At 40.6% G+C, this 482,414-nt stretch overlaps 2 protein-coding genes and 1 non-coding gene across 7 annotated transcripts; 2 read left to right on the forward strand and 1 right to left on the reverse strand.

Moving 5' to 3' along the window:
* Nucleotides 1–18,712: 18,712 nt before the first annotated feature.
* ZZZ3 (zinc finger ZZ-type containing 3) lies at nucleotides 18,713–155,295 on the forward strand. 4 transcript variants are annotated; one of them, XM_047794357.1, is made up of 14 exons: nucleotides 18,985–19,113; nucleotides 63,960–64,091; nucleotides 66,178–66,331; nucleotides 71,620–73,175; nucleotides 132,903–133,041; nucleotides 136,860–137,007; nucleotides 137,090–137,205; nucleotides 137,688–137,759; nucleotides 139,024–139,125; nucleotides 140,047–140,142; nucleotides 142,379–142,531; nucleotides 149,704–149,838; nucleotides 153,640–153,740; nucleotides 154,010–155,295. In XM_047794357.1, the coding sequence occupies exons 4-14, from the start codon at nucleotides 71,671–71,673 to the stop codon at nucleotides 154,152–154,154; spliced, it is 2,712 nt and encodes a 903-aa protein (XP_047650313.1). In that variant the 5' UTR covers nucleotides 18,985–19,113; nucleotides 63,960–64,091; nucleotides 66,178–66,331; nucleotides 71,620–71,670; the 3' UTR covers nucleotides 154,155–155,295. The 4 variants fall into 4 exon arrangements, with proteins under 4 accessions (XP_047650316.1, XP_047650313.1, XP_047650315.1 ...); XM_047794359.1 differs by having other exon boundaries at nucleotides 137,093–137,205; XM_047794358.1 differs by lacking the exon at nucleotides 66,178–66,331.
* On the forward strand, nucleotides 120,783–120,888 carry LOC125134717 (U6 spliceosomal RNA). Its single transcript, XR_007136729.1, has one exon. It is a non-coding gene; the product is annotated as a U6 spliceosomal RNA (small nuclear RNA).
* Nucleotides 155,296–159,673: 4,378 nt separating the features above from the next.
* AK5 (adenylate kinase 5) lies at nucleotides 159,674–448,171 on the reverse strand. 2 transcript variants are annotated; one of them, XM_047794362.1, is made up of 14 exons: nucleotides 447,745–448,171; nucleotides 443,112–443,298; nucleotides 436,725–436,820; nucleotides 432,205–432,374; nucleotides 431,994–432,107; nucleotides 386,527–386,718; nucleotides 292,635–292,725; nucleotides 283,337–283,413; nucleotides 226,970–227,012; nucleotides 224,174–224,218; nucleotides 193,639–193,802; nucleotides 190,685–190,801; nucleotides 175,064–175,255; nucleotides 159,674–160,995 (listed from the first exon to the last, which is right to left on the reverse strand). In XM_047794362.1, exons 1-14 carry the CDS (start codon nucleotides 447,802–447,804, stop codon nucleotides 160,927–160,929), a joined length of 1,617 nt encoding a protein of 538 aa, XP_047650318.1. In that variant the 5' UTR covers nucleotides 447,805–448,171; the 3' UTR covers nucleotides 159,674–160,926. The 2 variants fall into 2 exon arrangements, with proteins under 2 accessions (XP_047650318.1, XP_047650317.1); XM_047794361.1 differs by having other exon boundaries at nucleotides 436,725–436,892.
* Nucleotides 448,172–482,414: the final 34,243 nt, after the last annotated feature.

The raw sequence follows: 482,414 nt of genomic DNA on the forward strand, positions 1-482,414 counted from the left end.
GCTGAGTGAGGCCGGGGATCACACCCACATCTTCATGGATACAAATTGGGTTCTTAACCTGCTGAGCCACAACAGGAATACCTTGTCTTACTATTTCTTAATCAGAAGGTATGCAAAATAAGCCACTTTGGTATTTAATGAAATGACGTAATCAGCCTTTAGAATCTATTGGAATTTTTTTTTTTAATGTAGTTTTTAGTTTTCTTCTTTCCCCTGGTTATGCTATGATCCTCTTCAAGGACTAAAGGATGTTACTGATCTGTCTTGAATCACCAGAGTTTAGTGCAATGCCTGGCATTTGGGAGATAATTTTAAAAGATTTGTATTTAATAGTGCTTACCATTTATTAAATATATATGTTCTCTCAGACACTCTGCTAAAGTGCTTTACTTATATTTAAGCCTCATTATATCCCTATAACTTAGGTCAGGTGGTTTGCCCAAAGTCGTACAGCAAAAAAGGAGCAGATATGGGACTCCAACTAATGTCATTGTGAATGGATATCAGTGTTCTTATTCACCATGATATATTATCTCCCACTGAATTATTTTAAAACAGATTATAGTATTAGGCACATTCATTAAAAGCATCTTTCACTGGGATATATAATATGACAAAGAATACTGGCTTCTGAAAGTGTGTATGATTTTTTACATTATAATCATCAAAATAACATAACAAGGAGTTCCCATCGTGGCGCAGTGGTTAACGAATCCGACTAGGAACCATGAGGTTGCGGGTTCGGTCCCTGCCCTTGCTCAGTGGGTTAACAAGCCGGCATTGCCATGAGCTGTGGTGTAGGTCGCAGACGCGGCTCGGATCCCGCGTTGCTGTGGCCCTGGCATAGGCCGGTGGCTACAGCTCCGATTAGACCCCTAGCCTGGGAACCTCCATATGCCGAGGGAGCGGCCCAAGAAAAGGCAAAAAGACAAAAAACAAACAAACAAAAAAATATAATAAGTAAAGAGTTAGTAGTCCCACAGAATCTCAGCTAAAAGTTGACGTGTTAACAGATATCAAATGAAAGATTTGGTTTCTCTGAGGATGATTTTCTTGGCAATAACTTAGCTGAGAAATAGGACAATTGCATTTAAGGGGTAGATCCTGTGTATGTTAAGAGTACTACATTGATTTACAACATGAAGGTGATAAGGTTTGGACTCAGGAATCAATTTGCTTATATTCAAATCCTAGTAGCTGTATCACCTTCCAGCTATGATTTGCAATGGCAATGAAAGTTCTCTGATCTCCAGTTTTTTTCATCTCTTAGAATATTTCAGGTTGGGTTTTCCAGGAAGCAGATGCTGAGACGGAATTAGGAGTGCAGTTGATTTCTTGGGGAGTGACATCAGCAAAAGGAAATGGAAGGAAGCAGGATTGAACAAAACAAGTTATCAGATCATAACGCTGACCTGACAAAGTCTCTGCCAGCCCCATGGAGCGAGCCAGAGCTAAGATCATCTGTTGGAGAAGACCTGTATTGGGCAGAAAAGACTAGGCTGACTAGTGGTACCTGGAAAAGAGTGACTTCAGATTGACATTGGTGGGACTAACAGCAAGCACTCTCCTTCCTTCTGGATAGCGAGTGCTTTGTTTTTGTTTTTTTGTTTTTGTTTTTGTTTTGTCTAAGGGCCGTACCCATGGCCTATGGAGGTTCCCAGGCTAGGGGTTGAATCAGAGCTGTAGCCGCTGGCCTACACCACAGCTCACAAAAGGCCGGATCCTTTAACCCACTGAGCGAAGCCAGGAATTGAGCCTGTGTTCTCATGGATGCTAGTCAGGTCTGTCAACTGCTGAGCCATGACAGGAACTCCCAGGAGTGCTTTCTTAAAGAGTGTACATGTCTGCCATACTTGATCATAGGATTATGATAATTATGTGATTACCACATTTATCATCCTTAACATAATTGATGTAATTCTTATAATTCTCTTATTCTTTTTCTTCATGTCTCAATGTGTAACTTTTAAAGACACATCTATGTAAGTAAGGAAGCTGCCAAAAATATTTAATCTGAATCAAATCATGGAGCAAGAGGGGAGATCAAGATAATTGTTTTAAAAAGGCACATTATAGGAGTTCCCATTGTGGCTCAGCAGGTTAAGAACTCAACTAGGATCCATAAGGATGTAGGTTCAATCCCTGGCCTCTCAGTGGGTTAAAGGATCTGGCATTGCCATGAGCTGTGGTGTAGGCCACAGATGCAGCTCAGATCTGGTGTGGCTGTGGCTGTGGCTGGCAACTCTAGCTCCAATTCAACCCCTAGCTTGGGAATTTCTGCATGCTGCAGGTGTGGCATTAAAAAAAAAAAAAAGTGCATTATACAAAGCAGTTTTCCTGGTTTCTTCAAACAGTGTTATGGGAAAAAAAAAAAGACATGAAGATTGAGAGAATATTACAACAAAATGTAATGTGTGATAACTTGATTGGATCTTGGATTGGAGGAAATAATTTATAAGGAGTGCCATTGGGACAGTTAGGGAAATTTGACTAGGGAGTTTATATTAGATAATAGTATTATATCAGTATTAAGTTTCTTCAGTGTGGATAACTACTGTATTGTGAGAGAATGACTTTGATAGGAAGTACATGGTAGTTTTTAGGGTTGAAGTCATGCTGTGTGAAATAAACATGTGAGAAAGAAAGCAAGGAAGAGTACAAATGTGGCCAGTGTTAATTACTGGTGAATCAAACCCAAATCACAAGATATCCCCTCACACCGGTCAGAATGACCATCACCAAAAAGACCATAATAACAAATATTGCTGAGGATGTGGAGAAAAGAGAGCCCTCGGAGCTCCCCTTGTGGCTCAGGGATAACAAACCCGATTGGTATCCATGAGGATGTGGGTTCGATCCCTGGCCTCGCTCACTGGGTTAAGGATCCAGCAGTGCTGTGACCTGTGGTGTAGGTTACAGTCATGGCTTGGATCCCGAGTTGCTGTGGCTGTGGCTCTTGATTCGACCCCTAGCCTGGGAACTTGTGTATGCTTTGGGTGCCGCCCTAAAAAGCAAAGAGAAAAAAGAGATCGAACCCTCTTATACTATTGGTAGGAATGTGAATCCATGTAGCCACTATAAAAAATAGCATGGAGGTTTCTCCAAAAAAAAAAAAAAATACAAAAACACTAATTTGAAAAGATACAGGAGTTCCCGTCGTGGCGCAGTGGTTAACGAATCCGACTAGGAACCATGAGGTTGCGGGTTCAGTCCCTGCCCTTGCTCAGTGGGTTAACGATCCGGCATTGCCGTGAGCTGTGGTGTAGGTTGCAGACGCAGCTCGGATCCCGAGTTGCTGTGGCTCTGGCGTAGGCCGGTGGCTACGGCTCCGATTTGACCCCTAGCCTGGGAACTTCCATATGCCGCGGGAGCGGCCCAAAGAAATAGCAAAAAGACAAAAAAAAAAAAAAAGAAAGAAAAGATACATGTACTCCAGTGTTCATCCAGCACTGTTTACAACCATCAAGACATGTGTAACCTAAGTGCTCAGTAACAGATGGATAACAAAGATATGGTGCATAAAATACACAAAGGAATACCACTCAGCCACAATGAAGAAGGAAACTTTGGGGAGTTCCCGGTGGCTCAGTGGAAACGAATCCCAACTAGCATCCATGAGGATGCAGGTTTGATCCCTGGCCTTGCTCAGTGGGTTGAGGATTTGGCATTGCCATGAGCAGCTGTGGTGTAGGTCGCAGACACAGCTCAGATCTCATGTTGCTGTGGCTGTGGTGTAGGCCAGGGGCTACAACTCCGATTGGTTCCCTAGCCTGCGAACTTCCATGTGCTGCAGATGTGGCCCTAAAAAGCGAAAAAAAAAGAAAAAAGGAAAATTTTGATAATAGAAATAATGTCATTAAAAAATAAAAGATTGCTAGCCATTACAAAACCTCTATGTACTAATTAATTAGAAAAACCAAACCTGTTAACAAGTAAAAGTTTCCAATAACCCGCCCCTCAAAAAAATGAATGAAATTTTGGCATTTGCAGCAACATGAATGGACCTGGAAGGTATTATGCTAAGTAAAATAAGTCAAAGACAAATACTGTATGATATCACTCATAGGTTGAGTCTTAAAAATAGAAGTCAGTGGGAGTTCCCGTCGTGGCTCAGTGGTTAATGAATCCAACTAGGAACCATGTTTGGGGTTTGATCCCTGGCCTTGCTCAGTGGGTTAAGGAGCCAGTGTTGCTGTGGCTTTGGTGTAGGCCGGCGGCTACAGCTCCAATTCAATCCCTAGCCTGGGAACCTCCATATGCCACGGGAGGGGCCCAAGAAATGGCAAAAAGAAAAAAAAAAAAAAAAAAAGTCAGTGGATGTAACAAAAAAGAAGCAGACGCACAGATATGGAGCACAAACTGGTGGTTACTAGTGAGTAAAGGGAAGGGGGCAGGAGCAATGTAGGAACCGGATTAAGAGATACAAACTATTGGAGTTCCTGTTGTGGCACAACAGAAACGAATCTGACTTGCATCTGTGAGGACTTGGATTTGATCCCTGGTCTTGCTCAGTGGGTTAAGAATGCAGCATTGCCATGAGTTGGGGTGTAGGTCACAGACGCGGCTTGGATCCCACATTGCTATAGCTGTGGTGTAGGCCGGCAGCTGCAGCTCCCATTCAGCCCCTGGCCTGGGAATTTCCATTTGCCAAGGGTGCAGCCCTAAAAAGAAAAAAAAGAAGAAAAAAAACCAAAACAGAGTACATAGTAAATGCATAGCTTTTCTCTCTCCAATTTTGGGTGCATATAACATGCCAGATATATACTCCTACAGTGCTTTTCACATGTCATCAATAGCACAAAGTCCAGGATACCTTTCCATCCCTCTAAATGGTTCTAAATATTAAGTAGACAGTGACTTTGATAACTCATTTTTGAAGTGTGTGTGTTTGGCAAAATTACAGAGGCTCTATTTACTCATTTATTTATTTTTATTGAATTATAGTTAATTTACAATGTTGTGGTTACAGTAAAGTGATTCATATTATTTTCCATTCATATTTTTCATGTTCATTTCATGTTCTTATAGTTTATTACAAGATACAGAATATAGTTCCCTATACTATATGGTAAGAGCTTTTTGTTCATCTATTTTATTTTATTGTTCATCTATTTTATATATAGTAGTTTGTATCTCCTGATTTATCCCCCCACCCCCTGCCCCCCTTGGTAATCATATTTGTTTTCTATGTCTTTAAGTCTGTTTCTCTTTTGTAAATAAGTTCATTTGTATCCTATTTTAGATTCCACATATAAGTGATAGCATATGATGTTTGTCTTCTGATTTCACTTAGTATGAAAATCTTTAGGTCCATCCATGTTGCTACACATGACATTATTTCATTCTTTTTATGGCTGCGTAGTATTCCATTGAATATATATACCATGTCTTCTTTATTCATTCACCTGTTGATGAACATTTAGGTTGCTTCTATGTCTTGGCTATTGTAAACAGTGCTACTATGAACATTAGGGTGCATGTATATTTTTGAATTAGAGCTTTCTCTGGATATATACCCAGACAGTGGGATTGCTGGATCATATAGTAATTCTGTATTTATTTTTTTTTATGGAAAGTCCCTTCATACTGTTCTCCAGAATAGCTGCATAAATTTACATTCCCACCAACAGTGTAAGAGGGTTCCCTTCTCTCCACACCCTCTCTAGCATTTCTTTCTTTCTTCTTTTTTTTTTTTCTTTCTTTTTTTGCAATTTAGGGCCACACTCATGGCATATGGAAGTTCCCAGGCTAGGGGTCAAATCGGAGCTGCAGCTGCCAGCTTACACCACAACTCACGGCAACACCAGATCCTTAACCCACTGAGTGAGGCCAGGGATCTTACCCACATCCTTGTGGATACTAGCTGGGTTCATTACTGTTGATCTGCAACAGGAAATCCTCTTACTTGTAGACTTTTTAATGATGACCATTCTGACTATTGTGAAGTGATACCTCACTGTGGTTTTGATTTGTATTTCTCTAATAATTACAATGTTGAGCATCTGTTCATGTGCCATTTGGCCATTTGTGTCTTCTTTGGAGAAATGTCTATTTAGATCTTCTGCCCATTTTTTCAGTTGGATTTTTGTTGTTACTAAGTTGTATGAGCTGTTTGTATATTTTGGAAATTAAGCCCTTGTTGGCTACATGGTTTGCAAATATTTTCTCTCAGTCCATAGGCTGTTTTGTTTATGGTTTACTTTGCTGTGCAAAAGCTTTTATGTTTAATGGAGTCCTATTTATTAATTTTTCCTTTTATTTCTATTGCCTTTTGGGACTGATCTAAGGAAACATTGCTACAATTTATGTCAGAGAATATTTTGGCTATTTTGCCTATGTTCTTTTCTAGGAATTTCATGGTGTCATGTCTTATATTAAATCTTTTTTTTTTTTTTTTTTTGCTTTTTACAGCCACACCTGCATATGGAAGTTCCCAGGCTAGGGACTGAATTGGAGCTGCAGCTGCCAGCCTATTTCACAGCCACAGCAGTGCAGGATCTGAGCCACATCTATGACCTATACCACAGCTCGTGGCAACACCAGATGCTTAACCCACTGGATGGGTTTGTTACCACTGAGCCATGATGGGAACTCCCTTTTATTAAATCTTTAAGCCATATTGAGTTTATTTTTGTGAGGGTGTGTTCTAGTTTCATTGCTTTACATGCAATTATTCAGCTTTACCAACACCACTTGTGAAGAGACTGTTGTATCTCCATTTATAGCCTTGCCTGCCTCCTCTGTCAAATTGAATTTTAGATGTGTGGGTTTATTTCTGGGTTCGCTATCTCTTTCGTTGATTCTTATGTCCTTATTTGTGCCCGTACCATGCTGTTTTGACAGCTGTAGCTTTGTAGTATTGTCTGAAGTCTGGGAGGTTTATGCTGGAGGCATAATTATTTATGATAGCAACTATTCAGGAGTAGATTTATCAGACAAGCCCTCTGGGTTTAAGTTCCTTCAATTCTCTGTCACCTGTGTAAAGTTTTACCACAGGACCTGGGGACGCTGTAGTATGAGACAGAGCCACAGCAACATGGGATCCAAGCCGCATCTGCAACCTACACCCCAGCTCACGGCAATGCCGGATCCTTAACCTGCCGAGCAAGGCCAGGGATCAAACCCACAACCTCATGGCTCCTAGTCAAATTCGTTAACCACTGAGCCATGACGGGAACTCCTGAGGACCTACCTTTATCCCCATTAAGAACTCTTTCTGGAGTTCCCGTTGTGGTGCAGTGGAAAGGAATCTGACTAGTATCCATGAGGACGCTGGTTTGATCCCTGGCCTCGCTCAGTGTGTTAAGGATCTGTCGTTGCCATGAGCTGTGGTGTAGGTTGCAGACCAGGCTTGGACCCTGTGTTGCTGTGGCTGTGGTATCGACAAGCAGCTTAGCTGTGATTCAACTCCTAGTCTGAGAACCTCCATATGCCCTGAGTGCAGCCCTAAAAAGCAAAAACAAAACACAAAACAAAACACCCAAAAAACTCTCTCTACATGATCTCATCCTCTGAGGCCTCTCCCTGTGCCTTCTCTCTATAGTAGGATAGCCTGATCTTCCTTACTACCTGTCAGCTGTGTTCCAAGAGGGTGAAAGAAAACATTGCAGGCTTCTAAAGGTTTGGGACTGGAATTGGCACAGTGTCATTTTTACCATCTTCTTTCGGAGAGAACTACAGGGAGCATGGGTATCAGGAGGCATTGCTCACGGGATTTACCAATATAACTGTCAACTATGTTTGATCAGCCTGGTGAAGCCAGAGCGGCGGGGGGAGGGGGGCACAACATTTGGTCATCCCATTTTTAATGATCCAAGAATTGATTAGGGGATTCAGGTGGTGAGAGCTCAATTCTTTCACTGTAGTTATGGATCACCTTTTCAACTAAGAGGGTTTTCTACTGATACTTACTGCCTGAATCCATTATTTCATTATAGGTTGCAAAATGGTGATTTTCTAATTATAGTATTTCAGTTGAGGGACTATTTTTTTTTTCTTTTGTCTTGTTGTTGCTATTTCTTGGGCCGCTCCCACGGCATATGGGAGGTTCCCAGGCTAGGGGTTGAATCAGAGCTGTAGCCACCGGCCTACGCCAGAGCCACAGCAACTCGGGATCCGAGCGGCGTCTGCAACCTACACCACAGCTCACGGCAACGCTGGATCGTCAACCCACTGAGCAAGGGCAGGGACCGAACCCGCAACCTCATGGTTCCTAGTCGGATTCGTTAACCACTGCGCCATGACGGGAACTCCTCAGTTGAGGGACTTTTTAAAAATCTTACCGTTGTATATGGGTTGTGGAAAAGGAAAGGGGTTCTGAATCTGTGATGTAATACATGTCAAAACCAGTATTGGGGAGTTCCCGTCGTGGCGCAGTGGTTAACGAATCTGACTAGGAACCATGAGGTTGCGGGTTCGGTCCCTGCCCTTGCTCAGTGGGTTGACGATCCGGCGTTGCTGTGAGCTGTGGTGAAGGTTGCAGACGCGGCTCAGATCCCGCGTTGCTGTGGCTCTGGCGTAGGCCGGTGGCTACAGCTCCGACTCGATCCCTAGCCTGGGAACCTCCATATGCCACGGGAGCGGCCCAAGAAATAGCAAAAAGACAAAAAAAAAAAAAAACAAAACAGTATTGGAGTTCCCTTCGTGGCTCAGTGGTTAACAAATCCGACTAGGAACCATGAGGTTGCGGGTTCGATCCCTGGCCCTGCTCAGTGGGTTAAGGATCTGGCATTGCCCTGAGCTGTGGTGTAGGTTGCAGACGAGGCTCGGATCCCGCGTTGCTGTGGCTCTGGTGTAGGCCAGCAGCTACAGCTCCGATTGGACCCCTAGCCTGGGAATCTCCATATGCCGCGGGAGCAGCCCTAGAAAATCCAAAAAAGACCAAAAAATAAAAATAAAATAAAATGTAAAAGTTGAACTTCAAGATATTTTTTTGTTAACTACTCAATATTATTTTACCAAAACTTGTAAATGGTCTCTACATCTAAAAGCAGCCACAGTAATCAAGAAACACTGATGTTTCACTGCTCTAAGTAATTAATTAGAACTAGAAATTTATTTATTCATTAGAACCTAAACTTATTTAATGAAATTAGATGCTCTTTACCATATAACAACCATGGAACAATTTCCTCTTTAAACTGTCTCCTTACCAGTATGAAAATCATTCTCCCAGATAGAAGTAAAACAGGATTTGAGTAGTTGTCATTATTTAATATAATCTTCCCAATCAATGGGCCCCTTTCTTCCTTACTGATCTTGTGCTAAAGCCCTTCTTGTCTCAAGCATTTTTAGGCTTTCTTTTTTTTTTTTTTTTTTTTTTGCCTTTTAGGGCCACACCCGCAGCATATGGAGGTTCCCAGGCTAGGGGTCGAATAGGAGCTACAGCTGCCAGCCTATGCCACAGCCACAGCAATGCCAGATCCAAGCCAAGTCTGCAACCTACACCACAGCGCACGGCAACACTGGATCCTTAACCCACTGTGCAAGGCCAGGGATCAAACCCGCAACCTCACAGTTCCTAGTCACATTCGTTTCCACTGCACCATGACAGGAAATCCCAGCATTTTTTGCAAACTTTAACTCATTCAGAGCTCTAGCCTCCCCACATTCTTAATGACACCAGACTTTTCTGTATTAACCATCAGTTATTCACCATTAGTAAATGTGGGTATCCTTGATATGTTTTCTTTTGAAGTTTATTAGAAATTACTTAGGTGGAAATTACAGTATTTTCTCTAGTTGCCTCATAATTTCTCTACCATCTGTGGAAACTTCTTCATACTTTTAATAACTTTTTCTTTTTAATGGCTGCATCCATGGCATTCCCAGGCCAGGAACTGAATCTGAGCCACAGGTGCAACCTACTCCACAGCTGCAGCCAACACCAGATCCTTCAAACCACTGTGCCAGGCTGGGGATTGAACTCACACCTGCACAGCAACCTCAGCCACTGCAGTCGGATTCTTAATCCACTACACCACAGCATAACTCCAAAATGTTTCATTTCTAAATGCCTTCTATCAATATTGATTGATAATACCATCTGTGGTCATTACCAATCTTTTTTTTAATTTTTTTTCTTTTTAAGGCCGCACCTATGGCATATGGAAGTTTCCCGTCCAGGGGACCAATCAGAGCTTCCGCTGCCAGCCTATGCCACAGCCACAGCAATGCCAAACCCCCAAACCACATCTGCAACCTACACAGCAGCTTGCAGCAACACCGGATCCTTAACCACTTAGCAAGGCCAGGGATGGAACCTATATCCTTATGGATACTAGTCAGGTTCTTAACCTGCTGAGCCACAATAGGAACTCCTATCAATCTTTTTTCTGAATTTTCTGAAACCCACTTTTTTGTGAATCCCTCTAATAACATAAAATCCAATGTGACACAGTCACTAATTTTTGATTCCCATTATTTCCATTTTCATCTAGGAGACAAAGAATAGTGCTTTGGAAAAAGCATGAGGAGCTTGGAAGCCTGACAGATATTTGTCACTTAGTAGTTTTGTGTTACAAACTTCTCTGTGCCACAAACTCCTCTGTGCCACAATTTCGGCATCAATGAAGTAACAAATAGCATTTACTGAGCACCTATTTTATATCAAGTACATCACAGACTCTACATAAGTAGAAAGCACTGTATCATTTATATTGAGGAAAACTAGGGCTTCATATAAGCAACTTGCTTCAAGTTACAGAGCTCCTGAGTGCTAGAGCGAGAATTTAAATCCAGATCTGATTCCAAACCCATGTTCTTTTTGCTACATCACAAAGGAGAGACCATAAAATGGGCCCACGTGCCCAAAACAAATGTTCAATAATGATTAGCCCCATTTGTCCCTCTCTGCTCTTCCTTGCTGGTCAGAATCAATTTCATACTAGCAATTCTCACCAACATTCAGAAGATTAACCTCTCAGCAAATAATTTATCAAAAAGCTCTAATATGCTTTATTATTAATGTATTTTTAATTAATCTACTTAGTAAAAAGTAAAAACTCTATCACATTATGCCGAACATAATTTTCAGGGATTTTTGTGTTAAAGGAGCCTTATATGCAATCGTAAAAGCCCAGGGTTAGAGAGACATTAAAAGTCTAGCAAAAAATAAAAAAGTAAAAACAAAGTAGCTGAACTACTTTATTCAGCACAATGTGTTACTCAACCTCAAAATTCTTAAAACATACCATATAGAGAAAAAGCTTCTTTAAAAAAGAACTATCAGAGTTCCCGTTAATGATCCAGCGTTGCCGTGGGCTGTGGTGTAGGTTGCAGACGCGGCTCGGATCCCGTGTTGCTGTGGCTGTGGTGTAGGCTGGTGGCTACAGCTCTGATTAGACCCCTAGCCTGGAAACCTCCATATGCCATGGTAGTGGCCCAAAAAATGGCCAAAAGACAAAAAGCAAACAAACAAAAAAAACCAGTATTAACTTGGAGCTCCTGGAGTCAGCTGGGATCCAGGAGGCGATGATCTATGGACTATATCATCTAAATGAATGGAAGATCATGAAGAAATGAAGGATCATCTGAAGAACGTGTAACTTGTTCATATATGGATGGAATATAGATAATAAAGATATTTCCATATGTTTCCTTATACTACAAGACTGTAAGAATTTCTTCCCTGGACTGTGCTATTTACCTTGCCCCAGCTTACAGAATTGCCTTCAGTCTAGATAAAGAGATGTTGTAATAGAGAAAGAGTCCTATAAAGTCATCTTTTTTTTTTTTTTTTTTTTTTTTTTTTTTTTTTTTTTTTAGGGCTGCATGCATGGCATATGGAAGTTCCCAGGCTAGGGGTCTAATCAGAACTGTAGCTGCGTCCCTACCCCACAGCCACAGCAATGCCAGATCCTTAACCCATGGAGTGAGGCTAGTGATCAAACCTGCATCCTCATGGAAACATTGGGTTCGTAACTACTGAACCATGATGGGAACTCCTCAGTTGTTGGATTTACTAACAACATGGTAAATGATGGTAAAAAAGTACTGTTGAGAACACTTCACTATATTCCATGATCTTGTTTTGAGAAGTCATGGAAGAAATTTATCTTTGATACTGGAAATAGTAATGGCTCCTTTGAGCAACCAGTTTGTTACTATCCTATGGGCATTGAGCTGACCATAACTGATCTCGTTTTCCCTTGTTACATGTGCCAGAAAGCTTAAAGCAAGTGTTCAAGTCCTTAGGACATGTACTTTTTTTTTTTTTTTTTGTCTTTTCGCCTTTTCTAGGGCTGCTCCTGCGGCATATGGAGATTCTCAGGCTAGGGGTCTAATCAGAGCTGTAGCCACCGGCCTACACCAGAGCCACAGCAACAAAGGATCCAAGCTGCGTCTGCAACCTACACCACAGCTCAGGGCAATGCCTGATACTTAACCCACTGAGCAAGGGTAGGGATCGAACCCGCAACCTCAAGGTTCCTAGTCGGATTTGTTAACCTCTGGGCCACAATGGGAACTCCAGGACATATACTTCTGTGTATTATTTTACTCGCTTCCATTTTCCTCTTGCCTCAATATTCCCATTGTTCTACTTTACCTCTTATATATTGTAAGCCACTTACATGTTTTTAGAAATAAGAAGGTAGGAGTTCCTGTTTTGCTCAGCGGGTTAAGAACCCAACTAGTATCCGCGAAGATGTGGGTTCCATCCCTGGCCTTGCTCAGGGTTCAAGGATCCAGCGTTCTTGCAGGGTGTAGCGTAGGTTGCAAATGTGGCTTGGACCCTGCCTACGGTGTAGGCTGGCAGCTCTGATTCAGCCCTTAGCTTGGGAACTTCCATATGCCACAGGTGCAGCCCTAAAAAGAAAAAAAAATAAATAAGGTATAATTTTTTTAAAAATATGCCAAATACACGCCTTTGTATTGGTGTACAATATCTTCCTCACTAGACAGGGAGCACTAAAAAGGATTTCTCTTGTTTACTTAACACAGTTATTTGTTTCTTAACACAGTGTGTAGCACAAATAGATGGCTGGTAAATTTGTCTAGTAAGTTTCTGTTTTTTTGTTTTTGTTTTGTTTTGTTTTTTTGGCTGAGCCCAAGGCATTATTCCCAGGTCAGGTATTGAACCCTTGCCACAGCAGTGACCCTTGCCACTGCAGTGACAATGCTGGTCCTTAACCCACTGTGCCACCAGAGAACTCCTAATAAGTTACTGTCGATGACTCTGTCTTTCAAATATGTGAGTTACTTCAAATTCATATCATTTCCTCCCCAAACCTACTCCCACTTTAGAATTTCCTGGAGTTCCCTTTGTGGCTTAGGATGTTAAGAACCCGATTAGCATCCATGAGGATTCGGGTTCGATCCCTGGCCTCACTCAGTGGGTTAAGGATCTGGTGTTGCAGCGAGCAGAAGCACAGATCAAAGAATGTGGCTTGGATCTGGCACTGCTGTGGCTGTGGTGTCGGCTGGCAACTGTAGCTCTGGTTTGACCCCCAGCCTGTGAATGTTCATATGCCACAGGTGCAGCTGTAAAAAGAAAAAAAAAAAAGAATTTCCTACGGTCATCACTGACACCTCCACCTCACTGGTCACTCAAGCCTGGAATCCTAGACTCTTTTAACTTACAGATTCAATCAGGTACCCAAATTGTAGAGATTCAACCCCCTAATATCTGGACATATGTTTGGACACAAGAGCATTCATTAAACCAATCATGAAAATGGAACAGCCTAAATGCTGCCAAATAGAAAAATGGTTAAATGCTATTTAATGACATGGATAATATCTTATGATTTAATGGAAGAAATTATGATGTATTAGTTCATATTGGATTTTACATATGTCCATCAGAAAAGTAGTGGCTTCTTTCTGAGGCTGCTGCTGGTGGTGGTGGTAGCAGTAAACAAGAAAGGACTAGTGAGCTCAATCTTGAGGGGAACTTTGAATCCACGCTTCTCTCTGTAGAATATTTTCCTTGTCCTATGCCTAACTCCCAAATACATCATCATATTTCTTTTCTTTTCTTTTCTTTTTTTTGTTTTTTGTTTTGGTCTCTTCAGGGCCATACCCATGGCATATGGTGATTCCTAGGCTAGGGGTTGAATTGGAGCTGCAGCTGCCGGCCTACAGCATAGCAACGCCAGATCAGAGCCATGTCTGTGACCTACACCACAGCTCACGGCAATGCTGGATCCTTAAACCACCGAGCGAGGCCAGGGATCAAACCCACGTCCTCATGGATACTAGTTGGGTTCATTTACCACTGAGCCGCAACAGGAACTCCTGTATAGTCATATTTCTGGTCTCATTCAGCCTACATGTTACTTCCTCACGAAGTTCTCCCTTTTCCTTCTATTTCTTCTTCTTTTTTTTTTTTTTTTGGCCTTGCCCCTGTCATGTGGAAGTTCCCAGGCCAGGAACTGAACTTATGCCAAAGCAGTGACCTGAACTGCTGCAGTGACAACACCAGATCCTTAACCCCCTGTACTACAGAACTCCTTTTTCTTCTAACTATAAAAAAGACCTCAGAACATGTACTTTTGGACATGTGAACATATTCTCTAGTGACCTGTATTTTCATTCCTGGTTCTGATCAGTTTTAATTTATGTACAGTGTTTATGTGATTGCTTCTTGGTCTTTTCTTTTTTTCTTTTTGGGCCACACCTGCGGCATACAGAGGTTCACAGGCTAGGGGTCTAATTGGAGCTACAGCTTCCGGCCACAGCCACAGCTACAGTAATGCAGGGTCCGAGCCACATCTGTGACCTACACCACAGCTCACGGCAATGCCTGATCCTTAGCCCACTGAGCGAGGCCAGGGATCAAACCTGCAACCTCATGGTTTCTAGTCAGATTTGTTTCCACTGTGCCATGACGGGAACTCCCGTGATTGCTTCCTAAATGTTAGCCTCCTTCTCTATACTATAGGCTCTGGAAGAGTAGGATCAGTGCTTGCTTTGTTGACTACTTTATCTCTAGAACCTCTAGTGCAGCTCCTGGCATATTCCTTTTTTTTGGCTTCCCCCGTGCCATATGGAAGTTTCTGGGAAGGAATCCAACCTGCACCACACCAGTGACTTGGGCCACAGCAGTGACAATACCGGGTCCTTAACTTGCTGAGCCATCAAGGAATTCCTCCTGGCGTATTTCTTAAAAGAATGAATGAACTACATTGATGGTTTTCTAAGTGTGTTCTGAGACAGTGCCTTGTGTGTCAGGGTAAGGGACTGAGGGAGAGGTCAGTCCTTGCCCACTTCCACGCCATCTTTTTGGGGGTTTGGATTCTGGCCTAAGATTGTGTTGTAAAAGGAATGCCAGTGCTTGAGAAAATATTATACAATCCCTTTAGATGATCTTGAAGCCTCTTGCGTTGTCACTATTCTGTGATTCTAGATGAAAAGGACCAAGGTCATATATGGATATATCACAATTAGGGAGTAGCCTTCACCAGTGAAGTTGGCAGTGGTTGTTTTTTCCACGAGCAAAAGAGCTCTTCTCTCCCTCTCTTGGATAACTGAAGATCTGAGGAGATTTTATCCCTTTCTACTCAGCTAGGATCTACCCTTACTTTTGGCATCCTTTTTTTTTTTTTTTTTTTTTTTGGTCTTTTGAGGGCCGCACTCGCGGTATGTGGAGCTTCCCAGGCTAGGGGTCTAATCAGAGCTACAGCTGCCGGCCTACACCACAGCCACAGCAATGCCAGATCCGAGCCTCGTCTTCGACCTACACCACAGCTCACAGCAACCCGGATCCTTAACCCACTGAGCGAGGCCAGGGATCGAACCTGAAACCTCATGGTTCCTAGTTGGATCCCTTTCCGCTGAGCCATGACGGGAACTCCTGGCTCCCTTCTTTAGCGTCAGTGAAATGGTCCTTTCCTTTCATCCCTTTAGTGCTTGCTCCAAAGACTCTTGAGCACTGCTGCTTGGGGCTACTTGTAATTCCCCTCTCTCATTTCCACACACTTTCATTGCAGTTCCCTCTGCTGAAAATGGTCTTTTTTCTCTGCTTTGCAAAGTCATGCTGTAATTCAAATGCCAACCCTGGTAAAACAACAACAACAACAAAACTTTCCCAAGTCCTCCTCTGTTCCCACAATACCCTATTTATATCTCTATACAGAACTCCTGCAGCTCAAACTTGGGTAAGTTACTTAACCTAAGCCTATTTTCTCATCAAAAAAAAAAATGTGAATAGTATCATGTGTTGCGTTCTCCAGAAGGCAGACTCTTACATGATTAGTGTGCACATTTATTAGGGTATGCTCTTTGGATCACCTCTTGTGAGAGAGAAGGGAAGTACTAGGCAGAGAGAGAAGTGGAACTTTGATACCATCCTAATGAGATGCAGGTTATTCTGGAAATGGGATGATCCATCAGAACGGTACCAAATTGAGATGAGAGGGCTGGCTTTCCAAAAATTCTGAGATAGATATTAGTGCTCCTGTATTGATCAGTCATTGGATTTTCCGCCTTTCGAAGGGGTGTGATATTAGGCAATGCCAGAATGGATCTTAGAAGTACATTTCAGTGCTCACCACTAAGAGTCTCTATCTCAGGATTACTGGAAGCCTGAAATAGGATAAAGTATAGGATTAGTACATAGCATATTGCATGGCACATAGGAATCAAGAAGAGAGCTGTTACAGTTGTTTTAATGATTTTTATTTTGTTTCCATTATAGCTGGTTTACAGTATTCTGTCAGTTTTCTACTATACAGCAAGGTGACCCTATCACACATACATTTTTTTCTCACATTATCATGCTTCATCATAAGTGACTATAGCTCCCAGTGCTGTTACAGTTATTTTAAATTAGAACCTGGCTCTAACAGCATATACAGCAAGGTAGGGAAACCCTGTTTTGTTTATTTTTGTATCTCTAGTCCTAGTAGAAGGCCTGGAACTAAGTTGATTCAACAAAGACAGACTTGTTGATGTGCCAATTTAAGAACATACCTGCCACAATTTATCTCCAAACATGTTCTTTTGAGTTGAACTCCCAACTAAATCAAATACAAAAAGGCATTTCAACCATTTAACAATTTTCATTAGCAAAAGAAAAGGAGGCCCATATCCACTTGCCTAAAAAAAAAAGTTTCAAAGATAAGAAAACAAGAGAGCAATCAAGCAGTGCAGGATAACTGCAGAAGAGTTCCAGTTAAAGTGGCTTTTAGAAGTTCCTACTGTGGCTCAGCCTGTAAGGAACCTCACTAGTAACCATGACAACTTAGGTTCAATCCCTAATCCTGCTCAGTGGGTTAAGGAATGGTGTAGGTTGCAGATGCACTTCTGGATCTGCATTGCTGTGACTGTGGCCCCTAGCCTGACAATTTCCATATACTGAAGGTGAAGCCCTAAAAAGCAAAAAGAAAAGAAAAAAAAGGACTTATCTCTATCAGTGTGGGCCTTTATTTTCTTGCATGCTCACTATAGTTCCTTGATATGATTTAATAAGAGCATTAAACACTTTGTGCCAGGAGTTCCCGTTGTGGCTCAGTGGTTAACGAATCCGATTAGGAACCACGACGTTGCAGGTTTGATCCCTGGCCTTGCTCAGTGGGTGAAAGATCCGGCGTTGCCCTGAGCTGTGGTGTAGGTCGCAGAGGAGGCTGGGATCCTGCATTGCTGTGGCGTAGGCCGGTGGCTACAGCTCACAATTGGATCCCTAGCCCGGGAATCTCCATATGCCAGGGGAGTGGAAAAAGAAAAGGCAAAGACCAAAAAAAAAAAAAACAAAAAACAAACTTTGTGCCAGACACAGGTCTGTGGATACAGCAAGAGCAAAAGTCCTTCCTACTTTATTTTTTGTCTTTTTGTTGTTGTTGTTGCTATTTCTTGGGCCGCTCCCGCGGCATATGGAGGTTCCCAGGCTAGGGGTCCAATCGGAGCTGTAGCCACCCGCCTACGCCAGAGCCACAGCAACACAGGATCCGAGCCGCGTCTGCAGCCTACACCACAGCTCACAGCAACGCCGGATCGTCAACCCACTGAGCAAGAGCAGGGACCGAACCCGCAACCTCGTGGTTCCTAGTCGGATTCGTTAACCACTGCGCCACGACGGGAACTCCCATCAAAAGTCCTTCCTTACCTTTAAGGATCTCACATTCTTGGTGGTAAAGGGTGGACAAATGTCTGTAAGTGATAACTGTCATATAAGCAAGTAAAGACAGTAAGAGTGATGGTGCAAGTGTGCTCTTTTGGATAGAGCTGGTCTGTGAAGTTTCAGATGTCCACCTTTGAGAAGGGAACTGAAATATTTGTGGAACATCTACCACATGGCTCAGCATAAGCAACCCGACAAGGATCCATGAGGTCTTGAGTTTGATCCCTGGCCTCAGTCAGTGGGTTAAGGATCCAGCAGTTGCCGTGAGCTGAGGTGTAGGCTGGCAGCTGCAGCTCCGATTTGGCCCCTAGCCTGGGAACCTCCATATGCCCCGGGTGCGGCCCTAAAAAGAAAAAAAAAAAAAAAATCTGGAGGAAGTGTTCTAGCGTAGGCTATAGCAAACGCAAAGTCCTGAAGTGGATCGAGCCTGCGTGTTGTAGGAACAGCTAGAAAACCAGAGAGGCGTGCGAGGGTTCTATGCGGCTGGAGGAAGGCAGGAGCATATTCAATGTACATACAGATATTTTCCTACCTGAGACCACACTGCTAAGGGAGGGAGAGTGTACAAATCTCTCAAGAGGCCACAAAGGGCAGGATGAAGAGGACCAACGGCCGGGCTACCGGGAAGACTTTCCTCCAACGGTAGTACCCTGACTACAGCAGGGGATGGAATGGGTCCTGCCCTCATTAGACCAACCCTTGCCGAGGGGCGCGGGCGAACCGCGGGGGCGAAACTCGGCCACCCCCGGCCCACCCAGCCCGCTGGCGCTGCACCAGCTGCGGTTACCAGCAGGCGGTGTAGTGAGCGCGCCAGCAGCCGCCACCGCCCGCCTGTCCCAGCGAGGAGGAGAAAGGAGGGGACCGGAAGGAGCCGCTGGTGCTGCGGGAAGTAGCAGGAACGGGAGGCGGGGACCCACCTGGAAGCGCCCCGGCGCCGCTGTCGAGCTTCCTGCGGCGGCGGCCACCCAAGCCAGTGCCGTGGCGGGGGCGGAGAGCAGCCACGACGGCGGCGCCTCCCCGAGTGGGCCGAGGTGCCTGGCCCCACGCGAAAGGTGAGCCGGCGCTCGGGGCACGTGGTGGCGGCTACAGATGGGGGAGGGAGAACGGAGCAGGAGGGAACCCCCGGACAACCGATTCTGAGACCCGGATTTGGAACCGAGTGCAGGGAGGGGGTGGGCTGGAGGTAGCGGCGGCGGCGGCTGCGGCGGCGACGGCGAAGCCCCCACGTGGGGCGGGGGTGCGCGCGCACGTGTGCGCGGGCAAAAGGGGGGCGGGGAAGGCTCTGGGGCGGACGACGGGCGCGCGCTCGCTTAGTAGCGGTCCACGTGACCGGCACGCAGAGACTCTGTCTCCACGTGACATGTTGGGGAGGTTGGCTGAGGCAGAGGGCTGCTGTGTTTGTTGTAGTGTAATCGTGGTCGTCCGAGGTTTTAGGGTTGTTTGCCGCTTTTCATCTCTACTAGGGGGCTATGAAGAGAAATATAAGACAGAAAAGACTTCCTGTTCTTTCTGTGTCACACTCATTCTTCTCTTCGTTAACGAAATACTTTTTATATGCCGAAATACTAGTTTCTCTGTACCGCCATGTTGGTTCTGCCGCAAACTCGCGAGATGCGTGTGGGTTTGTATCGCGAGATCTCCCGATTCTCGCGGGACCTTGTTGGCAGAGCAGTTGTCCTGGATGGCGGAGCCCTGGGTTCCGGGGGGCTTGAGACTCGCAACTCTTTCTACAAGGCAAGTTGATAGGGAGGGGCCGGGGCACGTGCCTCTTGGTGCCGGGAGACATGCTGTGTCAGCTTCCTCTAGTCCTGAAGGGAATCTATTGACCCGTTTGAGGCGACACTATTCTCCCCACCCCCCTGCGGGCGCTCCGCCACCTGCAGAAGCGAATGCATCCCTCAGCCGGGGCTCCTTCTCCCCCGCTCAGTGATCGTTCCTCCCCCGTCTCACTGGAAGTTCGGAGCAGTGCTCGCACAGACGTGACGATTCCATTGGATACCGTTCCTCTTACTTTCAGACGTTCTTGTCAGTTTTTCCCCTTGTTGCCATTTTCTAAAGAATTCCAGACCTGTTAACATTCTGTCGCTTATTTCTGCCGCAGTACCTTTCTCCACTGGCTCTTCTCTGACGCCTAAGATAGAGCGCGTTCCATTTCTTCTCTCTGGGCATCATTTACTCCTAAACATTTATTTGATCATTTGATAACTTCTCCCTCACTCTAATTTACTTTGTATTTATGATAACTTGTGGTAGTATTTGTAGGGATCCTTTATATCTATGACAATACCTGACGTCGGAATAAAACCGTTCTTTAATTTTTTGTACGTGCCTGTTAACTCATAATTATCGATAAGATTTTGATAAGTACTGTTATGCGGTTGCCATCTTTGTTGTTCAAGGATGAATGTTTTAGATTGCATATTTAAGGTAATGGGATGTTTTAAGCCATTTAAAAGCAAACTTCTCTTCGTAAACTTTAATGTCAAAGTAGAGTTCAATTTCTCCTTAAATGAATTTGACAGATTACTTTTTCTCCATTTCCCCAGTGTTTTATCAAAATGAATTTATTCTGTACTTTTTTTGGTATTCTTGAGCAGTATTTGGATATATTTAGTTATATATAAACTTTGCTAAGTTAATTACAAGACTAATTAGATAATTAAGTAATCCATAGGTTTTTTTTTTTAAACTACAAACGTGTTAGTTGTCCCTGCACTTAGTGCGAAGAAGAATATAGGATGAAATGCTTCCTGAATCATTCCATCGAGTTGCCTTCCTCAGTCTTAAATCTCTGTAACTACTCTTAGCTGTAAGCTGTGTATTATTCCAGATATTTTCCATGCATTTGTTTTTCCATGTATGGAAGGGGAGGAAATGGAGGGGTGTTGTGTTAAGATACACTATCACAGCATTAGCAATCAGTAAAAAATTTTCTACTCAATTCTGTGTTTATTTAGTGATAATGTACCTGTTTTTTGACTCATGCGTACATTACATGCTTTTAAAAAATGAATTTTTTGGACAGGTTTTTGATGGTGTAGTTTTGAGTGATAGTGATGTTTGCCCTAGAGCTTTAGTAAGCTGGCAGCTTTGTGCAAAAATAAAGTCCAGGTGAAATAAAATTTAAAGAAATAAATGTTTTATTACTTGAGTTTATTTGTGTGTGTGTGTGTGTATATTTTTTTTTCTTTTCTTTTTTTGCCTTTCCTGTGGCATGTAGAAGTTCCCGGGCCAGGGATCGAATCCTCGCCACAGCATTGACCTGAGCCACTTGCAGTGACAATGCTGGATCCTTAATCCACTGCACAAGGGAACTCTGAGCTTTATCTTTTTATGTTTAATATTTGTGTTATGTATTTACACTTATAGTCATATTTATATTTTATGGTGCTTATGAATTCTAAACTGTTCCCAAGTGAGTGTGTAGGAGTTTTCCAGAAGTTTAAAAAGTTATCAGCTTAAGTACTTCTGACCATGCAGTTTAGTGAAAGTAGTAGATACATCATATCTCCACTGTAAGCAGCATTTTGTGATTTCCTTTTTGTATTTTCTCCCTCAAACCTACCAGCAATGTTTATTAGACCTGTCATATAAAAAAAGTGCCCATTCTTAGTGTGGTTTTCTCTTGTAATAGTTCAAGTAGGATTGTTGGGACGTAAAAATGAGTGTTGAGGGGTGTGAAGTGGGAAAGAGGAAAAGGAAACATGGGAGTGGATAGGTTGATAACTGAAATGGAATTGGAGAAGTTGCAGAGCATAGTAGAAGGTTGAAGGAGCCATGGTCCCAAAATAGGCAGCTCATGATGGTGGGAGGGCAGCTTGAGTTGACCAGAATTTGGAATCAGTATGTGAGGCAATTTTCCCCTCTTTCTTTCAAAACAGGTTTCAGTCCACCCCCCAAATTGCTTGATATCACCTGTCCCAAAAAAAAAAGATAGAAAAATTAGCACTTAAGTTGATGTTTAATTGAAGCTTTGTGAATTCTTTACTTCATTAAAGCCCTCTTAAGTAACTTTTGTTGAGCACTTTTTAAGAAGTAGGAACTTGTGAAATGACAAAGGATTTGAAGATCATGGTTGTATAATGGCTTTTGCAAGGATGTTTACTAAGTTTTGCTTAGGAATTGGGCCTTTGGTAATTGGTGTGTGCATCTTTATGTTCCTTACTCTTACAACTTTGTTTTATAAAATGTTTTTAGTAGATTTTAGGGATTAACAGCACTTTACAGACACTAAAGTAGCCAGGTTCTAGATATTTTACTGAGAATATACTGAGAAAATCCGAGAATTACATCTTACATGATTTGAGTTTTGCTTGAGTAAAACTTAAATAACCAAGACATTTTATTTTCCATTTTCTCATTTTTTACTGTCATAGAACTGACGTATGAGAACTAATGAGCTTCAGTGATGAGAGGATTTTAACAACAGAGATAATGTCTTCACTGGGTTTTTTCTTTCTTTTTTTACTTTTTGGCTGAATCCACAGCATGCAAAAGTTCCTGGGCCAGGGATCAAACCTGTGCCATGACAACAACCGGAGCCCCTGCAGTGACAAAGCTGAATGCTTAACCTGCTGAGCCACTTAGGAACTCCTGGAGTTTTTTTCTTTAGAACAGGCACAATGCTAATTTCCATAGGCCTGTAACTTGGTAAACTATATAGTATAATACCTGTGCTACATATTAATTATATGAAGAATATACATTTTATTTCCTGCCTCCTCTTGAGCCAGTGACCAAAACAGATGACAGTAAATCACTTGATCAGGAATATCAGTGAAAGTGTGTTGTAGATGCTTTTTTTTTTTTTTTTTTGGTCTTTTTGCCTTTTGTAGGGCCGCTCCCACGGCATATGGAGGTTCCCAGGCTAAGGGTCCAATCAGAGCTGTAGCGCCGGCCTACCAGAGCCACAGCAACGGGTGGCTTTTTAAACAATCTGCCAATTCATATGAAAATTTAGCCTCAATTTAAGTACAAGGACTATTTGCTGGAAGTTTTCTGCTTTTTAAAGTACTCTTTAATGTATATGTGGTGCATATTTCTGTAGGTAATACTCTGTTAACTGCTGTAATTATACTTTAAAAAATACCATCAAGAGAGTTCCCTGGTGGTCAGTAGGTTAAGGAATTGGTGTCACTGCAGTAACTTAGGTTACATCTGTGGTGCGGGTTGATCCCTAGCCTGAGAACTTCCACATGCCAGCGGCATGGCCAAAATAAAGGAAAACAAAAAACCTCCACTCTCATTAAATATATCCTAAAATCCTAAGACTTCTAAAACCACCGCAGTATGGAGTTTGCTATTTCACTCGAATTTGTCCCTTTCACTTCTTTTTCTTTTCAGTTGTTCTCTCTCATTTATGTAGATACTTTTCTCTGGTCAGAGACAAGTGAGTTGAGTGACTTTGCCTGAGGAGACTTATCAAACTATTCAGGTATTATTATTATTATTATTACTATTCTTTGGGAACTCCAGTTTATATATGTTACAGTCAGTAATTTTTGAGTGGTAGTGATTTCAGCCATTTGAAACAGCAGAGATCCTTCCTGAGGCTTCAAAATAACTAACCACGTACTCTTAAGTTTTATTCAGAACCTACTAATTGAGGTAAATAACTTAAAATTCTGCAGTGCCAACAGGGTTGTTATCTGATTTTTTAGCCCACAGATTACAATTTGCAAGGTTGGCCATTAGAGTTAGGTACACTGATAGCTGAAAAGTCATCTTATTTCAAGGTTCTTGAAGAAGAGCTATTGAAAAGTATGTGGAACTATAGAATAGTGTTTAAGATCATTACATGGAGACATACAGTCCTGTAATCAATTAACTTCTGAGAGAATCACAGTGTTCTAGTGTATGGTATGTGGTGTCTCACAATGATGACTTTAATCATAAACTTTTAGTCTGTGTCCTGTATTTAAGGAAGAAATTGGTGAATTTTTAGAAGAAAAGAGTAAATATATTCAAAACTTTAATTTATTTCAGTTTTCTAGAAAATTTACTTACAGAACTCATCTGATACCCCCCCCCCCAAAATCAGTGCTGTTGTGTATGGAATTTTCATTGTTTTATTTTATTGCTTTTATCTATTTTTTTATTTAATATTTCAAGGGAATACCTTCCTCTTACATTGAATATTTGATATCTGTAATAATTAACCAGTTGACTAAAGATTAGCACATTTGTTGATGAAGGAATTTTCAGAGCAGATAATTAAAATGAGTAAATGACCTGTGTGAATCATTTGTATAGTTTTGAACACTGATATTATTATGTCTCCATTCTTATTAGCACAGCTGATTGTCCTGAGGTGAGACATATTTCTTTTGTAGTAGATTTTCTTTGTTGCTTTACTTGCTTTTTCAGTCTCTCTTAATGTATTGATTTAAGCCTTCTGCTCACTTCAGTATTAGTTTGATGGTATGTAGTACTTGATTTAGGTATTAAGTTTGTGTTTATGTGTGTTTTAATGATTTGTTAGCTGATTCGAGGATTTAAAATCTTGGGAGTTCGTATAACCATACTAAAATTTTGATGTATTTCTTCCCTGTTTAAAAATATATCTTTTACATGTTTGTGGATAAGACATATATTTAATTTCATGTCCTGTTTTTAACCTAATGTTAGGTAATATTTTCCCAGTCTCACAGTGAGTCTTCATAACCATCATTATAAATGGTGTTTCATGTGTAGCTGTATCATTCTCCTGTTATAATTTTTTGCATATATAAACAATGCGAAGAATATTTATATATGTTTCCTGTATATAGTTTTATCTTCTAGTATATTGCAGATACAATTTTTAGGTACATTTTAAAGGCTCTTAAAACAGAGTGTCACAGTATTTGTCAAAAAGATCAATTTACATTCACATTGGAGTGGCTTTTGCTCTATACTTCAACATTAAGTATCGTTTATAAAAATGTAATGGGTAAGTCATACTTTCTTAGGTTACTACTATATTTATGCTTAATAAATGTATTTCTTTTGTGAGTTTTTAAGATAGATTCTAAAATTATAATCTAACTGTTGTCCTAATTTTGCTTTATTCTTGATCTTCTGAAATTTTCCTTGTCTAGAAATGTAATAAATAAATAATACTGATTTTAATACTATTTATTTTAGTTTTAAATAAATTTAACATTTTACCTCATCTGGCATTGGTGTGAAGTGAAAATCTAAATGTTTTCCTGGAAATCAGTAATTGTCTCAAGTCTGTTTATTAAATAGTTTTACTTTTTCTTTGTTTTGCTGTTTGACTTTTACATTTTAAATGTTTATATTTTATATTGTTTATTTTTAACCCCAATCGTAAAGAAGTGCTGTTTTTAAAATTTTTTTTTTATGACATGTTTAATATCTTTTGCTCTGGTCTCTTTATTGTTCTGTTTTCTTATCAATTTTTCAAAGCACTTTATAATTTGAGGATAATAAAAGTTTGTTTTGTACAAAACAATGTTTTATAATTCCTTTTCTTTTCAACCAAAGTTTCAAATATATTTTCTCATATACCAGAATTCGGTAGGATTAAGTGGAACAATTTGTCCTTTCTTGAGAGGACAAAATATGAAACTACTTAAGGGTTCAGTAATAGAGGCTGTAAAGAGAAAAACTATTTTGATAGATATTGTGGAATTAGAGAAACTTCTAAGATCAACAAGTTAAGATGTGTGCTTAAGGTGTTTCCCTCATTAAATTGACATCATATGCCTCTAATATGTTTATAAATTAAAAAGTACTCATCAGTTCTAGGATTCAAATTCCAGAATCACAGTACTTTTCTTTTTCAGTTGTTAATAGTGGCATGGCAATGTGGTGCATTTACTGTAATTAAATAATGAATAATCAGAGTTCCTGTTGTGGCTCAGCAGCTTGAGAATCCGACTAGTATCCCTGAGGATGAGGGTTTGATCCTCAGCCTCACTCAGTGGTTTAAGGATCTGGCATGGGATGTAGGTCACAGATGCAGCTTGGATTCAGCATTGCTGTGGCTGTGGCTGTGGCTGTGGCTGTGGCTGGCAGCTCTAGCTCCAATTCAGCCCTGAGATGGGGACCTTCCATATGCTGTAGGTGCAGCCCTAAGAAGCAAAAAAAAAAAAAAAAAGAAAGAAAGAAAGAAAGAAAGAAAAAAAGACTAATCTAAGAAATAACATGTGTGCATTAGTGAAGGCATACATGTGAAGGAGAACTTTTTAAATGTATGAAGTTCTTACTGTTTATGAAAGTATTTTTTTTTCTTTTATGAAGTTATTCAAGATAATAAAGTAATTTTTTAAAAAAGTGAGATATTTATACATACTTGGATTTTAAAACTAATGGTTCCAAACCTGTTTTATTAAATATTGACCAGCACAATTGTTGTGATTCCATTAATGCTAGGAAGAAAAATCAGATGAACTTTGTGAAAACATAGTATTTGAAAATGTGTCCTCTGTGCTTGAGGATTACAAAGAGAATTGCAGGAAAAGAACCTGGTATGATGAAATTTCCTTCTGCCTTGTATTGGGAAATTTATAGGGTTTAGAACATAATTTATACCTTTTATTTCTACCAGAATGCTGCCACCCCATAGGGATGAATTGATTTTTCAAAATGGCACTGAAGTGGTTCAGGAATAGCAGTTTCTAATTAACTCCTTACTGGATACTGTTTTTTTTTTTTTTAAAGGACAAACGTTTAAGGAAAGTAGATCCTGCAGTTCATATATGCTTTCCCATTAGAAGCAAATTTATGTGTTTCATAAATGGAGTGAAATTTAGCATGGCTGTGTTACAGAGGCAGGTACCAATATTTTTTCCTTCTGAAAAAGTTGTGTGTGTGTGTCTGTGATTTATCTACTGATAGCCCTTGAGGAGCTTTGTAATACTTCTCTACATTAACTCTCTTCTCCCCACCCCAAACCTGTAATTCTTTTTTTTTTTGTCTTTTTGCTATTTCTTGGGCTGCTTCCGCGGCATATGGAGGTTTCCAGGCTAGGGGTCCAATCGGAGCTGTAGCCGCCGGCCTACACCACAGCCACAGCAAAGCTAGATCCAAGCTGCGTCTGTGACCTACACCACAGCTCATGGCAACGCTGGATCGTTAACCCACTGAGCAAGGCAGGGATCGAACCCGAAACCTCATGGTTCCTAGTCGGATTTGTTAACCACTGTGCCACGACGGGAACTCCTCTTTTTTTTTTTTTTTTGTCTTTTTGCTATTTCTTTGGGCCGCACCTGCGGCTTATGGAGGTTCCCAGGCTAGGGGTCCAATCGGAGCTGTAGCCACTGGCCTACACCAGGGCCACAGCAACACGGGATCCGAGCCGCGTCTGCGACCTACACCACAGCTCACGGCAATGCTAGATCCTTAACCCACTGAGCAAGGACAGGGACCGAACCCGCAACCTCATGGTTCCTAGTCGGATTCGTTAACCACTGCGCCACGACGGGAACTCCCCCTCTTTTTTTTTTGTCTTTTTAGGGCTGCACCCATGGCATATGGAAGTTTCTGGGCTAGGGGTTGAATCAGCTGTAGCTGCTGGGCTACACCACAGCCACAGCACCGTGGGATCTAAGCTGCATCTGCTACCTGAACCACAGCTCACGGCAACATGGGATCCTTAACCCACTGAGTGAGGCCAGGAATCGAAGCTGCATCCTCATGGATAGTAGTCAGATTCGTTTCCACTTAGCCACGCCAGGAACTCCTAAATTTATATCTATTTGTTAAAAAGTATTGCTTTTTTAAAAAATTATGGGTGACTTACAATGTTGTGCCAATTTCTGCTGTACAGCAAAGTGACCCAGGCATACATATGTGTGTATGTATTTATATTCCCTTTCTTACATTGTCTCCCATCATGGTCTATCCCCAGAGAGTGCATATAGTTCCCCGCGCTCTGCAATAGGACCGTGTTTTTTATCCATTCTAAATGTAATAGTTTGCATCTACTAACCCCAAACTCCTAGTCCATCCCACCCCCCACAACCCCTTGGCAACCACAAGTCTGTTCTCCATGCCAAACCTGTAATTCTTAATTTGAACTGTCTCCACTAAACGTCAATTTTTGATGTTGTTTTTGCAGTAATATGTTTCATTTCCAGAGGGAGAAATTTCCTTTTTTACCCCTCCCTGCTTTTTTAAAAAAAGTAAATACGATTATACACATAGAAAGTTCACCTAAGTGTACAGTTCAGTGGCTTTTCACAATGTGAACACACCTGTGTAATCATTATTGAGATACAGAACATTATCAAAACCCTGGACAGTATCTTGTGCTGTATTATGATCGGTAACTCCCCACGCCCATGGCAAACCACTACTTTGATGTCTAGTATTATAATGTTTTCTAGTTTTGAACTTTAACTTCCTTTATAAACATTATTGCATTTTATCCTGTTTTGATAGAAGTAATGTGAGAAATCCTAGAACTCAATCTAGTTTATACCTAGCCATCTCAGCCCTTTGACTTAGACATTGTTCTCATGGTGTTCATAGTTTTCAGGAGCACTTAGATGGGGAAGTTAAAGAAAAGCTTTCTTTGCTTTTGGATTGTGTGGTAGACCCTGTTTGTGTTTTAATGTTATTTGGGTAAACAGGATACTTTTAGTTTCTGTCATTGGTGGCCTACAAGAGTACCTCAGCTTTTTTTCTTTTCTTCCCACGTAAAAATTTTGTTTTGAAAACTTTGGTACAGCATTCCAGACCAGCTAATGGCTTTTTGGACTTTTATCTTATGACTTGGCAGCTTGCTTTTCATTCTTTGAATTCCTTACAAGCAGTGATTCCCATTCTCATTTTTATGACAGCTACCCTGTGGTATCCTCTCATATTTCAAAGAATGTTATGAGTACCCACCCCTTCTCTTGCTTCCCCTCCCATAAAAAGTCCTAGGTTAAGTCATTTTACTTTAAAGATATTTATTTTGTCTTTATGAACAATATAACATTGTGTGCAGATTATAAATCTAATTATAGGCTACTAAAAAATTGAGAGCAATACTTAGCATCCCCTTTCAGGCTGGCTTCGAGTCTAAGTGTAACGTTCTTAATGAGAAATTCTCCCTTTGGCCTTTCTTTTCTACCCCTCCAATTCACTTTCTTAATTTAAAGAAAGGTGTAGGAAAGATTTATTACTGTACATAATTTTTCTTTCACGTAAGTACCACAGTTAGCCTAGAAGATAAATTTAATTTCCTTTATGAACATATTTTGGTTGTTGTCAGCACCAGACTATTTTAAATGACCTGTAGCTGTTCAAGAATAATTTGAGTAATATGTTTTGTACCTAGTGGCCTTTTTTTTTTTTTTTTTTGCTTTTTATGGCTGCACCTGCGGCATATGAAAGAAATTTCCCAGGCTAGGGGTTGAATTGGAGCTGCAGCTGCTGGCCTGCACCACAGCCACAGCAGTGCCAGATCCAAGTTGCGTCTGTGACCTACACCAGAGTCACGGCAATGCCAGATCCTTAACCCACTGAGTGAGGCCAGGGATCAAACCTGCATCCTCCTGAATACTAGTTGGGATCATAAACGCACTGAGCCACAACAGGAACTCTCTAGTGGTCTTTAATTGGGTCGACTTTCATTTACCTTTGTGGAAAGTGTTATGCAAAAGTTTAGACTAATTTCTAAAAAACTTTCTTTTTACCTGGAGATTTTTAAAATTTGACTTTAGATGTCATGTTATAGCAGCATATCTCATGAAGAGTGAAGGAGGGAGTAAATGGCTTTTGTATAGATTATAGAATTACCGCTAAATTTGAATAAATGCTGTTCTTACTTGGTTAATGAGTCAGGACATTTCCCGCTTTGACCTAAGGCACGGCACTTTTATGGATAGGTACTTTCCTTTATGTAGACAGCAAAATTTCACTAAGCAAATTTTGATTCCTTTGTATAAAACCTTAAGTCAGTGGTTCTCAAACTTTAGCATACATCATAATCACCTGGAATTTTGCTTGTTTTTATTTTTTAAAAACAACGCATGGCTAAGCCCAATGTGTCAGATTTAATAGAGAGGAAATTGCACTTTGAGAACCAATACTAGGGTATGGTGAGGTCACCTACACTTAAAAACACATAAAAACCTCTCACAGGTGATTCTGATATACATTGTAGCTGAGAACCTTTGAGCCTTATTTCTTTTTTTTTTTTTTGTCTTTTTGCCATTTCTTGGGCCGCTCCCTCGGCATATAGAGGTTCGCAGGCTAGGGGTCTAAACGGAGCTGTAGCCACCGGCCTACACCAGGGCCACAGCAACACGGGATCCGAGCCGCGTCTGCGACTTACACCATAGCTCACAGCAACACTGGATCCTTAACCCACTGAGCAAGGCCAGGGATCGAACCCGAAACCTCACGGTTCCTAGGCCGATTCGTTAACCACTGCGCCACGACGGGAACTCCTTTTGAGCCTTATTTTTCCAAATATAGTCCTGGGAACGTCACTTGGGAATCTGTTAAAAATGCAAATTATTTCAGACTCTGAAGTGTAACCTAGAAATCTGTTTTAAACCAGCCCTCTTAGTGATTCTGATGTGTGCCAAAGCTTGAGAATCATCCTTTTAACTCAAAAGTGTCCTTTCTTGGCACCTGTCTGAAAACTTGTTAGAAGTAAATTTCAGGCCCCACTCAGACCTTCTAAATAACAGAATTTCATTTTAACTAGATTCTCAGGCAATTTGAATATATATTGAACATTGTGAAGGGCTGCTCTAGATGATTTTTATTAATGTTATGAAAGTAATACTAATAGTTAAAATTATTGAACATTTGCTGTATGCTAGACACATGTAAATACTTTATCATCATTTACTCCGCACAACAGCCTTGTAAAGATGTTTGCTTTTATTCTCATTCTGCAAATGTGCAAGTTGAAGCAGAGAGGTTAAGTATCTTGCGCAGTGTCACACAGGCATTAAAGCAGGATATGGGATATGAACTTTAGCATTCCGACTGTACTTTTGGAGTTTGAGGTTCTATCATAAGGACCCTTTATGTGCATATATTATTATGTGCCTGCCTTGTTGCAGCTCCATCATACGGAGTTTAATGAATTTTTTTTTTTTTTTTTTATGCCTGCGCCAACTGTAATTGGAAGTTTGTGAGCCAGGGCTCAAATCCACGCTGACAGAGCCAGCACTGGATCCTTAACCCCCTGTGTCACAGTGGGGATTCTTTAGTGAATTTTTTGTATCACGTTTTACAGTGGCATTTTAGTTTTCTTATAGGGCTTATATTCAAGGACTGTTTTTGCTAAAATACTGTGTTTTATACACAAAAAACAGAATTGGAAATAGCTGTGATTTGAATAGTTTTTTTAAAAAATTTTCTTTTTTCTTCCTTTTTTTGGGCTACCCCTCAGCACATGGAGTTCCTGGGCCAGGGATCAGATGTGGACCTATGAGGCAGCTGCAGAAACGCTGGTTTCTTTAACCCACTGTGTTGAGTTAGGGGTAGAACCTGTGTTCTGGTTTTGCAGAGATGCCACTGATCCTAATGCACCATAGCGGGAATGCCTGACTATTTGGGTTTTTAAAAATAGAAATCACTTAGGAGTTCCTGTTGTGGTACCAAACCTGTCCTTGCTCAGTGTGTTAAGGATCTGGTGTTGCTGTGAGCTGTCATGTTGGTTGCAAATGTGGCTTGGATCCCATGTGGGTGTGGCTGTGGTGTAGGCCAGCAGCTGCAGCTCTGATTTGACCCCTACCCTGGGAACTTCCATATGCTGTGGGCAGCTCTAGAAACCAAAAAAAAAAAATCTCTTAAGTTTATTCATCAAGGTGTGTTACTTATCCATATTCTTTGTTCCCTTATTTTGTTTTGTGTGCATTTTTAGTAGGCAGCTCTTACTGGTTAGTGTTTCATTAAAAATTTTGCGCAGTGATGTCAGTGTCATATATTCAAGAATTGTATTTGTTTATTAAAGAGGACCACAGTTGTAGTTCAGTACCTAAAGGCCTCAATGTGCTGAAACTGTACTTGGGGTTCAGTTCAAGTAAGCATGCCTATTTGCAGAATAATAAATCTAAATGATGGTGTTAATTTCATTATAGTAATATAAGAAAGGATCATTCTGGTCATGTTATTTTGGTTATTTTAGGAGGTTATTTATTTATTTATTTATTATTATTATTATTTTTTGTCCTTTGTCTTTTTAGGGCCACACCTGCAGCATATGGAGGTTTCCAGGCTAGGGGTCCAATCAGAGCTGTAGCCACCAGCCTACGCCACAGCCACAGCAACGTGGGATCTGAGCCACTTCTGTGACTTACACCACAGGTCATGGCAATACCGAATCCTTAACCCACTGGATTGAGGCCAGGGATCGAACCCAAAACCTCATGGTTCCTAGTTGGATTCGTTAACCGCTGAGCCATGATGACAACTCCTAGGAGGTTATTTTGAGAGGGTTTCTGGGTCATATCTAAAAAAAAATGTACAATTCAGTGATTTTTAGTAAATTTACGGTGTTGTGCAGCCATTCCCACAGTCCAGTTTTAAGAACATTTCCATCAATCCAAAAGAGATTTCTTTTGCCTTTTTTTGTCACTCACCTTCAGCTTATTTTTTAAAAAGTTCAGCTGGTGCATTTTAGAAGTCCTTCAATGTAATACCATACTACAGTTTAGTAGTAAAAACCTACCTGTAAACCTTAATCCATGAGCTTTTTTTTTTTTCTACTTCTCAGAAATGGAAAAAAAATTAGTATTTTAGTTTAATTTCTGTTCTCTCAGATCAGTTTACTTGATTGGCAGGATTTAAAGTGATGTGAATGGTAGTGTTTAGACCTAAGAAGCATGCTTAATTGGCTATTCACAATCTCATGTATGAGGACGGAATGAGGAAAAGAGAAAGAAAAGATAATTAAGAGAAATAGTTCTCTGATGATATTGAGAAATACAGGGTTCTCTGTTGGGTGAAGTTGCTTGCTTTCTGGAAGATTACAGTTAGCATTTGTATTGATCTGAATACCTTTCAAGAATGATAGGTGGTCCCCCCCCCCTTTTTTTAGGGCTACACCTGTGGCATATGGAGGTTCCCAGGCTAGGGGTTGAATTGGAGCTACAGCTGCTGGCCTCAACCACAGCCACAACAATGCTGGATCTGAGCTGTGCCTGTGACCTACACCACAGCTCAAGGCAATGGCGGATCCTTAGCCCACTGAGTGAGGCCAGGAATTGAACCCATATCATGGGTTCCTAGTCAGGTTCGTTAACTGCTGCGCGACAATGGGAACTCTGATAGTTCTTTTTTAAAGAAGCTTTTTCTCTACATGGTATGTTTTAAGAATTTTGAGGTTGAGTAACACATTGTGCTGAATAAAGTAGTTCAGCTACTTTGTTTTTACTTTTTTATTTTTTGCTAGACTTTTAATGTCTCTCTAACCCTGGGCTTTTACGATTGCATATAAGGCTCCTTTAACACAAAAATCCCTGAAAATTATGTTCGGCATAATGTGATAGAGTTTTTACTTTTTACTAAGTAGATTAATTAAAAATACATTAATAATAAAGCATATTAGAGCTTTTTGATAAATTATTTGCTGAGAGGTTAATCTTCTGAATGTTGGTGAGAATTGCTAGTATGAAATTGATTCTGACCAGCAAGGAAGAGCAGAGAGGGACAAATGGGGCTAATCATTATTGAACATTTGTTTTGGGCACGTGGGCCCATTTTATGGTCTCTCCTTTGTGATGTAGCAAAAAGAACATGGGTTTGGAATCAGATCTGGATTTAAATTCTCGCTCTAGCACTCAGGAGCTCTGTAACTTGAAGCAAGTTGCTTATATGAAGCCCTAGTTTTCCTCAATATAAATGATACAGTGCTTTCTACTTATGTAGAGTCTGTGATGTACTTGATATAAAATAGGTGCTCAGTAAATGCTATTTGTTACTTCATTGATGCCGAAATTGTGGCACAGAGGAGTTTGTGGCACAGAGAAGTTTGTAACACAAAACTACTAAGTGACAAATATCTGTCAGGCTTCCAAGCTCCTCATGCTTTTTCCAAAGCACTATTCTTTGTCTCCTAGATGAAAATGGAAATAATGGGAATCAAAAATTAGTGACTGTGTCACATTGGATTTTATGTTATTAGAGGGATTCACAAAAAAGTGGGTTTCAGAAAATTCAGAAAAAAGATTGATAGGAGTTCCTATTGTGGCTCAGCAGGTTAAGAACCTGACTAGTATCCATAAGGATATAGGTTCCATCCCTGGCCTTGCTAAGTGGTTAAGGATCCGGTGTTGCTGCAAGCTGCTGTGTAGGTTGCAGATGTGGTTTGGTGGTTTGGCATTGCTGTGGCTGTGGCATAGGCTGGCAGCGGAAGCTCTGATTGGTCCCCTGGACGGGAAACTTCCATATGCCATAGGTGCGGCCTTAAAAAGAAAAAAAATTAAAAAAAAGATTGGTAATGACCACAGATGGTATTATCAATCAATATTGATAGAAGGCATTTAGAAATGAAACATTTTGGAGTTATGCTGTGGTGTAGTGGATTAAGAATCCGACTGCAGTGGCTGAGGTTGCTGTGCAGGTGTGAGTTCAATCCCCAGCCTGGCACAGTGGTTTGAAGGATCTGGTGTTGGCTGCAGCTGTGGAGTAGGTTGCACCTGTGGCTCAGATTCAGTTCCTGGCCTGGGAATGCCATGGATGCAGCCATTAAAAAGAAAAAGTTATTAAAAGTATGAAGAAGTTTCCACAGATGGTAGAAAAATTATGAGGCAACTAGAGAAAATACTGTAATTTCCACCTAAGTAATTTCTAATAAACTTCAAAAGAAAACATATCAAGGATACCCACATTTACTAATGGTGAATAACTGATGGTTAATACAGAAAAGTCTGGTGTCATTAAGAATGTGGGGAGGCTAGAGCTCTGAATGAGTTAAAGTTTGCAAAAAATGCTGGGATTTCCTGTCATGGTGCAGTGGAAACGAATGTGACTAGGAACTGTGAGGTTGCGGGTTTGATCCCTGGCCTTGCACAGTGGGTTAAGGATCCAGTGTTGCCGTGCGCTGTGGTGTAGGTTGCAGACTTGGCTTGGATCTGGCATTGCTGTGGCTGTGGCATAGGCTGGCAGCTGTAGCTCCTATTCGACCCCTAGCCTGGGAACCTCCATATGCTGCGGGTGTGGCCCTAAAAGGCAAAAAAAAAAAAAAAAAAAAGAAAGCCTAAAAATGCTTGAGACAAGAAGGGCTTTAGCACAAGATCAGTAAGGAAGAAAGGGGCCCATTGATTGGGAAGATTATATTAAATAATGACAACTACTCAAATCCTGTTTTACTTCTATCTGGGAGAATGATTTTCATACTGGTAAGGAGACAGTTTAAAGAGGAAATTGTTCCATGGTTGTTATATGGTAAAGAGCATCTAATTTCATTAAATAAGTTTAGGTTCTAATGAATAAATAAATTTCTAGTTCTAATTAATTACTTAGAGCAGTGAAACATCAGTGTTTCTTGATTACTGTGGCTGCTTTTAGATGTAGAGACCATTTACAAGTTTTGGTAAAATAATATTGAGTAGTTAACAAAAAAATATCTTGAAGTTCAACTTTTACATTTTATTTTATTTTTATTTTTTGGTCTTTTTTGGATTTTCTAGGGCTGCTCCCGCGGCATATGGAGATTCCCAGGCTAGGGGTCCAATCGGAGCTGTAGCTGCTGGCCTACACCAGAGCCACAGCAACGCGGGATCCGAGCCTCGTCTGCAACCTACACCACAGCTCACGGCAATGCCAGATCCTTAACCCACTGAGCAGGGCCAGGGATCGAACCCGCAACCTCATGGTTGCTAGTCAGATTCGTTAAACACTGTGCCACGACAGGAGCTCTGAACTTTTACATTTTAATATTCTGTTAATAAATTTAGCAAGTTTCATATAGATTAAGAACATTTTGGGCAGTTCCCGTCATGGCTCAGCAGAAACAAATCCTCCTAGTATCTATGAGGATGCAGGTTCAATCCCTGCCCTTGCTCAGTGTGTTAAGGATCTGGCGATGCCATGAACTGTGGTGTAGGTTGCAGATGCGCTTGGATCCCACGTTACTGTGGCTGTGGCGTAGGCCAGTCTGATTGGATCCCTAGGCTGGGAACTGCCATATTCTGCAGGTGTGCCCCTCCCACAAAAAAAGAGTATTTTAATTTTTCTGGGTTGGGTGAGGGATGACACTGATTACTACTAATACATAGTAATCAAAGTTGCACAGATTAAATCTCCCTTAAAAAACCCTTTCCAGGTAAAATGGCTCTAGTACTTTTTGTACTTTTGTTTTCTTTTAATACTCATATATTTACATGACTTGCTCTCTCGCTTTTTGGGTTCAAATGTCAGCTAGTGTGGAGACATTTTCCCTGATGAGTTTTCAAGGGACATCAGTTACACAGACTTCACTGTGAATGATGCTTACTGGTGAGACTCTCATTATACCATGTAAAATACCACCTTTTCTTTTCGCTTTCCCGTGTTTTATTTTTCTTCGCAATAATTATCATACCTGTCTCTTGTTAAAAGTATAAGATTCAATGAGGTTGAAATTATGTTTTGTTCACTGATTTAATTCTTAGCTTGAAAAAGGCCTAGTTCATGGTAGATTCTCAGTGATTATTCGTTGAATTAATGAATTTATACTGTGAAGTTCTTGCAACAGTGTTGGGCACTAGGACAGTGCTCTTTGAATGTTAGTTGTTAGTAGTACTACTACTGCTACTTAATTACATTCCTTATATTTATACATTAATTATCCTGAATTTTATTTTTTAGTATTTTATATGCCTTATGGAGTGAATGTAAATTTTAAACAAGCTGTACTTTCCCAGATACTTAAAACTGTTTTAAAAATTAGTAAGTAGGGAGTTCCCATTGTGGCTCAGCAAGTTACGAACCTGACTAGTATCCATGAGGATGTGGTTTCAATCCCCCCACTCAGTGGGTTAAGGATGTTGCTATGAGCTGCGGTGTAGGTCATGGACGTAGCCTGGATCCCACATTTCTGTGGCTGTGGCATAGGTTGGCAGCTGCAGCTCGGATTCAGTCCCTGGCTTGGGAACTTCTGTATGCCACAGGTGTGGCCCTAAAAAGCAAAGAAGCAAAAAAAGAAAAAAAGAAAAAAGTCTTGTAAATATAGTGAGTCACAATTTCTCTTAAACATCCCAATATTGCTTATTAACCAAACCAAATACTTTTATACCTTTACAGTTATAAATTTGATGTTTTTATTATTTTAAATTTAGAATTATAAAACTGTCAGTTTCTATAATGTTAAATTTCTCCTAAGTGTTATAAAAACTTCAAGAAAAATATAATTTTAAACTTAACATGGAAATAATATGAATTTGATATACTTAATTTTTAGTAGTATTTCATTCTCATTCATCTTGGAGGTTAGGCATTTTCTTTTTCTGTCTTTTTAGGGCCACACCCGCAGCATATGGAGGTTCCCAGGCTAGGGGTTGAATTGGAGGTACAGCTGCCGGCCTACACCACAGCCACAGCAATGGGGGCACCGAGCCTCGTCTGCGACCTACACCACAGCTCACGGCAACGCCAGATCCTTAACCCCCTGAGCGAGGCCAGGGATCAAATCTGCCTCCTCATGGATACCATTTGAGTTCATTAGCTACTGAGCCACGATGGGAACTCTGGTTAGTCACTTACTTAAGGGAATAGTTTTGTTGTCTTAAGCAAGCTGAAATATCTGTGACAGTTTATGACCACAGACCAGTTATATTTCTTGACAGGCTGATTATCAGCCTGATCTTGGTCTTTGAAGCTGCTGCCTTTGTCCAGGTGGTTTTTTTAATTCTACACATTGAACCTTTAATAGAAATCCCTATGATAACTGGAACTCTAGGGCAATGTCTTTTGGTTTCTTCTGAATTCAAGTTTAAGGCTTTTTGTAAGTATTTTGTAACTGCCTTTTAACTCTGTTGCCTGATCAAGTTTTAAAAACCACCCCCAGGTTGTTTTGCCACTTAATTGGATTCCAGGAATTTTCTACCTATCTGGCTGATGCCACAGGTTTTAGGTCATTTAAATGACACAAACTGAGAGAGGTATTGACAGCTTAGGTTAATTTGTGGTGAGTCAAAGTATGCCAGAAGATTGGAAACAGACATAAATTCTTTCTTATTTTTTTGGCTGAGCCTGTGGCATGCAGAAGTTCCCTGGCCAGGGTTCAAACCCGTGCCATAGCTGTGACCTGAGCCACAGACAGCACTGACAACGCTGCATCCTTAACCTGCTAAGCCACTATAGAACTTCTTTAAAAAAGAAAAAAAAATAGTTTTGGAGATCATCTACCAGTCCTTGGAGATAAGGTAGAGAAATAGGCTAGCCCATCAACAGTAAGAACATTACGTTAATAGGCGTAAAATAACTTTTCTTGAATAGTGTTATAAAGGAATTTGTGTTACACTTAGAGATTGGAGCTGCAATTGGGGCCTGTGCCACACCCATGACAGCACTGGATTTGAGCCGAATCTGTGAACTACACTTCATCTTACAGCAACGCTGGATCCTTAACCCACTGAGCAAGGCCAGGGTTCGAACCCACATACTTACAGAGATAACATCAGGTCCTTTACCAGCTGAGCCACAATGGGAGCTCCTGTTGATGTCTATTTTAATATTTTTATTAATGCTTTGGATAAATATACAGTTGTGCATATTTTCTGAATAACTCAGCTGGAAAGTATAGATGACTAATGGAGCTTTCAAAATTTTGCCTGAAACCATAGTCTGGAGCCTATAGTGTGAGTTGCTTAAAAGTGAAGAAATTTTGGAGTTCCCTGGTGGCTCAGCACGTTAAGGATCTGGTATTGTCACTCATGTGGCTCAGGTTACTGCTGTGGCATGGGTTCAGTCCTTGGTCCAGGAACTTTTGCATGCCACGAGTGGGGCCAAGAAAGAAGTGAATAATTTTTTTTTAGTATAGAATTCATTTGAAAAGATTCTATGGAGTTCCCGTTGTGGCCCAGTGGAAACAAATCTGACTAGGAACCATGAGGTTGCAGATTCAATCCCTGGCCTTGCTCAGTGGGTTATGTATGGATCTGGCATTGCCGTGAGCTGTGGTGTAGGTTGCAGACGCGCCTCGGATCTGGCGTTGCTGTGGCTGTGACATAGGCCGGCAGCAATAGCTCCAATTAGACCTGTAGCCTGGGAACCTCCATATGCCATGGGTGTGGCCCTAAAAAGACAAAAAAAGACAAAAAAAAAGTTCTATGAGTAGAATTCTATTTTGTTCACTAATTTGAAGGAACTCTACTAGAGAATAAAAAATGAATTGTACTGTTCCTTCAATAAACCTGTAATCAAGTAAGAAATATAGACATATCAAACCATTGTCAATTTTATAATAAGAGAATTGAGTGTTATGGGAACAAAAGAGCAATTAATTCTGATGGATCATTGAATTGGGCTTTGAGGAAGGAGTTTTCCAGGAATTGAAGATAGGACAAAGTCATGGTGGTGTTTTGTTTTGTTTGTTCTTTTTTAAATTAGGGGACTGAAAAATCAGGGTCAGGACAGTGTTTATTAAGACATATACTTGTGAATAGATAAGTTTTTTCAAGACATTTTACAAGTAGAATAAATAGGGTTTATTGGTTATATATTGATGGGAACAGGAAAGATTCTTAAAGTTTTTTAATTTGGGCGATTGGCTATATCATTTAGATTGTTAACATAGGGAGTAGATAAGTATTTATGGAGGTTCCCAGGCTAGAAGTCATCAGAGCTGCAGCTGCCAGGCTATACCACAGCCACAGTAGTGCCAGATCAGAGCTGCATCTGCAACCACACGTTCTGGATCGTTAACCCACTGAACAAGGCCAGGGTTTGAACCCTCTCTCTTAAGGGGCACACCTTTACCTGCTAGAAGAGAAACATGCCTCTTCAGTATTATTGGTCCCTATTGATGTATATCTGCTACAAATTAATTTTACTGCTTCATGTGTCTAGTACTGTTAATTTCAAATATAATTAACTTTTTCAAAACCTTTTTGTTGAAGCATAACATACATATATAAAACATATCATCATTAAATGTATAGCTCAGTGAATTTTCAGAAACTGAACCAGCAACTAGATCAAGAAAGATAACATTTGGGAGTTCCTGCCATGACATAGTGGATTAAGAATCTGACTGCAGCAGCTTTGGTAGCTGTGGAGGTGCAGGTTTGATCCCCAGCCTGGGTCAGTGGGTTAAAGGATCTAATGTTGCTTCCTGGGCCAGGAACTTCCATATGCCTAGGGTGCAGCCATTTAAAAAAAAGAGAGAGAGAGAGAATATTAGCAGTACTTCATTCAGTCGCTTTCTACTTCCCCATCCCCAGAGTAACCTGTATCTTGACTTGTGACTGTATAGTTTCTTTGACTTGAACTTTATGTAAATGATATCACATAATGTTAATTTTTGAAGGATTTTAAACCTAAGTGTTTTAGATACTTTTGTTATGAAATTACAGAATCATGAACATTTTATTCTTTTACTTCTAGGGAAAGATTATCCATTGTATTTGTGTGATTGGTTTAGAATGCAAGCGACTTTTCCATTGATTTATAGGAATTTCCATAGCTCTGTATGATGAAGTTGATGCTCATATTTCCAGAGAAATGAACAAAAATTTGTTTCTTCTGGATAAAGATAAAACTTTTTTTTTTTTTTTTCTGGTTAAAAATAAAATCACCAAAAGTGGTTTAGTTACAAAGCAGGATTTACTTTGGAATGTTTAGTTTAGGTGTTTTCTATAAGATTTTGATGCTCTTCTGACGTACATACTGATTAGGAAAAGGGCTATTATTGTGGAAAGAAAGGTATAGAAAGATGAAGGATTTTAATGTCTTCCAGTGCAGGCCCATCCCTAGAGTAGGGATGGGACATACCAGGGTTAAGACAGATCAGCCCATTGCTGGCCAAAGTGATTGGTTCATGAGATAAGGCACATTACTGAAGCTAGTCCAATCAGAGTGAATCTTAAGACTGTATTACTAGAGTAAAAACTCAATAAAAGTAGGGGCTTTCCTTACCTGTCTTATTTCCACTGCTTCTAGAACATCTAAAACAAAGTAGATACTTAATAAATATGATTGTTAAATATCTAAAAATGGAGCTAAAAGTTGAATGAAAAACTGGATTTTTTTTTGTCTTTTGTCTTTTTGTTGTTGTTGTTGTTGCTATTTCTTGGGCCGCTCCTGCGGCATATGGAAGTTCCCAGGCTAGGGGTTGAATCGGAGCTGTAGCCACCGGCCTACGCCAGAGCCACAGCAACGCTGGATCCGAGCCGCATCTGCGACCTACACCACAGCTCACGGCAACGCCGGATCGTTAACCCACTGAGCAAGGGCAGGGACCGAACCCGCAACCTCATGGTTCCTAGTCGGATTCGTTAACCACTGCGCCACGACGGGAACTCCCTGGATTTTTTTTTTTTAATGTCATTGAGCCCTTATACCTCTAGCTATCCACCCCTAGGTCTTTCAGTGTACTAAAATCAGTACATTTTCTTTGTTCGCTTATACCAGTTTGAGTTTGGAAGTCTTTCACTTGAAATCAAAAGGTAATAGGGAAATAGGCAGGACAAAAAGAAAAAGACTAGTGATAAATGTTTAATATTAAAGCCATAAATTAGACATGATAAAGGAGAATAGCATAAAACTTTTTCTTTTAATAGGGAAGCTTGATGATACTTGATTTTTTTCCCCCCTAATGTCTGGTGTTCCTTCGTAAATAATTTTTTACACTGGGTTTTCTTAACAGTGGGGAATTGGGCCACCACCTTAAAACAATGGAATAAAGTGGCATTTGGCAGTGGTTCTGAGAGATGTTTAGTCTGAAGTTCTGATAATCAGCTATTTGGCATTTGCATCCTTATGTTTCTCTGATAAACATTGCTGCCTCACTAACAAGTACTCTGGTTTTTCAGATAAGGAAATTCTCCTTAGCTAAGTTGAAATACCTCAGAATCAGTATTTATAACCGTTCTGTAATCTTGAGCAGACTATCAAAATGCCTTCCTAGAGCTCTTGGCAAGTATCCCTTTTAAACTTTATTGATTTCTGCCATATTTTTGACATGCCATCTTGAGTTTTTTGGTTTTGTTCCCCTTCCCCCAGATGTGTAAGAATTGGAACAACAACAGAAAAAGCCCTGAGACCTTCCTCACCCCCATACCTTCTTTGAAATGAAGTTTTTTCTTTTTCTTTTTTTGATAGGGCTGCAGGTGCGGCATATGAAAGCTTCCAGGCCAGGGGTTAGATCGGAGCTGCAGGTGCAGGCCTATGCCACATTCACAGCAACACGAAATCTGAGCTGCATCTGTGACCTACACCACAGCTCAAGCAATGCCAGATCCTTAACCCACTGAGCGGGGCTGAGGAGGGCCACGGATTCAATCTGAATCCTCATGGAAACTAGTCCGGTTTGTTTCCACTGAGCCACAAATGGGAACTCCTGTTCTTTTAATGAAAACTTAAAATTTTAAAAGTTGATTAGGTTAATAAGAGAAAATTAAATGGAATAATAAATTGGTTAGCTTAAATCTAAAATTGGCTTTCATTAATAACATCAAAACACTGAAAGGGAGTTCCTTGGTGGCCTAGTGGGTTAAGGAATGATCCTGTATGTAAGGAATGATCCCTGCTCTGGTGAGGGTTTGATCCCTGGCTGTGGAACTGCATGCCATGTTTAAAAAAAAAAAAAGCTACATCGAGTGATCACAAATTAGTGTAGCATATTATAAGCTACCTTTCTATATAAAATATGTTTTTATAAGCATATTTTAATGCACTGTTTTGCATTCACTTAAATTTTTTTTTTTTTTTTTGGCCATACCCATGTATGTGGAAGTTCCTGGGCTGGAGATTGAACCCACACCACAGCTGTGACAGCGCTGGATCCATAACCTGCTGCTCCACCATAGAACTCCTAAAATAAATTTAGAATTTTAACATATGCAGTGTTATATTAAGAAATATAAAATATAAAAATATAAATGGTTTGTCCTAAAAGCAACTTGATGGTGTTCATCACAACCCTAAAAAGTTCATATCTTGTGACCCCAATAAGTCTGCTTTAAAGAAGTAATCAAAAATGCACAAGTACACTGTACAAAGATGTTCCTCAAAGGGTTATTTATAGTCAGTAAAATATTGGAAGTCGTCTAAATGTCCTAACAGAATGGATACAGTTGAATTAGAGACTAGTTATAAGATTTTGGTATAGCCATTAACAAAATTTTAAGACTTAACTATGTGTATGTATGGGGGAACGGGGGCAGCAGGATGCAAAACTAAGAATGTGAGTATGAATTTTAAAATACCCATAAGAGGGTGGCTCTTGGCTCAGTGGTTAACGAATCCGACTAGGAACCATGAGGTTGCGGGTTCGATCCTTGGCCTTGCTCAGTGGGTTATGGATCTGGCGTTGCCCTGAGCTGTGGTGTAGGTCGCAGATGAGGCTCGGATCCCTTGTTGCTGTGGCTCTGGTGTAGGCTGGTGGCTACAGCTCTGATTAGACCCCTAGCCTGGGAACCTCCATATGCTGTGGGAGCAGCCCTAGAAAAGGCAAGAAGACAAAAACAAACACATAAGAATAGGAGTGGAAGGTCATATGCTATTAAGTAGTTGTTGAAATGGCTGTTAACCTACATATGTACTTTATGTTAAGGATGTGTCTAATAATGATTGTAAGATTATTATTCATTTACCAGATATGTATTGGACATCAAGCTTGGTTGGGCTCTGGATTATCAAAGTGAAGAAAACAGTTGGAGTCCTAGTGGAGGTTATATTCAAGTTGTGGGAGGTAGCAGCAAGTATTCCATTGCAATTTTATTAAATTGCTGTTAGTTGATCATTTTTGTCCTATTAAACTGGCAATTTCATATGATTTAATTTAATATATATATGTCACATAGTGATGAGTGTTGTTGAAAATACTGAAAAGTAGGCTAAAGGTGATGGAGATGGCCGTTGTGTGGAGGCAAGGAGTGGCTTTCATGGAGTATCCTATGTAGGTGGTCAGGGAAGCCTAATTTGTGATATATGATCAGAGAACTGAAAGAAGTGAAGGAATTAACCAGAATGATATTCCATACAGATGGAACAGTGAATTGAAGTTCTGAAGCCTGCCATTGCGTATTGCTCTATGCTTGCAAGAATACTTAACATGTTTTTGCAATATTTTGTTCTAAAACACATGATCCTAGCTTAGGCCAACTAATTAGCACATTAAAATTTCCTAGGCCGAAAACTAGAATTAAGATACGATTTGTTATCTTCTCTTGTGTTTTTTACGCATGTGTATTTTCTGAATAACAGTTCCTAACTCTTTCCCTATAAAACTTCTTGTTTATAATTCCCCTCATCATCTATATTTTCAAAGGTTTTGTTTAAACAAATTATGTTACTACTTCTGATTAACACTGAGATAATTAATGGTCCCATGTAACTTTCTAGTCAAGAAACATGAGTAGACTAATGCTAACAGTGTAAATATGTAGGTTCATTATTTGTAGGTTCTGTATTTGTGAATTCATCTATTTTGCTAAAATTTATTTAGCAAAAAATTAACACTCCTGGAACGTTCATGGTCATTCACAGATGTGTGCAGAGTGGTGAAAAATATGAGTTGCCTGAGGCCCAACTGAGGATCAATAAGGTCATGACCTGCCTTCTTTCAACTCTCATATTTTAAAAAATGTTCTTTTCATGACCTATTTAATACTATGTCTTTCACATTTTTGTGTTTTGTGGGGAGGTAGTCGGGAGATTTTGCTGTGTAAAGTGACCTTCACTTGTGCTCATGTGCCGTCTTACGTTCCTAAGTGTAATAAGATTGTGATGTGTCTTACAGAAATAGAAGATATGTGTTAGGTAAGTTTCACTCAAGTGCTGTTGGAAGTGAGTTCAAGGTTAATGAATCAACAATATGTATTAAATATGGTGTCTTTAAACAGAAACATATATAAAAAAAGTTATGATCAACTGATGAAACTGATCAGAGGCTTACAGGGATTTAACCCCGTATTTTCCTTAGGAGAAATGTTTAGTATTGGCTAATTCAGTATTTTGTGACAACTTTATGGAACATAACTACTATGAATAATGAAAATCAACTATATGAAATTCATGATGGCAGTTTTAGTTTTTTGAAATACTGAAACTAACTTGGGAACTCCATAACCTCTGTGGATTCTTAGATGAGGTGGATTTGTATGCTGCTGAAAATTTTTTGTGCTCTCTCAGGTAATGATAGTAAAAATGCAAGAACTCAGAGAAATTGCTGTAGATCTGATAAGATTGCAAGGCATTTGCATTTTGATATTTAGTCCTTCATGATGATATCAAAAAATATTTCTGGGAGGACTCTATCTTGAGAGAGGAATGGTAAAATGCCCTAACTCACTATGAATCATTATCTTAGTACGTCTCTTCTTGATTATTTTATTTGCTTTTAAGACTTTTCCTCGTCTTCTAAAGCATTTTTTATTTTATTTATTTATTTATTTATTTATTGTCTTTTGTCTTTTTAGGGCCACACCCGTGGCACATGGAGGTTCCCGGGCTAGGGGTCAAATCGGAGCTGTTGCCGCCAGCCTACGCCAGGGACACAGCAACTCGAGATTTGAGCTGCATCTTTGACCTACTCTACAGCTCATGGCAACGCCGGATCCTTAACCCACTGAGCAAGGCCACGGATCGAACCTGCAACCTCATGGTTCCTCGTCGGATTCGTTAACCACTGAGCCACACCGTGAACTCCCCTAAAACATTTTTTAAATAATAGTATACTTATTTTACTTAGTATGGTAATCTCTAGTTGCATCCATGTTGTTGCAAATGGTATTTTATTTTTTATGATTGAGTAGCATTCCATTGTATATATGTACCACATCCTCTGTATCCATTCATCTGTTGATGAACATTTAGGTTATTTCTATGTCTTGGCTATTGTGAATAGTGTGGTAGCAAACATAGGAATGCATGTATCTTTTTGAATTATTGTTTTGTCCAGATATATGCCCAGGAGTGGAATTGCTGGATCTTATGGTAATTCTATATTTAGTTTTCTGAGGAAGCTCCATGCTGTTTTCCACAGCGGCTGTATCAATTTACATTTCCACCAACCGTGTGGGAGGGTTCTGTTTTCTCAGAGACTCTTTGCAAGTCTTAATTGCTGTCCTTCATTGCTATGTTGACCCAAACCATTGAGAATTCTTAGGACAGATGGAACATGGCTTTTAGAGAGGGTTAAGTAATCATTTGTTACCTGTGACTGGCTTTTAAAGAAACTGACTTTAGAAACCTTAAAGATAAAAATTGCTGAATTAAATTAATAGAAATTTAGCCTTTTCTCTGAATTTACTAATAATTGACTAATTCATAAGCACTCTAAACACAGCATTGCAGAATTTGAATTTAAAATCATTATAAATGTAATATTTTTAAATATTGAAGTATAATTGATTTAAATGTTATGTATAACACTTGTTTTTTTAACATTTTAATGCAATTATGATCATAATTATTTGTAACCATTTTCAAAATACGATATAGCTAGACAGCTTTGAAAGTTAGCGTTAGTGAAGAATATTGCTTGAGAGGAAGGCATTTATACAAATTGGAGATAATAGAGAACTTTACATCAGGCATTCATATAGGCTTTGCTAATTATTAATACTTAGGTTCTAAATATTTATTAAAGGTGAACTGTTATACAGAGCTGGGATGGTAAGTGCATAGTATATAACATGTGCTCAGTTAATGTAGTTTAAAATGAATCAGTTTTGCTAGTCCAAGAATTGTTTCCAGACTGGTCTGTTCCAGAAATAGCTAAGCTAGTTTGGAACTCCAAATGATACATAGATGCCATCTCATCTCATTTTTTTTATGAGTCATCAGTCAACGAAGGGAATGTTTTTGACTTAGGAAGTTCAAAAGTTCAGATCTGCCTTCAGGTAGAACTAAATCAAACTTTATTTATTTATTTTTTTGGCTGCACCCACTGCATATGGAAGTTCCCAGGCCAAGGATCAAATCTGAGCTGCAACTGCAGCCTATACCACAGCTGCAGCAACATCGGATCCATAATCCACTGTGTGGGGCCAGAGATCCAACCCATGCCACAGCAATGACCCAAGCTGCTGCAGAGACAGTTGCTGGATTCTTAACCTGTTGCACCACAGCAGGAACTCCAATCAGACTGTTTTAATGATGGCCTTTTGAGTCTCTGTTTCCTTCTGTTGCTTGACTATTGGGAGTTTCAGCCTTATTTTTTTGCTACTCTAAAGTCCTCTCTGTTAAAATACTTCGTTAGTCATATAAACAGATCTCATGGAGGAACTGTGATTGATGCTGCTTGCGTCATATGCCATGTGTGTGTGTGTGTGTGTGTGTGTGTACACTTACACATGTTTGCATTTAGATGAGGTCAGCCATGCTTAAATTAATGTATTAGTTTTACCTATTCTTGAACTTTATGTATGTGGAATCATACAGTATATACTCCTTTGTCTGTCTTCTTTGTTACACATTATGCTTATGAATTATATGTTGTTGCTTAAACTTTTAGCTTATTATTTTTTTTTTTGGCCCCACCTGTGGCATGTGGAAGTTCCTGGGCTGGGGATCAAACCCATGCCACAGCAGTGATCCATGCTTATGCAGTGACAACACCGGATCCTTAGCCTACCACGCCACAAGCTAACTCCAACTTTTAGCTTATTTTCATTGACATATACTGTTTCATTGTGTGAATAATCAAAAAGTTATGTATCTTTATATATCTATTGTTGATGGGCATTTAGGTACTTAACCAGTAGTACTGCAATGAACATTCTTGTACATGTCTTAGATGACCATAGGCATGCTTTTTTTTTTTTTGGCTCCATATATCCGCATTTCTGTTGAGTATATACCTAGGATCGAAATGGCTGTGTCAGACAGTGTGTTTTTATTTAACTGTAGCTATTGCAAAATAGTTTTCCAAAGTGGTTGTATTGGTTTACACTCTTGTCAGTAGCATATCAGATTTCTGGTTGCTCCACATTCTTGTTAATTTTTGGTTTTGCCATTTTAAAAAGTCTTAGTCATTATGGTTTTGATTTCCATTTCCTTAAGGACTGATGAAGTAGAGCATTATTTCATGTTTGTTGGCTAATTGGATCTCTTTTGTGTGGTCTACTCTTTACCTATTTAAAAAATACTAAGTTGTGTGTCTTATTCTTAATCGTTTATAGGAATTTTTAAAATATACTTTGAACATGAGTCCTTTTTTGATTGAAATGTGCATTGTAAATGTTTTCTCCCACTCTGGGTTGCCTTTTCATTCTCTTAATGGTGTTTTTTGGTGAGTAGAAGTCTAGAATTGTAATTTAATTGATCAGTTTTTTGAAATGCTGTTCTTTGTGACCTTTTAAGAAAGTCTTTGCCTATTCCAAGATGATGAAGCTGTTCTGTTTTTTCTAAAATGTTTTATTTTTTACCTTTTCCATTTTGATTCATAGTGTATCTGAATTGATATTTGTGTATGGCATGAGGTAGTAGTCAAAATATATTTTGTATCATATGAATACCCAGTTGGCCCAGTGTAATCTATTGAAAGAAACCTTCCTTACCCCACTGTACTAAGTTTTACTTTTGTCATAAATGGGTGACCATATTTGCTTATAATCCTTTTGGTTAAAAAATAAGTAGTTTCTGAGTTCTTCCTGTGGCTCAGTGGAAACAAATCTGACTAGGAACCATGAGGTTTGATCTCTGGCCTCGCTCAGTGGGTCAAGGATCGGGTGTTGCCATGAGCTGTGATGTAGGTCACAGACACGGCTCGGATCTGGCGTTGCTGTGGCTCTGGTGTAGGCCGGCCGCTGTAGCTCCGATTAGACTTCTAGCCTGGGAACCTCCATATGCCGTGGGTGTGGCCCTAAAAAGACCCCCCCCCAAATTATCATGACAAAACCTCAAATAAAGGTAATTATAGAAGAAATTTTTTTAGCCTCTTTTAAAAATTTATTTCTAAATGATTTTTATTTTTTCCATCACAGTTGGTTTACAATGTTCTGTCAACTTTCTACTGTACAGCAAGGTGACCCAGTCATACATACCTGTATACATTGTTTTTCTCACATTAGCATGCTCCATCATAAGTGACTAGATACTGTTCCCAGTGCTATACAGCAGGATCTCATTGCTGATCCATTCCAAAGGCAATAGTTTGCATCTATTAACCTCAGATTCCCAGTTCACCCCACCCCCCACTCCCCTGGCAACCACAAGTCTGTTCTCCAAGTCCATGATTTTCTTTTCTGTGGAAAGGTTCATTTGTGCCATATATTAGATTCTAGATATAAGTGATACCATATGGTATTTGTCTTTCTCTTTCTGACTTACTTCACTTTGTATGAGAGTCTCTAGTTCTATCCATGTTTCTACAAATGGCATTATTTTGTTCTTTTTTATGGCTCAGTAGTATTCCATTGTATATATGTACCACATTTTCATAATCCATTCATCTGTCCATGGACATTTAGGTTGTTTCCATGTTTTGGCTATTGTGAATAGTGCTGCAGTGAACACACAGGTGCATGTGTCTTTTTCAGGAAAAGTTTTGTCTGGATATATGCCCAAGAGTGGGATTGGTGGTCATATGGTAGTTATATATTAAAAATTTTAATTTTATAAATCATTTGTTTACTCACATTGTATCCATATTAACTATTTAATTGCCTTGCTTTTCAAGTTTTCTATTCTAGGAGGTAAATAGGAAATAAATGTAATGGAGGGCACTTTTGGCCTCAAGCCTCGGGCATTGTCTTGTGTTCAGGCCTCACACTTTTCCATAGATGGATATCTTTTCTCTCTTGATGAACAAAGAGAGACTTTGCAGGAGAAACTGTATGATCTTCAGAGAAGGATAAAAGTCTCTTCTCTAGTTCTCTGTTAAATGAGGTCATTCATTAAATAAGAAACATACTGCAGAAAACAGCAATAAACCTGTCACTGTATCTTCTGCTTTTGATTAGTACTGGGCTATTCTCACAGACTTCGTTTAAATAGTATAAAGTTGTTATTGATATTCTCAAGTTAATCTGTATTTTAACTTCTGGGAAATGTGACTGTTGACAGCTATTGGGAGGGACTATTAACATGGGTCATGTTTCATCTGTTTTTTAGATATAACCTATCTTATTTTCTTCTGGAAGAAGTTCTTCATTCATAGTGTTTATAGAATTATTTGTAATGCAGAGAGCCACGAAATCTTATGGATTAAACTCTGGTTTGGGCAGTAAGACCTAGACTCAAGTTCTGGCTCTATTAGTTGTGTGATCACAGGCCTTTCTTGAGCTTGATGATACATGGTAGAGAAAATGCAGATGATGCCTAGCCTGTCTGCTTTTGAGGTTATTGGGAAGGTATAAATAGAAATTTCTTTGTTATTATATTTTTATTTTTTGTCTTCTGTCCTTTTTAGGACCACACCAATGGCATATGGAGGTTCCCAGGCCGGGAGTCCAATTGGAGCTGTAGCCACCGGCCTATGCCAGAGCCACAGCAATGCCAGATCCGAGCCGCATCTGTGACCTACACCACAGCTTACGGTAACACCAGATCCAGGCCAGTGATTGAATCCGCAACCTCATGGTTCCTAGTTGGATTTGTTTCCACTGCGCCACAACGGGAATGCCAGTTCTTTGTTATCATAAAGGACAGTATCAAAGTGGTTAAGACTGTATTTTCTGCCACTTAATTAGCTATGTAATGTTGGATAAGATATTTAACTTTTCAAGCCTCAGTTTTCTCATTTTAAAATGGGAATAATAATAGCACCCTCCATAGGTTTTTGAGAGTTTTAAATGAGAGAATGAATATAAAGTATAGTGCCTAGCATATTGGACAAAATAAATGTTAACAGTCATTATTATGTGTATGTATTGATTATGCACTATGTACTGGGGGTATTTTATATAAAAATTATCTCACTTAACTCTCAGGATAATTCTGTGTGGTGGGCATGCTTTTCCCCCATCTTACGGTTAAGGAATGAGTGTCAGGTTCATTGCTCAAGGTTTTATGACTAGTAAGTAGTTTAGTTTGGATTGGAACCTAAAACTCCAACCCCTGCTCCAAACACCCAGTATATTCAGATGCCTTGCAGATATATGCTGTAAGTACATCTACACCATATAGATGAATCACCTTTGATTCATGTTTACAGTTTTTTTGGGGACTGGGTTTTGAGTTTTCCACCTTTTTTGAATATCCTTTATCCCAGTCCTCCTAGGTTTTTTTAATTTCCTGAATAGACCTGAACTTCTATACAGAAATAAAGATGCTTTGTTGATATATAATTAAGAACAGTTAATAGCTTGTTTACAATCGCTAGACTCCTTGAGTCTGGCTGACTTAGCTGTTATAAAGTGAATTTAGATTTTACCTCTGGAAAGGGAAAAATACTCTGATTTCCTCTATTTGTATTATCTTCTATTTGTATTGTACTTCAAGTTGAAGCGCAAAACTGTAATGATTTTAATAGCCAAGGGAAAAAGGTCGAAAAGACCCCAAAATGAAAACATACCTAGCCTTAAATATTTCTAGATAAAGTCTTTTGTTGCTAAGTCTGAGGAGATAGAAAGAGATACTGTATTCAAGGGAAATTTGGGGAACTATATTGAGATTTTCCTAAAATTTTTTTTCTGATGCAGTCTGTTTTTTGAATTTGAAATACTAATGGAGAACTTTAGAGTATCCTTAGGCAAAGTACCTCCTATATGGTGGACTTTCACATTTCACCCTGTTGCTGTAAAATGGGCAGCATCTCACTTGGTGTTAGATATTTATTTGAAGTGCATTTTAAAGGAATTTTTGTGGAAATTTTTTTTTTTTTTTGGCTTTTTGCCGTTTCTTGGGCTATTCCCGCGGCATATGGAGGTTCCCAGGCCAGGGGTCCAATTGGAGCTGCAGCTGCTGGCCTACGCCAGAGCCACAGCAATGTGGGAACCGAGCCACGTCTGCAACCTACAGCACAGCTCACGGCAATACCGGATCCTTAACCCACTGAGCAAGGCCAGGGATTGAACCTGCAACCTCATGGTTCCTAGTCGGATTCGTTAACCACTGCACCACGACAGGAACTCCCAAGTTTTGGTTTTATTTTATTTTTTTTTAATATATATATTTTAAATTTATTTTTTTCCACTGTACAGCATGGGGACCAAGTTACACTTACGTGTATACATTTTTTTTTTTCTGCCCTTTGTTCTGTTGTGATATAAGTATCTAGACATAGTTCTCAATGCTACTCAGCAGGATCTCCTTGTAAATCCATTCCAAGCTGCATCCAATAACCCCAAGCTCCCGATCCCTCCCACTCCCTCCCTCTCCCCCCGGGCAGCCACAAGTCTATTCTCCAAGTCCGTGATTTTCTTTTCTGTGGAAATGTTCATTTGTGCTGTATATTAGATTCCAATTATAAGTGATATCATATGGTATTTGTCTTTCTCTTTCTGACTGATTTTACTCAGTATGAGAGTCTCTAGTTCCATCCATGTTGCTGCAAATGGCATTATGTCATTCTTTTTTATGGCTCAGTAGTATTCCATTGTATATATATATACACCACATCTTCCTAATCCAATCGTTTGTTGATGGACATTTGGGTTGTTTCCATGTCTTGGCTATTGTGAGTAGTGCGGCATTGAACATGCGGGTGCATGTGTCTTTTTCAAGGAAACTTTTGTCCGGATAGATGCCCAAGAGTGGGATTGCGGGGTCATATGGTAGTTCTATGTATAGATTTCTAAGGTATCTCCAAACTGTTCTCCATAGTGGCTGTACCAGTTTACATTCCCACCAGCAGTGCAGGAGGGTTCCCTTTTCTCTACAACCCCTCCAACATTTGTTATTTGTGGACTTATTAATGATGGCCAATCTTACTGGTGTGAGGTGGTATCTCATGGTAGTTTTGATCTGCATTTCTCTTATAATCAGAGACGTTGAACATTTTTTCATGTGCTTGTTGGCCATCTGTATATCTTCCTTGGAGAACAGTCTATTCAGGTCTTTTGCCCATTTTTTCATTGGGTGATTGGCTTTTTTGCTGTTGAGTTGTGTAAGTTGCTGATATATTCTAGAGATTAAGCCCTTGTCGGTTGCATCCTTTGAAACTATTCTCTCCCCTTCTGAAAGTTGTCTTTTTGTTTTCTTTTGGGTTTCCTTTGCTGTGCAGAAGCTTTTCAGTTTGTTTAGGTCCCATTGGTTTATTTTTGCTCTTATATCTGTTGCCTTGGGAGACTGACTGGAGAAAATATTCACGAGGTCGATGTCAGAGTGTTTTGCCTATGTTCTCTTCTAGGAGTTTGATGGTGTCTCATCTTATATTTAAGTCTTTCAGCCATTTTGAGTTTTTTTTTTTGTCTTTTTGCTATTTCTTCTTTGGGCCGCTCCCTCGGCATATGGAGGTTCCCAGGCTAGGGGTCCAATTGGAGCTGCAGCCACCGGCCTACGCCAGAGCCACAGCAACGCAGGATCCGAGCCGCGTCTGCGACCCACACCACAGCTCACGGCAACGCCGGATCATTAACCCACTGAGCAAGGGCAGGGACCCAACCGGCAACCTCATGGTTCCTAGTCGGATTCGTTAACCACTGCGCCACTACGGGAACTCCTTGAGTTTATTTTTGTGCATGGTGTGAGGGTGTGTTCTAATTTCATTGCTTTGCATACAGCTGTCCAGGTTTCCCAGCAATGCTTGCTGAATATGAATAGACTTTCTTTTTCCCATTTTATGTTCTTGCCTCCCTTGTCAAAGATTAATTGGCCATAGGTGTCAGGGTTTATTTCCGGGTTCTCTCTTCTGTTCCATTGGTCTGTATGTCTGTTTTGATACCAGTACCACACTGTCTTGACTGTGGCTTTGTAATACTGCTTGAAGTCTGGAAGAGTTATGCCCCCTGCTTGGTTTTTGTTTCTCAGAATTGCTTTGGCAATTCTGGGTCTTTTATGGTTCCATATAAATGTTTGGATTGTTTGTTCTAGTTCTGTGAAAAAATGTCATGGGTAATTTGGCAGGGATTGCATTGAATCTGTAGATTGCTTTGGGTAGTTGGCCATTTTTACAAAATTTATTTTTCCAGTCCATGAACATGGAATATGGAAATATTTGTTTATTTGGGGCCAAAAGATTTTCCACCAATAATTCACCTGTGAAGTTAAGTTGTAAATCCTTGGGACGAGATAGTGTTTATGATTTTTTTTTTCTTTTTTTCTGCCACACCTGTGGCATTTGGAAGTTCCTGCGCCAGGGATTGAATCTGAGATGCAGCTGCCACCTACACCACAGCTGTAGCAACACCAGATCTTTAACCCACTGCCCTGGCTGGGAATCAAACCCACACAGCTGCAGAGACAACACTGGATCCTTAGCCTGCTGCACCACAGCAGAACCTCAGGTTTATGAATTTTTATCAACAACTTGAGGAGTTCCTGTTGTGGCTCAGTGGGTTAAGAACCCGACTAATATCCATGAGGATGTGGGTTAATCCCTGGCCTTGATCATTGCTGCAAGCTGTGGTGTAGGTCACAGATGAGGCTTGGATCTGGCATTGCTGTGGCTGAGGTGTAGGCCAGCGGTGTCAGCTCTGAAGCCGGGAAACTTCTTTATGCTGCAAGTGTGGCCCTAAAAAGACAAGAAAACCCAAAAAACAAACAAAAAAACTTGAAATTTATGTTCTGTGTGGAGTTAGATATAGGGGTTTATGGAGGATAACTTGTGTGTTTGTAGGTTATAATAATACCATTTCTCAAACTTTAATCCTTCTCTTATAACTTTATTGTTTTTGTTATTTCTGGATATAATCTGTCTTTTCTTTGTCTAAACTGTTTTTAGCTTAACCTCAGTTAAAATTTAATAAAATCACTGGTTTAATGCACTAGTTATGCTTTTTTATAATACTCCATAAAATAAACACCACCTAAATGAATTTCTTTTTCCTTTGGCTGTGCTTGTGGCATGCAAAAGTTCCTAAGCCAGGGATCGAACCTGAGCTACAGCAATGGCAATGTGCCACAGCAGTGACAATGCTGAATCCTTAATTCCTAGGCCACCAAGGAACTTCCTTAAATAAAGTTAATAATTCATTCTTGTACTACCTGAATAATATATTTTGAAAAGTGATGGAGTTAACTGAATTATCACATAAAAATCAGAATATAACTCTGAAGCTTATGAAAAAAAATGGGAAATGGTCTGTACTGGTTAATGAGTCTGTAGCTTATAGAAAAAAATTACTTCAAAATGGGTTTTTTAAACTCCATTTATCTCCTTGGATTCACTTTTTAAAAAAACTTTATTCAGTATTCCTGATCCCCTAGTATGAAATAGAATTGAATAATATTTAGAAGTGACAGACTGATAATTTTGCTTCTTTGTTTTTGGCTGCAGTGTACAGTGGCTTGATGAGAGATATCAGTTCTCAGACCGGGGGTTGAACCCAGGCTGCAGTGGTGAAAGCATGGAATCCTAATCACTAGACCACAGGGAACTCCCAGTTTTGTCTTTGTAATATTTATTTTTGTCTATGATGTCATAATATCAGTATCATTACAGTGATACCATCAGTGATTTCAAGTTATTTATCTGTTTGCTTATTTATTTATTTAGCTAGCCCTGTGGCGTGTGAAAGTTCCGAAGCCAGGGATGGAATCTGTGCTAAGAGCCAACTTGAGCTGCTGCAGTGACATGCCAGATCCTTAACCTGTGATCCACAACTGAACTTTCCAAGTTATTATATTTAATTAATAAAAAATAAAAAATATTTTTACAGACCAGTCTAGTATAATTTTTTCAATTTTTGGGTTCAGTGTGATGTTGCCAACTGTTTGTTTTGTTAATAAATGACATTAGAAAATTTACAGAAACTTCCTTTCACACCAAAAGAGTGACATAAATTTAGAATAAAGAAATTCTTTAAACTGAATAAATCTAGCTTTATGGGAAATGGTATGTTTTTTTGTATTTTACTCACTTCACTGAAGAACAGCTTTTGGGACCCAGAAGCCTAAACATAGAGTTTGATTATGTTACTCTTTGCAGATTTTTGTCTCATTTCTGTGATGATTCTTTGTCAGTTTCTTAAATTGTCTCTTCTTTTATACCCTTGGACATTAGTGCCTTTAGATTTTCTGCCCCCAAATCTCATTTGTTCTTATTTAAATTAATTCGCTTTCATAAATTGTGAAACTAGAAATTATGACCCATAAATTATGGCTTTGTGGACGATTCACGTTCTGAGAAGTAACCTGAAATCTTCCATTTCTAAAATGGAACAGTACAATGTTATGCTGAAGGATTGACTCTCTTAGATTTTTCTTGAGCTAGTGTTAGAGCATTCACTTTAATACCGTAGCAAATTAAATGATCTTCCTCATCCTTGTGCACATCTAAAGTGCACATAGTGTACCAAAAAAAGAAAAGAAAAGAAAAAGAATATAATGAATGATTGGATATGTCTCTGGTTGGGTGAGTTTGATGATAGAAGAAGGGGAATTAAACAGATTACTCTAGGATTTTAGTTTTTTGGTAGGAAATTCTGTAGTATCATTCGTTTAGATAAGTAATTCTGATGGAGGAACCAGGTTTTGGTATTGGGGCTGAAGGGAAGATGGTAAATTCAGTTTTGAACAAGCAGAAGTTGAGGTTTTTATAGAGTCCAGTAGGCAGTTATATGTAGAACTGAGGATCTGAAGGAAAAAGCTGATGATAGATTGAGGAGCCCTCAGCATTGAAGTTATTGTGCAAGGATAAAAGAAGGCAATAACAGGAGTTCCCACTGTGGCACAGTGGGTTAATTATCCAGCGTTGTCTCTGTCGTGGCAAGGGTTCGATCCCCTGCCCTGCACAGTGGGTTAAGGATCTGGTGTTGCTGCAGCTGTGGCATGCTCAGAGTCAGTCAATCCCTGACACCCAAAAAAGGTTAAAGGGGAGGGGGCGGGGACAGTAACAGAAGAGGGAGTAGGATAGAACTTTGCAGAGTACTCTGCAAACAGAGGAAGAGTACTTAAAGTCTCTGACTTTCTCTTAAAGCTCCATCCGCATCTGATGTATTAATGATAGTGAATTCTATTGGGCCTGCTTTCAAAAATCTGTTGAAGTGGATACTTTCTTGCCACTTTGTCTGATAATGATCTATTATTTCTCCAGTATCAGCAATAGCTTCTGAAACTGTCCTTCATGTTTCTACTCTTTTGCTGTCTACAATCTGTCCTGCACACAACTGTCTGAATGATCCTTTTTTTCCTGCCTCCAAGTTGGAATCTTTATTTCAGAGTAATATCCAGCATTATCTGCTCTGTCCCCCATGTGTAAAATACCAAAAGATACACAAACTAGAAAATAGAGAAAGGACATGTAAGAAATAGGGTGACATGGATGGGGGGAATTACCTAATTTGAATGATCCTTTTAATAAATGTCAGATCTTGATTAAAATTCTCCAGTGGCTTTCATCTCATTCAATAAAATTCAGAGTCCTTACTGTGGCCTACCAGGTCCTACATGATCCCATTTTAAACATTAGGTCATTAGAGAATTCCTTCCTGACCACTTCTTTATTTTTCATTGTCTTGTCTTGCTTTATTTTTTGTGGCATTTCTCACCTTTCATTGTCTTACCTGTTGAATTGTTTATACAAAATGAAAGTTCTGTGAAGGCAGGTGCTTTCCTCTATGTTCCCAGGGCCGAGAACAGCGCCAGGACCACAGTTGGTCCCAGTTAATGTTTATTGAATGAATGAAAACAAGTCACAATGTTGGATGTTGACACTTTCCAGCTTAAACTTTTATTTATTCCTTTATTCCCTTTATTCAGATTTATTAGTGTAATCTTGTTCCCTTCCCATTATGCTCTTGAGTTCACATTCACACAGCAGCCAGAATGATTTTTTTTTAAGAATATATGTTAGATTGTATCATTCTCTTCTTTAAAGTTCTTTGATATAATAAATAATTCAAATTAAACATATCAAAATTAAAAATGAAATAAAAATGTAGCAAATATCAGATTCCTTTCATAGCCTACAAAGTCCTTCATGGTCTGGCACCTGTCTGCTTTAAAGCTTATTTTTATTTTTTATTTATTTATTTTCTTCTTAAAAATATTTTTTCCACTATGGTTGGTTTACAGTGTTCTGTCAATTTCTTCTATACAGTGAAGTGACCCAGTCACACATATATATACATTCTTTTTCTCACATTATCCTCCATTATGTTCCATCATCAGTGGCTAAATATAGTTCCCTGTGCTATATCTCATTGCTTATCCACTCTACATGCAATAGTTTGCATCTATTAAACCCAGATTCCCAGTCCATTCCGCCCCTCCCCCTTAGCAACCACAAGTCTGTTCTCCAAGTCCATGAGTTTCTTTTCTGTTTTGCTGCAAATGACATTATTTTGTTCTTCTCCATGTCTTGGCTATTGTGAATAGTGCTGCTGTCTTTTTCAAGGAAAGTTTTGTCTGGATATATGCCCAAGAGTGGGATTGCTGTGTCATATGGTAGTTCTATATTTAGTTTTCTGAGGTACCTCCATACTGTTTTCCATAATGGTTGTATCAATTTATTTATTTATACTTTTTTTGTTTTTTGTATTTTCTAGGGCTGCACCCATGGCACATGGAGGTTCCCAGGCTAGGGGTCTAATTGGAGCTGTAGCCGCCAGTCTATGCTATAGCCACAGCAACATGGGATCCGAGCCGCATCTGTGGCCTACACCACAGCTCACAGCAACACCGGATCCTTAACTCGCTGAGCAAGACCAGGGATGGAACCTACAACCTCATGGTTCCTAGTCAGATTTGTTAACTACTGAGCCACGATGGGAACTCCTGGTTGTACCAATTTAAAGCTTATTTTATAATGCTTTCTTCCTTGCCTATTTAAGGTCCAGTCTCACTGGCCTTATTTTAATTCCTCTGATATGCCGAGTCTTTTTCTGTTTCAGCACCTCCATTGATAGTTTACTTTTTCTCAAACTTTTTTCCTCTTATTGATTTGTCCTTCATATTTACTCTTAGTTTGAATAATGTCTTAGTAATAATGTTTAATGAATTTCTTCCAAGCACCATGGAAATGAATGAGAGGCCTTGCTATAAGCTAGTTTTGATGAATGAAACACATAAGTGAATAGATGAATATGTTAAATAGTAATTTTCAAATTCTAGGGGCATAGTTTGAGGGAAGGTGGGCAAATCTACTGTGCAGTGAATTTACTTTTGCTTTTTAACTAGAGCAGCTTCACTTCTGTTTCTTCAGCATGTTAATTTAAGAGTTTTTGCTTTTATTTATTTATTTATTTTTGGTCTTTTTGCTATTTCTTGGGCATATGGAGGTTCCCAGGCTAGGGGTCGAATCGGAGCTGTGGCCACTGGCCTACACCAGAGCCACAGCAACTCGGGATCCGAGCTGCATCTGCGACCTACACCACAGCTCACGGCAACGCTGGATCGTTAACCCACTGAGCAAGGGCAGGGACCGAACCCGCAACCTCATGGTTCCTAGTCGGATTCGTTAACCACTGCGCCACGACGGGAACTCCGAGTTTTTGCTTTTAAAAAAGAGTTTGGAAAATACCACATATGCTCAGTAGAGTAATAAGAATTATGTTCTGGGTTCCTTGAGGGCACATAGCTTCTTGTAGGAGGGTTGCATCTGATCTGTGACTCGAACAGCAAGATGAATGTTAGCAAAGGAAAGAAGGTAAAGATGTTTGAGGCAGAGGTAGTAGTTTTTAATCCTCGTTTGTCAAAATTATCCTTGGAACTCTTTTTTTGTTGTTGTTGTTGCACTCGTGGCGTATGGAAGTTCCTGGGCCAGGTATCAAATCTGTGCCACTGCAGTTAACAGAGCCACAGCAGTGACAATACTGGATCCTTAAATTGCTGAGCCACCCTTCCTGAACTCTTAGAAAAAAAATTACATATATACCTCCACACTTTGTGATAATTCATCAAGCTGCACATTTATAATTTGTGCACTTCTCTGTATGTATACCATACTTTAATGGAAAAGTTAGAAGTTCCTATGTAGTGAGGCGGGTTGAGGATTTGGTATCACTGCAGCTGTGGTGCAGGTTGCCACTGAGGTGCAGTTTTGATCCCTGACCCAGGAACTTCCATATGTTGCAGGTGTGGCCAAAAAAAAGAATGGAGAGTTATAAAAAATGAAATAAAAATTTAGATAAAATAAAATTCACCTTTTTAAAATGTACAGTTACAGTAATTTTTAGAGTATTCGCAAAGTTGTATAACCATCACCTGCAGAATACTTTCATCACTCTACAAAGAAACCCGTGCCCATTAGCATTCGCATTCTACCATGTCCTTTCCCCACTTCCAGGCTCTGTAACCACTGATCTCCTTTTGTAGATTTTGCCTATGAATTTGCTTGTTCTGGACATTTTATGTAAATGGAATTATATAATACGTGATGTTTTATGACTGGCTTATTTCACTTATTATGTTTTTAGAGTTCAAATGGCATTGTTACATTCTTTCTGTGTTTGAATAGTGTTCAATTGTGTGTATGTACTGCATCTTTATCCATTCATGTCGATGAAATAACCTAAAGTGGTTAATTAAAAATAAAGATTTAGGAGTTCCCATTGTGGCCCAGCAGGTTAAGAATCCAACATAGTCTCTGTGAGGATGTCGATTGATCCCTGGCCTCACTTAGTGGGTAGTGGGTTAAGGACCCACATTGCCACAAGTTGTGGCATAGGTCGTAGGTGTGGCTCGGATCCTGTGTTGCTGTGGCTGTGGAGTAGGCCCTTAGTTGCAGCTCAGATTCCACCCCTAGCCTGGGAACTTCCATATGTCACACAGGTGTAGGCCTAAAAAGAAGAAGAAGAAGGAAAAAAAGATTTATTCATGCATGTCTCGAACTGCCGAATCTGAATTTCTTGGGCAGTTAGTCCCAGAAATTTCTTACTCAACGCTGCAGTTTGAAAACCAATAAGCTATTTTACTTCAAAGGCATAATCTCACTGACCTTCACAGTAACCCTGAGAAGTAGTAGGCAGGTATTACATCTCTTATTTTATATATGGAGAGATGAAATGCAGAAGTGCAAAGTGGTTTGCTCATGTGAAAGAGTTATTGTTGATGCTAGTAGGAGACCATATTTCTCCTTCTTCCCACCAAATCTGATGTTCTTTCTAATTCCTTTTTGTTAACTGAAATAGGGTTATCTTTGAAATCTGTAGGAGGTGTCCAAAGCATTGGACTGGAGCTAGGAAAATGATCTTGGTCATACTTGGTTCCAAGTAAAAAATTTGGTTCAATTTTGTTTTTTTTTGTCTTTTGTCTTTGTTGTTGTTGTTGTTGCTATTTCTTGGGCCGCTCCCTCGGCATATGGAGGTTCCCAGGCTAGGGGTTGAATCGGAGCTGTAGCCACCGGCCTACACCAGAGCCACAGCAACTCGGGATCCGAGCCGCGTCTGCCACCTACACCACAGGTCATGGCAACGCTGGATCGTTAACCCACTGAGCAAGGGCAGGGACCGAACCCGCAACCTCATGGTTCCTAGTCGGATTCGTTAACCACTGCGCCACGACGGGAACTCCTGGTTCAATTCTTTAAATAACTGTGATAAACTTAATTGTCTAGGAAAGGTATTTCTGTCTCTGACCATTATATTAATGCTATTTACAATCAACTTTGAATGTCCCTCTCCGTTTTCTTTTGAAATCATTTTAAGACCATAGTGTAGTGCACATATTTAGTATTTTCACTTATAACAACTGAAGAATAGGGTGCCAAATATGAGCCTATGGTATGACATTTGTTCTGAGTGTTCCCCCAAGGTCTTATAAAACTAAAGACATATTTCATTGTCTTGTAATTGAGATTGCTTTTAGCTTATATGTCACCATTTTTCTTTTATACTAAGTTGTAAGGCATATAGCTTTGCTATGTCAGTAGAACTGATATCTTTTCTAGTGATAATTTTCTGTAGTCCTTTGAAGTGATTTCACATGTGCCATGAATCTGAGATCCTGTAATCTATTTAACACAGTAGTACTAGTGTTAGACTGTACGTGGTAGGGAAAGTAATACTTTTCAGTCGAGATTGGGTTTTGGATTTGCTTTTGAAATTCTTGAATAGTCAATGAATTTTGTTAGTATGTGAAAACAAGTAAAGCTCTGTGGCAAGGAATAAATAAGTCTTTAGGATTGGGCTTTAACTGGTTTGTTTTCTAATTAGTATGTTTTTTAAAAGACAAAACAGCTAAGTTTTTTAAAGGTTTGGAAGCCGCTATGGTTAAATAATTTAAATTTTAGAATAGTTGTAGCTTGTTATAAGTATATGTAGTTTATCTGCCCCAGAAAGCATAGAAACCATATAGTTGGAAATGTATAGTGAATGAAAATAAAGAATGCATTGTAGGGAATATAGTGTTTTGGCTAGTTTAACTCCTTGTTTGTTCAAAGAGAATTTATGTCAACTTTTAAATTTAGGAATACTTAGATCTATATTAATTTTCTATGGCATTCATGTATTTTTTTAACATTTGAAGACAAAAATTAGAGGATAGATATTACATATTAGTATTTCTTAATCACTGTCTATTCTATTGGCTTTTTTCTCCAATTAAAAAAATTGAGATGTAATTGACATTGTATTAGTTTTCTACTGTATTATTAGTGAAACTTTTCACTGAGAACATCTGGCTGGTTGACAACTCTGATAACGAATTTTATCCATAAAACAGGTGTAAGACTATCTGCATTTTCTGTGTAGATTTTTATCCTTTATTATACAGGAATTTGGAATGGTATACCATGCTGAATCATTTTAAAATGCCACTTATAGTTTTTTTTGATATATAGATTTTTTTTAGTGTATTTTTTCTACTAATAAATGAGTAGAAATGACTTAACATTTTATATAATGCTTTTTGTTATCATCATAAGCAACCAATGTGTTTCTCAGACTTGTAATCTATAGTCAAGGATATGTTTTTTTGGAAGCTTACTTTTAAGGAACATTTGTACAGCTACATCTTGATTCATTTCTTCATTTATTTTGTCACATGTGCTTTCTTTTCTTTCTTTCTTTTTTCTTTTTTTTTAGGGCCGTACCTGCAGCATATGGAAGTTCTCAGGCTAGGGGTTGTATTGGAGCTGCAGCTGCTGGCCTAGACCACAGCCATAGCAACACTAGATTTGAGACACATCTGCAGCCTACGCCATAGCTCATGGCAACGCTGGATCCTTAACACCCTGAGTGGGGCCAGAGATTGAAGTATCCAAAAGGCCAATCCTCTTGGATACTAGTCGGGTTTGTTATCGCTGAGCCATTATGGGAACTCCTGTCACATATGTTTTCTACTTACATTCAAAACCATATAGACGACTTAGTCACTAAGGGATTATCTAACCAAGAGAAAAAATACTACTTTAAAAGATATCCAATGTTTTAAAGTCACATATAGGGGAAAGTCATAATCTTTTTAAATGCATTTTTAAGCTTTATAGATTTATTTCCTAGTATTATCATAAAACACATAAAAGTAATTTTCTTAATGTCTGAAAAATTACAGACTTCTGGAAAATGAGGTATATCTACATTGGTAGTCAGCAAAGGAGTCGAAGGAGCTCTAAAACTTGTAAGAATTTTAATTCAGAATTAACGTTTGAAATATTTTATGTAGGTACTCTGAGAAGCTTTTGTAAGAGTGTTAACAGATCATCCTAATCTGTTGAAGATAACACATATTTTGTAGCTAAACATAAGGAATTATTTGTGAAATTTATTAGAAAATGCAGTGTACTGTGTGTTTAGAAATATCAGTTTTATCCACAAATTTGTAAACAGTAACACATCCAGAGTGACCATATTGTGATTTCCCTTCACAGATACCAAGTTGTGCTAGTACAACCATATAAATAATTAATACCTGAAGTCTCATTGTAACATGGACATTAACAGTGATGACAGATAAATACAGACGCTTTGGAATCAAATACTAGGCGAAACACTTATAAAAGGTAAGAAAAAGTATAATCTTAATTAAAGCCAAGTAGGCTTTAGTTAAGTCGAAGTAATTGAAGTTTCTTTTTCATTGTATTGGCATTTAAGAAACACATCCGTATGATCCTGTTTATCTTAATACTGGTAGGACTCAGTTGTAAGCATCAGTTCTTCTGTGAAAATAGCAGTTGCAGATATCTTTGCCTGGCAAATATCATAATGGATGATGTCCCTGCAACAAACCCTATCAAAATAGGGCAGTAATGTGACTGATTGAAACTTGATAGAGTGCTGGAATGGGCATGCCAGTGAATACTTAGAGACACATCCTAAATTGTGGGTCCTCTTTGGTTCTATTCATTGCTGCCTCCACCACACCATAAAATGTCATGTTGTTTACCATGTTTGTGAAGGGATTTCAGGGTTGGGTACAAAGGAGTTGACAGTTTCTAAGGATTCTTAGTTATATGAGGAGTGAAATTTCATGTCAGGGGTTACTTTTTTGTAGGGCCATTTTTCATTGTGCACCCTCCTTATGTTAATTTAGAACATTTAAAAAAATGCAGCAATAAATTTTACGTAGACAATTTTCCTACTTTGTGCTTTTAAAGAATTTACAAGACATATAAGGGAGAGATTGCATTTATAGATATTAGATGTTAGCCTTATTCCCTTCTTGGTGACTAAAACTGTAATCTATTTTTACTAGGCAGTAAATCTAGTTTCTAGAGCTTGATAATTGTATCTGTATGTTTGTTGATTGCATCAGTTTTTAAACTGCAATCCTTTACCAAAAAATAATGTCACTTTTAGAATGTCTAGTTTTATGTTTTTGATAAAGTGAGTGTTTACATCAAAAACTAGGTTATTTCCTGTGTTCCTTCTTATTCCCAAATAGGCACTTCATAATACCCCATTTAACCAGATTCTCAGAAAAGGATATCATATTACAAAGTAAAACTTTAATTAACCAGGCTATCCAAGAAATGGATTGTAATTAAGTTAATTAAAATATCTGGCCAACTGGGTACTAAAAACCACAACATCCTTATTGTTTTGGTTGAAAATCCATATGCCAAAAATAACAGAAATTTCCCTTTATAAAAAGTTTCTCTTCGTAAAGTCTTATAGCACCTTATAACCATAAAAGTTACCATGTAGATATAGAAGACTTGGTTGATTCTTTAGTGTGCATAACCTAAATTATTTTTGTTGTTCAGTCGCCAGTTTTGCATACTTGAAGACCAAAATTTGGGAAGGCTTCTAGAATAAGAGTAAGATTATAAATTCTATATGATTCAACCATTACTGTATACTAGTTGAATAGTTATGCTCTTTCCATGTTTATATTATAAATATGTTCTGATGAATATATTCATAATAGAATTTTTACAATTAAAAAAATAAATAAGGAGTTCCCGTCGTGGCTCAGTGGTTAACGAGTCCGACTAGGAACCATGAGGTTGTGGGTTCAATCCCTGGCCTTGCTCAGTGGGTTAAGGATCCGGCGTTGCCATGAGCTGTGGTGTAGGTTGAAGACTCGGCTCGGATCCTATGTTGCTGTGGCTCTGGTGTAGGCCGGCGGCTATGGCTCCGATTCAACCCCTAGCCTGGGAACCTCCGTATGCCATAAGAGTGGCCCAAGAAATGGTAAAAAGACCAAAATAAATAAATAAATAAATTCTATATGAAAAATCTTACTGAGGGCAGTCTTTGGGTCACCTTAAACAATATTTCATTGTGAGTTCCTGGTGCCCTAGAGGTTAAGGGTTCAGCATTATCACTGCTTGGGTTTGATTCCTGGTCCAGGAACTTCCACATGCTGTGGACATGGCCAACCCCCCCAAACAATATTGTTTTATATTCTAGAAAAGAACTTAGTCAGATGTTGACACAAAATAATAGTTGTTGTGAGGATTTAGTATATTTCAAGCTCTTTGGTTTTTGTTTTTTGTTGTCATGGTTTCTAAAAATTCTTTTCCAGTTTCTTAGTATCTCTGAGGCTACAAAGTTAACAAGAATTACCAACGATGTTACTAAAATCTATTAGCATAAGTTAATTTGCTTCTTTAATTCTTTTTTTTTTATTATTTTATTTCAAAGAAAGGAATTTAGGAAGTTCTAGTATTCTCCATGGCTGAAGCTGAGAGTCTGAAACCCTGATGCTTAAGCTCTATTCTAGATCATAGCTCCAACTCCTTCAGGATATAAGGAAAAGAGATAATATTTCCACAATGATAGATCTTTGGTTATACAGGTAAGTTACTTAGTTTTGCAGTAGTAAAGACAATTATAGTTTGTTTGTTTGTTTGCTTATATTTAAAGAGAGGAGGCTTGCTGTTTTTCTCTACTTCCTTCTCTGAGTAGAAAATTGTGCAGTCTGGCTAGCAGTTCATAGGAGTGTGGAGCTATAAGAAATGGGTTAGGGATTAAATATTTTCTCAGCAGGGGATAAACAACTTAAGTGCATTGGAATTTTTAGAGTGTTATACCTGTTTGACGTCCTAGGTATTTTTGATTCAGGAGCATTATGAAACTCCTAAACTTCTCTTTCTCCCCACTTGTCTTTTTAAGTGTATATTCATTCAGCTCTTTATATATCTATATCTGTGTCTTTCTATCAGTCTTTCAATCATATATCTGTCTCTTTTAATGGGGAAGAAAGAAGAGAGCCCGTTAAACAAGACAGTATGTGATAGAGTTCCCAGACTTCAAAGAGGCTAAATATTAAGAACCTTCAATTGAATTGCATAGGTTGGTCCCTGGATTTCACTCTCCTTCTTTTAACCTTATAGATAATAGTGGAATTGCTCAGCTGAAGAAATTTGTCTTAAAAAAAGAATTGTATGATGAGGATAGTTCCTAAACCATTATTAAACAGTTCTTCATGTTCTAGACAAACAGAAAAAGAATCATTGGTAACGATTCCCCTTTGCTCTTGCTCTTTTTGCCTTTCACTTTGGCTTGTCTACATGGTATCATAACCAATTTCCTAAAAATTGGTCACTTAATAAAGCTAAATATAATGATAATGAATATCACTAGAACACTGATGTTAATGAAGGATTGCCAGTCCCTCGGTTCCGAAAATAAACCATAGTGCTTTGGGAATTAATAGTGGAACAAAAGCTGGCAGGCAGTGTCTTTGAAATATTTTTTGAGATTTCTTTTTCTTAAGTAAAAGTAATAAATGGAATAGAATTTCATTATGTGGACCATTTTAGTTTCCTCGCTTTTTTTTTTTTTAATTTTTTTGTCCTTTTAGGGCCGCACCCATGGCATATGGAAGTTCCCAGGCTACAGGTCCAATTGGAGCTGCTGCTCACCTACACTATAGCTCATGGCAGCACCAGATGCTTAACCCACTGAACAAGGCCAGGGATTGAACCCGAGTCCTTATGGATATTAATTGGGTTTGTTACTGCTGAACCATGACGAGAACTCCTTCCAGTTCTTGATGCAGTTGTGTAGACTCCCATAATTAGATTTGAGGTAAAAGTAGATTCATATTTGAGAGAGGGTAGTTCAACAGAAAATGAGTGGGTGAGATATATGGAATTACAGGTAGGATTTGGGGCTTCCTGTGAATGGACAGGCTAACATTTGGCTGACTATCCTTCCATATAGGCTCTGCAATAGGAAGAAAGCTTATGAGGGTGGGGAAGAGAGGAATTCTAATGATTGCTTATATTCTCTCCCTTTATTGTAGAAAATGTCACATTCATTAGTTTGTGGATAGGAGAGGAAAAACTTCATTTTGGTTGCTCCATTGGGTTTTGCCCATGTGAATCTGTTAACTAACAGTTTCCCTTAATTCTAAAACTAGAATGATGAATTTCTAGTTCCAGTTGGGTGCTGGCTAATATTTTCAGCATATTCACTATTCTTTTTGTTTGTTTAGGGCCACATGTGAAGCATATGGAAGTTCCTAGGCTAGGGGTGGAATCAGAGCTACAGCTGCCGGCCTACGCCACAGCCACAGCAATGCAGGATCTGAGTCTTGTCGACAATGTGACCTACACTAAAACTTACAGCAATGCCAGATCTTTAACCCACTGATCGAGGCCAGGGATTGACTTGCATCCTCATGGATGCTAGTCGGGTTCATTACCACTGAGCCACAACGAACTCCCTCACCATGTTAACTATTTAGTTAACTACCAGGGGTATTGTCTGGAATACTTAATTTGTAAGTGAGTTTATTTCTATTACTTTAGCAACTTAATTTTTGGCAGGAATATAATTTTGTGTTCTAAACCTCTTCACTGAATTTCTTTAGTAACTTTGTGTTACACAGCTAATATGAGGAAAACAACTGTCCTAGTCTGTAATGCTTTGCAGAGCATGGCAGACAGTGTTGAGATTTGGTTGAGATAATCAGGACATTTTTTAGTCGCTTTTTGGTAACTGAATTTTGTATTCGGTTTATCAGATAACTACAGAAAAATATGTTTTTTAGGGTAGAAGAAAGAAACTATCAGAGGGAAGAACGTTAAAATATCATTTAACTCTAGTCTTCAGAATTTTAACCAATTTAATACCTCAAGTGTATATAATATGTTAATTTCAGGCAAGAGATTTTTATAGTCCTCTATTTGGCACTTCCTTAGCCCAAAGGATCATGGTTTTATATATAAATTTCTTATTATTAGGATCAAATAAATAAAGAATATATTATACCTGAGTCTAATTTAGTTTGAAACTTGATGTATTTTAATAGAATAATGTTGGATGCAATGCTTCTGAGGCAGTTCTTTTCCAACTCTGAGAGGCATTTTAATGACCTGCGAGTCTAGGGCAGGGCCTCATATTCTGCATTTCTAACCATCTTCCAGTAGATGCCCATGGAGCTAGTTCTTAGGCCACACTTTGAGTTGTAAGAGTTTGAGGTGTACGACTAAGGGTTCTTGTCAAAAAACAGTTTCACTTTAAATATGGCCCAAAAGCTAGAGCTTGAGAACTCTAAGCTCCTCATTGTAGTTGTTGCACAGAATAAAAATATTTTTAGTAAACAAAAGAAATGAAAAAAGTTTTAATATTTCATGATTATCAGTGTTTTGATGATTGGAATGGTGAAGAAATAAAATACGCCCTCAGGTGATGTTTTGTAATGATGCATTCTTTGTGAGTAGTTTTGGTTACTATTAATAATAGGTTTATTTCATTAATAATGACAGGGCAAAAATTTTGCTCTCATTTGGATTGGTGTGGAAAGAAAAGAGTTATTGGAATCATTTGAAGTTTGTATGCCCTTGATTGGCATCAGATTTTAAAAAGTAATTATTAATGGTTTTGTTTGTATGTTTATAAAATACTACTATTATGAACAATTGAACCATAAATCATGAATATCATCAAATTTGCATTAAAGATACTTGCCTTAGATTTTGTAAATAAAGTTTATTTATAAAACTAACCTGTTATGTTTTCTTTGCTATATTTACATAGGTATTTAATATTTAAAAATCTGTAATCTTCAAATTTGAAAGCTCCAGATTTGGATACATGGAACAAACATTGTCTTTTTTTTTTTTTTTTTTGGTCTTTTTAGGGCTGCAGCAGCGGCATATGGAGGTTCCCAGGTTATGGGTCTAATTGGAGCTACAGCTGCTGGCCTATGCCACAGCCATAGCAACGCCAGATCTGAGCCACGTCTGCGATCTACACCACAGCTCATGGCAACGCTGGATCCTTAACCCACTGAGCAAGGCCAGGGATCGAACCCGCAACCTCATGGTTCCTGGTTGGATTTGTTTCCGCTGCGCCACGACGGGAACTCCTGATTATAATGTATTTTTAAAATATTTTTTTAGTTTGTGCTCTTTTGAAATATCATTTGAAGTTTAACTTTAATTTTTTTGTAATTAAAAGTGAATATTTATGGGTCATTCAGTATTTACTACCTGGGAATAAAAAGACTGTAATCTTGATAACAAGATTTTAACAAAAGAGAAGTTATACATCAGGTCTGACTAATGAATCCCCAGAGAGTAAAAGTTTACTTTGAAACATGTCTAAATTCTTACTGTTCATGTGAATGCTATGGTAATCTCTAGGAAAAATTTTCATACTTTAATTCTAGGGCTGATTTTGTGAGTCTTGTAAGATTTTTTAAAATTTAAAAGTACGCCATACTCTGAATCAAAACTAAATTCAACCAACTTACATATTTTACAAGATACTTCTTCCTTAATTCATTTTGTCAGCAGGCAGGAACAGGAAGATAATTTCTTTTAATGTTTCTTTTTTTTGTATGTGGTAACATGTTGCTCTATCTTCTATAGTTCTTCATAATCTTTCCAACTATTAGATACTTTGGTTGAGGCTAAGGAGTGATGGTATTGGATTTGGGGGGAGAAGGGTAGAATGTCATTTGGAGGATTATAGGGGAGGGAGGGTGTGGGAAGGCTGCCAAAAGGGAGGAGGAGAGAGTGTTCTTTGTAGTTGTGCTTTATAGCCATTACTGGTCTCTTTCTCTGTTCATCCTGTACCCCATTTGAAGTTAAGGCAGTGAAGTGGCAAAGTATCTTTTGAAATCTAGAGGAGGAGCAGAAGAATGGGGACTTGAAATCTTAATAGCTCTTTTATTCTGCTTGCTGGGAGAGCTTTTGGAAAATAATCACTAAACCACTCAGTTTATCCAAATGGATCAATCAGGGCATTTTTCAATTTCCCTCTTTTTGGACTATAGAAACAGCAAAGCATCCACAGCAGAAAACCTGCTCATCTCAACATGCATCAATACTGTGGCACACATATACTCAGCATTTGAAAGAAGGAAAGGATGGGGCTATATGTGTATTCCCAATTTCTTAAATGTAATATTCGTTTGCTGGGGTGCTTTTTTCCTTTTTTCTTCTATCCTCTTTTGAATACTTCCTTTCTCTTGCTAATTTATGGCTCTACTTCTAGAGATTACGGTGGCTCGGCTTTGCTCTGTTTTGCTCTTAGCAAGTGCAAGCTAGGATTGTGATTTCTGTCCATCTCCTTAATTTTAAAACATTCTACTGCAGACCAAATTTTTTGGATGCCACGTGATTTGTTATCAAAGTGAATTAAGAAGAGTACAGCTTATCTTTCACCTCCTAGAAATGTTTTGAGAAGACATGAGAAGTGATTGGGACAGCTTTTGCGATAGCTGCTCTATAAATTCAAGATTATTATTTTAATAACCAAGGTGAAATCCTGTCTTTGAGAGAGCTCTTTCTGGGCCCTTTTGCCCCTCTGTATCTGAGGCAGATACATAGCGAGGAAGGTTCATAGCATAGAATCTAGATACCTGCCTTAGTTTATAAGCTGTGTGGCTTTGGGCAGATTGCATAAATTGTATGTGCCTCAGTATCCTCGTTTATACAATAGGAACGATAATAGCACCTATTTCTAATTGTCAGTAGACTTAAATGCGTTAATATATTTAAAGACTATAGAATGGTTCCTGGAACGTATTAAGTACCATGTAATTGTTAGCTATTATTATCACTTTTGGAAATGTTTAGGTGTATTAACTATTACCTTTTTCTCATTATTTTGTTTACATTTTTGAAGGTTTCCCAATGAGTGGATCATGATGACCGTATTGTAGGGACTTGCCATAGTATGGCTGCTTCCCGATCTACTCGTGTTACAAGATCAACAGTGGGGTTAAACGGCTTGGATGAATCTTTTTGTGGTAGAACTTTAAGGAATCGTAGCATTGCTCATCCCGAAGAAATCTCTTCTCATTCTCAAGTACGATCAAGATCACCAAAGAAGAGACCAGAGCCTGTGCAAGTTCAGAAAGGAAATAATAATGGAAGAACTACTGATGTAAAACAGCAAAGTACTCGAGAATCATGGGTAAGCCCTAGGAAAAGAGGACTTCCTTCTTCAGAAAAAGATATCATAGAAAGGCAGGCTGTAGAAAATTGTGAGAGAAGGCAAACAGAACCTGTTTCACCAGTTTTAAAAAGAATTAAGCGTTGTCTTAGATCTGAAGCTCCAAACAGTTCAGAAGAAGATTCACCTATAAAATCAGACAAGGAGTCAGTAGAACAGAGAAGTACAGTAGTGGACAATGATGCAGATTTTCAAGGGACTAAACGAGCTTGTCGATGTCTTATACTGGATGATTGTGAGAAAAGGGAAATTAAAAAGGTGAATGTCAGTGAGGAAGGGCCACTTAACTCTGCAGTAGTTGAAGAAATCACAGGCTATTTGGCTGTCAATGGTGTTGATGACAGTGATTCAGCTGTTATAAACTGTGATGACTGTCAGCCCGATGGGAACACTAAACAAAATAGCACTGGTTCCTATGTGTTGCAGGAAAAATCAGTAGCTGAAAATGGGGATTCGGATACCCACACTTCAATGTTCCTTGATGGTAGGAAGGAGGACAGTTATATAGACCATAACGTGCCTTGCACAAATTCAGAAGTGCAGGTCAAGTTGGAGGACCACAAAATAGTAACTGCCTGCCTGCCTGTGGAACATGTTAATCAGCTGACTACTGAGCCAGCTACAGGCCCCTATTCTGAAATTCATTCATCTTTAAGGGATTCTGAGGAGGAAGTAGATGTGGTGGGAGATAGCAGTGCCTCAAAAGAGCAGTGTAATGAAAACACCAGTAACGCCCTGGACACAAGTCTCGAGAGTATGCCAGTCTCCAGAGAACCAGAATCGTCTTCTGTTCTAGACTGTGTTTCAGCTCAAATGATGTCTTTATCGGAACCTCAAGAACATCGGTATACTCTGAGAACTTCACCACGGAGGGCGGCCCCTACCAGAGGTAGTCCCACTAAGAACAGTTCTCCTTGCAGAGAGAATGGACCATTTGAGGAGAATAATCTTAATCCCAATGAAACAAATGCAAGTGTTAGTGATAATATAAGTGAGTCTCTCACAAATCCTGATGAAATTTCTCAGAATGAAAAAGGGATATGTTGTGGCTCTGAAAATTATGGGAGTGAAGGACTAAGTAAGTCGTCCTCGGAGGCAAGACTCAATATTGGACATTTGCCACCAGCCAAAGAGAGTGCCAATCCGCACGCTACGGAAGAGGAAGATGATGATCCTGATGTTTATTACTTTGAATCAGATCATGTGGCACTGAAACACAACAAAGAGTATGTGTAAATATGGTAACCATGAATTCTGCTTTGTTTATTATTCCCTAAGTTTTCCGTATCTATTCATAACTATTTATAACATTTTAATTACAGCTAAAATTAATTCTTTAGCTGAAATTCTGGGTTTAACATAATGATATTCTCAACTTTAAAAAACAGATCTCCCAAAAAAAGACTAATTAGTTAGTGTTCAGCTTTATTACTCTTCTCAATGATGATATGGTTTTCTAATTTTGATATTTCACATGTCTCAGGTAGAAAAGACATGTGGAAACATGGTTGATGGTGTTTTTACTTTTTAAATAAGTGTCACACCATTCGAGTTAATTTATAAAATGGAAACATCTTTAGTTATCACAGTAAACTTTGACTTTTAGTTGTCAAGCTTTACGAAGTGTATGCCTTCCAGATAATATAAAATAATTAATGAGGGCATAGATATCATGCAGATAAGGGAAATCTGGCAAGCTGCAAATCTACTTTTATCTTAGTTACTTATATCTAATTTCCATTTAAAAGTTTTGATTTAAAAATTACGCCTTAAGCATCGTATTTGACTTTTGTGATGTAGAGAAGTAGATATTACTGTTAATACTATGATAGCTAGTTGTATGTTGTAATTAGCTAATTAGCAAGTTAGTCAGCTCTATAGTTTACATAAAGCATTTGAGACAGCTTTTTCCTGATTCTAAAGTATAAGAGAGATTATCTTAAAATGCTATCAGTTCTCAACCTTTGTGATAAAGGTACTTTTTAAAATAAGGAATTCAATGTCCAGATGTATCCCATTTTTGCTTAGATTGTCTTTAAAGTAGTCTGGGCAGTAACATGAATGAATTGGAGCTAACTATGTCTAAATCATCCTAAAAGGAACTATTAACAAAACTGCTTATCACAAATATGATCAGACTTAACATATATGTTAATCACTTTTTCTTCTATAAAGTAGGCTTTTTAATTGATAGCACAATCAGATTATATAGGCTGTGCAAAAATACTGATTTGAGGAGTTCCCTTGAGGCTCAGTGGCCTATGCATCTGGCATTGTCACTGCCGTGGCTCTGGTTACAGCTGTGGTGCAGGTTTGATCCCTGACCTGGGAACTTCCATATGCTGGGGGCATGGCCAAAAGGAAAAAAATACTGATTTGAGGAACCTTTGTATAGTTTTTGTTGTGACAGTTCTCAGATTCTGGTATGTATCCGATGAGAGTATCCAATCCTGGTTGTAGAGTATATTAGTCTTTTTGCCATGATTATGTATAGTTCAGATTTGTATATGATAACATGGTGGCCTTTTAGCATAGGTCTCTTTTCTGAAAATTTTCTTTCTTTTTTTTTATAAATAGCATTTAAAAAATTTTATTGAAATATAGTTGATTTATGATGTGTTAGTTTCAGGTGTATGGCAAAGTGATTCGTCATACATGTAAATAAATATATTCTTTTCTTTTTCCTTTTTTTTTGGTCTTTTTTTTTTTTTTTTTTTTTTTTTTGCTATTTCTTTGGGCCGCTTCTGCGGCATATGGAGGTTCCCAGGCTAGGGGTCTAATCGGAGCTGTAGCCACCGGCCTACTCCAGCAACGCGGGATCCGAGCCGCGTCTGCAACCTACACCACAGCTCATGGCAACACTGGATCGTTAACCCACTGAGCAAGGGCAGGGACCGAACCCGCAACCTCATGGTTCCTAGTCGGATTCGTTAACCACTGCGCCACGACGGGAACTCCTATATATTCTTTTCTTACATTCTCTTCCATTATAGGTTATTATAAGATATTGAGTATAGTTCCCTGTGCTGTACAGTAGGTCCTTGTTGTATATGTTTAATATACATTTTATCTGGGCATTATGCTCTTTTGTTTTGTGGAACTGTTAGTATTTTCATGTATTTGAAATGTTCGATGTCCAGTTTGAAATGAAAAAATAACTCAATTTGAGATAAGTTGAGTTCTTATCAGTTTTCAAAAGTTGAGCTGTTTTTCTACAGGCACCAGGAAGCAGAGTGTATGTCTTGGGGAAATAGTAAAAACTCAGGAAATGTGCATTTTTACAAAATGATATTCTATTCTATTTTTTGCTATTTAGTGTTTCTTTGGCAAAAGAGATGCTCTCTTATTAATAACCTTACTAAGGCCCAGAAGTTGGCTATTAATGATGGCTATTAATGATACATTACGTTACCTTTTTTTGTAAGAGCTATTCTGTTGATTCTGAATGATGATACTCCTATAAAAGCAATTATCTAAAGATAGTGGCTATAACATTTGAAGAGTGAGGTCCATATTCCTAAACCTTAAGAGCAGTGCAGTTTCATGGGTTCCTTAGGCTATACAGTGTCCTTTGGAATTTGGATGGTAGTTAAGGACAATGTTCTCAAATTTAAGTTAATGTCTTATTGAGTGACTTTGGGCAAAAGAATCATTCCTTCTTGCTTTTTTGCCTTGTTCCTAATCTTTTGAAAATGGCACCTTTTGACACTTCACTTTTAACTCCCCCCCCCCAAAGGAAGCAAATTGGGAAAAGTGAGATGGAGAGGAAGCATCTTGATGGTGTCTTGGTTAGAGATAATTTAAAGAAAATTCGGAGGAGGCATTTGATCATATCAGATGTTATCTCTTTCAGTAAAATTCCTATTCTTATGCTTTTTATCTATAGCCGAGAGATGGTTAGATAAAAAGTTTTGACTCTTCTTACCTAATTGTCACTGTTAAAAAGAGCATGGTGATACCTGTCTAGTGCTTTAAATTCTCAAGTAAATTTCTGGCAGTAGGAAAATGTTAAAAGGCATTTTGAGTAAAGAAGAAAAAAGGCACTTGGGGTAGATGGATTATTTTCCTGCACACACAGATCTCCACAACTTTGGAATAAATACTTTCTGATAGCCAGTTTAGAAAATATATTATGAATAGAAAGCATTGAGTGTGACATAGTTCTTTGTCTGGAGCTGGGAGGACATAGCTCTTCTTTATACCAGTTGTAGTTCTTCTTTGAATTAACATTGATCATTTAATCAGCAGCCTTTTTATCCTAACATTTCTCTTATAGTTTATCCATCTTGTTTGCAAGGGTAGCTTATATGGGGTCATCTAATCACTTGTAAATGCTTAAAAAGATGTTATGTGTAGAGTCTTAAACTTGGATCTGATACATGGTAATTAGGCCAGAGGCCCGAGAAGTGAACCTGCAGGTGTTTTGGCTCTAGCTGTCATCCCTCTTCTCTAGCACATAAACCTACAGTGTGCTTTTATGTATTTATTTTTCCAGTGGAGAACTTCAAATGTGAGCAAGGGACTAAAGAATATTTTCTTCTCTGGCATGATTCCAGCAGTGGATTATTTTCCTGGAATGTGCCTTCTTAGAGGGTGGGGAATAAAAAAGAAATATCCTTTATCTCAAGACACTCTCATCTTCAAGGTTGATAGAGTCTTAAAGTGGTAGATAATACCACTTTAATGACCCCTTTTTTGGCCTGAATAACTGGACTGACTCAGATCATGTGCTTAACTGTGAGTTGTCCTTTCTGTTTGGGAATTGACCTTTTGCTGATTTAAAATCAGAAGCACTGCAAATGACCTCTAAGTTTTGAAGTTCTGACTCTGAAGAGAGCAAGTATGGGAGAATTTAGGTCCTGGGCTTTAATGTTCAGAGCTTTTCAGTTCACAAGGCAATCAATGGAAAATAAATTTTCAAATGAAAACGTGATGTGGTTAGTTGCCTCTGAATTGTCATTGGATAAGAATACTTAAATACATTTGTAATTGAAGGGTCTTGAATAGCTACATGTAAGCGTTCATGAACAGGTGAAAAGTGAGATTTGAGGTTTGTAGATTTTTTGAGGTCTTAAAATTGCTAACGTTTATACCAATTTATAAGTTTCTAGATAAAGTATAAAAGTGAGATAGTTACTACTCATGTAGTCTTTAGATAAGGATCTTATTTTCAAGCCATACTAAGGAATGTTATAAGAATTGTAGTTTCAAACTTGTTTCTCTGAAAACATTGTTGTACTAAATATATGTCTTTTTGTTGCACAATGCTTATGATGAATTATTTGATACTTCATCAGTTTCAGAAACTACAAAGAAAAATCAGTTCTTCTGGATTCACTACTTCCTACTACTTTTATTGTTTTTTTTGTGTGTATATGTGGGTTTTTTGGTCTTTTTAGGGCCACACCCATGGCATATGGAACTTCCCAGGGTAGGGTTACATTGAAGCTATAGCCTCCAGCCTACACCACAGCCCACAGCAACGCTGGATCCTTAACCCACTGAGCAAGGCCAGGGATTGAACCCCCTGCACCCCCATGGATACTAGCCAGGCTCATTGCCCCTGAGACACAATGGGAACTCCTACTTTTACTGTTTGTCAGGATAATTTCTTCTAAGGGGCCAGTAAACTCCAGGACTAGGAATGGATTTTGCTTAGAAAGCACTAAGAATTTTCCTGCCCTGGATAAAATAATTTTACGTTTGTACTGTGTTTCATAATTTCAAAGCAGTTCATCTAGTTTCTCACTTGACATCTACAACAACTTGAAAGTAGACAACATTGGTGGCAATATACAGTCCCCATTTCTTAACTCATAATTAAGGTTTTTATTTATTTCAAGTATGATGGATTCCAGGTAGAAATGATATTAGAACTTCTGTCTTATAATTGATGGTCTGAACTATACTTAGTTACCTCATCCAATAAGGATTTATTCCATGGACTTGGAGGGGTTTCTAAGTTGAGAAGGCTCATGGAGCAGATACTCAGTTTTGAAAATTTGTTAGCCCAAATTTAAGCTCTGTAACTGTAATTATCTGGTTTTATCTATCAGAGAATCAGCATTATAGGTAAGTAAATGTTTATTAAATAAAATACTTTCATATCCATTGTTTTAAAGACTGTTTTGTTAGTGTGTCTCTGAAGGATAACTACCATGTACAAACGGAGAAATAAAACTACAGCTACCACATGACTTAAAATAGAGGATTTGGATAATTTCCAACAAAACAAAAAACTTTGTGGGGGATAGTTTAGAATGCAGTTAGGTATCTTAAAGCCAGAAGTTTTACTAGGGAAAACTCGTGCTTGGTGTATCTTCTCAACTCATGGGAAGTGGCTGTGGAATGCAAGAGCCAGCCAGCCTTTGGCACAAAGATTAATGGGAGGAGGGAGATAACTGTCCTAAGTATAAAATATTTGGTGCTAAGTGGAATAAGCCATTGACTTACCAAAGTATTCAGCAAACTCTTTGTTTTTCCATTTGAATACCAGCATCTTTTATTTCAGCTGATGTCAGTGATTTCTAAAAGTGACTCAGTGGTTTCTAAAAGTGACTCAGTTGTAATCCAAGTATGTTTATACTCAAGTATAATTTAACCTTTCCATTTTTTTTTAAGTTTTATTTATTTATTTGGTCTTTTTGCCATTTCTTGGGCCGCTCCTGCAGCATATGGAGGTTCCCAGGCTAGGGGTCTAATCGGAGCTGTAGCCACCAGCCTATACCAGGGCCACAGCAACGCAGGATCCGAGCCGCGTCTGCAACCTACACAGCCTACACCAGAGCCACGGCAACGCCGGATCATTAACCCACTGAGCAAGGCCAGGGATCGAACCTGCAACCTCATGGTTCCTAGTTGGATTCGTTAACTCCTTAACCACTGTGCCACGACGGGAACTCCAACCTTTCCATTTTGATTTAGGGTCATCTTTGCTGACAGAGGTTATATAGTGATACTTTCTCTGCCAGGTCTGTTTTCACCTGTATTAAATGGCTTGGGCTTCTCTCCTTTTTATGTTTTTATAATTTGGCTTCTTTTCTAAGTTCTATGGTTTCTTAAAATTTTCTTCTTCATTTTGGTTGGCTTTTATTGGTCGCTTGTGCTGTCGTGATACTTTCCTCTAATAATTGTCTTCCCTTCTAATTGACTCCTTTTAGTTTTCTTTATACTAGGAAATCAGAATAATCAAACTTGTCAGAATTGTCTCGTAATTCTTAAGTGATGCACTGAGGAATTTCTTTTGTAATGAGTAATTAAAGCATTAGTTCATAGGATGTTTGTTTTAATAGTGTATTTTCTTGTTTGCTCCCTTTCTAATTTGGAAGCTGTGTCTTACGTAGGTTACTGGATATCTAAATTTTGGATAAACAGTAATTGTTTTTTAATATATGGCAGTTAATACTCATTGGCAATAAAACCCATCTAAGATAATCATTTATTTAAGATTAGTTGAAACTTAGCCTATAGTTGCAGGAGCTTTGTTTCCATAATTTTTGTAGTCGGCTAAAAATGTTGCGTTTTTACATACTAGTAGACTATATACTATGTATACTGTTTATGTGATGATTCATATCACCAGGTATTATAAAGTAAGTGGGAAGATATGTTTTGTGACCTTTCTACTCCTGCTCCCCTACGCCTCCATTCCTTCTTTCTTCAGTGGAATCTAACACTATTTTTTTTTGCATTCTTTTTTTGGTTTTGTTTTGTTTTTTGTTTTGGGGCACACCCATGGCATATGGAAGCTCCCAGGAGCTAGGGATTGAACCTTGACACAGCAGCAACCCAAGCACTGCAGTGACAACGCTGGATCCTTAACCAGTAGAACTCCTCCTTTATATTCTTGTGGAAAGCTGCTTCTACTTGTCTCTTTAATATGATTTTATTTGTAAAGTGGCGAGAGTAGACTGAGTAATTTATTCAGAGTTCTCTAATTAGGCATCATGCTCCTTAGTGTGTTATGATTTTATTTTCATATGTCCAGTAATATTTGTATGGTGGACACTATATGTTGTTGAGGGTCTGATTTTGTTTTCTTTCTCTTAAAGTGTTGAAATTTGATCTGACAGATAGTTAATTTACTTGGTAATTACCTTGGTCCTAATAAAGCTTACACTTTTAGCTTTGTTAGGGGGAAGTCGAGAGTAGACTGTACTCTAGGACTAGTTAAGCTTCACTTCTATGGCATAGCCTTTCTGGTGTCTTATTTAAAAAGACCTTTACCCTGACACTTTGAAACATCAATGACTGTAGCCTCGTGAGAACACTGGTAATTGGATGTTTTATACATGCAGTTTTATGTTCAGCCAAAGACCCAAGATTTCTGTTTTCTGTCTTTTCCTTTTTGTTTCTTCTTTGGTGTTCTGAATGTATAAATATCTATATATCGGATCATATATATAATTGTGAATTCTCTTTCTCTCCCCTATTCCTTTTGGCTCTGCCCAGGCTTTAGTTATTTACTTCTTATTTTGCACCGCTTGCAGGGCATTCTCATTGCTATGAAATTAGCATCTGTATACTGATGCATTTCTAAATTTACATCTTCAGTCAGATTATTCTTGAGCTTCAGACTGCTTATAAGATATCCCCATTTGCATGTCTCACAGAACCTCAGTGGAATGAACATGTCTAAAGTTGAACCTATCATTGCTTCTTCCACACACCCAGTATTCAACACCATCTTTTTACGTAGTTGGTGTGTCTTTTACTTGCTTAGTCTAGAAAAATGTAACCTCATTTTTATTCAATTAATTTTTATTATGTTTACAGTTGTACAATGATCATCAAAATCCAATTTTATAGCATTTCCATCCCAAACCCCCAGCCCATCCCTACCCGCCCCCAAACCTGTCTCCTTTGGAAACCTTAAGTTTTTCCAAGTCTATGAGTAAGTATTTGTTCTGCTAAGAAGTTTATTGTATCCTTTTTTTTTTTAGATTCCACATATAAATGATAGCATATGATGTTGGTGTCTCACTGTGTCACTAACTTCACTTAGTATGACAATTGCTAAATCCATCCATGTTGCCGCAAATGCCATTATTTCTTTCCTTTTAATGGCTGAGTAATATTCCAGTGAGTATGTGTACCACATCATTTTTATCCACTCCTCTGTTGATGGGCATTCAGGTTGTTTCCATGTCTTGGCTAGGGTGTATAGTGCTGCAGTGAACATTGCAGTGCATGTATCTTTTTGAGTCATGGTTTTCTCTGGATAGTTGCCCAGGAGTGGGATTGCTGGATCAAATGGTAAGTCTATTTTTAGTTTTTCAGAGGAATCTGCACACTGTTTTCCATAAAGGTTGCACCAGTTTACATTCCCACCAACAGAGCAGTACGGTTCCTTTTTCTCCGCACCCTCTCTAGCACTTCTTGTTTGTAGACTTTTTGATGATGGCCATTCTGGCTGGTGTAAGGTGGTACCTCCTAGTGGATTTGATTTGCCTTTCTCTTATAAGGAGTGATGTTGAACATCTTGTCATGTGTTTTTTGGCCATCTGTATGTCTTTGGAGAATTGTCTGTTTAGATCTCCTGCCCATTTTGTGATGGGGTTGTTCCTTTTTTTTTTTTTTTTTTTGGTATTGAGTTACAGGAGTTATTAATAAATTTTGGAGTTTAATCCCTTGTCAGTCAGTTCATTGCAGATATTTTCTCCCATTCTGTGGGTTGTCTTTTAGATTTCTTTAGGGTTTCCTTTGCTGTGCAGAAACTTTTAAGTTAATTAGGTTACATTTGTTTGTTTTTATTGTCATTACTCTAAATGTGGCTCTGAGAAGATAGTGCTATGGTTTATGTCTGAGAGTATTTGGCCCATGTTTTCCTCTAGGAGTTTTATAGTATCTGGTCTTGTATTTAGGTCTTTAATCCATTTTGTTAATATTTTTGTGTATGCTGTTAGGAAGCATTCTAATTTCATTCTTTTACACGTAGCAGCACTTATTGAAGGTACTGCTTTCCTCCATTATATATTCTTGCCTCCTTTGTCATAGGTTAGTTGATTGTAGTTGCGTGGGTTTAATTCCGGGCTCTCTATCCTGTTCCACTGATCTATATTTCTTTTTTTGTTTTTTGTGTTTTTTTGCCAGTACCGTATGGTTTTGATGACTGAAGTTTTGTGGTATAGTCTGAAGTCAGGGAGCCTGATTCCTTCAGCTCCATTTTTCTTTGTCAGGATGGCTTTGTCTATTCTGGGTCTTTTATGCTTCCAGACAAACTTTAAAATATTTTGTTTGAGTTCTGTGAAAAATGTCCTTGGTAGTTTGATAGAAATTGCATTGAATCTGTAGATTGCTTGGGTAGAGTGGTCATTTTGATAATATTGATTCTTCGACTCCAGGAGCATGGTATGTCTTTCCATCTGTTTGTGTCATCTTTGATTTCTTTCATCAGCGTCTTACATTTTTTTTTTTTGTCTTTTTGCTATTTCTTGGGTCACTCCCGCGGCATATGGAGGTTCCCAGGCTAGGGGTCCAATCGGAGCTGTAGCCACCGGCCTACGCCAGAGCCATAGCAACTCGGGATCCAAGCCGCGTCTGCAACCTACACCACAGCTCACGGCAACGCCGGATCGTTAACCCACTGAGCAAGGGCAGGGACCGAATCCGCAACCTCATGGTTCCTAGTCGGATTCGTTAACCACTGAGCCACGACGGGAACTCCCGTCTTACAGTTTTGAGAGTACAGGTCTTTTGTCTCTTGAGGTAGGTTTATTACTAGGTATTTTATTCTTTTCGATGCAGTGGTAAATAGGATTGTTTCCCTGGTTTCTCTTTCTGATCTTTTCCTGTTAGTATATAGAAATGCAGTTGATTTTTGTGTTTTAATTTTCTTTCTTTCTTTTTTTTTTTTTGTCTTTTTTGCCCTTTCTTGGGCCGCTCCCGTGGCATATGGAGGTTCCCAGGCTAGGGGTCTAATCAGAGCTGTAGCCACCAGCATACGCCAGAGCCACAGCAATGCGGGATCCGAGCCGCATCTGCGACCTACACCATAGCTCACAGCAACACCGGATCCTTAACCCACTGAGCAAGGGCAGGGATTGAACCCGCAACCTCATGGTTCCTAGTTGGATTCGCTAACGACTGAGCCACAACGGGAACTCCTGTGTTTTAATATTCTATCCTGCGATTTTGCCAAATTCATGGATGAGCCTGAACAGTTTTCTGGTAGAGTTTTTAGGATTTTCTAGGTATAGTGTCATGTCATCTACAAACAGTGATAGTTTTACTTCTTCCTTTCCAATTTGGATTCCTTTTATTTCTTTTACTTCTCTGATTGCTGTGGCTAGGACTTCCAAAACTATGTTGAATAGTAGTGATGAGAGCAGAATCCTTGTCTTGTTCCTGATATCAGTGGGAATTCTTTTTTATGAATTGATTTTTTATTTTTTGCTTTTTAGGGCTGCACCTGTGGCATATGAGATTCCAAGGCTAGGGTTCCAGTCGTTAACCAGGTCTGCTGCTGGCCTATTCCACAGCTGCAGAATGCAGGATCTGAGCCGTGTCTGTGACCTACACCACAGCTCATGGCAATGCCCGATCCTTAACCCAATGAGTGAGGCCAGGGATCAGACCTGCAACCTCGTGGTTCCTAGTCGGATTCGTTTCTGCTGCGCCATGATGGGAACTCCTCACTGGGAATTCTTTAAGCTTTTCACCATTGGGTATGATGTTGGCCGTGGGTTTGTCACATATGGCCTTTATTATGTTGAAGTAGGTTCCCTCTACGCCTACTTTCTGGAGGGTTTTTATCAGAAATGGGTGTTGGATTTTGTCAGAAGCTTTTTCTGCCTCTACTGAGAGGATCCTATAGTTTTTATTGTTCAGTTTGTTAATGTGGTGTATCACACTGATGGATTTGCAGACACTGATGAATCCTTGCATCGCTGGGATAAATTCCACTTGATCATGATGTGCAGTCCCTTTAATGTATTGTTGGATTCGGTTTGCTAGTATTTTGTGGGGATTTTTGCATCTGTGTTTATCAGTGAAACTGGCCTGTGATTTTCTTTTTTTTTTTGTGGTATCTTTGTCTGGTTTTGGTATCAGGGTGATGGTGGCCTCATGGATTGAGTTAGGGAGTGTCCCTTCCTCTGCAGCTTTTAGGAAGTGTTCAGAAGGCTAGGTGTTAGCTCGTCTCTAAGTGTTTGATAGAATTCACCCGTGAAGCCACCTGGTGGTGGACTTCTGTTTGTTGGAAGTGTTTTAGTCGCAGTTTCAGTTTCCGTACTCGTGATTGGTCTGTGCATCTTTTCTCCTTCATCTTGGAAGGTTGTCCTTTTCTAAGACTATGTCCATTTCTTCTAGGTTGTCCATTTTATTGGCATGTAGTTGCATGTAGTAGTCTCTTAGGATCGTTTGTATTTCTGTGATGTCTGTTGTAACTTCTCCTTTTTCATTTCGACTTTTATTGATTTGAGTCCGCTCTCTTTTTTTTCTTGAAGAGTCTGGCTAAGAGTTTATATAAGTTTTGTTGATCTTTTCAGAGAACCAGCTTTGAGTTTCCTTGATATTTTGTATGGTTTTCTTTGTTTCTGTTTCCTTTGTTTCTGCTCTGATCGTTATGATTTCTTTCCTTCTGCTAACTTTGGGTCATGTCTGTTTTCCGCCTAGTGGCTTTTGGTATAAAGTTAGGTTGTTTATTTGAGCTTTTTTTGTTTTTGTTTGCTGAGGTAGGCTTGTGTTGCTGTAAACTTCCCTCTTAGAGCTGCTTTTGCTGCGTCCCATAGGTTTTGGATTGTTGTGTCCTTATTGTCATTTGCTTGTAGGTATTTTTAAATTTCCTCTTTGATTTCTTCAGTGATCCATTGGTTGTTTAGTATGAGTTTCATAGCATGTTGTTTAATCTCAACATATTTGTGTTTTTGCCTTTTTTTTTTAATCTTTTTGCCTTTTCTAGGGCTGCTCCTGCGGCATATGGAGGTTCCAAGGCCAGGTCCTTAACCCACTGAGCAAGGTCAGGGATCGAACCCGCAACCTCATGGTTCCTAGTCGGATTCATTAACAACTGTGCCACAATAGGAACTCCTGTTTTTGCAGTTTTTTCTTGTGCTTGATTTCCAGTCTTGTAGCATTGTGGTCACAAAAGATGTTTGATTTGATTCCAATTTTTTAGATTGAGTGAGGTGTGATTTGTGGCCCAGAATGTGATCTATCCTAGAGAATGTTCTGTGTGTACTTGAGAAGAATGTGTATTCTGTTGCTTTGGGATGGAATGTTCTAGAAATATCTATCAAGTCCATCTGGTTGAATGCATCATTTAAGGGCTGTGTCTTCTTGTTGATTTTCAGTCTGGATGATTGTCCTTTGCTGTACGTGGGGTGTTAAAATTCCCCTGCTCTTATTGTGTTTTTGTCAGTTTTTCCTTTTAAGTTTTTTAGCAATTGCCTTATATATTGAGGTGATCATATGATGGGTGCATATATATTTACAATTGTTGTATTCTTGGCTTGATCTTTTGATCATTATGTAATGTCCTTCTTTGTTTGTCTCTTATAATATTTTTTATTTTAAAGTCTATTTTTTCAGGGATGAGTATTGCTACTCCAGCTTTTTTTGATTCCCATTTGCTTGGAACATTTCCTTCCATCCTCTCAGTTTTAGTTTATATGTGTCCCTAGAACTGAAATGGGTGTCTTGAAGACAGCATATACATGGGGTTGTTTTTCTATTCATTCAGCTAATCTGTGTCTTTAGTTGGGACATTTAATTCATTTACATTTAAGGTAATTATTGATATTTATGTTCTCATTGCCGTTTTATTAACTGTTTTGGATTCGTTTTTGTTGTTCTTTTTCTTCCTTTCTTCTGTTATTCTCTTTTCTTGTGGTTTGATGACTATCTTTAGTGTTGTATTTGGATTGCTTCTTATTTGTGTATCTATTGTAGATTTTTGGATTGCGATTACCCTGAAGTTTTGATATAGGTGTGTGTGTGTGTGTGTGTGTGTGTGTGTGAGATTGTTTTAAATTGTTGGTCTCTTTATTGCAAGTGCATTTCCACTGTCCTGCATTTGCACCCTTTCCTTCTCATGATTCCTTCTTTTAATAGCGTATTTGTGTTTGGATGCTTTCCTACCTTTATTGTATACTTGCTTTTACTGGTGAGCCTTGTCATTTGTAATATTTTTGTTCCTAGTTGTGGCCTTTATTTTCTACCTAGAGAAGTTCGTTTAGTACTTGTTATAAAGCTGGTTTAGTGGTGCTGAATTCTCTTAGCTTTTTCTTGTTTGTAAAGCTTTTGATTTCTCATTCAAATCTGAATGAGAGCCTTGCTGGGTAGAGTAATCTTGGTTGCAGGTTTTTTCCTTACATCACTTTCGTATATTGTGCCACTCTCTTCTGTCCTGCAGAGGTTTCTGCTAAAAAAAAAAAAAAAAATCTGCCGATAACCTTATCGGGGTTCCCTTGTATGTTACTTGTTCCTTTTCCCTAGCTGCTTTCAGTATTTTCTCTTTGTCTTTCATTTTCATCAGTTTGATTAATATGTGTCTTGGGGTGTTTCTCCTTGGGTTCATTTTATGTGGTACTCTTGCTTCCTGGATTTGAGTTTTTCCATGTTAGGCGAGTTTTTGGCTATTATCTCTTGAAATATTTTTTCTGGCCCTTTCTCTTTTCTCCTCCTGGCACCCCTATAATACAGATGTCAGTGTGTTTAACAATGTCCCGGAGTTCTCTTAGATTGTCTTCGTTTCTTTTCAATCTTTTTTCTCTTTTCTGCTCTGCATCAGTGAGTTCAACTAGTCCTTCCTTCACCTAGCTTATTCATTCTTCTGCCTACTGTATTCTCTCCTGTTGGTTGTTTCTAGTTCATTTTTTATTTCCGTTATTGTATTTGCATCTCTGCTTGCTTAGTCCTTAAATCTTGTATTTCTTTGTTCAGTATTTCTTGTAATTTATCAGTCTTTGCCTCCAGTTTATTTCCAATATCTTGAATCATCTTCACTGTCATCAGTCTAAAGTTTTTTTCATGGAAATTTGTAATCTCCAGATCACTTATCTGTTTTCCTGTGTTTTTTTCTTGTTATTTTATCTGAATCATAATTCTCTGCTTTTTCACTTTGTACAGATTTTTGGTGTGGTCTCCCCTTTGTAGATTATTGAGTTGTAGTCTCTCTTGCTTCTGATGTCTACTCCCTTTTTAGCTGAAGTTGGTGTGGGTGCTTGTTGTAGGCTTACTGATGGGAGGGACTGGTGCCTGCCCACTGTTAGATGGAGCTGATTCTTATCCCTCTGGTGGGTGGGGCTTTGTCTCTAGGTGAAATCAGAGGTGATTGTGTGCTTGGTGGGTCTTTAAGCAGCCTGTTTGCTGATGAGTGAGGCTGTGTTCCCACCTGGATATTGATTGGCCTGGGGCCTCTCAGCCCTGGTGGGTGGGACCAGATTTTTCCATAATGGCCATGTTCAGAGGAGCACACACTGATGATTATTCCTGATACGTTTGCCTTAAGCGTCCTTCCCTGATGAGCCAGATTTACCCCCTGTTTTCCCAGGAGATCCTCCAAGAATTGCAGTCAGGTCTGACCCAGATTCCTATGGAGTCTGCTTTGTCCTGTGACCCAGTGCATTTGAAAGCCTGTGTGTGCTTTTTAAGAATGGAGGCTCTCTTTCCCCCAGTCCTGTGGAGCTCCTGCACACAAGCCCCACTGGTCCTCAAAGCCAAATGTGCTGGGGGCTCCTTCTCCCAAGGCCAGATCCCCAGGCATGGGAACCTGACATGGTGCTCAGAATTCTCACTCTGAAGCTCTGTGATACAGTTAGTTTCTAGTCTGTGGGCCGCCCACCCTGTCCTGCTGTCTTAATGTGGCCTCCTCTTTGTGTTCTGGAGTAGGATATCTTGTTTTGATAGTTTCTGGTCTATTTTGTTGAAGGTTGTTAAGCAGTTGGTTATAATTTTGTTGCTCTTATGAGAAAACGTGAGCTACAGTCCTTGTACTCCAGCATCTTAGTCTCATCTCTCTCTTCAGTTACTTCTTTACCACACTCTCCTCTCCTACCAGCATCGATTCAACTTCATTTCTTTATAATTAATGCCACTTTCTTAAATTAATGCCTCACTCTCCTTTTCTACATTATTGGAAATGCTTCCTTAATTGCTTTCTGTGACGCTAGTGCACTTTTTGCCCAAGAGACTCCTGTAAGGTAGTTGGAGTAGGTTTCTTTAGAATAAAACCTATTCTTTAAAACGAATTTACTGCATGATTTTAAAATACTCTCCTACTTTCTGCCTCTCATTCAGTGTTTGAAACAAATTATACCTTAAGTTCCTTGATTATCATGTTCTTTCACTTTAGAATTTCTCCTATGCCTGATTGCCTGCTGTGGTTTACCCTTGCCTCCACTTCTTTGGTTACCTTCCTTCCTTGTACTGCAAGGGGAGAAAGAAGACTTTCTCAGTTTAGATATTATATTCTCTGTGAAATCTTTCCTATCTTCCCAAGCCTGATTAATTGCTCCTTGTATACTCTATCATAGCAAATTATAATTTCCTGTAAGCATGTACCATACAGTAAACCTCAAGCTCCTTGAAGGATCGATGCCTTTCTAGTTGGTTGATGAAATGTCAAGCATTATCCTGCTTTGAAAATGTCAGAAGAATTTGGCATGCTTTTCATACTAGACATTTTTTATACCATCAGTTTGACTTTTATTTTTATTTTTTTTGGCTTTGTGTGGCCGCACCTGCGGTATATCAAAGCTCCCAGGCTAGGGGTTGAATCAGAGCTGTAGCTGCTGGCCATAGCCACAGCAATGTGGGATCTGAGCAGATTCTGTGACCAGCACTTCAGCTCAGGGCAACACCAGATCCTTAACCCATGGAGGGAGGCCAGGGATTGGAGCCACATCTTCATGGACACTAGTCAGGTGTGTTATCACTGAGCCACACTGGGAACTCCCAGTTTGACTTTTTAAATTCTGAATTTATGGAGTTAATATTAGTGATGATTTCTTTTTTTTAAAAAATTCCTAAAAGGTCTAGAGTTTAGATTTTCATAAAAAACTGAATAACATACATAATCATTCACATAATTCACTAAACTCAGGAATTGGGGAGCAACAGTGGGAGCGGGTGGGAGGCAAAAGGGTGTTTATTACCATTAGGGATCTTTTCGTGAACACGGTACCTGGTTAAACTAACGTTTTTACATGGCCATATAAAAAAGTAAGCTCAGTTGCTAATAGTAGAGTAAAAAGAGAGTAAGTCATTGTATTATAAAACAAATTTACAAGTTTGGTATGATCAGATTGTCTTATATGGTTTCAAATACAATATTACAATCCATGGGTTTTGCCACTAAGCTTTAGAAAGCATATGGAATGATAAGAACTTGGTTGGCGTTGTATTTATTGAATTGAAGGACTTGAAAGAAAATGTGTGTCCCTATTATGTGTATCTTTCTTACTATTTATAAGATTTTTATCAGAGGATATTATTCAACTTTCTCTGTACAAACTCATAATTTTTAGTAGATACTGGAAGTAATTAAATATGACAAGGCATGTCCTGTGCCTTTGAAGTTATTCTGAGATGATCAGATAGTTTAACAGATATGTACTTTGCTTATATTTGAGGTGTATTGTCTGTTACAGTATTAGTTTATAACTAGAAATTGCTAGCTTGCGTCAATTATTTGAAACTTTAATGTATTTGCAACTCCAGAATGGAAGATTAACTTTTTAGATAAGTGGGGGAAGTATGTGAATCTTGATCTGACTGGTCATCAAGGTTTTTTTCTAGATGATTTTTCAGATTTTATAATATTGACCACAACACAGTTGCATTCAACTTCCTATTTTAAGAGGGAAAACTCAAGAATTCTGTGAAATATATTTAAAAACAGGTACTAAGAACAAGTTGAAGAAAGGTTATCTTTTGAGATTTATTACCATAAGAAACGTAGAGTCTTTAGGGAGGGGGAAAAACCCACATTATTTGCAAGGCTATGAAAGTGTGGATTAAAAAGAATAACACTCATTCGTTCAAAAACTCCCTGTGATTGTGGGTTCAATCCCTGGCTTTGCTCAATGGGTTAAGGATCCGGCGTTGCCGTGAGCTGTGGTGTAGGCCAGCAGCAACAGCTCTGATTTGACCCCTAGCCTGGGAACCTCCATAAGACATGGGTGTGGCCCTAAAAAAAAAAAAAAAAAAAGGAAAAAAACCCCCAGAAAACCTCCCTGTGAAAGCCTTTGTATGTATGGCTCTTCAGAAAGTATTCAGTATGAATTCCAGTAACTAGTGAGGAACCTCTTTTTGTTATTTAAAACAACCAAGAAAAAGTCAAGGCAGTCAGAGCTTGTTTTACTAAGAGGTTGTTGCTTGCAGGAATCAGAAAACCATTCACACTATGTCAAATAAGAAAAAAGTTTCATTTTAAGTAGATAGTAGTGGAGCTCCTGCTCCAATGCATCAGGTTGAGGATCCGATATTATCTCTTAGTAGTATGCTTTCAGTCTTCGGCCCAGCACAGTGGGTTAAGGATCCAGGGTTGCTGTGACTGTGTGTGATGTAAGATCACAGCTTGGCTTGGATTTGATCCCTGGTGTGGGAACTTCCGTGTGCCACAAGTGCAGCCTAAATAAATAAATAAATAGTAGACAGTCTTATGAATATCCAAGGTCAGGAAATAAAGTCTAACCAGTCCCTGTGAAATTGTAACCTGTCAGTATTCAAGATTATACTCTCTTAACTTCTGCTTCTCTTTATACATTGCAGACCGTGGTTTTTTTCTTTTTAGGAGTATTTTTTGCCCCCATAATTTCAGTTTGCAGATGGCAGTGACTTCCCATGTGCTTGCCCTGGTCCCTGTTTTACATGATCTTTCTTCTGCAGAGCTGCTTGCCTTCTCTAAAGAAAACCTAGTTACTGACTTTGCAGTAGATTGACTCTCCTGGATCGAGTTTCTATTTCTGCCAAAATTATCAATGGTAGGGATGGAGTTACTGTTGGGGAAGGTGGGGCAGGGTTGGAGGCAAAGTCTGTTTTGGCATACCCTTTCTGCGAGGATATACTCCAGAAAAGAGGTGGTGGACAGTGTGTGCCATCAAAACATGCCCATTATGGACTGTTTAGGGTTTTGGGTCAAATTGTACTCTTGATTAGTTAGATATCTATAAAATGGATTAGAGAACCCTCATACATTGCTAGTGGGAATGTAAAATAAAATGGTGTACCCACTGTAGCAATCTTTATGGGAGTTCCTCTTTTTTTTTATTACTCAGTGAATTTATTATATATGTAGTTGTACAATGATCATCACAATCCAATTTTATAGGATTTCCATCCCACAACCCCAGCGCATCCCCCCGCTCCTGGAACTGCCTCCTTTGGAAACCATAAGGTTTTCAAAGTCTGTGAGTCAGTATCTGTTCTGCAAAGGAGCTCATGGTGTCCTTTTTTCAGATTCCACATGTCAGTGAAAGCATTTGATGTTGTCTGACTGACTTCACTCAGCATGATAATTTCTTTTTTTTTCTTTTTTTTTTTTGTCTTTTTGCTATTTCTTGGGCTGCTCCTGCGGCTTATGGAGATTCCCAGGCTAGGGGTCGAATCGGAGCTGCAGCCACCGGCCTACGCCAGAACCACAGCAACGCAGGATCCGAGCTGCGTCTGCAACCTACACCACAGCTCACGGCAACGCCGGATCCTTAACCCACTGAGCAAGGGCAGGGACCGAACCTGCAACCTCATGGTTCCTAGTTGGATTCGTTAACCACTGCGCCACGACGGGAACTCCAGCATGATAATTTCTAGGTCCATCCATGTTGCTAAAAATGCCAGTATTTCGTTCCTTTTAATGGCTGAGTTATATTCCATTGTGTGTATGTACCACATATCTTCTTGACCCACTCCTCTGTCGATGGACATTTAGGTTGTTTCCATGTCTTGGCTATTGAAAATAGTGCTACAAGAAACATCGGAGTACACGTGTCTTTGTGAGGCATGGTTTTCTCTGGATAGATGCCCAGGAGTGGGATCACTGGATCAAATGGTAATTCTATTTTTAGTTTTCTGAGGAATCTCCATACTGTTTTCCACAGTGGTTGCACCAATTTACATTCCCACCAACAGTGTACTAGGTGTTGTACAATGTTCCACACCCTCTCCAGCACTTATTGTGTGTAGACTTTTTGATGATGGCCATTCTGGCTGGTGTAAGGTGGTATCTCATAGTGTTTTTGATTTGCCTTTCTCTAATAATGAGTGATGTTGAACATCTTTTCATGTGCTTTTTGGCCATCTGTATGTCTTTTTTGGAGAATTGTCTGTTTAGATCTTCTGCCCATTTTGTGACGGGGTTGTTTGTTTTTTTGGTATGGAGTTGCAAAAGGTGTTTATAAATTTTGGAGATTAATCCCTTGTCAGTCGATTCATTTGCAAATATCTTCTCCCATTCTGAGGGTTGTCTTCGTTTTGTTTAGGGTTTCCTTTGCTGTGCAGAAACTTTTAAGTTTAATTAAGTCGCATTTATTTATTTTTGTTATTGTCATTACTCTAGGAGTTGGATCTGAGAAGATAGTGCTATGGTTTATGTCTGAGAGTATTTGGCCCATGTTTTCCTCTAAGAGTTTTATAGTATCTGGTTTTATATCTAGGTCTTTAATCCATTTTGAGTTTACTTTTGTATACGGTGTTAGGGAGTGTTCTAATTTCATTCTTTTACATGTGGCTGTCCAGTTTTCCCAGCATCACTTATTGAACAGGCTGTCTTTTCTCCAGTGTACATTCTTGCCTCCTTTGTCATAGGTTAGTTGATTGTAGGTGCATGGGTTTAATTCTGGGCTCTTTATCCTATTCCACTCATCCATATTTCTTTCTTTCCTTTTTTTTGGCCAGTACCATATGGTTTTGATGACAAGCTTTGTGGTATAGTCTGAAGTCAGGGAGCCTGATTCCTTCAGCTCTGCTTTTCTTTGTAGGATATATTTGGCTATTCTGGGTCTTTTATGCTTCCAGACAAACTTTAAAATATTTTGTTTGAGTTCTGTGAAAAATGTCCTTGGTAGTTTGATAGAAATTGCATTGAATCTGTAGATTGCCTTGGGTAGTATAGTCATTTTGATAATATTGATTCTTCGACTCCAGGAGCATGGTGTATCTTTCCGTCTGTTTGTGTCATCTTTGATTTTTCTCATCAGCGTCTTAACAGTTTTGAGAGTACAGGTCTTTTGTTTCTTTGGGTAGGTTTATTCCTAGGTATTTTATTCTTTAGGATGCGATGGTAAACGGGATTGCTTCCCTAATTCTTTTTCTGGTCTTTCATTGTTAGTGTATAGAAATGCCATTGATTTCTGTGTATTAATTTTGTATCCTGCGACTTTGCCAAATTCATGGATGAGCCCAAACAGTTTTCTGGTAGAGTCTTTAGGGTTCTCTAGGTATAGTATCATGTCATCTGCCAATAGTGTTAGTTTTACTTCTTCCTTTCCAATTTGGATTCCTTTTATTTCTTTTACGTCTGATTGCTATGGCTAGGAATTCCAAAACTATGTTGATTAGTAGTGGTGAGAGCAGAATCCTTATCTTATTCCTGATCTCAGCAGGAATTCTTCCAGCTTTTCACCATGGAGAATGATGTTGGCTGTGGGTTTGTCATATATGGCCTTTATTATGTTGAGTTAGGTTCCCTCTTTGCCCACTTTCTGGAGGGTTTTTATCAGAAATGGGTGTTGGATTTTTGTCAAAGGCTTTTTCTGTGTCTATTGAGAGGATCATATGGCTTTTATTCTTCAGTTTGTAAATGTGGTGTATCACACTGATTGATTTGCGGATATCGAAGAACCCTTGCATCCCTAGGATAAATCCCCCTTGATCATGATGTACAATCCTTTTAAGGTATTGTTGGATGCAGTTTGCTAGTATTTTGTTGAGGATTTTTGCATCTGTGTTCATCACTGAAACTGGCCTATAATTTTCTTTTTTTTGTGGTATCTTTGTCTGGCTTTGGTGTCAGGGTGATGGTGGCCTGAATGGCCTGAATGAGTTTGGGAGTGTCCCTTCCTCTGCAACTTTTTGGAATAGTTTCAGAAGGCTAGGTGTTAGCTCTTCTCTAAATGTTTGATAGAATTCACCCGTGAAGCCATCTGATCCTGGACTTTTATTTGTTGGAGGTTTGATTTCTTCAGTGATCCATTGGTTGTTTAGTAGCATGTTGTTTAGTCTCCATGTGTTTGTGTTTTTTGCAGATTTTTTCATGTTGTTGATTTCCAGTTGTATAGCGTTGTGGTCGGAAAAGATGCTTGATGTGATTTCTATTTTCTTAAAGTTACCAAGATTGGATTTGTAGCCCAGGATGTGACCAATCTTAGAGAATGGTCCATGTGCACTTGAGAAGAATGTGTATTCTGTTGCTTTTGGATGGAATGTCCTATAAACATGTATTAAGTCTATCTGGTCTAATGTCTCATTCAGGGCCTGTGTTTCCTTATTGGTTTTCTGTCTGGATGATCTGTCCATTGCTGTAAGTGGGGTGTTCAGGTCCCCCACTATGATTGTGTTATTGTTTATTTGTCCTTTTAAGGTTGTTAGCAGTTGCCTTATATATTGTGGTGAACCTATGTTGGGTGTGTAGATATTTAAAATTGTTATATCTTCTTCTTGGATTGATACTTTGATCATGATGTAGTGACCTTCCTTGTCCCTTAAAATATTCTTAATTTTAAGGTCTATTTTTGTCTGATATGATATTGCTACCCCAGCTTTCGTTTCATTCCTGTCTGCATGGAATATTTTCTCTGTCCTCTCACTTTCAATTTGTATGTGTCCCTAGAAGTGAAGTGGGTCTCTTGAAGACAGCATGTATATGGGTCTTGTTTTTGTATCCATTCAGCCAGTCTGTTTCTTTTGGTTGGGGCATTTAGTCCATTAACATTTAAGGTAACTATTGATATGTATGTTCTTATTGCCATTTTATTAATTGCTTTGGATTTGTTTTTGTTGCTCTTCTTTCTTCCCTTCTTCTTTTGTTCTCTCCTCTTCTGGTTTGATGACACTCTTTAGTGTTGTATTTGAGTTGATTTTTCTTATTTGTTTGTGTATCAATTGTAGATTTTTGGTTTGCAGTTACCCTGAAATTTTGATATGAGTCTATATATATATAGATTGTTTTAATATGAGATTGTTTTAAGTTGTTGATTTCTTAATTGCAAGTGCATCTCCAGTGTTGTGCATTTGTACCCACCTCTTCTCATGATTTCTGATTTTGGTGGCAGAATTGTGCATGTATGATTTCATACGTTTACTGGTGAGTCTTGTCATTTGTGTATTTTTGTTTCTGGTTGTGGCCTTTTCTTTTCTGCTTAGAGAACTTCCTTTAGTATTTGTTGTAAAGCTGGTTTAGTGGTACTGTATTCTCTTAGCTTTTGCTTATCTGTGAAGCTTTTGATTTCTCCTTCAAATCTGAATGAGAGCCTTGCTGAGTAAAGTAATCTTGGTTGGAGGTTTTTTCCTTTCATCACATTAAGTATATGTTGCCACTCCCTTCTGGCTTGCAGAGTTTCTGCTGAAAAATCTGCTGATAACCTTATTGGGGTTCCTTTTTATGTTGTTTCTTTTCTCTAGCTGCTTCCAGTATTTTGTTTGTCTTTAATTTTGGTCAGTTTGATTAATATGTGTCTTGGTGTATTCCTCCTTGGGTTTATTTTATATGGTACTCGCGCTTCCTGGATTTGAGTGTGTGGTTCCTTTCCCGTGTTAGGGAAGTTTTTGGCTATTATCTCCTCGAATATTTTTTTCTGTCTCTCTCTCTTCTCTTTCTGGCACCCAGATAATACAGATGTTGGTGTGTTTAACATTGTCCCAGAGATCTCTGAGACTCTTCATTTGTTTTCAATTTTTTTTCTCTTTTCTCTTCTGCATTCGTGATTTCCACTAAGCTCTCCTCCACCTCACTTATTCGTTCTTCTGCCTCCCGTATTCTGCTGTTGGCTGCTTCTAATCAAATTTTTATTTCAGCTATTGTATTTTACATCTCTTCTTGTTTAAGTTTTATATCTTGTATCTCTTTGCTCAGTGTTTCCTGCAAGTTATCCATCTTTGCCTCTAGTTTATTTCCAGTGTCTTGCATTGTCTTCAGCATCAAAACAGTCTAAAGTCTTTTTCCTGGAGGCTGAGTATCTCTTGATCACTTAGCTTTTCTCTGGGGTTTTTTCTTTCTCCTTCATCTGAGTTATAGTTCTCCGTCTTTTCATTTTTATAGGTTTTTGGTGTGGTGACTGTTTTACAGATAATAGAGTTGTAGCCTCTCTTACTTCTGGTGTCTGTCCCCCTTGTGGCTCAAGTTGGTCCAGGGGCTTGCTGTAGGCTTCCTGATGGGAGGGACTGATGCCTGCCCACTGGTAGGTGGAGCTGATTCCTATCCCTCTGGTGGGTGGGGCTTTGTCTCTGGGTGAGATTAGAGGCAGCTGTGTGCCTGGGGGGTCTTTAGGCAGCCTGTTTTACTGAGGGTGGGGCTGTGATCCCACCTGGATTGCTGTTTGGCCTGGGACTTCTCAGTGCTGATGGGTGGGGCTGGCCAGATTTTCCCAAAATGGCCACCTCCAGAGAAAGGAATGCTTCTGATTATTCCCAAGAGCTTTGCATTCAGTGTCCTTCCCATACAACCAGCCACATCACCCCTGTTTTCCCAGGAGGTCCTCCAAGAACTGCAGTCAGTTTTGACCCAGATTCCCATGGGGACTTTGCTTTGCCCTGGGCCCCAGTGCACATTAAAGTCTGTGTGTGCTTTTTAAGAATGGGGTCTTGGTTTCCCCCAGTCCCATGGAGCTCCTGTGCACAAGCCCCACTGGCCAGCAATGTCAGATGCTCCAGGGTCTCTTTCTCCCAGTGCCAGATCCCCACACTTGGGAGTTTGATGTGGGGCTCAGAATTCTCACTTGTGTAGATGAGTCTCTGTGAACCAGTTGCTTTCCAGTCTGTGGGGCTTCCCACCCGGGAGGTATGGGGTTGCTTATATTGCGTAACCGCCCCTCCTACCTCTTCATGTGGCCTCCTCTTTGTCTTCTGGAGTAGGATATCTTTTTGAAAGTTTCTGGTCCATTTGGTTAAAGATTGCTCAGCATTTGGTTGTAAATTTTGTTGTTTTTAGGGGAGAAGTTGAGCTCTAGTCCTTTTATTCTGCCACCTTATTCCCATCTATGAGAGTTTCTTGAAATATTAAACATAACATTAACATATAATCCAGCTGTTCCAGCTTTAGATAAATACTGAAAAGAAGTAAAAGCAAGTATTCAGGAGTTCCTGTTGTGGCTCAGCAGATTAAGAATCTTGACTAGTCTCTGTGAGGATGTGTGTTCAATCCCTAGCCTTGCTCAGTGGGTTAACAATCTGGTGTTGCTGCAATCTGCAGTGTAAGTCACAGACATGTCTTGGATCCTTTGTTGCTGTGGCTGTGGTTTAGGCCGGCAGCTACAGCTCTTATTCGACCCCTAGCCCAGGAACTTCCATATGCTGCAGCTGTGGGCTTAAAAAAAGTTCATTGCAGCACTGTTCACATAGTAAAAAGGTGGATACAACGAATATGTTTGTGTGGATTAAAAAAATTAAGTTTTATCAATGCAATAGAATATTATTTAGTCATGAAAAGGTATGAAGTACTTTACATGTTACAACATAGATGAATCTTGAAAATATTATGCTAAGTGAAAGAAGCCAGACACAGCAGGTCATATATTGTAATGATTTCATTTATGTGAAATACCTGGAAGAAGCAAATTCGTAGAGACCCAAAGCAGATAATTGTTTGTTAGGGGCTGAACGTCATGACTGTATGCTACTTAATTGTATACTTTAAAATGGTTAAAATGGGGAAGTTTTTAATATATGAATTTTAATACAGTAAAAACGATCCTTAAAAAAAAGCATGGGTTAGGTATATGCATTCCAGAGGATGCTTGAGATAATCCATTGGGAGATAGGAAGAAAATGTTATTTATATGTATTTTTCCTCATCGTTAAGAATTTCTGGAGTTCTTTGTGTATTTCATAATGTATATAATAAGTACAGTAAAATATAATTTGTAAGTAACTGTACAAATACTGGAAGCATGAACCATACTTTTTATTTTTTGCCAATAACAGTGCTTGGTACAAAAAAGAATGAAAATCATTGTTTTTAATTGAAAAGGTCAGTTATTAATCGGTCTTTAATTTTCTGCTTTAGGGGAGTTTTTGAAGATATTAATAGATTACATCTTGAAGTCAGGGTTACGGAATCCTAATAATATATTTAAAGGAACTACTGCGCTCAGTTTACATTCATTTATCAGTGAAAATCAGAGTTCCTGCTGTGGCACAGTGGTTTAAGAATCCCACTGCAGTGGCCCTGGTTGTTGCGATTTGTGGGTTCCATTCCCTACCTGGCGTGGTGGGTTAAGAATCCAGCTGTGGTGTAGCTGTGGCATAGGTCAGAACTGCTGCTCAGATTTGATCCCTGGCCCAGGGACTTCCACATGTCACAGGTGCAGCCATGAAAAAACAGAAAATGTGGGAGTTCCTGTTGTGGCTCAGTGGTTAATGAACCTCATTTGCATCCATGAAGATGTGGGTTCGATCCCTGGCCTCACTCAGTGGGTTAAGGATCCCATGTGTTGCTGTTGCTGTGGTTGTGGTGTAGGCCTGCAGCTACTCCAGTTTGACCCCTTGCCTGGGAACCTCCATATGCTGCAGGTGCTGCCCTAAAAAGACAAAAAGACCAAACAAACGAAAAATGGTGAAAATAACTTGGGTTACTTTTAGCCAAATTGTGGTGATTTATTATAATTAGGCATTTTAAGTATTGCTCTCATTTTTAAGAATAACTCCTGTGTTATTCTTAAAAATGTGTTATTCTTAAAAATGTATTATTCTCTTGGGAATGAGAGACTTACTATTTTCTTCATACTGGGAAACGGAAGCCAGTAATAATAATGATAAATATGAATACTGGGGGAGTTCCCGTCGTGGCGCAGTGGTTAACGAATCCGACTAGGAACCATGAGGTTGCGGGTTCGGTCCCTGCCCTTGCTCAGTGGGTTAAGGATCCGGCATTGCCGTGAGCTGTGGTGTAGGTTCCAGACGCGGCTCGGATCCCGCGTTGCTGTGGCTCTGGCGTAGGCCGGTGGCTACAGCTCCAATTCGATCCCTAGCCTGGGAACCTCCATATGCTGCGCGGGAGCGGCCCAAAGAAATAGCAAAAAAAAAAAAAAAAAAAAAAAGACAAAAAAAACCCAACCAAACAAACAAATAAATATGAATACTGGGTATTTAAAGAAAAAACAATGACTGGGGTAAAGGAGTCATGATTTTTGCAATGGCAGGGATAGGAAGTGTGCCTAGCCAATTGATAAAAAATTTTTAAGAGAAAATTGTTAATAAGATAAAAAGAACTCAGGAGTTTATGATGTATTTAGAGTTTAAAGTCCTTTGGGAAGATTCTATGTTATGGTTATTTCCTTTTTAATATGTAATTTAAAAATATTACTTAATTCGAGGAGGTCTTTGAAATACAGTGGTTATATTAGGTAGATGTGACTATAAGGTAGAACTACTGATTTGCTAATAAGCTTTATTGAAAAAGCAAAAACAAGAGCTCCCACTGTGATACAATGGGATTGGCTGTGTCTTGTGAGCGGTGGGACGCTGGTTCAATTCCTGGCTGAGCACAGTAGGTTAAAGGTTGGCGTTGCTTCATCTGTGGCTTAGGTCAAGACTGTGGCTTGGATCTGATCCCTGGTCTGTGAGCTCCATATGCCGTGGGGCGGCCAAAAATGGGGGTTGGGGGGCGGGGGGAAAGCAAAGACAAGTAGAACATCTTTTACCTAATAGATGTCATCATTGTTTAAAATGTTTTTGGAACCCAACTTTTATTTATTTATTCTTTTGATTTTTAGGTCCGCACTTGCTGCCTATGGAGGTTCCCAGGCCAGGGGTCAAATCAGAGCTGGTCTAGGCCATAGCCACAACAATGAGGGATCTGAGCCACATCTGTGACCTATGTCATAGCTCATAGCAACTCTGGATACTAGCCGAATTCCTTTTCCCTGTGCCACAACGGGAACTCTGGAGCTGAACTTCACAACAGCTTTCAGAATATCTTTATTGGCAATTATTTTTTAAGGATATTTAATTTTGATTAGGATTAATCAGGTTTGGTGCAGAAATACAGCATAGACAAATATTTTTTGTGCTAAAAATGAAATTTAAGTAATGAAACTGATGTTCTTTCATTCCTAACTTGAGTCTAATGTGACTAATGAACTTGGCTCTGAAGAATTTCAGAAAAAATTCCATAGCGGTTTTGAATATGCATCATTTAACGCTGTCTTCTTTCCTAGATTGTTTCTTTGAAGGTAGGAATCAGGTTTGTTGTGCTTGGTATAGACTCTGCATTGATTTAATCATTACCATGCTTGTTGAAGAGTCAGAATATTTTATGGATTTTCTCCTATTCTCTGTCTCATTTCTCTAATCATCATAGTAAAAAAATCTGGGAAATGATACTATTTAAAGACCATCCTCCTCGTTGATTATATTCCGTAATTGTGCATCTATTTAATTTTGAGCAACCTCTCTGACTATCCCAAGTTCATTTAATATGGTGGTATTGCCAGTTTTTTGTTAGGCTAAAAGATTTCTTTGATTTATCTGCTGATCATCAGTTGTGAAAGCAAAAAGAGAAGGAGAGAGGGAGCATCTGGGGCTCCATCATTGTGGAGACCATGATGGCCCTGGATGCCTTTACTATGTCGCCATAGTGTCCAGTCATTCTGGCCACCCCTATTCATTAAGGCTTCTCTGAAGAATGAATATCTTTTTACACTTGCTCGATTCTCCAGCATTAGAAGTGGATGATAACTTCTGGGTCTCTTGGCCTTTGCTAGAATCTAAAGTTATGTTTAGATTTGAAAGTAGGTAAACGAATATTGTGAAGGGTTTGGAACTTTAAGTTAGGCACATCTCATCCAAGGCTTATCTTCTTGTTTTATTATTCTTTTCTGTCAATGCTGTACTCACTTCTAACTTTTACATCTAGCCATCCTTGTTATTTTTATCCCTTTGCTACTTTAGAATGAAGAGACAGTAGTTAATAAATCGTTTGCTAAGTGACTAGAGTGGATCTAGGGTTCAATGTGGCGAGAGTCAACTCTGAGGAGTAGAAATGGCAGCTCTTATGCTAATCATCCATGTGATTAAACTTGGCTTTTATTTTTCTCCTTGAAATTAGAGGTATAGCAAAATTCTTTGTTTGCTGTTATGACCTACTGGATAAAGAGATTTATTCTAACACTTTACAGGTGGTGTAATTATAATGGTTTTAGAAGCTGTTTTATCCCTCTCAATTTATAGGTGTGTAAACTTAGACCAAACAACATATGAATCATGTTCAAGATTGCAAAAATTAGTGGCAGAGTTGCCACTTGTTCCATGTTTCCAGACTCTGAGGCCAGGCATTTTCTACTCTTGATTCTTTATAAATGTTTTTAAAATTTTACTATTATTATTATCTTTATTAGTACTGTCTGCATAACGGTCTTGAGGGTGTGCTAGTTAAATTTCACTGCCACAGTGAAGAAACTATTACATTTTTCAAACTTTTTTTAATGAGCTTTATCTTTTAGTACAGTTTCAGGTTTACAGAGTACTTAAGAAGAAAGTACAGAGAATTCTCATATACTCTGCGTAGCTGTTAATATCTTACATTAGTATATTTGTTGTAATTAGTAAATTGATATATTTTAATTATATACAATATAGCTAACATACATAATATATAAAATATATTAAAGTCTGCACCTTATTGAGCTTCTTAGTTTTTTATCTAATAGCCTTCTGTTCCGGAATCCCATTCAGTATACCACATTTCCTTTAATTCTCATGTTTCCTTAGGCTTCTCTTGGTTGTGGTAATTTCAAGGGATATTGGTTAGGTATTATAGATGCCTCTGTATTGTAATATGTCTGATGTTTTCCTCATGATTGTGGATTTTGAGGAGGAAGACTGTAGTGGTAAAGTGCCATTTTTATCATTTCATTCCAAGGGATATACTGTTATTTATTGCTGTTGATGGTGACCTTGATCAAGTTTTTGTCAAGTTTCTCATTGTAAACTTATTTTCCCTCTACTTTCCTTATTGTATTGTTTGGAAAGAAATCACTGCATAGTCTGGACTTAAAGAGTAGAGTATCCACGTAAGTTATTTGAAATTCTGCATGGGAGATTATTTTTCTCATTCATTTACTCAGTTGTTTATATCAATATAGACTCATACATATTTATTTTTATACCTTGGGTAGTACTAAATTGTTTTACTATTCAAATTGTTTCAGCATTAGCCACTGGGATCCTTTCTCTTGGTTCCTGTGTCCCACTAAGGTGGCATATTACTGTTGTGCATATTTTTATTTATTTATTTATTTATTCATGCCTTTTTTTTTTTTTTTTTTTCCCCTTCTAAGGCCACACCTGCAGCATATGGAAGTTCCCAGGCTAGGGGTTGAATCGGAGCTACAGCTGCCAGCCTGCGCCACAGCCACAGCAATGCCACATCCAAGCTGCGTCTGTGACCTGTATCTCACGCAGCTCCTGGCAACTCTGGATTCTTAACCCATTGAACAGGGCCAGGGATTGAACCTATGTCCTCATGGATATTAGTTGGGTTCGTTTCTGCTAAGCCATAGTGGGAACTCCCTCTGTAGTGCATATTTGTTTTCTGAGCACTTTCTTACTTTTTAGCACTTTTTTTTCATCTTTTGTCTTTTTTGTTGTTGTTGTTGTTGCTATTTCTTGGGCCGCTCCCGTGGCATATGGAGGTTCTCAGGCTAGGGGTTGAATCGGAGCTGTAGCCACCATCCTATACCAGGGCCACAGCAACGCGGGATCCGAGCCGTGTCTGCAACCTACACCACAGCTCACGGCAACGCCGGATCGTTAACCCACTGAGCAAGGGCAGGGATCGAACCCGCAACCTCATGGTTCCTAGTCGGATTCGTTAACCACTGCGCCACGACGGGAACTCACTTTTTGGCACTTTCAAAATAATCCAGACTCATCTTGTATTTTCCTTTCCTAGTCCTAGAATCAGCCTTCTGTAAGGGACCTCAGTTCCCTTTATTAGAAAATAGTATTAGAAACCAGTATTTGGGTGCTATGAGTGCTCAATGATACTAGATTGCTGTTGCTTTTATTTTATCTCAACTGATAGAGCAAGAAAATATATACATGTATACTAGCCTGTGTATCTATACACATTTTTCTATAAATCATATGTATCTGCACCAAACTAAACATGAGTTCATATTTTGACTCTACCCTTAATCCAGAACAGGTGTATTTTGTTTCATTGCATTTGGCAGATACTACATTTTTTATAAATTGAGGATTTGTGACAGCCTTACATTGAACAAGTTTATTAGCAACATTTTTCTGGCAACATTTGCTCATTTTGTATGTTTGTGTCACATTTTGGTAATTCTCTCAATATTTCAAACCCTCCACCAGCAAAAAAGATTACAACTCACTAAAGGCTCAGATAATGGTTAACATTCTTTAGCAGTCAAGTATTTTAAAATTAAGTTACATGCTGCTTCTCCTCAGTGTAATGGTATATTGCGCACTTAATAGACTATAGTGTAGTGTAAATATAGCTTTTATAAGCACTGGGAAACCAAAAAATTTCTCTCTCTTTATTGTGGTATTCACTTTATTGCAGTGCTCTAGAACCAAGCCCTAGATCTCTCTGAGGTTTTTTTGTATATTACCCACATGGATGGACCATTTTAACCACTTCCCCTTACTTATTTGTAAATTCCCAACAGTGACAAACTTTGCTCTGTTTGCCATCTGTTTCTTTAATTTTTCAGTTGTATAGCATTAGAATTTTTAACCCGTGTCCCTATGGGAAATACCTTAATCAACTAAAGCATAGTGCTCAAGTGCAAGTCTTTTCGTTTTACAGATACCACTCATTTCCAGAATTATTTAGTTTGAGACCTTACTATCCTACTCCTTTTAGTGATTCAAACATTTGTAATAGATTCTTTGGTCATAATAATTTTTAAAATTTAAATATATTAAGGTTGATTCTTTGTATCATAAAGGACTGTGGATTTTAACACATGCATATTGTCACATACTCACCATTACAGTGTCATACAGAATAGTTTACTGCTCTAAAAATCTCCTTTATTTCACCTCTTCCACCATCTCTCCTGCTTCTGGAACTTCTGGGAAGCAGTGATGTTTTTACTGACTTCGTAGATTTGCCTCTTCCAGAATGTCAGATACAGTATGAAGCTTTTTTATTTTTTTTATTATTATTTTTTAATTTTTTATTTTTTTGCTTTTTAGGGCTGCACTTGCAGCATATGGACATTCCCAGGCTAGGGGTCAAATTGGAGCTACAGCTGTCAGCCTCCATAGCTACAGCAACGCAGGATCTGAGCTGTGTCTGAGACCTACACCATAGCTACGGCAATGCTGGATCCTTAACCCACTGAATGAGGCCAGGGATCGAACCTACACCTTCGTGGATACTAATTGGATTTGTTACTGCTGAGTCACGATTGGAACTCCTGGTCCTCCTATATTTTTAATGTATACATAACATAGTTTTTCTGGGCCATTGAAAAATATTTACTATGCTTGGCATTTTATTTCTTTTTTGCGGGGGAGAAGGAGGAAAAAGATAGCTTTATTGCTTTGTCAGGAAAAGGGGGCCACAGCAGGCTAATGCTTTAAAGACTGTTTTTTTTTTCTTTTTTTTCTTTTTTTCTTTTTGTCTGCGGCATATGGAGGTTCTCAGGCTAGGGGTGGAATTTGAGCTACAGCTGCCGGCCTATACCACTGCCAGAACAATGCAGAATCCGAGCTGCATCTGCAACCTACACCACAGCTTACGGCAATGCCGGATCCTTAATCCACTGAGCAGGGCCAGGGATCAAACCTGTGTCCTCATAGATGCTAGTCAGATTCATTTCTGCTGAGCCATGATGGGAACTCTGACATTTTATTTCATGCATTATGTGTTTTTATAAACTTTTTTTGTAAATGAAATAATTTCAAAGGCTTTGGGGAATGCTTCCTAGAGAAACTGTTGGTGATTTCTAAAGCAAATATTTTTTGCATATTAATTAATTAGTTCTTGCTATAAACTTGTTCAAAGCTCTTTTCAGAAGAAGCTTTTGTTAGAATACTGGGGTGTTTATCACAAGAATTCTCAGTAATGTATTCCTCTGTATTTTGTGTTATATAACACCTTACTAAAATTTATTCTCAAAAGAAAAAGTGATTATTTTATGGTGTTGGAATTATGAGGACTTCTGTTTCTTTTCATGTTTTGCATTTTCTGCATTGTGTTTGTGTTATGTAATTAGAAAATATTTTTAAAATTAAACATATAAAATTTATTCTCGTAATGATTTTAGAGGGGATTTAATAAAGAATTTTAACTGCCCCCCCAAAGAAAACCACCCCCAAAAACACCTGTTTTCTTTTGTTGTGCTAAGGAGCACTGAGAGAGAGACTCAAGAAACATTGGCATAGGTCTCAGTACTGAACTAGCAAGTCATGTAAATGTCACTTAATTTCTTGGAACTTGAGTTTCTTTAATTATGAGATATAGAGGTTTTACTTATTTATCCTTGAGGTGGTACCTTGTAGCTCTAATAGTCTGCGATTCTGTGGTACCTGTAGTTGCTATTTCTGTTAATTTTGCTTTGGTATTTTTCTCCTAAGTATACATACACTGTAGCTCCTCTTACAGTATCAGATGTGTCTTGATAAAATGCTGTCAGAAACAGTGGCTAAATAATCAGAATTGTAGTTGTCTTCTTGGTAGTAATCTACATATGTTTAAAAATACATATAAATATTTATTTATTTTTTGCTTTTTAGGGCTGCACCTGTGGCATATGGAGGTTCCCAGGCTAGGAACTGGAGGGGGTCAAATTGGAGCTGCAGCTGCCAGCCTACACCACAGCTCACAGCAATGCCGGATCCTTAAACCACTGAGAGAAGCCAGGGATCGAACCCTAGCCTCATGGTTATGAGTCGGATTCCTTTCCGCTCTGCCACAATGGGAACTCCTGCTATATATTTTAAAAAGTTTTTCATACTGATTGTATTTCACAGTTAGCAGATATAATGACTTCTTTTGTATTTGTTGAGTTAGTGTGGTGTTTAGTCTAGGCCCTTTGAAATTTTTAATATGTTAAACATGGATTGTAAAGTGTGCTCTTTGTGTGTGTGTGTATGTATGTGTGTGTTTAGGGCTGCACCCTCTAAACCTCTGGCATATGGAGGTTCCCAGGCTAGGGGTCTAATCAGAGCAGTAGCTGCCGGCCTACACCACAGCCACAGCAGCACCATGGGATCCAAGCTGAGTCTGCGACCTACACCACAGCTCATGGCATTGTCGGATCCTTAACCCACTGAGCCAGGCCAGGGATCGAACCTGCAACCTCATGGTTCCTAGTCAGATTCGTTTCTGCTGCACCACAATGGGAACTCCATAAAGTTTGCTTAAAGAGGTCATGGTTAAGTTTTTAGGTTTTTAAAATTTTACTGTGTATAAAATATAGGAATAAGCATTCAGCATGTAGGCTGTATACCATATTTGATGTATCAGAAATAGCCATCTTGGTATATGTTTATATGGGGGTTAGGAAGCATGGCAAGGAACGGAGATGATCAGGAGAAAAGAAAAAGGTCCTTGGCTGGATGTCTTTATTTTATTCTAATAAACAATTTAACTTCCATTCCTCCTTTTAAGTCTCTTATTCTCTCTTGCTCATATCAGAATATCAATACTATAGATGAACCACTGGTTCCTTAATCTTTGCCCACCGAAGCACAGACTAAGAAAAAGTAATTATACACAGTTTAGAATCAGGATTTAAATTTTTTTAAGGTTTCCCTAACCCTTTTAAAGAAGTGGATGGGATAGCAATGGAGAATAAGGAGTTTTATCTCTCTTGATTCTAATAAAATCAAGGTATTTATCATAGTATGTGGTTTTCACAGATTTATTCTATATGGTTAGGACTTGGAAAATATAAATCAGCGAAGTGGAAGTGAAAAACAAGCTTCTGTTTAAGAGAAATCTTAGTTATATTAACATTTCTGTGGATATTGAAGAGTTATTCAGGTATAATGTTATGTTGGGGATTTTACATTTAGATCAGTAAGTTAACAACTGCTAGATGACATTTTAATCATTTACCAATGAAGGTAAAATGTTCTAACTATAACTTAAAGAAGTGGTAAAATAAAGATTGTCAGACACTTTAAATATTTTGTGTAAGGGCATACTCTGTAAATAATGATTTTCTTGGCATAGATAATTTTCTTTTTCCTTAACTGTGGAATAGATGGTATCTCAATTTTTTAATTTTTATTTTTTATTTTCTATTTTTTTAAATATGCAGCCTAATATTTTCTAACCAGATTATATTTTTTATGTAATTTATAATTTTATTTATATTTTTGCTTTTAGGATTTTTTTTTTAAAGGATATTCACTTTTTTTTTTTGCCTTTTTTGCCATTTCTTGAGCCGTTCCCGCAGCATATGGAGGGTCCCAGGCTAGGGGTCTAATTGGAGCTGTAGCCACCAGCCTACGCCAGAGCCACAGCAATGGGGGATCCAAGCCACGTCTGCAACCTACACCACAGCTCACGGCAACGCCGGATCCTTAACCCACTGAGCAAGGGCAGGGACCGAACCCGCAACCTCATGGTTCCTAGTCGGATTCGTTAACCACTGCGCCACGACGGGAACTCCAGGATTTTTTTTAATCAAAGCCATGTACGTGAAAAATTTTCCAGCTTAAAAAAATTTGTGTGTATATAATTTAAATGGAGAAAGGAGCTGGTCTGTAAAAGACAAGCGTTTAATTTTTTTTAACCAGAAACCACGTAGGAGGCATAAGAATATGTCTTACATGCTTATTAAAAGTTTTTGAGGTTTGGTAAGCCTCAGTTCAGACATTTACATTCAAAAGCAAACAGATGGTCAGCAAGGTTGGCGATTCCGGGAATCAGTGTAGAACGTCAAGGTTTGGTGAGTTGACTGATCTCACATAGCTTATGAGAAATATTACCTTTGGCACATGACACAGACTACATTTGCTTTCTTGATTTGAAAAGACTTAAATTGAGCTCACAAATAATTTTTAAAATTTGTGTTGTGGGGAGTTCCCGTCGTGGCGCAGTGGTTAACCAATCCGACTAGGAACCATGAGGTTGCGGGTTCGGTCCCTGCCCTTGCTCAGTGGGTTAAGGATCCGGCATTGCCGTGAGCTGTGGTGTAGGTTGCAGACGCGGCTCAGATCCCACGTTGCTGTGGCTCTGGCGTAGGCCGGTGGCTACAGCTCCGATTCAACCCCTAGCCTGGGAACCTCCATATGCCGAGGGAGCGGCCCAAGAAATAGCAACAACAACAACAACAACAAAAATTTGTGTTGTGGTTATATATTATATCCCTACCCCTTAGTTGTTCATTTTATTTCATTCATTCATCTCAACTGTGAATAGTTGTTTCTTTTCTAATATTGATAATTCTTTTTTATTCTTTTATTTATTTATTTATTTATTTAAATTATGGCTGCACCTGCAGCATATGGAATGTCCTGGGCCAGGGATCGAATCAGAACGGTAGCTGGAGCCTATGCCACATCCCTGGAAATGCTGCATCCTTAACCCACTAAGCGAAGCCATGGATCAAACCCACATCCTCGTAGTGACAATATAGGGTCTGTAACCCGCTGAGCCACAGCAGGAACTTTTTATTCTCCCCCACCTTCACCCTCGAGGAAGTTCCTGGGCCAGGGGTCAGACCTGTGCCACAGCGGTGACCCAAGCCAATGCAGCAACAACACCGGATTCTTAATCCACTGCACCACAAGAGAGCTCCAGTATTGATAATTCTTAATGAAACTTTATTTCTTTTTAGGATTGATACAGCATAGCTGTTCTCAAATATAGCTGCATATTAAAATTTTAGACTTAGGATGTCTTAAAAGTATATGGATGCCTAGCCTTGCCCTAGAGATTATGATTTAGTCTTTTGAGCCTCAGTCACCCCCCCCCACCTTCTCTTTTTAAACTTTTTTTTTTTTTTTTTGGAGTTCCCGTCGTGGCGCAGTGGTTAACGAATCCGACTAGGAACCATGAGGTTGCGGGTTCGGTCCCTGCCCTTGCTCAGTGGGTTAACGATCCGGCGTTACCGTGAGCTGTGGTGTAGGTTGCAGACGCGGCTCAGATCCCACGTTGCTGTGGCTCTGGCTTAGGCCGGTGGCTATGGCTCCGATTCGACCCCTAGCCTGGGAACCTCCATATGCCGCGGGAGCGGCCCAGGAAATAGCAAAAAGACAAAAAACAAAAACAAAAAACCACTTTTTTTGTTTTTGTCCTTTTAGGGCTGCACCTGTGGCATATGGAGGTTCCCAGGCCAGGGGTTGAATCAGAGCTGAAGCCGCTGGACCATGCCACAGCCACAGCAATGCCAGATCCGAGCTGCATCTGTGACTGACACCACACCTCATGGCAATGCCAGACGGTAACCCACTGAGCAAGGCCAGGGATCGAACCTGCATCCTCATGGATGCTATTTAGATTTGTTTCGCTTAGCCACAATGGGAACTGCTAAACTTACTATTAATTGGTTAATTGTGAAAGGTTAAAGGTAGAACTCAGGAATAGCAAGATGGAAGAGATACATAGGGTAAGGTCAGTGGGGAGGGATGTGGAACCTTCGCGTGCTGCCCAGCACTGTGGTGCATTACATAAGTATGATTGATTAAATCATTGGCCATCGGTGATTTTTTATTTTTAATTGAATTAATTAACTAATTTATTTATTTTGTCTTTTTAGGGCTGCACCCGTGGCATATGGAGGTTCTCAGGCTAGGGGTACAGTCGGAGCTGTAGCCACCAGCCTGTGCCACAGCAGTGTGGGATCTGAGCCATGTTTGCAACCTACACCACAGCTCATGGCAATGCCAGATTGTTAACCCTGAGCAAGGCCAGGGATTGAACCCGAGTCCTCATGGATGCTAGTCAGGTTCGTTAACTGCTGAGCCAGGACAGGAACTCCACAATTTTAAATTTATTTTTAGGGAAAAATCTTAAACTTAGAACATGTATCTTCCTTTTTCTTATTTTGACCCTTAAAAGTGAGTGCTAGTTCCCACTGTGGCGCAGTGGGTTAAGAATCTAACCCGCAGCAGCTTGGGTTGCTGCAGTGATGCGAGTTCAATCCCTGGCTTCACACAGTGGGTTAAATTATCTGGTGTAGGTTACAGCTTTGGCAGCTTGGATTCACTGCCTGACTCGGGAACTTCCATATGCTGCAGGTGCAGCAATTAAAAAAAAAAATGTGGGTGCCAATCTTCAGTTTGGGTTCTAATAAGATGTCTTTTGACATTTATTATGCATAATCATGATCTACAACAATACTGAAAGATTCTTATAGTGTTTATAAGCCATTTGATGGCAAGCAGCATAAAATTTTAAAGGGCCAACTAAGTAGCATATGTTAGAAGTGGTTTTATGGAAATATATTATATATTAACTGTGATCATATTTTTATTAGTTTGTCTTATATTATGAAGAATAACTGGGAGTTCCCATGGTGCCTCAGTGGTTATCAGCCCCACTAGTATCCATGAGGATGTGGGTTCGATCCCTGGCTTCACTCAGTGGGTTAAGGATCCAGCATTGCTTCAAGCTGTGGTGTAGGTTGCAGGTGAGGCTCGGATCTGGCCTTGCTGTAGCCATGGCATAGGCAGGCAGCTACAGCTCTGTTTTGACCCCTAGCCTGGGAACTTCCGTATGCTGCATATGCAACCCTAAAAAGCAAAAGAAAAAAAAAGTGTAAATTATCAGATATAGTTTCCTTCAGTCATTTGTATAAATCTTATGTACTGAAAACAGAGCTACGTCCTGGAGAACATCTCCCATTGTTTCTTTGATTTGAAGAAATGATTGCAATCTTATAGCTTTCTGGAGGACTTCAGTTAATATGCAGTACCGTTTGAAAAGCACAGCAAAAATGTAAACTCGGATTGTATAGATTTTGTGTTAACAATTGTTTTAAAAATAACCACTTTAAATGATTAGTTTAAAAATTGATATTATTCTTACTTTTTTTTTTGCCTTGCCTCTTGACATGTGGAAGTTCCCAGACCAGGGATGAAACCTGCACCACAGCAGTGACAACACTGTATACCTTTTGAGCCACCAGGTAGCTCACACATAGGATTTTCTAATGTCTACTAGCCTAGCTGAAACTTGAATTGACAGGCTCTTCAACAAATAGGTGGTTCTGGTTTTAAGAAATTTTCTTTTCTAGACGTAGTAATTTTTTTTTTTAATTTCTATGGCTGCGCACATGGTTTATGGAAATGCCCAGGCTAGAGGTCAAATTGGAACTACAGCTGCTGTCCTATGCCACAGCCACAGCCATGCCAGATCTGAGTGTGTCTGTGAACTACACTGCAGCTCTTGGCAGCATTGGATCCTTAACCCCCTGAGTGGGGCCAGGGATCAAATGGGCATCCTCATGAATATTAGTTGCATTCTTAACCTGCTGAGCCAAAATGGGAACTCCTAGACATAGTACTTTTTAACTGCCATGTCCAAAACCCTAGGTTTAACTAATTAATTTAAAGCTGTCTTAAAAATAGAGTGAAGAGGAGTTCCCTTGTGGCATAGTGGTTAAGACTCTGACATTGTCGCTGCTGCAGCTTGGGTTCATTCCCTGGCCTGACAACTTACACATGCTGCAGGCTTGGCCACAATGTGTGGAAAAGAGTGAAAGAGTCATAGTAGCTGGTTAATCATGCTCATAAATCATGTAAAAATAAATGATTGTGTATGACCTTCATCTCTTTTGACACTTAGTAAGTGTTCTTAATTAAGTGTAGGTAAAATCCCAGTTGGTCACTGGCACTGTGATTTAGAACTCCCACCTATTTCATTTCTAGGGTAAGTATCTTTGCTTAAAGCAGGGACTTTAGTACTATCGACTCTTTAAAATTAATCTCATCAATCAACAAATATGCACTTTGGGCTGCTGTCGCCTTGCCCTTTCATAATTCAGTTCAGTGATCATCTGTTGAGTGCCTACCATAAGCTTGGCATATAGTCTTAGGTACTACATATGTAAAGGTGTAATATTTAGTCTCTCCCCAAGGAGTTTAGGGAGACATTTTAAACCACTACCCCATTTCCATTCCAGTTGTGTTTTAATGATAATAGTCTTGCTTCTAGTTCTTCAGAGTATTTTGTTCCCTTTCGCCAAGGGACTTTTTTCTTTTTTTTTTTTTGGAAGTGCCTTTGGCATGCAGAAGTTCCCAGGCCAAGGATTGAACCTTTGCCACAGCAGTGACCTGAGCCTCAGCAGTGACAATACTGATCCTTAACCTACTGAGCCACCAGGGAACTCCTTGACTTTTGCCTTGTGTCTGCAGTGTCTTAGTTAATTATTTAATATCTCAGGGATGTTTATGAAGCTATTACTTTTCCGTAATGCTTGAGATGTGAAGGTGTTCCCTGGTGGCCTTGAGTTAAAGATCCAGTGTCATCACTGCTATGGTATGGGTTTGATTGCTGGCCCAGGAACTTTTGCATGCCATGGGCGTGGCCAAAATAAGTAAATAAAGCATTGCATTGTGATAGAATAAGAAATATATATTATCATGGTTCCTGGCACAGAGCTTCTAAAACTGTTGGAATTTCCTGAGTGATGGAGGTGAGAGGACCTCTTTTTGATGCCTCCTGTATTGTGTGCATCTTTCTTTACAACACTTCATATCCCATATTGTAACTGTCTCCTTACTTCTGTTGCCCTCTTGCTGACACCCCTGTTAGGAAAAGGCTCTTTGTAGCTCAGGTCCTTAGTCTAGTAGGTGAGTGTGTAAATGAATAAATAAGTGAAATCTTGCTGCTTCTTTAAGTATTTAGAATAATTAAATAATTTTCATAGACTTGTAAAAGTATTAAGATTAGTATTAGACCCTGACAATCGCAAGATTTACAATTCAGATGTGACATCTTTACAAGAAAAGTATAAGTTTTAAAATAATTAAATAATTTTTCAAGTATTTAGAACTAAGGAAAACTATGTTAAAAACCATACTTTGGCATCAGAGTATAGAAAAAAAAATACATGTATATCGCTTGTTTAAGCCTTCTATTAAAATCAGACCCAAATAAAACGAGAAAGTGATGAGACATGGAAAATATAGCTTAGCTGTCATGGTTGATTTTTTTTTTTAAGTATTGTAGAGAGAGTTTATAGGCTCCAATCTAGATCTATATATCCTAGGCTTGTTTCCAGGTACTAAGATAGTCTCTGAAAAGTGAAACTGGGTAACTTTTTCAATGTTGCAGAAAGCACTGAAAGAAAGACTGTATCTTTGGGATGTATGATGAAACCTTTGTGCAAAAGGAAACACTCTTTGAAACACATTAGAAATTATACTTTTTTAAGGAGGTTATATATACACTGAGAAAATACATACGTAATGGAGACTTTTGGGGAAAAGGCAGCTATTTTTGTTTAACTGTTTGAGGTTGTCAGAACTACTTTTTTTTTTATTGTGAATGACATGTTAAGGTATTGCTTACTTTTTAGTGATATATTTAATTTTAGAAAAATGTATCTGTTCTTATTTGTGAAGAATGCCCTTGGTAATTTGATAGGGATTGCATTGTCTCTAGATTGCCTTAGGTATCATAGTCATTTTGACAATAATTGAGCATGGTATATCTTTCCATCTGTTTGTGTCATGTTTCATTTCATTCATCAGTGTCTTATAGTTTTCAGAGTATAGGTCTTTTGTCTCTCTAGGTAGTTTTATTCCTAGGTATTCTTTTTGATGCAGTGGTAAATGGGATGGTTTCTCTGATGTCTCTTTCTAATCTTTCAGAATAAATAGGGTCACATATGTTAACTAATACATACTCAGTAAATATTCATGAAATGAGAGTATAAGCAAAGTAACAATAGTTGTGCCAAGAATAAAATTAATAGTAATATAATGAGATTATAAGGTAACAATATCAAAGAATAAAATTAATAGTAGTGTAATGAGATCATAAGGCAACAATATCAATACAAGGATTAAAAAAAGTTGTTTCTTTGGATTGTTTTCTTTTTCGACTGCACCCTGTGTTATATGGAATTTCCTATACATACCCTATCCAGTTTCCTCTATTAGTAGTATTTTATATTATTATATTACATTTATTACAATTAATGAGTCAATAGTATTATTATTATTATTATTATTATTATTAACCAAAGTCCATACTTATTGTTAACCAAGTCCATCTGAGCTGCGTCTGTGACCTACACCACTCAACGCTGGATCCTAAAACTCATGGATCCTGGCCAGGGATTGAACCTGCATCCTTAAGGATACTAGTCAGATTTGTTTCCGTTGACCCGGTGGGAACTCGCCTTGTTTGTTTTCCACAGTTCCTTAATTTTTAACTAATATCCTTTTTCTGTTCTGAAACCCCATTTAGGATACCGTATTACATCTAGTTTTTATATCTCCTTAGGCTTCTCTTGGTCATGGCGGTTTCTCAGACTTTCCTTGTTGATGACATGGGCAGTTTTGAGGGATACCAATAGAGTGTTATAGATTTCTCTCTATTGAAATTTGTCTGCTGTTTTCCTTATTATTAGACTGAGGTTGTGGGTTTTTAAGAGGAAGACCACAGAGGTCACGTGCCATTTTTGTTGTGTCAAGACATAGACTATTAATGTGATTTATTGCAGTTGTTGACCTCCATCACCTGGCTTCGGTAGTATTTGTCAGGTTTCTCCACTGTGAAGTTACTCTCCCCTTTCCATATTTTATTCTTTGGAAAGAAGTCACTGTGCACAGCCACTCCTGTTAAGGAGTGGGGTGTTATGCCTCTCTCCTTGAGGGCAGGGGAAGCATCTCCATAAATTATTTGGGATACTTCTGCATGGGAGATTTTTTAATCTCTCTCCTTTTTCTCTTCTGTCCTCTCCCCTCCCTCTCCCCCTTCCCCCCATTTTTTTTCAGTCATTTATTTATATAAGTATAGACTCATAACTATTTATTTTTATACATCGAGGTATAATTTAGTACTGCTCTATTTTATTGCTCAAATTGTTCCACATTTGGCCTTTGGAAATCTTTCTGTTGGCTCCTGTGTCCCATTAAAGTGGTTTATTTTTGTTGTATATATTTGCTTGTTTAATTTTTCTTTGTCTTTTTTTTCTTTCCAGGGCACACCTGCGGCATATGAAAGTTCCTGGGCTAGGGATTGAATTGGAGCTATAGCTGCCAACCCACACCACAGCCACAGCAATGCCAAATCCGAGCTGCATCTGTGACCAGCACCACTCAACGCTGGATCCTAAAACCCATGGATCCAGGCCAGGGATTGAACCTGCATCCTCAGGATACTAGTCAGATTTGTTTCCGTTGAGCTGGAGGGAACTCCCCTTATTTGTTTTTTGAGCACTTGAAAATACTACAGATTTATCTTGTATATTTCCTGTTCCAGTTCTAAAATCAGCCTTCTCTGCAAGGAACCTTGTTTCCCTTTATTGGAGAACAGTGTTAAAAATAAATATTTGGGGAGTTCCCGTCGTGGTGCAGTGGTTAACGAATCCAACTAGGAACCATGAGGTTGCAGGTTCGATCCCTGGCCTTGCTCAGTGGGTTAAGGATCCGGCGTTGCTGTGAGCTGTGGTGTAGGTTGCAGACGTGGTTCACATCCCGCTCCGATCCCATGTTGCTGTGGCTGTGGCGTAGGCTGGTGGCTACAGCTCCAATTCAACCCCTAGCCTGGGAGCCTCCATATGTTGTGGGAGCGGCCCTAGAAAAGGCAAAAAAAGAACCCCCCCAAAATTTTTTTTTGGATTCTCTGCTTGTTACTACTGGGGGGGGGTGTTCTTGATTTTATTTAGTTGTCTCAGCTGACAGAGCAAGAAAATATATGTATGTCTAGAAATCTATATGTATAATGTACATGTAATAACATCTGAATATTTCTATATGTAAACATTTATGTATATACTAAGCTAAACGTGAGTTCCTACTTTGACTTTATACTCTAATTCATTATTTGACTGCAAGGATCTTTCAAGCCTCCTCCCTTTGTTTATCTGTAAATTCCTCCTGTAGCACTAACAAACCTGGCCATCTATCACCCATTTATTTGTTTAATTCCATTATGTATGTATATCAGTATTAGCATAGTTAATTCTTACCTCTGTGGGAAATAACTTTGTCAAGTTAGAATATAGTGCTTATGTACAATTCCTTTTACCTTTAGTTTTGGAAGTGCTGCTTATTTCCAAAGTTACCTAGGTCAGGACCTTTTCCTTCTGCCCTCCTCAGTGAGGTTATTTCATACGTTTATAATACAGTTGGATTCTTCTGTCACAGTTTACATTCCTTCCTAAGGTCCCTTGACTTACTAAATGATTTTTTTAAAAAATTTGCATACATTAAGGTCATTCTTTATGCTTTGAAGTTGTATGGTTTTTGACAAATGCATAGTGTCATGCATCCAGCCTTATAGTATCACATAGAATAATTTCAGTGGTATATAAAAAAAAAATCCTGGGAATTCCCATCGTGGTGCAGTGGAAATGAATCCAACTAGTATCCATGAGGATGCGGGTTTGATCCCTGGCTTCACTCAGTGGGTCAGGGATCCAGTGTTGCCATGAGCTGTGGTGTAGGTCACAGATGCGTCTCAGATCTGGCATTGCTGTGGCATAGGCTGGCAGCTGTAGCTGCAATTCGACCCCTAGCCTGGGAACTTCCATATACCACGGGTTCAGCCCTAAAAAGCCAAAAAAAAAATCCCCTTTGTGTCATGTACTCAACCCTCCTCTTTTCCCCTGAACTTCTGGGAACTACTGATCCTTTTATTGTCTCTGTAGTTTTATCCTTTATAAAATGTCATATAATTGGAATCATAATATATAACCTTTTCAGACTGAAGAAATTTAATTTTAAATACTCTTTCCTAGTGTGTCCTTGAAAACTGTTTTTGAATGACCTTGATCTTAGTCTAGTCCAAACTTTCTGCCATATGTAACACCTCTACAGCATCCTTTGATGGTGGTCATTTAGTATCTAGTGAGAGGGAACTCACTACTTTATGAAATCTTTCCTTTGGAAAAAAAAAAGACTTAAAAAATCTTTTGCTATGTAAAAAAGTGTAAAGACAAATAATAGGTTAAGAAAAACATTTGCAACACACATGACAAAGGAGTAATATTTCAGATATATTAAGAGTATCCCCAGATTTATAAGAAAACAAACCAACAGGAAAATATACAAAAAGGATATAGGCATTTCATTGAGGATAATTTGTTAAATGAATAAAATGTGAAATTTGGATAAAAGCTTTATTTGCCCTTTTCCTTTATTCTTTTTTTAGGCTGTGCCCACGGCATTGTGGAAATTCCTGGGCCAGGCATCAAACCTGTGCCACCAGCAGTGACAATACCAGATCCTTAACTACTAGACTACCAGGGAATTCCACCTTTTGTTTTTCTTTATTATGACTCTTCTTATCACTTCTAAGATTTAATACAGCCAATTGTTTTTGTACATTCTTATGTTTATAAAGTGTCTTTTCAGTGTGTATTTTTTGGCAAATTGCTCCTGAACATTTTCCCACATTTGTAAACTATACAGTTTGTGATATTCTTGTCAACATCTGGATGGAATTTACTGTTATCTATATCAGTTGAGTTTCTCTTTGATGTTATTTTTTGATGTACAGCAAGGCTTGAGCTATTCCTAAAGGCTTTTCCACATTCACTGCATCTTTAGGTTTTCTTCCTTGTTTTGAAGTTCTTCTCTAGTACTTTTACTGAATGATGTGATATTGACTTTGGGGTGATATGGAATACGTCTCTTCTCTTTTCTACCTAACAAGCTCTTATATCTTGAAGACAGTTTTAATGTTGTGTCTTCCGCCAGCTATTTTCTTTTAACTTTTCAGAAGCCTAGCTGATTAACAACTTCTGGATACGCTTCAGTGTTAAATATGGTATTTGGGATGTAATGTTATACACCAGCTACATAACCTTCTATGTGGTTTCCATTGCTGATTTCATCTCTTTCAAGTTTATCTTATACTCTGCAGCCATATTAGGCTTCCAGATGCAAATGTTTTCTCATACCACCATTGTTTGGAATTTACAGTAGCTCCCTGTTGGATTTTAAAGTATAGATGCTCAAGCTGTATTTCCTGGGGATTGTGGAAGTGGAAAGTGATTTTAGAGTATGTTATTTTGTAGGTGAAGAAACTAAGGATTTCATGGGCTAGTAGATTTGATGTTGACCATAGCTTTTCAGAATGGAACTAGAAAACATATTTCTTTATCCCATCAGATTTAGAGCTCTTTCTAGTCATCATTTAAAGAGTTTTATTTGTGTTCTCAAGTTGCCCTCATGTTATGTTTTCTCCATCTTATCACTGTTCTCTCAACTTAAATATACACTTAACTCGCTGCCTGCATTCTCTTGCACTATTTATTTTGTCTATAATATCTTAACCTCCTTTTGCCTACTCCTTTCAAAAAACCACATGTTTTTCAGGATTCAACTTAATTTTTGCTGCTTGTATGAAATATTGGTTGAGTTTCCTTAAGATTGATAACTTTGGTCATTACATTTCATACTCATAAATTCATCATGGTTAGTCAGCTTTTACCTATGTGTTTTTCTTTTATGGTGTATTTATCAATATAATTCTTATGAATTTTAAGAATTGACTAGGAATTTTATAAGCTTTCCTGTTTTTCAGTTTTTAAATAAGTAACTGCTGGTAAACATATGCACACCCTCTCACCTAAATTGTAGTGATCTTGAGGTTGGGGCTGCGTGTTGATTATGTGTGTATCCTTCAGAAATAGCTGGTGTAGTGCTCTTTGTACAATAAACATGCTTGGTTAAATGTTTGAATGGGTTCATTACGAGTTCAAGCTAATATTATGTGCTTTTGAACAGCCACTTCACGTTTTAACCTCATACTTGAAATTAGGATCAGCTGGGAGGCTTTACAGTTTTTTGTACCTGTTAAGGCAACTTCATGCTGTTGTGTACTTGTCTGGTTATTTTGTGGTTCAGTTCCAAGTTTTTTTCATTTTATTTTATTTTTGTAGTTAAATTTCTTCTTGTCTAGTTTTCTAGCTTGCTTGTTATTTTTTTAATCCTTTTTTCATCTACAGTATTTGCTATCTTTCTCCGCTTCATGTCATCCATGAGTTTGTTAAGTATGCCTTTTGTTTGTTTGTCTAAGTCTTAATTAAATGTTGAAAAGGGTGGAGGTTATATGTACTTATAGCATAACTAAAGAGATCACAAGAACATAATATACCTTTAAAACAGTTGTTCTGTAGTCAGTCTCTTGTTTAACCACTTAAAAGCCCCATCTAAATAACTATTCACATCACATTTTCTTCTGTGGATTTTATTCGTTTTCATCTTTAGGAGGACTTTCTATATTTTGTGAATCTTAATATCCTATGGGACAGTATTAAGGAAGTAGAAAAATGGCTTTCCTCTCAAGGATCACATAGTGTAATAAATATACTTTAAAAACCATGGGGTCACTGTAAATCAACTATAATGGAAAAAATAAATACAATAAGTAAATAAATTCTACAGGGATACATAGACCTACAAATTCTCGTGTTCAGGAAGTATAATATTCACTGATTTAGGGACTAGCCAGTCTCTTCATACACTGCAACCATCGTATTCCAGGTAGTTTCTTTTTGGAAATAATTTCTGGTGACAGAAGAGCCATTAATATATCATGAGCAGACATTGTGAAATAGGGGAAACTTATCCCTTAGAACTTAGTAACTTAATTAAAGACTAAGAGCATACTTTTCAATGTAGGTGGTGCTGATAAATCCAAGTCTTAGATAGGATTCTGTATGACGTGAACAGTGACTTAATGCTATATTTATGTATACAGTGTAAACTGAGTTCTTTTTTAACTCTGATAATGATTGACCAGAATTGAACGAGTATCTTATAATCCTAGAGTGTTACACTTTCGAAAAACATTTTGCAATTACATATCTGGTCCATTCTTCTTATTTTATAGCTAAAGAAGCAAAGGCCCAACTTTTAATGACTTGAATAAGTTCCCATAGTTAGCTGCTGATAGAGGTTGTACTTGAATTAGAACTCCTATGTGAAATCTTGAATAAAGTTCAAAGAATGGAAGTGATCTCTCTGCAGCATTTCTCCCTAGAAAACTTTCCCTTAAAAAAAGGTACAGTATCTCATGCATATAACAGTAAGAAAATATTTACATACCAATGTAATGATGAAATTAAAAAGCCTGTGTTTAACTGCATTATAGTTTAAGAAATAAAATAATTGATAGCACTCTAAAAGTTCTCTGTCAATACATCCTCAGTTACACCCCTTTCCTTGTGTCAGAGATAACTACTTGTGTCAGAGATAACTACTATCTTACTTTTGTGAAAATCTTTTTTTGTTATTTTAGGACTGCACTTGTGGCATATGGAGGTTCCCAGGCTAGGGGTCAAATCGGGTCTGCAGCTCCTGGCCTACACCACAGCCACAGCAACACCAGATCCAAGCCACATCTGGGACCTACACCACAGCTCATGGCAACACTGGATCCGCAGCCCACTGAGCAAGGCCATGGATCCAACCACTGTCCTCATGGATACTAGTCAGGTTTGTTACCACGGAGCCACAATGGGGACTCCTAAGCTGAGTATTTGAATCATACTGCACATACTCTCTTGCAATACATTATGTTTGTGACATTCCCCTGTGCTTATGTAAATAGATCTGTTGTGGTGCTCGCTTTGGCAGTGCATATACTAAAATTGGAACAATACAGAGAAATTGGTATGGCCCCTGTGCAAGGATGATGCGCAAATTCGTGAAGTGTTCCGTATTTTTGTGCTGGCCTAAAAAGACAAAAGACAATAGAAAAAGATAGGTGTAGTCTGTTCGTTTTCACTGCTTTTATTGTGTTCCTTTTTGTACTCATACCATGGTTTAAGTATGCTGTTTAGATGAACATTTAGGTTGTTTCTGGTTTGAGATTCTCATGAATAAGCCTGCCAGGAACATATGCTGCTGTGGATTTTTAAGAGTTTCTAGAGGTTACATTCCTACATATGGGATGTCTGGGTCTTGGGGTATGTGTATCTTCAGCCATACTAGTTAATTACAAACTGAAATAGTCTCGTCTGCCCTGAGAGGGCTGTTTACTTCCTGTTCACCCTTATTCCAAGAGTGTGGCCCTTCAGAATCCCAAGCCAAAGCATAAGATGATTTCCTAGAGCCTTACCTTGGTAGGCCCTAGACACAGACTGATCTTCTGCCACTTTCATAAGCTATCACAGGTGCTGCTCAGCTTCTCCATCTCCTTTTCTGGGTCAGTAAATTGTTTCTGGGCAAAAGTGTCCACAACATATTTTCATGTTTTGGTTTCCATCTTCTCATGGATCTTGACCTGGTAATGCTTATGATTCTGTTACTTCATTGATGCTTTTTAGGGCTTTTACATATTTTTTCCAGCTTGTCTTCAATGAAGGGCTTACTATGAATTTGCCTAGTGTGCCTGCATTTTTCCAGAAGCAGGAATTTGTCCCTATTGAGCTTTTTGTTTCAATTATTATATTTTTAGAATTTTAATTTGCTTCTTTTTCAAAGCTTCATGCTCGGTTTTTATAATTTCCTATTTCCTTTATTTTCAAGCTTGTCTTTTATTCTTACTCTTTATTTCTAGTTTGCTTCTATGCTTAATAATTTTTAAAAATGAACTGTTCACTTTCTTTAGAAATTAAGGATGTAGGATAACTTATGATTGACAATTTCTGAATTATTGAATTTATAACAAATTATGAATTTGTGGTGAATTATTGAATTTACAAATCCTATAGTTTCAGTGTTTCAAATCCCCTGTGAATGAGAATAATTTAGAAAATCATGTGTTCTACTCAAAATAATTTTGTTCAATCATGTAGATAGATGGTGAGCTCAGTAGTTTTGCAGGTAGTAGAAATACCACACTCAGTTGAGATGATGGTTTAGTTAGAGTAAATTGAAGATCCCCCCTCAATTGTTTGGAATTTGTTATTGTTTAAATTTTATTAAAATGTTATTGTTATTCTTGAGAACCAGTTCACTTTACATAGTTCCATCTTACTGAAAATAAAATCCATAATAAATCTTGCTCTTCTTTTTCTTCTTTCCTCAGTGCACAGTGCATATGTACACATATGAAAACTGGCTAAATCGTCTGATTGTTTCTCTATACCCCTTTCCCTTTTCTTCTTGCAGTGTGGTTAAACTAATGCATTTATTATGTCACCATACCTTGTCTAGTTTTTTTCAATGTGTTTATTAATCAGCCAGTGTTTCAGCTAGTAATAATCATGCTACTCTTTTCTTAGGAAATGTAATGAATAGCTTCTTCATTAGTCAGTTTTTTGTTTTGTTTTTAATTAAAAATTGTTTATTATAATTGATTTACAGTATTCTTTTTTTAACTCAATGAATATTTTACATTTATAGTTGTACAACAATCTTCACAATCCAGTTTTAAGCATTTCCATCCCAAATACCCACCCCATCCCCCCCACACATACCAGTCTCCTTTGGAAACTGTAAGTTTTTCAAAGTCTGTGAGTTAGTATCTGTTCCGCAAAGAAGTTCATTGTGTCCTTTATTTAGATTCCACATGTAAGTGATAGCATATGATGTTGGTGTCTCACTGTCTTAACTTCTAACTTCACTAAGAATGATAATTGCTAAATCATCCATGTTGCCGCAAATGCCATTATTTCTTTCCTTTTAATGGCTGAGTAATATTCCAGTGAGTATGTGTACCACATCATTTTTATCCACTCCTCTGTTGATGGGCATTCAGGTTGTTTCCATGTCTTGGCTAGGGTGTATAGTGCTGCAGTGAACATTGCAGTACATGTATCTTTTTGAGTCATGGTTTTCTCTGGATAGTTGCCCAGGAGTGGGATTGCTGGATCAAATGGTAAGTCTATTTTTAGTTTTTCAGAGGAATCTGCACGCTGTTTTCCATAAAGGTTGCACCAGTTTACATTCCCACCAACAGAGCAGTACGGTTCCTTTTTCTCCGCACCCTCTCTAGCACTTCTTGTTTGTAGACTTTTTGATGATGGCCATTCTGGCTGGTGTAAGGTGGTACCTCCTAGTGGATTTGATTTGCCTTTCTCTTATAAGGAGTGATGTTGAACATCTTGCCATGTGTTTTTTGGCCATCTGTATGTCTTTGGAGAATTGTCTGTTTAGATCTCCTGCCCATTTCGAGATGGGGTTGTTCCTTTTTTTTTTTTTTTTGGTATTGAGTTACAGGAGTTATTAATAAATTTTGGAGTTTAATCCCTTGTCAGTCAGTTCATTGCAGATATTTTCTCCCATTCTGTGGGTTGTCTTTTAGATTTCTTTAGGGTTTCCTTTGCTGTGCAGAAACTTTTAAGTTTAATTAGGTCCCATTTGTTTATTTTTGTTTTTATTGTCATTACTCTAGGAGTTGGATCTGAGAAGATAGTGCTATGGTTTATGTCTGAGAGTATTTGGCCCATGTTTTCCTCTAGGAGTTTTATAGTATCTGGTCTTATATTTAGGTCTTTAATCCATTTTGAGTTTATTTTTATTTATTATTTATTTATTTATTTATTTTTGTCTTTTTGCCTTTTCTAGGGCTGCTCCCACAGCACATGGAGGTTCCCAGGCTAGGAGTCCTATAGGAGCTGTAGCCGCCAGCCTGCGCTAGAGCCACAGCAACATAGGATCTGAGCCGTGTCTGTGACCTACACCACAGGTCAGGGCAACGCCGGATCCTTAACCCACTGAGCGAGGCCAAGGATTGAACCTGCAACCTCATGGTTCCTAGTCATATTCGTTAACCACTGAGCCACAAGGGGAACTCCAAATGTGATTTTATTCTTTTATTTTTATTTTTTGTCTTTTTTTTGCCTTTTCTAGGACTGCTCCTGTGACATGTGGAGGTTCCCAGGCTAGGGGTCTAATTGGAGATGTAGCTGCTGGCCTACACCACAGCCACAGCAACATGGGATCCGAGCCACATCTGCAACTTACACCATAGCTCACGGCAATGCTGGATCCTCAAACCACTGAGCAGGGCCAGGGATCGAACCCACAACCTTATGGTTCCTTAGTTGGATTCGTTAACCACTGAGCCACAATGGGAACTCCGAGTTTATTTTTGTTTATGGTGTTAGGAAGTGTTCTAATTTCATTCTTTTACATGTGGCTGTCAAGTTTTTGCAGCACCACTTATTGAAGGGACTGTCTTTTCTTCATTGTATATTCTTGCCTCCTTTGTCATAGGTTAGTTGATTCTAAGCGCGTGGGTTTAATTCTGGGCTCACTATCCTGTTCCACTGATCTATATTTCTGGGGTTTTTGGCCTATGCCATATGGTTTTAATGACAGAAGCTTTGTGGTATAGTCTGAAGTGAGGGAGCCTGATTACTCCAGCTGCATTTTTCTTTGTCAGGATGGCTTTGTCTATTCTGGGTCTTTTGTGCTTCCAGACAAACTTTAAAATATTTTGTTCGAGTTCTGTGAAAAATGTCCTTGGTAATTTGATAGGGATTACATTGAATCTGTAGATTGCTTGGGTAGTGTGGTCATTTTGATAATGTTGATTCTTCGACTCCGGGAGCATGGTATGTCTTTCCATCTGTTTGTGTCATCTTTGATTTCTTTCATCAACATCTTACAGTTTTGAGAGTACAGGTCTTTTGTCTCTTGAGGTAGGTTTATTCCTAGGTATTTTATTGTTTTCGATGCAGTGGTAAATGGGATTGTTTCCCTAGTTTCTCTTTCTGATCTGTTCCTGTTACTATATAGAAATGCAGTTGATTTTTGTGTTTTAATTTTCTATCCTGCGACTTTGCCATATTCGTGGATGAGCCTGAATAGTTTTCTGGTAGAGTCTTTAGGATTTTATAGGTATAGTGTCATGTCATTGGCAAACAGTAATAGTTTTACTTGTTCCTTTTCAACTTAGATTCCTTTTATTTTTTTTCTTCTCTGCTTGCCGTGGCTATGACTTCCAAAATTACTCCTCAGCAGGAATTCTTTAAGTTTTTCACCATTGGGTATGATGTTGGCCATGGGTTTGTCACATATGGCCTTTATTATGTTGAAGTAGGTTCCCTCTATGCCTACTTTCTGGAGGGTTTTTATCAGAAATGGGTGTTGGATTTTGTCAGAAGCTTTTTCTGCCTCTACTGAGAGGATCCTATAGTTTTTATTGTTCAGTTTGTTAATGTGGTGTATCACACTGATGGATTTGCAGACACTGATGAATCCTTGCATCGCTGGGATAAATTCCACTTGATCATGATGTGCAGTCCCTTTAATGTATTGTTGGATTCGGTTTGCTAGTATTTTGTGGGGATTTTTGCATCTGTGTTTATCAGTGAAACTGGCCTGTGATTTTCTTTTTTTTTTTGTGGTATCTTTGTCTGGTTTTGGTATCAGGGTGATGGTGGCCTCATGGATTGAGTTAGGGAGTGTCCCTTCCTCTGCAGCTTTTAGGAAGTGTTCAGAAGGCTAGGTGTTAGCTCGTCTCTAAGTGTTTGATAGAATTCACCCGTGAAGCCACCTGGTGGTGGACTTCTGTTTGTTGGAAGTGTTTTAGTCGCAGTTTCAGTTTCCGTACTTGTGATTGGTCTGTGCATCTTTTCTCCTTCATCTTGGAAGGTTGTCCTTTTCTAAGACTATGTCCATTTCTTCTAGGTTGTCCATTTTATTGGCATGTAGTTGCATGTAGTAGTCTCTTAGGATCGTTTGTATTTCTGTGATGTCTGTTGTAACTTCTCCTTTTTCATTTCGACTTTTATTGATTTGAGTCCGCTCTCTTTTTTTTCTTGAAGAGTCTGGCTAAGAGTTTATATAAGTTTTGTTGATCTTTCCAGAGAACCAGCTTTGAGTTTCCTTGATATTTTGTATGGTTTTCTTTGTTTCTGTTTCCTTTGTTTCTGCTCTGATCGTTATGATTTCTTTCCTTCTGCTAACTTTGGGTCATGTCTGTTTTCCGCCTAGTGGCTTTTGGTATAAAGTTAGGTTGTTTATTTGAGCTTTTTTTGTTTTTGTTTGCTGAGGTAGGCTTGTGTTGCTGTAAACTTCCCTCTTAGAGCGGCTTTTGCTGCGTCCCATAGGTTTTGGATTGTTGTGTCCTTATTGTCATTTGCTTGTAGGTATTTTTAAATTTCCTCTTTGATTTCTTCAGTGATCCATTGGTTGTTTAGCAGCATGTTGGTTAGTCTCCGCATGTTTGTGTTTTTGCAAACCAGAGCCACAGCAAAGCAGGATCTGAGCCATATCTGCGACCCACACCACAGATCCCGGCAACATTGGATCACTAACCCGCTGAAGGAGGCTAGGGATCGAACCCGCAACCTCATGGTTCCTAGTCAGATTTGTTAACCACTGAGCCCGATGGGAACTCCAGAATGGGTATTCTGTTGCTTTTGTATGGAATGTTCTATAAATATCTATTAAATCCATCTGGTTGAATCATTTAAGCACTATGTCTTCTGGAGTAGGATATCTTTTTTGATAGTTTGCAGTCTATTCGAAGATTGTTCAGCAGCTGGCTGTAATTTTTTTGCTTTTACAAGAGAAGGTGAGCTTCAATCCTTCTACCTCACCATCTTAATCCCAATCTCTAGTTGATTTGCAATGTTTTGTCAATTTCTGCTGTACAGCAAAGTGACTCAGTCATACATTTGTATACATTCTTTTTCTCATATTGTCTTCCATCATGTTCTATCACAAGAAATTGGGTATAGTTCCCTGTGCTACACAGCAGGACCCCATTGCTTATCCATTCTTTTTTTTTTTTTGTTAACTTTTTAGGGGCACACCTGCAACATATGGAGGTTCCCAGGCTAGGGGTCAAATTGGAGCTACAGTTGTTGGCCCATACCACACTCATAGCAATGCAGGATGCAAGCTACATCTGTGACCTGCACCACAGCTCATAGCAACACCAGATCCTCAACCCACTGAGCGAGGCCAAGAATCAAACCTACTTCCTCCTGGGTACTAGTTTGGATTTGTTTCCTCTGCTTCACAGTGGGAATTCCTGCTTATCCATTCTGAATGTAATAGTTTGCTTCTAGTAACTCCAAATTTGTTGTCCATTCCACTCCCTTTCTCTCCCCCTAGGCAACCACAAGTCTGCTCTCCATGTCTATGAGTCTGTTTCAGTTTTGTAGATAGGTTCCTCTGTGCTATATTTTAGAGTCCACATGTAAGTGATATCATATGGGGTATTTGTCTTTCTCTTTCTGACTTCACTTAGTATGAGAATCTCTCATTGCATCTATGTTACTGCAAATGGCATTATTTTGTTCTTTTTTGTGGCTTGGAAGTATTCCATTGTGTACATATACATCTTCTTAATCCATTCATCTGGCAATGGACATTTAGGTTGTTTCCATGTCTTGGCTGTTGCGAATTGTACTGCAATGAACAAAGGGGTGCATGTATCTTTTTGGATGAAAGTTTTGTCTAGATATATGCCCAGGAGTGGGATTGCTGAATCATATTGTAGTTCTATTTTTAATTATCTGAGGTACCTTCTTACTGTTTTCCATAGTGGTTGTACCAATTTACATTCCCACTGATAATGTAGGAGGGTTACCTTTTCTCCACACCCTCTCCAGCATTCCTCTTTTGTAGTTTTTTTTTTTTTTTTTTTAGGAAAGAGACTGCAGGCTTAAGAACCCTTCTTTATTAACCATGTGATTCAGGCTTTCTCTCTCTCTCTCTTTTTTTTTTTTGTCTTTTTGTCTTTTCCAGGGCCGTTCCCGTGGCTTATGGAGGTTCCCAGGGTAGGGGTCTAATCAGAGCCATAGCCGCCGGCCTACAGCAGAGCCACGGCAACGCGGGATCCGAGCCGTGTCTGCGATCTACACCATAGCTCACGGCAATGCCACCAGATCCTTAACCCACTGAGTGATGTCAAGGATCATACCCACAACCTCATGGTTCCCAGTCGGATTCGTTTTTGCTGCACCACAACGGGAACTCCTCTTCTGCCTATTTTGAATTGGGTTGTATGTTTATTTTAATTTTGAGCTGTATGTGTTGTTTGTATATTTTGCAAATTAAGCCCTTGTTGGTTGCATCATTTGAAACTTATTTTCTTCCATTCTGTAGGTTGTCTTTTTGTTTTTTTATGGTTTCCTTTGCTGTGCAAAAGCTTGTAATTAGATTAGGTCCCATTGGTTTATTTTTGCTTTTGTTTCTGTTGCCTTGAGAGACTTGACCAAGAAAACATTTGTTATGGTTGATGTTAGAGAATGTTTTGGCTTTGTTCTCTTCCAGGAGTTTTATGGTGTCTTGTCTTACATTTAAGTCTTTAAGCTATTTTAAGTTTATTTTTGTGCATGGTGTGAGGGCGTTTTTAGTTTCATTGATTTACATGCAGTGGTCCAGTCCAGTTCATTAGTCAGTTTTTATTCTGGAAATCATGAAACTTAGAAAAGCTGAAATAATAGTATGATAATTATCTGTATGCACTTCAGCTAAATTTATCATTGTTAACAACTTAACGTTTTATTATTTTGTCCTCTCCCTCTTTCCCTTATCTTTTTTCCCACTCTGCTTAGCTGTTTTAAAGTAGGCTGTAGACTTATCACCTTTATATATCAGTAAATATCTCCAAAAACAAGGACATTCTTCTACATAACTTTAAATACCTTATTATATTCCCACAGTTTGACACTGATACAAACAGTAATATGATATAATCTACAATCCATATTAAAAATTTTTCTGTCTGTACCCCCAAGTATCCATTTAACTCCCTGTGGAATCTAATTTCAGATTATGCACTGTTTTTTGTTGTCATTTCTCTATATCTAATCTTAATCATTGCCTTGTAGACTTTTCCTTAAAGGGTCATATAGTAAATATTTTAGGCTTTGGAATCAATTGCATTTTACAACTACGCCACTCTGTCACTGTAGCTAGAAAGTAGCCATAGACATTTTGTAAAGAAATGAGTATAGTTCAGTTCTAATAAAACTTTATTTATAAAAACAGGCAGGCTGTGGATTGTAGATTCCTGATCTAGAGTAGCTTTCTTCTTTTACAGGGGTGTGTCTTTAATGCCAGTAGTTAATGACTGTTTTAAGAATCAGGCCCTTTTTTTTTTTTTGCTTTTTAGGGCTGTACCTGTAGCATATGGAAGTACCCAGGGTAGGGGTCGATTTGGAGCTGCATCTGGCAACCTATGCCACAGCCATGGCAGTGTGGGATCTGAGCCACATCGGTGACCTACACCACAGCTCACAGCAATGCCAGATCATTAACCCAGTGAGAAAGGCCAGGGATTGAACCTGCATCCTTTTGAATACTAGTTGAATTCATTTCCATTGCACCACAATGGGTACTCCCCAGGCCAATTTTTTTGGCAAAACGTCTCTCAGTCTAGATTTTAAAAAATGTTTCCTACTTAGTTCTTTAAAATTACAGATGCTGGAGTTCCCTTGTGGCTCATCAGTTTAAGGATCTTGCATTGTCCCTGCTGTGACTTGGGCCACTGTTGTGGCTGGTGTTCGATCCCTGGCGTAGGAACTTCTACATGCTATGGGTGCATCCAAAAAGAAGAAAAAAATGCCATGTAAGCTTTAAGAGTTGTTACCACAATAGTATTGGAAATCTGACTTTTTGATAAAAAATTCTGGGAATTTTTAGTTGGGAATAAAATCTTTCTCATCTCCTCTCCCTCTCTCATTCTGTCTCTTACAGTGTTCATAATATTACTGTCTAGAAATTGGACAATATGATTAAACACCTAGGTTGCTGATAACTTGGTATTCTCTTTCAGACATTAGGATTTTTACCTGTATACTCTTTCATATAAGTGTTTTTAGATTCACAGAAATGAGTAACGAATTCAAGAGGGCTTCAATAATAAAAGGTAGTGAAAATAACTTAGATACAGATTTGACAAGTTTCTATATTTTAGCCAAATGTAATTCCTCTATATAAAAGCTAAAGTTCTCTTTATTTTCTGTTGAACACATGAAACAAATAAAGTTAACAGTTCTGTGCTGTAGGTAAGCTTGCTGTTTTTAGCATTGGATTCTGCTTTGGAACAAGATAACAAATACTTTTAATAGCTTTAATACAAAGATGTCTATGTGGAGAAGCTATAACTATACTTGGATTGATGCAGAAGTATATACCTTTTTTTTTTTTTTTCTTTTTACGGCTGCACCTGTCTCATATGGATGTTCCCAGGCTAGGGGTCGAATTGGAGCTGCAGCTATAGGCCTACGCCATAGCCACAGCAACATTGGATTCAGGCTACATCTTTGACCTCCACTGAAGCTTGTGGCAATACCAGATCCTTAAGCTACTGAGCAAGGCCAGGGATCAAACCTGCACCTTCATGGACACAGTGTTGGGTCCTTAGCCCACTTAACCACAATGGGAACTCTTGTCTCCATATTTTTTAGTCTTTCTGTCCTTTTACTTGGTTTAGTGAGTAGCAGAATTGAAAGTACCATGTTTTATTGGAGTTGAAGAGCTTTAGGATTTTTAGTGTTTGAATTTTTCAGTGTCTCTGAATATCTGTAGTGATTGAGTGCTGTCCTGCTTTTATTGGTTTTGACTGAGACAAGGTTTTTCTTCATATTGTGCTTTTATCACAATTTGATTCTCATTTGACCCTTTATACCTGATAAAATAAAATAAGTCTGTTTCCTTTTCCTCATAGTTGCAGGTTAAATATTGAAATAGTTTATTGGTCCATTTCTTGGCTAAATATTCTCAGAATCTTTATTCCTCACATCACATTGTGAAATAAATGGTTGGCGCGATCTGTACTTTGGTTTACTTATCTGTGAAATGAGGATAGTGGTACCCGTTTATTATAAGACTTGAGTTATTACCCATTATATAATATATAGTACATATTCAGTAAATGATAGACACTATTGTTATTTCTTATTACATAGTTTCTCATCCATTTTGTCTAGACAGGTTATGAACCTGTTTATCTTTCAAAGCAGAGCTGAATTCAGTAGCGGATATGATCCATTTAGGGTGTTCACTCCATACTCCTAAAAGTAAACAGAGATGTAGTGAAAGTCAGTTTAGACTTAGCTTCTGTAACTTATCCAGGAGGGACTTAATACAGCCCATGCTTTCCAATTCAGTTCTAACTTTTAAATGAAGTATCTCTAGCTTGAGAGGAATTTTACCCTTCAGTGTTAGCAGTTTTTACCTTACTTACTAAACATTTCACGGGAGATTAATTTATAAGGGACTACTTGAGGGAAAAAGATAGGTTTTAGTCTGGATGCTGAAGTAGGGTTCTGATAGAGGATGTCATGTTGCAATTACGCCGTGGTTGTGAACATCAAGATTGTGTTGTTTTACTTTTGAAATTTCTGCCTATTTGCTGACTTCTGGACTTAAAAGTTTCAATATACTTTTTTTTTTTTTTTTGCTTTTTAGGTCCGCACCCATGGCATATGGAGATTCCCAGGCTAGGGGTCGAATTGGAGCTACAGCTACCAGCCTACACCACAGCCACAGCAAAGCCAGATCCTTAACCCACTGAGCGAGGCCACGGATTGAACCTGTGTCCTCATGGATGCTAGTCAGATTTGTTAACCGCCGAGCCATGATGGGAACTCCTCAATATCCTTTTTTTTAATTTACTTTTTTAATTACTCAAATGAATTTATTACATCTGTAGTTGTATAATGATCATAACAATCTGATTTCACAGGATTTCCATCCCAGAGCCCAAGCACATCCCCCACCCCCCAATATACTTTTGATTACACAGAATATCTGCCCATTCATTTGTTCATTCAAAAAATATTTATTGAGTATCTTTGTGTTGGGAAGTTTGCTGCACATTGGATAAAGAAAACAGTGAACTTTCCAAATGTATTTGCTGTTGTGGAGTTTATGGTCTATGGAGAAACAATGAAATTTATTCAGAGCCATAAAGAAAAACTGTGCTTCACTAATACTTTAAAGACCTAATGACTTATTTTGAAGTGAACTTGGAATGCCTTGTTTTTTATTCTCTTTGCAAAAATGTATTTGAGCATTCAGGGCTTTGGGGCTCACATGTTTCCATATGTGTCTTGATATTTGAAATTAGACATTAGTTAGAGAGGCAGGAAAATTTGAACCAGGGAGAGAGAGAAAGAGAGAGAGAGAAAGGGCGGGGAGAGAGGGAGGGAATATGTACAGGTAGTAGATTTGTGTGGGTAAAATTATATGTTAGCTGTGCTAAATAGATTGTTACAGGCAAGGAAGTAAAAAATATATGTCATTTCATCTGTAAGAATGTTTAATCTGTAAGAATTGACAGGAAACTAAACTTCCTCTAGAATGGAAGTATAACAGAAAAAGCAAAAGAGAATCATGACAATTAAGATCATGTCTAAATTAAAATTATTGATAGTTCTTATAACTCTGATCAAGAAAATGTGTCTCTGATTTCTTATTCCAGCAGAGTACAACAGAGGGGCTGAATTTGGTGATCCCTCCTGGTGCTAAAAATCTTATGATTTTAACAAAAAAAAATTTTTTAACTCTTTCTTAATGTCCCTGATTGCCTGGAAGTCGAGATGCTTTCTCAATTTCTATACCAGTTTAGGTTCAAGAATTGATAACTTAAGATGTGGGGATAAGGCTTTTGCTTTCTCTAACTGATATTTTCTGACTAGGTACTTCGTAACTCAGGAAGACCTCATTTATTCCCAGTAATGTGTTTTACTAAACTCTTTCAGGTAACTTTACAAAGACTGAGTGACTTAATAGTAGATCATGGCTTGAACTCAGTTTTTATTTATTGTTGTTACTAGAAAATTTTAATGAGGACTTTTTTTTTTTTTTTTTTTTGTCTCTAGTTATCAGAGACTGTTGCAGACAATTGCTGTCCTTGAGGCTCAGCGTTCTCAAGCAGTCCAAGACCTTGAAAGTTTGGGCAGACATCAGAGAGAAGCACTAAAAAATCCCATTGGATTTGTGGAAAAACTCCAGAAAAAGGTATATACTGAGTACTTTTTAAGATTAATTGAGATACATTGATAATAACTTGGTTTGTTTTTATATGAATATATTTTTTTAATGTTTAATTTTTTTCCGTTTTGTAATTAACCATATTATGGATGGCAGGATACTGTCTTCCTTCACCCCTACCAAACAGGCAATAAGATATACCCCAGTGAAAACAATAGGCACTTTAATTGGATATTTGTATAGGAACTTGATGTCTTGCTCCTTGCCATTTTTTACAATCTTTTTCTGTTACTTTTTTCCTTCCTCATCTTAAGGATGTTTTCTTTCTAATGCTTTCAGGACTTCCGTATTAGTGAAACTAAAAGAAAAAGTACTTTAGCATTTATTAACTGCTTTAGTTGGGAGTTCCTTTTGTAACTCTTCACATATTGAAATAAAAAACAATGGTGATACAAACAGAAATTCTATTTTAAATGTCTTTAAGGTTATGCTTGCCCAGTCTATGAGAATGAAGTATAAATTTTTACTCAATTTTGAAATGTCCTTTTATTTTAGTGTAAAAACTCCTTATAATTTTCTTTTTTCCTTAAAACTGAACTTTCATATTTAGCAGTTAACCATTTGAAAGTGATGCAAGTTTTTATAATTTTCTTAGTATGTAAACATGAAGATAATATATGTGTGTATTTTTGCCATAGTATGTGTGTTGAATTAGGGACACATTAATTATTCAGCAAATTTAAAAGTTATAATATTAATCGGCATTGTATGAAAAAATTAAAACTGAAGAACTATGAAAAAAATCTTTTTCACCTTAAAAAAACAAAAATTTACCCTGTATAGTATGACAAGTGTAGTTATTACTTACTGGTTTTTTAATGAGTCACAAAAGTGGTCTACCAGATGTTGAGAGAATAGTCCTGAGAATTTCATTTTTTTAAATATAATTATTATTGGGATTTAGATTCTTCTAGTTATATTAGCACCACGCTCTAATCAACTGAGCTAACTGGCCTGTGTGTTCTTCTAGTTATATTATCCACTTGGCAGATACTCCTTTTTCTCCATGCTTTTAGAACATTGACTATCTTAATGGATGTGGAATCTATATATTGATTTATTAAAACTTGTAAAGTTTTAAAACCTCTTTGTACCCTTTTGGTTACATTGGGCCCATTTAGGCTGCTTATTAATTATGTGTTGCTGTTATTAAACAGTTTTCTGATGCAAAAAAATGTAATACTTACAGTGTTTACTTATAATGGATTCAACTAAAACCCCTCATGGTATTCTAACATTAATCTCATTTATTTTCTTGGGTGGGCAAAAAGTTGCAATTATGCACATTTACTAGCTGTGTATGTGGTTGGTTTTTTGCTAGTTTTCCATTTCTATGTTTAGTTTTGAACTGAATTTCTTTTCATTTTTATCTCAGAAACAGAAATGTGATATTGACCATCTTAAGAATTTTTTCAAAAATAATGCAGATGTATATTAAATCCCAGATACTTTGGTAATCACGAAAGACTTACGTTCCTTGGAAAGAAAATTTTCTGCTGGATTTAATTTAGAAGTTTGGTTCTTCTCTTTTTCTGTGTTTGTACATTTATGTATTCGTAATTTGCCGATTTTGGGGGTTTGGGGCTGTGCCTGTAGCACATGGAATTTCCTAGGCCGGTGATTGAACCTGTGCCACAGCAGCAAACCAAGACACGGCAGTGATGACACTGGATCTTTAATCTGCTGAGCCACCAGGGAACCCCGATTTGCCTATTTTCTCTAGGTTTACCATAGTAGTTATTGATATGTGATCTCTTTGTTTTACTGGACATCTAAAAACTCCTAATTAAAACTAAGGAAACTTGGATTATATATTGGTGTATAGAATGCAGGGAACACTTATCACTTGCTAACTTTCTTTGATATTACCATCATTCCTTTAAAAGACACTCTATTCTAATTTTTCAAAAGCTGAACCTTAGACTACTATATACTGTTATGATGATGCTGATAATGTAATATGTCACAAGCAAAATAAAAATTAAGAATTCTGTATCACAAAGTCGATTTTGCTTGCCAACTTTGTAATTTCTGACTTGATCTTTTTCTCAGTGTTTTATTATGGAAAAGGTTAGTACAAAAAATGTTGAAAGTTTCTATGTAGTTAACACACACACACATATATACCCCCTAGATTCTGCAGTTAACATTTTACTGTATTTGTTTTATTCTATGTCTTAAATCCTGCCATCCATCATTACATCTTATTTAAATGTGGAATTCATTTCATGCATTCCAAAGTTGCAAACATATATACTTCACACAAAGACATTTCAGATGCATATCGTTAACTAAAATTATTTTTAAAACTTTTTTAGGTGAAATTTACAAACAATGAAATTCACAAATCCTAATTTTACCATTATATGAGTTCTGACAAATACATCCATCTATGTAATCCAAATCCCTAGCAAAGATTGATCATAGGAGTTCCTGGAGTTCCTATCTTGGCACAGTGGAAACGAATCCGACTAGGAACCATGAAGTTGTGGGTTCAATCCCTGGCCTCGTTCAATGGGTTAGGGATCTGGTGTTGCCATGAGCTATGGTGTAGGTCGAAGACACGGCTCGGATCTGGCGTTGCTGTAGCTCTGATGTAGGCCAGCAGCAACAGCTCCAGCTCGACCCCCAGCCTGGGAACCTCCACATGCTGTAGGTGCAGCCCTAAAAAAACAAAAGACAGAAAAAAAAAAAGAAAAGAAAAAGAAAAGATTGATCGTAGGCATTCTGTTGTGGCTCAGTAGATTAAGAACTTGACATAGTCTCTGTGAGGATGCGGTTTCAGTCCCTGGCCTCACTCAGTGGGTTAAGGACTCGGCTTTGCCATAGGCCGCAGCGTAGGTCACAGATGTGGCTCAAATCTGGTGTTGCCGAGTCTGTGGCATAAGCCACAGCTGCAGCTCCGATTTGTCCCCTAGTCCGGGAACTTCCACATGCCACAGGTGTAGCCATAAAAAAACAAGCAAAAAAAAGGAGTTCCTGTCATGGCGAAGTGGTTAACGAATCCAACTAGGAACCATGAGGTTGCGGGTTTGATCCCTGGCCTTGCTCAGTGGGTTAAGGATCTGGCGTTGCTGTGAGCTGTTGTGTAGGTTGCAGACATGGCTCATATCCCACGTTGCCGGGAATCTCCATATGCCGCGGAAGCGGCCCTAGAAAAGGCAAGAAGACAAAAACAAAACAAAACAAAAGAAACACAAAGATTGATCATAGTCACCTGGTTTTAGTAATTATGACAATTAATAACTTCTATGAAGGTGGTTGGCAGAGTAACTGAATTCCAAGATGTAGTTTTGATTCTCATTGTCATAAGTTTTTTGTACACGTGCTAAGAGTTACATAGTGTGAAGATAATTACTTGTTTTATGGATAAATCAGGAACACGAGGGTACATTTAAAATGAATACTGTATGTCAAATTATATCTATTTCAGTCAAACACATTTCATGTGCTATTCTTAAGTGATAAGAACCTTTGTTATTTCTGTTTAAAGTGTATTAGTGATAAAATACATAAAATTAGTATGAATATATATTTCAGCTTTAGAGCTCTATCTAAAAGTAGCACTTATGTTTTAAGTTCATTTCTCCTTTACTTGGCTATCATCTCTACCACTTATTGTTTAGACTATATCACCTTAATTTTATTGGCTTTTGGCTTCACACAGTGAATAGAAACACCCAGTTGATGATGATTTAGATTTGGAGTCATCTGAAAATTTGAGTGTAGTCGACAGTTTCTTGAATCATATTTAGACTGACACTTTCTTATTTTTTTTTCCCCAGGCCGATATAGGGCTTCCATATCCACAGAGAGTTGTTCAATTGCCTGAGATTGTATGGGACCAATATACCAATAGCCTCGGGAACTTTGAAAGAGAATTTAAAAATCGTAAAAGACATACTAGGAGAGTTAAGCTAGTTTTTGATAAAGGTAAGAAATTACGTGCTAATAATTTAAGTAGAGAAATACCTGGCAAAATCTTTAATAATCCTATACATGGTCTTCTTTTTAGTAGGTTTACCTGCTAGACCAAAAAGTCCTCTAGATTCTAGGAAAGATGGCGAGTCCCTTTCATACTCTATGTTGCCTTTGAGTGATGGTCCAGAAGGCTCAAATAGTCGTCCTCAGGTAAGCAGTACAAAGTGTTGGAATGGGCAGAACATTTTAACATTTTGCTGGTTTGTAGGGTTGTTGTGAGGATTATAATGAATAGTATATGTGTATACCTACTTCAGTGCCTGACATACTATAATATTTACTCTAAAAATGAGAGTTCTTTGTGTATAGTGGAATGCAGCCAGGATTTGAATTCTGGCTTTGTTGCTGTTAGAGGAACCTTGATAAACATGTGGGTTCAGAATGAAAAAGTAACATTTCCTTTTCTTTAAAATGAAAAATCTATATCACAGGATTGCTAGAAGTATAAAACCAAATGAAGTAAAGGAATGTGAAAGATTTTGTAAATAATAAATGATGTATACATTAAAAAATAAATTTACTAACACTTTGAAATTAATAAAAAATTCCATAATTTCTGTGTTATTTGGCTAAATCAAAGAGTAGTCTTTTGTTTTTTTTCTCTCTGACAAAAAGCTTTGTTTTATATGCAGATGATAAGAGGACGCCTGTGTGATGATACCAAGCCTGAAACATTTAACCAGCTGTGGACTGTTGAAGAACAGGTAATAGATATTTATAAATTTTGTAGGTTAAAAAGTAATATACAGTTAAAACTAGCGTAAGCCTTATGAATAAAGTTGTGTATTATTGTATCTAATTCCTTTTAGCCATGAATTTAAAATATTTAAACATTTCTTTTTGCTCACTTCAAGAATTTTGGATTCTGGAATATATGAATTCTGTTTGGGGGATGAATTTTAAAGACAGAACATGGGTTTGGGGAAGGGGGTGGTTGAAAAAATAGTGAAACAGAAGTTCCTGTTGTGGCTCAGTGGTAACAACCCAGCTAGCATCTATGAGGACTCAGGTTTGATCCCTGGCCTTGCTCATTGGGTTAAAAATCCTTCATTCCTGTGAGCTGTGGTTTAGGTTGCAGACATGGCTTGGATCCCACATTGCTGTGGCTGTGGTGTAGGCCAGCAGCTATAGCTCCAATTCAACCTGGAAACTTCCATATGCCGTGGGTGCGGCCCTAAAAAGACAAAAAAAAAAAAAAGAGGAAGAAGAAGAAAGTAGTGAAACAGATGTAATAAAGTTTTTGTAGTGCAGCTTTGGGAGACAGAAAAACCTGGGCCAAGTAAAGATATGCCTCAAAGTGAATTCTTGTTTTTGTTTGGAGGGGACACAAAGCCAAGGTCAGATGTTGTCTTACATTTTGGCATACAGCTAGGACTGTTAGTGGGTAGGGTTTGAGACACATCTCTGTCTCATAGGAGGTTAACTCCACAGCTGTAATGTGTTAAGCAGTTTATAAAAAGCTTTAGGAACTGACTTTATTTCAAACACACAGACTTGTCTGCATCTTTAGTACTATAGGAGAATTTAGGAGATAGGTCAGAATATTAAAATGAAATATTTGAATAAAGGACCACACCAAGGAGGAAAAAGATCACTTACAGTATTATTTCTAAATTCAAATGGTTTTTTCAGATCCATAGTGGGAAGCCTAAACAAGAGAAAGAAAATGTAGTCAGCGGAAATCACTAAGATGTGTAAAATATTAGTTAACTAATTAATTTTTTGGTGAGGGGTGGTTTCTTTTTACTGACGTGAACAGAAAATCTTTATAGGTTTTATTCTCTAATGTCATGTTCCCTGTGAAGTCTTAAATTCCTTACTAGAAATTTTTCCTACTATGAGGATTTCTAGTTGACCTAACCCCCAAAGTTGGAGAGGGGAGTATTATAGTTTAAGATGAAAGATGAATATATTTAATTAGGAACTCAGTATTAAACTTTCTTAAATTTGGTCTTTGGTTTGGCTTAGAAAAAGCTTGAACAACTACTCCTGAAATACCCTCCTGAAGAAGTAGAATCTCGACGCTGGCAGAAGATAGCAGATGAACTGGGTAATAGGACAGCAAAACAGGTAATTGAGGAGAAAGCCCCATATTGTTGGCATGTTTTTGATGGTTCTTATTTTATGAAGTTTCTTTTTTAAATGCAGCTGAAGTCAGCAGATATACCTGTCATATTTAGCTGCAGAGTGCCATAGTATTTGGAGTTTTAAAAAATAATATTGTGTATTTTTGTGTAGATTTTAGAAACAACTTGAGGTAATTCTCCCTTGTATTATTACTACATGCTAAAACGCAAAAATGTAATGGACTTAGTGTCTCTTGAATATTTAATGAGTACACCAGTTACGTGGTGTTTGGTTAGACTATACCAATAGATTGGTCAGTATTTCCTGGTTGTCTTTCTAAAAAAAACAAAAAAACAAAAAAACTGTTTTCTCCTTCCCATTCCCATTGATATTAATAGATGTGTTTTTATGGTACAAGCAGAGTGTTCATAAGTTGAAAATGTGTTTAGCTTTGGAATCAAATTTAGTTTATTTTAACAAATTTTTGGTCTAGATTTAAAAATTACATGTCTTTGGTGGCAATTTAAAATTATGTCTAAATTTATGATAGATTTTAAGTTAGTATTCATTAAGATATGAATGTGGAAGTTCCCATCGTGGCTCAGAGGTTAACAAACCCGACAAGCATCCATGAGGACACGGGTTTGATCCCTGGCCTCGCTCAGTGAGTTAAGGATCCGGTGTTGCTGTGAGTTGTGGTGTAGGTCGCAGACACGGCTCGGATCCCGAGTTGTTGTGGCTGTGGCATAGGCTGGCAGCTACAGCTCTGATTCGACCCCAGCCTGGGAACCTCCATATGCCGAGGGTATAGTCCTAAAAAGACCAAAAAAAAAAGACGCAAATGTATGTTTTAACTTTTAAAAACTATCTGGTATTGCATGTCTTGTCATTTATCATGTTAAAAGGCCTGTCATGTTTCCTTAGGTTGCCAGCCGAGTGCAGAAGTATTTCATAAAACTAACTAAAGCTGGCATTCCAGTCCCAGGCAGAACACCAAACTTGTATATATACTCCAAAAAGGTAAAAGGAAACAGTAAACCTTAGATCTTAAACTCATCAAAGTCACAATTACTGTGTAAAAGTTTATATTTTTATCAGAACAGATTTCTTTTATTTTTAAAATGTCACTCTATGCATTTTGTTATATAGGGCATAAATACATGGTAGGAGCTTCAGTGATGATTATTCATTATTTTCTTAAGAGTAAGGTTAGCTTATGAGAATGAGTACCATTTGAAAGATTTTCGATTGAACGTGTTTCAGAAGGGCCTTTGTGATGCTGAAATTTTTAGGATTTTGATTCTTTAATAAACACGGTCTGTTTTATAGATATGCTCTGTATCCCAAAATAGCAATGTTTGTTAAGCTATTTAATCCTCACTACAATGCTAGAAGTAGAGGCAGTATCACCTTCACTTTACTCATGATAATATTAATGGCTATTATTCTTACTGTTGAATGCTCTCCAGTAGGTACTGTTCTGTAACCTTCTTAGAGATGAGAAAATTAAGTACATTGTGTAAATTTGTCTAGTCGCATATCTAGTAAGTCTGGGAACCATTGATCTGATTGTGCTCTCAAGCCTTTTCCACTATTCTCTGCTGTTCCATACAGTGAAAAAGCTACTGCTCCTCTCCTACATGGAACGCTGCATCAAATTGTAGCTGGTTTTTTGCTTTAATTGCGTGAAAAAAAGCGCATGATTGGCCTTCTTTTATTTCCTTAACCATTCTGATACTTCTGCTCCCTGACAACTGCCATCCTTCACATAACGAAAAGCTATGTGAAGTGTATTTAATGATGTTATCCTTCCTTACTGAAGCTATTGTACATATTTTACATTGAGAATATTGTCTGTATAGCTCCATGTTTTACAAGTTTTGTTTTTATTCTTTTTACCAAGCTTTTGAAACTTGTGTCATTTGTTTTCAATATTTTGGATTTTTTTCCCCCCCCCAGATACAGTATTATCTATATTGGATATATAGAGTTCATGCTACAACCCTGAAATGTTGGAAATTTGATAACCAACATTGAACTTAACACTCTAATTTTCTTAATTTCTATGTTACCTTTAGATGTGTTGTGCACCTGTTATTTTCACCACTAAGACTAGATGATGATAATGAAGGAATCCTTAAGAAATCTAATGTGCTCCCTCCTTTGTGTACTCTGAATTTTAAGTTAATAGACATTTTGTCTGGAAAGGTCTAGCCCAGTCATAGATATAGTGATTCCTTGCCGTAGTTAGAGTTTGAATTTTGAAATGAAATGATGGTTCTCCATGTAGCTGAGGTTATTCTCTGTGGCTGTGCTGTCAGTGAAGAGAGGCAGTCTGCACAGCAGTTCAATGGTGAGGGCTTTGGCACCACACAGGCCTAGTTTGTAATCTTGGTTCTGCCACTGTCTGCCTGCAACACCTTGAACAAGAAAGTTAACCTCCTTGTGCCTCCATTTTTTTCACTTTTAAATTAGATGTGATAATGGCTACTTTAGAAGCATTTTGAAGATTAAGTGACACTGACATAGAGTAAGCAATCAGTGTTAGATAATATTTTCAGACATTTATCATGTTGGGGAGATTTTCCTTTTATTTGTTAGTTTTATATCTGGCTTTGGCTAACTTCATCCTCCCTGATCATCGGTAAGATGATCATAAGGGGGATTCAGCATGTGAACACCAACAGTGAGATAAATGTTGGGGATACAGATATGAGCTAGGTTATGTCCTCTAGGTAGGTATCCCCTCTACATTTCTGTGTGTTGTGTTCATTTGGTTTGGTTTATTTTTTTTTTAAGACTAATTGTATTTTAAAAAATTCAGATAACATAGAAAAAGCAACCAGATAAGAGTATGCTGGAGTTCCCGTCGTGGCGCAGTGGTTAACGAATCTGACTAGGAACCATGAGGTTGCGGGTTCGATCCCTGCCCTTGCTCAGTGGGTTAAGGATCCGGTGTTGCCGTGAGCTGTGGTGTAGGTTACAGATGTGGCTCGGATCCCGCGTTGCTGTGGCTGTGGTGTAGGCCAGCGGCTACAGCTCCAATTAGACCCCTAGCCTGGGAACCTCCATATCCCACGGGAGTGGCCTAAGAAAATGGCAAAAATACAAAAAAAGGAAAAAAAAAAGTATGCTGAAAGATAGAGGTGCAGTCCTGATTCGGCAGGCTGTCAGGAAGTAGCATCTGTATTTTTATATTTTTGATTCTTTCAATGATTGTCCACTATCCCAATTAAAAATTTGTTTTCTCACTTAGTCTTCAACAAGCAGACGACAGCACCCCCTTAATAAGCATCTCTTTAAACCTTCCACTTTCATGACTTCCCATGAACCGCCAGTCTATATGGATGAAGATGATGACCGATCCTGTTTTCATAGCCACATGAGCACTGCTATTGAGGAGACGTCAGTAAGTTATCTATTTATAGTATATATATATATGTATTTATCTGTGTATTATACAGATCAGGATATAAAGCAGGAGCATCAGGATTTCCTAATTATTCCTCTTCTTCAGAGAATGTTGCTTTCTTTTAATTAACTTGTTTTATAATGGGCTTAAACATTTTTTTTCATAAAGAAATCTTCTAACATACACAGAAATGAACTGTGCTACACCCATTATCCAACTTCAGAAATTGTCAATTTGTGGCAGTCTTGTTTTCCTGTATACTTTCTACTCACGCCACTGCCATCCTGGATTATTTTGGAGCAAGTCTCAGACATTATACACTGTCATTATCATGTTTATTAAAAGGTAGTACTTTATATAATCAGTTCTTATTTCCCCAATCATAAAATGCAATAAATTTACCCTTGCCCTCTTTTTCTTTCTCTCTTCTTTTCCCTCCCTTAAAATTTTTTGTTGAAAAACTGTTATATGTCTTATAGAATTTACTGCAGTGTGAATTTTTTTGTTTACCGTCTTTTTGATATCATTTAACCTGTTCCTCTGTTCCCTGAATCTCCTATAAATTGATAGATCTAGGAATTCCTGCAGTGGTACAATGGAATTAGTGGTGTTTCTAGAGCTTTGGGACACAGGTTCAGTACCTTGCCTGTGGGTTAAGAATCCCGTGTTGCCTTGAGACAACTCCTGACCCAGAAACTCCATGTGCTGCTGGGCAGCCAAAAAAAGAAAAAAAAAAAAACCACCACCAAAAAAAAAAAATTGATAGGTCTAGTTAATCAATCAGGTTCAGATTTATTTGGGGGATTTTTGTTTGTTAAAGTCGGTAGGACTATTTTGTGTATATTTTCATCAGTCTGGATGTCATTTTTTGACATAGCAGCCATTGATCATTGCTTAGATCCAGTAATTCATCAGATGGTACAAAATAGTAATGTTCTTTCTTCATTTATTTGATAGGATAGTTTGTAAAGTAAATCCCTCTTATCAATGATTTGATTACCTTAAGGTAAATACAGAAAAGGCAGCACAATTGCTTGATTCTTTATTTTCTTGTTTTTAAAATAGTGAGTTTAGAGTTCTCTTGTGGTTAAGGATCTGACGTTGTCACTGCAGCAGCTCAGGTCACTGCTGTGGCATGGGTTTGATCCCTGGTCCAGGAACTTCTACGTGCTGCAGGCACCCCTCACCCCCAAATGAACTTTAATATCCTCCAAAAATTACTCATGAGATTTTAAAAATTTTCTATTTTTATGAATTGTTGGACTTAAATATATTTAATGTGTTTCAGAATATTGATATTATTGTCTTTATTAGTGTTCATATTGGCCAGTTGACACTTAGAACCTATTCAAGTTGGGTTTTGAGTTTTGATAATACTCTAGGAGTCTTTTTTTTTTTTTTTTTGGTCTTTTTAGCTATTTCTTGGGCCGCTCCCGCGGCATATGGAGGTTCCCAGGCCTAGGGGTCTAATCAGAGCTGTAGCTGCCAGCCTAAGTCAGAGCCACAGCAACGAGGGATCTGAGCCGTGTCTGCAACCTACACCACAGCTTACGGCAACGCCGGATCGTTAACCCACTGAGCAAGGGCAGGGATCAAACCCACAACCTCATGGTTCCTAGTCGGATTCGTTAACCACTGAGTCACGACGGGAACTCCTCTAGGAGTCTTTTATAGCTTACATCCTGTCTGGTAGGACAGAGAAATTCCAGGCTTATCTTGTATATTTCCTGCTTCAGACCTACAGTCAGTTTAGCTTTCTTTTATTGAGAAATTGTATTTGGAGGGTATATCCTGATCTAGGTTGTTTCTTGCTACTGGATTGATCATTGTATCTAGGCCTGTATGGCAGACAGAACTGACAAATATATTATATATTTGATCAAGTTAAAAAACAATCATAGGAGTTCCTGTCGTGGCGCAGTGGTTAACGAACCCGACTAGGAACCATGAGGTTGCGGGTTCAGTCCCTGCCCTTGCTCAGCAGGTTAAGGATCCGGCGTTGCCGTGAGCTGTGGTGTAGGTTGCAGACGCGGCTCGGATCCCACGTTGCTGTGGCTCTGGTGTAGGCCAGTGGCTACAGCTCTGATTCGACCCCTAGCCCGGGAACCTCCATATGCCGCGGGAGCGGCCCAAGGAAATAGCAAAAAGACAAAAAAAAAAGCAATCATAAATGCATATTTTTATTTCACATTCATCCTAAGGCCTATGGGAAAATTACTTATTACCTTTATTGATCTTTAATACGTATCTTTTTTTCTCGCCTGTTATAAATCCTGGTTATCAGTGTTATCACAATATAACTCTCATTTTCTCTGTCTCACACTGCTCATGGTAGTCTCAGAATTTAATAATACCAACACTGCCATCAACAATATAACTACCAAAAACAGGGTTTTTTTTTGGGGGGGGGGGTCAGTTCTATTTTTGCCTTAGGCTATATATCCCACTACAGAAATAAAGTCAAATTACACTCTTTAAATCCTCTTGGACTAAGTCGTCTTTGTGTTGTCATTGACTGGATGCTAATTTAGGTTAGTTCATTATTTTACTCTCTGTTTATAAAGATTCCTTTTTATTGCTGTTAATATTTTTTGTTTTACTGTGCTAAAATAGTTCCTCAATAACATGATTCTGATTCCTCATTTAAAGGACCTTTTTTAATATCTTTCCTAATACTTTGATTATGTATGATAATTGGAAAAGGAAATCTTTTTTTATGAAGATGGATATTTTATTTTTTTTTGTCTTTTTTGCCATTTCTCGGGCTACTCCTGCGGCATATGGAGGTTCCCGGGCTAGGGATCGAATCAGAGCCATAGCTGCCGGCCTACGCCAGAGCCACACCAACGCGGGATCCGAGCTGCGTCTGCGACCTACACCACAGCTCACAGCAACACCGGATCCTTAACCCACTGAGCAAGGGCAGGGATCGAACCTGCAGCCTTGTGGTTCCTAGTCGGATTCGTTAACCACTGAGCCACGATGGGAACTCCAGTAGGATATTTAAAAGAAGTGTGTTTTGAGAAAATTGACAGTAATATCAGTATCAAAATAGAATATAATTGGTTGAATTTGATTTGTTTGGTTTATTTTTATTTATTTATTTTTTGTTTTTGTAGTTTTTTTAATTGTTATTTCCCCAATACAAATTTTTTTCAACTGTACAACATAGTGACCAAGTTGCACATACATGTATATACATTCTCTTTTCTCCCATTATCGTGCTGTGTCATAAGTGATCAGACAAAGTTCTCAGTGTGGTTTATTTACTTTTAAATAAGCAGCATTTCATATCATTCTGTTACTTTAAAATAGCTATTTAAATGTATATTTATGAATCCTCTGATGTGAAATTTATAGATTTCAGTTTCTTTTCAAAAAAGCAGTAGCTAGAAGGGTTCCCACTGTGGCTCAGGGGTAACGAACCCGACTAGTATCCATGAGGATGTGGGTTTGATCCCTGGCCCCACTCGGTGGGTTAAGGATCTGGCATTGCCATGAGCTGTGGTGTATGTCACAGATGCGAGTTGGATCCTGAGTTGCTCTTGCTGTGACGTAGACCAGCAGCTGCAGCTCTGATTTAACCCCTAAGCTGGGGAACTTCTGTATGCCTCAGGTGCTGCCCTAAAAAAAGCAAAAAACAAAAGAAAAAAGAAAGCAGTAGCTAGAGAGACAATATGCTTGCATGTAAATACTTCCTTAGTTTTATTTTATGTTATTTTATTTTTTATTTCTTTGCTTTTCAGGGCTGCACCTGAAGCACATAGAAGTTCCCGGACTAGGGGTCGAGTCAGAGCTACAGCTGCTGGCCTACATGACACCCACAGCAACTTGGGATCCAGGTTGGATTCATTTCTGCTGGGCTACAATGGGAACTCCACCTCCTTAGTTTTAAAATCTGTATTCTGTTACAGCCTCCTTTGAAATTAGTCATAGTGTTTCCACTTTAACTAAATTTAAAATGATTATAACTAGGAAATCTATTAATATTTTAAAAATATGTATTTGTTTATTTTAAGGGAATACTAGTTTATAAAATATGTTTCACGTGTACAGAATTTTAATTTAACTTGTGTATGTACTACAGTGTGCTCACCGCCAAAACCTAGTTTCCACCCATTACCATGCATTCGACCCTGTTTACCTATTTCTTCCTCCCCTACCACTCTTCCCCTCTGTGGGAAGTATACCAATCTGTTCTCAGAACCCCAGTCTGTTCCCTGTACCTGTATATGTTTTGGGGTTTTTTGTTCATTTATTTTTTAAAATATTTAACATATGAGTGAAATCATGGTATTTGTCTGTTTTCTTCTGATTTATATCACTTAGCATAATTCTCTCAAGGTTCATCTTTGTAGTCACAATGACAAGATTTTATCTTTTTTTTTATGGCTGAATAGTATGGAATTTTTATTTCTAATTGTAGCAGATACCCATAACATACAATTTACTACCCTAGCCAATTTTAAGTCTACAGTTCAGTAGTGTTAAAGTACTTTACATTATTGTGTAACCACTCTCCACAGCTCTTTATGTCCTGTAAAACTGAAACTCCATGCCCAATAAACGTTATTTTCCCTATCCCCTTCTCCTTCCAACCCCTGGCAACTGCCATTCTCCCTTCTCTCTCTCTGAATTTGACTGTTCTGGGTACCTCTCTAGATAGAATCACACAGTTTTTGTCCTTTAGCGTCTGGCTTATAGCACTTAGCATAATGTCTTCAGGGTTCTTCCATCTTACATGTCACAATTTCCGTCTTTTTTCTTTTTTTCTTTTTTTTTTTCTTTTTTGTCTTTTTGCCTTTTCTAGGGCCGCTTCCCGCGGCATATGGAGGTTCCCAGGCTAGGGATCTAAGCAGAGCTGTAGTTGCTGGCCTACGCCAGAGCTATAGCAACTCGGGATCTGAGCTGCATCTGTGACCTACACCACAGCTCATGGCAATGCTGGATCCTTAACCCACTGAGCAAGGCCAGGGATCGAACCCGCAACCTCATGGTTCCTGGTCGGATTCGTTAACCACTGTGCCACGATGGGAACTCCAATTTCTGTCTTTTTTAAGACCAAATAACATTCCATTGTATGTGTATACCATGTTTTATTTACCCATTTTTCTGTCAGCGGACACTTGGGTTGCTCCCAGCTTTTTGGCTGTTGTGAGTAATGCATGGATGTACAAATACCTGTTGAGTCTCTGCCCTCACTTCCTCTGGGTATATACTCAGAAGCAGAATTGCTTGATCATATGGTAATTCTGTGTTTCATTTATTGGGGAACCGCAGTGCTATTTTCCATAATGGCCACAACATTTTACATTCTCATCAGCAGTGTACAAAAGTTTCAGTTTCTTTGCTTCCTTGCCAACACTTGTTATTTTCTTTTTTTTTTTTTCTCTTGGTAGTAGTCATTTTACTAGGAGTGAGGTGACTTAACTTTTCTTAATCTTGTTGACCAAATTTAATAATATCTTTAAACTTAAAATGCAGATTAAGGAGTTCCTGTTGTGGCTTAGCAGTAACGAACCCAACCAGTGTCCGTGAGGACACAGTTCAGTCCCTGGCCTTGCTCAGTGGGTTAAGGATCTGGCTTTGCCATGACCTGTGGTGTAGGTTGTAGATGTGGCTCAGATCTGTAGCTGTGGCATATACCACTATCTGTAGCTCTGATTCAACCCCTGGTCTGGGAACTTCCATATGCCACAACTGTAGCCCTAAGAAAGCAAAAAAAAAAAAAATTAAATTTAAAAATTTAGTACAGTTTGTATTTATGTTTGCCTAAAATATCTGAATTTAATACATTTTATTATAAAATTTCTTACTACATTATTCAGTTATTTAGGTCACATATTTACTACTATTAATGTATTTCTTACATTACTTGTCTTTCTCAGTGGTAGCATACACAGGAAGCTATCATTTAACATCTTTAGTTGACAAGAATTTGAAGTGGATGAAAGATAATAGGAGAAAAGGTAGGCGAAGTGTGAGATTGTAAAGAATATTCATCCATTTGAAGACTTTGGACTTACATGGTAGACAGTCAGGAAGCCATTTTTAGCAATGGTGGGGACAGAGGAATGAGTGGATACTATCAGTCCTCTAGAGATTTTAAAAAGTATCAAATAGTGATAGATTTTGCTTTTTAGGGCCACACCTGTGGCATATGGAAGTTCCCAGGCCAAGGGTCCAATCGGAGCTGTAGCTGCTGGCCTTCACCACAGCCACAGCAATGCAAATCCAAGCTATGTTTGTGACCTGCACCATAGCTCATGGCAACGCTGGATCCATAACCCACCGAGTAAGACCAGAGATCGAACCTGCATCCTCATGGATCCTAGTTGGTTGGGTTCATTACTGCTGAGCCATGACAGGAACTCCAGAATTTGTTGTATTAGATATTAGACAGTGAAAAATTAAGGATAACACTCAGATTTAGGCCTTGGGCTGCTGAGTGTATTAGGAGTTAAATAGACAAATCTGGATTCAAATCACTTCACTCTACAACTAATTAACTTTGTAACCTTGAGTAAAAGTTATAATTTCTATAAACATCAGTTTCCTTGATATAAAATAAGCATAGTAGTTAATAATACTAACATGGGGAGCAAGAGGAATGGGAGGTACAGGGATTGTTGGGTCCACGATTGAGAGTTGATGGAACATGGGGTCAATTAATTGTGGATGCTGTTAGGAGGGTTGTGGAAATTAGTGACCTTGGGATCATTTGTGAGGGAACAAAGGAAAAAAATGGATCCTGCACAGCAGAACACAAATAATTTGGGAGAATAGGATAAATATCTGTTAGACTGGAGAAGAAGAGCTTCCTATACACCAGGAAGAAGTAGAATATAGGGAGTCTTTCAAGTATCCATGAGCTTTTTGGGGTGGGATTGAATCTGCTTTAGTGTATGACAGAGGCGGGAATTGTGCCTTTTTTTCCCCCTGGTCCTTTCATTATGAATTCACCTTCTATAGTTCAGTATTCCTGTTGCATTAGGAAGCCCTCCAGAAGTATTAGTCTAAAATATTGCAGCTAGCAGTGCTGATTTTCTGTGAGCCCTAAAAGGTGTGGTATCTTAAAGGTGAAAAATATCTTGTCAATAGAAAAATGTTCTGTATCAGTTCATTTAAATTATCAAAGGAGCATTTTTGTTTTGTGTTCTTTTCAACAGGATGAAGAAAGTATTCCTATCATGTATAGGAATTTACCTGAATATAAGGAACTTCTACAGTTTAAAAAGTTGAAGAAACAGAAACTTCAGCAAATGCAAGCTGAAAGTGGATTTGTGCAACATGTGGGCTTCAAGGTAAGTTCTACTTCATTTATCTATTCGTTTAATCTTTGAAAGCATGATAAGAGATATTTAAGGTGATTTTCAGAGCTTTAAACTCCACAACTTTTAAGCACACAGGTAAAAGTAAGTTTAGCTCTTGTCCTGTTCATTTATACGAAGTAGTGTGCCATAGTTACTGGTGTAAAGAAGCTTTTATGATTCAGTAGAGAGAAGAAAATATACAGATATACTTTGAGGTAAAATATGAGATGAGAATTTATTGAGATACAACAAATAAAAATTGTATGTATTTAATGTGTACAAAAACTTAAGGTATAAGAAAAATTCACCTCGTGTGGTTATCTTTTTTCTTTTGAGGTGAGAACATTTAATGTCTGTTCTCTTAGCAAATTTCTTTTTTCTTTTTCTTTTTCTTTTTTCTTTTTATGGCCATGCCCTCAGCATCCGGAAGTTCTTAAGCCAGGGATCGAACCTGTGCCATAGCAGTGACACCATTGGATCCTTAACCTGCTAGACCACCAGGGAACTTCCACGTACCACATCTTTATCCATTTCTCTGTTGTTGGACATTTAGGTTGTTTCCATGTCTTGGATGTCATGGGTTTATTTCTGGGCTTTCTATCTTGTTCCATTGATCTATATTTCTGCTTTTGTACCAGTACCATACTATTTTGATGCTTTTAGCTTTAGTATAGTCTGAAGTCAGGGAGGCTGAGTCCTCCCGCTCCACTTTTCTTTCTTAGGATTGGTTTGCTATTTGGTTATTTATGTTTCCATACAATTTTGTTTTTTCTGTCTTTCTTTCCCTTTTTTTTTTTTTGTCTTTGTCCTTGTCCTTGTCCTTTTAGGGCTGCATTCATCGTATAAGGAGGTTCCCAGGCTAGGGGTCTAATCAGAGCTACAGCTGCCAGCCACAGCCACAGCAAAACCAGATCTGAGCCGTGTCTGTGACCTGTCACTACTGCTCATGGCAATGCCAGATCCTTAACCCACAGAGTGGGGCCAGGGATTGAACCCACAACCTCAAGGTTCCTAGTTGGATTCATTTCCACTGTGCCATGGTGGGAACTCCTCCATACAAATTTATGTCTTTTTTTTTTTCTTCCATACAAATTTAAAAATTTTTTGTTCTAGTTCTGTGAAAAATGCCATTGGTACTTTGGTAGGGATCATGTAGAATCTGTAGATGGCCTAGGGTAGTGTCGTCATTTTGACAACATTGTGTGTTCCAGTCCAAAAACATGTTTCTGTTGTCTTTAATTTCTTTTATCACTGCCTCATAGTTCTCAGAATACAGGTCTTTTTTCTTCCTTAGTAGATCCCATTTGTCTTTATCTATTCATCCATTGACCTATTTTGTTGTTGCTTTTGTTCATGGATCAGAAATTTCTTTTCCCCTTTCAGATTAAGTTATCTCTGCTGTTTTTCTTTTCTTTTTCTTTCTTCTTTTCTCTCTCTTTTTTTTTTTTTTTTTTTTGAGAGGCTAGTAGAAACACATTTATTCATTGCACAAAATTTCAAAATACCCATTATGTTCCAGGCATTTTGCTAAGTGCTAGGGATTCAGCCGTAACAAGATGGGCTCACTTCCTTCCCTTATTTGTTTTCATTTTGTAAGTAATTTAGAGAAGTTAGGTAAGTGAAGTGGTCGAGTATGACTAGAGTACATACTGGAGAGTAGTGAAAGACTATTTAGTTGCCTTGGGAATTTTCTAAGGAGTTTAACTTCTCCTAAAATATTGGGGAACCATTGAAGGTAAAGAGTAACATGAAATTTGCATTCTAGAAAGGTTGTTCTAACTTCTTGAACTATATAACCCTTAGGAAGGCAGTGGGTTTAGAGTGGATAACTCTAAATCTCTGGCTACTGTATTATTGATTCTTTAATAATTCTTATTTATTGGAGTTCCCCTCGTGGCCTAGTGGTTAACGAATCCGACTAGGAACCATGAGGTTGCGGGTTTGGTCCCTGCCCTTGCTCAGTGGGTTAATGATCCGGCGTTGCCGTGAGCTGTGGTGTAGGTTGCACACGTGGCTTGGATCCTGCGTTGCTGTGGCTCTGGCGTAGGCCGGTGGCTATGGCTCCGATTGGACCCCTAGCCTGGGAACCTCCATATGCCATGGGAGTGGCCCAAGAAATGGCAAAAAGACAAAAAAAAAAAAACCACCTTATTTATTTATTTATTTATTCTTGTCTTTTGTCTTTTTAGGGCCGTACCTGCAACATATTTAGGTTCCCAGACTAGGGGTCCAATTGGAGCTGTAGCTGCTGGCCTACACCATGGCCACGGCAACATAGGATCCTAGCCGCATCTGCAACCTTCACCACAGCTCACGGCAACACCAGATCCTTAACCCACTGAGTGAGGAGGACAGGGTTCGAACCCACGTCCTCACGGATGCTAGTCGGGTTCGTTAACCACTGAGCCACAATGGGAACTCCTATTTCTGTTTTTTATGTAATTGATTTTTTTTTTTTTTGTCTTTTTAGGGCTGCACCCACAGCATATAGAGGTTCCCAGGGTAGGGGTCGAATTAGAGCTGTAGCCACCAGCCTACTCCACAGCCACAGCAACATGGAGTCCAGGCCGCATCTGCAACCTACACAACAGCTCATGGCAATGCTAGGTCCTTAACCAACTGAGTGAGGCCAGGGATCAAACCCATGTTCTCATGGATACTGATAGGGTTTGTTAACCACTGAGTCACAACAGAAACTCCCTGTTTTCTATGTAATTGAAAAAAAATTCAGTGGACGGGGGAAATCACTCTGGTCTTAGTATGGGGCATGGATGGAAAGAAAGCAAGGCTGGAGACAGGGAGACTGGTTAGAGATCCTCTGGGTTAATTTAGACAAAAGAGCACCTTAGGCATTAGAATTGACCATGCTTGGTGGCATTGGAGGAAGTAAAGTTGAGACCATGAACTACAAATTTATACATAAAAATACCGATAAACTGAAATTTAAAATTCTTTTACCTCTGATCCTTTAGAGTCACCATTACCCAGACTATAGTAAATGATATTTTCCCTTGATCTTTCAGTACCCAGCTTCTTCATTTCAAGATTTTCCTAAATGACATCTCTTTCTTTTCAAGGGGAAACTCACTTCTAATTTTGTCGAAAGACCCAGTTTTGGCTTGTTTGCCAGTCTGTCAGCCACTCTGGTTGGCCTGATGATCAAAGAAAGTAGAAATGGTATTTACTTTGATTTCTAAGAATACTCTGAGGGCCACCACAATGCCACAACACTGAGAAAAAGCTAAAGCTGCCTTTTCTTCATGGTGGGCATTGGTTTCAAGGCCTCACAAAATAATTCAGAAGGACGAAAGTTCAGAGAGGATTTTTGGTTCACTTGGGTTTATGTTAGCCATGGTAGCCTGTTTTAGCCTGTTAGAGTTCTCTCACATATTTGGATAGTTTCAACTACCTTATTAAGTCAGTGGTTCTCAGTCACAGTGATCTTCCACTGGTCCAAGGTGCCTTTCAAGTCAATAGCTACGAATAATCAAATGCCAAGTTTGCAGATGATTTACATAAGATATTTTAAAAATATAGCATATCGAAGATTATACTTCCTGATGTTCTACTTACCCATCGTACATCGTGTTGTAGCTCAATCTTGAATGGATAGTTTGAGCTCGTTTGCTAGAATCTGTATCTAACTTATAACTATCTTGGTGTTATACCACTGTCTAGTGCATGAGGAGAGAGGAGAGTGTGTCCATGTGCATATTATGTGTTGTCCAACAGGAAAAAGGAAAATTTGGGAACAATGTAGCTTAATACTTTTTCTCTCTGCGTCTTTAATAGTGTGATAACTGTGGCATAGAACCTATCCAGGGTGTTCGGTGGCACTGCCAGGATTGTCCTCCAGAAATGTCTTTGGATTTCTGTGATTCTTGTTCAGACTGGTAAGTGTATCCTTCTAAGTCTTAAATTTTGACAGAAGCTTCTCATCTTCTAGTGAATTTGATTTCTAAACTACTTAGAATATCACGTTTAGTGGATTAAACTTTGCTATTCTAGACGGTTAAGAAATTTTCCTTAATCATATGATGTCTCAAGTAACTTTCCATTAGAGATTAATGGATTTAAATAGGTAGAGCCATACGGAAGTTTTATAATATCTAGACCAAAATACATCCCGTGCCAGTTAATGATGTGTTTGTTTTCTTTGCAGCCTTCATGAAACAGATATTCACAAGGAAGATCACCAACTAGAACCTGTTTATAGGTCAGAGACATTCTTAGACAGAGACTACTGTGTGTCCCAGGGCACCAGTTATAATTATCTTGACCCAAACTACTTTCCAGCAAACAGATGACATGGAAGAGAACATCACATACTAGTCCTCTTCAACACATAGCAATGGTATCATTGTGAATTACGTGCAGTTTGGAAAGATTCTCTGCTTTCCCTGAAATGACACTCACAGCATGACAGCTTCCTGAGTGTTCTCGTCAAGTCCAGCTCCGCACCGTTGTGGCTCTAGATCACTGTTCAGCAGCTGAACATTCCTGGTGAGCAAAGGGTTTCCCTGGTGAATTTCTCACCACTACCTTAAAGCCTTTTAGGTGGTGATCTTAAATGGGTGAGATGGAAACGAGAGCACACATAAAAGAGAGAGTAAATTCCAAAGGTTTGCGAGAACTTGGTCATAAATATGCTAACGAGAAGACAAAGTATTTATATTAAAACAGTTTAGTAGCTTTCAGTTTTGTGAAAATAGTTTTCAGCACAGAAACTGACTTCTTTAGACAAAGTTTTAACCAATGATGGTGTTTGCTTCTAGGATATATACACTTTAAAAGAACTCACTGTCCCAGTGGTGGCCACTGATGGCCTTTAGTAAATTGGAGCTGCTTAACCATATTGATGTCTAATTTCTTTTAACCACAATGAACTATCCTTATTACCAACAGCGAAGCACTACAGGAGGCAACTGTGGCATTGCTTCCTTAACCAGCTCATGGTGTGTGAATGTTATAAAATTGTCACTCAGATATATTTTTTAAATGTAATGTTATATAAGATGATCATGTGATGTGTACAAACTATGGTGAAAAGTGCCAGTGGTAGTAACTGTGTAAAGTCTGATTCACAACATTAATTCCTTTAAAATACACAGCCTTCTGCCTCTGTATTTGGAGTTGTCAGTGCAACTCATTGAAGAAAACTGCCTAAAATAAAATCATATATATGGTAATAATTTCCCTCTTTTGTAGTCTGCACAAGATCCATAAAAGATTGTATTTTTATTACTATTTAAACAAGTGATTAAATTTAGTCTGTGCAGTGAGCAAGAGTTCACATGCATTCTTTTATACTGCTGGATTTTGTTGTGCATCATTTAAAACATTTTGTATGTTTCTTCTTATCTGTGTATACAGTATGTTCTTGAATAATGTTCATTTGTCAGGAGAACTGTGAGAAATAAACTATGTGGATACTGTCTGTTTATATTATAGAATGCTTGTTGTGACTTCCTTTGGTCAAATTTTGGATTTTTTTTTTTTAACTAGTATGGAAACAAAAAAAAAATTGTTGGTTTTTTTTTTTTTTTTTTAAACGTATCTTTTAAAAGGAGTAAGGACTATGTGGTGGAAAAGAGGAGAAGCTCTGTAAAAGATGATATCAAGTTTTCACTCAGTGTGTATGTGCTGAAACACTAAATTAAAGTAGGTTATAAAAAAGAACACATACCGTGGTTGAAGAAAAAGGGAATATTTAATGTCCAGATGTGAAAACTAAGGTTGAAAAATTTTACTCATTCTTTTTAATGGAAATAAGTCCCCCATGTATTTAACCTAAATACATGGTTTTTGAAAATCACTAATTATTAACTATTGGAAAAGGCAATATTAGCATTCTAAGATCGGCTAAGTAGTATACTGATCCAATTTTTGGAGCCTCCTGTTTTTTCCAATTTTAAATCAAGGGAACAGTATTTACCAATCCTCTTCAATACATTGTAGGGTACTGAAAGCTTACCCTGAATTTTTTAACTGAGAAAAGTAATATAATTTTAACTATAGAAATATGAGAATTTTAAAGTAATATATAAAGAATACTGATGATTTTCATAAAATATATCATATCAGAAAGAAAAGAAAATGGATTTAAGCTGGAAAACTCAACCTGGAATTATTAGTTGAGGAAAGATGGGGGGGGGGAACCATTAGTATTCTGGGAATTTGGCTATTAAATGTCAAGTGACTATGCCAGACGATCTACCTTCGACTTGTAATAAGACAGTAGCACGTAATGGTAATTTCTGTAACTACCATGTTTGCATGGAAGTAATACTAGTCAGTTTTGGAGAACCATTCAGATCCATTCAAAAATTCCATAAAGTATGCAGTATGCTTTGAAAGAGTGATAGAATTCTATATATGTATACAGAATAGACAAAATATATCCACTTAAAAATTTTTTTTAAATGGCTGCACCTGTGGCATATGGGGGTTCCGGGGCCAGGGATTGAATCTGAGCCAAGCTGTGACCTATGCCGCAGCTGCGGCAACACCAGATCCTATAATCCACTGCACTGGGCCAGGGATCGATCAAACCTGTACCTCCACAGTGACCCATGGCCCTGCAGTCGGATTCTTAACCCACTCTGCCACAGCAGGAACTCCTAAATGTATTTTTTTTTTTAAAGGCAAAGATTTTGAGAATTTTGAGTGGCAAAGAAAATTACTTTCTGCTTAAGCAAAGATGTATTTATTTGGTGTTTTTCAGCTCCAACCAAATAGTCCTCATGGCTTGAAAGGAATAGAGTAGCGGTCGTGTGTGTTGTTTTACTTTGAGGACTGCAGGAATGAGCAAGGCTGTCATTCACAAGTAGGCCTTCTATCTCTTGCATAGGTGTTTTGGCTGTAAACGACAACGTAGACGTACCTGTTAAAGCATCACCTATTTAGCAGTACTCAGTAGGTCACTTGTATTTCCTGAAATATTATGCTCAAGTTATTTGCTAAGAACTGAAGAAACTTTTAATGACACCTAACGCCACTGCTTTAAGGTTTAGGCAGAGGGGTTTTGGTTGGTGTGATATGCACTAAGAATAATAGCAAACACAGGTAGAGTGCTTGCTGTGTGCCGAGTCAGCACAGAGTAATGAATTTAATTCTACAACCTTTGGAGGCAGGTTCATTTATCTGTTTTCATTTGAGGAAATCTAGCCAGAGAAGTGAAAGTAACTTGCCCAAGGTCATAGACTTAGTAAAGTGGCACTGCTCGGATTTTAACCTAGACAGATTCCTCCAGAGTCAGCGTCTGCCTCACGTCCCTGTTTCCCGAGCAAGACTATTCCCTTCGTGTCAGGGGTCACCGAGGTGGTGGAGGTGTGCGGGGAGTTTTCTGTCTTTTTTCTGCTGTGGTATGCATCCTAGAGTACAAACCTGAACACATGTCTGTGTTCATAGCTCAGAAGAGAAAAGCATACCTGTGGATGGGGAACAAGCAATGGTCTGCCCTATGAATTGGAAAAACACACATAATTTCCATATTCTAATTCAGTGACAAAATATGAGGCTTTAGGCACAGCTGGGACTAAAGGCCTCAGGTGGGATTTGTTTCCATGCATGTTTGGTGCCTCTCACTTAACCTAATATGGTATGCCTTGTCTGTTTGTCTCTGCTTTTCCCTTTGAATTACATTGTAGAACACAACAACTTACAGAGGTATGAAGAACTTTTTTTTTTTTTTTTTAATGAAATGGAAAAAAATAGTATATGACAGGTAGTAAGGATAAATACTTCTTGCAAAATTTCTTTTTTACAAATTCAAGCGTGGCATGCTATATATAAACTGTATTTCTTACTGTGGATAACAAACCTTGAAGGCCATTGTTTTAGGTGCACTGGATGGAATTGAGTCTCCAGATAACAAGTAGATTTTTCCACAAGATACTTGAAGTATTGTGTCCTTAGTCTGGAAAGGGTTTGTTTTCATTTTCTATCTTGATGAAAAATGTGCTGTGTATATGATCCCAGAAAAACAAAAAAACTTTCCCTCCACAGTTCAAGTAGCTGATTAAATAGATTTTTTGTGTGGTGTCCCATTTAGCTCCATGAGGGCAGAGTCCATCATGTCTTTTATCCCTAAGAATCTTAGTAGATTCTCAATAAATATTGATTGGTAGTAGGACCAACGTTTTGGTGAATTCCATTTTTTTCTCCAGGAAGTTAGAGAAACCTGAGTGTGTCTGTGGTCTGGGACCCTCAGGAGATTTCTTTTACGGGGCTCTGGGAGGAGGAGGAAGGATTATATCCTTTCTCAACTGGAGGATGTGGTTCAAACCGAGGTGGCTGAGATTCTGGTTCTCTCTGGGACCCCAGTTAGGCCCTGTATCCTGATTCTCTGTCCTATTTTTAGAGTGATGTAATGGAAAGTCATATGGAAATTCAGGCTCCTGGTCTCTTTTGAGACCCTCAGCAAGTGTTGACGAAGAACCACCTTTCATTGAGCACTAGGAACTAGTAAATGATTTACATGTATTATTAACCTGTTTAACATCACAATACCTCTGAGGTTACTTACTATTGTGACCACTGTACAGAGGAGAAAATGAGGGTTCAGAGGATTTAAATGTTAGCTCTCCATGATGACTGCTATTTGTGGGACCGAGGCTACAGAGCCTTGCCCTCTGAAGTTTACAGTCTAATGCTGAAGGCCTGCAGTAAACAATTAAAAATACCATGTAATTTAAGGCTGATGCTGTGAAGAGAAATAATGCTTGAAGGAAAACAGTGGAAGAATTGGGACCAGTCTGCCATTTTAGGGGGAATAATCAAAGAACATCTCAATCAGGGCAGATTTGAACAGAAACTTAAATGGAGTGAGGGAATTAGCCTTGTGGATAATTGGGAGGAAGCGGCAGAACGATAGCAAAGGCAGGGCCCTGATGCAGTAGAGAGTTGAGCTTGTTCAGGCAACATTAAGAGGGCCCATGCAGCTTGGACCAAACGAGCAAGAGGAGAGTGGTAGTTGCTGGGGTGAGAAGAGGGTCCAGGGGTCAGATCAGGTGAGGCCTTGAATGTAGGTCATCATAAAAGAGTCTGGATTGTGATCTGATGTTTTCTACATACAGACAAGATCTGTCCTGCTTTCAGATCCTGTGGCTTTAGTGATACCACGTCAAGCCATTCAAATCAGGAAGCCTGTTGCAGGGGTTCTGTAGAAGACTTGATTTGCACATTTAGATACTCTTTGGGGTGAAGCCATTTACGCCTGCTGATTTTTTTTTTCAAGAGGGCAGCTCACTGCAGCTGTAAGAGCCATGGCCAGGCCCCTCTGCTGCCCTGCTGTCTGTCAAAGCTGTGGTGGGCATGGACTGTGTTTGCCAGTATGTGGTATGTGTTTAAAAGAATGTTAATCCCTACAAAGAGTCATTTTGTGTTTTCTGGCACACCTGATAATTTTCATCGTATAACTCTCTTTTTCTAATTTGCTCAAATACTCCCTGTGCACCCCTGTAGAGAGTATGACAACTCAGAGTGGTAATAAAGTATTGATAACTGTGTGAGTTGTAGGAACATGCCCCTTTTAATAGAGGTGCAGTTGTAACCAAAGAAATTCAATTTCTCCTTTAGCAAACACTGACATTTCTGTTTAAGAATGACTGCTAGAGTAAAAGGCAATATAAAAATTACCATGTATCATGAATACACTGAGCGTTCTCTTTGTAATTGCTCAAAACTGATCTGTGGCCAAAATTAAAACCATATGAGTATATCATAAATCTTAAATATGACTGTGTTTGCTTCTAATTCTGTTTGGAATAAGGCTTCAAATGCTTTCCAGAATGATGTGAGTAAAAAATAAATAGAAAAAGAGTTATTCTGTGTTCCAGTTATTTTATTTGTGCATATCCATTTCAAGAAAAAAAAAAGATTTTAAAAATACAATTCTGTCCCAGAAATGGATCCTTATCCGCACAACCACTGAAAGACAAAAAAAAAAAAAAAGAAATCATGCAAACAGAAACAATGGTCTTTTGTAGTGACTGAAGGGAAGATGCAGTTACTCCAGTAGAATATATAAGAAGCTCTCATATGGCTACTGATGTCACAAAAGTGAACCCAAACTTCACTGGCCTGACTTAAGGAAACACAGTTTTATATATGGGTATGACAAGGTTTGCAAACCCCTAGAAAACGCCTGTATGAAACAAATAGAGCATTGGGGTCTGTTACACATCATGTATGACATGCCCCTTCCACCTGTATCAGTTTTGTTACTTTGTTGCTTGGTAACTAAATAGTTGATCATTTAAAACAAAAGCCATAAGTTGACAGTAGTCCAGTGAAGGCAGTACCAAATCACCTCATGCTTCTAACGTACGTTTGGTCACTGGTATTCTATTAATTCCCAAAATGCACCACCAAGTATTGGAAGAGACTAAGTTTGGCAACTTATCCAATTTGTTCTCTTAGCCAATGTAACCATGTTCCAAATAGCCAATTTCATAGACATGGGTAGAGAAATGATACTTGGTGACTAGTCTAGATTTTGCTGTCTTGGAAAAGCTATACGATTTCACATTTTAAAAATGTGGCACATTTTCGGATTTACTCAAATTTCCTATGAACAATTGGTGCTGTCTTGTCAGCTGAATCTCTCTGGATGAAACTTGAGGAAACAGCTTCCAGAGGAAGATGCCCAAGCCTGCCCCTCGTGTTAAGGGCTTTAATCAGGTAACAGCATATAGATCTTGAGGAGAGGAGGGAGGATGTGATAGAGTGTTAGGGATGCTGTTTGAGGAGAGTAGAACCAAATGATCAGACTCTAGCAAGTCCTGAAGGCACCACTGACACAAATGGGCATCGCACTGCTGTTCACATTACTAGGAAATGAAGAAGTGTGCGTGCTGTAAGTGCAGGCAGCTCTGACTAGGGAAGAAAAGGTTGGATGATACCAAATACACCATGCATGATTTCCAGACACCTCTCAGGTCAAGCTGGGAAGCAGACAGCAATGGAGCTGGGGAGGGGGACACACAAAAGGTTTAGATCAGAACTTATTGTGTTAAGGGATGAATCTTTTAATATTTTTCTGTCTCTGCCTTCTTTAATATACATGCATTTTTGCCTTCAGAAAATAGAGTCAATAGCTGAGCAGAGCTGAAGAAAAACTTCTTCTGGCGTCCCCTCCGCATTTATCTATGTTTAAAAGAAAAAGAGAAAAAAAATTAAAATATTTGTAAATAAGACCCTTTTTTTGTAATAAAAAAGATAACCTGCTTATAAGCTGCTGTGCAAGATTTTTAAAACAAGACTCCAAAACCACAGAGAAAAGAGTAGTTGTTTAAAACCTAGGTGCTTAATTAAAAAAAGGTAACACCTGGAGTTCCCATCGTGGCACAGTGGTTAACGAATCCGACTAGGAACCATGAGATTGCGGGTTCGATCCCTGACCTTGCTCAGTGGGTTAAGGTTGCAGATGCAGCTTGGATCCTGCATTGCTGTGGCTCTGGCTCTGGCTGGCAGCTACAGCTCTGATTAGACCCCTAGCCTGGGAACCTCCATATGCCGCAGGAGTGGCCCTAGAAAAGGCAAAAAGACAAAAAAAAAAAAAAAAGATTACACTCCTATTAGAATGGCCAAAAATCTAAAATACATTATCAAATGTTGGTGAGGAGCGAAAGGAACTCTCATTCTTGGCTGATGGGAATGAATACAAAATGGTACAGCTCCTTTGGATATCAGGTTGGTGGTTTCTCACAGACGAAACATTCTTAGCATGTGATCCGGGAATTTGTGTTCCTTGGTATTTACTTGTGGAATAGAAAACTTATGTCCATACAAAAACCTGCACGGGTGTTTATAGGAACTTGATTCATGATTGTCGAAACTTGAAAACAACCAAGATGTCCATCAGGTGGGTGGAAAAATAAACCGACACATGCAAGCAATGGAATATGTTATTTAGTGCTCAAGCGAAATGAACTATCAAGCCATGAAAAGACATGGAGGAAGCTTTAGTGCATATCGCTAAATGAAAGAAGCCCATCTCAAGAGGTTACATACAACACGACATGATGGAAAAATGGCAAATTATGGACACAGTAAAAGCAATAGTTGTGGGCAGAGAGGAATGACTAGGTGGAACACAGGAATTTTATGCTGGTGAAACTATTCTGTGTGATGCTCTAATGGTGAACATGTATGGGTATACATTTGTCAAAACCCATACAACATGGAGTTCCCCAAGTGGCTCAGCGGAAACGAAATCTGACTGCTATCCATGAGGACCCAGGTTCGATCTCTGGCCTCACCCCGTGGGTTAAGGATCCAGCATTGCCATGAGCTGTGGTGTACGTTGCAGTCATGGCTTGGATCCTGCGTTGCTGTGGCTGTGGCATAAGACAGCATCTGCAGTTCTGATTTGATCCCTAGCCTGGGAACTTCCATATGCCATGGATGTGGCCCTAAAAAAAAAAAAAAAGAAAAACATGCCACACCAATAGTGAACCTTAATGTAAGCTATGGAATTTGGGTGGTAGTGATGTGTTGATGCAGGTTTGCTGATTGTAATAAATGAATGTACTACTCTCAGAAAGGATGTTGAATGGGGGGAGGTTTGGAGACAGGGGCATATGAGGACTCTGTATGCTCAATTTTGTTTTTATTTTTTTAATTTTATTTTTGTTTATTTTTTGTCTTTTTAGGGCCACACCTGGGGCACAAGGAGGTTCGTTCCCAGGCTAGGGGTCTAATTGGAGCTGCAGCCACAGCAACACCGGCTCCTTGACCCACCGAGCAAGGCCAGGGCTCAAACCTGCGACCTCATGGATACTATCAGATTCGTTTCCGCTGAGCCACAGTGGGAACTCCTGTCTGCTCAATTTTGCTGTGAACCTAAAACTGCCCTGAAAATTAAAGTCTATTTAAAATAACAACAAAAACTAGGTGCCCTATTGAGATAAAGCATTGTTAAGAGTCACAGACTGAGTTAGTGAAAGTGAGACTTCCGTGGGTGTTCTGGCATGTTTGAAGCAGGTTGGGAATAGGGCAGAGGTTAGGGCATGAGAGAGACTGGTGTGGAGAAGAGAGCAAAAGCTGGGACTTCAACTTGCAGGTGTGCTAAGGGTTAAGGGCAGAGTCCTTTTGGAGACTGCTGATACGCCAGCACATAGAGCCATCAACAGAGAAAGGAGGAGGGGACTGCTTTCCTGTGCATGAAGGCACTATGGTACGACCCGTCCTCAAATTTTCCTAATGTGCCAACCACTGAGATTTGTCCCAGCACGCGTGCAGCATCCACAAAAGTAGAGGCCTGATGATCCAAGTGAAACTCTTCCAAGGATTGGGGTAGTGAGATTGCTAAAACGCAGTTTTCCAGGCTTCATCGCCAGAGCTTTTCATTTGGTGAGTTTGGGCTAGGCCTTCTAATCTGTGTATTTAACAAGTTCCACAGATGATTTTGATGTGGGTCATCTCAGACCACACTTTGAGAAACACTTAAATGATTTCTTCAACTCCTGGCTGCCTTCTTTGGGCAAACTAGTTTTGATTTCACAACCCCTGGGATTCCAGAGGTAGAATGAATCCTCAAAATGAGAAAAAAAAAAAAAAAAGACATTTAAATATCCTGGAAAATAGATACAACAATTTTTGTTTAATCACTGTTTGTAATAGTCTCAAACTGGAAAAACTGGTTGCCATTCACTGTAATGTCCAACTTCTCCCTTCACCAGGTATAACCCATCGCCATCCCAAGTATGAACATGTCCAGCTCAGGGGCGGGCTTTGTGGGTTAAGGTCAAAATCGAGCATCTGTACCCTCAGTGCTCGGCTTTAGACAGGTGAGCCAAGAAAGCAGCAGTTGAATCCTCCTGTTCTCATTCCTTCTTCCATGTCCTCACAGAACCAGGACAGATACAGTAGGGTCAGAAATACACTCTTTTTTGGCGGAGGGGGGGCACACCCATGCCATATGGAAGTTCCCAGGCTAGGGGTCAAATCGGAGCTACAGCTGCCAACCTACACCACAGCCGCAGCAACTTGGGATCTGAGCTGTGTCTGCAGCCTACACCACAGCTCACAGCAATGCCAGATCCTTAACCCACGGGGCAAGGCCAGGATGGAACCCGCATTCTCATGGATACTAGTCGGGTTTATTTCCACTGAGTTCCAACAGGAACTCCCAGAAACACACTCTTGGAGCACATGTTCTTTTCTTTTTTGGCTGTGCCTTTGGCATGCAGAAGTTCCTGGGCCAGGGATCAAACCCGAGCCACAGCATCAACCTGAGCCACCAGGTCCTTAACTGCTAGACCACCAGGGAACTCCTTGGAGCCTATTGTCTCACCCTCAATCTGGAATTTATGGAAAGATATGGGATTCTCTCTTGTAAAAGCTGGGCAACTTGGTTTCAGAAACAAGGGCTAATGGGCACAAGCATGTGAAGAGAAACCCCCAATGTTTGCTGACAGCAGGACTAGAAGGTGGGAATCTCTCTGGGATCCTGTCAATCAAGCCAAGGCTGATGTTTTGGGTGAAAACAGGGAGCTGGGTGAGTCATACCCTGGAGTTTTAGCTGGACCAGTTCCTGCTTCTATTTCCATCCCAAACCTCTTTCTTCATTGTGGCTTAAAGCCAGGGCTTGATATATTTAATTAAATAAAAGAAAGCTTCTCATTGCCACCCAGAGCTGTGGTGTGTGTCTCCGTGGAGCCCAAGGACGTGAGGAGATTTAAAGACAAAATCAGATAATCAGGCTTTCTAGATGGAAAAAGCAGCCTTTGACTTGGGTGAGTGGGAAATCTATGAAGCTAATCCGGGACCCTAATTTTTATTTTAGGTCCTAGAAGCAAAATTCTGAAAATAAAATTCTAGAGGAGTGAGGCAACATATTTTTTCTTATAGAAGCTGTGTGTGTGTGTGTGTGTGTGTGTGTGTAAAGGTATGCATTGGATTTTTTTCCCTTTTATTAAAGTATAGTTGATTTACAATGTTGTGCCAATTTCTGCTGTAGAGCAAAGTGACCCAGTGACATACATATATAAGAAAGGGAATGTATATATACATTCTCTTTCTTTTTTTACCTTTTGTGTGTGTGTGTGTGTGTGTGTGTGTGTGTGTGTGTGTTTTCTAGGGCTCCACCCGAGGCATATGGAAGTTCCCAGGCGAGGGGTCTAATCGGAGCTGTAGCTGCCAACCTACGCCAGAGCCACAGCAACGAGGGATCCGAGCCACGTCTGCAACCTAGGCCACAGCTCAGGACAACGCCGGATTCTTAACCCACTGAGCAAGGCCAGGGATTGAACCCGCAACCTCATGGTTCCTAGTCGGATTCATTAACCACTGCACTGAGCCACGACAGGAATTCCTACATTCTCTTTCTTATGTTATCTTCCAACATGGTCTATCCCAAGAGACCACATATTGTCCCCTGTGCCACACATGGAAATTGGATTTCTGTCCATGGGACTGGGTTTCTGTACCTGGACTGAATTTTTATGGAGCAAAAGAGAGCCTGACTAAACTGAGTGGGACCAAAGCCTTCAGTCTCCTCTCCAAATTTCTCCTTCATTCCTCCAGAGAGACCTGGATATTTCCTGAATCTCATCTAATTCCCACACAGAGAAGGTTTTAACAAGCAGCTTTTATGTTTTCCTATATAACGGCGTAACTCAAAGTAAATGGAAAAGAACCAACTTCCTAAGTGCTTTCTAAGCCGTAGGAACTGTTCCTGGTGCTTCCAGCTTTAGCAAATTTAAACCAGCTCACCAGATGTTTAGTCCTCAGGGGGACAGATCGGAATCCTGTGTGAGTAGCATGCTGCCCATTCTGCGTGACGACGACCCTCTTAACAGTTGTGTGAATTTGAAAATAAGGTGTCCTCTCACGTCTGATAAATTTTTACCCCATAATCAATGCTGAAAATATTCATTTTTCAGCAATGCCCTCTTCCCATGCAGCGTAAAAGCAAGCTTCACGATCTTTTCCCAAAGGCTCTCCAAGTCTGAACCAGCAAAGTCAGATGTATGAGGTTCTAATATATTTAATTGAATTGAAAACCAGGGAAGTGGATTTGCTTCTAACCTGAAGAACTAATTCTTTTGGTCTCAGACTTGATCTCCTGCAGTAAGTGAGATCCTGATCAATTTACAAAATATATATTTTTTAAGTCAAAAAACTAAAGGCAGGCCAACAGGAAATATGATTAAATTTTGTAGGTGTCACCTGATTCTTGAAGGAAAAGTACAGCATCGAGAGATAAAATTTCTGTCCAGCCGTCAGCGGAACATAGGCTAAATTAGGAAAGTAGTTACACCGCCTTGGGAATTGCACGTTTTGTCTACTCTTGCTCTCTAATTCTATGAATTTATGAACCATAAAACAGTTGGCTGATCCAAGCGCTGTCCAGATCCAGTGTTTTTCCTGAATTTTCCCACACTGTCTAAAACATGGCTTGAGTTTCGTTTTTCATGGTATTGGCGCCACGGGGCTCCTGGGACAAGCCCCAGCTGCCACAGAGTGGTTTACGATGATGGTGGGGGGCCACCTTCTTCCTCTTCTAATCCTGTCCTCTGTAAATCAGATGGAGCCACACCACAGGGATCAGAGGAGAGTGGCCAGAGGAGAGTGAGGTGCTCAGCCTCGGCCAAGCCCTTCCCCCTGTGCAGCCCTGGGCACGTCTGTGGGCAATCGTCCGATCCTCTGAGGCTAGGGTCACGTATAAGGCTGCCCCCCTGGGGAGCCGTCCACTTCATCCGTGCGGTCAGGCCGCAAAATCCTCCTCACTCTCAAGGCCTTGAAAGAAGGAGGGCTGTGTACATCTTTACTTTGGAGCGCTGTAAGGACACGCTTTAGCAAAAATATAAGGATGATTCATAATCTGCATGTCAATGGCTGCTCTGTACATAGGGCTTCCCAGTGTACCGGCAATTTGTCCTTTTAAAATGTGACATGGGGGAGTTCCCGTCGTGGCGCAGTGGTTAACGAATCCGACTAGGAACCATGAGGTTGCGGGTTCGGTCCCTGCCCTTGCTCAGTGGGTTAACGATCCGGCGTTGCCGTGAGCTGTGGTGTAGGTTGCAGACGCGGCTCGGATCGTGCGTTGCTGTGGCTCTGGCTTAGGCCGGTGGCTACAGCTCCGATTAGACCCCTAGCCTGGGAACTAAGGACAAAAAAAAATGTGACATGGGACGTTCCTGCCGTGGCAGAGCGGAAATGAATCCGACTAGGAACTGTGAGGTTTCGGGTTCGATTTCCTGGCCTTGCTCAGTGGGTTAAAGATCCGGTGTTGCTGTGAGCTGTGGTGCAGGTTACAGGCATGGCTCGGATCTGGTGTTGCTGTGGCTGTGGTGTAGGCTGGCGGCTGTAGCTCCAATTAGACCCCTAGCCTGGGAACCTCCATATGCTGCAGGTTCAGCCCTAAAAAAAAAAAGCAAAAAAAAAAGTGACATGGTACCCTCTTTCCTTCTTTCTCTTTCTCCCAATTCGGTCTGAAATTTAAATTTGACAAACATCTTTTTTATAGACACACACAAAAAACTATCCTTTCTAAAAGTAACTTTTCTATTCCTTTTTTTTTGGTCCCATCCATGGCATGTAGAAGTTCCTGGGCCAGGGATCGAACCTGAGCCACAGCAGTGACAACACCAGTTCCTTAACTGCTAGGTCATCGGGGAACTCCTAAAAATGACCTTTTTAAAACAGATCTGATCAGTCACGTCCCTGCTTGAAATTACTCTATGGTTCCCTTCATTACTTGTAGCACTTAATTAAAACTTTCTAAAATAGTCTAGAACTGTCCAGGATACAGTAAACACTAATGATAGGTGGTTTCTCAATACTTGAAATGTGGCTAGCACAAATTAGGGATTAAGTTTTTAATACTCTAATTAAAATTAACTTACATTTTAACACTAATATTTGACTCAGCTACTGGAAAATTAAAAAATATATTTAGACAGCTTGGGGATTTGAAATCTACCTTTACCACTGTCAGCTTTATGAAATACAAGCACAAATCTAGTATTTCTGATGAAAATTTAGCATCTGAATTGAGATATGCTTGAGTACCAGATTTTTTTTTCTCTTTCTTTTTTTTTTTTTCCCTTTTTACTGCTGCAGCATATGGAAGTTCCCAGGCTAGGGGTCTAATCGGAGCTGCAGCTGCTGGTTTACGCCACAGCCACAGCAATATGGATCTGAGCTGTGTCTGTGACCACAGCTCTCTGCAACACCGGATCCCTAACCTGCTGAGCAAGGCCAGGGATTGAACCCATATCCTCATGGATACCAGTCGAATTCTTAACCAGCTGAGCTACAATGGGAACTCTTTGAGTACCAGATTTTGAAGACACATAAAAAAAAAAAAAAGAATATAAAACTATCTCATTAATAATTTTTTAGGAGTTCCTGTCATGGCTCAGCAGAAATGAATCTGACTAGCATCCATGAGGACCCAGGTTTGATCTCTGGCCTCAGTCAGTGGGTTAAGGATCCATTGTTGCCAGTGAGCTGTGGTGCAGGCCAGCAGCTACAGCTCCAATTTGACCCCTAACCTCAGAACCTACATATGCCTCGGGTGTGGCCCTAAGAAGCAAAAATAAATAAATAAATAAATAATGTTTTACATTGATTTTATGTTAAAATGATAATACTTAGGTTACATTAGGTTAAATAAATTATATTTTTAAATTAATATTGCTTGCTGCCTTTTACTTTTTGTTGTTGTTAATGTGACTGCTAGGAAATTTTAAATTACCTGTGTGGTCCAGAATATATCTCTATTGGACAATATATCTCTATTTTTGGGTTTTTGTATTTTTTTTTGTTTTTTTTTTGTTTTTTTTTTTTTGCTTTTTAGGGCTGCACCCATAGCATATAGAAGTTCCCAGGCTAGGGATGGAGTCAGAGCTATAGCTGCCTGCCTACACCACAGCCACAGCAACACGGGATCTGAGCCGCATCTGTGACCTACACCACCGCTCAGGGCAACGCTGGATCCCTGCCCCACTGAGCAAGGCCAGGGATCGAACCTGCATCCTCATGGATACTAGTCAGATTTGTTTCTGCTGTGCCACAGTGGTAACTCCCTATTGGACAATGTTGATCCAGAACCTGTGTTGCCTGAAGGAGGAATGAAGCCTCCACCTTGCTTTTCAGTCAGATACTAGTAGCTTTAATCTATCTATGCACCCTAGATCTTGTGCTAACACTACTGGGCTCTTTCTCGTCTCAGAGCCTCTGTCCCCTCCCTTCCAACTGACACGAACTTCTACTCATACCAGATCAAATGTCTTTTTTTTTTTTTTGTCTTTTGTCTTCTAGAACTGCACCCTCGGCATATGGAGGTTCCCAGGCTAGCGGTCCAATCGCAGCCATAGCTGCCGGCCTACACCACAGCCACAGCAATGAGGGATCTGAGCCGTGTCTTCGACCTACACCACAGCTCATGGCAACACCAGATCCTTAAACCACTGAGCAAGGCCAAGGATTGAACCTTCATCCTCATGAATACTAGTCAGGTTCATTAACCACAGAGCTACGACAGGAACTCCAAATGGCTTCTTTCTGAAGCTGTTACCTACGTCTCTAGGCCCAAGCTCTATGCTGCCAAAGATCCAGAATATTCCGTCAATCCAATGACTACATCCTGCAACCTCGCTGAGGGTGCAGAGTTTCATGGGTCTCTTTCCCTTTCTGAATACCCACAACTAAGTGACCAGCCTTTGGACATTGAAGATGCCCCATAGATGTCTGCAGACCAGTGTCAAGGACCTTAGATGGAATTCTGTGCCTGTAGAACCCATGGTGGTGGCTTCTGGAGAGGCTGCGAGTTAAAGTGGAGCCCACGAAAGGGACAGCTCTGAGCTGGGCAGAAGCCAAACCCTCCCTGTGAGGACAGCAACCACAGAGAGAGACAATAAAACTGTGTTCAGAAGATAACAAAGGTCTGGCTTTCTCTTTTGCCTGCTGTCCTGGTGGTGGGGGGTGGGGGGTACCAGCCAGCAGTGACCACAACTCATTTCAGCAGGACCACAGGGGTGCAAAGAAATATGACACCGAATCCAAAGCTCTTTGCAGGAATCTAGGAAGATTCAGGAAGGGCTGAGGCGAGCGATGGAGAGGAGACAGATTTCAAGCAGAGTCATGAAGGAGTTTCTTCAAGTTCTTAGAGACAGATGGGAGATTTATGCCTCATTTGTCAAGCAAGAGGACAGCACCTCAGGCCTTCTCCGAGTCACTCTCTTCCTTCATGCACCTTTCCTTTCTCCTGGGAGCAGGAGGGGGGGATGGAGGGTGGTTTCCAAATCCAGGTAGCACTCAGCCAGGGTGGGGCCGGACTGAACTGGGGAAACTTCAGGACCTGAGAAGTAATTCAGCTGAGGTGGGGCATTGATCAAAGAGGCCAGGCATCCAGGAACCAGAAAAACCCCAAGCTTTTCTGTATTTCAAAGATCTCTTCTCAGGGCCACATGGAGAGAATGGGAAGTGGAAATGAATGGGTTAAAAACAAAACAAAAGCAAAAACCCTCTGGAGTTTCTGTTGTGGCTCAGCCGCTTCAGAACCTGACACATGATCCATGAGGATGTGGGTTGGATCCCTGGCCTTGCTCAGCAACTGGCATGGCTGCAAGTTGTGGAGTAGGTCACAGAGGCGGCTTGGATCCTGCACTGCTGTGGCTGTGGCAGAAGCTGGCAGCTGTAGCTCTGATTTGATCCCTAGCCTGAGAACTTCCATATGCTACAGGTGAGGCCCTGAAAATGAAACAAAGACAAAACCCTCTGCTTAGGCCTTGAATAGACATTTTCCCCAAAAAGACATACAGATGGCCAACAGACACATGAAAAGATGCTCAGTATCACTAATCCTCAGGGAAATGCAAATCAAAGCCACAATGAGGATATCATCCTCACACCCATCAGAACAGCTATTACCTAAAAGACAAAAAATAGCAAATGTTGGTGAGGATGTAGAGAAAAAGGAACCCTGGTACACGTGTTGGTGGGAATGTAAATTGGTGCAGCCACAATGGAAAACAGTATGGAGGTTCCTCAGAAAACTAAAAATAGAACTACTACTTGATCCAGAAATCCCACTTGGGTATTTATCTGAAGAAAACAAAAACACTGATTCGAAATCACATAGGTACCATTATTCACAGTAGCCAAGATATGGAAGCAACTTAAGTGTCCATCAACAGATGAATGGGTAAAAGAAGATGTGGTATATATACACAATGGAATATTACTCAGCCACAAAAAGTAAAATCTTGCCATTTGTGACAACATAGATGGATTTAGAGGATATTATGCTAAGAGAAATAAGTCAACGACAAATACTGCATGACCTCACTTACATGTGGAATCTAAAAAACAAAACAAACAGGAGTTCCCATCGTGGCGAAGCGGAAACAAATCCAATTAGGAACCATGAGGTTGCAGGTTCAATCCCTGGCCTTGCTCACTGCGTTAAGGATCCGGCATTGCCGTGAGCTGTGGTGTAGGTCACAGACACGGCTCGGATCTGGTGTTGCTGTGGCTCTGGCGTAGGCCGGCGGCTATAGCTCTGATTAGACCCCTAGCCTGGGAACCTCTATGTGCCTTGGGTGTGGTCCTCAAAAAAACAACAACAATAAAAAGACCAAAAAAAACCCCCCAAAACCTCAAGTACTGAGAATTTACGGTATGAAAGTAATTTGGGGTTTTCCTTTCCTTCTGTTAAGACTCCAATCTTAGTAATCCAGTTGCTTAAAGGCTACCAAATGGATTTTGCATCCAAGGGGTAAAATTTGATCCATTCGTGCCTTCTGCTTCCACTCCTTTCATGGTAGTTTCAGCAACTGCATTTCTCATTCTTTACCCCTCAGTTCGCAGGAAGTCTCCTGCCAGGTTGGATGACTACCCAGAACAATAAACGGATACCGCTGTATTTCAGGACTTACTAAAAATGGCCAAACTATTTATGAAGTTGGGACACTGCAACAGCAGAACTGCTGAACGAATAACTTATTTTCTCCTTTATAAAAGCTGAGTTGCCAAGGAACTGGATTTCCTGCATCTGTTAAACGCCTATTTAATGAGTCATTGGCCTCTCTTATTTTTTAAATTGATTAGGACTAAAAAAACAACCCAGGGATAGATGTCATCTGTTATCAGGATTGCTTCTTCTATGGCCTGGGGGTGTTTCTGGACTTAGGATGCCATGAGCAAAAAGTATATTAAAAAATGAAGAAAAAAAATGTAAGAAAAGATATTAAAATGTTCATTAGTGGTTATCTTTCGATTGAAGAATTTAGGATCATTTTTATCTTTATACTCTTAAATTTTCTTTCTTTTTTAAAAGTTGTTGTTGCTTTTAATCTTTAGCAAAAGGAGAGATTTTAAATGTCACTTTATATGATTCTGATAATGCCACTTGAGGAAGCTATTTCTGGGGCTTCTTCTGGTTCACAATAAGATCTTCTCTTTTGGGAACTCCTTGCTTCTCCCCCAGTTTCCAGGGAAGAATCCCAGGCAACCAACCATGACACTGTATTTTTATCAATCAGATCTTTTTTTTTTTTCTTTTTTTCTTTTAGGGCCACACCCGAGGCATATGGAAGTTCCCAGGCTAGCGATCAAACTGGAGCTGCAGCTGCCAGCCTCCAGCAGACATGGCAGGATTCTTAACCCCCTGAGTGAGACCAGGGATTGAACCAGCATCCTCATAGATACTAGTCTGGTTCACTTCTGCTGAGCCACAGCGGGAGCTCCTATCAGTCAGATGTTAATTTAAATGCTACTGTCTCAGAGACTTTCCAAACACCCACCCAAAATATCCATCCCCAACCCTCTCTCTGTTTTGTTTTATTCATAGAGATGATTCTATGAGCCAATTATATTTTCTTATTTACTGCTCCTCTCTTTGCGGTGAGGGACTTTGTCTTGTTTACTGCTTTGTTTCCAGCACCAGGAATCTGACACGTGGTACACACTCGATAATACAGCCACAGAACAAAGGAAAGAATTCCACGTGGCCCCATCTGCCTGGCCATAGCTGAGAGCACCAGGTCCAGAGAAAAGCAAAACCAAATCAGAAGATTTCTCTCTAGAATTTGAAACTCTGGTGGTAACATGTGAATGTGGAAGCTGCAGAGTGGCCATATTCCAGCTTGTGGGCCAGAGAAAGGGAAACATCAGGATGCGAGAAGGAGGGGGAGACAGGTGTGAGCAGCAGAGAGGAGCCTGACCTCACAGGCTTCTTGGACCTGCTACGTTTCAGCCTTGGTTTGTATAAACTTAAGGTTAAGTTCTGTGTTCAGCTTAGGCCAGTTGGAGTTGGTGCCTGTTACCAACAACCTCATAAATTACCTACAGTCACCATCATGCTTTAAAGAGTCACGGGAGGTTTTCCTGTTGTGGCTCAGTGGTAACGAACCTGACTAGTATCCTTGAGGACATGGGTTCAATCCCTGGCCTCGCTCAGTGGGTTAAGGATCTGGGGTTGCTGTGAGCTGTGGCGTAGGTCAAAGACACGACACGGCTCAGATCTGGCGTTGTGGCTGTGATGTAGGCTGGCAGCTGTAGCTCTGATTCGACCCCTAGCCTGGGAACCTCCGTAAGCCGAGGGTGCAGCCCTAAAAAGACCAAAATATAAATAAGTTGAAAAAAAAAAAAGCAGGTGGTAGAAGTCCATGCTCTCTACTCTGCTGGGTCCTCAGGATTTGGTTCCTGGAATACCACCCAGCCTGATCTTTTTGGGATCTGTTCTTCATAAGGCTGACAGGGTGAGCTTTCTTTCTGTTTTTTTTTTTTTTTTTTTGGCTTTAGTCTTTTTAGGGCTGCACCCATGGCATATGGAAGTTCCCAGGCTACGGGTTGAATCGGAGCTGTAGCTGCTGGCCTGCACCACAGCCACAGCAACGTGAGATCCAAGCTGAATCTGCGACCTATACCACAGCAACACCAGATCCTTAACCCACTGATCGAGGGCAGGGATCGAACCTGCAATCTCATGGTTCCTAGTCGGCTTCGTTTCCACTGCACTCCGAGGGGAACTCCAGCTTTCTAAATGAAAACGCTGACAGGTCCCTTCAGTAGTTCCCATCATTCTCAGGACAATTACTGCTCCTCTTGGTCTGGTTTTCTCTTGCCTTTCCTTCCCCACCTCCTGTCCCTTCCTTGGGACCTTGTCACAGCCGAGGCTCCTCTGTGTGAAGTGCTCGGCTCCTTCCATGGCACCCCTGCTTCGGGCTTGGTGCAATTCTCCTCTGGCGACCTTCCTTCCGGCTTCCTCGAGACCAGGTTTAAGGGCCCTCAGAACTCGTTCCGTGTTCACTTTGACCCCGTGTTGTGATCCCAGGCTTGTTTTTCTCCCCTACCAAGCCCGAGGCTCCAGGCAATGGACTGGCACAGAGGAGGTGTCTGATACGTGTTTCCTAAATGGGTGAGTGAATGGGGACTGGGTAGCTTTTCCAAATTCATGAACTTAACCGCGACAGCAGGATTCTTGTTCACGATCATTAAGCTGACACCACCGATTTCCTCCCTGTTTCACCTCATCTGCTGTCCTGGCCTCAAATGTGGCTTCTCCCAGGAACACTAGTTATTGCAAGAAACTGGAGGAAGGCAGCCAAGTGTCAATTACGAACTATGCAAAAACCTAGAATTTCAAAGTTGGGTTTATTTTATTTTTCCAAGTTGAATTTAGACCTAGACTAGACCTCTTGGATCCTCCTGTTCAGCTGAGGTTGGGAAGGCAGAAGTTTATGCCTCCCTCTCTCTTTCTCGGAAAAAGGAGTGGTTTCCAGCAACTATAATGGCACCTGTAAAACTACATGGCCAGGCCTTTCATGATCACATGAGGACAGATATTTAATTTTGACTGATACAAAAGCAAAGAGAGTAAGAGAGTAAGCTGACCCAAATCGTGCAGCCATATGCAGTTCTAATTTCAAGATCTCCAAATCCCAACTTTCCACTTTTCTTTTATCTCTTTTCTTAAAAAATAAAAAAGTGGGAGTTCCCGTTGTAACGCAGTGGTTAACGAATCTGACTAGGAACCATGTGGGTTCGATCCCTGGCCTCGCTCAGTGGGTTAAGGATCTGGCATTGCCGTGAGCTGGCTCAGATCCTGAGTTGCTGTGGCTGTGGCATAGACGGCTGGCTACAGCTCCAATTCGACCCCTAGCCTGGGAACCTCCATATGCCACCAGAGTGGCCCTAGAAAAGGCAAAAAGACAAAAAAAAAAGTGGGAGGCCGGCTTATTGGGGGGAGGCGACTCACCTTATGTAGCTGTGTTTTGGTCTCATAGTAGGCGACCACAGGGATGGAGGCTCGGTAGTAGGTCTCAAGGCGCTTGGCGATGGTGGTGGTGTCCTCGTCTGCGCACAGGCTGCTCTGGCGCCTCTGGAGAAGGCGGTTGGTCATGGTGTCTGCCGAGCAGTCCATACAGATCACCAAGTGCGGGTCCCCGATCTGGGGGCGGAGAGCACAACATGGTCAGCAATTCCCCTCTCCCAGGTTCTGGAAAGATCTGGGGGCCCTGGTTCGTTCCTTCCTTGGCCTTCTGCTTCCTCCCAAGGTCTCAGACCCACCTTGTGGCAGAGGGAGGACTCCTCGTTGCCGGGTCAGTGGCTTTCCAAAGGCTGCCTCAGAGCCGTCCCTTGTCCTAAGTTTTCACTCATCTCATGCAATGCAGGGATTATCCAGAATGCTACCCAATGCAGTCACGATCTGTCCTCCACACTAAGGGGAGGTGTGGGTGTGGGTGTGGGTGTGGGTGTGATGTTTCTTGCTGGGAGCTTTCCTTGACCTACTGAGGCAGACTAATCACCTCCCATTTGTACCACCATCTTACACCAGCCACCAGGAGCACCGTGTGGCTGTGTCTGTATTACATGGGAGTTAGGATACCATGATGGTCGGGGTCACACAAAGCTTGGGGTCAGGCTGCTTAGGGTCAAATCCTGGTGTGGTGACTTGTCTCTAAGATGATCTCCATTGATTCCTTACCTTGATGCACTTTAAGCTCTTCCCCCATTGAGGCAGAGTCCATTCCTCTCTACCTCTTCGAATCTGAATTGATCTGTAACCATTTGTTTGTTTTCCTTTGGCCGAGCCCTTGGCATACAGGCAATTCCCAGGACCAGGGATAGAACTCACACCACAGTAGCTACCCACGCTGTTGCAGTGACAAGGCAGGATCCTTAACCTGCTGCACCACAAGGGACTTCTGAACTGTACCTGCCTTGACCAACAGAATCTGGTGGAAGCAAGATAAAAAGTTTTGCAGTTCCTGCCTGGCCATCTAAGACCTCCAAGGACTGACTGCCAAGCTGTGAAGAAGCCCAAGCTTGCCACATGGAGGAGCCACGTGGACAGAGATGCCTGACTAGCCCTTGGCTGTTTTGGACATCCCAGGCTCTGCTCCAGACACGTCTACACTCGGCCTTAGCCACTCTCTGACTGCAGCTAAATAAAGGACTTCACGTGAGAACCAGCCAGCTGAGCCCATCAGCCTCCAGAACCCTACTGGAGAAAAGAACTACTTATTAGAAGTTTCTTGATTTCATCATTAATTAAAAGTGTCACTCAGCCTCTCTGCACCCCAACTTTCTCATTTGTACCATGAAGATGACTACAGAACTGCTGTGAGGATTAAATACAATTAAATAAAATAATTAAGTAGATTGCTTGGCATGTAGCAAACAGGAACTACCAGCTATATACCAGCTTATATATGGGCTACGGTCTTTGGATCAAAGGAAACCTTTGCTCCCTTCTGATCCTGTGGTGGAAATGAAGGCTCACCTCCCCACTGTGAAAAGAGCCTGGGTAGGGATGGACACAAAGGCAGGGCAGGGGAGGACCTGAAGACAACACAGAGTTCCAAGTTGTTGGTAAGTTTTTTTCATTTATCTATCCCCTCTGAAGAAGGTACTTTAAGGAACAGAGTGAAAAATCTAGAAGAAAAAAATTGAAAATCTATAAGAGTAAAATAAGGCTCTGGAACATGTCACATAACTCTTCTGTCTTTATTAATTGGAAGGGAAAAAAATATGAGCCTTTGAGCAGTAGGAAGGCAGGGCGTTAAGTTTGAAAGACAATGACCCTGATCTGCCAGCAGAGGGCGAGCTTGGGAGGCAGCCTAGGGTTCAGTTACAGAGTTTGGCTCCTGGAACAATTTCCCGATGGGGTTGTCTTTGGAGACTAGGCGATTTTTCTTATGGTGGGGGTTTTCAGGCTACTTGGCGGCGGTGGGAAGGGGAACAAAAGATCATTCAGGGACTCACTCAGGTACAAACAAGGATAATGTGTGCCTGAGCTGGCAGTAATTGGACCAATATAAGTGCAAGACTGAGATGTAGCTTTGTGTTCTACATTGATTCTCAAAGTGTGGGCCGTGGACCAGTGACACAGGCTTCATCTGGGAGCATGTCAGCAATGCAGAGGCTCAGGCATCATCCCCAACCTACTGAGACTCTGAGTGATTGAATGAGATCCCTGAGTGATTCTTCACAAAATAATAGCTTGAAAAGCTGCTCCACCAAGCCATTTCCTTGTGTCAAGACTGCGGTTTGACCTAACCCATCACTCCTGGAGGCAGCACTCCTTTTCTACATTAAAAGCTATGGAGGAGTTCCCGTTGTGGTGCAGTGGTTAACGAATCCGACTAGGAACCATGAGGTTGCGGGTTCGATCCCTGCCCTTGCTCAGTGGGTTAACGATCCGGTGTTGCCGTGAGCTGTGGTGTAGGTCGCAGATGCGGCTCAGATCCCGCGTTGCTGTGGCTCTGGCATAGGCTGGCAGCTACAGCTCCGATTCGACCCCTAGCCTGGGAACCTCCATATGCCGCAGGAGTGGCCCAAGCAGTGGCAAAAAGACAAAAAAAAAAAAAAAAAAAGCTATGGAGCAGTCATTCCATTTGCAAGTGGCTGGTACCACTGATTTTTTTTTTCCACTAATAGATTTTTAATTTCTAAAAGTTTTAGATTTATGGAAAAACTGAGAGGATAATACAGAAAGTAACCATACCACTCCCAACCCCCAGTTTCCCCTTTTAGGTCTTTACTGTGGTATATTTGTTACAATTTATGGAATGGTACTGAAATCTTAACTGAAGTCCACAGTTGACTTTAAGGCTCATTCTCTGTGTTGTGCCTTCTATGGGTTTTGACAATGGCACAATGTCCTGATCCACCATTATAGTATAATATGTAGTAGCTTCCTCCTTCCAGAAAATCCTCTGTGTGCTTCCTATTCATTTCTCTCTCTCTTTCTTCCCTATCCCTGGCATCTGCGATCTTTTTACTGTCTCTATAGTTTTGCCTTTTCCACAATATCCTATTGTTGAACTCACACCTTTTCAGCTGGCTTCTTTCACTTAGTAATCAAGATTCATTTAAGTTTCCTCCATATCCTTTCATGGCTTCGAAGCTCATTTCTTCCATTGACGTAAAGTTTTTGAAATCTTTGAATGAAATGTCATTTAATTATTTTTCAAAACGCTTGGATGTATTCCTTTAGAAAGTCCCTGGGAGCAACTCTGCCTCTTCTTCCCTGGACGGTGGTTGGCCTCTAACAGCCCGTGGGTGGGAGAACACAGAGCTCTGTCCTTGTCTGGATGAATAGAGACTTGGGGACACTCCATGCCCCGCGGGGTCCCCCTGCTGGCTCCGTGGAATTCGGCCCCAGCAGCACTGGGCTCTTCAGGGCCTCAGGGTATTCAGGGGAGCCTTATTAGAGCACAAGGGCCCTGTGAGAATATCTCAGCAGCTGACGCACTGTGCCGTCCCTCTAACCCTTCCAGCACCCTGCAGGGAGGAAGCAGAGGCCCGCAGAGGTTAACTTGCCCAAGATCACTGAGGACTAGTTAGTGGTAGTCCCCCAACCAGCTGCCTGTAACTCCAAAGCTTGGTGACTTCACCCTAGTGGACAGTGCCAGAGCCTTCAGAATGGGACCCAGGCGCAATGCCTGGGGGGCCAAATGGAGCAGAGAGAGGAGGGTGGGGTAGTAGGCAAAGAAATGGACAGTGTCAAAGGCCCTTTCATGTATTTTGCAGAAGCCGGCTCTCGCGTGCCTTCTGGGTCCTGGTGGGGACCAGCCCTGACCCCAGCTGAGAGCTGCCCACTGGGTGAAGAAGTCAGCAGGTGGAGCAGAAAGAGGCATTTACCCTGCTGTCCTTTAGTTTTCTTCTGATTAAGTCAGGACAGTGTTAGGCCATATTACCACTGAGCAAGGTCCTGCCATGCGGATCTCTGTGGGCTCAGGGGATTAGCTTTCTTGTTCTCTCTGAGTGCCTCAGTTTCTTCATTTTCTTTTCTTTCTTTCTTTTTTTTTTTGCACTTAACTCCTTTTTTTTTTTTTTTTTGTCTTTTTAGGGCCACACCTGTGGCATATGGAGGTTCCCAGGCTAGGGGTCGAATCGGAGCTGTAGCTGCTGGCCTACACCACAGCCATAGCAAGGCCAGATCCAAGCTGAGTCTTTGACCTATACCACAGCTCATGGCAACACCGGATCCTTAACCCACTGAGCAAGGCCAGGGATCAAACCTGCATCCTCGTGGATACTAGTCAGATTCGTTTCTGCTGAGCCACGACGGGAACTCCTATTTTATTTTTCAATTAAAAAAAATTTGGGGGGGAGTTCCCGTCATGGCACAGAGGAAACAAATCTGACTAGGAACCATGAGGTTTCGGGTTCGATCCCTGGCCTCCCTCAGTGGGTTAAGGATCCGGCGTTGCTGTGAGCTATGGTGTATGTAGGTCGAAGACTCAGCTTGGATCTGGCCTTGCTGTGGCTGTGGTGTAGGCTGGTGGCTACAGCTCCGATTCAACCCCTTGCCTGGGAACCTCCCTATGCCATGGGTGTGGCCCTTAAAAGGACAAAAGACAAAAAAAAAAATTTTTTTTTTTTGGCAGTGTCTGACGCATGCAGAAGTTCTAGGACCAGGGATCAAACCCACACTGGAGCAGTGACAACGCCAGATCCTTCACCCGCTGAGCCACCAGGGAATACCTCAGTTTCGTCATTTCAAATGAGGCTGACAAGAGTTCCTACCTCCTCTAACAATGGTGAGGATTAAATGTGTGAACACACTGCCCATTTCAAGAATACGTAAATGTGAGCTAATGTTATCTAATGTGGGCCTGGCAATGTTTTCATCCCTTTAAACTTTATAAAGGCTCTTGTGGGTCAGATGTGGGTTGAGAAAGCATCAGAGGCCTCACTCACACTTTTAGCCTAAGTCACACACTCCAGTGTGTTTACCAGCCTCCCTGCACTGGAAGATGACAGCCCAGCTAATGGCAGTCACAGGCCGATGACACATTTGCTCTCATCCCTGAGCTTTATCCCCCTTGGGAACCTCAGTGGAGGCGGGGTGAAGGGGGTCATTCCAGCCTTTCTGAATACACAACCCTAATAATAATAATTCCACCCCGGGGAATTCCCGTCGTGGCTCAGTGGTTAACGAATCCAACTAGGAACCCTGAGGTTGCGGGTTTGATCCCTGGCCTTGCTCAGTGGGTTAAGGATCTGGCGTTACCGTGAGCTGTGGTGTAGGTCGCAGACGAGGCTCGGATCCTGCGTTGCTGTGGCTCTGGCGTAGGCTGGTGGCTACAGACCCGATTAGACCCCTAGCCTGGGAACCTCCACATGCCTCGGGAGCAGCCCTAGAAAAGGCAAAAAGACAAAAAAAAATTCCACCCCGTCGCCAACATAACGCCTGCCCTGATAGTGCCATTACACAGTTGACAGTTCTGCAGGGAACCGGAAGTCAGAAAAAGAGTACAGAAAGTCTCAAGTGGAAAATTCCAAAGCTCCCCACAATTCCAAACCACCAGGAAACACCAACTGAAAAGTTCCCTGGCTGGCCTCCAGCCTCAAAGCTTTTTTTTTTTTTTTTTTTTTGCTAAGAGCTCATCTCGCAGGTTAGAATGCATCGATAAACAGAATCACTTATTCCGTAGCTAAAGAGTTAAGAGGTGGTCAAGAGCAGCCAGGCAGTGGGACATACGGTCATTATCCACACATCCACCAAAGCTCATCTGCATAGTCAGGCTAAGGCCAGAGTTTCAGCTAAGAGACTCCTGGGAGGGAAAGGCAAGAACAATCCTTTGCATTTTACTTCTGTTAATATGTGCTGAGTTTGGCAGCTGTAGTGTAAACGCTGGGTTAACACAGGAAAGTCCTTTTTTTTTGGCTTTTTAGGGTCGAACCTGCATCATGTGGAAATTCCCAGGCTAGGGGTCGAATCAGAGCTACAGCTACCAGCCTACACCACAGTCACAGCAACGCCAGATCCAGCCATGTCTTTAACCTACACCACAGCTCACAGCAACACCGGATCCTTCACCCACTGACTGAGGCCAGGAATCGAATCTGCATCCTCATGGATACTAGTGGGGTTCATAATCCGCTGAGCCACAACGGGAACTCAGGAAAGCCTTTAGATTTCACACCAGGGAGAGTCAGGTGAAACATACATACCCTCCTTGAGATGTTAACAATCTATAAAGTGGGGCTAACAATACCTACAGAATAGGACTGTAAAGATGAATACAATGGGCGTTCCCGTTGTGGTGCAGCAGAAATGAATCCAACTAGGAACCATGAGGTTGCGGGTTCGATCCCTGGCATCGCTCAGGGGGTTAAGGATCCGGTGTTACTGTGAGCTGTGGTGTAGGTGGCAGACGTGGCTCGGAGCTGGCATTGCTGCGGCTCTGGCGTAGGCCGGTGGCAACAGCTCCAATTTGACCCCTAGCCTGGGAACCTCCATATGCCTTGGGTGAGACCCTAAAAGGACGAAAGACAAAGAAAAAAAAAGATTAATATAATGACATAGGTGAGACATCTAGTTCTGTTCCTGGCAGTTTAAGTGCTCAAAAAACAGCAGCTATTATTAGGTTAGTTATGTATTCTGTGTGATTTTAACTGCATGGAAACAGAACAGAGACAGGACATCGGCATGTTACCGCTGGGTGGTTAGTCAGTCTTTGTGTTACACTTTCCTGTATTGTCTCATATCTATATAATTCCTATTTCTAGTCAGAAAAAAATACACATAATTTTGGAAAAAAAGCTGTAACAATTTTTTGAACACCGTATGTAGGCTTAGACATGTGTAAGGCCCATTTCAGGGATTCCATTTGATCTTCAGACAAGAATTGAAGTAGCTGTTGTCCTGTTTTTTTTGTTTTTGTCTGTTTAGGGCCGCACCTGTGGCATATGGAAGTTCCTAGGCTAGGGGTTGAATCAGAGCTTCGGCTGCCGGCTTACACCACAACCACAGCAGCGCCAGATCTGGGCCTTGTCTTCGACCTACACTGCAGCTCATGGCCATGCTGGATCCTTAACCCACTGATCAAGGCCAGGGATTGAACCCATGTCCTCATGGATGCTAGTTGAGTTCGTTACTGCTGAGCCACAATGAGAACTCCACTATGGTCTTTTTTTTTTTTTTCCCCCACTGTGGTCCTCTTTTAATTGAAATATAGTTGAGCTACAATATCAGGTTGGTTTCAGGTGTACTGCACAGTGATCTGACATTCACATACATCATGAAATGATCACTATGATGAGATGGTCTGCCTCCTACGAAGTATTACAATACTACTGATACTACTTCCTATGTTGTACATTATATCCTTGTGGCTTATTTATTACTTGACTGGAGGTTTATACACCTTAATCTCCTTTACCGATTTGGCTTACTCCCTACCCCCAGCCTCCCTTCTCGCAACTGCCTGTTTGTTCTCTGAGATCCATGAGTCTGTTTTTGTTTTGTTTTGGTTGGTTGGTTTTTTAGATTCCACATATAAGTAGGTCATGTGGTATTTGTCTTTATCGGACTTGTTTCCGTTTGCAAAATGCTCTCTAGATCCATCTATGTGGTTGCAAGTGGCAAGATTTCTTTTCTTTTTTTAAATGGCTGGAGGTAGCTATTTCCCATCTATATTTTATAGGAGAGGAAATGAACTATGTACAGTTAAGTGATTTGACATGGACTCATAAAGCCAGGCTCTGAAAACAGGCCTGTGAACAGGAAGTCACTACAACCAGGGCTTCACAAAAGGGGTAGGAAATGGGCATGGTGGTGAGAAATCCTAACTCTTCCTTCATATTCCTTCTATCTCTCCCCCCACCCCACCCCGCCCTCTCTTTCTCCTCCTTTCTCTCTCTCTCTCTCTCTCTCTCTCTCTCTCTCTCTCTCTCTCTCTCTCTCTCTCTCTCTCTCGCACACACACACACACACATATACCACTAACAACCTCCCCTTCCCTAATACACTATGTTGGATAATGAGGCCACAGCTTATTAATTCAATGGGGGAAAAAGCCAGGCTTGGGAACAGAAGATAAGGCGGTAATAGAGAAATCACACACAGACTCACCCCTAAGCTATGAACATGAGTTTGCATGTAGTTTTTCGTGGTGTCATGTATGGTAGCCGAGCTGATCCTCAGAGGACCTGCCTCTCAGAGCCATCAGCTACAGGTAGGCAAAAGCACCAGCCTAACTAAATGAACTGGATTTTTTTCAACCACAGATGGTCCCAAACATCAGGCTTGAGTCTCTGTGACACAGAAGGGCTGGTGAAATGCCTGGGGCTGGAAAACCATCCGCAGGCCTGAATGGGCTTCAAACAGTCGCAGGGCTGACAGGTCCAGAAGGAACACTCGCTGTGCTCTCAGCCAGGCCGATTACTCTGCATCTCTGGGGAAAATCTGACGTCTGTATTTGTCCTTGCCAAATTTCAAATTAATTACTTGCCTGTAATTTGGAGGGGGCTGTACAAATCATGGGGTCCTTTTAGGGCATAAATGAATCAACAGTGGCTCGTTCTCTGTTTGTAGGATCTCTGTTCATCTGGTCGGGTTCAAAGCAGGTGCTTGTTTTGGCGGGATGGGTGTGTTCTCTCCAACACAAGCTGAATTGATATTAGAACCTTGATTTGTCTCCAGGGACAAATCAAGATTATCCTTGATCTTTGCAAATCCTCCCAGCAGAATTCAAAAGACTTGTTTTTGCAGATATTTCACTTGAAGGTCGTCAGTTCAGTAATGAAAGGGGATACTTGTATATTATTTGAAAGGGCATCACGAATTTTGCATTGATTGAAACTATCCAGCCATCACATTGGAGACTCTTTCTCACTCCCAAGTTTTAGCAAGCCTCTTCTCTGAACTTTTTTTTTTTTTTTTTTTGGTTTTTAGGGCTGCACCCATGGCATATGGAGGTTCCCAGGCTAGGGGTCGAATCAGAGCTGCAGCTACTAGCCTACACCACAGCCACTGCAATGCCAGATCCTAACCCACTGAGTGAGGCCAGAGATCGAACCCTCATCTTCATGGATCCTAGTAGGGTATGTTAACCACTGGGCCACTAAGGGAACTCCTCCATCCTTTTTTTTTAAAGTTGTGGAACCTGGGCATGCACAAATCCCCAGGCTAGGGATCAAACCTGAGCCACAGCAGTGACCCAAGCCACAGCAGTGACAACACCAGATCCTTAACCACTAGGCCACCGGGAACTCCCTCTGACACTTTCTAAAACCTGTGTGAACAGGGCCCACCGTGGGAGAGAAAATTTTGCTTGACTTTAAGGAGATCATAGGGATGCTTTGAATTCATACTTACTCAAAGGCCAGCAATAGACAGCTGGCCATCTAAAGTCCTTAACTGACTTGGGTTATATTCTGGGTTATAAACAAAGGAGAAAGGCATTATGGAGAGGCATTAATGGGTTTGTACAAAGTGTGATTAAAAAATGAGTGACCCGGAGTTCCCACTGTGGCGCAGTGGAAATGAATCTAACTAGTAACCATAAGGTTGCAGGTTTGATCCCTGGCCTCACTCAGTGCATTAAAAAGCTGGCACTGCCGTGAGCTGTGGGTCACAGATGTGGCTTGGATCCTGCATTGCTGTGGCTTTGGGTAGGTCGGAGGCTATGGCTCTGATTTGACTCCTAGCCTGGGAACCTCAATATGCTGTGGGTGTGGCCCTAAAAAAGCAAAAAGCAAAAATAAATAAATAAATAAAATAAAAATAAATAAATAAATGTGAGTGACCCTACAGAATAATGTAAATCAAGTATTATAAAAAAATCTAAAAAAAAAAGAGCGACCTTAAACTAGATGATATCTTAGTTTTTTATAGCTTAGAAAACCCATTTATGCATGTTATCTCATTTGATGGTCACAAAACCCTCTAAATGGGGTTTGGCAGCTATGTTATTATTTCTGTTTTACAGAAGATGAATCTGAAGTTGAGTGACCTGGTCAGGGTGACAGTAGTTTATGGCAGAGATGAAAATGTAGTTTTCTGACTCCCCACAGCATAAATGATGTGCTTTAAAGATACCACTGAGGGAGGCTCTACAAGAACACAATGGTGCTGTCACGGCTCCAAACGGTGCGGGTCCTGTAGGTCTAGGTTCAGATATGTGCCTTCCGACCCAGTTCAGAAAGCCTCACAAGGAGAATAAAGATCATACTTTTGTTGTTGGTTCCATACAGTAGTTGACCAAAAAAATGCTCATTTTTACCCTATACCTTATTTATCACTCTTGGCCATTTGGGGATTTCAGAAGACCATTTTACTGCCACTGAGAACAATAATAATAATAAAAAAAAGACACTGAAAAGGATATTTTCACCAGCACTGCCAAGCAAGGGCATGACCTGCCCTGACCCTCCTGACCTTCCCAGAGACCCTCCTAGGGCTCCTGGACATTAAGTTCCCAGGCAAGGTCCACTTATGATGGATCATGATTGAGGATGACGTGAGAAAAAGAAGGTATAGATATGCGTGACTGGGTCACTATGCGGCACAGTAGAAATTGACAGAGTTTCTGTAACCAAATATAATGGAAAAATAAAAATCATTAAAAGATTTTAAAAAAAGTTCACAGGCAAGGTCAAATGTGACATAACCTGGTGGAGAAAGAGCTGCCACCTTGAAGCCTGAATCTCAGTCAACATTGTTGAAGGACAGCAGCCAGCACTCACGACCCACCCCTTGTTTTAAAGTGTTTTTTTTTTTTTTTTTATGGCCACACCTGTGGCATATGGAAGTACCCAGGCTAGGGGTCAAATTGGAGCTGCAACTGCCGGCCACAGCTCCCACAGCCACAGCAACGCAGGATCCAAGCTGCACCTTTGACCTATGCCGCAGCTTACGGCAATGCTGGATCCTTAACCCACGAAGCGAGGCCAGGGATTGAACTCCCATCCTCATGGACACTATGTCAGGTTCTTAACCCGCTGAACCACAGCAGGAATTCTCCTCCTTGTGTTTTACCGGTGTGTTTACACAAGTGCCAATCCCCACTCAGCAGGGAGCCCTTCAAGGGTGTAACCACACCTTCCTCTTCTCTGGATCTCCTTTCACCCCTTGGCTTGCACAGGCCCTTATTCTGAGGTGGTGCAGGAAAGATGCCCTGTTCCTCGGTTATTCAGAGAGTATCCCCAGGGACACTATTCATGGCCCGGACACTGAAGATCAGAATGGACACAAATGTAACACAACCCACAGGAGACAATATGGTTAAGTTGTCAATACTACCAAAGTGATCAACAGATTTAACACAATCCCTAGCAAAGTTTCTTTTCTTTTTTCTTTGTGCTTTTTTTTTTTTAGCACCCGCAGCATATAGAAGTTCCAAAGCTAGGGGCTGAAGTGGAGCTGTGGCTACTGGTCTACACCACAGCCACAGCAATGGCAGAGGTGAGCTGCATCTGTGACTTACACGGCAGCTCATGGCAGTGCCAGATCCTTAACCCACTGAGCGAGGCCAGGGATTGAACCTACATCCTCACGGATTGCAGTTGGATTTGTTTCTGCTGTGCCACAATGGGAACTCCTCCCTATCAAAGTTTCAATGGCATTTGGTTGTTGTTGTTGTTGTTGCAGAAATAGAAATATTCATCCTAAAATTCATGTGGGATCTCAAGGGACCCTGAAGAGCCAAAGCAAATGTTGAAAAAAACAAAGTTGGAGGGCTCACGCTTGCTTATTACAAAGCTACAGTAATCAAACCAGTTTGATACTGGCAAAAAGTTAGTAATTTAGACCAATGGAATATAGTGTATAGCCCAGAAATAAACTCTCACATATATGGTCAAATGACTTTTCACAAGGGTGCCGAGACCATTCAGTGGGGAAAAACAGTCTTTTCAACCAGTGGTGTTGGGACAACTGGCTGTCTATATGCAAAGAATGGAGATGGATTCTTATGTTATACCGTATACAAAAATTAGGTCAAAATGGATTAATGACCTAAATGTAAGAGTGAAAAGTACAACTTCCTTATAAGAAAACATAGGGGAAAAGCATCATGATACTAGATTTGGCAATAATTTTTTTGGACATGACACTAAAAACATAGGACACAAAAGCAAAAATAGATCAATTGGATTATATCAAAATTAAAAACTTCTGTGAATCAAAGGACACAATAAATCAAATGAAAAGGTAATAACCTATGCAATAGGAAAAAATACTAGCAAATAATACACCTGATAAGGGGTTAAAGTCCAGAATATAACCCAACTCCTACAACTCAACAACAAAAACCAAACAGCCTGGGTAAAAAAATGGCCAAAAGACTTGAATAAACATTTCTCCAAAGAAGACATATGAATGGCCAACAAGAACATGAAAAGATGCTCAACATCATTAATTATTAGGGAAATGAAAACCCAAACCACAATGAGATATTACCTCATACCCATTAGGATGGTTACTACAACAAACAAATAAAAAACCAAACCCAAAACCCCAGAAAGTATGTGTTGGCGAGGATGCAGAGAAACTGGAACTCTTGTGCGCTGTTGGTGGGAATGCAAAATGGTGCAGCCACTATGGCTGGCAGTATGTATAGGTACGTATTGATTCCTTAAAAAATTAAAAATAGCATTACCAGACGATCCAGCAATTTCACTTCTGTTTATATACCTCAAAAGAGTTGCAAGCAGGGGTGTTCCTGTTGTGGCTCATCAGAAACAAACCCGACTAGTATCCATGAGGATGTGGGTTTGATCCCTGGCCCCGCTCAGTGGGTTAAGGATCTGGCATTGCCATGAGCTGTGCTGGAGGTCAAAGATGAAGCTGGGACCCCATGTTGCTGTGGCTGTGGCGTGGGCTGGCAGCTGCAGCTCCGATTCCACCCCTAGCCTGGGAACCTCCATATGCCTCAGTTGCAACCCTAACAAGAAAAAAAAGAAAAGAGTTGCAAGTAAGGTCTTGAGGAGCTATTTGTACAGCTATGTTCCTAACAGCCAGGAAGTGGAAGTAACCCAAGTAGCCGTTGTTGAATGAACAACAAAATATTATTCAGCCTTAACAAGGAAGGAAATGTTCGCACATGCTGCAACATGAATGAACCTTGACGACAGCCTGCGAAGTGAAATCAGCCAGCCACAAAAGGTCAAATCGGTCTGATTGCACTTATGTGAGAGAACTGGAGTAGTCAGTTCATAGAGACACAAAGTGGAGCCGTGGTTGCCAGGGGCCGGAGGAGGGGGAAATGGGAAGTTGTTGTTCCCTGGAGTAGAGTTTCAGTTTTGCATGATGAAAAGAGTTCTGGAGATTGGTTGCACAACAACACAAATTCGCTCAGCATCACTGAACCGTATACTTAAAACTGGTTAAGGTGGTGAATTTTCTGTTCTGTAAATAGAAAGTGATCAAATATTACCACGATTTTAAAAAAAGAGAAGAATCCTTCCAGTCCTATGTTGTAAAAAAAGCCATTGATTATATGGAAGGCTGAACTCCTAAAGTGGTTTGTTTTGTGGAAAAAGGCTCATTAGAATTCTGGTGCGTGATTGCTCACCAGACACTGCTGGAACTGCCACGGTCCCAGGCTCTGCCACACAAACCCATTTCCCCCTGCCCACCCCCACCTTGCTGACAAAGACTCCTGAGCTGCAATGGAGAAAATCAGCCTGGGGGGCAGTCAGGGGCCTCCCTTGCCAAATGGGCCAGGAACTTTTTTCTCTGACTCTGCTTGCAAGCAGGAAACGCAAGGGAGAGTGAGCAATTATCCTTTTAATATTTAGATAGCATCTAAGGAAATTAAATAAAGAGTCTCAGGCATTCCCATCATGGCTCAGCCGTTAATGCACCGACTAGTATCCATGAGGAAGAGGGTTTGATCCCTGGCCTTGCTCTGCCGTGAGCTGTGGTGTGGGTCACAGACATGGCTCGGATCCTGCGTTGCTGTGGCTGCGGCGTAGGCTGGCAGCTTCAGCTCTGATTGGACCCCTAGCCTGGGAACCTCCTTATGCCGAGGGTTTGGCCCTAAAAAGACCAAAAAAAAAAAAAAGAGACTCTCAGAAGGAAGTCAAATTACCCCCCAGAAGACACACTGGTACAACTCCCCTTAATGCTGCAGTGTGAGAGCTGGATGGAGATGCTTCCCCCCTTCCCCAATCTTGTTCCTACCAGTAGTCACTTACCAGTGACTTGACACTTACTAGCTGTGTGGCTGTGGGGAAGTCATGTAACCTCTCTGGGCTTAGCTGATCATCAGTACCATAAAGAAGATACCTCCTTTCCTTATTTAAAAGGTTATCAAAATAAATCAAATGAAATAATATACATAAAAATGTTTTAAAATGTATGAGAGAGATCTCTATATAAATATTAATTCCCGTAGGCTCTGGAGTCTTTGTTTAATAAATAGGGACCACTTTTTCCCCCTCTTGCTTGGACTTTATAAGATTAGAGATAATGTAGTGAAGTGTGGAGCACAGGGCTCAGCCCGGAGTAGGTTCATTAAATGACAGGATCAATGTTCTTTGCTGCTCCCCTGTGAATGGCTCCAACCCACCCTCTTCACTAGGAGAAGGTGGGACTTGGGGAGGCTGGGATGGTGGGAGGTGGAGGGGTGCAGGTATCTGATTCTGCGATTCTGCCTGTCTAGCATCCGTTCTCCCTGACTCCTTCTAAAGGCATCCTATTTTCCTTTGCATAGCTCCCGTCCCTTTCGCAGTCTGTGTGGTTCAGGTGTGGTACCCATCCTCTCTCCTTTCTTCCCATCCCTGCCCTGGTCCTCCAGGCTGGACCAGGCCAATCCTGGATATCCACAGTGATGGACTCATGACCTAGTCATCCAGAATAAAGAAACAAAGCCCTGAGTTGTTTTTGCTGGACCCACTGGAGAAGAGAAACACTTTTCTGGGGAGCAGATGATAGAACACAAGCCTGTGACAACAAGGACCTACTGCGTAGCAAAGGGAGTTATACTCGATGCTTTGTAATTACCTACATGGGAAAAGAGTCCGAAAAAGAATATACATATTCTTTTTTTTACGTGTATATATACGTGTGTGTAAAACTGAATCACTGTGTAGTACACTTAAAACTAACATTATAAACCGACCATGCTTCAATAAAAAAAAATGCTTTTTAAAAAAGAATATAAGCCTGTGATAGGAAGCAAATGAGGTCAACACAAAGAAAGAAAATCCAGGGAGTTCCCTTGTGGTGCAGTGGGTTAAGGCTGTAGCATGGTCACTGCATTGGGTTGCTGCTGTAGCGTGGGTTTGATCCCTGGCCTGGGAACTTTCACATGCCATGAGCATGGCCAAAAAAAAAAAAAAAAAGAAGAAAATCCAAAAGATGGAGAAAGTCAGATCACTGAAGAACAAATCTGAATATATGGATCCAGCCAAGTGTGACCCACTGTTGGAGGTTTCTGTTCTTGGAACCAATAAATCCAACACCAGCATCACCACACCCCCACTCCTCTGTGTTGTCTGCGTGCTAAATTTCTGGCATCAGTAATAGAACATTTTATTTAATGTAATTGAGAAAAGGATAGACTTTGAATTTATCCCCCAGCGTCAATGATGTCCCCTATTTTTCTTCTGGGATGATCCCCGTAACGACACTCACCCTACGCCCGAACTCTTCCCCTTGCTTCACTTCGCGAGGGTAGCCGTCAATCAGGAAGCCCTTGGTGTTGCTGAGACTGGCCACCATGGCCTCCTTCAGGAGCTCCAGAATGATGCCCTGGAGCAGAGGGAGAGCGGTCAGCACGACACTGGAGTTACCACGGGTCTCCCAGGTCATCCCTTTGCAGGAGGGGCAAATGGTCCCACGAGATGAACAGTGGACAGTACACTGAGTGTCATCCATTCTAAATCTCCCTCTCCCCACCCTGCCCCCACCAGCCCATTTTAATATCTATGGAATTGGTAGGTATCTTTTCGTACTGGTATATTCTTATTGGTTATATTTTACTAGGGTGTCTAAAAGTAAAGGCACCTTAAAGCAGGTGAAAAAGGGTGGTATATTTCATATAGTAGCACTCGACAAATTAGGCCTCGTGGCAGCTTAAGACTAGACAAAACATGGTATAAACTGTGCTTCATATTGATTTTTTTCCAGTAAATATTTTATAAAAATTGACACGCACTGAGTGAGGAGATTTTTGGTAGATATGAAGAAGCATTTTTCAGCAATATCATTTTCTTTGTTAAAAAATTTTTGATTTAGGAGTTCCCTGGTGGCTTAGCAGTTAAGGACTTGGCATTGTCACTGCTGTGGCTTGGGTCACTGCTGTGGCGCAGGTTCAATCTCTGGCCTGGGAACTTCCACATACCTTGGGCAAGACCAAAAAAATTTTTTTCATTCTTTAACTTGTGGTGCAGAGTTTCTTTCCCTGCCTGCTTTATATCCCTCACAAGCACCCTATCTTAATAAATGTATATAAAAAAAATAAATTTAATTGTGGTGTTCCCGTCATGGCTCAGTGGTAACGAACCTGACTAGTATCCATGAGGATTCGGGTTCAACCCCCTGTCCTTGCTCAGGGGGTTGAGAATCCAGCATTGCTGTGAGCCATGGTGTAGGCTGCAGACTCAGCTTGGATCCCACATTGCTATAGCTGTGGTGTAGGCCAGCAGCTCCAGCTCCTATTTGACCCCTAGCCTGGGAACTTCCATATGCTGTGGGTGTGGCCATAAAAAGCAAAAAAAAAAAAAAAAAATTAAACTTGCGCTTATGAAAAACATGGAAACTTGGGAGTGGAGATAGGAAAATGCTACTAGCTGCCCAAATGGGGTGGGGGCATTCCCTGTGTTCTCTGGCTCCCTGGTATCCCCTGACTTTGGACAGGGGCTTGGGGAATGCAGCCATCACAAGGATAATCAGAAACTATCCCTAGATAATATTCTAGTGAAAAAGACAAATTGCTGATGAACGAACAAATATATAAAAATAATCAGAGAGAACCACTAGGAACAAAATTAAAGCAGGGCTGTAGGAGCAGCATTTGGGAGGTGTTATTTTAGATGGGGTGTTCGGGGAGGGTCTCTTTGATAAATTGTGATATTTAAGTAGAGCTTTGAGTGAAGTAAAGGCACAAACTACATGCCAATGTGAAGGAAGGGCACTCGGGCTGAGGAAGCAGAGTGCAAAGGCCCTGAGGCAGGAATGCGCTGGCCCGTGGGAGGGGCAACAGGAGGTCAGTGGTTGGGTGGGAGTGAGCCAGGGGACAGTGGTGGGAGATAGACGGCCGGTGGAGAGTGAGCTGGAGTCCAGAGCCACCGGAAGGACTCTGGATTTCATTCTAAGCGTGGTGGGGAGCCCTCGGGAGTTTCTGGGGGTGAGGATAAAGGTTTTCAAGCAATCACTCTGGTTGCTGTGAAAAGCATAAACTGTGGTGGAAAAGAGTGGGCAGCAGGAGGCTCATTAGGAGGCAACTGCAATGGCCTGTTTCCTTTTGTGAGGACCAAGCTGGCTTCCAGGTGGGAAACACACCACAGCTGGTTAAAGAGGAGGCATGTGCTCTGTCAGCTACTAGGGAGCCCTGGCCACAGAGCCTAGCATGTCACCTAGTCTGGAAGGGGTGAATGGTTTTCTGTTTTTGTTTCTTGCTTTTTGTTGTTTTTTGTTTTTGTTTTTGGCTGTACCCCCAGCATGTGGAAGTTCCTGGGCCAGGGATCGATCCTGTACCCCAGTTGTGACCTGTGCCACAACTGCGACCTGCACCTCAGTTGTGGCAATGCCAGATCCTTAACCCACTGCACCGGATAGCAATGTCCAGGATGATTGGTTTTTGATGCCCGTGGCACCCAGCTTCACACAGATAGATGGTGACTTGAACACATATGCACAAAAGCCAGTATTCTTTACTTCCGTGACACAAGGAAGACACCAAATTTCAAGTTAATGCTATTATACCTCTCAGAACTAGACCAAAATGTTAGTTTCTATTTTCTAGAGGGTTCAGGAGTTCCCGTCATGGCTCAGGGGCTAACAAATCAGACTAGGAACCAAGAGGTTGTGGGTTCGATCCCTGGTCTCACTCAGTGGGTTAAAGATCTGGCATTGCTGTGAGCTGTGGTGTAGGTCTAAGACGCAGCTTGGATCCCGTGTTGCTGTGGCTGTGGTATAGGCCGGCAGCTACAGCTCTGATTCAACCCCTAGCCTGGGAACCTCCATATGCTGCGGGAGCGGCCCTAGAAAAGGCAAAAAGACAAAAAAAAAAAAAGAATATTATTATTTTCTAGAGGGTTCTAATTCTAGGCTCTGCTGCACCAAGCTCACTTCTGCTTTAAAGGTTTTTTAACTCTAACTGGGGAGACCAATTTGAGGGGAAAATGTGAAATAGGCTAATATTTAAGGGGCTGGCAGAGCAACAAGTCAGAAGGAACCTGGGCCCTCAACAACGTGATCCGGCAGGTGGGCCTCTACTGCGGACCTCCTGCTTGCCTCTGTGCTGTCACGGAAGAAGGAGGTAAAATACAGCTATGGTCCTTTTGGGTTTCTTGGTTCCAGGAGCTTAGATTAATCAAAACACTCCCACATCTGCCCCCAGCCAGAGAAGGTAGCGACGGGCTTACTGAGGGCACCAGCTCGCCACGTTCCATGACGTCTCTGATCAATTTGCTTCTTTCAGATTCTGATGACAGCTCATTCCGCAGAAGCTCATCAGTCGAAAGGTGCGTCAATCCATATTTTTCCCCCAGCTTTTCACACTGTGTGCCTTTGCCAGAGCCTGGGCCACCTAGGAAAGAAGTCATGTATCAGACATCGCTCCCAAGTCTGGTGCCTCATTTGGGGCTGGAGTCAGCATGGGGAGAGGGTCTCAGGGCTTCATTTCCGGCATGTACTGAGCATTGACCGGGAGTGGGTGCGGAGCTGCAGGTACAGTGGAGGATGGGACAGGGACCTTGCCCTCAACCAGCATGTCCTTGGAGGACAGAGGGTGTTACAAACAGCAGTGGTCACTCTAGGTGGCCTGGTGGGGAGGAGTTCCCGCTGGTACAGGGGCGCAGAGGAGGGGCATATGACTCCGCTGTGGTAGAGAGGTTCCCGGGGGCGGGGGAGGGGCACTGAACCTGCTCCTGTGCAAACACAGACCACAGTGCCTGATACACTGTGAATGCTCACTAAACGCTAGCTGTTACTTTGAAGATGAATTCTTTTCTTTTGCAAATAATCACAAACTTACAGAGGCATTATGAGTACAAGGCACCTTCTGGAAAGTTTGAAAATCAGCTGCCAACTGGGTGCCTTATTGTTACACAACATTTCAAGGGTCATTTCCTCCAGACAAGGAACTAAGCACAACCTCCCATATCACTCCATCTTCAGACCCCATTCGCATCTCAATGGAATTGTCCCAGTGGTGCCAGTAATGTCCCCTGAAGCCCATCGATCAAGTTCAGAATCACCTGCCGCCTTGAGTTGTCATATATCCTTCTGGTCTTTTTGCGGGTAGAAAGAAGAGTTCTTCTGTGTCTCCTTGACACTTTTGAAGGTTGTAGTTATTTTGGAAAATAACCCTCAATATGAAAATTTTCTGTTGTTTTCTAGCTATTATTGGTGATCTCCCATGTCTTTGATAAACATGACATCTTTGACTCCTTGCTCCCCTAAGTTACTGAATTGTACATTTTTACATCTTTTTTTTTTGTCTTTTTGTCTTTTGAGGGCCACACCTGCGGCATATGGAGGTTCCCAGATAGGGGTCGAAATGGAGCTGTTGCTGCCGGCCCATGCCAGAGCCACAGCAACACCAGATCCGAGCCGTGTCTGCCACCTATGCCACAGCTCATGGCAACACCAGATCTTTAACCCACTGAGCGAGGCCAGGGATTGAACCTGCAACCTCACGGTTCCTAGTCAGATTCGTTTCCACTGTGCCACGATGGGAACTCCAGGTTTTACATCTTGAAAATAAGAATGGCTAACTTTTGCCAAGTGCTTACTGTACCAGTCACTGTTCTAAGCATTTTATGTATGTTAATTTTAAATAATCTTAAGAGAGACAGACACTGGTATTATCGCCATTTTACAGGTGGGGAAGGAGAGGCACAGAGATGTCGACGGCCTCAGGCAGGATGAGTAAGGAGCAAGCCTAGGATGTGAAGCCTTGACTCTGGCTCTCAGAGGTGCCCCCCCCCCCACTTCCCTGCTGCACCCAGATTGACCAGCCACCACTGAAGTCCTCATGCTCTGCCATCCTGCCTCTCTGTGGGGCACTGGGTGAGGCTTTAGGGTCCAGCAGACCTGCTAGCGGGATGATATGCCTGAAAAGCAGGTCACTTCTCAGCTCCAGAGTATCCAAGGCCCCACAGGATAAAAATCCCAACTCCTCAGAGTGGCATTTCACCTTTCCAGAATCTAGTGCCATTTAACCTCTCCAACTTTTTTTCATTTCTTTTTTTCCCCCCACGTTTAAACCTTTTATTGACGTATAGTTAATTTGCAGTATTGTGATAATTTCTGCTGGACAACAAAGTGACTCAGTGATACCTATACAGATTCTTTTCCCACATAGATCATCGCAGAATACTGGGGAGAGGTCTCTGGGCTATACAGCAGGTCGCTATTGGCCAGTCATTCCATGTGCCTCTGTGTGCAGATGCCGGTCCCAAACCCCCAGTCCATTCCTCCTACCCTCCCACCTGTCCCCTTTGGTAATCATAAGCTTTTCAAGGTCTGTGAGACTGTTTCTCTTCTGCGGATAAGCTCATTTATATCCTCTTTTTAAGATTCCACATATAAGTGATAACATGTGATGTTTGTCTTTCCCTGTCTGGCTTAGTAGGATAATCTCTAGGTCCCTTTTTCTTCATGTCTCATCCTCAGGCAACACCGTCCTGTCTTGTCCAGCCACCTTTCGTTTCTTCATCAAGACGTACTTCTTCAGGGTGCTTTGGCTCTTCCGGGTCCTCAGCCTCCGAGGCTCTTGCTTCCCCTTCAAACTATCGAGATTCCCTTCATCCCTGAGGCCTGGATCCTTCTGGTGGGGACCAGCCCATGCCCTCACCTCTGCGGGGTGCCCCTGGCCTGTCTTACATGTCTCCCACTAGACCTTCTGCCCCACAGTACCCAGCACACGAAGTATATCTTATTGCCTGGAGGTTTTTCCTATTAAAAGGAAATATTTAACATAGCCATGTAAAACACAAATGAGGTTTCAGTGTGGTAGTGGGGATTTATGACTTGCTCTGCAATTTTCCTGGCCGGCTTCTCTTCATATTCAAAACTCCTTTCTCCCAGCGCTGGGCACCCCCCCCTCTTGAGGGGCACTAGCTGGGGTCTCTCATATGTAGAAGGACCTCTCTCTCCCTCTCCTTGGCCTTGACAGGAAATCCAGGAAAGACCCACGTTTCCTGACTTCTGCTCATCCAGCCAGAGGCTCTAAGCCAAACGGGGAGGGTTTAGTCCCCTCACTGTAATGTCACGAATTGTCTAGATGTAGACAGAAAACGGCAATTAGGGAGGATTGCAAAAATAATGCAGACCACTTAGCCGGAGCGGCCAACTGCCAGCTAATGCTACGTTTGCTCCAAGCCCTATGACTCCTGTCTCCTGAGATAATAGAAACAAGAGTGGGAGCAAGGGAAGGCCACTCTGGGGAGAAGTGCTTCCAGATGAAGGAGATGGGGAACAAAAGGCTGGGCTCCTGCAGGGGCCACGAGGACGTCTGGGGCTGGATTCACCTGGAAACTCTCTCCCTGGGATGGCTGGGAGCCAGTCGTGCGGAACACATCTTTTCAGACTTAGCTTCCAAGGCAAACATGCAGCTTTCCGATTATTTGCTTCCTGCAGCCTCCTACTAATATGACTATTACAGTTTTTGCTCCTCTAAAATGTTATTTAATAAATCTGCACACAAAGGCAATGAAGAATCTTCAGCTCAAATTAACCACAGCTGTGTGTTCAACAGCAGCCGCTGCCCAGTTAGAAACCTTTTTCTCGTGGGAGCAACAGCTGCAAATTCTTCACATTCTTTGGGCAAATGGTGCGGCACGCTGGAATTTTAAGTAATCTGCACAATGGTTTGATTCTTCTCATGGTTCCTAACTGGAGAACAAAGTGATTTTTATCACTGTCGCGGAGGCACAAAAATGGCTCTAGATGTGTGAATTTTCATACACTGTCACTTAATGGCTTTGAGGCCTTCATTTATGACTTTTAAATAAAAAACAACGGAGCTCTGATATTCTTCCAAGATAATTTGTCACATGGGGAAAAAATCTTTTGAGGTGCCACATACCCCAGTGAGTGGGCTGTGTTCTCCGGTGATAAGATGATGGATAGAAGATGAAGAGCTGTCACATTTACTTTCATCTCACTGATTTTTCCTGTATCATTACTCAAGGCTTAGCCCCCTGACAAACCTATACGCGATACTGCATGGTGTGATTCACAAAGAGAGCCTAGAAGAGGAGGTTCTCGTTGGAAGGGTCTGTCAGCCCTTAGAGGAAAAAAAAAAAAGGTGAAGAATTGTTATTCTCAACCACCAATGTAATTTAATATTTTTTCTATGTGAGGCCAAAGATGCTCTATTGTGAGAAGTACAGATACTCTGAATCCCCACCCGTCTCAGCTCCCCTAACTCTGCACCCATGCAAGGGGAGAAAGGTGCAGATCCGGGAGCCTCAGGCCCACAACTGGACTCTCCCTCGTGCATTCTCCTCGGTACCCAGTGTTCTCTGAGGTGGAAATGAAACAAGCTGCATCACCTCAGCATGCCCCGTGAGCCGCCTTTTGCAGTGTGCTTTTTCTCTTCCGGGTCAGTCCTCTGCTGGACTCATTCATTCTCCTCTTGCAGAGCCAACTCCTGGGCTCTGCAAGAGGAGACCTGCTTCCTATGTGGCTTTGCAGGATGTTTGGCCTCAGGATGTAAAGCTGGTGTGTCTGAGCATATTCTGGCAGGAAGAAAGCCAAGTGAAGGATGATGCCAGATAGATAATTAGCTGAATCCCAAATACTAACAAATGCATGGATGCAAGTTTCTGTTACACTCAAAAATGCTTTGAAGAGTCACAGTGTAGAGCAGGGTATAGTGTCTTTTGTTGACATTTTATTCTATCTTGATAACTGCAGGCTACAATCTAAAGTGTGGGGCCTGTTAATATAGCCCTTCATTTGACAGGCGTCTCTTGGGCAGCACTGTAGGTTGGATGCTATGCTAAGAGCTGGGAATCAAAAGATTGAGAGGCCCTGTTTTTGCCTTCAGAGAATTCACCATCTAAGGGGAGGCTGATAGGTGAACAGAGCATCCCAGTAAAGTAGAAGGCAGAGCTCCTGGGCGGAGAACTGTTGGAACTTGTCAGGCTGAGTAAACTGGAACTTGTTTCACTTTGACACATCAAGGAAAGTTAATGGCAAGAGCTGAGCTCTGCTGGAATAAACAGATAAGATGACCACATCTATCATTCTTGAGGTCAAGGAGACCTCCCTGACTGCACATGGGCAGAAAGACTTCTCAGGGGTCAAACAGGGAGGGGCACTATCCCATAATATGTGCTGTCCATATCCCATAGGCACCTACGCTGGAATCCGTCTTGGTTGAAAGATGCTCACACATATTGGGGAGGGCCCTGGGTATGCTCAGGTGTGGGAACCAAAGTAAGATGATTGTCTGGAGGAACATAAAGTCCTGGAAGAACTGCTCTCATATAAGTGATTTAAATCACCTTTCTGGAGCGATCCCCATTCAGGAGGATGCTCCCACTCTTTGGGTGTGTATTCTGCCTTGCTTCTGTCTTAAATACATACACTGATTCTCTGTGTGCTCTCCAACATGTTGTGCTGTGCCTCGGATAATAAACTTTGTGCCTGTTCTTATGGCTTTGGTGCATCCCCTTGAAAAATTTTTATTTTCATAAAGGAACAAAAGCCAGGGTAGCTTCACTTCTAGCCTCTAGTTCCTGGTGGTCTAGTGGCTAAAATTCCTGGGTTTTCACTCAGGTTGCCTGGGTTCAATTCCTGAGCAGAGAATTAAGATCTTGCTTCAAGCCATTGATCGCTGCTGTCTTCCTGATATCATCTGGTGCCCCAAATCAGGAATTCAAGATGAATTGCAGGTCTCACCCAACTATGGCTAGAACACCCCTGACGTTCAGTCTCATTCCTATAAGAAATTACTTGGTCCTACTCTCTGCTTTGTTTCCATTCTAAGACCCGCGGGGCATAATCTTGGTCTACCCATTGTGCTGTGGCTCCCCTCTTCTGAGGGTGGCAGGTGGTGCTTGGGCGGCAGGTCCAGGTAACACTTGGGTGGCAGCGGATGCTGTCCTTGAGACCTGGTGGAAACATGATTTCCAACTGCGAAGGAGCCTAAAGAGTCTCTCTGTCTCTCCCTCAGTCTCTCTCTTTTGGTGTTTTTCATCTCTCTTTCTACACACACACACACACACACACACACACACACACACACACACACACACACACACACACCTCTCTCTATATATACCCTTCTCTCTCTCTCTCCTTCCCCCTCTCTCTTTCTCTCTCTCTCCCTCTCTATCCCATGTGGAATTTTCTTCTGTGATTTTCCTTCCCACCTTACTTGCACAGCAAGGTTTCTTCTTCACCTCATATTTCTATGCCCTTTTGAGAAAGGATTTCTTGGTCTTCATTTCTAAACCGTGGCCCCATAGATGCAAAATTCATTGTTGTCTGTGTTGGGCAGACTCTTTAAGTCATCTTCAATTTTATTTTAGCTGCCAAACAAATGGGCTAATAGACTTGGGGTTCTTCTGCTATTTAATCTCCCACTTTATTTTATGCCCCCACACCCCCTATGAAAATACTCCTGCCTCAACTTCAGTGTGAACAGTGTGAGGGGGCTACAAGCCAGGCCTGTCAACACCACCGTGGGGGTGCAGGGAGGGACCCTAGCCCAGGTGGGGGAAGGGTTATCGAGGCACATGCATGGTTACTTTTGCTAATATAGGAAATGTGAAAGAGGAAAGCAGAAGGCTGAGTTTGGTATCTTCAGTAAAGTAACTTGGAGCATGAAAGTGTCCTGCAGAGAATGATGGGACAGGGAGTGTGATGTATTGAGAAGGGTACAGGATAGATGAGTCTGGCAATAAACTCTGTCTCTACCACTCACTAGTCATGTGGCTCTGGGAGTCTTAATTTCTTTGAGTGTTATGTTCCTCATCTGTAAAATGGGGGGAAATGAGAATCAACTCAGTCTCATTCTACCTTTGACTTTGCTCCTTGTCATCTCCCATTCCTGACCAAGCCCTAAGGAACTTTGAAAGTTGAGTCTACATTTGAAGAGTCTCTGAAATCTATCCCTTTGCCACAAGTATCTCTGAAAAATCTCCTTGTCCGATTTCTTGTTGTCTGATAAATGCTAATTATAACAAGAGAAGGTTACTCATTCCTTCAACTCTTCACAAATTACATCTGCAGGGTGTCATCCAGCATATCAAGGTTTGAATCAAACATAATCTAACAACAAGTATGGGAGCAAACCATCCCTCTGAGATGTCCAGACCACTTGCAGGTAATTAACATATATGTTAGTGTGTGTGTGTGTAAACATACACACACACACGTACATGGTTTGGCAAATTCATAAAGTTTATCTTCTCCAAGGCAAAGCAGAGGAACAGCATTCTATAAGTTCTAAGGTCATCAGCAAGGTTTTTCAGGTCTTAATTCCCATCTCACCCCAACCTCAGCATTCTCTAAACCTCTTCAGCACCAATGACCTTCATCACTAACCGAATTTAGTTCCCTACTGATCTGGCTTAAACTGAGATTTCATCATTCCTCGGGTCTGTACTCCACTCTGATCATGTCTTCCTCTTCCTGTCTCTTTTCCCTTGACCTCACTTCTCAACTTTTTTTCTGTTCTCACTGTGACCTCACTGGGTTGGTCCATTCCCTTTGGGCTCCACTTACCTCCCTGACCAGATAGACACTAGGAACTTTGAATCTTTTGCACCCTTTGAATTCTATTGTGTCTGCCATGAGAACCACCCACCTTCTCTCTCTGCCCAACCTACCATTTACCTGATTTGCATCTATTTTGGGTTGCTAAGAATTCCTTGATAGTTCATGCTATCTAGCCTAATAATAGCTTTTAATGTTTCTTGATAGAAATATTCTTCTTTTGCTGATACCAATTTGATGTCCATGGATGGGTTCTAACATACTTCTCCATTGTCTTTAAATCCTCAAATCCTTATTTCCCTCATTTTAACAGGCATTAAAATTTTCCTATTATTCATAAGAAGGTGAATATTATCTTCTTTCCTCAACATTTTCATTTTTTTTAGGGCCGCACCCATGGCATATGGAGGTTCCCAGGCTAGGGGTCTATCACAGCTCTAGCCGCCAGTCTACGCCAGAGCCACAGCAATGCCAGATCCGAGCTGCATTTGTGACCTACGCCACAGTTCACGGCAACACCGATCTCCAACCCACTGAGCAAGGCCAGGGACTGAATATGCAATCTCATGGTTCCTAGTCGGATTCATTTCTGCTGCGCCGAGACAGGAACTCCTCCTCAACATTTTCAAAAAGTGCATCTTCATTCTTTGTCTTCCATTTCTCCTTTCTCTCATTTGGAAGCTGTTATACAACTATTCAGTCTAAGGCTAACTTCTCTGTTTTGGCTCTTATAGCATCTCAGCATTTTCCATCATAGCATTTTTCACAGAATATAATTATCTATCTATCTTTCCATCATCTACATATCTATCATCTATATAATATCTCTATCTATCAATCTATCCATCATCTACCTCTATCACCTATTCTATCTATCTATCATCTACCTAATATCTCTGTCATCTATCATATCAATCTATCCATCACCTACCTCTATCACCTAGTCTGTCTATCTATCTATCTATCTATCTATCTATCTATCTATCTATCTATCTATCTATCTATCTATCATGTCTATCATCTATCATATCTATCAATCTATCCATCATCTACCTCTATCACATATTCTATCTATCATCTATCTAATATCTCTATCCTCTATCACATATTCTATCTATCATCTAATATCTCTATCATCTATCATATCTATCAATCCATCCATCATCTACCTCTATCACCTATTCTATCTATCTATTTATCTATCTATCATCTATCTAATATCTCTATCATCTATCATATCTATCAATCCATCCATCATCTACCTCTATCACCTATTCTATCTATCTATCTATCTATCTATCTATCTATCTATCTATCTATCATCTACAGTTTACTTAAAGCCTGTCTTCCATATTAGACTCTATAGGATTTGGCTTGGCTTTGTTTACCAGAGCGCATGAACATGGTGCCTGAAACACGGTAGAAACTTTATAATAGTGGCTGAAATAGTCAATAACTTAATAATGAATGGTTACTCTCCTCCTGCCTGCTCCAAAAACTTGATCCTCTCTTTCTTGTCCAGATTAAATTTGTTCTTCTCTCTTGGCACCATCTCTTCTGTAGACAACATGCTTAGTATTTCCCAATCCCAATAAAACTATTTCCACCATTGTCTGCATCCTCTAGTTATCTCTACATTCTTTCCCTTTTTTTTTTCAGTAGCTTGAAACTTCCTGTTTCATTTCCTCCTATTTTGTCGGTTCCCTACCCTCTTGCAAGCTATCTCCTATCCCCAACACTCTCTGAAATTGATCTTCTAAAGTTCAACAGTGATGTCATAATTGTCATATTATTCAATGACCTTCTTCTAGTCTTTACTGTCTTTGACTCTTTAGTGACACTTAACACCACTTATAAACATCTTGAGGGAGTTCCTGTTGTGGTGTAGTGGAAACAAATCCGACTAGTATCCATGAGGATGTGTGTTTGATCCCTGGCCTTGCTCATTGAGTTAAGGATCTGGCACTGCCATGAGCATGAGCTGTGGTGTAGGCTGGCAGCTGAAGCTCCGATTCGACCCCTAGCCTGGGAACTTCCAGAGGCCTTGGGTGCAGCCCTAAAAAGCAGAAACAAACAAACACCCACCCCCTCATCTTGAAATTCTCTTTTCCCCTGGCTTCCAGGACACATAATTTTCCCATGCTCTCTCCCTTCATTTGCCAGGCAGAAACTCACAGAGAGCAGAAACAGCTTTATTTGTGTTGGTGTCCCCGCAGAACCTTTCAAAGCATCATAGGCAATTGTCAAACAAAGTCAATGTCCAGGAGCCTTGTGGCTCAAAAAAAGTGACAACTAGATTCTCTTTCACATCAAAGGAACCTTGGACCAAAGGACCCGAGTTCTAGGTTCACACCCCAGACCTTCCTCTGGTTATTTAACTTCAACGGAGTTGTTCATGCTCTCTGAGCTTTGACTTTTTCAATGACAGAATAGGGATGATCACAATGCCTATTGGTTGTGAGGGCAAATGTGATAACATTCATAATTACTTGGAACAGTAGCTGGCACAGTGAAACATTCAATAAGCATCATGATTATTATCTGTAAAATGAAGCAGTTAGTGCTGCTTAGACATCCTCCCAGCTCTACCATTCTGTGCTTTTATGAAGATTAGATGTAGCACTTTTTATATTGTGGTGCTATTTTAACACCTTTAAAGATGGATCGTCTTTACGGTGATAGCCTGTAAAGGTATCAAATATCTTCTGCAGATCAAACTATCCTATTTTTAGATAGTCCTCAGAGTTGTTTAAAAATCCATCAGGTTTTTCCCTTTTAAAATAATTTCTTTCTTTCCAAATGAAAATGGACTTCAAGGTTGGGTTCAGGTTTCTGTAACTGAATGATGCCTTTCAGAGAAAAGCTCTTCTGCTATCAGATCATGGACTGGCTGTGCCCTAGGAGTGGTGCTCAACCACTGTAGGCCCATGAATTACTTTAAATATCCCGTATCTAGGATAAGTTGTATCACCATGATGAGCTTCTGTAGGGTTGCTGGGAACTGGTGCTCTCTGACCAGAAACAATTAAGAAGAGCAGGTCTCTATCCTCAAAGACAATATTTTTATTAGTTCTGAAACACACTGCTGCTTCAGGTTATTTGCTGAATGGGATGAGATATGCCGGTGGTAGAATATCTGAAGGTCATGTGGAAGAATTTCACATGGGACTGGGGACTTCTTGATGGCAGGGACTGTGCCTTATTTATCAGTACCTGGTGTATAGCAGTAAGCACACAGTCGTTACTAGATCAATCAATGAATAGATGGAGGAATGAGTGGTGAATGATGTGGGAGCTGCAGGGAGGTAGCCCTGTACATGACCTTGGGAGTCAGGAGACCATTCCTGCTTTGAACTAGCTGATTGATCTTGGAGAGTCACTATGCCTCTTCAGGTGCTAGCTTCCTCATCTGTAAATCAAAGAATCTGGATTATATTAGCGGTTTCCTGTGTTATTTTATATTACTTTCCCTAAATATTCCAGCTTCTCGTTGGCAGGAATATAAATTGGTACAACCACTATGGAAAACAGTATGGAGGTACCTCAGAAAACTAAATATAGAACTACCATATGACCCAGCAATCCCACTCTTGGGCATATATCCAGACAAAGCTTTCATTGAAAAAGACACATGCATCCTTATATTCACTGCAGCACTATTCACAATAGTTAAGACATGAAAACAATCTAAATGTCCATAGACAAATGAATGGATTAAGAGGATGTACATATACACAATGGAATACTACTCAGCCATAAAAAGAACAAAATAATGCCATTTGCAGCAACATAGATGGAACTAGAAACTCTCATACTAAGTGAAGTAAGTCAGAAGGAGAATGACAAATACCATATGATATCACTTCTATCTGGAATCTAATATATGGCACAAAAGAACCTATCTACAGAAAAGAAACAAAGTCATGGACATAGGGAACAGACTTTTAGTTGCCAAGGGAGAGGGGAGGGAGTGGGAGGGACTTGGAGTTTGGGGTTAGCAGATGCACACTATTGCCTTTGGGATGGATAAGCAATGAGATCCTGCTGTTTAGCACAGGGAACTATATCTAGTCACTTGTGATGGAATGTGATGGTGGATAATATGAAAAAAAGAATATATATGGATGTATGTTTGGGTCACTTTACTATGCAGCACCAATTGACAGAACATTGTAAATCAACTATAATAAAAAATTTTTAAAATTATTCCAGCTTCTCTTCAATAGTGCTTCTCCCTGAGGAAACATTAATTACCCCCACAATTTTGAACAAAAAGTCCCTAAGTGACTTGTGCTGGCCAATGAAATGTGGGCAGAGGAGGATGTATGTCAAATTTAGGCAGAGGTTTATAAAGCCAACACGTGGTTTTCTGTGTCTCTTTTCTCTTTGCCATGTTATAAGCAATATTTTGGATAGCAGGGACTCAATCGGCATGGTTACCAGAGTGAAGCCTAGTCCACTATTGATGAACATGTAGCATTAGTCCAGAACAAGAAGAAGAGGAAGAGGAGGAGGCGAAGGAGAAAGAAGCAAAAGAAGCAACATGTTTATTCTTCTATACCACAGGAATTTTTAGGAGGGCTTCCTTGTTACTACAGCATAACCTAGCTGCTTCTGACTGATCAATTCCCAAACTTGACTGTGCATCGGAATTACCCAGAAAGGTGGAAAAAACTCCCGAATCAGTAGATCTCTGTACCTCTGGGGTTGAGGCCTTGGAATTTATAGTTCTAGAAAGTTTCTCCAGGAAAGTATACAGATATCTGCAACTGACTTTGAAACGGGTAAGGGAAAAAAGAGGAACTGATGGCTGGGTTAAGGGATAGATAAACAGATATGTGATAAAAAAAAAAAGTTATTTGTAGGAGTTCCCATCATGGCGCAGTGGTTAACGAATAAACAGATATGTGATTAAAAAAAAAAGTTATTTGTAGGAGTTCCCATCATGGCGCAGTGGTTAACGAATCTGACTAGGAACCATAAGGTTGCAGGTTCGATCCCTGGCCTTGCTCAGTGGGTTAAGGATCCAGTGTTGCCGTGAGCTGTGGTGTAGGTTGCAGACGCAGCTTGGATCTGGCGTTGCTGTGGCTCTGGTGTAGGCCGGTGGCTACAGCACCAATTGGACCCCTAGCCTGGGAACCTCCATATGCTGCGGGAAGCAGCCCTAGAAAAGGTAAAAAGACAAAAAACAAAAAACAAAAGTTATTGTATCTATTAATGGTAGAATCTAGGTGGTGGGTTTACCAGTGTTCATTATACAATTCTTTCAGGTTTGCTGAATGTTTGAAATATGTTCATAATAAAAAAAGATCTTTAAAAAAATTCCCCAGGTGATTCTGATGGTTAGCTTGATCTGAGAACTTCTAGACTAGACCATCTGAGGAAGCCAGCTTGTTGTGAATGCCTTAGTGGTCACTGTAGGGAGTCTGTAAAGGTACTCTTTCTTTCTTTTTTTTTTTTTTTTGGTCTTTTTAGCTATTTCTTGGGCCGCTCCCGTGGCATATGGAGGTTCCCAGGCTAGGGGTCCAATCGGAGCTGTAGCCACCGGCCTACGCCAGAGCCACAGCAATGCAGGATCCGAGCCGCGTCTGCGACCTACACCACAGCTCATGGCAATGCCAGATCGTTAACCCACTGAGCAAGGGCAGGGACCGAACCCACAACCTCATGGTTCCTAGTCGGATTCGTTAACCACTGTGCCACGACGGGAATTCCTACTCTTTCTTTTAATATTTACAACGTAAGAGTGCTGAGGTAATGGTTTTGTCGTGAGTGAATACTTGATATAATGTTTAGTAAGAATCCTCATGGCCTTAGCAAAAGCAGAGCTATCCTTTCTGCTGCAGATGAGAAGAACTTCTTGTTTTCTCAGCATCAAGTTGGAGGTAATGGGAGGGAAACCGTGACCTATTTTGTACCAGGGGAATAGTTCAGAGATAAGTTCAGGATGTCGCTGTAGACTGTTCAGATAAAGGTATCTGGTTCACAATGCTTTTAGCTTGTTATCTTACCCTACTAAGTATCTGTTCTATATGATTTATTTGTAATAAATCATTTAATCCTTACAATACCGAGGTGGGTGCTATTTGTAACTCTATTACATGGATGACACAACTAGGTCCAAGGGCCAACTGTACCTCTAAGCTCTACAGCCCCTCGTATACAAGGCCATTCTGGAAATTAGACTGAAATTAGGGCTTTCAGAAAAGCCCTGCAGTTTTCGGTCAATTGGAATGGTCACTGGGAGCTGGGCTTTCATCTCTAGGGTTGTCAGATGAAACACAGGCTGTTTAGTTAAACACTGCATGAGACATTGTTATACTAAGCACTGCCATTGCTTATCTAAAGTCCAAATTTAATTAAGTTTCGAATACTGTTATTTGTTAAATCTGGCATCTCTATCAGGCTGCACCACTTATCCGCTTGGAGACTTTGGGAAGACATGATTTTATAGATTTTATAACTCTGTTCTGACAATTCTAAAGGTTCGTGGTTCTGTGATTCATTCAGTTAAAATGCATCACAACCACAGTAAGACATGTTAAATGTCTCATGAAGACAAGAGCCTGAAACTGGATTCCAAGACTCAAGTTGTTATACAAACAGGTGTCAAAGAAGGTTCAGGTCTTGGGGAGATAAAGTCACAGGTATGGTGATTCCTAAACGTTTCTACCCTATGACGTTCCTATTGAAAGTTTTATTGAAGTATAGTTGGTTTACAATGTTGTGATAATTTTTGCTGTACAGCAGCGATTCAGTTATACATGCACACACATCCATTCTCTTTTAGATTCTTTCCCCACATAGACTATCAGAGAATAATGGGTAGAATTCTCTGTCCTATAGAGGCGGTATCTTTTTTTCTTTTATAGGTAATAGCTTTTCCTCAACTGTACAAGAAACACATGCTCCTTACTGAAGATTTAGATAACTCCGAAAAGTGAAAAGAAGCAAAATCTTCCATCGTCTTCCTCCCCAAATGAAACCACCCAAAAGACATTTTGTTTCTTTGAAACTTTTTTTCCCTACACATGATGTTCTGGTTTGATTTTCATTGGGCATCTGTCTGCTCTGATATTTCTCCTCTTTGGGCTTTTGTGTCCTCATCTGAAAATGAGCCTGTTGCACTAGATACATTCCAACGTCATTTCCAACACTACTGTTTTATGTTTTTGTCTTTGCCAGGGGACTTGGAGAGTAATTGTGCTTGCAGTCTATTTTTGTATCGTAAAAGGAAGTGAAGGTATTTAAGACAGGTAAGGACACTTGTGGTGGATGTTAGTTGGATTCCATCTGGGGTTGTGTGTTCAGTTTGGGGCCACATCATGGAAACTAGAAGTCTTACACATTGTGATGAGAACATAAAATTGGTGCAACTTTTCTGAAGAGCAATTTGGTAATTTACATCAAAAGTCTTGAAAGTTTTCAGGTTCATGGATTTATTCTAAGGGGAAAAATCATGTTTTAGTTACATAGATATTCATTACAGCATTTTTTTGGGGGGGGGGTGTCTTTTTATGGCCATATGGAGGTTCCCAGGCTAGAGGTCGAATCAGAGCTACAGCTGCCAGCCTAGACCACAGTCACAGCAACATGGGATTCGAGTCACGTCTGCAACCTGCACCACAGCTCACGGCTCTTTCATTGCGTTTGACCATCTAATGGTTTAAATATATGCCGTTTACAGCTAAAAAGATGCTCTGAGACTCTTGGCTCTGGAGCTTGGTGCAAAATGAGAAGGAAATACCTTTGGGAATGTTACATTTAGGAAGGCCAAAACAGTCACTCTCCCCTTAATTACTAGCTGGTTATTCTGCTTTGTTCCTTTAGCTAAACATGGTCTCCTACAGTAAAATCCCTGTTGTGTTGTAAACAACTGCAGGAATGTGCTCACGAGAGGAAATGGCAGCCAGTAGGCAGGTTTAAGCCAGAGGCCTAAGAGATCCTCCCTCCCTTCAACTCACCCTGATCCCAGCCAGCCACAGCTATTCTAGGTGAAACCTCGTTTAATCTCTAGGGAGTATTGAATTTGAACAAATATTCACAGCTATTCTAGGTGAAACCTTGTTTAACAGATCAATCTCTAGGGAGTACTGAATTTGAAATAGATACAGAAATTTACCCAACCTCTTAACTTTGTCAAGGCTCCCCATCTTTTTTGTTTTAGGGCCACACCTGCGGTATATGGAGGTTCCCAGGCTAGGGGTCTAATCGGAGCTGTAGCCGCCAGCCTATGCCAGAGCCACAGCAACACCAGATCTGAGCCTCGTCTGCACCCTACACCACAGCTCACAGCAACGCTGGGTCCTTAACCCACTGAATGAGGCCAGGGATCCAACCCACGTCCTCATGGATACTAGTCAGGCTGGTTAACCACTCCGCCACAATGGGAACTCCAAGGCCCCCATCTTAGAGGTTCCAATTCGCTTCTGGTTCAGTCTTGGCCCCCCTTTTATCAGGATATTCTCTTTCTTATTGGTTGTCTCCTCTCACTCAGCATGTAATAGTTACAAGGATAGCTAATGCTTGTTGAGTATTTACTAAGAGCACCATGACGTGGGTTAACTCATGTCATCCTTACATCAACCCTATGACCTTGGTCCTATCATTGCTCCCACATTATAGGTGAGGAAACTGGGAAGAGTGGGTATAGGGATGCTGCCCAAGGTCACATGGCCAGGACATGGGGGAGCTGGGATTTGAACTGGACTCTGTATGACATCTCTATTTATGCAAATGTGCTTGACTCTCTTATATTTAAAAAATATTCCACTCTTGAGTTTCTTTCCCTGTGGATATGACCTAAGTCTTTTTTTTTTCTGGTTTTCTTTAAAAATTTTTTTTAAAAATTATACTTTAGTGTTCTGTCAATTTCTGCCATACGGCAAAGTGACCCAGTTATACATATACATATATTCTTTTTCTCACGTTATCCCCCATCATGTCCCATCATAAGTGTATTCCTTGGGCTATACAGCAGACTCTCACTGCTAACCATTCCTAAGCCTTTTCTTTCAGAGTCAAGTTTCGTGAAAGTGTGATCTGTATACATCTTCATTTCCTTACTTCTTAATCACCCCAAACCCACTGGCTTTACTTTTGTATTCCACTGAAACTGCTCTTTGGCTGCTAAACCCCAAACAGACAATTTTCATTACACTTTATCTAACCTTTCCCGTATGGAAACTCCTCTCTTGCCGTCTATGATACCATTTGCTCTTGTTTTCTGCTTTCCTTCTCTGGCTCTGGCACAGGTGTTTTTCAGCCTCCAGACCTCAGTTCTTCTCCCAAGTTCCCCAGGTGATCTTTCCCACATACAAGGCCTCACCTAGCATGGATATCCTGGTGAATTCCATCTCTCTGTCTATAGCCAGCACATGTACTTTGGGTACCAGATCTCAACAACCTCTTGTTTAATGGACATCACCTTTGGGTATCCCATAAGCATCTCAATGTGCAATTGATTTATTTTTTAATGGCTGCACCTGTAGCATATAAAGTTCCCAGGCCAGCGATTGAGTCTGAGCTGCTGCTGCAACCCATGATACAGCTGTGGCAACTCCAGATTCTTTAATTCGCTGTGCTGGGCTGGGGATTGAATCTGCACCTCTGCAGAGCCCTGAGCTGCTGCAATTGGATTCTTAACCCACTGCACCACAGCAGGAACTCCTTAATCTTGAAATGTTCAAAACCAAACACCATGGCAACACATTCCTTATCTCCTTGAATGGTAACTGTTCACCTGGCAGTCTAAACCAGCCACCTCTGAGTCATGTTAATACCTCTTGTTCACCTGTATGCTCAATGGATTTTTTTTTTTTTGTCTTTTCTAGGGCCGTAGGGCCGCACCTGTGCCATATGGAGGTTCTCAGGTGAGGGGTCTAATCGGAGCTGTAGCTGCCGGCCTATACCACAGCCACAGCAACGTGGGATCCAAGCCATGTCTACAACCTACACCACAGCCCAGGGCAACGCCGGATCCTTACCCCACTGAGTGAGGCCAGGGATCGAACCTGCAACCTCATAGTTCCTAGTTGGATTAGTTAACCACTGAGTCACGTCGGGAGCGCCAATGGATAATTTTTTATTACTCAATGAATTTTATTACATTTATAGTTGTACAATGATCATCACAACCTAATTCAATGGATCTTTAAATCCTGTGGATTCTAAGCCCTACAATCTCTTGGATCTGTTTTTTCTTTTCCCTTTGAATGGCCTCCTCGTTCCTCCTCTGTATGACCATCTAGATAACCTCCAGACTGGCCTCCCACTGCAGCCTGGATCCCCATTCCCTGCTGCCACAGTGCTCTTCCTGAAATCAGAATCTGCTGACACGGGACTGAGGAAAAGCCTTGATGGCTCCTTGCTGCTACAGGATTAAGTTCATAGCTCTTTGCCTGGTGTTGACGGCTTTTCATGAGCCAGACAAGGTCATGTTGAGTATTTACTAAGAGCACCATGACGTGGGTTAACTCATGTCATCCTTACATCAACCCTATGACCTTGGTCCTATCATTGCTCCCATATTATAGGTGAGGAAACTGGGAAGAGTGGGTATAGGGATGCTGCCCAAGGTCACATGGCCAGGACATGGGGGAGCTGGGATTTGAACTGGACTCTGTATGACATCTCTATTTATGCAAATATGCTTGACTCTCTTATATTTAAAAAAAATTTTCCACTTTTGAGTTTCCAGCTCCACCTCTCACCCCCTCACCTCTTGGGCTCTCTCTTGCATACGTGTTCCCTCTCCGTGCTGTGGCTCCACCCTAATTTCCTTTGCACTTGTGCTTGGCTAGTTCCTTTTCTGCCTCAGGACTCAGCTCAGACCCTCCTCTCCACCCCCACATCCCCACTCCATCGTTCTCTCCATCACCTATGCCTGTGCCACCGTGAGCACCAAGCTGTGCTCTTTCCTTGTTTCTTCCCTACAACATGGGCTCCATGAGATTAAGGAGCCTGGTCTCTCATCGTTGTACACTTATGTCTATCACTGTGCTGATATAAAGCAGAAACTCGAAAAACGTATCAAGTGAATCGATGAAAATCACCCAGAGCAATATATACCTCATGGAAGAATTTAATATAGCAGCAAGAGAATATATTTATCATTAGGGAAGTTTAAGCTGCCTCCTTAAAGTCTATATATCTTTAGCCTAGGCTATTTTCTCCTCCATCTCCATACTAAGCCATTGTTTGGGATCAACGTATAGTCAAGATACTCCATCCAACCCACAAAGAAAACCTTCCGAAGCACCAAGTTCCCTTAGGTCCACCCAGCCTCATATTTGCAAACATTTGCTTAACTGTTGCTCTTGGCCCTCTGACATGGTTTTGGTAATGCTCACAAAAAGGTACCCATGACATGTCTTCTCAGTAAGGATGCGATGTGCAGGGTATGTTCTGAAATCAGTGTACTTTGGGAGGGGGCTCGGTAATGGCTCAGATACTTTTATGGATTCAAATTCTTTCCTTTTTTTGAAATTAATATGGAATTTTGCATAAATGTGAGAAACATGGCTGGGCACTCAGAGGTTGTTTTTTTGTTTTTGCCTTTTTTAAGGGCTGAACCCGTAGCATATGGAAGTTCCCAGGTTATGAGTCGAATCAGAACTACAACTGCCGGCCTACACCACAGCTACAGCAATGTGGGATCTGAGCCACATCTGAGACCTGTACCACAGCTCACGGCAACGCCAGATCCTTAACCCACTGAGTGAGGCCAGGGATCGAACAGGCATCCTCATGGATATTAGTCAGATTCATTTCCACTGCTCCACAAGGGGACCTCCCCAGAGGTCTTTTTCATTGATATTCATTTGGTGTTTTATTATTCCGTTGTTGTTTTCAGACATCGATAGCTAGATATACAGGAACAAAGTATGAGAAAGTTGAGGTACTTATCCAAATAATTACGGCACACTCTTCCTTCACCTACCATAGTCTCGCAACCTCACCTACATTTTGGCCTTCTCACTACATATTTATACACACTTCTACAGCATTTGCTTTGAAGTCTGAGAAACCTGGTCTGAGTCCTAACTCTGTCATCTATTAACTATGCAACCTTGGGAAAGTTACTTAACCTGAGTCTCCATTTCTTCATCTGTAAAGTGGGGAAGAATATGAGGACTGATGATTGGTGTGAAGATGAAATAAGACAATATGTATAAAGATAGTATAGTATCTAGGAGTTCCCTGGGGGCTCAGCAGGTTAAGGATCCAGTGTTGTCACTGCTATGGCTCTGGTGCAGGTTTGATCCCTGGCCTAGGAACTTCTGCATGCTGCAGATGTGGCCAAAAAGAAAAAAAAAAAAAAAGGAGATCTGGAACATTGTAAGTCCCCTAGTATATGTTAGTTTTGATATTGTCATGAAGCAAATAAAATAAATATTTTTGAGGTAGAGGATGGACTTTGGCATATTCAATTCCCTTCACACTTCATTTCCCTGTGTCTCTGTTGCATATGCTTCTGATGAAGAGAACAGTTTGCAAGATGCCAACTCATTGGCTACTCAAATTTGGGATAATCAGAACAAACATTCCTTTGTCATTTTAAAAGAAATTCAGAGATGCTAAGGGATCGGCCCCAGGGCACACAGAGCTTGGACACAAACACAAGATTCTGGGTGTTCTCTCATCTCCAGGGCTGGGTCCTTCTAGTGTCCGTAGCATTTGCCAGTGTCCACTGATCATTCTTTGTGGGTCTTGTACAAGCCAAAGAGGCTTTGAGGGAGTTAGGCTTAGGAATGTGGCTGGCCTTGACCAAGCGAGCAGGCTGAGTACCTGAAGCTTTACCAGGTGACTCCTTTAGTTAGTTAATGGCATTTGCAAAAGCATCTCAACAAATGAGTAGGGAGACAATGAGTGTGAGGGTGTGAGGGCAGCTTCGCTTTCCCTGGTAAAACCTATTCACTTGTGCTCTATTTTTTTAAACAGTAATTTGCCCTTCTGGATGACTCAGTTAACTCAGCAACATTCTCTTCTTGGAGGAAATAATTTATTTTTTATTTTTATTTTTATTTTTTTGCTTTTTAGGGCTGCACCTGCGGCATATGGAAGTTCCCAGACTAGGGGTCATATCGGAGCTATAGCTGCCGGCCTACACCACAGCTCACAGCAACGCAGGATCCTTAATCCACTGAGCAAGGCCAGGGATCGAACCTACATCCTCATGGATCCTAGTTGGGTTTTTTAACCACTGAGCCATGAAGGGAACTCCTGGAAATAATTTTTAAGACATGAGGAAAACCCCCTTCTGTCATGCTATGCAGTGTTCCAAGGACTGTTTAACGTTTTCTTGAACCTCATAGTTTTTTAAGCATAGTGAGCCCTTGATAAAGGTTTATTAACTTGGTCTGTTTAAATGAAGAAAGTGTTTTGTTCTAGTCAAACAATACTTGGAGCTTTTTGCAGTGAAAAGATTTATGTAACTAAGGAGGTTCACTGTCAGCACACAAAGCTTGCATTTTTCCAACATTAGAAAGATATCCCATTGGTTTGTAAATGTACTTGACATTGTCTTGAGGAATGGCCCAATGTCTCTCTTCCTTTTCTCTCCCATCCTGAATGGCCTGGGCTTTGGAAACACAAGTGGTGGCCAGGGTGAGTGGGAAAGGGGCCCTTAGTAACTGCATCCTGTAACTGAGTGGGGCCCTATGGGGACCCTGGGAACAAAAGCCTTTCTGAATCTCCCATTTCTTGGTCTTAGGAAATGGGCCTCATTCAGCCTCCATGGCCCTCCCTGAGTTCCAAGGAGCGGGTTCAGACAGTTGCTGATCAGGGAAGGAAGGGGATGCAAAGACAAGGAAGAAGCAGTCAGGCAACAGTAGCACAGCCTTGGGGCAGGGTCCCCATTCCCTCTCAAAGGATACACATAACGACATCTTATACATCTGAGGCATCTTGTATACCTACGAGAAAAGTTCTGTTCCTTATGCTTCTTTTAGAAATGACTAGTTTAAAATTAAATAGCTTAGGGAGTTCCTGTTGTGGCTCAGCAGGTTAGGAATCTCACCAGTATCCATGAGGAGGCAGACTCAATCCCTGGCCTTGCTCAGTGGGTTAAAGGATCCAGTGAGCTGTGGTGTAGGTCACAGACATGACTTGGATTTCACATGGCTGTGGCTGTGGCGTAGGCCGGCAGCTGTAGCTCTGATTCGACCCCTAGCCTGGGAACTTCCGTATGCTGCAGGTGTGGCCCTAAAAAGACCAAAAAAAAAAAAAAAATTAAACAGCTTAGGGTCCTTCCTTGTGCTTCTCCCTGGCTTAATTGCACCCTAAACACAATTATCCTTAAGCTACAGATTAGGCACCCTGAGCGCAACTGCCTGTGGGTCAGGATTATAAGAACACGATGTTTTTTTGAGGGCTTTACTAGATTGCCCTAATCTCTGATCAATATCCCCTTTTCCCAAGTATTACTATTTTAGGAGAAATTGAGATATGATAACCCAGATCACGAGGATCACATTGAAATCGCATGACACCAACCTGGATGATTAAAAATTCCCCCAATTTTATGTATATTTGCCCTCAATCATGATTCTTATTGGAATCCTGTCTTTCTTCTTTTTACTATAAAACCCCTTGCAATTTTTCCCATGGAGGACACAGTCTTTAAGGCATTCACCTGCTCTCTTTTCCTCCTACACCCCAGACTGTCTCTGAGTTTCTATTTAGCACCAGTGGACAGAGGCTGAGTTTCGGCAATATACCCTTTCTGGGGGGGTTGGGGCAATTGCGTGGCTGTGTCCAGAGCAGAGATAATGATTCACCGCTCAGGCCAGCCACCGGCTTTGGAGTCAGATGGAAATTTACTTATCTATGTGAACCCAGCCTAGCTCATGAGCTACCTGTTTTCTCTTGAGTGGAAACTCAATCAAATCTGCTCTGGGTTTTCTTTTCTTTTTTTTTTTTTGCTTTTAGGGCTGCACTCCCAGGCTAGGGGTCGAATCAGAGCTACAGCTGCCAGCCTACTCCACAGCCACAGCAATGCCAGATCCGAGCCACATCTGCAACCTATATCACCGCTCGCAGCAACGCCGGGTCCTTAGCCCACTGAGTGAGGCCAGGGATCGAACCCACAACCTCATGGTTCTTTGTGTCTCCCCCACATTCCTATGTTAAGTTCTGAAGCCCAATGCGATGGTATTGGGAGGCTGGGCCTTTGGAGGGGCTTATGTCAAGAGGGGTGGAGCCCTCAGGAATGGGATCAGTGTCCCTATAAAAGAAGCCCTTCCCCAGAGTTCCCTGGTGGCCTAGGAGATTAAGGATCCAGCCTTGTCACTGCTGAGGCATGGGTTTGATCCCATCCCTGGCCTGGGAGCTTCTGCATGCTATGAGCATAGCCAAAAAACAAAAAAACAAAAAAAACAAAAACCAAACAAAAAAAAAACACACCCCCAAACCAAAAAAAAAAAAAAAAAAGGCCCCAGAGAGGTCCCTAGCCCCTTCCACTATGTCACCATGTGAGGACAAAGGAAAGGATGGCTGTATGGGAACCAGGAAGTGGGTTCTCACCAGTCACTGAATCTGCTCTGCTCTGATCTTAGACTTCCTGTCTCCAGAACTGTGAGAAATAAATGTCATTTTATAAGCCACCCTGTCTATGGTACGATGTTATACAGCCCAAGCTGACTTAGACAAGCTCCACATTCAGCCTCCAGGACAGGGCTGTCTCCCTGCTGGAAGGTTTTTGTCACCTGTCCTCCAGTGCCCTGTCTTCCTGATGCTGTTGGTCCCCCAAACTGTGTCCTCTCCACCTTCCATCCAGCCCCGGCTCTAGAGTGTCCTGCTGGCCGTCCTGATGCATCTCTTTGCCAGTTCTGACAGGCACCCACACTTTCCTTTCAGGCTTTGCTTGCACAACAGGGTACAAAGAAGTTCAGAATGTTTCTAGGCCCAGAGGAGCCCAGAGAAACAGCAGCTTTCAGGAGATGCGCCCCCTTTACCCTGAGTGCTTCCTCCCATTTGTGTTACTTGCTTTTGAAAGGACAAGTGAAAACAAGGCATCAGGGACATTTTTCCTCTATGATCTCCCAGATGCTAAGGTTTCTTAACTGCTCATTAGGCTCCAGGCCCCAACTCCAATTATCCCTATGTGGTGGTTCTCAAAGTGTGATCCACAGACACCCGTCCCCTATTTTCATCACAACACTAAGAGGTTATTTGCTTTTCACGGATGGTCCAGAAGCAATGGTTGTAAACCTCTGGTGCCAATCAAAGCCAATTATTCTGGTCGAGTATCCTTTACCATCACAAACTCAGAATAAAAATAAGAAAGGAGGAAAGAAAAATGCCAGTGTTACTTAAGAATGCTCTTGATCAGGGTTCCCGTTGTGGCTCAGTGGTTAACGAATCCAACTAGGAACAATGAGGTTGAGGGTTCAATCCCTGGCCTTGCTCAGTGGGTTAAGGTTCTGGCGTTGCCGTGAGCTGTGGTATAGGTCACAGGTGCGGCTTGGATCCCGCGTTGCTGTGGCTCTGGTGTAGGTTGGCGGCTACAGCTTGGATTAGACCCCTAGCCTGGGAACCTCCATATTGCCATGGGAGCAGCCCAAGAAATGGCAAAAAGACAAAAAAAAAAGAATGCTCTTGATGGGAGTTGCCGTCGTGGCACAGTGGAAATGAATCCAACGAGGAACCATGAGGGTGCTGGTTCGATCCCTGGCCTCGCTCAGTGGGTTAAGGATCTGGTGTTGTCCTGAGCTGTGGTATAGGCTGGCAGCTGTAGCTCTGATTCGATCCCTACCTAGCCTGGGAATCTCCATATGCTGTCGGTGGGGCCTAAAAAGAAAAAAAAAAAAAAAGAGAGAGAGAGAGAGAATATAGCCCTAATATGGAAAATAGATTAACCGGAACAAAATACAAGGAGTAGAGACTAGTTGAGAGGCTGTTAGTAATCTAGATGAAACCATGGTGGCAAATGGGATTAGAAAACTATACGGAATGTGGAAAAAAAAAAAAAGGAAAAAGAATGCTCTTGATGAAGCCATGAAAAAGCTTAATTTAATTTTGCCCCTTAAGTACATGTTATTGGACTATTTTGTGTGACAAAAACAGGAAGACGCGTAAGGTGCTTCAGCACACCCGGATGTGTTTAATGGTTTTCAAAAGCAAAAGCAGGAGTTCCCGTCATGGCTCAGTGATTAACGAATCCGACTAGGAACCATGAGGCAGTGGGTTCGATCCCTGGCCTTGCTCAGTGGGTTAAGGATCTGGCGTTGCCATGGGCTGTGGTGTAGGTTGCAGACGCGGCTCAAGAAATGGCAAAAGGACAAAAAAAAAAAAGCAAAAGCATTGTGTGATTGTTTGAGTTGCTTAACTAGTTGGTTTTTTAGTTGAACACCTTTTTTACCTTCTGAAAACCCAACAGATGGAACTACTGTTTTTCAGACTTGAGTAGCTGGCAGACATTTTCTTGAGAAGAAACAAAGTAAACCTGTCACTTTGAGGAAAACCACCGGCAGCCTCTTTGCTGATAACAAAGCCCAAGCTTTCAAGGCCCAGATCCATCACTTAACTAGTGGATCACTTAACTCTGATGCCTCACTTGAAACACAGGATGGCGAAAATACTCAGAGAGGATACCCATAACGAGTAACATTATAAAGCATTTTATATAGTGCCTGCTGTGTTCTCTGTTCAATAAACACTGGCTTCTATTATTATTATTATTATTTCTTTTTTGTCTTTTTGCCATTTCTTGGGCCACTCCTGCGGCATATGGAGGTTCCCAGGCTAGGGGTCCAATTGGAGCTGTAGCCGCCGGCCTACGCCAGAGCCACAGTAACGCCGGATCCTTAACCCGCTGAGCAAGGCCAGGGATCGAACCCGCAATCTCATGGTTCCTAGTTGGATTCGTTAACCACTGAGCCATGGCGGGAACTCCAGCCAGCTTCTATTATTGCTACTTCAAGGTTGTTTGTTTTTTTTATTGCTACTTCACGTTATAACAATCAGATTTGGTTTGCATTTGCAATTTGACCAAATACATGAGTTGAGTCTACCAAAAATATTTAACCTAATCTCCAAGGAAATACTCATTAAAAATTAGATCTATTCAGAGTTTTTTAATAGTGGGCAACCATGACATGATAATAGGCTATAGTGAAATAATGACAGGCATTGAGATACTAGGTTTTAAGTAAAATTTGCATTTCTCTAGTTTTCCTCTAGGAAATTGATAAGACTCGTTGTGCAGTGGTTGAAAATATGCATGGAATAATACAAAATATTTTACAAGTACCTCCCAAAGCTTACTACTTAATGGCAGTTGGTTACACCAAGGCCAAGGTACACAAGGCCATCTGTGTTCCTGCTACACTGAAACGTATAGCCATTGAATGATGTCTTGATCATAACGCCATGAGTATCACACCTCACCTGTAAAGTCAAATGATTTTCCAAACCAAAGCACTTCTACCAAGGCTTGGATAGGAACGAATGGGAAATCAGGTTATGTCACATTTGGGGATAGGCGACCCATAAAAACAGAGAAGGGAAAGGAAGCCAGAATAGATTGGGGAACAGCAAGAAAATGATCAAGATATTTAAAAAAAGAAAAAGGAAAGAATCTTACCAGAAAAAGTTGTGACAAACTATAAGGAGCCTGTTAGTGGGATGTCATGAGGCTCTTTAAGATATGTATAAATTTTCCAAATAACTTTGTTTTTAGCAATGATTGAGACCCAATTGTGTACATCAGCACTGTTTTTATACTGTGTTTGTGAACAACCACAGACTCTTTTTCAATCCTTTTGATCTTCAGGAATGATCCTGTGGGATCCTTATCGGTCCTTTGGAAGGCAGAGCTCTATAAACAGCTACTAGGCTACCATCTTCATGAACAAAGAAGTGTAATATCCACACAACATTCAAAGGGCTAACCAGGTCTGTCCTTGGCCCTCTTCCCTTTGGTCCAAATGGTACATTTTCCCTGAACTTTTTTTCAGATGGTGGCCAGTGCTATTACCTGCCCCCACTTAAAATAATTTTGCAAATGAGCAAAAAATAGCAGCAGCTTGGGGGTGGTGAGGAGTTGGTGTTGCATGTTCTCAGTGAGAGGGAAGCAGTCACATGGCATAAGAAGCATCTGATTAGGCTGATAATTAACCTGAAAACCATCCTAGCAACCTGCCTGGCAGCTCCAGTCTAGGAATTCCAATTGCTATTTCAGTTGTTATGGAAACGGACCATGCTCCTTCCTAAAGAATTCACAAACATGTGTTGTGCTAGTCGTTATGAGGTCTCTGAATGAGTGATGCAGACATAAGAGATGAAGCTGCACAGAGGAGGAAGGGTGGAGATCAGAGAAGACCTCGAAGAGGGTTAGAACTTGAACCTGATCTTGGGCATGAGTAGCCAGGGGAGAAGACATTTCAGGTGAGGGGACTGGCAAAAGCAAGGAAAGTTCAGGAGATAATAATGGTGCAGGTGGGGTTGGGGCTGAAGACTCATGTGGGTGGAGAGGAAAAGGGGAAGACACATCAAGGCAGCAGGGAGAGAGCGCTGAAGCCCAGTCTGAGGAGTTTGGAGCTTTCTGTGGACAGACGGGAACCAGGATACTTGCAAACAGGGAAAGAGTGCTTTAGGAATATTAATTTTATGTTACGACTAGCAGTGAGGACATCAACCCAGCTTCTGTCGAGAACCTCCACCCTACTTGTCTTGGTAGGTGTCAAGACAATAATTAGAAAAGCGAAAAATTCAGCCATCTTCTCCTATAGACAAAACCAGACTTGTTATACTGAAAGCCATGGACTCTTGTTAATTAAAGCGCATCAAAACTGCTATGACATCCTGAGTATTTTTCTTTTTTTGCTTTTTAGGGCTGCACCCTTGGCATATGGAAGTTCCCAGGCTGGGGAGTGAATCTGAGCTGCAGCTGCTGGCTTAAAGGCACAGCCACAGCTATGCCAGATCCAAGCTGCATCCGTGATCTACACCACAGCTCACGGCAATGGCAGATCCTTAACCCACTGAGTAAGGCCAAGGATTGAACCAGTGTTCTCAGGGATACTAGTCAGATTCGTTTCCGCTAAGACAGGAACTCCCTATCCTGAGTATTTTTACAAACTCCAGACTGACCTGCAAGAATACAGCCTCAAAATACCACTCTGCCATCTGTCAAGAAAGTACAGTTGACCCTTGAACGACGTGGGGTTAGGGGTGCTCACCTCTCCCTCAACTGAAAATCAGTATGTGACTTAAGAGTCAGCTCTCTGAATACTTGGTTCCTGTGGATGGTTCTGCATCTGTGGATTCAACCAACTCAGACTGTGTAGTACTATCGAAAAAAATTCCCGTGTAAGTGGACCAGTGCAGTTCAAACCCGAGTTGTTCAAGGCTTAACTCTATTTAGAACTAAGGCCTTAATTTTTGGGGAGAGAAATAATCATTTTCCTCTTATTGCAGTGGCTTGGTAACCTTCTACTGCCCAAAGAGTAAGTTGAAATGTTTTTCTAGTAGAATAGTGATCGACAAGCTCAAGTACAGGAGTTTGGTTGATATATATATATATAAAAAATCCCTTTATTCAGATGAGCAGTTCTTAACGTTGTCTGTGGACCCTCGAAGGTCTTCAGGTTTGTCTGATCCCAAAGATTCTGTATTGTGCTATTTTACCTTCTAAAGGGCACAGGACTCAGTAGCATGTGAGCTGAGATCTTTAGCTAGGCTTGGCTAGCTATTTGAAAATACACTTCAAAATACAACTAGTGGCCAAACAATGGGTAAGTCTGAAATACTATCATTTCTAGGGACAATAACAACCACCACAAAACATGCCGTACCATTTTTATTTTTATCTTTATTTTTTTTTTGTCTTTTTGCCTTTTCTAGGGCCAAACCTGTGGCATATGGAGGTTCCCAGGCAAGGGGTCCAATTGGAGCTCTAGCCACTAGCCTACACCACAGCCACAGCAACTCGGGATCTGAGCCGTTTCTGCAACCTACACCACTGCTCACAGCAACGCTGGATTGTTAACCCACTGAGCGAGGCCAGGGATCGAACCCACTGCCTCATGGTTCCTAGTCGGATTCGTTAACCACTGTGCCACGACGGGAACTCCTGTACCATTTTTAAAAGCTTTTTTGGGACTACATTATTAAAAATAGATTTCTATGTGATCATAAAGGCTCGTTCTTTGGAACTGAACCTGAACTTCACGTTTCAAGAGTCTCCCCTTTTCCTAATTTGACCCCTAAGTTAAAAGCTGGACAGAAAGTATAATTTACTGTGTATGGTCTGTATAATCAGGATAACTGATTAAAGTTTGTGTGGAAAGGGGAATGTTCTTTGAAATTTTGATGATGAGTTTCTCTTCATTAAAGAGTAGACACAATGTACTTTTACCTCCTGAAAAGAATGGAAAGTAAGTGTGGGGAGCATTGTCCATCCAGTTGCCAAGGCTAAGGTCAACTAGAGACAAGCAGGTCAGAACGACAACTCAGCGTGAGCTTAAGAATTCTCACTGCAGAGACACCCTGTCCTCTTTGGCTGGAATTCTTCCTCTCCCGTCCCACTAATGCTTTCTGTCATCCATCTCTTTTGTTAGTGCCCGGCTTCAATGTCACTTCCACAGGGTCTCCCTTGATGACACATTTTTACCCTCAAACATTCCATTCAGCTTGTTCTCTGTTTCCGCTTCATTTACTTCCTAAGACTTCAAGGTTTGTGATAAGAATCTGATTAGTTCTCCTTTTCTTCTTAGATGGAACCTCTGTGATCTCTGCTCACAGCCCAGCATGGGTCTAATATTCAGGAAGTATTTGGTGGATGATTAAATGTGGGAGACCGTCTAGGGTGACAACCCACATAACTCAGTGGTGGGGTGAGGAGGGCCCTGGAATGGGGCATTACAGCCATGGATGCTGGTCTCCTCTCTGCCACTGGTTGTTTGAATGACATGAATCAACTCCCTTAAATTCTCTGCAACTCAGTTTCCTCATCTGACAATGAGGGAGATTTGCTGAGAGATTCCTTCCTTTCTCCCCCCCCTTTTTTTCCTTTTTAGGGCCACACCAGAGGCATATGGAAGTTCCCAGGCTAGGGGTTGAATTGGAGCTGCAGCTATGCCACAGCCACAGCAACGCCAGACCTGAGCTGAGTCTGCAACCTACACCACAGCTCACAGCTCACGGCGGCCCACTGAGTGGGCCCAGGGATGGAACCTGCATCCTCATGGATACCAGTCGGGTTTGTTACCCCTGAGCCATGATGGGAACTACTGCTGAGAGATTTCTAAGGAAGGATCCTGATGTTAGGGTGCAAGATTCTAAGTATATCCAATATATTTCTGGGGTGCTGAGAGCCATTCTTTTCCCCACTCCTTGAGGAGGTGTAGACTTTTCATTATGTCTGAATATAAATAGGTATTTTCTGCAAAATGTACAGGTAGGTGTGTTAACTTTTCTGTAGACTTGAATCATTAGAGGGAAAAGCACTAAGTTTGGGGAGGTGCACTGGTGTCATTTGGTCTTATTCTGTGTAATTTTAACCACTGCATGACAATCCCATTAATTCCCACAAGAAAAACTGGAAATCTAGCTCTCATACAAATTAGCCCTGTGACCTTGGACAAGTTCCCTGACCTTCTATGGCTCAGTCTTCTTGTCTGAGTAATCAATAGGCAATACAGATGGACCACTAAGCTATAGGCTTGTGTAAGTATTAAAGGAGATAACCTAGAACCTCATAGGTGCTCAGCAAATGATGGTTAACCCAAATGAATTTTATCCCACCATCAGTTTTCCAATGAGTTTCATTGTACGAGGGCATAAAACACATGAGATTGTTTTTGTTGTTACCTGTATGGAACACAGGGTATGGTTACTGAGGTATAGTTGAATATGTGGCCCCTGACATATTCAATTTAGGAAGGAGTGGGTCATTGTTCCAACAGAAAGGCTGTTAGATTTTAGCAGATGACATCCTTTTCCCCATGGGGTTATAATGCACTTTGTTTTTGTGGAGCTAAACTCAAGAGTCTGACATGCCTTAGAGGCCTACTCTGTCTATGCTGGAAAGACACAAAGCCAAAAGCCATATAAAACTGTATAAATGAACGGAACAATCCAGAAGCTTTGGGGGTGTAATCGGGACTAAAAAAGGAGTAAGAAGACTTCAAAACAGGTTGAGAAATGAACAGTCTTTTTTCCCTGCCAAGTTGTTATTTTTAGCAATTACATTCAAAAATTTGAGAGCTTGTTACTCACCAATCATGAAAATAATTTTACACTTCCTCAACTCCTCCATGAAACCTTTAAAATAAGAATAACTGAAATTACTTGCAAGAAATATTGACTTGAAACTCTGGTTGTACACTGTACAGCATATAGTAATATATAAAAAATATATAATATATAGTACAGATAGCACAGAGATGAAACAAAAATCATGAAGGTGGTGAGTGAGAACTGGATTTTGGGAAACATTGCTTGAAGCCAAAGGAATGATCAGGAATTTTTGGCAAAGTTCAAGATTTTGTAGAGCTTGTGGAACCCTAAAAGGTTTCCAGTGGTTGGAGTTCCCGTCATGGCTCAGTGGTTAACGAATTCGACTAGGAACCATGAGGATGCGGTTCGATCCCTGGCCTCGCATCAGTGGGTTAAGGATCCAGCGTTGCCGTGAGCTGTGGTGTAGGTTGCAGACACAGCTCGGATCCCGAGTTGCTGTGGCTCTGGTGTAGGCCGGTGGCAACATCTCCGATTAGACCCCTAGTCTGGGAACCTCCATGTGCTGCAGGAGCGGCCCAAGAAATGGCAAAAAGACAAAAAAAAAAAAAAAAGATTTCCAGTGGTTATGTGGTGAAGCAGATTGTCATGAGGTGGTGGGTTTATATACACAATACTACCTTTTTTTAAGGAATCCACTGTTAGCTAAGTGAAAGGCCCAACTCACCAGAGAAAGAGAGGGCAAGAAAGGGAGGTGGGGGGAGCCTGAAGAATTGAGTTGGGGAGAGAGGAGACAGGGGAGAAAGAGCTGGAAAGAGAGAAAAGATGTGAATTTGGGGGTCTTGGAACCACTTGGTTTTCATGCTAAAGGAAAAATTTTAAAAATATTATTCTTTTAAATCAAATAGCTGCTTCGATTTCTTTACAGAGCAGCCTATGATGACTGGAAAAATCTGATGTTACCTGAGATTTCTAATAAAGCCAGAGCATGTTGATGCTTTCAACATGTGGGACTAAATAATCATCTCACGTTCTTCAGACTTTTAGTTTACTTTTATGGGGCTGGGCAACTTTTAATCTATTTGCAGCCTATGAAGGTGGTTGTGGTTATTATTACTGTTATTATTATTATTATTAGCATGGTTGTATCTTATTCCAGTTTAAAAAAAATAGTTATATTTGTTTGTTTTTTGGGTTGTGCCTGTGGCATGCAAAAGTTTCAGGGCCTGGGACTGAAGCTGAGCCACAGTGGTGAGAACATCAAATCCTTAACTGCTAGGCCACCAGGGAACTCCCAAAATAGTTATTTTAAAAAACTTAATGATGGTATATTCATACAATGTGATTAGTACAAATTATATTTATAGAAAGCTTTTAATGACATGGGAACATGCTTATGTATAACAGGCAAAAAATTTTGGAGATAATGTTTGTATATATACATGTATTCTCAACTATGTAAAAATTGGTATTTAGACAGTACACTGGAATAAAATAAACCAGAATGTTAACCATAATTATTTAGGGGTCATAAGGCCTTAGGTGGCTCTTATTTTCTACCTTAAAAATTTTCCACATGAATGTGTGTTAATTTTACAACCAGGAAAAAAGGAAACTTTATTTGACAATCCATCAATCCCTTTCCAGTTGGGACCGAGTTGATTATTTGCAATTGGTTCATGGTTATGTGCCTTTTCCCCATGAATCACTGTGATGTCATTTGGTCACTGCGATTTTCACAGGCTACTATCTCCGCTATCATCAAATGACACTTTATCTACCACCTCATGCTCAGGGATCAGCACAGGATTAGAGCGGGGGTTATTAGGAAGCCAACTCACTTACTTATATTTGCTCCCAGTCAATGTAAACTCATTTCCATGGGCCATAATTATAACAACCTTTATTGAGAGTGGAAATGGTAGAAGGTATTTTTCCTAGGGCAATCATGAACCTTATCTTTTGTGGACAAACTCAAATTCACCTAAGTTTAATTTATTTTCAGTTCCATATGTAGCTAACTATGGTTGGATTTTTTTTTTTTTCCATCTTGGCCAGACTTTTAACATGACAAAATGATCAAAGAGGTTTAATTTGGCTATTTCTTAGGTTGCGTCTCAATGGCACACTGCAAAATAGCAACCGCTCTGCAGGAAAAAGACTTTCGTGTTCCAATAAAATATGAAGAATGTTGAATTAAAGTTAGCCAGCTCTCTTTACGGAAGGACACGTGGGAGGCTTACTGTGCTATTATACATGTGAACCTTCCAAAGGGGATTGACTGTTGTGTTTCCCAAATATATTTACCAGAGCATCCTCTTTTCACTGAGCATCTCAGGGATAATGTTCCCTGGGCAGTGAGGAAAGGCACTTTTTGGTAAGCCATCCCTTTGGTTCTTTACATGGACCAAGAGGGGAGAGATCAAAGATTTCTGATCTTGTTTTGTTTCTTTCTTTCTTTTTCTTTTTCTTTTTTTTTTAGGGCCATATATGGCATACGGAAGTTCCCAGGCAAGGAATGGAATCAGAGCTGTAGCCGCCAGACCACACCACAGCCAAAGCAATGCCAGATCCCAGCCACATATTCGACCTATACCACAGCTCATAGCAATGCTGGATCCTTAACCCACTGAGCAAGGGCAGGGACCGAACCCACATCCTCGTGGATATTAGTTGGGTTTTTAACCCGCTGAGACACAAGCCCTAATCACGTTCACTGCCTGAGGGAAAAGTCCACACTGTTGGTAATTTATTATCGCTTAGTTGGTGTTTAATAAAAAAGACAGGTTCAGAGCTACTTGAATGGCACCTCTGGTCTCATCGGGAAAGGAAACTCACCTTCCATGGTGTCCTCTCCAAACACAGGTAACTGGTCATCACCCTGTTTATAAAAAAATCAAAATATTAGATGATAACACTAACAGGTTTTGTGCTAAGTTTCTTGCCAACATTAACATTCTCAACCTTCCAAACAATTCTGTGAAGGAAGGACGATTATTACCCACCTTTTGCAGAGGAAATCATACTGAGTTGGAGAAGTTAGTTGCCCAAGGTCACCTAGTAGTGAGGGACAAAGCCCAGATGTAAACCTGGGCTGTCCGTGCTCCGAGTTCTCGCTCTTTGTAACTAGTACAATATTCTGTCTTTTTTCTTGGTGCATTAACTGTGGTCAGAAAAGCTCCCATAAAAGCAGACAAAACCCTTCAGGACTTGAAGCTCCCTGGTAGGTGCAGTCATAGTTGTTTTACAAATGACTTCACGATTTAAAGCTGAACTAGGCAAACCATCGGGAAAGGGCCAGTCAATGTTTTCAGCATTGTGAGCTGTATCGTCTCAGTTGCAACTATTTAACCCCTGGTCATAGTTTGCCAAGCCCTGAACAAAAGCATGAAACAAAGGCAGTTGGAATGACCAGCTTTCATTGATGCCTGCTTTTGAAATGTTCATTTTATTTATTTATTTATTTATTTGTTTGTTTGTTTATTTATTTATTTATTTATTTTTATCAAAGAGCTGCTCCATTTTCCTTAGAGAAGAACCCATGGTGATTGGGAAAAACTCCAGAAAGAAAATTTGTAAAAAGGCATTGGTAAGATTTCTCATTCCCACCTATGTCTCAGTCCACCCCATTTTCTTACCTCCTTATCCCTTATAAGTAACCACTCATAGAAGTTTTTGTTAGGGAGTTCCTGCTGTGGCTAAATGGGATCGGCAGTGTCTTGGGAGCACTGGGACACAGGTTCGATCCCCAGCCCGGCACAGTGGGTTAAGGATGCGGCATTGCCATAGCTGCTGCTTGGGGTTGCAACTACATCTCAGATCTGATCTGTGGCCTGGGAACTGCATGTGCCTTGGGGCAGCCAAAAAAAAAAAAAAAAAAAAGCAAAAGAAGTTTTTTGTTGGTATCTTTCCAGATACACAAAAACTGACTTCCAGATATCTAGGGGTACACCCGAATATAAATATATAATCATATTACCTCCATTACACAGAAGCAAACATATTACACATGCATATGCGTTTATAGCATATGTGCTAATTATGATAATACTGTTTTCCTTTCTACTTTTTCACTTATAAGTATCTCCTGGAGAATTTTCTATATCACATTCTTGATATTCTTGGTTGGGTAGTATTCTATTGCATGGAAGGTACCACAGTTATTGTTTTTAACTAGTCCTTTACTGATGAACCACTGAGTTGTCTGCAATCTTGGATTACTTTTGAAAAAGGAGCACAGTGAATAAACTCATACAAATGTCATTTCTTACATGTATACCTGTAGGATACACATGTATGAGTATTTATAATTTTGATAGATTTTTTCCCCCAAAACTGCTCTCCCTAGAGGTTGTGTTGTTCTTCGGGGGCAGCCTCTAGCTCCTGATTACTCCAGCTTCTTGCCTCTAATTCACTTGCCTCTAATTCAGTTCAATGAAGTTGCCTGGCTGCATTAATGCTCCCTTTATGTAAACTGCCATAAAAGTACTTTGTTTGAAAACAGAGCCTTGCCATCCTTTTTTAGAACATATGCCTTCCAGGCAATGATCCTGCTGGTCTTCTTGAACGTGTCTGTGTATTCAGAGCTATTCCAGGTAGAGAAGAGCTTTTAACGGAGTGGTCATTCAGGGACACAGTAACACTTATTAATGTCTTTCCATGAATAGAAAAAATGTCCATTATTCCTCAGTGAGCCTCCACACTACTTCCCTTATTGAAATCATTGGATTTTGCAGCTGGGAGCATGGGGATCATGTAATGTGACTTAACCATACCCCTCTCCCATTTTACAGATGAAGAAATTGATGGTTAGAGATGTCACGTGAGGGGCCCATGGCCATGTCCTCCTGTCCTTAGTGAGGTCAGGATTGGGATGAGAATCGCATCTCCTACCACACAGCAGGGCTCCCAGAGATTTAGTCCCATTGGATCTGTTAGTGTCCTGCTGCTCACCTGGCCAGTGCATCCATCCCCAGCTCCTGCTAAGAGCACATAGGAGTCTGGTCCCTCCCTCCAGCTGGGATGGCTCTGGTATAAGCTGCTCCTCAATGGTCCTTGAGGGATCAAGCTGATGTTAATATCCAGCTGGGACCACATCCTCACTCAACTTCAACCCCTGCTCTCCCCTGCATCTCTCCTTGTCTCCTAAGAACCCTCCCTAACTACACACTTGAGAAGAATCGCCATCTCAGACTCTGCTTCTAGGGAAGCCCACCTCAGACATGGACCTATTTGGAGCAATGAACATGTTCTCCTAAGATGCAGCTACATAGAAAGAGGCTCAATAGCTTTTGCTGGAAAAGATCTGTTGACTCAGACTCTGCTTATTGCTTGTTGTCAACGGAAGAAAAAAAAACACACACAACCTAAAAGTTGAGATTTATTTATTTATTTATTTATTTTTTGTCTTTTTGCCTTTTCTAGGGCCGCTCCTGCGGCACATGGAGGTTCCCAGGCTAGGGGTCGAATCGGAGCTGTAGCTGCTGGCCTATACCACAGCCACAGCAACTCGGGATCCAAGCCGCGTCTGCAACCTACACCACAGCTCACTGCAACGCCGGATCCTTCACCCACTGAGCAAGACCAGGGATGGAACCCGAAACCTCATGGTTCCTAGTCGGATTCCTTAACCACTGAGCCACGACGGGAACTCCGAGAATTATGTTTTATTTGCACTTAAGCCCTGGACGAGGCATTTCAGAGAACTCTGAGAGACTGCTTTCAAAGGGGAGGAGCCAGGACATATGGGAGTTTTTGCAACAAAGACCAGGTAGTCGGACTATCAAAAGATTACTGTTGATTAAAGAAAACCAGATGTCTCAAGTTAAGGAATTTAGTGATTTTCTATGCATGGGAAGATGCAAAAGTCAGGGTTCACTGAAACCATTCCTTTGATTTGTGCCTCAGCTCTCTGGGGCCAGCATCCTGTGCTTTTGCATCCTCAGGGTGCACTGTCAGGGGTGGGGTGGAGGCACGGCAGCGGGTGACTCCCATATGGCAGGCGTCCTGTTTCAGTTCCCTGGGGGCTCATTGTTGGGGTGGGCTGCAATGTGATGGCTTGATGGCTGCAACATTCTTTGTTTACTGATATGGCAGGCCATGTTTTTTTCATTGACACTGTCAAACAACTATTGAATATATTCAGGTAAGAGGAAACCACTGAGCCCTTTCCCTTGGTTTTTAATATTATTATTGAATTATCACACTTACACTCACCTTATAGGCCAAACTGTATCAGATCTTTCTATCATGTCTTGGGAGTTTGATCAGGGTTACTCCAAATTAATAAAACAATGTACCAGCTTATAAAAGGGCCTATCTGACCTTTATTTGGCTTCTGGAAACTGACCTGTTTTTATCCATGGCTCTTATTCACTGTCTTCAATTCGATTTGCCTAAATGCCTCAAATGGTCCCCAGCTTTATTGCCATGAACACATTGATAGTGAACAGGTTTTTGGAGCATAGACACAATCATCAAATCTCTCTACCAAGAGTGTGGTACATAACACTCATTGACATGAAAGCCCAGGTGAATGGGATGTTTGATTGGAGGGTATTACTTTACAGTGATGCTCAATAAACTTCACAATCCCAACATCAACCTTTTTTTTCTTTTTCTTTTTAGGGCTGTACCTTCAGCATATGGAAGTTCCCAGGCTAGGGGCTGAATCGGAGCCACAGCTGCCGGCCTACACTACCGCCACAGCAACGGAGGATCCAAGCTGCGTCTGTGACCTATACCATGGCTCAAGGCAACGCCAGATCCCCAACCCACTGAGTGAGGCCAGGGATCGAACCTGCATCCTCATGGATACTAGTTGGACTTGTTTCCAATTTATCAGAATAGGAACTCCCCAACGTGAATCTTTTATGGATAACATTTACCTGACCTCTTAAGCACTCTCTCTCTCTCTCTCTCTCTCTCTCTCACACACACACACACACACACACACGATGAAATGGCTAGTGAAAGGCAAAAACTCCTGGTTTTGGTGAGAAGATGCCATATAGCCTCTGGAGGCCCTGAATCTTGTCTCTTTTTAAGAGCTAAGTGTATTCTGCATAAGAGACATTCATTTCAGACTATCCATTATATAAAGGGCAAAATGTTATATAGGTTCCTTGGTGTTTATGTCTGGTTACACTGCAGTGGCATCTTCAATGAACTGCTCTTTGAGAAAACACAACCCATTAACTACCAAGCTCCACCCTGGGCACCTGTGGGGGCCTCAGGGGGTTACTGCCTTTAACCTTGTTACTGCTCCATCCCGTCAGCTCTGAATGTGTGTTTAGACTCTGTGGGTACAATGAGACACAGAAGAGTTTCTACAGTGTTAAACCAGGCTTTGGGAGCACAAAGCAGGATACCGAATTTGAACAAACTGACAGAGAGAGTGCACAAATACAGACACAGATTTGTGCCATCCGTGACTCACTAGTATGGAGCCAAGACACAGCCTGCAATGCCGTGGTTAATACTGTAGCAAAACCACTATCCACACCCCCCAAATAAAGCCATCGCAAGGTGCTCCATCTTTTTGTGCTGGATATTTGATATGTTGGTACCTGATGGAGAGAAAGCTAGGTCTTATTGAAGAGACACATTAGAACCTCAGGATAGGATTGATGGTTGATGGGGAAGCTGGATTTGGACTACACATTTGTTTTGGTCTCTAACACCCATTCCCCAGTCAAGCCAGAGCCATAAGGGAAGCAAAAGAACCTGCATTTGACTTTACTTCCTGGAGTAGATAGATAGGCAAGAAACGGCTTTCGAAGGCTGGATTCTGGTATCTCAGAAGAGCAGCTAATTGGTGTGTATCTGTATTTCCTTTTGGATTGGAGCTCCTATCCTCAGAACCCTGAGAAACAGATGTTTTGTCACTTCCAATCCCTTACATTATCACATTTTCAGTGGGCAAGATCACAATAGACCAGCATAGCTTCACAGAGGGTTCACCAATCATGAGGAATTATGCTCGTCCACCTGCTTTGATGGCGGCATTAGCGTGTGTGCCTGGTTACGAGACTAGTGGCACTGTCACAAGCAGATCATGTTGTACTATGAAGCTGACCCTTAAATAATGCTTTACAGTTCTGGAAGTACTTCTGCAGGTAAGACCTCACTGGATCCTTGCTACAAAACCTGTGAATAAGAATGACGTGACTAAGGTTCTGTGGGGCCACGGGATGGGGATGCACATGGGCTTCCACTGCTACCCAGAGCTGGGCTGAGGACTGACCTCAGGGTCCTGACACCAGCTCATGTTTCCTCATCAGCATCTTCTTAACTGCTAGCAGAGGTGGGACATGGAGTCATATACTCTTCCTGCTCCTCCTTAAGTGGATAGAGTTGATTTTTTTTTTTTTAGGTCTGAACCTGTGGCATATGAAAGTTCCCAGACTAGGAGTCAAATCAGAGCTGCAAGGCAGGATCTGAGCCGTGTCTGTGACCTACACCACAGCTCATGGCAAGGCTGGATCCTTAACCCACTGAGCGAGGCCAGGGATTGAACCCGCATCCTCATGAATCATAGTCAGGTTAGCTGCTGCTGAGCCACCACAGGAACTCATGATAGTGTTGATTTTTAAAAATCCTTTTGGGGCCGCAAAACACAAACTCTCCTGTGAGCTGGGAGGGAGAAGTAGTAGGTCATTTTTGGAGTGTTTTCCAAGTTCTTGTTTGTATTCAACAGTGTGTGTGTTTCCTGGCATAAAAAAATGTGTGGAGCTTCAAAGCGGGATTATGAAAAAGAGGCTTTATAGAACAATAACATGTCATGGTGAAGTTTAATTTTGTGCCCTAAAATTTACAAGCGCTGCAAAGAAAAGACTATTTTTTTTCCTCTGCAAATTCAAACAAACAACAAACAAAAAAGGATTTCGAAGAGATTCCAAATTCAAACAAACAACAAACAAAAAAGGATTTCAAAGAGATTCTGAGACAGTGTGAGTAACAGTCTTTTCTAACTTTTTCTTACTCCAACTAGTACTAAGCAGATAATCCAAATTCTGGGAGAAGCAGGAACCATGAACTGCTACTGGCATAAGAGGATTTTCTGGGTTTCTAATTTAAATTGGCTTAATGACACTCTCTCTAATTATAAGAAGCAAGAGCAGGGAAGTAAGGCTGTGGTTGAGGCACCAAATGTCCTGTAGTTCTCAGAAAGGTTCATCTTCATTAAGAACCAGAATCTTGGAGTTCCCATTGTGGCGCAGTGGTTAATGAATCCAACTAGGAACCATGAGGTTTCGGGTTCGATCCCTGGCCTTGCTCAGTGGGCTGAGGATCCGGCATTGCCGTGAGCTGGGGTGTAGGTTGCAGATGCGGCTCAGATCCCGCATTGCTGTGGCTCTGGTGTAGGCTAGTGGCTATGGCTTGGATTCGATCTCTAGCCTGGGAATCTCCATATGCCGCAGGATCGGCCCTAGAAAAGGCAAAAAGACAAAAAAACAAAGAACAACAACAACAACAACAAAAAAAAACAAAAAAACAAAACCAGAATCTTAACAGGAAAACATAACAGTTAAAAAAAAAAAAACAAAAACCCAACAACTGAAATAGTACCATTTCCCCATTTTGTATCCTGAAAATGAGATTTTTGGATTCTTTTTCTTCTTTTTGGCCATGCCCATGGCATGTGGAAATTTCTGAGCTAGGGATTGAACCTGCACCACAGCAGTGACCTGAGCTGCTGCAGTCTCAATGCCTGATCCTCAACCTGCAGAGCCACAAGGGAACTCTGGATTCTTTTTTCTTTTGCTTCCTCAAGATCAAAAATAGCAAAACACTTCACGTAAACAAGTTTTGCAAGTGAGCAGTGATAATGTGTGAAAACAGAATGTGTACATGTATGTGTAACTGGGTCACCATGCTGTATAGCAGAAAAAAAATCATATTGGGGAAATAACTATTAAAAATAATAAAAAACAACCCCCCCCAAAAAAAAATGTAAATTCACACAAACTAAAAAAAAAAAGTGAGCAGTTATTGGAAGTGCTATTTAGGTAGCAGTTAAGAGTGTTTTCGAAATGTGTGGTCTCATCTGATCCTCTGGAAAATACTAGGAAGTTGATGGGTTTGCTCTTTCCCATTCTTCAGATGGGGAAACTCAGGCTTGGAAAGCTTATGTGCCATATGCAAGATGCCCCAACCAGTGCAGTTTCCTGATTCCCAAGCTCGTGTTCTCCTCCACCCAAACTGCATCTGGGGCATATGGAAGTTCCCAGGATAGGGGTTGAATCGGAGCTACAGTTCCCCGTCTACACCACAGCCATATCCGAGCTGTGCGTCTACAACCTACACCACAGCTCACGGCAACACTGGATCCTTAACCCACTGAGTGAGGCCAGGGATTGAACCTGCATCCTCATGGACATTATGTTGGGTTCCTAACCAGCTGAACCACCACAGGATCTCCCCAAATTCCTGTTCTAACATCTCTCCTGCTGCCCCCGAAGGAGTGTGATGACCCGTCCATGTGTCACATGAAGGACAGCGTGTAGTGAGCGACCTTACGGCACAAGGGCGGTGAACTCTCACGGCATCACATGAGATGAAGGTGGGTTTAGTTCTTAAAAGAGGGACTGAAGCTGGATCCTGCTCATCAAATGATTTGCAAGTCAAACTCAAGTTTTGCTGGTAAAACTATGAATGAAGTTCTGGAATTCCTTGGCTCTTCAGCAGGAGAACACTGGAAAATGGAACCACAGCTACATTGCATCAGCAGGAAGAAGGGAGACTGGTCCTTGAGAAATGCTTTGCGTATTTACAGTTCTTTTCTAAAGCATGTTTTCATTTAAAATAATGGGCAATTTGAAAAAAAAGTACGGGAAGGGGTATGTAATTTAGTTACACTCAAGAATTTATTTTACAGCAAGTTCCATTTCTCTTTCACTGAAGTCTACACAATTAGAGGTCTGCTTGCTGTGGAAGTACTCGTAAAATTGAGTAAACAGGGAGGAAAAAATATAGGGGATGCTCGGCTAGCCTTTTCCCCATCTTATTAAATTGTAGGTTCTCTACATGAACTGCTTTAAACAGTGGTTTACAGATCTAGTTCTCAAGGGGGAATGGTATTTTTCTTCTTTTACATGTAAATTGAAATGTTGGTGTCTCTAATAAGAAATTTTCAAGAAGGACGTTTTCCCCTGATGTTTTCCTATAAATTCCTATTCTCAGCCTCACCAAAATATGTTCAACTCAACTCATTGTTGGAAGACCATGGAGGAAACACTTGGGCCTTGGCTTCCTCTGTCAGATGTGGCCCGAGGGCTTTGCTGGGGCCAAGTTCTCATTCTGATTTCACCTCCTTTAAAGTGAATAAGGCTTGGAGTTCCCGTTGTGGCCCAGTGGTTAACGAATCTGACTAGGAACCATGACGTTGCGGGTTGGATCCCTGGCCTTGCTCAGTGGGTTAAGGATCTGGTGTTGCCGTGAGCTGAGGTGTAGGTCGCAGACGCAGCTCAGATCTGGCGTTGCTGTGACTGTGGCATAGGCCAGCGGCTATAGCTCTGATTAGACCACTCGCTTGGGAACCTCCATATGCCATAGGGAGCGGCCCTAGAAATGGCAAAAAGACAAAAAAAAAAAAAAAAAGTGAACAAGGCTCTAAGTCGCATCTGCTCAGAGTCTTACTGAGAAGAGTTATTTGGCCTTTACTACTTCGGTTTTCTGACTTTTTATAAAAAAGAAGTAAAAAGGTATGAGGATACACACCTTCTGAGATAATCTCAGCAACGTGAAAAATCAAGCTAATTATTAGAAGAAAACACACTCTATGTGTGTCCATGTGTTTTTCAGGGAGAAAAATATTGCCCAGAGTCATCGTCCTACCATCTTTCTTTCTTTTTTTTTTTTAAAGAATGAATTTTTCTATTAAAGTACAGTTGATTTACAATGTTGTACCAATTTCTGCAGTATAGCAAAGTGACTCAATCCTACATTTATACAGATTCCTTTTCTCACATTATCTTCCATCATGGTCTTTTCCAAGAGATTGGATATAGTTCCCTGCACTTTGCAGTAGGACCTCATTGCTTACTCACTCGAAATATAATAGTTTGCATCTACCAACCCCCAAACTCCTCATCCATCCCACTCCCTCCCCTTCCCCCTGGGCAACCACAAGTCCACCACCTTTCTTTAATAAGGAAGTAAGGTTAGGAGAAGGCAGGTCTGGATGGGATGAGCATGGGTGTGCCCCCGCTTTCTCGGTGGCCCCAAACATTTGTGCTCATCACTATCACAGATGAGCAAAGAGCTTTCTGAAGACCACCCACGCTTCTACATTCCAGCTCCACTCTTGCCTCTCCTTCTCTCACTTTTGTCATTCTCCAACGTGAATGTTCATGCTCAGTTCCTTGTGGTTTTGGGGGGCAAGGCTGAGTGAGGAGTGGGACAGGGTTGGTTAGTGGCTGTGGAACACAGAGCAAATGGGGGGCTAACGACGACATCCAGGCTGGAGTCAGGAATCAAAGAGGCAGGTTGAAAGAGGTGTTCTTTCCACTAGAAGCAATCACTAGACATGAGAGCATGGGGGTTGAGAGTCTACAAGTCCCAGCCAGGGCTCAGGAGGAGACAGCCTGGAGACACCGCAGGGCAGGTGCTGCCTAAGGCTGCCATGTACAACTTAAAGTTCATGCTGTTTTGCCCAAGCTACTTAAGATACATGAGTCTATTAATTTTCCCAGAACTTGACCTCTTTAATCAGGTCTCTGAACCCCTGCTTACTAGGTTTTTGCCCTGCGTGGTGCCTCCCCCTTTGCCCTGAGTTGGTATACATTCTGCCTCTCCTTCCATCTCCCCTCCTTCCCAAGCCTTCCCTGGTCGTGGCTCCATCAGCAAACTCCAGGTGATTCAGTCATTCGGCCCAGAGCATGTGTGAATGGTAATAAGAGCAACAAGTGTGGGTACCATTTTTGAAGCACTAGTTACATGCCAGGCACAGTGAGGAGCATTTAACACAGATGAGCTCATTTAACTATTTCTTATTTAGCTCATGTGTAGGCTTCACATTCACAACAGTCCCCCTGAAGATAGGGGCTGTCTTTTGTATTTTTTGTCTTTTTAGGGTCACACCCATGGCATATGGAGGTTCCCAGGCTAGAGGTCGAACTGGAGCTACAGCTGCTGGCCTACACCACAGCCACAGCAACACTGGATCTGAGCTGCATCTGCAACCTACACCACACACAGCTCACGGCCACCCTGGATCCTTAACCCACTGAGCGAGGCCAGGGATCGAACCTGTGTCCTCATGGACACTAGTCAGATTTATTTCTGCTGAGCCATGAGAGGAACTCCAGGGGCCTGTCTTTTATCTTTGAGTACCCCCAATGACTGAGAGATGTGCTAAGCAAAAATTTGTAAATGGCAAATACAATAAATCATTTTTTTCCTCCAAAATATGGTAAGAATAGTCATCTAGAAGATACAGAAAGAAGAGCAAAAGTAATGTGAGGAAGAAAGGCCTAAATGTCTAAGATCCACAGCTGTCCAGCTGTGGAAGGGGTGATTTGGAAGGTGGAGTCCCCAGCTCCAGGAGTATCCAAGCAGAGGCAGAATGACTGTCTGCCAGTGAAGAGCTTCTTAGACCTTGGAAGAAGTTAGACCAGATGCCGTCTAAAGTGGCTTCCAATGCTGAGAATCTACCACTGTTCATTCAACTATTTATTGACCTTTGTGGTGGAGAGAATGATAGTCACATCCTAATTCTTGGAACCTGTGAATATGTTCTCTTTCATGGCAAAAGTGACATGGAGATGTGACTACATGAAGGCTCTTGAGATGGGGAAATCACACTGGATTATCTAGGTGGGCCACAAGGATCCTTTTAAGAGAGAGGCAGGAGGGTCGTAACCTGAGAAGACGTGATGGTGCAAGCAGAGGTCAGAGTGATGCCATTGCTGGGAGGGGGCTACAAGCCCGGGCTACAAGCAGAGTGAAGCCCAGGCAAGGAGATGGATTCTTCCTTAGCTCTTTCAGGAGGAATGCTATCTTGTTGGCATCTTGACTTTAGCTCTGTAAACCCATTTCATTTGTTTATTTTTTTGCCATTTCTAGGGCCGCTCCCACGGCATATGGAGGTTCCCAGGCGAGGGGTCGAATCAGAGCTGTAGCCATTGGCCTACACCAGAGCCACAGCAACGTGGGATCCAAGCTGTGTCTGTGACCTACACCACAGCTCACGGCAACGCCGGATCCTTAACCCACTGAGCAAGAACAGGGATCGAACCTGCAACCTCATGGATCCTAGTCGGATTCATTAACCACTGAGCCACGACGGGAACTCCCAGTAAAGCCATTTAAATTTCTGACTTCCAAAACCGTGGGATGACAAATAGGCATTCTTTTTATCCACCACGTTTGTGGCAATTTGTTACAGCAGCAATAGAAAATGAATACAAGCCCCTCCTATATGCTAGGAACTGTGCCAGATGCTGGCAATGTAATAATGAACAAATAATTCTGACTCACTGAGTATATTAGGTATTTGAGTTTTCAATAAAGGTTTACAAATGCTGTTCATTCAGGGAAGCTTTTATTCGAGCAGGATTTTATGGAAGGAGAACGGAGTGACTTCTGGTGGAGGCAGAATGGGAGGCACCAGAGCCCTGACCAGGGCCACCTCTTCTGCTCTCCTCCTTCACACCCTTTGGCAGATACTCTTAGATCCCTACTCAGCTGCCCGCCTTCTTTCCTGCAGGCAGAACTGCCTCCCTCTTTAGATGCTGAAAATGCCAGATACTTGTTTTGGTCATAGGCTTGTGACCAAATCTGTTCCAGGAGGATTTGGGAGACTTCAGAGGAAATTTCTGCCCTATCAAGAAGGGAGAGGTTTCTGGATAATGGCCATTCTGACTGGTCTGAGGTGATACCTCGTTGTAGTTTTGAGGTGCATTTCTCTAATAATTAGGGATGTTGAGTATCTTTTCATGTGTCGCTTTGCCATCTGTATGTCTTCTTTGGAGAAATGTCTATTTAGATCTTCCGCCCATTTTCTGATTTTTTTTTTTTTTGATACTGAGCTGTATGAACTGTTTGTGTATTTTGGAGATTAATCCCTTGTTGGTTGCATCACTTGCAAATATTTTCTCCCATCTGAAATGAATGGATAAAGAAGATGTGGGATGTGGGTGTGTATACACACCCACACCTACATGTACACACACAATGGAATATCACCCAGCTATAAAAGGAATGAAAAAATGCCATCTGCAACAACATGGAGGGACTTAAGAGGTGATCATACTAAGTGAAGTAAGCCAAGCAGAGTAAAACAAATATCATGTGATATGTGGAATCTAAAAAAAAAAATACAAATGAGTTTATATATAAGACAGAAATCGACCCACAGAGAAAACAAACTTATGGTTACCAAAGGGTAATATGTATACACCACAATATATAAAACAGATAAACAATAAGGACTTACTATAAAACCCTGGGAATACACACAATATTTTGTAGTAACCTATAAGGGAAAAGAATCTGAAAAAGAATATATATGCTCATGCACACACACACACACACACACACACACACACGCACACACACACACACACACACACACACACATATAACCAGATCACTGTGCTGTACATCTGAAACTAACACAACATTATGAATCAACTATACTTCAATTAAATAAAAGAGAGAGGAACATACCTGGGGTGAATCAACATCACTCACCCATTCTATTTTTGCTAATGGTTGTGTGAGGAAGTGATGTGTGGAGTCACTGCTGCCACCTTGTGACCTTGAAGGGGGGCACTGAGGAGGGCAGATGGGAAGGAGTCCGGCTTTGTGGGACCCCCTGCTGCACCAGCCCTAGGGCCATTTACCCCTGGACTGTGGTTTGAGGAAGAACACAAACCTTTTAAATTATTTAAGCCAGTTTTATTTATTTATTTTTATTTATTTTTTTGCTTGTAATGGCCACACCTGTGGCACATGGGAGTTCCCAGGCTAGGGGTCGAATCAGAGCTGTAGCTGCTGGCCTACACCACAGCCACAGCAATGCCAGATCCAAGCTGCGTCGGTGACTTACACCACCGCTGGTGGTGTCACTGGATCCTTAACCCACTGAGCAAGGCCAAGGATCAAACCCGCATTCTCACGGATACTAGTTGGATTCTTAACTCACTGAGCCACAATGGGACCTCCCAGTTTAAGCCAGTTTTAGTTTAGCAAGTGCAAGCAACCTCATTAAATCCTGTTGAATCTATCCACAGTTGTAAAATCCTTTTTTGGGTAAACAATGGTGCAAGTATACAGAATTTCATTTTTTTTTTGCCTATACCTGAAGGCACTTACCACTAATCTAATAAGTTATTAAAATTGAGAATGTTCAGAATCCCAGCTTAAGATCATCATGTCTGTGGAGCTTTTGGAGGACTCTAATTCAGTATTCTAAGAATTTGGCCTCTGTACAGGCCTAGCATGTGCACGTGCTGAAACTCGCAGCTGTGTAAAGATTTTTAGAAAGGATGCTTTGTTGCTGCTATTCTTGCTTTTTCACTCTCCATTATGATTCCTTTATCTTCACTATTTTCAATTTAATTTGTTGTGGGTTGTTTACTGAATGTTACCCTGTGTGGTAACACCTCTTTGCATTGATGGTCTTTCGGGACAAGCAAAGATCAGCAAGTTCAAAGGTTCACAGATGACTCTCCAGACTACCCCAGCTACAGAATTTATGTCTCTAAACACCGCAAAATGCTGATGTAATAACACGCCAAAGAGCAGAGTTATTTTTTTGGGGGAAAAGTGAGAACAGATGAAGTAAGCAAGCAGTGGAGACAATTTCAAAAGAGCATTTTAGTGCATTTTAAACACTGAACTCATGTTCCATTATTTTTATCACATTGGTTATAATAACAATAACTACATTTATTGGGGGTATCATTTAATTTGCTCACCACAGCAGACTACTGAAAAAGGTGCTATCAGCCCCAGTTTACATATTTGAAGCTGTGTTTTATGAATTAAGGATTCATAAGAAGTGCAGACTTCTGAGAATTCCCATCGTGGTGCAGTGGAAATGAGTCCGACTAGCAACCATGAGGTTGTGGGTTCTATTCCTGGCTTCATTCAGTGGGTTAAAGATCCAGCATTGCTGTGAGCTGTGGTTCAGGTCACAGATGTGGTTTGGATCTGGTCTTGCTGTGGCTGTGGTATAGGTTGGTAGCTGTAGCTCTGATTAGACCCCTAGCCTGGGAACCTCCATATGCCAAGAGTGCAGTCCTAAAAAGCAAAAAAAAAAAAAAAGCAAACTTCTGGAGCTAGAAAGTGTGGTGGTTGGGATTTGAACTCAGGTCTCTCTGAGACCTGAGTATGAGAAAAAGAATGTGTATATATCTATATTATCTATCTATCTATCTATCTATCTATCTATCTATCTATCTATCTATCATTTCTCTATCTATCTAGACTGGGTCACTATGCTGTACAGCAGAAATTGGCACTGTATTACACTCCAAATAAAAAAAAGAGAAAATTCAAAATCATGAAGACACATTATGGGGACGGGGTTGTATTTGTATCCAAACAGTATTTTCTTTTTTTCCTGGCAAATTAAAAAACTGCTTTGGAATCACCACATATTGACTAAACTTTCTGTCAAATAATTATATTAAAAATAATTTTTCTCTATGCATATTTTAATTGAGATACAACTGACAACCTTATAGCAGTTTCAGGTGTATGACACAGTGATTCAGTATTTGCAATATGATACCACAATACATTTAGTTAACATTTGTCATCATTAACAGTAGTAAGAACTTTTTTTTTCTGTCTTTTTGCTATTTCTTGGGCCACTCCTGCGGCATATGGAGGTTCCCAGGCTAGGGGTCCAATTGGAGCTGTAGCCACACACAGCAACGTGGGATCCGAGCCACGTCTGCAACCTACACCACACACAGCTCATGGCAACGCCGGATTGTTAACCCACTGAGCAAGAGCAGGGACCAAACCGGCAACCTCATGGTTCCTAGTCGGATTCGTTAACCACTGCGCCACGCGGGGAACTCCAGAACTTTTAAGATTTACTCTCTTTGGAGTTCCCGTCGTGGCTCAGTGATTAGCGAATCCGACTAGGAACCATGAGGCTGCCGGTTCGATCCCTGGCCTTGCTCAGTGGGTTAAAGATCCAGTGTTGCCGTGGGCTGTGGTGTAGGTTGCAGACATTGCAGACATGGCTCGGATCCCACGTTGCTGTGGCTCTGGCGTAGGCTGGCAGCTACAGCTCCGATTAGACCCCTAGCCTGGGAAACTCCATATGCTGTGGGAGCAGCCCCAGAAAAGGCAAAAAGACAAAAAAAAAAGAAAAAAAAAGATTTACTATTTTAGCAATTTTCAAATATGCAATATAGTGTTATTAACTATAGTTGCCATGCTGTGTATTATACCCCCAAGACTTACTTATTTTATAACTGCAAGTTCTCTGTACCTATGATGTTTTTTTTTTTTTTTTCGATTTCACATATGAGGTCATAAGGTAACTGTCTGTTTGGCATATTTGACTTAACACAATGTCCCTAGGATCCAGCCATATTGTTGCAAATGACAAGATTTTCTTTTTTATGTCTGAATACTAGTCCATTGTATATATGTACCTCATTTTTTTTTTATCCATTGATCCTACCCATACATACTGGCACCACAAAAACACTTAAAAATTTCCAGGAGTTCCCTTTGTGGCTCGCTGGGTTAAGAACCTGACTAGTATCTGTGAGGATTTGGGTTCAGTCCCTGGCCTTGATCAGTGGGTTAAAGGATATGGAGTTGCCGTGAGCTGTGGTGTAAGTTGCAGATGTGGCTCGGATTTGACTTTGCTGTGGCTGTGCTGTAGGCTGGCAGCTGCAGCTCCAATTCCACTGCTAGCCTGGGAACTTCCATGTGCCATGAGTGCAACCCTAAAAAAGCAAGAAAAGCAAAAACAAAAAATTTCCAGTGTTACGCTGCAAATATATTTGCTTTTTCATTTCTAGCATGTAGTAGGTGGTCAAATGCTGCTATCAGAGAAATGAATCATTTCTTGAGCTCCTCCTGGGCACTATAACTGATGCTTCCACAGATACCGCATTATTCTTATGCTCATACCATGGGGTGGGCTTTGTTACCCTTCATTTGTAAGTGAGAAAATTAAGACTCTGAATATTTTGTTTATTCGATTTTATTTGTTCGGTCACACCCATGACATATGGAAGTTCCCAGGCTGAGGATTGAACATGCACCACAGCTGCGGAAACGCCCAGTCCTTAATCCATTGGGAACTTCCAAGGTTCTGAATATTTTATTTTATTTTATCTTTTCATTTTTTTTTAAGGGCTGCACCTGTGGCATATGGAAGTTCCCAGGCTAGGGGTCGCATCAGAGCCTCTGGCCTATGCCACAGCCATAGCAATGCCAAAGGTGAGCCACATCTGCAAACTACACTGCAGCTCACGGCAATGCCAGATCCTCAACCCACTGAGAGAGGCCAGGAATCGAAACTACATCCTCATGGATCCTCGCTGGGTTCGTTACTGCTGAGTCACAGTGGGAACCCCGGCTCTGAATATTTTAGTTTTTAGTTTTATTGCTTTAACCAGAGGGAAAAGGCATATCTGTTGTTCAAAAATAATTGTGATGTTTGTCCTTTTCTGCATCATAGTATACTCTGTGAGGCAACTGTAGCCTCAGATTTTCTCTTTTCTCTGCATTTTTTTTTTAAAGGGCTGAAACTGCAGCATATGGAAGTTCCCGGGCTAGGAGTTGAACCCACAACCTTATGGATAGTAGTGGGGTTCTTTACCCTCTGAGCCACAATGAAAACTCCTCTGCATTCTTGCCCTCTGTAATGTCACCTTGCAGATTCTCTCAATGAGAGGAGAGTCTTTTTTCCACCCCCTGCACCAATCTTGTGACCTGCTTCAGCCAACAGAATGAGGAAGACGTGCTGGTGCACCATGTCTGAGGCTAAGCTTTAGGAACCTTGCACGCCTCCACTTTCTCCCTTGCTCTTCCACCCCTGCCATGGGGACAAATCTGGGGTAGCCTACTTGAGGATGGGACATTATGTGGAGCAGAGTTCCATTCATCCCAGGGAGGCTACCCTAGACCAGCAGTGACTGGTTAGAGTTCTGTCAAAGAAATAGAACCAATAGGATGTAACTCGACCTTGGTATCTCCATCGCTATCAGAGATTTACAACAAGGACTTGGCTTCCACAATCGTGGGGACTGGTTAGGCAATTCTGAAATCTAGAGGACAGGCTGGCAGGCTGGCAACTCTAGGGCACAAGGTGACACTGTAGACCATAAGCAAAATTTCCTCTTTCTCAAAAAAAAAAAAAAATTTCCTCTTCCTCAGGGAAACCTCAGTTTTGCTCTTAAGGCTTTTCAACTGATTGGGTGAGGCCCACCTATATTATGGGAATGTAAATTGGTGCAGCCCCTATGGAAAATGGTATAGAGGGCCCTCAAAAAATTGAAACTAGAATTACCATACGATTCCACTTCTAGGCTTTTGAATGAAGGAAATGAGATCATGATCTTGAAAAGGGATCTCCACTCCCATGTTTTTCACGGCACTATTTACAACAACCAAGACATGGGAACACTCTAAGTCCACTGACAGATGAATGGATAAAGAAAATGTGGTATGTATACAAACAATGGATCGTTATTCGGCCATAAAAAAAGAAATCCAGGAGTTCCCGTCGTGGCTCAGTGGCTAACGAATCTGACTAGGAACCATGAGGTTGCAGGTTCAATCCCTGGCCTTGCTCAGTGGGTTAAGGATCCGGCGTTGCCGTGAGCTCTGGTGTAGGTTGCAGACGTGGCTCGGATCCAGAGCTGCTGTGGCTCTACATTGGCTGGCGGCTACAGCTCCGATTGGACCCCTAGCCTGGGAACCTCCATATGCTGCGAGAGCGGCCCAAGAAAATGGCAAAAAGACAAAAATAAATAAGTTAAAAAATTAAAAAAAAAAGATCTTCTTTTAAAAAAAAATAAAAAGAAAAGAAAATCCAGAATTCCCTCTCTGGAGCAGTGGGTTAATGATCTGGCTTGTCTCTGTGGTGTTGATGGCTCAATCCCGCCCAGACCCCAAACTGGGTTAAGGATCTGGCATTGCCACAGCTGTGGCATAGGTCACAGATGCAGCCTGGATTCGATCCCCTGCCCAGGACCTTCCACATGCCACAGGTGTGGCCGACAAAGTGAAGAAAAAAAAAAAAAAAGAAAGAAGGAAATCCTGCCATTTGCAAGAACAGAGATGGATCTTGAGGGCATTAGGCTAAGTGAAATAATCCAGACAGAAAGACAAATATTGAATGATCACACTTACATGTGGAATCTAAAAGCAGTTCCCATCGTGGCTCGGCAGAAACAAATCTGACTAGCATCCATGAGGACGCAGGTTTGATCCCTGGCCTCGGTCAGTAGGTTAAGGATCCAGTGTTACTGTGAGTTGTGGTGTAGATCGCAGATGTGGCTTGGGCCTGGCATTGCTGTAGTTGTGGCATAGGCCAGCAGCTGTAGCTCCGATTGGACCCCTAGCCTGGGACCCTCCATATGCTGTGGGTGGGGGCCTAAAACGACCAAAAAAAAAAAAAACCAAATTCACAGATACGGAGAACAGACTGGTGGTTGCCAGAGGTGGGGGTTGAGGGGTGGACAAAATGGGTGAAGGTGAAAGTAGTTAAAATGTACAACTTTCCAGTTCTAAGATAACTAAGTCCTAAGGATGTAATACACACCATAGTGAATGTAGTTAACAACACTGTATTCTATCTTTGACAGATGCCAAGAGAGTAGATCTTAAAAGTTATCACAAGAAAAAAATTTATGATGAATGTTACCGAGGCTTGTCGTGGTGATCATTTTGTAAGATATACCAATATCAAATCATTATGCTGTACACCTAAAAATAGCACAATATTCTATATTAACTATATTGCCAATTTAAAAGAGATTATCTCCTTTACATAAAGTCAACTGATTGCAGATCTTAACCACAGCTACAAAAGATCTTCACAGGAATGGCTGGATTGGTGTTTGATTATAGCCTGGGGGACTACAGCCTGGCCATGTTAACACATAAAAGTGATCGTCACACTGGATGTGTGAGGGAGCCCAGCTGAGCTCAGCTGAGCCGAGCCTTGATCCATGGATCTTCTCAGCCAACTCTACTGTCTCAAGAGAAATAATACATAGATTTTATTTTGAGTTCTGGGCAGTTTTCACAGCAGTAATTCACTGCTATCTAGCACCTCTTATTTTGAAATAGTATTTGGAAATCCTTCAGCCCAAGGACTCTGTCCACACTATTTGGGCTCTCTGTTACAATTTCCCCAAGACAATGCAAAAAAAGAGCTAAAAGGTTGGTTTCTAGAGTGACCTAGCTGTGTGCCTCCTGGAATATGTTGTGCTTTATATCACCTCTTTGTTTTAATGTCTTAGTACACATTTCCACAGGAGGAAAAGAGAAACATTTTATTATCTTTTGAAAAATGTTTGACAAGGAGTTTTTGGGGAAAGCTGAAAAGGCATGATGACATCACATCGGAAAAACATATATCCAACCCACTACCAAAAAGGAAACAGATGCAGGAGCCAAGAAAACCAGCCTGTTCTTTTCTACAGCCCAAAGTCCCTCATACCGAATGCTGTACAGAAAAAAGAAACAACTGCCAAAGCAGAAACAAAGGAGGCTCCAGTAAGACAAGTCTATAAGAGGAGGTAACCCTTAAAAGCTTGGATGTTCAAAATGAAAGGCTGAACCTCTGTGGCTGAGTGAAGGGAGCCCTCTGCTGTGGCTGCAAATGGGAGATTGCCTGTCTCTGAGGCATGGCTGCCATGTACAGTTCCACAGTTGTGCACTGCACAAATACTTTCGGCTGGTGGGCTGAGTCGGGTCTGAATCCACTCACCAACCTGTGCACCTCCAGGAATGGGAGGATTTTTCTAATTTTCACAAAGGCGCTACATGGGCTAGCAGTGGTCTGCCTTGAGGTGATGTTTGATCATCATTCCCCCTCCTCGTTAAATATTCAAATAGAAAATAAAGAAACTATAGTGGAGGGAAAAGCAAATGAGAGTTTTACAGTTCTTGCAAATGCCACTTTCATGGTATCAGTCAGAAAGCACTCCCTCCACAGCCCCAGCTCCCACTTATTCTGAGTAAACACACACTGTCCTTATAAACCTGGTGCTTGATCCCTACATGGTCTCAGGACAGGCCTCTAGCCCAGATGTGACCCAACCCTAGCATTTAAGCCCCTCTCCCGCTGCTGCTTTCTGCCTCCCATCCTGATGTACAGTATAGTAACCACCATTCTTCTCTTACACGATACTGTTTCGGGAATCAGATGAGGTCTGAAGAGAAAGGGCAGAGTATAAATGCAAAGTGTGCTTACTGATCCCGAAGTTGCTCTGTCTTGGGAGCAGGAAGGACACCTTCTTGGACACATCCTACCAGCTCAGAATTGTCCTTCTGCTGAAGCGGAGAGACAGGAAGTTTTAAAGGACAAGAAGGATGTTCTAAAAGCTGGAATCAGTCCTTCTCATCATCGCCTCTTCATGTTTTTACTGCATGTGTATGAAAATGAAAGAATTAAAAGCCCTGATATAGAATAAATATGGAGGAGGTCATGTCATGAATTTGACACATGCTATTTATATTTTAGAAAAAAAATTGGGTAACACATTGCCATGTGAAATGAGTGATGGTATAAAGTCCAGTTAAAAGGTACAAACTTAAAAGATAAGTCCTGGGGAGGTACAGCACGGTGACTGTCGTTAACAATATTGTATTTTGTAATTGAAAGTTACTGAGAAGGTAGACCTTAAAAGTTCTCCACACCAGAAAAATATTTGTAACTCTATGTGGTGATGGATGTTAATTAGATGTATGGTGGTGATGATTTCACAACATACACAACAAATCATGAAGTTGCACATCCAAAACTAGCATAACGTCATGTGCCAATTGTACCTCAATTAAAAAAGAAATTACCATATGAGACTAAGTGGTCCATAAAACTGGCATCATTACTATTTTTAGGACTTCACCCAAGGCATATGGAAGTTCCCAGGCTAGGCGCTGAATGGGAGCTGCAGCTGCCAGCCTACGCCACAGCCACAGCAACACCAGATCCGAGCCACGTCTGCGACCGACACCACAGCTCATGGCAATGCTCGACCCTTAACCCACTGAGTGGGGCCAGGGATCGAACCCACATCCTCATGGATTCTAGTCAGGTTCATTTTCACTGAGCCACAATGGGGACTCCTCATAAATCGTTATTTTATGCTGAAAACAATGTTTGCTTTTGAACATTAACTTCACAAAAACATAACTTGTCAACTGTCACCCTTGACCTTCCCAAGCTTCGTCCGGGATCCAATTCTACTCACTTTGGAGCAGCTGCCCCCTGTGTGCACGAGATTGCCGGGGAGAAAGGGGGATACTCGATGTTATAAGAATGTTTAGGAAATTTGTGCAGGAGCGATCAGGACCCCCACTTTATGGGAAAGGAAACAGCCTGGGGATAGGAGAGACAGGTGGCAATATCACACCCCTGGACATGAACCAGGGGATCAGATGCAAAGACCAGTGAGCTTTTCCCTATCTGTGAAGGCACACAGGAGGAAACGTGGCATTATTTTCTACCCAGGAAAATGTTAGCACATCTTCCAGGAGTTACTATGTGTTATATGTCCACACATGTCCACATCTAAGTTAATCTGGGCCCCAAGAATCCACTGTATTTTCTCTAGATTTCAATGCCTCGTATTTGCGTGACGTCTTACCCTGTGGAGCAAATTTCCAGTTCTAACACTTGCCGTGCAGGGTGGGATGCAGGGCAGCGCTGGATTCCTAGGAACTACGTTTGAGTCATGCATGGGTGTTCTTTGTTATGTCAGTGAGGCATTTGTTCAACATCGAGCCTTGCTCTGCAGGGCATTGTCCCAGACGGGCAAACACACATGGTCCCTGAACTCACGAGCTTCATGTCCAGTTGGGGAAACATATTAATTAGATAATCATATAAAAATGTGTATCAGGAGTTCCCGTTGTGGCGCAGTGGTTAACGAATCTGACTAGGAACCATGAGGTTGAGGGTTTGATCCCTGCCCTTGCTCAGTGGGTTGAGGATCCGGCGTTGCCGTGAGCAGACTCGGCTCAGATCCCGCGTTGCTGTGGCTCTGGCGTAGGCCGGTGGCTGCGGCTCCGACTGGACCCCTAGCCTGGGAACCTCCATATGCCGTGGGAGCAGCCCAAGAAATGGCAAAAAAAGACAAAAACAAAAAATGTGTATCAAATATGGATCTATATAAAACACAAGGTCCTAGGAAGATTAAAACAGGCGCTCAGGCATCAGAGTGGGCTCTAAGCTGGCTAAGTGTGGGACGGGGGGTGTGGGTGGGTAGAGAAAGACAAGCCTGTCCCAGGAAGAGCCCTGAGCTGCTGCAAAGGCCCGAAGAGGGAGCAGCCTGCGCCCTAGAGGAGCAGAGACCAGCCAGGCTGGACACAGAGCTGGGAAGGGGGGAGAGCGGTGTGCTGAGGCGTCCTGCAGGGGCTGAGGGCCACGGTGAGGACTCAGGTCTCATCGCAGGAGCAACGGGCAGAAAGGCATTGAGGACTGTGAGCTGGGAAGTGACAAGATCGCTCCATGAATCAAGGATTGGAGGTGTCCTGCTGTCTAAAGTTGTGAGAAAATGTCCACCCCAGAGGGTGGAGGCCAAGAGGAAAGGAGACAAATGAAAGTTTTGTAAACAGCAAATTGTTGTACAAATCTAAGGTGTCACTCTTATATTCTTTGTTTCTTTTATTAAGGTACAATAAAAAAAATTTTAATCTTATTTTTTATATTTGTTGTTTATTTTTAGGGCCACACCTGCAGCTATTTTATTATTATTATTATTATTATTTTTTTTTTTCTTAGGGCTGCACCTACAGCATATGGAGGTTCCCAGGCTAAGGGTCGAATCAGAGTTATAGCTGCTGGCCTTTGTCACAGCCACAGCAACACCAGATCCAAGCTGTGTCTGCGACCCACACCACAGTTCACAGCAACGCCGGATCCTTAACCCACTGAGCAAGGGCTTGGATCGAACCCGCAAACTCATGGTTCCTAGTTGGATTCATTAACCACTGCTCTACGATGGGAACTCCTTTATTTTATTTTATTATTTGTCTTTTGTCCTTTTAGGGATGCTCCCGAGGCATATGGAGGTTCCCAGGTCAGGGGTCTAATCAGATCTATAGCCACTGGCCTATGCCAGAGCCACAGCTACGCAGGATCTGAGCTGCCTCTGTGACCCAAACCACAGCTCATGGCAATGCCAGATCCCCCGCCCACTGAGCAAGGCCAGGGATCGAACCTGTAATCTCATGGTTCCTAGTCAGATTTGTTTCTGCTGCGCCATGACAGGAACTCCGTAAAAAATTTCAAATTGAAGAGTTGATTTATACTATTGGGTTAGTTTCAGGTGTAGTATAAAGCAATTCAGTTATACATACACACATATGTATAACTTCCCATGTAAGTTATTACAAAATATTGAGTAGAGTTCCCTGTGCTATACAATAGGTTCTGGTTGGTTATTTGTTTTATACATAGTACTGGGTATGTTAATCCGGCCTCTAGATTTATCCCTCCTGTTTCTTAGTATATCAAGGCAGGAAATATTTTTTTCTGTCTTCAGGAAAATCACTGCTTCTGTTTAAGGTTATATATGTATGGGGTCAAACCCAGTGCTCGAACCCACCCACTGTTCCCCTGACCCTTCCCATACAGGCTCCACTCCACTGCTTAACAACAGAAATCTATCCAAGTGGCTTTCGGTGGAAGCTGGATGCAAGCAAATATTACCACAGAACATTCTGCGATGAAATCTGGGGCTCGCATTCCTACCACGAGGACAGCAGGCCTAGCATCTGGTTTGGCAGGGAGCAGTGAACAGGACAGGCTGCTTGAAATGCAAAGGAAAGAAGTGCAAAGTCTTAGGAAAGCCTTGGGGAAAATAGCTCACCAGACATATTACCTTCTTTCTTTTCTTTCTTAAAAAAAGAATGTTAAGCTCAAGGACAACTGTAGTACATCCGTTTCTTCATTTTTTTTCTCTTAATTGAGCAGTTGCCACAGCAACTCAAGAAGAGACTCCTCATTGCCTTGAATGAATTGCAGATACACATTTTTCATCTACTGAAAGTGGCAGTGAGCTTTTAAGGAAGGTAATCTTGAGCTGTTGCTTTTTTCCCCTGGCCTGATATCAATATTCTCTCTCCATAGGACCCCGGAGTGGCAGCATTTTGCTTTCATGAATGACAAAAATATGTCTTGGGGAGAGAGGGCTTAGAAGTTTCATCAGGATTCAGACCTGCCAGCCAGACAACAACACCCCTCCAGGATCAGCTTTGTCAGCTCCCACCTGCCCTCTTGGCCATTCCTGTGTGCACAGCCATGTCCAACCTTTATATTCAGCCTATTATCTTTACCTAGAAAGACCTGCCTACCTACCTACAGCTCCTCATTAGAAGACACTTTTTGTTGCTGTTGTTGTTGTCTTTTTGTCTTTTTAGGGCCACACCCGAGGCATAAGGAGGTTCCCAGGCTAGGGGTCGAATCAGAGCTATAGCCACTGGCCTACACCACAGTCACAGCAACGCCAGATCCTTAACCCACTGAGCAAGGCCAGGGATCGAACCTGCAACCTCATCGTTCCTAGTTGGATTCGTTAACTACTGTGCCACGAGGGGAACTCCTAGAAGACACATTTTAAGACTGAGCTCAAGTCTCTTTCCTCTCACTGGGATTCATCTCCTTCTACAATGTGCTCAGGGAGCACGTGATGTTTCTGTGACAGTGCCCACCCCTCTATCCTCTGTCCTCTATTACAGAGTTGTGAATTTCATTTATCTTTCCATCTTCCACGGTGCCTTGAACACAGAGGACTGCGTCAGTGGCTCCCTTCTCAATAGCTCACAGTGCATCTATAATTTTTCAACATGGTGAACATCTGCTGGACCCTCTGCCCGGCACCCCGCCTGTTCCTGCAACCCTGGCCACAAGTGACTGGATTAAGAGGGCACCTGAGCCCCATTTGGACTCATTAACATCCTTTGCTAGGAATTGAGACTGAGAGAGACTGGCCTCTGGGTTGGCTGGACTGGGTGGCAGACCACCATGTCAATAGGACTAGCAGAAGAAACAGGTCTGCAAAGAGAAAAAAAAGAAGATAATGCATAGGGGGTTGCAGACAAAGAGGGCAGAGAAGTTCTTAATAGCCTTTCCGAACCTCGTTCAGCATTGTTCCTGATGCTCAGGTACATTCTTTGAATTTGCGAGAGGTCCCCAAAGCTTCGTTATAAGTCTGCCTTTTGGCTAAAGCTAATTAAGAGGATTTTTTGATCCAGCAATCCCACTCCTGGGCATCTATCCAGAGAAAACCACGACTCGCAAAGACACATGTACTCCGATGTTCCTTGCAGCACTATTTACAATAGCCAAGACATGGAAACAACCTAAATGTCCATCGACAGAGGAGTGGATCCAGAAGATGTGGTACATATACACAATGGAATATTACTCAGCCATCAAAAAGAACGAAATACCAGCATTTTTAGCAACATGGATGGACCTAGAAATTATCATGCTAAGTGAAGTCAGCCATAGAATGAGACACCAACATCCAATGCTTTCACTGACATGTGGAATCTGAAAAAAGGACAGACGGAACTTCTTTGCAGAACAGATGCTGACTCACAGGCATTGAAAAACTTATGGTCTCTGGAGGAGACAGTTTGGGGGGTGGGGGATCTGCTTGGGCTATGGGATGGAAATCCTGTGAAATCAGATTGTTATGATCATTATACAACTAGAGATGTGATAAATTCATTTGAGTAATAAAAAAAATAAATAAATACATAGGGATACAGTAGATTGGAACAACAACAACAAAAAATCTCTTGCCTCTTATGATTCGAAGTGAATCATGTGGCTGCTCTGCAACCTCTGCTGACTTGACTTTCATGGGGACTTGAAAACAGTATGGACATGATAAACACCAATTACTGACTCCCACTACCCTTGACTTTCAACATTAAGAATGGATTTCGGGAATTTCTAGTGTATAATATTGCCATAAGCTCCTACTAGAATAAATCTTTGGTGACTAAGGGGAAAACAGATTGTCCTAAGAGTTTTGACAGCTTCCAACAGGCTTTCAAAGAAAAGACCAATGCAATGAAGGACCAAAAACAGTTTCTCTCATTAATACAGTTGCATATAGAGCATGTTCAGGAATGATGAAAAACAAGTCTAGCCGTCCAAAGGGAATGTTTAGGAAACTGACAAAAAATAACATTTGAAAGGTACGCTGGGTAAGACCTAACACTGAAAAATGAAATTTTAAAAATAATTATTATACCTCTACTCTTTTCAAAGTCATAGCTTAAGAGGCTTTAAAAGTAACTGTGGCTGGAGTTCCCATTGGGGTGCAGTGGAAATGAATCTGGCTAGGAACCATGAGGTTGGGGGTTTGATTCCCTGGCCTTGCTCAGTGGGTTAAGGATCTGGTGTTGCCGTGAGCTGTGGTGTAGGTCGCAGACACGGCTCGGATCCCAAGTTGCTGTGGCTGTGGTGTAGGCCGGCAGCTACAGCTCTGATTGGATTCCCTAGCCTCGGAACCTCCATATGCTGCAGGTGCAGCCCTAAAAAGCAAAAAAGAAAAGAAAAAGAAACAAACAAAGAAAAGAAACTGTGGCTTAGAGTAATGTCTATAAAAGTATCTTATTTTTATAATGATCAAGAATTTAAAAGTGTCTTATGTTTATAAAAATCAATAATTTAGAGCTTTTCCAAAATAAAGTAATTTTGAAATAGTGAAAAAAAAAAGCTAATTAAGAGGTTTTTGTGACTTACATCCAAAACAGCCTTAACTATGATGCTCACATCATGAAGGTATGTTTCTGTAACATGCTCATATTTCCCATGAGACTGAGATCTTTGAAGGTAAGGATGAGAGAATCTTAATTTTTGTAACCAGAACCTGGCATCGTGCCTGACATTTAGTAAAATGGTCAATATGTAGTTGCTTCATCGACATATCGACATTTTCTTGACTCAGATAAATGCTTTACAAAAACCTTTTGCGTGAGATCGATGCAAGCCCAACTTATGACCAGAATAAATCTGCCGAGCTCTGGTCACTTACTTCCCTCCAGAGGAGAAGGGGGTGTTTAGGGACTTCTCAATTGTTCAGGATTCAGTCAGGGAGAAGGGGTGCTAGTCATCGGCCCCCCTCCAACATTAGGAGGGATTAAGAATGTCCTCCTTCCCATAGTCTCCCAAGCTTTTATTGAAATGGTTCATTAAGTCACACCCAACCAATTCAGATTTATGATAATCCTATGGGATATCCATCAGGATTTTATTTTATTTTTTGGGGGGTCTTTTTGGGGTCGCACCCAGGTGGCACATGGAGGTTCCCAGGCTAGGGGTTGAATTGGAGCTGTAGAAGCCAGCCTACACCAGAGCCTCAGCAATGCCAGATCTGAGCCTCATCTGCGACCTACGCCTCAGTTCACAGCAACGCCGGATCCTTAACCCACTGAGCGAGGCCAGGAATTGAACCTGTGATCTCATGGATGCTAGTCAGATTCGTTTACACTGAGCCACGATGGGAACTCCAGGATCTGAATTTTTTGCATGCCATAAAAAAGGATTTGATAGTTAGTTGCAAATAAGGCAGCAGGGACACAATTAAACTTGAGTCAAGAGAATAAGTTTTCAGATAACCAGAAGCACTGCAGAGGTTCTGGTTTACACAGAATTGGTACAAATTACTTTCCTCCATTAAAGGAGGGTTCAGTTTATTAATAATAATATTCTTAGCCTAGTTCAAGAACACATTCGGCAAACCCAGTTTTATTATTTTAAGGCACAGAGACCAACAAAATCCCCAAATTTTTCTGTTTCTAAGCAATTACTTAAAAATGATGAGGCAGCATACTGATTAACATTGAAAGAGATTTACAACATTGTTTATGTAAAAATACAGGTAAAGATTAGAAATACCATGATTCCATTTTTATATAAATGTATGTATACACACAAATTTTTTTTTTGGTCTTTCTGTCTTTTTAGAGCCGCAACTGCAGCATATGGAGTTTCCCAGGCTGGGGTCTAATCAGAGCTACAGCGGCTGGCCTCACCAGAGCCACAGCAACACAGGATCAGAGCCGTGTCTGCGACCTACACCACAGCTCACGGTAACGCTAGATCCTTAACCCACTGAGCGAGGCCAGGGATCTAACCTGCAACCTCATGGTTCCTAGTCGGATTCATTTCTGCTGTGCCATGATGGGAACTTCCCAAAATTTTTCATAAAAATTAAAATTTAACATATTAAATGGCTTAAACCTGGGTGTATGATTATAGATGCTTTTCCTTTTAAAAATCTACATTTTATAATTTCTGTAAAATAAACATGTATTACTCAAGTAAAAAAATACTAAACAGAATATTCAGTGCTCACATATAACTCATCCATTCGTTCTTTCCTCCATCCATCTATCCATTCATCCATCTAGTTATTCAACAAATATTGTTAAACACCTACCATGTGCCAGATCAGGTTAAACCAGATCAAGACAGTGAAAGAATTCCTTGGCCTGCTCATCTTCTTCTATGGATGCTATAATGCTAAAGTTTATAATGTGTATAATACAGACCCTTTTTCTCTCTTGTCTACATTTTTTTTTAAGGGCCGCACCCATGGCATATGTAGGTTCCCAGGCTTGGGGTCGAATTGGAGCTGCAGCTGCTGGCTTACGCCACAGCCACCAACAACGCCAGACCAGAGCTGAGTCTGTGACCTACACCACAGGTCATGGCAATGCCAGATCCTCAACACAGGGAGTGAGGCCAGGGATTGAACCCACATCCTCATGGATACTAGTCAAGTTCTTAACCTAACAGGAACTCCTTATCTACAACTTTTTAATAGGATAAGAGCTTGTCCTATTAAACCTTGGAAAGACAAGATATACTCTTAGAAAGCAGAAAGTCGTAAATGCTTTCTAAAGCATGCTTTGTCCTACAAAGAAAACTCTGTTCCTCAAGCGATGGTTCCTAGAATATCTGAATCCTTTTAAGCAAACTTGAAACATAGATTGGCAGGATTGGCAAATTAACTTCCAGAAGATAATGTATATTATGTTTTTTCATTTTTAGTGGGGCAAGTGTATATGAGTCAACAAATGCATGATCTAATCTGGATTTGATAACATCCCTGTCTAGAGAGGACAGGAATGGGTCTACACACAAATACCTATGCTTTGTCTTGTTTTGTAATTTCCTGTGACATTTATTATCACTTTAAATGCCCTTCATTTGATTCATCCTTTGTAATGAAGTTAGGGATGACATAATCTCTTATTTACCCCTTTTATTTTATATGCGTATTGTGACCTGTTCTGTAAGGTCTGAGCCACATTACAACATCCACTGGACACAGTCCCATATTTGAAAATGGTGTTTTTTTCTCATCTTGATGACTCTTTTATCAATGAAATTTATATTCTTGGGCAAGGTCTCAAACTGAGTCATAGCTTTGAGATTCTAGAGGTACCTGAAACCTGAAGTGATCACTCTGCTCGTTGTAAGACTAATATTTAGAACCCTCACAGATTTTTCTGCATGTCAGTGTTTCCACTTGGTCCTTACATGGTACTCGATAAAAGATTATAAGTTTTATATATTAAAAATAGAATACAATTTAAAATTTTTTAAATTAAAAAAAATTTTTTTGGGTCTTTTTGCCTTTTCTAGGGCTGCACCTGAGGCCTATGGAGGTTCCCAGGCTAGGGGTCGAATCGGAGCTGTAGCCACCAGCCTACGCCACAGCCACAGCAACGCGGGATCGGAGCTACGCCACAGCTCACGGCAACGCCAGATCCTTAACCCACTGAGCAAGACCAGGGATCAAACCCACAACCTCATGGTTCCTAGTCAGAGTCATTAACCACTGTGCCACAACGGGAGCTCCTAAATTTAAAATTTAGTTAAAATCACAATGTTAATGATTCAAAAGTCACAGATATTTAAGCAACTATTTCCTAGTTCAAGAAACCTAAGACAAATTTAAACTGTATCTCTTCTTTCTGCTTCCTTCCCCAACTCCTTACATTAGTCATGATAATAATGGTAGCTACCATTGACGGAGTCCCTACTGTGTGCCAAATATTATGCTAGCTGCTGGGTATACAGAGATGAACTAGATGATGCTCCTAGGCATGCATTACCTCTGTAGTTCTGGACCAGAAGCATCAGCATCACCTGGGAATTTGTAAGAAATGCATATTCTCAGATTGCATATCAGACCTACTGAATCAGAAGTTGTTGGGATGGGGTCCAACCAGTGTTCCAAACGATTTTGATGCTCATTAAAATTTGAGAACCATTGGGTTAAATGAATAAACGAAGACAGATTTAATTTGTCTTCGTGGATCTTCCAACCTACCAAGGCAGTGGTGACAGTGGGGCAGAGAAGTAAACAGGCAATGACAAACTCCAAAACTGCCACAACAGTGGGAGTGTAGGATACTTATAGAATCTTTCCAGGCTGGAGAAACAAGTAGGGGCCTAACTATTCCCCCCCAAATATGAGATGAAATTAGAGCCCAGGATGAAAAATTACAGTGTGTGAAAGTAAGAGAGACAAAGAAAGAGCTCTTGAAAATTAAAAAGACGATAGCTGAAATAAATTCAATAGAACAATTAGGAATGTGAGGTGAAGGAATTTCCCAGGAAGCAAAGTGAAATAGAAAAGTTAAGAGGCAGAAAATCGGAGAAGAGAAGGAGAGAATCAACTCCGGAAGCCTCACATCTTGATCTAAAAAGCAAGACCAGAAATAGCAGAGGGTAGAAAATGAGCAAAGAGGAAAATGAAGACTATAAAATCTCCCTAAGCGGAAGGACTTGAGTCTCCACCTTGAAAGGTCACATCAAACATCCAGTCCAATGATTGAAAGAAGATCCATACCAAGGGACGTCGCTGTGAAACTTCAGAAATTTAAAAACTTCCGGGTAATGATCATTGTGCAACTATAAATGTAATAAATTCACTGAATAATAAAAAAATAAAAAAATAAATAAAAAATAAGAACTTCTGGGGACAGGGACAAGGTAGGATGACACAGGCCACAACAACAGAAGATGGGAAATCAGAATGACACCAGACCACAACCCAGCGAGGTACAAGACAAGGGCCTGGTGCCTTCCTCATTGTGAGGAAAGCTGATGGTCCCTCTTGGATTAAAAATCCAGTAGCCCATCAGGAAATTATAAGGAAAGAGTAAAACCATTCAGTAATGCAAGACAAATTTTTACCTTCCATTGACTATTTTTAGGGAAGCTGTTGGAGGGTGTATTCTAGAAAAATGGAAGGAAATCCTAAAGAGGAAGATATCAGACCTCAGACACTAGAAAGAGGGTCAAACAGACCCATGCAGACAGATTTTATTGGCCTTCAGAACAGGCTGCTCCATGTAGGTGAGAAGAATAGGCTTTAGACTTAATGATGCCCTATCCATCCCTCCTTGTGGTTCTTTGAGACTTGAGTAACCAAGCATCCCTGTTTCTCAGGACCAAGGGGTTTCCCAGCTTGTGGGGCTTTCAGACTTGACATCAGGACAGTTCCAGGCAAGTTGGGACACTTGTTCATCCTACTTGGAACTGTGGGCCTTGTTGTTCTTTCGAGTCTGTGCTTTTATGTGTGTTCTCTTTTCCCCACACACCTGCTCTCTCCATGGTCCACCCCTACTCAGCCTCTGGGCTCTGGCTGAAGTTTGGAGATAGGTTAAGGCACCCTCGTTGGGGTGGCTCTTGTCTGGTGGGTGTATCTTCAGAAGACAGTCTGTTAACCTCCTGAGAAGTCTTTATTTGCGCCGAGGCCAAAGGAGATAGTTCCCTGTTTGGAGAGTGGCAGTGGGGTGGTCTTTGGTCCCATTTTCCTGCACGTTCAGAGGCTATAGTCTTATCTTTGTAGGTGTTTAGAAACTGTTACATCTTGGAGTTCCCACTGTGGCTCAGTGGGTTAAGAACCTGACTAGTATCCATGAGGATGTGGGTTTGATTCTTGGTCTCACTCAGTGGATTGGCAATCTGGTGTTGCTGTGAGCTGTGGTGTAAGTCGCAGATGCGACTGGGATCTCCAATTGCTGTAGACCAGCAGCAGCAGCTCTGATTGGACCCCTAGCCTGGGAACTTCCATATGCCACAGGTGCAACCCTAAAACAAAACACAACAAAACAAAAAAACTAAAAACCATTAAATCTTGAGAAATTACTTGCCATTTTAGGGGCTTCTCTGGTGGTTTTCTCCATGGCACTGCCAGCAAAGGCAGAGCCGGATAACGATAGGAACTTGCAAAATCCTAGGCACCTCAGTTACACTCGCTCTAACTTAGGGTCACCTTTGTGAACTGGCACACTTTCCTCACTATTGAACTGATTTGAAAAGATCCTATTTTCTTACACTTTGGAAACCACTGCTCCTGTAGCTTTTCATCTGCTCTACTGTCTGTGTGCCCTGCACCCTTTTCAGCCATCAGTCTTCTGAGCTAGTGGCAGGGGTCTCATGCCAGCTGCACATTTGAATCACCTGGAGAGCCTTTAAAACATAGTTTTGCCCAGGCTTCACTTTCCACAGTGAAGAGACTTTGCCTGACAATGAGTTTTTTTCTTAGTGATAAATATTAATTTCCTGTCTTGGCAAATCTAGTCAAAGTCTCTTTAGAAAACATCAGGTCAACCAGACAGCTGTGGTCATATATTTAAATTACAGAATTTAAACGGGTGTCATTTGAATGCAATCACTCTCAGAATAAATAAAAGCTGATGAAAATCAAAATGATCAAAAAGCTCTAGAAATAAAGCTAGTCAGATATGTGATGAAGAAGTGATCATGTCTTTTTTTTTTGCTATTGGTTCATTGCAAAAAACAAATATAAATAAATAAAAGAATGCTAGGCTCTTGGAGTAATATTGCTCAAGAAAGAGGGCGATTAGAGTAGGGATTGAGGAGTGGGGAAAGGGGTAATATTGCCTTTCCCGGCCAGGGGAGTGAGACTATTCCAGCACAAAATAAGGTGGGTGGTTTGTGAATGGAGGGGACTTGACCCATTCCCACGCCAACAGCCCTGGGAAACACCAAAACCAACAGTGAGCTTGGCAGGTGAGCAGCTGGGATCTCAAATGCCATGTGGTCCAGCTGGTATCAGTAGCATGCCTGCGGTGAGTGGGGCAGTCCACTCTGGGGTGGACCACACAGGCTTGAACAATAAGCCATCTCCCATTGACCATGAAAAGCTGAAAACCAGAAGCCTCCTCCCCAAGCATTTTTGGACCAGGTAAGTCTTCTGACTCTAGCAAGACACTGGAGGAATAAGAAGGGGCTCCTCACAGCATCACTGGGCATGGAAGTGCCGTTACCTACAAGGACCAGCGCCTGCTTTAGAAAAATCAGAAATGGTACATGGAGGCAGTCTATAGTCTCTACCTAACTATTGTACTATTGCTGCAGAAAATGATTCTTTTCTTTTCTTTTTTTTTCAGAGCAAGAATCTTATTGTATCACACAGACATGCTTGCATAGGAGTATTTATAATTTGGCCTAGTGATATGGAAATGATCAGAGAGGACATAGTGGTTCCTAAATTACACATCTCCATTCACTTGAAATACGTCTGCTTTCATTCTCTCAAATTACGGATGATTATTTCATTATCTATATGTTCTTTAGTTTTGGATAGGAGGAATTTAATTTTTTTTTTTTAATGGCCACATCTGTGGCATATGGAATTTCCCAGGCTAGGGGTTTAATGGGAGCTGCAGCTGCTGGCCTACACCACGCCCCAGACTCGTGATCTGAGCCATGTCTGTGACCTACACCACAGCTCACGGCAATGCGGGATCCTTAACCCACTGAGTGAGGCCAGGGATAGAATCTGAATCCTCATGGATGCTAGTTGGGTTTGTAACCCCGCTGAGCCAGACCAGGAAATCCAAAAATTTTTTTTATTAAAGTATAGTTGATTTACAATGTTCCTTCATTTTCTGCTGTATGGCAAAGTGACCCAGTCATACATATGTATATATACATTATTTTTTTTTCATACTATCTTCCATCATATTCTAACCCAAGAGATTGTATATAGTTCCCTGTGCTGTACATAGGACCCCACTGCTTATCCATTCCAAGTGTAATAGTTTGCATCTACCAACCCCAAACTTCCCATCCATTCCACTCCCTTTCCCCTCCCCTAGGCAACCATAAGTCTGCTCTCCATGTCTGTGATCTGTGTCTGTTTTGTAGATAGGATCATTTATGCCATGTTTTAAATTCCACATATATCACATGGTATTTGTCTTTTTCTGATTTACTTCACTTAGTATGAGATTCTAATTCAGAGATGATATGTATATTTCAAGTATAGCATAAATGTGTTTACACATTTTTTTAACTGATAGAATTGCATAAAGTGATAAAATCAATAAATCCAATTACTTTTGGTATGTAGCTATTACCCTTATCTGAAAGAATCAGTTTAGTGGGAGCAATTTGGAAATGTGTAGTCAAGCTGAAGATATACAAACCCAACTGGCCCTATCTTACTTGTGAGGAAGCTGATGTGCAGAAGGCGATGCTGATTTTCTAGCTTCCCATTCCCTCCAGCAGAGATTTGGAAGGGGAGGAGATTTAGATTTAGCCCAGGCAAGGGCCAGTCCCTTTGTACTTTTTTCTCTGCTATTGGTTACAGAGAAACTCTTACACGAGTGCATAAAACAGTGCCAGGATGTTCACTGCACCAAATTTACAGAATGAAAAACTGGAAACACCCTAAATGCCCATTATTAGAAGAACGGATAACTAAATTGCCTTAAAGTCTTACACTGGAATGCTCTATGGCAGTAAAACTGAATGAAGCAGAGTTACATCATCAGCATAAACTGAGAAGGATATGCACACCGTGGAACAATTTATAAGAGGTTGGAAACATGAAAAAAAAAACCCTACATTGCTTGGACATACATAATCTATATTACATACAATAAATATTTATTGAATACTACTCTGTGTTCAATGCAGTTTTAGCTGCTGGTGATATAGCAGTGAATAAAGCAAACTGTCTGCTTTCCTGGAACCTATATCCTAGTGACACAGCTGCACATAGAGTAGAAATATACAAACAGATGTGGGACTGATAAACACTGAATTCAGCAGAATGGTAGCCATCTCTGGAATGGGTCAGGGCATGTGACGGGGGGTGGGGCACAGAGGGCTTCAATAATTAGCAAGGCTTTTATTTCTTAAGCTGGAAAGTGGGTGTACTGTGTTTGTTATACCAGCCTCTATAGCTTTTAGTCTGTCTTACATAGCTTATAAAAATCAACTTTGGTTTCCTACTTCTCCTTCCACAAATTTCTTTCATTCCTTTAAAAACACATTTTCCTCCATAGATAATGGGGAGGTCAAATGAAACACAAGAAGATACAGGAAGACCTTCTGGAAACAAGCTTGAAATATTTAAGAGAGCCTAGGTGTTTAGAAATGACAAGAACTCTTAGCTGTTTTGAATAATACTCTTCCCAGAGAAAGGAAGAAGAGCACGGAAGCACTAGCACAGAGCAAGGCTCAAGGAAAGACGGCAACTGCTTGTGAAATAAAGGACTGACTGTGGACCTAACTAGTTTACGAGGAAAAGCCTGGGAGGGGTTCTGCTTCATGTCTCAGGGGCTCCACCCAGCCTGGCCTCCAGGGTGACTGGCATCTTGGAAGGCTGGTTTATTGATCAATGGGCTGCAGATATATATATTTTAAAGCTTTTATTTTTATTTGCTTTTGCTTTTTAGGGCCACACTCGCGACATATGGAAGTTCCTGGGTTATGGGTTGAAGCAGACCTATAGCTGTCAGCCTACACCACAGCTCTCTCACAGCAATGCTGATGGATCCCCGACCCACTGAGAGAGCCCGAGAGAGCCCGGGGGATCGAATCCGCATCCTCATGGATACTAGTTTACTTTTCAGATTGTTTCCACTGCGCCAGTGGGAACTCCGACTAGAGATGTTTTAGTATTTAATGTATGCTGTGCAGCATCCTGAGTCATGTGGAACTAAATTGCACCCAGGTTGATAGCTCTTATTTCAAAGAATTTTTAGATAAGCAACCTTATCTAAAAATCTCCCTCTTTAGAATTCTTTTGTCCCATCAACATCCTTACATTATTATTGAGGTGTATGTGATGAGAAAGAAGTAGAATATTGCAATACTATCCTTAATGCCCTTTGGCCCGATAAGCCCAGTATTAGTAACATCTCCTAGAATAATAATCAGAGATTTGGGCAAAGTTGACAGACCATGATATGCCAGAGCAGTGCTGTGAAAAGAAAAATAAGTGTCCTGCAGAGGGCAAATGAAGAACATAAATATAATACACCTATAGAATTATATTTTATGCTGTCATTTAAAGTGTGTTTACAAAAATTATTTGATGACATGGGAAGTCTATATTATTATTATTTATTTATTTATTTTGTCTTTTAGGGCCACACCAGTGGCATATGGAGGTTCCCAGGCGAGGGATCAAATCAGAGCTGTAGCCGATGGCCTACGCTACAGCCACAGCAATGCAGGATCTGAGCTGCATCTGTGACCTACACCACAGCTCACGGCAATGCCAGATCCTTCCTTAACCTACTGAGCAAGGCCAGGGATTGAACCTGCATCCTCATGGATGCTAGTCGGGTTCCTTAACCACCGAGCCACGACAGGAACTCTGGGAAGTCTACATTATTAAATGAAAAATTTAATTACAACTTTATTAAATATGTTTAGTAATCAATGAAATTCTCCAAAATGTTAGTGTTAATTTGTTTTTTTATACTCGTAATTTTCAAAAGTCTCCTTGGCATGTAGTTTTGTTTTATAAATAAGAAAAAAGTTATGAAATTTAATAAAATAACAAGGAAATGGGAGCATAGTATGTGTTGAAAGAGAAGCAATCACAGATTTGACGTTTTTTACAATTGCAGACATCTGTTTATAGGGCTAGTCCATTTTATAAGCCTGTGAAGAAATGAACTCCTATGATTGTAAATACTAGGATAAAATTTAAACTAGTTTCTGTTTCCTGGGAGGTAAACTGAAAGGTTTTTCTGGGGTCATTATTATAGATTCTGGGGCAATAGCACCAGCTTCATTGGAAAGAGATGAATTTGGAGTAAAGACATTATTAGTTGCGTGACCTTGGGGATAATGAGCCTTTTCTCCCAGGGTTGTGGTGAGGAATGAGCCAGATCATGAGAGCTCTTGGCACAGAACAGGTACTTAATAAAACAGTTGACTCTGAATTTTCTTCAAGGTTATGAATATACAGTAAAAAACTGCAAGTTTTAGTTATGTTCACTGCCAGCTTCCCATAGACAAGATGAATTAAAAAGCAAAGTGGTTTTAACAGGAGTGTGGTTGTATTGACTGTTTAGAACAAAGTGTGTCTTCCTGAGTCATCAACCTTCTAAGTCAAAGACAAGCCAAGCCAACAGAAGGCCCCACCCCTATCATCACATGGCTGCCTCCAGAGTCCAGCCCATCTGTTCCTCTTGGGGCTCATTCCCACTTCCGACCTCGTGGGAAGTTCTAGAAACATCATCAAAGAAGTAAATGGGCTCCAATCATCTTTATTCCTTTTTACTCCAACACCCCCCTTCCTTTAGGTCTTGGAACTGAACTTGGTTTCCTGGTTTCCCGAAGTCCCCTTTAAGGGCCATCCTGACATTGAACCCTAGTGTGGTGGTTAGAACCTGGTCGCAGCTGATGTCACACTGCCTGGTTTTGAATCCTTGACATGGGACTTGGCCTTTCTGGGCCTTAGTTCTGTTATAGCAACAGACAGACAGGCATGGGCAGAGAAGGGGGGCACGGGGCCAGGTGGCAGGAAACCATGCATCATGCAAACAGCAGGGTCCATGGGTGGACAAAGAAAAGCCGGAACCTCCAGACTGATAGGAAACCACATCTTTTGGGGTGATTACTGCCCTGGGGGCAGACAGAGAAAGGTGAAAAAGGGCATGCATCTCCAAAGTCTAGATATAACCTGTTTCTCATTATGCCCACATTATAATAAAATTATAATAATTATATATATATATAAAATAATAAAATTAGCTATGCAGATAGGAAGGACCCATCATACACCAACTCCATGACACTTCTGATAAAAACCAAATAAAGACAAAAATCCCTCCTCCCTTTGGGAAAGGTGAGGCTGGGATGAAAATTGAGGACTACGACCCCCAAACCCCTCCTTCCCAGTGAATATCCTGCCCCTACAATTGGACTCCCCATATAACCCGTGTGCCAAAAAGATACAGGGGAGCTGCTCACCTCTCTGCCTGCCTCTCCTTAAGAGGTGTATGTCTCACTTAAATAAATCCTCACTTTTCTTTCTCAAGTTCCATTCGTTTCTGAATTCCTTCTGAGACGAGACAAGACCCTAACCTTTGGGAATAGTTCTACATCTGTAAAATGGGAATTAAAAAAAAAGGTCATAAGATTGTGACCAGGCTTGATGCATGTAATGTGCTCTGGAGAGTGTCTGAAACATAGAAAGCCCTGGAGAAATTTTAGCTATTATTATTATTACTCTTTCTCCAGGTTCTTGCTCTAAACACCCCTCAGAAATGCAAGGCTAGAAAGCAGCCTCCTCCTGAGGAGCACGGGTTCTGGCAATGGAGACAGTGGAGTGTGTGGCAGCCTTGCCCTCTCAAGCCATGTGATCTGGGGACAGTTGTTAATATCCCTAAGTCTCACCTGAAACTTGGGGCTATAGGTAGGGTTGTTCAGATAACTGAAAAATGCGTACCATTGTGCCTGATGTGGGGTAGGTACTTGACACATTTTAGCTAATATTATTGTTCCAAGTGTATTGTGTACATTATCGCATTTAGTCTTCACAAAACCCCCATTTTGCAAGTGAGGACACTTTGGCATTGAGAAGTTCAAGGTCACCTGAGTAATAACTGGCAGAGCCAGACCTCAAACCCAGGCAGTCTGGCCCCCAGCCCAGGGTTTTAACCACTGTACACCCCTGTACACCACCCAGCTCTGCTCAATGATAAGGAACCCATTCTTGCTTCAGGGTCAATGGCCAGCAATGACTTAATATGTTTCTATTCCTCCTAATAGAGTTACCTTTGAAAACTCCTATGATTCCTTTGAATATTTCATAACACAATCATTTTTACTGGTCTGAATTTAAGCCCAAAAGGATCGTACAATTAGCAGTGTACTAAGATGATGGAAATTTTATTCAGCTGCAGTTTTTACTTTTGGTTAAATGATAAAAGCTAATGATGGAAAATTGAGAGGTGTCTACTGACATAGTACCACTCCCTTTAGATTCCATAGTGATGGGGATTTAGGTGCCAAAGCAGGTTAGTGGGGGCAATATTTAAATATTTCTGGGATAAAGATAGCGGGAGTTGATGGTACAGACACACCCACACACACCACTTTGGCTCTTTCTTAAACAAACAGACTTGGAGTTCCTTTCATGGCGCAGCAGAGACAAATCTGACGAGGAACCATGAGATTGCTGGTTCAATCCCTGGTCTTGCTCAGTGGGTTAAGGATCCGGTGTTGCCATGAGCTGGGGTGTGGGTCACAGATGCAGCTCAGACCCTGTGTTGCTGTGATGTAGGCCAGCAGCTATAGCTCTGATTGGACCCCTAGCCTGGGAACCTCCATATGCCATGAGTGCAGCACTAAAAAAAGCAAAAAACAAAAAAACAACAACAACAAAAACCCCCCAAAAAACAAAAACACACCAAAACAAAAAAACCCAATCAGACTCAACAGACTCAGAGAGGGAAAGCATCTTAGGAGGTATATAATTTTCCCACCCAGTAGAGAAATCACTTTTTAAAAGTATCCCTTGAAGACCGGCTGTGTAGAATTTGTTTGAATAGCTTCAGTGAGGTATCCAACTGGATACCACTAGTTAGAAAATTCCTTCTGATGTTGATCTGAATTTCAGCCCTGTAATTTCCATCTCTAGGACCCACTTCTCACATAGTAATACAGAAGTCTAATTCCCTCTTCTAAAATGATATAGTCCCTTAAAGATAACAGAATTTCTTCCCTGAACAGTAAATCATTGAGCATGCGTCAGGTGCTCTGCAAGGCCCTGGGAACAGAAGTATGAACCAGACCAGAAGCCCCACCCACCATGCGTGGACAGGCCAGCAAGAGCCTAATCAGCCAGGAAAACATGCTTCTCCCCTTGGATAATTCCAGATCCTTCAACCACATCCTTCAACCACTACTTGTCTGATAATTTTTGGATTCTTCAACATCCTTACTGCCCTCCTTTGAGAACATGTAAATAAAAAAATTCATCATTGCAGACATTGTCCGAGTCCCTAGATATAATCTACTGGGGGAGAAAGACACATACTCAAACATAATGCATGTGACAAGTGCTGTGATAGAAACAGGAGCAAGTGCTGGTAAAAGTAAGGGCAGTCCTTCTGAAAGCTTTCAGGATGCTACTGGAATCCTAAGTCAATTTTTATTTTATTTATTAAAATAAAATTATTTTTAAATTTTATTTTATTACTATTTTATTATTTTATTTTATTTATTAACCCTAACCCTAACCCTAACTAGTTGTTTCTTTTCTTCCTCTCTGTCCTTTTATTTAATGTATTTTGAAGAGAGGAGTCCTTTCAAAATCTTAAGTGGTAAAGCTCTTATTCTATAGTATCTTCTATCTACATTCAAGAAAGGATATGAGAAACTTACAGCAAATAATCACTATGTTAAAGATTTTATGTTTGTATAACTAACTACATACATAGTGCTTTTCATCTGATAGAATGCCATGACAGGAGTTCCAGTTGTGGCTCAGGAGGTTACGAACCCAACTAGAATCCATGAGGCCGTGGTTCAATCCCTGGCCTCCTTCAGTGGGTTAAATATCTTGCCTTGCCATGAGCTGTGGTGTAGGTCACAGACGTGGTTCGGATCCAGAGCTGCTGTGGCTGTAGTGTAGGCCAGCAGCCAAAGCTCTGATTTGACCCCTAGCCTGGGAACCTCCCTATACTGCAGGTGCAGCACCCCACGTCCCCGCGCCTGCCAAAAAAAAAGAGAATGCCCTGACAGAAATCAGCTCTTTAATATTCACATTATTTTCTTTATTCTATGGATTTCGAAACTGAGTCTCAGAATTAAGTAGATGTGTCAAAGTCACAAAGCCACCAGGTGGTAGAACCAGAACTCAAACCCATGCAGGACTCTAAGCCCAAAGGGGTTTTACTTGCTTAGCCAAAATCACCATCCCTAATAAAACCATGGATTGAACATGAAAAACTCCCAAAACCCCATATAAAAAGAAAGTAGGTGGACCATGGCGACCAACTCCAAGGAGCAAAGGGCAGGCTCGGCACGTCCCTCTCCTGCTCCTCACATTTCAGTTCGTATGAGCCTGTGTTTGCTTTTCGATCGGGTTCTCAGGCTTTTGCGCCCTCTCCCCACCCTTACTTCTGTAAATACATAATAATCCCCGAAGGTTAGTTGGTTTCCCATTAACAACAGTATCCTGTCTGTTAAGGCTCCAAGGCACTTAGGATGCTGGGTCACACAGGAGTTTCCTTTCCTTTCCTTTCTTATGCATGGATACTCTTGTGTTATCACAAGTATTTTCTTTTTGCCTTCAAAATGACAGAGCATTCAAGGTTATCTCCGGTTAAGAAGCTGTCACAGGAGCCCATGAACTTAATTATAAAATCCGTCTGACAAGAATCACAGGGTTTTGGAAAAGAGAAAAGCAAAGAGTCTCTACTGATCAGTCCTTCATCTGGTTTTACCCCTGGAGAATATCCTAGTGCTTTGAAATAAGGAATTCTATCAGTTCTCCTTTCCTTCAGCAAAGGTTTCTCCTCTGATCTGGGCGCACCAGATGTGCATTGTGATAAGGTGTTTACTTTTATGTCTCCGGTTCCAGTGTTGCCGTGAGCGGTGGTGAAGGTCAGAGACGCAGCTTGGATCTGGCATTGGGTGGCTGTGGTGTAGGTTGGCAGCTACCGCTCCAGGTTGACCCCTAGCCTGGGAACTTCCATATGCTGTGGGTGCAGGCCTAAAAAGCAAAACAAAAAAAACACAAAAAGAAACCATACATTCATTCATACACACACACACACACACACACACACACACACACACACACACACACACCCAGACCCAGACCCAGTAAAAGTCTGTTATCTGTTCTGACCATGCAATTTTATTCAGCAAGTCAATTCTGATCCTGACAGTATCTCTGCAGGAGTAGACACAAAAGAAGTGCATGAGAGGGTCCTTCATTGTTCTCAAAAAGGAAAGAAAGAAGGGGAACTCTTTCCTAGATGGTCTACTGGGCCAGGTGCTTTTTATACAGATTATCTTTTTTAATCCAAAGAGCCTGTAAGGTGTTATGCCCAATTTTACAGATGAAAGAACTCAGGCCTGAAGAGGTTAAGCAATTTACAACCCATAAGCCTGGCACTGAATGTGAACAAGGTCTGTCTGGCTCCACAGTCATGCTCTTTCTCATAATGGATGCATGTAGGAGACAATCAGGGAGTAACAGGAGTCAGTATGTAATGAAATACAAAATTAGGAGTTCCTGTCGTGGCGCAGTGGTTAACAAATCCGACTAGGAACCATGAGGTTGCGGGTTCTGTCCCTGGCCTTGCTCAGTGGGTTAAGGATCCGGCATTGCCATGAGCTGTGGTGTAGGTCGCAGATGCGGCTCAGATCCCGCGTTGCTGTGGCTCTGGCGTAGGCCAGCAACTACAGCTCCGATTGGACCCCTAGCCTGGGAACCTCCATATGCCTCGGGAGCGGCCCAAAGAAATAGCAAAAAGACAAAAAGACAAAAAAAAAAAAGAAATACAAAATTACATATAATTAAGAGCTAAGACTTCGGGTATACATACTTTAAGTGCTTTGGGTGTTCAATGGGGCAGGCAAGAAATGAATGTTTAATTATTAGAAAGGTCTCAAGGAAGAAGAAACTGGATTTGAAATGATCCTTGTAGGACCGCTATGATCAAATATTCTTTTTAATAAAGAGCTTCTGCATATTTGTGACATAGAGTTATATTTTTAAAGAAGTCAAATGTACACCTAGTTCTCCTGGGCTTTGCCCCCAACTCTCCTCTGTCCACTGCCCTTCCTGTCCTTGGTCCTCCATCCCTTACACTGCTAAAGCCCTGCTCTGTCTTTTCTGTACCATGTAGTCAATAAAACTCCACTACTAAGTGAAGCGAGTGATGGACAAAGTCTGTGCCCACGGGAGTTCCTGGCACCTCTGGGACACCCAGCTACCATTTGCTAAATAAATAGGAAAAAAATGAAAAGGATTAATTGTTCCAACACATTTCCAGCTATTAATGTCAAATGGGTTCTCAGACTTTATATGAGAGTCTAATCCTGTTATGTTTTCTTTTTTTGTTTTTTGTTTTTGTCTTTTTGGCTTTGCTAGGACTGCACCGGTGGCATATGGAGGGTCCCAGGGTAGGGGTCCAATCAGAGCTATAGCTGCCAGCCTATGCCACAGCCACAGCAACATGGGATCTGAGCTGCGTCTGTGACCTACACCACAGCTCAGGGCAATGCTGGATCCTTAACCCACTGAGCGAGGCCAGGGATCGAACCGGCAAGCTCATGCTTCCTAGTCGCATTCGTTTCCCACTGCGCCACAAAGGCAACTCCTGTTATGTTTTCTTAGTTTATTCTTCACTGGATTCCACAGCATTTCAATCCTCCAGTTGCTTCAAATATTGGACCCTCTTTTCGTCTTTTTTTTTTTGTCTTTTTATGGCTGCACCTGTGGCATGTGGAGGTTCCCAGGCTAGGGGTCTAATAGAAGCTATTGCTGCCAGCCTACGCCACAGCCACAGCAACGCCGGATTCGAGCTGCGCCTGCGACCTACACCACAGCTCACAGCAACACCGGATCCTTAACCCACTGAGCAAGGCCAGGGATCGAACCGGCAAGCTCATGCTTCCTAGTCGGATTCGTTTCCCACTACGCCACAAAGGCAACTCCCAAATCTTGGACTCTCAACAGAAGGCTCTGTCTCTGCAAGTCATCTGCCAGGATCTTTTGGCCATTAAACATACAAAGTCACCCTCCCATCGGATCAGCGTTCCATCAGTGATAACCCGTGTGTGTTCCCTTTTCTAAGACCAGTCCTCCCCCCACTCTGCTGTGCCCCACGCTTTAGAACTTGATCCTCCTGCATTTAGAGGAAACTTCCTCTCTCCTACAGTCTCCTTCTCACGAATGAGTGGAGGCTTAAGAGTTTTTAAGCATGTTCAAGTGTCTTCCATTACAAACAACCAACCTCTTAGAAGGTCAACAATTTCTTCCATCTTTATATATACAATGGCTATTTCCCATTCTCCCTTGTCCTAATCTTCGCATCAACATTTGATGCTCTCTGCTTCTTCATTTTTTTTTTAATTTTTATTTTATGGCAGTTCTTGAAGCACATGAAAGTTCCCAGGGCCAGGGATTGAATAGGAGCCACAGTTTCGATCTGAGTGACCTAAGCCACTGCACTCAGATTCTTTTTTATTTCTTCTTTTTTAGAGCTGCACCTGTGGCATATGGAAGTTCCCAGGCTAGGGGTCGAATTGGAACTGCAGCGGCTGGCCTACTCCACAGCCACAGCCACAGCCACTCGGGATGCAAGCTGAGTCTGTGATCTACCCTGTAGCTTATGGTAATGCTGGATCCTAAACCCACGGAGTGTGGCCAGGGATTGAACCTGCATCATCAGAGAGGCAACGTTGGGTCCTTAACTGGCTGAGCCACAAAGGGAACTCCTGCAGTCAGATTCTTAATCTCCTGTGCCAGGGCAGGAATTCCTCTGCTTCTTGAAATACTGTTTTCTTTGGGGTTTAGAATGCCAAATTCTATTTTCCTATCTTTCCAACACCTTCTTTTACATCTTTTTTTTGCTTTCTCATCTTCCTCCACCGAACCTTTAAATTTCCTCAATGCTCAGATTTTGAACTTTATCGCATCTTAATACTGTTCTTTCTCTAAGTATCTCATCTCCATGCACAGCTTCAAGCTCTCCCTATATTCAGAGATTCAGAAATGTAGGCGTCCAGCCCAGATCTTTCCTCTAAGCACTAGGCTTGTGTATTTAATTGTTCACTTGAATTCACTTGGGTGCATTAAAGCCCTTTGAAGCTAGCATATCTAACATGACACTCATGTTCTTTCCTTGTGGAACTGATTTTTTTTTTTGTCTTTTTAGGGCCCCACCCGCAGCATTTGGAGGTTCCCAGGATAGGGGTTGAATCAGAGCTATAGCCACTGGTCTACACCACAGCCACAGCAATACCAGATCTGAGTTGCGTCTGCCACCTGCACCAGAGCTCATGGCCATGCTGGATCCTTAACCCACTGAGTGAGGCCAGGGATTGAACCTGCATCCTCATGGATGCTAGTCAGATTCATTTCCATTGAGTCACAGCGGGAACTCTGAAACTGGTGGGGTTTTTTTTTTGTTGTTTGTTTTTTTTAGTGTTCTTGCTCAGTGAATGTCACCACCAGCCACCCAACTGTACAAGTTAAAAACTCAGGCATCATCTTCAACAACTCACTCCGGCTTGGCTCTCACATCCATTCTAGCAATGAAGTCCTATTGATTTTGCCTCACATGGATCTCCCAACCACATCACTTTCTGTCCATCTTCTCCACCTCTCCAGCGGAAGATACCACCCCTGATCTTTGGCCTGGACCACTGCAGCCTCCCCCCCTGGACTTCCCAGGTCCATTCTCACCTTCCTCCAAAGTGTTCTTCACACTGCAGTCAGAACAATCATTTTAGAAAACACACATATAATGTTTCCGCATCCTCCTCTACCCCAAACTAAGCAAAACAACTCTTTGGTTCTTTCCATTGCTCTTAGGATAAAATCAGAAACACCTAACCTGCTCTACAAAGCCCCACTCTCCAGGCTCATCTCATACCCCCTGCCTCTTTCACTCTGCACTCCAGCCACACTAGCCTTCCTCCAAATGCTGTGCTTCTTCCTGCTTACACTTGGCAATTCCTCTTTCTGAACATCCCCTAAGCCCCCATCCTTTCCTGTTCTTTCACTTTCTCTGCTTCTCTCTTACTCATCTTTCAGATCTCAACTCAAGCATCTCTTAACCTGAGAAAAGCCTCTCCTCCTCTCACTGATCACATTACACACTGCACGAAGGCCTTCTCCCAAACACTTAACACAGTTTCCATTTTATATTTATGTGATTATTCTATTATTACCTATTTCTACTATAAGTAGAAACTGAGTCTTCTTTACTCACATACATTTTCAGTATCCCATATAAGTATTTGGCACATCAAATATTCTCCATAGGAGTTGAATGAAGAAGTAAAGTAATAAGGTTGAAGGCATGGGTGTGGCTGAAGCAGCTATGGAGTGAGAGAAGTCCTACAGTGGAACTTGGTGAACCCCACATTTTAAAGGGAGAGAAAGGAAGAAAAACCATGCTGTGGGGAGGAGACTGAGAAGTAATAGCCAGAGAGGAGGCATAAGCCAAGGGAGCCAAGAGTCTTGAGAAATCAGAAGTGTTATCAGTGTCTAGGGCCCCAGATGTTGTAGGAACTAAGGAATGTCCACTTTGCAGTAACAAGGTGACTTTTACTGGTCTCTTAGGGGAACAAACAGACAAAGCTGATTTATAGGACAGAATGGGAGGTGAGGACAGGGGAGGTGATTTCTCTGTCACCAAATCTGGTGTTGAAGGAAAGGGGAGAGGAAAGACAATATCCTACTTGGCCTCTCTATGACACTTGGCACTGTTGATGGCTAGTTCTTTCTTCTAAGTGGGGCTGGTGGGTTGGTAGATAGAGATAGAGAAAGAGAAAGATACTCTGAAGATGAGAACCTTCGGAAAGATAAAGCAATATCAGATAATGGAGCAAGGCCCTGGGAGAGGTGGAAGGAATGAGGAGGGATCAAGGACTTGGGTGGATGTTGAGTCTAGAGACACTCACTCTGTTGTTAGGAGCATAAACAATACAAATTGTTATATCTTCTGGGAATATTGACTGTTGTCCTTTATCCCTCTAAGTTTCTTTGCTCTGAAGTTTGTTCTGTCTGAAATTAATATAGCTTTTCCTTTTTTTTTTTTTTTTTTGGCTGAACCTGTGACATATGGAAGTTCCCAGAGCCACAGCAGGGACATTGCCAGACCTTGAACCTGCTGAGCCACAAGGGAACTTCTATTCCTGCTTTCTTTTAATAAGTGTTGGCATGATATATCTTTCTCCATTCCTTTATGCTAACCTGTATGTGTTCTTATATTTAAGGTAGGTTTCTTGTAGACAGCATGTCACTGAGTCTTGCATTTTGATCCACTTTGAAAAATCTGTCTTTTAATTGGTATATTTAGATCACTGACATTTGAAGGGTTTGCCGATATGGTTAGATTATTTCTAGTATATTTACTACTATTTTCTATTTGTTGCCCATGTTCTTTGTTTCTATTTTTATTTTTCAAACTTTTTCTGCACTTATGGCTTAAATTGAGCATTTATAGGATTCAATTATTTCTCCTTTCTTAGCATATTAATTATACCTCTTTTTAACTTTTTTAAAAAAGGTGGCTGCCCTAAAATTTGCAATATACATTTAAACTAATCCAAGTCCATTTTCAAATAAGTATACGGTACAAGTATCTTATAATAACAGAATATTCATAATCTTTCCCTTCCATTCCTTGCTGTCATTCATTTCACTTATACATAAACATACATAAACATACAAATACATTGTTGCTATTATTATTTTAAACACATTATCATCTATTAGATCAATTAAGAATAAGAAAAATATGTTCATATTTTTACCTTCACTTATTCATTCTCTGATATTCTTCCTTTCTCGTTTTTCTTTAAAGAATTTTTTTTAGCATTACTTGCAAGGTAGGTCTACTAGCAACAAATTCCCTCAATTTTTGTTTGTCCCAGAAAAGAATTTCTCTTTCACTTCTTTTTTTTTTTCTCTTTTTCCAGCCACCCCACAGCATATGGAGTTCCCAGGTCAGGGATCAGATCTGAGCCGAAGTTGTGACCTAAGCTGCATCTGCGGCAACACCAGATCCTTAACCCACTGTGCCAGGCTGGGAGCTCCCAAGATACTGCCAATCTTGTTGCACCACAGCGAGAACTCCTTCTCCTTCACCTTTGAAGGATAATTTCACAGGATACTGAAGTCTGATATTTTTTTCTTTTAACACTTTTAATAGTTTACCTCATTCTCTTCTTGCTTGTATGATTTCTGAGGAGAAGTAAGATGTTCTTTGCATTGTTTCTCTATATGTAAGATGTATTTTTTCTCTTAACATCTTTCATGATTTTTTCTTTATCTTTGATTTTCTGTAGTTTGAATATGATTACGCCTGGGTGTAATTTTCTGTTTGTTTTTGTATTAGTCTGCTTGGTGTTCTCTGAGCTTCTTGGATCTGTGGTTTGGTGTCAGGCATTAACCTAAGGAAATTCCCATTATTATTTCCTCAAATATTTCTTCTGTTCCTTCCTCTTTTTCTTCCCTTTCCAGTATTCCCATTACATGTGTATTACACCTCTGTAATTGTCTCACACTTCTTAAATATTCTTTTTTTTTCAAGTCTGTTTTCTCTGAACTTTCAGTTTTAGAAATCTCTATTGTCATAGCCTCAAGATCAGAGATATTTTCCCTAAGCCATGTCCAGTCTGCTATGCAGCCCATCAAAGATATTTTTCATTTCTGTTATAGAGTTTCTTTTTTCATTTTTTAAATAGCCCCTTATTGAGTCTTGAGGGCAGATATGTGGATTCCAGACAAAATGCAATAATAGACTAGACTTTTACTTTCTTCTGTTATAGGGTTTCTTTTCTTTTCTTTTTTCTTTTTTTTTTGTTGTCTTTTTGTCTTTTCTAGGGCTACACCTGTGGCATGGAGGGTCCCAGGCTAGGGGTCTAATCGGAGCTGTAGCTGCCAGCCTATGCCAGAGCCACGGCAACACGGGATCCAAGCTGCGTCTGCGACTTACACCACAGCTCACAGCAACGCTGGATCCTTAACATACTGAGTGAGGCCAGGGATCGAACCCCAACCTCATGGTTCCTAGTCGGATTCATTAACCACTGAGCCACGATAGGAACTCCTGTTATAGGGTTTCTGATCTCTAACATTTCTTTTTGATTCTTAGGGTTTCCATCTCTCTGATTACATTAGCCATCTGTTTAGCATGTTGTCCACTCTTTCAATTTAAGCCTTAGCATATTAAGCCCAGCTTCAAAAAAAAAAAATTCCTGTTCCATTAAGTGTAGCATTCCTGACTCATTTGAAGGTTCTTGTTCTAATGCTTGTTAAGTCTCTCCAAACTGTGTTTTTACCTTTAGTATGCCTTGTAATTTTTGGTTGAAAGGTGGATGTCATGTATGAGGTAAAAGGAACTGCAGTAAATAAGCTTTTAGTATTGCGATGGTAATGTGTTGGGGAGCAGAAGCATTCTATAAAACACATACAGTCACATGATTTAGTCTCAGTCTTTTGGTGAACCTATGCTCTGGACTGTGAACTTCATCAGAGCTTCTCAGGTTTTTCCCCCTTAGATGAAACAGGATGACTCGAGGAGGATGGAGCTGTATATTTCTGTTCTCCTACATAGGTTAGGTTCTAATAAAACCTTAGTAGGTTAGGTTCTGATAAAATAGTTTCTTCTGGGTTAAGAACCCAACTAGTATCCATGAGGATGGGGGCCTCACTCAGTGGGTTAAGGATCCGGCATTGCAGCTGCAGCTCTGATTCGTCCCCTAGCCTGGGAACAACTGTATGCCACAGATGCAGCTCTAAAAGGGCAAAAAAAAAAAAAAAAAAAAAAAAAAGTTTCTCCTGACAGCAGGCCTTGTTAAAGAGAACAGAGTGCTCTAGGATCTTTCAAAAAAATTTTTTTTTTCCTCCTGTTGGAAGCATGAAGAGATTTATCTCTGAAATTCACTGTGAGTACAGGGTGGAGCTCCTGGAGGTAAACCCCACATAAGTGTAGGGTCTCCATGACTGGATGCCCGTGGAGTTTTTATCCCCAGACTTGCCCCCACTGAGTCTCCAGCAATTCATCAATTACACTTTAGGTTTTCTTCCCCTGGCACTGGTTCTTGTGTAGGTTCTTGCTTATGGGTTCCTGCTCAGGTAGGTTGCGATTCTCTGAATCTGCCTGTCTCCAATTTGGGGTGCAGCAGTTTGCCTTGCGACCTCACTTCCAAGAGGTGATTTTTTAGTTTGTTTAGCTTTTTCCTTGTTAGGACAGTGGCAATTTTTAAGGTCCTACATGCCAGGCTGAAAACCATAAGGGCTCCAATAGCATTCACTTAACTGAAGAAATGGTGGCCTCTGTCAGCTACAGAAAGGCACTGATTACTGGCAAGTTCAAACTAAGTTGAGTTAAGGGGAGGGGAAAAAGGGGTTCACATTTATGAAGCAACTGTTCTGTACAAGGTACCTTGCACTTCCTACTTTTCAAAACAGCATGTCTAAGTTGTCTTTTTTGAGAAGAATAACCCAAGTTCAAAAGAGTTAGCAAGAGATAGCAAGTTATCAAAAAGTTATATACAAAGTAGAAGAACTAGAAATCATTTTATGGCTTTCTAAAAAAATGGACATGTATTGAGCACATGCTGTGTGCCCGGTTGAGTGGCAGGAGAGCAGAATACAGTCCCTCAACGCAAGAGGATAAGACAACACAGGGTCTCATGGGTCCCTCAAGATGGTGAATCAAACATGTAATGAGAAGGGCTTAGTCAATCAGAAGTGTGGTCCTGATGGAGCACAAGCAGGGGTTATTTGGCAGAAGGGTAGTGGGGTTTCAGAAGTTTATACGGAGAGGAAAGAGACTGTGCAAAGCACAATCCATTTGGGGGGGTGGGATTGCAAATGGCTTGTGTAGCTGGAGCATTCAGTGTGTTTTGGCGATTGCCAAGGGATGGGTTTGCGAAGGGGACTCTAATTTGAAAGTTCCCAGGGGAGTTCCCGTCGTGGCGCAGTGGTTAACGAATCCGACTAGGAACCATGAGGTTGCGGGTTCAGTCCCTGCCCTCGCTCAGTGGGTTAAGGATCCGGCGTTGCTGTGAGCTGTGGTATAGGTCGCAGACGCGGCTCGGATCCCTCGTTGCTGTGGCTCTGGCGTAGGCCGGTGGCTACAGCTCCGATTAGACCCCTAGCCTGGGAATCTCCATATGCCACGGGAGCAGCCCAAGAAATGGTAAAAAGACAAAAGACAAATAAATAAATAAATAAAAAATTAGAAAAGAGAAAGTTCCCAGGTATTACAATAAGAGTTCTGATTTAATTTAGACATCAATGAGAAGCCAGGAAGAGTTTTAAGCAGTGGAATGCAATAACTGGCTTTGCTTTTCAGCAAGATGGTTTTGATGTGTGAGGAGCCTGGGGAAGGGAGACTGATTAGGAGATTGTCTCAGGGGTCCTTAGGACAAAGGGAAGGTGTAAACCAGGGCAGTGGCAGCAGAAATGGAGAGGAAAGGAGCGATGCCTGCCATGGAGAACTGACCAGCTGACTAGCTTTTCCATCAAACTGATACAGGGAGGGAGAGAAGGGAAGGAGGCTAGAAAGATGCCCTTATCTCTGGCTTGGGCAGCTGGGAGGAGGCTGGTATCATTCACAGGAATAAGGGAAACAGAGGGAAGAACAGATTTTGTGGGGGAAGATGGTGAGTTCAGTTTTGGATGTGTTGCATTTGAGCTGCACATGGGAAATCCAACCAGTGCTGTTTAGCAGGCAGACACAGGTACTGAGAGCTCACCGGGGGCTCTGAGTGGAGCTGAAATCATGGCAGTGCTCGAGCTTCTCAAAGGAGAAGGCGTGCAGTGAGGAGCAAAGGGACCCTGGCTAGGATGCTGAGCGGCACCCACACTAAAGTAACTGACTAGCAGAGGAGCTCAGCAAGGACACCAAGAATGAATGAACCAGGAAGCAGCAGGAGTGCATGTCAGAGAGCACATGGAGGGGCAAGAACTTCATGACTTCACACCACTCACTTATCCCACCTCTCCTCTCCTGGACACATAAGCAAGCTCCATTTTCCAGCCTCTTTGCATGTGGCGACTGGGATGTCAAATGACTGGGGGAGGAGGAAATGTGCTCTTAAGGGCAGGTCCCTCTTCCCCATGCTTTTCTTCTTTCCATCCATGATCCCTCTGGAGGTCCCATGTCCAAGGAGCTCTAGCAGGAAAGCACTCTGTTTTTGAGTTTTATTTGTTGCTGCAGCAAAGCCTCATCTGTCTTTCCTGATCCTGGCTCTGCAGTCAGATGGCTGTGCTTCAATTCTTGCTGGCGGTGTGACCTTGAATAAACAGCTTAATTTCTCTCCGCCTTGGTTTCCTTATCAGTAAAATTGGGAGGATGATAATAATCTCACGTAATTGTCACAGCATTTTTTTATTTTTATTTTTTCTTAAGCTAGTTTATTTAATTAAAAAAATTTTTTTTATTACTCAATGAATTTATTACATTTATAGTTGTACAATGATCAGCCCAATCCAATTTTATAGGATTTCCAACAGCATTTTAATGAACATGAAACACTCAGAACAGAATTAAATACTATAGAAGTGTCAGAAGCTAATGGAGAGGAGAGTGTCAAGAAGTGGGGATGGTTTATAGCCCCGGTCAGCAAACCACAGCCCGAAGGTCAAATCCACTCTGCTGCCTGTTTGTGGACAGCCTCTCAGTTAAGAATAAGTTTAACATTTTCAAATAGTTGAAATAAACTACATGCATAGATGTGGAAACACAAATTTCAGTGTCCATAAACGAAGCTTTTCTGGAACACAGCCGTACTCTCATTTAAGTATAGTTGTGGCTGCTTTTGTATTACAAGGGCAGAGTTTGAGTAGTTGCAACCAAGTCCTTATCATCACTTACGAGGCCTAAAATATTTGCTACCTGGCCCTTCGCAGCAAAAGCGTGGTGAATCAAAGGCAGCAAAAAATTAAGAAAGACAACTAAAAAGTGTTAACTGGAATTGGTGATAGATTACAAGTGACCTTGATAATGGCTTTATTCCTGACGCTACAGCTTGTTAGCTGTGTGGTCTTGGGAGGTCATTTAACTTCTATGAGGTTCACTTTCCTCCGCTGTAAAATGGGGATAAACAGAGCTACCTTCTTGAGCTATTAATATTAATATTAAAGATTAAAAAGAATGTATATAAAACCATAAAACACAGTGTCTGGTTTACAGTAGGTATTCAATAAATGCAAATGCGTGCTTCATTCATCTGCTGTCCCTTAATTATTTTTTTAAATTAAGTTTAATAATTTTTAAAATTTTGTTGATTTTATTACATTTATAGTTGTACAATGATCATCACAATCCAGTTTTATAGCATTTCCAATCCCAAACCCCCACCCCATCACCCCAACTCCCAACCTGTCTCCTTTGGAAACCATAAGTTTTCAAAATCTGTGAGTCAGTATCCATTCTCCAAAGAAGTTCACTGTGTCCTTTTTTTTTTAGATTCCACATGTAAGTGATAGCGTATGACGTTGATGTCTCACTGTCTGACCAACTTCACTTAGCATAATAATTTCTAGGTCTATACATGTTGCTGCAAATGCTGTTATTTCTTTCCTTTTAACTGCTGCCCCTTAATTGTTGTTCCTTTATAGGTAATGCCTTTTCACTTTAAATTTTATTTTTGTCTTCTGTATTCTTGATGTTTGACACTATGTGCCAAATCTTTGCTCAAATCTCGCCTCTTTAATGAGGTCATCCTTGTTAATATTGACTATCCTATTTAATATTGTAATCTGTCCCCCACCCCAGCGTCCTAATCCTCCTACCCTGTTCTTTTTTTCATAGCACTTAACAATCTAGAGAATTTACCAGTTCATTAAATTACTAACATATTCGTTTATTGCTTATTCTCTGTCTTCCTCATCTGGATGGAAGCTTCTTGCCTGTGTTATTCAATTGGATATGCCAAGTGCCTAAAAGGTACCTGATACATAGTAGGTTTGCTATTCATATCTGTTGAATAGAATGACTAAGTGAAAAAAGAATGGGTGAGGATTTTTTTTTTTTCTTGCTCAGGACTAGATGTGCTCCTTCACTCTGGGAACATGTCTTTTCTCATCTCTGTACAATTCTTCACCATTTGCTAAAAGGCAGCTCTGTTCCATCCCCTCCCTTTTCTCCTGCTGGAACGCCTTTTCCAATATGTTGACCCAGCTGTTTTATCCTCAGTGGCTCCTAAGTTCTTTCTCTGACAATGACTTAGCTCTCTGTCCTATTCTAAGGTGCTTTCCTCAGCTCTATCATTGCCTCTTTGGAGCTGCATCCAGTCTAATCCTCAACCAACAGGAGGAAAAACTGAATTTTGATTGCCATGACAATATTTTTGGTGCCTAGAATTTCTATTTCTTCCTCCCTTTCCCTTCCCGCCTCTACCTTTCCATCCTTTCCTGTACTTGTTTAATGCTTCTAAGCTTCCTTTTATCTCTTTGGATATTTTAAACATTTCCAGACTAAGATTTCTTTCTGACTTTTCTGTTATCTCTAGTCCTTGAGATGCAAATCCTTCCATGTGCTTTACAGCTGGATTTCTTGTCATGGTTTGTTTCTTAGTGTGGTCTGTAATTTCAGATGGTGAGCTTATCTTTCTTTCTTTCTTTTTTTCCTTTTGTCTTTTTTGCCTTTTCTAGGGCCGCTCCCTTGGCATATGGAGGTTCCCAGGCTAGGGGTCTAATCGGAGCTGTAGCTGCCAGCCTACATCACAGCCACAGCAACACCAGATCCAAGCTGTGTCTGCAACCTACACCACAGCTCACGGCAACACCGGATCCTTAACCCACTGAGCAAGGCCAGGGACTGAACCTGCAACCTCATGGTTCCTAGTCAGATTCATTAACCACTGCGCCACGATGGGAACTCCTGAGCTTATCTTTCATACTGGTTGTTTGGCATTTGCCTCTGCTGGGGTCTTGAGAGTCAGCAACTACAAAGGCTCCAGAAATGCACCACTGACTGGCTGGTCTTTGGAGGCGAGGATGGGGGCTGCAGAGTGTGAGCGCCCTAGTTCACTTCCTCACTGCGAAACTATTTGTGTAACTGTAGGCAACTTGGAGTCTTAATTGTCCTACCTATGAAATAAAGATAACAATTCCTATTTCCTAGAGATGTTGTGAGGAATTAGTGAGATCATCGAGTTAAGGAACTTAGATTAGCACAATGTTTAGTCTGTATGAAGTGCTTAATAAATGCTAAAATATATTTCAAACACTTAATATTTTCTCCTTGCTTTGTGATATGAGAAGAAACTTAATGTTCATGAAAAAAGCTCCTGAATATGTATATGAAACAAAGAGACAGTCATTACACTGGTCTGATCTATCCCCTTTATTTGTGACATGCAGTGGTTTAAAATGGGGAAAATTCCAGAAGAACATGCTCGTTTGGCTTTCAGCCGCTGCAGAGCAGCAATGAGAGGTGGAAGGAAGGTTCTGACATGATGCTTTTTAAAAAATAAGGCCTAATTAGAGAGTGTGATCACTTGCCAGCTATTTGGGATCATTAAAATAGAGCAGCAGGAAGAGTTCTTCTGCTGAGGAAAAAAAATGACCCAGATAAATTTCTGGTTTTATTCAAATAGAGAATACATTTAACTTCTTGGCTGTGCTGTCCTTGGTTACCAGTTCCTTTCAAAGGTTGGAAAGAGGATAAAGCAAAGCCTCAAACCTGTAACCAGCGCTTAGTAAATACGGTTGGTCTATTATTGGGAAGGGATAGAGATACAGACAAATTCTTGGGCAAGAGAACCTCAGGTACCCTCGTTTTCATCTCATGTCAATTTTGGCCACAAATCTTTCTTTAATTAATTGTCACTTTGAATGCGTGGATGAGGGAAGGCTAAAGGGCTAAAGTGAGTCAATAAAAGCCTTATGATTTATCATGGAATAGGCTATTAGTTATCTGCAAACATTTCACAGAATGATTTATCATTCTAATTTTCATGAAACACTTACAACAACTAAAATGAAGAAGATTTAACTAGAAATTTTAAATTACCTGGTCTTCATAATCAGATCCTGTGTCAATGATCTCTCCAGCGTCCAACATTATCAAAGGGTCAAGGTCACTTGAACCTAAGGTTAGGAAAACAAAGATGACCTGATGGAGGCTGTCTGCGTACATTTCTTTTTTTCTTTTTTCTTTTTTTTTTTTTGCTTTTTTCGGGCTGCACCTGAGGCATGTGGAAGTTCCCAGGCTGGGGGTTGAATTGGAGCTACAGCTGCTGCCCTATACCACAGCCACAGCAACGTGGGATCCGGGCCGCGTCTGCGGATCTACACCACAGCTCACGGCAATGCTGGGTCCCCAACCTACTGAGCGAGGCCAGGGATTGACCCCACATCCTCACGGTTCTTAGTCAGGTTCATTAACCACTGAGCCACGAAGGGAACTCCTTGCGTCCATTTCTAAAGTGAACAGGCTCCCACCAGGTTTCCATATTGTCCTTATGGTCACATTAGTCTCACAAATATTTTGAGACTTCTCACCTGCCAGACCCTGTTTGGCCTGCAGATGGAAAATGCAGATGTAACCAAGGGGGACCCTATGGGGCCTTCCTGGGGCAGCCCTTCCCCTATATCCTCTGCTTTAGCTCCTCTCTGAAGTACCTAAATAATAGTCTCTGATGCACATTTCCTGAGTTGTTTCACAGATGCTAAAACTACCACCTAATGGAAGGAATTAACTACTTGGTGATCCTGTGCCTGTAATCCGCAGACCAACTGGCACCTAAGGATTGAGGATGTTAACCCCCGTGACACTGCCTGGTGATCTTACCATCAACCAATCAGAGAAGTGTGTAAAGATGGTCACTTACACCGCCCCCCCACAACCACCTTCAAAAAATGCCCTGATGGAGAAATAATGTGAAAAAAAGAACATTTATGGATGTGTGGCTGGGTCACTTTTCTGTGCAGCAGAAATTAACAGAACACTATAAATCAACTATAATAAAAAAAAAATTTTTAAAAAAATGCTCTGGTGAAACCCATTGGGGAGTTTCAGCTCTTCCGGGCACTAGAGGTCCTGAGCTTGCCTGGCGCCCTGCCACAAAGCCTGCACATGCCTTCACCACAGCCCCGTGTCAGTAGATTGGCTTTGCTGTGCACAGGCGAGCAGACCCAAGTTTGGTTTGGTCACACACACGCCGAGACACTGTGTGCACCTTTAAAAAGACAAGGGTCTTGTGGAGGAGATTAATTTGTCAACAGCAAGGTTCAGAGATCCAAAAAAAAAAAAAGAGCTACTAGTTCTAATAGGTAAGAATGTAGCTAGTATTGGAGGAGACAGAGGTGGGATTCTCTATAAGGAACTAGTCTATAAGCCCAAAATGTGATGGTGAATAAGGGTTGTCCAGGAGGAGAGGTGGTTTAGGGGGGTGCAAAAGTAACTGAGGAAGAAGCCACACCAGGACCAAGATGCAGGGTGGGAATAGAGCAAAGGTTTCCAGATAAAAAGAAGGGCTGAGTTTGCTCATTCCATGAGAATCTGAGAAGTTTTTCTGCCAGCCTTTGGGTCACCTTAGTCCCTGAAGGTGAGAAAAAAAATCAGGTTAACTTATTGTGTGTGTGTGTGTGTGTGTGTGTGTGTGTGTGTGTGCGTGTGTAGGCCAAGGATTGACTCTGAGCTGCAGCTTTGACCTATACTACAGCTGTGGCAATGCCAGATCCTTTAACCCACTGCACTGGACCAGGATCAAACCCTCTGCCTCAGCGACCTGAGCCATTGCAATCAAATTCTTAACCCACAGCAGGAACTCCAACTTAATGTGTTAACATAGAGTTTTCCCCCCTAAGTACTACAGGTTACCCTGAACTGCTTGCCCATTAATCCCAAGGCTCAAACTTAAACCAGGAATTTTCATAATGGGACTCCTGAAGCACAATTGATTCATCATCTTCATGTAATGACTCCTTCTTGCTGGGAAATGTATATGTTACCTAACTAGCCAGAAAGACAGAATTCAGGGTTGCCCATAAAATGCTAGGCATTCTGTGAAGAAACATACCAGTCCATGCCTCATTGTAAATACCCTTGAAAAATAACATATATATATATTTAAATATGTATATATAAGAACATATATTTATTTATTTATTTATTTTGCTTTTTAGGGCTGCACCTATGGCATATGGAAGTTCCCAGGCAAAGGGTAGAATCAAAGCTGCAGCTTGCCAGTCTACACCATAGCCATAGCAATGTGGGATCCGAGCCTGGCTGCAACCTATACCAGAGCTCGTGGCAACGCTGGATCCTTAATCCACTGAGGGAAGCCAGGGATCGAACCCACATCCTTATGGATACAAGTCTGGTTTGTTACCACTGAGCCACGGTGGGAACTCCCCAAATAACTCTTGTTCAGAATATACCATGAATAATATTTAATGAAGATGAATTTTCAAAAAAAAAATATCAAGCATCTCACACACTTCTCAGATATAGACCACTCCCAGAGACATGGCTTTCATAAAAAAGAGAACCAAGGAATGTCCCCACATAGTCTCTTATCATTTTTTCCCTTCTCTTTTTCTCCTCTTCTCATCATTACCCTTGTTGTTCACCAAACTGACTGAGTACTAAGCAATAACACCACTGTTTATTGTGTTTGTAGCTAAGAAAAAGTTTTAAAGTATGCTAAAGGTCTTTGAAATGAAGAGACTTGAACCATCCAACCATTCTGGAAAAGCAACTAACTGTGGAGCTGCTGAGTACAGTTGCATAAATGGATATGGCTCAATTCTTGGTGAGGCCCTTGGCCATTCCAGTGTTAATGAGTGTTTGTAGAGTGGAACTGGGACGACTACACACAACATGCTATTAACAGAGGGAGACTAGAGGGGTGAGATGGAAACTTTAATTTTATATACAACTTTTTTTGGCATGCGGAAGTTCCTGTTCAGGGATTGAACCCTGGGCCACAGCAGTGACTCAAGCCACAGCAGTGGCCAAACTAGATCCTTAATCCACTGAGCTACCAGGGAACTCCAATTTTTTAGGTAGAAGGATTATTCACGTATAAATTTTTCTACCTTTATGCTTTAGGTATTTTCAAATAGAAATTGTATGAGGTACATCTTAGGGCCAAATGACTTGAAGTCTCAGAGCCCAGTTGAAGATCAGTTTCCACTCATGTGTTATGAGGCAGTAGAGATGTCATAAGTAAAACGAATATTTTTCCATTATAAGATCACAGATATTTTAGAATTTAGTATTTCCCAGAATCCCACTCCTGCACTTTAGAAAAGAGGAAAATGAGCTTTGGAGAAGTTAAATAACTTGGCTAAGGTCATGCAGAAAGCAAGTGAGATCAAAGACAGAAATCACAGTTCCCACTTCTACCACAGCCTGCTGACTCCAGGTTCCAAACAGGTACTGAGCAAATGGCTTTATAAACACGATGTTTCGCTGCGGGGCTCTATAGGAGAGGACCTGGAGGAGCAGGCTGTCTCTCTACCTTCTGAGAAAATAGGAACAGTGACTGGCTGATGATGAGGTGGGTCACTGGGTAGCTGGGGAAATGGAAGAATAGAAAGTGGAATAAAGGAGTGTCACTCTAGCTTGTGACCATCAAGGTGGCTGCTATTGACAGCAGCATTAAAGGCAATGCCATTTTTTTCCTTTTTATGGCTGCACCTGCAGCATATGGAAGTTCCCAGGCCAGGGACTGAATCTGAGCCAAGTAGGATCCTTTAACCCACTGTGCCGGGTGGGGGGATTGAACCCACACCTCTGCAGTAACCTGGGCCACTGCAGGTCGATTCTTAACCTACTGTGCCACAGCAGGAATTCCAAGCAATGCTAATTTTAATTAGCTTTCATTACTTCTACCCCTTGGATATTATCCACCACTGACTAGTGGATATGATGATAGGTACTCGAATGACACCCAACCCTTAGAATTTAGAGGGATTCATGTGGTGTGAACAATGTGATCTGAGCACAAAGGCTCATTAAACATATAGCCTTTCGGTTCCCGTATCCTACTTATTTAATTAGAAACTGTTCTTTTGGTTGTTTTAATAAAGTACAATGTGAAGGGCTCTTAAGCAACCAAGTAACAGAGATATTACATATTAATATTTGAAAATGGAATGAGATCATTAGAAAACTGTCTCCAGTGATGGTAGAAGGAAGAGGCCTTTGTTTAAAAAACAATTCCTGCTTATAAGGAAGATAAGGAAGAAGAGATTGGGTTTCCTAATAAAATGCTTTTAACAGAAATTTTACTGTATCATTAAGGCATGGAATTTCTTGACATGTTGTTGCTCTTGGCAACAGTACTAATAGATCGTAGAAGGCAACAGACAAAGGATATCATTATCCAGCTCAGATAATGATTGAATAGCTTTCATTTTCTTTTAGTCCTGGTTGCTTGGTTTGCTGAAAATGGGACCTTTAATAGCCTAAGGCTTGACATACAAAATCGGGAGGTAAATATAGCCATATGCACACATTTTTGCCATCTTTCATTGGACAATGTGACACATAAAACAACTGCAATGATTCTGTTACTCAAAAAAGACAGCAAAATTAGGACATTTTGACAAAGTGATACTATGGCTTTCATTTCCCCCATTCTGAATTTCTTGATTTCTTTTCAGCTTTAAAAATATCCTTTCTCTAAATAACAGAGAGAAAGGTAGGAGTGGAGATAGACCCCTACAGGGGGCACTTGGTGTCACAACTTTGAGACATAGAACAGTCTTTGGAAATATTCTTTTTGGGTTGCCTCCTTCAATTTAAGTGGGAAGCTGACAAATGGGCTTCTGAGGTACAGGAAGGCTAACCATACTGCTTTCTGGAACACTGGGAAAGACTTTTTCCCTCCCAGTGGATCTTCAATCTGACGTTCTAGGAGGGTCTTCTTCCCACTCTCAGTACCAAATAAAGGGACCCTCCCGCCAGGTGCAGCTTCCTGGGAGGTGAAGGGCATTTGGAGATAAAGCTCTTCTGACACTTCTGTCCCCTCCCAGGAATGTGCTATCTCCCCTCTCCTGTCTCTCATTAACCTGGAAGCAACTTTAGGTGCGGTTTTATCTCTTGTCTGAATCTAAGAGCAGAACTCAGAAAGGGTGTATTCACTGCCTCTCTGCTGGATGACTGAAAAATGGATAAAATGGCACTTACATTGTACTTTTGTGGATCTTGATCTTATGTATTCACTCTACAAACCTTCAGTCTCTCCTAAGCGCCTTAGGCATTAGGCATGCATGGAAAAATCCAGCTCTAATTCCAATGGTGTGGAAAGTGTTAGTAGCGGTTTGCGTTAGAATTCCTTTGAAGAAGAGCACTGTATTTCTTTAGAAAAGTATCCTGAGTGTTTGGGACTAGAAGAGAGTTCCTCGAGGGGCCTGGGTGTTGGGGGACTGTTCTGGGTGAAAAGGGAAGAGGGATTATTTTTAGTTACTCTGAGACAGGGGTCGGGGAAAGGAGGAAGACAGGGGAAAGGGAGTAAAAGTCGACCTAGGAAAATGGGGAAACACTGTGCTGCCTGATATGTGGTCTCTCCCTGCGACCCCTCAAATTCTCAGCAAAGATGCTAACTTATACTTAGCCTTTCCAATGCGGCAGGTGCATGCCTCACGCACATAAGCCATTTCCTCCTCACAACAGTCCCATGAGGGAGTGCTAATATTATCCTTTCTTTAGAGTTGGGGAAACTCTGAAGAGTTGCCAGAAAGGACCAGAGAGATTGGATGATGCAGGCAGCTGGTTCTGCTTGAAGCATTACCAGGGGCTCCAGGGAGAAGGGGACGCCACAGACAGGGCTTGAAGGGTGCAGAGGTTCAGGGCATGGCACCCGATGGCATGGAGGCAAACGAATGCACATTCTGCTCTGGAGCCGAAGAAAATTCGGTGTGGCCCTGAGTCGACGTACTCAGGCAAGTCGCCTGCCTGAGGCAACCCGCTGGAAGAGAAGGGGCTTATGTCCATCTAGCCTGAGATTCACACTGGGTTTCAAACAAACACGCATACGCTCTGTCCTCATGATGTCTCACACTCTAGTAAAAGAAATAGATTTTTAGCAAACAGTCATCTAATTATATAATCACAGTTGTGATGAACGCCCAGGCAGTGCCTGATCTAGTCTGCGAGGGGGTCTGGGAACGTCTTGAGGAAATCACATCTCAGCTGAGATACAAAGCAGGATCCGGCCAGGGGAAAGATGGGATGCGCAGCTGAGTGAGGAGAGGGATGCAGAGGGAGACAGGTGGTTCCAAGCAACCTGTGCACATGGCCAGAGGGCAGGCAGGTACTTGAGGCGTTCAAGGAGCTGGAGGAAGCTGGTGTGGGGGAGGGAGTGGTGAAGCTGTGGGAGGAACAGGGACATTGCAGGAAAGCTAAGGATACTTTTGTCACGGTTAAAACACTGGTGCTCAGCCTGCAGGAAAGTCATAGAAGGTTTTGTTTTATTTTTTCTGTTGGGAGACAGAGTGATCAGAACTGCATTGTGGGAGGATCCCCATGGTGGCAGTAGGATTTCCTGACAGACTGGAGGGGCCAGGGATGAGGAAGAAGGCGGGTAAGGAATGACTAGCCTTCCGTGAGTGCAGTAGGGATAGAGAATGAGGCCTGGACTCACGAGGAGTCCCCGGGGAATGAGGACCCATGATCAGTGTGGGATGTGAGGGCAGGGACCCTTTCACCTGGGTTTCTTTCTCTCTTTTCGTTTTATGGCATATGGAGGTTTCCAGGCTAGGGGTCGAATCAGAGCTACAGCTGCCAGCCTATGCCACAGCCACAGCAACACTGGCTCCCAGCCACATCTGTGACCTGTGCTGCAGCTTGCAGCAACTCCAGATCCTTAACCCACTGAGCAAGGGCAGGGACAGAACCATATCCTCACAGACACTATGTTGGGGTCTCTCTCTCTCTTTTTTTTGTCTTTTGTCTTTTTAGGGCTGCACCTGCAGCATATAGAGGTTCCCAGGAAACCTCATGGTTCCTGGTTGGATTCTTTTCCACTGCATCACAACGGGAATTCCTATGTTGGGTTCTTAACCCACTGAGCCACAATAGGAACTGGCTCTCTTAAAAGAGAAAAACTGTGTGATGTCCTTTTTGTGTGGAACTTAAAAATGTCAAATACAAAGAGGCAGAGAACAGACAGGTATTTACCATGGACGTGCAAGTGGGGGAAGTGGGGAGACGTTGGCCAAAGGGCACAAAGTTGCAGTTTATGTAGGAAGAAAAAGTCTAGAGATCCAATGTGCAGCAAGGTGACAGCAGTTAATAAAACGTACTGAATACTGGAAATGTGCAAAGAGAATATACTTCAGGTGCTCATTCATTGCACCCAGAAAAATGGTAAAACGGTGTGAAGAGGTGTGTTAGTTAGTGGGACTCAGTAATCATGTCACTAACCGGGTCACTGGGTGGTAGATCTTAAATGAATACAGTTCTTATTTAAAAAATTGAAAAGCATATGGGAGCCGGGGGCAGGGGGGCAGCTGAGATGCTGCAAAGAGAGAGGATTCAGAGAGAAGGGAAGAGCAAAGCGACAAACCTTGGGGGTTGCTGAGTCACAGAGCAGAGCCCATGGACGCGGCTGGTTGAACTCAGCGAGTCACGCACAGTTACAAGCCAAGCGATTTCGCCTAACACACAGGTTTTGGTTTTCTCTGGCAAGAGAGGAGGATCCAGCAACACCAGCCCATTCCTTAATGGCAGCAGTAGCCTGGGGCTGTGTGGTTGGCTCCTTTAAGGCTGGAGCAGAACCCAGTTTTCAGGGCTCTTGGGAGTGGAAGGGAGCAGCTGGTGGTAGGGGGTTGTAGCGAAGAGCACAGACCCCTCTGGTCAGAAGCTCGAAGTTATAGAGAGGAAGGAATAGGTCCATAGAAACCTCTACCAAGGGGACTTGGAGAGGATGAAGATGCAATGAACTGACTAGCACAGAAGCCAACACAGCTACATCGCTATGGGACGAAGCCACCTTGAGAGTTGGGGGCTCTAAAGAAGGGGCAGCGGAAAATCGCTTCCTTTGCTCCACTGTATTGGCAAACTGAGGGTGTTCAGCAGACAGATAGACCTTCTTAGAGGTCTAAATGAATGGCGTAAAAAACCACAGGTGTCAGAGCCTTTTCAGAGCAGTTCTCTTGTTTACATGATCTTACCTGCTTCTCAATAGTTCATCATTCCCTGCAATACAACACCTACATGTAAATAGGACTGAAAATTAGGCAGGTGAGTTTACATTGGTTACCTGCACTCTGTGGGTCTGCTCAGAAAGGCTACCGCCTTCCCTTTCTTTTTATTCTGTCTTTAAAGCTACTCTTGGGGGCTTCAAATATGGCATCACATTTTAGGTGTGCAGCTTTTTTCTTTATAGCCCAGAAATTTTGGTCTTTATTCACTGAGGCCATCATTGAGAACAGAGACTTGAGAATCATCCACATGGAACTGATGGTTGAAACTATGAGAGACAATGAGTTGACCAGAGAATGACCTTGGAAAGAGAATGAGAAAAGGGTCAAGGACAAAGCTGTGAGTACTGCCTCCTAAAGGGGGATAGGATGACCCTGCACGACTGTGCAACATCAAACTTCTAGACATGGGAAGAGAAGGGACAGAGTCACAACAGGAGCTAAGGGTTAGGATGGGAACAGTGGTCTGATCAGACGGAACTAGCGGCTTTTTCCAGGTGAGACATGCATGAGATAGGGAGTCCTGGAAAAACCGTAACTGTTAATTGTTGCATAAAGTATGGGTTAGTTTAGTTTTATAAAATTATGGTAACACAGATCCAAAGCTACACTGCGACTACCTGCTAATTTGCATGTGCAATGACTAGAAGAAAGGCAGTAACCATAAGAGTCAGGTGTGTGGTTCTTTTCTATTTTGTTTTGTTTTATTTATTTATTTATTATTTTTTGTCTTTTTGCCATTTTTGGGGGGGCCGCTCCTGCGGCATATGGAGGTTCCCAGGCTAGGGGTCGAATCGGAGCTGCAGCCGCCAGCCTACATCACAGCCACAGCAACACAGGATCCGAGCCGCATCTGTGACCTACACCACAGCTCAGAGCAACGCCGGATCCTTAACCCACTGAACAAGGCCAGGGACCGAACCTGCAACCTAATGGTTCCTAGTCTGTTTCGTTAACCACTGAGCCACGACAGGAACTCCCTCTATTTTGTTTTGTACCTTTATTTTTTAAACCAGAAGGTAGAAAGTTCTAAAGACAGTGTCATCCTTCAAACCTTACAGAAGTTTGCTGGGCTCCAACATCACTATGAAGTCCCAGATACTTGTCAGGGGATCAGGGTGTACTGTAGCTCGGAGGACACAGTGACTTACCTGCTGCGGCTTCTTTGTTGGGGAATAACTTGCTGTCAACCGCCACGCTGATGTCATAGAACACCTCATCCTCGTCCCGGTCAGCATCGAACTGGGGGAGATCAGGTCAGACAAGTTGGGAACGTGAGAATCGACAAATTAATTCGTTTCAAAATATAATGAGCCCGCATTACACAACTGTATCTCTAATGAAGCAGGACAACAGGAATTAAAGCCTTTGAGTCTTTGATCAGGCAATGAGAGGGCTTTTCTAGCCCAGATCTCGTATCACACACAGAGAGGAGGGTATTAGAGAGTGAATGCAGTCATTATGGTTAAGAAAAATGTGTGGAATTTTCTTAATTTCCAAAGCAAGCTTTGGAAGAAACCCCCATAACTTTATTGTTAAAAAAGAAAGAACCCCTAAACCGAATTTTAGCTCCTACACAGATACTACAGATGCTATGCCATAGGTGTAGTCTGTAGACACTATAGGTTTAGATGTAACAAAAAAATTACAGATTCAAGTATATATTTTACCATCCTCTAAAGTTTACAAAATCTTAAATATTTAAAAACAGTTACATTTAAAAATCCTCTATTTCCTAAGTTGTTCAATGGTTTTCAGAAATGCACTGTTGTCTCTTTAGTTTTTTACAGTAGTTTTACTGAGTTATAATTGATATACAATAAATGGCATACATTTAAAGAATACAAAATTAAAGGTTTTGACATCTGTACACACCTGTGAAACCATCATAAAAGTCAAAAGAGTGAACATCTCCATCAACCCCAAAAGTTTCCTTGTGCCCTTTGGGAATTCCTTCCTCTGTCCCTCCCCACCCCCCCAAAAAAAATCAGGTAATCACTGATATGTTTTCTGTCACTAGAGATTACTTTGTATCTTTTAGAATTTCATATAAGAGGAATTCAACAGCATGCAATATTTTTGGCTAGTTTAATTTAGCACATTTATTTTGAGATTCATCAAGTTCATTCCCTTTTCATTGCTGAGTAGTACTCAGCATATATATACTGTTAATTCCATCCTGGGTACCTTTTACCTATGACATTGTAGTTTTTATCTGTAGATGTTTCATTTGCATCTTTAAAAATGTCCATGTCTTTATTTAAGGTTTGAATATCTGAAATACAATTATAATAACTTTTGTTCTTTTTTATGGCCAAGTAGTATTCCATTGTGTATATATACCACATTTTCTTAATCCATTCATCTGCTGATAGACATTTAGGTTGCCATTTGCAGCAACATGAATAGAACTAGAGACTCTGATACTAAGTGAAGTAAGTCAAAAAGAAAACAAACACCATATGATATTACTTATATCTGGAATCTAATATATGGCACAAATGAAATTTTCCACAGAGAAGAAACCCATAGACCAGGAGAACAGACTTGTGGTTGCCAAGGGAGAGGGAGTCTGAGGTTAAAAGATGCAAACTATTGCATTTGGAGTGGATAAGCAAAGAGATCCTGCTGTATAACACAGGGAACTATACCTAGTCTTGTGATGGGACATGATGGAGGATAATGTGAGAAAAAAAATACACATGTGTGTGACTGGGTCACTTTTCTGTACAGTAGAAACTGACAGAACACTGTAAATCAACTATAATGGAAAAATCATAAAATAAAAAATATAATAACTTTTAATATCCTTCTTTTTCTGGGGAGGGGTCTTTTTGCAATTTCTTGGGCTGCTCCCGTGGCATATGGAGGTTCCCAGGCTAGGGGTCTAATCGGAGCTGTAGCCACCAGTTTATGCCAGAGCCACAACAAGAGGGGATCTGAGCCGCGTCTGCAACCTACACCACAGCTCACGGCAACGCCAGGTCCTTAACCCACTGAGCAAGGGCAGGGATTGAACCCGCAACCTCATGGTTCCTATTCTGATTCATTAACCACTGAGCCACGACGGGAACTCCTTAATATCCTTCTTTACTAGTTCTAACATTGTGTCAATTCTGAGTTGGTTTTGACTGATTTCCCCCCATTATTACAGAGTAGATTTTCCTGTTTCTTTGCATGCCTGGTAATTTTTTACCAGGTGCCAGGCATTGCTAAATTGACCAGCTGGATGCCAGGTGTATTTGTATTCCTATAAATACTCTTGAGCTTTGCTTGGGAATGTAATTCAGTTACTTGGAAACCTCTTAATCCTTTTAGATCTTTTTAAGATTGGCTGGACTGGACCAGAGCAGTGCTTAATTTAGGGTTAATTATTCCCTACTGCTGCAGCAAAAACACTTTTAAGTACTCTACTCTGTGCCTTGTGAATGAAGAGGTTTTTCTACACTGGACAGTAGAAACGAGCACTCTTCCAAGCCCGGTGTGAGCCCGCCACTGTTCAGCTGATCCTTCCCAATGGTTTTCCCCTCAACTTCGGGCAGTTTCCTCACAAGCATGTCCTGAGCAGTAGTCTGGTGAATACTGAAGGGGAACCCTCTGCAGACCCCAAAGTTCTCTCTGTGCATCCCTTGCACCTTGAGTACTCTGTCCTCTGAACTGCAGCCACCTTGGTCTCCTGGGCTCTCAGCTCCATCTGCTCGACTTGTGGAGTCCTCTAGTCTCCCCAAGGGTCCCTTCTCCCTGCACTGTAGCCAGAGATTCTCCAGCAGTAAGCTGGACCATCACAGGGCTCACCACATTTGTTTCCTTTCTCTCAAGGCATGTCTTAAAATTGTTTTCTTTAACATATGTTTTTGTTTGTTTCACATGGGAGGGAAAAATCCAGTCGTTTCAATTCCCTCTTGGCTTTGAGTCTTAATTATGATCTTGAAGGTATTTAAGAAGATTTAAGGGACTTATTCCTTTATATATTCCTACTGAAGGGTTTCATTACTTTTAATGAGGGACATTCAGAAGCCTAAATTAGAAAGTTATTTCCTAAGCTCCCCTTACATACTTAAAGCACATCCACATTGTGCTTTTTTTTTTTTTAAATATATAATGATTTTTATTTTTATTATAGCTGGTTTACAGTGTTCTGTCAATTTTCTACTGTACAGCATGGTGACCCAGTTACACATATATGTATAGATTCTTTTTTCTCACATGGTGCTTTAAAGTGCTTTCACTATGACACATCAGCCCATGGGAAAGGTCAGGCAGATTGGCTTGTTTCTATTTTACAGGTGAGGAAATATAGTCAGAGATATTATGACTTTCTCAAGTCAAACTGCTAAGAAGCAGGAAAACTAGGACTTGAGCTTAGGATGACTGGCACTTTCCATCCTACCAGCCTCCTTATGATCATCAGAGTCAGAAAGAGAGAGCCCTGCTGCTCAAATAAGTGTTAACACAGCCATGTTATCTACAAGCAAGGGGAGGAGAGCAGGTGGTGGTTAGGGCTGATACAGGCACAATTAGTGCCACCTTAATGCAGTGCTTCCCAAACACACAGACCAGGGCTGGTGCTTTCTCTTTCAAACTAACTGCCAGCTATCATCACAAAGGGGTAAGATTTACTAAGAGGGGCTTCATTTTTTTTTCTTGGACTTTTGAAGAATGGGTGGCCTTTGATTGGTTCTGTGCTTTGAACAGGTGTGCATGCATTTACACACACACACAGGCCTTTTTTTTTTTTTACTTTGGGGATTGCAGAATAAGGAGTGCAAAAGGCAGATTTCCTAAGAGATATTCTACCCTCTAACTAATTTGAACAAGGATATGTTTAGTTTTGGCACAGACTAAAGTACCAGCTTGTCCAACCCAAAAGGCAAAATGCAAAAAGTAAAACATCATTCATGAAAACACTCAACAAATATCTGCTGAGTATCTACTATGCCCTAGGTAGACTCTTCAACCGACCACTCCTAAGCGTCTGGATGATGAACACAGATCACTAGGAAGGAACATAGAATCAACTGGAAAACAAGGTTTTACATGGCAATAAATACATATTTATCAATAATTACCTTAAATGTCAATGGACTGAACGCACCAATCAAAAGTCACAGAGTGGCAGACTGGATTAAAAAAACAAGAGCCTACAATATGCTGTCTACAAGAGACTCACCTTAGGGCAAAGGACACATACACACTGAAAGTGAGGGGGTGGAAAAAGATATTTCATGTGAATAAAAATGATAGGAAAGCAGGATTCACATTATTCATATCAGACAAAAGAGATTTTAAAACTAAGGCCATAAAGAAAGACAAAGAAAGATACTATTTAATGATAAAAGGATCAATTAAAGAAGAGGATATTACATTTGTTAATATACATATATGTCCCTAATACAGGAGCACCCAAATATATACAACAAATACTAACAGACATAAAAAGAGAAATTGATGGGAATACAATAATAGCAGGAGATTTTAAAACCCACTCACATCAATGGACAGATCCTCTAGACAGAAAATCAATAAGGCAACAGAGATCCTAAATGACACGATAAAAAGTCAGACTTAATTGAGATTTTCAGGACATTCCATTCAAAAAAAATCAGAATATACATTCTTTTCAAGTGAACATAGAACATTCTCAAGGACTGACCACACACTGGGGCACAAAGCTAACCTCAACAAATTTAAGAGTATAGAAATTATTTCAATCATCAAATACTTACTATTTGCTTTTGCAAAGCCATACACATTAATGGTTCTCAACCAGGAATGATTTTGTTCACCCCTCCCACCCCTACCAAGACACTGGGCAATGTTAGTAGACATTCCTGGTTGTCACAACTGGTGGGAGGAGGCTACTGGACAAGGATGCTTCTAAATATCTTATAGTGCACAGGACAGCCCCCTCACTGCAAAGACTTATCCAGTTAAAAATGTCAATAATGCTAAAGTTGAGAAACCTTCATCTACACCGAAGCATTCTCAGTTTTCTAGTTTCTAAACAGTGTTTTGAAACTCAAGTAGCAATGATTTTCCCTCCTTCCTTCCTTCTTTCCTCCTTCCCTCCCTTCCACCCTCTCCCTCGCCCTCCTTCTCTCTCTCTCTCTCTGTCTGGTTTGGAGCCACAAGAACCCACGCTGTAAACCTCAAAATGCAAAGGATAGCAGAAGTGATAACACTGCGGGGGGAGCATAGGTAAATAGTGATGAAGGTTCCAGGAATGGCAATTTATTTACATCTCATAGGTCAAAAACGAGCTTCAGGGGCAGATGTAATTGGAAGCACTAGACCAGATGATGTCTGAGGTTGTTCCCAGCTCTGAAATTCTGATGAGATGGACACTTTATCTTTTCAGTGATTGTTATTTACTGCCTAGCAATCAAAACAAATCTTGTTTCTTCTCCCAAGGGAAGGAACTCACAGAGGACATGGTCTGCATGATTTGTTTTATGTCATTTAATGTAAGAGGGCTGGGGAGGTCAATTGGAAATTTCAAAATGAGATGCTTACCAAATTCCCTAGTTCACTCACAACACATGTTTTAATTTGAATAACAAATATATTGCAACAACTTTCAGAACCATACAAAATGTATCTAGATTAGGAAAGGAAATTATAGTAGATTGAGTAGAATTAGGCCCCATCTGAGGAGAAAGCAACAATGATGGTTTGCAATTTTAATGGCAGAAATGAGCTCCTGTTTTTGTTTTCTTTTGGCTCTGATTATCAGGCGCCAAAAGGCCGCCCAGATCTTCATAGAGACAAGGCTTTCTGTATTCTCTAACTAGGAATGTTAGGCCAATGAAATATCCTAAATGGATTCAAAAGAGAGGATAACGGTTCAAACTTTCTAGATTCCAACTTTCATTAAACTTAGATCTGTCTACTGTTTTTTTTTTTTCTCTGCTTCGACATTTAAGAAGGAAATAAACTGGCTCTGTTATTAGTATTGCCCCAGTTTTATATATCCCATAAGTATCATGCCCTTAGCATCAAACCAGCTTCTTGAATGTTTTACATCTCCCTGGTTTCTTGCAAGTGATTTCAATTAAGCATGCTCTCTACAAATAGTAGGGTTAGGGTCATTTGCTACTGGAGATCCCTCACTATGCAGAACACTGGCCCTTCAAATCTTTTCTTTTATATGTCTAGAGACTTCCTTCTAAAGAATGTACTGGCTGATATTCTCCTCACAGGACTTTGTATTTCTCCAACAAAAATTGAAGTTTGCGTTAAAATACTAATCATTTAAAAACCTGGAGTTCCCATCATGGCACAGCAGAAACGAATCCGACTAGAAGCCATGAGGTCGAGGGTTCAATCCTTGGCCTCATTCAGTGGGTTTAAGGGTCTGGTGTTGCCAAGAGCTGTGGTGTAGGTCTCAGACGCATCTTGGATCCTGCATTGCTATGGCTGTGGTGTAGGCCAGCAGCTATAGCTCTGACTAGACCCCTAGCCTGGGAAGCTCCATAGGCCTCGGGTGCGGCTCTAAAAAGCAAAAGCAAAAGCAAAAACAAAACAAAAAACTTATGGTAACTGGAGGCAGGATCAAGGTGGTGGAAGAGTAAGATGTGATGCTCACCTTCTCCCACAAACACATCAAAAAACCCATCTATATGTAGAATGATTAGCACAGAACATCTACTGAATGCTGGTGGAAGACCTTAAACCTCCTCCAAAAAGAGCAAGAAGCCTTCCACATAACTAGGTAGAACAAAAGGAAAAAAGAGAGAGAAAGGAATCAGGATGGGAATAGCCCTCCTGAGAGAGAGCTGTGAAAGAGGAAAGGAGCCCACACCCTGGGAAGCCACCTAACTGATGGGAGATCAGCTGAGATGGAGGGACCTTGAAGCCTCAGAGAAAAGTGCATCAGCTGGACTGCGGATGGCAAGGCAAAGAGAGAGCTGCACAGACAACTGGTCCTACCTCCTGGGATACCACAGGCTAAGATGCTCAGAAGGGATCTTGGCACTGAGACTCAGGCTCCAGAGATTAGCTTCAGGGAGAGGACTAGGGTTGGCTGTGTGGACACAGCCTGGGGGGGCTAGGGAGCAGTGCACTAAGGGCTGGGGAGTGGACTGCCACAGCCAGGGGAACTGGGGAGGAGGTCTGGGCCTGCAGGAGAAGCAAGGCACCATTGTTGCTGAGGACAAGAGAAGGAGGGGTGGACCACCATAGAAATGTTTTTCTCTGCACATGCACAGACCCTCGGAGGGTGGGGCTATTGGTAACGAGTTGCCTCTTGCCTGGGCTAAGTGCGCAGACTAAGTGTGACGGGGTGCCTCTTGCATATCTACAGGCAGTGAGGGCAAACCTCTGCAGTCATCTCAGCCTCCAGGGGTGAGTGTGGCCCGTCACCACTACGGATCTGTAAACATCTGCAGCCCCAGTCACCTCAGAGGTCGACACAGAGGAGGGCACTGCAAACCAAGCACCACTTGCTGCTCTCACTCCTCTGGGAAAGGACGTGGACACGCTCTGTGTTGCCACTGCCAAATGCTCTGAGTGCCACCTATACCCGTCTGAGGGTCACTGCCACTTACCAGGGGCCTGCAACTAGGAGTAGCCTGTGCCAACTTCCCATGAGTTGCCACTCTCAAGGGCCCAGCAACCGGGCACTGGCTACTAGCCTTGCCCATTGCCTCCATCTCTCTGGAAGCACATGCAGCACCCTATCAAGGGGATAATAGCCTGTGCATACTGAGGAAAGACACAGCAAGCATCCAAACCAAAAGCAGCCCTCACCCATCCACCAGAAAAATAACAAGCCCTTACAAAATACCTCAGGGGTGTTCTTGCATAAAATTAGCCATCCAAGACCACAGTAGTTGTTTTTCCTAAACTCACAGAAAAACAAAAATATAAGCAAAATGAAGAAGCCTGGGAATAATTCCTGGTTAAAAGAACAGGAGAATTCCCCTGAAGGAGCAAACAATGAAATAGACCTCTGCAGGCTAATGGACATTGAGGTCAAAAGGAGATAGTCAAGATACTGAAGGAATTAAGAGTGAATACAAAGGAATTATGATTGGATATGAACAGTAATGCAGATTATTTTAGAATGGAAGTAGAGAATATAAGGAGGAGACAAGAAAAATTAGAAAATTCATTTGCAGAGACATGAACTGAGTTAAAGGCACCAAAAAGCAGAATGAATAATGCAGAGGAATGAATAAGTGACTTGGAAGATAGAATAATGGCCATTACCCAATCAGGACAGCAGACAGAAAACCAAATGAATAAACATGAAAGCAATATAAGAGATCTAGGGGATAATATAAAGCTGCATATTAGAGATTCCACAAGGAGAATTAGAAGAAAAGGAGATTAAAAATATATTTGAAGAAGTTATGGCTGAAAACTTTCCAAATCTAAAGGAAACAGATATCAAGATACTGGAAGCACAGAGGGCCCCAAACAAGTTAAACCCAAACAGGTCCACACCAAGACATAGTATAATAAAAAATGTCAAAAGTTAAAGGTAAGGAGAAAATTCTAAAGACAGCCAGAGAAAGACAAAGAATTAATTATAAGGAACTCCCATAAGGCCATCAGCTGCTTTCTCTACAGAAACACTACAGGCCAGAAGAAAGTGGCAACATATATTCAAATCTCTAAAAGGGAAAAATTTGCAGCCTAGAAAACTATACCCAGCAAGAATAACATTTAAAATAGAAGAAGAGGAGTTCCCTTCATGGCTTAGTGCTTAACGAACCTGACTAGAATCCATGAGGTTGCAGGTTCAATCCCTGGCATCATTCAGTGGGTTAAGGATCTGACATCGTTGTGTGGTGTAGGCCTCTCAGACACGGCTTGGATTCTGAGTTGCTGTGGCTGTGGTGTAGGCTGGTGGCTATAGCTCTGATTTGACCCCTAGCCTGGGAACTTCCATATGCTAGTGGCTATGGCCCTGAGAAGAAAAAAATAAAATAAAATAAGAAATAAAGAATTTCTCCAACAAACAAAAACTAAAAGAATACAGCAATAATAAACCCATTCTAAAAGAAATACCAAAAGCTCTCCTCAAAAGAAATCACAACTGGAAAGGAATCACTTAAATAAGCCAGTATAACGATTCAAAAGGAACAAAAAAACTATTGTAAAAGCGATGATGCAAGTGACAGCAAAAGGATTCACATGAAGATTTTTAAAAAGGACATAAAATTATAAAGTGTGAGGATGGAAAGTAAAAAAAATCTAGACTCTTTCTTACAATGTGTTTGAGCCTATATGACTATCAGGCTAAAGCAAGCAGATAGAGGAAAGGGTTAACATACTTGAAAAATAGGGCAACCACAAATCGAAACCAAACATTACATTCACAAAAACTAAAAAGAAGTGGACACAAGCATAAAATAAAAGAAAATCATTCAACCAAAAAAAAAAAAAAGGAACAAAGAAGAAACATAGAATCAACTGGAAAACAAGGTTTTACATGGCAATAAATACATATTTATCAATAATTACCTTAAATGTCAATGGACTGAATGCTCCAATCAAAAGTCACAGAGTGGCAGACTGGATAAAAAACCAAGAGCTTACAATATGCTACCTACAAGAGACTCACCTTGGAGTAAAAGACATATATAAATTGAAAGTGAGGGGATGGAAAAAGATATTTAATGCGAATGGAAAAGACAGGAAAGGAAGAGTTGCAATACTCATATCAGATAAAAAAAGACTTTAAAACAAAGGCCATAAAGAAAGACAAAGAAGGACACTATTTAATGATAAAGGGATCCATTCGAGAAGGCGATATTACACTCATCAGTATATATAGTCCTAATATAGGAGCATCCAAATACATACAACAAATACTAACAGACATAAAAGGAGAAATGGATGGGAATACAATAATAGCAGGAGATTTTAAAAACCCACTCATATCAATGGACAGCTCCTCTAGACAGAAAATCAATAAAGCAACAGAGATCCTAAATGACATGATAAAAAGTCAGACTTAATTGAGATTTTCAGGACATTACATTCAAAAAAATCAGAATGTACATTATTTTCAAGTGCACATCGAAAAGGATTGACCACATACTGGGGCACAAAACTAACCTCAACAAATTTAAGAGGATAGAAATTATTTCAAGCATCTTCTCTGACCACAATGACATGACACTAGAAATCAACCACAAGAAAAGAAATGAGAAAAAACTGACTACACGGAGACTAAACAACCTGCTATTAAAAAAACAATGGGTCAATGAAGAAATAAAAAGGGAAATTAAAAAATACCTCAAGACAAATGACAATGAATACACACCATTCAAAATCTATGGGATGCCACAAAAGCAGTTCTTAGAGGGAGGTTCACAGCAATATGGGCCTTCTTCAAAAAAGAAGAAAAATCTCAAATCAACAACTTAACCTACCACCTTAAAGAATTAGAAAAAGAATAAACAAAACCTAGTCAGTAGAAGGAAAGAAATCATGAAGATCAGAGAGGAAAACAATATAATAGAGATTCAGAAAACAACAACAACAAAAAATCAATAAAACCAAGAGCTGGTTCTTTGAAAAGATAAACAAAATTGACAAGCCTCTGGCCAAATTCACCAAGAAGAGGAGATAAAGAACTCAAACAAAATAAGAAATGAAAAAAGAGAAATCTCAATGGATACTCCAGAAATAAATTTTTAAAAAAAGCACAAGAGAATTATATGCCAACAAATTTGACAATCTAGAAGAAACGGACAACTTTCTAGAGATATATAGCCCACCAAAACTGAATCAAGAAGAAATAGATCAATTAAACAGACTGATCACTAGAAATGAAATTGAATACGTAATAAAAATACTCCCTACAAACAAAAGTCCAGGACCAGATGGCTTCACAAGCAAATTCTACTAAATATACAAAGAATAACTTATACCCATCCTTCTTAAACTTTTTTCCGAAAGTTTGAAGAAGGACCACTCACAAAGACATTCAGTGAAGCCACCATCACCCTAATACCAAAACCAAACAAAGATACTACAAAAAAGAAAATTATAAGGCAACATCTTTGATGAATATAGATGCAAAAATTCTCAACAAAATTTTTGCCAACTGAATCCAACAGCACATAAAAAAGATCATATACCACAACCAAGTGGGATTCATTCCAGGTTCACAAGGATGATTCTACATATGCAAATCAATCAACATCATACACCACATTAACAAAAGAAAAGTAAAAAAATCACATGATCCTCTAGATGCAGAAAAAGCATCTGAAAAAACCCAATATCAATTCATGAAAAAACTCTTACCAAAGTGGGTATAAAAGGAACATACCTTAACATAATCAAAGCCATTTATGACAAACCCAAGCCAACCTAATACTTAATGAAGAGAAGCTGAAAGCCTTCCTGCTAAAATCTGGAACAAGATAAGGATGCCCACTTTCACCACTTTTATTCAACATAGTATTGGGAGTCTTAGCCATAGCAATCAGATAAGCAAAAGCAATAAAAGGTATCCAAATTGTAAGAGAAGAGGTAAAATTGTCACTTTATGCAGATTACATGATACTATATATAGAAAACCCTAAGGGCTCCACAGACGAACTACTTGAACTGATCAATCAATTCAGCAAAATAGCAGCATGCAATATTAACATTCAGAAATTGGTTGCATTTCTGTATACTAACAATGAAATATTAGAAAAGGAATATGAAAATACAATATCTTTTAAAATTGCACCCCCCAAAATTAAATGCCTGGGACTAGCCTATCAAGGAGGTGAAAGACTTATATACTGAGAACTATAAAATATTAATCAAAGAGATTAAAGAGGATTCAAAGAAATGGAAAGCTATTCCATGCTCCTGGATTGGAAGAATTAATATTGTTAAAATGGCCATACTACCCAAAGCAATCTACAGACTCAATGTAATCCCTATCAAATTACTCATGTCATTTTCCACAGAAGTACAACACATGATCCAAAACTTTATATGGAACCATAAAAGACCCAGAATTGCCAAAGCAAGGAACAAAAAAACAATCAGGAGGCATAACTCTCCGAGACTTCAGGCAATATTGCAAAGCTACAGTAATCAAGTCATTGTGGTACTGGTACAAAAACAGACACACAGACTAATGGAAGAGAAAGAGAAATAAATCCAGACACCTACGGTCAATTTGTCTTCAACAAAGGAAGCAAGAATATAAAATGGGAAAAAGTCTCGTCAGCTAGTGCTGCTGGGATAACTGGACATCTGCCTGTAAATCAATGAAACTAGAACACACCCTCACGCCATGCACAAATATAAACTAAAAATGGCTTAAAGCCTTAAACATAAGACAAGACACCATAAAACTCCTAAAAGAGAACATAGGCAAAACATTCTCTCACATCAACCACAATTTTTTTTTTGTACTAATGTCAGTCTCCCAAAGCAATAGAAATAAAAACAAAAATAAACCAATGGAACCTAATCCAACTTACAGGCTTTTGCACAGCAAAGGGAACCATTAAAAAAAAAAACCCAAAAGACAGCATACAGAATGGGAGAAAATAGTTTTAAACAATGCAACCAACAAGGGCTTAATCTCCAAAAATACAAACAACTCATATGATCAACAGCAAAAAAACAAACAACTCAACTAAAAAATGGGCAGGAGACCTGAATATACATTTTTACAAAGAAGAGATACAGATGGCCAACAGGTGCATGTAAAAAATGCTAAACATCACAAATTATTAGATAAATGAAAGTCAAATTACAATGAGATACCACCACAAATGGGTCAGAATGGTTATCATTAGTAAGTCTACAGATAACAAACGCTGGAGAGGGTGTGAAAAGGAACTCTCCTATACTGTTGGTGGGAATGTAAATTGGTACAACCACTAAGGAAAACAGTGTGGAGGTACCTCAGAAAACTAAATATAGAACTACCATATGATCCAGCAATCCTACCCCTGGGCATAGATCCAGAAAAAACTTTCATTGAAAAAGATACATGCACCCCTATATTCATTGCAGCACTATTCACAACAGCCAAGACATGGAAACAGCCTAAATGTCCATTGACAGATGACTGGATTAAGAAGATGTGGTACATATACACAGTGGAATACTACTCAGCCATAAAGAAAGAAAATAATGCCATTTGCAGCAACATGGATGGAACTAGAGACTCTCATACTAAGTGAAGTAAGTCAGAAAGAGAAAGACCAATGCCATATGATATCACTTATTTGTGGAATCTATTATAAGACACAAATGAACTTATCTACAGAAAAGAAACAAACTCATGGACATAGAGAACAGACCTGTGGTTGCCAAGGTAGAGGGGGAAAGAGTGGGATGGACTGGGAGTTTGGGGTTAGTAGATGCAAATTATTGCATTTGGAGTGGATAACCAATGAGATCCTATGGTCCTGTGGTATTCAGATATCCCTGCATAGCACAGGGAACTATATATAATCACTTGTGATAGAACATGATGGAGGAAAATGTGAGAAAAAGAATGTATACATACATATAACCGGGTCACTTTGCTGTATAGCAGAAATCAACAGAACACTGTAAATCAAATATAATAAAAAATTTAAAAAATGAAATTGAAAAAAAACCTTGTGGTAATGAATGAAATCTAGTTACTAGCGATGGACTCATGACAGTTTACATTATTCTGCAGAGCTGTGTTTCTGAAGTTTCATAATTAACCACAGAATTGGAAAGAGATGCGCTGAAGTAGATTTGGTTGGGGGTAAGGTATGTGCAGATAGCATTTGGTCTGAGAAAGCCAAACCAATCCCATGTTTTGATGAGCAGAATTCCTGTGGTATGTCCCTGCCGACTTCGATATATAGAATATATCTCGTTACAGAATGAAATAAGAGCAGAACATGAATGAAAGAAGATCTAAAAACAGACACGACTGATATGCAAAGTGATGAGTACAGGAACACTAGAAAGTTGTGGGTAACTGAGTAAAAGACTCTTCCAGCTTTTTGTACTGTCTTTATTTTCATTAGACATTCAGACTTTGGACAGCATCTAAAATTTTGTTACGAAAAACTCAGCACAATAAGGACATCCCAGAGAAAATGGCTGCGATATTTATGACATGCTTTAGGAAAAAATTTCTTCGTGAACTTGAAACCTCAACAGTGTAGTAATGACTGACTTATCCTGCTAGAGAGACCCAGAAAGGAAGGCACTCCAGAGAATTTTGATTACTCTCGCTACACTAGCTCCGAGAATCTTTATGAGTACTCAATAGCACAAATGTACTAAAGAAAGCACTAGACACTGTTGCCATTTTTTGGAGCATCTATTAGTGCCATGCATTGTTACAGGATTTCTTTACACACTTTTATCATTTGATCCATATGATATTACTTAAAAGAGGTGTCATAGTTCCTGGTGGCCTAGGTGTTAAGGATCCAGCATTGTCACTACCATAGTGCAGGTTCAATCCCAGGCCTGGGAACTTTTGCATGCCACAAGCGTGGCCAGAAAAAGGGGGGCTATTCCTATCCTTCGATTGAAAAACTGAGCTTCAGGAGTTCCTGTTGTGGCTCAGCAGGTTAAGAACCTGACATAGTGTCCATGAGGATGTGGGTTTGATCCCTAGCCTCTCTCAGTGGGTTAAGGATCCAGCATTGCTGCAAACTGCAGTGTAGGTTGCAGATGCAGCTCAGATCCTGCATTTCTGTGGTGTAGGCTGGCAGCTCCAGTTTGGATTCAATTCCTTGCCTGGGAACTTCCATACGACACAGATGGAGCTGTAAAAAGAAGAAAACAAAACTAAACTAAACTTCAAAATTAAATAACTGTCCAAGGTCCTGTCAGTGGTTGAGCCAGGCTCTGAATCGACAGGTATCTTCACTGAACTGCCAAGGCTGTCACAATCAGCTCTCAGCTCCATGGGCAGCCTTAGATCTTAGCTGGGCTCTTGCACAACACATTAGGGCTAAAGTCCTAAAGGAGTACTCAGGACAGACCTCTAAGAATCCTTTGATGCCACACCAAGCCAGGTCTGGATGCAATATACACAAATATTTTTGATTTTTTTTTTTTTTTTTTTTTGCTTTTTAGGGCTGCACTCAAGGCATACGGAAGTTCCTAGGCTAGGGGTTGAATTGGAGCTGCAGCTGCTGGCCTACACCACAATGTGGGATCTGAGCTATCTGTGACCTACACCACAGCTCACAGCAATGTTGGATCTTTAACCCACTGAGCAAGACCCGGGATCGAACCCGCATCCTCATAGATACTAATTGGATTTGTTTCCACTGTGCTGCAACAGGAACTCCAAACCTTTTTGATTTTCTTCTCTATTTTGAGGCCATAGTAGGTGATTTTATTTCTTTGTATGATATGTGTACCCTGCCAGAGGGCTGTGGCTGTTGGCAGAACATCCCTGCAGGCTGGCCAGGAACATCAGAAGGAGCTAGTACAAGCTAAGTTGATGGTAAGAGGCAGATACTTTTCCAACTCCAAATGGGGCTCTCTCTCAGAGTCTTTAGTTGAAAGCTATCAGTTTCACAGGGAAGCTGGCTAGTGTTCTTCCATTCTCTTTGTCTACTGTTCATTCTCGTTACCCTTCCCAGGAGCCTTCTAAAACTTTTCTCTGCAAACAACCTTGCCCTTCAGTTTGTTCAGAGGAATGAAGTCATCTAGCAGGGTTTCAGTTTTCCCCTCTCATTACCGCTGCATCCTTCCCCAGCAGTCACAGAAAGAGTAGGCCTACCCTCCTTCCAAGAGCCTCCTGGGGTTGGAGAATAGATTTCTGATATGAGTCCACCTTTGGTCTAGCACTTCCTGTGGCAGCTGCTCTGGTTCTGCCCCAGGGGGTTCCCCATCTACCAGCCCCTGAGGCACAGCCTTGGCTCAGCTGCTCCCCCTCACATCCCAGCCAGGCTTTCTTCAGCTCTGCCTTTAATTGACAGGGAGCATTCCAGACTCCCTTCCCAGAGGTCGGTCTCTGCTCTGGCTGTCTCATTAGGGGTTGGGGGATCCAAAGCCAGACCACTTGCAATAAGAGGGGAGAGGCCAGGCCTCAGGACGTGCAGAAGGTTGCCGCAGAGAGAGAAGAGCCAAAGCATAAAGAATCCAAGTAGGTGGGGGAAACTGGCTCTAGGACAATTCTTGAGCTGAAGGGTATGAGGCTGCAGTAGTTGATTTTTAATTCTCTACAGGCTCAAGTAGAGCCCTAGACAGATGTCCTCAGACTGACCAATGTCCAGAGCATGAAGGGATAGCAAGCACCCAATATTTGGCTCACGGATCTGCTGGCGTTATGGCAGCATACTTTTCAAATGAAGTTGCTTCACATGGCATCTTAAGAAAAGCCAAACTCCAGAAACAAGAGAGTAGAACTCTGGTTTCCAGGGGCTGGGGGTATGGGAAAGAGGGAGATGTCAGTCAAAGGGTACACATTTCCATTGTAAGATGAATAAATTCTGTGGATCCATATACAGCACTGGGACTATAGTTAAGAAGAGTCTATCATATACCAGAAAGTTGCTAAGAGAATAGATCTTAAATGTTCTCGCCACACACACGCAATTATGTCAGGTGGTGAATGTGTTAACTAACTTTATTGTGGGAATTATTTCATGACGTATGTAGCAAATCATTGCATTGTATATCTGAGACTTAAACAAGGTTATATGTCAATTTTATCTTAACCTGGAAAAAAAATTAAAGTAAAATTAGGTTGTTACAGAAAGCATGTAAATGGTATGTACAGTCTAATGAAGGTAGCTGAAATAACCCTTATTTTAGAACATGCCAAAGGATTTAGTATTTTATTAAGATGCTCCTGCTGAATGATGCATTGCTTCTTACTCAAAAGTTAACTAAGGAATAGATCTGTAACCCAGCAAATATGTTGATGGCTTTGTCAAATGAGCAAGTTTTAGAATAGGTTTTGAGAGCAGTAGAATTTCTATCCAATCTCTTATAGCATTTATACAATGCAATTCATTTTAGTAAAGATTCATTGAACACTCGCTCTGTCCCAGTTTTGTGCGGGGTACCAAAGATACATGGAGGGAAGATTAAGTCATGTTAGATTTTCTGTAATCACAAAGGCACCAACAAGGACTAAAATACTTTGGAAGGATTTGATTTAAAAAAGATTAGGAGGAGTTCCCGTCGTGGCACAGTGGTTAACGAATCCGACTAGGAACCATGAGGTTGCGGGTTCTGTCCCTGGCCTTGCTCAGTGGGTTAAGGATCCGGCATTGCCATGAGCTGTGGTGTGGGTCGCAGATGCGGCTCAGATCCCGCGTTGCTGTGGCTCTGGCGTAGGCCGGTGGCTACAGCTCCGATTGGACCCCTAGCCTGGGAACCTCCATATGCCACGGGAGCAGCCCTAGAAAAGGCAAAAAGACAAAAAAAAAAAAAGTTGGGAAGCTCCCATTGTGGCTCAGTGGTAAGGAGCCTGACTAGTATCCGTGAGGATGTGGATTCGATTGCTGGCATCCTTCAGTGGGTTAAGGATCCGGCATTGCTGTGAGCTGTGGTGTCAGTCACAGACGTGGCTCGGATCCCGAGTTGCTGTGGCTGTGGTGTAGGCTGGCAGCTGTAGCTCGGATTTAACCCCTAGCCAGAGAATTTCCATATGCTGCAGGTGGGGCCCTAAAAAGCAAAATAAGTAAATAAATAAGGTTAAAAGAAGAAAATGGAGGAGAAGAGGCAAGATCTATTCATCGTGGACAAGAAGCACATCACGTGGTTCCTTTATCTTCTCCACTGCACCTAGCAGGTTGCTGAGTCCAGCAGTTATACAACTAATACTCACCAAACTGAATTAATCAGAAAATTCAACTAACTAAAATACTCCTTTCACTTCCTATTTTCGCTTTTTTCCCCTCTCCTCCCAGCATTCCAGCAATGTGAGATTTTATGAAACTACAAGGTGGTGGCATAAAGATTTTAACCTCTGCCAAGAAAGCTTCCAAACAAAAGAAACTAGTTAAGGGTCTCAGAAGTCAAATTTGAGCCTCTTGGGACATTTGGTACCTTTCTTAATTATAGGCTCCATTCTCTCCAGGGCTCAAGTGTCTTCTGTGCAGAGCCCTAAGTGGTACCCTGGAAGCCTGAAAAAAACCGCTTGCCGCCAGAGTGCCAGATGTGTGACGAGGGGTAATTTAGGTGCCAGGAAGATAGGATCATTCTATTTTCTTTTACTTATTTTTTTTTTCCTTTTACTTTTTTTTCTGTTGAGATGCTTCATTCTTTATTTCCTTTTTCTTTTTTTTTTCTTCCTTTTCTTTAGGGCTGTTCCTGCGGCATATGGAGGTTCCCAGGCTAGGGGTTGAATCAGAGCTGTAGCCATTGGCCTACACCACAGCCACAGCGATGCCAGATATGAGCCATGTCTGTGATCTACACCACAGCTCACGGCAACGCCGGATCCTTAACCCACTGAGCAAGGCCAGGGATTGAGCCTGTGTCCCTGTGGATGCTAGTCCGATTCGTTTCCACTGAGCCACGACGGGAACTCTGAGATGCTTCATTCTTTCATTTAAATTTTTTTTTCTCACCAGTGGTGTAGGCTTTAACAATCATAGTCAAACACGATCAATTCATAATTATGTGGGAGACTCAATGCAGAACAAGTGGAGTCAGACATCAGCTCAGAAAAGGAAAACTGGAGGGAAATGTATCTTTCAATGTAAACACAGGACCTTAGGATGAAATGCATCATTTACACGTAGAAAAAGAATTAGGATTTAAAATCAACCAATTCCTTTTTAGTTAATACACATTTTCTATGTTACCAGTACTGAGAGATTGTCTCTCTCTTTACAAACTTCTTTTTTTTTTTTTTTTTGCTTTCTAGGGCTATATCCTCGGCATATGGAAGTTCCTAAGCCACAGGTATGAATTGGAGCTGCCCTTCAGCCTACACTACAGCCACAGCAACACCAGATCTGAGCCTCATCTGTGACTTACACTAGAACTCACAGCAACGCCGGATCCCGAACCCACTGAGCGAGGCCAGGGATCAAACCAGCATCCTCAAGGATTGTTTCTGCTGAGCCACAATGGGAACTCCCTACAAACTTCTTTAGGACATTTAACAATGATCAGAACATATTTTATTGGAATCATCAGCAATCCTTCTAGATAATAAAATAGCTCCTAAAAGAAACATGCTAATGTTTCCCTTTGCAGGAGACATGGATGGGAAATAAGTATGACTTTCAAATATGGCTGTATCTCTGCCCTCATGGAGTTTGAATTGTTACTGGGAAGGGGCCTTGATGGGGGGGGAGGGGCGGTGTGCATGGGGTGCCCTGGGAGCTGGGGCTGCGGAAATGGGCAGTGTGCTGTTGAGGATGGTCAGAGAAGGCTACCTGGAGAAGCTGATCCTTGAGTCAAGTTCTGAACAAGTGAGCCTAAGCAAAAAGAAGAACAGAAAAGAAGGACATTTCTTTCCATGAAAAGGAATAAAGGTATGGAACCCACAATTTTTTGAAGACCTAAGGATGCCTTTCTTTTAAAATCTTGGGATTCACCACCTGAGAAGGGATTGAGTAATGATGCACCTTCTTGCTTCCTAAAGTTATTTGAAGACTTTCTTGTTTTTTTTTGTTTGTTTGTTTGTTTGTTTTTTATCTAGTAGCTGCTTCCTCTACCAGAAATCCCTGGGCATGTGCAGGTAGTAACTGTGCACTGGGCTGTGTTCACAGGTGACAGATGAACTCACGGGCATAAGAATAGTTACCATTTATTGAGCACCTACTACTTACCAGGCAATAGGCAAAGCACTTTGTAAACATCTCAGTTAACCTCCAGAACAATCTGAGGTGTCACTTTCTCAAGGAAATAGTGGCTCAGGAAGGTGATACTTATTTAAGGTCAAAACTGGTCAAGAACAGGGATTGAGTATGAACTCAGGTCTGTCTTACTACAATGCTTGTGCTTTTAAGACTGAAGCTATTTTCACTCTGTAAAGAACAAATCCCATGTTCTTAGTTATCCCACATTCACTTCTTTTTCCTATTTTTAGTTTTAAGGTCATTTCTAAATTCAGAGCCATTGAAACAACCATCCTCATTTTTTCCTTTACGCAGTAACCCCAGGTCTAGCACTTTGTGATAATATTGTTTGTACCAAGTTCCCAAAAAACCCAAACTGGTCTTTGTTTCATGAAAATTAACTTATTGACAAGTTGACTATGACAGGCTTTAAGGTAACGGAAAAAGAGAAACAAAATGAAAGACTATTTAACAATAGCCATTGGGCCCTTTAGATAATTCAGCTATTTTGTTCCAAGTTTTAGGAAAAATATAAATGAAGCAAGAGAGAAAAAGAAAAGCATGAGAATGGAAACAAGATTTAGAACAATAGGATTTACATCTAGGTCTGAAGACAGTGGATGGAAATTAATATGCAAATATATAAAAATGCCCTATACATTCTTCTGATGCTAGCTTTAGGTGCATTTAGCTGACTCAACTAAAATGCTGGTTACTCTTCATACTTCTCTGCTAAAATCATTAGACCTTTGACTAGAAGCAATATGTAAAAAAAGGGGTTACTTGCCATTCATAAACATTTTATTTGTTGAATTTTTTAAGTGGATCATCTAGAAACTCTATTGGCCACACATCACTCATCCAACTATGGTGCACTCAGCAAATTCGATTCATGTGTAGCTATGGGTTAATTCTGTTGGGTAAGGATGGTATTGATAGATCTTTCAGGCAGTGGTTGAAGTGGATGGCTAGAGAGGATGAAGATGGATGAAAAAAGGGGTGAGGATGCAGAATGTGCTTCTATCTTATTCCATGGAAACTTGTCCATGTGTGCCCTGGCTTCATCTTCTCCTTCACATTTGTTTGTTTGAGGTTAATTTTTATTCAATCATACCCCTTTAAAAATTTTCAGATATGCTTGAGACCCTTGAAGAAGTCCTTTCTAGCCTCCCAGAGATATCAGTGATAGAGATTCTACTCTACAAAGGTGTGACTTTGCTCAAAGACAAAATGAGAATAACCACTGAAAAGCCGATGAGCCCCCATGCTGCCAAGTCTGCTTCGATTTTTTATCTCTGCCATTGTGGACATGGTGAACTTCCTCCTAAAGGGGATTGGAACTGGTAAACTTACCCGAGGTATAAATAAATGGTGCATAGTATTTGCAAAGCAAGAGCTGTCTCCAAAATTTTATAGACAACATTCCACTTGGTACACACTAATGGATGTGCCAATGGAGACCAAAGCCAACTGTTAAGAGCCTCAGGACAAAAAGCTGAGCCTGACAGTTCCATGGTGGCCTGTGGGTTAAGAATTCAGCATTGTCACTATTGTGGCTCAAGTTTGATCCCTGGCCTGAGAATATTTGCATGCTATGGGCACAGCCAAAAAAAAAAAAAAAAAAAAAAAAAAAGCCGAGCTTGAGAAAACCAAATCTAATACCAATTTCTTTTTTTTTCCCTTGCTTTTTAGGGCCGCACCCACAGCATACGGAAGTCTAATTGGAGGTATAGCTAATGGCCTATGCCACAGCCACAGCAACGCCAAATCTGAGCCACATCTGCAACCTATACCACAGTTTACGACAATGCCGGATCCTTTAACCCACTGAGAGGGTCCAGGGATTGAACCCAAGTCCTCATGGATACTAGGCTGGTTTGTTTCCACTGAGCCACAAAGGGAACTCCCAATGCTGATTTCAAAGGCAACCTTCAGGCTCATAGAATGAGGGAGCTTTGATTACACAAAAGCAGAGGCAATACGTCAGCTTTCACAAAGTGATGAAGTGACTTTGTAGGACATCTAGGAAATTTATCACATCCCACAAGACCTCTTTCAAGGTCACTGGAATGTTCTCAGATGGTTTTCATTTACCCAACAAATTCTTATTAAATACCTAACATCTTCTGTGAGCACAGTATGCAAAGATGTTTTACTCAAGTATCATATAGTAAAATAGAGAGGATTGTGTTTTTACCTGTTACCTGTCCTCTCCATTAAAAGTAAGTGAGAGGAGTTCCCTTTGTGGCTCATTGGTACAACACCCAACTAGTATCCATGAAGACGTAGGTTCCATCCCTGGCCTCATTCAGTGGGTTAAGGATCTGGCATTGCCACGAGCTGTGATGTAGATTAGCTTGGATCCAGCGCTGCTGTGGCTGTGGTGTCGGCTGGCAGCTGCAGCTCTGATTTGACCCCCTAGCCTGGGAGCCTCCATATGATGCAGGTGCCACCCCAAAAAGATAAAAAAAAAAGGTAAGTGAGAAAGTGACACTATTGAGGGTGTGGAAACTCCTGTTAATTCATTAAAAAACACTTATTGTGCACCTACTATATGCCACATACTAGAAGTTCAGTGCTCAGTAAAATAGAACTCTTGCCCTTAAAGAGGTAACAGTCTAAGAGTTCCCGTCGTGGCTCAGTGGTTAACGAATCTGCCTAAGAACCATTAGGTTGCAGGTTCGATCCCTGGCCTTGCTCAGTGGGTTAAGGATCCCATGTTGCTGTGGCTGTGGTGTAGGCCGGTGGCTACAGCTCTGATTGGACTCCTAGCCTGGAAACCTCCATATGCCACGGGAGTGGCCCTAGAAAAAGCAAAAAGACAAAAAGACCAAAAAAAAAAAAAAAGAGTTCACAGTCCAGTGGAGGTGGGTGGGGGAGCGATTCTCTTAAACATTCATAGAGAATGAGGGCGGACAAAGCTATAGAGAAATGTACAGTGGGAGATCACAGGAGAAAGGAGGTTTAATTGGTCTCAGAGAGGGAAGGGGGCTTAAGAAGGATGTATGAGTGGGTGGGACTGTGGATTAAAGAAATTGTCATAGGAGAGAGAGCATTTGAGTTCCAAATATTTAGGACACATAAATATTCTTGTCTGGGTTTGTGGCTGTTCCACCAGATCTAGTAAAGATATTCTTCTTCATCTGGCAACAATTTGCAAATTACGTTTACACAGCCAGATCTACACTCTTCTTTATCTGGTTGGAGAATCAGGTTTCTCAATAGTGTCAACAATAATTCATTAACAAAAGAAAAGTCAAAAATCATATGATCATCTCAATAGACGCAGAAAAAGCATTTGACAAAGTCCAACATCCATTCATGATCAAGACCCTCGCCAAAGTGGGTATAGAGGGAACATTCCTGAACATAATCAAAGCCATTTATGATAAACCCATAGCAAATATAATCCTCAATGGGGAAAAACTGAAAGCCTTCTCACTCAAATCTGGAACAAGACAGGGATGCCCACTCTCACCACTGCTCTTCAACATAGTTTTGGAAGTCCTAGCCACAGCAATTAGACAAACAAAAGAAATAAAAGGCATCCATATAGGAAGAGAAGAGATCAAACTGTCACTGTATGCAGATGACATGATACTATACATAGAAAACCCTAAGGACTCAACCCCAAAACTCCTTGAACTGATTCATAAATTCAGCAAAGTAGCAGGATATAAGATGAACATTCAGAAGTCAGTTGCATTTCTGTATACCAGCAATGAACTATTAGAAAAGGAATACAAAAATACGATACCTTTTAAAATTGCACCTCACAAAGTCAAATACCTCGGAATACACCTGACCAAAGAGGGAAAGGACCTATATGCCGAGAACTATAAAACTTTAATCAAAGAAATCAAAGAAGATGTAAAGAAATGGAAAGATAGTCCATGTTCCTGGATTGGGAAAATCAATGGCCATACTACCCAAAGCAATCTACAGACTCAATGCAATCCCTATCAGATTACCCATGACATTTTTCACAGAACTACAACAAACAATCCAAACATTTATATGGAACCACAAAAGACCCAGAATCGCCAAAGCAATCCTGAAAAACAAAAACCAAGCAGGAGGCATAACTCTCCCAGACTTCAAGAAATACTACAAAGCCACACTCATCCAAACAGTGTGGTACTGGTATCAAAACAGACAGACAGACCAATGGAACAGAAGAGAGAACCCAGAAACAAACCCTGACACCTATGGCCAGTTAATCTTTGACAAGGGAGGCAAGAACATCAAATGGGAAAAAGAAAGTCTATTCAGCAAGCACTGCTGGGAAACCTGGACAGCTGCATGCAAAGCAATGAAACTAGAACACACCCTCACACCATGCACAAAAATACACTCAAAATGGCTGAAAGACTTAAATATACGACAGGACACCATCAAACTCCTAGAAGAAAACATAGGCAAAACACTCTCGGACATCAACATCATGAATATTTTCTCAGGTCAGTCTCCCAAAGCAATAGAAACTAGAGCAAAAATAAACCCATGGGACCTCATCAAACTGAAAAGCTTTTGCACAGCAAAGGAAACCCAAAAGAAAACAAAAAGACAACTTACAGAATGGGAGAAAATAGTTTCAAATGATGCAACTGCCAAGGGCTTAATCTCTAGAATAAATAAACAACTTATACAACCCAACAGCAAAAAAAAAAAACAATCAATCAATGGAAAAATGGGCAAAAGACCTGAATAGACATTTCTCCAAAGAAGATATACAGATGGCCAACAAACACATGAAAAAATGCTCAACATCGCTGATTATAAGAGAAATGCAAATCAAAACAACCATGAGATACCACCTCACACCAGTCAGAATGGCCATCATTAATAAATCCACAAATAACAAGTGCTGGAGGGGCTGTGGAGAAAAGGGAACCCTCCTGCACTGCTGGTGGGAATGTCAACTGGTACAGCCACTATGGAGAACAGTTTGGAGATACCTTAGAAATCTATACATAGAACTTCCATATGACCCCGCAATCCCACATGTATCCGGGCATCTATCCGGACAAAACTCTACTTAAAAGAGACACGTGCACCTGCATGTTCATTGCAGCACTATTCACAATAGCCAGGACATGGAAACAACCCAAATGTCCATCGACAGAGGATTGGATTCAGAAGAGGTGGTATATATACACAATGGAATACTACTCAGCCATAAAAAAGAATGACATAATGCCATTTGCAGCAACATGGATGGAACTAGAGACTCTCATACTGAGTGAAATGAGCCAGAAAGACAAAGACAAATACCATATGATATCACTTATAACTGGAATCTAATATCCAGCACAAATGAACATCTCCACAGAAAAGAAAATCATGGACTTGGAGAAGAGACTTGTGGCTGCCTGATGGGAGGGGGAGGGAGTGGGAGGGATCAGGAGCTTGGGCTTATCAGACACAACTTAGAATAGATTTACTAGGAGATCCTGCTGAGTAGCATTGAGAACTATGTCTAGATACTCATGTTGCAACAGAACAAAGGGTGGGGAAAAAAATGTAATGTATACATGTAAGGATAACTTGATCCCCTTGCTGTACACTGGGAAAATAAAAAACAAAACAAAACAATAATTCATTGTTTTGCTTTGACCATAGGTAACCCTCAAGGGAAGTGATAAGGTATAGAAAGGTACTTTTTTTTTTTTTTTTCATTTTAGAGCCACAGGTGCAGCATATAGAATTTTCCAGACCAGGGGTTGAATCAGTGCTGTAGCGGCTGGCCTACACCACAGCTACAGCAATGCAGGATCCAAGCCACATCTGCGACCTACACCACAGCTCACGGTAATGCTGGATCTTTAACTCACTGAGCAATGAGCGAGACCAGGGATTGAACCTGTGTCCTCACGGATACTAGTCTGGTTTGTTACCACAGTGGCAAGTCCAAGAGAGACTCTTGAGACCATCTGGATTCAAATCCTAGCCCTACCTAGCTGTGTGACCTTGTGATTCTCTAAACCTCTTTCCTTATCCACAGAGAAGTGATAACCATAGTACCAACATTAACATGGTTGTGGATTTGCTAAAAGGGTTAAAAGAACCCATTATTACTATAAAGCTTGGCACATAGTAAACATCCAAAGTATTCCTATTACTGTATTGGAGGAGTAGAAAATGATTGTCTATGGAGAATCTCATCTCCTGGAAGTATGTAAAAATGAGATCAATTCTTTTAAGTTCAAAACGATTTTCATCTATTTCTGACAACTTTTCAGGTCTGCTTCTTAGGACAACTTCTTGCTTCTGCTTTTAAAAAAATCTCCCCGGGGAGTTCCCATCATGGCTCAGTGGAAACAAATCTGACTAGTATCCATGAGGATGCAGGTTCAATCCCTGGCCTCGCTCAGTGGGTTAAGGATCTGGAGTTGCTGTGAGGGGTGGTGTAGGTCACAGACACAGCTCAGATGTGGTGTTGCTGTGGCTGTGGCTGTGATGTAGGCTGGCAGCTATAGCTCCAACTAGACCCCTAGCCTGGGAACCTTGTTATGTCATAAAAAGACAAAAAAAAAAATCCCTGACATATTTATTTTATAAATACTATTGAGAAAGGAAGTAAAAGTCACAATGGCAATATATCACCTCTCTCTTCCTCTCACTTTCACTTTTCCACATTTCTTTTGGACCGAGCACTCACTCTGTAAGTGAATAAATGAGTAAATAAATGAATTGTGGTCTCAATGGTTCTGTCTCCAAAATAAGTATAAAGTATTATTAAAATCATGCCCTAAGAACTGGGCTAGGTTTCTGTGTTTATTCCAAAAGCTGGGAATAACTGTAGTATCATAAAATGCTTTCCTGAATTTTAAAATATCTAAAAAGAAATCCTACCACTATTTCCTGGTGGGAAAGGCAAGAATGGAAGATTGTGGGTGAAGTGATGATGAATTTGGAATGAGAACCTACAGCCATGACGTTAATACTAGATCACAGTAATAGGTTTCCACGGAGTATAAAAAAAACCCGCCCTTTGGCCACTAAAAGGCCGTTTCCTTTTGGCATAAAGTCATGACCTACTTAGCGGTCTTGTCAAGAGAGTCAGAACCATTATTACAAATGTGCAGATTCAGGATCTGCATTTGCACAGTTGCAGTGAAAACAGCTGGATGCTGCCAAGGGGGTTACACATAATCTCCTGAGCACACACTCAAGAAAATCAATATGGGTTCTCTATCAAAAATTCAGCTGCATCCATTTTTAAAGATTTGTAAGTAACCAGATACTTCTCACACTTTAAGATCACATTAGAATTCAGTTAAAATGTATTAAGTTTTTCTTTAATATATCAAGCAAATTACAGAGGGATGTGACTTCAACTTATAGTCGCTTATCTCATAAAAGGCACAGAGCAAACCAGTAATTACCCCCAAAGAAGAGCAAAGCAACTTATTAGAAAGACCCCAAATGTGTTAGAAGATTTTCCCCATAAGATTCATGAAATTTTAAGTTTGGAAACTTGCACCTGGGAGGAATACTGAAAAATAATTAACATCCATTTTAATCTCATGCCTTCCAATAATATTCACAGTATATTTTTAACTCCAGCCAGGCCTAAACCTAAATAACTAATTTAGAAGGCATCATTATATTTGTGCATATTCAATGATTAATCTATCACATGGCAAAAACAAAAAGACTGGGAATTTTCTAGATATTCCAACCACTCTGCATGTTCCAAGGATTCTAGAATTTTTCTTTTCTTTTTCTTTTTTTGTCTTTTGTCTTTTTTTAGGACCTTGGCATATGGAGGTTCCCAGGCTATGGGTCCAATCAGAGCTGTTGCTGCCCACCTACGCCAGAGCCACAGCAGCACCAGATCTGAGCCACGTCTGCTACCTACACCACAGCTCACAACAACGCTGGATCCTTAATCCACTGAGCAAGGCCAGGGATTGAACCTGCAACCTCACGGTTCCTAATCGGATTTGTTTCCACTGCGCCAAGACGGGAACTCCTAGAATTTCTAATTTTTATTCGAGCACCACCTTGGAGGCCGTATGTCTGGACTTTTAGAAGCAGAGAGAGAGGCAGTTGGTAATTCCATCTTTCACAAGGAAAACAAAGCCACTCCGTGGAGTTACAAATGACCCAGGTTCAGTGGTTTTTCAATATCTGTTTTACTCTATTCCACCTTCCTCATGTCTGAGTATTTGGTATAACGAAGAGGTTAAGAACTCTGGCGATGACATCATACCGGCTATGTGGCTCTGGAAAACATATCCATCCTTTCTGCAGGTATAAAACTGGGGTAATAACAGTTCCTTCCTGACAAAAATAATCCATTGGCCACGGTGTCTGCACATGGCCAATGTTTTATAAATGCTAGTCATTATTAATATCTATTTTTTTCAGGGCTGAACCCGTGGCATATGAACATTCCCAGCCGAGGGGTCAATAGGAGCTGCAGCTGCTAGCCTACACCAGGGACACAGCAACGCCAGATCTGAGCTGAGTCTGTGACCTACACCACAGCTCATGGCAAGGCCGGATCCTTAACCCATCGAGCAAGGCCTGGAATAGAACCCACAACCTCACATAGACTAGTCGGGTTCTTAACCTGCTGAGCCACATCGGGAACTCCTATTCATTTGTTTACTCACCCATTAGCTATTAATTGAACACCTGCTATGCACAGACACTGGGCAACATAAACAGCAGAGGATGTTTTTACATGAAGATTCTGAGAGAGACAAATATATATACCAGATTGGTACACCACCCCTCCCCGCCCCCAGCTGTTAAGAGTATTGGCTGCTAACGCTCACCCGCGACACTTTTCTAGATGATGGCTCTTGGCTGACAGGTGCCGTCTGATAGCAGCCCCCCAACTCCTGGGCTATCTCTTTACATCTCTCCCTGTGGAGATCAGGTAAGATCAGGCTGAGGCTGGACTGCTCCTGAGACCATTTATTTGTGTCTGCCTTCTTTCCTACCCTCTCCTGTTTCCCTGATTCAGTAACAGGTGTCTTCTGAAAGCACTCCCTCCATAGACCCCCTTACAGGCTCTGCTGCTTCACAATCCAACCCAAGACGAAACATGCCCATGCATTATATGTATTATTATTATTTGATAATGCAGCTTTCAGATAAATGCATCAATAATGATGAACCACAAAATTCTAGAGCTCTTTTTTTTTTTTTTTAATCTTTTGGCTGCACTTGTGGCATGTGGTGAAAGTTTCTGGGTCAGGAATTGAACCCAAGCCACAGCAGTAACAATGCCAGATCCTTAACCTGCTGCATCACCTGAGAGCTCCTCTAGAGCTTCTTTAAAATATACAGATTAAAGAAAATCTATTGTTCTAAAAAAGAATATATTTGTAAGATTTGGCTGTTAAAAAAATCTATCGTTATTCTAGAGGAGTTGAACGTGTACTTTTAAATTTTTTTTATTTTTATAAAGTTCCTTTTAACTGATGTATAACACATACAGTAAAGTGCACAAATATAAACGCCGAGCGAAATGATCATAAAACAGATATAACCACCATGCTGATAAGGAGTTAGAACATTGCTAAGACCCCAGAAGCTGTCTTCCTTCTTCCTGTCCCCCTCCAAAGGTAACCTGACTTCTAACTCTATGTGAACACATACTTTTAAAGTATTCTTTTTTTTTTTTTGTCATAAAACAGATATAACCACCATGCTGATAAGGAGTTAGAACATTGCTAAGACCCCAGAAGCTGTCTTCCTTCTTCCTGTCCCCCTCCAAAGGTAACCTGACTTCTAACTCTATGTGAACACATACTTTTAAAGTATTCTTTTTTTTTTTTTTGTCTTTTTAGGGCCGTACCTGCAGCATATGGAAGTTCCCAGACTAGGGGTGGAATTGATTCTGCAGTCGCCAGGCTACAGCACAGCCACAGCAATACCAGATCTGACCCGTCTGGGACCTACACCACAGGTCATGGCAAGGCAGGATCTTTAACCCACTGAGTGAGGACAGGGATGGAACCTGCATCATCAAGGACAGTAACCAGGTTCGTTACCACTGAGCCACCATGGGAACTCCTAAAGTATTCTTTTTAAGGCTTTGATCTGCCTTTTGAAAATCTTACTTAGCTTTTTTTTTTCTTTTTTCTTTTTTTGGCCACACCTGTAGCATATGGAAGTTCCCAAGCTAGCGGTCGAATCAGATCAGAAGCTGAGCTGCCGCAGCTTGTGGCAAACCCAGATCCTTAACACACCGAGGCCAGGGATCGAACCTGCATTCTCTTAGACACTATCTTGGATTCTTAACCCACTGAGCCACAGTGGGAACTCCTAGAACAGAAATCTTATTTAAAAAATTTTTAAAACCTTTTTTGGGTTTGTTTTTATTTCATATGTTCTTTCAAAACTGAAGTACAAGCTGCCTGCCTTCTTTTTCGGATGGACTGATGGTTTTGATCATCTCCCTGGTTTAGTGTTTATTCCTATTGATTTTTCTTCTTTTACTCATTACAAGTGGTCTGGGTTTGCCACTCTGTGTCGGGGATGGTTGTTAGCTCATAAACTCTGAGCTAAAGTGGGTTTCTACGCTCTTACCTCAGGGTTCAGTGTTGAAGTTTTATCAGTTGTTTACTGATAGCAGTAAGGAGCCTTCTGAGATACACACAGCAGTCTGGCAAAATACACATTTCTCCTAGTAAAAGTGCTCTGGTCAAAACTTTCACATTTTTGTTTCATGAACCACAATACATAATTCATTATGAGCAATTACAGGTGAGTGCACGGTGTAGGCATTTCGCCCTATTAGAGAGAACACCACGCAAAGAAGCTTTTTTATGAAATGAAGCATAATTGATCACAACTAGGTATGAGATCCAGATGAGAACAGAATGCATTTAATATTCTGCAAATAAATGATCCTTCATAACTGGTGGTCCATCCCCAAACCACAAATCACAGGGTAAAATCAGACCTCAAGTGTGAAGCTGAGGTCCAATTCTCACTCCTGAATTCAAAAGGACCATGTTTAAGGTTTGCTGGCCGTGTAAACCATACTCTTTTAAAAAAGAAGTTTAGAGAAAGCGTGCTTTCAAAATAATGACAACTTGTTAAAATAGTAATGATTTTGGAGTTCCTGTCATGGCACAGTGGTTAATGAATGCAAGAACCATGAGGTTGCGGGTTCAATCCCTGGCCTTACTCAGTGGGTTAATGATCTGGCGTTGCCGAGAGCTGTGGTGTAGGTCGTAGACGCGGCTTGGATCCCGCGTTGTTGTGGCTCTGGAGTACGCCGGCAGCTACAGCTCCGATTAGACCCCTAGCCTGGGAACCTCCATATGCCTCGGGAAGCAGCCCTAGAAAAGGCAAAAAGGCAAAAAGACAAAAAAAAAAAAGTAATGATTTGCAATTATTTTACTTCCCCAATTCACCACTTTATCAGTTTCTTCAAAAAGCTGAAACTACTCATTTTCCCCCATCTTCTTCTTTCCTGTGGCTTCTTCTCCCTTCTTACTGCATCCTCCTGCCATGTTTCTGTGCTTTACATACGAAATTCAGCCCTTCTGCTGCACCAAGCAACCTCTGTGCCCCAGAAAATACAACTTTTTTCTCCTTTCTTCTTTCCTATCAATGAAGCCCAGAAATTCTTCTTGGGGTAGCCATATATTCGTCTATTTTTTTTCTTCAGCATTTGGAACAAGAATTTGCAAATATCTTTCCCACATGTTTTAGAATTGAACATTTCCATTCCTTCCCCATCTCTGCCATTTTCCTCTCTCAGGCAGATGTGGTCTTGATGCTCACTAATAGCATGTCACATCAAAGTAATTCTACAGCCTCCCTCTGGCAACACTGGAAGGTCATCCTTAGGCTGTCCAGCTTCAATACATGGCAGGCCCCCCAAAATAGCCCCTTGCAGTTCAGGCTTTGATTTAGTCAAACAAGTCAGTTACTATAATCAACGGCATAAGCTTTACGCATCCTTAATTATGCTATTCTGGGAGTTCCCATCATGGCTCAGTGAAAACGAATTTGACTAGCATCCATGAGGTCACAGGTTCAATCCCCGGCCTTGCTCAGGGGGTTAAGGATCTGGCGTTGCAGGTCGCAGACTCAGCTTGGATCTGGCATGGCTGTGGTTGTGGCTGTGGCTGTGGCTGTGGTGTAGGCTGGAGGCTACAGTTCTGATTCGAACCCTAGCCTGGAAACCTCCATATACTGGGGGTGTGGCCCTAAAAAGACAAAAAAAAAAATTATGCTATTCTGTTCTCACTGAGCCTTCTATTTTCCAGACAGGAAAGATCTACTCTATGCTCTAGCTTCTCTTCCAGCCAGTCTTCCAGCTCATCTCTACTTTCTTCCACATTCTGTGATATTTTGAATTTGCTTTTTTTTTTGTCTTTTTTTCTTTTCTAGGGCCATTTCCCACAGCATATGGAGGTTCCCAGGCTAGGGGTTGAATCGGAGCTGTAGCTGCGGCCTACGCCAGAGCCACAGCAACGTAGGATCCAAGCAGCATCTGAAACCTACACCACAGCTCACGGCAACACTGGATCCTTAACCCACTGAGCAAGGCCAGGGATTGAACCCGCCACCTCATGGTTCCTAGTTGGATTCGTTAACCACTGTGCCACGATGGGAACTCCTGAATTTGCTTTCTTAATTGGTGTTCTGAAGCTCAGCCTGTGCTCTGAAATAGTAACTCTTCTGGTCCCTCTGCCAAAAAAGCCTTGCTCCTTGGCCATTCTCCTTTTGGCCACATGGAGAAAGGGAAAGGCTCTAATCAGTCTTCTTTGTATTAAAATAGATCTCATCCTTCCCATGCTTTGTTTTCAATAGCGCATAAGAGTTCTCTCAATGTCAGGTGTCATGGAGCTGACAAGACTTAGAAGTATTTCTTCCACATTTCATTCTAAATTATCATAGTTTCCCATATGTGAGGAATGCTGAATGTGAAAAGAGAAAGGAAGATCCAGAATATTCTACATGGATTTCTGACATGCTAAAGATTTGGCAGCAAAGGCTATACCTGAATGGTGAGAATAGCTTACTGACAGGAGAGAGGGAGGAAGGGAGGGAGGGGGAATGAGGGAGGGGGAGAGTGAGGAAGAGGGGGAAAGAGAGAGAGAGAAAGAAGGAGGAGGAGGAGAAGAAGAAGAAGAAAGAAGGGAGAGAGAACAAGACAGCACATGATTGGGGTGATGGTCATTCAGAAGAGAATCTGCATATTAATTTTCTCCCTTAATGTAGCATTTTACATGGATGGGCATCTCTGTTTCACTTTTGCTTTCCTTTAATGACAACCATCTGCGAATCTAGCAGTTTGATTGTACCGTAAAATATAGATGTCACTTTGGAGACCTCTGAGGCTGGTCTGAATAAGCAATGACTGTCCAACACTTGAGATATTCTGTTGGCAGAGTTAATGGAAGAAGAAAAACATCGTGGAGTGGAATAAGGAAGTCAAACCTTGAGTCTGTTAAGTCCCCATTTATCTGTGTATAGGACAGTGGAACTTTTAAACAATGTGATTTTAAATGTGCCATTATATCAGGATGGATGGAGAAACAGTAATGCTTGCTCTTGTTTAAAATGGCAGGATAATAAGAAAATAAGTAGCTGAGAAATCAATAAGTAGCTTAGAAAAAGCTATCCAGGTGGTGGTTTTAGCAGCCAGTGTAGCAACCCAGATATAATGGTTTACCTTGCTTTAAGCAAACATCTTATAATGGAAAATCTAGTCTTAAGCAAAAGATAAATGAGGGGATTATTATTTACTTTCCAAGTGACTTAATTGTCCCCTAAAAATGCTAGTCAGACAACAGGTCCTTAATTTTCAGCAGAATGTAACTGATTTTGAATAATATGCAAGAGGCTCATTCTGACTCCATTTTGCTAATAACTTGTGTGATTTGGGATATGTCATGTTAAGTTTCTTTACGTATAAATTCTGGGTTCAGTTAGTGGTGGGAGTCTCCCTGAACTTTCAGAAAGTAGTGATAAACATCCACAAGTTACTTGTCTAGGTATTCTGTATTTCAGAATGCCTAATGGAAATTGTACTTCTGGCATTCCTAGTGCAGCTCAGCGAAAACAAACTCGACTAATATCCATGAGGATGTGGGTTTGATCACTGGCCCTGCTCAGTGGGTTAAGGATCCAGTGTTACCATAGCTGTGGTGAGCTGCGGTGTAGGTCTCAGATGTGGCTTGGATCCTGCATTGTTGTGGTGTAGGCTGGCAGCTGTAGCTCCAATTCAACCCCTAGCCTGGGAACTTCCGTATGCCATGGGTGAGGCCCTAAAAAAGCAAAATAAATAAATTGTACTTCTATCTACAAAAATGCTCAAAGAGCCAGCTAAAATCTTGAGTTTTTTGCTTGCCCTTGTTAACTTGGTAAAGGTTAGTTTATGCTAGCCAAAGGCTCTGATTTGCTATGACATTCTAGAAATGTCCAGTGACAATTAGGATAAAATAATTTTTAAAGTCCCCTGGAGGTATAAATATTGTAAATCTCTGAGTTTTCCCACCTGTAACATTCTAATAACCTTTCTTTCCATTGTCACAGTTAAAATCACTCATATTTCTAGCTGGATTAGTGCAATAACTGCCTAGTTCTTTGCCGACATTCCGGGCTGTCACTTTTATTCAGTATTTGGAATATGCTGCCTTATAATAGTGCTATCCTAAATAAACCAGACTCATGGAAGGAATGGAACTGTCTTACATTCCTATATTCCTCCGCAAACAATTGATTAAGCTTTTCTGAAAGAGCTCAAAGATAATTAATATTGATCGATTTACAAAAATTGATCTATACATATTTCTAAGAACATAGCTATTATATTTATCAAGGTTATGAATATTCTAAGTCTTTTTTTCTAAACTTAAAGATAATTAAATCAAAGCAACACATTCATGGAGTTAAAAAGAAAAAGATGTATTGAAAGCCTTAATGAAAATATAGCACTCTATTTTTTCCTGCAGGCAAAACACTTTTTAATTTTACCTCTTTCTCCTGGAAGTTATTGCCATTATGAATATCATACTTTTTATTGCTATTTCTTGATTTATCAGTTTTAAGATTTATCTCTGACATCACTTTCTACCTCTTGCTTTTGTGATCTGCCAATAACATTATGTCACTTTTTCATTAAATAACTAATACTCCTGCATGCGTCTTGCTCCTGTTCTCTGGTGGCCCTATTTTCCCCTATTGCTCTGAAGATGTAACTGGAGGGTTATTAATGTTTTCTCTCATTTCCTGCCTTTCTCCGTTTCTTCCAGATTCATTATTTTGTTGTTTACATTGCAACCTGCTCTCATGCTGGAAGCTTTCCTCAAAAGTCTTTTTGGTCAGCTTATTTATGAGTGAGGCCATTTTGCCAAGTGATTTCTCACTTGAGACCCATTCATTTCTTCAGAGGGGTGTGACTCACCTCCAGTCAGAGGAGAGGATCTTGACCCCCTGGTGCAGTGCATGGGGCAGGGCAAAAGGCCGTGGTCAGACAGCTCGGGGGCAGGTTCTCAATCCACTTTCAGCCTGTATCTTGCGTTGGCTGCTGTACTAGGCATTACCGGCTGGATTGTGTCCCATACATTCATATATTAAAGCCCTCATCCCTGGTACCTCAGAGGGTGACTGCGTTTAGAAACAGTGTTTTTATAGAGGTAATTACATTAAAATGGGCCCTCATTCAGTATGACTGGTCATTACGACACAGAGGGAAGTTCGTATTGAACACCCAGGGAGAAGGTGGCATCTGCAAGCCAAGAGGCGGAGTCTCAGAAGACATTAGGGCTGTGGACACCTTGATCTCAGACTTGTAAGTCTCTGGACCGATGAGAAAATTAATGTCTGTTGTTTAAGCTGCCCCGTCTGGGTACTTTGTTATAGCAGCCCTAGCAAACTAATAGGCTCGGTGTTTTTGCATCTTGAGTTTTTCCTGGTTAATTGCTGTGGGGGAGAGCCCTCAAAATTCCTCCCCAGGGAAGGGCCTGGGTAACAGTATTCTGGACCCAGTGGAGAGGAGTCCACGGTTCGGTTCGTAGAGGAACCTTCACTACATGTCAATATTTGGGGTGGAGCTTTCTCTTTATGCCCTGCCTTACCCGTGCACCCAAATCCAGACCCTCTCCAAGGCTTTGCTCCTTCCTTTGTTCATACCCTCCTTTTACACACTGTAAACTACGATTTCCTTCTTCACTTTTAAATCAGTCCCTTGTATGCCACCTGCCTTCTGTCTTCCAAAAATCTATTGGGCTCTTATTCGTGGATGGCTCTCCTGTTATCATGGTCCTTGTGATAATCCTAACTCATTAAAGGATTCTGAGTTCCATTTCTTTTTACATTAAAAACACCCTTTGTCATTGTGTTACTGAACTTTTGAGTGGGAGAGAAAATCTTAATTCAACCCAAATCTTTACTTAATGTTGAAAATTGGGACCAACTATAATGGAAAAAATAAAAATCATTAAAAAAATTGGGAATAAAAGCCATTTCCAATTAGCAACTTGAAAGCAGGATTAACTATAGTAATGATTAAGTATTATTTCTCATTAAAAATGTTATTTTCACTTGGATCTCAAATTTTAAGATTTAATTTTATGGCTATATAGTTTACCTGAGGACTTAAAATTAAATAAACAATAGTTATAGAATGTGAAAATAGGGCCTAATTCTGAACTAAATTTGATCTCACTTATAAGTAATGAAATTAATACAGCATATATCACAAAACAATAAATATTTAGAACAGTTTTACTGTAATATGAATTGACTTGTGTATTATAGCATTTTAATAAGGTGCATTATAGAACCAGGAATAAAGATTATATTCACCAAAATTTGTTGATTAATAGATTACTATGAAGTGGGTGAGATGCTCAGGATAGGGCAGCTTACTTATTTATTTTTATTTATTTATTTATTTATTTAATTTCTTTTTTTTTCTTTTTTATTTGTACAGCATGGTGACCCAGTTACACATACATGTATGCATTCTTTTTTCTCACATTACGCGTTCCATGGCAAGACAGAATTCCCGATGCTACACAGCAGGTTCCCATTGCTAATCCATCCCAAGGGGAACATTCTGCATCTATTTGCCCCAAGCGCCCAGTCCCTCCCAGTCCCTTTCATTCCCTCCCCTTCCCTCTTAGCAACCACAAGTCTATTCTCCAAGTCCATGATTTTCTTTTCTGTGGAAAGGTTCATTTGTGCCATATATTAGATTCCAGATATAAGTGACATCATATGGTATTTATCTTTCTCTTTCTGATTTACTTCACTCAGGATGAGAGTCTCTAGTTCCATCCATGTTGCTGCAAATGGCATTATTTTGTTCTTTTTTATGGCCAAGTAGTATTCCATTGTGTATATATACACCACATCTTCCTAATCCAATCATCTATCAGTGGACATTTGGATTGATTCCATGTCTTGGCTATTGTGAATAGTGCTACAATGAACATGTGGGTGCATGTGTCTTTTTTAAGTACAGTTTAGCTTGATATTTTTGATAGTGTGTTTTCATAAAATTAAACTGAGACTTTACAGTGTATAAATTTGTTTCCATTTTTGTCCCACACCTCCCCCAACTCCTAATAATGGATATTCAGACCAAACTTTACCTAGTCAGACCTCAAATTCTGTTTACTAAGCAGCCTTTAGACTTTATTTTCTCTTCTGAATTATTTTGCATTAAGTAGGCCATTAAAGGATTCTGAGTTCCATTTCTTGACTGGTTGCCTTTTACAGGAATATGTGAAGGGCCAACATTTTTTTTGCATAAACAGTTGCTAGGGAAGGTGTAAAATGGTGATAGTCATTATGGATTCCTGAGTGTGTGTATTATCCTCTCTGAGAATTCCTGTTTGATTTATTTACATTCTGCACAAGTCCGTGGCAAAACACTGCCTTTGCAAGTTTAATTAAAAACTGTATTATTCAAATGTTACAGAAAGCTAAATATGGAGTTTTTGATCGAAAACTGCACACACTTCTTTGTTTTTACGATCCACTCTGAATGTATTCACATAGGTTTCTGTGGGGTTTTTTGCACTTTTTAACATATAATCAATGTGCTATCACATTTTGCATTCTTTTCTACCATCACACACGGATCAGACATCATTCTTGGGGCTCAGCATGTAGCCACTCAACCAGTCCACCAACATCTCTATGACATAGGTACTGTTTTCTCCCTATTTTTGCACGTGAGGAAATTGAGGAATACAGAAGGTTTTTTTGTTTTTTGTTTTGGTTTTTTGTCTTTTTGCCTTTTCTAGGGCCGCTCCCTTGGCATGTGGAGGTTACCAGGCTAGGGGTCAAATCAGAGCCATAGCTGCCGGCCTACGCCAGAGGCACAGCAACACGGGATCCGAGCCGAGTCTGCAACCTACACCACAGCTCACGGCAACGCCGGATTGTTAACCCACTGAGCAAGGGCAGGGATCGAACCCGCAACCTCATGGTTCCTAGTCGGATTAGTTAACCACTGTGCCATGACGGGAACTCCGAGGAATACAGAAGTTTAAGAGTTTAATCTGACTGTTCTACATCTAGCAAGGGACAGGCCTGCACCCAGGCAATTCATTTCCACTACACTATGCTTCCTCTCACTCCATAACTATTGACTAATGCATAGTCCTGCTAATCATTAATTTTTTATTATTAGCAGTAAAAGTGCCATCATTGCACTTTTACATGCATAAAAGGAGTGCACTCATTTTGATAAATGCCATTTTCTACTTTGAAATGCCTTCCATAGTGATCGTTGGGCACTGGTGTTTTCTAGTTTCCCTGAAGAGTCATACAGACGAGTCCCCCCAAAGTCACCTATTTCTTTCCTTCTGTTTTCTTTTCTTTTCCTTCCCCATTCCTTCTTTGTTTTCTCTTCACCCTACCCCTGTTTTTCTTTTGCACTGTTTCAGAGCCCACATGGTGTAGTTGAAAGAACTTGGGCAAACCAAGATTTGAAGCTCTCTGATTTATTTAAACTTTCTAGGTCTCCCCTTTCCTTATCTTTAAAACACAGTCAGCGATATCCACCTGAAGTCTTTAGTAGGATGGGATGCCATATCTGTAAAGTGTCTAGTACTATAAGTAAGTTCTCAGGAAGTGTAGCAGCTAGAATTATCATTACATAGTCTTGGAAACACTGCTCCATAAAGAGATAGGGTCATTTTGAAAGATGTTGTTACAGAGTTTCAGCTATCTTTTGTAATCATTGCATAAAACTTATATTGCTTCCTGAAATGTATTAGCATATGCTGTAGCTCTGTCAACACTGAACTTCATTATTTTTTTTCAACTTCATTATTTTTGATAATTTGAATAGTTGTAAGGTGGCACTGCACGTTTTGGTTAATCAATATTTCCTTACCATCCAAGTGTGAGCGTTTTTTTCCGAAATGATATCTATTCATGTACAATAAGGGCCTATTATTGTGCTTATAACTTTCTTTAAATGTGGAATTTAGCTGTGAAGATAGTCATTACATTCTTGTTGGTTTCATCATCTCTCCAGCATAACATTTTTAATATTTTAATAATTAAATTCATTTACTTATTACTTCTTATGTTGGTCCCAAAGTAAAGGGAAATACATTTACTTTCAGATTTGTAGCAATTATACCACTCCTTTTTTTTTGGTGAAAACCCCTCTGTATTTAGCTGTTTTGTTCAACTGGAATTTACTGTGGCCTATGATATATAGTTTGAATTGAATTGGTTTTTCTTTATATTGACAACTTTTCATTCCCCAGAGCACTATCACCATTTAAAAATATTTGATATAACATATAGATATGTTTTATACTTTTTTTTTGTCTTTTGTCTTTTTGTTGTTGTTGTTGTTGTTGTTGCTATTTCTTGGACCGCTCCCGCGGCATATGGAGGTTCCCAGGCTAGGGGTTGAATCGGAGCTGTAGCCACCAGCCTATACCAGGGCCACAGCAACGCAGGATCCGAGCCGCGTCTGCAACCTACACCACAGCTCACGGCAACGCCGGATCGTTAACCCACTGAGCAAGGGCAGGGACCAAACCCGCAACCTCATGGTTCCTAGTCGGATTCGTTAACCACTGTGCCACGACGGGAACTCCCTGTTTTATACTTTTTAATCATTTTATTAAGTTCCTTACATTTTGATATTTTGATTAGAATTGAACTTTGAATCTTCTTAAACATTATAGTCAGGAGCAAGGTGTATGTTGGTTTTTTTTCAAATTGTCCTTTATTTCTCCCATTAAGTTGGTAATTTTATCTTTTCAATGCTAGAGAATGCTATATTAGCTTAAGTAGTATATATATTTATTTATTTTCATTGATAAAGTAAGTGGGATCCCTTTTTTCTTCATTATTTCTCATTTTATGGCCAGCCCCTTTACTAAATGTTCTTCTTCTTTTTTTTTTTTTTTTTGTCTTTTTGTCATTTCTTGGGCTGCTCCCGAGGCACATGGAGGTTTCCAGGCTAGGGATCGAATCAGAGGTGTTGCTGCCCGCCTACGCCAGAGCCACAGCCACAACAACACAGGATCCAAGCCGTGTCTGTGACCTACACCACAGCTCACGGCAACACCATATCTTTAACCCACTGAGCAAGGGCAGGGATCGAACCCCCAACCTCATGGTTCCTAGTCGGATTTGTGAACCATTGAGCCACGAAGGGAACTCCTAAATGCTCTAATGATAGCTTGTTGTTGACTAAATTTTGTCTTCCCCTCAAATATACATGTTGAAGCCTTAACCTCCACTATGACTGTATTTGGATACAGGGCCTTTAGAGAAGTAAATAAGTTTATTATTATTATTATTATTATTATTATTGTCTTTTTGCCATTTCTTGGGCCACTCTCCCCGCATATGGAGGTTCCCAGGCTAGGGGTCGAATCGGAGCCATAGCCACCGGCCTACACCAGAGCCACAGCAACACAGGATCCGAGCCGCATCTGCAACCTACACCACAGCTCACGGCAACGCCAGATCCTTAACCTACCGAGCAAGTTCAGGGATCGAACCCGCAACCTCATGGTTCCCAGTTGGATTCAGATTCGTTAACCACTGAGCCACGGCGGGAACTCCCAGGAAGTAACTAAGTTTAAATGAGGTCATCAGAGTGGGTCCATAATATGACAGGACTAGTGTCCTTATAAGAAGAGAAAGAGACATCAAGACACATCAGAGAGTCTCGTTCTGTCATGAGAGGACATGGTGAGAAGGCAACCCTCTAAAAGCCGGAAGAGGGGTCTCAACAGAAACCAAACCTGATAGCTTCCTGATCTGAATTTTCCATCTCCAAAACTGCAAGAAAACAAATTTATGTGGTTTAAGCCACAGTCTGTGGTATTTTTTATGGCAACCCAAGCAGACTAATACCTTTTAGTGTAGTACCCTGGATTTTCTAGCCACAAATAGTTTGCCATGGTGATACTTTTCTCTATTTCTCCCTTTTTCTGGACTTATTGCAATGGCGGCAATCTAATATACAGAAAACTCAGTACAAGAAAGTGAACTCTTGTTTTGTTTGGAAATGTCTGAAATATGTCTTTGTAAGTACAGTGACTCAATTTTAGGAAAGTCTTATCACAAAAGAATCATTTTATGCTTAACGTTTTACATTTCAAAAATGCGGAGAGATACACAGTTCTATCAAATGTCTTTTGGAGGAGTCTCTCCATATTTTCATCATGATTTTTAAAAATCATGCTGTTGATATTTATCATAATGATGATTTTTTTTCTCACACACTCCCAAATTGTATTCTAGGGATAAGCTTTATTATTTATGGCAAATGAACTGATGAACACATTCATCTATTCTCTTTGCGCTTCTTTTGTTTAGCCTTATCAGTGAATTGTTTGTACAAGAGGTTTTACTTTTAGCAAAAAACTTAGCAGTATTTAGAATCAAGATGACAGGTGCCTCAAGAATCCTGTGGTGTTGCCTGAAGAAGTATAACAATAATATCACACCATATAGGGTTTGAGGGCTGGACGATCCCTTAGAGAATGTCTGGTATCCAATGTTAACTCTTGGTTAACAGCTGAAGAAACTGAGGGGCCCCCAATGTGAATGACTTGCTCAAGAGCCCACAGATGGTTGATAGTATAACATGGAATCCAAACATTAAAAAATGTGTTGCAATATTAAAATTTAATAGTCATTGCCATCATTTTCCTCAGTCTTAAAGTTTGTGCACAGCTTCTAAGTACAGATGGAAGAATGAGTAAAGAACTAGGAAATGGGTCTTAAAGTGAAATTTAAGAGGAACTGGGTTCATCTAAGTTATGGGGGAAAACAATGAAAGGCCTTCTTATCACCATGAAGAAAACCCATTCTTAATGAACAGAGGCTTGAAAATCATTTTTACAAAAGTTCATGGAGCAGTACCTGGGTGAAAACTGCTGCCTGAGATACCCAGGCAGTGTGGCAATGGACTTCAACCTGACCGGCATCTCCCAGTGCTGGGGGGGGGCGGGGGCGTGTATACAAGGTGAGGGAGGCCTGGAGAGCAGGCCCTGAAATTTCAACCCCGATTGGGTTGACGTTTTTTCTCATGAATCTATTACTTTGCTTATTTTAACACTGTCTCATTAGGGTTGTGTCCATGTGAACATGGAACTTATTTCAGTTAATAAGATGACAGTTACTTTTGGGTAATAGTGTTTCTAGAGTTCAGCTGAATATAAGGAATGCTGAGTGCTCTAGGTGATAATCGGAGAATACTGGTAACAATAAGACAGAATTACCTGGGAACCCTAAAGGTTTATGAGCCTTGGTTTGTGAGCTGAAGAAAGATGGTTCAGAATTCCTACTTCGGAGTAATTCAGAATTCCTACTTCGGAATTCTGGGAAGCCAACCTCTGAAGTCAAGGATACCATCTTGCTGAGGACTCAGTAAAGATGTATTTTATAACTGCCTGTTGGCATTTCTGTCCCACCAGCCTGTACACGATGTTTTTGAAAGAAGGGGCTGTGGATTGCTCTTTGTAGCTTCTGGTGCTGAGCCCACATCTTGCTCAGACTTGGCTGGAGTTACATATTTGTTGAAGAAATAAATGGATGACTGGAATCTGGGCTAAACTGAATCTCTTGCTTAAGAAAGAGAGAATTCCCTTTGTTAATATTCTGAGAAGACCTGAACCTTAAGCTTTCATAGTGTTAAATTGAAAAGTGGAGTTAAGATTTTAATTTGACCCCTTCCATGTCTCCTTATCAGTCAAAATTCCAGTCCCAATAAATCTGCTATTTCCTGCCCATGCCACTCTTTTATTTCCATGTTCTCTCTGGCTCGAAGGCCTTGGCTCCCACCTAATTCCTATTCTTCCTTCCTAACTTGGCTCAGGATCACCTCCTCCTGCAGACTTTCCCCAACCTTCTTAGCAGGCCCTGCACTGTGGCACACTTCTATCTTGACAGTGCTCAGTCCTCAGTACTGCTGAGTTACCTGTCTGTCTCCTTCACTAGTCAGTGCATTCCCTGAGGGCAGGACTGGATGCTAACCACCTTTGTGCCCCTGTGCTTAGCACAGTGCCTGGTACAGCAAAGGTGGTCAATAAATGCTTGTTGATTAACTGAGGATGTATGCTCCACTGGTGTTATTCATAGCAAATATTTGCAGAACTGAATGAACATCCTCCAGATACACAGAGACAAAGAGGGGATAGAACACAACTGGCTGGAAATACAGGCTCCGGAGTCAGACACTTATGCTCGACCTACTCTCTCACATACCAGTTCTGTGACCTTAGGTGGTCATATGACTTCTCTAAACCTCAGTTCCTAGGCTGTAAAACCAGAGATAACAATAGTGCCCACATGACATGGGAGGACTGGCTGTGAATGCTTAGTACAGTATCGGATGCTTGGCAAGTTCTTTTAACAGTGAGCTGTCAGTGCTATTTACAGTAGCCGAGACATGTAAGCAACCTACATGCCCACTGACAGAGAAATGGATAAAGACGTGGTATATATACACAATGGAATATTAGCCACAAAAAAAGAATGAAATAATGCCCATTTGTAGCAGCATGGATGGACCTAGAGATTATCACACTAATTAAGTCAGACAAAGACAAATATCATATAATATCACTTATATGTGGAATCTAAAATAATGATACAGGAGTTCCCATCATGGCTCAGTGGAAATGAACCCAACTAGTATCTATGAGGAAGTGGGTTTGATCCCTGGCCTTGCTCAGTGGGTTAAGGGTCTGGCTTTGCTGTGAGCTGTGGTGTAGGTCATAGATGTGGCTTGGATCCTGCATTGCTGTGGCTGTGATGTAGGCCAGCAGCTACAGCTCCGACTCGACCCCTAGTCTGGGAACCTCCATGTGCTGCTGCGGGTGTGGCCCTAAAAAGAAAATAAATAAATAAATAAATAAAATGATACATATGAACTTATTTACAAAAGAGAAACCGACTTGCAGACTTAGAAAACAAATTTGTGATTTCTAAAAGGGAAAGGTGGAGGGGAAGGATAAATTAGGAGTTTGGGATGAACAGATACACCTGCTAAATATAAAATAGGTAATCAACAAGGACCTATAGTGCAGTACAGTGAACTCTACTCAATATTCTGTAATAACCTATATGGAAAAAGAATCTAAAAAAATGTGGGTGAGTGTGTGTGCATCTGAATCACTTTGCTGTACATCAGAATGTGACACAATGTTGTAAATCACCTATACTCCAATATGAAATAAAAAAAGTGACCTGTTATGCTTATAGTTACCAAAGAGGAAAGGACAGGGACAGATAAACTGGGAATTAGGGTTTAACAGATACACATTGCTATATATAAAATCCATAAACAACAAGGACCTAATTGTAGCACAGGGAACTATATTCAATATTTGTAATAACCTATAATAGAAAACAATCTGAAAAAGAATACATATATATGTATAACTGAATCACTTTGCAGTATATCTAAAACACTGTACATCAGCTCTACGCAATTTTTTTTTTTTTATAAAAAGTGAGCTGTTATTGGAGTTCCTGTCATGGCACAGCGGAAATGAATCTGACTAGGACCATGAGGTTGCGGGTACGATCCCTGGCCTTGCTCAGTGGGTTAAGGGTCTGGCGTTGCTGTGAGCTATGGTGTAGGTCACAGATGTAGCTTGGATCCTGCACTGCTGTGGCTGTGGTGTAGGCCAGCAGCAACAGCTCTGGGTAGACCCCTAGCCTGGGAACCTCCATATGCCGCAGGTGCAGCCCTAAAAAGACAAGAGACAAAAGACAAAAAAAAAAAAAAATTGAGCCATTATTATGACAAAGCCCTGAGAGTTCTTGGCTTGGGTTTTGCTGGTTACTGCACTTTCCTTCCAGCCTCAAGAGCTGAGGTATGGTATATGCAGTAGTTCCTGTTTTTCCTTCTTCCAGTTTTATTGAGATGTAATTGACAGACAGCACTATATAATGTTCTCAGTGGTTCTTTTTGCCACCTTGGCACTATTGGGGAAGATGCCAAATAGGAGCTGTGCCTTGCGGCTATCACATTTCAGCTGGCCTATTCAGGGCATGCCTTCTGAACAGTTTCCAGCACTCTTACTCTGTGGGCTCAATGGGAAACTTCAGGATGCTGTCATTAATAATTATTAGTTCCTTGGAACCCTGCAAGCTGTTGACATGCCACAGAAACAGAAAACCCAGTCTTCCCACAGGGAACAGTCAAATATGTTTTAGACTCCTTTGGCTTTCAAGGCCTGTGTGACATTCAGACTTTAAGCACTGACCCAGATCAGTTATTTACGATTTTTAAGTTCATGTCATGTTCAAGCTATAATCTGAGAAATGCCATGCAACAAAACCATGGGGAGCAAACAGCACTATCCACAAAGTCTACTATCTCCCTTGTTTCTGCCCCTACATTTATTTACTTTTTAAAATTTTCAAATTTCTTGGCTGCCCCATGGCACAGGGAGTTCCAGGACCAGGGATCAGATCCAAGCTGTAGTTGTGATCTACACTGCACCTGTAGCAATGCTGGATCCTTAGCCCACTGTGACAGACTAGGGATCAAACCTGTGTCCCAGCACTCCAGAGATACTGCCAATCCCTTTTCACCAAAGCAGGAACTCCTCTACATTTACTTTGCTTTCAAACCTCAACTTGGATACCTTGCTTATTCTTTAAAGACAGGTATGTCTGCTTAAGCCCACATGTCTTAGTTACTGAGTTAAGGAAGCCACTACTAAGTCATAAATTCCAGATATAGAACATGCTCCTCCATCCTCAAATTTACTGTATTTGTAGGTCTCCTGCTGCCACCATGAAGATTATCTGGATTAATAGAAACAAAGGATCCTAGATGGCCCTTGAAGAGTGCAGAACGTGGTCTCAGGAATCTCTGATGCTAATCTGTAGAACTCTTCAATCCAAAGGACAAATAATCCTCCTGTCACTTGCTGTCAGCAAAGAAAGGAAGCAAGAAACCTGAGGCTTCTCCCTTTCAGGGGTCTGTGATAATGATGGTGATAAATGCACTTTGAAAGCTACAGTGGACAGGACTCCAGAGGGTGTGCTAAAGATGCCAACTGCATCCACAGCAAGGGGCACTTATCCTCAAGGGAGACAATCTGAAGCTTCCTGCCAGGATTCACCCAGAGATAGGGACCTCTGCCATACACTGATCCCACTTTCTTAATCACTGATCCTTCTCATGCTGGATTACCCTAGACCCACTAAGGTCAGAAGGCACATGTCATGTTTGCACCACAGGACTGTGGGGACAATGCTGCACTAGTAGTTAGTACTGGGAAGCAGAATTAAGGAACATGGAGGAGTAAGATGTGGGTCTCACCTTTCCCCACAAACACATTAAAAAAAAATCTACATTTAGAACGATTTCACAGAACATCCTCTGAACACTGGCAGAAGAACTTAAACCTCCTAAAAGGCCAAGAAACCCTTCAAATAACTGGGTATAATGAAAGAAAATAAAAGAGGGAGAGAGAAGAAAAAAGAAAAGGAATCAGGATGGGACTAGCTCTCCTGAGACGGAACTGTGAAAGAGGAAAGGAACCCATACCCTGGAAGCCACCTAACTGACAGGGAGATCAGCTGAGACAGAGGGCCCTCAAATCCTTGGTGAATAGCACATCAGCCAAACTGAGGATGGCAAGGCAGAGACAGAGCTGCACAGACTATTGGTCCTACCTCCTGGGATACCACAGACTAAGACACTCAGAAGCGGGCTGGGTGCTGAGACTCAGGCTCCAGAGATCAGTTTCAGGGAGAGGAATAGGGCTGGCTGTGTGGAAACAGCCTGAGGGGGCTAGAAAGTGGTGTGCTAAGGGCTGGGAGTTGACTGCCACAGCCAAGGGAACCAGGGAGGAGGTCTGGGCCTGCAGGAGAAGCAAGGCACCATTGTTGCTGAGGACAAGAGAAGGAGGGGTGGATCTGTCCATGAACAGGCACCACCTGTAGTTCAAGTCCCCTCAGAGGTTGGCAGAGAAGAGGGCACTGCAAGTATGCATCACCCATTGCTGCTCTCACTCCCCTGCTGCTGCCACTGCCTCATGCTCTGGGCGCTGCCTACACCTGCATGAGGGTCACCGCCCCTCCTAGTGTGCTACAAGTATGAGCAGCCTGCTCCACTTCCCTGGGGGTCTTGCCACTGTCAAGGGCCCAGCAACTAGGCACTGGCTACTAGCCCTTCCCACTGTCTCCATCTCCCTGGAAACAAGTGCAGACCATGTACCAGCATGGGGATAACAGTCTGCACACACAGAGGAAAGAGACAGCAAACATCCAAACCAAAAGCACCCCTCATGCCAAAATAATAATAATAATAATAATAATAATAATGTCCTCACAAACTTCCCAGGGTGCCCTCACATATAAATAGCCCTCCAAGACTACAGTAGTTGTTTTCCTTGACCTCATAGAATAAGAAAAATGTAAGCAAAATGAAGAAGTCCAGGAGCCATTCCCAGTTTAAAGCACAGGAGAATTCCCCTGAAGGAGCAAACAATGAAACAGACCTCTTCAGTCTAAAGCACATTGAGTTCAAAAAGGAGATAGTCAAAATACTGAAGGAATTAAGAGTGAATATGAAGGAATTATGATTGGATATGAACAGTAATGCAGATTATTTTAGAACAGAAATAGAAAATGTAAGGAGGAGACAAGAAAAATTAGAAAATTCATTTGCAGAGATGCAAACTGAGTTAAAGGCACCAAAAAGCAGAATGAATAATGCAGAGGAATGAATAAGTGACTTGGAAGATAGAATAATGCCATCACCCAATCAGGACAGCAGACAGAAAACCAAATGAATAAACATGAAATCATAATGAGAGATTTATGAAATAATATAAAGCTGGGAAATCTATGCATTATAGGGATTCCAGAAGGAGAATAAAAAGAAAAGGAGATTCAAACCAACTTAGAATAGATTTACAAGGAGATCCTGCTGAGTAGCATTGAGAACTATGTCTAGATACTCATGTTGCAACAGAACAAAAGGGTGGGGGGAAAAAATGTAATGTATACATTTAAGGATAACTTGATCCCCTTGCTGTAATGTATACATGTAAGGATAACTTGATCCCCTTGCTGTAATGTGTACATGTAAGGATAACTTGATCCCCTTGCTGTAGGAAAATAAAATAAAAAAAAAATAAATAAAAATATATTTGAAGAAGTTATGGCTGAAAACTTTCCAAATCTAAAGGAAACGGATATCAAGATACTGGAAGCACAGAGGGCCCCAAACAAGTTAAACCCAAACAGGTCCACACCAAGACATAGTATAATAAAAAATGTCAAAAGTTAAAGGTAAGGAGAAAATTCTAAAGACAGCCAGAGAAAGACAAAGAATTAATTATAAGGGAACTCCCATAAGGCCATCAGCTGCTTTTTCTACAGAAACACTACAGGCCAGAAGAGAGTGGCAAGATATATTTAAAGTTCTAAAAGGGAAAAAAATTGCAGCCTAGAATACTATATCCAGCAAGAATAGCATTTAAGACAGAAGGAGAAATAAAGAATTTCTCCAACAGATAAAATCTAAAAGAATACAACATAAACCCACCCTAAAAGAAATACCAAAAGGTCTCTAAAGAACAAAGAAATAAGAAATAGGAGAGAGGAAATCACATTTGGAAAGGAGTTATTTAAATAAGCCAGTATACAGATCTAAAAGGGGGAAAAGAAACTTGCTGTAAAAGCAATGAAAAACACAAGCAACAGCAAAAGGATATACATGAAGATGTTAAAAAAGGATGTAAAAATTATAAAATGTGGGGATGGAAATAATAAAAAATCTAGACTCTTTTTTTTAGAATGTGTTTGAGCCTTTATGACTACCAGGCTAAAGCAAGCAGATATAGGAAGGGGTTAACATACTTGAAAAACAGGGCAACCACAAATCAAAACCAAACAATACATTCACGAAAACTAAAAAGAAGAGGACACAAGCATAAAATAAGAGGAAATCATCCAACAATAAAAAGAAAGGAACAAAGGAAAAACATAGAAAAAACTAGAAAACAAGGTTTTACATGGTAATAAATACTTATTTATCAATAATTACCTTAAATGTCAATGGCTAAATGCTCCAATCAAAAAGACATGGAGTGGCAGACTATATAAAAAACAAGAGCCTACAATATACTGCCTACAAGAGACTCACTGTAGGGCAAAGGACACATATAAATTGAAAGTAAGGAAATGGAAAAATGTATTTCATGTGAATGGAAAAGACAGGAAAGCAGGAGTTGCAATACTCATATTAGACAAAACAGACCTTAAAACGAAGGGCATAGAGAAATCCAAAGGAGGACACTATATAATGATAAAAGGATATATTCAGGAAGAGGATATTAACAACCATTAGTATATATTCCTCTAATATAGGAGCACCCAAATACATAGAACAAATACTAACAGACATAAAAGGAGAAATGGATGGAAATATGATAATAGTAGGAGACTTCAACACCCTACTCACATAAATGGACAGATGCTATAGACAGCAAATCAATAAGGCAATAGAGATACTAAATGACATGATAAAAAGTCAGACTTAATGGATATATTCAGGACATTACATCCAAAAAAATCAGAATATACATTCTTTTCAAGTGCACAACGAACATTCTCAAGGATTGGCCACATACTAGGGCACAAACTAACCTCAACAAATTTAAGAGGATAGAAATTATTTCAAGCATCTTCTCTGACCACAATGACATGACACCAGAAGTCAACCACAAGAAAAGAAATGAGGAAAAAAACTGACTACATGGAAAGTAAAAAACATGCTATTAAAAAAACAATGGGTCAATGAGGAAATCAAAAGGGAAATCAAAATATACCTTGAGACAAATGATAATGAAAACACAGCCATTCAAAATATATGGGATGCCACAGAAGCAGTTCTTAGAGGGAAATTCATAGTGATACAGGCCTTCTTCAAAAAAGAAGAAAAATCCCAAATCAACAACTTAACTTGCCACCTAAAAGATTTAGAAAAAGAAGAACAAACAAAACCTAAAGTCAGCAGAGGAAGGAAATCGCAAAGATCAGAGAGGAAATAAATAAAATGGAGATTCAAAAAACAATAGAAAAAAAAATCAATAAAACCAAGAGCTGGTTCTTTGAAAGGGTAAACAGAATTGACAAACCTCTGGCCAGACTCACCAAGACAAGGAGAGAAAGAACTCAAACAAAATAAGAAATGAAAAAGGAGAAATCTCAGTGGATACTGCAGAAACACAAAAAAACCATAAAAGAATTCTATGAACAACTATATGCCCAACAAATTTGACAACCTAGAAGAAATGGGCAACTTTCTAGAGAAATACAGTCCACCAAAACTGAATCAAGAAGAAACAGATCAAACAGATTGCTCACTAGAAATGAAACTGAATATGTAATAAAAACACTCCCTACAAAAAAAGTCCAGGACCAGATGACTTCACAGGTGAATTCTACCAAATATACAAAGAGGAACTTATCCCCATCCTTCTTAAACTTTTTTCCAAAAGGTTGAAGAAGAAAGACCACTCCCAAAGAAGCATCTATGAAGCTACCATCATCCTAATACCAAAACTAGACAAAGGTACCATGAAAAAAGAAAATCATAGGTCAATATCTTTGATGAATATAGATGCAAAAATTCTCAACAAAATTTTAGCCAACTTAAACCAACAACATATAAAAAAGATACACCACGATCAAGTGGGATTCATCCCAGGTTCACAAGGACTGTTCAGCATACTCAAATCAATCAACATCATACACCACATTAATAAGAGAAAAGTCAAAAACCACATTATTATCTCAACAGATGCAGAAAAAGCATTTGACAAAGTCCAACATCCATTACCAACTCTAACCAAAGCGGATATAGAAGGAACATACCCTTAACATAATAAAAGCCATTTATGACAAGTACTCAATGGAGAAAAGCTAAAAACCTTCCTGCTAAAATCTGGAATAAGACAAGGATGCCCACTTTCAACACTTTTATTCAACATAGTATTGGAAATCCTAGCCATAGAAATCAGACAAACAAAAGAAATAAAAGGTATCCAAATTGGAAGAGAAGAGGTAAAACTGTCACTGTATGCAGATGACATGATGCTATATACAGAAAACCCTAAGGACTCCACACAAAAACTACTTAAATTCATCAACCAATTCAGCAAAGTAGCAGGGTACAAGACTAACATTCAGAAATTGGCTGCATTTCTGTATACTAAAAGTGAAATATTAGAAAAGGAATATTAAAAAACAATACCTTTTAAGATTGCACCCCCCAAAATTAAATATCTAGGAATAAACCTGACCAAGGAGGTGAAAGACCCATATGCTGTGAACTATAAAACATTAATCAAGGAAATTAAAGAGGATTCAAAGAAACGGAAAGATCTTCCATGCTCCTGGATTAGAAGAATTAATATCCTAAAAATGGCCATACTACCCAAAGCCATCTACAGATTTAATGCTATCCCTATCAAATAACCCATGACATTCTCCCCAGAACTAGAACAAACCATCCAAAAATGTATATAGAACAATAAAAGACCCAGAATTGCCAAAGCAATCCTGAGGAACAAAAACCAAGCAGGAGGCATAACTCTCCCAGACTTCAGGCAATATTACAAAGCTACAGTAATCAAGACAGGGTGGTACTGGTACAAAAACAGACACACAGACCAATGGAACAGAATAGAGAACCCAGAAATAAACCCAGACACTTATGGTCAATTGATTTTTGAGAAAGGAGGCAAGAATATAAAATGGGGAAAAGACAGTCTTTCCAGCAAATGGTACTGGGGAAACTGGACAGCTGCATGTAAATCAATGAAACTAGAACACACCCTCACACCAAGCACAAAAATAAACTCAAAATGGCTTAAAGACAAACATAATAAGATAAGATGCCATAAAACTCCTAGAAGAGAACATAGGCAAAACATTCTATGGAGTTCCCATCATGGCACAGTGGTTAATGAATCCGACTAGGAACCATGAGGTTGTGGGTTTGATCCCTGGCCTTGCTCAGTGGGTTAATGATCCGGCGTTGCTGTGAGCTGTGGTGTAGGTCGCAGACGCGGCTCGGATCCTGCATTGCTGTGGCTCTGGCTCAGGCTGGCAGCTACAGCTCCGATTAGACCCCTAGCCTGGGAACCTCCTTATGCCGTGGGAGAGGCCCAAGAAATGGCAAAAAGACAAAAAAAAAATCTGTGACATTAACAATACAAATGTTTTTTCAGGTTAGTCTCCCAAAGCAATAGAAATAAAAACAAAAATAAACCAATGGAACCTAATCAAACTTACAAGCTTTTGCACAGCAAAGGAATCCATAAAAAACAATGACAAGATAACCTACAGAATGGGAGTAAATTGTTTCAAATGATGCAACATACAAGGGCTTAATCTCCAAATATGCAAACAACTCATACAGTCAACAGCAAAAAACAAAAACAAAAACAAAAACAAAAACAAAAACCCAATTAAAAAATTGGGAGAAAACCTGAACATACTTTTTTCCAAAGAAGAGATACAGATAGCCAACAGGTGCATGAAAAAAATGCTCAACATCACAAATTACTAGAGAAATGCAATTCAAAATTACGAGTTACCACCTCACACTGGTCAGAATAGCTATAATTAATACATCTACAAATAACAAATGCTGGAGAGGGTGTGGAGAAAAGGGAATCCTCCTACATTGTTGGTGGGAATGTAAATTGGTACAACCTCTATGGAAAACAGTATGGATCTTCCTCAGAAAACTAAATACGGAACTATCATATAATCTAACAATACCACTTCTTGGCATATATCCAGACAAAACTTTCATTGATAAAGATATATGCACCCCTATGTTCACTGCAATGCTATTCACAATAGGCAAGACATGGAAATAACCTAAATTTCCATTGACAGATGAATGGATTAAGAAGATGTGGAACATATACACAATGGAATACTACTCAGCCATAAAAAAGAACAAAATAATGCCATTTGCAGCAACATGGATGGAACTAGAGACTCTTATACTATGTGAAGTAAGTCAGAAAGAGAAAGATCAATGCCATATATCACTTCTATCTGGAATCTAGTATATGGCACAAATGAACCTATCTACAGAAAAAGAACATGGACATGGAGAATTGGATCTGTGGTTTGGCGTCCATCATTAATTTTTGGAAAATTATTTCTTCAATTTACATTAAATTTAAATTCTTCTGCCTTATTCTCTCTTCTGCCCCTTCTGGGATTCAAATAACATGTATGTTACATTGTTTGGTATGCTCAGTTATGTGGGGTTTTTTTTGTTGTTGTTTGTTTTTCACTATGTTTTCCCTCTGTGTTTAACTTTGGGTGATTTCCATTGAACTAATTTGCAGTTTTCTGATTCTTTCCTTGGTTATGTTGAATGAAATTATTTCATAATTTTTAGAAAAAGAACATTAAAAAGTGATGTGTTATCAAGGAGAGGGTATTTACAGGTGCTAGAGGAATACAAAGGAGGAAAGTTTCATAGAAATTGTGACATTCAGGTGAATTCTTGAATGACTAGGAATTCTCCAAGTGTAAAAGTGTGCAAAGTTACATATTTTGACAGAAGCTCAGAGGTATGAAACTGTTCTCTCACTTAACGAACCACTAGTATTTCAGTAGAGTCAGAAAATAACACGGTAGAGTAGCTCTAAGTTCATGCTAAGGAGTCCTCACTTTATTCCAGAGGTTATAGGGAAGCAATGAAGGATTTTAAGCAGTTGAGTGCCGTGATCGTACACATCACCCATGAAGCATGTGGATATTGTTTGGAAGGGATTGGGTTGGAAAAAGAGAAATCAGTGGGTCATTTCAGCAATGCCAGCAAGAAGGAAAGGGGGCAGGGGTGGGGGCTAAGTAACAGCTGTAGCAGCAGGAATAAAGGGCAGGGCCAATGCAGAGATGTCCAGGAATTCAAGTGATGAGAACTTGGTCACTGCTTAGAGAGTAGTCTAGGGTGCCTGAGGCTCATTAGGAGATGGGATCAACATTTTTTTTGTCTTTTTGCCTTTTCTAGGACCGCTCCTGCAGCATATGCAGATTCCCAGGCTAGGGGTCCAACCAGAGCTGCAGCCACCGGCCTCTGCCAGAGCCACAGCAACTTGAGATCTGAGCCACGACTGTGACCTACACCACAGCTCACGGCAACACCAGATCCTTGACCCACGGAGGGAGGCCAGGGATCGAACCCACAACCTCATGGTTCCTAGTCAGATTCACGAACACTGAGCCACAATGGGAACTCCAGGATCAACATTTTTTGAGGTACGGCTGTGGGGCTGAAGCAGGGTTGGTGAAGGGCAGAAACTGTAAATTCAGTCTTGGACAGATGGTGTTAAACTGTCCATGGGATGTCCAAATCGAGAGGACCTCAGGCTTGAGGCACTGATTTATGGGTTTGGAGCTCCCTCAGAGTATGAGGAGAAGAGAAGAGGGTCAAGAGAGAACCCAGGAATGAAAATATAAAGTCTGAGAGGAGAAACAGCCCACAAAAGTTGAGGGGAGACCATTCTTCATGCTTTGGGGGCGAGTGACAGTCACATGACTTTGAACACTCAGGTAGAGTGATATAGTTGCTTATCTCAGTTTTACTACAGAGCGATGCTTTTTAATGGTATCACTTAATGAAAGAGGGACTTCTGTTTATTTCTTAATTTAACCAAATTCCTTATACACTGGCTGACACTGAACTTTTCTAATAAACACAACACCAGGAAGCCAACGGTTATTTTGGAAAATCAAAGAGGAAAAATCAATCAAAAAGAAGACCCATAGGAATATCTTCACACATCACTGATCAAGCCAGTAATAATTTTTTTTTTGTCTTTTTAGGGTTGCACCCAGGGTGTATGTAAGTTCCCAGGCTAGAGGTCGAATCAAAGCTACAGCTGCCAGCCTACGCCACAGCCACAGCAATGCTGGATCCAAGCTGCATCTGCGACCTCAATCGCAGCTCATAGCAATGCCAGATCCTTAACCCACTGAGTGAGGCCAGGGATCAAACCTGCATCCTCATGATACTAGTTGGGTTTGTTACCACTGAGCCACAACAGGAACTCCAAGCCAGTAATAATTTTTAAAAAGTAAGACAGTTTCTTTCCTGGCATTGAGTGCACTGAAGTTTTCATTTTTTAGCTTGTTTTTACATCAGCTATAGACATGGCAGGCTCCTTTTCCCCAATGGTTTTCCTGAGAGCCTTCCTTGAACTGCTTGCCCTCCCTCTTGATTTGTAGCGAGTATGAGGAGAGAAGCATGGAGCCTGAACCATGTTGCTATAGACACTAAATCAAATTATTGTCATGTTCCCTAATTATTGCTCAGTGTCTGGTATCTCAAGTGACACAAACCAGTGGTGCTGTCTTTGAGTTTTCATGCAATGTCAGAAGTCTGAGGCTGTGAGGCTAAAGCACTGGCACATGACTTGAACTGCTATTTTTTTTCATGAGACACTGAAAAACATTCAAAAAAATTTAAACATGAGCTATTACACAGATTTCTAATAACTACAACACATAGCTCTTAATAGTTTACAATACGTTTGTATCCATATTCGTTCACTTGAGCATAACAGCAACCTAGTGAAATAGATATGATCATGATTTATTGATCTCCAAAGATGAGAAAACGGAGGTTCAGAACTGAAGTCATAAGGTCACACTTATAGCAAGTGGCAAGGCTGAGAACCAATCCCAGGCTTCCAAACTCCCAACCAGGATCCTCTTCTTATGTAATACATTTCCCGTATGGAACTGACACTTTGGATCTATTTGATTACTGCAGCCTCTCCGAGTAGCTACATTCTATTGGGTGGGCACAGGAAAATAGTGGTTCATGCAGCATTAAGATGGTTTAGTGGGGTATAGTCTCCCAGCCCTACAGATTGTCTACTTCAGAATTTCTCCAGACAGGGACCTAGGAAGCAGCCCTGAAGAACAGCTGAAAATTCAATGCATCAAAATATTCGTGACCTACATAGACTGTAAAACAACAACAACGACAACAACAAACTTCTCTCACATGAAACAAAATATGGGGAGGATGGAGATGAGACACAGAGCTTCAACACTCTAGGGAAATTCAGCTCTAAGACTATGAGTTCTCATTTCCACTTGCTCCAGTATTTCTTTCTAGGCATGGATGGCAGCTCTCCAGTAGGCAAGCTGCCATCTCTTTTTCTTGCATGTATAGCTGACACAACAAAGCGACCAAGACATTTGTCGTGATAGAGCTCAATTGCTCACCAGCCTCAGTGCAGCATCTAGGGGGCTACTTATCAAGTTTTGCATGCTAGACAAAATATTTCGGCCTTTCTGATCTAGGTCAATGATCTGAACTTCTTTGTGTTACATTGCAGCACCATGAGCACAAAGATTGGACGCGGTTTGAATCTCTAGAGCAGCATGGTCTTAGCCATGCGCTTTCAAGCCTCAGTTTTCTTTCCTTCCTTCCCTCTTTCCTTTCTTTTTATTTTTTATTTTATTTTATTTTTTTTTTTGGTTTTTAGGGCCACATGTGCGACATATGGAAGTTCCTAGGCTAGGGTCTATTCAGAGATGCAGCTGCCCGCCTACACCATAGCCACAGCAACTTGGGATCCAAGCCAAGTCTGTGACCTACACCATAGCTCATGGCAACACCGGATCCCCGATCCACTGAGCAAGGCCAGGGATTGACCCCGAATCCTCATGGATACTAGTCAGATTCGTTTCCACTGGCCATAGCAGGAACTCCCTTTCTTTCTTTCCTTCCTTCCTTCCTTTCTTTCTGTCTTTGATGGTGTTTTAAACGGAAATATCAGAAATGACACATTTACCCAATATACGTAACAGACTGAGGGATGTACATAACTGCTTATTGGGCAATATTTTAAAAACTGAAATATAGTTGATTTACGTTGTGTTAGCATTTAGTGTACACCAGAGTGATTCAGTTATGCATATACATATATGTTCTTTGTCATATTCTTTTCCATTATGGCTTATTACAGGATATTGAATATAGTTCCCTGTGCCATGCAGTAGGACCTTGTTGTTTATCTATAGTAGTATGTATCTGGTAAATGCAAATTCCTAATTTATTCCTCTTTCCCCTTTGGTAATCATAAATTTGTTTTCTATGTCTGTGAGTCTGTTTCTGTTTCATAAATAAGTTTCACTTGCATCATATTATAGATAATACATATAAGTGATATCATATGGTATTTGTCTTTCTCTGTCTGACTTACTTTCACTCGGTATGATAATCTCTAGGTCCACCCATGGTATTGAAAAAGGCATTATTTCATTCTTTATTATGGCCGAATACTTCATTGTATATATGTACCACATCTTCTTTATCCATTCATCTGTCCATGGACATTTAGTTTGCTTCCCTGTCTTGGCTATTGTAAATAGTGCTGCTCTGAACACCGAAGTGCGTGTATCATTTCAAATTAGAGTTTTCTCTAGATATATGTATTGGCCAATTTTTGATGTTAGAATAATATTTTAAAATAGATTTTTTTCTGATATACTGATTACAGTGTAACTTTTAAGATTTAGAAGTTACTTCTAAAATAAGGAATATACGTGCTTTAGGAGTTCCCATTGTGGTTCAGTGGTAATGAAACCAACTAGCATGCATGAGGATGTGGGTTTGATTCCCGGCCTTGCTTAGTGCGTTAAGGACCTGGCATTGCCATGAGCTCTATTGTATTTCGCAGATGTGGCTTGGACCTGGTGTTGCTGTAGCATACACTGGCAGCTGCAGCTCTGATTTAACCCCTAACCCAGGAACTTCCAGATGCCATAGGTGTGGCCCTAAAAATATATATATATATATATATATATATATATATATATATATATATATACACACACACATATATATACACACACACATATATATACACACACACACATATATATATACTTGCCTCATCCAAAGCATTCGTAATTTACCTCAAGGAGTACACAAATAGATTTTGAATAATGATCTGGCAAATAGATGATTATTTGTTAAGGATACCTATTCAACTATATGTTATTTTAGTCACCCTTTAACTCAGCAAAAATTACTGTTATCACAATATGGTAGATGTTGGGATTATAATGACAGATAAGAGAGCCCTTCCCCTCAAGGAATTTACAGTTAAAGAATTAAGAAGACAAATTCACCATTGAATGAGAAGTTACACCAAATAATATCAAAGATCTCTTTCATTTTTAAGCCTATGTTTCGACTATAAAATATTTTTTAAAAATGATAGTACCCAATGCTGGCAAGAGCTCAGTGAGGTGGGAGCTCTCTGTATGCAACTGGTAGGAATATAAACTATTACCAGCTTATTCTGGAAAGTAAGTATTAAAAATTATTTTTTAAAAAACAGAAATATCACTTCTTGGAAACAATGAAAAAATGAATTGAAAGTGTGGCCATGGATAAACAAAGGTAAAAACTTAGAAACTTAAACATTAAAGAACAAAAACAAAAAAGGTTAAACAAATTAGATAGATCCCTATAATACAATACCTGGCAACCCTAAAAGGGCGATCATGTGGATTTTTTTTTCTTTCTTTTTAAGGCTGCACCCATGGAATATGGAAGTTCCCAGGCTGGGAGTCAAATCAGAGCTGCAGCTGCCCACCTACACCACAGTCACAGCAACACTGGATCTGAGCCACGTCTGTGACCTATACGACAGCTTGCAGCAATGCTGGCCCCTTAACCCACTGAGTGAGGCCAGGGATGGAACCTGCAACCTCATGGAGACTATTTTAGATTCTTAACCCACCGAATCAAAATCACAACTCCCATGTGGAATTTTTAACTGGTAGGTGTTCACACTAATATTCTAAGAACAAAAGTTGGGCATTTAATTATATATAAGATGATTTCATCCTGCATGCACACACACACACACACACACACACACACACACACACTGTATTTAGCTATTTATATTTTACTTAGAAGGTCAAAATGTTTGGAAATTGTGGCTAAAGATTTTTGTCTGGTAGCATTAAGATGGCGAGAAGACTTTCCAAAGTCTCTTTTACCCAATGCTACTCTCTGCCTAAGTAAATCTGAGTCCTTACATATCCAAAGAGATTTGGTAGATACTTTTTCTGGATCAAAGAGAGAATAGGGGTCAGAAACTCATTTTGAAACATTGACTTTTTTTCTTTTTTAGGGCTGCACATGCAGCATATAGAAGTTCCCAGGCTAGGGTTTGAATTGGAGCTGCAACTGCCAGCCTGTGCCACAGCCACAGCAACATGGGATTTGAGCCACATTTACAAACTACAACACAACTCGCAGCGACGCTGGGTCCTTAACCCACTGAACAAGGCCAGGGATTGAACCCATATCCTCACGGTTACTAGTTGGGTTCATTAACGCTGAGCCAAGATGGGAACTCCTGGATGTGTGAATTGTTGTTGTGTGTGCTCAGGAAAGAAGTATTATCATGACTGGACTAAGTCTCCGCATTTTCTGTTCCTGTGAAAGAGGAAATGGCAGGCATTTCTCTCAGTGTTGTGCAATTTTTGATTTTAGCGTTTTTCAAAAACACTTTTCTAAAATCCACTATACAATTTTACAGGAAACATTAAAAAAAAGCCCAGCAGTAGTACTCAAGTTCTGCTAAATGACAGTGTTTAAAAATGTTTGAAAAGAGTGGGTTATTATTTATGATTTATCAGAGATCAGCACATGCTAACAGTGCATGCTGCATTCATCAGGATTAGGAATAAGAACAACAGACAAAATGACAAGCAGATCAGAGGTCCAAGGGTTCAAATGGGTGCATGCTCTTCATGGAGGGGAGGTGGGTGTCCCCTCTCATGACATTTCTGAGAGGGTCAAGCAGCCTGGACAGAACTAGTTAAGCCACATATTTCTGTCACTTCAATCCCTCTTCCTTCTCCCAGGATGGATCTTTCCAAAGAGTGTTTAAAAGCTTCAGAACTTAATTAAAAATTGTTTTCCCTTTCTTCCTATTATTCTTCTGGTTTGCACACTAAGTATGGAGTCTTGAAATCATGTAGACATTCATGTATCAAACATTTATTAAATGTTAGGCTCCTTACACAAGTTATCTTTCTAAATCCTCCTAATAATCCCATGGAGTCAGAGTTGTTATTTCTATTTTATAGAGAAGCAAACTGACTCCAGTGGAAGGTAAGCTGCTCCAATGTCATCTGGATGGTGACATGGCTGCCATCAGAACATAGGACTATCTGACTGCATAGTCTTTGCAACCAAGCTTCCAAGCTGATTCTCAAATGCCTGAGGGCCAGGCGACAGTGAGACTAAAACGAACCAGATAAGGAAACTCCAGTTAGAAAGGGACTTATTTACGAGCAGACCTGAAAGTACCATTGAATTGACTTCCAAACTTGTCGCTTTTCCTGCCTCCTTTGAAACCTCCTTTCCAAACAGCACTTCCAGTGATACAAAATATTCTTTCCATCTGGAGACCTCCAGGCTTCAAGGAAAAATTTTAAGGTTGGGCCCCAGCCGCCTCTTTCTTGTCTAGACAGACTAGCTAGCCAGCTCCTGGACAAGCTAGGACTATTCTTTTAAGTAATCCATAGAAATATGTTCTTGGAAGGCTGGAAATAATGCCACGAAAGGCTCCTGGTCATGTGGGAACTATAGTTAGGAATAAAAGCACATTACCATGAATCAGAGCCAAAGCAGAGTTCTGACTGCAAGAGAGAAGCCGTGAATTGTGTGCAGCCACGTGAATGGAAAGAGAGTGTGGCTTTTATGGTCTCCGTATGCCCACATCCTCTCTTGTTCAGCATGGGAAGGGGTTAGCAGATGATGAAAACAGATATCCAGTCACACACAAATGATTTTAAAAAGTATAATAGTCCTTGCTGTGGCGCAGTGGGTTACGAATCTGACTGCAGCAGCTCGGGTCACTCCAAAGGTATGGGTTTGATCCCTGGTCCCAGGCAAGGGTTAAAGGATCCGATGTTGAAGCATAGGTTGCAGCTGCAGCTTGGATTCAGTCCCTGGCCTAGGAACGTCCATTTGTCACAAGTATGGCCATAAAAACAAAGCAAAGCAAAACAAAACAAACCAAAAAAACCCCACACACAATAGAAAAGCAGAACTGGTTTAAAAAAGAAGGAGGAATTCCCGTCGTAGAGCAGTGGTTAATGAATCCGACTAGGAACCATGAGGTTGTGGGTTTGATCCCTGGCCTTGCTCAGTGGGTTGAGGATCCGGCATTGCTGTGGCTCTGGCGTAGGCCAGCAGCTACAGCTCCGATTCGACCCCTAGCCTGGGAACCTCCATATGCTGCAAGAGCGGCCCTAGAAAAAGGCAAAAAAAAAAAAAAAGACAAAAAGAAGGAGAAGAAGATTTTAGAAAGGCGTTGTAGAACAAATATGGCAATCATTGTTAAAGTCAGGATAGTTTAGGAGTTCCCGTCGTGGCGCAGTGGTTAACGAATCCGACTAGGAACCATGAGGTTGCGGGTTCGGTCCCTGCCCTTGCTCAGTGGGTTAACGATCCGGCGTTGCCGTGAGCTGTGGTGTAGGTTGCAGACTCGGCTCGCATCCCGCGTTACTGTGGCTCTGGCGTAGGCCGGTGGCTACAGCTCCGATTCAACCCCTAGCCTGGGAACCTCCATGTGCCGCGGGAGCGGCCCAAGAAATAGCAACAACAGCAACAACAACAACAACAACAACAACAAAAAGACAAAAGGACAAAAAAAAAAAAAAAGTCAGGATAGTTTAGAGTCAACTGGAAGGATCCCAGAAATTCTTGAATGGTAAGAAGGCCCTGGGCTGTTCTGAAGTAATGCCCGGTTGGAAGGGAAGGTCTCAAGTCTGGCTCCCAGGCTGCTGGCTCTGCATAGTGTGGAAGGCTTGCTGAGCTGGACTGGGCCGGGGCTGGAGGCTGACAGCTCACTCCTGCACAAGATGAGTTAAAACACTCCTTTCCTTCTACTCACTGGGGTGTAGTGGGGGAGGGGAGATGCCATTCCGGATGCTTCTAGCCCATTCTATGATCTGTGAAAGAATTTCAGTCTCCATTGGAATCTGAGGCTACAAAATGGAAAATCTTCTGCAGGTGCCCTCAGGAAGACAAAACTTAAGGACTGAAAGACCTATTTCCCACCGATGCCCGATTTATAGAACACTGATAATATCAGAATTTTCTTTAATAATGATAGGGAATTGGTCAGGGGTTGGTTCCCTCATATTTTCCTTGGGAAGTTTTCTTATGGTTTCCAGAGGCATGAACAAGAAATGACCCAGGTCGGGTTGGTCTCACCAAATAAGCCCAAATAAGCTTTGTTTGTAATGGACTGGACTGGTTTTGTCTGCTCGGGAAATTTTCAAAGCTGGTCTCAGTTTGGTTTTGATTTTAACAGTCTTTAACTGAACTCTCCCCTCTGACCGCTCCCTGCCTGTCAATACCAGCCCACCCTAACCCCTCTATGGACTTGCCTATGTTCCGCTGCTATTCCTGAATCAAAATCATCTTTCTAATAATTTTGCGCTTGCCTCATCTTACCCATTCATTTAGGCTGAGGTGTCCCTTCTGACAATCTTGATCCATCTTTGAAGTTTTTAAAGCCCATTTGCTAAAACAGAGGGGATTATTCAGTTACCGCACACGGAGTTGAAAAAGAGTCACCCTGGGGTTCTCCTGTGGCTCAGTGGGTTAAGGATCCAGCTTTGTCACTGCTGTGGCTCAGGTTCAATCCCTGGCCTGGGAACATCTTCATGCCATGCGGGTGCTGCTAAAAAAAAAAAAAATAGACATCCCGAATCCCCCACCCCCATCCCAGGCTGTTTGCAATTTCCTCTGCGTGGTGTGAAAATTTCTTTCAAGAAAGCCTGTAAGGCCTGAGGCTGCCTGAGAGTTTGTGAGTGAGATGATGCGGGGGATGATCTGTCAGAGGCAGAAAGGAAGGACTTGCTTCCTTTCAGCTTTGAGATTTGGAGCTTCATCACTTTTCAGTGACTTATGGGAAGAAGCGTCAGGCAGCCAAGCTCACTGCTGGAATTCTCCACGGGGCTGGAGGTCAAGTGTGAAAACAAACGCTGTGTACCCGTTGCCTGGGACAGGCGTGAGCAGGTGAGAAGCAGCAGGGCCCTGAAGAAAGCATTTGCCTGTCTCTGGTCCCAGACACCTGTCACTTCAGCCTCAGTCTGCAAGGGCAGAAACACACCTCTGAGAAAAGTTTCTTCCACCAGCCCTGGATGCTGTTTGGGGAAGAAAAGTGCTATTGGGAAATGAAATGGCCTTCTCAAAGCAGAGGTCACCACGGTGCCACAGCAACAGTAAGGGCCATATTGGAAATGGCAGGTACTAATGGTTAACAAACCCAACTAGTAACCATGAGGATGCTGGTTTGATCCCTGGCCTCAGTTAAGGATCCAGCGTTGCCGTGTGTGAGCTGTGGTGTAGGTCACAGATGTGGCTCAGATCTGGTGTTGCTGTGGCGGTGGTGTAGGCCAGCAGCTACAGCTCCAATCTGACCCCTAGCCTGGGAACCTCCATATGCTGTGAGTGCGGCTCTAAAAAGACAAAAAAATTAAAAAAGAAAAACAAAAAAGAAATAAATGGTGTGTGCAAGAGCATGATCATCCTTGCAACTCCTAAAATGTGTCTACTTTTCTTTAATAATTTATAACAAACTTATCCTGAATGCTGTTATCAAAATGCTTCTTGCAACTACTTAACTGCTTGCTACCTTTAAAAAGTAATGATTACTTCTGAGGTAAAATACTGTGTCCTTTTAATACAAATAATTCTAATACTATAGATTTCTTATTTTAAACAACCTGCATTTACCATTTTCACGTCCTGCATATTATACAAAAGGCAATATGGTCCCATTTTGTCCTCAAACATACAGATGAAGGAGGCCAAAATTAACATAGCTCTAATGTTTAACTGATACAGGAGATATAAAGATTATATGTATGATAACAGACTAAGATGACACAGAAGGTTGTATTAACGAATAATTTGGGAAAGCCTACAACATTACAGAAGAGATGTATATATTATTGACTTGAAGAAGAAAAAGAAAAATAAAAGTAGTGTCCATATTCATTGAAAAAACAATTTGCTAATGCTGCACTTCCTTAGAAATTTAGATGTCTGTTTGTGTTTTAAAAGTAGATCTTGCTAAGTGTCTACTCTTTGGAATAAATGTGAGGTTGTTTATTAGAGAGAAAACAAGCTTGGGAATTAGATCTTGGTTTGAAATCTGGCTTTATCACAAACCAATTGATTTAAATGATTGTTTAACCCCTCTGAGAGTTATCTCTCTCATCTGTAGAACAGACAGCAAAACCGCTTTTGACTAAGGGTTTGAATAAGGATGAAAATGAGCACCACTTCAATGAATTAAGAATTCGGTAGTCTGATACGAAATGCAAATAGTGTAGCTTGATGCATGACCACATGTGATTGTTAAATGGAGCTGTATCATTAAATTAAAATTATATATATATAATTTTATATAAACATATATAAAATGCATATATATGTATGTATAACTATTAAACTATTATCACATTCAATCAGGAAAAAAAAGAACCCCATATAATACATCTTGCAACTTCTCTTGAGAATAATTAATTTTGGAACCAAAGGCCAACAGACAGTAACCACAGTCTTGGCCTTTCTGAAGTTAATGATATTCCTCACAGACAGATCACTGACATTTAACAATGATGGATGCAGGCTAAAAAGCATTAATTGTAATTATCTGAGAAAATTTTAAAAGCACTAAGTCCTCCACTTAGAAAATATATAAGCCAAAATTTAATTTTATTTATTTATCTACTTTATTGGAAGCGTCTGAGCCAGGGACTTAATCCAAGCAGGCTTATGCTGCAGCTGCCATCAATGCTGGATCCTTTAACCCACTGTGCCTCCCATACCTCTGCAGCTACCCAAGCTGCTGCAGTCAGGTTCTTAACCCACTGCACCACAGTGGGAACTCCCAAAAGTCTATTTTAAGTGCTGGTTATTTATCAGCATTCTAGCCCCGTTGACAATCCCTTGTCATTATAATTTGACCTTATTGAAAAGAGAGATTTTAAACTGAAAATTGCCCACAAGTTAAAACTGTACTTTCTAACTCAAGATATAAGGTTTATATTCACACATTCACCCAAAGCTGAGTATCAAAAATGAAGTAGTTGAGTACAGATAACTTGATACCACACTTTTTGGTACTCACAGTGAAAATAAAACTTTGCAATCGTTATGCCTGAGGGAGAGGTGGAGTGTTGGATAGAAAGAGCATCGGGCCGTGCAGCTAGGCAAATGTGGGAGGAATTCTGACTCTGCTACTCACTTGCTATGAGTGAACTTGGGCAAACTCCTTAATCTATAAATGTAACAGTCTTATCCACATTTCACTTAAATCTTGTTAAACGGATGAGAGATAATAATGACGACCAAAACAAAAATAGCAGTTGTATATTCAAATTACAGAGGGCTTACAACGTGCTAGGTACTGGACCAAATGTTTTATATATATTTAATCTGTACAGAAGTTCCCTAGAGGCACTGTTAGCTTAGTTCATAGATGAACAAATGGAGGCTTACGGAGGTTAAGGAGGACCTGAACCTATCTGCCTCCAAAACTCGGTTATCCTGTCTCCTCCCAAAGGTATATAAAAGACTTAGCACCTGTTCATAACGTGTCTGACACCCTTGATAAATAGTAGCTATAATGATAATGAAAATGATCTTATTTCCATTATACGGTTTTGGGGGAAAAAAACTGTTTATAAAAGCAACATTCATGTGCAATACTTGGCAATGAAAAAGTACTACAAAAAAGATAAAGAAACATCTTGTAAAATTATCACCTAGAAATAACCAAAGATTTTGCTATATCTCTCTCAAGATTAAAAAATATATTATAAAATAATTTTTAATTTTGCACATTTCTATGATATCAAAAGTCTTTGAAAACATGTTGACTCAGTGTTTATAAACATTTCATTGTTGGAATGTGCCACGAGGTATTGCATTGTTCGCCTATTGTTGGACTTTATTTCCTTTTTTGCTCTTATAAAATTATTAGTTCATTTAACAAATGTTCATTGAACACCTACCATGTATCGTATACTCCTCTAGGCATTATGATATAGTAATGAATAAAACAGACAGAAAAAAAAAAATCCCTACCCTCATGGAGTTTGCTATCTAACAGGGAGAGGTGGACAATGAATAAAATAAATTAAATGGTATATCAGAAGGTAATAAATGGCCTTGGAAAAAAATTAAGCAGGTAAAGGGGACAGAGGGTGCAGGTGAAGGGTTGTAATTTTGAATAACGGGTCAAGTAAGACCTCAACGAGAAGCCAACATCTACACAGACTTGAGGAGGGTAGGAAACAAACCATGTGTCTATCAAGGAAGAGCATTCCAGGGAAAGGGAATAGCAAAAGCAAGGCTCTGTGGTGGAGCTTGCCTGGAGCATTCTGAGAAGAGTGTGGAAGACAGGGAGTGAAGTGGAATGAACAAAGAGGAAAGAAGGAGGCATGAGGTCAGAGAGACAGTAGGACACCCTAGCAGACATAGGGCCACATGGGTAAAGACTTCGTTTTTATTCTGAGATGAGACACCACTGAAGGATCTGAACTGGGGGATGACAATCTAATTAGCTTTTAAAAATGTTTCCTCGGGCTGCTATGGGACTGGTCTTCAGGGGATACATTTGGAAGCAAGGAAACCAGGTGGGAGGCTATTAGAATAATCCAGGAGAGAGACGGTGTAGCCTGCGCTGGTGTAGTGATGGAGGTCCTGAGGAGCAACAGAATTTTGATGTATTTTGAGCCAATAGGATTTGTTGACTGACTGGATGCAGGATGTGAGGCTGGAGAGGAGTCAAAGATGACAACATTTTTGGCTTAAGATTTGCCATTCACTGAAAAGAAGACTGGATAGAGCAGGTAGGGGAGGGGTGGTGGGAGATCAGGAGGCAGGAGGTCAGTTTGTATACTTTGGTCTGAGATGCTTAGTAGATACCCAAATGGCAATGTCATGTGGGCCTCTGGATATCAGAGTCCAGAGTTCAAGGAAGAGAGTGAACTTGGAGATATAAATTTGGAAGTCAGCAGTTCATAGAGAATTTATAGACATGAGGGTAGATGAAATCACCACAGAAGCAAATATATCTTTGATGAATGTTCTTCTTCATAAACGCTTATGCTTATCCATGGTCATTTTTATCAGAACAGATTTCTAGGAGTGAAATTGTTGAGTCAAAAGGCACACCATTGCCAAGGCTCCTGATACATGTTGCCAAATTACTTTTCAAAGTAGCAATAATTTACATGACCAGCCAAGACAGAATATTATATTTTAATAATCTCTTTTAATTTGACACATATAAAGATAGCATCTTAAATAGATTAACGAATTTATGGTTACCAAAAGAGGATGATAAATTAGGAGTTTAGGATTAGCAGATCCAAACTACTATATACAAAATAAATAAACAATAGGGTCCTACTGTATAGCACAGGGGACTATATTAGATATCTTAGAATAAACTGTAATGGAAAAGAATATGAAGAAGAATATATATACACACATATAGATACAGCTGATTGCTTTGGTGTACACTAGAAAGTAACACAACATGGTAAATCAGATATACTTCAATAAAAAAATAAAGTTTTACAATGTGTTTGTGGATCATTTATTTATTTTTTTGTCTTTTCTAGGGCCGCACCTGCGGCATAGGGAGGTTCCCAGGCTAGGGGTCCAATCGGAGCTGTAGCCACCGTCCTACACCAGAGCCACTGCAACATGGGATCCGAGCTGTGTTTGCAACCTACACCACAGCCCAGGGCAACACTAGATCCTTAACCCACCAGGCAAGGCCAGGGATCGAACCTGCAACCTCATGGTTCCTAGTCAGATTCGCTAGCTAACCACTGCGCCACAACGGGAACTCCCTGTTGATCATTTTTATTTCTTCTGTCCATTGGCTAATGGTCTGCTTAAGTAAGATTTCTGTTAGAGTTTTAAAAATTTGTAATTTGCATAGTTTATAGCTTTATTATTTTAATTATTTATAATCCTTTGTTTTTTCTGTGTAGGATAAGGACATACAAGCTAAGAAGAGGGATTAGCTTGATGCCAGACTGGTCTTTCTGGTAACTCTTGAGTTGTGACACTTTATTTGGTTGAGCAGATACTGGTGGCTGTATCTAAATCATATTGTGATTTATGATAATAAATACTTATGTGATTTTAGTCTGTTTCGAGAACAGAGCTCCTAAAACCCTTTGAATTTCCAATGAGAAAGATGTCTTTTGCTATGTTAATGACGTGACTTTTGGACCTCCCGCCTCAAGATCAGGGCTGGTGGCCCCAAAACCTACCACGTGATTAGATGGTTGGAACTTTCAATCCCACCCTAAACCTCCCACAAGAGAGGAAGAGGAGCAGAGCTGAATATTGAGTTCAGTCACCAAGGGCTAATGACTTATTCACTCACATCTATGTAATGAAGTCTCCAGAAAAACCCCAAAGAAGAAGGTTTGGAAAGCTTCTGGCTTGGTGGGCACATGGAGATTTGGGTGGGGTTTTTTTTGGGTGGGGGGTGGTGAGCGCATACTCATGCCCCAGGCCCTTCCTCCTTAGCATTTCTTCTACCTGGTTGTTCCCGATATGCTTTCACAATAAACCAGTGATCTAGTAAGTAAAATGTTTCTCTGAGTTCTGTGAGCTGCTCTAGGAAATTAACTGAACCCAAGGCAGTACTTACTACATGCCTGGTGATCTTTTAAGCACTTTAACTATTAGAACCTACAGGTTGGATCTGTTGGAACTGTCAATTCTATATAGTCAGCGGGTCAGAAGCACAGGTGACAACCTGGCATCCTAAGTGGAGATGGTGGGGGCAGGGTGGGGGCAGAGTCTTGTGGGACTGAGCCCTTAACCTGTGGAATCTGATGCAATTTCTGGTCAGATAGTATCAGAATTGAGTTGGGGAGTTCCCATCATGGCTCAGTGGTTAATGAATCTGACTAGGACCCATGAGGTTGCGGGTTCCATCCCTCTCCTTGCTCAGTGGGTTAAGGATCCAGGGTTTTTGTGAGCTGTGGTGTAGGTCGCAGATGCTGCTCAGATCCCACGTTGCTCTGGCTCTGGTGTAGGCCAGTGGCTGCAGCTCCGATTCGACCCCTAGCCAGGGTAACTCCATATGCTGTGAGTGTGGCTCTAAAAAGACAAAAAAATTAAAAAAGAAAAAGAGCGGCCCAAGAAACGGCAAAAAGACGACAAAAAAAAAAAAAAAGAATTGAGTTGAACTGCAGGACATCCAGCCAGCACTGCTTGCTGCTGTGGGGACAGCCCCTCTGTCCACTGCCACACATATAGAGGTTGGAATGGGACCTAGAATTTTCAGTAGTTTTAAAGTATTAAAGTATTGAACTAAAAGCGGGGAAACACATAAAATACAGCCTACTATTAAATACACATAATAAAAGGAAAAATCAGAACAACACAAAAGTTTTTAAAAAATCAAAACTGTCTCCCTGGCCTGCTCAGTGGGTTAAGGATCCAGCATTGCCAAGAGCTGTGGTGTAGGTCACAGACGTGGCTTGGATCCCATGTTGCTGTGGCTCTGGCATAGGCTGGCAGCTGTAGCTCCAGGTGGTCCCCTAGCCTGGGAACCTCCATATGCCGCAGAAGCGGCCCTAGAAAAGGCAAAAAGACCAAAAAAAAAAAAATCAAAACTGTGTACAATAAAGTGAAATTTTCTGAAAACTAGAGATATATCTTGTTAATATTGCTAGAGGGTGATTAGAAAAACGTTAGATAAACTATTTTTTTAGTCTGATAATACACAACAGTGAAGAAGATAATAATAACAGCAAACATTTTGATAGTGCTTACTACGTGTCTGGTGATCTTTTAAGAACTTTAGCTATATTGGAGCTCCCGTCGTGGCACAGCAGAAACGAATCTGACTAGGAACCATGAGGTTTCGGGTTCGATCCCTGGCCTCGCTCAGTGGGTTAAGGATCCGGCATTGTCCTGAGATGTGGTGTAGGTCGCAGACGTGGCTCGGATCTGGCATTGCTATGGCTCTGGTGGAGGCCAGTAGCAACAGCTCTGATTAGACCCCTAGCCTGGGAACCTCCCTATGCCGTGGGTGTGGCCCCAAAAAGACAAAAAAAAAAAAAAAGAGTACTTTAGCTATATTATATCATTCAACAACTCTATGAGGTAGACATTGATTAGAGACTCCTTTGATAAATGAGGACTTTGAACCCCTGATAGGTTAAGTAACCTGATCAAGATGCCCCAGCAGAACCTGGATCCTAACACCCGAACTCTTTTAGTTTCTTTATAATATTATTTACACATGATTTCTTTGACTTTCTCTCTCTCTCTTTTTTTTTGTTTTTTTTGTCTTTTTGTTTTTTTGTTTATGGCCACACCTGTGGCATATAGAAGTTCCTGGGCTAGCGGTCCAATCAGAGCTCCAGCTGCAGGCCTGCCTGCACCACAGCCACAACAACATGGGAGCTGAGCCCACGTTCAGCATGTATGTTGCAGCTATGGCAAGAGTGGATCCTTAACCCACTGACAAGGTGAGGGATCCAATCCCCATCCCCACAGAGACAATGTTGAGTCCTTAACCTGCTGAACCACAATGGGAACTCCTATTTTGTTGATTCTTGATAGCTACCTTCAGAGGTAGATTTACCTTCCCATTCTCGAGGTGATGATACTGGATACAGGAGTTGGTCAGGTCCTGCAGGTTGGAAGTGATGGGAGGCTGGATTTGATTCAGGTCACTTTGAGCTTGGGAAGCTGGGGTTCCTTCCCCTGATGGGACACTGCCTCCCAGAAAACAGTTAAAAACTCAGCTGTGTGATACACATGTTAAGTGGTAAAGGAATTCAGAAACAGAGGAGACTGATGGAAGCCAGAGGTGTCAGGGGAAAAGGTGAAAGAGCAAGAGACAAAAGACAGGATCTGAAAGGAAGGATGGAAGAGAAAGAGGAGTGAAGTCTGGGGATGACCTGGGCCGGCCTGTGTGGGGATCCTTAAGGAGGCTGTACTGGCTTGTGGGCTGTCCTATTCTTCTGGTAATTTTTTGGATTCTATTTTGTCACGTACTAATTATGTGGCCTCCTGTCTCTTCCCTAGAATAAATATCCTTCCTGTGAGTTTCTACCAAACTGTAGCTATTAAAAAGCAGGGAATTTATCTTGTTCATTTTTGATTCCTAGCCTATAAGGACTTACCATGTCTTTGTTGAAACCGGTTGAATTGCTGACTTTGACCTGTTCTAGACTTTTAGATAAAGTTGCTTCCATTCACGGAATCATATCAGTCGCTTTTCAACCATGTCCCTTCTACCAGCACTGAAATCCACTCAAGTCACCACTCACTAAAACAAAAACAATGGGATGGAAAACTAAAACAAACTAACAACTGTTTCCTCAGCTCCACTATCCCATTTAACTACTCCTTTATTTTTCTCCTTTTCCCCACAGTCAAAAGTCTTGCATTATTGTCACCTCTCCACCCCACTCTCTTCTCACCTCCCACTTACTCCTCTGCCTACTCCAATCTGGTGTCTCTGTTAATCCACCAAACAAGCAAAGGACAATACAATTCTCTAAATACTTTCTAATCTATAAAATGAATGAGCTTTTCCAATCTTCATCTTGCTTGACTTCCCACAAAAGCAAACTTTCAACAGTTGATGTCTTGATGTCTCTTTTCTCAGAGCATTTTTTGTTTCTTTGTTTGTTTTTTAGGGCCGCACCTGCGGTATATGGACCTTCCCCATTTGTCACAATGGGGACTCCTCCCTGGAGCACTTTTAATTTACCGTCTATGGTACCCCATTCTCCTTTTCTCCCACATCTTTGACAACTTTCTCTTTCCTCTTTGTGTCATCATCCTCTACCAGCCTTACGGTGTTGTTTTTGGAGTTCTTGTCATGGCTCAATGGAAACAAATCTGACTAGTATCCATGAGGATGCAGGTTTGATCCCTGGCCTTGCTCAGTGGGTTAAGGATCCAGCGTTGCCATGAGCTGTGGTGTAGGCTGTAGATGTGGCTTGGATCTGGCATTGCTGTGGCTGTGGTGTAGGCCAATGGCCACAGCTCTGATTCGATCCCTAGCCTGGGAACCTCCATATGCCGTGGGTGCAGCTCTAAAAAGACAGGAAAAGAAAAAAAAAAGGGTGTCGCTTTTACTCTAGACTCTATTGCTCCTTATGCAAACTAATCATCACAAACAATAGAGACTTACTAAATTAATGAATGGATAATCTACGGTCTTCCTTGGGTTGAGCCCTAAGAAAATCCATTTCTTTCTCTATGCTGTTTCATGTAACCTTTTTCCTATGCTATTCTTCCATCTTCTACATCTTGCTAAACTCTCTACTTGGGTCCATTTCCAATTTATCCCTGAGCCTCAGCTAATCCAAGATCCATCCTTTTTTCTGTTAATTCAATTTCAGGCTCTGACGATGGTATTTAACTTTGGACAACTTTGATAGCATTAATTCCTAGTAGACTTCATGAAGAGAGAAAAAACACTGCCACTGAATTTGACAGCTGTTTGACATACCATGAAACCAAACAAATAATTTGAAGTAAAGCTAGTGAATTGCCCAGGGAGAAGTTTTGTAGAGTTCAAGTAAGCTTAGTATGTACTCTTCCCTTATGGAAAATATTTCATTGGTTTCCTGTAGATATCATATTGCTGTGTTTTGTTTATGTGAGCTGAATTCTCCCACTTCTTATTTATTTAAATTGGTTGACTTAATGTTATGTTTGATCCAGCATATGAGTTCTTAATAATTTTTCTTTTTTCTAGGTTATCAACAGAATACATATTATAGTAGAAAAATTTGTAGAACAGGAGAAAAGATAAAAATTTTTCTTAATTCAACTTTCCAGACATAACAAAACACACGGGAATTTTCCATAGTAATATAATTATGTAAAAATACCCTTTACTTGCTTCTGGCAAAGAGAAACAGTTTAAATTTTTTTCTGTAACATAAACTAACAGAATCTTAAGGAGCTTTCTCATTTTATTTTATTTTTTTCAGTCCAGGGGACTTTCTCTATTATATACTAGTGTTAATTTAAACTAATCATTATAAATGGTCTGAGTTTACAAAAATAGATCATTTCTTTCCTTTCTCTCTTCATTTTTTTAAGAGGTGAGTTAAAAATTCGCTATTCAACTGGCAAATCACTTTATTGGGGGTAAAATTATAATTATGTCTGAGGTAAGAAAAAAAATAATTCTTTGAAGCATGACTCATTTTAAAACTGGAAGAGCCAAGGATGGAAGGAATTCAAGATCTGATAACTCTATTTAAATAATTAAGGCAAAGTCCTCCTTGTAGTCAAAAGAAGAGCTTAACCCTCTGCTTTTCTCTAATGTTTTCATATTTTAGCTTCATTTCTGGGACCAGACTAATAAACTCTCTGAGGTCAGGAGCTGTGTTGAGTCTTTTCTGGGTCCCCACAATGATTTGCAGCACGCTCTGTAAATGCACAATAAATATGGGTCTCTTGACTCCTAGAATCATATGGATCAGAGAAAATAATAATTTCATTTGTCACTTGCTCTACATGTGACTTACAAAAGATTCTCACATCTTTTCTAATCTGACTTCACGTCAATTCTCTGAAGCAGATGCACCAGGTCATTCACTACTATTGAGGCTTCAAAAGGGAAAATAAATGTCTTGCCAATATGCTCACGATATGATTTTAAGTTAAAAAAGCTTTAATGCAAAGTACAGTATGATTTCAGCTACTATACTGTCAAAATATCATGGAAAAACACTGCATGGAAAAGACCCAAAATGTTAACAGGGTTATTTCTGGGTTGCAGAATAATGGATGCTTTTTATTTTCTCCTTATACTTGTCTGCATTCCTTATCCCCAACACCCACTCACACATAGGCCTACATGCGCGTGCACACACACACACACACACACACACACACACACAAACTTCTCCATAAATATTACTCATTTTAAAAAGGAAGCATACGATTTTTACATAAAAAGAATTAAAAACAGAAGTAAATAGACTCCATTTTTCTTCCTCTTGATAGAAACTTGAAAGCTGCTCATCCTTCAGGCAGCTCCGCTTGCCAATAGTGAGAAGGAAAAAGATAGAAAATAACATAGTGTGAATCTGCCAAGACAGATTTGTGGTTGACATTTCTTCTGAAAAATGTCTCCGTTAAAATAAGTAGCTGTTGTGTTGTCTCCTGATTTAGTCATTTTGAAAAGTAATGAGTAGCTTTCAAAATTGGATTTCAGCTTTCCCATGGACCCCATCACTTTGAATGGATATACCTTAGATATTATGAACATGTGATGAATTTATCACCAGGCATAGTCATTTTCCTAAAACATACTTGCATAACGTTGTTCAGCTAAGTGAAGTGCTCAGCAAATGTAAGCTATTACTCATTCTTAGTATTTGGACATATTTTGATTAGACTTGTTTCTAAGTATTTTAGAGCGTGGACTGTGGATTATATTAATAATTGCAGGTGTCATCTATTTAACCACCTATGTGATAGAAGTGGTTGATTCATATTATTTCTAATCTTAATTAATCTTGCATGTCAGTTAACTCCCTCTACAGGGATACAGATGAGGATACTTCAGTTTAGAAAAGTTAAGAAACTTGGAGTTCCCGTAGTGGCTCAGTGGTTAACAAATCTGACTAGGAACCCCGAGGTTGCGGGTTCAATCCCTGGCCTTGCTCAGTGCGTTGAGGATCTGGCGTTGCCGTGAGCTGTGGTGTAGGCTGCAGACTCGGCTTGGATCCTGCGTAGCTGTGGCTCTGGTGTAGGCTGGTGGCTGTGGCTCTGATTGGACCCCTAGCCTGGGAACCTCCATATGCCATGGGAGCGGCCCTAGAAATGGCAAAAAAAAAAAGAAAAAAAGAAAAGTTAAGAAACTTGCCAGGGAGTTCCCGTCGTGGCGCAGTGGTTAATGAATCCGACTAGGAACCATGAGGTTTCGGGTTCGATCCCTGTCCTTGCTCAGTGGGTTAAGGATCCGGCGTTGCTGTGAGCTGTGGTGTAGGTCGCAGATGCGGCTCGGATCCTGCGTTGCTGTGGCTCTGGCGTAGGCCAGCAGCTACAGCTCTGATTCGACCCCTAGCCTGGAAACCTCCATATGCCACGGGAGTGGCCCAAGAAATAGCAAAAAGCCAAAAAAAAAAAAAAGAAAAAAAGAAACTTGCCAGGATTGAAACCCTAGTCTTTGTGAGTTCAAAGCTAGCTTTTGGCCCCTGACACCACACTACATTTTGCTGAATGTCATATTCATCATTGGGTCCCTTGCAGCATTTCCCTAGCATGGGTTCCTTTGAATACATTAGTGATTGAACAAGGGTTTTGAGTGATATAGGCATGAACAAATGTGTGGAACCAGCAATCGTACCCATCACACTTGGTGCCTGAGATCATCTTCAGGGAGAGAGAAAGGGGAAGAAATCAAGGAAAAGAGTGAAATCAAAATTGGAAGAAGAAAAGAGAGAAGAAAGAAATTGACATCAAGAGTGTATATTGGAGTTCCCTTCGTGGCTCAGCAGTAATGAACCCTTCTGGCATCTGTGAAGATGTGGGTTCGATCCCTGGCCTCGCTCAGTGGGTTAAGAATCTGGCGTTGCCATGAGCTGGGGTGTAGGTCTCAGATGCTGTTCAGATCCTGTGTTGCTGTGGCTGTGGTGTAGACTGGCAGCTGCAGCTCTGATTCAACCCCTAGCCTGGGAACTTCCATATGCTGTGGGTATGGCCCTAAAAAGACCACAAAAAAAAAAAAAAAGAGTGTATGAAATAGCTTCTTAAAGGCTTTTATAGCTGGAGACAGGGTTTGGCAATGCTTCTTTCAGACTGTTCAACTGGGTTCGATTTTCTCAGTTCATCATTTCAGAGGAGCTGCAGCAGCCGCCTTTAAAAAATGTCACTGGAATATAGGAATACCTCTTTTGTCAGAAATCCAGTATAATAAAAGAATTGAGATGAGAAAGTAACACAACACATGCAGTTGGTTGCTATAGCACTGATAATACTTCTGGCCAATGCAGGGGGCAATATCACTCAAATAATAATAATAACTACAGCCATTTCTGATTAGTGCTTTCTCTGTGCTGGGTATTGTATTGAATACTTTAATTACCTTTTTCCAACCAGTCCTCACAACCTACCTACGAGGTAGGTAATACAAGATTGAGTTTTCAAATGTCCTGAGGACATGAGAGTTTCTGCAACTTGAGCTTCTGTAACTTCTGTATCTTGAGCTTCTGTTACTTCTGTAACTTAAGAGCTTGTTAAAGGCCTGCAACCGTGATGGGTTTGCCTCTGAGCTTTTAATCACTGGCCCTGATTTTCTCCTTTCATAAATGGTGCTGCTTTCACTTGTCTGGTCATGTTCATTTTTTTTTTTCCCTTTATGTCTCCAATCTAGGATGTGATTAGGGTGTTGGCTTAACTGTTTCATTTAGTAAATATTTATTGAGCATCTACTATGTGCCAGACAGCGTTAGGAATTTGGATACTAGTGATAAAGAAATTACTCAAAATACTATGCCTCATGGAAGTTTTGCTTCAGTGACATTGCACATTCTTTCTGAAATTCGCATTATTTGAAGAACCTGATTTACCTTATGAGAGTGTGGAATAAAAAAAAAATCAAAATCTGACATGCAGTTTGACTTAAATTTTGGATCAAGTGACCTAACACTTAAAAGGAAAACAAAGCATATTTACGGCAATGTAAAGACTACAATTCTTTTTTTTTTTTCAGAATCAATAATCACTTTAAATATAAATGGGTTAAATGCACCAACTGAAAGAGAGATTGGTAGAACAGATAAGAAAACATGGCCCAGAAATACACTGCTTATTTATAAGAGACTAATTTTTGACCAAAGACATAAATGATTGGGTCTGTTTTCCCCATCATTTTCCAGGTACAACACAGGCAATAAATATTTACTTGAATGAAAGAAAAATGAAGGTTATTATCAATACTTAAAAATTTGTCAATCTGATTTATAAAACTTACATTATAAGTTTTTTATTTCCATTTATGTGAGACTAGGAAGATTGATTATCTTAATCAGCTATTTTTAGTTCTCTGTCTATAACTACCTGTCCAAATCCTTGGCTCTTTCTCTGTGGTGACATTTAGTTTACTAATCGACTTGTGGGAACTCCTTATATATTATGGGTGATTAACTCTTGGTATATGTGAAGAAAATATTTTCTCCTGTGGTTTTAAACTCTGTGGTTTATCTTTTACTTTATTTTTTCATTGACATATAATTGATTTACAATGTTATGTTAGTTTCAGGTGTATAGCACGGTGATTCAGTTACACACACACACACACACACACATATTCTTTTTCATATTCTTTTTGATTATAGGTTATTAAAAGATATTGAGTATAGTCCCATATGCTATACAGTAGGTCCTTGTTGGTAATCTAGTTCATGTATAGCAGTGTGTATTTGTTAAGGCTAGAATTCTTTTTTTTTTTTTTTGTCTTTTTGTCTTTTAGGGCTACACCGGCCGCATATGGAGGTTCCCAGGCTAGGAGTCGAATCAGAGCTATAGCTGCCGGTCACACCAGAGCCACAGCAATGCAGGATCCAAGCCACATCTGTGATCTACACCACAGCTCACACTGAGAGAAGCCAGGGGTTGAACCTGAGTCCTCGTGGATGCTAGTCGGGTTCATTAACCACGGAGCCACAACAGAAACTCCAAGGCTAGAATTCTTAAAAGGTGTTACCTAGGACTAACTGCAAAGGTGTGAAAAAAGGTTTTCAAGCTAAAATGTAGTTTTTTTGCCTTTGTTTTTGCCCCCCATATATTTTTGTGGGTCATCTTACAATTAACTTAATATTCATTTAGTAAATTTATATTGAAGGCAAACTTAGGGGCTCTAAGCCAGATGCTGGGACTAAAACATGGAAGACAACAGTAAAGCAATAAAGAAGAAAATAGACAGTGAAATTATAAAGACAGCAGAATCATAGTTGAAAGATACTAGAATCATAAAGAAATATAATTAGAAAACAGTGTTATAACTGTCATGATAGGGATAAAAAGGGGTGCTAGGGAGCTCACAGGTGAAAATCTGTCCCTGACAGAGTGGTTTCCAGGAGAAAGCCATCTCGAGTGTGACAGCCCAGCCAGATCAAGGCAGAGTGATGGAGATGACAAGGACCCCAGGGAGAGGGGAAGGCATGGACAACAGCCCCTAGCTGAAGACTATAGTCCGTGAGCAAGACAGAGAAAATAATCTGAGCCAATGGACGTTTCCTTTGTTTCTTCTCTTCCCTACCAGTTTTAAAGTAGAGCTGTCATTTCACAGAAAATAAGGTAGACCAGTGGCATCATGGAATTGTCTACCCATGCAATTTTCTTAAGATTTTTGTTTTTTTCTATTATAGTTGATATACAATGCTCTGTCAATTTCTGCTGTACAGCAAAGTGACTCAGTCATAACCTCCCCTTCACTGTTGGTGGGAAGGTAAATTGGTACAACCACTGTGGGAAACAGTATGGAGGTACCTCAGAAAAGTAAATATAAAACTACCACATGGACCAGAAATCCCACTCCTGGGCATATATCCAGACAAAACTTTCAATGAAAAAGATACATGCACCCCTATGTTCATTGCAGTGCTATTCACAACAGCCAAGACATGGAAACAATCTAAATGTCCAATGACATTAAGAAGATGTGATATATATACACAATGGAATACTACTCAGCCATAAAAAAGAACAAAATAATGCCCATGCAATCTTAAGAAATTAATTACTTGATTCTGTTAATTACAAAGTTCAGAGTTTTAGGGATTCAGATTGAATTGAGGAAGTGAAAAGGCGATCAGAAGTAAGTTGCAGTCTTCCTACACTACGAACAGAGCCAAGAGGATTGCGAGTGAAGCTTAAGATCTTCTGAGGCACAGAGGGTTTAGTTGAAAATTGCTACTGTATTCAGTTGTAAGGGATCATGTCATCTTTTGGGACTTCTGCTAGAATGAATTTATCATGAGCATATAATCTCTAAAGCCATGCTGGAAAACCTAAAAATAAACATTATCAAGTATATATCAAGTGATGGAGATGTCTGTATTCAGATTGTAAAGCAGAAGTTTCAGGATAGAAGCAAAATCACATTTCACACTGCACAACAGTCTTGATATTTTCAAATGAAATTTTCAGGTAAGAAACAAGATTCTTAAAAAAAAAAAAAACATTGTTCCTCGTTTTCTTCCTTGATCCTAAATCTGATGCAATTGTAGAAACTGTTTGAAACAACACTCCTTGGTATTTTTTGAGAACTCTCTCATGGTTGCTGACACCTTCAAATAACCTGTGAATTGGCAGCCGTTAGAGGCCAGACCACAGAGGGAAACAGGAATTTTTGAAAGCCTGAAGTCTAAAATGCTACCAAAAAGCTACTTATCCAATTCAAATGAATGAAGTCTGAACAAGTCTTGTTCGCACTAAACTCATTACAATGGCCAATTCATTCAGGCCAGCTCGTAAATTAATGCATTAATTCAGCAAATATTTTAAAGCACTCTCTGTATCCAGTACTGCTCTGGCTGCATGGTCCCTGTTCAACCAGTTACTGAAGAGAACAGCTTAGCTCACATTATAGCTACACACACACACACCTGGCTGTCTTTTCTACAGACATCCTTTTAAATTCGGGGTTGTTTTGTTACTTCATATAGGAGATCCGAGAGCCAAAAATCAACATCTTCATTAATATTTGAGTACCCCATATAAACTAGAAATTACAAAACAGTTGCTTAAAAAGAAAGATGAATGAGTATATATTTTTGAGTTTATTTTATGCTGTGCTCAATTAAATTCCTAAATTAGAGACGGAGGAATCAGCAAGAAATGAGAATGTTAACAGAAAACTTCTTTTATTTCCCCACTCCTTCCCTGGCTTCTCAGCCCTTAATTCTGCCTTTTCTGTCCGCCTACTTCCATTTCCTATCCTGAACTTGGCAATGACTAGGACCTCCCCTCAGCGATTTCAAACATCTGATTACGTCCTTGAATGCGTGGAGTAACTTCCAGAGATGGACCCAAAGTGTTTTGCATTACTCGGGCCCATCAGAGTTACCACGGAGCAGGCAGAGGCAAATAATTTACTCCCTCTTTCAGCCCTTCGAGCATCCTTCTATCACGGAGATGGCAGACACACAGAGGCCACTCATTAGTCCCCTCTCCTCTCCCTCCACATGGCCCCTTCAGAGCAGAGGCGTGTCTGCCTACCTGCCTAGGTCCCACCTGCTGGGTCAGGGTAAACAAGGGGGAGGCACCACCTTTGGGACTGAGCCTTCTAGAGGCTGCCTGGATGAGAGGCAGAATGACAGACAGGGGAGCCAGGCACGGCAGACAACACAAGAGCACATGCTGAGTCTGAAGGGTGAGGCAGGGCAGATGGGTGAAGGAAGAATAACATCGGGAGTGAGAAGGGGAGTGGGTGAGGCAAGAGGCATGTGGTACAGTTTAGGATTTCTCTGAGAAACGACAGCAAGCTCTTGTCCTTACCTGAAAAGAGGTTAAGTTAGGTACAACGCTTGGCACACCTAAGGCACTAAATAATTTTAATACCTACCGTACAGGGTTGAGTGAATACAAGGGGTAAAGATTAAAAAAGGTAAGGTAAAGAGCTGCCAGAGCACTTGGTATAGTATGTTAGTTTTCCTCGATTTTCTAGACTTAGATGTCTCCATCCACGACATCTGGCTGTTCCCATTCCTACAGCCTCATCTACATCTTTTCTGGCTGTTTGGAGAGGGAGGCTAACTCTTCTTGGCTGCAAGTCTGGCTCAATCCTTTGTTGTTCACCGAGTAGACTCTGAGAGATGGGATGTATTTCAAACCTCAGCTTCCTCATTTCCTGGCTCTGGCATTTACAGTATGTTCCTGAACCTCTTCGAGCCTGTTTCCTTCATTAAACTTTAAGACAGTTGTGAGACTTAGATAGAAAGTGGGTAAGGTTTTGGAATATTAAAAGAACTTACTGAAAAGTTGCTATTGTGAAGTATAGACACATTCTCTTTTAACCATGTTGGACAGAATTACTAACAAATGTATTTCCCAATATCTTTTTCAACCAAGACAAGGGAATTTTTAAAAAACCTGGTGGTGGTTATTGCAGGGTGGTTTATTTAACATTTGTCCTGACGCTTTCCTTTTGCTTTCCTCCCTCATCAGAGGCTGGGAAGTTAAATAACTCATTTTCCAGCCTCCCTTGAAGGCGGAAGAAAATGTGTGACCTGGTTCTAACCGATGAGACCTAAGCACAGGTCAATTGGAAAGCTCTTTCTTTCCTAATGAAAGGTAAGAGATAGTGCCCGGTCCTTTACCCTAACCCCTGTGTCCCATGTGGGTTGTGGATCTGATGACCAGAGTAGCAGCAGCCATTTTGCTACAATGAGAAAACACATCAAAGAGGGTGGAACAGAAAGATGGAAAGACGATGGCTCCTTGATGACACCACTAAGTCACCGTATTAGCCTCAGTTCACCCATCTCTGTACTTATGTTTATACAAGTCAAAGAAACCTGTTTGCTTAAACCATAGCTATTCAGCTATTCTGTTACTTGTAATCAAACACATCCTTATCAAGTATAAACCTTTTTTTTTTTTTTTGTCTTTTGTCTTTTTGTTGTTGTTGTTGCTATTTCTTGGGCCGCTCCCGCGGCATATGGAGGTTCCCAGGCTAGGGGTTGAATCGGAGCTGTAGCCACCGGCCTACGCCAGAGCCACAGCAACGCGGGATCCGAGCCGCGTCTGCAACCTACACCACAGCTCACGGCAATGCCGGATCGTTAACCCACTGAGCAAGGGCAGGGACCGAACCCGCAACCTCATGGTTCCTAGTCGGATTCGTTAACCACTGCGCCACGACGGGAACTCCTAAACCCTTTATTATTGATGAAACCTGACTAGTGTGCAGGGGTTTCATGGACCCATGTCCAGATCTGGAGGCTGTCTGCTATGAAAATAAATGGTTCCAAATATATCTATAAATTTTACTTAGTTTTTTTACTCCATGCGGTATTTTGAAAAAAATTATTTGTGGGAAGATAACTGGTAATTCAACTGACACTGCTGTATCTTAGCTTGGATTTAATGTCATTTTACAGTGCTTTAGCTAATCACAATCCTTAATACATTAATTTCTTTTCCTATCTCCTTTCCTTTCAACTTTGCCATTTATACGGCCCAAATGGGAAATCAAAATGGCAGAGGCGGTAAAAAGTAAGTTACCCCTCATCTGCAGGTGATGTATGAGTGCTCTTCTTCCTCGAGAACTGTGTTGGTTACTCCCATGTTTGCGGTTGGTTCCAGATGGTTGTAGGTCCTGCTCCATTGAGAAGTAAAACGTGTGGCACCCGTGGTCACCATCCCCGCTTAGACCCTTAGCAAATCCCTTCTAAACACTTCTTCCTTTCAGTGTCTTGCACACAGCTACCAGCTTATATTTCCAGCTATGTCATCCCCTTGCTCAGAGGCTTTAAAGTTCACCCCTGCCCACAGGATAACCCTTCCTCCTTAGCTGAGCACTTCAGGGCCTTCCTCAGTTTGACCTCAGCACATCTGTCCAGCTTCCCTTCTAATTCTCACCACGCTGTCATATACCCTACAATGGTGTCTGCTCAAGTCTGCTTACCATGCTCTTCCATGCATTTCTGGGTTCTCTTCCCCACCCTCAAGGTTCCAACGTTTCTGGTTAAGCCTTTCTTAATCGTTCCAGGAGGAAGTCACTCCCCTGCCACTGACTCTTCCTGACTTATTATACTTCTGTGTGTGGCACTCACCATTTTCTGTGCTATATTCAAATTTTTTATGCTTACATGATTGCCTGCACACCACCTGCACAAGGCAGATCTATCTCCACATCACCTTTGTATTCCCTGCGGCACCTGATGTGGGAGCCTTTGTTTGACATGCAATAGGCCCTCAATAAAATCTCTTGAATGGATGACTATAAAAGGACTGTCATAATGGGGAAGATGAATTATAAGCTCAAAGTAGATAAGGATAGGGTTTTGCCTGAAGCAGAACTGCAGCTATGGTTTTACATTTGATTTGTAGAATTGAGCAAGGTCAGAAGATGATGAGTAGGGCAGATAAACAAAAATACAAGGCCCAACAATTGGCCATTTGCAGTAAATTTTTTTTTTCTGGTAATACGTGCTCAGATTAATGAATTTTAGGAATCTGTTATCTAGTAAAATTACTTTTTAAAAACCTCTCAGTGTGATGCACCAACAGAATTAATTTTCTCATTGATTCTTTTCTGAGACACAGAAATGAAGAGATTACAGCTGAATAGAGATGCTTTTCAAATGACAAATGTCTGGAGAAAGCAGTAATGGGCTTTCTCTTCAAGAGCCACAGTGCATAAGTGTAACGTTTTGACGAAGGGACAACACAGTGATCACAAGCGCTGCCTCTGAGGTCAGTGCCCTGGGTCTGGCTGAGGCGCCACTGCCCTCGGGGGATCCTAGGCCAGACACACTTTCATTGCTTCTGTTTTCTCATCTGCAAAATGGAAACGATAACAACACCTGCCTCACAGAGATTTGGTCAGGATTAATGACCTAACACACGTGAAGCACTCTGAATAGTACCAAGCACATATAAAACACTTATGATTTGTTAGCTCTTTTTTTTTTTTTTTGTCTTTTTGCTATTTCTTGGGCCACTCCCGCGGCATATGGAGGTTCCCAGGCTAGGAGTCCAAGTGGAGCTGTAGCTGCCAGTCTATGCCAGAGCCACAGCAACTCGGGATCCGAGCCGCATCTGCGACCTACACCACAGCTCACAGCGACGCCAGATCCTTAACCCACTGAGCAAGGGCAGGGATTGAACCCGCAACCTAGTGGTTCCTAGTCGGATTCGTTAACCACTGCACCACGACGGGAACTCCAAGCTCTTGTTTTTTAAGACACCATCCAGTCATAATATATTCTTGTATTTTCCTCACTGGTAAGTCTTAAATATCTGTTCTTTTTTGTTTGTTTTTCTTCTTTTTCCTTTTTTGTGTCACTTAATTTAACTACAGTGTTATCTCTACTTTTTTTAGAAAAATTGATCAACTCAATTAGTTTTGTCTGAAACAGAAAAAGAATTTAGTGCAAGAACTTTACCAAAAATATTATTTTCTTACTCATGTTCTGGATAAGGCTCAGGATAACATATTACAACAATTAAAGGAGTTCCCAGCATGGCTCAGTGGTCACGAACCCAACTAGTATCCACGAGGATGTGGGTTTGATCTCTGGCCTTGCCCAGTGGGTTAAGGATCTGGCATTGCTGTGGCTATGGCATAGGGTGGCAAGTGCAGCTCTGATTCCATTCCATATGCTGCAAGGGTGGCCCTAAAAAGCAAAAATAAATAAAACAAAATAAAATAAAATACCTAATTATGGAAGTGTGTAATGTTCACTGACACTATTGTCATAATTATCGTTTTGATCACAGAGTGTCTACTGGAGAAGTGACCAGCTGAAAATGTGTGTGTGTGTGTATACATTTTCTTGTCAGGAACTGAAAGGCTGAAATAAGAGTTTACAGGAAGCTGTTAGTATGACGTGACATTCAGCTACCAACTATCCACTAGTCTGTTTTATTTTACTTAAAAAATTATAAACAAAGACAAACTGTTGTAGGAGGCAGCCCCCAGACCTTAAACTACATAATAGTTCTTAGTATTGGGATTTTTCTTTTTCTTTTTTCGTCTTTTTGCCTTTTCTAGGGCCGCTTCCCGTGGCATATGGAGGTTCCCAAGCTAGTGGTCCAATGGGAGCTGTAGCCGCCGGCCTACGCCAGAGCCACAGCAACTCCAGATCTGAGCTGCCTCTGGAACCTACACCACAGCTCACAGCGACACTGGATCCTTAACCCACTGAGCAAGGCCGGGGATGGAACCCACAGCCTCATGGTTCCTAGTCAGATTTGTTAACTACTGCACCATGACAGGAACTCCAGAATTGGGATTTTTCTTAGTGTGAATCTTCCAAGTGTGTTCTTGAATATTAACTTGAATTTACCCCCACTGCTTATTTTATGGTTCTCATGCGAGGACCCTGCTGTATACTTTAGATGACAGAGTCATGCATAGAGTTTTTTGGACTCTTATTTCACGGGTGTTTGTAATAATAAAATCAGCAGAAAAATATCTTACATGCCTTTGGGAAAGGAACCATGCTCATGCTTTAAGTTCTTCCTCATTTTCCCTGTAAACATCTGTATGAAACATCACAATGAGAATATTGCATTTGTTGGTGTGAGAGCTGTTCTCATCAGGCACTGACAATAGGTTTGCTATATAATTGGAATCAATTTCCCACTTGGAAAAGGAGATGCATTCTCTGAGTCATTTGGTTTGCTCTCTGCCAGCGAAGTGTGAATAGGTCTGATACTGAGCAAGCTCTGGGTATGGAAAAGTTGTGAGTCAGGGTGCTTGCTTGTTACTGAGACAGAAAGACAATTAACTATAAATACGGTATCCGCTTGTTCTCCCTGTTGTTTTGATGCTGTTCGGGGACCAGCATAATTTGCCCCAGAACTGTGAATGTTACTTTGCTGTATGTGGGTTGCCACTCTGTGAGCAAATAGTTATCTCTCAGTGCCTTGATTTTTCTCCCTAACAAAAGATCCAAGAATGAAACTGGTGTTATAATTGTACTTTAGGTTTTAGGGCCCATAATAATGACACTTAGGAACGTAATCAGATTCTTTTTCTCAATTTAGTTCTGGATATTTTAAAGTCAGGATTATAAAGATCTGTGTTGAGGTAAATTAAATGGGTCCCAATGTCTCCGCCACCCTCCTAAAATAGTCCATGGTACTTTGTCCAGGGCAGCACTGCCTTGCCAGCTTTGCACACAGTAGGAGTTGATAAATGCCTGTCGTCCAGTGTGATTCCTTATAAGCTGCTCTTGGGTCAAGTCAAAAAGGCTCTTTCTCATGTTTCTTTGGGGCAGTTCACACTGGGGTTCTAGTCACATCAGGTTTCATGCCAGAAGGTATTTAAAAGTATTTTCACTTTAAAACAGTTCAGAGGGCCATCTATCCAGGTGCACATACACACCACCATGCCCCAGGTAAATATATCACACAATACCCCCATGGCCTTCCTCTTTATGAGCCTTTGTAAACTATCCCCTGACTATTTCCTTAGTTACTAAATCCCTCAAATAGGAATTAGTGGGGGCTTTGGGTTGTATAACCACAATACATGTTTAAACAGGAGATAATCAGTGATGGTACCTAAAAGAAACACAGCTTTACTATGTTACATATTACAAATGTAACAACCTCCAGCACGGGGAAGTAAAAACAGAATTTTCCTCCTAGCACTTAGAGAAGAATGGATTTGAGTAGACTGTTATAGAGTATTTTCATTGCCTTTCTTAGGTTTTCGTGGGCTGCTGAATCTGCTGAGGGTGTCTGCTGTTTAGATTCCTTCCCCACCACCCTGTGCAGCGATGCGAGTGGCGACGGCGATAATTAACCAATGGCTATGCATGGGAGGTTTAGAGACAAGGGTACTTGTATTTTATTTATTTATTTACTTTTCTTTTCTTCTTTCTTTTTTTTTTCTTTTCTTTTTAGGGCTTCACCTGCAGCACATGGAAGGTCCCAGGCAAAGGGTCGAATTGGGGCTGTAGCTGCCAGCCTATGCCACAGTTTGCAGCCACACCGGACCCTTAACCCACTGAGCCACAATGGGAACTCCAAGACCTCGCATTATATTACATCTACTTATTTATTATCTTTTTCTGCCGGTGGGTATGATAGTAAAATGTTTAATAAACAGTGCTCTGAAAAGTATGAATGTGTTATGGAACATATTTCATGTGCCAGAAACACAGTAGGCCAAACAAATGAAATGTCAGACATTGGAGCAAAGAAAGGTTTGTTGTGGGGGCCAAGGAGTATGGGTGGTTCATACTCAAAAACCCTGAACTCCCCAGTAGTTTTTCATTTTTGTTTTTGTTTTTGACTGCTCATATGAGCAGCACATGGTCCAGCACATGGAAGTTCCTGGACCAAGGATCTAACCTGCGCCATAGCAGCAACCTGAGCCACAGCAGTGACAGCACTGGATTCTTAACCTACTGAGCCTGTACTTGCATTTTTTTTTTTGCTTTTTAGGGCCACACCCATGGGATATAGAGGTTCCCAGGCTAGGGGTCAAATCAGAGCTGCAGCTGCTGGGCTACACCACAGCCACAGCAATGCAGGATCCAAGCCATGTCTGCAGCCTACATCACAGCCACAGCAATGCCGGATCCTTAACCCACTGATAGAGGCCAGGGATCAAATCCGCATCCTCATGGATCCTAGTCAGGTTTGTTAACCACTGAGCCATGAAGGGAACTCCCTGTACTTGTATTTTAAATGTTAGGGTTTGATTCCTATGAAAACTGAAGTTAATTAAAAAAATTATTCAGCATGTCTGTCTAAATGAACTATTATTATCCCTGTTTATTTTCTCTCTGGATAAGAATGGCTGGTAGGATGGGAATTACATGGTTTCACTGGTAAATTTGAAATACATAATGGGGGCATTCTCAAATTTGAAGGAAGTCATATGGGGCAAATTAGTAAAGGCGGTGCCAGTGGGGTCATCTGGGGGCTCAGGGACAATGTCTGGTGAATCAAGAAGAATGTGGTTTTAACAAGGATGTGTTTTTGACACCAGGTGTTCCCCAGCACCGATGCCAGTATATGATGAAGAGTTCCCTAGTCCACAACAAAATGAGAAAAACAAGGCAAATGTTGCCCTAAAAGTGGAAGTGCCCAAGGTAGGGCTCGAATCTGAGCTACAGCTGCCGGCCTACGCCACAGCCACAGCAACACAAGATCCAAGCCATGTCTGTGACCGACACTACAGCTCACAGCAACGCCAGATCCTTAACCCACTGAACAAGGCCAGGGATGGAATCTGCATCCTCATAGATACTAGTCAGACTTGTTTCCACTAGGCCATAATGGGAACTCCAGGAATTTTTCTTAGAGCAGATAGATTTGTTTAGAGACTTTATTTGGAACTATGTCATTCCTAATTTTCTTGTGCTAAATATATGCCTTTCAAACAATGGCAATAATAGATTTTTTTTCCCTTTCTAATGCCCTTAGTAAAAATTTTTTTTAGAAGTCAACTTGGAAATGCAAATTAAAACAACAAGAAGATACCACTACATAGTTATTAGAATGGTCGACATCTGGGACACAGACACCAGATGCTGATGAGGATATATGGAGCAACAGGAACTCTCACATGTTGCTGGTGAGAACGAAAAATGGATAGATGAACTGTGGTGTACCCAGACTGTGAATACTATTCAGCGCTCAAAAGAAATGAGCTATCAAGCTTTGAAGAAACATGGAGGAAACTAAAATGCATATTACTAAGTGAAAGAAGCCAATCTGAAAAAGCTACATACTGTAAGATTCCAATTATATGACATTCTGAAAAAGGTAAAATGATGGAAATTGCAAAAAAATCAGTGGTTGCGGGGAGCCAGATTAGGGGGGTAAGGATGGGTGAGAGATGAACAGGCAGAGCACAGAGGTACTGAAGGGCACCAAAGATTGTATGATGGATACATGTCACTATAATTTGCCCCAAACCATAGAATATTTCACCTAGTGTGAAACCTAAGATAGACTATGAACTTTGGATGATCATGATGTGTCAGTGTAGATTCATTAATTGTAACAAATGTTAACATTCTGGTGGGGGATATTTACCATGGGGAGGCCATCAATGTGTTGGGGCAGGGAGGATACAGGAAATCTCTATCTTCCTTTCAATTTTGCCCTGAACCTGAACCTGCTTGATAAAAACCGAAGTACTTAAAAAACCCCCACTTCACCTTAGCTCCATTAACAATTTTTTTCTGATCTATTAAGTACTGAAATGAGGGAATCACTGACTGGCCTGTGTGGCCTTTTATATGCTAAGATGATTTATTAGTCCCTCACCAATTCCCTAGAAAATTTGGTGTTGGTGAACAAGAAATAATCCTGTTTTAACATTTTTGGCTCTATGCCTCTCCTGGATGAAGAGATCCAGGCAGTGAATCAGAGTATTAGTTAGTAGGACTCTTCGTACATCCTATGATTACAGCTTCCTTCTCATTTTTAAGTTAACGCCTCTCTTGCCTATGAAGAGTCCAGAAGAAAAATGACCATTCGCTTACTTCACAGGCTAAAACTAAATGTGGTCCTTTGCTCACTGTCATCCCCATTAGGGAGCATTTGTCCAATACACAACCATTTCCCTGGCAAGTTGAGGGTTGTTCCCACTGAATGGAAGAGCCAATGTATTTTGGTAAATAACACAAACACTATATCTTACCCTATTTTTTTTAAGAATTTTAAAATACCCCTTTCATAAAAATATAAACAAAACCACATGTATTTTTAAGAGAGTTCATCAAACTTATGAAGACATGGCTGATTTAATTAATACTAATTTTTTAAAAGGATTCTACCTTGTAAAGATGACAAAGATATGGTTTTTTTTAAACTTATAAGATATAGACAAAAATTACCACTAAACAGACATTTAATTGAGACTTTTCTACAGTTTCATTAGGTCCAAGTGCTCCAAAAATGTCATGAGACAACAGCTTACTCAGTAGGACCAAATACACAGATTTCCTAGCTAGTCCCAGCAATCCTCAAACTTCAAAGAAAAACTTCTGACAAACTTGGGGAACTCACAGCATCTTAATTTTAATTAGAAGCCAAAAGCTGCAAAATACATGATGAGCTATTGTATCCAACCTACGGTAAGTTAAAACCGCAACATAAAATCTTGTCTGAAAAGATTCTATGAAGTCCCTTCCATACTAGCCTTGTGATTGCCTATCATTCAGTTTATACTTGCACAGACGAGTATACTCATTTGCATATTCAACTATATACACACAAGTACTGTGAAAGAACAAAAACGAAACAGTCCATGTGATGGGAACCATGTCAATAAAACACAATACTCAGGCAACTGAATGTTTTCCTGGCTATTCTGAATAGGTTTTCTCTGCAGTCAAACTAGGTTTGTTTTTCAGTCAAATCTGCCAACCAGTACAGTTATTGCTGAAATGAAAAAGAAAAAAGAATGGGTTGACATCTGTTGCAATGCAACCCCAGTATTCAGACACAGCCCTCATACAGCTTGATTACATGGATAATAAAGAGGTCAAAGAAAACACTGGGATGATTCTCTGATTAACAGACATTTTTTAAAGAAAAAAAAAAGAAATTGGCAAGAAGTTTTTAAAACCTAAATTCTTCATTTTGGATTTCTTCAATAACCTATCTATGGGAGAAAAGGCAAGAGGGTACCCTCCAAGAGCAGAAGTTTGTTAGTGGTAACTATAGGTTCCCCAAATGGGTATTACAGAGGATAAAAGAAGAAAATAAGCAAACTTTAAAATAATTTCAATCTCTTATGTTGCTTTTACAACAGTCCTGGCACTGTTCTAAGCACTTGATAGCCATTTATTCCTCACAATTATACTGAGGTAGGACCAATGGTTATACCGATTTTACAGGCGGGGCATCTGAGTCACCGAGAAGATAAGTTACCCTGCAGGAGGTCCCAGCGGTGGTAGGTGACACAGCCAGAATCTGGACCAGGCAATGTGGCTGCATGGTACCTCTTAAACAGCTTCTGCACTGCCCTCACCTGCCAGGCTACAACCATTTTCTCATTTCACCCATACAACAACATTATGCAAAATATTGTTGTAGGTAACATCACCTCCAATTTATAGATGGAGATCAGGTCCCAGAGCATCATGAGCTTATTTCAATGGCGGTGAAGCTGAGATTCCAAGTGAGAAGGTTCAGATGCCAAAGTCCTAGGGAAGATGAGCACCAAGATAACGTTTCTTACCTGGACTGACAGGTATGTGGTCTCTGTGGCCTTTAAGAACCTCACACCAAGATGAATGATTAGTCCTACTCATGGGTGGGGAGTCTGTTCTGCTTACTACAGGGATTTCCTGTAGTTCATGACCTATGTGAGGGTAACCTGTCCATTCTCTTTGGCAAACGTTATCATACTTTTTTTTTTTTTTGTCTTTTCCAGGGCCACACCCGCAGCATATGGAGGTTCCCAGGCTAGGGTCTAATGGAAGCTGTTGCTGCTGGCCTACACCACAGCCACAGTAACTCGGGATCCAAGCCACATTTGCAACCTACACAGCAGCTCAAGGCAACACCGGATCCTTAACCCATTGAGCGAGGCCAGGGATCAAACCTGCAACCTCATGGTTCCTAGTCAGATTTGTTAACCACTGAGCTATGAAGGGAACTCCAAAACGTTATCATACTTAATAACTCATCGTTTAATACCTTTCCCCATAGGCTGCAAGCTCTGTTCATTTACTGGGAACATACTATGTACCAGAGAGGTACTATTCTAGGAGTTTTAAATATGTCAGGAAATAAAGGTCCTTACCTTTTTTTTTTTTTTCCAGAAGCATGAAATCTATTCCATTTGAATACAAGTGGAAACCTTTCTCTCTCTTTTTTAAAGATTTTTATTTTTTCTATTATAGCCAATTTACAATGTTCTGTCAATTTCTGCTGTACAGCAAAGTGATCCAATAAAGATCTTTGCCTTTTGATTATTTAGCTTTGCACCCCTAGCACTTAGCAGAGTGTCTGACAACCACTGGTTCTCAAAATATTTATTGAATGAATAAATGAACCAATTAGGAGGGGCAAGTAGAAGCAAAAGCAAAAAAAAAAAAAACAAAAACCTACAGAGAAAAGGAAATATTGGGGTTTAGTCTATTGACTCCCAGATTTTTTATTAAAATTTTAATATGCTTTTGATTAATCACACGTTTTAATTATTGAACTCATCTTGAAAAGCAGAAATGCTACCCAGTATAATTTAATTCCAAAAGTAAACTGTGGGCCAGGGTCTTAAGGAGAGCATGTGGTTTAGGACACAGCACTTGCTCTTTCGTCAGATTAAAATTTCACAGTGCATTTCCCAGAACTTAGCCTGTGTTTGCGTTCACCGCTTTTCAAAAGGTGACTTTCCCATGCAATTCTTTTCCCACTAATTAGAAGCATTTATCTTAAAGCTCATCTGGGTTTAGCGGGGAGGTTACAGGCTGCCATGCGCGTTGTTATTGACTCCCTCAATTAGAGGCAGTGGCATTTCACCTCCATGCAAAATATTAGTAAATTAACAATCTCCACTCTGCATTCATTTGGGAAATCTGCTCTGCTTGTGATGACGAACGTGACAAGCAGGGAGTAATCAGAGACACTCCGGTAATACCTTTAAGCCTTGCAAACATCAATTAAAACTCTGGCTCTGCAGCTTGCAGTTGGGGGTTTGGTCTGTAGAGTAAATTTCTATTTTCGTGACACAATGCAGAAGTCAGCATTGGTAATTTGCAGGAGACACACAAGCAACAACTCCAACGGCAAAGAGCCACAGAAACATCGACCCTGGTTTTCGTGAATCTTCTGTATCACTCCATGTCTCTTCTAGGCCATAAAATGAACTCTGGCATTGTGGACAAGTTTCTCAGGTCAGATTTGTGATTCTCTGACATTGCAACTTTGACTCAAATGGCAAATTCTGATAAATGTTTCTTTATAGTGCTAATTTTTAGACCACAAAGAGATAACTATTCAAATGTCATGACTCTCTCTTTCAATCTAAGGGCATTTTAGGCTAATGAAGAGTTTTTTCACACAGCAATTGTTAGGTTGTAGGAGCTCTATGGCTGGGCTTCAGTAGATTTACCTAAAATTTATGAGAAACATCTTATATGCATTTTACTGGGATGGGGCATGTGTCACTTTCACCGGATACTCTATGGGGACTTGGAACCCCCCTGGACAAGAGTCTCCGGGCTGGTGAGAAGGAAGGAAGGGCTGAGGGGAGGATTCTGCAGACATCTGCTATCACCACGGAGCACCCAGAGCTGCTCTGGTTTTCGTGTCTCTTCTGCAAAACGCATCAGGTAGCCAGTGAGCCTCTGCCTCCTCCCTTCTGTACCCAGATCTCTGATGTTGTAGGGATCATAAATTTAGCTGAATCTTCCCCTCCAGCTTCCTGTATGCTAATAACTGTATTAACTAGCGATTCAGCCTCATTTGTCTTTGGCACATTCAACATCACTAACCACCAAACTAAATACTGATGGAAAAGTTAATATTTGCATTGCATCAATGGAACAGAAAGATCAATGTTTTTTGACAATATCACTTTTCAATGACAAATCAAACCCCCTTGGAAACTTTTTTTTTTTTTTTTCTGGCTGTCAAAATCTCATTTCTTTAAGTGGCACACTCTGATAAACTTACAGTTTAAGTCTAAAATGACACTATATCAATTATGTATTTTTAAGTCTGTCAATTTTGTTAGGTTTCCAAAGACAGAGGAATTGAGAAACTGAACAAATATTGCTTAAAATGATCAAAAATTATTTTAAAATACTCTTAAATGTGAGGACCGCAGAATTCTAGCCAAGGTTCAAATTTATCATTTTTTTGGTAAAATCAATTTAAACTGAAGTGAAAGTGTTTTTATCATTATGGCTTAAAAATGGCAAATCAGATCAAAATTATCAACTTTTTTCCCATTGGAGTTGTACCCAAGAAAAGCCACTCTTTAAGGTAAAGGATTTCTAAATAAGAAGAACATAGAATACTTGGAAATCTGGAAAAGCGTTCTTGTACTGGACATGTAAAGTATCGCTAACTTACCATCATGATAAGTCCCTTTTCCTGGAAGTATTTAACCAATGGAGCCGCGTTCTGCTTGAAGTTCATTAGCCTCCTCTGGGTAGCTTTCAGATTGTCATCCGGCCGCCCCTGCTGCTCTGCACGCTTCTGTAATCTTTCTTTGAGCCGCTGATTGGCACAAGCCAGGAACACCACCAAGTCGGGAGTACAGATCTGTGGAGAGCATCAAACAAGCAGATGGGCATTCAACATTCCAACCAATGTGAGTGTGGGCAGTGGCATGCATCACCTTGGGGTCTGTTGAGGCTGCCATATTTTTGACCCCCCCCCCCCATGGTTTTGCCAGCATATTTCCAGGGCCCTGGCACTACACGAGGCCAGGAGGAGTCACTGTTATTACAGTCCACGTCATTGTCATTCTTCAACCCACAGAGCCATGTGCAGTGGCCCTTCATATTTCAGGAAAATACTTTTTGTCTATGTTCAAATAAATCTCCAGGTTGAATTAGAACAATATAGGCCAAACTCTGCCAAAGGCAGCTGTGATCTGATTTTTCTGTTGTTGTTTTCTTTTTCATTTCTTTTTTGGTTTTTTGTTTGTGTTTGTTTTGCTTTTTAGGGCCTCATGCGTGGCATACAGAGTTCCCAGGCTAGGGGTCGAATCGGAGCTACAGCTGCCAGCCTACACCACAGCCATAGCAACATGGGATCCAAGCCTCATCTGCAACCTACACCACAGCTCAAAGCAATGCCAGATCCCTAACCCACTAAGCGAGGCCAGGGATCGAACCTGCATCCTCATGAGTACTAGTCAGATTCGTTTCTGCTGCGTCATATCAGAAACTCCTGATTTTAGAGGGGAGATGACCCTCGGCTATAGATAGTCTCTACAGTAAATAAATACTGGTGCTATGATTATTATTTTTTATTTTGTTGCTTTTTTTTCCTTTCACTCCCATTTTTATTCCGTTAAAAATGTAACACAAATAATGATGTTTCCAAGGCTTAGATCATGTTTTGTTTTGTTTTTTTTTCCCCTCTCCAGGTCCTCATTCTCTCAGCTCCCTTCTGCTGTTCTGATTTCCACCACCTATCCTTTGTTGGCAGGCTCCAAATAGACATTTTCAGCACCGACTTTCAATAGTACTATGTCAAATGCTTATATGACGGCTCAACCTGAAAGTCTTAATGTTACTTGTGATTAAGCAAAGCCAAAATCAGTTCCAGCACTTTTTTACCTAAATGCAACTCCCATTTTGCCTATATATGTATTAATTTATTTATCTTTACAGTAGCAATACCATGTTCCTGACTCTTTCAGCCAGAAGTGTTTCTTTGTTTGTTTTGTTTGTTTTTTTAACATTTTCTTCTGGAGTTCCCACTGTGGCTCAGAGAGTTAAGAACCTGACTAGTGTCCATGAGGATGAGGGTTTAATCCCTGGTCTTGCTCAGTGGGTTAAGGACCCAGTGTTGCTATGGCTGTGGTGTAGGCTGGCAGCTGTAGCTCCGATTAGACCCCTAACCTGGAAACTTCCATATGCCACAGGTGCAGCCCTGAAAAAAATCTAAAAAAAATTTTTTGTTGTATTGAATGAAAAATTCTTTAAATTCTATAGCGTTTTACAATTTTCAAGTTTCACACACATGATTTCATATAATGTCATAATAAGCCCTTTTTCTTATCCCCTATCCCTATATTGCCCCTTCTCCCTTACCTCTTCCCACTGGTAACTGCTGGTTTGTTTTCTACATCTGTGAGCCTGCTTTTTTGTTTTATTCCCTAATTTGTTGTGTTTTTTAGATTCGACATATAAGTGATGTCATACAGTATTTGTCTTTCTCTTTCCAATTTACTTCACTTAGCATAATCCCCCCCCCACCAAGTCCATCCATGTTGCTGTAAATGGAAATTTTCATCCTTTTTTATGGCCAAGTAGTATTCCACTGTATACATGTACCACATCTTAATCCATTCATCTGTTTATAGACACTCAGGTTCCTTCTATACCCAGACAATTGTAAATAATGCTGCTATGAACATTGGAGTGTATGTATCTTTTTAAATTCTCAGCTAGAAGTCTTAATATCATTACTAACTATTATCAAACTTCAATCTCTCTGAGTTATCACCATTGATTATGGATTTTTGTCCTGAAACATTATTCAGACTCCTCTTTCCCCAGTTCCCACTGGTACTGTGTAAATACAGGCACATGTTGGCAGAAGAGATTTAGAGCATGAATTTTAGAATCAGATCATTCTGATTTTATATCTAGAAACTGCTATTAGCTGTTTGTCCTTGGGCAAATGGTTCAATGTCTTTGAGCATCAGTTTTCTCAACTCTAAAAAAAGGGAGAAATCCTTCCTATCTTAGTAGTTCAGTATGTCCTTTTTTTTTTTTTTTTTTTTTTTTTTGCTTTTTAGGGCCACACTCATGGCATATGGAGGTTCCCAGGCTAGGGGTTGGATCTGAACTACAGCCACCGGCCTACACCACAGCCACGGCAACGTGGGATCTGAGAGCCATGTCTGTGACCTACACCACAGCTCACGGCAACACCAGATCCTTAACCCACTGAGCGAGGCCAGGGATCAAACCCGCACCTTCATGGATACTAGTCGGATTCGTTTCCACTGCACCACAGTGGGAACTCCCTATTATGTCCCAATTTTTAGAGCACCTTTAAATAGCTTTTGAGAAGCCTTAACGATTTAGAAAATCACTTTGTAATTCTTGTGCGATATAAGGTAAAGAGATTTTACTGGAAGTTAAAACTTTTACCTTATCAAATATTAGACTGTAAAATTCATATTTAATAAAATCTTTGGTAATATTCAATCTTACCTGACACAATAAATAACACCCATTTAAATTTACTTTGATAAATTTATATAAGAAAGAAGACACTTTTTGACAGATAGATGAAAACGACATTATATTGTGCTTGGTTTGATCATAATGTATCCGTCTTTTTTTTTTCTTATCATTTAGCAGACAAGTCAATCATCCTCCACCCATTTTCTCAAAGCCCCTTACTTGAATGATTACTCTGTTAAAACAGAACCTATGACATCTTTGATTAACAAAGATGTATTCACTGTGTCAGATGGCAAAGTGAGTTTACTTTAATAGTCCCTGTTCTTAAAGGTCAGTGCTTTTGACTCTACGGAGACGTGCTAGAAGGCCTAGACACCATAGTTCAGATCACACTGTCAGAAACAAAGAAGCAAAGTAGACAACAACAATAACAACAACTTCAACAACAACACCACAAAGAGAGAAGATCGCTGTTGGAACAAAAACTGGAACACAGAAACAAAGAGATGGGAAAATCTTGGAGGTTATCTAACCCAAATTAATCTCAAACCTGTAACCATCCCTGCAATCTCTTGATGAGCGATTTTTTTTTTTTTTTGCTTTTTAGGACCACACCCATGGCATATGGAGGTTCCCAGCCTAGGGGTCCAAACAGAGCTATAGCTGCTGGCCTACACCATGGCCACAGCAATGCTAGATCCGAGCTGTGTCTGCGACCTACACCACAGCTCACTGCAATGCTGGATCCTTAACCCACTGAGCGAGGCCAGGGATTGAACCCGCATCCTCATGGATCCTAGTTAGGTTTGTTAACCGCTGAGCCACGACAACTCCAATAAGTGATTCTTAAACTTGAACATTTAACCTTGGATGTTCTTGTGAGCATTTTTTGTGATGCCTCATTACTTATGAGGCAGCCACTTTTATTACTGGATGATTCAAATAACTGGGAAGTTCTTTCTAATATTGGGGATTAAATTTGTTTTCCTAATTCTGACAACAGGGAAAATGTACAATAAATCACTTCTTTCACCCATTAAGCTATTATCACAGATGCTGGACTAGATCAAAAATGGAAAAAAGGATAGATAACTAGACTTCACTATCATCTAACAAGCAGATAATTTCCAGGTAGAGCTCTTAACAGACTATGGGAGTGGGAACCAAAAACTGGAATATGGGGCCCACGAAAGAGGAGGAGCTCTAGAAAGTACTATAGCTGCTCTCAACTTAGGCTTTTGGTTGGAATCCTAAATTTAGGGCTATACCATCAGAGCGTGTGTGAACCAGGAGAAAATATCCAACGTGAAGCAAGGGGGAGAGAGGGGTAGCAAAAGCACAGAAAAGAAAGCAAAAGAGACATATGAGACAATGGTTAGAAAGTTCTAGAAGAAGAAAAGAGAAAAATGAAGCAGTATTTGAAAATGTAATAGCTAAGGATTTTCCAAACTCACAAATAATATTGTCTCATATTCACGAAGCAATTTAAAAACCAAGAGTAGTAAACAGAAAACTCAGATCTAAGCAAATCACAGTAAAACTGCTGAAAGTCTAGACAGACAAAAAAAAATCTTTAAAGCAGCCAGAAAAAAGAAATGACAGATTATCCTCAGAGAAGCAACAATAAGGCAGATAAATTTTCCAAAGAAATAATGAAAGCCAGAAAACAATGGAATGACATCTTTAAAGTGCCAATAAAAAACCCCCGCCCATTTAGGTTTCAATATCCAGTAAAAATATTTTCCAAAACCAAGAGGAAAACACATTTTCAGACAAACAAAAACTGAGGGAAGGCTCATCAGAAATTCTACTTTAATGGAAATATTGAAGAATATCCTTCGGGTATGAGAAAAATGATCCAAGACAGAAACCAGAGGAATGATGAAGAGCAATGAAATGGTAAACTGTGAGTGAACCTAAATGAAGATTGTGCATATACAAAAGGCTAAAAGTATTTCGTGGTACTTAAAAATAGAGCTTGGTCATGAGGCAGGTAAATGAAGCTCATTGGTTCTAAGTATTATTCAGGAGGTGGTGAAAGTGCTGATTTCTATGGGACATGAATCTGTGAATGATGCATTTCATAATCCATAGAACAGGAGTCAGTGAACTTTTTCTGCAAATGGTCAGATAGCAAGGATTTTAGGCTTTGGAGGCCATGTCGTCTTGTAGCATCAAAGCAGCCCCAGAGAGGCGGGCAGGAATGGGGGCCAGAGAGAATGCAAAGGGGGAAGCAAACAAGTGGCAAAGGGCAGTGGTGGGTTGTCACTGAGACTAGAGCTGGGGATTCCATGCTTCTGGGCCTTCTGAAGGGACATGTGTGGGAGGAGCCTTTATTGATCAGATCCTGTCCCCATTGATTAAGAGCATCCTTTGGCACGTTGCTTCCCTCTTACTTCCACGCTGTGTATGTCTCAGGGCAGGAAGTCAAACAATGAACTGCTGTCCTAGGCAGCATCACACAGGCACAGAACTGGTCACAGCAGTAAAGGCCACGTAAAAGATGGGTGGTGAGACTATTAGGTAGGGCATCAGAGGGGCAGAATACAGCAGTACCCTTTAAATATAAAGATGCAGAAATGCTAAAAGTCAAGGGATGGAAAAAACATACCATGGTCACACGTGTAACTGAATCACTTTGCTGTACAGCAGAAATTAGCACAACATTGTCAATCAACTATACCGCAATAAAACTTTAAAAAATGAAAAAAAAATACCATGAAAAAAATAAACCAATAGAAAGGTGGTAAAACCATACAAATATCAAATCCAATTCAAAATGGGCAAAGGAAAAAAATGGAAAATGTCAGCTCAAAAACCACTAGGAGAGAGGATCCTGAAAGTTCTCATCATGAGAAAAAAATTTCTGTAACTATGTATGATGATGAACATTAACTAGACTTACTGTGGTGACCATTTTGCAAAATATACAAATATAGAGTCACTAGGATGTACATCTGAAACTAATGTAATTGTAATTAATACAGTAGTTCCTCAATAATTTTTTAAGTTAATCAAATGTCTAACAATCCATTTTCTACAAAATGAAGGGTAAAGAATTTGAACAGATATTTTTCTTTAGAGGACATACCAATGGCCAACAGGTACAAGAAAAGGCGCTCAGAATCACTAATCATCAGAGAAACGCACATCAAAACCACAATGAGATAATGCCTCATATCTGTTGGAAAGGCTACTATCAAAGGACAAAAGATAGCAAGTGTTGGGGAGGATGGAAGGAAAAGGAAACCCTTGTGCACTGTTGGTGGGAGTTTAAATTGGTTCAGCAGTGGTGGAAAACCGCATGGATATTCCTGAAAAAAATAAAATAAAAATAGAACTACCTCATAATTCAGCAATCTCACTTCTGGGTATGTATCCAAAGGGGGGAAAAATCAGTATCTGCACTTCCTTGATCACGGCAGCATTATTCACAATAGTGAAGATATGGCAACAACTTAAAAGTCCTTTGACAAACAAATGTATAAAGAAAATATGGTGTATACACACACACACACACACACACACACACACACACCCCTAAATATTTTGACAAGCAGAAAACCATGTTATCTGTAGCGACATGTATGGACCTGGAAGACATTATGTTAAGTGTAATAAGTCAGATCCAGCAAGACAAATACTACATGGTCTCACTTATGCATGGAATCTAAAGTAGTCGAACTCCCAGAAGAGGAGAGTAGAATGGTGGTTACCAGAGGCTGAGTGGAGGGGGGAGATGGGGAGATGTTGGTCAAAGTGGGCAAGGTATTGGTTATGCAAGATAAATAAGTTCTGGAGATCTGATGTATAGCAATGTGACGCCATACAGTTAACAGTACTGTATTGTGTACTTGAACTTTGCTAAGAGGGTAATTTCAAATGTTCTCACCACAAAAAAGCAACATTTTTAAAAAGAAGAAAGTTGTAACTATGTGAGGTGATGGATATGTTGATTGGCTTGATTGTTGTGATTATTTCACAATGTATACATATATCAAAACATCAAATTGTATAGCTTAAATATATACAATTTTTATTTGTCAATGATACCTCAATTAAGGTGAAAAAAATCAAGGTATAGATTTTAGGAAGAGAAGTATTACTAGAGATAAAGAGTGTCATTTCATATGATAAATGATTTAATTATCCAGGAAGAAATAATAACTCTTGATTTGCATAAGTCAATAATACAGACTAGTAAGATACTGAACTTGGACAGAAATAAAAGAAGAAGGTTACAAATCCACAATCATAGAGGGAGATTTTAATATATATTTCCATGTAACTGATAGAACAAGTAGCAAAAAGATCAGTATGGGAAAAAATCAGCAAGGATAAAGAAGAGTTTAGTATAATTAATAAATTGTTACGTATTTATAAACTATAACCATAAAGTTGAATATAAAAATTTTTTAAACAATATAAGCAGAAAATTTATAGAAGGTGACCATATTCTGAGCCATAAAGGAAATCTAAACAAACTTTAAATGATCAAACAGATTATCTTTAATGACTAAGTGGAAATTAACTTTGCTTAAAAAATAAAAATAGAAATAGAAAATCCCTGTGTTTGGAAAGTAAGCAATACATGCTAATATAATTCTTAGGTCAAAGAAATCACAATGGAATAGAAAATATTTTTAATGAAATTATAACATTCCAGGATTTGTGGGATGTAGCTCTATCTGTATTTATAGGGACATTTAATGCCTCAAATATACTGAGGGAAAAAGAAAGACTGAAATTAGCAATCTAAACATTCACCTCAAAATGGTAAAAAAAAAAAAAAAAGACTTTTTGGATCCACTAGAATGTGGAAAGAGGGAAAAAAAATAAGAGCAGAAAGTAAATTACATACATAGTTTAAATGCGTAACAAATATAATTAAGGGTTCATTCTTTGAAAACACTAATAAAATTGATAATTCCTGGTGAAACTAATAAAAAAAAAGAAAAGGCACAGATAAATATTGAGAATAAAAAGGAAGGTATCCCTAAATATTCCACAGAGATTAAGGCGGTAAAAGGATATTAAGAACAACTTTGTGAAAACAAGTTGGAAACATTATTTGAAAGAGACAGGTTTCTAGAAAAACAGAACTCTCCCAAATCCAAAAAAGAATAAACAGAAAATCAGAATGGTTCTATATTTACGGAAAATATTAAATCCATAATTCAAAATTCTCACACAAAGAAAAATGAATTCCAATGACTTTACCAGTGAATTGTACCAGACACCAATGTAACAGAAACCTTTCTACTAAATATAAAGGAGGAAATACTTCCAATTCATTTTATTAATCCCACTGTCGAATCCAAAGATTGACAAGGATATTAAGAGAAAGAAAAATCAAAGGTCAATCTCACTCATGAACACACATGCAAAAATTCTAAGTAAAATATTAGCAAAGGAATCCATCAACACATACAAATGATTATATACACCATGACCAAGTTGGGTTTATGCTATGAACAAAAATGTGTTTACCTTTCAAACCTCAAGCACTGTAATTTACCAAGCCAACAGAATAAAAGAGAAAAAAAATCAAATGACCATTTAAAATAAGTGTGAAAAAAGCACTTGGTAAAACTTAACATTCCTTCATGATAAATACTCCTTATCAAACTAGGTATTCAAGAAAATGTCCTTAATCTGACAAAGAATAAATACATAAAATTTATAGCAAGCATCACACTTAACTGGGAAAAGCTGAAACCTTCCCTCTGAGATGAAACAAAGATGCTCATTACCATTATTTCTAGTCACCACTGCAATAGAGATTTTAGACAGTAAACTAGGACATAAAAAAAAAAAAAACCCCAAAGGATTGGGAAAAAAGAAATATAATTCATTTGAGACAATATGACTGTACGTGTACAAAATCCAAAAGGATTTAGAAGCCATAAGAATAAATATACAAATTTAGTATGGCCTCTGCCTAGAAAGGCAGTATACGAAAATACATTTTATTTCTTTTTTTGTCTTTTTTTTTTTTTTTTTTTTTTTGCTATTTCTTTGGGCCGCTCCCACGGCATATGGAGGTTCCTAGGCTAGGTGTTGAATCGGAGCTGTAGCCGCCAGCCTACACCAGAGCCACAGCAAGGTGGGATCCGAGCCGTGTCTGCGACCTACACCACAGCTCACAGCAACGCCGGATCCTTAACCTTAACTGAGCAAGGGCAGGGACCGAACCCGCAACCTCATGGTTCCTAGTCGGATTCGCTAACCACTGCGCCACGACGGGAACTCCAGTTTCTTTCTCTTTTTTTTTTTTTTTTGTCTTTTTGCCATTTCTTGGGACGCTCCTGCGGCATATGGAGGCTCCCAGGCTAAGGGTCCAATTGGAGCTGTAGTCACCAGCCTACGCCAGCGCCACAGCAACGCGGATCTGAGCCGGGTCTGCAACCTACACCACAACTCATGGCAACGCCAGATCGTTAACCCACTGAGCAAGGCCAGGGATCAAACCCGCAACCTCATGGTTCCTAGTCAGATTCGTTAACCACTGCGCCACAATGGGAACTCCAATTTTATTTCTGTTTACTAGGAGTGAACGATTTCAAAATGAAATAAAAATACTGGTAAAACAGCAAAAACATTTAATTACCTAGGGGAAAAAATCTAATGAAAAATGGCACAAGAATACTACACAGACCTTGGCAGAAATGAAAGAGTTAAATAAAATGAGATATACATCATATTCATGAATGGACCATATTATCATAAAATATGTCTATTCTTTCCAATTGATCTACAGATTCAATATAATCTCTAAATCTAGCAAATTTGTGTCTGCGTGTGTGTGTGTGTGTGTGTGTGTGTGTGTGTGTGTGTATGGAAATTGAAAACCTGACTCTGAAATTCACTTGGATATGCAGAGGGCCAAGAATAGCCAAGGCAAGCATCACGACAATCTTGAAGAAAAAGATTAAAGTGATAGAACTTAACTGTCAGTGTGATTTATTACAGATCTACAGTAATTAAGACAGTACAGGTTCTAAGGAAGATGAGTAAATCATTGGGAGAGAGAGAAAACTCAGAATCAGATCCATGTACATGAGCATATGACTCACAACAATGTAAATCAAAACTACAATGAGGCACCACCTCACACCAGTTAGAATGGCCATCAACAAGTCAACGAATAACAAATGCTGGAGAGAGTGTGGAGAAAAGGGAACCCTCCTTTACTGTTGGTGGGAGTGTAAATTTGTACAACCAGTATGGAAAACAGTCCAGCTTAGAAAACTAAACCATATGATCCAGCAATCCAACTCCTGGGCATTTAAAACATTCATTTAAAAAGACACACACCCATATGGTTCATTGCAGCGCTGTTCACAATAGCCAAGACTGGAAACAACCTAAATGTCCATCAACAGATGAACAGATTAAAAATGGATGGATATATGTGGTACATATATACAATGGAATATTACTCAGCAATAAAAAGATAAACTATTGCCATTTGCAGCAACATGGATGGAACTAGAGATTCTTATACTAAGTGAAGTAAGCCAGAAAGAAAAAGACAAATATCATATGATATCACTTATTTGTGGAATCTAAAATATGAAACAGATGATCCTCTCTAAAAAAAAAAAAGCAGAAACAGATCATGGCCAAGGACAGCAGACTTGGCGTTCCTGGTGGCAGGGGGCAAGGGGGAGGGTGAGGAAGTGGGATGGATGGGAATTTGGGGGGTTTTTCAATGCAAATTGTTATATTTGGAACAGATGGGCAATGAGGCCCTACTGCACAGCACAGGGAACTGTGTGTCATTGGGTTACTCTGCTGTACAACAGAACCTGAAAAAGCATTGTAAATCAATTACACTTAAGAACAAATCAAACAAAAAACCCCAAAAACAAAGGTGATTCTGCAGCACAGTGGGGGTAAGTACAGTCTTTTCAATAAATGGTACTGGATCAACTGGACTTCCATATGGAAAACAATGACTCTCAATGCCCTATGTTATAGGATATGCAAAGATTCATTCCAAATGGATTTTCAGATCTAAATGTGAAAAGCAAAATGATAAAAGATTTTAGAAGATAATGTATAAGAAAATAGCTTCTAGACCTTAGGATAGTTTCTTTTTCTTTAAGCTTTCTTAAATAAAGCCTACACTACCCTAACTATAAGAGAAAAGTTTCATAATTTGTATGGCTTTAAAATCCAAAAAAAACACTTTTATTTATTAAAATATGCTAGTAAGGGAATGAAAATGTCAGTTACATAGTAGAAGGAGATACTTGCAACACATGTCATCAATAAAGGGCTTGTTTTGAAAATATGAAAAGAAATCTTACAATTCAATAAAGAAAGAGGAAACAGCACAAAAAATGGTCAAGAGATTTGACCAGGTATTTTTACAAAAGAGGATATCCAAATGGCTAGTGAATTGAAAAGGTGTCAACTTCATTAATAATCCAGGGAATGCAAACTGAATTAGGAGCCCAACAATATCAAATGTTAACAAGACTGTAAGGCAGCTGGAGCAAGTTTGCGATAACTCATCAACCAACACATTCCTAATCTGTGTGTCTACCAAGTGTTAAGATTATTCTACACACCAAAGACTAACAATGAGCACAAATCAGGCCTGTCCTTGCCCTGGTTGAGCCTGTGGCCAGTTGGAGAAGACAAATTTTAATCAAAGAATTGCACAGATAAATATAAAACTGTAACAATGGTAAGCAGCTGATATGATGAGAATATGTAACAGGGAGAGCCAACCTCATCATGCAGATCATGGAAGGTTCCTAGGAGAAACTGATGGTTTAGCTGAGATCTGAGGATGAGAAAGGATTAATTAGAGAAAAAAGGGGCGGTAAGAGTGATCTTTCCAAGAGATCAGAAATTCATAGAGAAGAGAAGGCATGTGGACCTAAGAGAAATGCAACACCCAAATTTTGCATGAAGTGTGCAGCTCACAGGATGATAATCCTTCATTTTCCTAGAGAGGAGACCATCTAAAGAGGTAGGTGATTTTTTTTCTCCAGGATAAGTGGAGGCAATTACTGTCTTGATGGGGGATCTCTCCAAATTGAGTATGATATATCCAAGTGGAAGATTCTAGACACAGGAACAGATGAACTGGGATCCTGGCAAATATGAAGTCCTATCATCCACTTTCCTGGCCTACTCTCTTCCCGATTAACAGGCAGGGGCTCTGCACCACACAACTTGGTTATAAACTCCATGACTTGAGCTCGTAAGACCTTTGAGTTTATAGGAAAGGACAAAAAGTAGAACGTGAACCTCTAAGGAAAGCAGGTTCAAGACATCTTTTCCATTTTTCTTCATCCTCCCTTCATGTCTGAGGAGAAAGGAGTGGCTCAAGTTAGTCAGGGCAAGATTTTTCAGTGAGCTACAGCCCTAGGTTTCTCTCACTTAGATTCCTCTCTTTTATTTCCAAGAGGTTGAGTAATACTCCTTTCTCTTTCTCTCTGCTGCTCCTCTGTTTGAGCTTGCTGCTTTCTTTCTATGCAGCTAGTGAGATGGACTGGACTTAATTTTCAGAAGGCCTACCCTGGGCAGCTCTAAGCACTGGCGCAATTTATGGTTTTCTGGCTCTACTTCTCGTCTCCTCCTCCAGACATTCTCTGGATCAACTTCTGTGCCAACAGTGTGACAGTCTGAGACTCAGAGGGTGGAATGAGGGTTGGAGGAGTTCTCCTGGTCTCTTTTGGTCCTAGGCTCTAAACTGACAGTAGCCCAAATAAAAGGAATTCTCCATGTGGTTCAGATGGTATTCTTGGGCCCCAATGGGTTTAAAGACAAAGTTTCACAGTAAAAGAAAATTTTTTCTTGTTGTCAGTGGCTGTCCCTGCATGCATTTGATTTAGAGATCATGGTGGAGGACTACAGGCTGAGGATAGGAGTGCCTGCTCTCTGAATATCATTTTATTTTATTTTTTTATTTTATTTTGTTGTTGTTGTTGTTGCTATTTCTTGGGCCGCTCCCGCGGCATATGGAGGTTCCCAGGCTAGGGGTTGAATCGGAGCTGTAGCCACTGGCCTACGCCAGAGCCACAGCAACGCGGGATCCGAGCTGCATCTGCAACCTACACCACAGCTCATGGCAACACCGGATCGTTAACCCACTGAGCAAGGGCAGGGACCGAACCCGCAACCTCATGGTTCCTAGTCGGATTCGTTAACCACTGCGCCACGACGGGAACTCCTGAATATCATTTTAATCTCTCATGTGATCAGTATGGAGTACCAGGCTTCAATTAAAAAGAGGAATAAGACATTTTTTTAACCTTAAGGAGCTCCTAGTTTAGTAGATAATTATCATACAATATAATGCACACAAGGTTTAAAAAAATACAAGAATAAAGAGGACCACTTCAAAAATGCAATTTTTGGAGTTCCCTTTGTGGCTCAGTGGTTAACGAATCTGACTAGGAGCCATGAGGTGGTGGGTTCGATCCCTGACCTTGCTCAGTGGGTTAAAGATCCGGTGTTGCCATGAGCTGTGGTGTAGGTTGCAGACATGGCTCGGATCTGGCCTTGCTGTGGCTGTGGCGTAGCCTGGTGGCTACAGCTTTGATTAGACCCCTAGCCTGGGAACCTCCATATGCCGTGGGTACAGCCCTGAAAAGTCAAAAAAAAAAAAAAAAAAAAAAAGACAAAAAAAAAGACCAAAAAATGCAACTTTTATCATACCAGATGTCAGTTAATACAGTCTCCCTAAGTTTTCTTTCTTCCAAGACAAATGTCATTCCAGATTTCCATTATTGTCAGCATCATATGAACCACAGGAATTAAATGAAATCTGTTTCACTGAGGCAAACTGTGATGACAATGTGATGAAGACCCTATGGCCACATTATCGGGAGAGCAGTCCTCACATCCTCACATTATCGGGAGAGCAGTCCTCACAAGCCCCTGGGAGCTTGTTAGAAACACACACTCATGAGCCCCAGTCTGCTCCACTGAATCACAAGCTCTGGAGACAGGACCCAGGAAACTGTTTTAACCTTTGCTTCATATTCCAAAAAACCCTGTATATAGACATGTGTGCCAAATGGTAACTTAATGAAGTTGTGGGATCTTGAAAAGTAAAATATCAGTCACAATTCAAAGCGGAGCAATATGATTAAGTACAAAAATGAAAGAAACTGTTTTGTTTCACTGACGATGAAAGCTAGTATGCAGAACCTTATTTTTGTAGTTTGGGCATTTCTTTTTGTTGTTGTTGTCTTTTTAGGGCCACACCCAAGGTATATGGAAGTTCTCAGGCTAGGGGTCGAATCAGAGCAGCCACAGCAATGCCAGATCTGAGCCTTGTCTGTGACCTATACCACAGCTCATGGCAACACCGGATCCTTAACCTACTGAGCAAAGCTAGGGATTGAACCCATGTCCTCATGGATTGTTACCGCTGAGCCACAACGGGAACTCCCTGGGCATTTCTTGTTCAAAAGCTATATTCTATTCATTTCTACGGCCCTGTGGTGATCTCTTATAGTCCAAGTGCATATTGCTTCTACTACCTTAGTTAAGTAGTTATCTAGGTTACTCTGTCCTTTCATAATTTGTCACAAGCCAAATGAAGCATATCTGCTGAACAGAGTATATCATTAATGATTTCAAAAAGATGTCATTAGATTATGGAGTTTGATTTTTATGGTGCAAATCTTCATTTCTGGAGTTTGATTTTTATGGTGCAAATCTTCATTTCAATAAAAGCAACTGGAGTACATTAAGCTGCCAAGATGTAAGAATTAAATGAAGAGGAAAGATTAAGATTTTATTTAATATATACTAGGTGACAATACGGAAATGAATATAAACTTACAATGCTATTTTCCCCATGAGGTCCTCCAGCACTAATTTGAGAATGTATGCATCTACTTCATCCACTTGTTTATCCATTCATTGAATATTTACTAAGATCCTACCATGAGCCAGAAATCGAAGTTCTGGAAAGGTAGACTCAGACTAGATGGGCTAGCATTGCCTTCCACGCTAAGCAGTTGGGGTTTTATTGTAATAAAAGGGGAGTAATACATTTTTATTTTATTTTATTTTATTTTATTTTATTTTCCCACTGTACAGCAAGGGGATCAAGTTATCCTTACATGTATACATTACAATTACATTTTTTTTCCCCACCCTTTGTTCTGTTGCAAGGGAGTAATACATTTTATTTTGTGCCTTAGAATGACTGCCAATGGTAGTGCAGGGGGCAGACTGGATGGCGAGAGACTGGAGGTAAGCAGATCATCTGGAAGAGCAAAAGAACCTAAAGTGTCTCCAATGACGTGCCCCTTTATGAATAGTGGTCAAATAAGGCCTAATGTAAAAATGTGATCATTATTCTTAATATTGTCTTTATCGATGTGCTTGATTTTAATGGTCATTTAGGAAATAGGACAAACCCTTAGTGTCAGCATTAGGCAATCAGCCCTGACATAAAACAAAAAGACTTTCTGACGTTGGTGGGGAGAGTGGAATCAAGGCAAACGGGTAGAGTCCAAAAATACATCAGCTTTTGGATGAGCCGTAGGATGAGCCATGCCTGCCTGGTTCACAGTGGTCCCTCTTCAGCACTACTGCCTGTAATGCAGGGCTCATTAGACCACAGAAAACAGTCTCTATGAAGAAACCATCAAACGACTATATGATGATGTTGGGGGATGTTGCTAGACCCAGCCTAGAGAAGCACCCTGGAGACAGACCCTGAAGAAGCAGAAGATCTCAGTATTTGGCTAATGCTCACCCTTGGCCAATTTCTAAATCAGCCCTTCTCTATACCTTGCCTCTTTACAAACACTTAACATTTAAGTCCATAATATTGACAACAGGAGTAACTATCCATGAGATGCTGTCATTGGTATGAGGGCACAAACATTGTCCACTACATGCTAAATTCATGGAAGCAAAGAAGATAGGGAAGTATTCTTAAGATCATGAAGTCCAAATTCCTGTTTGATCTACTGCGTAGCAATCAGTTTTCCAAAAAAACTGTGGGAGCTACATATAGGATATATTTTTAGTTGCATCAAATAAGATAAAAAAATATTCATTTTATACAGCAAGAACAGTGCGGTTTCTCCCTGACCCATCTATTTTAGACAACTGAATCTTATGCTTTGAGACATACTGCATCCATTCAAAGGAAGTATTAGAAAAGCGATTTAGAAATTAAAGTAAAAAAGCATACTTTCAAATCTTTTAAAAGCATTTCTTGGAGGAAAATGAAAGTCAAGAGTATACTAAATGCCAACTAATATGGGAATGTAAAGTAGATAAGAAATTATGTGATAGTTCCATTAACACTCCATGTACAGACTTATTGAGTGGAAAATAGGCTGGAAATTCACCACAAATGCCACTATTGAAGATTTCCATTTGAAGCTTAGATGGAAATTTTTTTTTTCTTAAACTGTGGTGTCGGGTCCAAAGAAAAAAACTGGTATCTTTTTCTCAGGTGTAACTTATCTTGATTTGAGTGACTTGAAAGAAACTAACACTTCAAAAGAAGATGCATGCCTGGACAGTTCTCTTTCACACGTATCTATGTCGATTGCTTAGCATTCACTCAAACACAAAGGTCCGTCTCCAAGGAAATTCAGGGAAGACTACTAGGTTATCAGTGGGTGAAGAAGGGTGGGGGGGGGTGGTATCCTCTTTATTCCTTAGACATCATAGTACTTCTCTGCTTAGCTTAGAGTAACCCTTCTCATTCATATTGATCATGATGAAAAAAAATGCGTTAAACTCATATACTCAGACACATTTGAGGCATGAAGATGTAAAAAAATATCAGTCAGAATTTGAAAATTTAGGAGTTCCCGTCGTGGCACAGTGGTTAACGAATCTGACTAGGAGCCATGAGGTTGCAGGTTCGGTCCCTGCCCTTGCTCAGTGGGTTAACGATCCGGCGTTGCCGTGAGCTGTGGTGTAGGTCGCAGATGCGGCTCGGATCCCGCGTTGCTGTGGCTCTGGCGTAGGCCGGTGGCTACAGCTCCGATTAGACCCCTAGCCTGGGAACCTCCACATGCCGCGGGAGCGGCCCAAGAAATAGCTAAAAAAAAAAAAAAAAAAAAAAAAAAGAATTTGAAAATTTATCTTTAGACCATTCTTATTTTCAAGATTTTCTTAAATATCCTAAGTAGGAGAATGACTAAAGAAGACTCCTTTATTCTTCCATTCATTCAACCCACAAGTGTTGATGAGCTATTTTAATATGTGCATCCGAGTGGTTAACCTAAGTCACTCTTCTATCCTTCATTTGTTTTTGTTTTTTAAAATATGACAAGCATAATTCTAGCACCACCTGGAATGCATTTTCAGGTGTCTACTTCAGTTCAACATTTGCTGAGCATCTACTATAAGCCAATCAACTACTCTAAGATGAAAGAGATTCAAATGGGCACGACATCGTCCTTGCCCACAAGGATCTCCCAACCTAATATGGAAGTGGGTACACTGAGTATTACTTCAATACAGTGGAAATTCCACTGTGATGGGATACACTTCTGCAACTGAAGCCAAGGCAGGTATAATAGAGGCTCGCAATAGGGCTTGGAGTTGTGAAGCATGTGGCCCTGCAAATATGAATATATGGAATGCCTTCTTTCCCCAGAAATTATCCAGGGCTCTGCTTTACCTGGGGAAAGTATATAGGGAGAGAAAGAAATGAAATTATATCTAAGTCTATGTTTGGTAAACAAAGATAGATCTATGAGAAATCTTGCTGATATAAGTCAATTATTCTTCTATCACTCATTCACTCAGCAAGATTTTGTCGAGTACCACTAAATGCCAGAAATATAATAGTTGCATTTTTTAGTAAACTGTAGCTCACAATCTGGCCACCACCTCTAAATTGCCCCGATATAACTGAATGTGATGAACTCAAGGTTCAATTTAGAAGTTGAGGGCCTGCTTGCCATCATCACAGCCTGAGAAGTGGGCTAAGCAGAGAAGTACCCCATGAAAGGACGAGTACTAGATGTGAGATCAGGACTCTTGCTGACAATCAGGAGTAGTTACTGTGGGGTACCATCAAGTCACCCCATGCTCCTTTAAATACAACCCCACTTTCAGGAGAAGGGCAAAGGTTTTGGATTTTTTCTTATAAAGACCCAATAAGTGGCTTGGGCTTATCAGACACAACTTAGAATAGATTTACAAGGAGATCCTGCTGAATAGCATTGAGAACTTTGTCTAGATACTCATGTTGCAACAGAACAAAGGGTGGGGGGAAAAATGTAATTGTAATGTATACATGTAAGGATAACCTGACCCCCTTGCTGTACAGTGGGAAAATTAAAAAATTAAAAAAAAAAGACCCAATAAGTGGCTTGATAGAGTCACTGTTGTAGACCACAAGGGATGGGAATCCAAAGTGGTTAGAGGCTCTAGTCTATACACCACAGATGTGGCCCATCCATAGGCTTTCTACCTAGAATGGGCAGAGGATCACCATAGCTAATGATCACACCATTCTAGATTCAGCTTCAACATCTTCCTCAACACAGCAGGCTGGGGAGCCAGTACCATTTACATATAGGACGCCAAATGAAATGTTTGCCACTGCTGGATACATTAGTGAGGTTGCTCCCTAAGCCACGCATAAAAATTAATTTGTCTCATTCTTTAGTCATAATGAGTACCACACATACACACACTTAACCAGATTACCAATGTTAAGCAGGGATGGAAATAAGAGGGTTTTTTTTTTTTTCCTAAATTAAAACCAATGAGTTTTCCCCCAGAATGTTGACTTCCACTTTTAATGTTCTACTCAGCATTTCGGCAGGATAACCTTTAGCTTACTTTCCAGTTAGTAAATGAGTAATTTTCCAAGGCTCTAGAAGACAACAGCTATTGTAAAAATGGTTCTTTCTAAATTTTCCTGGTGCCACTGAGTTGAAACCAGACTTTCCAGTCTTTTTTGGACATGGCAGCAGATGCCTTCATCTTGGCCTTTGTGCTCTAACAGGGAGCCAGAGCACTGAAATATAATTGCTCTAACAGGATATTTTTAGATTATTAATTTAGTGCTTTGAAATGTATGAGTGATTTGGGAAGAAACAAATCTGAGCTGGAAATCCTTTCTCTCATCTGTATCTACCTACCTATCATCTATCTATCTATCCCTGTGTACGTGTGCACACACATCACACACATATATATATACATGTACACATATAAACTGCTGAATGGATAATATAAGAATATTTGGGGAGTTCCCGTCGTGGCTCAGTGGTTAACGAATCCGACTAGGAACCATGAGGTTGCGGGTTCGGTCCCTGCCCTTGCTCAGTGGGTTAACGATCCGGCGTTGCCGTGAGCTGTGGTGTAGGTTGAAGACGCGGCTCGGATCCCGTGTTGCTGTGACTCTGGTGTAGGCCGGCAGCTACAGCTCCGATTTGACCCCTAGCCTGGGAACCTCCATATGCCGCGGAAGCGGCCCAAGAAATGGCAAAAAGACAAAAAAAAAAAAAAAGAATATTCGGTAGTTTAGGTAAAACACACTTGGGTAAATTTTTAGAAGCCTCGTTTTAATTTTTTTTTTTTTCTTTTTAGGACCACACCTGCGGCATATGGAAATTCCCACACTAGGAGTCAAATCAGAGTTATAGCGGCCAGCCTATGCCACAGCCACAGCAATACAGGATCCGAGCCACGTCTGCAACCTACACCACAAGTCATGGCAATACAGGATTCTTAACCCACTGAGCAAGGCCAGGGATTGAATCCACATCCTCATGGATTCTTGTTGGGTTTGTTAACTACTGAGCCCTGAAAGGAACGCCCTCATTTTAAAATTTTAATAGAAAGCAAAGAACCATGTCTATGGAAAGGCTCACCAGATTTTAAACCATTATCCACTTTATTGTCACTTATTTATTTATTCATTTAGTAAATACTGAGTGTTCAATGTATGCAAAAATAATATTTAAGATTTCTAAAATTTTCTAGACAAGATGACTTGATTTAATGATTAATAGTTGGTGTTTTTAAATAGATTTTCTTTATATGTAATTCAAAATTACTTTTTTTTTTGTCTTTTTAGAGCCTCACCCATGGCATATGGAGGTTCTTAGGCTAGGGGTCAAATCGGAGCTGAAGCCACCGGCCTATACCACAGCCACAGCAATGCAAGATCCGAGCTGCGTCTGCAACCTACACTACGGCACACAGCAACAGGAGATTCTTAACCCACTTAGTGAGGCCAGGGATCGAACCCACGTCCTCAAAGGTGCTAGTTAGTTCACGGTTCATTAACTGCTGAGCCATGACAGGAACTCCCAAAATTATTTTCTTAAGTAAAAATACATTTACTCTGCAGAGAAGAACCAGAAAATATACTATTTATAAAGCTCTTAGGCATGTTTGGAAAACTGAAGAAATGACTATGAGGACAAACGATTTTGAAGTAAACATAATAGAACTTATAAAACTAAATGTGCTTTCTCCTTCAAAATAGACCCTTTGGGAAATTAAAAATTCATTTTAATATGTTGTCCACTGTTCAAAATGTTTTAGGGACAGCCTTTTGGACTTAATGCCAAAGAAGTTCTTTGGGGGGTAAAACCCAGTCCCGTGAGACTAGACTAGACCTTTTTAATTGCTCAGGGAGACAATATACTTGGGTGGAAAGAGCCCTGGACATAGGAGTATGAGCTGCTTCTTCTGGCTCAGGAGGTGGGATGCTTACTCCAGCTTTCATATTAACTAGATTTGTGAAATCCAGCCAGTTACTTAACCTCTCTGGGTCTCAATTTTCTCATTTACAAGATGAGAGTGGGGCAACCAAGGCTTTTTAATTTGAAGAGTCTCTTTTTCAAAATGCTAAGAATTTCCATGTAGTAAAAGATGTACTTTTACTGTCAGTTGATTGAGAAAGCGCTTATTTTTGCCTACGTTTGTTTGCCTCCAGAATGACTCAGAAACCCCCAGAGACAGGGACCATGGTTACGTTGAACAGGATAAAGTAGCCTTTAAAATCTGTGCTTCTGGAGTTCCCATCATGGCTTAATGGGTTAACCCGACATCACTGTGAGGATGTGGTTTCAATCCCTGGCCTCACTCAATGGGTTAAGGATCTGGCATTGTCACGAGCTGTGGTGCAGGTCACAGATGCGACTTGGATCCAATGTTGCCATGGTTGTGGTGTAGGCCTGAAGTTGCAGCTCCAATTCAACCCTTGGCCTAGGAACTTCCACATGCTGCAGTAGTGGGTATTAAAAAAAAAAAAATTGCGAATCTGTGTATGCATGGAGGATATTATTTAAAGCATGAATGGGAAGATTATTTTTTTTTTGTCATGATTTACAAGAAAAAAAGAGAAAGAGAACTGAGGACTACACTAGATTAAATGTAATAATCAAGTGCTACTCGCTACATTAGAAAATTAGTCACTAAGATTTTTTCATGCAAACTAATACAAGCATATTACCCTCTATCCCATCCATATGTACAGACTAGTACCAATGACTATGTATTTAAATAATGCTTAAAAAAAAGAGATCTCCTTCTAAGTCAATATTTTAATAAAGAATCATCATGGGAAGTTAAATAAGCCAGAGGTGGTTCACCCTGTTTTTGTAATACATAGAAATTTGCTGCTAATATATAGAACTATAATTGATTTGTACATCGACCTTGTATTCTGTGACCTGGCTAAATATGTTAGTTTTGACAGTCATTTTATAGACTCTTTAAGATTTTCTTTGTAAACAATCATGTTACACACAAGTATAGAGTTTTACTTCTTCCTTGTCTATATTTATGTCTTTAATTCATTTTTCTTGTCTTAGTGCATTATTTAGAACCTCCCAGTACAAAGTTTAATAGAAGTGATAAGAGTGGTCATCACTGCAGTTCCCAGTCTTAGAGAGAAAGCACTCAATATTTCATCATTACGTACATTAGCTATTGGTTTTTTTCATAGATGCTCCTTATCAGATTAAAATAATTACCTTCTATTCTCGATTTGTTGAGTTTTTTCCTTGAAGTAATGCTGAATGTTGTTGTCAAAGGCTTTTTCTGCCACTGTAACCAAAGAACATACTCTCTATAGCATTCCAAGCTTTAAAAATTTATTAAGACTTATGTTATGGCCTAGGATATGTTTTATCTTCATGAAGGTCCCTCGTGCACTTAAAAGCAATATCGACTGTGCAGTTGCTGAACATTGTGTTCTGTAAGTTTATTGTTCCTCAAATTTTCCAAGGCTTTACTGATGTTTTATCTTTGTTATATGAAATAATGAGAAAAGACTTAAAATTTCCAAATATGAGTATGGATTTGTCTACTTCTCTCCTTATCCCTGTCAATTGTTTGATTTGCATATTTTGAAACTTTTTTTTTGTCTTTTGTCTTTTGTTTTTGTTGTTGTTGTTGCTATTTCTTGGGCCGCTCCCGCGGCATATGGAGGTTCCCAGGCTAGGGGTTGAATCGGAGCTGTAGCCACCGGCCTACGCCAGAGCCACAGCAACGCGGGATCCGAGCCGCGTCTTCAACCTACACCACAGCTCACGGCAATGCCGGATCGTTAACCCACTGAGCAAGGGCAGGGACCGAACCCGCAACCTCATGGTTCCTAGTCGGATTCGTTAACCACTGCGCCACGACGGGAACTTCGAAACTTTTTAATTCAGTACGTCTGCATTATAAATTTCCTGTCTTTCTTGACCTCTTTATCACTATGAAATATTCTTTATTTCCAGTAATAGTCTTTGTCTTAAAGTCTACTCAGCTAATACTAATGAGGTCATTCCAGTTTTCTTATAGTTAGTATCTTTTCTGTCTTTTATTTTCAACCTGTCTGTGCCTTTGTTTTTACACAGCAACTCCTAGAAAACTAAAATATGTTTGTTTCTACCTAAACAATGAAAATCCCAGTTGAATATTTCTATAAAGTAGGAGTCCTTTTGTAGTGTAAACAACAGCCCTGTTTATTCATTGCAGGTTATGTCAGAAATGCAGCATTTCTGACATAACCTGAGGCACACTTGCACACATATTTACACAGAATGTAACATGTTTAGAGTCAGTGAGGCTAAATTGGGATCTGAGAATTGTATCGTGGGCTTCCAAAATATATGACAGCCAGTTTAATCTGAATTTATATTTTTGTTAATTACTGAGGAGACAAATTATAACTGCATCTGCATTTTCTCAAGGAACTGGCCTTTTCTATTAAAGACATTAAGGGAATTGGGCCTGGAAATTAAGGAAATACAGGAGTTTGTGTTTGAGTGAATCACTGTGCAAAAAATACAAAATGTTAATATTGGGGAAGCCTTTTATCACTTATCTTTATCAAGTATTCTGGGGAAAGAAAACCCAAGTGTGTGGGCACAAAAAAGAAATGAAGATACAGCTACAGAAGAACCACCAGACAGTGAATTGCAGGGCTGTAGGAAGACAAAAAATAAGATGCAAGACGATGTAATCGTGCAGCATCTCCTCCCTTTGCCTTTCTCGCTCTGCTCTTCACCATTCTCTCCCCAACTCTAGGCCCTGGATGGTTTACTTTCTGAAATGAATTAACGGGTTCCCTTGCGCTCTGGCTTCCGGTTGGTTTTCGCCTGTGGTAAACACCAGCTGGAGATCAGAAAGGAGGAAAGAAAGTCAGATTATCTATTCCCAGGTTCACCCTATGGAGTCATCATAGGCTAGCTAACTACTGAAAGTCACGCCTTCTGTTACAAATTTGTCTTTTAATATATACGCCTTTTGTTCTGGGTTCAAGTAACTTCTTCCTCTTGCTGAATTTGAAAGCCTCGAGATGGAAACAGATGTCTTTTTTACCAGCTATGGGAAACTGAACTGTCCTTTGCAGAATCCTTGTGTCCTATACACACCTTTTCAATATTTTCTTTATTAAATATTCATCTATTTCGCCTGGTGTCATATTCCATATCTTTCCTGTGACACAGCAATCTGATGAATTAATACTTATCAGCTTAAGGTACTATATGGTAAATGCCATACAAGTATTACAGACAGTAAAATATTTTACTGAACAAGCTGAGAGTACAGAGAAATTGCTAAGGCTTGGGATTCTAAGGGGAGGTGTCCAGGGGAAGGTGAGATTGGATAAACAGTTAAAAAAAAATGATTCTCAAGGAGAGACAAATAATGAAAAAGCAGGGGCAATATGTGTTCCAGAGATGGTGGTAAAATAAGCTAAGTCGAGCTCAGATCAGGTGGCATGGGGCAATGATTTCACAGAGACACAAGAACTCTGTGACACCAATACTGAGGATACTGTGAAATTCCTCCCATCCTAAGGAATTTCTCTTCCACTCAAGAAAGCAGATGCAAAGACGAGTGAAGATGACATTATTGGGATAACTGGATATGCTCTAATTTCAGTTCTTCAGTATTATTAGCAACAGCCAGCTTGCTCCATAGCTATGGCAACATGCTCCAGCTGAGAACCTTTGCACGGTGTTTTAAACTAAACCAGTTTGCTTCAGAATCAGCTTTGTTAAAGGTTTCTCACTTGCTAACCTGCGACTTCTTGGGTTCCACCCACAAGAAATTCTAATTCAGTAATTCTGCGAAGGGACTTGAACAATACACATTCTTTGATAAGTCACATACCTGATTCTGATACCAACCATACAAGGAAAAATATGTTTGTGGACAATAATTGGCATTAAAGGCTTTCAACCAGAAGAATAAAATAATGACAGAGGTCTTTTAAAAAGATTAAACTGGCCACAGGACACAAGACAGACTGGACGTGGAGAGAATAAGGCCAAGAAAAGTGGAAAAGTGAAGACTGGAAGTCCAAATAGGTGGATATGAGCACATGTTATGAAAAGACCAGGAAGAAAAGAAATGAAGGAAAGGGACAGATCTGCTCAGAGTGATGACTGAGCAGGTTTTTATTTACTGAGTGTCATGGCATGGTAGTTTAAAGCATGCCAAGTTTCTTTTATTATTATTTTTATTTTTTGCTTTTTAGAGCTGCACCTGCAGCATATGGAAGTTCCCAGGCCAGGGGTAGAGTTAGAGCTACAGCTGCCGGCCTACACCACAGCCACAACAACTCGAGATCAGAGCTGCATCTGCAACCTACACCACAGCTCAGGGCAATGCCAGTTCCTTAACCCACCGAGCGAGGCCAGGGATCGAACCTGCATCCTCGTGGATATTAGTCGGATTCGTTACCGCTGAGAGACAATGGGAACTCCTGCTAAGTTCTTCTGGACACTTTTCCATTTAAAAAAAAAAAAAGCGGATTCTAATTCTCCACTCCTTGAATATGGGCCAGACTTAATGATTAATTTCTAAGAAACAGAAAGCGGTGGATGTGATATATGATTTTTGAAGCTAGTTTAAAGAAAGTGATAAGGTTTCCTTCTGGCTTTCTTGGGTGACATATCTTTGGAGCCCTGACCTGCTGTGAGGTCCAGTTACCCTGAGACCTCCATTTAATGGGGTAAGAGGGATGCCTGAGGAACTTCAGTTGGTCCAGCCCCTAGCTGTTTGGGTCTTCTTTCCAACATGAACATCAGACACGTTAGTAAAGAAGCTTAAATCCAGCCACCATTTAAATGCAACATCCCGAGAGATTCTGAGTCAAAAGCAACCAGCTGAGCAGTTCTTGATTTTCTGATCTATAGAAAGCATGTGAAATTATAAATATTGTTGGTTCAAGCCACTAAGTTAAAGGTGACTTGCTATGCAACCACAGTACCTAATTTACAGGGCAAAGTCAAAGATGACTCGGATTTTATCTGTGTGCGAAATTTGGAAACCGTCTTTTCCCTTTACATCGGGCAATGATAAAAATCTCATCAGCCTTTTAACTTGAATGATCTTTTGTAGTCATAGTGCATTGCAATAAAAATAAATGAATAATCATTGAGTAATATATTCTCACTTTCAAAATCTAATTATTAAATAATTATAAGCAAGCTTCAAGTCATTAGTTCCAGGGGAAAATATCCACATATTCTTTAATATTTTGCATGAAACTACTAGTGCTTAGAAAAAAATTTGTATAATAAAAATTAAATCACTCCCCCTTAGAAACAAATCAAATTTGTCCCCCTTCGGAACAACAAATCAAATTATGAGTCTGTCAAATCAATTCACTATGCAAGTGGGACGACAGCCCTCTGAGGATTGCCTTTCTTTTTACCTCTAAGCATTTTTTTAAAAACTAAATTTATCTAGTTGAGATTTCTCATACATCCAATCTCACTCAAACTCAGAACTTAACACTATTTTTAGACTCCTTTTAAAAGGCATAGGTGAGGCTAACGTGCAGATCCTAGAGGAAATCACTGCTAGAAAAAGAATACAATTTAAAATTGTCATATAAGAGTTCCCATCGTGGCGCAGTGGTTAACGAATGTAAGAACCATGAGGTTGTGGGTTCGATCCCTGCCCTTGCTCAGTGGGTTAACGATCCGGCGTTGCCGTGAGCTGTGGTGTAGGTTGCAGACGTGGCTTGGATCCTGCGTTGCTGTGGCTCTGGCGTAGGCCGGTGGCTACAGCTCCGATTTGACCCCTAGCCTGGGAACCTCCATATGCCGCAGGAGCGGCCCAAGAAATGGCAAAAAGACAAAATAAGTAAATAAATAAATAAAATAAAAAATACAAAAAAATAAAATTGTCATATAAACCTGTCCTATCAGGCCCTACCGTCTTTTATCCCACAGTGCATGATAAACAGAATTCACAAGGGCTGTGTCTGCCTCTGAGCCACAACCCTCGGAAGCACAATTCCTGGAGCCCTATAACTCTTACTCAAGAAGGCTGAAGGAATGCAAACGAGTAAGAGTGTATTATTAGAGGGATCATGTTGGGTCAGGATTTTATTTAAAATAAATATTCTTGGAGTTCCCGTCATGGCTCAGTGGTTCATGAATCCGACTAGGAACCATGAGGTTTTGGGTTCGATCCCTGGCCTCGCTCAGTGGGTTAATGATCCAGCATTGCCGTGACCTGTGGTGTAGGTCTTAGATGTGGCTCGGATCCTGCGTTGCTATGGCTCTGGTGTAGGCCAGTGGCTACAGCTCTGATTAGACCCCTAGCCTGAAAACCTCCATACGCCATGGGGAGTGGCCCTAGAAAAGGCAAAAAGACAAAAAAAGAAAAAAAAAAGAAAAGAAAATAAATATTCTTAAGCGCTGGTGAAAGCTAGGAGATGTGTGAGGTGGGGGGTGGGAGGCTTTAAAGTCTGTTACCCCTTGACCACTCTCCCTCCACTACGACCCAAGTGAAAATACTTAGTGTCTGCTAGGACTTTACCTAGGACCACACACCTCAAAGCTATGAAATAACACAGCTCAGAAAACAAACCAAGGTGAACTGCTTGCCGCTTTAAACAAGAACTGCATTTGCGTTGCAGAAGCCATCACTTCGGTTATTCTGCAGATGCTCTCTGACCATTCAGACATCTTGAGCCCCCTGGTCCCTGATTCCTCAAGTAAGAGGTATGCAACCCTGGAAGGATGGCTCAAGATGATCAACTGAAGTGCGGGAAGAAATATTAGATTGTCTGTTTAAATCGATTTTTAACAATTTGACTAGCAGGAGAAATTAAGTTTCACAAACGTTTAACGTGTAGCTCACAGTGTGGCCCCCACTATGTCAGAGACCCATACAGCTCCTTGTTTTGTTTTTTGCTCCTTAGGGCTGTGCCTTTTTAGGAACTTTCATATGCTGCTTTTTAGGGAGGGGGGAGATCCTTGTGCGTCCCTCCCAGGGTTGTGGTGGGACAGACAAAGCTAATCCATGGAGCACAGCAGCAGGGGAACCTGGCTGTAGCACGTGCTCAGCAAAAGGCTCTGCTATTGGAGTTCCTGCTGTGTCTCAGAGGGTTGCGAACCCAACGAATATCCATGAGGGTGCGGGTTTGATCCCTGGCCTCGCTCAGTTATGAAAGTTCCCAGGCTACAGATCGAATCTGAGCTCCAACTGCCAGCCTACACCACAGCCACAGCAACACAGGATCCAAGCCGCGTCCTCAACTTACACCACGGCTCACAGCAGCACCGGATCCCCAATCTACTGAGCGAGACTAGGGATCAAACCTGCATCCTCTGGATACTGATCAGATTCATTTCCACTGAGCCACGATGGGAACTCCGAGTTACATCTCTTTGTGAGGTTTTTTTGTTTGTTTGCTTGTTTGTTTGTTTTTTGGTTTTTTTTTTGGTAACAAAAACAGCAACTAAAATCAGCCACAGCTGAGACAAGGGGAGGACCACGGCACTGCAGGGGATGGACTCCAATGCCTTCTAAGAGCCAGGCTGGTGATGTGAAGGCAAGCTTCTGGCCAGGATGGGAGTCGGGTGCTTCGGTGAACCAGAGAGCACCTACCCTGTCTAGTGCCAGCTGCATTACCAAGATGCAGGAATGGGGACTAGGAGCTACCAAATCTCCACAGGTTTCCAGACAAGCTAGAAATATGCTTTTCAATAGACAATCTCCAAATTTTAGCATTTGATACACTGGAAAAACAACTTTTTGAAGCCCACATGCAGCCTGAGGGCTGCCAGTTTGTGACCTCCAGCTGATAGAAAGCTAGTGGTCTTGACTATGTGTGTCCCCGCCCTCAGAATCCTAGCTCTGACTTCGCTCACTGACGGCTTTAGGCAGGTTACTTGTCTAAACTTAAGTTGCCTTACCTGTGACATGGAATTAACAACAGCTACAGTTGGGGAGTGAAGTTTAGATAACTTGATACAATCAATTATAAAATACATGCATTCAAATATAAATTGCTAGAAACAATCCACTTTGCTTGCACCAAAACCAGAATAATCATCTGTTGATGGACATTTGGGTTGTTTCCATGTCTTGGCTATTGTGAATAGTGTTGCAATGAACATGCAGGTGCATGTGTCTCTTTTAAGTAGAGTTTTGTCCGGATATATGCCCACGAGTGGGATTGTGGGGTCATGCGGAAGGTCTATGTATAGATTTCTAAGGTATCTCCATACTGTTCTCCATAGTGGCTGTACCAGTTGACATTCCCACCAGCAGTACAGGAGGGTTCCCTTTTCTCCACAGCCCCTCCAGCACTTGTTATTTGGGGACTTATTAATGCTGGCCATTCTGACTGGTGTGAGGTGGTATCTCATGGTTGTTTTGATTTGCATTTCTTTTTTTTTTTTTGTCTTTTGGCTATTTCTTTGGGCTGCTCCCATGACATATGGAGGTTCCCAGGCTAGGGGTCCAATCGGAGCTGTAGCCATTGGCCTACGCCAGAGCCACAGCAACGCGGGATCCGAGCCGCGTCTGCAACCTTCACCACAGCTCACGGCAACGCCGGATCGTTAACCCACTGAGCAAGGGCAGGGATCGAACCCGCAACCTCATGGTTCCTAGTCGGATTCGTTAACCACTGCGCCACGACGGGAACTCCTGCATTTCTCTTATAATCAGCGATGTTGAGCATTTTTTCATGTGTTTGCTGGCCATCTGCATATCTTCCTTGGAGAACAGTCTATTCATGGAAACAACCCAAATGTCCATCGACAGATGATTGGATTCGGAAGAGGTGGTATATATACACAATGGAATACTACTCAGCCATAAAAAAGAATGACATAATGCCATTTGCAGCAACATGGATGGAACTAGAGACTCTCATACTGAGTGAAATGAGCCAGAAAGACAAAGGCAAATACCATATGATATCACTTATAACTGGAATCTAATATCCAGCACAAATGAACATCTCCACAGAAAAGAAAATCATGGACTTGGAAAATAGACTTGTGTCTGCCTGATGGGAGAGGGAGGGAGTAGGAGGGAGAGGGAGGGAGTGGGAGGGAGTGGGAGGGATCAGGAGCTTGGACTTATCAGACACAACTTAGAATAGATATACAAGGAGATCCTGCTGAGCAGCATTGAGAACTTTGTCTAGATACTCATATTGCAACAGACAAAGGGTGGGGGAAAAATGTATACATGTAAGGATAACTTGATCCCATTGCTGTACAGTGGGAAAAAAATAAATTAAAAAAAACCCAGAATTAAAAGTATAGGAAAAGTGGAAAAATAAGGTCAGCTGAACACCTGTTGGCATCTATAAATACAATAGGAAGTAAAAATCCAGGTCTTTCGGGTACTTGGGTCATAGACACATAACACATTTTCTTTGATTACACTTGGAAGAAAGCCAACCCGCATTATCATCAAGCAAGTCCTGCACAAGTGCCAATCAAGGCAGCTGGAGGCAGTAAACCACTCCTCACATGAAAATCACAGGGACATGGATGTGTAACCGAGCAGGACCTTCCCCAGAGTGGATCCCCCCACACTCATGGCCTCCACTCGCCTTTTTATCTATAGAAAAACTTTAGCTGAAGGACCAATTTAATCAGAGAAGTGAAAAAAAATACAGAGAAAAAATAAAACAGTCATAATAATTTGGCCACTCAACAAAGTCAAGGTCCTTCTGTTCTTCAAAGACTATAGATGATATTCTGAGCCATGTCCTTGAAGCTGTTTGGCAGGTGTTGAAGCCCCCACTGGTGGAAGAATCAACTGTACGCTGACCACAAGCACATAAACCCAGACTGGTGGGAACCAGAAGGCGGATGATGCTGACTCCCAGTTTCCTTGCCACCCACCAACCAGGAAATATCCATGAGCTGATCATGCCCTGTCCCTCAAACACTATAAGACTCCTCACTCCCCCTTCCAAGGGTGGGGGGCATAGTCCTTGAGGACTAGCCTTTGTTGCTCTCTTTGCCTGGCCATTGAAGCTACTTTTTCTGTTTCCTAAAACTCTGTCTCCATGTTTCTATTTGACAGTAGTGTTCAGAGGCAGCTGCTATTTTGACAACAGATGCATACGCTTAGCCAGGAAAGGAAAGGAGGCAGCTCTGTGGGACCACTCCCAAAGGAGAAACTGGGAGGAAATTGGGTGAAATCAAGAGGATACACAGAATGGAAAGTCTGGATTTTGTTCACATATGCAAATGCATAGACAACACCACCGCTGATCACTGAGCATCTAAGTGCTTCTGTCCTGCAATGTGAATGTCCCAGGACTCTCACTGACAGATCACTGGAGTGGTAACAGCCATTTTTAGCAGCAGAAAAATGTCTTCTACCTGAGTCTCACCTGCAACCTCCAAATATAAAATCAAGCAGAGCCGTTCTGGTTGCCTTCACACCTCAAGGTAGCCTCTAAGGATTCTATCAGTCAATTTGAAAAACAGTCTCAGAAGGAACCTGCAGACCCTTTTGCCTTCAAAGCCTCTGACAAAAAGGAGGGAAGAGTTGGTGGGGGCACCTGCGAGGTGAACATTCTACAGAATGTTTATCTTCAACGTGTCCAGCAGTAATAACCACTTCCTGCTGTTGAGCGGTTACCATGAACCAGGCACTGTGCTAAGACAGGCACTTGATCTTATTTAATCTTTACAATGATCCTGTGAGGTATTATTATCCTCATTCTTCAAAGGAAAACACTGAAGCCTCAAGAGGGTCAGTAAAGTAGCTCAACATACAGAGTAAATAAGAGTCCAAACCTTTCGTAACCAACTCCACTGATTTAGATGAGGAGCTGAAAAACTGAACTCAAGATCACTTTTCAAGCAGTCACTTGAATTTTTCCTTTTCAAGACATCCATGACACTAATTTTTATTTTCCACTTCCAGTCAACAAATATTTAATGCGACCCAATGTAGTAAAGGAATGTGCTAAGTTAGCAGGGCAGGTGTGGTGGTCATGGAGGTGGGAAAGGTGAGAAAGGAAGATAAATGGAAAGAAATTTACAGCATCAATGAGACAGAGAACAGGACAGAATCCTGTCTGAGGGGAGAGAAAGACAGAGGGAGAGACACACAAACAATAATTCCACAAAGATCAATTGAGCACTAAGGAGAATTGGTTAGAAAAAAGGTAGCTCATTCATAAAAGCAGGGAAATTAGGAACAAGTTAACAAAAATGTACAAGACTTTTCCATGGAAAACTATAAACCTTTACTTGCTGAAGAACATAAAACAAGAACTGAATGAATGGAGTAATACAGCAATGTTCATGGATGGAAATATGTCAGTTCTTTGAAAACAAATCTTTATATAATCTAATCTATATTTAAATTCAAATAAAAATCTCTATAATTTTTAATGAGTCTGACAAATTGATTCTAAAATCCATAAAGAGAAAATACATAGGTGTAGCCAATTTAGGAAAGAAGCAAGGAGGGACTATCCTTCAGGCATGTGGGTATAATTTAGAGTTCCTTGCCTGAAATCATGATATTGACAGAGAAACACATAAACAGAAAAAACAAGTGAGGAGAGAAGCCATGTAGCAGACCCATGTCTCTCCAGGAAGAAGTCACTTTAGAGACAAAAAGATGCACTAGTCAACACAGGATTTTTGGACCACTGGATGTGTTTTTCATTTTCATTTAAGACATACAACAATAAAATTCACACTATACACACCAATTAAAGCAGATAGAATAAATACCTGAAACTTCAAACAAAACTAAAAATAGCTAGAAAACTAAAATATTTTTAAGACTATAGGGAGTTGTTGCACAGTGGTTAATGGATCTGACTAGGAACCATAAGGTTGCGGGTTCGATCCCTGCCCTTGCTCAGTGGGTTAAGGATCCGGCGTTGCCATGAGTTGTGGTGTAGGTTGCAGACAGGCTCGGATCCTCTGTTGCTCTGGCTCTGGCTCTGGCATAGGCTGGCGGCTACAGCTCCGATTGGACCCCTAGCCTGGGACCTCCATATGCTGTAGAAGCGGACCCCAAAAAAAGGCAAAAAAAAAAAGAAAGAAAGAAAAAAGGACTATAGGGAGTGATCTACCTTTAAGATCTAAATGCAGAAGTTCCCCGTTGTGGCTCAGCAGGTTAAGAATCTGACTAGTATCCTAAAAAACAGGGCAACCACAAGCCAAAAGCAAATATTGCATTTGCAAAAAATGAAAAAAAAATACACTCAAGCAGATAATAACAGGAGACCAGCCAACAAAAAAAAAAAAAAAAGAAGGAAGAATGGAGAACCATAGAATCAACTGGAACACGAGGTTCAAATGGCAATAAATAATCATCTATCAATTATCACCTTAAATGTCAATGGACTGAATGCCTCAGTCAAAAGACACAGAGTGGCTGAGTGGATAAAAAGGCAAAAACCTTCAATATGCTGCCTACAAGAAACTCACCTTAGGACAAAAGATACATATAGATTGAAAGTGAAAGGGTGGGGAAAAATATTTCACTCCAATAGACATGAGAGAAAAGCAGGAGTTGCAATCGCTCATATCAGACAAAATAGACTTTAAAACAAAAGACATAAAGAAAGACAAAGAAGGACACTACTTAATGATTAATGGATCCATCCAAGGAGAGGATGTTACTATCGTCAACATATATGCTCCAAATACAGGAGCACCCAGATACATACAACACATAGTAACAGACATAAAGGGAGATATTGATGAGAATACAATCATAGTAGGAGACCTTAATAACCCCCTCACATCAATGGACAGATCCTCTAGACAGAAAACCAATAAAGCAACAGAGATCCTAAAGGAAACAATAGAAAAGTGAGACTTCATTGATATCTTCAGGACACTACATCCAAAAAAAGCAGACTACACATTCTTCTCAAATGCTCACGGAACATTCTCAAGAATCGACCACATATTGGGACACAAAGCTAACCTCAATAAATTGAGGAGCATAGAAATTACCTCAAGTATCTTCTCTGACCACAATGCCATGAAATTAGAAATCAACCATGGGAAAAGGAAAGAGAAAAAACCTACTGCATGGAGACGAAACAACATGCTACTAAAAAACCAATGGGTCAATGAGGAAATCAAGAAGGAAATTAAAAACTACCTGGAAACAAATGATAATGAAGACACAACCTCTCAAAATCTATGGGATGCTGCAAAAGCAGTGCTCAGAGGGAAATTTATAGCAATACAGGCCTTTCTCAAAAAAGAAGAAAGATCCCAAATGGACAACTTAACCCTCCACCTAAACGAATTAGAAAAAGAAGAACAAAAAAGGCCTAAAGTCAGCAGAAGGAAGGAAATTATAAAGATCAAAGAAGAAATCAATAAAATAGAGACTCAAAAAACAATAGACAAAATTAATAAAACCAAGAGCTGGTTCTTTGAAAAGGTAAACAAAATGGACAAACCCCTGGCCAGACTCACTAAAAAGAGGAGAGAAAGAACCCAAAGAACCAAAATTATAAATGAAAAAGGAGAAATCACAACGGATACAGCAGAAATACAAAAAACCATAAGAGAATACTATGAACAACTATATGGCAACAAGTTTGACAATCTGGAAGAAACGGACAATTTTCTAGAATCTTACAGCCTGCCAAAACTGAATCAAGTAGAAAGAGACCAACTGAACAGACCGATCACTAGAAATGAAATTGAAGAGGTCATAAAATCACTCCCTACAAATAAAAGCCCAGGACCAGATGGCTTCACAGGTGAATTCTATCAAACATATAAAGAGGAATTGGTGCCCATCCTCCTGAAACTCTTTCAAAAGGTTGAAGAAGGAGGAATACTCCCAAAGACATTCTATGATGCCACCATCACCCTCATTCCAAAACCAGACAGAGATACCACCAAAAAAGAAAACTATCACCCAATATCATTGATGAATATAGATGCAAAAATTCTCAACAAAATCTTAGCCAACCGAATCCAACAACATATCAAAAAAATTATACACAATGACCAGGTGGGGTTCATCCCAGGTTCACAAGGATGGTTCAACATATGCAAATCAATCAGCATCATACACCACATTAACAAAAGAAAAGTCAAAAATCATATGATCATCTCAATAGATGCAGAAAAAGCATTTGACAAAGTCCAACATCCATTCATGATCAAGACCCTCGCCAAAGTGGGTATAGAGGGAACATTCCTGAACATAATCAAAGCCATTTATGATAAACCCATAGCAAATATAATACTCAATGGGGAAAAACTGAAAGCCTTCTCACTCAAATCTGGAACAAGACAGGGATGCCCACTCTCACCACTGCTCTTCAACATAGTTTTGGAAGTCCGAGCCACAGCAATTAGACAAACCAAAGAAATAAAAGGCATCCATACAGGAAGAGAAGAGATCAAACTGTCACTGTATGCAGATGACATGATACTATACATAGAAAACCCGAAGGACTCAACCCCAAAACTCCTTGAACTGATCAACAAATTCAGCAAAGTAGCAGGATATAAGATGAACATTCAGAAGTCAGTGGCATTTCTGTATACCAGCAATGAAATATTAGAAAAGGAATACAAAAATACGATACCTTTTAAAATTGCACCTCACAAAATGAAATACCTCGGAATACACCTGACCAAGGAGGTAAAGGACCTATATGCCGAGAACTATAAAACCTTAATCAAAGAAATCAAAGAAGATGTAAAGAAATGGAAAGATAGTCCATGTTCCTGGATTGGGAAAATCAATATTGTAAAAATGGCCATACTACCCAAAGCAATCTACAGACTCAATGCAATCCCTATCAAATTACCCAGGACATTTTTCACAGAACTAGAACAAACAATCCAAACATTTATATGGAACCACAAAAGACCCAGAATCGCCAAAGCAATCCTGAAAAACAAAAACCAAGCAGGAGGCATAACTCTCCCAGACTTCAAGAAATACTACAAAGCCACAGTCATCCAAACAGTGTGGTACTGGTATCAAAACAGACAGACAGACCAATGGAACAGAAGAGAGAACCCAGAAACAAACCCTGACACCTATGGTCAATTAATCTTTGACAAGGGAGGCAAGAACATCAAATGGGAAAAAGAAAGTCTATTCAGCAAGCATTGCTGGGAAACCTGGACAGCTGCATGCAAAGCAATGAAACTAGAACACACCCTCACACCATGCACCAATATAAACTCAAAATGGCTGAAAGACTTAAATACACGACAGGACACCATCAAACTCCTAGAAGAAAACATAGGCAAAACACTCTCGGACATCAACATCATGAATATTTTCTCAGGTCAGTCTCCCAAAGCAATCGAAATTAGAGCAAAAATAAACCCATGGGACCTCATCAAACTGAAAAGCTTTGGCACAGCAAAGGAAACCCAAAAGAAAACAAAAAGACAACTTTCAGAATGGGAGAAAATAGTTTCAAATGATGCAACTGACAAGGGCTTAATCTCTAGAATATATAAACAACTTATACAACCCAACAGCAAAAAAAAAAACAATCAATCAATGGAAAAATGGGCAAAAGACCTGAATAGACATTTCTCTAAAGAAGATATACAGATGGCCAACAAACACATGAAAAAATGCTCAACATCGCTGGTTATAAGAGAAATGCAAATCAAAACTACCATGAGATACCACCTCACACCAGTCAGAATGGCCATCATTCATAAATCCACAAATAACAAGTGCTGGAGGGGCTGTGGAGAAAAGGGAACCCTCCTGCACTGTTGGTGGGAATGTCAACTGGTACAGCCACTATGGAGAACAGTTTGGAGATACCTTAGAAATCTATACATAGAACTTCCATATGACCCCGCAATCCCACTCTTGGGCATCTATCCAGACAAAACTCTACTTAAAAGAGACACGTGCACCCGCATGTTCATTGCAGCACTATTCACAATAGCCAGGACATGGAAACAACCCAAATGTCCATCGACAGATGATTGGATTCGGAAGAGGTGGTATATATACACAATGGAATACTACTCAGCCATAAAAAAGAATGACATAATGCCATTTGCAGCAACATGGATGGAACTAGAGACTCTCATACTGAGTGAAATGAGCCAGAAAGACAAAGGCAAATACCATATGATATCACTTATAACTGGAATCTAATATCCAGCACAAATGAACATCTCCACAGAAAAGAAAATCATGGACTTGGAGAAGAGACTTGTGGCTGCCTGATGGGAGGGGGAGGGAGTGGGAGGGATCGGGAGCTTGGGCTTCTCAGACACAACTTAGAATAGATATACAAGGAGATCCTGCTGAGTAGCATTGAGAACTTTGTCTAGATACTCATGTTGCAACAGAAGAAAGGCTGGGGAAAAAATGTAATTGTAGTGTATACATGTAAGAATAACCTGACCCCCTTGCTGTACAGTGGGAAAATAAAAATAAATAAATAAATAAATAAATAAATAAATAAATAAATAAATAAATAAATAATCTGACTAGTATCCAAGAGGATGCAAGTTTGATCCCTGGGCTCACTCAGTGGGTTCAGGATCTGGCATTGCTGTGGCTGGGGTGCAGAGCCACAGCTACAGCTCTGATTAGATCCCTAGTCTGTGAACTTCCATATGCTGCAGGTGCGGCTCTAAAAAGATCCCCCCCCCCCAAAAAAAAATCTAAATGTAGAAGTCAAAAGGAAAATAATGATACATTTACCACATTTAAATTGAAAACTTATGTAGGACAAAAATTGAGCATGATTCTGTCTGTTTCTCAAACATGATTTATAAAAATGTAAGTGGAGGAAAATATGGTCAAGATACATAACAAAGAATTAGAATTATGAATGTCCAAATCACTAATTAAAAAATCAAGCAATTCAAGCATCCAAAGTTATGTTTGGGTAATTCTCAAAAGAGGCGATACAAATGGCCACTAAAGTTTTTTTTTTTTTAAATGTTTTAGTTCACTAGTGATTAGGAGAATACAAATTAAAACAGCAAAACAAAACACTTCTAATCTATCAGGTAGCCTAAAGTAAAACTATTTGAAACTAAGTATTGGTGAGATCAGGGAAAGAGGAAAGAAGTAGTTATAAATTCATAAGGTCACTTTTTAATAACATTTCAACAAACTTTAAAATATAGATTTAAAATTAGGCACACATACACACAGTTTCCTTCTACCGTAGAAAATCCATTTCTAGAAATATTCCTGAGATACGCTATGGGATATGTATACAAGGATATTGACCACAGTGTTATTGGTAATAGCTGTAATTTCAAAGCAACCTGAAATCACTCACAAAATATGACATTTATAGAATGTAACATAAGGAAACAATTATAAGAAGGAGCTTGGTCTACATGTATTAAAACAATGCTCAAAAACAACACACAGGGAAAAGAAGCAAGTTCTGAGATGATATAAATAGCATTAGGAAGAGGATCTAGCAAGAGCAGGTCACAGGGAGGAATAAGTAGCCCAGCATGCTGAATGCATGTGTAGATACATAAAAATATAGAAAATTAGCTGGGGCCAGAAAGCTGAATGTATTGTTAATTACTGTCAGTTTTTTAAAAAATACATTGGGTGTAGACTTTCCACCTTCATTTTCAATAACAGCACCATGAAGTTCTTACTGGTTTCGCTGTTTGGTTAATAAATCCTCAGAACAGAAATTGAGCTTTTCTCCCCACTCCAAGCCCATGGAACATGAAACTCTATAGCCTTTAAAAACCACCTTGCTTGGGCTCTGACTATGGACCAAACCATCTACAGCAATCTTGGCCATGGAGTATGTTTGGTTGGTGGTAAAGAGATCTAACACTTTCCATCCCTGCCAAACTTGGTTCCTTTCCCCTCATCAACCTGTTTTCTCTTTTCAACAATCAGGCCAAAGGCCAGAGGAAATGTTTCAGAGAGGAAGTCCTATAAAACGCAAGGAGGGGAACCAGGGCTACGCTGCGGGGGATGAGGAGAGTCGCCCCCTCCCCTCTCACTGGGCGGGCCTGATGCTCAGCTCGGGCTGAAAAGTAAGGATGGGAAGGAAAGACGGGGCACAGCCATGTCGCTGGTCGTGCAAAGTACTGGCTGTGTCTCAAGAACTGTTTTCCCTTCTTCCATAATAACTGCTCTGTAGCCGGGCCCATGTCTGACCATGTGACTCCACGCCCAACCTTCCTGATAGGATGCAACCATGCAACTTAAGTTCTCATCAGGGATGTGACGTGCTCTGTACTGTCCTGGGGTCTGGGACTTCCAACGTTGCACACATACCTTCTGCACGCTTCTCCCTCTCCCAACCACCTGGAAGTAACCATGGTGGCGACCCAGCTTTCACCACGCAGATGTCACCCCGTCCCAGGGCAGTGGTTGTCAAAGGGTGCTCTTGAGACCCCTGGGGATCACTGAGACCCTTTCATGGAGGACACAGGCCAAAACTATTTTCATACTAACACTGAGCAATTCTGTGACTTTTTCACTCTCATTCCCTCACAAACGTACGGAAGTTTTCCAGTGGCTACATGATGTGTGATATTACAGCAGGTGGAATGCAAAAGCAGACATAAGAATCCAACTCTCTTCTATGAAGCTAAAAATTAAAGAGATGTGCAAAAATGTAAAGCCATGCTTCTTCTATCATCATTTTTTTTTGGCTTTGGAAAACAGGGTTACTTTTCATAAAAATGTGTTATCTCTGTTAAAACTTACGGATTTACTGTTATTTTAAATGACTTAATATTTAAAATTTTCCTTTTCAATTTCTCATATGCTAAATACAAATATCTATAGTCCATCAAATGAAAGCTTTTTGAGTTCTTTAATAATTTTTAAAAGTGTAAAGAGGTCTTATGACCCAAAAACTTTGACAACCACTTCCCTATGGTTTGGAGGAACAAAACTTGGAAAGAACCTGCATCAGTGAGAAAATGTGAGGCTGAAGCTGTGAATGAAAGAGCACCCTCACTCATGGTGAGGCTGTCACATACAAGGGAAATAAGTTTCTGTGTTAAGCCACTGAATCATTGTGTCTTTTTATTCTAGCGTATTGGATTTACTCCAAATAATACAACAGTCATATGAAGGGGATGCTACTACATCAAAAACTAAAATATATGGTATCAGTTTTCTTGAGCAGTAAGGGCACAGATATTTTAGACTGTAAGTTGATCCCTTGTTACACAGTTGTAAAATAATTGGTGTAACTATTGTGATCACTTGGAAGGCTGATCATGTTCCTATGAAGCCCATAGCTGGGGAGGAAATGGCTAGAAAGAGCTAGAATGTTAGTACGTGTTGACGGGTTTCTGTTGTGTTTGGCAACATATGATAAGATCAACTCAAGAAAGGACTAACCAATTGGTAAGCAGATGAAGAGAAAAAAAGTCTCCTGTAATTTAAGACATCTCAAGATTGAAAGAGCCAACTGCTTCTATACCTCCAGACAGCAGAAGATATGACTAAAGTTGCTCAAAGGACTCCGATTTACTACCCATCTCCTTCCAAAAATAGGGACCCAGCCTTACCGCAAAACCCAGACTAAGGATGTTGCCTTCTCACCCAAGCCTGTTGCTTTAGATGGCCTCAAAGTGACCGCCATCAAAATGAGAAAACAAACAAACAAAGCAGCTAATAATCTACATCCAGAAAAGAACTCTGAAAGTCGTTACAGGTATGTGGAACGAACTAGAAGCCAAAAGAGCAGAAGCTTACCAAAGCAACAATAAGCCTAGCCAGACAACGCTTGTGGTTTTTTTCCACACTTAAAAGGGCTTCCAAGGAGGGCACGGTCTCCAACAAATCACTTTGATGTGACCATGCAGAATAACGGGCAATCAAGAGACCTTCTCAGAGGGACAAGGGCTTCAGAAGAGAACAGGCCAAGAGTTACTCCTGGAGAGAGAACACGGAGCTGCCGATGCGCTAACCCAGGAAATGACTCTATTCCAGGGGATTTATCTGCTATGGTTCAGGATTGATCATATACATTGCCAAATTCCCTTTCCTGAAGAGGAGCCTTCATTTTGCCTCTCCTGGTTTGCTCCTCCGTGGTTTATTGTTGAAATGGAAAGAAGACAACTTGAGATGTTTAGTCTGCAGGTGGCTGCGATGAGGAGTTAACTCTGGACATAATGGAGAGAACGAGACATCAAGTAGAGATGGTTGACTTTTGAACTACATGATGGGCTGCTGTTTTTGTGAAATGAGTGAGCACATTCTATATGTGGGAAGAAGGAGCAGGCAAATCTTTGGATGATCAGAGGGGCAAATTGAGGTAGACGCTGTTCGTCAGTTCTCCCGTCCTTCCACAGTCATAGAACTGTAGCCAGGCACCTGGCTGCCCAGCTGGACCAAACTTGCCGGCCTGCCTCGCAATTACAACACATCCACATTCTCAATGACACCGTGTGAGGAGAACTGATGGAGGCCACTTCTGGAACTGGGACTTCAGACCTTCACGTTCTCTTCCCCTTACATGCCCACTGGAACCCCTCTGTGATGACAACCCTGCTTTGATGATATGGACGATGACGGGGTCCTAAGAGATGCAGAGCAACAACTTGGAAGGAACCCTCCAAACTCCCCAGTCAATCAGGACTGTTAACATGGACACTATTCCCTATCAGAAAAAATATGCTTCTTTGCCCAACTATGCGTTACGTTTTCGGTTTGTTTTTTGTTTTTGCCTTTTCTGGGGCCGCTCCTGCGGCATATGGAGGTTCCCAGGCTAGGGGTCGAATCGGAGCTGTAGCTGCCAGCCTACACCAGAGCCACAGCAATGCGGGATCCAAGCCGCATCTGGGACCTACACCTCAGCTCACGGCAACGCCAGATCCTTAACCCACTGAGCAAGGCCAGGGATCAAACCTGCAACCTCATGGTTCCTAGTCAGATTCATTAACCACTGAGCCACGACAGGAACTCCCATGTTAGGTCTTTTTGTTACAATGGTCTTACTATCACTAGTGTACGGCTGATGTCAGAAATCCATCTCTTTGTACCCTCTGGGCCTGTGAGGGAGTCTTGAGGGAAACGTTCTGTATATGTGTTTATACGTGTCCACACGTGTAGTAAAAAGTAGGTGGTTAAAGAAAAATTTTGAGGGAGTTCCCGTTGTGGCTCTGCAGGGTAACAGTCCCGACTAGGATCCATGAAGACGCGGGTTTGATCCCGGGCCTCACTCAGTGGGTTAGGACCCCACAGTGCCGTGAGCCGTGGTGTGGGTCGCAGACACGGCTTGGATCTGGCGTTGCTATGGCTGCGGCTCCAATTCAACCCCTGCCTGGGAGCTTCCATATGCCACAGATGAGGCCCTAAAAAAAGAAAAGAAAAAAGAAAACCTTTGGGGAGTGTAGTGTAATAAAAATATCTGCTTAGTATTTGTCCCGGATTCTGGTTCCTGGCACAGAGCTTCTAAAACACTTGGCATTTCCGCAGGGACAGGAGTGTCTTTTGTTGCTCATCATTAGCACCTTCTGACTACACGTGAGTTCAAGCTAAACAGGTGACTCAGGGAAGGGCCCCTGAATAGTGTCAAGATGGGGCTGGTGGCCAGAAAGACCAAACATGAGATTTGAAGGTGGGCAGGTTCGGTCTCCCTTCCCAGCCTCCAGGGAGGGGGTCAAGGATTTGGAGACTGGGTTATAAAACCCTTGAGCGATGAGGTCTGGAGCCCTTTTGGGTTTGCGAACACCCTGACATGCTGGGAGTGTGGTGCACCCGGAGAGGCCAGGGATATTGTGCTACTCCAATCTCATACCTTGATCTACTTCCATTTAGCTGTTCCATGAGTTGTATTTTTTCTAAGAAGCCAGTAAAGATAAGTAAAGCATTTTCCTGAGTTCTGCGTGTCAGTCTAGTGAATTGTCAAACCTGAGGAGGGTGTCGTGGAAATGTCTAAACATAGCTGGTTGGACAGAAGTACGGGTTGCCCTGGGACTTTTGAATGATGTCTGAAGTTGAGGGAGTGGGGGTGGCAGTCATGTGGGACTGAGCCTTAACCTGTACCATCTGCACTAACTTTGCATATTTAGTGACAGAGTTGAATTCAATTATTGGACATCTAGTTAGTGTCAGAGGATTGGAGAATTAGTGTAGAAACCACCCCCCCAATTTGGTGCCAGAAGAGGTACCAGAAAAAAAGACACCCCAAGAGCTTAAGGCTACATGGGGTGTGGTATAATTGGGGCGGACCCAAATACTTGGCTTTACATAAACTCTTCAGCTCTGCCTCTGTCCTCTCTGAACAATGGCAGCATCGACCTCAGGCACCACCACACTGCCTGCAGCGGGCAAGACCCTCCAGGCCACCACAATGCCAAGATGGTAAATTGGACCAAAAGTTCACGTTGTGCATGTACAACGAACACGTACGAAGCCTCAGAAATGTGGCTGAGAGTGGTCAATGCAGGTGACTGAATGTTCTACAGGGAGATCCCAGACCATCTTCTAGAACTTGCTAACAGGTGTCCCCAAACCAATACTGTGACTTTTCACCCACTGTGGTGGAGGCTCATCACTCATGTCCAGGCTATAGGAGAGAAACTAGAGATTGATCAGGTGTCCACAGAGAGTTGCTGAGGAGTTATGCATTTCCTGCCTCTTCTCGGCTATTTCCCCCACTGCTGAAATTCTTCCAGGATTCAGGTTTTTGAGCCTGAACCAGACCCAAGCTGAGGATAGCAGACATATGTGAAACTGAATGAGAAGCTTAACTTTTGATTTCTATTGGACTGGGCTTGCTAATTAAAATTTTTTTCCAGCTTTATTGAGATATAATTGAGGACTGGACTTTTTTTATTTTTTGTCTTTTTGTCCTTTTAGGGCTGCTTCTGTGGCATATGGAGGTTCCCAGGCTAGGGGTCTAATTGGGGCTGTAGCCACTGGCCTACACCAGAGCCACAGCAACACCAGATCCGAGCCGCATCTGTGACCTACACCACAGCTCACGGCAATGCCGGATCCTTAACCCACTGAGCAAGGACAGGAATCCAACCTGCAACTTTATGGTTCCTAGTCGGATTCGTTAACCCCTGAGACACGACAGGAACTCCATCTGCTACTCTTTTAAACTGACCAGGAAAAGTATAGGATCTGCCTGAGTTATTATCTGGGAGAGAAGTGAGAGATTCAGAGCATGTTTGAAAGGCAATAGAGGGAAAGAATCAAGTAGCTTTTCTGCTTGTGCGCACTAAGTGCGTTTCATTCAATATGTAAGGTGGACCAGGACTGGGTGTGAATTCCTGCCTGCTTGGCTATCGTGCTTCCACCATAGCCGTGAATCACATGGAATGAATGACATAGTACACATTTTCAACAGCAATATCACTTGATGGCAATAGCAACAATAAATAATTGATTTTTTTCTAGTTTTTCTCTCCTCAAGGCCAGAGCAATTAGAACCAAGCCCTTCAGCTGGGTAAGCACCAGAGCTTCCGGACTTGCTGTAGGAAGGAGAAACTGGGGAGAGGAGAAAAACATTCCAGCACAATTCCAGCAGCATCCCCCCAAAGTGAATGTGAATATTCAAAGACAGGTTTCATGAAACCACCTCCTGGCCTTGAACTACTTAACTCAACTTCTTTTATATGAGACATAAATTGACAACTTATTTGACTTAGTCTTCTTTGATAATAACTATAATGTCAACTGTTTCTCTAAATAACAAAATAAACAAATTTGAAGAAAAGTGGGCAAAGGAAAGCAGGCATTCGCACAAGGAAGAAATACACATGGTCAATTAAGTTTCTGAAAATATACTTAACCTTAGAAATAACTCAATAAACATAAAAAATGAAATACAGTTTCTTACTTACCAGGTTGGCAAACATTTTAAATATGAATTATATCTGGTTGGAAAAGGTCTGGAGAAATATACTGTTATTCAACACTGATAGCACCATGACTTGGAAAAGCCTTTTTGGTGAAAGTTTGAAATAGCTATGAAAAGTAAAACTGCATTTGTAAATGAGCAAGCACACAGAGCCGTGCATGGGTGTGTGTGTAAGAGTGTAATGTAAAGAAAAACGCCTGGAGTTCCCGTCGTGGCTCCGTGGTTAATGAATCCGTCTAGGAACCATGAGGTTGCAGGTTCAAACCCTGGCCTTGCTCAGTGGGTTAAGGATCTGGTGTTGCCGTGAGCTGTGGTGTAGGTCACAGACGCGGCTTGGATCCTGCATTGCTATAGCTCTGGTGTAGGCCGCAGGTGCATATGCTGCAGGTGCAGTGCTAGAAAACACCAAAAAAAAAAAAAAAAAAGGCCTGGAAAAATACACAATAAGCTTAACGGTATTTCTATTCCTCAGTATAAGACAGGCAATGGAATAGAAAGAGGGTATTAATGGATATTCACATCTTACGCCAGGGCTTAAAATGTTATTTTTGTAATTCAGCATTATAAATGAAAAATTAGTCCCCCTAGTTTTTCAAAGATTAAATAGATATAGAAAATATTTTAAATGATGTACTTCCTTTTAAAATAGGTTTCTGGGTATTCAGCAGGCATAGTCTACTCAATTTGAGTACATTTTGACAAATTGAACCCTACCTTATTATAGGTAGTGGCTTAGTACGTCATATCCCAGTGAAGAGGGGTTCTTTAGCAGGTGACACTGTAATGGTAGGGTGACATTGTCCATCCCTGGGCTGTACTGGATAAAGCTTGTTTTTAAGTAATTAAAAATAAAAAAATACAATCTTAGGGAAAATATTTTGAAATAAAGGTTAGAGAGATTTATATTTTTCAATAAAAAATAATGAATGCTATTATTAGTTTTTATCTTTTCTTTTTGGCAGAGACTGTCTTCAATGTTTAAGCCTGGGTGCCAAGGAAAAGACCTTCTGCCAACCCATACTAATGCACTTGCCCATTTTCAGGCCAGCATTCATTCAAAATAACAGCAAGTCTTCCAAGAAATATATATTAATCTCAAAGTTTTAAGCAAAAAATGTAGGTCATTTATAATATTAAGGAGACATTCTTACTTGGTCCTCAAAAGACAGAGCCTGGGCAACATCTCTTGGAAACCCGTCAATAACAATGCCCACTTCATCAGGCATTTGCATCAGTTTTTGTTTTATCTCTGTAATCGTTGTTTCCTTTTTTAAAGAAAAAAGATGAAAAATCAGAGTGAAACTTACACTCACAGTGAGTACAGAAATCTTTGTAGAATAGAAGCACATTATACAGCAGTACCTGTGGGGCCAATTCTCCAGTTGTAATTATTTTGGCAATAAGACTCCATTTCCTATTGCTGCTGGTACTGTGGATCTTCTTCCTTAATAGTTCTCCCACCGAAATGTATTGAAATCCATAACGCTCTGCAATTTTCAAACTTTGAGTACCCTTTCCACTTCCTGGACCACCTGTCAGTTAAAAACAGGTAAACCTGTGACCTTCTGATGATGTAAGAAACACCCTTTTAAACAACCATCTTCATCTTGAGTTGCAGAGTCTAGACCAGTACAAGAACAGAAACTGTTCTACCTGGGTCATTCTCAGTGCTTCCACTGAAGGCAGAGCAAGAGTAGACTCAGCCAAGGAAAGAGCAAAATTGAGATGGACTCTATTAGACCAAAGAGACATTTTTTCCTTTACCAATTTTAGCAAAGAACTAATTTTAAAAATTGAATAATGCAGTTGGAAGCAACAGTCTCCATTTTGCTGTGTAAGCTCTAATAATCATTTTTTCTCTTGGTAATCAAAGAAAAATCTATGACGTAAAAGACAATGATCATAATGACAGAGATGTGTTACATGCCAACAAAGAGTTAATGCGAAGTTTTGTGAAAAGGAACAATTCGTTTTAACCAAAGGCACACCAATATTGACATAGCTTATTTAAATCTTTTTTTTTGAGCTGTCTGCTCATGCATCTCCTTGCCTTATCTTCTTGAAGTTTAAAAGAAATCTCACACAATAAATATGCGGAATGAATGGAAGATGTCTTTAAAGTGAAATGATTTCACAGAACTCATGACAATTTTTGACTTTGTGATATGTTAGTATGAATAATAAATACTTTGCAACATAATTTATCACTAATCATTGGTGACTGACATTATTTTTTAAAAGCATGAGCACTAAAATAACAGATAATGATAAAATATGTGCCTCAGATCTTGTTTCTAAACAACATTACATTATTTTAATTTATATTTCTAGACAACCTAAACTAATCAGACTCGAAAGTCAGCAAATTTCAAAATAAAGCACATAACAATCAGGCTAGTCTGGTTTGTTATTTGTTGGCAGTTATAAAAATAAAACATTTTCAAGTACTTAATCATAGATGATTGACCACAAAGTATTTTTAAAAGTCAATTTATAATAAGAAATGAGCTGTTTTGGGTAATATTCATTGAAAATAATTGATTAAGCAATATTGAAAATAAAAATTCAATAGAAAAGTGAGTTGATGTTCTCCCTACTAATTCAACTTATCAAGTTTTTTGGGGAGTAGAAATCATCTTACATATCATTATTTTATTATTTTTTAATGAATTTGTTCATTTAATTGGTTTCTATATTGCATAACAATGTGTGTTTGACATTCAAATTGAGGGACTAGAGATCCAAAAGATTTTTTCAAATCACAATTAATCACTGAAAAAAATGTTTACAAATCATTGCCATATGCTTTTTTTTACTGAAGCACATATCATTATTTAGTACATATTTTTATTCTTGTCACAAATAACATAAGTAGAAAAGTGTTTGTTTTGCTTTATTTTGTTTTTTGTAATTAGAGTTCTGAGCAAGTGGACTTGGTTGGCGAGGGCTTATTTCTTCTGTAAAAATTTTAATGTGCAGAATTCTAAGATCAAGTCATGTATGGAGACCCTTTCCTTAATCCCAATGCCAATGCACCTAATAAAACTGGCTTTTGCCTTTTCACAGTTTTATTAAACTAAGGATAGAAATTTCTTTACATTTTTGACATTCTTTTTCTAGAAACACTACCCAATCCTATTAGACTTAATATTATAAATGACTAGTAGATTAATGTCATTACTTTCCAAATCAAAAGTAAGTTTTGGTTCCAAATAACTGCTTTTGGCCTCTTAAGCCATGGTCAAACTGTGGATTGGCTTGAAGAAAAAAAAATTACATGACCAGCACCATCAGCAAGTTCAAATTGATTCGATCTCTGAAGAATGCAAGTTATCTTTTATAAACTGTATTTCCATACTTGATCTCACAAATCATCAAAATAAGAGATTATAAATTCTACTGGATTAAATTCAAACATGCTAAGAAAGTTATGGCACCTCCAGGAAAACAAAATATAAAATGGAGCCAGTAGCAGACAATAGCAACAAAAAAGATTAGCACAACTGACAGAGAATAGCATTAATTTATTGGATGATCTAGAAGCTTCCTAACAAGTGAATCTCTGGGCTCACTAAAACCAGAGTGAGTTTAATTTTGTTATATTTCTTTATCTCTACTACTTATAAATATTAGGATCCATGTAACTCTTAGATTTTATGATTATGCTAACATAAGAGATTCATTCATATCTGTGCCAAGAAGACCAACTTTTTATTTTTATTTATTTATTTATTTTTTGTATTTTTGCTATTCTTTGGGCCGCTCCCGAGGCATATAGAGGTTTCCAGGCTAGGGGTCGAATTGGAGCTGTAGCTGCCAGCCTATGCCAGAGCCACAGCAACGCGGGATCCGAGCCCCGTCTGCAACCTACACCACAGCTCACGGCAATACCGGATCATTAACCCACTGAGCAAGGGCAGGGACCGAACCTGCAACCTCATGGTTCCTAGTCGGATTCGTTAACCACTGCGCCACGATGGGAACTCCAGGAAGACCAACTTTTTAAAAGAAATTCAGTGTTGCCAGAGGGATATTTTGTTTATTTGGATGTAACACCATATACCAAATGGTCAGAATTAATAAAAATTTGTAAAGTTCAGGCACAGTTATTTTATAATTACTCAAGTCATAAAATTGCCCCAATTTTCTCAGATAATCCAAGGTTCAGCTTCTTCTGTTTTCTGTTATCTCAATCCTCTAAAAGTAATTTACACTCATTGGTTCTGCATCATTCTTGTAATATGTAAAATGTTACAACACATCAAGTAAATCTAAAGCCAAAATCACATGCTTGGGAGGCAAACTGATTTTACTGAGTGAAGAAAAACTGGAAGGGGAGAAGGTTTAAGCATTTATATATTCTCCATAGATCTTAGTTTACGGAAATGTTTTAATCATTCTCATATAAAATTCACAATGCACAAAAATTCATATAAATGTGCTGTTTCATGCAAGAGCAACCTGGTATTACATCTTTTTCATGGACAATTAAGCCTTCACTTGTTCTTCCTTTTAATGATCACCAATACTTTACCAACAACAAGAAAAACAATATTGAAAGAATGTCTCATCATAAAATGATGGAATAATTTCCAATTATTCTTCACCTGCAGCTCTGTCTTTTAACAAAGCATTTCCTTGTTTTCTAGGTAAGCACCCTGGCTTTTTAAGCACATGCACAAGAATTAGAATAGATAGAGATTTATGGAATAATAGTGGCTGCTGTAAGCGATAGGGATATTTTGAGTTTTAGAAGGCTGATTTCTGAACTCTTTTTACAATATTATTTTAAACAATTCAGGGCTAAATATACAGGCAATTTCATTTTCATTACACTTAGAGATATACAAATATCACTCCTTCTAGCCTGGTGCACTTAAATTCTTTTTAAGGTTGGCAGTTTATTTGCAAGTCTTTTCCCCCCCTTGTCATCATCATTACATGGTTTAGAAGCAATACTTTTTTGCTTGGGGGCTGTACACATTTGGCCTTCTGTCAACAGTTACTGGGTAGAATAGCTTTGAATATCTCACACTAGATTTTTGCTTCTGGTCATCTCTGAAAGCTGAGTCAAACGGAAAGTGAGACCATGACCACATATGTTGCGTATTCACAGCCCTCTTCATAAGTTTTATAGCTTTTGAGAAAGTTAGAATTTTCAAGAGTAGTCAAAAATGCATTTTGCAAAAATGCTTAAAACACTGTCAACATCTATTCCTTGTGAAATGGCATCAGACTGATATTTTTCATATTCAACATAAGATTCTTAGTAGAAATTTTAAAAATGAACTATCATCCTTGTTATTTTGATTAATACTCAGATATTATATGCTGTGTGAAACACTTTTCGCTTAGACCTGCTTGTCTAAAAACATCAAAACTTAGATTTTATTGTAGGTTCCAGTCTGTCATAAGGCAGATTTGTTTATATCGGTTTCTACCAACATACTGTTATTATTTATTTTTTGTCCTGAAGTTAATAGTGAATAAAAGTTCAGTTTGTTAAGGGGAAAAAGCACATCATATTTAGAAAACACCTAATGGATTCAGTTACCTATGTTAAAATTAATCTGATAGAAACACAAGACAATAAAAATCTTGAAGAGGTTACTTAGTTTTGATTCATTACAGAGACTGTCTATGACATTGTAATGAGATTCTATAACAGTGCCATAGGATTAGATTACATAACTATAACAATTTATATTTTATTGATGATTATGCTAAAAATATTTCCATCTACTCTCTCTTGAGCTTTCGTTTCTATTGTTTGTCTTTATCCAACTACGTCTTTGCAAATATACAGTTAACACAATTTTTGAAATGTAAATATGTAAACAAAGTGAGTAATAATATGAGAATTTCGCTTTCTGTCCTCATACCTATGACAAGAATGATTTTGGGTCGAGGTCTTGTAGGATCAAAGACCTCATACTCCTCAATTAACTCCGCAGTCTCGGAGAGGTCCGTATCACTTTCTATGGAGAATTGATGGATTGGAGGGAGCCGATCATACCGCCGATATGGAAAGTTTGAATTTTCAGGCATTACTGCAAAAGAGTAAGATAACTTTGAAACGGGAAAAAAAGCACAATAAAACGTTTTTTGCACTAAACAGGTTAGTCTAAGAAAATTAAAAACTAAATGAGTTTGATTTTTCTTCAAATGGAAGACGACTCCCATCCCTTTAAGTGGTCAACAAAGTTTTCCTTAAAGGGCCAGACAGTTAATACTTTGGGCTTAGAGGGATATAGAGGCTCACACTCAACTTGGTGTCCACAGCAGGGAAGCAGTCATAAACAATACATAAACACATGGATGTGCTTGTGTTCCAATAAACCTCTGTTTGGAAAATCAGGCAGGGAGCCAGACTTGAACTCTGGGTCATAGGTTGCCAACCTCTGCCCTGGAGGAATCTTTCTGAGTACTGTCTAGTCTTACATGGTAATTACTAGACTAGATACCTAGTCTTGCTAGGAACACATCCTGGTCTCTTCGAACAGTGCTCCCTAAAGTTGTGTAGCGCACATCTTCATGACTTTGACAACCACATGCAGCTGCTCATGGAGGCAATACTTATTATGCACAATATATTTCATTTATGCATAAATTCAGATACACAGTCACTACAATCTGGTCCTTTTGCCTTTTCTAGGGCCGCTCCTGAGGCATGGCTTGGTGGCCTAATGCACCTATAGTTCAATGGAATGGCTTGGTGGCCTAATGCACAAAAACTTAAGGCACAAGACAAGTAAAAGAGTAAATGATTTCTACATGTGGGATATCTTTCAACATTATTTATCTTTACTTTGCCAATAATTATTACCTTTAACCTCCTTGATTTAAAAATGTAACTATGAAGATTCAAGCTGATATCTACAATGGCAACAAATGTTTACCATTTATTGTCAGACATGTGAGTGTGCTGAGGATGGTTTGGCATAAAAATACAATGTAGTCCTGTCTTCTCAAGAGTTTACAGACCAGAGCTCATATGCTTATATCTGACAGCAGTGTGTGCACCAGGCAGCATAAGTGCTAAAATGAATATCTCTTAGAGTAACCACCGCATGAGTTCAATGAATGGGTATATAACATTTGGGATGGAGTGGTGGGAAAGGACTTGCAAAAGAGGCAGACCTCAAACCTCAAAAGACTAGCGCAGGTGATGAAATGTAGAAACAAAACATGACAGTTGGTAGAAAAACACAAAGACGCAGAGTCAGAAATGCAAATGACACATTCAAGTAAATCAGAGGACAGAGCTGGCAAGCTCAAGTGAGGGAGATGGTCTCAACTAGTTGTTGATTTATTTGGTTCATGGATTAATCCTTCCTTCCTCATCCAGATGAGAATATTGCTGGAGGCACAGAAATTCTCTATCAAACAAGTACCTGCACAAAGGAGATGGGAAACTACCTGGCCTTCCTTGAGAAATTTGGCTAAGGGGACTACTGGCCTTGACCATGACATAATGCTCACATCTCCTCTGGGGGTGTGGATCAGGAAGAACTTTCCATTCTCTATCTCTCTTTTTTTTTTTGTCCTTTTGCCTTTTCTAGGGCCGCTCCTGAGGCATATGGAAGTTCCCAGGCTAGGGGTCTAATCGGAGCTGTAGCCCCTGGCCACAGCCACAGCCACAGCCACAGCCACGCGGGATCTAAGCCGCATCTGTGACCTACACCACAGCACAAGGCAACGCCAGATCTTTAACCCACTGAGCAAGGCCAGGGATCGAACCTGCAACCTCATGGTTCCTAGTCAGAGTTGTTAACCACTGCGCTATGATGGGAACTCCTCCATTCTCTTTTGATACAACAAATGAGGTCATTGACTACTGACCCATTGGACTTACTTCAGTTCCACGAAGAGAGTGAAGTAGTCTACAGGTGACAGTGGATATTCTTTTTTTTTTTTTTTGTCTTTTTACCATTTCTAGGGCCGCTCCTATGGCATATGGAAGTTCCCAGGCTAGGGGTCTAATTGGAGCTGTAGCCACCGGCCACAGCCACAGCCACAGCAATGCGGAATCCGAGCCGCATCTGTGACCTACACCACAGCACATGGCAACGCAGGGTCCTGAACCCACTGAGCAAGGCCAGGGATTGAACCTGCAACCTCATGGTTCCTAGCCAGAGTCCTTAACCACTGTGCCATGATGGGAACTCCTCCATTCTCTTTTGATACAACAAATGAGGTCATTGACTACTGACCCATTGGACTTACTTTAGTTCCACAAAGAGAGTGAAGTAGTCTACAGGTGACAGTGGATATTCTGTAGAAAATTCTGGGAAGGGTTATGTCAGGAAAGGCACTAACAACAGTATCCTGTCCTGCCTTGCAACGGAAATGATTCCCTGACACAGGGCAAAGCTCTGGGTGTTACCCTTGATTACTTTCTTTCACTCTTCATGACTATTCCTATTGACTTCTCTCCAAAACATATCCCCAATGCATACATTTTTCTCCGTCTACACTACTGCAACTCTTCCCAAGCCACCATCATTACCTGGGCTACTACAGTAGACTCTACCATTCTGCTTCCACACCCGGCCTCACAGTCCGTTGCCTGAAATGCTCTTCCCTTGTGGGTGCCATGATTGACTGCTTCTTGTCATTCATAGCTCAGCTTCAATATCCCCTTTATAAGAGGATTTTACTGACCTTTTAATCTAGGGGAGCCACCCAGTGAATTTCAAGGACATCACCTCTAAGAGTACTCCGCACAGCACCTACTGCTTCACCATCTGAGAGGTCTCTTATTCACTCATGGTTCATCCTCTCCCATTAGAGCCAGTTCCATGACAGCAGGGGCCGTACCATCTGGATCTCTGCACCTCTGGCAGCTAGAACTGTGCTCAGCACAAAGTTAGTATCCAATAAATATTTGTTGAGCCAATAACAAAGAGAATGGTCTTGCTGAAATAGATGATGCCACGGAGAAAAGACAGAAGATGGGTAGGTAGAGTATGGTCATAATGTGGAGGTCCATGACCATCAGGGTAAAAGGTTTAGCTTTAAACTGGTAGAACGTCAGTGGAGATTTGGGGGGGGGGGGAATAGAGAAATGACACGATTAAACATGAAATGCGTTTTTAGGAAAAGGAACCTAGTGATGGTTAGAATGGATCTGAACAGGAAGAAACTAGGAGCAGAAAGAGTAGCAGCCAGGAGGCTGTTAAAGAATTCACAGTGAGATGTGAGGGCTTAGGGGAAGTAAGGGAAATGGAAATGAGTGGCTGGATATGAAGGACATGACTCGGACGGGGATGTGAGCGATGTAGGAAGGTGACAGTTCAAAAACAATTGCCAGGCATCAAGTCTAAAAGAATGAGGAAAGACTGCATTTCAGGTAGTATCTCTCTGCCCTCTCTCTCAGAAATACTGCACTTCTCTCCTTCCTATCTTTATCATGGCTCTTTCTCTACATCAGGAACTTCTGTTCTCTGTACCCTAGTATACTCTCAAATCTCCTCCAGCCTTCTCTAGCTGACACCCACTCAGCTTTCTGTCTCTGAGTATTGGCACAACACTTCTTCCAGGAAGCCCACCCTGAACCCTAGCCTTGGTTGGATCCATTGTTTGTTAATATGGTTAGTCCTATAGCATATGGTGTTTCCTAAAGCATCCATTGTGCTTCTAATTTATGTCTAATGCCTGACTTCATCTCTACACTGAGAGTTCCATGAGGACAGGTGCCGGGTTTCTTATTTCTTGATGGCCACATCCTTAGTGTTAAAACAGTGTCTGAGACATAGTAGTACTCAATAAATGGTTATGTTATTGCTCAACTGACTCACTGACTGACTTCATGGAAATTAGAAAAAGTGCTGGTTTTGAAGCAAATATGGTATGTTTGGTTTTGGACATGTTGAGTGTAAGATGACAATGAGATATTCCAAAAGAAAAGCTCGAGGGATATTTGGAGTCATGAGACTCTCACTCATGATATTTATTTGTTCAACTGTATACATATGTCAAAGAAAAAAAATGGATATTTATCTCACATCTAGAGTACAATGCTTCAGAGAATTGTCAACTAATAATTTATCCTTGCTTTTATCATCTTTTTACTTAGGAAGGTAATGTGCTTAAAATTATTAAAATGTTTCATTTCAGAGAATAATTTTTCATAATAATTACATATTAGCATAGCTATGCCAATATTCCAGAAAAATGCATGAATCACTTATTTCTAGAAGTACTAATAATGCTATAAATTATAGGGAAGTTAGTAATTTTGTTGATTTCAAAAAGCTATTTTGTAAATCATAGTTAAAACCTACAAAGCACAAATGTGTAAAGCATTTCATAAAATACAATTTTATTAGCCCAGGATAAATCAGTTTAGAAACTATTTTCTATATTTTAGCATAAGTTCCAGATATAGGGCAATGTGAGACAATATTCTTGCCATCATAAGATGTGAAAGGTTCTATTTGATGATTAATTAAAAGATGTCTGAGTGGGAATTATGGTGAAGTATTAGAAGGTATGGAGATTCTAAAACTAACAAGCAATTTCAGTTCTAATGAAAATTAAGCCTACATTGTCCATTCCTATTTCATCTTATCCTGCTAGATCAACAAGAGTTCCAAACTGGTCATCTTTGGGCCGAGCGTAGCCCATAGATGTGTTTCGTTCAGCTTGACATTTTCCCAAAATTTGTGTTTGACTGTCTTTAGACAATGACTGTTCCTCTAGTTCTGTCTTCTAGCTTGACCACAGTCCCCACCATTCTCTATTACATACTTGGCCTGCCTGGCTTTAAATATAATCTAGTCAAGTAATGGTATAAAATAGAAACATTCAGATTTCGTTTGGTCACAAAATGGTCACTTATATAACCAGCCTAAGAACAGCTTTTCGACTAAGTGAATGTCATATCCTCTTAGACTTAAATTTAAAGATGTAAATGAATCCAGTAATACCTACAGTTTGTTAGTGCTTTCAGGTTTGAAAAGAAGTTCCTCCTATTTATCTCACTTGATTTAACAAGAGCATAGAGCATGGATTTGACATTGAGCCAGACTCTAACCAGTGATGACACTTTGGGAAGCAGGTTAGCTCTTTTGGGAAGGTGTATGAACACTTCAAGCTCACAAAAATACCATCTTGTTCACCTAAGCCGTAATTTACTAAGTGGTGTGCTGTGTGGTAACTGGCTAAAAGTACTCTCTTGAGCACCTAAGCCGCAATCACCTTAGTGGTGACTCTGCATAGACAGGGGAGTCTGCTCTTCTCTGGACATGTTTCTGAGATAATGTTGATTCTACTTTCCCTCTCTGCTCATATTTCTTAAAAATCAACACTATGACTTTTCCCGACACCAAGTTCAAATAAAATCTAAGTGGGTCATGACTAAGTAAGATAAAAACACTGTTTCCCCTCGTATTCATTGCAAATAAAATTGTCTCCACTTCAAATTCTGTCTGTATGACTGAGGCTTTTTTTCTGCTACAATTTTTTAGAATGGTTTAAAATTTGCAAATATAATTATCTTGGCCACTGGGAAAGAATTAATTGGTTTCCTCTGATTGGAACTGATTCCATTTTGCACAGACTATTGTACTTCTCAAATTTTATTGGAGCCTAAAAAGCTGCTTGACTGATTGAACTGCAAATTTTGATAAGCATATATTTCAGAAAGCTATCAGAAATACCATGAATTTCCTCTACTAAATTCAGTTCTTAGTTCCAAACTCTTCCTAAAATTGTTTAACAATTTATGCCTCCCATTTCCTTTATAGTACCCTAATACCTCCTCTTATGCATTGCATTCAGTAGCTCCTAAGGAACTCCTTCTTGAATTAACTAGTAAAGACTTTATTTAGATGCATTCATGCGAACTCTAAATTTGGAAACACGATAATAAGTTAAATCTTGGTTAATAAAAATGTTGGTGTTACATAATAATGATCAACTATGCCTATCATCTACTTGTGTCTTTGGAAAAGTCTTATTTGCCATTTTAAGAAAAATTCAGTTTGCTAATGTAATTCACTTTAAAAAATAATGGAGTCAGTAATAAAGAATTTCATCAAGCCTTTAGTGAAGTGCTGGACAATCTATGTAATTTTGTTTGTCTAATCATGGAGGTGATCAGAATTAGTAGCAGAGAGAAATTAGTCATGTTCCAAGACCAAATACCCTTAGGCATTTGGAAATGCCTAAATGATTGAATTAAATCATTGCCTACAGTCTGTACCATCTGTTTTAAAGAGAATCGCTGTAACTATAAACTGTCTATTATTCTACATACACATTACCATTTCTTAGAAAGGATCTCCGTGACTGTCCTCCATTGAGTGGGGGTAAGGTCTTCTTCTCCTGGCTTACAAATGTATCCCATTTCACCTTGTCACAGCCTCCTAGTTCCTTTACTTTCTGTAAACAACTTTCCAAGTACTCTACTGGGTCTTCAGGTTTAGAACACATCAGTCCATTCAAAAGGCTCTGAAACACAAGAACAAAATATGCCCACATGAAATATGTTTTAAAACCACCTTTGTCAAAATAGTGTATACCCCATCTTCCCATCTTTAAATTCTTGGGGGTTTTTGCATCTTTTTTTTTTTTAAAATAAACAGAGTTGAAATTATGCTCCGATTGAGTAATCAAAACAATCCCTTAAATTCTGGACTGATTAGTTTTCAGCTCTACATTCTCTAACTTTTAAACAATGAAGGCGACTATATTGTTTAAAATGGAAGAACCCTAACAAAATGAGACAAAGTGCAGTGTGTAAAAAGACCCCAGTCATGATTTAGCTCATTTCTACCCATCCTTAAAGTCTTCAAGCCTCAGTTTCAGAGGGTTTTTTGAGCATTAAAAAAAGTAATACTCATAAAGTACATATTAAGTGACTGACACATAGTAAATAATAAATGTTGGTGGCTTTCATCACATCATCACCATCATCATCATCAGGAAGTCTCCCATGAGCCCTCAGGTTGGCTTGGGGATGCCTCTTCAATGCTCATCATCCCCAGAAAAAAAGCCATCTTACCTGTCATTCATACTAAAACCATCAGATTGTGTTGGTCTTTTCATCTAACCTATAAATCTTCAACAACACAGTGTGGGTCTTACATATTTTTCAATATCCAATCTGACACCTTCCCTTGCACATGTAGATGCATATCAGACTATTCCCTAATTAGGGAAAAAAAATTCACTCAAAACATTAAGTCTGAGTCTAAAAAATCCATCTGATATATAATAAATCACTATAACATTCACTGAAGTTACAGAGGAAAACCTGGTGTCCAATGCGTCACAAGTATGAATTTTTTAAATGCCACAAATTTGGAAATGCTGATTCCTAGGAACCGAACTGGTGTGCAAAACATTTTCCTTTGAAGTATTTCATGGGAAAATCATAAAGGATTATTATCACCATTATTAACGCACAAAACACACATTGTTTGAAAGGCTGACATCTTGCCTAAATACAGTGTTTTATTTTCAAATTACTCTTGTGCAATTTGCTCAAAATGTTAGACAGTTCCTACCAAGTACATTTCTTCTCTGAAATCCTAAATTGTGTGGGTTAGAACGTTTAGTCAGAGGAGTTCAACTGCAGAGGGAGTGGAAAAAACTAACCTGGGCATCCACACCCAGTTCGTGTGTCAAGATCTGTGCTATAAACACGCACATGCTTGAGTGCACCCGTGCACACACACACATATACACGCCGCATTTAATTCCTCACTTTCCTCCTATTTTAAAGTAGCTAACTCAGCAGCAGTGCTTATGTTGTATCTGTGTATACCTTAGTTTACCCAGTGCACTTTCAGACCTATGTGCATTTATAGACTCAGAAATCATAGCTCAAAGAGCTGAGTGAGTTGATCTAGGTCACTCAACTAGAAACTCATAGGAGTTCCCGTCATGGCTCACTGGAAACGAATCTGACGAGGATCCATGAGGAGCAGGTTCGATCCCTGCATCCTACTGGAGGTTAAGGATCCTGCGTTGCTGGGGCTGTCGTGTAGGCCAGCAGCCATAGTTCGGATTCGACCCCCAGGCTGGGAACCTCCAAAAAAGCAAAAAAAGAAAGAAAGAAAGAAACTCATAGACTCAGGATTCCAAGTCAATGGTTTTGATTCCAAAAACCATACATTCCTCTCTCTACATCTTGCAAAAATATAATATGGGATAAAAAGAAAATGCCATATTATCTATGTTTGTCTGATACATGACCCAACTGCAATTCAAATCACTCAAGTTTGGGTCCTTTTTTAAAAAATGTTACTATAGTTATTAATGAAAACATTAGTTTGATAAAAGAAAATTAGGTCTTTAATTTTTTTATCCCTATTATTGCCCAAAGTGAGTGAACATACTAAATGAATTTTTTTTTAAACTGGAAAATATTTGTTCCCTGCCTCCTTGAACAAATCTGATTCTACTAAGCATACTGATTTTAGTAGGGGGAATGAGTTCCATGCCTTCATAGGTAATTTAAATCCTTTCTTCTAATAGTCAGCCACCATCAGGGATTCAAAACAAGCAGCAGATATTTTTCACTCAGTCTATTTGTGTTAACTCTTTGAGAACTTAAATAATCTAATTTGACTTTCTTCAGTATTCAAATTAATTGCCAAATTTCTGCTCTAAGGTACGGTGATACAAGAGCAATACATAAAACCATAAGGTTAACTAGAATTAAGAACTCATGACAAAATCAGGAGAAAGTGGTTTTTTGTTTTAAACATTTAATCTACAAATGGAAACACATTTCAAACTTGAATCCACCAAAGATATCCCCATTTAGCCTATGGGACGTCTCAAGTCAGAAAGAGATCTGAAAAGATCAGCTAGATACAGCTAGCCGCTTGACAACATGTAGCATTCAATAGTCTGTCACTTGATCTACAATGGGATCTAGTAGCCACAACTGTAGCCTATGTCTTGGGTTTGATAGATATCTAATTGCTAAACTTGGTGTATCTGTATTGTGATACTGAGGGGGAAAATCCAGTCTGGAAACTTAAAGCATTTGGTTTTACTGCCTACATTCATCACAGGAGGTTTTACTTTCCTCCTGTGCTGTGCGCAGCATGGAAGCTTCTTACTGGAAGGCTGGAGTCTTTGGAGGTCACCAGCAGTCTCTTTTCAGCCTCCCATTGCCTGGGATTGCCTATAAGTATTTCTGTATTTCACCGAAGCAAGTTAACTTCCTTTTCCAGGCGTGTCCTATTTTAAAATATCTCATTCATATGCAGAGAAGCCAAGGAAAAGCACAGCACCTGAACAAAAATGCCTGCATACACTTATTTGCATACACAGTGTAGATTTTCATGAACTATCAAAATCCTCAGTGGTTACCAAGGAGGAAAAATGGTACCCAAATTTATAAAGAAGAAAGGTGTACTACCAAGCAGCACTTTGTAATCAGGCCACCTTCCTGAAGACGTTTCTCATTACTCTTTTATGGATGGAACTGATCTTAGTAGAAGTATTTATGACAAAAACCTTCAACTCTTGCTCTCATTTACTTTTTTAAAAATTAAAAAAAGAAAAACTCTTAACAAGAATCCTATATACTTATAAGACCTGTCCTTATGCAATACCTCCTGATTATTTTCAAATATTAGTAACATACTAGCTAGATTTGGCTTTCACATACCGGGACTTGTGCTCAGTGGGCAATTTACCTGGATTTTGGATGGACCTGAAAACCGTGGCTTAAGTGGTGAGAGAAAATGAAGATCTGTTATTATGGCGTCCCATTTTAAAGATAATTTGGGAAAAAAGAGACAAAATTATTTTCCCAAGTAGCATTATAAAACTCCTTTTAGCAGAACAAACCCCACAAACAGGAGAAAGAACATCGCATGACTTGTAGTTTACCATATCAATCTACAGTGTATTATCTTTCAGAATGGGGAAACCAGGTTTCAGGTCTCCCGCTAATGAAGCTTGGCTCCATCCCTTTCTTTTTCTTTTAACCTAAGTAAAAACACACAGGATTCAGGAATGTTTTAAAATTCAAATACGCAGAGAAGGAAAGGTAGCAAAACGATCTGGGTAGGCTGTGGTTTAGAACTAACCAAGGTTCTACTTTATCCCACAAGCCTTCCTTCCCTCATCCCCAAAATGTTCCCCATCCCTCGGGTCCCTGGTGCAGATGATGCTGTGATGCGGGTCAGCGGACAGAGCAACAGGAGTCACGCCCGCCTCGTCGCTCCCTCTCGCTTTCTCTAGGTGGGCTGCAGAGGGCAGACGAAAGCTATGGGCTGGAGAGGAGAGGAAGGAGACCCATCCCTTCCAAGGCGACGGGAAAACGTGCTCAGGAGTTCATTCACCGAAAGCGCAGAACAGCACTGGGTGCCTGCCACCCGGAAGGTAGCGCTGCACTTGATAGGTTTGGATTTGCTTTTTACATCTTCATTCGTCTCCTCCAAGCTGTTCCCGGGTAGGGCTCCTTTCGTCCCCACTTCCCCTTCCACGCGGGAGTCCGGACCCTCGGCGCAAGGAAGGGACTGAGGCTCTGGACCCCTCGGTTCTGAGTCCTTACTCACCTCTGGGGACAGCATGCCCCCGCCCCGGGCCTGGACCTCGTTCCCGGAGAGCGCGGCCGGCCGCTGCCTGCAGCCCACCCTGGATGTCCACATATGAGAGGTGCGCTGGAGGCAGCCTGCCTTCTGAACCGGGTTCGAAGACTGTAACTTGATTGGAGAGGTGGGGGCTTCTGAGCCCAGCCAGACCACAGGGGCCCTGGAACCCGCTGGAAAGGCGGCTGTCCCCGGGTAAGCGGGCGAACGAGCTTTTGGAAGCCCCTTCACTTCCGTGCCCCGTATCTGCTAGCCGGGACGGGGCGCGGCTGCCTCACCCCGAATCCCGGAGATGCCCTCCCGCTCCTCCGGTCCCTCTTTGCCAGACCTAGCACCCTACCTCGAAAAGCTGAGGGATTTCCCTGCGGGCCAGATACTCCTTGGCATCGTTGGTGTTCATGGCTGTGCCGCGCGTGCCTTGGGGCGCGGGCGGGAGGCTTCTGGGCTGCGGCGACCTGGGCTGGGGATGGCTGGGTCCGCGCCGAGCACAGTGCAGCCCTCGCTTTCACGCGCAAACACTCACACGCTCGACTCTGCCTGCCCAGACTGGGCCCCCCTCCGTCTCTCCCCGGGGCTGTCGTCTCAGCGCTCCCGCCGCCCCCGCCTAGCCACTAGTCCCCGCGCCCGAGCTGCGCGCTCCGAGCGGAGTCTGCCCGGGCTCCAGGCTGCGCGGCCGCTGGGGGAGGGGCGGAGGGAGCGGAGGAGGAGGGAGGACAGCGCGGCGGGCGCCAGGCAGCAGTCTGCTTGCCTCTCCCGCTCTGCGCGCCGCGCTCTGTGCCTCCGGAGCCGGGTCTGCGGCGGCGGCGGCGGCGGCGGCGGCGGCCAGTCACGCTGCGCGGGCGGCGCGGAGTGCGGGGGTGGGGACGCGGGCGCGCGAGATGCACTCAGTCACACCCCTCGGTGTCACACTGCCTCCCGGGCTCTGCGAGCGGTACGTTCCAGGGGCAGCAACCTGAGAGCAGCGGGCGAAAAGACCTGAGTCGGGGTCTGTATAAACCTGGACTCAGGCGCGCGCGCGCGCACCCCCCCCTCCCCTCGTTACTCCTCCTTCAAGCCCAAAGAGCTCCCAGGAGGAAACCTTATTTTCACAGAATTTATCAATTATTCCAAAGGTTACTGATCCTTCATACTTAGGGAGCTGGGATGGGTTTGATGGTGTGGATTCCATGCCCCTAAGATCATTTTAGATCCTGCGTATTTCTATCCTTTAGGAAAGTTTTGCTAGCTGGTTTCGAATTTTTTTCCCTGTTAGAGTTACAGATCCTTACAGATTTCACTATAAGGCCTTACAGTGAGGCCAAAGTTTTTATTAACAGAAGGATTAGTAAGTAATTGACTAGTTAATTTTCTCAGTAGAGAGGAATAGGAAGGTGGAGAAGTGGGTGTTGGTGGAGCGCTGGAGATTGCTTAAATTGGAAACACGCGCAGAAAGTGGAGCGGATTAATCCGATCAGAGGAGTGTGCAGTTGGTGGGCCGTGGAGAGTTCGTTGGAGCACCCTGGGCTGAGCATGGGTGGGTATGGGTGATGTGCTAAAGCAGCATGAAGGTTCAAGTATCTTCCTGCTACAGACCATTATCAAGGGATACCATCGTCCTCCTAGCTCCCAATATGACTCATTTCCCCCCATTAGGCTATCTTTTCATTGTCTGCTTGAAAGATGGTGCATGCTGCCCTGAGAACATGACCTCTAACTGTGTGCAGTGCCTGACATTGTGCGAGGGCTTGTGAGAGGAGAGGAGGCTCTGATAGGCATTGCCATGTGGGGCTGGGCCAGGGAGAGAGGCAACACTGCACCTGCTTCCGGAAACCAATGACTGGGATGTCCATTTCAAGTTCATCTTTGCAGATCTTTTCTTGGTGCTCTTTCTTGCCACATGAAAAATTGCTACTGGTGCCTTCACTATAGCTGCAGTTTTGTTTTCCCCAAGGGAGAGCGCTCAAGAATTAACTGAATTTTATATAGTAAATGAAGTTTTCTGAACACTTGTGAAACTATGTGTCATATGGTAGCCTTAAATGAGGCAAGTATGCCATAGAAATTGGTTTCTGCCCTCAGAATATGCCACATCCCTTACAGTTCCAGCTTCTGACAGTTTTTATCTTATTTGAGGGCAGGTTATGGCAGTAGTGAAGCATTGTCTCTTCCCTGTGCAATAATGCTTGATAAGCACCAGGATCCATGGCATGAAAACTTACTTTATGAACAAGCACAGCTGAGGCAAAGCAGCTAGGATTGAAGAGGCCACTTTCTGCAGGATCTTTCAAGGTCACCCTTTACAGACAAGAATCTGGCAGAGTGCATCTCACATCTTCTCTCCTAAGGAGGAATGTATCCTGAATGGATATATGATTCTAAATGCACTTGAGTGTAGTTGGGCAAAGATGGAAACTTGCTTATATAAAGAGAGTGGATAAGAAAGACTGCATTGCACTAAATATTCTAAATAGCCTGAAAAACATAAAACTGGAGATAACGGCAAAGTTTCAGGTAGTCTTATGCACTGACAATCAGTGCTTTTTGGTTGTGTTCCAGATGGACAAAAGAGGCAAGGGTTCATAATTACTTTTGCAAAGGGAATTATAACCTGCTATGGAAGGGCTACATGGGGAAAGTAAAAAGCTTCAAAGCCAGGCTGATGTTTTGGAAGAGGGGAACAGCAAAAACATTTTGCCAGGGGAAAGCTGGCTCATCATTCCCTGATATGAAATTCTAAGGGTGGGTACATAATGGGTTCATGGCCCTTTGCCCTTTGTTTACTTGGTGGTATACTTCTGCATGCTCTAACAAATCAAGATGCTGCTGCATGCCTAGTGTCTCCAGGCAGAATCTCTTCTGCTCCCACGTTGGGAAAGCGTGCTGGGTTACACAGCAGTGGATAAGACAGACATAATTCCTGCTGTCAAGGAATTTACGTTCTCCTGGAGAATCCGTGTAAGAAGTGCAACTGGAGGAGTTCTCGTCGTGGCGCAGTGGTTAATGAATCCGACTGGGAACCATGAGGTTGCGTGTTCAAGCCTTGGTCAGTGGGTTAAGGATCTGGCGTTGCCATGAGCTGTGGTGTAGGTCGCAGACGCGGCTCGGATCCCCCGTTGCTGTGGCTCTGGCGTAGGCTGGCAGCTACAGCTCCAATTAGACCCCTAGCCTGGGAACCTCCATATGCCGCAGGAGCGGCCCAAGAAATGGCAAAAAGACAAAAAAAATGCATTTGCACTGTTGAAAGAAATCAAAGATGACACAAATAGGTGGAAAGATTTACCATGCTCTTGGATTGGAAGAGTTAATATTATCAAAATGACTATACTACCTAAGGCAATCTACAAATTCAATGCAATCCCTATCAAATTACCAAGGACATTTTTCACAGAACTCGAACAAAATATTTTAAAGTTTTTTTGGAAGCACAAAAGACTCAGAATAGCCAAAGACATCCTGAAAAAGAAAAATGGAGCTGGAGGAATCAGGCTCCCAGACTTCAGACTATACTACAATGCAACAATCATCAAAACCACATGGTACTGGCACAAAGACAGAAATATAGATCAGTGAAACAGGATAGAAAGCCCAGAATTAAACCCACGCACCTACAGCCAACTCATCTATGACAAAGGAGGCAAGAATATACAGTGGAGAAAAGACAGCTTGTTCAATAAGTGGTGCTGGGGAAATTGGACAGCCACATGTAAAAGAATGAAATTAGAACACTCCCTAACACCATACACAAAAATAAACTCCAAATGGATTAAAGACCTAGATATAAGACCAGACACTATAATGCTCTTAGAGGAAAACATAAGCCAAACACTCTCTGACATAAACGACAGCAACAGCTTCTCAGATCCACCTCTTAGAGTATTGACAATAAAAACAAAAATAAACAAATGGGACCTAATCAAACTTCAAAGTTTCTGCACAGCAAAGGAAACCCTAAACAACACAAAAAGACAACCCACAGAATGGGAGAAAATCTTTGCAAGTGCATACACTGACAAGGGATTCATCTCCAAAATTTATAAACACCTCCTGCAGCTCCATACCAAAAAAAACAAACAACCCCATCAAAAAATGGGCAGAATATCTAAACAGACAGTTCTCCCAAGAAGACATGCAGATGGCCAAAAAACATATGAAAAGATGTTCAGCATCACTCATGATTAGAGAAATGCAAATCAAAACCACTCTGAGGTACCACCTTACACCAGCCAGAATGGCCATCATCCAAAAGTCTACAAACAAGAAGTGCTGGAGAGGGTGTGGAGAAAAAGGAACACTAGTACACTATTGGTGGGATTGTAAATTGGTGCAACCACTGTGGAAAACAGTATGGAGATTCCTCAGAAAACTAAGCATAGAACTACCATTTGATCCAGCAATTCCACTCCTGGGCATCTATCCAGAGAAAACCACGACTCGCAAAGACACATGTACTCTGATGTTCCTTGCAGCACTATTTACAATAGCCAAGACATGGAAACAACCTAAATGTCCATCGACAGAGGAGTGGATCCAGAAGTGTGGTACATATACACAATGGAATATTACTCAGCCATCAAAAAGAACGAAATATCAGCATTTTTAGCAACATGGATGGACCTAGAAATTATCATGCCAGGTGAAGTCAGCTATACAATGAGACACCAACATCCAATGCTTTCACTGACATGTGGAATCTGAAGAAAGGACAGACGGAACTTCTTTGCAGAACAGATGCTGACTCACAGACATTGAAAAACTTATGGTCTCTGGAGGAGACAGTTTGGGGGGTTGGGGGATGTGCTTAGGCTGTGGGATGGAAATTCTGTGAAATAAGATTGTTATGATCATTATACAACTAGAGATGTGATAAATTTATTTGAGTAATTTAAAAAAAGTGCATTTGCAATCCATGGCCCTTTGCTTTTGTCTTCATTATTGCACTTACAGTCAAACTGCTGCTATGAACATTATGTTGTTTATAGATAGTAATTTATTTACACACATACACACCCCCCCCCCACATCTTCTTTATGCATTCATCTGTTGATGGACACTTAGATTGTTTCCATGTCTTGGCAATTGTAACTAATGCTGCTATGAACATTGGTGTGCATGGACCTTTTTGAATTAGTGTTTTTTTGTTTTGTTTTGTTTTTTCAGATGTATACCCAGGCGTGGAATTGCTGGGTCATATGGCAATTCTATTTTCAGTTTTTTGAGAGACCTCCATACTGTTTTCCACAGTGGTTGCACCCATTTACATTCCTATCAGCAATGTAACAAGGTGCCCTTCTGTCCACATCCTCACCAGCATTTATTACTTTGTAGACTTGTGATGATGGCCATTCTGACAGATGTGAAGTGATAGCTCATTGTGGTTTTGATTTGCATTTCTCTGATGATTAGCGATGTTCAACCTCTTTTCATGTGCCTGTGGCTGGATACAATTGTGAACAGAGTGATGAGGGAAGGTTTCAGGAGAAAGTGACATTTTAGCAAAGATTGAGGCAGGTGAGGGGGGTTAACCCTGCCAGGATCTGGGGGAGCAGCCAGCTCTAATGTCCCAAGGAGAAAAGATGCCTGACATGTTTTGGTAACAGCAAAGGGGTGAGTTGGTTGGAGCAGAGTGAAGGAGGGAGGGCAGAGAGGAATGTGGCCAGAACACATAGGACCTTGTAAACCCCCATAAGTTCTTGGACTTTTGGAGTATGCCAGGGAACCAGGAAGGCCTTGGAGTACTGGCTTATATCTTGCTGAACTGCTGCTCTTTCCCTCACTCAGCACTGTCACCCATCGCCCATCACTAATAGGAAATTAGTGAAGGGTTTTGAGCCAAGACTAACAGGATCTAACTTACATTTTAAAAGGCACATCTGTCTGTTGGTTTAGGAAGAGGTAAGAGGGCAAAGGTAGGAGCAGGGAGAACAGGTAGGAGGCTCTGTGATTCGGCAGAGGCGATGTGAACTGGTTGGATTCTAGATATATTTTGAAGATGGAATAAACAGGATTTTTGGACAGATTGCATGTGGATATATGAGAGAAGGAGAAAACATCAAGGATGACTTCACACTTTTTTGGCCTGAGGATAGTCAGAGCCTATTAAGTAATTGGCCACAAATAGCTCGCTAACTTACAAAAGCAGATACATGGAAGGGAATTTTGACCTGCTCTGAAGGGAGCCTGGCACAAGGTGAGTTGTCCCTGCTACTTACTGACCACATTTCTGTATTTATCCACAACCTTTTGGCTTAAGGGCAGCCATCTGAGCTCATGTTAGGTTAACGTGCATGTTGCACCAAGTCAGCCTCTTGTGCAAGTAGCAGAGAGGAATTTCCACGTATTTCAAGAACACACTTGGAACTTGATGTTTTAGAATTTCAGTGTCCATTCATCAGCATAACTATTTTACCTACCAATGGGAAATTCGTAATTCCATCAAATCAGATTTTCACCAGTCAAGCTAACTTGATACATGTAAATAAGGAAACAACTTGAACTCCCAGGAGCTTCTAAATTTAAATACTGTAGCGAAAATACATAGAGAAACATTTTCACTTAAGACTTAAATGAATATTTTGACATAAACTGTGAAGTCTCATAGAAGCCCCAGAGAAACACAAATCTATGATATCGGTTTTTTAAGTTTGTTCTTACAAAATGCAAATAACGCAGTTGAGTTTTATTATTTTTTTATCATTATGGAAAAATGACAATTCTGTGAGCCTAGAGGCCTAAAATTCCTAAATCACGCATATGTGTCAGAACCATTATGCCCTTTTAAGTGTCCACATTGCTTATTTTTGTGTTTTTACTATATGTCTTATGAACAGCCTATTAGTAATACATAACATTAATCAGCTTAGGATGAGTAAGATATAATCTTTCCATCCAAGGAATGAAATGTGTTGTTTCTCAAGAGTCACAAGGCATTCATGTTGGTGTGCTAGAAATTTTTAAAACTTAACAGAATTTACCATCTGCTACTGTTTTTTTTTAATCTTCTCCATTTAGCCACATCTTCTCTATTAACTGTTCTTCTACAATACAATTAATTAACATTCACACTGTTTTTCTAATTAGGTGAAATCATAAAACTAAAGATATAGTAGAGACTACATGAGCAGTGATTAATTTTTTTTTTTTTTTTTGGCTGTGCCCATGACATGCAGAAGTTCCAGGGCCAGGGACTGAACCTGCACCACAGCAATGACAATGCTGGATCCTTAACCCACTAGGCTACTCAGGAACTCCTAATTTAAATAGGTCCCTTCCCCAATAAATCAGCATTTTAGATTATGCAAAGGAAAACTAATACTAAAGCATTTATCCAATCATGTCACTTTCTTGTGCAAACATTTTAGTGGCTACCAATGTCTGCACTGTACACATGGTACCCTAGCCACAGATGGCTATTTAAATTTAACACACTCATCACTCAATAATAAAACTGTAGGAGTTTCTCAGTTGAACTAGCCACAGTTCAAGTACTGAACTGTCATGTGTGGTTAGTGGCCTCACATTGGATGGAATTAGATACAAATGTAGATGTTGATAAAAAAAATTTCTATCTTCACATAAAGTTCTCTTGGAAAGGGCTAGCGTACAGAATAACTTGCAATTTTTTGGAGTGGAGTTCCAAGCCCTCCACAATTTCATTCCAGTTTACCTTACCAGGTATATCTTCCACTATACTGATCACAGTGCATGCATCCTATTGTGACCCATGCACCCTGTTCTTTATTTCTGAGCCCTTACTTATTTGATTCCCTAAGCTTATTATTGGTTGCCTCTGTTTTCTACTTAGTGAAATATTCTCTTATCTACAAGGACCCACTTAAAATGCAACTTCTTCATAGAAGCCATCTGTATTCAGCCCGGGTGAGTTTAACAAATTTCTTCCTTGTGCTCTCTGGAATGTGCTTGTACAAGTACCTCCTGCTTTTTGAGATTTTGCTTTATGCCATTTTGCCTTTATGAAAGACCTACATTAGTACTTATTTTCTCTATCTTTTTTTTTTTGTCTTTTCTAGGGCCGCACTCAAGGCATATGGAGGTTCCCAGGCTAGGGGTCCGATTGGAGCTGCAGCTGCCAATCTACACCAGGGCCACAGTAACACGGGATCCAAGCCACATTTGCAACCTACACAGCAGCTCTAGGCAATACTGGATTCTCAACCCACTGAGCGAGGCCAGGGGTCGAATCCACAACCTCATGGTTCCTAGTCAGATTCATTAACCACTGAGCCATGACGGGAACTCCAGTACTTGTTTTCTCTAACCAAAAGGAATCCAAAGACTTTTACTTTTACCAAAAAAAAGGAAGAAAATTAAAAATATAGCATTCTCAGAGTTTCCATCGTGGCTCAGCAGTGATGAACCCAACTAGTAACATGAGGATATGGGTTCCATCCCTGGCCTTGCTCAGTGGATTAAGGATCTGGCATTGCTGTGAGCTGTGGTGTAGATCGCAGACATGACTCAGATCGGGTGTTCCTGTGGCTGTGGCACAGGCTGGCAGCTATAGCTCTGATTCTACCCCTAGCATGGATTTGTTTTGTAGTTAGGGTCATAGCATCAGGGCACACCCCAAGCAGCGAGAGTGGCACCACCAAGCTCCTTCCCTGGGAACTGCACCCAGCACCTCAGCATTAGGCTGCCATAGCTTTAAACTGTGTCTGTGAGCATCTGTGCTTTATCTTGATTTACTTATTATTTCCAGAATTCTTTTTCTTTTTTTAGTGAATGCTAATTGACCTACAGTATTATATTAGTTTCAGGTGTTCAACCGAGTGATGATGTCTTTGTACATTAAGAAATGACCACATGTCTAGTTATCATTTATTGCAATATCATTGACTATAATCCCTGTGCTGTACATTACATTGCTGTGACTTATCTACTTTACAGCTAGAAGTTCCTACCTCTTAATCCTCTTCACCTATTTTGCCACCTATTTCCTACCACCCTCCTTTCTGGCAATCATCAGTTTGTTCTCTGTAATTACGGGTCTGTTTCGTTTTTCCACTTTGTTTATTCATTTGTTTTTGTTTTTGTTTTAGATTCTGCACATAGGTAAAATCATACAGTATTTGTCTTTATCTGTATGACTTATTTCACTAAGCAAACATAATGCCCTCTTGGTTCATCCATGTTATTCCAACTGGTAAGATTTCATTCTTTTTTATGGCTGAGGAATATTCGCACATACACACACACACACCCCACATCTTTGTCCATTCATCTATCAATAGGCGCTTAGGCTGCTTCTGTATATTGGCTATTATAAATAATGCTGCAATGACCATAGAGGTGCATATATCTTTTTGCATTAGTGTTTTCATTTTCTTTGAATAAATACCCAGAAATGGAATTACTGGATTTTATGGTAGTTCCATTTTCAATTTTTTGAGGAACCCCCATACTGTTTCCATAGTGGCTGCATCAATTTTTATTCCCATAGTTAGTGCACAGGGATTCCCTTTTCTCTACATCCTCGCCAGCACTTGTTATTTCTGTCTTCCTGATGATAGCCATACCTTGAATTGTTTCATGCATCTGTTAGCAAGATGTGCCCCAAGGTACCTGCTTCTTTGCCTTATACCATTTTGGCTTAGAAAAGCTTTCATAGGAGAGCTCTACTTTCAGAGAGCCTGGAAAACCTGTATTTCTGTATGGTATTTACACTTTTGTTCTTATTATGTGCTCAGCCCCCAAAATATGTCTTCATGGTTGTACCACTATGCAGCTTATCATAGTGTCATGTGTGTAAAGAACATTCCAATGATGCTTTGAGTAATTTATAATAATTCCAATGATGCTTTGAGTAATTTATAATGAATTTAAATATTACTTCTGTATTGCGAACATTTGCAGCCCCATTGTTTGATGTCCTCTGAATGTGTAAATTTATTTGCTCCATTATTTTTTAGCATTATCATTTTCAAACCCCATCTACATTGACTAACCTAGTTGAGGTGGGGGGGTTAACTGCATCAGGTTATAAACACAAATTTCTTTTTTTTTTTCAAATTTTTTTTTCTTTTTTCCTGACCATAATTTGATGCTTGAGCATTTCAATTGCCTTCTCTATTATTATCGCTCAGGCCTATAACTAAAAAACAGGGTGCAATTTAAGTCAATCAAACAAATAGAGTGTCTACTAATCCCTGATAATTGGTGCTAGGTGTCTTTTCATTCAGCCATGTCTGATCACTGGTTTTGCAGAATCACAATCATCAGGACAGAAAAATGTCGTTGTGACCTTGTTTATGCCTTTCTAAAAAACCGTTGGCCATTGCTACACTTCCATTTTTAAAGCAAAACAAAGCCTCTCGCTGGTTAACCTAGTTTCAAATTAGAAGCTCCAAATGGATTCCCAGAGGTCATCCCTCCTCTCATCTCCAGAAACATGGCCCAACACCACGGCACATTCCCTTTAGGGAATTTTTGAACTTGTATCTCTCTTGTCTCCCACAAACATGCTCATCTATAATTTTTAGGCATTGGCAGGTGTTATTTGTGAAGATTATTTCATTCTAATGGAATGCTGGAATTGCCTTTGTGAAAGGAAAAGTGAAAGGCTTTGTTTATCTCTGTTGTGCTGAGTATCCACCTTCCAAAGAATTTCCTAACATGAGCCTGGTGGTCTCATGGGGACAGTCATCCTGATGTTTTTGGACTTGATAGCTACCGATCAATAAAAACGGAAAGAGAAAGTATTTGTATGGTCATTGCAAAGTCAACACATTCATTAAATGTTCTTTGAATTTATTATAAGCCCATATCAACTCACCTATCTCCTGGCTACACCAACATCTCGGCAAGTGACTTCTACATCTGTTGGTCTCCAGCCTTGGCCTCTCTCCTGTGCTCAGTTCTGCCATTAAAACAGGTTGCCAGATACTCTTTTTTTTTTTTTCATTCCGCTAACATTTATTGATCACATATATATGCCAAGCAGTGTGCCAGGTTTTTAGGAAACAAAGACATAGCCAGTGTGGCAAAATACTCATGGTGTCCTCAGAGGAAAAGGCTGCTAAACCAAAGGTGACCATGCAGCAGAGGACGGACACCAGGGCAGAGTCAGAAAAACATAGGCTGCGGAGTCCTAATTTCCAGTCTTATCTCTTTCTTACTCAGCTATCTAATATCCAGGAGTTATTAACTAGTCTGAGCCTCAGTTTTTTTCTATTATAAAAATGAGACTATTAATCTTTAACTCACTGAATCTTTTGAGGGTTAATCAAGTTGCTAAGTTCAAAGTTGAAACTTCACCCAATTCTTTGCCTCCAGATTCCAGTTCATTGCCTCCTGAATTTCTTATTCTAGCACTTAGGACCCTGATCCTAATTATCCACTGTTCCCTCTCCCACATTGTGAGCTCAAATTAAACTCATTTGCTTCCTGTTCCTTGGATGCATTTGTGTGATGCCTTTTTCCCTTGCTCAGGCTCTTCTTTCTGCTTGGAATACCTCCTCAATTCTGCATGTCTAAATGCTTCCTGCTTCATGGTTCTTCATGAAATATAACCCTCTTCATCAAGTTTTTGTTGGTTTCTGCAGCATGAAATAAAATCCTGTAGCATTTTATTCTAACTTTTAAAAAATGGTGTTTTTATATGATGCCTTACCTTGAATACTAGGATGAGAATTAATACTACTAGTTAATATCTATGCATTGAAACATTACGACTGTGGCAACAGTTTTTCCTTCCAGCTTGTGGAGGGTATGGTGGATTGATCTTACCCAAAAAGCACAAAGAAACTAGTGGAGTGTGGGATGCGGATGCTCATCTTTCCCTATATTCAAGCCTCAGTCTGCCCTTGTTACTCTCATTTCACCACGTTAACTTTTTTCTCATTGTCTTCAAGTAGCTAATTCTATGTCTTAGAGTAAATTAGAAATGGTGGTAATAAACCAGACACAAAAACTAGCTCATATAAGTCCTTATGAACCTTTTGTTGTTGTTGTTGTTGTTGTTTGAACCCTGCATCCATGGCATATGGAGGTTCCCAGGCTAGGGGTCGAACTGGAGCTATAGCTGCTGGCCTATGCCACAGCCACAGCAACTTGGGATCTAAGCTGAGTCTGTGAACTACACCTTGGCTCATGGCAACCTAGGATCCTTAACCCACTGAGCTAGGCCAGGGATTGAACCCAAGTCCTCACGAATACTAGTCAGATATGTTACCCACTGAGCTACCAACCAGGAACCCCATTATGCACCATTTTAAAGTAAAGTTGTTACCTTGGGTCTTGATAAAGATGGGTTTTTTGGCTTATTTTTCCTTGAACCATCTCTCAAAAGTCTTGAATTCTTGGAAAGGTATGAATGTCTAGAGCTTCAAACTGCTGTCATTACTGAAGGAAGAATGGATTTCACTGGAAATCTCATTTGCTTCAGATGTCATTAGACCTTCAAGCAGTAAATACTCTGAATCTTCAGAGGTAAGAAATATTTTCCATAGCAGCAATTTTGTACCTATTGTTCTAAAGCTTGAGAATACATGATGAATTAAATAATCCATTGCCAAAGTAACTTCACTTTCTATATTTGTGCAAATATTAGTAAAGTTCGTAGGTTCCTATTAAATTCTTAGGGTCTCTGATACGTAAATATGATTCGATGTTGAATTACCACCACTTCCACAGCAGTCATGAGCATCTAGGCGGGGACCAGAAGATGTTGGACCAAACCAGTAAAGAGCCCTGTATATTTTTACGTGTCCAGTGCTCCTGACAACTGTACTTTGTTTTGCAATAATGGCCACCATCTTCACCTTCACATTAATATGAATATGTATGAATTATTCTGTACAAAATGAATGTATATATAAATATGCACAAATGGTTTCAGTTAACTCTGAGCAACTCTACCTTAGTAATCCTAATTTACAGATACACTTTCACATTCCATGCATTGAAGCAGATGAGCTCTTTCTGTTTGCTTCTTTATATTGCTTCTGATAAAAATCTTAGAACAATTTTAGTTGTTCACTAGCAATTTTATTTATTTATTTTATTATTTATTTATTTATTTATTTATTTATTTATTTATTTTTGTCTTTTTGCCTTTTCTAGGGCTGCTTCCATGTCATATGGAGATTCCCAGGCTAGGGGTCTAATCGGAGCTGTAGCCACCAGCCTACGCCAGAGCCACAGCAACGCGGGATCCGAGCCATGTCTGCAACCCTCACCACAGCTCACGGCAATGCCAGATCCTTAACCCACTGAGCAAGGGCAGGGATCGAACCCGCAACCTCATGGTTCCTAGTCGGATTCACCAACCACTGTGCCACGACGGGAACTCCGAGCAATTTTATACATTAAATTTCAAAATCTTGGTCATTTTATCTCTATCAGCCAGGCTGCAGATTGCATAGCATAATACTCCCTCTTTTTTTTTTTTAATTAAAACTGCTATAAACTATGTTCTTAACTGTCCAAGGTCTTTAAAATTTTTTATTTCTGCTAATAGTAAATGCTTTTTGTGTTGAATATCTCTGCTCTATATATTTCCCACATTCTCTAAGATTTGATATACCATTTTTTTCTTATTTATTTGATCTCTTTATTTAACCAAAATCTGAATCATTTTATTCTCTGTGGAGGGCCTGTATTATTCAACTGACCCATGGATAATGATCTACTGGTGGCCACTGCCCGCTGCCGAAGGTCTCTAGGAGTCATTTCATTTTGAAATACTTGATCCATGATAGTGTCAGGAACTGGTGATATGATTCTACAAATCTGCTTTCTACATCAACTGTATTCACACTCAGCAGCTGCATCTTCACTTCCACCTGGGCACCTTCCCAGAAGATAGAAGGCAGCTCTAATGCATGGGTACAATGGATGCCACTGGAGAGTTTATCCTTTTTGTGCTGTGGCACTTACCACCTTCTCACCAGCAGATAGGAGCTTAGACTCTGATAATAATTCATTGAGTGGTTAATATGAACTTGAGAGTACTTACTGCTTTGGTACTTTCCTCGATAGAAAAAAAAGAATTCAACCTGATAATGACATAACCTCTCTCTTATTGTAGCACCACATGGCAACATTAAAGGGATCCTAAGGATCCTGGGAAATCAGTTCATGATCATAAATGATCATGAACCACATATGGAAAAGATTCCACCAGGGTCTTCATTGAACTGGTAGCTTAAATGGAAAGGAATCAGTAAGTTCACAGCTGACTTATAACCATTTCCCTTCATGTGATTTGAACTGTGACTCATCTGTCTCGCTCAGACTGTGGACACACCGGTATATTTTTAACTTAGTATGAGCCACTCTTCTAGAATAAAGCAGAACAGAAATGCAATATGCAGTTGTCTAGGGGGCAATGGTGTGCAAGGTTTTGAATGGAGATCGGTCTTGGATCTTACAGGAGCTCATGAAGGGCTCCAGGGCTAAGGCTCTTATCTGGTATTTCCCTGGGCTGCCTTTCCATCCCAGGACAAGAAGAAACACAATTTCCCACAGTGAATCATTCCTCGGAGCTTGGTTTCTATGTCTGCCTCTTTTTTGGACCCAGTCTTATTCACCTTTGTAGCTGGCAAACCAAGCACTTGTTCCTTTTTTTAGTCCTTTTAAAAATTTTAAAAATTAAAGTACAGTTAATTTAAAATGATGTGCTAATTTCTGCTGTACATCAAAGTAACTCAGTCATACAGATATATACATTCTTTTTAAATATTATTTTCTATCATGGTTTATTCCAGGAGATTGGATATAGTTCCCTGTGCTATACAATAGAACCTTATTGCCTATCCATTCTAAATGTAATAGTTTGCATCTACTAACCCCAAACTCCCCACCCTTTTCACCATTTTCGCCCTCCCCCTTGGCAACCACAAGTCTGTTCTTTGTTTGTGAGTCTGTTTTTGTTTGGTAGATAGGTTCATTTGTGCCATATTTTAGATTCCACATATAGGTGATATCATATATTTGTCTCTCTCTTTCTGACTTACTTAACTCAGTATGATGATATCTAGTTGTATCCATATTGCTGTGAATGGCATTATTTCATTCTTTTTTATGGCTGAGTAGTACTCCATTGTATGTAGGTACCACATCTTAATCCATTTGATGGACATTTAGGTTTGTTTCCATGTCTTGGGTATTGTGAATAGTGCTGCTATGAACTTAGGGGTGCATGTATCTTTTTGAATTAGAGTATTCTCCAGATGTACACCCAGGAGTGGGATTGCTGGATCACATGGTAGTTCTATATTCATTTTTCTGAGAAACCTCCATACTGTTTTCCATAGTGGTTGCACCAATTTACATTGCCATCAACAGTGTAGGAGGGTTCCCCTTTCTCCACACCCTCTCCAGCATTTGTTATTTCAAACTCTCAGTGACTATAATGGGAACCTCACCACATAGAAAGAAAGAAAGTAGGGAATCTTCTAAACAAAAGCAAAATCAAACCAAACCACAGTTACATTGAGAATTAGAATAAAATGAATGAAGTATCTTAAATCCTAAATATTTAGCATCATTTTGGATGAGTTACATGTTGGTGTGAACTATTAACTGAAATCTTCCCTCGCTCCAGAAGTTCAGGGCTTACCAAAGAGATAACATCTTTCTGAGAATAAAATTCTTTAATGCTGCATTTTTTAAAAAGACCAGTTACAGAACGCTCTTTGACATAATAGTAGCACTAATTTTTTTTGGATCTGTCTTTGAAGGTAAAGGAAGTAAGAGTAAAAATAAATAAATGAGACCTCACTAAACTTACAAGCTTTTGCACAGTAAAAGAAGTCATTGACAAAATGAAAATACAACCTACTGAATGAAAGAAAATATTTGCAAATGATATGATCAATAAGGGATTAATATCCAACATACGTAAACAGGTCATACAACTCAACATCAAAAACCAACCAAACAACTAAATTCGATTAAAAAGTGGGCAGAAGAACTGAATAGACGTTTTTCCAAAGAGGAACTACAGATGGCCAACAGGCATATAAGAAGAACCACAGACAATATATATGACCCAGCAATTCCATGTACTCAGTAATCTATCTATCTAATCGATCATCTATCCATCTATCTAGTGTGAATATAATATATGTATTATGCTAGAATACTACTAAGCTTTAAAAAATGATCTTTTTTCATTTGCAACAATATAGATGGACTTGGAGGGCCTTATTTAAGTTAAACAAGTCAGACAAAGACAGATACTATGTGTTACTGCTTATATGTTGAATCTAAAAAATACAGCAAACTAGTGAATGCAACGTAAAAGAAGCAGGCCTACAAATATAGAGAACAAACTAGTAGTTACCAGTGGAGAGAGGTAATGGGGGAGGGGCAATAGAGGGGTATAGAATTAAGAAGTACAAACTATCATGTATAATATAAGCCACCCTGCTGTGGCACAACAGGATTGGTGGTGTCTCTGCAGCACCAGGATGCAGGTTTGATCCCCAGCCCAGCACAGAGGGTTAAAGGTACTATATAGCTCAGATCTGATCCCTGGCCCAGGAACTCCACATGCTGTGGGGTAGCCAAAAAAGAAAAAAATTAATAAGCTACAAGAATATATTGTACAACATGCAGAATATAGCCAATATTTTATAATAACTATAAATGGAGTACAAAAATTGTGAGTCACTGTATTGCACGTGTGTAACATATAATGTTACTACACTTCAATAATGAAAAAAATCTCTTTTTTTTTTCTTTTTAGGGCTGCACCTGTGGCATGTGGAAATGCCCAGGCTAGGGATCGAATCGGAGCTGTAGCTGCCATCCTATACCACAGCCACAGCAACGTCAGATCCGAGCCGTGTTGTGACCTACACCACAGCTCACAGCAACACTGGATCCATAACCCACTTAGCAAGGCTAAGGATCAAACCCGCATCCTCATGGGTGCTAGTTGCATTCTTACCCCGCTGAGCCACAACAGGAACTCCTAAATAAAATCTTTAAAATATAAAAAAATAAAATAAAAATAAAAGAGATTTTAAAGGCTGAGCAAGAGACTTCTGGTTTGTTCCTCTGTGAAAGGGGAAAACCAAACTGATGACCTTTTCCAGTGAGACAGAGAGGAGGAGGTGGGAGACTGGGAAAGAGTGTTTTAAAGGTTATTGCTCCCTCTCCTCACGGAGGATGGGAGAGAGGTGCTTAAATATTTCCCTTCCTTGAAGCTGACGGAAGAAAGCCCAAGAGATTCCCTCTGGGGGAAAACTTGCAGGGTAGCTGGTGGTCATCTGCTGACCTGACTCCTGTCCTAGGGTTATTGCAGGGAGGGAAAGAACACTGGGAAGGGAAGATGGGACTGTAGTCAGCCAGGAGGTCCGGGAGCAGGAACTACTCCCAAGAGATAGGGCAGACACCTGTGAGCAGATGGGCCTCACCTGGGCCACAGAGCATCCATGAAATGGAGTTGGGCGTGACTTGCTGGGGACTGCTGAGCACAAGGCAGAGAGGCACACACAGACAAGAGATGCGTGTGATGCTAAATAGGAATCCTCCAGCAGAACAGGCCCAGCCTCACAAGAGGCCATCTGGGTCCAAGGGGAGCCTTAAGCACCTGCATTCTTCTTCTGTGGGGTCTGTTGGATCCCCCACTCACTCCCACCAAGCAGTGGATCCGAAGCCAGACCAGCGGTGATAACAAAGAAAAGGAAGACAAACTCTGCCGCAACAAGGCAGAAATGTGGATAAAAGGGAACCATGTTTACATCCAAGAAAGATGAAATCAATCAAGCAGCCCTGGGCAGTCAAGGAAAGACATGGCAGCCTCTTTCTCTTGCCTGGGATGAGACTTAGTCAGGGAGGACTGCCCCTGATCAAGGCAATAGGTTTCGGATCCTGACTCTGGGTTCCGGTGGATCAATGTCAAACAGCAGCCAAACTAAAGGACATCACCCAGGGATCAGAAGAGGCATGGGACCAGGTGACTGAGGACTCCAGCTCTTCCCTGGCATCTCCCCACCGAGACCATACACTACCCTCATCACATGAAGACCATTTTAGGAAAAGAAGTAGAGAAAGGCTAAGTTGCCTTCTATGTTTTTTTAAGAAAGACTGAATACTCCCTAAATGAGTATTTAAATAATTAAGTAATACCAAGCTTTGAAACATATTGAACTAAGAGTTAATTTTGTTCCTACTTACTGGTGGGTGAAGGAGTCAAGGGAGATCAGGAATAGCTGTAACCAAAATAATGAATTTGCATTTACTTTATACAGCTACGTTTTCAAGTCTGGATTCCTAACCTGATGCTGGATTCCTGTACACCATCATTGAGTGAAACAAATAAGTCTGAGAAAATTAGGTTCCTCTTTAAAAAATAATGTATTGTAGAAGTAATGTAATAGAGAATATCTATGACCAAGCCAGTTTTGATAAGAAAGAGAGTAGCATCATTTCCCAGCTCTGCCATGTGTTGGGTGTGTGGCCTTGGGCACATTGCTTAATCTCTCTGCCTCAATTTCTCCATATTTATTTATTTATTTATTTGGGCCACACCTGCAGCATATGGATGTTCCCAGGCTAGGGGTTGAATCAGAGGTGTAGCTGCGGGCCTACGCCACAGCCACGGCAACTTGGGATCTGGGCCGCGTTATTGACCTACACCACAGCTCACAGCAACTCCGGCTCCTTAACCCATTGAGGGAGGCCCAGGGATTGAACCCACATCCTCATGGATACAGTCGGATTCGTTTCCGACTGTAGGAATCCCCACTTTGTCCATTTTTAGAAAATATAAAATAACAGCTGTTTTGTTAGACTATTATTAAGCTTAGGAGTAGCACATATAGAGTTCAAGTACAGTCCCTGATACCCCAACCATGCTCAACATTGACAATTACCATTTTTATGATTACTGTAGGCTGTGATCTTCTTACTTTATCTGCACAGGGAAATCGAATCACTGACCCATGCTTACTCTTTGCTTTAGATAAATCGAGCTTAATAAATATCTTAGCCAATTTTCCTTCTGTATATTATAGACAGCCCATGATCCCCCCAAACCACACAGGGGGGTTAAATTCTATCTGTTGTTGACATTGCTTTGTAGAGTATTTTAAGTTAAAATATACTTCTTCAGGAGTTCCCGTCGTGGCGCAGTGGTTAACGAATCCGACTAGGAACCATGAGGTTGTCAACCCACTGCCCTTGCTCAGTGGGTTAACGATCCGGCGTTGCCGTGAGCTGTGGTGTAGGTTGCAGACACGGCTCGGATCCCGCGTTGCTGTGGCTCTGGCGTAGGCCGGTGGCTACAGCTCCGATTCAACCTCTAGCCTGGGAACCTCCATATGCCGCGGGAGCGGCCCAAGAAATAGCAACAACAACAAAAGACAAAAGACAAAAAAAGACCAAAAAAAATATATATATATATACTTCTTCAATGCATCACAGGAAAGTAGATGAGAGTAAAATGTGAAAATTAACTTTAGAATAAATTCTTGAGACTGGTTTTCTAGATAATAAAAATGGAGTGTTGAGAAATTTTTATTTGACCCTCAAAATTAGGTTATTTTGGCCCCCAGTTCTCCCTTTTCTCAACTAGTTGGAAACATTTTGTCCTGGAACATCAAAAATTACTTTAATTCTCTTTAAAGCGCTAAATGGGCACCTATTTAGATGGAAAAGGTAAGGAGAAAGTATTTATGAAAATGATCATCAGTAATAGGAAGGCATTCTTAAAATATCATAGTTTGCTAGTTCTATAAATACATAAATAGCCAAAGGTACTGAGGTTTTCTGTCTTTGGTAATGTTTTTATCCATTGCATTTCTCCATACCAAAATGATGTTTGATAATATACATTGAAAAAAAAAATTGGAGTTCCTGTCGTGGCGCAGTGGGAACAAATCCAACTAGGAACCATGAGGTTGTGGGTTTGATCCCTGGCCTCGCTCAGTGGGTCAAGGATCTGGCATTGCCATGAGCTGTGGTGTAGGTTGCAGATGCAGCTCCCATCTGGCATTGCTGTGGTTGCGGTGTAGGCTGGTGCCATGGCTCCCATTAAATCCCTAGCCTGGGAATCTCCATATGCCAGAAAAAAAAAAAAATCAACAGTAAAGACATCTCTCAAGCTTCCTAATTCAAAATGACATAAAGTAAAAAAACATGACTAAAACGGTTGAGATAAAAATAGAAATGTTGTAGTGCACTTATCTATTTCCATAATCTAGATACCTTTCATTGTTTCAACTAAACATTTGTGCTTTTGACTGAATTTCTTAGCTCTTGTCTGTGGTTAATCATAAATAAATAAATGATTAAATAATCATAATTGAACACTGCATCGTTACTCCTAAGCCGCAATAATCCCATCATCACACTTTCAGTATTCCCCAGTGTTTCTGCTAGCTGTGACTACGATTCCCCTCCACTCCATTTTAGCATCATGCTCCCTTGGGTGTTCTGGTGCACCAGTAAATTCAAATATTCTGTGTCATTGGTCCCTCATCCTCACTCATCTGTAGGATGAGTCAGAGAATTGTGGGGAGGAGAAAAGGAATGACCTGGAGGTGAAGTAAGGAGGCCACCTGTTGCACAACTGATTTTACCAGGGGTCCCAATATTTCCAAGTCAAGGGAGGAAAAACAGCTTGTACATAGAGGATCCCAGGGGAGGTTTGCAATAGTTGGCAATAAAGCAAGAAGGTGAAGGAGATGATGAGAGAAGAGACTGAGAAAATAAGAGAGATCACTGATGACGATCCAGGAGTTCCAGGCAGGGCTCCCTCCTCACTCCTGCCACGGGAAAAGCAGAGTCTCTCAGTGGGCATAAGTTTTCCAGGCTTTGCTAAATCACGAGTCTGCACTGGCTGAGTACGTATTCTTTTGGATTTTTGAAGTGGAAGTGCCTTTTGCGTTTCAGGATTAATACTCCTGTCTCTTCCAGGAAGGACCTTGATGCAGAACCAATCTGTCTACCCACTGCAGGTTTTCTGTGATTGCCACCTGAAGGGACTCATCAGAAACGGAGAAGTGACTCATTTGGATGGATGATGGCCCCCAGGAACAAGACTATTGAGCAAATACTGGGGAGCAGAGATTTCCTGAACCTCTCAGTAAGTGGTACAGGAACTAATACTCTGGTAGAAGAGACGAGGTGTCTGGAACATTTTATAGTGCAACATTGATAGATTTTTCTTATCCAGCAGTATTGCTGGATACAAGTTTAAAGCCAGGCTGTATTCATTACCTGCTTTTGGTTATGCTCACCACCTTGACCTCTGCCATCTGGTTAGGGTGCCTGAAAAGGCCAGGATCGCATACACCTTAAACTGATCGAATCCAACAATGTTTTGTACAAAAGCAGAATGCTGCTCTTCCCTCACTCCCTCTCTCTCTCTTTTTTTTTTTTTGTCTTAATGGAGTTAGATTTTCTTTATAAAGCTTTTTTTTCTGTATTAAAATAAATCATCACTAGACTTTACTTACAACCCGCAGCTGGAATAATGTAATGGATTTTTAAAAGCACTTTCTTCCCAGATATAACATTTTGGGGTAAAGATTGATCCTTTGTCCAAGTAATTTCAAAAAGCATTTAACTGACTTGTTTCTGGAAGATACCATTTGTACATTCTTAGGATAGAAATTACATGGTATTTGACATACTTAACTGTACAGATGATATTTGACGTCCATTATAGCTATCGTTAGAAAAGCAGTAATGAAAATTGAATGGAGGTATCACTTAATTATCTACAATGGAATAAAAAACTTATTTTTCTCTGACACCCATCACCTCATATATAACCCTGTGGCACTATTACATATTGCTTACATACAATTTTACTCCGAATTTTTAGCATTTTAAACCTTTTTTTTTTTTTGTCTGCAACAAAATAGATTATTGTAATTATTCAAGGAGCCAAATAGTCATTAGGCCTGTATGTATAGCAGGCGTAAATTCCACAGGCAAAAATTCATGTGTGCAAAAAAAAAAAATGACAACTAATTTTCTTTTTCTTTTTCTTTTTTCTTTTTAAAGCCACACCTGCAGCATGTGGAAGTCCCCGGGCTAGGAGTCAAATCAGAACTGCAGCTTCAGATCTATGCCACAGCCGCAGCAATGCTGGATCTGAGTCACATCTTCGACCTACACCACAGCTTGGGCTGCTGCAGACCCTTCACCCACTGTGGGAGGCCGGGGATTGAACCCATGTCTTCACAGAGACTAGTCAGGTTCTTAATCTGCTGAGCCACAATGGGAACTCCTCATTTTGTTTTTCCACAACTAAATTTTTTTTTGTCTTTTTGCCTTTTATTTGGGGCCACTCCAGTGGCATATGGAGGTTCCCAGGCTAGGGGTCGAATCAGAGCTGTAGCCACTGGCCTATGCCAGAGCCACAGCAACGTGGGATCCGAGCCGCATCTGCGACCTACACCACAGCTCACAGCGACGCCAGATCCTTAACCCATTGAGCAAGGCCAGGGATCGAACTCGCAACCTCATTGTTCCTAATTGGATTCGTTAACCACGGCGCCACGAGAGGAACTCCTCCACAACTAAATTTAATTTCTATGTCTAATTCTTGTTTCCACCTGACAGTAGAAAGCTTTATCTTACAGCTTGAGATATACTCAGACAAATATGGCAATTTCACAGTAATTTAGGTTTAAATGTAGTCCAGTCCAAAGCACTCTCTCTTCTCTCCCCCAAATGGTATCTCTTTAAGGGGGCAGAGAGAGGGAGCAGGTGATGGAGGGGTTATATTATATACCATATTGTATTATATTATGGCATTGAAAAAGCAGAGGTTTCTCTGGAATTCTCTGAGGCGGCTGGTAATTGCTCAGGCTGACTTACACTAGGTCTGCGTCTGGTTTCCACTTTGCCCAGTCCACCCTGAGGTTTGCAGATGAGATCTCTTTTAAGGACTTTAAGTCCCTCGGGCTGTTTGCTCTGTGTATTTTATTTTCTGAAGTAAGGGGAAAGTGTCCCCTCACTTCCCTAGGGCTGTGAGCCACCCTGTGGTCACTAGGCTTCTCTGTCCCCCTGCCTTCACCTTGTTGTGGTCCAATGCACTTCTTTGGGGTGCTTTGTGCTTCACCTGCAGAGCTTCTATGTAATGCAGACACAGCCTTGTCTACAGATGCTCCTCAAGATTCATATGGTGGGCTTGTTACCTACCACCCTTCCCTAGACCGGCTCTTGGATGGGGCAGCAAAGGCCTCTCAGGACCTCTTGAGACTCTTCTCCCCAGAATATGGTAAGTGGGTGTTACTTTGGCTCTTTTTTTTTTTTTTTCTTTTTTCTTCTCTTTTCTTTTTCTTCTAGGGCCTCAGGTGCAGCATATGGAAATTCCCAGGCTAGGGGTTGAATGTGAGCTGCAGCTGCCGGCCTACCTCACAGCCACAGCAATGTGGGATCTGAGCTAGGTCTGTGACCTACACCACAGCTCACAGCAACTCCACATCCTTAACCCACTGAGCGAGGCCAGGGATTGAAAATGCTTCCTCAAGGATACTAGTTGGATTCATTTCTGCCATGCCACAACGGGAACTCCACTTTGGCTCTTTTTTGGAAAAAGTCTTAGGCCTCAATTTACTTAGAGCTCAGCTTTTTAAAACAAAGCCCTATGAGTTTCAAGGGCTTACTTTGGAATTCAAAACATAGTCATTGACTGTGTCTTACATTCCTGCTCTTCTCCGGAGGCAGTGGATGTTACTTATATGAGGGGTGTTACTTATATGAGGACGTGCTGGGGGATGGGCAGAGGAGGTGGCTGTAGAGACAGCAGGGGACACACTGAAGAGAACCTGCAACTATAACCCTGCAGCTTTGACTCTCACCTAGGGACCATCTCCATTTGTATATTCCTCTGCAGGTTCTGGGACATTAGTCCATTTTAGTTTTCTTCCTACCTGTTCAATTAGTTCCTTTTTTTTCTCCCTTTCTACTTTTTGTTTCAAACAAAGAAGTTCTGGTTTTGGCTCTTGATTTTTCTCTCTCCTCTTAACCTCTCTCTCTTTGCAATTTCATATGTGTCAACACTTCATCTGGTGCTAGCTATACAAACAGTGTCTACCTCTGATTTTGACCTCCCATCTCTCGTTTCAATGACCTTGAAGGCCTTTCTCCTTGGACCTAGCATCATCTCTGAATAACATGTTCAAAACCCAACTCTTCATCTTCCCATCACCTCTTAGTCTTTGCTTTTCTCCCCATTTCTATTAATAGCATCACCATTTTTGCATTCACCACATCCAAAGCCCTTCCCCTTTTTGGTGTCTAATAATCAACAAATCTCACATAGTCTTACTTTGAAATATCTCTTCTATCTGCATCCCCATCCCCATTCTGCCTCTCACCACTGGACTCTGGAGGCTTCGTATTCAGTGCCTGTACTCTGACTTGAGAATTTCTTTTTTTACTTTTTATTTTTTAATTTATTTTCTTTTTAGGACCACACTTGTGGCATAAAGAAATTCCCAGGCAAAGGTCGTGTCGAATCAGAGCTGCATCTGCTGGCCTACACCACAGCCACAGCAACAGGGGATCCGAGCCACATCTTCAACCTACGCCACAGCTCACGGCAACGCTGGATCCTTAACCCACTGAGTGAGGCCAAGGATGGAACCCACATCCTCATGGATACTAGTTAAGTTCTTAACTCGCTGGGCCACAAAGGGGACTCAATGACTTGGGAATTTCTTTAGCCTCGCTGCCTCCCGCCACATCCACCCTCTGCGGATCTCTTAGTTACTCTTACTCTGTTTTGACTCTGTATCTTGGCTCTCACATTCCATCTTACTTCTTAGATGGATGAGGAAATTTGGGATGTTCTAGCCTGGTTCTGACTTTGAGTGTCTGTTGGCGTATTTGTTCTTTGGTTTTGTGTGCCAGCCCTGCGTGCTGTCTTGATTGATGAGGGCTCCACTGGATAGAGACTCGTCATCACCTGACCCCTGCCTAACTGAGAAAGGGCTTCAGATTAACTTGGCTTGCTGCCTGAAGTATGCTGAACACTGTTCTCAGATGAATGGTAGTCTTACCTTGGATCCTCTGTTACCTACAGGAGAAGATTCAGACATGTTGAATTGTGCATTTAAGCTCCTCCACATTCTATTACCAACCAGCTTTCTAGCTTTATTACTAAAACCTGCTATAAAAAAGCCCTTAGCCCCACTAAATCAGTCCAATTACCATTTCCTTAGAACCTTTTGCTTCTGGGCTCCTACGATTTTGTTTGCATCATTTGGGTATTTGAAATATCTCCCCAATTCGCATCCCCAATTCCATCTATGGAATGCACATTTTCATTTCAAATTTTAGCTTAAATTGCTTCCTGAAGCTTTCCTACCAGATTACTCTATCTTTCCCATTGGAAACTCAAAACAATAATAGGAAGTGAAATAATGAGTCATTAAAATCATATAAACAGACGCATAAAATATAAAGATATCTTTAACAGTTGCACAGTTTTACCCATTGTTTCAGCAATTGTATTGGCCGGGCTCTGGATGGTTTCTGTGGAAAATGAGAGATGATTTTTTTTTTCTTTTTAGGGCCACATTCCTGGCATAAGGCAGTTCCCAGGCTAGGGGTTGAATCAGAGCTACAGCTGCCAGCCTACACCACAACCACAGCAACGTGGGATCTGAGCTGCATCTGCGACCTACACCACAGCTCATGGCAACGCCAGATCCTTAACCTACTGAGCAAGGGCAGGAATGGAACCCACGTCCTCATGGATACAAATCAGGTTCATTACCACTGAGCCACAATGGGAACTTGAGACGTAATTTTTAATTTCTCTAGCAAAGAAATTATCCCCAAGTCTAGCTCTTTCCCCCAGGCCTTTGTTCTTGATGTTGGTTTCCTGGGTCCTTCCCAATCCCCTGTATCCTCAAACCCCCTCCGTTTTGGTCCTTCTTCTTCCTCACTGAATGCCCCTTCTTAGACTGGTTTTCCATTTGTCTTTGCTTAAATCCTGATCTGCAGGTGTTCCGTTCACTGGGTGAAATCATCACTGATTTCAAGGACCAGCTTATGACACAAACCCTGAAGACTACTCTTGACTCTTCTACTAGTAAGCCCAGCTTAGACCTGTGTCTCTGGCCTGGTCAAACTCTAAATAGCCCAAAGCTGCCTCCACCACCCCAATTTGCTCCTCCTGTATTTGCCATTCGCGATGGAAACAGCATCATCTTTTTAATTACCCATTCTGAAAGAAGCCTCAAGTGCCTCTCATTTCTCATCTTCCCTCACCACCAATTCACTCCTTTTCTTGAAACCCTTTGGAGCACCTCATAACACTCAGAGCTATGTCCAAATTTTTACTATGGCCTTACAGGTCCTACAACAGCTGGCCTCTGCTTAATTCTCCAACCTCATCTCATTGCCACTTTTCTCCTTTTGCCAAAATCTAACTAACTTGAATTTCTACCTTGTGGCTGGCCCATTAGGATTCTTCATAGCTTAGATTAAAGGCCACCTTCTCACAGTCACAGTTGACCTAACTAAAGTAGTCCCATTGCATTATTTTCTATTACCTATCATTCTATTTCTCTCTTTCTTTGCTCTTAATAAAAACCACAAATTGTCTGTTGTTCAGTTGGCATACAAGCTTCAGAAGAACAGGTGCCCTGCCTGGTTTTTCATTTTTTAGCTACAGGTTCTTGCCATGTGGTAGAAACTTGATCAATTTTTATTGAATGAAAAGTCATTCATCAAATTCTGTTGATTCTACTTTCAAAATATCCCTTGAAAACAGCATCTCTTTCCATTACTTGCTTTTTCTCTAGCGTGACTCTTTTTATTTGAGAGTCAGTGAAGGACAGTGGTTAAATATGCAGGCTCAGGGGTAAGACACCACTATATAATTTGCTGGATACCTAAGTTTATGCATCTGTAAAGTGGAGGTAATAATAGCACCTGCCTTATGAAGCTGTTAAAATTAATACACACAAATAGGCAAACAACTAGCATATGAACATTATAAGCATTATCTGTTAGCTATTATTACTTTTCTCATATCAGCTGTTATCATAGATTTCTAACTATCTCCATTATATTTACCAGTCTTCCAAAAACATAAATTTGATTACTTTGTTACTTGGAAAAAAAAATGTTTTTTGGCCACACCCATGGCATGTGCCAGTTCCCGGGCCAGGGACTGAACCTGCACCACAGAGGCAAACCAGAGCTACTGCAGTGACAACATCAGATCCTTAAACTGCTACCACAAGAGAATTCCATTACTTGAAAAAATGTTAATGCTGTGTACTGGCCACGGGATGAAGTTTAGTCCTTGGCCTGGAGCCCAAGCCCCTTCACCATGTAGCCCTTCTCACCGCTCAGACCCATGAGCTGATGTTCCAGTTACTTGGGGTGCTCGTCCTTCCTCAAAAGTTAACAGAATGCCTTACCCCAATTTGTATCTTGGCTCATGTCCTTACTTTTGCTCCTTCCAAACAGGCAAATTCTTATTCTTTCCCCCCATCTTGAACCACCCACTTCTAATCTTGCCTGCTCAGTAAAATCCTCCCTGACTCTTGCTAATAATAATTTTAGCAATACTAAAAATAGTTAAACTTATTGAGTACTTACCATATGCCAGCCACGATGCTGAACACTTCGCATTATCACCTCATTTAATGTTTTTAATGAGCTATGAGATAGGGCTAATGTTAGTCTCCAGTGTACAAATGGGAAAACTAGGCTTAGAGAAAACCCAAATTAACAATTTCTCTACCCTTCAGTAGGACTTTAATACACTTTCATTATAGCTCTAGCACCCTTGTTACTTGGAAAAAGTAACAAGGGTGCTAGAGCTATTATTTATTCAAGTGGCTGCTCTCTGTTTCTCTTCCTGCAGAATAAGCCCCTTGCAACTAAGAACTGTGTGCTATTCGACTTTTTATCTGTGGGGCTCACTGTGATGACTGGAACGTGGTTGTTAGTTAGTCAGAAAATGCTTTCTCTTGCTTGAATTGTGTCTTCACTAAGATCTCCAAGATCAGTTTTAGACAATTTTCTCTAATTGTGTCTAAAATTTTTTTGAATCCTCGAGCTTGTCTTAAAATGGCCTCATTAACTTTTTTTTTTTGAAACAATTATAAATTTCCTTTAAAGAAGGGATAAAGAAAACAAGACAAAGCCACGTGGGAACATTAAAATTTGTTTTACTTATTTGAAAGTCAATTTAGATTTCAAATGATAAAAAGCTCCAACTGTAGGAAGAAATCAAATATAAACAAAGCATTCACATTCATTTTGTGTACAAATGAAAGGAGTAAAAATGCATTTTATTGCAATTAAGTTTGTTCTGAGACCTCTACACCTGATAATGCCCTTAGGAACTAAGTGAATTTTTGTTCTGTATTTTTTGAAACAATAGGACACAGCTATAGGAACTTATCAACATAAAAACCCCACATAGCTTTTACTGATGGGTACTTCTTTTTTTTTTTTTGTCTTTTTGTCTTTTTGCTTTTTATAGGGCCGCTCTCGCGGCATATGGAGATTCCCAGACTAGGGGTCCAATCTGAGCTGTAGCCACTGGCCTCCGCCAAAGCCACAGCAACGCGGGATCTGAGCCCCATCTGCGGATCGAACCCACCACCTCATGGTTGCTAGTCAGATTCGTTAACCACTGCGCCACGATGGGACTCCTGATAGGTACTTCTATATTCAAAAAAACTTACCTCTTATTGTCCAAGAAGCTTTTGAAACCATGCATGGAAAGATTAGGCTTTTTCACCAGAATGGGCAGATAAAATTAGAAATTCTATGAAAGATCTAATTTATGTGAAATTTTCAGTTTATTTATTTAGCCAAAATCTGCCACTACAGAGGGAGGTGTCTGGCAATGTAAAGTAAAACTTAACTCTATTTATTTTACTATTCCCATAGATAGAAACATTAGAAATACTAATTTGAATTTTGCAAAGTTTTCCTTGAAGTTATGGGAAAGAAAAGAACAGAGAAAATAAATTATTTCATTAAGTAAGTAAAATCCAGGAAGGCAAGCAGAAGTACATTTTGCAGTGCAGTTACAAATTGAATTACCAGAATAATTTTTGCCCCCATAGACCCACAATTTGGTGTTTTATTGGGGCATGTAGAAAACAAACTAGACAACTTACTGGAGACAGGGAACAGGGCTGACCATAGGGGATGGGAAGAAGGCAATGTTAATAATTATTAACTGAGTACTCTTTAGGTATCAGATACTGAATGAGGGGCTTCAGCATGCACATATATGCAGTATCTCATGAAGCAGGCATTATTATTATCTCCATGTAACATATGAGAACAGCAGAGTTTAGAAGAATTATATAACTTGCCCAAAGAGACATAGCTAGTAATGTCCAGCTGAGTCCAAAACCCAAGCTGTCCTGAATCCAGGGACTATGTTTTTAACCACCAGCAGTAACAGAGGCCAAAAGGGGGGGCTTTAGAGGTTCTCTGTTCAGCTTTAGCCTCCATAAAAAGTAACTCATATGTAAGATCATTAGGCTCGGAGTTCCCATTGTGGCTCAGGGGACCCTACTAGTAACCATGAGGACCTAGTTTCGATCCCTGGTGCTGCTCAGAGGGTTAAGGATCCAGCGTTGCCGTGAGCTGAGGTGTTGGTCTCAGATGAGGCTAGGATCCCACATTGCTCTGGCTATGGTGAAGGCTGGCAGCTGCAGCTCCGATTTGACTCCTCACATGGGAAATTCCATGTTTTGGGTGCAGCCCTAAAAAGCAAGAAAAAAAAAAAAAAGAAAATTAGGTTCAACACAAGAAATTCAACAAACAGGAAGTTGAGAAAAGCGCTTCTAGTCAAGACTGATCACTGTTAGTCTTGGGGACCTTGGAAGGAGCTCTGCATGTTAGGTGTGCTCCTTAGACAATAAGAAAATTAAATGCACAAATAAGAAGATTAAGGTGTAAATGCAGAATCATATAATTTTTTTGTGTCTTTTTAGAGCCACACCCCAGGCTAGGGGTCAAATTGGAGTTGTAGCTACCAGCCTACGCCACAGCCACAACACGGGATCCAAGCCACATCTGTGACCTACACCACAGCTCACGGCAATGGCAGATCCCTGACCCCCTGAGAGAGGCCAGGGATTGAATCCACATCCTCATGGATACTAGTCAGATTTGTTTCTGCTGCACCACAACAGGAACTCCCTGGAATCATATAATTTTTGATGATAACTGCAGAAGCCCTACTGCCAAAACCATTATAAAAATACAGTCTTTACAAAATTCTCAAAAATCTCCAGAGGAGGCAGTATACAACCTTCTTAAAAAATGTTATCATTATGAACTTCTTTCTGATGTCTAACCCAAATTTATCCAACTGAAATGAAAACCTCCAATTTCCTTGTGTTAAAGTGATGATATTTGCTCATCCATATACATTCGAGGAACATTGAATGCTGAGTATTCAATACAACATGCTGAGTATTACTCTGAAGGGACCTGTTGACATTTGGGCAAATTCAAGGCCATTACTGCAAAGAGTTTTGAGGCTGGGGGAATAGTTTGTGAGTCTTGAAAAATTTCTCAGTCATTAATGAATCTGTCAAGTATTGATAGGTTATCCCATGTCTTTCACGTTTTCTCCTTTTCCCTTTGGCTGACTGCTCCATGTAATTGTAACTAAAATATTTGTTACTGAAATATTTGTAACTAAAATCTATCTAGCTTGCTTTTGCCTGTTGATGTGGTTAAAAATATTCGTTAGTGCTTTTTTTTTGGTCTTTTTGCCTTTTCTAGGGCCGCTTCCTGTGGCATATGGAGGTTCCCAGGCTAGGGGTCTAATCGGAGCTGTAGCCGCTGGTCTACACCAGAGCCACAGCAACGTGGGATCTGAGACACGTCTGCAACCTACACCACAGCTCATGGCAATGCCGGATCCTCAACCCACAGAGCGAGGCCAGGGATCAAACCCACAACCTCATGGATCCTAGTTGGATTCGTTAACCACTGAGCCACAATGGGAACTCCAATCTGAGATTTATTTATTAAGCTTTTACTTTGTAACTGGCACTGTAGCCAAGAGTTTTGCAAACACTGTCATGTTTAAAGTCCACAATAACTCTGTGAAGTACACATATTTTAATCTAAGTTAGGATTTATGTTCAATAAAGGACAACATGGACAAGATTGAAAGAACAATGACAGAAGGGGTAGAACATATATGAAAGGTCTAAAACTAATAAATAAATAATGTCTAAAACTAATAAAGGATTAAATATTTGTACTTTGTAAGGAACTCATGCAAATGAACAAGGAACAACTGTAAAATGGGCAAAGAATGTGAACAGTCAATTTTCAAAAGAGGAAATCTAAAAGGTTAACAAGTATATGAAGACATTTGCAGAAGTATTAGTACTCAGAGAAATGCAAACTCATGTTAAAACAATGAGCTATCACTTTATCATTTTAACCCTGTTAGAATCGGGAAAAAGGAGAGAGAAATGCCAAGTGTGGGAGCAACGAAATCCCTATTCACTACTGGTGGCTGTATAGATCGAGCATCTAATTTGGAGAAAAATCTCGCTTTGCCTTGTGAAATTAAATATGCATATATTTCCCCCAGTGATTATACTCGTCCTTCTTTGCTCACAGAACCCTAGCTTTTTTTAAAAAAAAATTTAACCCTTGATTGTTCTGAAAGCAATGTTACCAGCCATTGGTGACAAACAGTGATTGATCTTGGCTATTATTAATCCTCTGCCCCTTTTGTCATGTCAAGAAATGGGCATGTGGCCAAGCCCTGGATAATCATATATAAGGGGAAGTCTACTGGGAGGCTATTAAGATTGTCTTCCTTGATATGCAAGAATATATTTGGAACTTCAACAGTCATCCTGCTACCATGAGAGAACAAATCAGAATCTCAAAGTCAATACGCTGAGATGGCAGAACAGGAAGACAATTAGTCTTGGAAAAAGTTGAGTTTGTGAGCCAAACTTGAAAGCACCTTTCAGTGAACTGTTTGTCTTGCCAGGTAATATCTTTAAGGTTTAAAGCAATTTTAGAGGGAGTTTCTGTTACTTTTGGGTAAAATTATCCTTACCGAGGCAAGTGCTCAAATATTTGTTGAACAAATAAATACTGATTGTTATAATCTTCACAAAACAAACTGTTTTTAGTCTCTATTTCTACCATAAGAGAAGTTAAAGAGGTGGGTGAAATAAAGAATGCAGCTAGCATAATACTAAAATATACTGGTTTGGGAGTTCCCGCTGTGGCTCAGTAGTAATGAACCTGACTAGTATCCATGAGGACATGAGTTCAATCCCTGGCCTCGCTCAGTGGGTTAAAAGATCCAGTGTTGGCTGTGAGCTGTGGTGCAGGTCTCAGACATGGCTCAGATTCCGCGTTGCTGTGGCTGTGGCACAGGCTGGCAGCTGCAGCTCCAATTCCACTCCTAGCCTGGGGACTTCCATATGCTGCAGGTGCGGCCCTGAAAAGCAAAAATGAATAAATAAATGAATAAACAAATAAATAAATTAATAAAAAATATACTGGCTGATTATGAAAATAGGCACATTAGAGCCTATATTTGTTTCCTAACACTGCCATAACTACGTTACCACAAACTCGATGTCTTAAAACAGCAGAAAATTTCTCTCACAGTTCTGGAGACTAGAAGTTTGAAATCAAAGGATTGGTAGTGCTGTATTCCCTCTGAAGGCTCTGGGGAAGAATCCTTCATTGCTTCTTTCTGGCTTCTGGTGGCTCCTAGCAATTCTTGGTTTTCTGAGGCTTTTAGTTTCCTTCCTCTACCAGCGTACATGACTTCTCCGTGTATTTCTCTGTGTGCTTTCCTCTTCTTATAAAGACATAAGTAATTGGGTTTAGGGGTCTACCCTAATCCAGTATGTTCTCACCATGATCCTTATTTTGATTACATTTGCAATGACCTTCTTTTCAAATGAAGTCACATTCTGAGACTCCAGGTGTTCAAGAATTTTGAGAGGACAGTTTTCAAGCCACCACAGATCCAAAATATTTTATTTATTTCCTGTGAATTTTATGTCTCCCATTTTATTATAACATGGTATCTTTATTCATAGTCTCTTCTATTTGCAATTTAGCTGATATAAACCTGTTCTAAATAACACATAATTTATGATGTCATCATTATTACAATCAATTATATGATACTTTTAAATTAAACCTAAGCATATTTGTGCTGATTCTCATTAAGGACATTACTGCTGAAAATATTACAGACCCCAAGAAAGTAAACAAACAAAAAGGATCACAAATCAAATTGATAAGATTTTATTTATTTAGCAATTTTGCTGTCATGGTAGTTATTAATGAAGACATATTTATTATACAGATGTTATTCTGCTCTCTCCCCTTTTGAAGGTAATCTCAAACTGTAGTTTGGAAAATTATTACTCACCCAAAAATTATAATAGGAGATTCTAATACTGAGAAATTTGGAATATTTATTTTTTTAATATCCAGTTATTTCATTTATGAAATTACTTTGAGAAAAATTTGTTGGTGATAGTTGATTTCAAAATTGTTCTTTATCCTGCTGAATAGCATTGAGAACTTTGTCTAGATACTCATGTTGCAACAGAATAAAGGCTGGGGGAAAAATGTAATTGTAATGTATACATGTAAGGATAACCTGACCCCCTTGCTGTACAGTGGGAAAATAAAATAAATAAATAAATAAATAAAGTAAAATAGATAACTAAAAAAACAAAAACAAAAACAAAAACAAAATTGTTCTTTGTTCCTTCACTTGCATTCTTTAATTTTGATGTGATAAAAGTAGAATTGTGATGGGCAAAGAAGCTGGGTCTTATTTCCCTCAAGGTCAATGTTACGTGCATTGCACAGTTCTTGTTGATAGACTGACTACCAAAAGGTAATAAATCTAATAGTTTTCTAATGTAGACTGTGCACAAAAGAGGCTATTTAACCATCATTGTATTTTGCTTTTTTTGTCCAATGTCTTCAATTTATTAACTTAAATATTTCACTTGACTGAAGTATTTGAGAGAGAGAAAAATGTCTGCTCATTAAACTAAATTTGGCTAAATCAAGCAGTACAAGCAGACCATTTCCAGCACTGAGCAGCTGCTGTTTCCAGATATAAAGAGAAGAAGGAGTGCTAGTTATTCCTTTAAAATAAACTAAAAGGACTCTTTTTTTATGATAGTAAAAGTGATAACGTGCTCTTTAGAGGAAATGAAGAAAATTTTGTTTCCCATCTCTGGCCATTTCCCATTCATCCTTCGGTTCTCAGTTCCTCAGGAAAGCAGTCCCTGACTAGGTTAGTCTCCCCAAGGACATGATGATGTCACCTGTACTTCTCCTTTGTTGAACTTACCACAATATAATTAATTAATAACTTGGGTGATGGTTTAATATCTGCCTTCTCTACCATGGATAAGTTCCATGAAGGCAAGGGTCCTGTCTATTTCATTTCCACCTGCAATCTCAGCTCCTAGCACATTCTCCAGCACAGAGTAGATGCTCAATGGATAACTAGGGTGAATGAACAGAAAAATGAATCCTGAACATCCACAATCTCCCTACTTAGGACCCAAAGCTGATAACATTTTGGTAAGCTTCTTTCTTATCTTTGTCCAGTTTTTACATGGTTGAGAAATTATTCCATATACAATTTTTTACACTTTGTCTTTTCACTTAATATTACATAGTTTATCTCTCTCTCTTTCTCTTTTTTTTTTTTGGCTGCACCCACAGCATGCAAAAAGTTCTTAGGCCAGGGATCGAAACCACGACACAGCAATGACTCAAGCCACAGCAGTGACCACACCAGATCTTTAACTCACTAGGCCACCAGGGAACTCCTAGTTTATCTTTTAAGGGCTATTTTGATTAAAGTTACTTCATAAATCTGTAATAAAACAAAACATTCACATATTACAGAAGAATGGAGAGTAAAAGCTCTCTTAGACCCCAATCTTCGTTCTCAGCTCCCCAGAGAATAACCACTGTCCACAGCTGAAGTACATGCAGTAGTTTCCTGTTGCTACTGGGAAAAAAACTTCTGTCCAAGTCATAGTGGCATCTTAATGGCAACACAGGATTTCC

This window comes from Phacochoerus africanus, chromosome 8, assembly GCF_016906955.1.
Source record: "Phacochoerus africanus isolate WHEZ1 chromosome 8, ROS_Pafr_v1, whole genome shotgun sequence".
NCBI lineage: Eukaryota > Metazoa > Chordata > Mammalia > Artiodactyla > Suidae > Phacochoerus > Phacochoerus africanus.

Coding starts and splice junctions, on each gene's coding strand:
- AK5 (XM_047794361.1), bottom strand. CDS start 447,804: ATGAACACCAACGATGCCAAGGAGTATCTGGCCCGCAGGGAAATCCCT. Junction 386,719..431,993: donor CTCTGTCTTTTGAGGACCAA/GTAAGAATGTCT, acceptor TGCTCTCCACAG/ATCTGTACTCCCGACTTGGT. Junction 160,996..175,063: donor CCAAAACACAGCTACATAAG/GTGAGTCGCCTC, acceptor TTTTAAACATAG/ATAAATGCGGAGGGGACGCC.
- ZZZ3 (XM_047794357.1), top strand. CDS start 71,671: ATGGCTGCTTCCCGATCTACTCGTGTTACAAGATCAACAGTGGGGTTA. Junction 137,008..137,089: donor TAAGCTAGTTTTTGATAAAG/GTAAGAAATTAC, acceptor TCTTCTTTTTAG/TAGGTTTACCTGCTAGACCA. Junction 149,839..153,639: donor TGCAACATGTGGGCTTCAAG/GTAAGTTCTACT, acceptor CGTCTTTAATAG/TGTGATAACTGTGGCATAGA.